We start from the raw sequence: 576716 nt of genomic DNA, 5'->3' as shown, positions 1-576716 counted from the left end.
AAATGGGAAACAAGCAGAGAGCTTCAATATTCTTGAGCTGCTACTACACTGTAGCAAATTCTCTTTGAATCCATTTTAATAGTCACGTATCAAGCCAATGGCTTGTTTCAATATCTATCTCTATGTTTATAGGCAGCAAGGTGGCACAGTGGATAGAATGTGTCAGGAATTGGAGTCAGGGACACAAGTTAGAACCCTGCTTCAGGTACTCCCTATTTGTCTGACCCCAGGCAAGTCATTTAATCTCTCTGTGCCTCAGTTTCCTTATCTGTAAAATGGAGATAATAATAGCACTGTACCTCTCATAGTTTTGTGAGGATCAAAGAGGTCAATGTGTTAAAGTGCTTAGCAAGCCTTAAAACACTATAAATGCTAGCGATTATAATTTTATTTGAAATGTGAAGATGTTGAATTCTTGCAAATGTGAGACTTTGTTCTCTCTCACTTTCTAATTACTTATTTAATTGAGCAATCTCAAATTCAGGTTTTCTATCTAGTAATCAAGTTTCTCTAATATACTCAGAACAAACAAAATGAAGTTTAGCTTTATCCTAAAACAGAAAGGATTTGTAATAAGGATACTGCAGTACTTAGCCTCAGCTTTGAGTGTGGCCTCCCTCACGTCCTTATGAAAATTCATCCAGTCAGCAGGCATGACTCAGTTGGTCTCAGGCTGAGACCAGGTCTCAGAGGCCAAGTCTCTACATGGCTGGGGCTCTTTATGCCTTTGGATTATCGTGGAGCTGCATGAAAAATGTTGATCCTAGAGAGAGCTTTCTCTCCTTTTAGGAAAAGTTAATCCCTGTCCCAGGAGCAGAGAAGATGGATCCCAGGCATACTACACATGGGGAGGGAAGATAGGGAAAAAACTGTAGCAAGGAAATCATGGGCCAATTGGGTACTGGGTAAAGCTTTGTCTCTTTTTTAGGCAAAGCAAATCTCTGTTGCAAGAGGGAAGAAGTACTGTACCTAACTCATGCTGTAGGGAAAATATTTAGTCCTATGTCTGACCATATCCTTATTATCAGGTACTCCTACTTTGTGTATCAGTCCCCATAGCCTAGGATACACCCAATTGAAGGAATGAAATGCCTTTTTCTTCTTTACACGAAGTAATAGAATGATTAATTGCAACATGTGACTCCTGTGAAGTCTCACCATAACCAAAATGCCTCTCTGGGCTTTACGAGCATTTTTGCCAGGTAATATCAGGCTACTTTGCCTTCTGACCAGCTATGCTCCAGTCCAGATAACTTCTTGCCTAAGATTTTCTACCAACATATCCATCCTCTCTACATGAGAGGCTTGCCAAATCTGCAGAGAGCCCATCTCAGGAGTAAGCCATGGTTCTCATGGTATTTTCCCAGGTGATCATGGTCCTATTGCTGAGAAGATTGCCAGGCTGAAGCTATAACATCCTCCTAAAAGGAAATAACTCCTCAGTCTCTCCCAATAGTTGTACTTCAAATCTGAGGATCTAGACTTACCCCACCTATACAAACTGCTCTTTTTCTGCATTTCTAAACCTAGCTGTGACCCTTCTCAGAGACAAATTATCTCTTTCTGAATTAAAAATTCCTTTCAATCACCTTGTTGTTAGGACCTCTTTTCTCATGACAGTCTCTACTGCCTTAACCCATTCTCCTTTTCTTTATCATCCTTTTCATCATTGTATAGGTTATCATAAAATAAATCTGAATGGCTTTCACTGGAAGATAATTGAGTTTGAGATATTTGAGTTTTGATGCGAGGACATGTACTCCATTCCTTTTGACTTTGCCCTTAGTAGCCCAACCCTGTTTCATAATGACTTAAGCACATTCTGTCTTTTCCTGTACAATCCAACCATTTCCTGAACATACCTGAAACATCAACATTGGCTAGAGAAAAGTGGTAGGTTCATTAATCAATGGGATTATACTCAACAAAATGTGACATTTTGAGCATGGTACTATCTATAAAGATATTTATCAACTTTGTGGGTAAGTAATAGCAGGAAACAAAATCCAAATGAACCCATCTCCATTCTTACACACATTGATATAGAGCATTCTGGTCATAAATCTAGAGTTAGGTGGCAGATATAGAAATTTAATGTGAGCTTTGCTAGCCAGTCAACAAGCATATAGCAACTACTATGGGCCAGGCATACAAAGAAAGGTAAAACCCTAAAGTAGCCATCTTCATGTTGAATGTTAGGAAGTTCAAAATGGCTACCTCCCAGTTGTAGAGGTAAGACTCTTTTCATCTGGAAAACCTCCACTGACTCTTAATACTGGGGTGTGGACTCTAGAATCAGAGTTTTCTGTGAGTTTGCTATCTGGTGCTAGGCTATAGAGGCAGTAACAGCTACCTCCATCTGACCATTCATAGATGGCCCTATTCAAAACAATGACTTTATCTCCTGTATGTAGGGGGAGTTGTAGAAGGGACAAGAGTGGGGATAGAAGAGGCTTTGCTCAGCAAATGAGGAAGTTGGGATATGCTCCTTTGGGTGATTTCTTTGGAGAAGGTAGAAGAGGAAGAAAAGGAGAAGTAGGTGAGGAAGCAGTGACCAGTAACACTCTTCTCACTACATAGTGATGGCTCTTTCAACTGTGCCTCATAATCATGCTCTTTGTGCCAAAAAATCATAAGGAATGAGAGGGATGATGGACATGGTGTGAAGGGCAAGCAATGATGTGTGCCTATGTGGATGGGTATAAAGAGAACTCAAGGGATGTGTATCAGAAACAAATGTAAGGCAAGCAGAAATAGTAATGTGTACGTAGCAAATATATTTATGTGTAGTCTGTGAGATGATACAGTTTTAACTACCATTTGTAAAGAGACTGAGTATTGATTATTTAGTAACAAAACTGTCACTTGAGTGTTAAAGCCTTTTAATGAAACAGTATTAGGTCCTGTGGTCTCTGTAGAAGAACCTTTTGAAACTAATGTTCTGTTTATAAGGGTACTTAGTATGGAAGGAAGGAAGGAAGGAAGGAAGGAAGGAAGGAAGGAAGGAAGGAAGGAAGGAAGGAAGGAAGGAAGGAAGGAAGGAAGGAAGGAAGGGAGGGAGGGAGGGAGGGAGGGAGGAAAGGAAAGAAGGATGGAGGAAGGGAGGGAGGGAAGGAAGGAAGGAAGGAAGGAAGGAAGGAAGGAAGGAAGGAAGGAAGGAAGGAAGGAAGGAAGGAAGGAAGGAAGGAAGGAAGGAAGGAAGGAAGGATGGATCTACTATGTGCTAAGCACTATGATAATCACTTTACAAATATTATCTCATTTGGTCCTCACAACAACCCTGAGAAGTCGGTGCTATTATTATCCCTGTTTTAGAGATGAGGAAACTGGAGCACAAGTGACTTGTACAGCCAGTACATACCTAAGGCACTATTTGAATTCATGTCTTCCTAAGTCCTCACTCAGCACTCTATCCACTCTGCCTTCTAGCTGCCTGGGGGTTGAGGGTATGGTGGAGCTGGGGATTGAAAGTATAAAGAGAAATTATTTGAAGAGAATAATGAGGCTATAGTGTGAGGTAGGTGAAAACTGATTAGTGTTGTGGAAATGACCTGGGATAATGAGGCTAGAAAGAACATCTCTCTTGAGCCTAGGGTTCAAAGAAAGAACCTGGGGATTTTTTTTTTCATTGACTATACAGCAGTAACTCATGACCAAGGATTAACTTTCTAATGTCATTCCACTCACTTGGACAGGTAGCCCTGGGGGCATTTTAAACTCTGCCCCCTCTCTCACCACTGGCATCAAATCGGTTGCCAAGTCCTATTGACCCTATATCCCCAATGTCTCACATCTATTCCCTTCTCTCAATTCCCACTTCAAACACCTTTTGTTCAAGTCTTTTTCTTGTGATATGCTCCTAATAGGTTGACCAGATCCAATCTATTCACTTGCCAATTCATCCTCCAAGTATGGAGCCAAAGTAATCCTTTGAATATATCGCTTTGATTGTGTCACAGTTCTAAAAAAAAAAAATCTTCATGCTTCTCATTCCTTGACAAAGAAAATAAACTCCTGTCCCTATCATTCAAAGCCCTCTACAAATTGGCTCCAACATAGATTTTGGATTAGTCTTAATTTGCTTAGCTCCATACTGAGTAACTAGGGATAATGAATGGAAGTGACAGAGACACATTTAAGTGTGATGTAAAGAAAAACTACCTAATTACTGGACCTGTACAAAAACAAAATGGACTACTTGGGAGGTAGTGAGCTTCCCATATCCAAAGGTCTTCAAGCAGAGTCTGTATGACCACTTGTCAGTAATACTGCAGAGAAAATTCTTACAGGCGTGCAGGATTGATTGGAAAATTTCTGAGTTTCTTTCAAATTCTGACATAATGTAATATCTTTCCAGCCTTATTTCAAGCTAAATCATGTACTCAAAATTCTAGGCAAAGTTGGACTATTCTTCTTCATCCATTCTCATTTTGCCTTCTCCCATTTCTTTGCTTTTGTTCCCACTGACCCTTATGCCAGAAATGGATTTCCCTTTCCGAAACACTCAAGGCTCAACCCAGATACTTCACCTTCTGTAAAGCTTCCTAACCCTGGAAGTAAAAGCAATTACTCCCTTCTTCCTATTTCTCATAGCACTTCAGCCAATTGTCTTACTCTCCTTCATATCCTATTTGTATATGAATCTTTCCTTCCTGTTAAACTGTAAGTTCTTTGAGATCAGAATTTGTGTAATATTTAATTCTTAAACTTAGTATGTTTGTTGAATTGAATTGTTTGGAAATTAATTGTGTTGGTGTTCCAGGAGGTCCTCCCAGCCCCGAATTTTACTAGCATCAACAGTTTCTCCAGAAATCCTTTTTCAGAAAAAAACCTGAAAAGACTTACATGAACTGATGCTGAGTGAAGTGAGCAGAACCAAGAGAACAATGTACACAGTAACAGTAACATTTGTGATGTTGTGTGAGCTATAATTGACTTTGCTCTTCTCAGAAATACAGTAATCCAATATAATTCCAAAAGACTCATGTTGGAAAATGCTATCCACATACAAAGAACTGATGGAGTCTGAATGCAGATGGAAGCATACTATTTTCACTTTTTGTGGTTTTTTTTTCATTTTGTTCTGTTTCTTCTTTCACAACATGACTAATGTGGAAATATGTTTTACATGATTGTACATGTAAGAAAAAGAAAAATTTTTCAAAACTTAAAAATTAAGAAAACAAATCTGAATATTTGAAATGTCCAAAACCCCAAAGTTCTCCTTAGTATGGTTTGGAAAATGTTAATCTATGCTATATCCAAACCACTTATATTACACAGATTTCTGCTGCAGACATAATTTTGATTAGGGATGAAATTAAATTTCCATATGTCTTGTTTGCCACATTGGAAAGTGAGCTCCTTAATAGGAAAATCACACTTACTTTGCTATTTGTATCCCCAGAATTTAGCACATTAAATACATATATTTAATAAATGCTTTATTCATTCATTCATTCAAATGTCAATCCTTAGATACAAATTCACTAAATTTGATTTATGTTAATGGCCTCAAAATTTACTCTTGAAGTAAAATATTGCAAAGTTTGAATCCAGAATTATTTCTTACTATGGAAAAATATCACTTAAAAGGACAAGTAAATACTCATTATTGCATATTAGTGGAGGGACAAAAGTTTATTTCCTGACTTCACATCTGCTCTGTTCAAAACAAAGTTTTGTTCATACATAGTTAGTAGGAGGTAAGATATATTTATTTCCTTGAGAAGGAACCCAAAGTACTTCCCAAATTAGGCATCATGATCTAAGTGAAATGTAGCCACCTCTGGAGTGAATGTGTACACTGTCAATCACCTCATGACTGCTACACAATTGATGGGGGGAAGGCATATTTTTGGCTTCCCCAACAAAATTCATTTCATTCCAAAAATATAGTGGTGGTTTTGATCTCAGAGAGAGAGGGCAAGACTTATACTTTTTTTTTCTAAAGGATTCATCCAAAAAAGTCTCCAAGACCAAGGCCATTACTCATACAAAACTCTCATTGGAATGAACCACAGAACAGAGAGAAAGGACCTTCTCAGAAACTCTGAATATGCAAGTTTATTCTATGATAACTCTAGTTCATAGAGTTACAGAATACAAAATTCTGGAGTAAGCTTTTTCTCGTCATAATATAATTCTCACATAAAATTATGGCCCTTTTGCCTCTTGAATGCCACCTTTTTCTCTTTGATATCACTTTAATTTTTTCCATTCAAATATGAAATTATAAGAACTGTTTTATAGGAGGTACAAAACAGAAGTCTTAAAATTTCATCCTTTCTTAGTTGGTCATTTTCTGAGCAACACTTAAAGGACACATTTCTCATTCTAGAAACTTTCTGCTTCTTTACCTTGGTGACACTCCACTCCACTGGTTTTCTTTTTGTTACTCTACCTCTAATGGCACAAATAAAATTGCTGGACTTCCATCCAGAGGTAGCATTATGTAGTAGATAGAATGATTGACTTGGATTCAGGAAGATGCGAGTTTAAATATCACCTCTAATACTCATTAGCTGGCATTAAGATGATCCAAGTTCTTTTGTTTATATCATATCATATACCACATATTTCACGGGTGAAGGAAATGGAGACACTGAATCTGAAGAAGAAATATGACAATTGTCAAGTGGAAGAAGGGTTAGGCTCTTCTACTTGGGCCTTGAGAATAGAACTAGTAGCCAAAAGTAGAGGGTAAAAAGAGGGAAATTTATGCTTGATATTAGTAGAAACTTCCCAATAATCAGAGCTATATACAAGTAGAATGAGTTGCCTTGGGCTATAGTAGGTTCCTGCCAAAGGCTGGATGACCATTTGCAGGGTATACTACACAGGGGATCCTTTTTCAGGTTACGGAGTGTATTAAATTGTCATTAATGTATCTTCCAACTGAGAAACTGTCATTTTGTTTTTCTGAAAGCAGTATGGTGACAGAAAAGTCCCTTATCTTCTCTGAACCTCAGTTTTCTCATCCATAAACTAGTGATAATAATAACTGTAATGCCTATACTACAGGTTGGTTGTGAAATTCAAATGGGATCATGTATCTGAGTTACTTTACAAACTTTAAAGTGTTATATAAATATCAGCCAAATAAGAAAACTGGGATAGATTAAGGCATGGAAAAAGGACAGCTGGGGCTAGAGTAGCTGGGAGAGAACCACAAATGACTCTGGTATTTTAATGGTTAGTACTTAACTTCACCTTGCCATTTCCTGAACATTGCCATGCCATGACACGCAGAAAAGTGCATCACTTCCCTCCCTGGCCACTGTCCTTCCTTTCACTTTCCAGCTCTAGCTCTGAGAACAGCAATCAATTTAATACTATTATTTATGGAAAGGAAAAAAGAACTCAAGCATTTGCAGTATGGCTCCAATTCCCTGTGACTTTCCTATCTAAAACACTCAATCATTTCCTTATATATTTTGTCTTCTATTCAAGCATAAGCTCCTTGAGGGCAAAGACTCATTTACTTATATTTGTGTCTCTCATGCTTACACAATGTTATGAATATAGAATGAGCATTATGACTTTCCATTTGTTAATTATCTCAAATATTCTTTTACTATCCCATATATAACTTTGACCGGAGTGCTTGTAGGTGAGGGAAAAACAACTTTACAGCAACTACTCTCTATAGGGAAATGATGAGAGAGTATTAATCTCTTCATTGTGGCTAGATTTCCAATTAGGAATGCCACTGTCCATAGAGTTTTCGAATAATGCAGTTCTTTTAGGGCTCTGGGTAATGGCAACAGACTAGCCAGAAACTTTTGTGGCCTCAGCATGAAAAAAAAAATTGGTTTATGTCAACATTTTATATAAAGTGTCTGTCTTGTAATTCAAAAATATAATCTTTAAAAATTATTTTAAGGAAAGAAACATCAAAAACAAATACTTTTGAACTTTGTATATGTAATACATTTCAATAATTTATTTTGGATATTGAAATTTCGAATATGGTAACTATCTAGAGTTAATGCAAAAACGGATAGATTCTTGATCCTTTATGATAATTTGAAAAAATGTGTGCATAGTAAACAAGCACCCAGCAACTTGCTTTGGCAAGTAGCTTTGAAGAGTCAGAAGCCAACACATTCAAGAAGCTGAGACTTTTGGACACAGCAGTGATGAAAGGTGAGGAATCTGCTCCATTTACAAGTGACAATTAACCTACACTTGTTTGTTTTGGTTTTTTTCCCCCAGTGCCAAGTATCAAACACAAATTGATCTCATTATTTAAGGAGAAGGCCGAAAGAATTTTTTTTCTCTAGATATCAGGCAGAATGATGTGTTCCTTGAAGGAATAATAGGAATATCTCAATAGGAAATCCAGAAGGGGAAAAAATATATAAGGATAAAGAGTATCCAGATCTATATCATGATGGTAAGGGCTAGGGGAATATGACAGAAAAAAAGAAAGCAAGAAGGATTACCAAACCACTGAAGAAACCTAATAGATATGAGACTTTTCTAAGAAAGAATTAAGTTGAACCCTCTGATAAAGAAGCATTTTAGAGGCTTCACATAATATGAAGAGGATTAACAAATTCTTCAAGGAAAAAAGATATCTAGAACTAGTCAGGAGAAAAGAATCTTTCAGGTTGGTGCATATTATCATTATTATTATTATTATTATTATTATTATTATTATCATCATTATCATTATTACATAGTGTTTTTTGATTTACAAAGTTTTACACATACTTTTTTTTCTCATTTTCATATAAACTATCAGGATAGGCTGAAGGTGTATTGAAGATGGGGTGGAGAGTCTTCCCAGACTTGCCAACCTGGATAGGCACTGCCCACCTCTAGTGATGTATATTGGGACAGGATACCAGTGGAAGAAATGTAGAAAACAAAGGAAGTTCTCAAGTGGAATCTGAGGACCTTTTGGACATAGCCAGTATTTCCATCATTGCTGCCAAATGAAAGGAGTACAAAAGTGAAACTGATAAAATGAACGGCTGTTAAAGAAGCTGGTGTCAGAGAATGCTATTTGAATTTCTGATCAAAGTTTAAGATACAGGAATGATAGGCATAGGGTTAAGATAAAATTCACCTAAAGATGGCTGGAAAAAATACATTTGCCTGGAGATTTGGGGATCTGGAGGATATTGAGCAAAAAACAGAGGGAGTAAGCAAATTGCTCACATGTATCTGTTAAGCCAGATACCATAGATGTTAAGTATGAGACAAAACATATAATGACAGTGAAGCAATCTAACTCACAGGAGAAAATATACAGGAATAAATGCAATAACAATATTCCTGGCCTCAGATGTCTATGAATATTTGCAGAATGTGGTTACCAAATAAAATAAACTCATGATCTTAAGGAAAAAAGGTAAATTTGGCATCACACATTTGTTTGAGATGTATTGGGATTTCATTAATGACTGGAATGCAGTGATGGCATAAGGAATATGGTTTCTAATTCCAAAGGAACATAAGATCAAAGGGATGCTGGAATAGTATTATATATCAAGAAAATCTATACCTATGAGAAAATCCACAAACCAAAGTGAGGAAAGAATTTGGGTGTGGATAAATAGAGGTTGAAACCAAAATGATGGCGTATTGGGAGTAAACTACAGACCACCCAGCCACAAAGAGGAAACACAAAATGAGTTTGGGAAGCATCACATATGATAATGTGTGGCATTGTATAATGTATGGCATATGACAATAATAAGCATCACATATGATAACGTTGGCATATAATAAAGCATATGATATGAAAATAGTAATAAAGGAGACTATTCATACATCTGCTAGCACTCTCTTTTGTGCTAAACATAGAACAGCTGGTAAGTTCTTGTCTCACCTTAATGATAATTTTACTTCTCAAAAAGAATCCTGGAAATCACTCCCTTGTCCTATATTGGTTTTAGAATTCTTAAGTTCCTCCAAGACATAGCTCAATAACCACTTTCTATGGTATGAATCTCCTGATTACTGCCACTCCCCCCCCCCACCAACTGTTCACATTTTCTCACTTTTCACTTTACGTTGTACTTACTCATCTTCTGTTTGTTCATACATTATAACCTGACTCCCTACACATATACATATACTCAGCAAAATGTAATCTCCTTGAAAGTAGGGATTATTTCATTTTGTCTTTATTCATAGCTAACATCACAAACTACATTTTGGGGTATGTGGCAGGAATGGGAAAGGTATGTCCAGAACTGTGATTTCATTGGTGGAAGGAAGTCTCAGCGAAGAAACTCTTCCTTCCAACCCAGATCACTAACTGCACTGCAGACGAAAGCCTTAGAGAGTCATTTGGCAGCATGTGAGTAACACGCTCAGGATCACACACCCAATGAGTGCCAAAAGCAGAATTTGAGCCCACGTCTTCTTGACTCTGATACTTGCCTTGAGATAGTAGAAAGTTAATAAATATTTGATAATTGAATGAAGTAATACAGGCAGTTGATCTGTATTTTATCCTAAATAATAAGGAAGTTTCCAATATAGAAAGGACAAGAACTTAGGGAGGAAGTTATCATAAAATCTCAATTTGTAACAAGTAAAGATAGTGAGCCCAAGAATACTATGGTGAAGACCCATGTTATTTGTGAAAAGATAAATAAGATCCTGTCACCTACCGTTCTACCAGGGAAGTTGACTAGAGTGGTACTCTCTCCAAAACAAAATTTTGGTAATATAAAAACATGTAATTGCCATGAGGAAGAAAAGGTTAGAGCTATATGGATTCACAAGAAATTTATCAACCAACTTCTTTTTTATTCTTAATTTTATTTTAAATTTTAGAAATATACTCTATTTGTTTTAACTGTCCAAGATCTGTCTTCTCATCTTTCCATCCTGACCCTCCTCCAATTGAGAACACAAGAAAAACAAAACCCATTACAAACATTTACAAACATCTATAGTCAACTAAAACAAATTCCCACATTGGCCATGACCCCCCCAAAAAAAATCTCATTCTGCATTCCCACCGCCTGCCCATTAAGAGGCGAGTAGCATGTTCCATCATCAGTCCTCTAGAATACTCGTTGGTATTTACACTGATATGATGTCAGAATAATAATATTCCATCTTATTTACATGCCATAATTTACCAATCTATTCCCCAACCTATGGGTACCTCTTCAGATTCCCATTGTCACCTCAAAAAGATCTCTCAATATTTTTGTACATCCTTAGAGTTTCTTTTGCTTTGGACTAATCCCTCATTTAACCTACCCTCTCTCTAAGCCCTCCTCCTTATTCTCTCCTTTGTCTCTGAGTGAAATACATTTCTGTGCCCAGTTCTATGTTTGTGTATTTCTCCTTCTTTTGTCCAGTTAAGATAAGAGTAGGTTTCAAGTATCAGCCAGTCCCCCGACACACGCACACACAATCTCCTGTTTATTTGTACAATATCAACTTGTGCACTTTGATTATGTGAGATAATTTTCACTAACCTTCCATTCTCTAGTCCACTACCACCCCCCTGTACTCCTCTTCCTCTGTCTTTCTATTCTTTTCTTACGATGGTCAAGACATAACAAAACCACTTACAGACCTTGCCTAATTGGATTCCCCCTATGAACCCTTTTGATGATAGGGTTCAGAGGGGACACATGTATCACCTGCCCATGTAAGCAGTTTATCCTTGTTTATCATTGTTCATTCACATTTACCTTTTCGTGTTTCTCCACTCCATTATTTGTAAAATGCTTAGCACTGCGCCTGGCATAGGATAAGTGATAGAAAAATGCTTATTCCCTTCCCCTTCCCTGTGTTTGAACTTCAAAATTTATACACAGCTCTGCTCTTTTAATCAAGAATTCTTGGAAGACTTCAATTTCCTCAAAGATTCCTTGTTTCCCTGTCGCATTATACTCAGTTTTACTGGGTAAGCTAATCTTGGCTCTACGCCCACATCATTTGCCCTTTTGGAAAATTATATTCCAAGTTCTCTATACCTTTACAGTGGTGGCTGCTAAATCATTTGTGATCTAGACTGTGATTCTTTGGAATTTGAATTTTTTTTTCTTAATGCTTATAGTATCTTTTTATTGACCCGGAAGCTCTGGATTTTAACTATGGTATTCCTGGGAGTTTTCATTTTGGGATTTCTTTTGAGAGGTAACCAGTGGATTCTTTTTATTTCCTCTTTGGCCTTCTAAGTTCTAAGAGATCAGGTAGGCTTCTTTAAAGATTTATTGAAATATGATGCATAGGCTTTTGTTTTTTGGTCAAGGCATTCAGCTAGTCTGATGATTCTTTTTTTTTCTTCTTGAAATGTTTTCCAAGTCAGTTGTTTTTGCTTTGAGATACTTCACATTTTCTTCTAATTTTTAGCCTTTTGTTTTTGTTTTCAAGTTTCTTATTGCCTCATGAAGTCCTTGGCTTCATGTTGGTCCATTCTGACTGGACCAAGCTGTGTTTTCTCTGAGGAATTTCTTGTAGTTATTTTGGAGATATTCTCTTCCTCTAGATATGTGTCTTGAGCATCCCTATCACCATAAAAACTCATTATGGTGAATTTTTGTTTTTTGTTTATGTTTGCCCATTCTTCCAGTCTACTTCCTGATTTTACACTTGATGTCAGGACTGGGTTCTCCCACACTTCTGGAGAGAAGATTTGTGCTAGTTCTATTGTTGCTTTCTTGAAACTGTTATTTCAGCATCACATGTACTCACTTGGGACCTACAAGCTTTCAATGCTCCCAATGTGGCCTGATCCAGGGTAAAATCTGATTGGTGCTACCCTGGTCTAAGCTCTTTAAGTTCTTGATCTGGGTTTTGGTTTAAGCAAGAGTAGATCACTGCTGGATTCTGTCCCAATAAGCCAGCTGGAAAGCTTTCTTTATTCACAGTGACCCAAGTGTAGGTTCCTTTTTGGCCTAGCATTCCAGCTCTGGTTATTTCTTTGTCTTCTGGGCTAAATAACTAGAAGTGAGACCATATTCTGAGTCTGGGGTCTGTGCCAAATCACTGCTGCTGGCTTCTGAACTTTCTCCTTTCTTGCTACACCACCCAAGACCTCCATATCTGACGCTACTCCCCTACTGGAAGTTGGTAGTGGGTGACAAAGCTACCAAATTCACACTTATCTCTATAGCAGTGCCTCGTTATGAGTCTGGAGTACCTTGGTCTGGGTCTGGGACCTGCTCTTGCCCAGGTGCATAGCCTCTTCCTGGGTGTTGGAATGATCAGGGTGCTCTTGGCTGGATGCATTTATGGTGTCCACAGACCCCCCTGTCTCTGTGTCTGTGGCAATTTTGGCTGGACAAATGGTAAACCATGACTTATTCTGCATTTCCCCAATAGGATTTGGTCCCAATGTGTTGTATATATCTATCTGAAGGAGTTTGTGAAGGGGAACTCACTGCACTGCTTCCTAATACTCTGCCATTTTGGCTTGCCATCACCCCCTCCCCCTGCAATTTTATTTTTAGTCATACACAGGAGAAAGAAATGGAGATAGATAATAAAGAATGAATGAAAGTGGAATGATTCTGCAAAAACAAGGAGAACACTAAAGCCCAAAACACCCTGGGGCTTTCTAAGAATGCTAACAAGAACAAGAAGACTTTTTGAAAGGACTTTTTGAAACTCTTTTGGTAATGTGATAAAACATCAAAAAAGGAATAGAATCATTGCTCAGCATAAATGAGAAAATGATTATGGGTAACAAAGAGGTTAAACTACTCAACTCCTGTTTCCCTTCCATTTAGTATACCAAGGAGATAAAATTATCTTCAGAGTTGGAAGAAGTGAAAACCAAGGAAAATGAGTAGATGGCAAGAGAGCAACTCACCTGTGCTTAATGAGATTAAGCCATCAGCCTCAGAAAAATAACTTGTAAGGAAAAAGGAATTGTTGGGGGGGAAGGGGGAACTTGGAAATATGCTTGCTGAGCCATTGTGAGAGATCCTTGAAGAATCAGACAGAACTTGAGACAAGCAAATATTTTCCACATTTTCAAACTTGGGGTAGCAATCTCAAACTTTTAGTGTGAGCATTTGACTTTGATTGCCAGCAAAATTTTACAACAAATTGTTTAAGGGGCAGCCTGGAAACACATGAGGGAAGCAATGAACTCTGAGCAGCCACAATGTGTTAGTCAAGAGCAGGTCATCCCATACTAACGACATTTCTTTTCTATTTTGGGGGGACAATATTACTGGATTTCTAAGTCTAAATATAATATGGCTATATTTTAGCAAAACATTTGACCAAATCCCCCATGATATCCTTGTAGACGTGATGGATAGATGCAAACTGGATGAAATTACAGTTAGATGTAATCATCGCTTATTGAACAACAGCACCCACACTATTGTCCAGCTAAAGAGAGACCTCAAGCTAACGTTATGAGGTTCTTTTCTTGGCTCAGGCTTCTTCAATTACTTTCAAATTAATGACATAAAGACACAGATGGCAGTCTTATCAAATTTATGGTTGACATGAAGTTGGCAGGATAACTAATACATCGGATGACACAATTGGGAACTAGATACATCTCAGTAGGCTACAATGATGGTCTGAGTTGAATAAAATGAAATTTGATAGGGATACATGTAAATTCCTATACTTAAATTGAAGAAATCAACTTGAAGAAGTAAAAGATGAGGTAGACCTGCCTGGAAAAGGGGTCATTTGAAAAATATGTGAGGAGTTAAGCATATTTCAAGTTTCATATTAGTAGAGTGTGAAATGTCATCCCTCCATACCTTCAAAAAGAAAAAAAAGCCGAGGCTATCCCAGGCGGAATTAATAGAAGAATAATTTCATCAGGGAGATTCTTTTTCCTCTGTACTCTTCCCTGTGCAATCTACATCTGGGAAATTGTTACCATTCCTGGAAACTATATTTTAGGAACGATAATTATCATTGCTATGTTTATGTAGCATCTTAAGATCAGCAAAGTACTTTAGATATATCTTCTTAACTTAATCTCGCAACAACTCAGAGAGGCAGGTGCTACTAGTAATATAATCCTAATTTTTAAAGGACCAAAAAATAAGAATATTTCAAAGGACCAAGCTGTGTCAATCGGTGCTATGCAGTTTTTTTTTAATCCATAAGGCATAGAAAATAGAGATATTAGAATGAAAATTTTATTTCAAAACAAAATTATAGTATGTGCTCATAATATTTATGTATATTTAATTTTTATTTATATTTAATTTTTAATTTAATTTATATTTAAAGTATATCTTCACAGATAGAAGAAATTATTATATTATAATATATTATAAATTATAATAAAACTATTTTTAAAGTTTGTGTTGATTGTTACTCTTAATTCTTCTAGTATGAAGTACCTTGCTTGTCATCACATGGCAATTATTAAAGGCAGTAGTCAAGATTGGGTGTTTCCTGACATTCGGCCCAGTGATGTTTCCACTACAAGACATTCCTCAAGGAGGATGTTGACAATCTGGAATGTGCCATGCATGGTAGGAAGACTTAAAATAAATCATATTGGAATTGATTGAAAGCTATTAACCTGGAGAAAGGAACATATAGGAGGAGCATGATAAATATGTTCAATCACATAAAGAGAAATTATATGAAGCACTTCCTAATAATACAAACTGTCCCAAAATTAAATTAAACAGCTGGGCAGCACAGCACTGGATTTGGAGCTAAGAAGACATGTTCAAATCTTGCCTCAGACACTTACTAGTTTTCTGGCTCTGGGTAAGTCACTTAATTTCTCAGCCTCAGTTTCCTCTCAGCTTTCCCCATTTGTAAAATAAGGATAATAATATCCCTTTCCTAGTTGTTGTTAGTATTAAATGGGATAATATTTGTAAAGTACTTTGAAAACTTAAATTACTATACAAATACTAATTATTATCTTTATTAAAACTGCCCAAGGAAGTTGTGGATTCCTGTTAATTAAAGGTCTTCAATCAGATACAGATTGATCACTTCTTTGGATGCTAGAAGAGATATAATTGATGACAACTGAGATTCCTTTTCACTCTCAGAACTTATTTGTATGTTGAATTAACATACAACAAACTGCCCTCATCATTAACACAACTCTGAGTTTTCTTGAAGTATTCCCATATGTCCTGTAGGCCTAGTGGAGCCAAAATACTTCATTATTTAGTAAATTACAAAATCACACAAACTTAGAGTTAGAAGGAACCTCAGCTACCATTGTTTTGAACCCACACCTGAACAAAAATTCCATCTACAGTAAACCTGGGCAAACACTTATCTCTCCCCTGATTGAAATAGCCCCATGATGAAGAATCTGTTGCCAAGTTAGCTCATTTCACTTTTTGAGAGTTAATTAAATCCAATTAAGTGTCTCCTTTGTGCAAGATACTTCGCTAGGAGATTGTTATACAAAGACAAAGATGCAACAGTGCTAGCCTTTGAGAAGACGACATTTTGGAAAGATTTTTCTTTATCCTACGGTGAAATCTTCATCTCCAAATCTCTTTGCTTTTAGTGCAGCCCACTGGGAATAGGTAGGACAATTCAAATCCCCGTTGCACAAAACAGTTCTGAAAATACTCAAAGACAGCAAATGTGTTCTTCCAAAAACTTGTTTCAAAGTTTTCTTTAAAAATTATAAATGTAATAACCATAAACAAAAACAAACATTTCAATAGACATACAAAAAACAAGAGGCAAAAATGTCATTCCAACCTCTTGGCCTTTAACTAGGCAGAACCAAATGAATTAACAAACAAGAAGAAGCAATGAAAATGCTTTTTTTCTGTGTTCCCTTCCAGGCCTGCAAGAATTCTGACACCTTTGACCCAGTTTTTCTGCTTTCTTTTCTTCCTGTTTTTGCTTAAGGTAATTGTAGCTAGTGTGGATGCAGTTCTTGTGCTACTGATTTCACTTTTCATCACCCATGCAGATTCTTCCACATTTCTTTCTATACTTCATACTTCTTACCTTTATAATACCATTGTAGTCAATTACATTAATGCAGCCCAATTTATTTTGCCATTTTGTAATTGTTGGACAGATTTGTGATTTTTGTCTCTTTCAAATAGAGCAGCTATGGCTATTTTTTGTTTAGAGCAAGTCTTTCTTTTTTTTATTTCATGATTTTGGGGGATAGAATCCTAGCAACGGATTTGCCCTTTGCTAAAGAAAATATGCAACACTATCCTCCTCCTCCAACCCATGTGGGATGTTAACTCAAAGTGGATCGGCCACTTAGCCTGGAAGAATGACACACTCAACAGACTAAAAATGACCCATTCAGATTCTTTTATCTGGTGCCCTTGCTTCCTCTCTAGTGAACGCGTAGAAAAATCTGTGAGTCCCTCTCTTGAACTTCAAATGGTTAGGAGACTTTCCTTCTCCTAAAGTCATGGCAGTTACTTACACACCAAAGCTAATGCCCTGGTTGTCCCTTCTGCTTTGTGCAGCTTTTCCTAATCATAAATGACCATCCTGAGATGGACAATTCCAGCCGCAGGGGCAGCCAGGTGGCACAGTGGATAGAGCACCGGCCCCGAAGTCAGGAGGACCTGAGTTCAAATCCGGCCTCAGACCAAACACTTGACACTGACTATCTGTGTGACCCTGGGCAAGTCACTTAACCCCAATTGCCAAAAAATAAAATAAAATAAAATGGTTATAAGTAATATCATTAATGATCTAAGTAACAATATGCTAAGAAAATATTATAGGAGTTACATATTAACATTCCAAGTCTTTGCCAATGCACATGTGGTGGAATTGGAAGCTATGACCCACTCCACCCCCAAGCCTAGTTGTTATAATCACAAATGGGAGGGGTCAGCTTATATAAAATGGATTGCAAAGACACGTCTATATAAAGTTCCATTTTGAAATGTGGAGTTGTCCCTGGTAGAATTAAAATAGTAGCTAGCCAATGGCTTGCCAAATGCTGAGTATGTCACTAGTTGCCTTTAAAACTCTAAGCCTACCGACCCCAGAGGCAGTTTGAGAAGACAGGAGATTCAAAGCAGGGCACAGCCTTGATAACTATTTTGTTACTATATCAACCTCATTTTGGGGATCCATAGGATCCAGTGGGAAGTTCACCGAGTTAGTTCATGAGTACATCTATCTTGGACAGACTCTGTGGATGGACAATGAAGTGGGCCAAAAGTTGAAAAGGAGAGGATTTCATTTGGAGAACTAAGGAGCACTTTCAAACTGTTCTTGATTTAGATGTTCATCTTTTTGACACTAGTATACCCATGGTAATACTATAGAGCTAGGCATCATGAGACACCACGATCTCCAAAGAATCAAATCCTTATACTTTGATATTTTTGTACAGAGTCAAACACTTGCATGTAAAAAAAAATAAAGAGAATGAAAAATGTCCATTTAAAATGTAAATGTAAAAAAGGAATATATATTTGTATTTTTATATATATAGTCAAACTCATATCTCTTAAAAATAGAATGAAAAAAATGTTAAAAAAAAAAGAATGAAATTCTGTGGGTAACCTCAAAGGTAATTGAGAACATATGTGGTAGGATTAAGCGGGAATGGCAACAAATTCTCAACAATAATACCTATGTAAAAAGAACAGCATAAAATGATAGGACCCAGGAAAAAAATGATCAGAAATGGAAGAGGGATGGCCATGGAACTAATATGAGGGAAAATACAGGAAGAGGTCAAGTACTGCTCTAGCAATCACAGAATGTTAAAAGATTTTGAGGAGAATATCTAGCACATAGTAGGTACTTAATAAACGCTGACAGATATAGAAAGAGAGACAGATGATAGGTAGTAGATAAATAGATAGGTAAATGACAGATCAATAGATAGATACCCAGAATAGACCTTGTCAGGAGAATTTAAAGGAGGACATGGACAAGAATGGCAGGTAATTCAAAGGCATAGATCAGTTGCAGTCTGTTGATCTCTACTGGTAAATTAAATACCCATATCAGTGATTCATCCAATTCTGAAAATATATACTTTGAATATTTTAATTTGGCGATTGTAGAATGATTAACATATTTACGTACATTGTTTTATTCTAGAAAATCCCATTAGAACTTTTAAGATTTTTGACTTACACAGGAATACCCCAGAACTGAATTCACTTTTCAGTGCCTAATACTTTTCACATCTTTCCATGAAAAACTAAGGTTTAGCATTTGGAAGAACCTTTTAAAATAAAATAATTAAGAAAAATCAGATGCTAATATACTTAATAACAATGTTCTGTCATTTTTCAGTCATGTCTGACTCGCTGTGACCCCATCTGGGGACTTCTTGGCAGTGTTACTAGAATGATTTGCCATTTCCTTCTCTAGCTCATTTTGTGGATGAAGAAACTGAGTCAAGCAGGGTTAAGTGGCTTGCTGAGGCAATAATAAGTGTCTGAGGCAAGATTTGAAGATGAGTCTTTCTGACTCCAGGCCTGGGCTCTATCCAGTGTACCACCTAGCTGTCGTGTGTGTGTATAAGTATACATACACACACATACATACTTATATATACATATCACTTCAGGATTTACAAATCATTATTTAAATTATTATTGCATTTATAATAATTACAATTTATAATAATAATAAAATTATTATCACATGCCATCCTTACAACAATCTAGGAAGGTAAGCACTATTATGATCCTCCTCTTACAGATGAGGAAAGTGAGGCAGACAGCAGGTATTTGCCCAGTCCCATAGCTATTAAGTGTTTGAGAGCAGATTTGATTTCATGCCTTTCTGACTCCAGTTGACCAAGCCATCTTAACTGAAATATACATAGTGCTTTCAGATTAACAGTTTTACATATATTACATATATTACCATCAGATTACCATCTGATTCTTACAAGAATCCAGTGAAATACTTGCTCTTCTCAAACCCTTTTTAAAGACTAGAAAAGTGAGGCTGAGAGAGGTTAGGCGATGCCTAAGGTAACAGAGCCAGTAGGTACATGAAGCAGGGTTTCAGTATACATCTTCTTAACTCTGAGTCAAGTGCTCTCTCCACTCCAAGATCTTGCAGCCTTTAGTTAAAGTGAGCTGACAGCAAATGAAGTCATTTTTTAATCCCACAAACTCTCAGAAAGCCTGATTGATCAAGGCATCTCAAACTGTTTAGTCATCTTTTCCTTCCTCATTTGAGACCTAAGTATTAAAAACACTGTTTCCACTTTCATTTGCACTGTTGACTTTCGTTTGTAGAGTATTTTCATTCCTGCTCTTCATCACTATTCATCAGGTATTATTATTGCTAGTATTTTTTGCTCAAACAAATGTGAAACAAATTTAAAACCAAAGAAGTTGATCTTGAAGTAATCCTAGAGGAAAACATGGTTTTCAAATTCTCCACAGCCAGCACAACAAATTAAGCATAGGCCAGGGAGATCTTTTACAGAGAAACACAGCAACATCTGTAGAAAACCTAGATTTTCTCCATGGTGCCCTGACGATATTGCTCCTCATGTTTCTAGATTATTGCTTCTTCTTTTGCTGATGATAAGAAATGGATCATGGCACAGCAGATAGAGGGCCAATACTGGATCACAGAATCAGAGACTTAGATCTGAAAGGGACCTTGCAGGTCATCTAGTTCAGCCCCCTCATTTTACAGATGTGGAAACCGAGAATCAGGAAGGTTAAGTGACTTGGTCCCCGTCACATAGCTCAAAGTGTCTGAGGCAGAATTTGAACCAAAGTTTTGCTGATTTCAAGTCCAGTGTTCTAACTTTGACACCCTCAATTTCATATCATCAGTATTAGATCTGTGCTTAACCTTCCTTTTGATATATACTGGCTGTGAGTTGTCATGGTCAAATAGTCCATCAACCAATGCTCAATCTACTAACGATAAATGATTTCCCCTGTGACGAAAAAGAACAACAATGTCTCACAGAGAAAACACTCCTCCGGAAATAAAAGAGTGAACATTTTGAAGTCAGCACAGCATAATGGCCTTGAAGTCTGAAAGACATAGGTTCAAATCCTATTTCTGATACATATTGGCTGTATGAACCTGGGCAAATCACTTATTCTCCCTATGATCTGCAACTCTGAAATTAAAAATTACAGAGTTCCCAGTCGACATTGGTAGATAGAATTTCCACATTGGGAGATGCCTAAAAATAAAACAATCACAGATCCAGAACTCCGTCCCAAATATTTATGTATCAATATTTAATCAATAATTACTTGATTATTCCTTGATAACTACTTGATTAGTAATTGCTTCCAAAATCAACAATATTTGAGTTATAATAATTTATGACCTAGCCACCTGATAAATATGTGGGCTAGACTTGTGAAAGATACATTACTAATGTACTGTAACAATAACTACAACAATTTGCCTTTATCTAGACATTACAACTTATAAAGAACTTTATGTAGGCATCTTGGTGATGCAGTATATAGAGTTCTGGACCTGGAGTCAGGAAGATCTGAGTTCAAATCCTGCCTGATACATACATTAGCCACAACACGCTGGGAAAGTCATTTAACCCCTATTCGCCTCAATTTCTTCATCTGTCAAATGGAGGTAATCGCTCCTGCCCCCCAGGATTATTGTGAGGGGATAATAATTGTAAAGCAGCACAAACCTTAAAGAGCTATATAACTGTTAGCAAGTATTCATCATCATCATTTTCTGATAAACCTCTAAGGTATGTAATTTTTGTTGTTGTTGTTGTTGTTGTTGTTGTTTTTCAATCAGTTCAGTTGCATCTGACTCTCCAAGACCCTGTTTTGGGTTTTTTTTCCTTGGAAAAGATGCTAGAGGAAATTTCCTTTTCCTTCTCTGAACCTCATTTTACAGATGAGAAAACTCAGACCCCAATATATCAAGCAACTTACAGTCACACAGCTAGTGCTTTTTCTCTAACTTTTCCTCTCATCAAATTAAATAACATATATAAAAAGCACTTGTTACAGTTACTGGCTCATAGTAGGCACTATATAAATGCTTATTCCTTTCCCCTTCCTCTCACTGTAACTGCTCAGTACTCTTGTGTATTTGCTATTTCAAAAGTGTTCTTCTGGTCGGAGTCACTTTTTTCTATACATGATGTCATGATGACTCAGTGACTTTATTTACAAATGTATTTATAATTATTTTTATTATTCATTTATTTGATTTATACTTACATTATGTTATATATTATTTAGATATCACTATTTATTATTTTCTTAATTATGTTTCTTCATATTCTATTTATTATTTATTACATTTATGTTTATTATAAATTTATTTATGATTTTCCCCAGAATAGGAAATAATTCTCTAACATTTCTTTCCTTGGGTTTTTCCATCTGATTCTATTAGGTTGGAAGTGAACCTCTAAAGATCACAGAAACTCCTGTCCATTTGTTAATCCAAATTAATTCAGCAACATTTACAACGATGGCCAGCCACGCTATGGGACCATTCTTTTTTTTTTTTTGTGAGATGGCATCTTTTCAAATTTCCCAGGCTGGCTTGCCAGGCTGTCATCTGTCACATCAGATTATATTCGTCAGTTTGTGTTATGTTACATCAAGGATGTGACTAACATTAACCACATGTAATACAACCCAGTACAATGCTGTCCGCCAGGGAAATTACAAAAGGGTATGGTTTTCAAAAACCAGGATTTTAAAAAATTCTGGCTTTTCAAGACACAGGATGGGGGCGGGGCAGAGATCTTAAAATGTTTCAAAAAGTTTTTCTTCCCTCTTACTCAAAACGGTAGGCAATAGAAGTTATACTTGCCGTTTGACATTTTCCTAAAGAATAGGTAAACGATGAAGAAATGGATACTTATCCCAATGAAGGTTTTAGGAACCATGAAAAAATACATATTTGGCTTCTGCCTAATTTTTTTCATTTAATTGGAGTATCTTAATGATTAAAGTAATAGTAACTGTTTGCCTCAGTTTCCTCATCTGTAAAATGAGCTGGAGAAGGAAATGGCAAACCACTCCAGTATCTTTGCCAAGAAAACTCCAAATGGGGTCACCAAGAGTTGGACATAACTGAAATGACTGAACAACAAAATTGACATTTATCTAATCTAATCCAATTTGAAAAAGTATTTATTATGCCCCTAACAATGACAACAATAATAGCATTTATATAGCACCCATAATGTTAAGCACTTTACAAATATTATCTCATTTGATCCTCACAACAGCCCTATAATATAGGTACTGTTATTATTCTCATTTTACAATTGAGGAAACTGAAGTAAACAGAGGTTAAATGACTTGTCCAAGGCCATACATCCAGAAATTATCTGGGGTTGGATTTGAACTCAGGTCTTCCTGAGTCCAGGACGAGCACTCTATCCACTGCACCACCTGACTCCTACTATACACAAAGCACTGCTCTAAGTTCTGGTGGTTAAAAGCTAAAACATAAAAAGCAACCCTTCCCCTCAAGAACATGAAGTTCTATTAGGGGATAACGTAATGTTTAAATACAGATTGTACCAAAAGTCTTAAGGCTTAAGACTGCATTCAGATTTTCGGAACACACTGCATATGATTTAATTATGCGATGAATTGAAGAGCAGAGAGAGAACACTAATAGATAAGTATCAAAAATGGCTTCCTGGAGAGGGTAGCCCATGAAATGAGCCTTGCAGGAAGCTAGTGATTCTGAAAAGAAGAGATGAGGAGCGAGTGCATTATAGGCATGGAGGAAAGCCAGTGCAAAGGCATGTTTGGCTGAAACAATAAGAACTTGATGCCAGATTATTAAGGGCTTCAAATGACAGCCTGAGAAGTTTCTCTTCTATTCTTTGTATAATATGCAAGCTATTGATAAATCTTAATCAAGGGAGTGACATGGTCAGATTTGTTCTTAGGGAAATTATATTATTAGAGGATAGATTGAAAAGGGGAGAGAGTAGAAACTAGGAATCAAAGGAAGCCATTGAAAAATAATCCAAATACAAGATGAGTGTCTGAACTAACATGGTGGTCATATGAGTAGAGAGAAATGTACAAATGTGAGCGACATTATGGAAATAGTATCACTGACATTTGGATATTAAACAAAAATGGGATAAGTTGAGGGTGGCTACAAGGTTGGAAACCTGGGTAATATACGTGTTTTCCCATAAACCAATCACAGAGGATCTCCTCAGTGCATTGAGGGCTTTCCTCAAGTACTTCTGATATCACAGAGATAACAGGGGAAGGATGTTGGTTGTTCAGGAATCATCAGTAACTCTTACAATATGCCCAGCCCATTCTTTGGTGCTCTAACTTTTCCTTATACCACTCCTCCACAATTCCCTGTTTGTTATGTGTTGTGGCCTGCTCATGCCAATCACGCATTACTCCAATGCCCTTTGGGTTAACCATGGGTTTCAATGAATCACAGACATACAGAAAATACACACACTCACACTCACACTCATACACACACACACACACACACACACCCCTGTGTGTCTATACATGTATGAATTAAACAGATAGTTCTTGGTTTCAATTGAAAGCTTAGAATAATTAAAAGAGCACAGCCATTGCCCAAAGGCAATCCAGTTTGTCGTTTTTCTCTGCTTCAATTCTAGGACCAAACCATTGTCTGTTTGCAGCGCTTGTCTAAAACACATACGCTAATGGATGAGCTCTATGGGTTATCCATTCATCTGCAAACCATAGTCTGAACAATAGGCATTCTTTAATCACTTAGGTTTGTTTTGTTTTGTTTTCAGAATTAATTAGTCTAAATTTTTAAAAGAATGAGTTAATAACTTAGGATTCACAGATCATCCAGGGTATGTGGATAGATTTCAGGGGTGAGGCAATTAACTTGAAGGATGGGGGGGAATGACATTTTTATTTCAATGCGATTTGTTCCTTTTGTAATCCTATGTGTTTTATGCATTCAAGCGCACTATTCTGAGAAGGGGGCCATTGGCTTCCTCAGACTGCCAAAGGGGTCCGTGGCCAGCGGCGCATGCTCGCGCGCACGCGCGCGCGTGCACACACACACACACAGTCACAGTCATACACACACAAGTTTAAAAAAAAAACAAACCTCCACATTAGAATAATTATTAATTTCATTTTGGAATCTCTGCAAAGTTCCAGGGCTTAATGACATCCGCATGATGTTATCCCCAAACAGGAGTGTCTAGAGGACATCATGATCTTTAGAGAATCCCTATTAACCTAGCCTGGGCATTGGATGTCCTACAAGACACCATGAAGCAGCTTTGGTGGGGTTCATCTTCCTGTTTAATGCCTTTCTTGATATTACTGATCAAAGTCCCATCAAATAAGATCATTTCTATTGGTATATTTTTTTAAATAATATTGTATAATTCAGGCATATATATTTGTACATGTATACATGTTTTTTGTATTTGTACAAATACATTGATGTGCATAGAAATGTATTACACATACAAATATATTTGGCATATGTACATGTAGAAATACATACATATAGAAAACACACATTTATGTATATGTGTATATATGTGTGCACGTGTGTGTGCATGTGTGTATAAACTTTGTTGGAGGAGGACCTTAAAGGAGAAATTTTCCTCTACAACATTAAAATGCTATTTCATAATCAACAAATAATGAATATAGTGAATGTTATATGCTCTACTTCTCTTAGGCATTGTTGTGATAATTAAAAAGTGGTCTACCAAGATAGGAAATGCATGTTTTCTAAAATCCTCACCATACATATATGTTGTTCAGTCACGTCCAAGTCATGGACCATAGCACACTAATACTGCCCATGGCATTTTGTTGTTGTTTGTTTTGTCAAAAATACTGGAGTGCTTTGCCATTTCCTCCTCCAGTGGATTAAAGTAAACAGGATTAAATGACTTGTTCTGGGTCACACGTATGTCTGATGTCACATTTGAACTCAGGTCTTCCTGACTCTAGGCCCAGCACTCTATCCACTGGGTCACCTAGCTGCTGTACATGTATTATCATAAAAATTCTATGTATGTGGAAAAGTATAGCTATGTATGGGTAACCAACTGCCAAAGCACTTTCCTAAGTGCAGGGAATAGAAATATAAGTAAAAGAAAGACAGTCCCCACCCTCCAAGGAATTTACATTTCTAACAAGGAAAGATAATGCTTAAAAATTAAGCTAAAAATGGGAAGGGTATGGGAGGAGACATCCCTGCCTCAAGGCATTTTAGAGAAAAATCCATAAAGAAAATAGCCTGGAGAGAAATAAAAATATGGTTGGCCTGGGTGTCCTCCTTAAAATGGGAGTTCTGGGAGGAACCAGCCATTTAGAGTAATAAATTGCAGGGGCAAATTGGTACTTCCAGTGTGAGAAGTCTAAGGGAGGTGTGGCTTCTGCAGCATACATGGTAGAGAAGTATGGAGGGTCAGGAGTGCAGCCAAGAGAGGAATGAAGACCATGTTTCCTTTCCATGTTAATCAATCCTCTCTGTACACTCCTTTTTTGGTAATACTGTCAGATTTCTTCTAACATATTTGGAATCTTGTCCTTCCCCCCCCCCTCCTATTTCAGTCCATCTAAAAGCATGGGCCTTCAGCATTGCTCTCTTGATCAGGATCTCACATTTCCAGGATCTCACATTCTACAAATATCAGTGGTTCTAGACAGTCAAAAAACTGTCATTCTTAGCACTCAGCCCATTTTCTGCCACTGACATTATCACCACAGAAATGTAAAGGAGTGGCACAGAACTGACTGCCTTTTTTAGCCCTTTGTTGCATGAACTTCCAAATCTAAAGAATTTTCTACCAAATGACCGGAAATGAGCTTGTCCAACCTTTGCTAAGTTAGTTTTAGGATAATAGGAACATAGGTTCAAAGCCAAAAGGAACCTTCAAGGCCCTTGATTCCAACCCCCTTGACTTTGTTGGTGATGGTGGTTTGGGACTTTGTTTTGTTGTGTTTCTTTTCTTTGTCTTTTGTGGTGGAAATCATATGCCTTTTTTTTCACGTGCCTTTTGTATAATCTGGCATAGTGATGGCACCCATGGGGCCTTGAGCTAAGGTTTAGGATAGGTGACGAATGAAAACAGCACACAAAACCTTGAAAGAAGCACGCAAAACCTGAGTATTTTGGGCCAAAGAGAATGAGCTTTGCAATGGAAAAGATGAAACAAAAATGGCAAACAGGGAGTTGATATCTAAGATAAATAAGTATCTACCTACCCTTGATGATTCATCATCTAGTTCAGATGAGTTACATCAGGTAATGAAAGAGCAGGCATATATAGTAGCTGAATTACCATCAACCATAATTGAAATATCATGAAGACAGTTCTGAGAGGATGGCGGAGCAGGTCAGAACCTTGAAAGCAGTAAGGGGTCCCAGAATCACATGAGGAATTGTAATACCCAAATCTCTATTCATCTTTCCAAAACTTGTTAATATTTAGATGAAGCAAGATTTTTATTTTTAGGCAGTTGGGGTTAAGTGACTTGCCCAGGGTCACACAGCTAGTAAGTGTCTAGCGTTTGGTCTGAGGTTGGATTTCAACTCAGGTCCTCCTGGCTTACAGGGCCTGTGTTCTATCCACTGCACCACCTAGCTTCCCCTAAGCAGGATAATTTTTAAAAGAGAATGATGGTTGGGGGCATCTTAATGACAAAATTATTCCTGTACTACTAAGGTGCTTTGTAGCTTTTGGAGTGATTGCTTGAAGGCAGAGAATGTGGAGAGAGAGGTGACACATTATAAAGTTATTACAGGCCTCTGCTCCCTACCCCGCCTCCTTACTACATGGCAAGGTTACTTCTAAAACATAAGAATTGGCAGGGGTGGAAAGGGAAGCCCTTACATGCTTCTTCTTAGAGGCCTAAAATTTAAGCTTTCGTTAATACTTGGTGACAGTTCTGTGGCAATTGGGGGATGTTCCCACCCACCCAGATCCAAACTGAATAGAATTTCACTGGAATTCATCACTGAAGCAACACAATCTTCTCCAAAATGCCAAGGCACAAAAGAAAAAGGAAACAAACAAATGAGTTTAGCATTAGGCATTGAACATGAAAAAAGATGGGGCTGGGGCATTTTAGAGCAGGAAAAGCTAAGTCAAAACAATTTGTTAGTTATAGTTGTTGTCTTAAATCAGTCATTCATTATTAATTATTATTGAATTAGTTTAAGTCAATAAATATGTATTAAATACCAAGTATAAGACAAGTACCATGTTGGGTACTAGTAAGAAAGCACCTGAGTATTTTGGGCCAAAGAGAATGAGCTTTGCAATGGAAAAGATGAAACAAAAATGGCAAACAGGGAGTTGATATCTAAGATAAATAAGTATCTACCTACCCTTGCTGATTCATCATCTAGTTCAGATGAGTTACATCAGGTAATGAAAGAGCAGGCATACATAGTAGCTGAATTACCATCAACCATAATTGAAATATCATGAAGACAGTTCTGAGAGGATGGCGGAGCAGGTCAGAACACATTTCTCCCACAGACAGAAAGTCACCACAAAATGAATGTAGAACATCAAAAGTAAAGGAGTAAAGCAGTTATCCTCCTGAAATAATTTGAGAAGACCTCAGAAAAGACAATACCTCCAGGGCCTGAATGAGATGTAGACACTTCCAGGTCAATTCCACTAAATCAACAAACAGCAGGCCCTGGGGGGCAGCTCCAAAGGTAGCGGAGTAGGCCTCAAGAAATCTCACCTCAACTTTCACCTCAGGGCCTCAAGAAATCTCACTTTTCATTGTTTTAAGTAATTGGGGGAGGGGAGAGAATAAAATGTTATATTAAAAAAAGAAAAAGAAATTTTATCTCGAACTTTTACCTCACAGCCTCAGGAATTTCACCTCACAAGCTTTCATTTAAAGACAGCAGACGGCTGAGTGGGGTCGGAGATTGAAAGTCCCTCCCATGCTAGGCTGGAAGCCAGGCCTAACAGCATTGACCAGAGGTGATCTCTGGCTGCGGGCACCACAGAGAGAAAGAGCACTTTGCGGAACAAATCGCTGGGACGCTAACAGTAACTTAGGGGAAACAGAGGAAGGAGGCACAGGGGACGGCTTATATAAAGGCACAGAGACTTGAGATGGGAATGTTTTGTATAGGGAACAGCAAATACTTCCTTGCTGGAACATAGCATTTTTGAAAAGGACTAAATTTAGGTACAGTACCTACTTTATTCTATTTGTAGAGTCTCTCCTCTCCTCTCCCCTTCCCTGAGGGTGTTCTGCCCAAAGGCAGGTAAATTTTAATGGCCAGAAGCTATCTAGTTAACTTGGAATTTAGTAGCTAGATTTCTTTTTCAAAGACCAAGCCTTAAACCCAATTCACACAGGATCTCAAAGTTTGAGCAATAGGTCCCTGCCCAAGCAGGAAGCAAAAAATGGTTATTTGGGGGCCTTCCAGGCTCAGAGTGAATGTAAATAGTAACTGTTTCTCTTTTGGCCAGAAGCCCTGAGGGTCTTCCCCTCCCAGTTTGATTTTTTTTTAAATTTTTATTAAAGGGGCCCTCCCTTGACTCACTTCTTAAAGAGGCCTATTCACTTAATGGACTTTACCTCACCCAAAGTGAGAACCTGGAAAGATCTTAGCTTAAAAGGGCCAAAGTCTCCCACTGCATCCTGGGCCATCTCCAGTCATCCTGACTGATATCTAGCCACTGGACTCAGATGGCTCTGGAGGAGAAAGTGAGGCTGGTGACTTTGCACAGCCCTCCCTCCCTCAAACCAAAGTCAGTTGGAAGTCATGTCATCACCTCCCTGACATCATGCTACTCTCCAAGAACAAAGGACACAACCACACAATCTGGACAGTATAGTACTGAAAGAAAAAAAAAAAAGACAACTTGAGGTGGGAGGAGGCTAGGAAATACCATTTCAGTGTCTTTGAGGTATGACTCAAGCAACTTTGGTTAACATAATTGTCTCTTTGAAACAGTAGCAGGTATAGGGTAAGAAAAGGCTTGTGAGGGTTTTTGTGGTGGGAACACCCAACATTTCATATTGTTTCCCAAAGTTTATTAGAACCATCTGAATCTTCAGAGTGTGTAAAATTGGGTTAGAAGTCTCATAAAGCAACCCACCATGGCAAATGCCTAGTATTTCCTAATAAATGCCTAGGAAAGAAAAGGAGTGACTCAAACATCCTTTTATTGGTAGAAGACTTGGAAGTTTCAACTCCCACAATTAGACTGAAAAAACAATTATGCCTTTGTCATGTTTTTGTTTTGTTTTGTTTTTTCCTTCCAAAACTTTTTTAAAACAAAGTTAAAAAAAGATGCAATTCAAATTCATATTCAATAAATCAGGTTAGACCTATAGGAAATAGATACATGATTCTCAATTTGGAAAATGCTTTCTTGAATTTCCCTGGTATCTGATTTTCTTTTATCAAAAAGTCTAGGAGAAAGGAGCTTATCAATACGAGCAAGAGAAAGAAAGAGACAGCTACCCTGTATTTCAAAATACTACTCAGCCTGGAATTTTAAAAGCCCTACATAGTCTGATAGCAACCTACCTTTCTAGCTTTATTTTATTCTTCTACTCTTCAGGCACTCTAGATTATAGTAAAATTAATATTAATATTAATAATAATAACCAACATTATGTAATACTGGCTATGTGCCAAGCAATGTGTTAAGCATTTTATAAATATTACTTGATTTGATCCTTACAACAAGATAGGTACTGTTATTATCATCCTCATTTTACAGAGGAGGAAACTGAAGCAAACAGAGGTTAAGTGATTTGTCCAGGGTCCCATAGCTAATAAGCATCTGAGGTTACATTTGAACTCAAGTCTTCCTGACTCAGATCCAGCTCTCTGTTGTTCCTCATAGCTGCCCAAATCAGCTAATGATTCTGTCAGGGAAGCATAGTGTATAGAGTGAAGTAATTTGCCAGATTATTGACTGATACAGGTATGTCAACCCTATAAAGAATCCCTGTGTCGTTTGAAGCTAATGTTTCTTGGAGTGCTTTTTTTGCTTTTGTTTTGGTTTGGTTTGGTTTTGGCCCTTTTAAAATTCCAGCATATGATGTTGGGGATCAAGATCACTGGTCACCAAATCAATTCAATTCAACAAATATCAGCAAGCATTATGAAGTACAGCCACAGAATGGTGGATAGCCAGCTAACCTTGGAGGAAGGAAAACCAAGGTTCAAATTCCAGCTCTGTCACTTATTGTCTGAGGCCTGTTTGCTTGCTGAATCCCTGCCTGGAACTGTCCTATCATCAGAAGGCCCTGTGTTGCTGCTCATTAGACTTCTAGTTCATTCCACCTTCTGATCTACTTCCACTAAGGACCTTCCCCCTACCCTCCCTTCCTCCCTTCCCCTCCAACTGTCCTTTATGTTTTATCTATGTTTCCCTATTACTTTATATTTTTTGTAGGCAATCGGGGTTAAGTGACTCGCCCAGGGTCACACAGCTAGTAAGCATCAAGTGTCTGAGGCTGGATTTGAACTCAGGTCTTCTTAACTCCAAGGCCCATGCTCTATCCACTGCGCCACCTAGCTGCCTTTCCCTATTACCATAGCACAGCTAGGTTGGCGCAGTAGATAGAGCACCAGACTTTGAGTCAAGAAGACCTCAGTTCAAATCCAGCCTCAGAGACTTACCAGCTCTGTGACTCTGGGCAAAGTCACTTAATCTTGTTTGCCTCAGTTTCCTCATCTGTAAAATGAGCTGGAGAAGGAAATGGCAAACCACTTCAGTATCTTTGCCGAGAAAACCCCAGATGGGGTCACAAAAAGTTGCACATGAGCAACAACAAAATTAAACTCTTTGAAACTATAGACCATCTTATTTTGTAGTTTTCCTATCACAGTGCATGGTTCATGGTGGGTAGGGGAGGAAATAAGTATTTACTAAGCACTTACAATGTGCCAGGCCTTGTCCTACACACTGCACAAATATTATCTCATTTGATCAGCACAACCCTGGCAGGTAGGTGCTATTATTATATCCATTTTATAGTTGAGGAAACAGAGGCAGATAAAAAAGTTAAGTGACTTGCCCAGGGTCACACAGCTAGTAAATATCTGAGATCAAATCTGAATTCAGGTCTTCCTGACTCCAAGTCCAGTGCTCTATCCACTGTCCCACCTAGCTTCTCCAAAGGATTCAATAAATAAGTGCTTAATAAATATTTTATCAATCTGTCAATCTATTTGTCATTTATCAATTATTTATCTGTCTACATGTCTATCACATCTACCTAACTTTGTGATCCTGGGCAAATGATTTACTGTCCCAGGATTAAGGTCCCAGGAAACTCTCTAAAGCTGACAGTTGATAAGCACATGTGATTCTGAAATAGCAGAGGTAGGTCCCTTCCCACTGTTTCTCATACCAATGAAACAATGTCTACTTTTGTTTTCTTTAATTCCAGGAACTGTTCTAGGCACCAGAGTTACAAAGAAGCATTGCACAATGCAAAAAAAAAAAAAAGCTAGATTTAGAATCAGAACATCTAGGTTCAAATTCTGATCCTGCCACTTGTCACCTTGTGAGATTAGGCCTCAGTTCCTCATCTTTTTTATTATTTTAATTCTATTTTATTTTCTGGTCTAAATTCTCTCCTTCCCTTCACCTCCCCCCAAAACTATTCAGAAACATGATACCCATTATACATATGAAGTCATGTAAAACATATTTCTGAATTAGCCATGTTCAGAAAGAAAAAAAAAGAAAAATAAATTAAGGAAAATAAAAATATGCTTCAGTTTACACTCTTGAGAACATCTGTTCTCTCTAGATGGATAGCATTTTACATCATGAGTCCTTAGGAACTGTGGTAGGTCATTGTATTGATCACTTACTAAGTCTTTCACGGTTGACTATCCTTATAATATTGCTATCACTGTGTACAACGTTCTCCTGGTTCTACTCATTTCACTTCACATCAGTCCATATAAGTCTTCCTAGGTTTTTTCCAGAACCATTCTGCTCATCATTTCTTTTTTCTTTCTTTCTTTTCTTTCTAAAACTTAAATACACAAAAAGAAAAGAAAAAGAAACATATTATGAAATTAAATACTAAAACTTATATACAAAATCATCATTTCTTATAGCACATTAGTATTCCATCATATTCATATACCATAGGTTGTTCAGCTATTTCCTAACTGGTGAATCCCTGCCTGGAACTGTCCTATCATCATCAGAAGACCCTGTGTTGCTGCTCATTAGACTTCTAGTTCATTCCACATTCTGATCTACTTCCACTAAGGACCTTCCCCCTACCCTCACTTCCTCCCTTCCCCTCCAACTCTCCTTTATGTTTTATCTATGTTTCTCTATTACTTTATATTTCCTTCAGTTTCTGGTTCCTTGCCACCAGAAAAAGAGCTGCTATAAATATTTTTGTACATATTTTCTTTTTTTTTTAACCTTCTTGGGGTATAAACTTAGTTGTGCTACTAATGCATCATAGGCTATGCACAAGTTTTATGGCCCTTTAGTCATCATTCCAAACTGTTCTCCAGAATTGTTGAACTAATTCACAGATACACTAACAGTGCATTAATGTAGCATTTTCCTACATTCCCTCTAGCATTTGTCATTTTCCTTTTCTCTCATTTAAACCAATCTGATGAGTGTGAGATTGTAACTCAGAGTTGTTTTAATTTGCATTTCTCTGATTATTGGTGATTTAAAACATTTTTAAATGACTGTTGATAGCTTTGATTTATTCCTTTGAAAACTGCCTATTCATATACTTTGACCATTTACCAACTGGTAAATGGCTCCTATTTTTATAAATTTGACTCAATTCTCTGTATATTTGAGAAATGAAACATTTGCCAAAAAAACTTACTGCAAAATTCAGTTCTTCATTTTAAAATAAAAGGGTTGGAATAGATTTCTTCTGAGGTCCCACACTGCTCTAAAATTATAATTCTAGGATACTGTGGGTATTATGAGAATGAAAGCAATAACCATCATCCCACTAGCTCCCTACTCTAACAAACTGAGCTAACCAGTAATGCTGAATGGTGATGCTCTTACTTAAGTTGTATTTTATATAACGGATTAAAGACAATACAGTTTTTGTAAAGATACCTTATTTAGAAACGGATAATATTTGAGGTACTAGGAGAATTCACCTCAAAAATAAGACTCTATAGGCAATATAGCAGAGTGGCCAGTGTTAGATTTAGAGTAAGAAGACTAGAAATCGCATGCTGCTTCTATTATTTATTAGGCATATTTTCCAAAGATCACATAATCATCAGTAGAGACCTAGAAGAGACCTCGGGGTTCCTGTCCTTTTCCTCATTTTATCAGTGAGAAAACAGTGACCCAGTGCATTTTGCCCAAGGTCAACGAAGGGCAAACAACAACAATAACAACAACCAGCTAGTAGATGTCAAATAGAGGATTTGAACGGAGATCCCCTGATTCCATAGGTAGTCCTCTTCCCACCACACTTCCTTTTATGACTTTAGTCAAATCATAGGGTCATAGGTTTGCAGTTAAAAAGGGGATTAGAGAACTTTTATTTTAGGGGCCTCATTTACACATAAATAAATCTAGGTTACTTAACTATTCTTGTTAGAAAATCAAGAAATACTACCTAAATTGATTCTTCGATGTGTGACCACCCCAGATGCTATTCTCCAAATTTCTTCAGTGTGGAGCAGGTCATTCTGAAGATTCTATCAGAAGAATATTAGCCCAGGCTCTCTGCAATAACATATGACCAAAAAAAAAAAAATTACTTGTCTGCCAGAAATCCTTGTACTGGGTAGATTCTCCAAGGATTTCCAGTTTTCTACTTAGTTTTGTAGCACTGGTGAGTGCATGGGACAGAACCTAGTATATATTTTCATGTTTGGTGTGTGGAACCTGGTAACATATTTTATCATGGTTGGGGTTTTTCACCAAATGGTCTTTGCCTCAGATATCCCCTGTGCCATCTCACAGAATCCCTCTCTTCTTGGCTCAAAAGTGTGGGGAGATGCACTCATGGCAGATGTCCCCTCGAATCTAGGATCCCATGCAGCCTTTGGGGGTAGTCTGTCAGGATGAGGAGGTTGAGGGAGGAGGGCAGGGCTGGTGCTCTGGGTCTTCTCTGCTGCTCTTGTTTCACAGAGGACCTCCAGAGCTCAACATCCCTCCTCTCTTCATCAGTGTTTACAGAGAAGAAAAGAAGGATGGAGCGACTTGATTATCATGGGGAGAGAAGGTTGGAGCATCTTGCTGGAAGTAGCCTAGAGTTTAAAGCTAGTAGTACCTTTACCTGGGGGGGGGGGAAGCCAGAGGAATTGAGGAGGGGGAATGGAAGAAGGCATCCAGGGGTCTCTGTGTCTCTGGGAGAACAGCAAATGGGGTCCATGGTTGCCTGGTTGGCTTCTGTTGGAAAAGTGCCTCTGCCAGTCAGGTCTAGTTTTATGAAAAATCTGTTTGATCTAAATTTAACAATTTTTGTTTTTCATAAAACAATATTTTAAAAGCTAAAAAAAAAAGACTTGGCTCAAGCACCATTGTTTGTATGAAGCCCTGATTTTCCCCCCAAATTCTAGTGTTCTCCCTGTCTAATTACCTTGTATTTAACTTCCCTGTATTTATTCTTTTTCCTTTCCTCCCCTCTCCTCCTCTCCCTCTCCCTCTCTCTCTCTCTCTCTCTCTCTCTCTCTCTCTCTCTCTCTCTCTCTCTGTCTCTCTCTCTGTCTCTCTCTCTCTCTCTCTCTCTGTCTCTCTGTCTCTCCTTCTCTCCCCATCCCCCTCTCTCTTCTCTCTCCCTCTATAATGTACATATACATATTACATATAAAAATATGTATTTATATATTATATATTGTTTATTTTTATTAAAATAGTTATTAAAATATAAAACAACATTAAATATATTTATATAGAGATATATTATATATACTTATACACATATATAATATATACACACACATATATTTTATTTATTCTGATATAAAAATAGACTCATATCATGTTCTATTTCAGTAGAGGTTGTGTTTCATGCTTTGTATTTCTATCGCTAGTGCATAATATAGTATTTCACACATAGTGGTGTTTAACAAATATTTGTTGAATTCATGGTTGATTATATTCTCTGACCTTCGAAGTAGAGCTGAATTCTTCCTCAGAGAAGATCTATTAAAAATGGTCAGGGTCACCTCTCACCTCCCACACCCATTCAGCGACCCCCACATTCATTTTGCAAGAAAAAAAAAAGCAAGTATCATTGTTAGAAGAGCGCAGCATGGGATCTTAGCCCAGTTTTTTCTTTGTTTCTTTTTGTTTTGTTTTTTCATGAGGTCCCAGTTTCTTCAGCTATTAAAAAAAAAGCCAGGGGGGTGTCCTAGGTGACTTTGAAGGTCTTTCCCAGCTCTAAATCAGTAAACGAGTCATATACAATTCCTCTAGTTCTCCCAAGTGAGCAATGACATTTGCCAGATGAATTCCTTCATCTATATGAACGGACATAATAATGCTCCAACTACCTTCCTCACCAGTTTGAAGTCAGAGAAGTATTTGTTTTAACTTGAAATTCTCTCCATCAATATGAGTTTCTGCCATATGCAGGGAACAATTATTTTTTCTAACCAAAGGATCAAAGATTTAGGACTAGAAAGGACCATAGAACCCTTACTTTAGAAGTGAGGAAACTGACACCCAGAAAGGTCAAGAGACTTGCCCAAGGTAACATAGGTAATATGTAGCAGAAGTGGAATTCAAAATGAGTCCCTTTAAGTCCAAATAAATGCATGATTCCCTACACCACATTGCCTCTTGATCTTATCAAGGGTCAGTAAACATCTTGATTCTGCTTGTGGTGATACATTTTAAGGTTCAGAGTTTTCATTAAACTGACTTAGAGAAACAATTAGATTTACTCATTTTTTATTTCATTTCATTTTATTTTATTGATGAGATTATGTTTCCCCTCTACTGCGAATCAAATTATCTTACCTGAGCAAAAAGCTTGGCCGCTTGGTACAGTGGATAGAGCACTGGGCCTGGAGACAGGAAGACCTGAGTTCAGATCAGTTACTTACTAGTTATTTACTAGCTGTGTGACCCTGGGAAAGTCACTTAACCGCTGTCTCAGTTTCCTCATCTGTAAAATGAGGATAATAACAACACCTATTTCATAGGGTTGTTGTGAGGATAAAATGAGTTAATATTTGTAAGGTATTTTACCAACTTTAAAGAATAATATAAATGCTAGCTATGATTATTTTTTATTAACAAATAGCCCATACTCTTTATTGTTCAGTGGTTATGCTCGTAACACTTATCAAATCAGGATCTGTAGGATAATCTCCTACATATTAGATGATTAATTTATCTGTTGATGGATCAACTGATTGACCACTCACCTCTGCTCTTTATTTTATTGACTGTTTTATCAGCTAATCAATGAGGAGTGAGTAACTCCAGTGAGACCACTTTAAGTACTTGATCTAAAGACAATGGAAATATTTGGATCAAACCCTTTAGAAGTCAATTCTTATCTTTGACTAAATATGAATCTTAGCCATGTCTCTTAATCACTTGTTCAATATTGACCAATGTGTACAATTAGAGAGAATGCTGAGAAAATTCATGAAACAAGGATCTATTTCTATTATGAGATTGTTGAGGAGACTTTGTGTTGGGTATAGATATCAGCATGTATAAGTGCTGGTTAAGCCTGGGTATTTGCTGGGCACTCAGCAAATGCAAGACATGACAAGTCAACTGTAGTTTGTAAACTCAAATGTTTCTGTTTATTGTTGAGCAGCAGTTGCTTTCAAGAAGGTTGGATGTCACAGTGCCTGGCACATAGCATGTACTTACTAAACCTTCCAGATTATTGGTGCGTATTGTTCTTTGGTCGTTTCAGTCACGTCCAACTCTTCAGGACCCCATTTGGGGTTTTCTTGGCAAGGATAATGGAATGGTTTGCCATTTCCTTCTCCAGCTCATTTTACAGATGAAGAAACTGAGGCAAACAGGGTTAAGTGATTTGCCCAGGGTCACACAGCTACTAAGTGTCTGAGGTCTGATTTGAACTCAAGTCTTCCTGACTCCAGTCCTGGTGTTTTATCCACAATGCCACCTAGCTGCCCATTGGTACACAAGAGAAATTTAAATAGGACCTTGGTTAATTAATTTGTCAATTGTTTTCCTCAGTTGTCAACATTTTCCCTATCAACTCTGGGTGTTGTAGGATGTTAGGCAATCACATATATACTGAAACTTTTTCATGCAAATCAGTTCTTAACACTAATTCTCTACTGAAAATGGGCTCTGAAAAGTGCCTGTCTAGGATATTTGAAGTAGTTCTACCTCTCAAACACCCCAAAGAGAATCTCAATAGCTGTTTGGGAATGTAAGTCTAAGATTGGTTAATAACAAATAGGTAAGATGGAGCATACTCCAACAGGACATTCATCTAAGATTTCCCAGGACCCTTTCTCTGTGCTCTGAACTAGGTCCTCTAAATGACATGCGTGATGATTTACCAGCCACTCTCATGTCAAGATCAGCTATTATGAGTCCTCTTTCAGAAGTTCAGCTTCCACTTAAACTGTCATATCATAAAGTACAATTTCATACAAATGCAGGTCCCTGGCTTTCTTACAGGTCACCTAGGTGGCACAGTGGATAGAGCACCAGGCCTGGACTCAGGATGACTCATCCTCCTGAATTCAAATTTGACTTCAGACATTTTCTAGCTGTGTGATCTTGGGCAAGTCATTTAACCCTGTTTGCCTCAGTTTCCTCATCTGTAAAATGAGCTGGAGAAGAAAATGGCAAACCACTCTAGTATCCTTGGCAAGAAACCCTCAAATGGGGTCATGAAGAAGAGTCAATTGTGACCGAAACAACTGAACAATAACCTTGCTTACACGATAACCATAGTCACTACTGTTTTAATTCAATTCTCATTACACAATCATAGCCTTTAGGTTGTTTCACAACTCCTCAAGTTAAAGAAGAAATTTTTTTAAAGAGCCCTATTGGCACTTTGGTCCTATAAAAATTGCTATCACAGAAAATAAAACAAGGAATGCTTTTTTTTTGTTTATAATCTTAATGAATAGAAAATGTTCTTAGAGCAAATTGTCTTGACATCTCCTTTATATTTATTTAATCCTAATTTGTGTTTAGACCATTTTGTGAATAATTATTTCTCCTGTTAGACTATAACTTCCATGGGCATGAAGATTATACAACACTTCAATATATATTATACACATATATAGTCTTCTCTTATAGAAAGTAAACTCCATGAAGACAAAGGATTGTTTCTTTTTTTTTTTTTTTGGTCTTTGTAGCACCGGCACCTAGTACAATGTCTGGCACATATTTACACACTGATCCATTAGCATGGAATATTCTTGAGGGTGTGACCCTGGACAAGTCACTTCACTACGTTTACCTTAATTCCCTCATCTGTAAAACGAACTGGAGAGGAAAATGGCAAACCACTCCGGTATCTCCGCCAAGAAAACCCCAAATTGGGTCACGAAGAGTCAGACACAACTGAAACAATTCAACAACAAAAAACCTCTTTTGTTTTCTCTTTGTATCCTCAGCAGCTAGCACAGTCCCTGAATATAGTAGGCACTAATAAGTGCTAATAGATCAATTACTTCATCATTGTATCCTCAGCAAAAATGATAGCGCTTTGCCGTATTAGACACTCAACAAAGGCTCATTTCATTCTGTAGACTTGAAATAATGACAGTTGGTAGTTTTATCAATGTCACAGGTCTTCTTACTAAATGGATATTTTCTTTTCCTTTTTCAATAAAGACTAGTGTGTTTTCTTAAAAAAAATCTTCAATAATTTAAGTTTTAATTCAAGTTTAAAGGAAAGGAAAGCCAAAGAACTGTCTTCTATTCGTCAGTTTGCATCATAGAACATTTACTTGTCTGTCAGCTTTCAGTGTGGGGAATACAAGATTGGTCTCTTTCAGAGTGACTGAGAGAAGAAAACTAAATCTTTTTTTTTTTCTCTAGGCCATTAATTGGAAGCAGGACACCCCACTCTTTCTAAACTGAAGGGACAAATTAAGAATTTAAACGAGGTGAAAACTCCCAAACGAGGCTCAGCCAGTGGCTTCTTCTGTTTATACAACAATCCTGTAAATATAAAGCTGACACCAACCGTCCGTGTTAAATTTCACATGTTAACTGATAAGCTAAAACAGAAGATACTTTGACACTCTGGGTAGTCCTGTCAGTCACTGCCAACTCATTCATAAATTATGTATGTGAACTTCTCTCTTACTGGCAAAGCATTTCTTCCTTCTAAATAAATAGAGGAAAACATATAAACAGATGGATGGGAGGGTAAACAGACAGGTAAATGTCATCTGAGATGAGTGTAAGCAATCTTGTTAGATCATTGCACAGAATTGTTAGCCCTTTTTAGGAACCACTAAAAGGACTTCTCAGATATATGCCAATGAAAGAAGATATCTCAGCAGTTTGACTGTGCCTATACTAGCCTGGAAAACATACCATTTCCTAAAATTGTGTGATTGGACTGGGATTTTGTAAGACTAGACTATTTCAAATATCAACCACACTGAAAACCAAACTATACTTTTGAAAATTTCACTTAAAATCTGATTTTTTTTACCCCCTCATTCTTTCAGCTCTCTCTCTCCTCTCTCTCTCTCTCTCTCTCTCTCTCTCTCTCTCTCTCTCTCTCTCTCTCTCTCTCTCTCTCTTTTCTCTCTCTCTCTCTTTTAAATAAATTACTTTCTTATTAAACATGCTTTTGGGCAAATAGGTGACACAATGAATAAAAGCACCAGGCCTGGAATCAGGAAGACCTGAGTTCAGAATCTAGTTTCAGGCACTTATAGGTGTGACCCTGGGCAAGTCACTTAACCCTGTGCGCCTCAGTTTCCTTATTTGTAAAATGAGCTAGAAAAAGAAATGGCAAATCACTCCAGGATCTTTGCCAAGAAAACCTCAAATGGGGTCACAAAGAGTCAGACATGATTGAAATGACTCCACAAGAAGATGTGATTTAATTATCTATAATCCATACCTATATTTAATTGTAAGTACCTGAAACACTAATCCATCAACAAGTCTTTGTTAAATTATGTGTCAGGTGCTTAGGATGCAGAGACAGAAAAGAGAGTTCTCTCCTTCTATGGGAAGGGAAGGGGAAAAGAAGAATGGTCCCTGCTCCCAGGAAGTTTACACTCTATCCAGGGAGACAGGATCTAGTTTTATTTCATAAAGTAAGCCATCATTTTTTAAAAATATATCAGACAATAGGATTCATTTTTCTCACTAATTGGGACCTAATATTTCACCATCATTTTTTAATATTAGTAAGGCGGGTTAGAATTTTTCATTATGTGTTACAATGCCTCAAAATTTCAATAGCTTAAAATAGGGTTAGTTCATTAAATCATCAAAATCTAGTTAGCCTCAAGCAACATATTATGTGAAAATGATCCTCACAACATTGTAAGCTCTTTGAGAAAAGGCATATCTCATCCATACCACTGTTTTCTCTATAGAAAACTAGCAGTGTTTTGATATATGTGTTGAAATTATAACTTGTTATGGTCCTCCCCAACCACCCAGTTAGTAGAGTAAGTAGGTCTTGTAGCCAGTGCAAGGTAACAATAAATAGGAAATAGAAATTAAGAGTATAAAAAGGAACATAATACTCTACGGAAGATGGAGTGATCTGTGTGATGAAGTATAATTTGGCTGGACAGAAGAATGAATGAAGCAGAGTAATGTAGAATAGGAATGGTAATGGCCTGAGAAAGTACTAAGGGGTACAGGGACTTGTGTTTCCCATGCAGATGAAAAATAGAATTAAAACCAATAAGGGTTAGGGAAAAATGGAATGAGTTTTGATGAAGTGGAACACTTGTGCATAAGGGTAGGAACTAGGGTGTGGCCATCCCTGTGTGTGGCTGAATTAATGTGAAGGAGAAGGTCATAAGATTTAAAGAGGCTGAGAAACTGGGAGGTTAATATGTTTGAGGGAGTATCAACATGAAGTTTGGAGATCCCTAGTATAAGGGTGGGAACTGATGGAGGAGAAGAGGATGATGAGACAGATACTAAACTCCCTGAAAAAGGAGAAAAAGCACGTAATATATGTGTGTGTATGTGTGTGTGTGTGTGTGGTGTGTGTGTGTGTGTGTACATATACCTATACATATATAGCTGTGTGTGTGTGTGTGTGCATGTACCTTTGGGAAAATATTATTGCCAATCATGAAGAAATACATTCTAATTCCAAATTGTAATATTAATCAAATATCGGAAGGTATTCAGTTACCTTCTAACAGGGGAATCTACCAGAAAGGCAGTTTTGGTGCATAGAGTAGAATGTGGGACACAGAGTCAGGAAGATTTGAGTTTAAATTCTGCCATACACACCGTATTTCCCCGTACAAGTCACTTGGCTTCTCCCAGCCTCAATCTTCTCATCTATGAAATAGGGTTAATCACAGCTTCTCTCTCACAAGGTTGTTGTAAGGATCAAATGAGAAAGCTAGTATTTATGTATAGTATCATATAGGGAATATATCAGGCAAAAAGTTCTCCCTCTCTCTCTCCCCCCCTCATCTCCTTTCCATCTCTGTCTCTCTCTGTCTCTCTGTCTCTCTTTCTTCCCCCATCTCTCTGTCTCTGTCTCTCTCTCTCTTCCCCCATCTCTCTATCTCTCTGTTTCTGTCTCTGTTTTTCTCTCATCTCTCTGTCTCTGTCTCTCTCTCCATATATATGTATGTATGCGTATATATATATATACATATATATATATACACACACACACATACATACATACATACATAATATTCATTTATTTATTCATTCATTCATTCATTCATTCATTCATTCATTTATTTATTTATTTATTTACTTATGGTTTTACAAACCAAGTGCCATATACATTTTAACTATTATTATGACAATTTTGTGGGAAAGAGGGTAGAGTAGTAACCAGTCCTATGATTTAATTTGTATAGGAATTCTCACTGAGGGTCTTTGTTGGGGGAACTGTGGACTAACTTCAAGAGTATTTAGCTTGCTCCTCTGCCTCCTCCCACCTTCCACCCCCCAAAAAATGTGTCATCAACCAAAGGCAGTGTGAGAAGATAGATTCATCTGTCCCCTCCTGAACAAAGGTAGGCTTGTTTCCAACAAGTATATCACAACTCCTTTAAAAAATCTCCCACTCTATCCCCGCCTGGGCTGGCATTCTGAGGCTGCACAGTATGTGGGGCCCTTGCAGATGGTCATAACCTCACCCAACCCAGGCACCTGTAGCAATGCAAGCAAAATTCTGCCCTGCTCCCTATCACATTGTGGGCTGCAGCAGGCACCCCCCTTCCAACTAGTTTTGGGCTCCAGAGCAGGCAATGGCTTCCAGTCTGGTTTTCTCAAGGTAAGAGTATAATATTAAATAAGCACATATAGGTATAATATATACCTATATGTGTGTATGCATATATATGTGTGTAGGTATTGTATAGGTGTGTGTATATATACTCATATATGTATATGTGGGTTGTGGTTATATTATCTTTCCCCCAAAATTCACCCTTCTTGAAATCTTCCTATTTCTTTTGAGGATAACACCATTCTCCAGTAATACAGATTCTCACAACTTTGACATTTTCCTTCACACTACATATCTAATCAGTTGTCAGATCTTGCCATTTCAACCCCCACAACTCCTCTGAGATCAGTCCTCTTCCCTGCACTCACAGAAGCCACTACCCCCATTCAGACCCTCTTCACCCCTGCCCTGGACTATAACAATGGCCTTCCAATTGGCTTCCTTGCCTCTCCATTCCATCCTCCATTTAGCTACCAAAATTATTTTACTAAAGCATAGATATGACCATGTCACTCCCTACTCAATAAACTTAAGCAGATCTCTATTAACTCTAACACAAATACTATTTCATATTTATCTCATCCTTTTTATTTTATATTTTTCAAGATGTATAATGACCATGATTATTAGTAGATGCAATAACACATGTTTTTGTATTTCATGTAATTATATTTTGCATAATTTTAAAATAAGTAAATATATACATATATAGGAGCATATTCAAAGTTTTTTTACTGATGGGGTACATGATCAGTAAAATTTGGAGGCCACTGCTTTCATACTTCCACAAGTAGAACTCAATGAAAACATCAACTTTTAGCATAAAAATAGAATAGAATCCATCATGTTCTACTTTTTTTTTTGGGGGGAGGAGGGGACAAAAATGAAAATGTCACTAGCCTTGGTACAGATATCGATTTCCCAGGGAAGGGAAATGAGGACTGTTTCCAAAACTGTCATGTAACATATGCTGGAAGTTCCAGAGTAAGAGAATTGGAAAATCTTTACCATCCATTGCTCCCATTAGATTTTCAGTTGACATTTGGTCGATTAATAATAACCCGCAAAGTTGCAGACTTTCCAGCCCAAGTCTTAAGAGAGCTAACAGAGGGTTCCCATTAAGTTGCATAAGCTTTGCCATCCAGTGCCACATTCTCACTGGTAACTCTATTAAACAGGAATAATTATTCTAGCAGTGTATTTGCAAGCTCCATAGGGCACCGGCCACAGCATATGGTTCTCACTGTGATCAGTCTACTTTGAAAAAAATTTTTTAAATTAAAGTGCTGTATGGTATAAATTTTCTAAGTAATATTACTGCCTGGGGTATTAAAAAAAACCCTATCATTTATGACTAGAAATTTCATATACCTTTTCCACATTTTTTATTGTTCCATAAGATGGAGTAGTAATTTCATAGTTAATAAAACTCTCTCTCTCTCTGAATATACATGCATACATATATATATACATACACATATACATATGCATACACATAAACACACAATCCTTCTAAACAGAGCCTATTGCTAGATTCAGCTGAAACTTATTTGATTCTCTCATTAACATGCATGCTAAAAGAGGCCAGAAACAAAACTCTAAAACTGTTTTGTCTCCATAGACTAAATAGATTATATTGCCTGTAAGTGATGATTATTTCACTTGCCTTCTAGATTGGAAAGAAAAATAACTACTCATGTGTTTTTGCCCACACAAACTGGATGTACAGATTTGAGAGTAGCCATTCCTTCTAGCCACACTTCTATCCTTCCTTCAGTGACACAAGCAGTAAATGACCAACACAAGATTTGAACTCAGGTTTTTATGCTCCAAAATTAGAACTCAGTCCTTACAATCTCATGTAAAATGCAGGGATTAGCCTCCATAATGGTTAAGGGCTCTTCCAACCCTAAATCCTAAACCCTGTGACTCTTTAGGATTAATCCATTAACCCGTGGATTAATCCAGTGACATGTGAATAACAGAAGAACCTAGAGGGGAAAAAATACTATTCAGAAAACAGACTCATAGGTCTAGCACTGGGGTTCTTCACTGGGTGTCCACAGACCTTTCAGGTAGCCATGGATAGGTTTCAAGATGTCGATGAACTTGCATAGGAAAATTACATCTTTATTTCAGTATAATTGGCTTCTTTTTTGTAATCCTGTTTATTTCATGTGTTCAAAGACATTATTCTGAGATATGTTCCACAGCTTAAGATGTAGAACTAGAAGGAATCCTTGAGTTCATCTCATTCAGTATCCTTAGCCTAGACTCAGGCAGCCGATCAACAGAGGCTACACCCATCCACATGGTAGGGGATGAAAAAGCCTCCAGTTTAGGCAATTTGGACATGCCCCAAAGGCCCCTCATGACACCTCCATGTTTGGTGATGGGAGCATACCAGGAGAAGCCCAGGTTATACCATCAAAGAGGTCCACAACACATAGTGAAAAAAACCCTGATCTGGTCCAACTTTCTCATCTTACAGAGGAGGAAAATAAAGATCAGAGAGGACAAGTGACTTATCCGAAGTCATACAGGTAGTAAATATGCCAAGAGTCAAACACAAACTTTCTATTGCACGAGTCACCAGTAGCAACTCAGGTGAAAAGATGTGAGGAGTTTAATGATGCCAAAAGAAATTTGTAAGAAACTGTTGACCTCAGGAGGCCTTTTCATTCTTGACCTCCAAAATAATTGGGAACAGTACATTGTGTTTTTCTGCGACTGTTGCTGTATCTGCCCATTGTTTCTTGGGGGTTAGAGGGAGAGTGGGAGGATTGGAAAGATGGAACCATTTTCTCATCTTGTTCCTTCCCCTGGTAGAGCAGAGTGGATGTAAGCCTGAGGCTCCCATTGATTCACAAGTCTGTGGGAGATGAAAACAAGACATCATTCCGTTGCACTTCCCACCATGACTATGAAATGGTCTACAGTTTTCCCTCCTGCATCAGTACTAATGCCTCAATATGTTTTTAATCAACACAGAGCTGTTTTCTGGGACTGTTTTTTTTTCCGGGTCCTGGACTATTGAGCTGATGCTCTGAAAATTCATACTCATTTAATATCCTTTCGCACTTTCCCCAAGAGAAAGGATGTTTGCTCCAGTTAAATTCAATAGGCTAGATTAATTTTTGCCTGACTGAAATTTCTCAACTGACTAATCATAAAAAAGAGCTCTCTTGTCTCGGTGTTTCTCAATAGCAAATGTCTTGTCATGTCATGCAAAATTGATTAGCACGAGTGAATTAATATTACCATTCTCATTAATATTATCCTAGCCTTTCAATTATTATATTATAATTTAAAGGTGATTAAACTCCCCATCTCCCCTCTCCCCCCTGCCCAAGGATTATCTTGAGTTTCATCACATTCAGGCAAGGTGTTGTGGAGAAGGTGGGATTCTGAACTGTAACTAGGATGAGATGAACACAGGTCGTTTCCTTATCCCACTAGGGTGCCGAGAATTAGAGGTGAATGACAGCACTTGCATTTGTCAATAGTTAGAAACCAACACTGAGTCAGAAGAGTAGTTAGGTAAAATACCGTCTGCTGGTGGTCACATACCAGGTGATCTCCACCCAATCTGGCCTTCCTCTCATCTGGCAATAGTCTCCCCAGCCACAGCTTCCAGGTCTCCCATCTCTGTTCCCTGCTAATAGGTGATCATTTGACCAAAGGATATTCGATGTAGAGTTGGAAGAAACTTGGGGCTGTTTGTTCAACACCTTCACTTTACGTATAGGGAAACTGAGGCCCAAGGAGATGATGTGTTTTACCCAAGGTTATACAGTTCTCTGGGGTCTCTCCCCGCAGAACCTTGTATCCTGAGAGCTTTTCCCCATCCCCAACTGAATTGTCTTAAAATTTACATTTTAGGGTAGATTTTTATCCTTCATATTGGCATATTTCATATTGCATACTTGCCCCAAGCCCCAGAATAGCTAGTTACTGCTGTGGTGGGACTTGAATTTAGCTTATTGAAAAGTTCAAGAGGAGAGGGAAAAGCAAACTCACAGCACAGAAGATATGGAGACAGGGATGAGCCTGGCAATATATATATAGAAGGTAGCACGGTGGTAGCTAAGGAGCCAAAAGTGAAAAAAATAAACAAAAATTACTGACACCACCTCATTGACATTTCATGCTGATACTATGGTGCTGAATAGCTTGATTTTTTAAAAAAAAATCTAGAAGGACATAACTCCTTGAGGACAAGGGTTGCCTCATTTTTGTGTTTTATATCACTGTCCTATAGACTAGCGCCTGGCACTCAGTAGCTACTTATATATGCTTAATGGTTAACTGAATAATTAAAAATCTTAGGTGCCAAATTCTGTTTGGTTTCTTTCTGCTACCAAATGCCATAAAGGGTTTGGGGTACAGCACAAAGTTGATGAACTACATATGTTCAAAGCCACAAATCCAGCAGGATCAGCTGTCCCTTCAGCATTTGTGCTCACTTGTTTCTAGCTTGCCTATCTTAAAAATATAATAATAATGTAATGGGAAAATATGTGCTGCAATCTTTTTTTATTTTTTGAATTGTGTTTTTGAGTTTCTGGAACTAACCCAAGAACTATAGAAACCGACACCTTTTAGATTGATTTATGACATACAATATTTTAAAAATGTTTGGCCAGACATTTAGGTATGGTTTCCAAATATCACTTAAATGGTAAAAATACATACACATATGTAATAGATGTATATAACTATATGTAATATTGCTTAAAGCAGAATGACTTTTTTTTCATTTCATAGGAAGAATTCTGCAACTTGCTTTACTTAAAGATAATTGCATAGAGACCCATATCTCATCACTAAGCCCATATCCCATTCTTCCTTTGGGATTTTAAATACATAGTACCTTCCCCACATTCATGACAATCCCACTCATTTGCAAATCTTATTTTTCCACTAGGTGTAAAAGATATCTTTAAAGTTCCTGGTCCCCTGGAACCTTTCTTCAATGACCCCCATTTGATTAGCCTGGCTTAGTGTTTCTCATGCTAACAACTTTAAACTAGGTCAAGGACCTTTAATGACAAGGACCTTTGTTTTGCCCAGCTCAGGTCTGGTTAAACTCCATGGCTTTGTCACATAATTTCCCTTCTTTGAAGACAGCATGGTAAAGACAGTTTTAGTCACCAGGAGAGTAAGTCAGAGTTGTCAAGAGAGGAAGACATTTTTGAGATGGTTTCTTCCCAGGAGCCTGTCTCTCTTCACTCCATCACATTTTTAGGAAGAAAGATTGGCTGAAATCTGCCTCTTCGAGAAAGTCTGCTTAGTACAAGCTCACTGAAGGACTTGAAAGTGACACTTCCCTATCAAACAACTGTATTTTTTCCCATCCAGATGTAGTAGCCATTGAATTAAATTGAAAGAAACCACAACTCCACTGTTCCCTCATCTTCCACATAATTTTTCATACTAATTTAAGGTCAGTCTATGACTTAACATAGAGTAAAATGTTTTACAACACAAGGTCAACCCAATGGCTACACAGTTATGCTCTGAACTTTGTCAGTAGATCCCTAGGAACTTGAGAAATGTCTTATCTTCTTTTAAAAAAAGTTTTTAGTGACAAGAACAGAATTTGATAGCATGGGATATTGGGATGATGTATCAATTACTTTAAAAAGACCAAGATGTGATTTGATGACTTGCACCCCCATCTCACTCCTCCCTCCCCAGAAAAAGAAAATTCCATTTCACTCCCATCACCACCCAGAACATCATCTTACCAGTCTGGAGAATTCAATCTCTTGATGTCAGAAATTTCCACCCTCCCTATCTCCACCCCACCTCCTTCCTGGTGGTTGCCTCAATTGCTCACTACATCTGGATCCTGGGCTCTAGACAGGTCTCACTTCATTCCTCAGAATTCTGTTTCCTGGCTACCATTGCCTCCATGCACATGATACCTGCCCTCCTCAACCACTCACCCCCTAAAAAAAACACCCTTTCCTTATCTGGAACCATAACCAAACCCATTTTGTCATGGCTCCTGAAAAAGATATGTCAGTCTATTCCTCTATGACTCAACTCACCATTTTTGTACCTTTCTAAACCAAAGCACCCCACCCTAATCTTCATTGCTCAATATGTGTTGTCTCCCCATTAGAATACCAGCCCCTTGAAGGCAAGGACTTTATTTTATATTTGTGTTTTAAATCATTGCTTTTATGCAAAAAATTCAATAGTTTTCCTATATTTGATCCAGATTACCCACTGAGTAGCTTCCTATGTCCCTTTCGGGGAGAACTTTGCAATGACACTTAAGTGATTTTCCCCGGCGCTTCTACAGTTCTGGTACAAAGAGCCAAAGAATTTTAAGAAAAAGAACATGATCTGGGTTACCCTGGGACTGAACTTGGTTTGTGTGCATGGGTCCAGAGCTTGGAGCCTCTTTGGACAGAGAGGGTGAGTGCCCTAGCCCCACTGAATCAATAGATATTGTACGTTACATGGCTAATAAGGTGGTAGAATCATTGCATTTGGAAGTATGTTCTTACATCTCTAAATGTCTGATCCTATTGATTCTCTCTGCTTTTTCGTGATGCTCCCCAGGGTAAATTTCAAATCTAAATCTATGATGCAAGAACTTGTCCAGGATAGAGATATTAAGAGTCAGAAGCAGGATTTGAACCCAGATCATACTGACCCCAAACCCAACACTTTATTTTCCACATCACTGTCTCTTCATGTTTGTATGTACTTAATTATATATAATGAACACAATTCAAGGATATTTCTTCTTAAATGTCTAACACATTAGAGATGACTAAGTTCCTTCAAAGTTTAGTTTAATCTTAAGAACCAAACTATAGCAGAGGTCATCACTTTTTTTTTTGTCCTGAGGCACATTCATGTTATTTTAGAATCATTGAATAAAAATAATACATATAGCATGCAAACATTTTCTTTTTTTTTTCCAGGAAACTCAGTATTTGTTTAAATTTTTTAAAATAACTTTATGCCCTTTGATATTCTCTTTCTCTTTTTCAACCTGATAACTGGCTTACGAATGATTCATTTGGAAGAAATGCAAATAGGAACCTGCACTTGTTATGAGTACTCTCCTGAAACAAGTCTGCAATCCTTTGGTTAACATCTTCTATGAATCTACTATGAGATGCTTGAGATACTCCTGAACTCTTTCTGTTTTCCTGATGACTGAATTTGCCCTTCAGTCACATTTGCTCACCAGCAATATTATATGAATGAGTCGATGTCTCATTGGAAGAAACAGATTGAAAACTTGTGCGTCCTATTGTGTCACATCTGGGTGAAGCCTCCAATGCAATTGTTTTTACTTTCTTTTAATCTTGCAAAGAAATGTAAAGATGGAAGAATGGACCCTTCCTTCAAAGTCGTTGTCAGAGACAATGAAGTCATAGGCTTCTGTTTTTAATAACCTCTCACAAGACACAGATCATCATTAATCATAAATGACATACAGATTTTCCTGTTTCAGGCAATGCTAGGGGCCTGAACATTTTAAGTGTCTTATGAATTTGTGCAGACAACTGCCCCCATCATTTTGCATGGAAAATGAGCCGTGGTGAAAAGATGAAACATTTTAAACATTTGAAATAACTGAAAATGCAACCGCTTTATGACATTTAATGTAATATATGCCTAATTCGTTGGCTACTGTTACCCAGCATGGTACAGTGGGCAAAACACTGAATTTGGAATCAAAAGACTTAAGTTCAAATCCTCTCTGATGTTCAGACCTGAGAAAAATCTGTTAACTTTTCTAGGTCTCAATTTCCTCATATGTAAAGTGACTGGGCTAAATTTGATGATCTCTAAGGATCCTTCTAGCTATAAATCTATGATCCTGTGATCCTTTGTATATGTTCACAAACACATCAATAGACAAACATTTATTTATTCAGTGTCTACTACATGCGCAGCAAAGTGAGGATAACAAAGTTCTATAAGACACAGTCTCAAATCAACTGGGTGAGAAATGGAAAAATAATAAATCCTTTTTGATCTATAGAACTTTAATCATTTTGATGATTACCCCAAGACTAAATGTATCAATGCCTCTGAAGTCTGTGAATATACATATACATAATTACACACACATATATACATATTAATAAACACAATTATATGTATATACACACGTACTATATGCACATGTGTAGTGTGTATGCATGTACATATGCAAGTGTACCAATGAACATATATGCTTGTGTGTATGCACACATACATGTGTATATATAATACATATGTATATACAGTTTTTTATACCTATAGTTATATGTATACTTAGTTTTGTTTATATAGAACTGAACTTCAACATAATTGGTCTTTGTAATTCTATACATTGTATTCTCTTTTTAAAAAACACTATTCTGAGAAGAAATCCATAGTTGTCACCAAACAGCAAACAGCACCAAAAAAAGTTAAGTACTCTTAATCTAGAGCTAAAATTACCTTAAATATTATTTGGTCCACTCCATCCTCCACCTCATTTTGTTGCATTTGCTTAGATTTTATTGATTTGTTTTTATGCCAGTCATTCTCCAGTATCCCCTCTTCCCAATATAGATCAAACACATAGTAAATAACAGCACCGGCATTCAAATGTGACTTCTCTCATGCCAAATCTATTCGTTTTTTCATTTTGTTTTTCTCTTCAAGGTATGTGACCAGATAGATAGAGAGCCAGGAAGACTTGAGTTCATTTCCTGGCTGTAACATATAATGACTGTGTGGCCCTAGGCAAGTCACTTAACCTCTCAATGTTAGACAATTTTCCAAAGCTGTAAATTTCCAGTTAACTTTGGCCACATTTTTGCCACATTCAGAAGTTTCTGAAGCCAATAAAATTATATATCCAGACCAAAATAAATACATCAATAAAATTATTCTCGTATATCAAGTAAAGTTTGATTTTGATTACCTTGGTGAATGCTGAATCAACTACACTACATTTGCCAATTTCCTTGTGAGTAAACAATCTTTTTTAATTTTCCCCTTCTATGCCAAGAGTCCATTTTATTAGAAAAATTCAAGCACAGTATGTTGAATTCCCCTGTGAATTCAGTAAAGTTCTTGTCATGTTACCAGAAACAAAACTGAAAAGGAAGTAAGTAGTCTTTGGCTGGAGCACAAATCTAAAAGATAGGATTCCTAGTTCTTTCCTACCTCGTTTGTTTTTTTTAAGAAATCAATTAGTTTCACCCATATCTGAACAGAAAAATTGACTATACCAAAACCAAAATGTCATCATCCAATCTCTACTTGAAGGCCTTCTGTGAAAAGGAACTCACCACCTGCAGAGGAAGCCAATTCCACTTTGGGGTATCACTAATTCTTAAAAAGTCTCTCCCCAAAATATATTAGCCCTAAATCAGTCTCTATTCAACTTCTACCCACTGCAATAGTTCTAAAGTCTGGGGCCAAGCAGTACAAGTCATTGGACTTTTGTCCCTTTTCCAAAGGTCAGCCCTTCATACATTTGAAGTTGATTGGCATGTCCCTCCCCAACTCTTCTTCCAGCTAAGTAGCATCACTTCTTTCCAATAGTCCTCACATAACATCATCTCCAGTACCATCACCTTGATTTACTTTCTCTAGATGTGTTGCTTAACAGGTGGGGGGAAAAGGAGATCAAGGATACCGATGGCTGAGATTAACTTTGAAAAGAAGATCAAACTCTTCCTCTGAAATTGGTGGAGGGAGAATAGAGGAGAGATGAAGATTTTATACATCATCAGTTATGGAATAAGGTAGTGGGGAAGGGTGCTGACTATTCTCGTTTTTCTCTTTTTTTCATTTTTTTTTCTTGAGAAGGGAAAAGGTAAGATCATTGACTAATAATGAGATTGGCAGGGTTTGCATTAGAGGTTTGGAGAGAATAGAACCAGCTTGGAACCGTCACTCTAGGAAATGAAATAGGGAGTCCATAAGAGATGAATAAACTGTATTACTGAGCAGCAGTATATTTTTCAAATAAAGGCAAGACACCCCCAATGATTATAATTCCAGATTCACTATTTTCATAGCTCTTGGTATGTGAAACTCAAGGGATTCCTACACTGCCTGTTAGAAATAAGCTAAAATCACACCGATATGGCTGAAGAGTCCTATGAGTTTCCATTAAGCACCATTTATGTGTAGCCTCCCCAAATACACTAACAAGGCATTCTCATCCTTGATCTACATCAAAAAACACTTGAATAAAAGATGGAAAGGGGAGAGAAATCTTGTGTTAGTAAAAAGATTTATGTATAAGAAGGATACGCTGTGTTCCCAAGAAATCACATTTAATAGTTTTGCACAACAAACAAAATGAATGTATCTAGGGAAGAAAGGAAGGGATCAGATGAGGAAAACTACCAAATTTTTTGCAGAATACAAAATTTGGGTATTCAAGATATTTAAATAACGAAGAGTGATATACAAGACCAAAAGCCATTCTCCAACAGATAAATAGCCAAAGTATATGAACAACAATTTTCAAAAGAAGGATTGCAAACCATTAGAAACCATGTGGAAGAATGCTCCAAATCACTAATATGGACCTATGAATTAGCACAATCATTCTGGAAAGTAATTTGGAATTATGCAAACAGAAGGGCTAAAATGTCCATATACTTTGAACCAGAGATTCCACAACTAGTCATTTACCATGACAAATCATTGACGAAAAATAAAGGTTCCATATCCACTGAAATATATATATAGTAGCACTTTTGTAGTAGCAAGGAACTGGAAATGAAATAGACACCTACTGACTGGGAAATGGTGTATATGTGTGTTCATATATACATACATACATATGTATGTATGTATGTATGTATGTGTTATGTATGTATGTGTTATATATGTGTATGTGTATGTATGAATAAATACACACATATATGGCACATGAATATAATAGAATATTGTGCTATAAGAAATAATGAATATGATGATATCAAAAAGAATGGGAAGACTTAAGTAAATAGATGCAAAGTGAAGTATAGTCAATGTAACAATATACATAATGATGATGGTAAGAACAATAATGACCATCCTTCTGATTCATATCTTCCTTTAAGGAAAACTCAATCTTTGACAATGTGTATTCAAGTCTTCAGTGGTGCTGTGGGAAGAATACTGGTACCAAAATCAAGTGAGATCTCTGATACTTAGTACCAGTGTGAACTAGGGTAAGTCATTTAGCTTCCCTGGGCCTCAGTTTCTCCATCTGTAAAGTGAGGAGTCTATAGAAGATGGCCCCTAAGGTCTTTCTACTGCTCAATTTATGATATTATGATTCTTGATTGAAGTAAAACAGCTTTCAACATGAATAACAACGTAATACAATCTTAACATCTTCAGTGAAGGAAGAATGATTAATAATCTATTTTATGAAGGCAAATGAAAGACAATAAAACACTATTACCCTTAATATTAAAAGTATGTCATTCTTTATATAAAGTATTAGTGGCCTCATCTATGAATTCCCATAAATATGTGCTGAGACAAGAATTCAGGCACAACACATGTTTTTATGTGATTTCTTTATCTATAATCAAAGCAAAAGATTTTACTCAAAATATGTTCGTTATTGCAGGCACTTAGAGAACCCTGTATCATTAATTTTCAATTGGGTAGCAGTGATGTTAAGATCAAATAGAAATGAATTTCTGTAGCCACGTATTGATTAAAAAAAAACACACATTAACATTATCTAGGTTGTATTTTTAGTTATTTTAATTTCCCGATTCCATTTTAATCTCCTTCAGCCCTTGGGCATTTTGCAGGCCACTTGGCACTGAGGGGTATCGAGTCTGACACTTCTAGCTGGCCTAGAAGCCTCAAAGACTTGGGATTCAAGCCCTACCTGTATGAACCTGGGCCACTCATACAACCTCTCAGTGCTCTAAGTGACTCCCTCATACTAGAACTTGAACAGAAAGTGCTGGACTGCATGGGCAGAGGAATTTCTTTCCTCATAGGAACCTCTCTACACCCATGAAGTCATAAGTCTACTCCATGTTCCTTATGGCTCCTCTCATTTTCCTGTTGGTTTGATTCCCTCTCCTGTTCTCCTTAGATTCAGAGAGTTGGAAGTGACCTTCAGAGGAAGGGGTCTTCATTCCTTTTGCTTAATTTTGTTTTGTTGTGCATCATAGATCCCACTGGCAATTTGGTTTAGCATATGGACTCCCCAGGATGTTTTTAAATGCATAAAATAAAATACATAGGCGATCACAAAAGAAACCAATTATTTTGCAATACAGTTATCAAAATATTTTTGTAAGAAAAGTTATGGACTCCAGGTTTATAACCTCTGCTTTGGAGATACACATCAATCAACCTACTCATTTTTCAAATGGGGAACTGAGTCCCAGAAAGGTGAACTATTTCATCTTCCTAACATTATCCATAATTACTTCACCACTCACACTGATGTCCCCCTTGACCTCACAATTCTTCGTCCTTTTCAACTGTACCTTTGTCTACACTCCAACCTATGTTGAACTGTCACATCTCAAACTTTGTCATTATTCAACGTTGCTCCATGTCTAAGGTTACAAACATTGACATTCCTGTCTCTGATTGCAACCCCATTTCCTTCCATCGATTCCCCACATCCAGCCCTTCTGAACCTACTTTTTACTCTCATCACTTCCTCTTATCCACTGACCCATTCTTCTCATAGCCTAGTTTCTTTTCCAGTTTCACTTGCCTTGCTACCAGTATGGACTCCATGGTAAACCATTTCAATAATGAAATTGACCTAAATGCAGCATTCCATAGTTGTTGTTTCCCTCCAGTACTTGGGCCAGATAATAGGAATTAGAAATTCATTAGTGAGAATCCAATTTGATAAGGGAAGTTAAGTGGTGCCATGGATAGAATGCTGGGCTTGGAGTCAGGAAGACCTAAGTTCAAATCCAGTCTCAGGCACTTAGTAGTGACTCTGGGGAAGTCACTTAAGTTCTGTTGCCTCAATTTTCTCATCTGTGCAGTGGGGATAATTCAAGCACTTACCTCACAGTGTTGTTGAGAGGATCAAATGAGACAATAATTAGAAAGTGCTTAGCACAATACCTGGCACACAGTAGGTGCTATACAAATGTTATCTGTTATTATTATCATCGTGGTTGTTGTTAGTCTTTATTAAGCAAGGAGCAGTGAGTGCTGTGCTCTAGGGATGTGATGACAAACAGAAATCAGCCCAAGTCCTTCAGGAACTTAAATTTTGCTAGAGGGAGAAGAGAGTGACAAGAAAATAAAGAACAAAGTTTTGGCTAAAGAGTCTAAGTTGATGGACTGAGGGACAGACCAGAGAGTTCAGAACAGAGGTGGTGAAAGATAAAATCAAGAGAAAAGGAAGCTTGAAAGACCCACAAAGATGGAAGGGATAGTCGTTCCTGAGAGCATCAATTATATCTGTAGCAAAATGCAGCAGACCCAGAAAGGGTGGGAGAGAAGCTGAGAAAGCATTCAAAAATGACAGGGACTCCTTGAAGATCACATCTTGACGAAGGAGCGGTAATATTAGAATTGGCTCCAAACAGCTTTAAGCTTGGAAATCTAAACTGGAAGGGAGTGAAAGCAATGTAGAAGCTATAGTCTTCCTGCACATGAAATCAGTATAACATAGGAAGAGGAGGAATCCATAATGGAATTGAATCAAGGTGGCACATTAGCGAGATGCAATAGGATTTACGATTAAAGAGGCATGAGTAGAAGAGACTAGTTGAGAGGAGGTGCTATGTCCTCAGGGAGGGTAGAAATAAAAAGTAGGCAGGAACCTTTGCAAATGGAGGGAGCACAAAGGAAGTCTGGGTGCCAGAAAGACCTGAACCAGATTGAATAATGTCCATACCATCAAGAGCTGAGAAACAGAACTCAGTATTAAAGGAAATGGCAGCCCTTGACATATGTAATTTTAAAGGAGACCAGACAGTGGAAGCAGGTTGAGCAGGGGAAGACCTGGGTTTAAATCTTGTCTCGGATGATTGCTAGCCATGTGACCCTGGACAAGTCATCTGAGCTTTCTCACCCCATTTTCTCATCTGCAAACTATAGATGGTCTGGGGCAGGTAGGTGGCGCAGTGGATAGAGAACCCGTCCTGAAGTCAGGAGGACCTGACTGCAAATCCGGGCCTCAGACCAAACGCTTAACATGTATGTACTAGCTGTGTGACCCTGGACAAGTCACTTAACCCCAATTGCCTAGCAAATAAAAAACAAAACAAAACAAACAAAAACTAGAGATGGTCTATCTCACAGGATTGTTGTGAGGATGAAATGAGACAATTCATGCGAAGTACTTTGCAATGTTATTGAGTGGTTTCAGTCATTTCTGACTCTTCATGATCCCATTTGCAGTTTTCTTGACAAAGATGCTGGAGCAGTTTGCCATTTCTTTCTCCAGTTCATCTTACAGATAAGGAAACTGAGGCAAACAGGGTTAAGTGACTTGTCCAGAGTCACACAGCTAGTAAGTGCCTGAGACTGGATTTGAATTCAGTTCCTCCTGCCTCCATCCACCACACCATCTAGCTACCCTAAGTTTGCAAGCCTTAAGGTGGTATATAAATGCTGGCCAATTGGGAAATGAAATGGAGATACAGAACAGAAGAGTAGAGAAATAGATTGTAGGTGAAGCAAGATGCCCTTTTCTGTCTCTTTTGCAGCACAAACTGAGATGTAAAGAGAAAGCGGAAAAACAAGAACAACACAATAATAATGTAATATCTTTGAAAGAGAGCAAAAGAAATCCATGTTGGAAATGTACTGGGTAGTTCAGCATTCAGTGGACTAAAGGGTATGATGCCTCTCATGGAAATGTGAAAATGTAAAGGAAGTTGAAAAGAAATTGTTAAGGCAATATGACAATTTAACAGTTGGAGAATCCTCTTACAGAACACTTCGTCCAGCTCTTTCAGAAGCTAGATACTTTCTCTCTAAGGTTACCTTCCATCTACTCTGTACATGCCCTGTGTGTGCCTATTTCTATACATAGTGCCTCCCCCATTAGATATAACCTCCTCAAGGGCAGAAGCTGGTTTAGCTTTTCCCTTTCATCCCTATATTTAGCACAGAGCCTGGCACATTGTACCTAATAAATGATTATTGACTGATTGGGTCTCTGAGTTCTGTTGGTTATTACTTTCAAGCCAGTTCTGCAATTTGCTTAGTGCATATTATTAGTGCTTTATTATTATTAATATTAGTCCCAATACTGTGTTAGCTATAGTGGTAGAGACAAACAAAACAAAAAACCAAAACAAAACAAAAAAAAAACACAAAACTGAACTCAGGGAATTCATTTCAATTCAGTCAAGAAGTACATGCATGAAAGTATTAAACAAAAGCTCGTGGCTGGATATAATTAAATGCTCACGTGCTTGATGCTCAATAAATACTGGTTGAATGGAATTGGCATGCCAAAACATTGTTGTTTCCCCCATTAGACTGGGAATTCCTTGAAAGCAAGGCCTGTCCTTGGACTCCTTTGGTATCTCCCAGTATTTAACATGGTTTCTGGCACTTAGTAAGTGCTTAATAAATGTTCGTTTACTGATTGATTGGTGGTGGCATAAACATTAGAGTAACTATCATTAGATGTAGAAAGCTAGGTGGCTCAGTGGATAGAGTCCTGGGCTTGGAGTCAGGAAGACCAAAGTTCAAATACAGCCTCAGACCTTTACTAGCTGTGTGACCTGGATAAGTCACTTAACCCTGTTTGCCTCAGTTTCTTCATTTATAAAATGAGGTGGAGAAGGAAATGGTAAACCTCCACTCCAGGAAAGGATTTTGCCAAGGAAACCCATGGACAGTATGGTCCAAGGGGTCACAAAGCATTGGACACAACTGAACAATAACAACAATCACCATTAAGCAGCCTGGGAGGCTTACTGGAAAAAGTGCTAGACTGGGAATTGGGAAGATCTGTGTTCAAATCTTCCCTTGAACACTTACTGCCTGTATGACCCTGGACAAGGCACTTTACCTCCTTCAGCCTCAGTTTCATCATCTGTAAAATGGGGATAATAATAGTACTTATCCCCACAGGGTTGTCATGAGGATCAAATGAAATAATACATTAAGTGCTTTGCAAACCTTAAAGCATTACACAAATGTTAGCTTGTTATTGTTATTAAATTTTCATTCCTTGTACAAAAGGAAAACTGGGGAATGGAATTCCCAGAATGGTTTGATGTGGCTTGACTCTGGAATGGAAATGTTATACTGCTATATTGGTGAGAAAATACCCCCCACCCCCCCCACACAAACTACTCAGCATTTCTGTTCCATGAAAAGACTAATCATTGTAAATCTTTAAAGCAGAAATGCCTTCTCACAAAATTTCTAGCTCAAAATCCCAAAAGGGGGGAAAAAAAGTTGTTCAATGTGTTTGGGGGCTGGGGGAAGGAGAGGCTTTAGAATGCTTAGGTTTCCTTCAAAATAAAAATGAATTTATGAACCTTTTGAACATTCTGTTCCTTTTAAACTATAGTTCATATAAAACATACAGTTCTTAAGGAAGGTAGTGGAATGCAGTAGCTACAGCTTCGAGAATTATGGCATTTCTCTTTCTTCAGGGGCCAAGTGTTGAATCCATAAATTTAATCCAATCCTCTGCTGTGTGGGCCCAAGTTTATATCCTAAAATAAGCTTAAGTAATTAAAGCTGAGTAGCAAAGATAAGCAATGAATGCCCTCTCTGTATAACAATTACACCAGATCATAGAGGTGCAGAATTGGCAGAACTTTCTGCAGCCATCTAGTCAAGCTCATAGTTGAAGAAGAATCCTTCCTACAAGGTTTCCAACAAGTGGTCACATAGTATTTGCTAGAAGATCTCCAATGAGAAGGAACACATTCCCCCCCAAGGCAGCCCATTCCACTTTGGGGTGGGGGTGGGGGACTCAAATTGTTAGGAAATGTGTTTTGTTTTTGTTTTTCCTAGACACCCATTCCAAATTGCAAAGGACTCTGCAACTTCAGCCTATCTGCCTTCTGGGGCCAAACAGAAAGAGTCTAATTCCTCGTCCAAGTAACAACCCTTCCAATATAAGAGGATAGCATTTCCATTCCAGAGTCAAGGCAAATCAAATCATTCTTTCCAAATTTCTGTTCTGGCTAAATATCCCCAGTTCCTTCAAATCACCCATGTATTGGCATGAACTGAGAGGCCATCACCAAACTGATTTTTTCCTCTGGATAGCCTCCAGCTCATCCATGTCTGTCCTAAAATGCGGTACACAGAGCTGAACATAATATATTAACTCTGGTCTGGCCAGGGAAAAGGACTATATCCATTTCCCTGGAAGCTCCGACTCTCAATGTAGCCAATAACCACATTAATTCTTTTCATTCCTATCCCATACGGTTGACTCATCTTGGGCTTTTACCAATAATCCCAAGAAGGCCCACTCCATTCTGTATCTGTGAAGCTGATTCTTGAACACAAGTGTAAGACTTGACATTTACCCTTATTAAAGGTCATCTTATTAGATTCAGCCTAATATTCTAGCTCGTCATGATCTTTATTGTTCAGTCATTTTTTAAGTTATGTATGACTCTTTGTGACCCCATTTGGGATTTTCTTGGAGTGGTTTGCCATTTCCTTCTCCAACATTTTATAGATGAGGAAACCGAGGTTAACAGGGTTAAGTGACTTGCCCAGAGCCACACAGCTATTAAGTGTCTGGGGCCAAATCTGAACTCAGATCTTCCTGACTTCAGGTTCAGTGCTCTATCCATTATGCCACCTAGCTACCTTTTGTCAATGATCTTTGTGAATCCTCATTTTACTATTCAGTGTCTTAGCTATCCCTTTCCCTTCCTACCATTCCACCATTGTGCCATTTTAAAGTATGATAAGCATATCATTTACTACTTTGCTGATGTCACTAATAAAAATATGAACTAACAAAAGACCAAACACAAATTCCTGGTAGGGGTAAAGAGGAAGGAGAGGGAGACATAGGGAACTCCTCTGATCTATATTCCCCAAATATCCCCTTACCTGGAAATCCAGGGACTTAACCCTTAGAGCCCTGCTAGACTTCATCTTTTTATCTCCAGCCCTGCTGCTCTGGGGCTCCACGCTGTCCTGACTGTTAAATGCTACACATGGCCTACTGCATACATCATCTAGTCCAAGTTGTTCATTTTACAGAAGTGAAAAATGAAGTTCAGAGAAGGGAAGAGACTTGTAGTCAAGGTTAGAGCTGGGATCTGAACCCAGCTTCTCTGACTTCAGATCTAGTATGGGATCACATATATTTAATTAAGAAGGAGCTTAATAAGAAAATGTTTTATTAATTAAACTGTACTTAGTAGGAGTTCAAAAATTCATATATTTAAATTGAATTTTTTATAGTCAAAGAAGTTCTCTCTCTCTCTCTCTCTCTCTCTCTCTCTCTCTCTCTTTCTCTCTTCTCTCTCTTTCTCTCTTTCTCTCCCTTTCTCTCCCTCCCTCCTTCTCTCCCTCCTTCTGTCTCTCTCTCTGTCTCTGTCTGTCACACACACACACTCCATTTTTGCCTAAATGCCACAGACTAGAATGGTTGCGATAAATTTCAAGACATTATCTTCTTGATTTTTGCCAGCTTAACTCACCTAGTCTCTCACTAAATATCAAAATGCCCTTTAAATTGCCTACAGGTAAAAGGAGGCATGTTCTTAATAGGAGGTTTCAACTGCATGATTAATTATTTTGTGCCTTTGGCAAAAGCTTTCGATCTACAATCACATGATAACTGTACTAACATTTTCTACCAGGCTGTCATAGAAAAATTTCACACATGATGCCTAAATATGTCCTGAGAGAATACTCAAAGGCAAAAGGACCTCCAAATAGTAAAAACCAGAAAACTTGCCTGGGCTATTTGTGGTAAGGATTGATATTTTTGAGATCATATTCATTTATCCTTCTTTCATCATCTGGGCTCTTCCTTTCATTCCAATGATTCATGAGAATGAGAGTTTCTCTCTGAACTAGGCCAAAGCCAAGATTCCTTCTTGGTAGAAAGTAGTGAAGGTGTTGACTAAAACTGTCTAAACTCCCCTAAATATCTTTCATTTACTGTTTCTCTGCCTTGAGTTTGTTGTACTCCTTTGTATGTACCTGAGGAAGCCCAAAATGTATGGGTTATCATCATTACTGTCCCATCCCTGGAAAAGCACTGACCCAGTGTGGTATTCAACTCTATTTCTCATCTGATCTTCAGGCTTGGTTCCCCTATTTCCTCTAGGAAGGGTCTTTGCTCCCTCAGATACTTTACCCTGATATCATAGTCCTACCTACATAAAACAAAAAATTATTCCTCAGTTGCCAACAGTGTGCTAGAGCCAATGTAAGACAACCAAGATAATTACTCATCTTTCTTAGCAACTGGACCCAACTTGGGAGCTCTCCTCACATTACTGTCACCCATCCATCCATCCATCCACTCATCCACCCATTTAACAAGCATTCCTCACAAGAAACAGAGTTGCAGCCTCCACAAAGGGAATTTTTGACCCTATAATGTACCTGAAACATCATCTTTCTCTTCTCTCCTCATTATTCCTGAAAGGAATGTTCCAATCTACCCCAGTGGCACCATTCATTATCCCTGTAAAATTCAGGAGCAAAGTGCTTTCTCTGGTGTCCACTTCCTTCTCTAAATTCATTGAGGGCAGGAATTCTCTTGGTTTTAGTATTTCTATCCCCAGGGCTTACCACCTAGTAAGCTCTCAATCAATGACTTTTTGTTCATTCAATGTAATATTCAGTAGATCATAACACTATAAAAAAGCAAGTTGCTTCCTCATTTAATTACTTTGAAGGTGTCCTTGTTTTCATGAATGATGTTTATCCTTTGGGATTTTTTTTGGTTTGGTTTGGTTTTTTGGTGGGGGAGAGGGGACTGGTGACTTAGACTCCTGATTTCCTCTTTATGGACAATTCACAATTCACTACATGGGAACTTGCTCCACTAGTGATCACTTACTGGTTAATCAACAAGCATTTTACAAGGCACCTATCATGTATCATACACCATGGTGTATGTACACTGGATATACCATGAAATAAATACAATAGTCCTTGACCTCAAGAAGTTGCTATTCTTTTGGGGGGAAGAAAAAAGAGAGTAAAAAGAAAACAAATGTGCATTAAGCATCTACTATAAGCCAGTCACTCTGCTAAACATTTTACAAATATTGTTTCATTTGATAATGAAGAATGGGACTCTATCTTTTGTGAATCACATAGCCTTATAATTTCATATGATAGGTAGGTGATGCGTTGGGTAGAGCACTGGACTTTGAGTCAGGAAGTTCTTAGTTCAAATCCAGGCTCAGACACTTACTAGATATATGACCCTGGCCAAGTCACTTACATCTCTGTGCCTCAGTTTCCTCTAAGGAAAAATGAGAATGATAATAGTAATTATCTTCAGGAGTTGTTGTGAGTATGAAATGAGATAGTATTTATAAAATGCTTTGTAAATATTAAGGAGTTATGAAAATTGTTAGCTACTATTAAAGGATTTCTTGGGGCACATGAAGTTTAGTGACTGGACTATAGACACAAGGCTTATCTATTGCAGAGGTGGAATATGAACCCAGCTATTTTTAACTGTGATGTCATCCCTCTATCACTTTCAGTTATTGTTGTTCAGTCATTTTTCAGTCGTGTCTGACCTTCTGTGACTCCATTTAGGGTTTTCTTGGCAAAGACACTGGAATGGTTTGCTGTTTCCTTTTCCACCTCATTTTACAGATGAAGAAATTGAGGCAAACAGGGTTAAGTGACTTGTCCACACAGCTAGTGTCTGAGGTTGGATTTGAACTCAGGAAGATGAGCCCAAGACTTTATCAACTATGCCACCTAGCTGCACTAGCTCCCTTTATTATACCGTGTTGCTTTTCTCTGACACCCATCCTATAAACTATGACACCTATAACCTATCCAATAAAAAACAGTGGGTAATGTTGGTATGCCACTGTATCTAAAACTAAACTGGGCTGTTTTCTATATTGTTAATTGGCTTGTTTACACTCATTGATTTTGAAGGAAATTTGAGCTTATGACCCAATTTTATTCACTCGTATGTGATTTCATTCATTCACCTAGCAAACATTTAAGTATCTATGAAGAATAAAACATTGTGCTGGTCAATGTAGAGTATATAAGTACGAATATGACTTGTCTCTTAATGGAGTTTACAATCTAAAAAGGAAAATTAAAAGTGCAGCTAATATCACAGGGTAGTGATATGATATGTTCTATGTGGTTATAAATATAAAAGAAGATAGGATAACTTCCACTTGAAGTTGATCGAAAAAGTCATGTGGAAAAGGACAACATTTTGAGCTTGACCTTGAAGAAATGGTGGATTTCAATAGTTGAATGTAGAGTAGAGAGACTGTTCTAGACAAACACTTAGTATAGACAGAATTGAAGACGTGGAGACATACAATCAATGTGCAGGCATAGGAGATATTTCAGATTAATTCTAGAACAGGGTACACACTGTGCAGAAGTAGTAGAAGATAAATCTAATGATAGTAGCCTGGAATTAGATTGCAAAGGACTTTGAATACCAAACTTAGGTATTCATACTTTATTCAGTAGAAAATGTGGACCTATTGCAGTCTTTTGAGCAGGGAAACACTGTCAAAATGGTACTTGAAGAAAATTAAGCTTTTGATTGTGATGGGGCATGTATACTGAAGATCACTTAGGAAAGGATTTTGCTACCCTAGTCATGAGTCTCAATTTTCTCAATGGAAAAAAATCAGAATTATATAATACTACCTTTTTCATTCATTCATTCAAAAAGCTTACTATGTATCAGGTACCATACTAGGCACTGGGAATACAAGAATTAAAAACTGTAATATCCCCTAAACCTAGCCATAAAATGCTCACATTATTTTGAGTATTGTCATGAGGCTTAAATGAGATAATGTGTCTAAAGTGCTTTTTTAACATTTAAGTGCTATACGTTATTGTTGTTCAGTCATGTCCCACTCTGTATGACCCATTTGGGATTTACTTAGCAAAGGTACTGGAATGGTTTGCCATTTTCTTCTCCAGCTCATTTTACAGATGAGGAAACTGAGGCAAACAGGGTGAAGTGACTTGCTCAGGGTCACAAAGCTAGCAAGTATCTGAGGCTGCATTTGAACTGATGAGGATGAGCTTTCCTGATTCCAAGCCCAATGCTCTATCTACTGTGCTACCTAGCTTCCTCTAAGTGTTATGTGGATTTTTAGCTATTATTAATACTGGATTTGACACATTTTCTATTAAGTTTGGTAGTGATAAGCAAGAATCACAGAATCAATCCGAGGATTCCAGAGTTGGAAGGGACCCAAGAGCCCATCTAGTCCACATACGCAGAAATTGGTCATCCATCCTTTGCCTGGAGACCTCTAAGAAGGTAAAGCTGGGGGCAGCTAGGTGGCGCAGTGAATAGAGCTCTGGCCCCGAAGTCAGGAGGACCTGAGTTCAAATCTGGCCTCAGACCAAACACTTGACACTTAACTAGCTGTGTGACCCTTGGGCAAGTCACTTAACCCCAATTGCCCGAAAAAAACAAAACAAAACAAAACAAAAAGAAGGTGAAGCTGACTACCTGAAGGGGAAGTTCATTTCCCTTTGAGAAAGCTCTAATTGCTAGGAAGTTTTTCATGCTATCAAACCAACTAACTCCAAATGTTCCACCTATAGCTATTGATTTATTTCTCTGATGCTAAATAAATGATGTGTATTCCCTCTTCCAAAAGACAGACCATCAAATAGTTGAAGGGAATCATGCTCTAATTAAGTCTTCTCTAGTCCAGACTAAATATACTTAGTTCCTTTAAATGATCCTTATATGAAGCAAATTCAAGGCCATTCACACCCTGGTTGCCTTCCTTTGGATGCTCTCCAGCATTCAAACATGAACCCCAAAAGGTCATAAAAGACTAGATGTAGACAGGGAGTTGACATGGTAGTTACAGTATTGGGCCTGGAGTCTTGTTGAGATCTTCTTGAGATCTGAGTTCAAATTTGACCTCAGACACACACTAGCTGTATGACCTTGAGCAAGTCACATAACCTCTGTCTGCCTCAGTTTCCTCAACTGTAAAATGAGGATAACAATAGAATATACTTCCCAAGGTTGCTGTGAGGATCAAGAGACAATATTTCCAAAGTACTTAGCACAGAACTTGGCACAGAGTAAGTGCTATGTGAATGTTATTGTTGTTGTTGTTTATCATTATTATTATTAGCGATCTGACCAGAGCAGAGTACCATGATTCTTTTGCCTCTTTATTCCTGAACCCTGTGTCTCTCTAAATGCAGTAGATAATCAAGATAGTGTTCTTGACAGCTCTGTCCAGCTGTTGGCTCATTTTAACCTTGTGGTCCACTAAACTCCCCAGCTTTATTTTATTTTTTTTTTCAGCCAGAGACAAGGTTTATTAGAACATTTGTCATATTGGCCAGACTCTTAAGGGATCTGAACATTACTGAGCTATTGGCTAGATGATTTTAAGAATCTGAGCACCTTAATGGAGACAAGATGTACCTTATATACAGAAAGACTTTGGGAGGGATCCAGGAGTGGCCAAATTGTCTGTAGGGATGTGAGGTAATAAAATGCCAGGGACCTGGACCACATGGCCAAGGGAGAATGGAGCCTAGCTAGGATTAAGGGTGGGAAGTGGTTGGGGGCCATAGGGTAGTAAGACAATGGAGGGCTAGGCTAGGTTAAGGGTAACAAGATAATTGGGAGATTGGGTATAGGTGTTAACAAAAGGCCAGTTGATGGGATTATAGCCTCAGGTGAACTCCAGAGATTTGGCCATGTGGAAAAGTCCAGAGTTTTTCCTTTCTGGGGTCCAGATCCCATTCTCATCATTCCCACATCAAACAAATGGAACCCAAATTCTTTTAGGGTAAGGGGTGAAGGTCTTGGCTTCTGAAACTGCTTCCTACTGGCAAGGGGCATAGAGTTGTCACTGCCTCAAGGGGGTCCCAAAGAGGAGGCTGACAGGAACTGAGCACAAGCTGCATCCAGGGAATGATGGGAGTGATGAGGTTGGGATCTGGATCCCAGAAAGGAAAAACCCTGGACTTTCCCACATGGCCAAATCTCTGGCTTTCACCTGAGGCTATAATCCCATCAACTGGCCTGTTGTTATCATCCACACCCAATCTCCCATTTCTCTATTACCCTTAACCTAGCCTAGCTCTCCTTGGTCTTACCTCCCTATGGCCCCAGGCTACTTCCTACTCTTAATCTTAGCCAGGCTCCATTCTCTGGCATTCTATTACTTCACTGTCCCAACAGACCGCTTGGCCACCCCTAGATCCCTCCCACAGTCTTTCTGTATATAAGGTCTATCTTATCTCCATTAAGGTGCTCAGATTCTTACAATCTGGCCAATAGCTCACTAATATTCAGATTCTTTAAGAGTCTGCCCAATATAATAGATGTTCTAATAAACCTTGTCTTTGGTTGAAAGAAGGCTTGGGTTGAATTCTTTTGAACAGGACCTGTGTGTTGTGATTTGGGGGTCCCAGCACCCCTAAGTCCCTAAACCTCAACAGGGGGGACATTGGCTGGTACCCACTGTTTGCTTCCAACTCTAGGTGAATGGCCTGTAGTCTGGAAGACACAAATCTTACAGAAAAGACTGCAGGGAACAGACATGACAGGATAAAACATCCTTAGCTCTGTTTGGATTCAGATAATTCAGTTTTCCAACCAAGCACTATCAAATCCACCTCATAACCAGACTCAGGAATAGGCAGGTGGGCAACATTCTTTTTCAAAGGAACATATTGGGGAAACTGAGCCAGGAGGATCCCATCTTAGACTGAGGCTAAAATTGTCCTCTCATCTTTTCCCAATGCTGACTTCCCACTAGCATCACATTCTCTCTGAGTACCCAGCTTTATTTTAACAAAATTCCTCTTTCACAATGAATGGAGGCAGCACCCCTATCCAATAAAAGCACAAAGATGTGACTTTTGACTAATGGCTCAAGCATCAGCAAACTGGTTTTATGACTCAAATTGAACATATATACACCTCTTTGGGAAGAATTATCTGGGAGATTAAGTTGCTCACAAATTCCCAGATGTGAAGAAAGCAAAACAGACTTTTCTATTTTACAATTATTGTTATTGTTGTTGTTGAGTATTTCAGTTGTGTCCAACTCTTTGTGACTCCTTTTGGGGCCTTCTTGGCAAAAATACTGGAGTGGTCTGCCACTTCCTTCTCCAGCTCATTTTACATATGAGTAAACTAAGGCAAACAGTGTTAAGTGACTTGCCCCAGCTCACATAGCTAGTAAGTGTCTGACGCCAGATTTGAACTCAGGAAGATGAGCCTTCCTGACTCCAGGCCAGGCATTCTATCTACTGTACCACCTAGCTGCTCTTCACAACTACATTTTAAGACCAAATGGAATACTGTTTGGGCATATCAATATGTCATTATAAGTCATGGGCTTTGTGGGGCTTTTGAAGGGAAGCTCCATGAAGGAATGGACTGTTTTTCATTTTGCCTCAGTATCCCCAGTACCTTACACAGTGTTTGGCATATAAAGGACATGTAATGGATGCTTGTTGAATTTAATTATGAATTCCAATGGTAGAACAGGGTAGCTAAGTGGTTCAGAAGGGAGACTACTGGGCTTGGAATCAGGAAGACTTCTCTGCTTGAGTTCAAATCCAATCTCAGACATTTACTAGCTGTTTGATCCTAGGCAAGTCACTTAAACCTGTTTGCCTCTCTTCCTCATCTATAAAATGAGCTAGAGAAGGAAATGGCAAACCACTCTTAGTATCCTTGCTAAGAAACACCCCTCCAAAAAAGGGGGCTCACAAAGAATCAGACATGACTGAAATGACTCAACAAAGGAATAGAGAATTGGATCCCAAGAAAACTGTGGGATATTTTCTATTTTTGAGATAAGTGTAAACTTTACCTTTTTCTCACATTTCATTTTCTTTATTAACTTAACAGTGTTTACTTTTATCATTCTGCACAAGTAGAATATTTAAGAACATAGATTTAAGTAGTAGATATTTTGACATTTGTGGCCAGGTTGTGCAATTTCCTGACACCATTCCAATTTTTCCCAGACAGAGAAAAATTTAATTTCAAACAGCTTATGTGAACATGATTTACATGTAAGTCTTTTTTTTTTCTTTTGTATAGATCACTCTTGGCATGTCACAGCTTTTATAAGTGTGTTTGATTACCAGCACTTCATCTGTCTCTCTCTCTCTCTCTCTCTCTCTCTCTCTCTCTCTCTCCCTCCCTCCCTCTCTCTCTGCAAAAGTGATTCTTGATCTAGGATTAAATGAGACTATAAAAAAAAAGATTCAGAGGATGTAATTCCTGATTCAAGTTGATATAGTTCTAAAAGCATCCAAATTCAAGGTGGAATCCTCTGCTACTGAGAAGACATATTTTTATCGTCTTCAGAACATTAGCTCCATCCAAGATATTTGTCCCATCCAATTTACTGGCACCTACCTCCATGATGGTAACAACTACTAAGAGCAAAAACAAAAAAAAATGTTGGGTGGTATTTTTCTGGACAAATAACTACTATTGTGGATTTAAAATTTTTTTATGTGTGCCTTATAATGAAGCTTTGAATCTGAAGTAGAAAAACAGACTTTTGTAAAAATGAACTTTTTTTTCCCTTTTTTTACCATTTGCAACATGCTTTGTTCATCACTGTCCTATTCTTAGTTTTTGAGTCTATTTCCACAGAGATGTTTCAGCTTCTCTGATATTAAAATCTTGAAGGCTAAATATTGTATTCCATATAAGGCTTATGGTGTCCTTTGCCATTCTTGGATCATTCCCCCTTCTATCATGGACTTCATTCCCAAGACCTTTCCAGTGACCTCCCGACCTTCTGGCATATTGCTTGGCATTTTTGAACAATATACTTGGATATAAAAAATCAAAGTGATAAATTACATGATATTCAGCAACTCACTTCAGTCTTGTGGTGAGTACCTCTTACTTTTAAAGCCATAATGATTTTGGTTATATTTGCTTATATTATCCAAAAGGTTATAGAACCTTTCTTTCCCTTTGAAGAAATCAACTACCCCCATGGGAAATATATCTATTAAAATTTTAAATGACTTATTTTTCCCTCAAAGTTTAGTGGATGCCACATGTCCTCTTGGGTCTAACAATAGCTCCATTACTCTTTATTGAGGAAGTATCTCCTAGCATATTAAAGATGGCACTAAATAGCTAATCCTTTCCCCAGTACAAGCCAAAATCTCTCAACGAATTGTTGCCAAATAGTCACCCAAACATTTTATTACTAAAAAGCTCCACAAAACTTCCACGCTGTTGGAGCTATGCTTTTAAATAATCTATAAGATAATGCTTCATTCATCAAAAGATAATTACTCAGTGCCTACTATGTTAGGTAGGATGTTCTACAATATAACCTTTACAAAGAAGTACAGAATAAGCCCTCAAGAGATTTGTAATCTATTTTGAAAGATTAAGCAGAAGTTCAATAAACATGCAAGAATTAACCACTCAATCAACAAGCATTTATTGTTTACTATGTCCCGAATTCAAATATTGGAATCTGGGGATTTGATTACAAAAAAAGGAGACAGTCCTAGAAGTCTCAAGGAGTTTATATTCTCCTACAGAAAGAAGGGAGAGGGATGGCACACCAAGTTCATAAATAAACACAGGATTTAAACCGAAAATTCTATAGCAAAAAACATACAGTGTTGGGGGTGGGGTGTGAGGTGGTAACTAATAACTTGGAATTTACTTAAGTAATAAAGAAGGAGTGTTTTGATTTTATTTTAATGACTTTACATATTTTAATATTGAAAACCTATATAATTTGAAGTAAACTATAATTATAATAATAGTAGATAAAATTAATATAATACTTTAAGGTTTATAAAACACTTTACATACATTATCTCACCAAATCCTTACAATTAACCTTCTAGGTAGGTCACATGCATTATTATCCCAATTTTACAGATAAGGAAATGCATTCAGAATACATAAGCAACCTGCCATGTCACGTAACTAATAATTACCATAAGCAGGATTTCAATCAGGCCTTCCTAATTCCAAGTCCAGTACTTTTCTCACTATACTATCCCTCCTCTGCATGAAGAAGTCAATTTTAGTTTTATTTTCAGGCAACAATTAGAATGAAGAAAAGGAACACAGGGAGAAGAAAGAGGAGGAGGAGAAAGGAGAAGAGGAGGAGAAGGAAAGGAAGAAGAAAAAGAAGAGGAAGAGGAAAAGAAGGAGGAGGAAGAGAAAACAGGAAAAGAAAAAGGAAGATGAAGAGAAAAAAGAAGAGGAGAGGAAGAAGAGGAGAAAGAGGAAAGGAAGAAGAGGAGGAGGAAGAGGAGAGAAAAAAGAGGAAAAGGAAAAAGAGGAGGAGGAGGAGAAAAAAGAAGAGGAAGAGGAGAAGGAAGAGGAGAAATCACTTATTAGTGATTGAAACCTTAGTTAAACCTGAAATTATTCAACCTTAAGGATGACTGAATCTGCTATGGTCATGCCTTCATGTCCAAAGTAAACTGAAGAGTTGAGGTAATTATTTGGGTAATTCAATGGAAGGGAAAATGTATTTGAGGAAGCAGGAATTTTTCTGGCTGCATTTGCCCAGGTTTTCTGTCTACATTGATTTAATTCACCAAATAATTGCTTGGATGAGACCAGAATAACCCAATAAAAATCTCAATAGTAACTACTCTTCTTGAGCATCTAGCTTGGAAAAAAAAAGTGGTTTCACCACCTTTGTTTTCTCAAAAGATTAACTGTCAATTAGATGCCTACTAACCAGAATAAAAAGTGGATTGGGGGCATTACCACTTGCCTTATCTAGTGGGAGAGCCTGCTGAGTGCTCAGTGGTTCTCTCCAAGAAGAGGAAGGTGTCAAAATATTGTTGGCTAATGCCTTGGCTCACCATTCACTAAGGTTCATCTCGAATTCCCCAGTTAGTTTAGAGAGGGCCTATGGACTCCTTAATTTGCTAAGAAAACATTAATAAATAGCTTCTAATTGACTGCATGCAAAGGTAACAGATTTAGTAGAGGGGGGCAGCCGTAGTAGGTGGTCAGTGTTAGATTAAAATTTGAAGCTCCTGTGGGCATACTCTGTACAAGCATCCTCTAAATGGAATCAAATGTAAAAGCTATATTAGAAATGCCAAACCACCCAAAGCAAAAAACAATGTTTTTGCCAATTAATCACATCGTGTCTGAAGCCTCAAGCAGATCCTAATTTGGTCCCTTATTTTTCTTGGCCAGGACAGGATCGTATTCAGTAAACAAAATTGAATTTCTATCAATCAGGAGCCTTGCTTCCTAATTCTAAATGGACTGGAGAAGAAGCACACTGGCTTTGTTCGTGATATTATGGTTATTCTATAAAATCGTTTTTACATTTTCTTCTGTTTCTCTCAATAGCTTTTGTTTTCTCATGCTTTCTGCATATACAAATAACAAAAAACCAAAACCTATCTTAAAGTGAACACAGTAGTATCATTAAAGTCAAATTCTGATCGATACTGTCCCCCCAGTAGGAGTGGTCTATATCCATTCGTTTTCAGGGACAAATTTTGAACCACAAAAGCAAGCAAAGGGCCAGAAAGGATGGTGCTGAAAACCACACTGTATGCTTACAAAAGAAAAGCTAGTGTCATTTGTGGGAGAAGGGACAGTTTCACTTTTGTCCTTGTACTCCTCAGAGCATAGCACAATGCCTGGGACCTAGAAGGCATTTGATAAATTATTTTGATTAAATAAGTAATGCCAGTAGGATGTAAGTTCCTTGAGGACAGAAGCTGCTTCATTTTTTTTTAACTTAGTATCTATAGTACCTGGCATAGGACCAATCATGTAATTAGGTTAATACATGCATGTTTATTTATTGGGTATTTGTCCTAGGAAAAGGGAAAGGATTGTAGCCTTTTCAAGGGATATGTAATGCCCCTGAATAGTAAAAGTATAGTACAATTCTAATTGGGTAATTGATAACATGGGGCAGCTAGGTAGCCCAGGGGATAGAGTGCCAGACCTAGAGTCAGGAAGACATCATCCTGAGCTCAAATCTGGCCTCAGACACTTACTAGCTATGTGACCCTGGGCAAGTCACTTAACACTGTTTGCCTCAGTTTTCTCATCTGTAAAATGAGCTGGAGAAGGAAATGGCAAACCACTCCAGTATCTTTACCGAGAAAATCCCAAATGGGGCCACAAAGACTCAGGCACAATTGAAAAATGCCTGAACAACAATTGGTAACACAAGAACATCTTTCTGTACACTGTGGGATAGATCCAAGGCTCATAAATTCAAAGTCATATGGGACCTTTGAGGTCATGTAATTCAACCACCCTTATTTTACAGATTAGAAAACTGAGGCCCAGAGAGGTAAAAATGATATGACCATTAGTGGCAAAGGTAAGATCTGAACCTGTGTTTTCTAACACCTGAAACACATTGTTCTTCTCACTGCACCACATCAGCAAAACAACTAATTAAAAAGCAAAAGTGTGATTTAATGTCTTATCCAACCTTCTGTAAACTGAATTCCTAGTCATCATCCTTAACATCATCCTTCAATATTTGTAAAACCCTTTATTTCATTGGCATGGGCATTCCCTACACCAATGCAGATAGCCATGTCTGTATTTATTAGTCTTCAGAAATTTCTGCAGCCTCAAAATGCATCATCCTGAGGTCAATTTGATCACTAGGAGCAAAGACATAGAACTACAAGGGACCTCAGAGACATTTTCATTCAATTCCTTCATTTTACAGGTGAGACAACAAAGATCCAGAGTTTAAGTGAGTTATCCAAGGTCAAACAAATAGTAAATGACAAAGCCATGACTCAAATCCAACTCTTCTAACTCCAAAACCATACTTTACCCTTCTGTACTGCAACAATGTACTGTAACACTCTGAATTTAGTTAGAATGGCCTTCAGATGATAGCTATACCTCGTGTCACCCAATCCACATTAGCTTAGTAGAACATGGCAAACTTTCACTCCATTGGCATAATCTTTGAGAATCATGGCTAACATACATACCATGACCAATAATCAAGCAGGTAAATAGGCATTTTAAAAATGTCTAATATTGAGGGCAGCTAGGTGGCACAGTGGATAGAGTACTGACCCTGAAGTCAGGAGGACCTGAGTTCAAATCCAGCCTCAGACCAATCACTTGACACTTACTAGTTGTGTGACCCTAGGCAAGTCACTTAACCCCAATTGCCTAAAAAGGAAAGAAAAAAGAAAAAAAGTCTAACATTTATCAGCCAGCTGTTCAAGGCACTGGGAATAATGCAAATCTGAGACTCCCTACATTCAGGGAGCTTATATTCTAACAATGAGTGAGAGTAGGACTTTTGGAAGGAATATCAATAATAGTAATCGTTTATAAAATGCCTTCTTCACAACAATCATGAGTTAGATAGTACAAGTATTATTGTCCTCATCTTATAGATGAAGAATCTAAAATTTATAGTAGAGAGTTGAATGATTTGTTCATAGCCACACACCTAATAAATGTCAGACAAAAGAGCTGAATTCTCATTTTCTTACTCAACTTATAGGTATAGTTTGTGCATAGAGACATGTCTATATACAGATTATACACATATACATTTCTGTTCAAATAGATGCAGAATGCATTGAAATATGTGTGTGCATATATATAGAAATATATAGGAATATATATATATACATATATATATACACACATACGCACACACATATATATACATACCTAGACACAGATATACACATAGGCAGATATAATTATGGATATATCTTTGCCAAATGGTTAACTCCAGCAAAAAATAAATAAAGTCAATTATTTTTGCTTTCTGGTAAGCTGAAATGCTTGTCTTCAAAGTGATATGAACTCACATAACCCTTCTCCCAAAAGGGCTATTCAAGAAGAACAGTCACCATTCTCAACTATTAGAATTATTTCTTCTCACTTCTCATCTTCCATCTCTAAGAAGAAAGTTTAAGGAAAAAACCAGTGCTTCTGAAGAAAGCAACTACCTGCCTTTGCAAAAGTAATAGTATTCCTATCAAAATCAGAATAATAAAAAGAGAAAGTAAGAAGTTTCCTAGGGAATTTTTATCATTGCAAAATGTACCAAAGCACATTTGGATTTTTCTAAGGCAAGTCAATTTTCCTTTCTGTAGTATCTCATGGAGCAACAATACTCCAGGAGGAAGTAAAACGTAGAGTATGCGATATTAAAATTCAAGAAGGATCAATTTTCAAACATTTTATCAGGTACACAAGTGACTTGTCTTAACACTAGTATCCCAAACCAGGCTAATTTATTCATAATGGTTTGTTTGGTCCGAATGAGTTTATAAGTTAACAAGCAATTTTAAGTGCCTTGCTATGTGCCAGACCCTGAGAATATGAAGAAAAGCAAAAATGTCTCTGTCTTCAAGGAACTTATAAGGTCTCAAATTCAGGGGAAGTGTGGTCTTCTATCATTACTGGGTTTTTTCTCAAAAAAAAAAAAAGAAATGAAAGAAAAATTCTCTTCCCTCCAACCCAAGTCCTAGCCACACAGCTAGAGACATGACCTGAACATGTCTTTCTGATACCATTTCTAGAGCTTGATCCAATATAACATACTACCATCCATACAAAGAAATAATAAAAAAAGAATGAACAAATGTGTTCATAAGAAATGTATATAGATACATGTTTTGTATATACATATACATGAATATATTTGTGTGCATGTGGAGAGAGAGAGAGAGAAAGAGACAGAGACAGAGAGACAGAGACACAGAGAGAATTGTACTTAGTTTCCTGTCAACATATTGAAGAGGTCAAAGAATTGTAAATAGAATGACAGTGACTTGGGTAACTTAGAGATATAGGTTCATAAATGAATGAATGAATGAATGAATGAATGAATGAATGAATGAATGAATGAATGAATGAATAAGTGAAAAATCATTTGTTAACTTTTGCTCCGCACCAGGCACTGTGCTAAGTTTCATGCTCATTATGCCTGAATTGACTGTTTTAGGAACAGTTTCTAGGCTGTTGTTTTTCATCTGCATACTTTTTCTCTGTTATATTTCAATACAAAAAGCCGTATGAATCAAGTTAATTTGAAATAGGAGATATTAAGAAAAGGAAGCTGAACAATGGAATCATATATCATTTACACATTCACGGAAGTAGGTAAACGTGTACATATATGCATGTGTGTTTTTATGCATACATCTGTTTATATGAATGTATATATACATATTTTATATCTCCTCAGGTTTTTCCTGTGTGGATTGCTAGAATAGTGTTTTCTGAGTGCCTTAGATCTCACTGAGGAGGCCCCATAGCATTCCAAGGCTCACTGCAATCAGCAAAATGTCAGCAGCAAACAGGAGCATCTGGAGAATCTCACCATCTATAGGGAATCCCGCTTCCATTTGGGTGATGAATGCATATTTCTCAGATTATGACATACAATTAGATGGGTAGTCTCCTGATTTACTCTGTCAGCATACACACACACACACACACACACACACACACACACACACACGCACGCACTTACACACCATGAACAAGCACTGCAGGTGAATGATGAGCTGGGCCCAGAATTGAAACGGAGCAGGGAAATGGGCTGGATTTCATTTTGAAAATTATGCCACACTTTCAAGTATTTCAAGCTGCTCCTAGCCATCAAAGTCCCTATTTTTAAAACTAATATTTTCCTAGTGAGTGGCAACATGGTATAGCAGATAAAAGTAAAGGAGACTGAAGTCAGGAAGCCTGACACGGATATAGATCCATATCCTCTGACAAAACTATTTGAATGGCCATGCCAATGACTTAGCCTCTCGTTTTCTTTTTTGGAAACATATTATTTATGAATTTTAAACATTATTTTCTTTTTAAATTTTGAGTTCCAAATCCTTTCCATCCCCTACCTACTGAGAAGGCAAGCAAAATTATATCAATAAATTATACAAGTAAAATCATGCAAAAATATTTCTATATTAGTCATATTGCTAAAACAAAGTAAAAAAATAAAATGAGAAAATTATGTTTCAGTTGCACTCAGAGTTCATCACATCTCTCAGAAAATGAATAGCATTTTTTTTTATCATGAGTCATTTGGAATTATCTTGCATCATTGTATTGATCAGAGTAGCCAAGTCTTTCATAGCTGATTATCATTACAACATTGCTGTTACTGTGTACCATGATCTCCTGATTCTTCTCGCGTAATTTTGCATCCATTACATAGATCTTGCCATGTTCTTTCTGAAACCATCCCCCCCATCATTTCTTATAGCACAACAGTACTCTATCATAATCATATATGACAACTTGTTCATCCACTCCCCAGCTGATGAATATTACCTCAATTTCCAATTCTTTGCCACCACAGAAAGAGCTGATATAAATATTTTTGTACATACAGGTCTTTTTCTTTTTTAAAAGTATTTTCAGAGTATAGACCTAGTAGTGATATTGTAGGGTCAAATATGCAGTTTTGTAGCCCTTTGGGCACAGTTGCAAATTATCCTCCAGAATACTGGGACCAGTTCACAACACCACCAACAGTTTATTAGGGTATCTATTTTGATTCATCCACTCCAGCATTTGTAATTTCTGATACATAGGAGGTGGTACCTCAGAGTTGTTTTAATTTGCTTTCTCTATTCAATACAGATTTAGAGCATTGTTTCATATGATTATAAATAGCTTTAAATTCTTCATCTGAAAACTTCCTGTTCGTATCTTTTGACCATTTATCAATTGGGGAATTGCTCTTATTTTTATAAATTTGATTCGGTTTCCTATATATTTGAGAAATGAGGCCTTTATCAGAGAAACCTTATATATATATATATATATATATATATATATATATATATATATACACGCATACACACATATATATAAAACTTCATTGTCTGTGGCACCTGTTAGCAAAATGTAGTTACTCTGATCATCTCTTTTAGTTCAGTCTATTTTTACTTTTGCTTTGAGAACATGATTGCTATCTCTGCCTTTTTTACTTTCTGTTCCAGTACTTTATTTTAACTCTGTATATGTGTCTTTCTGTTTCAATTATGTCTTTTGTAAATAATATATTTTTGAATGCTGATTTCTAATTCATTCTGCTCTTTGCTTCCATTTTATGGAGAAGCTCAACCTATTCACAGTTTTGATTACTGTGTATTTCCCTCCATCCTATTTTATTCTGTTCATACTTCTCTCTCTTTCTATTCTGTCCCTTCTCAAAAGTCTGTTTTGCTACTGACCACTGCCTACCTTAAGCGTCCCTCCCTTTTATCATTTCTCCCTTCCCATATCTCTTATCCTCTTCCCCCTTTATTGCCCTATTTAGTAAGATAGATTTTTAAACTCAATTGAATGAGTATATATATATATATATATATATATATATATATATATATATATATATATATTCTTCCCTCTTTGAACCAATTCTGATGAAAGTAAGGTTCAAGCATTTCACCCCCTCTTTCTCTTTACTCTAAAAGTTCTTCCTTGCAAGCCTCTTATGTGAGAAAAATTTTCCCCATTTTACCTCTCCCTTCCCCCTGTTCCCAGGACATTCCTCTTTCTCGATTTTTCTTTTTTTTTTTTTGAGTTCATCCCAACATAATCAATTTACACTCATGCGTTCTGTCTATGTAGACTTCTTTTAACTGCCTTAATAATGATAAAGTCTTAGGGAGTTACAGGTATCATTTCCCCACATGGGAATATAAACAGCAATGCTAACTTTATTGAGTCTTTTATGTTGATTCTTTTCTATTTACCTTTTTATGCTTCTCTTGTGTCTTGGATTTGAATATCACATTTTCTATTCATCTCTGGTCTTTTCATCAGAAATGATTGAAAGTCCTCTATTTCATTAAATACCCATTTTTCCTTCCTGAAGGATAATACTCAGTTTTCCTGGGTAGGTCATTCTTGGTTTTAATTGTAGGTCAGGGGTGGGGAACCTGCAACCTTAAGGTCACATGTAGCCTTTTGATCCTTAAGTACGGCCCAAATTTTACAGAACAAATCCTTTAAATTTTACAATTAATACAAAAAAATTCTCTTAATAAAAGGATTTTATTTGGGTTCAGTAAAAAGGCCACACTTAAGGACCTAGAAAGCCACATGTGGCCTTAAGGCTGAAGGTTCCCCACCCCTGTCCTAGCTTCTTTTCCTTCTGAAATATCTAATTCTAAGGCTTCCAGTACTTTAACATGGACACTGCTAAATCTTGTGTGATCTTGACTATGGATCCATGGTATTTGGATGGTTATTATCTGGCCGCCTGAAATATTTTCTCCTTGACCTGCAAGCTCTGGAATTTGTCTGTTACATTCTTGGGAGTTTTTATTTTTTGATATCTTTAAGGAGGTGATCTGTGGAATCTTTCAATTTCTATTTTACCCTCTGAATCTAAGAAAGCAGGCAGTTTCCCTGGGTAATTTCTTGAAATATTATGTCGAGGCTCTTTTTTTATCATAGCTTTTGGGTAGTCAAATACTTCTTATATGATCTCTCCTTGATCTATTTTCCAGGTCAGTTGTTTTTCTAAGGAAATATTACACATTTTATTCTAATTTTTTTTTCATTCTTTAGACTTTGTTTTATTGTTCCTTATAGTCTTATGTAGTCATTAGCTTCCAGTCCCCCAGTTCTAATTTTTAAGGAATTATTTTCTTCAGTGAGATTTTTACCTCTTTTTCCATTTGGCCAATTCTGCTCTTTAAGTTCTCTCCTTCAGTGAATTTTTATGCCTCTTTTACTATTAGATCACTTCTGTTTTTTAAGGTGTTGTTTTCTTCAGCATTTGTCTATGCCTCTTTTACCAAGCTGTTCATTCTCTTTACATAATTTTCTTGTATCACTCTCATTTCTTTTCCCATTTTTAAAATCTACCACTATTAACTCTCTCTTTAATTCCTCTAGGAATTCTTTTTATTTATTCATTCATTCTTTCGTTTGTTTGTTTGTTTGTTTAATTTATTGGTGAGGCAATCATGGTAGAGTAACTTGCCCAGGTCACACAGCTAGTAAGTTTCAAGTGTCTGAGGTCAGATTTGAACTCAGGTCCTCCAGACTCCAAGGCCAGAGCTCTATCTACTATTCTAAGAATTCTTAAAGGGCTTGAGTCCAATTAGCATTTTTCTTTGAGGCTTTGTTTGTAAGCTGTTTTTCACTGTTATCTTTTTCTAAATTTATGTCTTGGTCTTCCCTGACATTATAGTACCTTTTTATAGTCAAAGTCTTTGGTGGTGGTTGTTGTTGTTTGCTCATTTTCCCAGCCAATTTATTGATTTTGAACTTTATGTTAAAGTTGGGCTCTGATCACCTGGGGGTGGAGAAGCACTGTCCCAAGCCTCAGGCTTTTTTGTGCTTTTGTTTTCAGAACTATTTCTGGAAAGTCTGCACATTTTGGGTGTTTTCAAGATCTTGTGATCAGTGGAGAGGTGTGGCCACTGCTCCCCTTATCTACACTCTGGTCTTTAGATAGGAATAGCCCTTGGTCCTCTGCAGCTACAAGCACTAGCACTCCTCAGGGCTCTGGAACTGGCTCTCCTGCAGCCACAGTGCTAGCATGCCTCTCTGCCCTAGAACTGTGACCCAGAGCTGCTTATGGGCAATAATGCTGTCAATCGCTACCAGCTACATCCAGTGATAGCTGTTTTCCTGTAGTCTCTTTCTGACCAGTTGTCTAACCCCCTTACCATCTCTGAGCTGAGAGCTCCCAAAGCTACTACCACTGCTGCCACCACAGTTCTAGTTGCCTAGAAGGCCCACTGCTGGTACTTTTGCTGGCGTTGCTGCCACACTCCAGGCTGGCTCCCGCTCTGGTGTTAGACCTCTCTTGCCAACCTCCTAAATTGTCTTAGGATGGAAATGTTTCTCACTCTGACCTCTCACTACTAAGACTATAACTAGTAGATCAGTTGTTGATCTACCTTAGTGGATGTGAATTTCCATACCAGGAGTACCCCCATCACGATGAAATCACCACACAGAAAACAAAATTATTCCCATGATGCTAAGTGACTGAATCACATAGCACCATGATCTCAAAGAATTAGAGTTATGAGTAACTGACTCAGAGGCCAGTAAGAGAAAGATACATGGTAGACAAAGGTAGGTTGTGATGTGGAATCAATGATAATTCATGAATGTAAAAGATATCATCTAGGACATGTATGACCAAAACAGGAGGTGAAAAAGTCATGCAGTAAGAACACAGTGCCTAGCATACAATAGGTGTTAAATAAATGCTCATTCTCTTCTCCTACATACTGTGCCAAGAGTTTTCTGATGAAGTCATGGGACCTATACAAAACCAGCAAAAAAAAAAACCTGGAGAGAAATGAGCACATGTGTTTATATAACATATAAATGATGTAATGCACTATTTCACATGTAAAAATGTACATATGCACATCTAGAAGCATACCCACATAAATACATACTTGTATATAGTGATTGTATTTATTAAAAACATATTCACTTTTATGTATATGAAGACAAATAGAGAAAAGACAGCACAGAAATTTGGAGACTTTGATGTCAACATATCAATAAACAAGCATTTATTAATGTCATTATTATTTATTTGTTTATTACTAATATTAATGTTGTTATTATTATGTGCCAGGAATTCTACTAAGCACTGAGAACACAAAGACAAAAGGTAAACAGACCCTGCCCTTGAGGAGCTTACATTTTATCATAGCCAGAAACTTGCCTAACTTTTCTCAGTTCTGCTTAGAACTCACCTTTTCTCTCTATGTGCCCATGTGCTCTACTGCCCATCTCATCCCTCTCATGTAATTCATCTTTAGCCTTGGACCTTAGTATTTACTCCTCCCTAAGCAGAGGCCGTCATTATTGCTATTCTAAGACCTGCAGCCATTTTATTTAAAATAACCTATATTCCTTGGGGGCATTTCAGGAAGTTAGTCAACCTCTCTGCGTCCATTTGCCAATCCAAAAAAGAAAGATTTATTTACCAAAGGCAATATAGACCTATCTTCAAGGCAAATGAACCATACAAAAGTAAATTATCAGTTACAAATTCTCCTTGGAGGAAAGGGGAAATCCAAATCAAATTTGGCTCAAAGGTCACTGATTTAATTTTTCTTTAACATGAAAATATGCAGTCGCTGGATTCCACGGAAGGGCTTGGCAAAGCAGTAGTAGGTTGCTAACCAGCACCTAATTTCTTGCTATTACCAGTGGTTTATGGTCATAGTGCTCCAGTCAGCAAATTGTGAAAGACGATTTGGAAATTAACTGAGGGCTGGGGCTTTCACTGAAGTGCATTCATCTCTACAGACATCCCAGTGAGGCTGAGATCAACAAAAACAAAAGAGATCAGTCTAGGAAAACAATCAGTCATTAGTGGTTTGTTTTCCAACTGCCTTCTGGACTCCAGCATCTTGAACCGGCCAGCTCAGAACCATAGGAGTGAGTATGGAGAAGAGGAGAAAGAAATTTAAGCTATCCTGAATTGCATTGAAAACTAAAATATAACAAGACTCTCAGACTACTATTTTTAAACCCCATCATTTGGGCAGAGTGATGTGCCTTTCATATAACAGTGAGCAGAGGGAGAGTGAGCCAGGGTTTTCTCTGGCCTTTTGGTTTCTCAAGATGTTAGTCAACCCTCTTTCGGATTTCTATGTATCTCTGCATTTTGTGAGGAATATAACTGTACCATGTAATCATGACCAATGGGTCTTAATGAGCTCCTAGCTTAGTTTTACTTTACATAGATAGGGAAATATTAAACTTCATCACTCATGAATTCATTAACAAGCATTTATTCCCTGCTGGTAATGAAGGTTACATTTTGTTGGGAAAAATGTGTACACATGGAAGTAAGCATAGTGGCTAGAGCAAGCAGCAGGGAGTCAGGAAGACCTGAGTTCAACTCTAACTTCAGACACTTACTAGCTATGATACTAGGCAAGTCACTTAATTTTGTTTGCCTCAGTTTCCTTATCTGTAAATGAATTAGAGAAGGAAATGGCAAATCACCTCAGTATCTTTGCTAAGAAAATTCCAGCTGAGGTAATAGACCCCAACATGACTGAAATGGCTTAACAACAACAATAATAAGTAACATTTACAGAGCTATAGTTCTTGCTCTTCCAGTTTACACTGGTAATTTGAGGTGCCCAGAGGGCAATGGCCTCTAGTCCTATTGGGATTCTTGGAGTAACCCTGAGGGGTTGGGATAGGAAAAGGATACTACAGGTCAAAGTGACCTACCCTGCCTTAGACAGAAAGCTGGTTAGGTCCAGGGGAAGTATCTCTGGTAATTAACTCATGAAAACATCAGCAAAGAGAACCAAGAGGGCCCATTCGTGTGGAATGTGAATTGTATTTGCACTCCACTCAGCAACTCAAGAGTCATAACTCAGAGTAGTTCTCACCTCACTCACATTTGTGAAGGAAAAGAGCAAAAGGAGTATGGGAGATTGGTTGTTTGCCCTTTTTATACAGCAGTTCAATTCCGGATCAACATCTGCTGCGTCATCAGTTCTTCCAACTAGGCAGAAAGTAGAAGACCTTTCATCATCACAGAGTACCAACTCCTCAGTCTTTCATAGACAGAAACCATTTCCACAATAGAATGGAATCCAGCAAGGAATATCTGCGCATGTTCAATATAACCCACCAGGAAGAACAAATTGTGATACATAAAAAGTTCAAGAGACACAGTTTCTGGGTAAATTAATCATTTAGCAGATAATAAAAGGGGTCACTGATACTCTCGAATTCCAAAGACCCCTCATGGAACCCACTCAATGTTCATATGCCCTTGGAAGAGCTCCTGAGGGTCTCTGATCGGTTAACAAATAGGAAAGTAAATATTATAATGAGAGGTGGATCTAGTTTAACGAGAGGCTGGGGGACAGGACTGATTATGTCACCCATGGACAAAGAGAGGCTATATCAAGCCACACCACCCCCAGTCTCAGGCTGCCTAGCCTGCCTGAGTGGAACATAACGGGCATGAATTCACCTTAGATGAAATTCATTATAAAGTTCTCTAGTTGGGTGGGGTCTCCAACCCAAGATGGAAAGGCATGTACCCAGGGATCTGAGCAATCTTATCCACCAACAATGTCCTTCAGTTCAATGTAACTCAATAACTGATTATTAATATAAGGGGAAAGTAATCATTTCTCTCAAAATCCAAGTATCCTCTTAGCACTGGGCCTTCATTGGGCATTCTCCATTACATAACACTTTTAAATTTCCAAACTAATTAGAAATCGAATCTTATTTGGTCCTCACAACAACCCTGAGTGATAGGTACTATTATTATCCCCAATGTACAGATGAAGAAACTGAAACTTGAAGAGGTTAAATGATTTGCCCAGGTTCACACTGCTAGTAATGGGATTTGAACTGAGGTCTTCTTAAACGCAAGTACATTGTTCTATTTAAAAAGTCTCAGCCTTTGTTTGGGCCCTTACTGGTGCAGAATGAATGTAAATAGTAATTGATTTGGCCTTCTCCTGCAGATCATTTTTGGGTTTGGTTTTGTTTTGTTTTGACTAGGTAAAGAGGCTATTCTCTGCCTCATTTCTTATTAAGCCTTAATCACTGAATAGGTGTTGCCTCAGTCAAACTGAGAACTGTTAAAGACCTTAGCTTGAAAAGGCCAAGGTCCCCCACTACATCCAAGGCCATCTCCAGTTTTTCTGATCTATATCTGGCCACTGGACCCAGATGGCTCCGCAGGAGAAAGTAAGGTTGGTGACTTTGCATAGCCCTCCCTCACTTAAATCCAATTCACTTGCAAGTCATGGCACCACCTCCCTGATGTCATGGTCTTCTTCAAGAACAAAGGACCAACAACAGGAATTATAAAAGAAAGAGGTAAGAAGAGAGTAAGAAGAATGGGGAACAGTCTATACAAAGGTACAAACAAAAGAGATAGAATTGCATATAAGAGAAATGCAAGTAAGTAAATTTGACTGGACTGGAGAATTTAACCAGTCTAGAAAGGTGCCCTGTAGCCAAATTGGAGGGACTCCAAATGCCAAACAGACAAATTTATATTTTAGCCTAGAGGAAATAGGGAGCCACTGGATCTTTTTGAGCAGGGGAAGATATGGTCAGCTCTATAAATGTGAAACATTAGGTCTAACAGTTATGTAGAGAATGATTTTGAAAGGCCAGAGAATTCAGTAAGGCAGATGGATGAGAAGACTAGTATGTAATCAATCAATCAATAAGGACTCTAGTGCCAGGCACAATACTGAGTGCTAGAGATAGAAAGGAAAAACAAATTCCTACCCTCAAGGCATTTACATTCTAATGGAGGAGACAATGGATCTAAATCAGGACCTGCAAGAAAAATACACAGAATTGATAGAAGATAACCTCAGAGGAGATAACACTAGCAGCTGGGGGGGAACCAGGAAAGGCCTCCTGGAGGAGGTGGCACATGAGCTAAACCTTAAAGGAAGCCAGGTATTCTGAGAGTTGGTGGTTGAGAGGGAGAGCTGGCACAAAGACAGCAGATGGAGTATTGCATGCAAGGAACAGCAAAAGAAGGAAACAACATTTATTAAGTGCCAGGCATTGTGCTGAGTATTCCACAGATACGGTGTCAAGTGATCCTCATAACTCTGGGAGATAAGGGCTATTATTATCCCCATTTCACAGTTGAGGAAACTGAGGCACAGAACTCAGCACAATGCCTGGTACTTAATAAATGTTGATTGATTGATTGATTGAGGCAGACAGAGCATAAGTGACTTGCCTAGGATAACTTAGCTAGTAAACATCTGAGGCAAGATTTGAACTCATATCTTCCTGACTCCAGGCCCAGTGCTCAATCCATTATGCAATCTAGATGACACAAACAGGTAAATATGGCTTTTGAGATGCTTACCAGCTATCTACAGAGTAATTAAATGGTAACCATACTCATAGAAGTCAACATGCATTTATTGAACGATTGGGAAAACAAATACCTATAAACAAATAGAAAAAAGTCCTTGACCTCAGGGAACTTATAACAGGGGGAGATAACACATAAAAGAGAAGTGCAGGGGTGTCAAGTCCAAAGAGTCTAGAGCCAAACAATAATGAGCATGAGACAGTAAGCATGGCTGGTTTAAGCACTTCAAAACGGAGGTTCCAGGAAGAACTTAATCATCAGAGAAGGTCACAAGGTGGGAAATGATCTTTAAGAATGAAAAGACTGTTAGCACAGGAAGAGAATCCCAGAGAGTCTGGAGTGGAGTCAGGAGCCAGAAGAAGAGCAAAGGGACAATTCAAAGGATATCATGCCAACAGGATTTGGCAACTGATTCTGTGAGTGTGTGTGCGTGTGTGTGTGTGTGTGTGTATGTGTGTAAAGAGAGAGAGACAGAGGACGGAGCCAAGATGGCAGAGTGAAAGCAGTGACTTGCTTAAGCTCTCCCCCAACCCCTCCAAATACTCATATAAAATGGCTCTAAACAAATTCTGAAGTAGCAGAACCCACAAAAAGACAGAGTGAAACAAATTTCCGGCCCTGGATGATTGATCAGAAAGGTGTATCACGCCAGACTGGGAGCCCAGCATGGGTGTGCAGGGTGCAGCGAACCTGGAGCAGGCCTCAGAGGAGTGAATCATGGGCAGCTGTGGAGGTTTCCAGACTCCTCAACCCACTAATGCCAAGGACAACTTAGAAGGTCAGTGGGAAAAGTCTGTTTCTGTCGGTGCTAAGAATGGAAGGCAGGGTCTCAGCTTCATTCCCCAAGAGCCCTGGGGGGGCAGCTGCTTCCCGAGCTTCCAGCCCACAGACTGAGGGGGAATCCAGTGGCTGATCAGAGAGAGATTGCAGGGATCTCTTTGCCAGTGCTGAGGCAGGAATCTCTTGCTTTGCCCGTGTTTGGATCTGGGTCATAGTTCTGGGTGGTGGTGCTGGGGTGAGGAGGAACGCTGGCCTGGTGGAGCTTGTAGTGGCTGTGGAGAGAAACCCTTCCTCTCAGTTACAGGACAGAAAGGAATACTTGTGGTCACAGGACAGGAAAGGAATAAACACCTTGCCCCTTATCATACCACCTTGGAAGAACTGAAAATTTACAGGTACCTACAAGTATCTCTGAAAACAGCTATACAAACCCCTAAAGCTTGGGACAGTACATTCTCCACATTGGAAGCAGACTCTTACCTTAACAAAGAGTTTAAAACTCAAGTAATTGGCTGAGATCATGAGCAAGCAGCGCAAAAAGAGTCAGACTATATTATCTTACTTTGGTGAAAAAGATCAAAATATACAACCAGAAGAAGACAACAAAGAAGCTCCTACATCCAAAGCCTCCAAGAAAAATATGAATCAGTCCAGGCCTTGGAAGAGCTCAAAAGGGATTTTGAGAAGCAAGTAAGGGAAGTAGAGGAAAAACTGGAAGAGAAATGAGAGTGATGCAAGAAAATCATGAAAAACAAGTCAACAGCTTGCTAAAGGAGACCCAAAAAAATACTGAAGAAATTAACACCTTAAAAAATAGCCTAACCCAAATGGCAAAAGAGGTCCAAAAAGCCAATGAGGAGAAAAATGCCCTAAAAAGAAAAATTGGCCAAATGGAAAAGGAAGTCCAAAAGACTACTGAAGAAAATACTTCCTTAAAAATTAGAATAGAGCAATTGGAAGCTAGTGAATCAAGACCCTGTAAAACAAATCCAAAAGAATGAAAAATTAGAAAACAATGTGAAATATCTCATTGGAAAAATGACTGACCTGGAAAATAGATCCAGGAGAGAGAATTTAAAAATCACTGGACTATCTGAAAGCCATGATCAAAAAAAGAGCCTAGACATCATCTTTCAAGAAATTATCAAGGAAAACTGCCCTGATATAGTAGAACCAGAGGGCAAAATAGAAATTGAAAGAATCCACAGATCTCCTCCTGAAAGAGATCCCCAAAGGAAAACTCCTAGGAATATTATAGCCAAATTCCAGAGTTCCCAGGTCAAGGAGAAAATATTACAAGCTGCCAGAAGGAAACAATTCAAGTACTATGGAAACACAATCAGGATAACACGAGATTTAGCAGCTTCCACATTAAAGGACCGCAGGGCGTGGAATATAATATTCCGGAGGGCAAAGGAGATAGGATTACAACTAAGAATCACCTACCCAGCAAAACTGAGTATAATCCTTCAGGGGAAAAAATGGTCATTCAGTGAAATAGAGGACTTTCAAGCATTCTTGATGAAAAGACCAGAGCTGAATAGAAAATTTGACTTTCAAATACAGGACTCAGTGGAACATGAAGAGGTAAACAGGAAAGAGAAATCATAAGAGACTTATTAAGATTGAACTGTTTACATTCCTGCATGGAAAGATGATATTTATAACTCATGAGACCTTTGTCAGTATTAGGGTAGTTGGAAAAAAAATATGATGTATATGTAGATAGATAGATAGAGGGCACAGGGTGAGCTGAAATTAAGGGGTCATATCTGGAGAATAAAATTAAGGGATGAGAGAGGATTATACTCGGAGAAAAGAAAGGGAGAGGTAGAATGGGGTAAATTATCTCACAAAAAAAAAACAAGAAAAGTCTCTTACAGTGGAGGGGAAACAGGGGAAGGTGAGAGGGAATGAGTGAATCTTATTTTCATAGTATTTGGCTTAAGGAGGGAATAACATACACATTCAATTGGGTATGGAAATTTGTCTTACCCTACAAGAAAATAGGGGGAGAAGGGGACAAGAGAGCAGGGGGATGATAGAGAGGAGGACAGATTGGAAAAGGTGTAATCAGAAGTAAATACTTCTGAGGAGGAACAGGGTCAAAAGGAAGAATAGAATAAATGGGAGGGCAGAATAGGATTAAGAGAAATAGAGTTAGTTTTTCACAACATGTCTACTATGGAAGTGTTTTGCATAACTGCACACGTACAACTTATATTGAATTGCTTGCCTTTTCAATGAGGGTGGGGGGGAGGGAGGAAGAGAGAAAATTTGAAACCTAAAGTTTTAAAAACATGTTTAAAAAAAAGTTTTCACATGCTATCAGGAAATAAGAAATATAGGAAATGGGGTACAGAAGTCTATCCTGCCCTACAGGAAAATAGAAGGGGAAGTATATAAGAGAAGGGGGAAGAGAAAGAAAAGAGGACAGACTAGGGGAAGGCATATTCAGAATGCATGCCTTCTTGGGGTGGAGGGAGGGTGAGACAGGGTGAAAATTTGGAACTCAAAAGCTTGTGGAAATGAATGTTGAAAACTACAAATAAATTTATATTTAAAAAGAGAGAGACAGAGACAGAGAAGAGGAGGGGGGAGAGAGAGAGAGAGAAGAGAGAGAGAGAGAGAGAGAGAGAGAGAGAGAGAGAGAGAGAGAGAGAGAATAGAGAATAATGTTAGAAAATGGGGTGACTAGAAAGATGGTGGTGCCTTCAGCAAAAATAGGAATTCAAGGGAAAGGGGTAGATTTTTTGGGGGGAGGGAGATAATGAGTTTTGTTTTAGACATGTTGAATCTGAAACATTTATGGTTTGAAACTGATTTATGTATACTTCTTGATTATCAAGTATCAAATGTCCAACATATGGTTTGTTGATTTCATAGACTGAAATAGACTGAATTCAATAATCTGAAGCTCAGGAATAAAACTAGGGCTGGATATATAGACCTGGAAAGCAGCTTCCTAGAGACAATAAGTACATATCAGCAGCAGGTCTTGAACTCATATCTTTCTGATCCCAAGCCTAATTCTTTATTCACTATACCAGAGCTGCCAAAAACACTCCATGGAACGGCAACCCTCTTAAGTGAAGGCCAAACCAAATTAAAATGTAACTTGGAAATATTTAACAAAATAAGTAAAAATATAATAAAATGTAGTTAATGTTCATTTGTGGTTTTTTTGTGAGGCAATCAGGGTTAAGTGACTTGTCTAGGGTCACAGAGCTAGTAAATGTCAAGTGTCTGAGGCCATATTTGAACTCAGGTCCTTCTGACTCCAAGCCGGAGCTCTATCCACTGTGCCATCTAGCTGCCCCCATTTGTGATTTTCTAAATCAATATGCTGCCCACAGGGTTCCATATGTACCATTTAGTGGCCTCATTTCTATTTGAGTTTTATACCACTACACCATGCTTTTTCTCCCTGAGGCAGCCATAGGTCAATCATTCATTTGAGGAAGCTTCACTTTTTCATTGCAACAAGTGTGGAAACTGAAAGTCATCCATTTAATTTTATAATAACAATTCCTATCAGTCCCTCATACATATGTCTAAGGATTTACTGTTCACAAAGAGAATCTAAAAATACAAGACATTTTTATAATGCTTAAGAAGATAAAAATTACATTTATATTTGGTTCTTAAAGTGTCCCTTCTTCCCTTAAAAGGAGAAGGGTTATATTCCTTAAACTAAATAGCCATTAAAGGGCAGGCCTCTGATCATAGAGAGTGAAAGCCCTTTCCTACAGAAAAACCTTGTAGGACCTGAGACAGCTCCTTTACATTTAGGGACCCCAGAAATCCTTCAACAATTTTAAGATACTCAGTGGGTTAGTATACATTTAAAACTATAGCTCACACCACCACCATCACTACCACCCCACCCCTGCCTCTACTGATGTGTTCACTTTTACTAGTCAGAAGACACACAGTACAAAGCAGAGAAATTTAATAAACAGCATAGAAGGAAGCACCCATGCTCTATAAATCTGGGTAACAGTCTCCCACAAATTCACCCCCTACTAGTGGAAAGAGTAGACAGGCCTATTTAACATGTGGACAGCTGGGGGTGGGGAGGAGAAGGATGTATGTATGGCCCGGGTACCTTTATGGAAGGGTACACACATTGGAAACATGTGTAGACAGGGTATAGACATGGAGTTATAAGTCACACCTCAGACACTTCAAGACCACCAAAGCCTTCTGTTGGTGATGGTGGCTAACATTTATATAGCACTTACTATGTGTCAGGCACTATTCTAAGCACCTTACAATTATTTTCCATTATGATCTCATTTGATCCTCACAACAACCCTGGGAGATATTATTATTATCCTCTGGACATTATCCTTCTGAATTCCACATATGTTTTCTGAGAATCTACCATGTCCTTTCTTTGACCAGGGACAGCCTGGAGCTATTGGCCACCACCTGGCAGGTAGAGAGGGGGTGAAGCTTGCTGTTCTCTTCAGGTGACAGCTGCCAGCATCTCAGACTCAGGAGAATGTCCTCCTTTCTTTAGTGCCAGGGGAAATCAAAGTTCTGCAAGTAAGAACAGAATCTGAGCATTGTGGCCCTCAGACCCACTTCTAGGGTTATCTTTATTATAGAACATGAGGGTTATATGAGACAGAGAAAGTGCCGAAGGATATACTTGTAACTGGAGTGGGTTCTAAACCAATCTATTGTGTGCAGAGGATAAATTGGGCTATAATTTATGGTCATAGCATAGACTTTCCACAACAATGGACAAAGTATAAACAGCATATATAGATACAACACTTTCTGTTAGAAAGGTAATATAGTATGGTGGGAAAGGCCACTAGTTTTAGAGTCAGAAGACCTACATTCAAATTGTCACCCTCGTGTGCCCTTGGGACAAGCCATTTAAGAGTCAGAGTCAATAAACATTTATTAAGTACCTCCTAGGTGTCAGGCACTGTGCTAAGCACTGAGGATACAAAGAAAGGCATAAGATGATCCCTGTCCTCAAGGAGCTTGCACTCTAATGGGGGAGACAAGACATTAAAAAGAAGCCAAAGGGGAATGGGGAGATGAAGTCCTGCAGGCCAGGTGGGAAACAATCTGAGGAAGTGAGAGTTTTAGAGTTAACTGAATATTTGGGAAGAATGAATCTCTGGAGATCATAAAGTCCAGGAAAGTAGTCAGGTGGAAAATGATGAAGTGAAATTTCTGGGTGTCTTCCTCAGCCTGAGGATCTAGGAAGGAGAGGCCCAAGGAACAAGGGGTACTGAGGAGGTGTGAGTTTTAGAGTTGATTTCATCTACGAGAATGAGTTTTTGGAGATTATAAAGTCCATGAAAGTAGCCAGGTGAGCCTCAGTTTCCTCATCTGCAAAAATTAGAGTCTTGGAATAGATTATTCCTAATACTCCTCCGCTGTCTATGTCAGTGATCCATCATTTAAATCCATTATTTGAAAGCACAATGTCTATCAGAGCAAAGAATTTTATCCAGATTGTTGCTGATGAACCATTTTTAATTCTACCACTCGCTGACTTGGTCCAGAAGTGGACCCAAGTGAGTAGGTCAGAATATTGAAAACAGATCAAAGGAAATTGTTTTTTCTATTGATGGATTACTTTTACTTTCGCAAAGGCAAGGGGCCATGAATAGAAATAAAATCTCCATCCTTAGCAACATGGCACAGGGATTTTAACTGAACACACACAAAAGGGAGATTGTCCTACATTTTCTTATTTATTATAGCAATAAAGTTGAGTTAGGTTTGGAAACTCACCTACTCAGTTTGATAAATGCCAAGGAAAAAAGACCTCACCATTTGCCTCAAAAACACAGTAGAAAACATTTGAGAAGAGACTGAAACATCAAATAAAGTTAAAGACTGTCAAATAAGTCTCAACAGTTGCTCCCTTTGTGACCTCAGGAAAATCACTTAACATCTCTGGTCCTCAGTTTCCATATCTGTAAAGTGAAAGGGTTGGATGAGATAATCTCTGAAGTCTCTTTTCAGGTCTGAATCTTCTATGTCTAAGCAGACTCCTAGCATCCTTTTTTGTCTACAAGATAAATACAGGCCCTGTCTGAGGTTATTTATCCCAACTTCAATCTTCTTAGACACTGGTAGGGAGAGGAAAAAAGTTTCAGAATGAGGTGGTATTAAATGATTGCAAATGAATAGCACAGTTGGGGAAAAAAAAACCTTTGACTCCCTCCTGAATAGAAGGATTATGGTTGTCTCCAAAGAAAAACTGATTTAATTAAATTAAATAAGGTGAAAAACATCTTTATTAAGCCAACCAACAGAGATTATGGTACAATAAAAAGAACATTTGAGTCACAGAACAAGGGATACCAGTTTCTCTATCTTTCATCAGAAAGGGCCAGAATAATGATTTCTGAAGTATGTTCCTTCTCTAGTTCTGAATCTTCAATTTTTTCACTTGAAGAATAGCAAAAATTAGTTATACAAGTAAACAGTGAGAGGATTGTGCCTAGAAAGTAGCGTGTGTGTGTGTGTGTGTGTGTGTGTGTGTGTGTGTGTGTTTGATGCCCTCAAAACTCAACAGGAGTTAATAGTCAAATGTGGCAGCCAAAATGCCTAAGGTGACCTTAAGCTACAGTGATGGAACTGTAATATAATATCCAAAAGGAAGGAGTCGATAGTTCTGTCCTGTATAAACACACACCATTTTTAGGAAGGTGATTGACAAAGTGGATGGTATCCAAAGGATGGTAATTAAGTTGATGAGGGAAAGTTTAGTTTGAAGAAAACAATTAGGAAAGACATATTTGTTATCTCCAAACATTTCATAGAAAGATAAAATTTAAAGTTCTTTGTTTTATTTTGTTTTTGCTTTTTGGTGAGGCAATTGGGGTTAAGTGACTTGCCCAAGGTCACACAGCTAGTTAAGTGTCAAGTGTCTGAGGTCAGATTTGAACTCAGGTCCTCCTGACTCCAAAGCTGGAGCTCTATCCACTGCACCAGCTAGCTGCCTCTAATGAGATTTACAATTTAAATCAACTTAGAAATCCATCAATGCATAAGCGTCTATTAAGTCATTATAACATGTCCTGCACTGAAATTGATGCTAGGGATGCAGATATAAAGAATGAAACATCCTCTACTCCAAAGAAGTTTACATTGTAATGGTGAAGACATATATAAATATATATGTACATATATAAATAAATACAACATAAATCTAAAGTGAATAAAGAAAATATATTCTAAGTAGTTAAACAGATTTCCTCTTTAGCTAGGACAATGGCGGATAGAGCACTGGACCTGAAACCAGGAAGACTGGAGTTTAAATCTAGCCTCAGGCACTTATTAGCTGTGTGATCCTAGGCAAGTCACTTCACCTCTGAGAGACTCAATGTCATCATCTGTAAAATGGGGCATGATAGCCAGACTTGGAGTCGTGAAGAATTAAGTTCAAATCCTGCCTCAGACACTAACTAGTTATGTGATCTTGGACAAGTCACTTTCCTAGCCTCAGTCAAAACGGGGATAACAATAGCACCTGCATCCCACAGCTGAGGTTGTTGTAATGAGATGACATGTAAATACTTTGCAGACTTTAAAGATCTACATAAATCCTGGTATCATCATCATCATCATCATCATCATCATCATCATCATCATCATCATTATACAATGTAGTTTGAGGGATAAGACACTAGTATTCGACTGGGGTGAAGGATCAGGAAAGGTTCTATGCAGAAGAGGGTACTTAAGCTGTGTCTTAAAGACAGAGAGGATCTCTATAAGGTAATTAAATCAAATATTCAATGCATTCTAGGCATTGAAGGCACAGAGATAGGAGATAAAGTGTGTACTAGGAACAGGAAAAAAGGGCAGTTTGGCAAGATCAGAGTGTGGGAAGAAGAGTGATGACCAGCGAGGCTGGAACAACACACACACAAACATACATACATACATACATGTTTTTGTTGGTGTTGTCCAATGTGTCTGATTCTTCTTGACCCCATTTGGGTTTTCTTGGCAAAGATATTGGAGTGGTTTGCCATTTCCTTCTCCAGCTCATTTTACAGATAAGGAAAGTGAGGCAAACAGCATTAAGTGACTTGCCCAGGGTCACATAGCTAGTAAATGTCTGAGGCCAGATTTGAACTCCCCAAGATGAGTCTGCCCAGATCCAGGATTGGCACTCTATACACTGCACCACTTAGCTGCCACAAGTATATATGTGTATATATATGAAGGGGGGAAGGAGTGAGGGAGGGGAGGGGGAGAAGGGATAGGGAGAGAAGGAGAAAGGGAGATGAAAGAGGAACAGAGAGAGAGAGAGAGAGAGAGAGAGAGAGAGAGAGAGAGAGAGAGAGAGAGAGAGAGAGAGAGAGAGAATAAAGTTAGAGATAGGGAAAGGGAGCATAGTATGTTGGATTGTGTGCTAGATTCACAGTCATGAAGACCTTGGTTAAAATCTCTCTTCCAAAATGTATTGGCTGTGTGACCCTGGACAAGTCATTTAACTTCTAAGTGCCTCAAGCAACTCCTTAAGATTGATGTACTTGTCACAAATGGGGAAGTTTCATACCAATAGTTTCCACTGCTGACAAATCACACGACCTTCACTCATTCACACATAATGCATACTGCAAGCAGTCAAGGAGATGTGCAACATCTCATAAAGATGACAATACAGATAAGCAATCTTCTCTTGCACTTTCATTTATTATTATTTTTTTCTCTCTACTCCTCCTTCCCTAACTCCCTCAGCTCTTCCATTTTCTTTCAAAGACCGTAGAGGGCAGCTAGTCCAACCTTATCATCTTAAAGATGCTAAAAACTGAGGCTCAGAGAAATAAGTGACTTATCCAAGGTCACACAGGTTGCAGACCCAGGATTTGAACCCACATCCTTTAACTCCAGATCCAGAGATTTCTTCCTGTTATGATGCTGCCTCACATAAACCACTCAAAGAGTGGATAATTTCTATAGCTTTAACTTAAGCAGAGGTTGGAGTAGAATGAATCATGCACCCTCCAGAGAGACTTAAACCATCTCACTACATTTTGTCAGCCTTGTCCAAATAACCCATTCTGCTTCCTAATTTCCTTTACTACAAGCACAAGGATTCAGTAGTAGACATGTTTCATCAAGGATTTGAGGAAAATTGTAGAAGCTGTTACAGTCCTAAAATTTATGGGTCTAAGCTATTTTATCCTAGGACAAATATTTGTGGGAAAGGGGGTTTAGAGAAGATTTCATTTTAAGTACCAGGGTTCCAAAGAAGAAAAACTGGAGTCAGCTCCACCCTGAAGATTTGGACATACATCCTCTAGGGAATGGCCAAAATCAACATAGTGTTCCTGGAATGCTAGATTCATTTGGTGACCCATCCTTTTGGCCTTGCATCTGGGTTGGCTGTTATTACTCATCTTGGAAAAACAGAAATCTCTTTTGATTTTGACATAACCTTTATTTTGGTTGGGAAAATATGAAATAGACATATGATGAAATAAAGAAGCCATCCTTGAGATACTTACATTATTTAAAACATATTTTGGACTATATTCTATAAATGCCGATGAGCAGTCAACAACACGCAACACATGCAAAAATGGTCCATTTCCTTTGAGTACCAAATTATAATCATAGGCATCCATCCCATGTTTACTGTTAGAACCAAACACAAGCTCTCATCCTGATGGCTCCACCAGTATTTTCCCAGGACAGTTTTCATTATGATGCAATTTTGTCAGTAGTTTATTTTCATTTCACAACAGTATCCTGGTGACCTTCCCATTGTTCCAGACATCCAGTGCCTGGAACTTCTCAAAATGAAATTACTAGATTAGAAATTTAGCACTGAAATGGTATATTTTTAATCAGTTGTTTTCAATCACCTCATCTTTTTTTTCCTATGACATATAGAATACTTAAATTAGAATTGTGTGGATAGAGCACCGGCATTGGAGTCAGGAGGACCTGAGTTCAAATCTGCCTCAGACACTAACTAGCCATGAGACCTTGGGCAAGTCGAGAATCCTGATTGCCTTAGAAAAAATAGAATTGTGTGGGGTTTTTTTGTTTGTTTGTTTTGTTTTGTTTTGTTTTAGTGGTAGAAGTCTCCTTAGAGATGTTGTATTCCTGCCTTCCTTATTTTTCAGATGAGGAAACTGAAATTCAGAAATGTAAAGGGAATTATCAAAGGGAAACTGATCAGTTTGTGGCAGGGTGGGTACAGCATAGATCTATGAAAAGAGCCCAGAGTATGAAATAAAAGAAGCTGGTTTCAAATTCCATCATTGTCAGTACTTTTTTTACCCTATGTAAGTCACTCACCAGGTCTCATTTTCTTCATCTATAAAATGAGGGGGTTAAACTAGTTGGCCTAAAAGAACCCTCAATATTTATGACTCTTCTCTGTCCCTCCCCCACAATACTCTCCCAATCTTTGGGTTTTGTTTAGCCAACAAAACATCCACTGGAAAAATTTTGGTTTTTTGCTTTAACGTAGTTAGTAGTTTAGATGTTTTGTCTACTCCAAATCATCATTGGGTTTGATTGATTTTTTTTCCATTAGCGTTGACTATTTCAACCATTGCGTTTCTGAGATTCTGTAATGATCAATTCTACAACATCTGTCCAGTTTACAAATGTGAAATAGACAAGTGGTTTTGTCCAATATGTAAACATGAGTTGGAAATTCATTCAAAGATGCTCTTTCCTCACAACATTCAATTCTATCATCAAAAATGGATGTTTGTGGTTTGTGGACTGTCTTCAGAAGGAGGCAGAAGCCAAAACATTGTTATGCTCAAATAATGCATTTTCTGGTTAAAGGGGGGAAAAAGTGGTGTGAAACAATTAAATATCTTATACATACAGGCACAGCGGTGGCTTACTGCTAGCAAAGACAAATTCACTTTAATTTTAAAAACACAATTAAGATCTGCATTTCTCATTAAAAGAGGAAAGAACAAATCTATCCCCCCCCAAAAAATGCAGAGACTCTTTCTAGGACTTAGCTAGTTGCTCTTTCCGGTTGCTTCTCCAACAAAGCTATTCAGTCATAATAGTGAGGGCAAGCACCACAGAAATCTATTTTCGTGATAATAGCTATAATTGGAGTAGTAAATGCAGTCCTTCTCTTAAGGCTATAATCACATGTGCCTACCTTGTATGAGCTCTCTTGCTTTCTCTTTACCATACCTTTGTTCTCTATACAACTGCATGTGTGTATATGTGTACATGTACACATAATAAATGTAGTAAATAATTTCTAGGGTGGGTTTTTTTTTGGTATTGCAGTATCAGATGATGAGAAAAAAAATCACTCTTCCAAATCTAGTCCCAAAATTGGACAAATTGAAAAAGGTTAAAAAAAAATGTTTCAGTGGAGTGAATTCCACGTCCTCAATAATTTACACTTTCTCAGATGGGCTTTTCTTCCTCAACTCATCTCTTTAAGTGCTTTCAGTTAGAGATAAATGAAGCAACGAAACGTAAAATGTGGATCACAGTTTGGTTTTTGATTTCTGGGATAGTATTAAAATTCAGGACATTATTAAGTTAGTCATTGATTTCCTTGACTGCCTAGAAATCCCTTAATTCTCTCCTTTCTTGATTTTCAGGTGATTTTATGAATGCTTAAAGAATGATGAGAAGAGTGAGTTATTACCTATCAGTTTGCATTAGAAAGCTCAGGAAGTTAATTACTGTGGGAAGGTTCCTAGATCAACAGTCATGAAAAAGTAGGTGAGTCAATTCTGTGAATTATCAAATTGCTTGAGTTGGCTAAATGTTTAGCTGTACTCACAGACAGGACTTCCAAGTCTGAAAAATGCAAATACCTTAGGATATAATCTAGAACATTTCTCAAAAGTTTAAAAAATGCCTTTTTACCCATATAATTTGAGTATGTCCAGAAAAAAAAATGTTTATACTTTTCAGGTTATATTGTGCATTTATATGGATTTGTTTTTTAAAATTTCTTTTAGAAGTAAACTCTGGTGACTAGTTTTTCTTCCCCACATACACAAATATAGAACAAAATTCAGAATGGGACTCTATTAAAAAAAGGCTTCCTGTTTATACAAGAAATAAATTACATATAATTAAGTAGTCATTTTGAATAATACGAATAGTCCATTCAGACAGATTTTGTCCAATAATATTCTTGCTCTGAAACATCCTCATGGAGTAGAGGCAGCCTCAAGAACAAAGAATCGGCAATCTAGAACTGGAAAGTTTCTTGGAGGTCATCTAGTTCTTAAAGGCAATGCTAGAAGAGCATTAGCTATCATAGAAACTATCTAAGAAAAAACTTCCAATTAGGGGCCCCAGTGATTGATTGGGCATCTGTTGTCTGACAGCTAGGTTAGCAAAGTTCAGAGAGGCTTATTCCCAGATTGTCTGCAGAGTGATGAATATTTTGACTCCAAAAGCTTTTGAAGACCATCTTGTAATGAAAGGAGCTTTAGATTTCAAATCAAAAGAGCCAGATTCAAATCTTATTTTGAACACGTCTTCATTCAACAACTATATTAATATTACGTACTTACGATGTACTAGAATTGGGCAAGTCACTGGGAATATAAAAACAAAGAAGAAATAGCCCTTGCCCACAAGGGGTTTACAATCCATTGAGAAAACACAGCATTTATCCATGTAAGTGCAGTGGGTTTGAACTGGCCTATGGGGACCCATGATTAGGATCTGATGGAAGTTTGTCTGAAACTGATTACTTAGGGATTTTTACTGTGAAGTGGCAAAAAGTTGCCCGATTGGCTGCTGAACCCAGAAGAGCTGATAACACTGGAATTGCTAAATTGGAACTCAGTGGGCATGAAAAAAGGTGTTGATTCACCCTTCCATGGTCCTGTACTTTGCAGCGTCAAGGGTGGCAGTACTATTTGAGCTGCCAGCCCAAGAGCTGGGTTGGAGAAAAATATATGCCCTGCATCTTACTTGGCCACTAAATGTGAACACATGGCATCTTATCTATCTTTTTGTTTTTCTATCTTGGCCTTATAACTTTAGATGAATTGATATTCAGAGATGAAAGTATCAGGAAAAAATTGATACAGAAGAAGCTAGTGGAGGGGGGGAAGGTGGGTAGTTCTGGAACCTTACTCTCATTGGGAATGAGTTAAAGAGGGAACAACATATATTTCTAGAAAGGTATAAAAGTCTTCTAAATTCAGAAATAAGAGGGCAAGGGGATAGAGTTGGGGGAGAGGATAAGGGAGGGAATCTTAGAGGAGTGGGTAGGTTAAGGAATAGGAGGACAAGATCACAGGTAGAAGTAAAGCAGAGGAGTGAGGAGAGATAGGGTAAATAGGGTGAGGATAGTGAGGAAAGATAGGAAGGGAGAAAATACACAAGTAATTATAGCTTATAATGTGAATGGGACAAATTTACCCATAAAATGGAAATGGATAACAGATTAAAAATTTTAATTCAACAATATGTTGTGTTCAGGAAACATTTAAAAAAAATGAGAGATACACACAAAGATAAAATAAAGGGCAGGAATAGGATTTATATGTAAAAAAAAGTAGGGATAGTAATCATGATCTCAGACAAAGTTAAAGTTAAAATAGATTACATCAAAAGTGAAAAACAGAGAAACTATACTGCGTCAGCAATATTATTCAATATTGTTTCAGACAATTTAAAATACCTAGACAGTATAAAATACTTCAGTGTATACTTGCCAAAACAGACACAGGAACTTTAGTAACATAAACATAAAACGCTTTTTATACAAACAAACACAGATCTACTGTGTTAGAAAAAATAACAACAAAGTTCATTTGGAAGAACAAAAGGTCAGAAACTTCAAAGAAACTAGGGGAAAATATGTAAAGAAAATAGATTCAGCAATATCAGACCTTAAACTATATTATAAGATGAGAACATTGTTGGAGCATAAAAAGGGATAATTTCAATTATTTTAAAATAAAATTTTCTTGTATAAATAAAACCTATGTAGCCAAGAATAGAAGGAATGTAGAAAATTAGGGAGAAAAAAACCTTTATAGACAACCTGTCAGATAGGATATGATTAGGTTGGAAAATTGCTGTGAGGAAGATACTATCTAGCTTCAGAAAAATAAATGATAGGAGGAAATAAGCATAGTACAGTCTTACATCTATGTATATGCACATATATCTATGTATGTTTAGGTATATAAATGTATATACACATATACATACACATACACACGCATATACACATATGTGTGTGTTTGTATATATGTGTGTGTATATATGTATATATGTGTGTGTATATATATATATATATATATATATATATATATATATATATATATATAATATATATATATATATGTATATCCATGCTTAATTATAGCCTCTTTGTGGGGAACGGGAGTGGAAAAATAAAGTAAAAAGTACACAGCAGAGAACAACAACAACAAAAAATTACGAAGCAAAGAAAAGCTGGGCAGCTTTTAAAACAATATGTAGTATTTATTATACAGGTTTTCTTGAAATGGAAATTTATTGTTTTATATTGAATCCTGTCTTACGGTCTGCTATGTAAATGGGAATTTTTTTTCCTTTTCTCATTTTGTATTTAAGTTTAAAATAAAAAGTGAAACAAAAAAAAAGAGAAGAGAGTATCCAGATGACCTCATGAGTTCAGAAAATGAAAAGATTCCCTAGTACTTTCTATCCATGAATGGACCCAAATGTCCACCAGAAATAATAATAGTGTCCACCAGAGTGGTCATGGCCCATGGAAATGGAAGCAACTTCATTGAGAATAGAGAAACACACAAAAAACAATCAGATGCACAACTACAGTCGCCCAAGGACAAAGTAGTATCAGAGGCCAATAATAATTGAGAGGATAGAGAAATGCCTCATATGGGAGATGTCACTTGAATCAAACTTTGAAGAGAGCTGAGAATATAGAACAGCAGAGGTGAGGAAGGAGTATGTTCCAGACATGATGGATGGCCTATGTATGAAAAGGCACAAAAGTCAAAAACATGATGTAATACACAAAGAAGAGCAAGTAAGCCAGAATAACTGGAGGAAAGTTGCTTCACCTTTCTACGTCTCAGTTTCTTCACCTGTAAAATGGGAATGATACTATTTCACAACTATCTATCTATTTCACAAAGTTATTGTAGGGATCAAACAAGTTGTCTATATAATGCTTTATGAACCTAAAAGTGCTATACAAATTTTATCTATCACAAGGTTTATGTTTATTATAGAGAGATTATAATCTATGGCCACATCAATGAAATGAGAGGTCCTTGAAGTGTTAAGTATAATTATTATGGATGGATCTATTTGATTTGACTTTCTATGCCTACAAAATGTATAGCTTAATCTCCACTTTAACCTTATTTTATGTAGATACAACCAGGCAATAACTCTATTGCCCTTCACATGCAGAGATGATGCTATTGACTTACCATCTACTGAATAAGACAATGGAGTTGTCTTCTTAGTAGGCATATCAATATGCTGGTGAGACAGCTAGCCACCATAGAGAGGCAGATGGAGGGCCAGGAAAAACAAATGCTTTTATAGGAATGAAGCTGCTGCCTTTGTTTCATCACACTATTCTAACCAACTGTGAGACATCTTTAAAGGATGACTTTAATACTAACAACTTCCAAGCTCAAGATAAATTTACCATGATGAGTCATCACATACATTCTCTCTCAATGGTCTGCCTTCTTCTTCTTCAGGTTTACCTTGGCAATTTTTTATCTACCAGTGGGTCAAGTCAGCAACTTCTCCTTCCTCCTAAAAGTTTGGCTTCCATTTCAGACACAGCCTGACATATTGATTCCCATGTGGATTTTAAGCCTGTGTATTTAGTTTAGAATTAGCCATGGAGAAGACAGATAGTAGTAGCAGGGACAACAAGAACTGATTAGTAACCACACACTATAAATACTGGTTCTTATCGCTCAATAGATCAGACACTCAGGGTTGGAAGGGGTCTAAGACATCAGTTAGTTTAGGCACTGAGAGAGTTACAAAGATTAATGATACAATTGCTAACCTGAGACATAGTTAGCAGCAAGAAAGACATTCAGGACTCAAGAGTTGAGTGGAACTCATATACTTTGATCAAAGGACAGGCCCTCACACCTAATCAACAGAAAAAAACAAGTAGGACAAAATGTGCTAGATCAGGGGTCCAAAGAACTCTCCAGGTTCCATTTTAATCCAGAGAAACCTGGAGAAGGAATCAGAGGACTAATCTAGTTGGAACCAGAGTCCCTAGCATCAAGCTCTGGTCCATATATGTGTACTATCTTTGTGACCTTGGGCAAGTCACTTAATGTCTCTGGGGCTATAGTATAGCTCTTCATAAACTGTAAAGGTCTAAACAAAGTGACCTATTATTTTTAGTTCCAGCTCCACTCATTTCTTGCCAGGTAATCTTGAGTAAATCACTTAACCTCCCTAAGACTTGGTTCCCTCATCTGGAAAAATGCTATATAGTGGCAGTATGAGATACTGGACAGAGTCAGGCTTGGAATCAGGAAAACCTGGGTTCATGTTTCACTTCAGACACATACTTCCTCTGTAACCAAGGTAAGTTACTTCACCTTTCAGTGCCATTTCCCACCCTTCCCCTTCTGCTCCCACTAGCAGCTTTCTGAGGCTATAATTTGGAAAGGAAAAAAAAGTGCATATCTCTTTGTTTCTTTTGGGGGGGGAGGGGGAAGGCACTCCTTATTAAGAGGCTTCAATGCCAGGCAGTTATTGTAAATAATTACTATATTTATCCTACTTGACTACCAGAGCATTGTGAAGAGCAAATGAGTTAAAATTAAGGGGGAACACATCAACTGGGGAATGGCTGAATAAATTGCATTATATGAATATAATGGAATATTATTGTGCCAAAAGAAATAAGAAAAAGGATAATTCAGAAAAACTTGGGAAGACCTACATGAATAAATACAGAGGGAAATGAGTAGAATTATAATAACTTTTTAAAAATTATTTTATTTTGTTTTTCATTTATTTTTTTCCAGCCAAAGGTAAGATTTATTAAAGATCTGCCATATTGGCCATATTCTTAAGGAGTCTGAACATTTATGAGCTATTGGCTAGGTTATAAGAATCTAAGCCCTTTTTATATTTTGAGATTGGATCTCCCTACCTTGCCCAGACTAGAAGTGCAGTGGCCACTAACAGTAGACCTCACTGATGATTAACATTGGAAAGCTCCAATTCCAACCTGGACCGGTTGACTCTTTCTCAGGCAACCTGGTGACCCTCTCTTCCCAGGGACTCACTGTATTGGATCTGGACTTAATGAGAATGGCCTCTAGCCCACAGAAATTTTTCACTCAAGCAATCCACTAGTCTCATCCTCCCCAGTAGCAAGGACGACTCACATACACCACCATGCTCGGCAATAACAGCATTGTAAAAACAAGTTGTCCATGCCCCCAATTCCAGAGAAGTCCTGATAAAACATATGAATCATCTCCTGACAGAGAACTCAGGATTCAGAATATGCCATATGAATTTGAATGTGACCAATGTGCAAATTCACTCTGTCACTATTCACATTTGTTAGAAGGCTTTTGTTTTCCTTTATCTTTTTTCCAATATTTTGAAAAAAAAATCTAAAGGAAAAAGACCAAATGAATTAATTTTGTAAGAACTCTTGGGAAACAGGAAAGCACTGTATGGAGGTCAGGGATTATTATTTAGGGCCAGAATTTGTCTAATCTTTTGTTATCTATTAGATGTAATGAATGACTGAAATACTGAGTGAAAAATGAATAAAACAAGGTTGGGAATGGATGGGGTGTCCTCGATTTTGACCAATAGCAGAAATGACATTTGAACTATTTCAACAAATGTCTGAGAAAGGTAAGGGATGTAAAAAAAAAAAACCTTAAATACCTCCCTCTTGAAGTTTTCAAATCAATTATCTCACACTAAGTCACTGGTTCTTCTCATGTTGACTTCAGATTTTGAATGATTGCCCCATCTCTGTGTTAAGCTATCAGACAGAAGACAGATGAAATGGGTTATCAGTACTGTGTATAAGGAGGATAGCTAATATCTCTTCAGGTTGCAACTGAGTATTCTCAGAGTTCTATAAATCTAGACACATGTCTTAATGAAGCCTCATTTCTAGTCATGGACACTAACTTCTATTCACCAACATACCCGTAAAATTAGAAAACAACATTAAAAGTACCATGTAAAGCTCAGGTATCATGCAAGAATCACCACCTTCTTTGTAGATAGATAGATAGAGGGCACAGGGTGAGTTGAAGATTAAGGGGTCATATCTGGAGAATAAAATTAAGTGATGAGAGAGGATTATACTAGGAGAAGAAGAAAGGGAGAGGTAGAATGGGGTAAATTATCTCACAAAAAAAACAGAAAAGAAAAGTCTCTTACAGTGGAGGGGAAATGGAGAAGGTGAGAGGGAATGAGTGAATCTTATTCTCATAGGATTTGGCTTAAGGAGGGAATAACATACACATTCAATTGGGTATGGAAATCTGTCTTACCCTACAGGAAAAAAGGGGGAGAAGGGGAGAAGAGAGCAGGGGGATGATAGAGAGGAGGGCAGATTGGGAAAGGGGATAATCAGAAGTAAATACTTCTGAAGAGGGACAGGGTCAAAAGAAAGAATAGAATAAATGGGAGGGAAGGATAAGATTAAGGGAAATAGAGTTAGTTTTTAACAATATGTCTACTATGGACATGTTTTGTACAACTGCACATCTACAACCTATATTGAGTTGCTTGCCTTTTCAATGAGGGTGGGTGGGGAGGAAGGAAGAGAGAAAATTTGAAACCTAAAGTTTTAAAACCACCAGGATCGTAAATAAAATAATTTTTTTTTCCTTTTAGGAGAAAGTGAGGAATCAAGTGCCATCTTTCTAACTGAGGCTGGAGCTATTGGTACCTTAAAAACCATGTTAGCCACATAAGTCTTCAATATACAGCTCACACTTTTTTTTTCCTAATGGAATAATTACACGTTATTCCAATGACCTCATAGAAGACATAGAGTTGTGATATTCTATTTAGAGGGTTTCAGGCCTTAACTTGTAGCTATTTTCATGGACAATTCTCAAGGTGCTTCCCAAAGGATATAAATTTTATAGGACATTCCCATATTGGAACTTTCCTATTTTTAACCACTGCTAAAGCTATTATAGCTATAAGATTATTGGTGTTTTGATCTCAGACAGACAAAAAAAAAGGGGGGGAAAGTCAAGATAGGAATTTTCATCAGGATAAAAATTGTTTTTTTGCTAAAAATTTGTTTTCTCATGACTCTGTCCTCTAGAGGAACCTGGTATAGAGATACGCTGAAAAAAATTGTCAGATGCTTTAGTAAACAAGTGGAAAGAGACCTAAGGTGATGAAACAGAAATTATTAAGTCTTTGCAAAATGGAAAACATACATATATAAGAAAGTTGCCAACAGCAAAGAAAATGAGTTAGACTGAAAAAACAATAAGCCAAGATATATGTGTCTAGCCTAGATACAAACAGTAGCCAGAGTCTGGAAGCATTTGCCTCTTGGTTATATTCTATCTATTAATAACATTTGAAAAATTACTCCCATGATCTCATTTCATGAGACAAGTGTTCTGTAAAATTAAGGGAGAAACAATTATTCATCAGATGATAGATTTTGAGCTAGTAGGGACTTCCAATCAACCACCTCATTTTGCAAATGAGGAAATTGAATTCAACAGAAGTTAAGTGGCTTTCCCAATGGGATAAATAGCAGAGTCAGAACTTGAACTCAGGTCCTCTGTCTCCAGTTGAGTATTCTTTCCATTATATCATAATATTCTTTCTTGGTTACATGTAACTATTAAATATCATGAAACCCTGGCTTTTCCATAGAACTGACAAAATCCTAAAAGTTCATCTCTAGTGTCTTCCCTGGTATAACTTTCTCCCCTCTAGGAAACGTAATTGGCCTTAGCTTCAATGGCTCAGCTTCCTGGCCTAGGATAAATAAAAAACCCAAGCCATGAGGGATCTGGATCTCTCAGACTTGGAGAGTGCCTAAGACCATTAGAATTATCATACCCTATAGACCTATTGATCAGACACATTTCTGTGAGGAAGGACAGGAGGCTCAGTCTATCAAAAGTGAGGAGAGGTTCATACACTAATGAATTTTTGCTAGTTAAGAATGGTCCTACAAAAATAATCTGCCATGATTATTCTCCATAAACTGAGTTAATTCATTCAAGCAGGAAAAGGAGGTGTCAAGCACATTGCCCAAAAGTGTGATTCACTGACTCTCTTTTGTCTTGGTATACCTTTAATAGATTTCAAGGCATTTCATTCTTAACTTTTACAGGGAAGTTATCAGTCAAGTTAAATCTACAAGTATTTATTAAGCTCCACATAACTGGGCTAAATTCTACAGATACAAAGAAAGGCAAAAGACAGTCCTTGCTCTCAAGAAGCTGAAAGTATAATGGGAAGGCACTAGCACACATAATACTCAACAGAAGAGGTTTTTATATAAATAAGCTAATTATCTTACTGATCATGAAATATATGGCATCATCCATTAGTCATAAAAATCACAGAACCTCAGAGTTTGAAGGAACCTTAGAGATTACCTAGGGCAGCTAGATGGCACAGGGGATAGACTGCCAGGCCTAAAGCCAGGAAGACTCATCTTCCTGAGGTCAGATCTGGGCTCAAATACATACTAGCTGTGTGACTGTGGGCAAATCCCTCTGTTTCCTCATATGTAAGATGAGCTAGAGAAGTAAATGGCAAACCAATCCAGAATCTTTGCCAAGAAAACTCCAAATGGGGTCACAAAGATTTGGATGCCACTGAAGTGACTGAACCACAACAAAGAGATTACCTAGGCCAACCCATGCCTGCTCAGGAATTTCCTTTGCAGTCGTACTAACTCCAGAATTACCTGAAGACCTCCAGTGATGGGAACCATATTATCTCCCATGACAGCTTAACTGCAAATTACTTTGGAATAGCTCTAATTTTTTAAAAAATTATTTTTTAAAAAATCCTCTCACTGAGCCAAAACCTGACTTTCCCTGAAATTCCCACTTGTTCCTAGACCTGTCGTTTGGACCATACCTCATCCAGCCATCCAGACCCTATGCAGAGCTATTAATTTATCAGTGTAGGGAGCTGCCAATGAGCACACTCCCTCTACCAGAAAACCTTGTCCTTCCCATCATGAATATCTTATCATCTGCTCTCCATTCTTCCCCTTCTCCGCACCCTCATTTTCCTTCATAATCCTACATATTGCATGCATTTAAAGACAATTTGAGGAGGAATCTGTTGAAGACCTGGCTCTAACACCAGTACCCTCTTAGTTCAGGCTCAATTTTGGGATGAAATGCAGCACTGGTGAGTCATTGAAAATTTAACAAAGAAAGTATACTTTGCCCAAACAGCAAAAGAACAAACAAACAAAAACAAACAGAACAACAAAAAAGCACAGCAGAACTTATCTTCACCTTTGATAGACTGAGTCTCCCATCATTCCTCACAGAAATGTGTCTGATCAACAGGTCTATAGGGTAAGACTCTAGTGGTCTTAGATGCCCTCCAAGTCTGAGAGATCCAGGTCCCTCCTGGCTTGGGTTTTTTATTTGTTCTAGGCAGGAAGCTAAGCCTTTGAAGCTAAGGCCAATCAGATTTCCTAGAGCAGAGAAAGTTATACCAGGGAAGACTCTAGAGAGGCTGGGGCAAAGGAAGTTAAAAGGGAGGAAGTGGTTCCAGGAAAGCCAGGGACATCATGGGAGGAGGCACCCATAAGTTTCACCAGATTACCCAACGGGCTATGACATAAAAAATGTTGAACCATTAATGAATATTTCAAATCCAACCATTTAAGCTTCTGAATTCATTTAACTGCATCATTACCTAATCTAGATCCTTACATCATGTCCACAAATACAAGCAACTTGGTCAGCTTCTTCACCAAAATCTAGGTGCCCCTTGTCTGAAGCATTCTCCTGGTTTACCAGTGTAATGACCTTACCAAAAATGGAAGTGACATTAAACTGGCATGATCTCTTTTTAATTAACCAGGCTAGAGCTTAGTAACCACCACTTCATTTTTTTTTTTGGCTAGGCAATGAGGTCAAGTGACTTGCCCAGAGTCACACAGCTAGTAAGTGTTATGTGTCTGAGGCTGGATTTGAACTCAGGTCCTCCTGAATCTAGTGCCGGTGCTCTATCCACTGTGCCACCTAGCTGCCCCAACATCATTTCGTTTTCTGAGTGTTTATAGACAACTTATTTAATAATGCAATCTAGAATTTATTTTTTAGAAGTTCACTGGCATGTCATTTATAGATTATACCCTCTTCCCTTCTGTGAAAAGTGATATATTTGCTTTTCCCTAAGCCTATAGCACCTCTTCTGTTCTCCATGATCTTTCAAAGAGGCTTGGTGGTCATATCTGACAGGTCCTGCCTAACTCTGGAATGTCAGTAATTCATCCAGACCTGGTGATTTGAGCTCACTGAGTACAGCTAGATGTCTTCTCACAATCTCCTCACTTATCTTATGTTTCAATTCACTGCAAATCATTTTTATTTTATCACTCCCAGTCAATGACCATTCTCTTTAGCAAAGAAAGCTGCTGTTCCTCTGACTCCTTTTATCATCACTGTATCCACTTCTTGCCCAAAAATATTTTGAAAAATTCCTTTATGTCTGCCATAGCATTTGTAACCAACTTCATCTCATTCTTAGTTATAGTCTTCCTAGCATGATCTGTGAAATAGAATATAAGCTCATTGAGGGCAGTAATTGTTTAATTCATGGTGTTGTGCTAGGTGCGTTCAAGCCTAACACAAGGCTTGCTTAGAGTAGGCAAGTAATATGCACTGAATTCAATTGAATTACAGTACCACACCACTGATTTTATTCACCCATGTTTCCATCTTTCATATATGACTTCAAAATGTTGAAGTTATTTGATGAGTTCCATATGCATCTCCTTAGATATTGCCCCTTTCTTTCTCATCAGAAGTGTTTCCATTTGCATTTTCAGAATTTCATTACTGATGTATTTACTGTCAAATACAGAAGATGTGATGGTTGGTTTTGTTGAACTGCTATTTTTCTATATTTTTTGTTTTGTTATAAGAGATAGTTCACTGAATAAGAGAAGGGAGATATTTGGAAATTAAAATGATTTGAAACATAAAAGTTTTAATTAAAAAATCATTTTTGAGTTTTTACCAGACCTCTTTGGCTGAATTTCCTTGAAGTCTCTTTGACTGTAGACTCATTCCAATGTTTTCTCTGAGCTCTTTGGAATCTGCTCTCTCCAAATCTGGAATACACATCAGATTATAATCGCCTTTCCTCTCCTTCTCTATCACCAATTCTAACATGGAGTGGTGACTTCATACCCTCTCCTACCCCCAGATTCCCTTCATTTCTGTTTCAACAACTCATTGTTCCTTACCTGTGAGAGCTGTGTTCAGAAGAGCAGTAATTTCTCTAATTTACTCCTCCACCTTCTAATTAATTGAATTTTCATTAAGACAAGTAAAATATTATCAAGAGTTATGTTTTTGGTAGAAAGAGGCTATAAATAGATGGCCAGATTACTGAAGTTCTGATTATTAATTAGATCATGCTTCCATGTCAAGTTTTTGTTTTTTTAAATGTTTTCTATTCTTCCCCACTCTTGTATCTGGTACATGCGTAGGAACATAGTGATCATTTAATAAATTATAGAATGAAATAATGAAGAACTCATCTTTTCCAACTAGTTGGTAGGTCCTCATAGAATGAAGGCATAGAGAGAAAATTAACTAAACTATTCATATCCTTTGACATATAGATGCAACTTCTGAACATATATACCTACCGAGATCAAAGACAGAATCAAATGTATCATATACAGTGGGCAGCTAGGTAATGCAGTGGTAAAACACCATGCCTAGATTCAGAGGGACCTGAGTTCAAATCCAGACTCAGATACTTATTAGATATATGACCTTGGCAAGTCACTTCACCACTGTTTGCCTCAGTTTCCTCATTTGTAAAATAGGGATGATAATACTAGCACCTACTTCCCAGGGTCATTAAAGGCATCAAATGAGATAATGATTGCAAAGTGCTTAGCACAGTGCCTAGCACATCGTAAATGCTAAATAGATGTTAGCTATGATAATTATTTCACTAAAGTTTTCATAAGTTTTTTTTTAATTTCATAGTAGAAAAGAACCGCAAAGTAGTAAGCAAAGTGAAATATTATTGGATGTAAGAAATTTGTGTAAAAAGTGCCTTAGACCAATGAAATCAGAGAAATGGAGCGGAGGGAAGGGGAGGGGAACTTATATGAACTGATACAGAATGAAGCAAGCAGCATCAGCAAAACAACATGCATAGAGACTGAAATAATGTAAAGGAAAAGAACACTAAATGGAACTGAATTCCATGTAATGGTAATGACCCATTTGGGTCCCAGAGAAGAGATGAGGCAATGTACCTTCTCCTTCTGATAGAGAAGTGGAGGATTATTGCTACAGAATCTTATGTACTCTGTTAAGTGAGGTTGTTGTGATGGTTGGGTTTACTAGGGTATTTTCTTTATTATAATAAAGGATCACTGGGAATATTGTGAAGGATTGTATCCAGGAATGCACATTCTGACAAATAAAAGGGGTGGCATCAATAAAATAAAAGGGGGCCTGTATTTATTTTTTTTTAAATAGAAGGCAAGTCTAGAATAGTAGAAGCAAAAAAAAAAATCAATTAACTTTAACTTCAATAAATCTTTGACATCTCCATGAGTAGCATTAAACTATCAGTAATTACTCTTTGAATCTTAGCTGCTAATAAGTCATGTACCTACTTGAGAGGCATACGTTATAGGTCACTAACTCTTAATGCATATGATATTGCATTGATCAGAGCTCTTCAATCTTTCAAAATTGCTTGTCTTTATCATGACATTATTATATTAAATGTGTTCCTAGCTCTGCTCACATCATTCTGCATCAGTTCATGCAAGTCTTCCCAAATTTATTTGAAACCGTCATTTTCATCATTTCCTATGGCACAATGTTATTTCATTACTCAAAAGACTGATGATGAAACATCCTCCCTACCATGTGACAGAAGCGATGGGCTAAACATGCAAAGTAAGACAAACATTTTTCAGATATGGTTACTATTTGAGTGTGCATACTTATTACAAGGAATTTTTTTCTTCTTTATTTCCTTTCATTTCCTTCCTCCTGTTCCCAAAGAATTAGGAGGAAAAGGAAGAGAAAATAAATGCTATTTTTAAAATTAAATTTAAAAATGCATGTGACAGAGGTGATACATAAGGTTATTCTTTCCCCTGCCATGCCAACTGCTAGCTTTAATCAAGTCTGCCTATTTCACAACAGCCAGGACTCTCTACACTCATCCTGTTATCCAAGAAACCAGTCTATGGTATAGTCTTTTTAAGTATAAGCAACTATCTCAGCCACAACTGATGGGCAAACAGTCCTTTCCTCCTCCTTTCCTATGAATGGTCTAAGAAGAACAAAATAAATAAATTAGGTTTTTGTTGCCTATTTTAGACTGCCTTTTCTGATTCTTGATAAATGTCATAGAATCAGAATCAAAACCCCTAAGAAATAACTCTTAATTTTTAAAATTTATTTTAATTTTTATTCAGCATTTATTTTTCCAAGTTACATATAAAAACAATTTTAACATTAATTTTTAAAACTTCAAGTTCCAAATTTTCTCCCTTCCTCCCACCTCACCAACCCCCAAACCCCCGAATTGAGAAGGCAAGCAATTCAACACAGGTTATACATGTGTAGTCATGCAAAACACTTCCATAATAGTTATATTGTGAAAGACTCACTATATTTCCCTCTATCCTCTCCTGCCCCCCACTTATTTTGTTCTCTTTCTCCTTTTACCTTGTCCCTCCTCAAAAGTGTTTTGCTTCTGATTACCCCCCTACCTAAATCTGCCCTCCCTTCTATCACCCTCCTTTCTGTTATCCCTTTCCCCCTACATTCCTGTACAATAAGATAGATTTCTATACCTAATCAATTCTGATGAGATTATGGATCACTCATTCCCTTTCACCTCCCCCTCTTCCTCTCCATTGTAAAGCTTTTTCTCTCCTCTGTTTTGTGAAATGATTTACTCCATTCTACTTCTCCCTTTTTCTTTCTCCCAGTACATTCCTCTCTTATCCTTATTTTTATTTTTTTTAAGATATCATCCCTTCATATATACTCCTTATAACTACCCTAATAATGACAAAGGTCTTATGAGTTACAAGTATCATCTTTCCATGTAGGAATGGAAACAGTTTAACTTTGCTAAGAACCTTATGATTTCTCTTTCCAATTTACCTTTTCATGCTGCTCTTTAGTCTTTTATTTGAAAGTCAAATTTTCTATTCAGCTCTGGCCTTTTCATCAAGAGTGCTTGAAAGTCCTCTATTTCATTGAATGTCTATTTTTTCCCCTCATGAGTTATATTCAATTTTTCTGGGTAGATGATTCTTCTTTGTAATCCTAGCTCCTTTGACCTCCAGAATATCATATTCCAAGCCCTCTGATACTTTAATGTACAAGCGGCTAAATCTTGTGTTATCCTGATTGTGGCTCCACAGTACTTGAATTGTTTCTTCTGGCTGCTTGCAATATTTTCTCCTTGACCTGGGAACTCTGGAATTTGGCTATAATATTCCTGGCAGTTTTCATTTTGGGATCTCTTTCAGGAGGTGATTGATGTATTTCTTCAATTTCTATTTTACCCTCTGGTTCCAGAATATCAGGGCAGTTTTCTTGATAATTTCTTGAAAGATGATGTCTAGGCTCTTTTTGTGATCATGGCTTTCAGGTAGTACAATGATTTTTAAATTGTCTCTCTCATCTATTTTCCAAGTCAGTTGTTTTTCTAATGAGATATTTCACATTGTCTTCTATTTTTTCATTCTTTTGGTTTTGTTTTATAATTTCTTGATTTTTCACAGAGTCATTATCTTCCATTTGCTCCATTCTAATTTTTAAGGAAGTATTTTCTTCAGTGAGCTTTTGGACTTCCTTTTCCATTTGGCCAGTTCATCTTTTTAAGGCATTCTCCTCCTCATTGACTTTTTAGACTTCTTTTGCTATTTGCTGTAATCTATTTTTTAAGCTTTATTTTCTTCAGCATTATTGGGGTCTTGTTTAGCAAGTTGTTGACTCATTTTTCATGATTTTCTTGCATCACTCTCATTTCTCTTCCCAATTTTTCCCCTACTTCTCTTACTTGATTTTCAAAATCCTTTTTGAGCTTTTCCATGGAGACCAATTCATATTTTTCTTGGAGGCTTTGGATGTAGCAGCTTTGACTTTGTTGTCTTCTTTTGAGTGTGTGTTTTGAGCTTCCTTGACACCAAAGTAAGTTTCTATAGTCTGAATTTTTTCCCTGATTTGTTTGCTCATTTCCCCAGCCTATTATTTGACTTTTTTAGCTCTTTGTTAAAGTAGAGCTTTGCTTCCAATGTGGAGGGTGAACAGTCCCAAGCTTCAGTGGTTTTGTGCAGCTGTTTTCAGAGATACTTCCAGGAACCCATAAATTTTCAGTTCTTTCAAGGTGGTATAATCTAAAGAGGGGGGTTTAATCCTCTCCTGGCTTGTGCTCTAGTCTGTGAGTGACCACAAGCACTCTTTTCTGCCCTGGAACTGTGAGGAGTATTCACTCTGTACAGCTGCAGCAAGCTCTGATTTGCTAGTACTCCTCCTTGCTCCAGGACTGCTACTCAGCAATAGAGTCCTGCTTTAGTGCTAGCAAACAGATCCCTATAATCTCTCTCTGACCAATTCAATCCCCTTACCATCTGTGAGCTGAGAGCTCTGGAAGCAGCTGCATCCACTGCCACTGTGTTGGCGTGGCCTGCACTGGACTGCACTCCTTTCTCACTCAGGTCCAATAGACATTTCCAGCTGACCTTCTAAGTTATCTTTGGCATCTCTTGGCTGAGAAGTCTAAAAAACACTACTGCTGCCAGTGATTCAGTCACCCTGTGGCCTGCTCTGGGTTTGCTGGGGCCCTGTCTGTGGCTTGTGCTAGACTGCTGGTGCAACAGATCTTTCCTGTCAACCTTCTAGGTTGTCTTGGGCTGGAGATTTGTTTTACTCTCTTTTTTTGTGCATTCTGCCACTCTAGAATTGGTTTAGAGTCAATTTTTAAAGGTATTTGGAGGGGCTTAGGGGAGAGCTCAGGTGAATCTCTCTAAATTTTTAAGAAATTTAAGAATTTTTTTTTGTTTGCTTTCTGAAGGGTTTTCCCCTCTAATCCTCATCTAGAATTACTCCTTCACTTGGACACTGAAATACACTCAAGTCTACACAGAAAAAGGATACAGCTTTGAGTTTTCAAGGGTAATTTAGCTACCACAACAGAGTGTGGTCCAGGTTGAAACAAGGACAGAGGAATGGCAACATACAATTCGCACAGGGGGTCAACATGGTCCCAGTCCTTCATATTCTCCAAATCTATCACTATGCTTCGAACTCAGCCTTGGATATTCAACACTATCTCATATCCCTCAGCCATCTCTCCCCTCTGATTGGGATGGCTGGAGGATGGAAAACTCAACTCCTCCCAAAACCTTCCTTTTTAGGGGTCAGCGTTTGAACTTGCTGCTCATTCCACTCTCCGTCTACAGTTTTGCTTGGTTTCAACTCTGTGGAACACTATGTCCAATGGTATTCTCTTTCTCCCCTTCTGCTTTCCAGCTTCCCTTTTAGGTGTTGTCTTCCTGGATTAAATTGTAAGCTCTTTGAGGGTAGGGCTGTCTTTCTTATTTGTATCCCCAGCGTTTAGCATAGTGCCTGCAATATAGTAGGCACTTAATAAATGTTTATTGAATTTAATTGAATCAAATATTCCTCCAAATTGTAATGGAAACAAAAGAAAAAAATTTAGTTGTTCCATAAACTAGACTTGAATCAGTGCTTTCAGGCTGCCAGCTCAGTAAATCAGCATTAATTTAGTCTTAACTATAAAGCTAGAGTGAGCACAGTGAGTCTGTTTGTAGACTATTAACTATCCAAAAGGCTAATGGTTCAGAAGAGACATAAAACAATTAAAACATTTGCAGATTGGGCCTCTGGGGGGAAAAAAGTAAGTGGAATAAACAGAAGACAGGAACTGAAAATAACTCTTTAACTTTGTGAAGCATAGGAAGAAAAGTTTTTCTTTCTACCAAGAAGGTGATATGAAATATATATACATATATGTATATGTATATGTATATATGTGTATATATCATATGTGTGTATATATGTATATATACACACATACCTCTGGATACATATAGATAGATATAGATAGATAGATAGATAGATAGATAGATAGATAGATAGACAGACAGAAATGGAAAGAATGAAATTAGACATTTAGTAAAACTTCTAGAGGGGAGGTAGGTGGGTGGCATAGTGGATAGAGTGCCAGGCTCAAGTCAGGAAGACCTGAGTTCAAATCTGGCCTCAGACACTTATTGCGTGACCCTGAGCAAGTCATTTCACCTATTTGCCTCAGTTTCCTCATCCATAAAATAAGCTGGAAAAGGAAATGACAAACCACTCTAGTCTCTTTGCCAAAAAAACCCCAAATGGTGTCATGGAGTGTTGGACAAAACTGAAATGACCGAACAACAACAATACAGCTTCTAGGTATTATTAAGAGAAGCTATATGACTCAGTGGATAAAAGACTGAGCCTGAAGTCAGGAAGATCTGAATTCAAATCCAGCCTCTCACTCTTAAGAGCTGTGTGACCCTAGGCAAGTCACTTAATCCCTGCTTCTTCCTCATCTATGAAATAGGGACAATAGGAGGACCTATCTCCCAGGGTTGTGAGGATCATAAGAGGAGATAATTGTAAATTGTCTGGCATATAGCGAGTGCTATATAAATGTTGTTGTTATTTTACATACTGAAGGACAGAGAAGAAATACATTAAAAGACGAGTCTTCATAATAAAAAGAACAAATGTAACAACCTTTCTTAAACAGTTTTATAAGTAAAGGCCAAAATGCAGAGAAGTTCATACTATTAATATAGGAATATAGAACAGGGCTAGAAGGGATGTCAGAGGTAATCTAATGATCCAACCTCTCCATTTTACAAATGAGGAAACTGAGACTCAAGAAGATGAAATGTCTTGCCCCAAATCCCCCAAGCAATAAGCTACAGAGGAATATATCTGTTATTAAATGAAAAATGTACATTGAGTCATAGCAATAACTGATCATTTATTATTAAGCAAAATATACTTTTTATAAAGTGATTCATTAGAGACATATGAATTAGTGTGCAAATGAGTTTCCTTGTGGATTCCTTGTCATAATTAGAGGAAGAAAAGGCCCATTTCATGCCACCATTTACAACTATTCATCAGAGCAGTCATTGACTAAGATGGTTTTATGATTGCATTAAAGTTCTATTAGAAAAGTCAGCCAACTAGGGATAATTCAGTGGTTAAATGAGATTTCTATTGCCCAGCTCATGTCTGGTAGATTACCTCCATTCATGAAAATGAATTCCCTATTGACGAGTGCTTAGTGAACTTGATAATTTAGATTTAATTCCGAAACTGTAGCTAGTATCCCCAAACTCTACTTAAAATATTGTTTTATTAGGCTTTTCACAAGGGAGCCAAACTGTTACTTCCTCATAACTGCCAGGCAATTTTGGGGGATTACTTTAAGTGTGAATTGTCAAGTATTTTTTCCAGCTGTCTCCTGTCAGGCCATAATCCCCATATTGAGCCTTGTCCCTACAGAGTAGGCACTTGATCCTGGGGTCGGAGGTCATTTAGCTCTTGACTAATTCACCTCATTAGGAGAGGAAAGTGGAATGTCTCCAGCAACACAAATGCTATGAGATATAACAGAACTCTAGCCATTGGGTTGTTTTTGTTTTGTTTTGTTTTCTTTTTAAAAATCACATGGACCAAAGGAGAAAAAAATTAAGCTTACCAATTCTTATTATAAATTAAAAGGGCAATTTTAGGATATTACATAACACTCTACACCAAACCTAATAGCCAATTTAATAACAAAAATGTTTAAAATAACTAGCAATCATTTCATTTACTAAAAATTATTAAAAATAATAAATATAAAAAATAATATGTGACACTTTTTCCTCCTAAGCTGTTTAAAAGCATGTTTATACACACACACACACACACACACACAAACCTGCCTATATATATACACATAAACATGCCTATATATATAAACACGCCTATATATGTATATATATATATATATACACACATATATGCCTATATATAGATATATAGAAGGTAACATGTGTATATATTAATAATACACTATGTAAAATATATTAAATATATAAATATATTCCACCTATATTTAATATATCAACACATCAATATTATTTAATATATTAATATATAAATTAAATATATGAAAGATATTAATCATAGATTAAATTATTAATCTAATTTATTATTTAATTTTATTATTTATCATATATTATTCATAATAAATAAATAAATAAATATATTCTTATAATTTTATTATGAATTAATTTAATTACTTAAAAAGATTAATGATAAATTAAATGTATCAAATGAAAGAGGAATACTGATAAAATGTAAATAGCTAAATTGAAAAATATAAAAAAACATTTTTATATATGTGTATAATTTATATTGTGTATGAATACATACACACATGCAAGATGCCTTTATATATTTTTCCATTTAACATTACTTTTATAGATTTGTTCTTTTAACAACTAGTCCCTTGAGGCCTTATAATAGCTCTTTGGGGTAGGCACTCCAGGTATTATGATCCTCATTATACAGATGAAGAAACTGAGCCCAAGAGAGGTTAAGTGACTTACCCAAAGTAATATAACAGTTTCGATGGCATTTAAACCTGAGTCTTCTGGACTTTAAGTTCCACAGTCTCTGTACCAAAGCTATACCATCTCATAGGAACACGAAATCATAGATTTTGAATTGGAAGAAAGAAACCTTAGAGGGTATCTAGTCCAGCTCCCTCAGTCCATAGATGAAGAGTCTGAGGTTCAGAGATGTTAAGTGACTCACCCAAAGTTACATGGGAGGTGGTGGAGCTTAGATTTTAAAAGTATTTATAACAAGAAATAAATTATCTTCTTTTGGAATAAAACTTTCAAGTAATTATTAATCAGTGACTAATGATAAACAGAAATGCCTCTTGAGATTTTATCTCAAACATTCTTGTAAGTCAATTTCTAGTTTTTCAGATTGTCATAAAAAATGTCCCGATCATCATGCAGTTGTTTGGGTTTTTTTTCCTGTTATTTCAAATATCTGGCAATCCTTTATCTCAGAAAGCCTCTAACTTTCAATAAAAATTGGAAGTAAAGAATTTAAGAATTGATATTTCCATCATCAAAAATTCAAAAGGAGCTATAATATCAATGAAATGACAAATATCGTCCACTATGTGCCAGGCACAATGCTAGGCACTGGGGGATACAAAGTCAAGAATGAAATGGTCCTTGCCTTCAGGAAGCTTACTTTTTATTAGAGGAAAAAACATGTTCACACATACAACTGTATTGAGAATAGATGCAAAATAAATGCAAACTAGTTTGAGCTGTGTGTTAGGAGTTTGGAGGGCTGGGTCAAGAAAAGCTCTTTGTAGGTCATATTCTAGCTGAGTCTTGAAAGAAGTAAGAGATTCTTAAGTAAGAGGTGAAGGTGAGGAAGGAGTGCATTCTGAAGCAGAGGCACAGCCAATACAAACGTACAGAAATGGAAGATAGCATGCCATCTATAAGAAAAGACAAGAAAGTCAGTTTGACTGGACCACAAACTGCAGGAAGGGAAGTGAAATTGGAGCCAGATCATGAAGGGCTTTTCAAGTCAGACATCAGTTTACATTCAATCCTATAGACAATAAGGAATCCCTATAATCAATTGAGGGCTGCTAGGTGGTACAGTAGATAGACCACTGGGCCTGGGTTAGAAAGATCTGAGCTCAAGTCCTGCTTCGTCTAACTAGCTGTGCGACCCTAAGCTAGTCATTTAACCCTACCTGCCTCAGTTTGCTCATCTGTAAAATGAGCTGGAGAAAGAAATGACAAACCACTCCATTATTTTTGCCAAGAAAACTCCAAATGGGGTCACAAATAGTCACACACAACTGAACAACAGCAACAGGTTTATTGAGTAGAGAAGGATATGGTCAGATTTGCATATAAAGGGAAAATCCCTGTGGTGTCTATATAAAAGATGGACTGGAGAGGGGAGACTTCAGGAAACCATTGCAACAGTCCAAATAAGAGGTGATGAGGACCTTAACTAGGGTGGGAGCTGTGTGATTAGTGAAAAGAAATCAGATGAAAGAGATATTGTGGAAATAGAAACAAGGTTTGGCAACCAATTGTTTATGTTTAGTGAAGAAAAATAGAGTCAAGATAATGTTAAGTTATTAAACCTGAGAAATTGAAAGGATAGTGGTATCTCTATAGCAAGAGTTCTTAGCCTAGGGTCTGTGGGTTTAATTTATTAATATTTGATAACTATATTTTATAGTTTATATAAACATATACATATGTACCTCCATACTTGTGTGTACACATGTGTGTATGTATGTGTGTGTATTCTGCATTTTAAAAATCATTATTCAGAGTAGGGGACCAAAGGCTTCCCTGAACTGCCAAAGAAGTCTATGATACAAAAAATGAAAAAAAAAAAACGTTGCTCTAAAGAAATAAAGAAGGTTGGAAGAAGGAAGAAGTGGCTTTAGGTGGAAAAAATAATGAGTTCTCTTTTGGGTAGGTTGAGTCTGAGATGTTTCTGGGACATCCAGTTTGAAATGTCCAATAGACAGTTGGTGATTCAGGATTGGAACTCAGGAGAGAGACTGGGGCTAAAGATAGAAAAATGAGCCTTATCTGGATCAAGATGGTAATTAAATTCACTAAAGCCCATGAGATGAGAGAAAGAGAGAGAAGACAAGAGAAAAGAAGATGAGACAAGAGAAGAGAAAAGAAGATTAGCAAAGGAAAGAGAAGAGGATTCTGAAAAGAGTAATCAATAAACAAGCATTTGTAAGCACCTGGTTAGCATAGGCACTTACCGTAATCCTAGCATGTAGTGGGTGTTGAATAAATGGTTATTGACTGACTAACAGGAACCGTGTTTAGTGCTCAAAATACAGCAACAAAAGCCTGACAATTCCTGTTTTCAAGGAGCCTATACTCTCTCAGGGAAGAGAAATATGTGCATATCCAAATGGATACAAAATAATTGCAAGGTAACTGGATGAGGGAAACACTAGTAGCTAAGAGAGGGTGGAGGAAAGACCTCATGAATAATGAGGTGCGTGATGCTCTTTCCTAAAGAGAATTCTTTATCTTTCTCCCCAAACATACATCTCTTCCAAATTTCCCTATTTCTATAGTTCAGGTGTTCTTGCATCTTTTTTTATGGACTCCTTTGGTAGGCTGGTGAAGTCAATAGCTGCCTTCTCAAAATGTTTTTAAACTAGGGAATCATTGATTTTGGTTTTCCCACCAATGATTCAAACACATCCTATGCATGCCTGCCACCTTGTTTGACTCTTGCCCATGTTTTTTCCACAAGTTCACATGTAGGATCTACCCAACACGCCTGGGACCTTCCTTACTTTCTCTTAGTCTTACAAAGACACCAGTGAGGCATTTGGGTTTTCTACCTCTTTGTCATTCACCTTCTTCAATGTGACTAAAGCATCTTCACTTTTGATCCCGCATTTTCCTGGTGTTACCTTTCGCTCCTGTTCTTGAGTTCCTTATTATATGTTGCAGCTGGCTCACATTGACCCACTTGAGACTCATTTTCACTTCTTTGACGACTGGTAAAATGTGTTTAATCCATTCCATTTAAGGCACCCAAAGGATAATTAATATTTATAAGTAACAGCAGATTTTAATATGATTTTTACCAGACAAATATTTAAGTCACAACAGGAGACTATTGTGTTTCAGAAGATCCTTGAGCGAGATAAGTGGAATAGTAGAGAGAATGTTGAACTTGGAGTCATGAAGACCCAAGTTCAAATCCTATATCAGATGCTTACTTAGATATGTGACCCTGGTCAAGGACTTAACTTCCCTTATATTCAGTTTCCTCATTTGCAAAATGGGGATAATAACAACACCTACTTTGTAGGACTGCTGTGAGAATCAAATGAAATAATATATATTGTTGTTGTTGTTGTCTAACTCTTTGTAACCCCATTGGGTTTTTTTTTGGAGTGGTTTGTCATTTCCTTCTCATTTTACAGATGAGAAAACTGAGGCAAATAGGGTTAAGTGACTTGCCTAGGGTCACACAGCTAGTAAGTGTCTGAGGCTGGATTTGTACTCAGGTTTTCCTGATTCCAGGCCTGGCATTCTATCCACTTAACCACCTAACTTCCTCAACATATGTAACCTTAAAAGCACTATATGAACAGCCCAATCTAGAAGAAACATCTCTAACTGGAGAAACAAGTATTTGCATAAATGTGTTGTTGCTATTATAATGATATATTTCACAGCCATTTAACAATCCTAACAGACTATTGGCAGGAAAAGATGGAATTCATAATGTAATGAGGCTTTGATTCATTCCCAGATATCACCTAAGATGAAGACACCCATGTGGGAGACATTGGAGACCTGCTACTGGGAGAAGATATTCTGCATTCTGGATGCTTCACCACAACCCTATGAACTAAGGTTGTGGTGAGGATTTAATGAGATAATACAGGCAAAGACTTTGTAAACAGGCAGTAAAAACTATAAAAAAAGAAAGTTAGTATTATCTATCTCACACGGTGGCTATAAAGGATGTCCTTTGCAAACTATGAAGCTGTATAAATGTGAGTTCTTTTGCTGTTGTGGTTTCTTTGTTTCTGAATATTATGTAAGGAGTCCCCATAAGGCAACCTGCTATTTTGCTACATTCCTGGTCAAAACAGTTATTCCTAATGCTACATTCCTATTTAAGACAATGCATAAACTGCGAGGCCTTGGAGTCAAGAAGACTGCATTTATCCAGCCTCAGACACTAGCTGGATCACCCTGGGAGATTCATTTAACCTCTCTCTCAGCCTCAGTTTTTTCACTTGTAAAATGGGGATAATAATAGCACCTACCTTCCAGGCTAATTGTGAGGATCAAATGTATGCAAGGCTCTCTACAAACTTTAAGTGCTGTATAAATGCTACCTATTATTATTAAGGGACTTACCAAGCAGTGATACTTGAAGGCTAGATAGATTTAAGAGTCTCCAAAATCATTTATATGGAAGGAGTTTATATCTCTATTCATATTTGAAGACAATTCTTCATTTTTAGAAATTCAAAATGATTTATCTTTTTTTTTCTACACAGTAAGGTTTTCTGAAGCTCATTTGAGAATTACAAAATGGGGAATCATAATGGTCGACCATCACACCTTCTCTTTAAGAAAATTCATCTTTCCAAAAAGCATACTACTTTAACATAAAGGGGAAAAATGGAAAATTCTTATATGTAATCTGACGAGGTAAGTATCATTAAACATCAGTCATTTCAAGAAAAATAGCTTACACAAAAGATCATTTCTTCACTCTATTAACTCACTTCTTGACCATTGACTTCAATGACTGCTTTACTCTCTTCAAGTGACTAGAAATCACCTTACAGTGCTGTGTCTGCATTCCTTCCTTGAATGGAAACACACCAGGAGACTAAAACGGGATAATTAATTCCACTTCTACCCTTCTTGGCTATTCACCGAAGGTGCCATAGGGATTTGTCTTGTTACATTCTCTGTTTTATAGCTTGACTGCTCAGATATGAATTGTTTGGGTCACTCACAATCCATGAATATATATGTATATGTATATATGTATGTATGTGTATATATATATACATATGTATATGTATATATATATACATATGTATATGTATATATATATGAAATTTCCATCTTTTTTTCATTGATCCAAGAAATGCTATTGTTGCTTCCCCCCCCCTTCATCTGTTCTGACTAAATGAAAAGAATATAGACACACACCCAGGGGCCAGGAGTCAATTGTGTAAAGATGGAAACTAAGCTCTAATTCAGCAACAACACTTGTTATAGTATTATTAATAAAAATATTGTATAACTTATAGACCATGTTCCCTAGTCCAACCTCACTAAAATCCTTTATGAGCTGACAAGTAGACCCAGAAATGGAAATTTAGTTATCCAAGCAGAGTTAACAGATCATTTGTCAAGCCAGAGATAGAACTTAGTTAACCTGACTGCTTTTGAGCAGGTGGTAAGGTATTGTAGGATCACAAAGAGCTAGAAGAGAACTTAAAGGTCATCTAATTGAATTTGCTCATTTTAAAGATAAGGAAACTGAAGTCCAGAGTTGTTTGGGCAATTAGTCCCTTTTGACTTTTTGTGACCCCATTTGGGGTTTTCTTGGTAAAGATACTGGAGTAGTTTGCAATTTCCTTTTCCAGCTCATTTTGCAGAGGAGGAAACTGAGGCAAAAGTGTTAAGTGACTTGCCCAGGGTCACAAAGGTAGTAAGTATCTGAGGCCAAAATTTGAACTCAAGTCCCCCCATCCGCAGGGCTGGTACTCTAGACCACAAGAAGTGGGGAAGAGTCAGGATTCAAACACAGGCCCTCATATCCAATATGCTTTCCAATATTCCACACTTTGTTTCTTCAAAGATTTTTGTTTGTTTTTTGTTTTTGTTTTTGTTTTTATTCTACACATATCTAGAAGTACAATCATAAAATGATTTTTATGTATCTCACCTTTCGGAATTCTTGAAAAAGAACTGGCTGCCAGTCCCTAATCACACCCATCTCCTGCTCCATGTCGAAACCTCCAAACATATAAGGGTTAAACCTTAGTCTCACACAGTCATTTCATTCTACAGTGGGGGAAACTGAGGCAGAGAATACCTCAAACTCCTTCAAGAATGCCGAGTGAGTCAGTAGCAAAGCCAGGTTCAATGCTATAAGACTTTATGGTGTCGTGAATAGGATACATGTCTTGGAGTCACAACAAAGTTCAAACTCTGCCTGAGATACTTACTAGCTATGTGACCCTTTCTGGAATTTACTCCCTTCATCTGTGAAATGGTCTAAATGACCTCTGATGTCCCTTCCATTTCCAGATCAATGATCCCATCCTGCCTAGTCTCCTGCCTATTAAGTGCTCTTTCTGAATAGTTCCAAAGATTTCAGACTATGATCCCAAATTTTTAACAGAAGGCCCACCCTTTATTAGTGCTAAATGAAGACCAAACTTATAACGTTTAGCATTTATATGTAATTTACAGTGTAATAATACCAGGCCCCACTGGGGGTCGGGGCTCACAGCTGGGGGTCCACAGAACTATATTAGAGTGATTGTCCCTTCTACAAACTCTCACAATTGCTAAAGAAGAACTTAATCCAAACCATTGTAGCTTCATTTTTTTTTCCAATTTCTTTTCCCATAGTGCCCAGTCACCTCAAGAGTGCTTCTTTCTGTCTGGACCTCCATGACAGTGGATATTGAATAACATTATTTTTCTGAAAGTCCCAAGGCTCCAAATTAGGGATCAGAGGTAAGCTCTTCTCAACAGAGGCCTTACAGCTCTGGAATTTAATTAACTTCCTCCAGTGGTTTGAAGGGAAAAAAAATCTTCTTTCTTTCACCCAATCTTCAACAATATGTTCAAGTAAACACCTTTATGGACAATTGTCCTCATGTACTTCATTTGAAAATTAGATAATCTAAAACGTGCCTTGGATGGAAGGACTATACACATATGTATGTATGTATACATATACATATATATGTGCATGTACATTTTTTTTTGTTGCTGAGTGGTTTTATTCCTGTCCAAGTCTTCATGACCCTTTTTGAGGTTTTTTTTGACAAAGGTACTGGAGTGGTTTGCCATTTTCCTTTTTCAGCTCATTTTGGAGATGAGGAAACTGAGGCAAACAGGGTTAAGTGACTTGCCCAGGGTCACACAGCTAGTAAGTGTCAAGTGTCTGAGGCCAAATTTGAACTCAGGTCCTCCAGACTCCAGGGCTCTACCCACTGAGCCACCTAGCTGCCCCTAGCCACCTTCCCTTTGTGGGAGAAGTAGGGAAGTTAGGGTAAGAAGTTTGGATTCAGTGAAAGGACTGCACTTGAGGACCTAGAGGGTCACATGTGGCCTGAAGGCCGAAGGTTCCCCATTCCTGGATAGTACATTGGATACTACAAGTTGTGGTCACTATTTCTGTTGATTTTGCTTGTATTTCTTAGGTAGAAAGAAAGGCTTATTGGGTAAGAGTGAGGAAGCAGAGGGTGATGGCTTTTCCAGAAATCAGAAATAATTTTGTGATGTAAAAACAAAAGGCATCAATAAAAGTATTTTTTTTAAAAAGTAGAAAACAATGGGCAACTGGGTGGTGCAGTCGGTACAGCACTGGCCCTGGAATCAGGAGGACCTGAGTTCAAAACCAGCCTCAGACACATAACACTCACTAGCTGTGTAACCCTAATTGCACACACACACACACACACACATACACACACACACACACACACACAAAGATAATCAGAAGAGAAAGACCCAGACAATCCAATTTTGTAACTACTTTGCTGAATCGAATATGCATGACTTAATTACAAATCATTCCTAATAGAAATGTGCTATTTCATATCTAATACTCATTTTTGCTTTGTTCTTTGTATAATATTTGTGTTTGTTGGTGATTAAGTTTGTAATAAAAGCAAATTTTAAAAACAATTAGAAATATAAAGTTAGTTATGGATTTAAAGACTGCTACCTTTTAAGGGAATTTTAATCATTCACCAGCAGGTGGTAGAGATTTAGGAAGCCTGAGAGACTTTTAAGATCATAAATCTCCAGCTGGAAGGAGATCTCAGGGTTCTTTCCTCTAGTCCAACCCTTTCATCCTACAGATGAGGAAAATGAGACCCAAAGCAGCTGAGGTCACAGTGGTAAGGACATTAGAGGCAGAGTTTGAACCCAAATCTTTTGTGTCTTGAGCTAGTGTTCTTTGTACCCTACCATGGTACCTCTGAAATCACACCATGAAGGCAGTTACCTATCTTGCCTATGTATAAGTGCAGAATTGTAGGTAAAACCTGAAGGAAGGATAATTTTGCAGTTTATTTCAGGTAAAATACAAATGTAAGAGACTGAAGGTATCTTAGAGGTTATCAAGCCCAAGCTACCAATTTAAATCATTTTTATTTTTATATATCCTGTTATTATGAGCTTCATAAACATAAACATTTTAACATACAAAGTAGAGAAAATAAGGTTTTATGTGAAACCACGAACTTCTATTTCATATGGTTTGTTTTCAAGTCTATTGTATGGCTCTCCTGAAATTCCTTCTACTCTCTTTTGTGTTTTTTTTTTTTTTAGAAAATATTTCATCGATTTTTTTTCTTTTTCTTTTTCTGGGGAATGTGGGGCAGGGGGGACATTGCTATTGCTATCCACCTTCTTTTCCCATAACTCTTCTCCCACCCAAAACAAAAGCCTTCGAATTTAACACATAGTTAAACAAGACAAATTCACACACAAGTCCATACCTGAAAATAAGTCATTCTTCACCTCTAGTCCATCATCTCTTTGAAAAGAGATCAAAAGTATTCCTATCATTCTCCTGGTTTCATGACTGGTCATTGCATTGATCAGAGTTCTTAAGTCTTTTCCAAAAAAATTTACATTATTGTAGTCATTTTATAAATTGTTCTCCTGGTTTTGTTTGCTTCATTCTGCACCAGTTCATACTTGTCTTCCCAGGTTTCTCTCAGTTAGTTGCCTTAATAATTTCTGGGACAAAATAGTATCCCATTACATCCATATATCACAATTTGCTCATCTACACCCAGTTGATCAGCATCCACTTTGTTCTCAGTTCTTACTATAATGAAAAGTTTGTACAAATATTGTCGTATACATCAATCATTTTACTCTGGTTTTGATCCCTTTGGTTATATACCTGGTAGTGGCATCTCAGATGAAAGGGTTTGGGCTGTAACTCCAAACCACTCTGGTGGTTTGATCATTTTGCAACTTCACCAGAAACACAATTGTGCACCTATCTTTCAATAGGCTTGCTAACAATTGTCATTTTTCCCAATCTGATGGGTATGAGGTGAAACCTGAGATGCTTTGATTGGAATTCATCTGTCATTGATTTGGATATTTTGTATGGATGTAGATAGCTTGCATCTCTTCTTTTCTAAATAGCTTATTTATATCCTTTGACTGTTTATTTGTTAGGGGATCCCTCTTGCTTTTATACCCTGTATTTCTATCAATTCCTTATATACTTTAAATGTCAGGTTTCTACCAGAGACACTTGCTGAAAAGAATGTTTTCACACTTTTTCTCTTCTAATTATAATTACATAGATGTTGGTTACATCCAAAGTTAATTTTGTATTATCAAAATTGCCAATTTTCTCTTTTGTGATCATTTCAATTCCTTGTTTCGTCAAGGGCTCTTCTAGTTATAATTGTGAAAGATGTCTCTCTTCTTTAGTTTATTCATGATGTGACCTCTTATATGTAGACCATGTACACATTTAGAGCTTATTGTGGTATTTTGCATGACATATAGGTCTAAACCTAATTTCTGCATCTTTTGTATTCCAGCTACATTTAATAAATGTTGAGTCCTTACCCCTCTCTCCCAGCCCTACACTAGTTAATGTTCTTAGGTTCAATCTAATACTATGCTACTATGTTTAATTACTTCTAGGTCTTGTGTACCTAATTGGTTCCATTGATCATTTTCTTTTTCTTCCTTTCTTCTTCCTTCCTTCCTTTCTTTCTTTCTTTCTTTCTTTCTTTCTTTCTTTCTTTCTTTCTTTCTTTCTTTCTTTCTTTCTTTCTTTCTTTCTTTCTTTCTTTCTTTCTTTCTTTCTTTCTTTCCTTCTTTCTTTCCTTCTCTCTCTCTCTCTTTCTTTCTTCCACTAGTACCAATAGTTTTGGTGATTATTGCCTTGTATCATAGTTTGAGATCTGGTATTTCTCAGCACACACAACCCCTTTCTACTTTTTTTTTTTATCATCAACCCTTGAGATTCTTAACCTTTTGTTCTTCCAGATGAATTTTGTCTTTATTGTGTCTACTTCTATAAAGTAACCCTATAGTCATCTAACAATTATAAATGTTGTTGGTTCCTGAGGTCAGGGACTTTATCCCTTTAGCTTCTTCACTTCGGACTCTGGACTCATGCATATAATGATCTTGTTTGGTCCTGGGACAGGCTCTGTTCCTCATATTCTTTGGTTCATTATATCCCAACTCCAGTGCCCCAGGGGGGAAAGCATATTTAAAACTTACATTTGGCTCATGTCGAGGGTCTCCCCAAAGGGAAGGTTAGAAAGAGACTCAATGTACTATAATAATCAGCTATGGGTCAGCTATTTATTTTCTCTACACAAAAGAAATGCTTAACACAAACAAGACTCATAAGCACAAATTGAGAAAAAGATTTAAAATAGCATATGATACCATAACTATTGTTAAGCTCTACCAGAATCTTGAGACTTAAACATCAGAATATGAAACAGTTTGGGAGACTACTATATTGGCTTTCCACATTTCATCTTGGTCCTGTGGCATCCAAAACCAATTCCTTACTGTTCTATACTATACAAACATCTAAACAGCGGGGTAGCATTGCGGATAGAGTACTGGGCCTCGAATGAGGAAGACACGAGTTCAAAACCAACCTCTGACTCTTACTAGAGATGTAACTATTTTATTTAGCTTTGTCCATGGTGAAATAGAGATATAATAGCACCCAGGGTTGTTGTGAGGATCAAATGAAGCAATATTTGCAAAGTGCTTAGGACATTGCCTGGCATATAGGGGGGTCCTTAATAAATGCTTCCTTCCTTTTTTTTTTCCTTTTTTTCCTTCCTTCCTTCTTTCTTTCTTTTCTCCTTCCTAATACATGTCTTCTGTTTTGCTTTGGTTTTTTAGGCAATTGGGGTTAATTGCCTAAAATTTCCCAGGGTCACACAGCTAGTAAGTGTCAAGTATTTGGTCTGAGGTCGGATTTGAACTCAGGTCCTCCTGACTTCAGGGCCGGTGCTCTGTCCACTGCACCACTTAGCTGCCCCTAATACATGTCTTCTGGAAAGCCAGATAAAGTGGGGAGGTCCTTGCCTGTGGGTAGTATCCTGTCTGATGCCACCAGTCACCTTATGTTGATGAATCTAGCACTTCCCAACTGTTCTAGCTCACAAGACTGACTCTACACAGAACACTTCTATATCAGAATCGCTGTTTGGTCATCTATACTCAGGAAAAAAACAAACAAGCAGAAGAAGCAGCTGCAAACCTAGGCTCAGGTTTATCAAGGTGGTATATTTACTTGTAATCTGTTCATTCCATATTTCTGCTAGGGCGGGGGGAATGGTCCCTCCCCATCTGCTATCATGGGGTCACTACTTACCATGGGGCAGGAAAAAAGAAGCAGGGGTAGAGACACTCTTCTTTTAAATGTCCACTGAATCATTGGCTCTTCCTACTCAGTGGCCAGTAAAGGGATTTCTTTATCATCCCCAGAGCCCTTCAGTGCTGAGTCACACATGGCTGGTTTGAAGCAGCCAGGGATTTCATCATCTCCCAAGTGCGGAGCTAACAAACATGGCTAGTTGGAGTCAGGCAAGGCAGCTCCTCACATTGCCTGTTACAATAGGGTGACTGGTATGATATGGAATTTGTCAAATTCTTTAGGTCAATCCACTCATTTTACTAAAAAGGACCTCAGGTCAAAGAATGGTTAAGTGACTTGCCTAGACATACAGCAAATTTTTGCCAGGACTGTGACTAAAACTCACATTTCCTGATCGGAGCTCTTCCCACTAGGAAACAAGATTTTTCATTGTTTTTCAGGTTTTGCAAAATTAAAATTTTTCCCCGCAAGAAAAGTCTTAAAAATATAAATAAAAACCTGTTTCCCATTCTTTTTCTATAATGCAACTCAAAGCAAGATAGATTAGATGTAATATTTTCGTCATTTCCCCCATTGGCTTACTTTATGTTGGCTAAGGGCAGGCCATTCCCTAGCCAATATGGTCATGCTGAAGAGGTAAAATAATTTTTACCATGGCTATGAGTTGTATGTATAGCAGTATGATTTAATATTCCGAAATAATGTTTTGAAAAATCCATTACTGAATTATGACCATGCCATAGCCCAGCACACACATTGAAGTGCCTCCTAATAAGTCAGAAGGCTGGCATTTTCACACCACAAATACAAGATCGAAACAGATTGCCTCGTAATTACAAAGAATGTGCAAAATGGAATCGTAAATTTCTGACCTCAGTTTCTCTCAAGCATCCCATATTTTTTTTCCCCAAATGAAGTGTTTCCTCTGCAAATGTAAACTGTTCCATTTTTCATGTTTTCTTCATTCTCTGAGATTTCCCTGCAATTTCACTTGGAGAACTGATGTCAGCCCAGCTGTGGTTTTTAAGGAGGTGTTTACACCACTTCTAGCACACAGTTCATCCATCATATTCTGCTCACATATTGTGAGAATTAAAATTCAGAATGATGGTAGCAAAGAGCGTGGCTCTGTAGATATGGTCATATGAGTGCCAACTAGCCAGGGACAACATGGACACTCAAATATAACATGCCCATGAGGAGCACCTTTTCCCACAAAGGAATAAAAAGGTGCTTAAAGTTCTGTTTTTAATGTTATAATATTAATAATAACATTGATGTTTACTATAGATTCTTTGCTAAGGTATTATTTAAATAACCCAGGGCAAATGATTTAAAAGCACAGAGTGCCTGGACAATTTTCTAAGATAAGTTGTAAACATGGTGCCAACCTGTATTGGTAGAGAGAATTTCCTCTTGCAAGAGTTCCCTATACCAATATAATCACAGGCCTACTTACCATCCCTATTCCTGTAAGTAAAACAGTACATGTGGAAAGTATGTGACAACATTTTTTCCCTCTCTTTTCACATAATGAATCTTTCTACACTGGAATAAAAAGGTGAGTTATTAAACACTGGATTGGCAGGAGACTGTGATTAGGGTTTGTTTTTTCACTCCTTGTTATTCTCCATCAAATTTAGTAACAATGAAATTATAATGGAGGATTTTTTTTTTGCCACATTCTTATTGGTGAGAAGGATTTATCACTGACATAGGAGCTGAGGAGTATGAGATCAGGCATTTAGCTAAATAGTTATGTTTGGAAAGGAGCATGATTTATCTAAATCATACATTCAAATGAGCCTTGTTTTAGTAGACAGCTAAAACAGCTGATATTTTCTGCTTTGTTTTATTTATCAGAGTTTTTTCTGTGTTGCACATTCTAATACTCTGATGATCCAGTGGAACTAGGATCATGTTGATGAGGATAAAATTCTGTCCAAGCAACCTATCGATGGTAGTCCATCCTACATCACTCTTAAACATATACTCCCATAAATTTTCCATAGGAGGGAGTCCATCTACTATATTTGAGGCTTTCCTCAATTTCTCCCTATATTGGATGGATGAGAGAGACATAAGATGGTTTTCCACTAGTTGTGCCTCTCTTGCTATGTGGTCAGCTCATCATTTTTATTTTCTCTGATGACATTTTTCATACTACTTCAGAATAATTGTGCACTTGAAATGTGTTGCTGCCTACTCACACCCAGCATGCGTCTCTCTGTGGTTCCGATCCTCAAATCCAATTCTTTTGAGACTATAGTAGTCCACGAGTTGTAGCCAGTGGTGTGATGGAGCTAGCCTATACTGCCTCATGAGAGTCAACTGTTAAATTTTCAGCATGAACATTTATAATAGATAATGGCAAATGCCACAAATCAAGGTTTGATTAATTGTTTTGTTGATTGTCTAGCATTAATAAAATGATGGAGAAATGTTAATATTGGAGATAAAACTTAAAAGTGTATTCTGCATACATTTTCCTCTCAAGAGGGCCATTTGTTAAACATTTACCAGTACACCCATGGTTAAAACCATAAAACACTGATGGAAGAGCTAAGCACTAAAAAAAAAATGCATACCTTATTTTAGGGAAAACACTAAAAAATATACACCTTATTTCAGGCTTGGGGTCATTCAAATATTGTGTGATTTCCCAAAGGCAATCTACCTTATTTTACTCTCCCCACTCAACTCTGGTCCCAATTCACTTTCCAGGCATGGTATCCATCCAAGGTATAGGTACTGATGGATAATGCCTTTCCTATGCCTTCTTTCCTTTTCCAGTATAGTATGCCTATCTTCAGCTGGAAGTGGTAGTAAAAACTTTGGTTCCAATGTCTTTCAGCATCCTACATATAGTTTCACAATTCCTAGAGGTTTGTTATGGGTTTCTTCAGTAATTTCATTCATCCTCACATAGATTGGAAGAAGTGGGGAGTAGTCATCAGATTTTTAAATTTTGTTGCTCTTTCTACCTCATCACAGATACATGCCCCCAGTGAGACTGTCTACCACTTAAATAACCACATCAGGTCAACAAAGTCTGTTGTATATCTTGCCATTAAGTCTTCAACCAGATCTACCTCTCTCTTTTCCCTGGAACTAGTGATGGATTTCCTAGCACATGCTCCATCAATCATATCTGTGCCTTTTTATTGGATATCCCCTATGTCATCCCTCCTCACCTCTACCTCTGGCCAGACTTCCTTGGATCCCTTCAGGACTCAGCTCAATTGTGACCTTCTGCAAGAGGACTTTCCCAGTCCTCTCCCTTTTCCACCTATGTTAGTAACTTCCCTCTATGATTACATTCTATTTATCGTGAATATATCTTGTATAAACCATTATTTTATGTTCTCTCCCATATCAGACTATGAGCTCCTCGAGGTCAGGACCATATTTTTATCTTTCTTTATAACCTAGTGTTTAGCATAGTGACTGACACATAATAAATGTTTAATAAGTGCCTGTTGATTGACCAAGTGATGATGTCTGATATCTGTCGCTGTCCTTCTTTATCCTCATGAGCCTGAGAAGAGAAATGCTCCTCAAAATTCCACATCAGTTTTCTATGCTCAGAAGCCTCATAGCCATCGTATCATTCTATCTGTTCAAAGGGTTTTCTTTTTCTGTGTCATATTATTCCCTCCTCCAGAGGTCTGATGCTCACTGGTACTCCCTCTTCCTCCTCAGAATATTTTAATTCATGGTATTATGGAGAAGAGATTTAAAAATAAATTGTTTGTATTTAGAGAATGAGATCTCTAATTTTGAGATTGGAAAGGTAAGGCAGGATTGTTATGATAAAGAGGAATAGTATGGTGTTACTGATGGTATAAAGATCAGTGAAGCCAAGAAGAGTGAGAAAAACAGCTCCCATCTTCTCTGCAGCAGTTTCATACAGCTGAATAATATCATTGTTACCCGTCACTTTCTTCTCTATTTTCCTGAAGGCTTTCTATTTCAGTATTTTAATGACCTTTAGTAAAACCTCTTCAGTTTCCTTTTGGTCTTTCTTCTTCAGGGATAGAATCAAGAAATGGGCCTCAGTTTTGAATACAAGACACAAATTATCTTAGGCTTCATTTCTATTTAGTTGCAATATTTTAGATATTTTTTGTTTGTTTTTGGCTAGGCAATGGGATTAAGGTATGTGCCCAAGGTCACACAGCTAGCAAGGGTCAAATGTCTGAGGTCAGATTTAAATTCAGGTCCTCCTGACTCCAGGGCTGTTGCTCTATTCACCATTCCACCTAGATGCCCTCTAGGGTTGTTTTCTTTTTTTAATCATCATTATGCTACTGGTATATTATTTAGTTTATGTGTATTAAGATGGCTACTTTGTAAGTAGTATCAACCTAGGATCTTTGGATACAATGTATCATTAAAGGAATGGAAGGCAAATATGTATGTAGTTGCATATATATGTGTGTGTGTGTGTGTATACATACATACATATATATATGACAAAATATGTAGCTTTTAAAACCCTGTAATTATTCATGTAAAGTGAGGCATAAAAATATGGAGACATATGTTTACCAAAGATGTACCCTAGTATCATGGAAAATGGGCTATATAGGATCCAATTGCAAGTGAGTTTCTGTACAGATGAGAGTCTTCCCTATACAGAAATTTTCAGATTACATCAAGCCTGACAACATTACAGGGTTTCCAAATAATCAAAAGATATTGGTATAACAATCCACACAAGAAAGCTCAAGTGGATAAGAAATGGCTATTATTCAAACATGCAGTTGTATGGGCAGCCCAGTGATTTAAGTTCATTGAAACATATAATCTGGTCAGGCATTGAAGAATGACAATGAGCCAGTCTTAGCACTGAATAAGAGGAAAAGTGAAAGTAAATCGAATTTAAGAACTTGGCAATGATTTTAGTAATCATAAGCTGCTCCCTTATCCAAAATCCATCTTTTAAAACCCATGTTTATCCTAGAAGATGGTCACAAATCCAAGTACACCACAATCTCCAAAAATCAGAGTTGTTTGTGACCCAAAGGGCAAAGGAGAGGTGCACGATGGAAAGAAGTAGGTTACAGCATATTTCCAGTGATGACCCACATGCAAGAAATGACAGAAAGGATGTTAACAAGAGTAGAGTATGTGGATTTTCCAAGAAAGGCTGTTTGCATTATTCCCCAGAATCTGTAAACAAGCCTGACTACTTTTGTTCTCCAAGCCAATGTTTTCTGTATCTCAAGGATCTTTTCAGTAAGGTATAATAGGTAATTTGGCAGGCAGAACCCCACTGAATACAGATAATAATTTTAAGACATAGGGTAGGAGAGGGAGGGAAGGAGAAGAACAAAGTGGGAGAGAGGGAGAAAAATAAAGAAAGGGAGAAAGAGGAAGAGAGAGAGACAGAGAGAGAGAGAGACAGAGAGAGAGAGAGAGAGAGAGAGAGAGAGAGAGAGAGAGAGAGAGAGAGAGAGGGGGGGGGAGAGAGAGGAGAGGGAGAGAGAGGGAGAGGGAGAGGGAGGGAGGGAGAGGAGAGGAGAGAGGGAGGGAGAGGAGAGGAGAGGGAGAGGGAGAGAGAGAGAGAGAGAGAGAGAGAGAGAGAGAGAGAGAGAGAGAGAGAGAGAGAGAGAGAGAGAGAGAGGGAGAGAGAGGGAGGGAGGGAGAGAGAGAGAAAGGTGATAGTTACTATTAAGCAAGTATATGGATACTAATGGGAAATTTTCACTTAATAACAAATACATAAATCCATGAAAATAACTTCCATAAGATAATACTATAATCTTTAACAGTGATTTTAAAGGTATGATACATACAGACATGGTTGAAAAGAGGATGAAAATCGAGTACCAATTGATATACATCTTACACTCAGAGGAGCTACCTATACTAGATAGGAGTGTAGGATCACTGCCTTCTGCTGTTTTTGGCTTAAGACTAAGGAGAAGGTCTGGATCTGTGATTTCATTAATAAAGAGAACTGCTAATGAAGAAATATCTGCTATAACAATGCAGATCAGCATCCTCTCAGCAATATATAATCTTAAAAAGTAGCCTAGAGTTGAGTGATTTGTCCAATTCATACAGCTAGTATGTGTCAGAGACAGGACTTAAATCCAAGTCTTCCTGGGTCTGAATCCAGCTCTCCACATACTGCCTTTTTGTCTAAGAAGGAAACTAAAAAGTAGGACCTGAGGCACCCAGATCAAGGCTCCTTAAGAGACCTGAGTCAAATCCTTACTTCGACTGTGAGTGAAGTTATGTCACACACTGGAATTTGTTGTTTTCAGGTCCTCCTGCCAGGAATCAGAGGTAATATTATACATTCTGCATTCTAAGCTCTGAGGAGCAGATCTGATTATCAGTTTAAGTGCACCTTTTTAAAGGAATGAGTCAACTTTGAATCCAAGGGTCCTTGCCTGTTCACAACAAAAAGTCACCTCGATACAGTCAATATGTAGAAGCCCACTTCTATTCTAGATGGACCATAGGGTATGGCATGAGCTATTATTCCCTATGATACTTCCAAGGATGGTGAAGCAGTCAGTCTCCTCTATGAAATAAACGATAGGGAAAAAGGATGTGGATTCATCATAGAGCAAGAAAGAGACATAGCAGAGGAAAAGTCACAATACTGGACTGGAATCCACCAAATGTAAAAAAGAACTAGAAAAGGCCTCTAGCTCATTGGTTGAGAGAGGCAATATGTTATGGTGGAAAGTACCTTGGATTTGGAATCAGAGGACGTGGGTTCAAAAACTAGTTTTGTCACTTGCTACTCCTACAACCCTGTGTAAATCACTTCCTCCTCTGGCTCTCCCTTTGCTCTTCTACAAAATGAAAGGGTTGGAACGGACCTCTAGAGGTTGGACCTCTGGAGTCCCTTCCAGGTCTCAATTTATAATCTTCTGATCCTAAGAGCAGGTTCACTATGGATTATTCGAAGGGAGGACAAGGGCAAGAGTTGCACAAGATGATAAAGCTTCAATTGGTTGTGATTTCCACTAATAAAAGAAGCACTAAAATCTATGAGATCATGGAGCTTTCAAAATATTGGGATTTGTATGAATAGTTCTTCCAAGTTGAAACATACCAGTCATTTCTGCCCTCACTTCAATGGGTTATGTCTATGGAGTGTACCGAATTTTTTACGTGAACATAGAAATTGTGGTTTTCTTTGGTTTCTTTGAAAGGATATTTCAACTGACAGGAGTGGCATCTCAAAAGAAGCATAATCATTCCTTCAGCTATAATCCAGGTATTTTCCATTTTGAAATGTGGCCCATGCCAATGTTCTTTGTTCAGGGAAACATGATCTCTTCAGCTGTTCTTTGAGGTAAGCGTGTTTAATATGGACTTTCTGCACTGTGTAAGGTTCTGTAACCCATCAGCACTAACGATGCAGCACATAAGGCCTTAGAATTGGCTTTGATGAGTTTCAGTTGTGGAAACAGGGATTCTGGGCCTACTATATCCTAGACTTACTATTCTGTTATCTTCCTTCTAGGAACTTGGTATTACTGCAAAAGGCAGTCTAAATAATGCTGTCCTGAAGAACTATTGGAAAGTACTTTCCCATGGGAAACCATGCTACCTTCATGTATGATAAAGAAAACGTCATGTAATTTATGTGCATAATTTGCTGTAATTAATTTTCTACTACTCTACCTTTTCCTCTGAATATTGTTCCTCAAAAAAAAAAGAAAAAACTCACACAGCTCCTGATTTTCCATAATTCTACTTTGCACATTGCCATTATCTTGTCTTCTTTGAATACTTCCATTAATTGACCAATTCTATATAACTTCAATTATATTATCCCCTATCCTCATCCCACACTTTTTTCCCCCCAGGAATATAAAAATGTTTAGCTTTGTACAGTCTGAGGAGAACTGTCCTCTCAGCACTTAGACTGTATGGCATGCTTTCCTCTTTCAGCCTCTGCCATGAAATCATAATTCTTTGAGTTAATTCTTCACCAAAAGTTACAATGACTCAAATGTTTAAGTATACCCATAATTCAAAACATGCATTTGCACATATGGGGAATATGTTAGTCTGTTAATAAGCATTTATTACACACTTACAATGTGCAAGGCTTTATTCTAATCACTGGGGACATAAAGAAAGATATCAGATGATTCCATTCTCAAGGAGCTCACTCTCTAATGGGAGAGATTAGTGATATCTTTGGTAGTAAGTCCAATTAGGAAATGTTCTGTGAATTAAATCTAGTATCTGGTTATTTGTTACCAAATGTTACCTAGATTTCCACTGAAATTATCCTTGTAACCTCCAGCTCTCATGTAAAAGCGACATCTGAGATTCAACACCAGGAGCAGAACCAGGCCACAAAGAAAGCTGAGAAATACCTCAAAAAGGAAAAACCAAACCAAGATTCCATAGCATAATTCAGACAGTGCCGCCCCATCATAAACAAAAAGTCATTATGCCTGCCGCGTGGAAAAAATGTTCAGCAAAAAGAAATAAACAGAGAATGTTTTAACAAATCATATTAGCAAAATGAAAAAAATATATAATAAAAGGATAAAGCCACAGTCCTGAATGAGTCTGCCAATAAAGTTTCCAGCTGAGCCAAGAGTTGGAAAAAATTTAAACACAGTCAGGCTGAGTCTGAATCTTCCTAAGATATGATATTCTGGTGTGTGGTGTTTCTTTTTTTTTTTCTCCAACTTCCTTTCTTTCATTTTTTTTGGGGAAAACCTTGACCAGATCTAGAGATGTGATACCAAATGTGCTCAAATTGGATCCAAATCTAAATTGGAGATGTAGCCTGGTGGAATTTAGAAATGTGAAACAGATCATGGGCACGCTAGAGGGCATATACAATACAACAGGACAAAGCCAAAATGTTTGAAACACTGTCTGTCAACTGTATAATGTTGTGTAAAAAAAAAAATCTCAGAGGTAGCCAAAATGGTGGATTAGGGGCAGCCACCCAGCTGAACTCTCCCAATATTTTCCTCCAGACAACTTTAAAATAATGCTTTAAATCAAGTTCTAGAGTGTCAGAGAAAAGAGGTCAGGCTGTAACATTTTTCTGGCCTAAGAAAATTTAAGAGATCAGCGAGAGAAGCCTGTGACCTGGGAGCTCACACATGCTTCAGGAGCAGCTGTGGCCCCAGCAGCAGCAGTTTGGGGAGCTCTCAGTCCAGAAAGTGGAAAGGGGTTAGACAACAGGTCAGAAAGAAATTGCATGGGACACATTGCTGGCACTGGATACAGCTGGAGCTGATTGGCAATTCATGCCCATACACAATTGTGGGTCACAGTTCCAAGGCAGAGAGCAGCACTGAGGATTAGTCCCAAGTGAGCAGGGACACTGGTCACAGTACCAAAGCAAAAAGGAGCACTAGCACTTATGTCTACGAGGGACCAGGGACCCTTCCTGGGTAAAGACCAGAGCATAGACTGGAAGAACAGTGGCCATACCTGTCCCAGGATCATACTACCTTGGAAGCACAGAAAACTCGTAGATCCCCAGAACTAGATCTGAAAACAGCAACACAAAAAAGCCTACAGCTTGGGACAGTGCCTTTCCACTCCCAGGTGAACAAAGCCCAATTTTAACATAAAGTTCAAAGTCAAGAAATAGGCTGGAAAAAATGAGCAAACAACAACAAGAAAGAATTTGACCATAAAAAGCTACTATGGTGGCAGGAAAGACTAAGACATAAACTCAGAAAAAGACAACAGTTTGAAAACATTTACAAAAAACATTAAAAAAATGCTAATTGGACCCAAACCCAACAAGAATTCATGGAGTAGTTAAAGAAAGAGGTGAATGGTACAGGAAAAATTGGCAAAAGAAATGAGTAATGCAAGAAAATTATGAAAAAAATTAGCAGCTTGGTAAAAGAAGCACAAAATTCTGCTCAAAAATCCCCTTAAAAAGCAGAATTGGCCAAATGGAAAAGGGGGTAAAAATCCCACTGAAGAAAACTAGAATTGGGCAACTGGAAGCAAATGACTTCATAGGCCATCAAGAAATAATAAAACAAAGTCAAAAGAATGAAAAAGTAGAAGAAAATGTGAAATAGTACATCTGAAAAACAACTGACCTGGATCAAGGGGAGATAATTTAACATTATTGGATAACCTGAAGGCCATGATCAAAGAAAGAGCCTACACATCATATTTCAAGAAATTATCAAGGAAACTCTCCTGATATCTTAAATACAGAGGGTAAAATAGAAATTGAAAGAATACACCAATCAACTCCTGAAAGAGATCCCAAAATAAACAGTTTCAGGAATATTGTAGCCAAATGCCAGAGTTCCCAGGTCAAAGAGAAAATGCTCCGAACAGCAAGAAAGAAACATTTCAAATATCATGGAGCCACAGTCAGGATGACACGAGATTTAGTGGCTTCCACATTAAAGGACTACAGGGCTTAGAATATTATATTCCAGAAGGCAAAGGAGCTAGGACAACTAAGAATAATCTAACCAGAAAAACTAAGGTAAATCCATCAATGGGAAAAAATAGATGTTTAATGAAGTAGAGGACTTTCAAGCATTGCTGATGAAAAGACCAGAGCTGAATAGAAAATCTGACATTTAAACACAAGATGCAAGAGAAGCATAAAAAGGCAAACATGAAAGAGTAATCATAAGGGACTCAATAAAGTTAAACTGTTTACGTCCTATATGGGAAAATGAAACATGTAACTCCTAAGAACCTTATCATTTTTAGGGCAGTTGAAAGGAGTTTATTATATAGACAGAGCAACATGTATGTGAGTTGATCATGTTAGAAGATCTCAAAAAAAAATGAAGGAATGAGAAAGAGGAAAGGAGAGGGATAATAGGGAAAACTTTCTCACATAAAACAGGTACACAAGGAAGAGCTGTTACAACAGAAGGGGAAATGGAGAAATAGCAGGGAACCCTTGAACTTCACTCTCATTGGAATTGATTCAAAGAGGGAAGAATACATATACATAATTAGTTGTGTATAGAAAAGTAACTTATCTAATAGGGAAATAGGAGAGGAAAGGGATAAGACAGAGAAAAAGAAAGGTGGGGGCAGGAATGATAAAAGGGAAAGTGGATTAAGGGAGGCTGAGATTAGAAGCAAAATAGACTTTTGAGGAAGGACAGAAGAAGAGAGAGAGAGAGAGAGAGAGAGAGAGAGAGAGAGAGAGAGAGAGAAAAGAAAAAGGGGTGGAGGGAAACACATAGTAATCATAATTGTGAATGAGAATGGAGTGAGTTCACTCATAAAACAAACAAAAAAATCAATAGCAGAATGGATTAGAAACCAGAATCCAACAATCCATTGTTTATAAGAGACACACTTGAAACAGAAAGTCACACAGGGTGAAAATATAAGGCTGGAGCAAAATCAAAGATGCTTCACATGAAGCAAAAAAGACAGGGGTGGTAATCATGACCTCAGCAAAAACATACCTAATCAAAAGAGAGAATCAGGGAAACTACATTATGCTAAAAGGTACCATGGACAATGCAAAAATCTTTACAGCCAGAGCTGAATAGAAAATGTGACATTCAAACACAAGATTCAAGAGAAGCATAAAAAGGCAAACATGAAAGAGTAATCGTAAGGGACTCAACATTCCTATATGGGAAAATTATACGTACTTAGGTAAAGGCCTCATTCTTCAAACATATACTAAGTATAGAACTGAGTCAAGTTTATAAAAATAAGAGCCATTCCCCAATTGATAAATGGTCAAAGGACAAGAAGGGGCAGTTTTCAGAGGAAGACATAAAAGCTTACTTTAAAGATGAGGAAGCTGAAGCAGCACCATTGTTTCATATTTTTTCACTGAAATTTTATGACATTTATCTATACTATGGATTATTTAAGCTTAAGTGGGTTAGTCCTGAACAACTGAATACCTACCCACCCTTTATCACCTTGAGACTATAGGAAAATGTTTTCTGAGTTGTGGCCAATCAACTTATAAATGAAGTTTTACAAAGAAACATGTTTGAAAGTCAGGAATGGCCTGTATTTGGGGAGTTTCATATTGTTTATTTTTTTTCCATGGGTCAATATGACCAAAATATTTTTTAACTGCTCGTCAATCTACTGGCAACACACTTCTCCATACTTATTTACTCTGGTCCTTGGACAACAAACGGATCTGGTGTATTGTCAGGCCCATACTCACAAGCCTTTCCACTAAAGTGGAATTTGGCCAGAGCTTATATTCTGTTGGCATAGAGTTCAAAAGCCCGAGTTCATTTCCATGACACAGTGAGACATAAGAGTAGGACTTGGAAGATGTAGTCTAAAGATTACTCAATTTGGAATTAGAACATCTGAGGTCAGATATTGCTTTGTTAAGTGGGTCACTGTGCCTCAATTTTCCCTGATGTAAAATAAGGACCAGTTGACTTCCAATTCCCTTCTAGAGCTAAAGTGTGTTGTTTTGTTTTGTTTTTAGTTGGATTAGTTGACCTTAGAGTCCCTTCTAGATTTAAATTCTAGGATGCAATGATACCATAATGGAACCTTGGTTGTTAAAGGTGATACGTTACCTTTTAACAATATAATTGTCCCTTTCCCGTTTGATGCCTTTGAAAAACAACTGACATATCTATATGATAGAAAAAAAACTGATAAAAAAAGTTAGTACCTTAGTGATCTAATGGACCTGGCTATTTAAAAGAAGGAACACTAAAAAAAAATATGCAATTAAAATACAGTAATTTCAAGTTTAGAGGCACTAGCTGAATTAGGGGAAGATTAAGTAAGGAAAAGCCTTATGGACTTTCGTCAAAGCTGAGGTCGGAAGGAGACTTGGGATTGTGAAAAGAATTGTTGATTTGTTGACTATATACTGATATTATCCAAAGGCAAGGAGTTGAAATTGATTTTTACCCCCTCCTATGGGGAAAGAATCCAATATTCTAACTAAAATAGACCTTCTTTCTTTAGAATATGTTGCAACAAAAGTGTTCCTTAAGCTCTGTCAAACCTGACAACTTCAGGTTAATTTACTGATATTAAATAGACTATATTTATATTATCAATAAATCAGTAATGCTTTCTGTAAGCAGTTCTGAAACACATATTTTGCTGTTTCTGCTAGACATATTTAGGATTCTATTTTTCAAAAATATAACCAAAGGAAATTTGAACTCTAGATGACCATCTTAAACAGGTATAATTTGCTGCTGCCTTACCAGGAGGAAAGCTTATTCAGGATTGTGAATTAAGGTGAAGAAGAAGGTCATTTAATGGATAAGTTATTTTACTAAATTATCCAGCTGTAAATTAATTATTCAGAATCTAGTTTTGTCATTTGGATGTGTTTCTAAATGCTCCAGATCTTACAAAACATCTATTTTGTATGTAATATGAAGTCAGATATGGTGATAAATTACATAGCACAAATTATACAATAATATTCAATTAATGTAGACAGCTTACTGGGGTACTCAATTTAAAAACCTGAATAACCTATATTGGTCAAATTAAGCAATTTATTCCTTTTTCTACTCAATGCCGTATGTTTAGATAGTTTCATAGAATCTCAAAGTTGGAAAAGAACCAGGAGAATATATAGTTCACTTATGCCTGAATAAGAATTCTCTATACAACATACCCAATAAATGGTCATTGAACTTTCACTGGAAGATCTCCAGTGGTGGAAAAATCATTACTCGCCAAGGCAACTCATACTTTTGGACAACTCTTAATCATTCAGAAGGTTTTTGGAGGCAAAACCTATCTCTTTCTCTGCAGGTTCCAACTATTGTTTGAATCTCTAGTGTCTGGAGCCAAGTAGATACCTAATTCCTCTTCCATACAAAAACTTTTTAAATTAATAATTATAATATTTCTATAGTACTTTAAAGTCTGCAAAAAAACTCTCTAGATATAGTTTTTTTTTCTTTTGATCCTCATAACAATCAGTGAGGTAGGTACTATTTTATCCTCATTTTAGAGATGAGAAAACTGAGGCTGAAAGGGGTTAAATGAATTGCCCAAAGTCACACAGCGAAGAAAAAAAAAGATTGAGACAGGTTTAAAACTCAGGCCTTTTTAACTCTAAATTCAGTAATCTAACCGCCACATTAACTAGCTGCTTCGAGGTGAGACCAGCTAAAATGCTAGCCACCTTCATTTGTGTCTTCTCTAGTTCCTTGTATGGTATGGTTTCCAGCTCCAGCACTATCCTCCCCACCCTCCTTTTGACTCACTTCAATTTGTCAATGTCCTTCCTAAAATGCAGCAAACAGTACTCATTGCAAGACACAGTCATAGTGAAATAGAACTATCATCTCACTTTTTTCTGGATGTTATGCTTTTCTAAAGACAGCAAAAGTTGGGCTAGCTTTTTGTTACCTCACTTGGGCTAACAATTCATTAAAATCACCATATCTTTCTCAGTTGCATTGCCTAGCCATCCATATCTCAATCCTGCATGGTTGGCTTTTGTCATCCAAGGGTAGGACTTTACATTCAACCTTATTAAATTTCATCTCATTAGATGCTGGCCATTATTATAATCTTTTGAAATCTCTGTTGTGCATAATCACCCAATAGGTGAAGCTACCACTTCCAAGTTTCATGTCATCTGTAAAATTAGGCCTGCCATCTTTGCCTTCGTCTAGCTCGTTAACCAAACGAAGAGTGCAGGACCAAAAAGAGTTCCTGAATCCCCATAAATGTACCATTATCTAGCCCACATTGCTTCATCTTGAAACCATACACTAATATACATCCTTCATCGTATACTAATCTAATGCTACTAAAAAAGGGGGGGGGAATCAAATGAACTTAGTTTGTCAGGACCTTGTTCCCGATACAGAGATGGCTCACAGTAAACACTACTTCCTTTACTAGCTATTCATAAACTGCCCTATAATAATATATTCCAAAATTATAAATAATGCATATATACACACACACATATGTATATATGCATATGTGTATATATGTCCATATATAGGGGTTTGTATGTGTGCATGCATGTGTGTGTTTCAGGGAACTTTCCCAAGACCTATCACTGATGATAATAGCTGACTTTGACATCTGTAAAATGCTTTCTGCATATCATCCCACTTGTGCCTCAAAACATCCATATGAGGTAGTTTCTACTATTATTTTTACTTTTTATTGTTGTTATGATTGTTCAGTCATTTCAGTCATGCCTGACTTTTTTTGACCCCATTTGAGGTTTTCCTAGCAAAGATACTAGAGTAGTTTGCCATTTTCTTCTCCAGCTCATTTTACAGATGAGGAAATTGAGGCAAATGAGGTTAAGTGACTTGCCCAGGGTCACATAGCTAGTAAGTGTCTGAGGACAGATTTGAACTCAGAAACAGGAGTCTTCCTGACTCCATGCCCTGCCTTCTAGCTACCAAACCGTCTAGCTGCCCCTAGTATCTCTCCTTTACAGAGGAGGAAGTTGGGGCTTAGAAGTATAATGCCTTGCTAAGGCTCATAGGGCTAATGAAGGTCTGAGGTAGAATTCAAAGTCACTTCTTCCTTACTCTAAGTCCAGCATTCTTTCCATTGTATTATGTTCCTCAGCTTGATTTTTGTGAAAATTCAAGCATTTGTCCAAATCCGATATATTGGTTGGTATCTTTCCCATTTTCTGCGAATTTCCAAAGGTCACTTAAAGAAAGCAACACAGCAATTGATTCCACCAGGTCTGGGAATGGTTCATCTGGGTGTGATGACTTGAAGTCATGGAAAGCAGCTAGGTGCTCCATTACCATATTATCCAATTCACTCTGGCTCTCATGATTGGCCAACAACAAGTCCCTCACCATTTAATGGTTATTGTTTGCCCCTCGATGGCTCAGAGTGAATGTAAACAGTAATTGTTTCTCTTTTGGAGAGAAACCAAGAGGGTCTTTCCCTCCCAGTTTGATTTTTTTTTTTTTGGATTAAAAGGGCCACTTCTTGGCTCATTTCTTAAATAGCCCTAATCACTGAATGGGCTTTGCCTCAAAGTGAGAACTCAGAAAGATCTTAGCTTAAAAAGGCCAAGGTCTCTCACTGCATCCTGGGCCATCTCCAGTTTGTCCTCATCTATATTGGCCACTGGCCCTAGAGGGCTCTGGAGGAGAAAGTGAGGCTAGTGACTTTGTACAGCCCTGCCTTACTTAAATCCAACTCACTTGCAAATCATGGCATCATCTTCCTTATGTCATGGTCCTCTTCCAGAATGAAGGCTAAACCACAACCACAACTCAACAACCAATTGGTTTCCTTCCAATCCTGAGATATCGTGACCTTCTCATCTATCTTGAGTTTTAATTCTCTGTTAGTTATCTTCATCCCACTCTTCGTTGTTTCAACATCATTCTTATCATAGAAAACTGAAGAAGAAAAAGATTGCAAGAATTCTCCTTTCTGTCCAAGGTAGCCACAGAATCCTGCTACTGCTGTTGTTACTGTCCTGATAGTAGTGGTTCCCTACCTATGGGACCATTGACCAATGAGGAGCTTTGGAATTATTGAAAAGAGTCTATAGCTACATAAATAATCAAACATTCTGTCTGTACACTGAATAAATGTTCACACACGTTTGTTTCACTCTTTTCTCATGCATACATAATTTTTAAAATACAGATGTGCTTAAAAGGGTAACTAAATTAATTGATTCTTTTCATCACCTAATTTCTTAATAAATACTAAAATTCCCATGCTTTGGGGAGAGGGAGAAACTAAAATATTTATTTTATACTAAAAGGAATCCTCATATTCACCTCTTCCAAACCTCCTTATTTCTCTAGAAGACACCACCATCCTTCCAGTCTCTCCGGTTAGTAATCTTAGCATTAATTCTGGACTTTCTCTCTCACTCCATTTATTCAATCAATTGCCAAATCTTGCTGTTCACACTGCTACCTTCTCTGTTCTTACTGCTTAGATGCATCTTATGCCCTCTTACCTAGATTATTGCAAGAGATTCTTAATTGATTCCCTTGCCTCAAGTGTTTCTCTGAGGCCAGATGTTAAATGACTTTGCCTTGGGTCATGAGTCTAATGTCTGAGGCAGTATTTGAACCCAGATCTTCCTAAATCCAAATGCAGTGCCTAATCCACTACATCATGCTGTTTCTCAGTTGGATCAGGCACACAAGGATAGAACAGTCAGTCAATAAGCACTTAGTAGGTGCTTACTATGTGCCAGGCAATGCACTAAATGCTAGGATACAAAGAGAGACCAAAAACAGTCCCTCCCCTCAAGGAGCTAACAACCTTAACTTGTTCTCAGTTTCATTCCAGTTGCTCCATGTTCCACACCCTTTTCTTTCTCTGTCTCTATATTTGTATAGACAAAACAGAAGAAATACATAAGTACCCATGATTTTGATAGATGTTCTATATTTTTCAAAATAACACACTGCTTAGAAGAATCCATTGAATTTAAGAAGCTATTTAGCAGAAGCTAGAGAATGGATGAGGAAGGGTATTATTTCTTTATATCTATTTCTGTGTATATTCTATATATACATATGCCTATGCTTATTTACATAGACATGCATATATCCATCTGTATCCACTTAACAGTTACATAAACCTAAACAAAACCATCAAAGTATATATCATTATGAAAAATGTAAATCACCTATAATTCAATAAGCAGAACAAAAATATTTTAAGTAAATGGCTTGAAGATTTCTTGACCCCTCCTAAGTCCCCTAAACATATCATTTTGGAGAGGGGAGTGCACAGACAATCTTAGTCTCCATGTTTGTTAACTTGGGTCAATATAGGGCCATCCATTTTTTTTTTGGTAGAAATTACATTTCACATTTCCTACCTCTCCTTTGCTATAATCCTTTGGGTGACTGCTCACTCAAAATTTGATCTTTTTTTTTAAAGCAAAGATCCTTCCAAATAACGAAGATGAGTAAGTTCTCAGCATATTAGAGGAAAAGTCAAAAAAACATAATATATCCCCCCAAAATATAAACTGTACCAATGCACACGAACTGATTTAATCAGTCACTGCTTTTAAATAGTAGTTTTCCTATTTTAAAAAAAAATCATAAAATCATATATGTAAAATAAGAAGGGACTTTAGAGTTCATGTAACTAAATTTCTATTATATTATTAGATATATCTAATAAAATAGATATATTATATATAAATCAATATATCAACAAGCACTTATTAAGAACCTAGTGGATTACAAAAGGAAACTGAGGCACAGAAAAGCTAAATGACCTATTCAAGATTTTTATGGGCAGTAAATTTCAGAGCCAGAATTGAAATGCAAATCACTCCAAATCTAATATCCAAACTAATAACTAAAGAAAGTCAATCCAATCTAAATGTGCACAGTCTTACTGAATAGATTTAGGAACAATAGGATTTAGAGCTAGAAAGGACCTTATATATCACTGTATAGATTCAGTAACTGAAGGTCAGGGATGGGAAGCATTGACTAAGCCTATACGTAGTAACAGGTGGCAGAGTCAGGATTCAAACACATCTGATTCCAAATGAAAGTGTTCTGGCTGCTAAACCAGTATTGTATCTGGGAAGGAAGGAAGGCAGGTAGGTAACAAGCATTGATTAAGTGCCTATTATATGCCAGGCACTGTATTTTAAAATGTCATCTCATCTTATTTGATCCTCACACCAAGTCTGAGAGGTAGATGAGTAGTGCTATTATTATCTCCATTTACAGTTAAGGAAACTGAGGCAGACTGAAGGTAAGTGACTTGCCTGAAGTCACACAGCTAGCAAATGTATGAGGCTAGATTTGAACTCAGGTATTCCTAACACCTGTCTCAAGATTATATCCATTGTGTCACCGGCTGCCTTTACATTCAGATAACATATTGCAGCTATCTGAATGAAGAGCTACTATCTATGTAACAGGAGGGTAATTAAGTGACTATTATTATAATTTAATGAAATTTTTCTCTGAAACACTCTGTGAACAAAAGAAAAAAGGCCTTAAAGGTATTCGGATCAAAGAGGTATAGCTATAAAAGATTTAGATCAATCCTTTTATTTTACAGATGAGTAAACTGAGGCCCAAAAAGGTGAACTGCCCCAGATCAGCTAATAAATGGCAGAACCACTCATTAAACCTAGTGTCTAAACCCAGGTCCTATGCCGTTATTCCACTGGATGGTCAATTTCAAAGTGATGGTTAGTGTGAAGGAACCACTATGTCAATTCACAGGGCAAAATGAGGTGGTGTCATTTGTGAACAGAGCATCAGAGGATCAAAAGTTAAGAAGTAAATAAAATTTGAAAGAAATAAAAAAAAATTCACGGGCCACTGGATGAAAGCAGGAACTGGAGAAGAAACATGAAGGTAAAACATCTGTGAGTACTGGTTGGGGGAGGGAGAAAAGACAGGCAAGCATTAGCCCACAGGCGACATGACTCACAGTCCCAAGTTAGAGCCTACTTTCTTTGATTTTACGTGTCTAGTACAAGCTTCAGTGCCTATTAGCCTGGCTGAGAGTGAGTCCTCATTTAACTTGTTTGCATGACTTTGCATCCTTAAATTTCATGTTTAGTTGTTTTATTCAAAAGTAAATATGACATATGTGTGTATATCTTGAGTGTAAATTAAATCACTAAAAGTTTCCTTAAGACAATTTGAAGTATTTTTTTTATTCTTGTGTTTATTTGTTTGTTCCATTTGATTTTAGTTAAAGGGTCTCTGTCTATTGCTGCTTAACCAGAGGAAACCATTAAGGGAAAAAAAAAAGTGAACTTCATAGAAAGACAACTAAATACTACTCTCTTAAACTATTTCAAGAAATCCTGAAAGATTTCAATATATGGATAGGAGACACCTTGTTGGAAGAGAATGATTAAGGTGGCCATAAATCAATGAGGCAGACTTGGGTCTTGAATGTGCAATTTACAAATCAAATGCTAAGAGACAAGTATAGTGTTGTGAAGGGGCTGGCAAACTTGGGCCTGAGTGCCAAATCTAGCCCTCTGACTGTTTTTATACAGCCAAGAGCCAAGAATGACTTTTACATTTTTTAATACCATAAAACTTGATTTTAAGTTCTAAAAAATATTCTTAGCTAAGAATGCCTTTTGCATTTTTTAAGTACCATAAAACTTGATTTTGTATTGTAAAGCCATTCTGAGCTCCCAGCAGGCCAAATTTGGCCCGCTGGCCATAGATCTCTGACCCGTGGTATAGCGAAGAGATGACCAGTGGCCTGAAAGTCAGAATGTCCTACTCCTCACATATACTTACTGTGTGACCCTGGGGAAATCATTTAGCCCCAGAAAACTCTCAAAGACCATAAGTTACGGTAGCAGAGCTATGTCATGTAAGAAGTCCTTTCATGCCAAGTTTCCTTCACAGATGAATCATAGTATACAAAACCCAAACCAAAGGCTATTCATGTAAAAACTTGAAGGTGGGGGCAGCTAAGTGGCGCAGTGGATAGAACACTGGCCCTGAAGGATGTGAGTTCAAATCGAGCCTCAGACCAAACATTTGACACTTACTAGCTTTGTGACCCTGGGCAAGTCACTTAACCCCAACTGCCTAAAAAATAAACAAAAACAAACAAACAAAAAAAAAACTTGAAGGTGGAGGGTAGGGAAGTGTGATTTGATTACATTCACATTTCCATCTAGAGTAGGCCTAGACTATCTCCAAAGGACATATTATGAACAATTAAATTTTTCTTTACTTTTCAGAACTTTAGGGGGCAGAGAAATGTGTGTTACTGAGTGTTGAGGATAGGCTTAAAGAAAGAAGGAAATAAGCATTTATTAAATGCCTACTGTGTGCTAAGTGCCTCACAAATATTATCTCATTTGATCCTCGTGAGAAACTCCACAGGTAAGTGCTATTATTATCTTCTCTATTTCACAGTTGAAGATAAGAAGGCAGATGGAGGTTGTGATTTGCCCAGGGTCACAGAGCCAGTAAATGAACAGATTTGAATTCAGGTCTTCCTGCCTCCAGGCCAGCACTGTGCCACCTAGCTGCCTTAAGGTTGCTACCTTATTAATTCAAGTTTGATGTTGTGATGAAATAAGACAATCATAAGTCACTGAACTGTTAATAAAAGGAGGTTTACTTAGGTATAGAATAGAATCATGTCAGGAAGCTCACAGTAGCACTTCACTCAAGTTGACAAAGCCCTCTTTGCCTCATTATGAAAATGTGTCTGGTCAGTAGGGCAGGCTGTGGGGAATCACGTGATCTTAAGGCATCCGCAATACTGAGGGGGTCTGGATTCTGAGTGGGGCCTTAGATGCCCTTAGACGACAAGAAAGCCAAGTCATTATGGTCAAAGGCTCCCAGAAAGCTATATCGAAGGAGGCATAGGCACCAATCAGGTCTCAGATTTGTTACATTATAGGGTAAACGAGGAAGTCAATGTTGGTGGGGAGAAGGGAACCCTGAGGAACTATTTGGTGCATAGAAATGAACTTGGAGCACTGTGTGGGGTAAGCAAAAAACAGTATTTTATGGGAACCAGGAAGTAGAATTCACAGTATTTGCCATGCTGATTATTTAAAATAAGTCCAGATTTCAATAAAAATCTCAGACTGACTCTATTTATCTATACCATAATGTATCAACAAGTCTTTATTAATAATTTATAATAATTTCATTGTACTTAAGAACTTTAAAATATTGTTTTAGTAAAATGAATAGTCTCAGGGATCTAAATGAGTCTTGTATGCTATCTTTCATATCATTTTGAAGTGTTCTTCCTGTTAGCCATCAGAGGTCATTTATGTATCTGTAAATAATATTCCAGGGCATATGTGGAAAGTTATAGAAGGGTCATTTCTTATCTTGCTCCAGGCCTTATAGGGCTGATCACAACATAGAACTCCCTTTCACATCAAGACCACTTTGACTCACCCACTGATTACTCACCACCTTCCGTGTCTTTTTGTTTGTTTGTTTTGGTTTGGTTTTTGGCTAGGCAATGAGGTTAAGTGACTTGCCCAGGGTCACACAGCTAGTTAACTGTCAAGTGTCTGAGGCCGGATTTTAACTCAGGTCCTCCTGACTCCAAAGCTGGAGCTCTATCCACTGTGCCACCTAGCTGCCCTCTGCCTGTCTCATTCTTCATATTGATTTTCTCACCTCTCTGTCCTGTGACTGCTAGCAGACTTTATTATCAGTCCTAGGAATCAAGGTTGGTGATTGAATAGATCAGAATTCTTAAGTCTTTCAAAGCTGTTTGTTTTCACAGTGTTATTGATATTGTTTAAATTGTTTTCCAGGTTCTTCTCATTTCACTCTGCATCAGCTCATACAAGTCTTCCCAGGTTTCTCTGAAACCATTCCTTTTCATCATTTGTTATGGGAAAATAGTATTCTATTACATTCACATACCATAGTTATTCAAGCATATCCTATGCCACCTATGATAGTCAGTTCTCAGTAAAATAAACCCTGAGCATGGTCCTTTCCCACTCGTAACTCATGTAGCACTTTTCCCACATTTCTCTTATGGGTTTTTTATTAGTATTTTTAAAATTAGCCTTGTTTGTGCACATACCATATCAATGAACCAATCCATCACCAAACATTTGTTTAAGCACATATTATGTGCCAGGCATCATGATGGAATCTGGGGCTACAAAGACAAAAATGAAATAGCTCCTACCCTCAAGGAACTTCGTTCATTCATGCAGCAGCATGTACATAACTTTTTGTTATTTGTTATTTACTCATTTCATGACCCCATTTGGGGTTTTCTTGGCAAAGATACTGCAGTGGTTTGCCATTTCCTTCTCCAGCTCATTTTACAGATGAGGAAACTGAGGCAAACAGGGTGAAGTGACTTGCCCAGGGTTACACTGCTAGCAAGTGTCTGAGGTCATATTTGAATTCAGGTCTTCCTGATTCTAAGTTCTGTCTACTGTGCCACCTAGCTACTCCTAGCTGCATGTAACTAAATACATACAAATATAGATGTAAGATAGATACAAGGCAAATTTGGGCAGGGAGAAGGTACCAGTGGCTAGAGAGGGGATAGTCAGGAAAGGTTTCACATAGAAGGTGACATCTGAGTAGTATTTTGAAGGGAGACATAGACTCTAAGAAGTAGAGTTAAGAAAGCAGTGAATTCCAGCCAAAGCCGACAGCTAGTACAAAGGCTTGAAGAGGAAGATGGAAGAGATGGTAGAGGAATGATATTAAGGCCACTTGGGCTGGTACTTAAAGGGTGAGAAGGGAAGTAATGTATAAAGGGCTGGAAAGGTAAATTGGGATCAGAGGAGTTTATATTTGATTTTGAAGGCAATACCAAACCATTAGGTTTTAATGATTTGGTACAATCATTTGGGGTGAGGGGGTGGGGCTATAATGTAATGCCAAGGGAAGAAAGCAGAACCAAAAGAACAATGCAGTCTCTGACTACAAATATGTAAATTATGGCAATATTAAATTGTGATATAGTATTAGTTTGGCAACAGATATCTTTGGTGCTACTTCATTAAAATTCATGCATCCAGGGGCAGCTAGGTGGTACAGTGGATAGAGTCAGGAGGATGTGAGCTCAAATCCAGTCTGAGACACATGACACTTACCAGCTGTGTGACCCTGGGCAAGTCACTTAAATCTGATTACCTCACCAAAAAAACCAAAAAAGCAAAAAAAAAAAAAGAATTAATGTTTAGGGGCTACTAGGTGGCGCAGTGGATAGAGCACTGGCCCTGAAGTCATGAGTACCTGAGTTCAAACCTGGTCTCAGACACATAACACTTCACTAGCTATGTGACCCTGGGCAAGTCACTTAACCTCAAGTGCCTCACTTAAAAAAAAAAATCAGGCATCCAGGATAGTATAGTAAAAATAGCTGTTATTCTTGAACTAGAGGATCTTTGCTCAAATCTTCTCTCTGGAACTTATTACCTAGATGACCTTGGGCAAGTCATTTCAGGTCTCCCCCTACCCAGAGTTTCCTCATATGTAAAATGAGGGAATCGGGCTAGATGTCTTCTCAGGCACCTTCCGGTTCTAGATCTATGGACCAATGGGTGAGGTAGAGTAAGTCATTTAACATCCAAGTGCCTCAGTTTCTTCATCTATAAAATGGAGTTAGACTGAATAGGTTTTGAAAACTCTTCCAGAGCTGTGTCTCTGTGTATCTCTCTCTCTCTCTCTCTCTCTCTCTCTCTCTCTCTCTCTCTCTTTCTCTCTCTCTCTCTCTCTCTCTCTCTCTCTCTCTCACTGACTCTCTTTTACTGTCTCTGTCTCTGTGTCTTTTTCTGTCTCCTTTTGTCTCTTTCTGTCTCTCTGTCTCCATCTGTCTGTCTCTGATTCTCTCTCCCTGTCTCTGTCCCTCTCTGTCTCCTTTTGTGTCTTTGTGTCTTTCTGTCTGTCTATCTCTTTCTGTTTCTCTCTCCCTGTCTCTGTCTCTCTCTCTCTCTGTCTCTGTCTTGCTGTCTCTTTCTGTATGTCTCTCTCTGTCTCTCTTCTGTGCAAATTCCTTCCTACCTTAATGGTCATTTATACCATCATTCATTTCTTGTGACATTTAAAGACACTGAAATCCTGGTGCACAATAGCTTGATTCATATTTAAAGTACCTGAAAAAGGCTTAAGGGCTGCAGCAGGCTTCCTTGTAGCTCTGAAACACAAACGGGATTCAAAAGCTATCATCTGTTTGGAACTACCGACCCCCCCCCCCCCAACTAGCCCTGTGACCTGGAATCACGTTCTTCACTATTCTTAGTTTCTGTTTGCTCCTCTTGACAATCAAGTTTAACATCATCTCAGCCTCAGGTTATCTTGCTGGATATAGGGCTACTTACATCTTGTGTATTTCCAAAGGTTTTTGTAGCCATTTCCAATGGTTTATTGTTTTTCTCTTGGCCATCTTCAGTCATCCACATCTAAGGCTTTTGAATGTGGTTGGAGGTAGTAGAATTTTTGGTCACGCAGAGAAAATGGGTCAAAAACAACCATGGAAATCAACATTGTGCACACTTCCAACATGAACAGGTCAGGTTCTGGGTCAGGCAAGGGGGTCGAGAACTCTTCACCCCTAGAAACAGTCCAGAGGCAAAAGGCACCTTGTTTCCAGGTTGCCTTTTTTTTTTCCTCCTTTCTCTCTGCCACAAGGACCAAAAATAATAATCCAGAGGCAATCTTAGCTACTTCTAGTCCGGAAGCTTCCACACCATGGCACTCAGGCATCCCTTGCAATTGATTAAGATAGCCTTAGATGTGGGGAGGCTGTTTCTGATCCCCTTATCACAGAGTAAAGTGAAACATATTTGACTAGTTAATAAAAATGGAAGATGGAGTTACAGAGAGGAAAAAGGTCACTCTAAAACCCAAACAAAGACCTTTTGGTCACACCCAGGAAGGACAAGCATACTTTAACCTCTGAAACAGGGGGTGAAAACTTCCTGGTAGGAGTCTGCCCTAATTCACCCTTAATTGTCATTAGAGGTAAAGGAGGTGGGGGAAGGGAGGCAAAGCCAATTCTGCCGTCTGATTTCAGCTGCTAGGGAAAAGCAAAACCTTTTCCAGGTCAAAGCTTGACAGTGTAAGTCCACGCTTACCCAAGCAGCTGTAAAAGTCATTTCATATGTGAATGGGACGATACATAAGTTTACTGCACTCATTCATGAGTTGTCAGTACATATGATTTTCACTTCCCTTTTGAATGAATTGCCTTTCATTTCTTTCTGTGGCTCCCTCATTGAATGACTGTATTTTTTTTTGTGTTTCAGAATGTAGAAGCCTCCTTAAAATAATAGTATCTTATAGGACTGGATTGCTAGTAGAATCTAAATTTTTACAAAGGATCACAGACCTAGAGTTGGGAGGAATCTAAGAGGTCAATCTAGTCCAACCCCATTCATCTTACAAATAAGGAAACTGAGGACTAGAGAAGGTAGATAACTTGCCCAAGGTCCCACGAGTATTAAATGGCAGAGATAGAATTTGAATCCAGGTCTTCTGACTCCCCTTCCACTACTTTTTCCACTGTGTTATGATGCCACCATCCAAAGGGACCTTTGCATTTGAGGAATGCTTTCTTTCTTTCTTTCTTTCTTTCTTTCTTTCTTTCTTTCTTTCTTTCTTTCTTTCTTTCTTTCTTTCTTTCTTTCTTTCTTTCATACTCCTAAACCCCATCCAAAGCTCATTTTAAGCTTTAACAGGAAGTCTTTTCTGATTTCAGAAGCTTCTTGTCTTTTTCCTTAGAATGTAAATACTTTGCAAATAGTTATTGTTCTGTTCATTATATTTGTATGCCCAGAACCTGGAACACAGTAAGCACTTAATAAATGCTTTTTGATTGATTGACAGCGTCTCCTATACCTTCTCTCCCCTTAAAAAAATTAGTCTGTATTTACTTAGTAGATAGGTATGAACAAAGCCGCCACCAGAAGCCAGATCTTCTGATTTCCCTTCCAGGGTTCTCTCCACAGCCTCATATAAACCCACCACAGGAAATAGCTTAAAAAGAGCCCTAGCACTTAATAAATGAAAAGGGAAATGCCATCATAAGCTGATGACAAGGAAAGAGGGAGTTAATAGTAATTCTTCTCCAACTTCACAAATCATTTCAGATGATTCAGTTCAGTGCACTGCAATGAGGGATAAATTTGGAGTCAGAAGATCTGGGTTTGAATCCCAGCTCTGCTATTAACTATCCCTGTGACTTTGTCCAAGTTGTTTAATTTCTCTGGGCTACAGTTTCCTCCCCTCTAAAATGAATGGGTTGAACTCAGTGACTTCTAAGGTCCTCTTCTCTCTGGATCAATGACTCTAGAATAATTTTTCCACTTGATGGATATTCAAGATCTTAGGTTCTTAGCCTTAAGAATGCCTTGAGCTAACAATAAAGCTTCCTTTATCATACCTTTAAGCAGAGTTTTCATGGAAAGAGCATTCAATTTGAAGTTAAGTGGGCTGGGGTGGGAACCTGCAGCCTGGAAGCCACATGTGGCCTCAAGGCTACAGATTCCCCACCCCCTGGACTAGAGCTTAAATCTGGACTCTGCCACTTACTATCCATACAACTTTGGGAAAGTCACTTAAATTTTTTCAGGCCTAAGTTTCCTTGTACATAAAATGAGGATATTGATCTAGATGACTCCTTAGATTTCTTCTCTCTCAGGATCTCTGATCCTATAATTCAATGATCCTCACCTCTACGAACTGTTTTTCAGCCAACATTTCAGAGGCTTTGTTAAGATGTGTGTCTTTTCTTGAGGAATGTTTCTCAGTATTTTTACAGGTCACTAAAACCCACTTTGAGCTTTTTTCTCTCTTAAAAATGGTGGACTTTCAGTTCAGAAAGCTGTGAAATGACTAGGACTCTTATAATGGGGTTCTTTTAAATAATCAGAGCATTCTCTTTGGTGTTACCTTGATCTCACATGGTCTATTTCCTAATGTTCCCAATGGTAGGGAACATTTCATATCATATTCAAGCCTGGTTCCTAATTGATGAATTTGGCAAATTAGATGGAAAGAGGTCAACAAAGTACAAGTAGAAATGTTTTCCAGATAAGTTAACCAGAGCTGACCTGCTGCAAATTTATTAGGTGGACCATGTTAGGATTCCAAGATATATAGGATTGTAAAGTTATAAGAAATCTTAGAGGCTTTTTTGTTCAGTCATTTTCGGTCACATCCAACTCTTTGTGACCCTGTTCGGGGTTTTCTTGGCAAAGATACTGGAGTGGTTTGCCATTTCCTTCTCCAGCTCATTTTTCACATGAGGAAACTGAGGCAAACATGGTAAGTGACTTTCCCAGGGTCACACAGCTAGTCAGTGTCTGAGGTTAGATTTGAACTCTGGAAAATGAGTCCTCCTGACTCCAGGCCCAGTGCTGTAGTTGCTATATCTATTGTGCCCCCACCAATTCCCTGTTTTTTACAGGAGGGATAACTGAGACCTAGAGAGACCAAGTCACTTAACCAAAAGTCACATAATAGGTTGTAGATAGTGGATTTGAACCCAGGACCTCTGAAAGCACACTATACTATACTGCCTCCAACCTCACTGGTGTTTTAAGGATCTCTCACCTTCCACTGAAATATTCAGGGTCCTAATGTTGTACTCTGGCTTCCCACACACACATACGGAAAGCATATACAGAAATACACATAGACACATGCCTTCCCTTGCTGGGCATCTCCCAAAGGTCATGGAAACATCAAGCTTTTTAGAGGAGGCAGAGACCTCAATGGTCTTCTAGACCTATAGATTAAAAAATTTCTTCCCTAAAATATACAAGTTCTCCTCTGACCTTTGCTTGAATTTTTCCAAAGAACCATGGCTTTTCCTGAAGCAGTCCATTCTATTATCAAATAGCTCTAATTGTTTGAAGTATTTCCTCATATCAAACACAAACTTGATTCTCTGTAATTTATAGCAGAGATATCAAACCTGCAGCCAGCAACACTCCTGAGTTTGGCCCAAACCAGATTAAACTACAATTGGGAAATATTTAACCAAATAAACAAAAATACAATAAAATATAAATAACACTGCATTTTAAAACTAAGTCAACATACAGCCTATAGGGATCTTTCTGTAATGATTAGTGGCTTCTGTTTCTATTGGAGTTTGACCACCAATGCATTATAATTTCATAGAATCACATCTTTAGAGGTAGAAGGAAACTTAGAGGTTATGAGATCTAATCTGCCTCATTTGATAGAGGGGTCTGAAAACTAATGATATTAAGTGACTTGCCCAGGTTCTCTTCACTAGTACATGTCTCACACAAAATTTGAAAGCTAGGTCTTCTTGACTTGAAGTCCAATGCTCTATTCACTACATTGACTTGCTAGATCCAGACCTTTTCATTTCATCTTCCACTATCAAAGCTGACACTGTTTGTCACAAGAAGTCAACTGAGGCTGGGTCAGCAAAGGCTTTCGGATTTGGGGCCCAGGTTTGTTTAAAATTTATTTATTTTATTCTGAACTTAAGAAACAAGACAAGCATTTCCATAATGAAGTGGGATAGAAAAACAGGATTGCACCTGAAATTGCAGATCCATTATGTACAACTTGCTATTCTTCTCAAATATACAACAAAGTTGTCATGTAACTTTCTTTTTTTCCCTCCTCCCCACTTCAAGATGGCTACTGTTAGACATGAATCTGTGCATGTATCCATTACATATGTGTGCATGTGTCTATACCATTAGACACAAATCTGTGTGTATACACACACATATATATATACACATATATATATATATACACATATATACATACACACACATATTTATATTTATATATTTATATATGTGTGTGTATATATACATATATACATATGTCAGTCCATTTTTGGGATTCAAACAGCATTCTCCTTCATAGGATCTTTGTGGTTGATCTGGGTATTTATAATAGAATGATTTGGTTGTTCAAAGTTGTTCTTGAAATAATACTGGTGTTACTGTATACAATATTCTCTTGGTTCTGCTCATTTTGCTCTTCATTATTCTGTGGAGGTTTCTCCATGCTTTTCTAAAATCATTTCTTATAGCAGAGTAATGTTCCATCATGAACATATACCACAACTTGTTCAGCCATTCCCCAACTGACAAGCATCTTCACAATTTCCAGTTCTTTGCCATCACAAAGAGAGCTGCTATAAATATTTTAGAATGTATAGGTTCTTTTCCTTTTTCCCTAGTCTTCTTGAGAAACAGACCTGATAGTGGTATGGCTGGGTCAAAGGGTATAGGCAGTTTCATAGCTCTTTGGGCATAATTCCAAATCTCTTTCTCTAAAATGGTTGGATTAGTTTACAGTAGCACCAACAATAAATTAAGGTCCCAATTTTTCCACATCCCCTCCCATATTTGTCATTTTCCCCTTCTATCATTTTGGCCAATCTGATAGATGTAAAATGATGTCTCAAGGTTGTTTTCATTTGCATTTCTCTAATCAATAATGGTTTAGATAATTTTTTCATATGATTAAAATTGTTTTGATTTCCTCATTGGAAAACTACCTGTTCATATCCTTTGACCATTATCAATTGAGGAATGACTCGTATTCTTATAGATCTCACAAAGTTCTTTACATATTTGAGATATGAGACCTTTATCTGAGGAACTGTCTATAAAAATTTCCCCCCAGTTTTCTGCTTTCCTTCTGATCTTGGCTACATTTGTTTTACTTATAGAAATCCTTTTTTAAGTTGATGTAATCAAAATTATCTGTTTTTCATCTCACAACACTATCTCATTTGTTCATAAATTGTTCACCTGTCCACAAGGGTGATAAGTAATATGTTCCATGTTCTTCAGATTTTCTTGTAATAGCTCCCTTTATATCTAGGTCATGTATCCATTTTGAGTTTATCTTGGTAAATGGTGTTAAGATATTAGTCTATAACCAATTTCTGCCTGACTGCTTTCCAGCTTTCCCAACAATTTTTGCCAAATAATGACTTCTTGTCCCCAAAACTTAAGTCTTTACACTTGTCAAACATTAGGTTACTATGGATGTTTGCTGCTGTATATCATGTCTACTCTGTTCCATTGATCTACTTTTCCATTTCTTAGCAAGTACCAGATAGTTTTGATAATTGCTGCCTTATAATATAGTTTAAGATCTGGTACTGCTAAACCTCCTTCCTTTACATTTTTTCCCATTAGTTCCTTTGATATTCTTGACCTGGGGCCCAGTCAAGGGCGGCACAGAATTTGAAGAGATAAACCCTGATTGAGGGAGCTAATGATTACCAGTTGGGGAAGTTTGGGGAAGCAAGGAAGGATAGGGGAGGCTAAGGACTAGGTACATGCTGACTAAATTCCTCAATTACCTGGCTCAGATTAGAAGCCATCATGGTCAGAGTCCAAGTATCTGGATGTGTGTAGGGAGTCAAGAGATCAATACGCTGGTATCACCAGAGCCAAACTACAGAATTTCAGAGATGTACGGGACCTTGGCAACTGTCTCATCCAACCTTTCCTGAAAAGGAATCCCCACTATCATGCTATCACTAGCAATTTGTTATCCAGCAGCAACTTGAAGACTTCCAAAGGAGATCCAAACAGCTCCCGAGGTGGTCCATTACATTCCTGTATAGTTCTATTTTTTTAGAAATTTTTTACTAATATCAGACTTAAATTTGTCTCTTTGTAACTGTCACCCATTGTTTATTTTCCCCATCCTCATAATTGTCAGAAAGGTGGAGAGGAGGAGGAATACATTAGGAAATGTAGGTAATATAATAAAAAAAAATCAATAAAAATAATTTTAAATTAAATAAAGAGCCCACCTGGGCTTATTAGAAGTTCATAGTATTGTTGATTTAAAGCTAGAGCCCACTGAGTCCAACTGACTTCTTATACAGTTGAGGAAACTAAAGCACTAGGGGAGAAATGATTTACCCATAGTCACATGACTAGTAAATATCTGAGGTAGGATTTGAACTCATGTCTTCCTGACTCCAAGCCCAGTATTCTATCCATTGGATTTCCAATCTCAGGTTCCATACCTATAAATAGCCAAAACTATGCCTGAGGAGAATTCAAATGAGGTTAGGGAAAGTCAAGAGGACAGTGTCATGATTGATGCACTTACACAATGAGGAGTAGGCCTATGCCCTAGAAAGCCCTTGCTAGAGGGATACCATGCCAACAGACCTCAACAAGGCTTAGGATGGACAGGAGGGGTTGTGTTTCAGCTGTGGAATGACTATGAAGTGAAGAGTTAGTAAAAATCAGAGAGAAGAGGCAAATCCCCACACTCTATTGACACCCTGTGCCAAAGTCATATTTACCCTGTCCAGGTAACTTAGATTGCTAAGTGGCACAATAGGTAAGAGAGTTGGACTGGGACTTAAGAAGATTTTATATACATATATATTTATATATACATGTATATATATATATATAATATATATATATATATATATATATATATATATATAATATATATATATATATATATATACAAACACACTAGCTATATGACCCTGGGCAAGTCATGTAACTGCTCTCAGCCTCAGTTTACCCATCTGTAAAATGGAAATAAGAATAGCCTCTATCTCATGGGTTTGTTGCAAGGAGCAAAGGAGAACAGAGCTTTGCAAACCTTAAAGCACTATATAAATGTTAGTGATTATTATATTTTCTGAATCAAATATTGAAATACAACTGATGATCCAAACAAAAGATTTTGTGTTTTGTTTTTTATTTTTCACAGCCAAAGCAAAAAAGTATGTTTTTGGAAATTGATCATGTCCCAGGAAACATGATTGCTGCATTACTACCCCATCTCAGAGCCTTTTTCTATGGTAGGTTATATATGACTAATCTGATAAAGTATGCCCAAGTAAAGCTACGAGGTGTTAATGTACTAGGCCTCTTAGGACAGTTTTCCCCTTTTTCTTTTCGAAGTTTAGAGGAGGGCTTCTGAAGGTATAATGTTTTCACTCTAGTGAATGTCTCTCAAGATGGCAGGATGGCAAGGAAAATACTTTTGGACACATGGGTTCACTGCCTTGGATGCATGATCCCTTAATTCACCAAATTTAATCAAACAGAAGCGTATACAGTGACTGCTATATGAAAGGCATCATCCTAGGCATGGGAATGCAAAGATAAAAACGCCACAGTTGCTGCTCTCCAGTTGCTTTGGTTCTAGTGAAAATGAGGACGTTAAAAGTAGGTTATCTCTAAGGTCATAGGACCATTGATTTAGAGGGGAAAGGAACATGGGTCAGCCCTCTATAATATTTACTCAAGTCATTAAGATTGGAAGACCATGGGCTTCTTAGGGTAACACAGGGAACAATTTTGGCCCTCTTGTCTTTGGGGTTACATCACTTCCTTTCACACATAAGGATGTGTTGGGTAGTAACCTCTGGGAAATGGAATTGCAATAACAAAACTACTTCAATGTAGTCCCATATGAATTAACTAATCAATCATTTCAGCACTGTGGACTGTCACACATATTGCTAATAAGGATGGGGACTTGTAATTTCATGGGTAAAGGGAACTTTCTGTTGAGGAAATGACTCCTACCAATGCAAGTCAGGACATTCTCTGCAATTCATAGTTTTAGAGAATGGCCCAGAGCACTAAGAGGTTAATTGACCTCTCCGTGGTCAAATAACCAGAATGTATCAGGATCTGGATTTGAACCCATGTCTTTCTGGATCCAAGGTTAGTGTTATTTCCTCTAAGTAACACTGTTTCTCCTACTTTAATTAATAAAATAAATGGCAACATACATATTTGGAAATCTACTATCTCCCAAGTCTCTTTCTCTATTTCAAATGGTCCACACCCTAGTTTACACTCTTACCACTTCTTCCCAGGATTATTGCCAAAAAGCTCCTAATTGGTCTCTGGGCATCAAGTCTCTCCTTTCTCCAATCCACATAATGCCCACAGTGATTTTCCTAAAATCCAAGTCTGGCCATGTCATTGTCCTTATTAAAAAGCTCTATTGCCTTTAGGATAGAATACAAACTTCTTTGTCTGACATTTAAAGCCTTTCACAATGAGTCCTGCTTAATTTACTTCCCTTCATGCTCTACACTTCAGCCAAACCAAGCTACTTATGGTTTATCATATGTTATTGGATCTCGCATAGCTGTGCTCTCATACTGGCCATCTATCTATTCCTGGAATGTACTCCCTCCTACCACTGCCTCTTAGAGTCCCCAAATAAGACCTTTTCTAATGAGATACAGAGACAGAATGACAAAGAGAGACAGAAAGAAACAGAAGGAGAGAGAGAGAGAAAGAGAGAGAGAGAGACAGACAGACAGACAGAGTTGTTAATGGTTTCTTCATCCTGAAATTACCTTGTATTGTCACACATTCTGTATTTACTTATATACCACTTCCTCTGGTACTACTGCCCCAACTCACACTCACTCTCATTGGTGGGCTGAGCCCCCAGAAGGCAGCTGGCTCTTCTTCCCCTCAAGATTCTAGAGGTTTTCTGGTACTGTTACTTACAAGAACCCACCAAAGTATTTCCTATTTATTATCAGACAATAGTAACAAATGAACTTTTAGGGGGGTAAAGTATTTCCTGAAGTCCTTCGCCAAAAACAGTAGTTACGAAAACACTGTCCCCAAATCAAGGGTATGCTGTCCTCCATACACAAAAGGTCCCTGGGGAGATGGAAAGACCAATATTTACATTTAATTTATTCATCTTACTTCCTTCTAGTGGAATGTAAGCTCCTTGAGGTCAAGGATTATTTGTTTGTTTATTTTCTTGGAACTCTCAGTGCCTGGCATGTTATTTGAAGAACCAGCTCTGTGATTTCAATGTTATAAGGAACTTCCAATAAGGCAACTTAACATCTTAGAGAACTGCCTAGGAGACACTGAGAGGTTAAGACATTCGCTCAGGGTCACACAGCAAGTGTCTGAAGCTGAATTTGAACCAAGGACTTTTTGACTCCAAGTCTAGTACCCTGTCTCCTATGCCATCTGTGCAGATGCCATACAAATGGAACAAAGACCTGAATCGCTGAATGACCACTAAAATTCTATCATTACCAAAAGTCGAATAGTCAAATCAATCATCCTCATAGCTGTTTTACTGTGTGGTACCCATACTTCGAATAGCTGACCAATCAGAGAATAAGTAGCATAGTCATTCAAAAATAGCTCATCTATCACTTGAAACAAAACTTCTTTTGGAAGAAAAAATAAGAGTGTCACATCAAAAGAAACACTGGATTTGGAGCCAGGCAATATAGGTTCAAATTCTGTCTCTTCCTCTTCTACCCTGTGTGACCTTGGACAAGTCAAATCTCTCTTGAGTTTCAGGTTCCACATATGTAAAATGAGGCATTTGAACTAGATGGCTTCTAAGGTGCCTTCCAGATCAAATTCTATGATCCCATAATAAACAATATAGAAAGATCTTTCCTCAGAACTCAAAAAGTATTTAGCTCTTAAAAGAAAAAAAAACAAGACCATTATATTCTACTTTGTATCATATACATTTGTGTGAATTGCAAAGAAATGGTTTAAAAGACATGATCTGAGACATGTATGGACAGAAAAGCAAGTGAAGTGGTTGTATTGCAAGAGTGGCCAACATAAGTATTGCACTGGTATCTCTGAAATAGCAGACAAATCTGGAAAATAGTCCAATGCTGGATGGGTTCCCTAGGAGTAGTTTACAGAAAGTCACAGATAAGAGGCAGCAAGATGTAGTAACTTGGTGTCAAACTCAAATAGAAACAGATCCTGTGGGCTGCATATTGGTTTAGTAAACCACAAATTAACATTAGCTGTGTTGTATTATATTTTTATTTATTTTGTTAAACACTTCCCAGTTACATTTTAATCTGGCTGGCCTCACTCAGGAGTACTGTAGGAATCAACTTGCAAACTCCCTAGGAGTTTGATACCTCTGGTATAGTGGAGTCAGGAAGACCTAGATTCATATCCCACCTAGACACTTTATAGCTCTGTGATCCTGGGCAGGTCTCTTAATCTCTCTGGACTTAATCACCTATTTGTTAAATGAGGAGGTTGAACTTCATTGCCTTTAAGATCACTTACAACCTAGTAAATGTTTACTAACTGACTCTCCAAAAATTAAAAAAAATATGTATGTGATACACTTTTAAATTTAATCAGCATTATTAACATTTTCTGCATCACTTTCTTAAGTATAGAAATCAACAAAATGATAAAAACAATCTCTGATTTGTAGTATTTGCCAATTTCTAACGGGTAAATGCTTCTGCTGAAAATTTAACTATAGATTGTCCCAAACCTGCAAAAGCTAACTCCAGCACACCCTTTATACAGATTGAATTAATGACTGTATGATTCTCAAATGAGAGCCAGTGTTATCCTACCTCTGACACGTAATGGAGCAACTCGATCTACCCTTTCAGGGCCTCAACCAAATCTGACACTACAAATTACAGAGAAGGTGACAATTAGCAGTGGTGGAAGTTTTTCAATGGGAGCTCCCTACATGAGGAAATTTCAGTTAAGATCAAAAAAATAAATAAACGTACTAGGAGATGGAAATATAAAAAGAAAACAGTCCTGATTCTTACTTTGTATTTCAAGGGACTGTATCAGTCCCAAAATGAAACAGCTTGTTAAAAAGTGAACTATCACTTCAACAAATACATCATTTTGTCTGTCTGTGAGTTGTTGGCCTAAGAGACTTGACTGGGTTGGTCACAACTGAGTGATTTTCTAACTCATTTGACTCAGTTCTGTGGTCAATATAGACACCAAACCGTACTACCCAAACAAACTGCCTGATAGAAGTTCTCTTGTGGTGGGAGACCTCAAATTGAGTTTAATTCTTACCTTCTATATTTCACGGTTATTTCAGGTAGGCAGAACCGGGAAAGTCAACATAAGGTAGCAGTCAGAACAAGTTTAAAACCACTTCCAAGATAGTCTTTGGATAAAGGCAGCCTCCCCCAAAGGAGTTTGTTTGTTAATTGCTTTGGTCCACTTTACAAGGTCAAATCCATTCTCCTAATGATGAATTTCATCTGTTCTGGTGCAGAAAGAAATGTTTTCTTTCACTTCTACGTGTGGTAAGAGCTCATTCATCTCTGTAAGTTCTGAAGAGAAATCGAGCTACATCAGAGAGAGAAGAAGTATTCAGAGGGCAACTGATGGCCAGTAAGATATATTGAATTCACTTTCCTGGGACAGACATTCAAATAGTAACAAGTGATAGAAAACAGCTCTATATTTCAGCATGATGTGTGTTCTCTCCTGATGATTAAACCCCCTGTGGGCCATCTGCGTTTAATGGGTTAGAACTACTTTGTAGCTGCAGTTTTTTCCTTCCCTCACTCTTATTTATTTGAGGGGAGACCAAACTGCACTCTTTAAAAGTACAGCATGTAAGAAACCCTGCCAAGAGAATCAGAAAGAAAAAGCAAATTTATTGCCCAATGTTGTTTTAAGCATTTAGCCGTATAAATAAGGAGTGTAGATAAATGTGTACATGTGGACGCATAAGTGACTCTCTGTTTATCTCAGTTACATTACTTGCCTAAATCCCAGGGCAGAATTAACCCAATTAGTTTACATAATGGCTAATGCTGTCCCTCAGTTGAGCTATTAGGGTACATGCAGAACTGAAATTAGACAGGAGATGGTGTTCTTTCTCTTAATAAGGGGGGAAGAAGGGTGATTCAAATTCATCCTGAGCAACGGTTCCTGTAGATTAAAATCAAGAACAAGTGTGAACCCTATTGTACCAAAACTGGTCGCACACTACTGTTCTTACTAATGTAATTGAGTTGTTCTTAGCACTTTGAAATGCTGACGAAATTAATGCCTATATTTATGTGGAGCTGCGTTTCCAGGAACCGAGCTCTTTCCGGACATCTCATTATTCTTCATAGTGTTTTAGAAAAGTAGGCAGTGATTGGGAGACACTGTCTGGGCACTGACATGTGAGGTGATACTGTACATCAACGGCACATCTGGGAGTAGAAACAGCTGCCTTTTCTGCCAATGAATTTATCTCCGACAGAATCAATGGGAAGGATAGCATGTGGGGACTTTTAAATCTAAAAAATCCTTCACACGGTTGCAAATGTTAAAGTGATTTATCTACCTACATCTGTATACCCTAGTGATTCTCTCTTGACACTCATTTTCAATTTTTAAAGGATGACATTGAGCAGCATTTTTACTTTGTGTCTGCCATATGTATTAATCTGTCCTTTCTCCTTGCATATTTCGAAAAGAAAATTAAGGGGGAAATGTTTTCCTTGCATAATGCCCCCCTCCCCAACCTTTCCCCCCTGCTTTGAACAGAAAATATCTACAACAAAAGGCTCCTTAGGGGCTTTAAAAAACATCAATCAGTTTCACAGCTGGAGGCAGAAGGATGTAGATAAGAGTACAGCAATTCTTCAATTAGAGCACTGGTTGCAACTTGGTTTTTCCATTAGGGAACAATTTTTTGTATGAAGTTAAACAAATTTAGTCTTCCTAATGAAAGACAAAGGGTTAACTTAAAGGAGTAACAAGCACATTTCTTTCTTTTCTCCTTATTTTTACAGATTAGGAAGGCTTCAGTCTCTCCTAACCTCAGCTGCAGCCCCCATCTTCACGTTGGTCAAATATTAAGGCAGGCAGACCAGGGTAAAGGTTTCTTTCTAGTGAACTTAAAAATCCTTCTCCTCTGGAATTTTTTTTCCTTGTCATTAAATGATTGTAGTCATGAAATAGTGTATAAAAGAACCATCCTTAAAGCCAGGAAGATCTGTGTTCAAGTCTTGCTTCTGACATAGCGGCTATGTGTCCCAGAGGGAGTCACTCTCAGTGAGGCAGCTCTTTAAGACTGTGAATTGCAAAGAATATGACTGACCTGCATCGATAGAGAGAATTTCCTCACCAAGGAATCTTCCATAACAATGAAATGCCAAATCCAATCCCTTTCCCTAAAGCAAGTTTTGTAATATTTTTTGAGTTCATTTGGATATAGCATTAACTGAAGCAATATGGAAGAAATGTGTTTCCTTATATAGTTAGAAATGGATTTTTTTTTGGAGGGCAGCTGTTATTTCTTTAATTGCTCATATTCTGTCTTTTCTTGAGGAAGGAGATCGTGCTATATTCTCCTTTTTATCTTTGGCAACTACTGTGGTGAGCTTGCACACAGTATATACACTCAATAAATGTGTGTTGATTTTACTGTCTTCTCATTGTAGTGTCCCAGAAACCCCTATTCCGCTAGTGAATAGCCTCTTCCACCTCAAATTACTGTGTATTTGTTGATCTTCATGTCAGCTGTAGAATCTTTCCCCAATCCCATAGAATATAAACCCCTTGAAGGCAGTGACTGTTTTACATTTTTGTCTATTTTCTTTATATAGTAAGAATGTTTGTTTAATTTGTATAATTGATTGGGTTCATACAAAATCTCAGAAAATAATTGTCAGATCCCCATATTTTTCAAAAATCTTGAACTTTAACCATTTTTTTAAGGGAGAGAATAATGTGCAACTAGAACTCAGTCTTTGATATATTTTCTTACAAAACTATAGATCTGAAAATATTTTCACCTTCCTGGTAACTAACACCTTCTCTATCTCATTCAGAGTCTCCTTCAGAGAAAGAGAAGTTAAAGATTAGTTATGTTTCATGGTGGTGATTGGTAAACAAAGCAGAAAAGACCAGCAGGGTTAAGGGCTGCACTTGAGGACCTAGAGGGCCACATGTGGCCTAGAGGCCCCAGGTTCCGCACCCCTGGACTAGAGCAAAGCGGGGAAAATTAACTGAAGAAATGAGAAATAAAGACGCAATGGTATGACAATTCAGAGCCTTTTAATCATTCTTGTTCTGGGCAAAATTATGAAGGGGGTGAAACTGAACCTCACCATGTTATGATAGATAGAGTATTGGGCTTTAAGTAAGGAAGACCTAAGGGTTTAAATCTCCCTTCATGTAATAGCTGTGTGACCCTGGGCAAGTCACTTATCTTCTCTGACCATCAGTAAAAGATTGGGGTCAGATAGGATGACCTGTAAATGTCCTTCCAGTTCTAAATCTATAATCCTATGCCATTTGTCTTCATGTGTGCTCAAATTTGGGCGCATTTTTCATTTCTTCTGTATTCCCTAATCTCAATCATTTTTCCTAGATCCCACTTTGCTCCTATTGCCTTTTGATAGACTAAGAGACCCCAGTTTGATGCTCTATTCACACCTGCCCTTCTTAGATAGCAACTTTTCCCCATCAAATTTGACTGGTGCTATGCACCATGTCATTGAGGTTCTGCTTTATGGCAGACTACACTTTCCACAGTCCGACTGCAGCTGGCTGTCATATTACTCCTCTTCACATACTCTATGCTCCTGCCCAACTGGCTGACTAGCTCTGTTCAGAATTCAGCATTCCAGCTCATGTCCACAATGCACTTTAAGGTGTGCAAAGCACTCTGTGTATTATTTCATCTGAACTTCACAGCTCTGTGATGTGGGTGCTATTATATCCTGCATTTTTAGAGATGAAGAAATGCAGCCTGAGAGAAGTTAAATGATTTGCCCAGAATCATATAGCTAGTAAGCATCTGAGACTGGATTTGAACTCATATTCTTCTGACTGCAAAAGCCAGTGTTCTTTCTTTTGCCTTTAATGTAATCAATCTGATCTGACATATTAATCCCTAGTCCAAGTATTCTTAACTCTGTGTGTGTGTGTGTGTGTGTGTGTGTGTGTGTGTGTGTTTGGTGTGTATCCTAGACTTCTCTGGCAGCCTGTTGAGGTCTATACACCCCTGTACCATATCATGTTTTCGTACAAATAAAATAAAACACATAGGATTAAAAAGGAAAACCAATCATATTGAAATATAGCTATAAAACATTCTTTAAAAGTTCGCAGAGCCCCCTGTCTTAACCACTAACTTATTAGATAGTTAGTTATCTATTTTCATTTTCATAAGGACCTTCTGGAAGGAATCTTCCAATCCACAGGAATGTGTTTAATGGAGGGAGCTTCAGGGATGATTACAAGCTAGTGCAAAAGATATTTTTGGCCAGACAGAACTGGCATAACTCCATGCATGCAACTCCTAGGTAGCTAACTTCCTATTCCAATGATTTGGAGAGCTTGATTTTGGGTGAAAATTTTTGCTGACCCTCTGGATGATTTTTTTTTAAATCTTAACAATTTGTCACATGTGCATAGGGTTAGAAGAAAATATCTGAACTACAAATTATGGGAAATGTATGCCAAAATGAGTATACTGAATGTCCCTCTCAAGTCAGGATATAAAATGTAAAGCATTTTTGAGAGAAAATATCAACCTATCTGTCCAACTATGCCCCAGACTTTGGTTTGTTGAGATTATATACCATTCCATGGCAAGAAGGGGTATAAGAACTCTCTCCCCTGGATTAATTAGCAAGTCGAGAGATACAATTTGTCCCTGCCTGAAGCCATGACCAAAAGCTTGGGAGAAAATAGACTAGATGAGAAATGGTCACATAAAGTTATTTGTTTTAAAATCTCTTACTGAAATCAAAAAGAATAAAAATGTGTAGTTATAAAGCACTTTAATGTTTGCAAAGCCTTTTTACATACACCATCTTTTTTGAGCCTCTCAACAATTTTTTGAGTTAATATTCTTCCCATGTTGCAGATAAGGAAACTGGGCTTCAGAAAAGGTCATTGACTTGCCCAAGTTCAATCAATCAAAAAACATTTATTAAGCACTTACCTAGTGCCAAACACTGTAATAAGTTATGGGTATAGTCCAGGGACAGGGAACCTGAGGCCTTGAGGCCACGTGGCCTCACCTCTGGAATATACAAAGAAAGGTAAAATTGCTCTTGAGAAACTCACATTCTAATGGGGCAGATAACAAGTAAGTAGCTGGTTACATACTGCGTGTGCGGTTTGACTTCACAAAAACTTTTGGAACACCTTCTACAAGATAGGTAAAAAGTAGATGGAAGGTTTATCTTATGAGGAAGGCACTATAAGCTGGGGGAATCAGGAAAGGCCTCCTGCAAAATGTCAGATTTGAGCTGAGACTTGAAAGAAACCAGGGAATCTGAGAGGTAAACGTCAGGAGCATGCCAGGGATGGGAGACAAGAGATGGAGTGTTGTGTGGGAGGAAGAGTAAGGGAGTCCCACAGCTGATAAGTGTTAAAGGCAACATTTGAACCCAGGATTTCCAATCTCCAACTCCAACAGACTATCTACTGGGCCAGAAAACCTTTGACACTACCTTGCAGAGGCAGTATGTGAATTGTTGGGCTATGAATTGTAGGTTTGATTTAGGGAATGCCTGTGAATCCCCTTTAAGAAGTCACTTCCTTTAAATGATCTTGCTTATTATTTTGTGCAAATCCCCCAGCTCCTCTACTTACTACCTGAGCAGCCTTGGGAAAGTTCCTTCAATCATTCCAAGTCTCAGTTTCCTCATCTATAAAATAACAGGGTTGGACTAGACACAGAGATATCAGACTCATTGTCATAGCCGACAAACTCTGCAGTACACCCCAACCAGAATAAAATGTAATTAGGAAATGTTTAACAAACAAAATAAAAAATATAACACAATGTAGATAATGTTAACTTGCCATTTTCTAAGTCAATATGTAGTTTTATCTATGGCTTAGTGATCCACTTTCTATTTGTGTTTGATACCACTGGACTAGAGGAGGTCCAGTGTCCTTTCCGACTTTAAATCATGATCTCCAACTTTACTTACAAATAAAGAACCTTTCTATATTTTTTAAAAGTAATTGATACATCCCAAATAACCATTATTATTATTATTATTATTACCTGTGTATCTTTGGGTAAGACATTTCACCTTCTTGGGACTCAGTCCCCTCATCTATAAAATGACTGGACCAGATGACAGGACCTCAGAGGTCCCTTCTGGCACTGAATCTACTACCCTATAATATGACTATGCCTAACCTTAGCATATATTATGTCTAATGCTGCATAGAAGAGAGATTGCAAGGTATAAAGCCTATGCAATTTCATTCCTGAATTATAAGAAATCATTTGCTAGATTTCAGTTCTATACACAATCTCACAGGCAGATTGTATTACAATCTTGTTCTCTCCCAAAAACTTGAAGACAGCACACCTTTGTTGTGAGACTACAATCTGACTGAGTGGTGGGAAGGATTGTGTATAGCCGAAGGCAGGAAAAGCCAGGGGAAAGTGTGAGAGAAGAAAAGTATAAATGGCTGTTGTGCTCTTTTAACGATAGGCTGATGTGAAGAAAGGAGTCTTTTTTTTTTCTTCAGACATAGAAGGATCAGCAATTTGACAGAGGTCAGGCAAGATGAAAAGCTAGGAATTAATATGTTTATGCAATTTATATGCACAATTGCATGAGTTTCTCAGTGTTATAAGGGTTAAATAACTTTATCATCCTTGTAAGATAAGGGGTGAATAGTGAAGACCAGGATCCCAGTAAGGTTTCTTTTTTTCTGTTTTTACTTTCTTATGGAATTAGTGAAAAAAAATGCACCCGCTGTTAAAAAAAGGCAATAATCATACTCTCAAATAACTCACAAACGAGGTCTGTAACAATATTTCACTTTATTTTTTTTTTGAGGCAAACTGGAATCCTTGCCCCCATTGACCATTAATTTATGTCTCATCACATAGTCCAAATGTGAACCAAAATGATAGGAAAAGGAGTATGTAAATCAACTTTTTAAAGTGAAGAAAATATTGCTGAAGAAAGTCAGGAATAAGATCATTAAAGAAGCAAGTGGTGAACTGGACTGAAATATTTCCTTTCCCAACATTGTAAGAATAATAAACATATGGAAGGAAGGTACATCATTTCTGGGCTAGTAAGATCTTAACTAAAACTCTTTTTTTGCTGTCATTAACCATACGAAATTTGCTTTGTAGATTTTCATTAGCCAAAGGCTAGAGTTTGAGGGAACTCAAGAATTAAAAGGGAATGATAAACACAGGCAAAGTATTTTAGGGTATTTAGTTTTTTCTAGCAAATTTTAAGCTGGAGGGTTGAGGCAACTGAAAACTGTTTTCATCTGAGAAAAGTTCGGCCTTTAAAAAAAATTCCAAAAGTTCTCAGTTCAGCTCAATTTCTAGAGTAATGCTTTATCACATTTTCTCTAACCACGTACCCAGAAGAACAAAAAAACTTTCTTTTAAATCACAAAACATCCTAAAGACAGCCTTGGAAAAAAAAAAGTTAGACATGAGAAAAGATTTTCTTACTCTTGATTCCCAGGGCAAAAGTTAAGAAGTTCATTTTGGGGTAACACAGAGAAGAAAGCATGAGCACCCAGAGCAATAAAGACAAAAGTTTATTATGAAGTCAGGGCACGTTGCTTTAGGATGTCCTTCATCTCGATCATCTGTTTGATTTAAAATTTTATTACAAAAAGTCATGTCTGTTTATTATAAATATTTTCCTAGTGAAGAGGGGATACTTATAGGACTAAAATATCATTTCTCTGGAATTTAATCTTTCTAATTTTATTTCTTCGTGTCCTATCAGAAGGAAAAGGGCTCTTTCCCTTTCCTCCCTTCCCCACCCCACCCCCATGCCCCTCAAAGCTAGTAAAATTAGCAAGACAATTCACGGGACACACAGAAAGCTGTATCCTGTGCTAATCACAGCCACCGAAGTCCTCTTCAATTAATTTACTTTGCCTTTATGAACTTGGGAGACTGTTACTTTCAAGGAGGCTGACATTTCACTCATCTGAAGGAGCTTGGAATGTGACAGGGGAAAGGGAGGAGAAGTAAATCAAAGGAGTTAGCAATTTTCCAGATGCAAAGTTATTTTTCTTCCTTTTTTTTCCCCCAACAGGAATTCGAGTAAGTCTTTTTGGACATTTTCATTCCTTATGTGAAAGAATGGTGGCTTACGGGCCAAAGGTAGGAGAAATCCAAGAGGAAACATACAGATATGTATGTATATACGTGTGCAAATATGTGCATATATACATACATTCGTATATGTATACATATATTCCATTAACTAGACACAGGGCATTGACTATAAACCACTTTAATAAAAAAGGTTGATTTTCTCATTTGTGCTATTTATTTATTTGAAATCCCTAATCAGGTAGGCTTTTTTTTTCTCTATTTGAAGTAATCCAACCACTAGGTCCACAGAAAGATGGCATTTAGAAAAATTAGCCTTTAAATTGTATATGAATTCAGTACCAGCATATTTCAGTTATCACCCTTGACCGCATAGGTTCATACAGCTGACCCCAAATCTCAAATGTTGCTCATTTTTGAGTAGTAATTCTTCATACAGTAGAAAGGTCCTAAAACAGAGAGATCTAAAAGCCTCTTTGAAAATCTGAATATCAAAGTGCCAGCAAGGAGGAGTTATGCCCACTGGGATGTGGAACCAGGAAAGGAGACATGTACTCAGTTCCCCAAACACCTTACTTCAGTATTTACTTGCTACACTGAAATTTTCCCCAGTGGATTTCCTCCTCCTGATCAGGTATTAATTTATAGGGAATTCCTTGGTATGAAGCAGTCACATAAATCAATCTCTAGCAAAGGTATTTGTTTAATACATTTATTCTTTTAGCAGGTTTTATGATCATATTTCATCGACTGGTACAATAGAAAAGGCTTTACCACTAAACAGGGTTGGTTGAGATCTGTGCATGGTAAACCGATTTAGTCCCTCTACAGATTCATTCTTAGATTTTATTGTTAAATAATATTAGTATTCATTGTAAGCTGGCCTCCCCGTCTAGCCTGACCTTTCACAATCTCCCCCCACACAGCAGCTTACTGTTGCATCCTTTAAATATGAGAAAGAAGAATGGATTTTTTTTTTTTGCTTTGCTATGAAAAGAAAAATAAAGGTGTACTGTATATTACATGGCCCATGAAATATTGGCGGTGTGCTCTTTGGCCTTCATTCGAAGGACGGCAATGCTGGAAGACCTCCTTTCAAATTCTGGCTTTGTTTCGAATGCATGTCCATTGGTGGCCCCAGAGAGGAGAGAGTCAGTGAAAAAATTGTTGAGGGGAACATGGCCAAACTGGTTCTGGTGATTTGAAAATCCCGTGTAACCGGAATCTGTCCGAGGCGAGTGAGAATATGGTGTCATGCAGGAGGAAGTATCACGTGGCAACATGCAGGAGGTCACCACAGAGCCACCCGTTGCATTTCCTGCCCACATATTGTTTTGAATCTGGAATATAGAAAACAAAGAAAAATATAAATATATTTTTGAAGTTTTGTTCCCAGTAGCTTTTCTTGTATCTTTAGCTTTTCTGTAACTGAATTAGCTTTATCCCTGTCCTATTGCTGGCCATTTTCTTATTGAGCAATGATTGAAAATTTTTGTAGTATTCACACTTGCTTCAAAATCATTTTCCTTTAATAGAACCCAATAGACCCTATGAAATATATAATTCAATTGATTCAGCCTCGAGATGCTAAGATCATAGATTTAGAGCAGGAAGGGACCTATGAGGTCATCTACATTTCATTTTACAGAAAAAGAAACTGAGTTTTATAGAAGTTTAGTGACTTTACTAAGGTCACACAATGGGAGTCAGAATTCGCAGACTCTAAATCTAACTGAAGTTCTTTCCAGCACACCTTTTATATTAGTATTTTTAAAGAAATAAAGAAGATACAGAAAACATTTTTATGGCGGAGGGTGCTCAACCTGTGATTTCACTAGTGTGGGAAATTTCTGGTATCAATGATCCACTCATATCCTTTGAGGTCAAAGGGGGTTTTAAAATATGGCTTTCTAGACAAAATATGAGTGAGCAATTTTCCTAGTTTTCTAAACCAGCTCCTCTGTGGGTCATACTCTGTTAGAAAATATTCCTAGCATAAGACCGGTGTGCTCTCCAAAGGTCTTAGCTATCACAGGCACTAGGCTGAATAAATCTTAGCCTTTTTTCATTATCTTGGGTACTCTATCACCTTCAAGACAGAGCTCCTAGAACCCTTACAAAGTGTACATTTTCCAGACATTTGTTTTATGATTTATTGAATATGCTGTAGAGTGTAACTGAAGTTAGAAGGATCAGAAGTAAAAAACATTTAAAATATTACAAATCTGAAATGGTAAAGCAAAAGAGAAAAATCGTGGAAACCTGAAAAGAATATAAAAATGATAATAAAGTTATATATAATTCTGTACAATGGGTAACTTGGTATGGAACTCCTTGTCTAAGAATTTTATAGCTCAAATTATTATTAAAATGGAAAAGTGAGGAATTCTATACTGGATTACTAAATCAGCACAAGTAGAATTACAAGTTTCCTGAGAGCTGGAAGCATTCAGTTTTTGTTTTGGTACCCCCAACACCTTCCAAAGGCCTGAAGCACAGTAGGTACTTGATAAAAGATTGTCAAATTTCATTGAATTGAGCACAATCAGCCTCTCCCCTACCCCCTGAAAGTATTCAAATGTGAGGGCAGATGAACTAACTCACAGTGTGGGTGGAATGGAAAATTTAAAGTGAAAACATAAGTGATAGGTTCAGGGTGTGCTGGTAAATGTTTAACAACTGTCTCTCTGAAAGAAAATACACACAGGACACACTTCTGAGTTTAATCTGTAATATTAATATTTTCTTCATCCCTTTCTCAAGTCTTGACAACCAACAAAACAAGGAGTTAAGCCTTGATTTTGGTGATTTGCAGGGTGGAAGTGCTCACACTGAAACTTTTACAATGAACTCTCCTGATGAGTTCAAGCCAGCTTTCGGTGCACTCCCAGATAAACCTTTTCTGTTTTGGTAATTTTTTTTTGTTTGGTTTTGCAGGCAATTGTGGTTAAGTGACTTGCTTAGCGGCACACAGCTAGTCTGAGGCCAGATTTAAATTCAGATCCTTCTGACTCCAGGGCTGGGGCCCTATCCAGTGTGCCATCCAGCTGCCCCCAGATAAACTTTTAAATGAAGGAAAGAAATGAGGCCTGGAATGCGTTTACCAGAAAGCATAGATAAAAACTTGCATAGGGAAACAAGGCAAGGTAAATGGACAAGTTGCAACCATCATAGATGTATGCTCAGATTTAAACTAGAAAATACTTAAGCGCGTAATATGTGTTTGGAACTCTACAAGGTGTTGTTCTGTTGTTGTTCAGTTGTTTTCAGTAATGTCCACTTTTCATGACCCCATTTGGGGTTTTCTTCACCAAGATACTGGAGTGGTTTGCCATTTTCTTCTCCATCTAATTTTCCAGATGAGGAAACTGAGGCAAACAGGGTTAAGTGACTTGTCCAGGGTCACACAGCCAGTGTCAGAAGCCACCTAGCTGCCCCAGTACTATACACAAAAGAAAACAGTCCTAGACCTCAAGGCACTTAAACGTTCTAAAGCGAAATGCAGCATAATAATAATTCCTAGCTTGTATTTATATAATTCTTTAAGGTTTATGAGGTGCTTTACATATATTATCTCATTTTATCCCTACAACAACCCCGTTAAGTAGTTGCTATTATTATCCCGATTCTACAGATGGGGAAACTGAAGTTGAGAATGATTTAAATGACTTGGTCACTTGGCTAATAATTACTTGAGTCAGGATTCAAACCCAGGCCTTACTGACTCTAAGTCCAATACACTATCCACTGTGCCATCTAAATATTATCCTAGCTATTTTCACCTGTGCACAGATAAACACAAAAATGTGTTAAATCAATACAACATATCTTAAGAGAGAATGGGTCAACTGATTACTCAACAATAGACCATTATAAATAGAGACTGTTTTCTGCTTTTGATGTTTGGATTTTTAAAATTAGGGTAATCAGAAATTCAAGTAAGAATGCTATATATATGTATGTATATATGTGTGTGTGTGTGTGTGTGTGTGTGTGTGTAAGTATGTATGTATGTGTGTTGTGTGTTTGTAATTTTCCAACATTAGATTTGGCAGATAACTCATCCTACCATGACAGCCATGTTCTTCCAATATTCATGTTAGGGTCATATTTTCTATATTAATTAGCATTAGTTATCAGTCAACTACAGAAAACATGCTTAATGATGCTTCTAGTAGAATATAAGTTCCTTGAGGAAAATTACTGGTTCATTGTTGTCTTGTATCCCCTGTGCCTAGCACTACGTCAGGTGTGCAGTAGGTGCTTAATAAATGCTTATTGCTTGACTGATACATTAAAAGTTCCTATGTCTCTTTAGCACTTAGGGAAGACAGAGCAAAGAACTACTTAAATAATTCCACAGGTCTTTTAGCAAGAGAAAATGGATTTCATCCTTGTGTGTGTGTGTGTGTGTGTGTGTGTGTGCGTGTGTGTGTGTGTAGCAGAGATCTTTATTTATTGGCAAGCTGCTCTTTCAATGGTTGTCGTAATGGGTTAGATCAGGCATAGAGCATTATTTTTAGAATACTACATGTTTTCGATTGCTTAATTACTGAAGACTGTGCTTTAAATTCAGTAAAGCTGAACCATTCCTAGCTGAGATTTTTGCACTCAGCTAATCTTTGCGGCATCTCGGGCAATGTTATTTTAATTTATGCTCCCTCTATGATATGCATTCTCTTCTAAACAGGACATAATGATCAGTGCCAGTAACCACTGACGGATGTGTCTCAGACTAACAAGGGGAACTGTTAATGCCATTAGCCTGTCACACACACAGTTCCTCTGACTAGATCTGAGTGATTTTCTTCTGGCTTGTAATCAAACATCATGCTAGATGCCCAAGCCCAGCCAAGGTCACTTGGTTCCCTATAACAGATTTCAGGAATTGAAAGTGAACTTGTTTTCTTGGTTTTTCCAGTAGAACTGAAGTTTTAAAGGTGTTATTATGTTATCATAGATTTACAAATGAAAGGAAACTTGGAGGTCAGAATTGAACCACCTCATCTCACCAGTGAACAAATTGTGGTGGGAAAGTCATGTGACTTGCCCAAGGTCACTCAGGAGATAACGTGTAGTTTAAAGAAAGGACCAGGATTTGAACCAGGGGCGCATTGGAGCACTCCTAAGAAAGGGTAGATACTTAAATTTTCAGTGTGACCATTTACACCTCAGAAATTAGCAACTGCTACAAATTAGGGCTCGATTTGTTGTTTTACTGCTGTCTAGACTTAAGAGAGTGTTAATAATGTCAATACAAACTGGTTGTTAAACATTTACCATTGTACCCTTGTATTGTTCTATAAATATTGCTGGAGCTCAGCTGGACTCCAGTAGGACAGAGGTATCAAACTCACTGCCAGCCTTTTTCAGAATCCAGAGTACAGGCCAGAACCAGAATAAAATGTAATTGGGAAATGTTTAACAAAATAAATAAAAATACAATACAACATAGATAATGTTAATTTGTGGTCTTCTAAGTCCATATGTATTTGACTTCACTGAAAATAGCTGCTCAGAATGAAGTCATCACCAGAGTGGAGGCCTACTGAATGTAGGTTCATAATAATAATAGCATGCATTTATATAGATCTTTAGGGTTTACAAAGTGCTTTATTTACATCCATTTCCTCATCTGACTGTAACAACATCCCTGGTTTGAACTCAGGGCCTTTCATTCTGAATTCCGACTTCTTTAAATTTCACTATACTCTCCTTTCTGTTTCAGTAGAGTGCCTCAGCTATTAAGCAATTTGATGTCTACTTCTTATTACTAGAAATAACTAATGACATCCCATTCCAGAAATATGTATTCCACAAACTGCTTTCATACACACACACACACACACACACACACACACACACACACACACACACACACTTTGTCAGTATCACTATATATTGTTTAAAAGATATTCATATTCACTAGTTCATTTGAGCCCCCTCCCCTTAATCCAGTCCTGGGATCCCTGTTTACCCCCAACTATGACCAAAATTTGAACAAATGGAATTGTGGTTGTAAGAAGTGCAGTGACTTGCCTGCAGTCATATAAGTAGTTATTAACAGGGGATGAATTCAAATTCAGACCTTCCTGACTCTAAAACCAGCACGTATATTTGTTCAAAGGTGTTGAGCTTGGAAGGAACCTAAGAGTTCATCCATTTTAGGGCTTCTTAACCATTTTTGTAGCATGGAACCCTCTGGCAGTCTGGTGAACTCTATGGACCTCTTCTCAGAATAAAATTTTCAAATACATGAAATTATAAATACACAAGATTATAAAGGAAACAAATTGTATTGGAATACAGTTATTGAAATATAATTTTAAAACACACACACCAGTTCATGGACTCCAGACCAAGAACCCCCTACTTTAATCTACCACCCTCATCTTACAAATGAAAGATGCCCAAGGAAAGGAAGTGACTTGCCCAGGGTCATTCTGTTAATATTATGGCAGAACTGAGTTTAAATACATTTGACTCACAGTTCAGGATTTTTTTTTCACAATGCTATACTGATTTGCCTCATTACAAAATGAAGTCTTATAGAGAAGGCAGTGTACAGGAAGGAGCTAAACTGGACAGAAATGGAAATAACTCTGATAAGCCTAAAAGATGAATAAAGTTAAGGTGTAAGGATAAGAAAGAAATTTGAGGTGAAAAAGTTTTAAATGATAAGCATGGAGCAAAGAAGGTGATCCAGAGATGAAAGATGACTTTAGGTGCTTAAGATCTTTGAGATTCTCTGACACACTGAATGCACAAAGGGGTAAGTAGTAACATGAAGGTAGTGAAAATAATACAGATCTCCTCTGTCCAAAGGGAAATGTATTTCTATGACACAGAGCAATATTATCATGACAAGAGGAACATTTTCTCTGAAAATGTGTAACAGCCCAAGTCTGTCAGCTCTACTGTTGAGGCTCCATAAGATAACAATATTTTCAGAAATTAACTGATTCATACAAACATGAAGCTACAGACATACTTTATTTTAGCCCTTTAAAATGGCCAAACATCTTGAAAATATTTCTCTTGGAAAACTGTTTTTATACTTTTTCACAGATAAGAAGGTATAAATGTCGGGTGGGGGGGGTTGTCCCTAAAAATAAATGTATTTTTACTGTTAAGGTGATCTGGTTTTAAAGGTGCTTTTAATCTTATTACAGAATTTTATTAATTTTTTAAAACTTTAAAAAAATATTTGGCACAAATACCCAACTCATTCCTAGAAAACATGCAAATAAAGACATGGGCCCAGAGACATTTGAGCCAACTGTGTCTGAAGGCCTCCCTCAGGTTTGTTCAAATATCTGGATAATAATATGATGCATTTACCCAGAGAAATATGAATAGTTGTAAGAGTATAGCATTTGGACTAATTCCTCTTATTAGTGCCCTATAAAGAGAGCTGGTTTGGGAGTCAGAGGAGCTAGACCTGAATGATGGCTCTGCCACTTACTACCTGGGTGACTTTGGTCAAATTCCAACTTTCCAGGCCTCAGTTTTCTCACCTGTAAAATGGACAGCTGGGCTGGAGGGGTCTCTATGGTGCCTTTTAGCTCTAAAACTCTGGTTCTTTGATCCTCCATTTTTATAATTGAGAGAATCTTGGCATCGGAAGGGACCATAGGGTTCATGTATTCTAAACTCCCTTCCAATACAACATCTTGTACAACATCCTTAACAGAGCCTGCTTGAACGCTTCCAATGAAAGGGCATTGGGTGCTTCTCCAGTTAGGCTGGATTACTGTTGGATAGCTTTGTTCAAAACTTCTTTCTTATAAAGAATCTGTTTGTCCAATGCTATCACGTTGGTCCTAGGGCTGTCCTCAACTAGAAGACAAGTGATTGGATAGGAATAGAAACAGAACTTGTGATTTCATTGGTTGGCAGAGGGAGCACCAGGATCGGGACACTCCCTTTACCATTGCAGGTCAGCACCATCTCTTAAGAGTCCTGGAGAGCTTAGATGACTTGACCTGGGTCACATAGTCAGCAGGTATCAAAGGCAGAATCTGAATCCAAATCTTTCTGACTCAGAGGCCATCTTTCTCTGCATAATGTGCTGTTTCCTCCCATTCATCCTATAGCATTTCTTTCTTTCTTTCTTTTTTTTTCCTTTTGGAGACAATTGGGATTAAGTGACTTGCCTGGGTCAGATAGCTAGTGTCTGAGGTTGGATTTGAACTCAGATCCTCCTGACTCCAAGGCCAGTGCTCTATTCACTGCATCACCTAGCTGCCCCTGACAACCTTTCAAATAATGGAAGCCAGTTAATCACGGCCCTCCACAGGTTGTCTAAGGAGATGTTTTCCAAATCTCCTCACAGGACATGGTATCCAGATTCTTCACCATCCTCATCACTCTCTCCGGGATGTCCTCTACCTTAGTGATGTCTCCAGAACTGGACATATTTCTCCAGATTACAGCTGAACCTCAATTTCTTCTTCTGTATAATGAGGACAATAATACCTGTAGAATCTGCCTCACAGGGTTGTTATGAGTCTCAAATGAGAAGTATAAAATCATAATAATGCCTCATCTCTCCTGATTGGAGATAGTTCTTCAAAGTTCAAAGATGAGATGATTATATCTATGAGAATATTCCCATCACAGAGATGGCAACCCCTCTATACCTTAGTAGACAACCTTGATGAACTGGTGTGGTCAAAGCAATTCATTCCCTGCTGGTCTGCCTTCTGGTATTGGACTACTCTGAACTTTGCTAGGCTGGCCCTCAGAGAGATAACACAAAGGCCTCTACTTCATACTTCTGAATATCATACCTACATTATTAGACAGTCAGGTGGTACAGTGGATATAGCACAAGACTGGGAATCAGGAACACTTGAATTCAAAACCTGCCTCAGATATTTATTAACTATGTGACCATCCTGTGCAAGTCATTTAACCTCTCTGTGCCTCAGTTTTCTCATTTGTAAAATGGGAATAATAGTACCTAACTCATAGGGTTGTTACAAGAATAAAATGAGCAAATATATGTATATACATCAACTGAAAGCATTTTGCAGACCTTAAAGCACTATATAAATGCTAACAACTATTAATATTATTACTACAGTTGCTTTATCTATAAAAATTAGGTGTTTGGGCAAGATGGACTAAACAAAAAGATTTTAAAGATTATTAACCTCTTAAACTACATACCTTACACTTAGAGAGAGAGATTGGGACAATGTTTCATCATCTTGAATTTATGGTCTACTAATCTCATTGCAATCAAGCCAAGTCTTACCTACGGTATTCTTGGGGATTTATGGTGTTTTGTTTTGTTTGTTTGTTTGTTTTTAACTTGAATAGAGAGCTTTTCAAATGAAAAGCAATTTAAAATTTAAAATTATTAAATTAATTATTAAATTACCAATTTTAAATTATTTTTCTTTTTCTTTTTTTCTTGTTTTTATGTATTTTTATTTCTTAATTTTTTTCCATTTTTAAGACAGAATACCAATTATATACAAGATGTCCCAAAAATCTTAGTGCATTTTAGGCTTTAATAGTTTAATAACTATTAAAAACTTTTGTAGATTAAAGCTGCACTAAGACTTTTGAGAAAGCCTGTAAAAATAAGTGAAGGAATGAATGATCTCATTTTATTGTATGTCTAAGGGAACTTCTCCTTATAGAGAGGTTGTTAAGTCCTGGAATTTTGGTTATTCTAAATAGGAGGGAGAGAAAGAGAGAGAGAGAATGAGAGAGAGAGAGAGAAGAGAGAGAGAGAGAGAGAGAGAGAGAGAGAGAGAGAGAGAGAGAGAGAGAGAGAGAGAGGATAAAAAGACAGCCTGGAAGCCAGTAATAGCTGGGAGCAGAACAGGAACAGAGTGAGCCTCTGATCAGCCTATGACTGGCTGGGTAACCTTGGGAAAGTTGCTTAACTTCTCAGTGCTCTAGACAGCTCTTTAATACTCCAATTTACAGAAAGGGTGCCAATCTGCTTTGGTAGAGGGAGTTCTCACACCAGGGAGTTCCCTATAGGAAAGAAATCAGAGGTCTAGGAGTCAGTAAGTAGAGCCTATTCCATTAGTTAGAGCACTGTTCTTCACTCTTGAATGGTTTTACTGTAGCCCTACCTTAAGGAAATGTTTTTAGAAGAATTTTCAGGTTCTCCTAAACACCTAAAAATGCATAATGCCCCAGGGTACCATAGCTAGGAGCAGCAACTATATCAAATACTGGCCATATCCTTCTTTCATATGTGTATAGAAAAGAAAGGCATGTCATTATATTTCCTTCTTTATTGTGTTTAAAAGGAGTTGGGAACCTCAAAACATTCCAGGTCTTAATGTACTTTGCAACATTTTTAAAAGTTGTAGGGATAAATATGTTCAAAGCATTGTCTGGGGAACTTAGCCAACTGACTCCCATTAACATGAATGGAAGTTCAGCGAGCTTACTGCTTTGAACATTTGCTTCTTAATGTTTTTTTTTAAACCAAATAAAAAAAGTTAGCACTTAATTATTGCATGGCTTTGGAATTTGGGGCTAGAATTATGTTCACCCCCTCCCCTGTTCAGATTCTTTCTAAAGTGAAAACCAAGGGTACATACATCTTTCCATGATCAAAAAAAAGGAGTAACTATTAAAAAAGGGATTAAGATCAAAACTATACCCAAGGTCTTTATCATTAATATTTATCACTACAGTAAGCCAGCATTGGAAAATATAAGTCCTATTACCATATAAATGATAGCTATATTATTTTTAAGGGAAAAAAAACCACAATGTTTAAATTGGGTGCTCTCCCTGTGTTCACTTATACTATTATGACTTTTTGTGGGGGGAGAGCGCTAGGCAATGGGGTTAAGTGACTTGCCCAGCGTCACACATCTAGTAAGTGTTATGTGTCTGAGGTCGGATTTGAACTCAGGTCCTCCTGAATCCAGGGCCTGTGCTCTATCCTCTGTGCCACCTAGCTGCCCCTACTATTATGGCTTTCAAGGAAGGCAGAGTTCAAACTTAATTTTCCCCCAATTTCTGACCTTTACCCAGGGTGTCCCAAAAATCTCGGTGCGGTTTGAAGCTACACGAAGTGGTTGAGGACACCTTCTATAGCACTTTGGAGTTGGTAAAATGCTTTTATCCACATAATCTTCACAACAACTCTGTGAGCAGGCACTATTTTTATCCTTATTTTACATATGAGGAAACTGAGGCTCACAGCAGTAAAGTGACTTGCCCAAGGTCATACAGCTAATAAATATCTGAGGAGGGCTTTTATCTGGGGAAAGTTTGGTTAAATTTATACTGCAAAAGTAAAAACAGAACCTACTTGTCTATTCATCTGATAGGCAACTAATCAGCCATAGTGTTTATAGTTTTAATTTTATCAGACCCTTACTGTCTTAGCTGTTAATGTAGCCAATACTCAGTGATTCGAGAAAATATTCATAGTTTTTATAGACATATTCATGATGTTCTTTTTAAAATGGTGTGAGAAAATAATGGTCCACAAAATGTTTTATTGGAATTTCAACAAATAGTCAAATTATCTGACTTTAGTTTAATTTTACTAACCTCACTTTCCTAAAACAATGGCATCTGCCCCAAAATAGAATGGGCTGCCCTCTATGTAATGAAAATCTCAGCATCAGAGGTCTTCAGATGGACTGGATGATTGCTCGTATAAGGAACAATCAAGATGGAGACTACCTTAAGCAATGCACATAAAAAAAAATTAATCTGTGGCAGCTGGGTGGTGCAGTGGATAGAGCACCGGCCCTGCAGTCAGGAGACCCTGAATTCAAATCTGGCCTCAGACACATAACAGTTACTAGCTATGTGACCCTGGGCAAATCACTTAACTCTGATTCCCTCACCAAATTAAAAATAATAATAATAATAATCTGTAACATATAGTTTTTAAAAGTTAGCTAGGAACACTGAGAGGTTAAGTGATTTGTCCACGGTCACTCTGCTAGTATTGACAACTCATCTGTAATTTCTGATTTTAGAGAATTAAATGGAAGCACCAAAAAATTAGGGCAGCTAGGGGGCGCCATAACACACAGAGCCCCGGGTCTGAAGTCAGGAAGACTCCTCTTCCTCACTTCAAATCTGACCTCAGACACTAGCTGTGTGACCCTGGGCAAGTCACTTAACCCTGTTTGCATCAGTTTCCTCATCTGCCAAATGAACTAGAGAAGGAAATGGCAAACCATTCCAGTATCTTTGCCAAGAAAACCCCAAATGGGGTCACAAAGAATTGGACACAACTCAAAGCAACAAACAGAAATGAAGTGATTTAACCTTTGTCCCATTGGCTAATAATAATTCTGTCAGGCATGAGACTTGAATGCAGGTCTTCCCAATTCTATGATTGTCCCTCTCAGTCTTAGAACTCACTGACTATTGTTATGATGAACAAAACCAGAAACAGCTATCTCTGTGAATCTAGAAGAGAAAAATACATCAAAAAAAGAATTTTCTTGTTGTAAAGTCTAACAAATTCAAATTATGTTATGATACACATTTCTGCATATTAACACAACTTAAAACGACTCAGAAGAAACCAGTCCATGGAACCAAATGGGAATAAAAGAGGCTTGTGAAACACCTGGAAATGCATCAGCAAACATCTGCCCTTTAATTGAAAAACAAGCTGCAAACCTGACTTTTTACTATATTTATATTTCCAAAGTGGTCAGTTTGTTTGCTTACTTATTTATTAATTTTTTGAAAAGAAAGGGCTTCTATGCAGGAGTTGCAGATTAAGAAAAAAAAAATACACCTAGGAATATGGTGCCCTTCACACAAGCATTCAAAAATACAAGATTCAAAAATATACGTATAGGTGATTATCTCCTACCCTACAACTAAGAAAAGATATGAGATAGCCGAGATGGTTTCATGTATCTTACATTAAAGCATAAAAGCAAAATAAATGAACATTCCAGTTTTTTATTTCTGCCTTTCTGGTTTAACAGCATGCTTTTACCTTACTTTCTTCCACTCACTGTTAACCCAGCCACCCTGTAAAAATTAATTAGCACATTATCACCCCATAATATACATTACCATAAAAGATTTTATTGTTTCTCTTGGAAAAAAAATTAATGTGGTGTCCCTCAAAATCAGCTGAATTTCCTAACAGCCTGTTATGTTAATTTTACTTGCATATCCATTTCCTGAAAAGTCTAGGTAGTAATATGTTTAATTCTTATTGAGATCAAAAAGAAGAAAGATTCACATAAAATTTACTTTTGAGAGTTGCATTAATTTTTTTGGTATATCAGTAAAATGGTGAGTTATTCAGAGCCCAGAAAGAACAAATAAACACTCTTAAATGTCTGATTTAATTCCAGTGAATAACCATTCTGAGGTCTATTTAGACACACAAATAGTTTGAATTAGTTAACAGATTCAGTTAATTGTATTTTACATATAGCCTAAAATATAATTGGTGGAGGGAGGCGGCACTGTTTTTCAATATATGCTAATTAGTACCTATTTCTTTTCAGTTAAGACTGTCTAAAATTCAGTTACATTCCCTAACACCTTCAAAATATTTTTTTTTCAAATATTCCATGGTTAAAATTTTTCGCAATTTATTCTTAAACTAGATGAGGTCTAAAATCCAAAGTCCACTAAAAACCAGAAACTAAAGTCTAAAAGTCAACTAAAGTACTATATAACTTATTTGATTTTCTGGTATGAAACTATTTGGAGATGGCTATAAGAAAATGAGTGTACTATTACAGCTACTACTACTAACAGACATTTATAGAGTGCTTTAAGGTTCCCAAAATGCTTTACACATTCTCTTATTTGAGCCTCCCAACATCCTTACGGCCCTGGCACTCCATTCAAACCCTAGTGGCTCCCTACTGCCTTTATGTCAATTTCTCCATTTTTGAAGTCCTTCACAATTTTTCCCCAACCTATTTTTTTTTTCTTCTGGATCATCACACGTTCTTCTTCCTCAAGAGCTCTCTCTCATCTGGCTTAACTGGTTTTCCCTCTGTTCCTCACAAATGACTCCACCATTTCTCAACTCTATACCTCGTGCCTAGAATAGATTCCTTCCTCACTGCTTCCTCTTAAAATACCATTGATTCTTTCAGAACCATGAGTGGAGGGAAAAAAAAAAAGATTTGATAAGCTCAGCATTGGTGTTAAGCTAGTTCATATTCAAAATATCTCCAATATGAAATAGGAGGAAAACTAGCTTGAGTAAAATTAAAAAAAAATTATACCAATAATGAGTCCTGGAATTGTACAATTTGGTATACATTGAATTTATTTATAAATCATTCCTGCCAAACTTTCAAGTTTTTTTTGGAAGAAGTTGTCCTCAGTATAAAATGGAAAAACATATTTTAAGATCAAAAGTTAAGACAGCACTCTACAACAGAAATGTATATGCCTGTATAGTTTCATAAGAAATATGAAAATTTCAGATAAAAATGTAGATTAATTCTGCACAATTACCATGATATTTTTCATATTTCTGTTTGGTTTTCCTATATTCACAGTTTTGATTCCATTTACTTCACCTTTAGTAGTTGTAATAGTCAAATGTATTATATCAATGAAATTATGCAATTTATTACTTCAAATAAAATGACAAAATGCCTTTATTAAGGATAAAAATAATAGCATGTAGAATGTCTTGTGTGACAACAATTTTTATTTATGAAATATTTCCTAATGATATTTTGCATAACTTTTGTGCTTCTTAATATTTAATCATGCCATTATATAACTCATTATATCTTAACATAATAAAAATAGCTAACATTTACATAATGCTGTGTTTATAAATCATTTTGTACATGAATGCTATTTCATTTGATATTTAAGAAAGGAATAAGACAGTTTTCCTTGATTTATCAGTACCTAACTTTGATACCAGTTCCTCAACAGTTTTAATAAAATTCTCATTAAAAATGTAAATATGCTATACCTCTTGCTAAGCACTTTACTCCATGGTTTAAGGAAAATTTAAATCATAGAAATCAAATGCGGCAAGACTTGCCAAGATTTTAATGAAAAGTATATTTGGACATTACTTTTTCTTTACCCTAAGCTCATTACCTCCCAAATTATATGACCTTTGAAATCTTGCTTGAGGAAGGGATCCCTTTCCAAATATGTGAATGAAGGTAATTATTACATGTCTTTTGTTTCTAAAGACAATGCATTTGGAACTTTATTTTTGCAATTTTAAAATTCATTCTTCAATATCTTTAAAATATATCAATTTGACTCTAGGAGTTTTAGGAGTGAGAGTATGTTATGATCTCTAGGAAGAAATATCATATTTCATAGCCAACATAAGGTTAAAGAAACACTATATACAGAGGAGTATCTAGCACAATTTGCTCCATTTTTATAGAATAAATCATAGCTTTAGGCCTCTAGTCTGTGTATCCTCAAAAAGGTTAGAACTTCCCACTTTATCACAGAGTACATATATTCCTCTTTCAACTGGTTTGATTAGCTAATTCCATCGTTCTGCCATCATCCATTTCTTCTGACGTTTCCATTACATTCATTGATGTACTTATTTAATTTTAACTCTATTTATAGAGAATGCTAAGAAATGGAAAACTCCAGGAAAAATGTTTTAATAAGGCATCACCTAAAATGACTGGTCTTCTCTTATTGCTTATGATCATTAACATTTAAATTCATTACCTTCCATTCATTCATTCATTTCTTTGTTTCAGATCCAATGAAATCCTTTTATGAGTAATTTGTTACATTTTCTAAATCAACTTGTCACTTTCATAATCCAAGAGATACAACCAAATTCTTTGCTCTCCCATTTCATTGAGGGGAGGGGTGATATCACTAATCTCTTTGAATTTTGTAATCATTAGCAAACTAGAAATCATTCAGTGTTGGTGGCTCAATACTTATATCCAAGAAATATTGCAAAAATTTCACTTCACCTCACCTATTTTATTTATTTCTATTTTAAAAAGTGTATGTAGCTAATCTCATTCTGTCTCTTAGCAGCTTTTCAAGTGCTCCTCATCTTTCCCACCACATTTACAGTCGACTCTAGTCCAATATGGGGCAGAGGATCCCTAAAATATGCTTAACATCTGTGTGAAGAGACCATTTGTTGCCCTGGAAATTCTGCAACTTTAGAGTCTGAGAGGAATACCTGAGTTATCACTACTCACCAGGCACATCCATGGGCCATTCCACTGGAACAGCTGACAATCACTTAACTTTTCCTGAAGGCAACTATCCATATCATGCCAGCAATGAAAGGATTTGGGTTTGATTATTTGCTTTAAATTGTGGATAAAATCTATTGGAAGTACACTGAGAGAAAAATGATACTTTCTCCAAATAGCGAAATAGACTAAGTTTAAAGCTTTCACTAAAGTGAAATGTTAAAACTTATTCTTTGGTCTCGTAATTAAAAAAAAAGGGTGGGGGGAACACGGGGGGGACATAGTAATTCTATTGCTAATCATTAAGCATTTATTAAGCACTTACTATGTGCTGTATATTATGCTTAGGATATTTTTTAAAAAGAAAAAAAAAAGCAAAAGCCATCCCCTGGCATTAAGAGGCTTCTGTTCAAATAAGTTTAATTCACTTTGGTTCAAGATGAAGTTTAAGAACAGCACAAAAATACATGATAGAAGAACCCCATTATAAATGGAGACTGAGATTTGGATGTCATTTTTTTTTCAGAATTAAAAAAATGTATGAACATCTTGCCATTACTATCTTCTAATTAGCATTTGTTGGACACAAAACTAAGGAAAGCACTTCAATTAGTGTTTTAAATCAAAGCTGATGACCCTGGAAATAATCCATAATTAAAAACCAAAGGTTGACACCTCTGCTTTGATCTTTGGTATTTTTAAAGGTTTTAGCACAATGTGAGAGAAACCAAGGCAACTGATCATTTTTTTTTGTCTTTCATTCAATTTACATAAGATTTCTTTATGATTTTGCACTGAGTGCCCATAAAAGTCATATAGAAAGTTTTGGTAAACTAAAACTTTGCTAAATAATTACTACTCTAAGCCCTTTCTGAAATTTTTGAAAGAATAGAATTTTTCTCATGGGAATAAACCAGGGAGAAATTCAGAATATACTGAAACTTTCCCACAGGAACCCTATTTGGTAGTCCTAATTCAAGAAAAAAAATTAAATTAAATTGGATTTTTCCTTTAGTTGTAACAAGCAAACAGGCTCCCCAGATAGCAAATTTAACTGCATGTTTGATTAGATTTAACTGGTACACACTCGAAAATTGAAACCATTTCCTTGATTCTAGGTTGGCAGTGGGAAAAAAAATGGCCTTATAAGCCCATTCCGGCAATTTATGCAAACAAGTCTTCCATGCCTGTGTTCCATGAAAGATTTTTTTTTCATAAAATGCCTGTGCTGGAATATAAAGTACTCTATTCACTAGTATAAGGACAAAGAGTGACTCCAGGTTTTCTAGTTTATAAAAACATAGATATCTGCTGTAAATTGTTCAGGTTTAATTTTAAACTACGACTTCATGATTTAAACTATGATGTAACAAATTTAGGAACAAAATGGCTATTTCTTTTTGGACCCAGAACGTTACGGTGCAATTGAAAGAGTATTGAACTTGGAGTAGTGAGGAAACCAGGGTTCAAGTCCGTACTCTGTTATTTTTATACAGTACCTACCTTTCAGGATTGTTATGGGGATCAAATGAGATATTTGGGAAGCGCTTAGCACATTGACTGGAACATAGTGGTTCTTGATAAATGCCTATTTCCTTCACTTATTTATTTAATAGCTGTGAGACCTTGGGCAAGTAACTTAAACATTCTAAGCCTCAGTGTCTGTAAAATAGACACTAATACTCAAAGGGTTGTTGGGAGGACAGTGTATGTAAAGTGCTTCAGAAACTCTGAATCATCATAAATAACATCCATATTTTGTAAGTCTGTTTTCTGACTACAACATTTCATAGTATCTCTGCCATGCCTGAAATGTATTCTTTCTTCAGCTGTGCCTCTCAGAATCCCTATCACCTATAAAAAGTCTTTCCCCAAGTTGTTAATGATCCTACCTCCCCTGGAAATTACATTGCATTTGCCTCGTCTACATTATGTACATACTTACATGTTGTTTCCCTGGTAAAGTGTAAGCATCCTGAGGGCAGAAGCTTGTTCTTGCACTTTATAAGAGCACCTAGCACAATCCTAGACATGTGGTATACACTTAATATATGCTCGTTGATTTGGGCTAAGGGGACTTTAGAAATCATTGACTGTTCTGCTTTTCTCAATAACCAAAAGGAGGTCAAGATGTCTCTCAAAGATCACTCATCTGGTTACCATCAAAACAAGGACTAAAGCCCCTATAATTGGTCACTAAATCTTTTCATATTACCAACTCCACATGGGCAAACAATAAAATAGTCATGCTCAGAAGTGAATATCTGTAGGCACAGATCATGAATGCAGGTAAATCTAATATTTATACAATATTAGAAGTGACGTACGCGCAAAAATGAAGGACTTTGGAGGGGGGGAAGAGCTGTCCTATTTCTCAAGAATTTCATGGTGTAATAACTTAAATGTGTAAAAATATTGCCACAAATGATATTTAACTGTATTGTCATCAGCTTCAGACAGAACATGTCAGGCATTCTTATTTGTTTACTGATACAATATATGACTATACTAAAGAAAAGGCTAGAGAGCCCTTCTCTTCCTTTAATAAGTAGTTCGAAAACCATTTTCTATATGAAGCCTTTCCTGATCTCACCAAGGACTAGGGCCATCCCTCTCAAATTACCTTGAATTTAGCTACTTTGTATACACTTATATTTATTTAGTAGTTGTTCATTTTTATTTATGTCAAATGTATATATGTATGTGTATATGCATTCAAATGTGTGTATTTTATAGTCATATGCAGGCTTGTGTAAATACATTCATATATATGTATGCTTTTTTTTTAAGGCAAATGGGGTTAAGTGACTTGCCCAGGGTCACACAGCTAGTAAGTGTCAAGTATTTGGTCTGAGACAGGATTTAAACTCAGGTCCTCCTGACTTCAGGGCCAGTGCTCTCTATCCACCATGCCACCTAGCTGCCCCTTATGTGTATGTTTATAATCATATGTATATATGTATATCCATATATGGATATATGGATATACATTTGCATATATGTATGAATGTGTATATACATACTTGTGTATGTATGTATGCAATATGTATATGCCTATAGGTTCATGTACATGTATACACACGCATTATAAGCACATCTATATATGCATATCCATGTGTGTATGTGCATATAGTATATATGTATACATATGTGTATATTTACACACTATATATACATATACAAACCTATCTGTGTGTAGATGTATATATACATATATACATTCACACTTGTGTATTACACACATATATACATATACATATACACATATGTGTAAACACACACATACATACACAAACCCACATCTCCTCCATTAGAATGAGAGTTTCTTGTGAGTAGCGATTGTTTCATTCTTTTCACTTGTATCACAGTGCCCTGACCCGTAGTAGTTACTTAATAAATACTCGTGGATTGATTGATTGACTACCACATCAGATGCTTCAAAGTTTAATTGTGATAATAGGAAAAAAAAATCGTAATAGAATCATACAGCTAGAACATGAAGGGACTTTAGAGGCCATGTAGGCCTGGCCCCCCTTCATTTTAGAGATGAAGACACTGAGGCCCTGAGAAGTTCAATGGCTTGAGCCAAGTCCCATGGCTAGTGTGTGTCTGAGTCAGGACTGAAGTCAATTCTCATGAGTCCATAAGTGTGGCCCTCTTTCCACTGAAAGCTTCTTTCAACAGTTTTCTATGAAGACTCGTTTTGTCAGAAACAGTGAAATTTGACAAGAGTGAAGGCCATCAACATGCCTATTCATGAAGAATCATGGTTATCGGAACTTCAGAGATTATTTACTCATAAAGTCATAGATCATTAGAGCTGGAAGGGACCTCGGAGATAATCTAGTTCAAGAATGATATTTAACAATGAGGAAACGGGAGGCCGAAGAGGTACAATCACTTGTCCAAGTCTGTTGTTCACTGAGCTAGAACTCCAAATTAGAGCTTTCTGTCTCCCTATTGAATGTTCTCTCCTTTATATCACAACTTATTGGAGGGCTGCTACCAGTTTTGTTGAAAGTAAATAAAGTGAATTTGTTTGGAAAGTATATCCAATTGCCTGAATTACCTTAAAACTTATCCGTATGTTGCTAAGATAGAATGCCCCTTTGAGATTTTTCATTCTTTTATTTTGTTATTCTGCCTCCAACTTTTTCTAATGCTTAACTATTCTTATAATTAGTCACAGTAATCAGATTAGATTTTCTGTTGCATTGGATTTTTGGATTCTACTAGAGTTTCCAGTATAAATTTCTATTTCTAGCCCCCATGAAAAAAGTTTCCTCCAGGCTGAAGCTTGGCAAACATGAGCTCAGCCTGGAAATGATTTTTTAAACCAAATCAGAAAAACTTCAACTCTACCCCCCTCCCTTTTTTGAATCAGTAAAATAAATAAAAGCAAATAAAAAATTGGGAGTGTGTATTCATCCTGTGCATGAAGCCTTGATTTGAATTTGCAAATTCATGTATACCTGATGTTTTAGTCCATGTTTCATCCACTAAACCACATCAGTAGCATTTTATTAAGATTAAAAATTAGGTTCAGTGACATTAGAAATATATTTGTGTATGTATGTATGTATGTATTAATGTCTTGACTTTTTAGTACTTTCTTTTGGTGTTAATAGAATCTACTAAGTCCATCCTGTCAATCAATTTTTTTTCTCTCGATGTCCCCATTCTAAACTTGGCTACACATATGAGTCTGGCCAAGCTGAGATTAAATCAGTAGAGAATTTTTGTATATCTGTAGCAAGAAGGAAGAAAACAAGAATGATCTTAACTAGCTCATTACTTTTCTGAGGAATTTCTAAACCAATCTCCATCTTTGGGATATCATAACAAAAGCAAACAAAAACATAGCATACTCCCAAATACCATATAATTGTGTACTCTCCCTTTCTACTTTAGGTTCCAATTCTATGTCACTTAGTAAGTCTTTAGTAAGTTTTCAGTAATAAGGCAACAAAGTGTAATGTTGTTATGGATATGAAAATTGAGATATAAAGAGGAAGATAATGGATTTAGTAGAGAAAGAGAGACAGAGACAGAGAACGCAAAAGAGAATAATACATAAAAAGGAGACTAGAAGGTAAAAGAACAGAACTGAAAGGAATTGTATAGAGAAAAAGAGAAAGGAATCATAAGAGAAAGAAAGAAATAGCAATGGAAAAGAAAAAAATTTAAGGACAACGCAAAAATGAGGCAAAACAAAAAAAAAGCTATCCTTTATTACTCTGAGCTCTTCCTTTTGAGAAACATTCTGCATTTAATGTTTTGCATATCAAAATACCACTTGGGTTTTAACCCTTTGATAGCCAATTTTTAGAGAAATGTACCAGTAACCTCATGACCCCTATTTGCTTAAGTAATGGCATCTGGAAAAGAAATGATAAAACATTTCTCTATTGATATTTTAATAAATCTTTAAACTCAAAAAGTTTAATATATATATATTTTTTCTGCTTTTCTTCACTGGCTGCCTTATATTTGTTAAAATTCTTAATGTTTATAGTGTTTCCTCAAATATATTGTAAGCTCCTTGAGGGCCATGCTTTTTATTTCTTTATGAACTCTCCTCCTCTGCCCCTCACAGCATTTTGCCCGTGAAAAGCACATGGTGGTACAAATATTTAAATTTCATCATCCATATGGTGCTAAGATTCAAAAGAAAAGGAGTTGCCATTTCTTAAAGAATAAAAAGAAAAGTATAGCAAACATACATTTTAAATGATAAAAAAAATAAAACAAAGGAGTGATAGAATTAAGTTGAAGAATGAGACATAGTTTTGGACGTGACTAGTATGGCAATTTGTTTTGCTTGACTATGCATACTCCTTACAAGGGTTTTTTTAAAAAAAGAATTGGGGGGAGGGAGATTGGGTAGGAGGGAGAGAAAATGCACTTGTTAATTTTCAAAGAAAAATAAACGTTATATAACAAATGAACACTTGGCATTTTCTTATAGCAAGAACCTGATTTGACCCCTGGTTCTTCTAGCAACCTACCTAAACTGCCGAGGGAAGGAGACATTTGGGAATTACACTACCTAGTGTGGATTTTTAGTGTCCACAAAGAGCAGAAAGGACCCTCCATTTTGAAAGCTAACTCAAAGAAAACATGAAAAGACAAAATGACCACATAAAGTCAAAAGTCAGATCCCATGGCCAAGATTTGTACCCAGTACAAAGTTTCACCTAAATGTTCAGAATACTATAAAGGTTTCAACTTTTTAAGTTCATTTTCATACTTCCTCGCCACTCATTCAGCCCACCTTTGATTCATATGTATTTTCCAAGCCATATGCTACATTGTATAGAATCACATGCCTTGAACTTAAAGTTCTTAGGGTATGATATGGTCATGTGTATGCTGAAGACTCCATAACAACCATCATGATAAATGTCATGAATGCGCAAGAATGACTCTTTAAAAATAAATAAATAAATAAATAAATACACACACACACACACACACACACACACACACACAAACACACACACACACATATATATATATATATACATACATATACATACACATATATATTATATCCACATGCTCCCCAAACATATATGCTTCTAATATATAATATCGAACAGATTCAGGGTTTATTTACATCTATGTATGCATGTGATATACATATATGTATACATATACATATGGTAACATAACTAAGAATCAGTAAGGGTAATTGTAAATCTTTCAAGGTGGTACAATGAAGAGATGAGCTTGTAACTCTGAAAATGAAATAGACAAAGTACACATTCAAACTAGTTTTTACAATTACAGGTCTGGCTACTGCAATTATTTTGGACATTGTTCAGAAGAACTGAAGACAATAGGAGTCTCTGGGAAAATGAACAACATAATTGGCCCAGGGATAAAAATGAAGACAGCAAAAGAAAACAGATGCTTTGGCTAGGAGCAATGGTTTCATGGAACTGTTTCCACACTGGGCCATGGTTCATCAAACAAAGCCTCAAAGGTATCATGCCATACTATGTTTCATTTATTGCAATAGCTAACAAAGGATCTGAAGAGTGAAAGTGTAGTCATGTACAACAGCCTTCAAAGGGGACGCTCTATATGTTCATCATTAAAGAAAGTAATGAAATCAATTGGGCAAAGACTGAAAGAAAAGATTGGTTCTTGAAAAAGCTTTTAGATGCAATAATCTATGCATTTCATCTTGTTTTGCTATATAACAAATCACCAAGTGTGATATCATCTTCCTTATTCCATGTTATTTATCATACCTGTGGGTAGCTGTCAGTCCGTGGTAAGACAGATATATCATAGGTGGCAGCAAAATGGCTTTTAGCTTGTTGTATTTGGCCATAACGTTCTCTTTTTCGCCATTTAGCTCTTCGATTTTGAAACCAAACCTACATGAAACAAGTAGAATGTTGTTGAAGTACCTGGCATATAGTAAGTATTTAATCAGAGCTTGTTGTCTTGCCTTGCATAAAAGAAAGAACTGAAAAGCCATCCAAAATGTATGACAAAAGAGCCCAAATACCACAGGAGGACTGAAACTTAAAAGCCAATAAGGCTTCTTTCAAAGTCTGTCTCCATTTCAAAATAAGATAGTCAGTTCTGACATTTCTGTTCCATCCTATGTAAGATCTTATAATAAAGTATTCTAGATCTCTTTCTCAAGATTAATTTTCCTCAAATGATAGAAGAGTAAAAAAAAAATCATAGAGTATCCATATGTGTTTTGAAAAATTCTAATATTTCAGATTTTCTATTTTGAGAGGCAATAAGATGAAATAGAAAGAGCACTGGACCAGATTACCTGGCTTTGACAATAATTAGCCAGATGACATTAAGCAAAGCTTTCTGAGACTCAGTTTTGTTAACGGTAAATAGAGTCATTGGACTCACTTGCTTCCATGGACTCTTGCAGAGCTGAAATTTTGTGAATTATGTAACCTCATTAGAATTCCAGATCCAAAATTCTTCAAGACTGAAACTCTTTGAGATTTTTTTTAATTTTAGAGTTTTAAGGTATGACCATTAAACATCAACCTAACCTGCCTACCTAATTTGAATATGATCTGGTTGAATAAAAGAATGCTAGACTAAGTCAAGTCACCAAAAGAAGACCCCATGCATATGGATCTTGATTTAATTCATTTCAGAAAGTGTTGAATATTGAGAGATAAATATAAAGATATCAGTATTAGTAACTAAAATACTCTGGCTCTTAATGGAACTGTAAAATGATTGACTATTTTTTTATTAGAAATAAATGATGGGGGCAACATTTAGAGCACAACTATCTGTAGGTATATTTTTATTTATCAGGTATATAGATTTGCTGAATACATGGAATGTATCTATAAGGTTTATTTTTTTCTTACTAAAACTAATATACTTTTAAACATTTTCAAAATTAAAACAAAAAAAATGGAGACAATAGTAGTACCTGAAGTCATAAAAGCTCAAATTTTACTCTGGATTCTGTTAACAACTTCATCCATTTGGTCAAATCATTGATTTTTTTGTCTACAAATAATCCAACTACAAACTGGAATTTTTTAAAAACTTCTAATGAATTCCCAAAGGAATGTTGTTATATTTATATGTGCAATGTGGCATATTTTGGAGTTGAAGGCCTAAAGGCATTTTTATTCTGTGAATATATGATTATGGCACTGATATGAGATAAAAGTGGTCTAACTGAAGGTGTCTACGCAAGATTGCCCTAATTGATATTTGATAAGCAGTTTCTAGATTTTTTTTAACTGCCGATGCTCTTTGAAACATACCTGCATTTAAAATGTGACCTACTTACTATGGACCTAGATGGAAACGAAATATAAAAAATGTACAGCTGAACAATCTTCTGCTACAGATAACTTCAACTTTTCACTCTGTGTGTGTGTGCGTGTATATGGGTGTGTGTGTGTGTGTGTGTATTCTCATGTCTACTTCTTTTCCATGGTCTTTACCTTTTCAGTTCATGATGGTCTAAATTCTTAGAGATGCTTTAAATACCAGTTTGATATTTAATTGCAGATTGCAGATTTAACATGGTACTTTGAAAAAACTGATGCAGAAATCAAAACAAGATGCAGGGACGTACCTGTTGAACATATTTTTTGAAGGAGGTGCTTGGTAAATTTGCATTATCCAACATGCCTGGGGCTCAAAAAAAAAAAAAAAGAAAGAAAGAAAGAAAGAAAAAATCCCCTTCTGTCTCCACAGGAGGCACCAAGAATATACTAGGGGAATTTATTAATGAGCTTCTTTCGTTGAAAAAAAGACCCCAACAATCTCCTTAAAATGGGTGCCAATTACTACATTGATGAGAAGCAGGAAAGAGAACAACTTAGATAAATTAGGTTCAAGCTGGCTCTCTGCATGGACCCAGGACAAAAAAAAAAATAAATTGGACTTTGAATCAATATTTAAGGGGAAAGTATATAGTATGCTCAACTGAGATGTTTGTGGACTTATGACACATGACCACATAATATAGTTGAATATATAATAACCAAAGAAGAACGGGCAATATATGTTTATATTTTTGTTAACATATCTTTTTTTTTTTTTTACAATTCACAAAATTCTTTTTGTATTGCTTTCCCAGAAATTAGCTAAAGATAAAATAACCATTTGTCTTTACAAATGAAAACAAAAATCTGCCTCTTGTTATCCGTGCATTACCAGATGTTGCCCTTAATGATGTAAGGGCCTTATAATTACTTATTCTTGTGATGGAATTCTGTTATACTCAGGATAGAAATCCCCATTGCTTTTCCTGCATATTCCTTTCCTAATGATTAATCAGAATTGCTAAATTCAGTACTTTCCTAAGAAAAGCAGGCTATATCCACACTGCAAAGAAAATATACAATCTCTGGAGTGTTTGTTGATATTATTTGCTTTATAAACCTTTAGTTATATTTCAGGCAACATTGAAAAGGAGGGGAAAAGCCACAAAATAAGAAGAAAAAACTAAATCTAACACAAATAATATAAACAAATGAAGTATAACGTTATGCCAGTTTTGATTTCTATTTTTAAAACTATGAACATATTTAGGCAACATTCTTTTAAAAGGGAACATTCAGTTTTCCAGTTTGGTGAAAAAAAAAAAGTTAAAACCTTTAAAAGGTAAATTCATCTATGTTAATAAAATCACTATAAAATGAAACAATGCTTACTGTTTCTGGACAGAAATGAAGAAATAATTTAATCTTCATGACTGTAATAATTTATATTTGAAAAGTATAGATTAACAGCAAGTAAGATTAGAAAAGTTGTACTATTTCATTTTAACATCTTATTTTAATAATATTATTCATAGAATGGCCATATAAAATGTGTCTGTTATTACATCTTTTTTTCTCTTTATTATGACATGTAATATGAGCACGTATTTCTTTGATATGATGTATACATACACCTATGTATATGACAAAGAGCTATCCTCCAAACTATTCTCAAATATTGGTAACTAAGAAATATATAAAAAAATGTACACCATATTTTAGAAAGCTACAATTTTTATGTTAGCATTTAGGAATTATTTTGCTCTCCCCCCTCCACTGCCTCTCTCTTGGCTTTATTAGATCTTTGCTACCTATGATTAATAAATGAATAGGCTCTTTTTCAATATTATTAAACAGGCTGATATTGTTTAGATCAGCTGCAATATTTATTTTTCTAAAGAAAATATGGTTTGACACCATGTCCCTTTTAAAGAAAAAAGCAGTCTTGCTGGAATATGCTAACTCTCTATTTAACCTTAGTTACAGAAGATTTTCTTCCTCTGGGCTTAAGAAAATGCAGTTATGCAGTTATGACAATATTAATTCTTTCCCATTTAAGACTTGTCAAGTTCATACCTGGACTCTGGCCTCAGTCAGCTCTGTCCTCAGAGCAAGCTGTTCTCTGACATACACATCAGGATAATGTGTTTTCTGGAAGACTTTTTCCAGCTCTTCCAGCTGCAAACTGGTAAAGGTGGTTCTATGTCTCCTCTTCTTGCTGCTGGACACATTGCTGTCACATTTATCACCAAGTTCATCCAGTTCTCCCTTTTCCTGCATCCCTTTGACTGGAGACATCCTGAGGCTGTTACAGTTGTCCATGGCTCTATTTAGCTCTGTGTGAAGAGGCTGTCCTTCGACTTTAGTAATCCCATAGTTCACTGGACCCAGGGGGGAAAATAACAGGTCTTAAGATTTAATGGACAAACATCCTTGAAGAGAGTTTGCAGTTTAGAGCATTAGGAAGGTGCTGGTGTTAGGGGTTTGGGAAGGGGAGATGTGGATCAAATACAAACCAGTATTACCTCATTTTCCCATTCTGGTTCTTTAATATGATGTTAAATTGTAAGTGTAAGGATTTACATGAATCTATCAGTCTAATGATTTCATAATGTGCATAACACAAGCTTGCCTTAGTTTCTAATAAGTTGAGAAGGCAAAATAAGCCTAGGGCTCTGCTTTCAGACAGATGTTCTTCCAACTAAGACCTTTGTATAATTAACAATATTGAGGGGATTCCTACACACACACACACACACACACACACACACACACACACACACACACACACACACAGCCCCCATGTGCTGAAACAGTTCCTGCTCAGGAGCTGAGAGCAGAGTCTTAACCTTAAGAGAATATCCACTCTAAATAATGTTCAATGAGGAACCAAAAAAAAAAAAAAAAGGTGGGGGCAGAAGAAAAGAAAGGCAGAACTTAGAAAAAGAATAGAAGTAAGTTGGATTTTTAAGAAGAGCTGAAACTTTTAAAAGTTATATTTCACCTTTGAATAGACAGAATTGAAGTGCTTCAGGAAAAGAAAAGAAAAAAAAATAAATCTACAAGTTGACACAGAATGTATAGACTTGTTTAGAAGAGATTGAGTTTATGTTAGGTGCTATTTATTCATCATACCCCCTAATTTAGATTTCCCCCACTCACTCAGGATCTACAATTTGGCAATTTAGAACTATTTCCTCAATGTTTTTCATCAATTTCACATTTAGATTCATGACCAATATAAAAATTTCATTTAATGGATCTAATTATGTTTAAAATCTATGTTTCTTCACTATTTCCAGAATTTTGTTTTATTTTTTTTTCCCCTTTAGAAGAGACTGATCACTGATAGACTTAAGGAGACTACTTTAGCATTAAAAGTAATACAGGGAGTTTGTAGCTTTTCCTAAACAAGTTCCTTTGTGGGATAACTCATAATTCCTACAATATCTTCTAACACTTAAAAGTTCTTCCTGATTCCCGGTCCTCCAAAAATTGGGGAGAAGAAAGAGAGAGAGAGAGAGAGAGAGAGAGAGAGAGAGAGAGAGAGAGAGAGAGAGAAGTTAAAACATCTAGTAAAACATTACAAAGGATGGCATCTGGTATGGTGTTACGGGTTGTTTTAAGGTTCTCTGCCATTCTTAATAATTTCCTAGGGATTTGATTTCAAGCATGTAGCATGATTTAAACCAAAAGTTTATCACAGAATTTTAGATATAAAGACATAAAAATGATATATATAATTAAAGAAAAAAATAAGGCCTTAAATGATGAAAACTAGGACAGCCCTTTCCTACCTGTACGTTGGAGTTTCCATTTTCCATTTCTCTTTTTCAAGTTATCTCAGTTTATTTTAAGGCATTTCAACTAGCATTCTAAACATATCCACCTTAAACTCCAACATAATTCACCTAGCTACTGCAACATCTTTTCAAAGCAAGTAATAAATTATTGTAAATACAAATAAAATGCAATAAAAAGTGATGGTACATTCTAAGGAAGTAGTTGATGGAAATAATGAACTTATGTCTACACTTGCAAAATAAGGTGAATAATTTAGACATTTAACTTCCAAAGTCGGGGGACCATCTCAAGAGAATGGTAGGGGGACTTTAAATTCCAAAGTACTCAGGAACTAATTCAGCAGATCACCCCTCAATTAACCTGTGTGTGGGAAAATATTCTCCAAGTGTCACTCTGGGAATTTTTTTCAATTCACTATATTTTTTCCACTATACATTTTGAAATATATAAATATCGAATGTTTAAAATATTGACAACGATTCTATTTTTCAGTGATCAACAAAGAGATCCCATTTTTTAAAAAAAATCTAACGATTCAAATAATGTATGCTTATATCTAAAAAAGTAGATGAAAGAGAAGCTTGTACTACATATCCTAGGAAAGCCAATGAACCAGTTTATATTTTTGTTAAATTTCTACTTGATTGGATTGTCTCTAATGACTTTCAAAACATGTGCTGAGGGGTAGGAGCTAAATATTTCCACAGTTTTAACATCTTTCGAAGAATTTTTCAAAGTATTGTCTCAGTCTCAGACCGAAAATAGAAACAAAACTTCAATCGACAGGGAGCACGCAACACCGTAAAAGGGGATTACTGCAGTCCAATTTCTTGACAGCTTTGGAACTCTCATTAAAGTGAGGGGGCTGGTGTGGAGGGCTTGTTATAAATACCTCCCGTTTAATTAGTTTGTTGTTTTAAAAGAACCCGAAGCTTACAGGTTAACTGTGGTATATATACAATGATAAGGGAAAAGTCCTCTTGGAATTGTAAACTTGCCTTAACTGTCACATCTCAAATAATAGGTTCGCATTGAATTACAAGATAGAAAAGATAGATGGTCTGTTTTGATAACATTTGGACTTGGATACAGAGTGGCGCATTTGGAGTGGAAGCCGTAGCCCAAAGCATTGAAGCAGCCCCAGAAACTCTTGGTCCTGTGACTTTCAAAGTACAGGGTTTGGAAGAAGGCGATGAAAGCTGAATTGAAAAGAATTGTATATTGCGAGACTGGGAGGTGGGGACAGCTTGAGAGTGAGAGCGGCCCAACTCGGCACTCTTCAGATTGAATTGTCGTTCTTTTTATTTCTTTGTTTGTTTTAAAGAAAGATCGAGAAAGCTAGATACGAATCTGCATTTATATGTATGTGTGTGTGCATATCTATATGTACATATACATGCATACGTATATATACATAGAAGTGTGTGTGTACATATATATGTATGTATGTATATGTACATATATGTCTTCGGGGACTGGTGCGCAATTCTGTACCTCCATCAACCCGCCAACATTTGACAAGAAAACAATGTCATTTCCTGGACCATAAAAAGGGGATTTCACCACAAGCTAGCTCTATCTGACCCTTCCACGTGACGACAGTGACCTTCTCTAATGGATCTTGATGGATTTCTACTGTTAGCTGAGGGCTTCGTGGAAAGGAAATACCCTGCCTTGGCTCAATTCTGCTGTCCTTTGCGCCTTATCTAGGTACCCGGGGCATCCCCAAGGAAAGGTGGCGTCGAATCTCTGAATGGGAGAATAGGGCTGCGAGAGAACTGAACCAACCCGCGGGAGAACCCAACTGAGCCGAAAAGGACTCAAATGGTTCTCTTTAGCCTTCCGGTATTTCGGCAATAGGGTAGAGGGCAGAGAGGATCTGGGGGCTGAAAGTTCCTTCGTCTCGCAAAAATCTCCCTTAATCTTAACACGGGATTCTAAAAGGGGAGGGGGGGGAAGGGGGGAGACACCGTTGCAATTCTTCTACCCGTTCTTCCTTCTTTCCTCCTTTCACTTCACTCCCTTATCTCAAAACTATCTTGTGGTTTTCTTTCTTCTTCCTTCCTTCCTTCTTTCTTTCTTTCTTTCTTTCTTTCTTTCTTTCTTTCTTTCTTTCTTTCTTTCTTTCTTTCTTTCTTTCTTTCTTTCTTTTTCTTTCTTGGACAGCGAAGTTCGGGGAAGTGGACAGCTCTGGGAGGGAGTCAATCTACGATCGGGAAAGACTCACCATTATTCTCCTGACAGGGAGATGTCCTGTCCAGTCTCACATGATGCTCTGCCCTTTGGAGAGGATTGAAGGCCTGCACACATTTGCTGGCGGAGGTTTTGCTGTAAAAGGTCTCATTGTCTAAAGTTTCCATAACGTGCTCCAAAGTGCCTCCTGCTCCCATGTAAAAGTCACTGTTTTTACTCGGCTGGTTTTTCAGGGCAAACTTCTCGCTCAGAAAATCCATAATCATCTAAGGCTGGTGCTAAGCCTCCTCTGGAAACACAGAGGCTGGACTGTGAGCTGGGGGAGGGAAGTGGGGAGGGAAAGAGGGAGTGAAGGAGGGAGAGAGGATGAGGAGAGAAAGGAGGAAGAGGAGGAGGAAGGGAAAGAGAAAGCTCCGGAGCTGTTTTCACTCTGAGTCTTTAATTTGTCTGGTCTTGAAAGGGGGGACCCGAAGTTGCTTTTATATCTTGAAACTCAGCAGGGCTCTTCGGGCAGCCTCCCATTCCTAATGAATATGAAAATAGGCAGCCGCCTAACTCCACCCCAGATCCCCCCCCCTCCACTCCCCCTACCCCAAACCTAGTCCCAGCCCAGAGACGAAGGAAGATCCAGGCCCCTGTTAGCTCCATTCCAGACAGACAAATGAAGAGGGGGTTGGCACAAACACGCAGCAACTTTGCCCTGCCGCGTTGGACTGGCATTTCTGAGGAGATTTGTAAGATAAAAACAAATAAACTCTTCCCCCCCCAACACACACACACCCTCCATTTCTCTCCTCCCAGTCTCCCCCACCCCCCCAAAACCCTCTGTCACTCTCCCTCCTTCTTTCTCCTTGGTCACTATCTCCTGGAAAGATTTAAAGGCATCGCAGAAACTTGAAAGTGAGTAATGCTCTAAAGGTCTTTTATTTCATCAGTAAATCGCTTATGTAGAAGATCCACATTAATCCAAAGCCCAAGGAACCGGATACATTGGAAGCTATTAACTGAACAGCGGTGGCAAGCGCTCGCTAACTCCTGCTTCCTACGTAGAGAGTATTCGACATCCTACGGTGCATTATACAGCCACTTTTAAGAGGCTCTCTCTCTCTCTCTCTCTCTCTTCTCTCTCTCTCTCTCTCTCTCTCTCTCTCTCTCTGTGTGTGTGTGTGTGTGTGTGTGTTTGTGTGTGTGTGTGTGTGTGTGTGTTTCTCTCTCCCTTCTTTTCTGGAAAGCTGTGTGTTGATGTGGTGGGGAGGCAATGCAGAGAGACAAAGAGGAATTGAAACAAGTAAGACACTAATACCAATTGAATTCTCCACCCCACCCCTCCTCCATCCACCAGCAGAAAAATCTTTCTGGGATGGAATCTTAGATCTATATTATGCGAAACAAAATCCCCTTTGGAAACTCCAGGTCTCACCCATCTCGCCTGTCCCATTCAAAATGTTGCAGTCTCAATAAGAACTGTTAGAAAGTGGGAGAGGAAGGGGAACTTCGCGAATGGATTTAGGGTGGGGGGGGAGTGGGGAGGCAATTGTGCATAGCTTTTTAAGAGGCATGGTGGCAATTAACTTTAAAAAAAATTACAGTTGGCCCAGAGTACGTAGAGAGAGCATCCCAGTTAGATCTCTCTGGCCCAAGGCGAGTGCTGCTAGAGACCCTAACCTTAGCTCAGTGAGGAAGGAGGTTTCTCTTTTTCTCTCCTAGTGCTTCTATTTGGGGAGAGCACAGAGCCGGGCTAGAACCAACTGGGTCCTGGCCCCCTTAAGCCCTTCAGCGAGGGGCCGGCACTGGTGATCTGGAAAAAGCTGGAAGCTGAAATGGGGAGGAGGAAGGTAAAAAGGACGCTGGCTTCCTAATTCTGGTTAGGCCCCACTCTACTTGTCAACCTGCGAATCCCGGAGACACTATAGGGCTGAGGGGTGGGTGGGATGGGGTTGAAAACTGGCCCTTTGCCTCAGGGCCAGAGGCCCAAACGCAAGAGGTGGACGGAGCTGGGCCCAGAGCAAATTCCAGAGAGCTCTGCCTGACAAGCAAGCGGAGAAAGGAGAGAGCTGAGTGGATATGCCCGCGCCTACAAGGGCCAGGGAGGCCTCTTTTCTCCACAGGGCATCTGAGGTATATGCCACTCCTGCCCCAACTCAGGCCTAGAAGCTTGGGAGCCCGAGCAAAGCAGGAAAGCCTAGGCAGGTGGTGGAGGGTGAAAAGGGGGACTGGTACTTCTTGAAAAGGCTGGGTGAAGCCTTGGGGAGCTCCTGGGCTTCAGGCAGGTCCAGGGTCCAGCCGAACACTTCGACAAGGGTTCTAACTAGGCCTCACCTTGGTTGTGTAACCCAACTCTGAGGTCCTTTTCCTGGCCTAGGAACCAAACAGGAAGACCATCTGGAGGTCATCTTGGGGAGAGTGGAGTGTGACACTTCCACCCCCCCCAAATACAGACACACACACGCTTGCACCCCGACACCCCAAACCCAATGAAGTCTGCTCGTGGCTGACTACATGGAAGCTGGGCCCCACAGAACTCCGCCGAGAAAGAGAGGAAGAACATCCTTCCAGAAATGGAAATCAACCCCAGTCCCCTTTAGCCCTCGGGGCTAGACAGGGCATCTGCCAGTCTTAGTCTTCCGGTCCTAAAACTTTTTCTCCCAACAAAGAGCAAAACCTCCTTTCTGCCTTCAAAAGACATCGACTGTCGTTTTACATCTACTCCAGGAATATGTGTCATGGTGAAGATGGTAGAGACAGTGGTGTTGGCTGGGTGCGAGTCTTTGATGAAACTCAACAACTTTATTACTAACGTAGATTTTAAACTAGCTGCTATGGAAGCAGCTCGGCCATCATAAACCATAATATGTAAATGTTTAAAGAGCATGAACACACCCACAGAGGCTAATGAAATAGTGGAGAAATAAACTCAATGTGTATTCCGAACAAAAGGCGATCTCTGGCTTGCTTGCCAGTTTCCAGAGGACAACCTCCTTACCCTCCTTTCCCCCCAAAGGCTCCATCACTAGGGTAGACGGCCAAATGAAGAGGGAGTGGAAATTAACTAGTCCTAGGCACACCTACTTAAACAATTAGAACTGCGTGCTTGCGTCTATGCCGATGCTCCTGTTGTCCGTAGAGAAGGAGACAACCTGTAGAGTCAAGACAAGCTGGCCGGCAGGAGAACGCACCGTCAGCTCCCCTCCATTACCCTCACCCCACCCCACTCCGCGCCTATTTGCCTAGGTTGGGATAGGTACTGAGCACCTTCCCAAGCGCCCTCTCCCTTTGGAATGTTGGGTATCGATTGGATAAGTCTCTTTGAAAACGTCTTAGGGCCTCTAGTCTACATCAGAATTCGTCCTCCCTTTCCTGAAATTCTCACCACCCTTCAAGTGTGGTCCGCATCAGGGGCAGTCCTGCCCTCTTGCTACCTTTCCGCTCCAGTTTGTATTTTTTTTTTTTCCGGCATCCCCCTCCTGATGCCGGATTGCTATCGCTTTTTCCTCTTTTGGGATTTCCTGTCACCCCCCCGCCCCAATCCACAGCAGCAAGATCAACGCTTATTGCTGACTTGAAATGCACAAACAGTCCCTTGACATAAACGTATTTATGTCATGGAACTCTGTCGGATTGTTTATAAATATGTGTCTTAAGAGCTCTAAATTCCTTGAAAAACGTTCGGTGTCTTTTAAATGAAAGACATATGATGCAAGGTTGTGGAAAGCCCGCAGAGCACTTTGATACCAATAAAGGTCCGGCTTAAAGGGAGCCAGGAAACTGCGGGGGAGCTGGGGAGCAGCAGCTGCCTTGTAAACCAAGATTCCCTCCTACCCACCCCCACGCACATATACATCAACCCCACTTTCGGTGGCGGTAGGAGGGCAAGAGGAGACAACGACTGGAGTCGGGATACCAGTAACCTCCGACAGAACGCAAAATCCATTCTCCCGGGATCCTGCTTGTGCTTTGGGACAGGCAACCACATGTGCCCCTAACAGAGGGAACAGCTAATGGAAGACGCCCATAACAAATGCTTAATCTGCAATTGTTGGCAAGGGGTTTGGGCTCTCGTTGCCAAAAACTGCATTAAACGGGGTTTGCAAGTTTGAAATGCTGTTCCTCTTAATGACGCAGTTGTGGCAATAGGAGCACTGAATGCAATTAAAAATAATCACTCTCATGACAATAAAGGTGATCACACGATGCCTGGAAGTCACACCGAGAGGAATCCAATGGGAGTCCGTCTCTTCCTCGCCGAGGGCTAACTTGAGACCAGCCCAGTCTCCTCTGGCTTGATGCTGAGGATAAGAATTCAGGAAATTGACTGGAGAGCTGTCCTGATAACTGCTCAGCTTCTCTAATCCTCCCAGACGCGGGAGTTTCTATAAGTTCTCCTCAGGGAGCTTCCTGTAGGTGCAGAGAGGGTAAGGTAGAGATAATGCTAAAAAAAAAAAAAACTAATTTCAGCTCCTCTACAAAGGGAGGGAAAAAAAAGGAAAACTGGAAGGAAAAGCCAGGTTTCAGGCTGGGAGCTGAATTATGTGAGGTAGATCCTGGGAAGGGTTGGTTCAGTCATCCTTTTCCCGGGACCCTCTGCTCCGTCCTCCCGGGAGAGATTGAAAGAATGGTCCATCTTTTTCAAAACCTGAGGATCTGTTAACATCCTTTCACCTTCTTGTTATCAGAGAATTTTCCTTGACTAAAACTCCCCCCAGGTTTCTAACCGCCCCAAATTCTGAGTTACCTCCCTTCCTTTTTCTCTAGGGTCACTGACACTGAATAGGGAACTTTATAGGGGGAAGGGAGGATTGGAAAGTGATTAGGGGGAAGTCTGGACTCTGGGTCTTCTCAAAGGCGGAGTTCCAGGTGCTGGGTCATCAATTACCTTGAAACATAACAAGGACCTCGGAGGACCTTATCACAGATTCCTCAACTCTTTTCAATTACTGATCCGTTTGATGAAGATCGATTCCACATTGCACTCTGCCATTGTTGGAAAAGAGGCATCCGTGGACCAACGGGACCATCTTATTCTTTTTCAAAGAGGATATATGTGTAACGGATAGAGAATCTTGTCCTTTGCAAGGCCTTCTGGGGTGAAGTGGGTTGAGTTGTCTCATTAATGGCAAAGTGATGGAAGTAGAGAAGTATTTCAGGACTAGAACGATTTAGCTCTAACGGCTGGAGGAAGGTAATTCAATCAGACATTGTTTGAAACCCGGTCTTCTTTCCTCTTCTCGAGCTCCATAACGCACTTTCCCTAGAACGTTTAAATCCTACTATTCCTCCCCCCCCCGCCTAGTTATTATCTATATGACCCTACTTGGGCGCGAAAATGGTTGAGATGGATATTCAAATGGAAAGAGGCAGGATAGCAGCAAAAAGATGGAAATCCTGGTTTGAAGTCAATGGGTATGGGAGTGGGGAGAAGAGAAAAATGGAAAAGAAAAGCTAGTCACTGTTTCTTACAATATTAAGTTTAGAGTTCAGGACTGGCAATCCTGTCCAAGGTAACATTTCCATGTTTTGCATAAATAATTTTTCACCAGCTAAAAGCTGCTTTTATTGCTTTTTTTCCCCTTTTTTGGCAAACATAACATATTTCTGGAAAAGAAAAATATTTTCTATTTACTTAGATCAAGCAGTAGACGGTATAGTTAGTAGTTCTCCTTGCTCTTTTCTCAACTTGTTAAAGGAAACCCTAGGATTATACAGTACTAAGGGAATGACAAGATAGGACTTCAAAATCTTTAGCTGAAGCATGTTTATATATATATTATATATGTTTATATGTATATGTAATATATGTAACATATACTATATAATATGTATATGTGCATATGTATGCATGCGTATATGTATATTTGTGTATGTGTATGTATACATACATACATATATACATACATACACATGCACACATAAACACACATGCATATATACCCATATACATACATATATACGTGTGTATATGAATTTGAGTAGTTCCAGTGAGGAAAACTAGGAGAAACTCTTACTGAATAAGACCATGTAAACTGCCAGAAACCAAGGGAAAAGGGAGGGGGGTGTAGAGGAGGGAAACTTTCATGAAAAAGTACTAAAATAATTGAATGTCATGTACCTTGGCTAGAAGCCAAGAGGCTCAGAATTTCTATGTGCTCTGCTTCTAGTCGCTCTTTCTGAGCTTCGCTTCATTTCTAACTCCCCAGCTTTCCAAGCCTCAAAGGTAAAGATTAGGCACCCTTAGTAACTAGAGGCTAGCATTAAAATCAGAGGGGGAACGGAGAAAATAATCATTAAATTTGCTATCGGGAATATTTTAGGGTTTTCATTGAAAAATTTCCCTCCCAGCTCCCAGCTTTTCTGAGAATACCCAGATTGTCGTGCACACCTTACAAATATACAATGATAAGACCAATAGCTCTCTGAAGTCTCTGAAGTGCTCCTCTGATTGAAAACATCGAACTCAGTCTTTCCAAGAGTGATGTTTAGAAACTCCCAAAGAGAATGAATATCAATTTTTTAATGGGATTTCGATTAAAAAAAGAATAACTGTACAGATATAACTGCTACATTCGGCTTCCTGAGACTTTTTCAAATCGCAATTCATCTTCTGAAAGTTCAGCTAGCTTTCCAGATATGGGGAATCAGGGTCTATACTTTTTTCCTCCAAAATCTGGAAGGGGATTGAAACTTCCATTTTGTCAGCTGAAAATATACCTTTCCTTTTTAAAGGGAGAAAATATTTGATAGTTACTTCAAGAAAAGGGCCACTTTAAAAATAAACATCAGACTATATTCAACATGTCAAGAAATATTCCAAACTCTTATTCAACATGTAATGGTTCTGCATATTTCTGTTACTTGAATATACCTTCCGAAGATCATAAAACATCGCCCTCTTGTAAGCATCCAGTTACCTGGGTTTCCTCTATGAAGACTTATCATTAGAGTTCTGAAAACAGCTCTCAGCTGACATTCCCCTAGAGGTGAAGCCGCACTTCTTAGAGATTTGCCTATTTAACTGAAAAGAGTCTGATAGTATTTGTATATATGTAACATATTATTTGACTCTCTTAAATACGCACTAAGACAATATTTACTAAGTAAATTGCATTCGGTTCTTGAGCCCAAGTTTTCATTTGTAATTATTAATCATTTGCCAGTTTAGGTCCTCTTTCCCTCAGCTATTTTCCATTATCTTAAAAGAACAGGTTAATTTATTTTCAAGCTTTTTTTTTTTAGCTTAAAATTCACTCGAGACTATATCATCTTGGGCAATCGCACATCATGTTTCCTCATTTTCAGTTTCCTAAAAAATAGAAATGTTGATCGAGATGGCCTCTGAGGAACCTTTCAACTGTGGATCTCTGATCTTATGATCCTGTTCTTAAAAGCAGTCTTTTTTTTTTTTAACAGGGTATGTACTCTGCATGCAAACATAGAAAGGCAAGAATGACAGTGATTTCCTCGTTCTCTTTTTCCCTAGAAGAAAACTCCCATTACAAAAGGCTAGGGGTTCTTTCGTCAGAAGTTTCTGGTCTTAAGACAGAGCCCGCCAAAGCACTGTCTGAGAGATTCACAGTAGAATTCGAGCTCCAAGTGCAGGTAGCCCCGAAACAGACCTGTCTCTTTATCTTGGGTTACTCTGAGAAGCGAGAATCCACACTCCTCGAAACTTGGCTTCCGGACGGTGCGCGCAGGTGCTGATGTGACCTAGACCTCCCTTTTCTCCCTAGTATCTCGGGCCCCACACCTCAAGGAAGATCATGATGGCCCGGGAACTGGGGATTGCTTGGACAGTAGTCTCCCCCCACCAGTTTCAGCAGCTGAAAACTGTTTGAAATCCATCTTGACTTCTTTGCAACACTAATAAATTCAAAAGGCAGATTAGAAGACAAACATAAATGTTTTTCACATCAAAGGATTAATCACATAAAACCTCTGTCTTACCCTTTACCCCCTAGTATGAATAAACAACCTCGAGAGAAAGTTAAAGATGAACATTTGCTTTCGCTACTCCCACACCGCAGCCCTCCCCCCACAACTGATTGTGTGTGCTTTTTGAAATTGATGAGTTATAACTCACAATGTCTCTTATCTAGAGTTTCTGCACGCAAAACCATCAGTGAATAAATTGCTGGGGGTAGTGGCACTGGGGCGGGGGCGGGAGGTGGGTGGGTAGGTTACGGTAGCTTCCTGCCTCCAAGTCTCTCCTATAACCTAACTGGCTTGTCGACTGCCCTCCATCCCAAGCACTGCTTGCACCCACCTCCCACCCCCCACTACAGTCTCCCTGAGCCGCGGGGGTCCAGAATCTCTTCGGATGATACAAATTCTCCAGGTATCCCAAGCTCCAAAAACACAGGCCACCCTCTTCTCACCAAGTCTAGGGTCTCGGGGATCTCATGCCAGGCTCACACACGTTGTCCAAGAATAAGAAGCGATCGATGCTGACTTTGCCTTATCGCCCCTAGGGATAGGGGCGACCCCCAAATGCTTCGGGTCGGATCTCCACCTCGCCAGTTAAGCAGATGAACTTGAGTTGTTTTGGGTTGCCCTGGATAGGGTGTTGGGTAGGTGGAGGAAGGGAATAAGAATGTATGTAGCGCCTATATGCTAGGCACTGTGTTAAATAAGCCCTTTACAAATATCTCATTTGATCCCCTCAACAATCCTGCTAGGGTTGGGGGATTTAAAGGAGGTAGAGAGGCGCATCCACCCCTCACCTGGCTTTGCCCAGACAGGGAAGTGAACGACCAGTTTGTAACTTCCAAGGCTACAGCCTTTCAACATGCTGGGGGATTTCAGGGAGAGAGTTTAGGGAGCCCCACAGTCAAGCCAACACGTTAAAGCTGCCTCGACCAGTTTGTTTGCAGCAGGAGACCCTCCCGATTCCCGTATGAAGACTCTATTCTCAGCTCACAAAATGAAGTTTCGCTTTTACTATCAACCTGAAAATGCCTCGATGAATACAGAAAGGACTTTGCGGTTAACCAATTTTGCTGCTAATATTTCGTCCGCAGTCCTTTCTCCGCTTTAAACTCTAACTCCTGGGAACACAACATATTTTAAGCTTTCCACACAAATATTGATATTGGCGAAACAGATCAGCTAGCCATCCATCCCCGGGCAAGGACAGTATTCTTTTTGTCTCGTTTGTTGGCAAACAAAATGAAGCCACGATATCACAAATTTCTTAAGAGATCCGTGGACTGAACGCAGGATGAGGGTGCATAACTCTCTTTGACATGGTCTTTTTTTTTTTTTTCTAAAGGACAGTTGCCTTCTATTTCTGCATACCACTAATAGCAAGTGAACTTTCCTCTGTATTGGGAAAAGGCTTGGGACTTACGAAATGCAATTGGAATGTTCCTAAACTGGGATTTGCCAAATGCCAAGCAGCCACCTCTGCCACCTAAAGACACCGTATGTTCCCACTGTCCTGAAAGAAAGCCTCCAGCCTGGTCCAGCACTTTCTCAGCTTGGGGACCAACACTATTTCCAGCAGAGTGGTGCAGGCCTCTGAAAGGCACAGTCTGGTTAGGGATGCCTAGAACTTCTGGGTCAGTTATCAGGATGCCACATATTAGTGCCAACGCACCAAATACTACCTCATGCTGCTGCTTCTTAGACATCAAAGAGCAATAGGCAACTTTTCCCAACCCTTAACAATTTACCTACTTTCAAAGACCACAATGAACCATGAATAGGGGAAAGGTGAATAGTAACAGAATAATTTTATGCAAAATATCTTAATCAAAGGAATCCCAAACCAGTTAGAATTTCTGCAATTGTGCTGTATTCAAAGAGAAAACACGTTTGTTTTTTTTAAATCCAATACATTATAATCACCTTTTTAAATAATTCATATCTGTCATGACACTTATGAGATTCCCAGTTCCCATTTATGAAACAATTGCATCATTTAACAGTCTGGGTTCTTCATACAAATCTAATTTTGAAATATTTCATTTTGGGGGAAAAAAAGCATCTTCAATACAACTAGTTGGTGAATATCAAAGTAATTATTTATAAGGAAAAGAAAGGGCTGTCCTACCCTCATCAATTTTACTTTCAATTTGTTTTCTATATACTTATCTGACTTTTCTTTAGCAGAATCAACATTTATTAAGTGCCTACTATGTGCAGACACTGTATGTTCTTTGAGGGCATTCACTGTCATTTTTGTCTTTCTATTCCCAGTGCTTAGGTCAGTTAGGACATATAGTAGGTGCTTAATAAAGACACATTGCATTGAACTGTAAAGTAGCCTGAATAATGGTCTTGAATTGCTTTATTTTGTACACTCAATATTTCATGTTTTCCTCTTGGTCTTGTTTTGCAGTCACTTTTTCCCACTATATTAAGAAATGCTCAAGAATTGAATTGAATTAGGTGAAATCTAAGTAACTGGTTATTCTGGGTTGAATACAAGTGTCCTTTAATTTTGAAGTCTAATGTTAATAAAACCTTGAAATATGCACTTGAAGGTTATGAAGAAATAAATCTAAATCAAAGACTAATGAGTTAAGAAAACTAGACATATTTAATATCTCTTTTGGTTTTCCTTCACATATTTTAATCTATGGCAAATTCATTTTGAGGATGGAGAATAATATTCATGGGATGAAATCTTAGTTTATTTTTATCCATATTATCCACTAGCATGGGCATTTCAAAATAGTGAAACATAACCATATGTTTCAGAATCATGTAAGCCCTCTATTTCATATTATCTATTACATCATTTTATGTAAATCATGCAATAGCAACTTCAAGATTTTTATACACATATATGTACACATATATCTATATATGTAGAAGGAAGTGCCCAAATTATTTTGTTGCACAGGATTTTCATTTTAATACATATAGTCAAAGCCAGGCAGGGACTTAAGTGTCCAGTGCTTCCTAAAGCAGAAAGAGATGATGGAAAAGCCCTCAAAGCATGTACCGTAGCTGTCCCATAAATCAGAAATCCCCAAATGTATCTGTGGTGGCAGCTAACAGTATCAGATGCTGCAAGGGGATTTAGAGAACTACCCACATAACCACTGCTGTCCTCACAAGCCCAGGCCTTGTAGTGGAGACAAGGGTACCTGAAAATCACCTCTGCTTCCCTCATTTCCCACATCCACTCCCTTTTCCTACTGATACTTTGTATACGTCTAGAAGATTGGACTGCATACATGAGATATGGGGGAAAAAACCTCAATAATCTAAACTTCAGTAACGTGGAATTTGTGATAATTTCACTTGGGTTGGGTTAGAGTCTATTTTAACATTTCTGTATAGAAAGTGTTTGTTGGGTAAATTCAGAGTGTAAATAAGATGACCACAGAATTCTTAGCCTATTAAAAAAAAGTATTCACTCTTTTAAAGGACCATAGGACTTTTTTTTGTAATATACAAGTGAATAATGCTAATTTTTAAAAATTAGCCATAATCAAATCCATCCAGGCAATTCCTCTCCTTGGAGAATTTAGTTAAGCAGTTAGCTTAAGTACTGTAGCACATGAAAATATCAAAGCTGAATTTCTTGGGAATATTCTATAATTCAAATTTTTTAACCAATTCTGGCCAGCTTTTCCAATTAGTAAACTTGCTATAATTTAGGACAATTATTCTTTGTTCAGTTTTTACCTTCATCACCATTAGCAATTGACATCCACTTTCATTCAACTTCAAAAATGTTTATTGAAAACTTAAGATATACATGTACAAGTATGTTATGATAGCTGCCTGCAAATAGGTTTTCTAAAAAATTCAGACCTCAGGTGAAGAACCCCTGGAAAAGAAGTAGTGAGGGGATTGGGGGGAAGGATCTTCAGAAAGAATAAATGGGTTTAGAAAAGCCACTATGGAGAATGGAAGGCAACATAGTAACAAACATTTATTAATCATTTTATTATGTGCCAGGCACTATGATAAGCACTGGGGATACAATAGGAGTATAAGAGCAATGCTAATAGATTTACAATGGAGATTGACCCAAATCAGGGATATACTGCCATATTATGACTTTTCCACAAGATTTCTCTAGGGAACTTCCTCACTCCTATTTTAATACCTTTTTTTCCTTGCCTTCAATACAGAGATGATCTGAACTTCTCAATCAGCCTTAAATCTAAATAAATCAAAGCCTGTTTTCTTAAAAACAAACAAACCAAAAAACCAAAGCCAAAAAACAAATCAAACCAAAGACAAAAAAAAAATACAAGCAAAAAAGAAAGACATTCCCTGCCCCCAAGGAGTTTACATTCCAATGAGGGAACACAATTCATGAAAAAGAGCTGAAAAGGGGGAAAGGGGAGAAAAGTCCAGGACAGGGAAAAGTACCCACAAGAGAGCATGGTAGTAAAGTAGAGAGAGCAGAAACATAGCTGGGAGGAAAAAGAGCTTGGTGGGCCAGGACTCTTTCCCAAAATGGAAGCCCCACATGGAGCTCACCAAAGGGAGAAGAGAGGCAGCATGACAAAGAGATGTTCCAAGGTGAGAAGGCTCCAGGTAAGGAAAGGAAGTTTCTATGTGAGAAGGCAGTTGCATCATGTAATAAAGTCCAGAGAATCAAGAGATCAGAATTAGTATTGTTAAACAGTAAAGTCACAAATGAAGTTAATTGATATGATTTTTTTGTGGACCCAATCAGTATTTTTTAAATAACTTTCTCTAGCAGTGAATGGTGTGGGAGAAACAGAACACTGAGGATAACCTAAAATTGGGGATTAGTAAGGCAAAGAGCATATTTTGGAAAGAAGTGACCATGGGATTGAGACTAAGCAAGAAGGCAAGTCTAGTGAGCAGCATTTAAGGTGGTGTTGGGGGAAGAATGGAGAAGGATGGACTGAGAAAATAGAGAGGTATCCAAATGAATACAAAGAGCAGGTTCTACGGGAATAGCAAACTGGGAGAAGTTGAAGAACAATTCTCATAGCTGCCTATCGGTATGCCCACCTCAGTTTTCTAGGGGGCCCAGGGGATAGAGTGCTGGACCAGGACTCAGGATACTTGAATTCAAATCCAGCCGCAGATATGTCCTGGTTGTGTAACCCTGAACAGTCATCTAACCCCAGCCTGCCTCAGTTTCCTCAGCTGTAAAATTCGCTTAGTAATAGCACAGTTCCCGGCACATAGGAGGTGCTTAGTAAATACTTTTTTCTGAAATTCCCTCCTTCCCTTTCTAATCCACTCATCATATTACTACCTCTATAGTTTTCCTAATGAATTCTTCTGTTCAAAACCCTTCAGTAGTTCTCTTGTATTTAAGGTTTTCTGCCGTCAGTCTCCACAATATCATTCTATCCTTTTCTTACGCTATTATATTCCTCACTCAATATACTGATCTCATATTGGTTTTGCTCATATTGTTATCCAGGGAGGAACAGACACTCCCCCACCTCTACCCTCCCAACACATTCCACCTGTTGAAATATTCAGTCTCTTTAAGGGCAGGGACTCTATGTTGCTCTTCTTTTTTTCATGATATTGGTTTGTTTTTCTATCCCTAGTTCTTAGCACCAAACCTAGCACACTTAGTAAATGCCTGTTAAAGTTGAAAGGCCAACTCAGATCCATCTTATCCTTACATTCCTTCATTCACTCATTTAACAAATATTTACTTAGCACCTGTTATGAGCCCGGAACTATACTCAGCTCTGGGGATGCAAAAACTGAAAAACCAAAATCTTTCCTGACTTCAAGGAGTTTACAATCCTGTTCTTCAGGAAGATTTTCCTGATCTTACTACCTGAAAGTGACTGCTACCTCCTGAAACTTTTCATAAAATATTGCATATCTCCTTTGTACTTGATATGCTGTGCCTTAGGTTACTTATTGGTGTACATGTTTATCCTACTTGGATATTTCACTAGACATTACCTGGGGATGACATTGGCTTCTCAAAGTTCTGGGAAGTACTGTGGTTCATCCTTTGTTCTGGAAGAGGACCAGCTGCATCAGGAGGGTGATGTGAGAAGTACTATGATGCTAGGAGAAGGGAATGAATGTGGAAATGGTGATGGGTCCTTTCTCATTAGACCTGAGGGGCTAATCACCAAGTCAACCCTAGGATGATGGGGGTTTTTTTTTTTTTTTTGGCCATAGCAATTCTTAGACACTAAGACGTGGCTGGGTTTCCATCTGCATTGAAGGAAGGAGTGTTAACACAAATTCTTTTTTTTTTTGCTTTTCTTTTGGTGAGGCGATTGGGGTTAAGTGACTTGCCCAGGGTCACACAGCTAGTAAGTGATAAGTGTCTGAGGCTGGATTTGAAATTGGGTCTTCCTGACTCCAAGGCCAGAGCTCTATTCACTGAACCACCTAGCTGCCCCCAAACACAAATTCTTGAAGTACTGAATTGTCTTACACTCCTTTTAGACTGTAAGCTCTTCATACACATTGACTTCATTATTTAATCTACCTTCAGCATTTAGCTCAGTAAAGATAATAAGTATAATTGATTAAATGCTAATCTTTTTTTACTCAAATCAATTTGATTTGACAATTTCAGGGCTCAGTATTTTGAAGGTGGATGAATTGACAATGTATGACAATCAAGGTCTTCTGCAATTCTCCACTTAACATTTACTGCTATATCTCACATTATTCCATTCCAGGCAAACTGGACTATTGGATTGGGCCTTCTCAACATGATCTGATATTTCCTTCTTTTGTGCTTTTGCTGTTCTTCATCTTAGAATGCTCTGCTTAGCCTAGTATCTGCTTATTGAAATTCCATTCATCTTTTAAAGCTTCATAAATACACAAACTTCATGGACATGGGAACTATGATTTTATCTCTGTATCCTCAACACCCATTTTCAATACCTTGCACATAATAAATGATTAATAAGTGTTTATTGAATTGAAAGCCAAGCTCAAATATTCTCTGCTTCACGAGGCCTTCACTGACTAACTCAGCTAGAAACAATCTATCCCAGATTAGACATATTCAAAGCTGTGTGAACTAGATGTGATCTTGAATAACTATATGTTGATCCAACCTCTACACAAGACAAAAAATATCGTTAGGGTACTAGGAGAAGTTTTATTTAAAATAACACTGTAATGAATAGTTTGTCAAGTGAAGAATTTGTTGGTTAGCAGGTTTTTTTCCATTTTATTTTGTTTTTGAGATTGGGGCTCTTATCTTTTCCAGGCTGGAAGATCAGCAGCCACTGATGGACCCTACTCCAAATCTGATTGACATGGAAGCTTTAAATTGCTCTTTTCGTTGGACCTGGGCCAGGTTGTCCTTCCTTAGGCAATCTGGTAGACCCCTTCTCCTGGGGGAAAGGCTTACTGAACCTGTCTTAGTGAGGATACCCGACTACAGCTCAGAACTCCTCAACTCAAGTGATCTACCAGGCTCAGTCTCTCCACTATCACAGGTTTGTATTATTGTACCCAGAATAATGCTTTTAAATTTGTAAAATGAAATACACAGTTAAAATAAAATGAATTACTTTGAAATACAGTTACTAAAAATGTTAAAAAGAATGTTCAAGGACTCCATGTTAAGAACCTCCAATCTAATTCAAGAGAACTAATAGTCCTACTAAACTCCTTATGAGTCAGATTAAATCTGGAGTTTCTAAATCTAGGTATCATATGTTAAGAGGAACATAAACAAACTAGGATGTTTCCAGACTTGGAGAACTGGAAGATAAAGGATCTTGAAAATATGTAATACCTATTAAAGTCATTTGAAGGCTCTGACAATATTTAGCCTGAAAGAGAAGATTTAGGTGGGGCATGACAGTTTATCTTTAAGTGCTTGAAGACCTTTTATAGATAATGTGTATAGGCATTAGACTTTTTCTGTGTGGCTCCAAGGACAGAAATGGGATAAATTGGTAAAAGTTATGGGGGGGGGATACATATTTGAGTTCAATATTTTAAAGATTCTAACAATTAAAAAGTAGCTGCCAATTTAGAAATCACTTTGAGAAAACATAATAGGTGGGGTCAAGAATCAGAGAGCTTTTGATCATTGGAAGTATTCCAGGAGAATCTAGAGAAGAGGTGTCAAAAACACATAATTATGACTCCTAAGTGAGGCCCAAGCCAGATTAAAATGTAATTGGAAAACACTTAATAAAATAAATAAAGATATAATAAAACACAGCTAATATTAATATGTGGTTTTCTAAGTTAATATGTGGCCCTCAGGGATCCTTATATATAGTTTAGTGGCCCCTGTTTGTATCTGAGTTTAACATTTCTGGGAAAAAGGAATAAGAGTCACAGGTATTGTAGAAATTATTCCTGTGATATGTAGAAGGCTGGATTCATGTGACTATGTCAATTTTAGAGCACAACAGATTTTTGTCTTGTTATTCCTTCTAAAGAATATTCTCATATTCTTTTAAAGTTTTGCCCTGTGTTTCCTCAAAAACTCGGGGGTGTTATCCACAGTGGATAATGAAAGAATGTTATGTTTTCTGCAAAGAATATTATGAATTTTGGAAAGAATCCAAGGTGAATGATTTTTTCTTTTGCACTCAAATTGATTTGAATTGACAAAAGATTATGGTGAGAAAAGGAAATTTCAGAGCTCAATATTTTGAAGGTAGATGAGTTACAATGTATGACAATCAAGGTCCTCTGCAGTTAACCTTTACTGCCATATCTCACATTATTCCATTCCAGGCAAACTGGGCTATATTTTAGCCCTTGCTCCAGAAATGCTGGAAGTGATATATGCTGTTTTACCAGAATAAAAATTATTCAGCATGTCATAAGAGAGTGAAATACCTTTACTCCTTAAAGTACTTTATAAAGTACTTATCCCAAGAGGATTCTGAAGTTATTAGTATATTTGTTTATGTATTAGTATATAGCAGGGGTGAGGAACCTGTGACCTAGAGGCTACTTGTGACCTTCTAGGACTTTGAGTGCAGCCTTTTGACCAAGTCCAAGTCTTACAGAACAAATCCTTTCATTAAGGGGATTTGTTCTGCGAAGTTTGGATTCAGTCAAAGGGCCGCACTTGAGGACCTAGAGGGCCACATGTGGCCTGAAGACTGCAGGTTCCCCACCCCAGGTGTGTGTGTGTGTGTGTGTGTGTGTGTGTGTGTACATACATATACATACAGAGAATTGACCCAAGATAAGACATTTTTCTGAGCCAATAACTCCTTTTTCAGTTTTGCAGAACTTGTTTTGGATGATATTTGCCAAAAAACTACACACACACACACACACACACACACACACACACACACACCCCTGAATCACAGGGTGTTTGAACAGAAAGGACCTAAGCCATCAGCTACTCTAATCCCATCATTGTACAAAACTGAAAGAAAAAAAAAACAACATGTCAATAGATGCCCACAGATGCTAAATGGCAGATTGAAGATTTCAAGTAGGATTTTGAGTTGGGAGTTCAATGATTTTTCCATTACTTGGACTGTGTTTAAGGAAGCTACAGCCTAAAGACTTTTAAAAATGTTAGAATTCCTGTCTGGTTTTTTGCAAATATCATCCAAAAAAAGTTCTGCAAAACTGAACAAGAAGTTATTGGCTCAGAAAAATTTCTTATCTTGGCTCAATTTCAGAACTTTGGGCTTAGAAAATAAGGTGATTCCCAGGAATGATACAGACACAAAAATACCTAGCCATGAGAGTAAAAGCCCTGTGCCTAGTCATTGCTTTGCACAACACTGAGCTGTTCCAAATATGTGCATCCTTTTGAAGTTAATGGCAGTTCCATGCTTAGATCAATTCTGCTTGATACAGACAAAGATGAGAAACAGGCCCACCATATCTATATCTCCTTGTAATCCTTTGTTGATGCACAGACACAATGACTTTCAGAGAATATCCCAAATCTATTTCATAGTCCAAGGCAGTAAATTTTGCATTTTTTTATTTAGAGCACATGTACTCAGGATATTCCCCAAGGACTATACATCTAAAGATAACCAAACACTAAAAATCTACTATTTTCCAATCCATTTTCTTCTACATTTGCCATTTCTGGAAATATTTCAGCTGAAATTTCTCTTATCAATCAATAAGTACAGGTGACATTAGATTTTCTTCTATATAAATATTATTTTGGGCTTCTTTTCTATAGAAGCAACCACTCTCTGTGACGAGAATAATTACCACTATGTCCAAATAGCACAAAATGATAGTTAAAAAAGGAATAATATATTTTATTCAAGTTTAAACTCAAGATTTTCTTAAATTCTGAAGTTTTACACATCCAGTCATTCAGTCAGCATTTGTCAAGCTCCCATGTGTCTGGCATTGTGCTGTACAATTAGATTTGGGTTTAAAGTATAGTAGGACCCAACTGTAACATGACTGGTTATCACATGGATTTAGATATATCACAAGTCAAATCATAGCCCTTACAATGTAACATCTATACACAGGAGAAACAGGATAGAACAGCTGGACTATAAATTAGAGTTTAATCCTGCTTTTCATTACTAGGATTATAAAGGATTTCTGATCTATTTTACTATCTTGTCTATGATCACAACACCATATAGACTTCGAAAGCAGATGATATCTAAACAAAGGCTAACAATATATTTTTAAATGATGATGATCTCTTCTTATCACAATCTATTGCTTAGGCTTATAGAATAAATGTTCCATTGAAAAATTCCTACTTTTCCTTTTTTGGGTTTCTTTTTTACCCTTCTCCTGCAGCTCTCTATCACCTTCCTGCTAATCTTTTTCTGTAACCAACTCCTGTTGGAGTTGGATTGTAGAGTTGGGTTGTCAAGTTGGGTTGTTAAGTTCTTTGCTGGTTGAGAAAGTTGCCCTTTTCCTGGAAATCAGTCATCACTGGCATAACCAGCATCTTCTTAGCCCAGAGGCAGAATAGTAGAGTAGAAAACTTCTATTCTATTACACTTCCTAGGGAGGAATTATATTTTATAAAGACAGCTAATAAGAAAAGGCTTGGAAGTTTCCTTTTATAGAATTTTTAAAGGGCTAACATTCTTAAACTCAAAGTGTCCACCAGGTAGCTCACTTATTATTTAGTACAACTATATAAATAACAGATTGCCCAGTTACTATAGATATAATCATAAAGTTGCTCATCAGTTCAAACATATTAGCTACCTCCTACTGCATGAGCTCTTTGTTCAAATACAGGTAACTTCCTCCACATACGATTTTATTTTTCCTTACTGTATGTTTTTTCCTCAAAACTTATCTCAGCCAATCCATGTCCTTTATTTTTTTCAAAGCATGGCTCTTAATCTCTAGAATACTTCATATACTGCCTAGGGATATCCTCCCCTCAACTTACACATGGATTCCTCTGAAACTTGAAACTCTAGATTGAAGGCACTATATAGGCCCTCATGTCTGAAAGACTGCACAGTTCAGGAGCCCCTCCTTTTTTTTTCTTTTAGACAGAGGGAACAAGGGAAAAAAAATAACAACAATGAAACAGCATGGTAAGAAAAGTAAAAGTAAAACGGTCTCATGGGTGTGCAGCATGATTTCTCCCATAAATACATGTACACACAATAGGAAGAGGGGTCATGTCTAGGCTATGCACATGGAGGAAAACACATATAGGGAACACTTGTGAGGGACTGATTCATCTCTGATGTTGCAGTTCTGTTGATGTCTTTGGGTGGTATCTCTGCACTTTCCTGTTGGATCTGTTTGTCACTGGTCTCACCTGGTCTATTGTCTCTTCTGGGGATTGTTCCCATTAGTTTCTTGTAGCCAATGCTCAGCATTGTTGTTATGGCCTCATGTGGTTGCTGCTAGGAGATGAACTAGGTATGAGGTTTTGAAGCTGTTCTCAGATACTAGCTTTGGGATTCAGCTGGAGTCCTCTAGCAGAAGTGCTGCATCTTTCTCTTAAGAATATGAATTGGCTTTGAAATGATTCTTTTCAAGCCCAGAGACTTGTGTGCTACAACTCTAAAAAGTAAAAAAAAAAAAAACCTAACCTATGGAACTAGGTAAAAACCCTCCAGTGATTTTTCCTTCCATATGAGGGTTTTTTCTTTTTTATAATTTCTTTGAGCCTCAGCTGAAGTGGATATCTCCTCTTCAGGAGATTTTTTTTTTTTTTTGCCTCTGGTCAAACTCTTTAGAAACGAGTCAGAGCCACTCAAGTTAAGTAGTGCCTTTGGATTTAATTCTATTTTTCTTAAACCTACTATGCTTTAAATCCAAATGTAATTAAACAGCACAGTGTCAGACACATAGTAGTAGTAGTACTGATTACCAAGAGCAGGTACTCTCTTAGAGGGTTTAGTCTGACTTAGGATTAGAAATTCCTTATGGTTCCCCATTTAATTCCCAGTTACTAAACTGTACTTTGTTAGCTGTCAGTCAGCAAAATTGCTTTATTTATTTGTTCATTTACCTATTTATCTAGCACCAGTTGTAGAGGTTGCACTCCCAATGAACTGGGGGATGCTGGGTTTAGGTTCCTCAGTTCCAAAACTCTTCTTCTCATCATTTAAATTAATTGGAGAGAGGAAAAGAAGAGGAACTAAACAAAGCCCAGGGACAAGATTTTCTGCTACCCGATTAATTTTTGACTTTTTATGTGTATACATGGCTGGTAAACGTTTCCAGGCTTTCTGTACTCTGGTTTGTTTTCTCTCTGAATCACTGTCATATATTGGAACTTTCACAGTTTGGACGTGTACTATCATTCCTATTTTCTTGGGTTCTTTCCATATGGTTCTGTCTTTCAAACTAGAATTTTAGCTCTTTCGGGGAATGGGGAGTTTGATGATTAATTATTTGGCATGCTTTCCATCTAGGACTGATTTTTGAGTAAGGAAAATCTATGTGGCCAATGTCCACTCCCTGAAGATGTCTTGGGATTGCTAGGATCTCTGAGCACTCTCAGCCAACACTTACATCATTTTCTATCACACTTCTCTTGTCACAAGTTAAATTTGCTGCCGTGCCCAGAAGCAGCTACTTCCATGGTGTGTGATTTTTCATGAATGTGAAAATAAGTACTAACTCACCACATCCCACACATGGAAAGTCACATGTAGAAAGCTGGGTTTCTGGATACATAGAGAGAAATACTCACTGTTTTCTCCTGTCTTCATAAAATGATGAAATCGCAGGGTTGAGAGGGACCATCTAGTCTCTCTGACTAGGAATCTCCTCTCCACTAGCCTTGAGAAGCCATACTAATGATAGTGATACAACACTCGACATTTATGTATATACTTAAAAGTCTACAAAGTCTTTTACATACATGATTCTATTTGATCCTCACCATCAACCAATTAGATACATACTATAACTACTATTTCCCCAATTTTTCAACTGACACTTGAAAATGTCAGTTCTGAGGACTTCACCACCTTCTGACATTGCCCATTCTACTTTGAGATAAATTGTCAGGAGGAAGTTTTTCCTTAAGGTGAACTGAAATCCACTGCTTTCTAACTCCTGCTTTGTTCTGTCTTTGGGGGCCAAGTAAAACATTCCTAATCCCTCTGCCATGATGATTATTCAAATGCCTCCTTCTAGTTATTATTCATGATCCAGTGTGGTATAGTGGAAAGATCACTGGCTTTGTAGTCAGAAGGCCTGGGTTCAAATCTCACAGCACTTACTACTTGGGTGATTTTGGGCAAGTCATGTAATCTCCTGGCCCTTAAGTTTTCTCATTCATGAAATGATGGCAATTAAAACTTTATGATTCTTAGATTCCCTTAAATTTTCTCTTCTCAAAGCTCATCACACCCAGTCCTTTAACTTGATTTTTTTATAGCAGAGGTTCCAGGTCCCTTTCCATAACAACTGACCCTCTTGGGACAGATTCCATCTTGTCAATGTTCTTTCTAATATGTGTGCACAGAACTGAACAAAAATACCATAGCTGTGGTTTGACCGAGGCAGTGAACAGCAGGACCAGCACCTTGACTCTGGATACAACATTTCTATTAATTCAGCATAAGAGCCCGTGAGCTTTTCTGGCTTCCGCTTCTACTGTTGATTCGTATTATATTTACAATTCATTAAAAACTCCAGATCTTTTTTCACATGAACAAAGGTCTAGCCAAATATTCCCTATCTAGTATCTATGTTAATTTTTAAGTCAAGTCTAAGACTTAATAATTGTTCCCGTTAAGTTTCATATTATTATATTTAATGAACTGTTCTGGTTTGCCAAGATCATTCTGGATTTCAGTTATGTCATCCAATGTGTTAGTTATCATCTACAAATTTGATAAGCATGCTACCTACTTTGTCATTGAAGTCACTGATAAAAATGTTGAGCAGAAAAGAAAAAAAATCAAAGACTTATCCAGATGGCCACTTATTCATTAATCATCACTCATTGGGTGCTGTGATTCCTTTGGTTTTTAATTCACTTAAATTTATTATTTGACTTAACAGCAATCTGAGCAAACAGGAAGAAGAGTATCATTTAATTTGAGCCCTTTAATAAATTCATTCAATTCTAAAAACCTAAGATTATATTGAAAGACTACTATCTTCATAAACAAAAGGAAAATAATGAAAAAATCAATATTCAACTCTTGATTCAAAATAATACTCAGCATAGCATCATATTCTTATTTGGTACTAGGAAAATAAAGGAAATATCATTATCATCATCATCATCCCCATTACCTTAAAACTGGAGTAGTGTCATTTCTCTCATAATTTAATTTCATAAAACAAACCAGTTGGTGAATAAGAGTCTGTGCCTGTGAGCCCATTTTAGGCACTGAGACAATTTAATAGTAAGCATCTAAGTGAACAAACTAAGACTTTCTACTTCATTGGTTTTAGTATATGAACCATAAAAATATCCATTAATACCAACTTTAATGTGGTTTCCTCCTACCATTTTCAAAATAAGTTGATATTCATTAAAATATTTCCAATCATATTATATTGCTAATGTGGAAACTGTTAGTGAAAAGACAATAATGAAATGGCCTGTTGCACAAAACAATTGCATATGGAGTTTATATTTCTACACTCAATTTCTAGGCCACAACATATGAGTCTATGTTTTCTTTATTGACTGACATCTCAAGGCTCATTGACTTTTCTACCTCAATCACAGTTTAAAGGGATCTCCAGGTTTTAATGGGGACAAAGTCCAGAAAAAATGGTAGTGATGGTAATGATGATGGGGACCCAAAGGGAAAGGAGTGAGAAAGTAAAGAAATGCATTCTAGACAAGTTTAGACATTTCTTTTCTCCATCTGAAAGCTTTCATAAAGGAAGAAACTAAAGAGAAAATTGACTGGATCCTATCATTCAACTAACATTTAGATGGAAAGTCACTGAAAACTCAGTAATGTTGCTTTGTGAAAACAGTTCTCGACTCAAGGGAGCAATAGCATTGAAAGCCCATTAAGGGTAACTGTAAGATTTTGCATATTTAATTTACTAAGTTGTCACTGAACTTTGCTAGACAATTAGAAAGACTGGACATCTATAATTTTGGGAAAATATGAAACATAACAAAATGATGCTTGGAGTCTGGAAAGACTTGAAAGAACTGGTTATTTGGGGGATAACTTCATGAAAATATAAATTTCTGGGACTCTTCTGAGTCAGAATAGTAATCACTTATTAGATTCACATGTACTTTCATATTTCAAAATAATAAATATTCCACATGTTCAAATAGGAGTACTATTAAAATATCCACTTTGTTTTAATTTATCAAGTTCATTTTAATTTGAAAGACCACCTCTAAAGTAAACTGCATTTTGATAAATTTAACGATTAGAAAAACATTTACAAGAACATCATGAACATGAACCAATTTACCTATGGAAATATGGCAATTCTCTCATCTAGTTCAATAATGTCAATTATAAGACTGAAAACTTGTTAAGACAGAATACAAATTCCTTATACACAATAGAGTTAGTAGTATCAATGAAAATACATGTAATTGTTTTTAATAGATTTATCATTCTTGCCAATAAAAATTTTGTCTTGAACTTATGAAATCACAAAATGTTTAAAACTAAAGAAATCGGTTTTACAAACTCCCCTTTGCAATTATATCAAGGGTTAAAGTTTTCTGGAGACCATACCACATGAGCCCAGGAACCTTTGCAAAACTTGTATTTTACTGATGGGGAGTAAGATAACTCCACCAGAAAGCTAAATTGCAAAACATGTATAGTAAAACAAATTAAATGCAGTACTCTAAAACTTTGTATCCAATTGGTAACATACAACTAGATATTCACAGACCTCTTGAAAAGAAACAGCTCGCCATATGTTTCGCATGTTGAAGTTTGAAAGATTAGTCGAAAGTTTTCGCCTTCCTTTTCCCACTTTCCCATCCATCGCTGAATTGCACTGGATAGCCTCGATGTGATATCCATTTTTTCTTAGCACTTTTTATCCCTGGAACAGCTATTACCTTAACTGAAAGGCAAAAATAATAGCATTAAGTATAAACCTTCATTTAATATGATCCAAGTAAAATTGGTTTGAAAAAATAATAATAAACATGATTAAGTCAACAGTATGTACTTGGGGGTCACTGACATTTTTCATTTATTAGAAACATATTTTGGTTGTTGGGGAGTAAAATTATTTACTGAAGATTAGGTAGAATTTTTTATGCCTATTTTAGCTGAAAAAAAATATAGTTACTTGAAAATGTAATCATTAAAAATAAGTGTTTCTTAGCTTCTATGCTTATTTTTATAAATAAAAACACCCTAATGATTGGATGTTTATGAAATAAGCAAACACTCTCATTTTTTCTGAATTACATTATCATTTTTTTTAAAGTATGGATTTGAGTAAATTGGAGAAAATATTGCAAATAGCAACAACAATTACTAGAGATGGAAAATAAGATTTATGAGATCAGAGTTGAAAGAGGTCATATCCTCTTTACTCTGCAAGAGAAGACGGAAAGCTAATATATTAGGAACTTTTAAAAATATTTTAATAACTGGTTTTTCATCATCCTAGGAGATAAAACAAGTAAAAACAAGCAAAAGCTGCTGCAGGAGAATTTGATTGTTGGCAGAACACCAAATGTCAGGTACACCCCAGGCTGGTAAGCAGAGGATTTATTCTATTTTCTGAGTCTGATTTTGGAGACAGAGTAAAGAAAGAGAGGTAGCCTTGAAGATGTTGTCTAAGGAGCACGGAAGCAGGTCGTGATATATTTGATATTAACTTGTACAAATGTGGATGTATCAGACACAATAAAGCCCTTCCTGACAATGTGTTGTTGAACATCGCATTAAGTTAGCAAGAGGCAGTTGACTATAATTGATGACAGGATAAATAATCATCATGTATATGTATATATCATGTATATGCATTACATGTGTGTATATATGTACATATACATATATACATACACACACACACACACACACATATATATCCTCATAATGGCAATGGGTGAGATTAGTTGGTTTTCTATAATCCTTTCCAGAGTAATGGTTTTATGAGGGAAAAAAGAAATTTATCTTGTTCTGGGTATTAATATTTAATTATCAACTTAGAAATTTAGGCATATTTTAATAAGCAAGTGGCTAAATAAAGGACTCACAAACTTTAGACACTTAGGAGGAATCATTCTCTAAATTCAAGTTAGGCACAAATCTTTTCTTACTGCAATGTTCTTAAAGGATCCTGAGGAACTTGTTCAAGTTTCAACCCGACTAGGCTATGAGGACAGCAGGAGTGTCTGAGATCTGGTATTATACCTTGGCTCTGACACTTATTCCATGTGGAACTTTGGACAAGTCATTTAATTACTCTTATTCATAATTTCTTTATATGTAAAGAAAGGAGTTGAATTGGATGACCTCTGAGGTCCTGGTCATTCAGTGAATTTATTTACTCTATGACTCTTGAAAAGAGCATATGAACTCCTCAAAGGTGAACAGATTCTACTTTTGGGCCATAGGCTCAGGCATACTGCCTTACTTATCACCTCCACATTCCTGAAAGGAAGGCATAATAAAATCTGTTATTTTAGAGAAAAAGAGTGAGTGATGCACAGAGAGGTTAAATGATTAAGGTGACTCAGTCTGTTAGAAATAGATCTTGATGACTTCACAACTGGCATTCATGTCAGAAATCCCAGCAGAGAGACTAACAATTAAACTGAGATGGTGAATGAATTTGGCTTTTAGAGGGTAAGTCAGACTTACCTACTGTAAATTTGCTTCTTGAAAATAAGTTAGGCAGTTTTAGAAACTATTAACCACTTCAAGCAACTGCAGTGTCAATCAGAGTACTATTAATGCCATTATTTTCTAGGTAACAAACAAATGGTCAAAAAGAGTTAAGAGAATTTCCAAAAGGATTCATCTTACTCTAAGCATAAAACTGGCATCCTGCATTGAGTCATAGATGTTAAGAATCCAAAGGGATCTTAGAGATATCTAGCCTAACCCTTATCCAACACACCTCTGCCATCCAGGACAAGTGGTCATTCAGCCAGTACTTGAGTAATTCCAGCAATAAGTAGTCTCACTAACCAGTTTATTAGGCAGCCCTATTCTATTTTATGATTCAATATATAATTTTTCATTAATAGATTGACACACACTTTTTACTATTTGTTAATTTTGAAAATTTGTCTCAAGTAAGAACAAAAACATTTAGTCAATAAACTATGCCGTGAATAAACATATACTTATACCCATACCCACAATTTGGGGTATGTTTTGTTTTTGAGAAAAGGTATAGATGGAAAGGGTTGTTTCATAAAAAATCCACTGGATATTATTTAGTATCCAGAAAAAAGATGTTTTAAGTTAATAAATGAAAAAGTTAATAAAAGAATAAATCGTCGCTCAGAAACATCCAACATTTTGGCATTTATTTTTTACCTTACAAAGGAGAGAGAATGGTGAATTTGTCTATTAGTGTAATGATCAGGTTTTTTCTTTAATTAAGCAATGTACGGGTTTTTTTGTAATTACATTGCATATTCTAAGTCATGTCAACAATAGCTAGCATTTTGAAATATCTACCTCTATTCTACAAAATGGGAGTGAATACTTGAAGCTTATATATGCTGGGTCTAACATGTCACCATGCTTTAAGGGCACAGAAAATTATTAATGCCTTCATTGATTAATAAACCTTTCTGAAAGTGAAAAAAAAACCCAAAACATTGTAGTATTTGGTGTATATTTAGAACATTTAAAATATGTATGTTTGGAAATAATGATTTTATGGTAAATTAACTTCATTTTGTTGGGAAACATTTTATAGTTAGTCAAATCCCTTCCCCCAGCTTTATACTCTTGATGTTTACCAAAGAATTTCCATTTGTAACAAATTCTATTAAAAAATTTTCCTAATGTGGATGGGCTTTCTTTGTCATATTTTGTCTTTCAACTGAATCCTCAAGTCACTGTGTCCTTCCACACAACGTGACCCTATATTTAAGTGATAATCTGTAATCTTTTCAGAGCAAGTTGTAACTCCTTCTGCTAATATCAATAATTATACCTAAAAACAACTATTATGTGATATTACAGGCTGGCTCATTCATAACAGTCTCTAAATACATTTTTACTGGAATGGAAATGTTTAAGGAAAATTAGCAGTCCAACATGACATTTAAGATGAGATTGAACAAATACGCTATTTTTGAAAGAGTATTTTTTTATGTGTGATTAAAAAAGCCCATTTCGTTACTGTTTTCTATTTGTAGATAAACAATTTGACCAGTCATCAATAAAGCATCTTCTTGCATTGTGTTTGGTGACATATTTTTGAGATTATAGAAATACTTCAAATTAATAGATACATAGAAAAATAAATTGTGGTGTAAAAACAACAGAAGTGTGTGAAGTCATTACTATGTTCAATGATTATGTCTAAAATTGGAAAAAATGTATAAAGGAGCAATTTAACACAGTCATGTATAATCATTCTAACATTATTTCTCCATCCAAGAATAAAATAGTAAGGGACTCAACCAAGAAAACAATTTGATATGAAAGATATCTCTGCTGATAGCCTCTTGGAACAAAATTGCTAAAGTCCTTTTCTCCATTCTCTCAAAGACTATTGTCAGGCCACATGAATCTCCAACAATCTTCTGAAGCATATTTTCAGGTGATCTTACAGAACAACCAACCAATCTTTTAAATATGTGCTGAAAGCATGTCTTGAAGTTTAGTTAAAATGCTCTCATTTTCAAGCAGCCACTTCTTTGCTGTTTAATCTGTTTTCTGCTAAAGATTTGTTCTGGTCTTTTTTTGGTTAAATCCCTGGTTCTTTAACAAATGTCAAGGTCTACATATGCTGTGTTTTGATAAGTAATTTAATATGTAAAATGCTTTGAATGAAACTCCTGGTATGTATAAAAAAAACTTGGTTAAGCAGGTCATGATAGAAATTTCATGATGTATAGTAATACGTCATAGGATTTTCATTGATACATCCAACGTTGTGTGTCTGGAGATATAATTTATTTCAAAGTCCTTCCCATATTGTATTACTTAACAGCAGATAGGGTATAAGTAAAGCATGGAGAAGAAATTCAACATTTTAATGAAAGTGACCAGAACGAATCTTTAGCAGCAAAGCGTTTACATCAATTTAAACTCTGTGAATGAGCTAGGTTCACCAGGTTTGGGGTAAGGTAGAGATGGTAAGGGAAAGAATGGTGATTTTTATGGTGCTCCTTTCTGTATTTAAATCATCTGGACAACTTTTACTGAACCAGATGGATGACTCAAACATCATATACATTACCTTGTGATTTTTTTCTCGTTTTTAGTTGTTTTCATTATTTTAGATAGAAGCAAAATTTCAATTTTCATGATATCTGTTATAAAACATACAATTAGACTTTGTGTTCTCTCCAGCACCTAAGCACAAAGCTCTGTATATGTGGGAATTTAGTAAACATTTAATAATTTGATGATGTTTGTTGATATAAAACAGAAGTGTGACTTTTACTAATTACTTTTGAAATTGCAGTAGAAAACTTGAAAACATTAGGAAATTTGTGATTTAACAAAAAGTTTCATATTTCCTTAATTTCATAATTTTTTTTCTAGAAAAACAAATATATGTTGTCATATTTCCTGAATTTTGATGATATCTTATAAAGTATGTTGGTGACATGATGTTGTTTTATTATCAATGAACAATTTAAAAAATTGCTTGCCAGGGGAGAAAGAATAATGTGAAAAAATATTTGACACAAAAGTTAAGATGTAATATAGAGAGTGTAAAGCCTTACTTAAGAAGTACTCAGATTTCTGACATAGAATTTTGCCAATATGTGTTTTTAGTTAATTCTTGATTTCAGAATGGGTACTATCAATATTAGACAAATAGAGTTTACTAGGTTTCTCTGTGATAAGCATTATTTTCTATATGTTTGCAATTAAACTGATACTCCAAATTCCTTTTTTTGGGGGTATGGCTAATTAAAAACACCTTCATTTACTTTCATTGCTACATATACTTGCTATTTCCTCCTTGATGATTTCATTTCTCATAAGTTCAATAATTATTACTATACTCCCAAGTTTATATTTCCATCCCTAGTTTCTTTCACTAGCCCAGTCTCTTATCACTAGTTATGAGCTGGACATCTCTAACTGAACATTTCATAAGAAACCTCAAATTCATCATGTCCAAAATGGAATTTCTAATTCCCCCTAAACTAGCCTCTTCTCCAAATACCTCTGTTTCAGAAGAGGACATAATGATTTCTCCAGTCACTCAAATTTGGAACCTCAGAATCATCCTCAACACTGCCTTCTCCATCACCTTACATAATAATAGATGATAATCACTAGCATTTATATAAAGCTTTAAGGTTCACAAATACATATATGCATACAAGTATATTATATATGCATAGATATATACATACATATACATGTGTATGTATATATGTATGTGTAAAAATGTCTGTATATGTATAGTGTATATATATGTATATATATATATATATGTATATATATATATACATATATATATATATATATATTCTTATTTTATCCTCAAAACAATCCTTGGAGGTTGGTGCTATTATTATCCCCATTTTACAGATAAGGAAATTGAGGCATGTAACATTTGAGTAAACATGCACACAGCTACAAAGTGTCTGAAGCCAGATTTGAATTTAGCTCTTCTTGACTCCAATTCCTACATTCTCTCTACTTTGCCAAGTAGATGTCATATCTAATTAGCTGCCAACCCTTGTCAATTCTGTCTCTCCATTTTCTTTTTAAATCTGTCCACTTGTCTTCCCTCACATGGCAACTTATTTAGACCCAGTTCATCCTCCAGTGGACTCTTATAATAGCCTCTTCATTGGACTGTCAGCTTCTAGTTTTTCTTTTCTCCAATCCATCCTACATAGTTGCTAAAATAATTTCTTTTTTTTTTTCAAAGGCAATTGGGGTTAAGTGACTTGCCCAGGGTCACACAGCTAGTAAGTGTCAAGTGTTTGGTCTGAGGCCGGATTTGAACTCAGGTCCTCCTGACTTCAGGGCCAGTGCTCTATCCACTGTACCACCTAGCTGCCCCTAAAATAATTTCTTTAAAGCATAAGTTTGACCATAATACTCTCCAATCAAGAAACTTCAATGTTTCTCTTTTGCCTCTAAGATTAAAGACACATCATTCAACTTCACATGTTAAGCCCTTCAACCACTAGCTCCAGCCAGCCTTTCTGTTCACCTTAATATATTCTTTGTTCCATGTTTGCCTACTTACTTCTCCCTGAATTCAGTCAGTAAACATTTATTAAGAATCTGACATCGTGTGAAGCACTGGGGATACAAATAATAAAACAAAGATGTTTCTTGCCCTCAAAAGTCTTCACTCTAATGGGATTCTACCTCATATATATCCACGCATGACTTTGCACAGGCTGCCATGCTTGAAATGTACCCACTTTTGCTTCTCGGACACCTTAGCTTCCTTGTAAGCTCAGCCCTTGTACCATCATATCCTAAAAGTTGCACTTCCTGATACCCTTCATGGTCAGCTCTCTCTCCTTCTCCAAGTATCATGTATAGATGTATCTTTTTCTGTTTCAGTCCTTTTATCCCTCCTCAGTAAGATGCAATATTCCATCTTCATGACATTCTTCACATCTGTATTTTTCTCTCCACTTAGAGAGCAGACAACCTAATTCAGGCCTTTTTTATTTCTCACATGGACTATTATAATAGCCTCCTAACCAGTCCCTCGACTCTAGACTTCTCCTTTTCTAACCCAACTTTCATGATTATATCAAAATAATCTTTATTAAGTTGTTTGTCTAATTATGTCATTCCCCTTCAACAGTTCTCTACTGACTTTAGCACGAAGTACAAACTCTTCAGCCTAGCAATTAAGGCCCTCAACAATCTGGCTCATACCTACCTTTCCAGACATCTCACATTATTCCCTGTTACTCATTCTGTGTTCCAGCACTACTAACTGTACCATGAACTTGACATTCTATCTCCAGCCTTTATGCATTCATATGATCTGCACTTCATTGCATGAATTATATTTATCTGAGTAAATGTTACATTACTCGCTGAGAATATATGGTCTTGGAGGGTGGGGACTTTTGCTTTTTCTCTTTGTGTCTCCCAGTGCCAATGTCTTGCATACATTTGGCATTTTATAACTGTTTGTGTAATTAAATCAAATATGTGGTTTTTTCCTTCTCAAAGAGAATTATATCACACAAATATATCCACACAAATCTGATGTGTTTATATGTGTACTTACTCTCCTTTGGGATAAAACATTTTTGGATTTGAAGGGCATGGTAAGATACTGGTCACAGTTCTAAACTTACTTGAATGTATGAAGGATTGTGATTTTTATCAGTGTAGGAAATTTCCTCCATGAAGACAAACTGCATCCTTGGATGAGTTGAAAAGCCATAGGGAGTTGGGTCGGGTGCACAGAGTTTAAGTGACTTGCTCAAGGTTGGAGTTCTTAAATGTCCATTAAAATTTTAACAAGCAATTATTTCCTTTTTAATGTGGCTTTCCTGTCAATTATCTCTTGCCTTAAATCATATATCTCCATTTGAGTTCCCATAGGCAGGCCTTCCTGCCTTCTCCCTGGCAAGAACCATTTTCAAATTACTTACTCTACTCTAATATTATTTACCCTCTAACTGGGGGTTCTTAAAATATGACTTCTAAAATTCCATCACTTTTTCCTTAATTGGAACCCTGTATAAAATAATTACTTAATTTCGCAATCTATGATAGTGAAGGCATGTAGAAAAAGTTTTAACCAAATCAATTAACTCAACAGTTTTTATCAAGGCAATTTTCATTATCTCTTTTTCATGATTATCTGTCCATATTGGCCACCATATAGTAGAAATAGACATTAGAAGCTTGCAGAATTATCTAAAAAACAGTGTACATTACCTGGGGAAGCTAGATGGAGCAGCAGACAGTGCACTGGGCCTGAAGTCAAGAAGACTCCTCTTCCTGAGTTCAAATCTGAACTCAAACACTTACTAGCTGTGTGACCATGGAAAAGTTACTTAACCATCTACTTTACTTTCCTCGTATATAAAAATGAGCTGGAGAAGGAAATGGCAAACCACTCCAGTATTTTTACCAAGAAAACCCCAAATGAAGTCAAAGGAGTTGGACACAACTGCAATGACTGAACAACAACACACATTTACGTAGTGCTTTATGGTTTACAAAGCACTTTAAATAAATTATCTCATTTGATTCTCATGAAAACCTTGTCAAGGTCAGAGTAGTATAAGTGTTATTATTCTATGTTGTAGAAAAATTTAAAAAGGATAAAGGGAAACTAAGTGATATGGTAAAAGTCACCCCGTTCATAAGTACTAGGGATTGCATTCAAACTCAGGTCTTTTAACTCTAATATCTTTCCCTCACTATATATCACACTGCTTCGTTTCATTGCAAGTCTTCAATTATAATCACTCCATTATTTGCAAGGCCGACATGAGATTAAGCAATTGTATTTGTTCTGTGTAACCCTATGGGGAAAACTCGGTGGAAGTTACAGAGATGCAGATTTTTGGCTTAATATAAGGCGAATTTGTTCACAATTAAACTCTCCTAAAATGGAGAAGGCTGCCTTGACAGGTAGGCAGTATACCTTCATTAGGGGTCTTCAGGCATATACGAGATGACCACTTGTGGATTTTAGAAACAGGATTCCTGAGTATGTATTGCTTAGACTGGGTGGATCCTCAAGTCTATTCAAACTCTAACATTTTGTGACTTGACAGGTGGATTTCACCTCTGTTTGTAACTAATGGGAAACAAATCATGTAAGGAATTGAGATGAATCTATACAAGATGAAGAAAACAGCTTAGAAGAAATCTGCTTCTTTCACAGAGACAATGGTGATTATATCATGCTATTTATGAACTATAACCCAACATATACAATAGATATGGAGCAAAAATGATAGAATTTGTTAAGAAAAGTGAAAAAAAAATCCTTGAGCTGATTAACACAGATATTTGCAAAATTCTCTTTTTCTTTGCTTCAGCGGAAAAATGAACAAACAGGAGTCCCTACCTTTCTGGAAAAAGCAATGAAAAATGATGGGAGTCTTTCCAGGTGACTATCAACACTATGAGATTTCAGCAAGACTGGCAGTGATTGCCATTTGCAACTTGTCGCATTTTTGCAGCGTCAGAAATTCTGTTAATTGGATAATTCAGGTCACCAAAACACTACATTCTTTAATTATGACGACGGACTTTGGTATTACTATGATAAAAGTACAGCATTTAACCACCTCTGTGCTCTGAATTAGGTATCTCTTGAAGTTTGTGTTTTTGGTTTGTTTCTTCACTTGTTTTTAATTGAATCAAAAAGTGTGACTGGCATGTCTAATCTAAGAAAGAATTTAGGAAATTAAAAGCTACTGCATTTAATGACTTAAACAAAAATTAGATTTTTTTCTCCTAATTTTTTTTTTCCATTTGAAAATTTGTCTACTACTTCATAAGTGGACCCTTCTTACTAGGGAATTCCCACATGCTTAGGTTTGGAACTTAGAATTACTATCTTTCAGTGATGGATGAAGACATTTCTTTGGTGCTCTTAGCAAACTTTTAACATAACCCTCACTAATTACAGCTTAAGTCTCACCTTCTTTACAAACCTATCGTGAACACTCCAGTCCACAATGATCTATATTTCCTCTTTAAATTTCTACATTAATGGCATTCTGTACTGTGCAGCTTAGAATGTGGTTATGTTCTGACATATTCTTCTCTGGGTAGATTTTTCCCATAGCATTTTGCAAAATACTTAACGCAGAATAGGTATGTCCTTCAGTCTATCCTGGGGTAGAGTCTGCTGGGAATGGAATACAGGGACCTTCCATATTAGGAGGTGGAATAGGGAACTATAGTACTTTTCAAAAGGCAATAGAGATAGACTAAAGTCTATAAAAGCATATCCATTAAGCACAGGAGTGTTTTTGAACAAGAGGCAGCAATAAATCAGAAGAACTTAGGATACATCATGGTACAATGAGAAGCAGGCCAACAAGGGGCAAAAAATGAAGTGCAGGATCAAAGAAAAGGTCTTACTGTGTGTTTTAGCAATGATACTGGTCACCAAACGTTTAGGGAACTGAGAATAAACCATTGTCAATGGTCAACAGGGACTTACTAACTTGGCTTGGAGAGGCAAGTTAGTATAGGCAAAATTTATATGGATCATTTAAAAAATGTTATTTTGTAAAAAAAAAAAAAAAGTGGGGCAGCTAGGTGGCGCAGTGGATACAGCACCGGCCCTGAAGTCAGGAGGACCTGTGTTCAAATCCGGCCTCAGACCAAACACTTAACACTCACTAGCTGTGTGACCCTGGGCAAGTTACTTAACCCCAATTGCCTAAAAGCAAAAAATAAAATAAAATAAAAAAATAAAAATGTTATTTTGTGACTTAAGTACAAACTAATGGTCCATCTGGGCCAATTTTACTGAATCAGCGACTCATTTATAATTAGCAGAATTAATTTGCATACAAACCATAAACATCATTAGAATTTATTGTTATAGAGACCCCCTAATCTATTTTAAACTAGTGCTTAATTTAATAGGCTCTCTTGATAAATGGAGATATATCATTGTACTTTCCCAGAATGAATGACCACAAATTATGAATTACCAAAGTCTGAGTTAATGAGGTTTCATTGCATCTGAAGATGGACTGGTAAAATTCCAAACCACTGTTGAAAAATATCACTATTTCACTCAATCTTGTTACAAAAGAGACATTTGATTATCTGATTTAAAACTCAACAATAAAGAATTTCACTCATTTGGTTTAAAGCAGAAAGTCCCTAAAGGAGGAAAATATGAGAGGAAAGAATTGTTATACTCACTGTATTTGGGAGAATTGTCCACTACTTGGAAGGTAAGACCTATAAAACTGAATGGAATGAAATGGATTAATGGAAAGTGAATGTTATTTCATACTTTCATGAGTGATGGAAAAGAGAGATGAATAAGATGAAAAAGAAATGACAGAAATGTTTTATTTTACAATTATGATATTCAATTCAATTTAATAAGCATACTAGGAATAGAAAGAGAAATACTAAGTTCTATTAAGGAGCTGACATTCTATTGTAAAAAATGCAATATTGTTCTAGGGCAGTGAGAGATACACAATTTAGATAAGATGGAAGATCCTGCCCTCATGGAGCTTACAGTCTAGTAAGGAGAAAAATAGTATTTATTGGTAAATATGAAATGGAAGTTCATTATCAACTGGGGATAGAAGTAAAGGGAAGCTTCCTGAAAGGGGTGGCATTTAAACCAGGCAGGAGATTATGAAGCAAAGATGAGTGACTAGCCTGAGCAAAGGCATGAAGGCATAAGAGTACTGTATATGTTCAGGGGGCAGGGAGTTATTCACTTTTGACTGAGGATGGAGTGGAGCAATACAAGACAAGGCTAGAGAGAAAGGGTGTTGTTAGATTATATGGGTCCTAGAATGTTAGAAAGGATAGTCTGAATTTTGCTCAAGAGACAATAGGGAGCTACTGAAAATTTCTGAACAGAGGAGTGACAAGATCACTTTTTTTTTGAGGCAACAGGGGTTAAGTGACTTGACCAGGGTCACACAGCTAGTAAGTGTCTGAGACCAGATTTGAACTCAGTTCCTCCTGACTCCAGGGCTGGTGGCCCATCCACCACACCATTTAGCTGCCCCTTGTTTTTTAAAAATATTATTCTGGCAGTATTATTCAGGGTGAATTAGAGGTCGAGGAGGGTAGGGACAGGAAAAAAAAAACAGGAGAGTATTGAAATAATATGGGCAAGTTTTAGCAAGGTTCTCTAGCGGGGTGGTGGAAAAGAGATGAGTGGATAGATGTGAGCAATGTTTCAAAGATGGAATCAATAATACCTGATAACTGGATCGAATATGAAAAGAATTAAGAGAAGAAGTAGTCAACTTCAAACTTGATAAAGACGGGATACCAGATGAATGGCAGTACCATAGACAAATATGGTAGAGAGAGAAAGAGTACTATGCTTAGAAAAAAAAGATAATGTGCTCATTTTTAGATGTGTTGAGGTTGAGGTGTTAGGCGACCATCCCTGTGGTAATATAATGTAGGCAGACTGAGAACATGAGATGGTAAATTTGGAGCTAGAAGAGACTTAAGACATTATCTCTATTCTAACCCTCTTATTTTACAGCTGAGGATAATAAGGCCCAGAAAGGATAAGGCAATTAGCAAGTGGCAGAGCTGGAATTTGAATGCAAGTCCTCTGACTTCAAACCCAGCATTCTTTCCACAACACCACGCTACATGTTGTGTACATGGAGCTCAGAAGAAAGGACAGGATTAGGGAAACCAACTGAAGATGTATCTGTTAAGAGGTAGTCATTGAAGTCATGGAAACAAATGAAATTACCAAAAGAAAGAGTTCATGTAGATAAGAGAAGTGGGCCAAGAACTCACCCATGGGGAACACCCATTTGAAGGGATGATGAAAAGGAGAGTGATGAACCAGTAGAGGACACAGAAGTGTGAACAGAAGGGTAGAGGGAGATGGAAAGAAGTATGGTGACTCTGAAGCTAAGGGAAGAGAGGTTACATAGCAAGTGTGAGTGAGGAGTCAGTCAGAAAGACCTAAGTTCAAATTCTCACTAACATTTACATGGTATGACCATGGGCAAGTTACTTAGCTTCTTTTAGCCTCAATTTCTTCATCATTAAAATGGGAATAATAATAGTGCTTACCTCACAGAGTTGTGATGAAGATCAAGTTAAACAATATGTGTAAAGTGCTTTGCAAACCATACACAATAGTTATTATTATTATGAAGAGGAGGAGAGGGATATGGTGAATAGTATTAAAAACTGTAGAAAAATCAAGAAAGATGCAGATCGAAAGAAAGTCAGAGGATTTTGTGATTAGGTCACTAGTGATATAATTTTAGCAGTTGTTTGGGACAGAAAGGGTAGAAATAAGATGATAAGAGTGAGGGAGTTGGTAGTGAGTTATTTGAGGGACTGGAGGTAGATGTAAATAACTTTTTTTTTAAAAAGAAGTTTAATAGTGTAGGGAAGAGGCATCTATCAGAAAGGTTAACTGAAGAATTTTCTCTTGTATTGAGGAAATTTTCATTAGTAAGAAGATGGGAAGGAATCATTCCAGAGAGACAGAGAGTGAAGATATGTGGGAGAAAGGAAATGCTCTTAGAGCAAGATCTAAGAGGAGGCTTAATGGGACAGAGAGAGACAGAAGTATTAGGTTTAATAAATCCCAGGGATAGCTCTTTTTCTGTGACCAGAGGCAAGAAGAAGGAAGACAAAGGCTGATGAAAGCTTGGTAAGTGAAGGAAGAGAGTTTGAAAGACATCTAGACCAATCCCTTTATTTTACTAATAAAGCACCTGAGGTCCGGAAAGATCCAGTGACTTGCCCAAAGTGACAAAGATAGGAAGGAACCAAGGTGGGATTGATACCCTAGTTCAACTCCAAATCCAGCAGTCCTCCCATTGCAACATACTGCTTCCTTCAAGTCCATTGCTTTACCCACTATAACACCACTACCTGAAATTCTGAAGGTGACACTTTGGATTTATTCAAAGTTTAATCAAGTTTATTAATCCTTATTTAAAAGTTTAAGCATTTTTGAATATTTGCCCCAGGCCTTAAAGACTGGGGCAGCATTACAAATGTACTATTCATTTAAAAATCATTAATGAATAGTGTCTGCATTAAAGATTATGCAATAGATATTCCATAAAATATCCTTTTATTTCTTCTAGATATTTTCCTTAAAACATTTATAGGAGTGAATTTTCCAAATTTATGGCATGAAAAAATGTTATGAACATTGAATTTATTAAACATCAGATAGAAATAGACATAAATTAATATATAATTGAATCATATTGAAAATTATTTCTCTGTCATTAAAACATGCAATTGCTAGTGCTGTTCCCTTGTAGCTTATGCCTGATTTTTGAAGATGGGATTTTGCAGTACTCTGAAAGGTAGAAGGAAATGATCAGTCTACCATGGAAAGCAGAAAATATTCCTTGTGTAACCTGACCATTTCATTTGTGGTGCCACAACTCTCCCTTGCTTAGACTCTAAATACTTTCAAATGGAAAAGAAAAGAAAAATACCCTACACTTGTCAGAGAAGAGATCTGGTTCTTTGCCTAAGTCAGTTTGTTTAGACCATGAACTGAAATACTAGATTTGAACATTTGGCCAAAGTTTCTAGATAAAGTACCATGGAAATAAACTGATAGAGTTTTAAAAAATAAACCAATACAGTGGGTTTGGATAAGTATGGAGATGTTGGAGTTTGATTTATCTCTCTGTCCATTCCAAGGGAAAGAAACTGAAGCACAGGATTTGGTAAGAATTATTTGATGCATAATTTTAATAATGATGAATACTTTCCATATAATTTAAATATCTAGCATATGCAAATATGTAAGCAGCAGAATGGCTGGATCAATTACTGCTTACTGGTCTTTTGTGAACATCCTTACTGGGTCCTGAAAGGTTTTGTTTAGCTCCTGCTGTTGAGTATGATAAAACAATCATGTGACACAGACACCAATTCTAATTAAATTCTCCAGGTTATTGTTGGTCAACTGATCATAACTCAGTAATACAGTAAGTTTCCCCCAGTGTGAGTTTCCCATAGTTTGGAAGGAAGCCCTGAAAGAGGTGTATACTATTTAAATTCCCACCCTACAGCCCTAAATGGTGTAGTAGATAGCATTCTCTGGGGAAAAAAAGTCCTGAAAGAGATACACAATACTAGTGAAAACTTCTGATTTCATCACTAGATGGCACAATGGATAACATGCTGGATCTGAACTCAAGAAAGACCTAAGTTTGAATCCTGCCTCTGATACTTACTAGCTGTGTAACCCTGGGCAAGTTAATCTGTTGGCTTCCTCATTTCTAAAATGGGAATAACAACAGGACCTATCTCATTTGTGAGCATCAAATGGGATAACATATGCAAAGTGCGTTGCAAACCTTAAAGTGCTATATAAATTAAAGCTATCATCATCATCATCATCATCATCATCAACATCGACTTCTCTCCTGACTGGCCATCCCATACTAATATTAAAAATCATGCTTCTACCAAAAATAATAAAATATTGTGCTTATGTTCATTTTATGTTTATGATGTACAAATATCTAGGATGATCTCCGTATTGTTAATTCCAAACCAAAAAATCAACTAATAACAACTCATTTTTCCCTTATTTATAGCTTTATGGAGAACATTAAACTTTTTAAAACCTCTTTCCTCATGAAAACCCAATAAAGAAGGTAGTTTGTCTTTAAAAATATTTTTAAAACAAGACGAACATATTTTAATTTTATATTTTTTTCATATACATGTATACAAGGGGCAGCTAGGTGGTACAGTTGATAGAGCTCCAGGCCTGGAGTCAGGACAATTCCTCTTCCTGAGTTCAAATCTGGCCTCAGGTTCTTAGTAGCTATGTGTCCCTGGGCAAGTCATTTAACTCTGTCTGCCTCTAGTTCCTCATCTGTAAAATGAGCTGGAGAAGGAAATGGCAAACCACTCCAGTATCCTTGCCAAGAAAACCCCAAATAGGGTCATGAAGAGTTAGAGATGATTGAAAACAGTTGAACAATAACAACATATGTATACACACAGAGATATGTGTGTATGTATGCATATATATTCCCCTCAGTTACCCAGAGAATCATTTGCTATAAGAAATAAGAAAGAGAAAGAGGAGAGAGAGAGAGAGAGAGAGAGAGAGAGAGAGAGAGAGAGAGAGAGAGAGAGAGAGGGAGGAAGAAAAGAAGGAAGGAAGGAAGGAAGGAAGGAAAGAAGGAAGGAAGGAAGGAAGGAAGGAAGGAAGGAAGGAAGGAAGGAAGGAAGGAAGGAAGGAAGGAAGGAAGGAAGGAAGGAAGGAAGGAAGGAAGGAAGAAGGGAAACAAAAATTTGAGCAAAACTAGTGAATGTATTCAATAGAGTCTTGGCAGTATATGCAGGATTCCACACCCTTGGTCCCCACCTCTGCAAAGAAGGAAGGAAAGGTTCTATTCTCCCCTCAGGTAGCATAAGTGTCATTTATATTTACAGATGGGGAAAATGAGACACAGCCAGTTAAAGGGATATAGCCATGTCTCTTTAGTCACCTTAGCTTTTAAGGGTTAGAATCTAAGACAGATCTCAAGTCCATATCCAGAAATTCTTCCATTAAACAAGATATTTCTTGGAGTTGGAGATAAGGCCTTGTTAGTTTATTTTTAAAAAATACTCTTTATCAGCTAAGCTATAGTATTTAATCAGTGGGGAAATGAGTCACGCCCAAGGGACTACAGTTTCTATTATTTCAAGTAATATGTGGATAGACTTGAAATGAAGGAACTGAAGCAGCCAAATAAAATTAGCTTGTGTAGAAATCACCAAGAAAAATTATTTTTAATGGTTGTGTCAAAATGTATTATAATTTTAAAAATAAAAAAGCAACCCCTTAAAGAAACAGATTGGTTTAAGAAACATAAGGAAAAGCTCTATGCTAGGAAATGATGGTGGGCTTCATCCTTCTCTTCTGCACAATAGGAATCTCCATCTAGATCACAGACTTATAGTCTTAAAGTTGGAAAAGGACCTTTGAGGTCATGTAGCCTACCTCCTACCAGAATTATGAGCCTCTCCTATAAGGGCCCAGATAAATGGTCATTCAGATTCATATGAAGATTTCTAAGTGTCCTTTGAACTTTAAAATCCCACGAGTCTCATGGAGAAAACTAAACCAGTGGGAGCTCATCACTACTTTGGCCTATTGTGTGGAGATCTTCACCATTGAGAGGCATAAGTGTCCCCCCTTTATTCTTTATTAAACTATGAGTGACTTGAGAGCAGGGACAGGTTTTTTTTTTTAACCTTTCTTTTTGCCCCAGCACTTAGTACAGTGCTTGGCACTTAGTAGGAGATTAATAAATTCTAGTTGGTTAATTGATCAAGGCAAACAGTTCTGGGATAAGTTGCTGACCTAGCACCCTTTTATATTTAGTGTTCTATGGACAATTGACAGGAAGATAAAAATGACTACATTTTTCTTTCTTTAAACTGAATAAAAACTTTGGGATGTAGGCTCACCAAACATATCTTCAGGACAACACCAGTAAGTAACGTACTTAATCAGACAATATGTACCTCACCCTGTTGCTTAATGGTTTTGATTTCTTCTTCCATAGCTTTATATTATTAAGCTTTCAATTTGATGCAGCTTTGAGAGCATGAGCATTTGATAAGGGAATATTTATTTAAAATTTTCTTAAATATGTATAGATCAATATAATGTCCAGGGGATTATGGGAAACAGGTTTGTCTGTAATAATGCTCTGTTTTTTTTTTTAAATTTCTCAAGGATTTTTAAGATTTCTATTGCAGTATGGGGATTTATTTTTGTTTATGGGACAGTGAGCTTTTAATGTGCAATTATAGCTGCTAGATAATGTCTTTCTAGGTTTTTGGTAAGTGCTCAATTTTTGCAACCTGAAATGATGAATTGTATATTTTTACTGATTCCTTGAATAAACACTAAGTCCTAAAGTCCTAAAGGGTGACCTTTAGGTGGCCATGATACATGTGTTATCAAACCCCCCTTTTTAATTTAAATTTTTTAAAAATTTATTTTTGTTAGATTTTTGAGTTCCAAGTTGTTTCCTTCTCTCCTTCTCTCTGAATGTCACATTAGAGAAGGCCAATATTTGATATAGATATATATGTGGAAACATACAGTATATACTTCCATATATCATTTCCTCCTCTGGAGGTAGATAACATTTTTCTTCATAAGTCCTTTTAGTTGATTTGAATGATCATATTAATCAGAATAGCTTAGTCATTATTCAGTTACTTCAAACAATATTACTATTACTGTATATTAACTTCTCTTATGTCTGGCCATTTCATTGCATTATTTCATGCAAATCTTTCCATGATTTTCTAAACCCAACTTGTTCATCATTTCTTACTGTCCAAGAATATTCCATCAAATCATATACCACAAACTTATTCAGCCAATCTCCAATTGATGGGCATCCCCTCAATTTCTAATTCTTTACTACCACATATAGCTCTGCTAAAAATATTTTAGAATATATAGGTTATTTTTCTTTTTTCCCCTATCACCTTGGGAAACAGATTCTAATAGTGGTATTGCTGGGTCAAAGGGTTATATACAGTTTTATAACTCTCTGGGCATAATTCCAAATTGCTCTCCAAAATGAGTGGAACAGGTCAAAATTCCACCAACAATATATTAGTGTCCCAATTTTTCCACATCTCTTCCTGCACTTCTCATTTTCCCCTTCTATCATTTTAGCCAATCTAATAGGTGTGAGATGATACCTCAGAGTTGTTTTGATTTGCATTTCTTTGATCAATTTTGATTGAGAACATTTTTTCATATGACTATATATAGTTTTTATTTCTTTCAAAAGCTGCCTGTTCATATCCTTTGACCATTTATCAGTTGGGGAATGACTCACAGTCTTGTAAATTTGACTCAGTTCTCTATATATTTGAAAAGATCTAAGAAACTGGTTATTATATTACCTCCCCCTCTCCCAATTATCTGCATTCCTTCCAATTTTGGCTATATCAGTTTTATTTGTACAAACCCTTTTTAAGTTAATGAAACCAAAATTATCAATTTTACATCTCACAATGTGCCCTATTTCTTGTTTATTCATAAATTCTTTTATCTATGAATCTGACAGGTGATATGTTCCATGCTCCTCTAATTTATTTATATTCCCTTTATGTCTAGGTCATGTATCCATTTTGATCTTAATTTGGTATAAAGTATAGGATATTGATCCACACCTAGTTTCTGCTGGACTGCTTTCCAGTTTTCCCAGCAATCTTTACCAAAGAAGTGGATTCTTATCCCCAAAACTTAGATCTTTGAATTTATCAAACACGAAGTTACTATGAATCATTTTCTACTGTGTATAGTATACCTACTCTACTCCACTGAGCCACCATCCTATTTCTTAACTGGTACCAGATAATTTTGATAATATTACTGCCTTATATTTAAGATCTGGTACCCTAGACACTCTTTCTTTATATTTTTTTTCCATTAATTCCTTTGACATTTATTTTTCATTCTTCCAAATGAATTTTATTATTTTTTTCTAGCTCAATACTTTTTTTTTGGTATTTTAATTGGGGTGGTATTGAATAAGTAGATTAGTTTAGGTAGAATTGTCATTTTTATTATATTGGATTGGCCCACCCATGAACAATGAATGTTTCTCCAATTATTTAAATCTGACTTTATATAAAAGTGTTTTATCATGATGCTCATGTAATTCCTGGATTTGTCTTGGCAGTTATACTCACAGGTATGTTATATTGTCCATGGTTATTTTAAAGAAATATCTGTTACTATTTCTTCTTACAGAACTTTGTTGATGATATATAGAAATGTTGATGATTTACCTGCTACTTTGCTAAAATTATTGTTTCAAATAACTTTTTTAGTAGAATCTCTAAAATGTTCCAAGTATATCATCATATCATCTGTAGAAAAGGATAGTTTTATTTCCTCATTATCCATTCTGATTCTTTCCATTTCTTTTTCTTCTTTTATTGCTATTGCTGGCATTTCTAGCACAATATTGAATAACAGCAGTGGTAATGGGCATTCCTGCTTCACTCTTGATCTTAATGGAAAGGGTTCTACTAGCTTATCCCCATTACAGAGAATTCTTCCTGATGGTTTTAGGTACATGCTTCTTATCATTTTAAGGAAAAATTCACTTATACTTACCATTTTAAGTGTTTTTAATAGAAATGAATGTTGTATTTTGTCAAAAGCTTTTTCTATATTTATTGATATAATTATGATTTTATTGATTTTGTTATTGGTATAATCAATTATGTTAATAGTTTCCCCCATATTGCATCCTACATTCCTGGTATAAATCCCACTTGGTCACATATATAATTTTTTGATATAGTATTTTATTTAGGATTTTTGTATGAATATTCATTAGTGAAATTGATCTGTAATTGTCTTTCTCTCTTTTTTTCTCTTCCTGGTTAGGTATTAGCATCATATCTTTTTCATAAAAGGAGTTTGACAGGACTCCTTCTTGGCTTATTATTTGAAGTAATTTATTTAATATTGGAATTAGTTAATCTTTAAATGTTTGGTAGAATTCACCTGATTCTGATACTTTTTTTTCCTTAGGAAAAGTATTTATTTAAGGCCTGTTCAATTTCTTTTTTCTAAAATAGGCTTATTTAGAAATTATATTTCCTCTTCTGTTAATCTAGGTAGTTTAAATTTTTGTTAAGTAGTCTTCCATTTCACCCAGATTGTTAAATTTTTTGGCATAAAATTGGGCAAGCTAATTCCTAATAACTGTTTTAATTTCATTTTCATTAATAGTACATTCACCTCTTTCAGTTTTGATATTAGTGATTTGTTTCTTTTATCTTTTAAAGAGTCATGTTAACCAATGATTTTTCTATTTTTATTGCTTTTTCATAAAACCAGCTCTTAGTTTTATTTATTAATTCAATGGTTTCTTAGATTCGATTTTAACCATCTCACCTTTATTTTTCAAGATTCCAATTTGGTGTTTAATTGGAGATTTTTAATTTGTTATTTTCCTAGCTTTTTAAGAATTGCATGCCCAATTTGTTGATCTATACTTTCTCTATTTTGTTGATGTAAGCATTTAATGATATAAATTTTCCTCTAATTACCAGTTTTGCTTTATCCCATAAGTTTTGGTATGGTATCTAATTATTATTGTTCTCCTTAATAAAACTATTGTTTCCATGATTTGTTCTTTAACTTACTCATTCTTTAAGATTACGTTATTAGTTTCCAATTAATTTTTAATATGTTTCCATGGTCCTTCATTAAATATAATTTTTATTGCATTATGATCCAAAATGCATTTAATATTTCTGCTTTTTTCTGCTTTGACTATAGGTTTTTATGACCTAATATATGGTTAAAAACCAAACAAACAAACAAACAAGAACAAAGCTTTGTTTTGATGACTGAATCTGTATATTTAGTCATTTGTTCTAAGTTTCTTTGTCAACACATTGCTGGTTAGGTTCATGTGGATGTCATCGGCGGAGGTTCTTTGATTCTTGTATCTTAGCTGTTCTATAGGGTCTGTACCAAGGTAAATTTGCTTTTGGCTAGATTTGATGAATCCATTGGGGTGTACCTATTGTCTGCTTTTATTATGTTTGGTGAAATGATGTCTTTTAGTTTTAAAAGTATTTCTGTAAGTTTTCAACTAATTTAGCATGATAACCTCCCTCTTCCAACTCTTCTTTCTCTTTTTTGGAAAAAAAGTGACAATATTTCTATATATACTTTGTGGTGATGGGGTCTATGTTTCACTACTATTGTACATGTTTATATTAGTATTCTTTACAACTCTGAAGTTGGGTTGTTTAAAATCTCTATTCTTTTTTTTTTTTCAATGAGGCAATTGAGGTTAAGTGACTTGCCCAGTCACACAGCTAGTTATTGTGTCTGAGGCCGGATTTGAACTCGGGTCCTCCTGACTCCAGGGCTGGTGCTCTATCCACTATGCCACCTAGCTTCCCCTAAAATCTCCATTTTTACTTTGCTATTTTGCATGTTTCATATTTCTGTGCTTAACTTCTTCTTTTGATTTCTAAATTTTGCTTGCACATAATCAAGCTCCTGATAATTACCTTTGTTTGTTGTTAATTCACATTGTTCAGTTTTCTTTTTTACTTTTGAAATTTTATTTTTTCTCTTTTTATCATTAACTAAGATGCGTTTATTTTTGTTATTAAAAAATCTCAGTTTTGTTAGTTCTATATTCTTTTGATTTTTAAATATCTAATTCTCAACATATTTTCTTATGTAGTTTTTAGAGTTAATCTATTAATTTTCAAGTCTTATTTCTGGGATACTGTCATGAGGTTAACCTCAAAAATTTGTACCTAAAACTGGAATAGTTACTACAGACTTGTGGCCATTTCGCTACATGAGGGGAGCTCTGGGCTTAGGAGGGAAGGGAATGTAAGTCAGAAGCTACAATAAAGGGCAGCTAAGTGGTGCAGTGGATACAGCACTGGCCCTGCAGTCAGGAGAACCTGAGTTCAAATCTGACCTCAGACCCTTGACACTTACTAGCTGTGTGACCCTGGGCAAGTCACTTAACCCTGATTGCCTCACCAAAAAAAAAGAAAAAAAGCAAAAGAGAAGGTTATAGTTTAGGGGGCAGCTTGGTGGCCCAGTGGATAGAGCACTGGCCCTGGAGTCAGGAGGAGCTGAGTTCAAAACCGGTCTCAGACCAGACACTTGATGCTTACTAGCTGTGTGACCCTGGGCAAGTCACTTTACCCCAATTGCCTTGCAAAAAAAAAAAAAGAAGCTACAATAATAGTCTATGATGTACTCTTCAATTACTTTGCCTGTAAAAATTACCTTGTACTGATTTGTTTAATTTCTCTTCTTCTTGGCATTGGCATCGCATTATTAGTTGCCTTTTTTGCTCATTTTAGGTGGTAAGACCTCAGTTACTTCCCACTTGCCTGGATTCTCAGGACTGCCTCCTTTTTAATTTTAAAGAGGAGAAAACTGAGACCCCAGAGAAATGACAATTCAAAGGTCACAGAGGAAAGCTTATTAAATGCCTATGGAAATTAAGGCTAAACTGAGGAGGGTTTGAATGGAGGCCAAATCCCACAGATTATCAGAACTGGAAGAGGCCTTAGAGACTACCTTGGTCAACCCCTTATTTTAGAGAGAGGAAAACAGACCCAGAGTCAGCGTGAGAGCAAGGAATAGAAGCATGTTCCCTTGAATCTCGGAGTCCACTGCTATTTCAGTTAGATTGTGAAAATCTGGCCTTTTGAGACATGAGCTAGGCTTAGACCCTTCTCAAGCACTGTCCCCTTGTCAAAATGAGGAAAGAAAAAAGAAAAATCAAGAGAAGAACCTTAGCCTTTTCCGGACACACTCCAGCCCCAAATCCATCCCCTGAGAGAACAGTCCAACAGTCTCTTCTGAGGGGAAAAGGGATTGTCTTCTCTAGTCTTCATTGGATGGTGGAGGTGGGAAGTGGGCTACTACCTTCACCTGTCCTCAACCCCTCCCCTCTTCTTGGAAGTCCAAGGCACCAGGGTTCAAATTCATTCCCTTTCCCTACGCAGTATGGAGACTGGATCCTGCTAGTTGGTCTCCATTCTCTCTTCCTGTTCCCCTTAGCTGTAAGCTCACCTTTCAGGGGGTTGTTCCACTCAATCTTCCCCCTCTACTCTCCCCATCTTCTCACCAAATTAAGTCTTGACTTCTTAGTGGATTACAAGTGTTATCTATGTGCTTTAAATTTTCTATCCAGGAATAAATTTTTTGCCTTGGGGCAAAACCCCTGTTGTCCCCTGACTTAGTTCTGAATTAGACAGCTGCCCCAGAGGCACAGAAAGCCAAAAATTCAGAATCTTTGTAAGTTCAAGGAATTTTATAGAACAACAATATACAGATTTAGCTTAGTGATTAAAGGCCGGGGAACTACGATAAGCTGAGCAAATTGTATGTGATATATTTAGATGTAATATCTAACTTTCTAACACTGAGTGCCTTCTCCTTATTTTCACCTTTTACTTCAAATTGTATTGTGTAAGGGTTTTATTTGCTCCTATAGGAGCATTTTATTGTAGCATAGAAGTCATCCTCGTTCTCAAAAGCTATGCCACTGAACCACCACTTCAGTGAGGCCCTATCAGGATGAAAGGATTAGTAAAGGCCTGACAATGGACATTCCTCCATGGCTCTGTGCAGCTGAGTTTGGAAAGGCTCACTGAGGGCTGATCAGGTACCAGGTGATGAACTTCTTAGACACGGCAGCAATGTGAGAAATCAGGTGTTAAGGCAAGGCTGCCATATGCCTTGGTGAAGTGGCCATCTTTCCAAACAAAATCATGGCTTTTTTATGAGAGGCAGTATGATATATAAGGGAAAGTGCTAGTGTAAGGAGGTCTAGGTTCAAATCCCAGGCAGTACACTTATTACCTGTGTGGCCATGGGCAAGTACTTAATGACTCTGAGTCTCAGTTGCTGTGTCTGTGAAGTGAGAAAGCATGATTTTATCTATTGTATCACAGTATCATGGTGAGGAAAGGCTAGGCCACAAAGGAATTTTAGAGGGGACTTGGTCCAACCCCTTCATTTTAGAATTGAAGAGAATAAGAAGCCCACAGAAGTTAGTGATTTTCCCAAAGTCACAGAGCTAGTGAATAATAAACCCCAGACATTTTCTTACATCCAACATTCTTTCAAATTCTACCTTCTATCATTTAGCACAATCCCTTCCTTTCACCCTCAGGCTTTGTAACCTTTATGGTGTTATGAAAAATAGAACTATTACTGCTGATGTTGTCATTATCACTATATACTGAAGCATTTTCCTAAAAGTCAGGATAAGTCACTGACATGGGGTTAGCCCCTTGAACCAATGCATGAAAATACAACAGCCACAAAAGACTTGGAGCTCCACCAGCTATGCCAGTCGAGATTAGGATGCACAAGAAGGAGGGAAAGCCAGAGGATCTGGGGACAAAGTCATCCAATATCTCTGAGTCTCAGTTTCCTCATCGGAAAAAATTAGCAGTTGAACTAAGTGAACCTTTAAGTTAGGATCTCTTCAAGATTTAAACATATAAATCTATGATTTTTCGCAAGCTGGCTCCAGCTTACCTATCTAGATTTGATTCATGTTACCTGCCCTCAGTAGATCCTTGAGATCAGTGAATGATTTTCACTACTTTACCTTTGTATCCCCAATATCTGCCATTGGGCCTTGAACACAGTAGGTTAACCTTTGGAAAACACAGACAAGGAGAAATACACAATGGAGGATTGATGTTCTGCTGACCAGAAGGGAATCCTTTGATTTGTTATGCTCTATGGACAGAAGATGGATCATGTATCTAGAAGGGACAGTGCTCTGTTTTTATCCTTGTGCTGCATCAAGGCAGCTAGGTGATGCAGTGGATAGAATGCCAGGTCTAGAGTCAGGAAGACTCCTCTTCCTGAGTCCAAATCTTCCCTCAGAATCTTACATACTGTGTGACCCTGGGCAAATCACTTAAACCTGTTTGCTCCAGTTTTCTCATCCATAAAAGGGCTGGAGAAGGAAATGGCACATCACTCTAGTATCTTTGCCAAGAAAACGCCCAGTTGGGTCACAAAAGATTCAGACACAACTGAAAATGACTAAAAGACAACTGGATATGCATAAGCACGGAAAGCCCAGCAGAATTCCTCTGTGCAGCTTTGGCTAGGCATTTGGGTGTACCTTCAGGTTGGGAAATAAGTTAAGAGGATTTGGAAAACTAGAGATTGGGTGATTGAATACTGAGGCAATGTGAATGGGGTGGGGCTGCTATTGGAGCTCCAGGGGCTGCATTCACTGCCATCTTCAGCAGCTACATGGGCCAGTCTAAAGAAGTTAGGAGAGGGTTTCTGATCTACGGTTCAGGAGAAGAGGTACCAGACGGTAAAGTGCCCAATTCACCTTCTTAGTATTTGAGAGGGCAAATGTTAAATCCAAAGTCTTTCTATTCCTTAAAGTTAATTTAAATTTTCTGTTATAATTAGCACTAAATCTGGTTTATTATAGATAAAAATGTGATTAATTACTTCTGATGTTATGAGTCATTTTTGTGTGAAGAAGGATGTACAAAAAGAGGACCACTGATGGCAAAGTGAAAGGGGGCAGAGAATAGACTCTTGTCTATATCCTTGGAATTCCATTCCATTCAAGGGAGTTCTACCCACTGTGCTAGATCCCCAGGGTACAAAGACAAAAATGAAAATAGCTTTTGTCTTTCAAGAGCTTATGTTACATTTAGGGAAAACAACAGTACACAGATTCGTATGTATGCGTCCTTTTCCCTAATTTTGTAGATGAATAAAATGAAGTTGAGAGAGGTTAGGTGATTTAGCCCTAGGTCACTGGGCTGACAAATAGCAGAGAATCTCAACAAGGATTGAGATTCAAACCATTTCTACTGTTCTTGGATAAACAAATGTCCTTTAACCATTGTTGTAGCTACACAATGCCAAATATTTGGATGAAAAGTGAAAAATTATGAGCTACTGATTATTTGGAAAGTGAACATCTGGAAAACTGACTGGATTTTTTCACTTTTTCCATTCAGACATACACCACTGTGTTTATATGCACTATGATTTTTTTAATACATTTTATTGGGACCCGTAATTTCACAAATATGGTTTACTCCCTTCACTGACGGTGATCAGCAATTACTCTGTAAATTATAGTTTTAAGAAGTTGACTGAGATATTGAGAAACTAAATGGCTTGTCTGGGGGTCTAATTTCAATAGACTTCAATCTGATTCAATAAGGATTTTTAAAGCTACTATCTTTTTGCTAGCCATTGTGCTAGATTCCCAAGATACAAAGACAAAAGTGAAAATAGTTTTTGCTTTTTAAGAACCTACATTCCACCAAGGGGAAAAAATGTACACACATTACTGCGTGAGTGTGTATTTAAATTTTATTTAGGACTGACCTAATAGTGTTCGTGTATGTATACACATGCATACATATACATATACACAAATGCATATACATATATATGTATATATATGTACATATATTAATCTGTGTACTCTTGTTTTGTATAGTACTGTGTACTATAGTATATGTAGCATATACTACATATACACTAATTTGTATACTCTTGTTTTCCATATATGTATATACGTATATCTATAGACATTACACATACACTATATATAGATATGCTAATATCTATATAGATATATATGCATATATACATAAACACACATATTCCATCTATCTATCTATCTATCTATCTATCTATCTATCTATCTATCTATCTATCTATCGAGAAGGTTAGGCAAATCACACAAGTCCCATATCAGAGGTTGAATTTGTACTCTTCTATTCCTGTCTCTAAGGGCAACCCTCTTAACCATTATGTCAAGCTGTCTTTTAGCAATCACAATAGACTATTAGCACATTAACAATATAAAAATGAATAAACATGTTAACAACATCAATGAATAATATCACTAAAGTTCAAACTAAACCATGTGATGCTTTGAAGGTTAGGAATAATGAACTTAAAAATTAAAAAACTCAAATTCTATAGAACAACAGCATAAATAAAATGTACATTAATATATAAAATTTTAGAAGTTTTGCCCAGATGTGTAGGATAAAAGGGAAAATGGAATTTGTAAAAGTGAAACTCTCACCCTGCAATGTTATAAGGATTAAATATATAATGTTTATAAAATACTTAGCAGTAATAACCATAGTATAATTCTTACTAAAATAAGCAAAACATGTTTTCTCCCCAAATTAAAACATAGTATATCTGTATGACAAGTTTACAAATATCAAAGAATCAACATGGCCTAAACGCAATCAAATAACCATCAACAATTCAGAGGGAAACATTTCAAAATATATAGTTTGTTGACAATAGTGTACTGTCATCAGAGACTGTTACTATTTTTTTTAGAAATCTTTTCTTTAGGAATTAGCTTAATATATAATAGCTAGTAAATTAATATCAAAAGACTAAAAGACATTGCTTTGATACATGAGGCCTACTTTTCATAATTAGCTAAAAATAAACATTTTAGAAATGAATGATCAAAGGACTGAATCTGACCCACGGGGAAAAATCCATTGGATCACAGGTTGCAATTAAAATAAGAGCTCATGCTGTTAATCTTTTCAATAATTTAATTTTTCTCATGTCAAAAGAAGATATTTAAGGGGAAATATGCATTAAGTACATGTTTTAGGCAATTCTGGCTGATGGCGTTCTACCCCCTAACTGTAAAAGAATTCACTTTGACATTAGGTTCCATCAATTCATTTGCGATCTCTAAATGTACATGGAATGAAACCACAACTTACATGAAGATTCTGCTGAGTGTCTGGATGCCTGATTATTTTTTTCTCTGTTCTGAGCCAAAGCACTCCCACTGTTCATGGAAACAAGGTCTACATCCATGTCTTCTCTCCTTACAAGTCTTGCCTGGAAGCAATGGGAGAGAATGTACACAATCGTGAAACAAAATATGGCATTTTCTGAATGCAGCTCACATTACCCCAAATAAACAAACAGGCTCTGTCAAACAACCGTCTTCCAAAAGATACCACAATCCTTTATTGCTGCCCAGGCAGAACAAATGCACTATGTCAAAGCATTTTTTGCAAATAAGAGCCGATTTCAAAATTGTGGTTTGCTATTTGAGTCTGTACAACAAAAGAAAACATTTTAGTACTGTAATTTTGAAGAAAATCAATCTTCCAGACAGCTGATGAAACCTTAAACAGCTTAAGATCATCTATTTACCAGTATACAATTTAATTCTTAATTGAATGTCAGAAATGTCAGAACCAGTTATTTTCTGCAATATTTAAGTTTCATCCACTACAAGTATCAGTCCACTAATAAATGTAAAATTTTTATTCTCTAACCATTTATTACAAAATCATGTTGAAAAAGAGATTGTTAAGTCTATAATTAATATACAAGTAATGTAAAGGTCCTATATTCTAGAAGTGATGACAATACATACAAAATGTTCTTGAGGGTTAAATACGACAAATTAAAGCCAAATTATTATATTTAAATTCATCAACATTGTGGCCTAAACCCATATTGAAGGATTTTTTTTTCTGTTTATCAAAATAACATTTTAATTCAACATCTAATTGTACATTTAGCACGTATGCAGATTTAGATGAATTTAAAAATTCATTCATTCACTCATTTTTTCAATGACTTCTGTATGGAATGAACATTTTAAAGCTATTTGCTTTATGAGAAGGCATCTTCCTCAATTTCTAGTAAGAATTTTTAAAATACAGAAAAAACAACACCAAAAATATACACTATACACAATGATAATTGCCCATAAAGTTATCGAAAATAACACTACTATAATATATCTAAGAAAGACTTTCATACTAAATCAGATCTTTCTGGTTTTCCTTTTCATTTCTCAATAGAGGAAAAAATAACGGTAGGATTTTACAGCAGTAAGTATCTTATAGATTCTATAATTCATCCTTCCCATTTTTAAAAAGAGGCTAAATGACTTTCTCAAGATCACATATAGTAGAACTAGGACTAGAAGCAAAGTCACCTGATTTATAATTCAGTTAATGATAATAATAAATATTTATTAAGCACCTACTCAGTGCCAGGCACTGTGCTAAGTGCTGGTGATACAAAAAGAGGCAAAAGATGGTCTCTGCCCTCAAGAAGCTCACAATCTAATGGGGAGACAACAAGCAAAAAAGTATATACAAAGCAAGCTACATAATAAATATCAGAGGAGGGGAGACATTAAAATGAAGAGAGGTTGGGAAAAGCACCTTGTAGAAGATGATATTTTAGTTAGGACTTAAAGTCAGGGAAACTGTTAGGAGGGACAACATTCCAGGAATGGGGGACAGTCAGAGAGAATGTCCAGAGTGAAGAGATAGAGTGTCTTGTTTGTGAAACACCCAGAAGGCCAGTGTCACTGGATCAAAAAGTATATGGCGGGGGAGTAAGGTTAAGAAGACTAGAAAGGTTGTGTATGGGGGGTGAATGGTTTGGTTATAATGGAGCTTTGAATGAGAGTTTTGTATTTTATCCTAGATGCAATAGGGAGCCACTGGAGTTTATTGAGTGAGGGAGGAAGGGGTGACATGGTTGTACCTGAGCCTTAGGAAAATCACTTTGGTGGCTGAAGAGAGGAAGGATTGGAGTAGGGTGAGACTTGAAGCAGGCACATGCGCCAGCATCTATTGCAATAGTGCAGGTCGGAGGCAATAAGGGCCTGCACCAGAGTGATGGCAGTATCAGAGAAGAGAAGTATTTGAGAGATGTTGCATAGTTGAAATCGACCAGTTGGCCAAGATTGGATATAGAGGATAAGAGATAGGGAGGAGTTGAGGGTTGACAACCGGGCTGTAAGCCTGAGGAACCAGAAGGATGGTGTTGCCCTTGACACTAACAGAGGAGTTAAGAGGAGGAGATTTTAGGGGGCAGTTTCAGCGGAAGGAGGAGGTTAGAAGCCTCTACTTTCTCCACTATGCTATGCTGCTTCCCATGAAATTTCATATTAGTAATCATTTTAGACCTTGAAAAATCATTGTGTTCCTAATACAGAGATGTGTCATTCCATGAACTACAATACTCAGGGCAAAGAGAGAGCCTCAATTAATGTTCAAACTTCACCAGACTCTATCTCCCAAAAGACAGTAAATGAGCTCACAGTACATTGATGTCACCAGTGTGAACTCTAATTGGGTAGAATTGCTTCCAAAAGATCCTTCTTTTCCTTCTTTCTTTTTTAAAGGATACAATGTTTTGATAGTGATGCACTTGCATTGTGAACATTGCTACCAAGGTAAGAAATTCAAGCTGCAACTGTTCTGAACCTCTTCTCAAGTCTTCCATACCATCCTCTCTGTTCAGCAGGGAAGCTCGTGGTTCACTGAGGTCATTTGATATGAGCTCCCTCCTTGCTACTACTTTCCATCTCAAAACAACACATCATCTCCCCCTCCCTCTCCTCCTTTCCACTGGTCTTTGATAATGATGTGGTCCTTCTGCTCTCCAAAGCCAGTCTCTCTACCAGGACCGCTCAGCATGGCATGCTTGCAACAAAGTGATGTGTTCTATGAGCAAAGCAAAATTGCAGTAGCCCTAAAGAAATGTGAGACACACAAATTTAGAGACATCTCAGCTCCAAATATTTGTACCCAACCTGTGGTAGAGCCTTGTGAGCTCATATTGGTCTGATCAGCCACAGTCAGACACACCGTATCTTAATCCCAACAAATGATGTCATTTTGGTCCTCTTTGAGAACAAAGGACACCAAGCAAGCCACCAATCAAGGCCAGCTGCTCTACATGTGCCAGTAAGTCTGTCCCCTTTCATGTCCTCAGGCCTCTTCTTAGTCCTTATCAGTCTTGAGTTCAGAGCAGCTTTTGTCACCATTGACTGTCTCTTCTTCCTTGATAATCTCTGACATTATTCTCTGAACAGTCCTCAGTCTTTGCTGGGTCACCATTCATGTCATATTCTCTAATAGTAGGGATAAACAAAGATGCAGCCCACTGGCCACATAATAGCTAGTGTTGGCCCAAATCAGATTAAAGTATAATTAGGAGATATATGACCCAATAAGCAAAAGTACAGCAGAACATAGATAATGTTAATGTGTGGGTTTCTAAGTCAATATGTGGGCCACGGGGATCTTTATGTATGGTTCAGTGGCCCCTGTTTCCATTTGAGTTTGACATTACTGCTCTACATTATCTTGATCCCCATTGGTTCAATTATACCTCAATGCACATGGCTCCCATGTAGTTCTAATCTTTCTTGTCACCTCCTGTACTCGTCATCATCAATTACTTAGTAGCATGTCAAATTGGACATCCCACAGCCATCTCCCACTCAAATGTCCCAAATGTCTCAAATGTTGTATTCCTACTGAAATCCTTCCAAAATCTTTGATTCCTCTGGAGGGGCCTGCTCTTCCACTGGCTCAGGTTCACGACCTCCTCACTCTCTTTTATTGCACATAGTTAATAGTTCACCAGGCTTTGTCACTTCTACCTCTACAACATCTTCTTCATCTTGCCCACTCATACACTCATACAACCACTGCTGTAGCTATGGGCTTCATCACCTTTAGCCTAAACTATCACAATGCCCTTCTAATTGTTTTCCCTGCTTTCAGCTTCTCTCCTCTCCAACCCATCCTCCATACAGCTGCCAGAGTGAGACTCTTAAGACACAGATCTGATCATATTACTCCTTTCCCCAATAATCTCCTATGGCTCCCCATTATCTTTAGGATCAGATACAAATGCCTTTGCTTGACATTTTAAGCCTTCAAGGATTTTTATGTAGCATTATTTTTCAGTACTCTACAACTCAGATGAACTAGCTTCCTTGCTGTTCCCCACACATACCTTTAGAAGTCTGTCATAGCTTTGCACACAGCAGTCCATGACTAAAAAGCATTTATTCTTTTGCCACCATCTCTTGGAATCTTTAGTTTCCTTCAAAGCTTGGCTTAGGGTACCACTTCTCACATGAGGCAGAATTCTACTGATCCCCTCAGGTACTAGAGTCCCTAACTGAAATAACTTTACATTTATTTTGTACATAATTATAAATGTACATGCTGCCTGCCTTCAATAGAATGTAAGTTCCTTGAGTGAAAGGGTTGTTCCACCTTTGTTTTTGTATCCCCAGTGCCTTAAAAAGCATGTTGATTACTTGACACCTAAGTAGAACCTATTATCTTACAAGGGAACCCTCCTGGCACCTCAGTTGACACTCACTATGTATTCACTATGTACTTGTTCTCCAGTCCTATGACTTAACATCACCAAGAAGGCAGTCCTCAAAATAAGAAAACCACTAAGAGTATCTGGTTAAGGTCAAAGAAATATTTGTAAACATGTGGCTTCTGAAAAAATCATTAGCATCTGAGTCACCAATAGGCAAAAGAATGGCTCTTTCCATTAAAACACACATAAACACACATGGCAGTCTCTAAGTAGTTCTGAATAGGACAAGAATTTCAAATCAAAAGTCAGTTTTCAAAGTGGTGCCATCCAGCATTTTACGTGCAAACCGAGAATGTTGGGAAGTGGGTAAGCTTGTTTGTTGTTTGCCTAGCACTGTAATCAGCGCTGCCAAGTGTGCATTCAGATTTATTTTTGAAAGCATGGTTTCTAAATTAAAAATGACTCAAGCTAAATTCCTCCCACGCTCAACAGATGGACACAACACAGATAAGGAGGAAAAACCACAATCTCCTGTTGTAAAGCCCAAAATTAATACTTTTAAGAGCTGATAATAATTCAACCCCTTACAAGTTTACAACATAATGAATTTCACATTTACGTTGGGTAAATCTGCCCACCTCTTCCCACACCCCAGTTCAAGGTAACATCACAGTGTTGTAATATAACAAATAATCCTTTATTAAATGGTAAATCTGCTCTAATCAATTTTCCAGGAAAAACTATCTTCTGTGTATTCATGGGGAATACTGTATTTATTCATGTTTTCCTCTATTTCATCGGAAAATGAAAGGCTTGAATTAAGAGAATCACTCCAGCATCAGGGTCCTGTTGCACAAACACAATGGGCCAATTTATTTAACTCATCAATCACAAGCATTTATTAAGGACCCACTGTGTGCCAGGCACTATGCTAGGTGCTGAGAATGAAAGTACAAAGAATGGCAGGATCCCTACCCACAATGAGCTTACATTCCAAGGAAGGAGATAACCAGTACATAGAAAATATGCATGTGGCATACATATAAAGTTAATAAGTATAAATATATATAAAGATCTCTTCACTCTGACATTCTCATTAAAGCACAGACACATTCCTGTTTATTATACAGAAACCATCAGCAACATCTACTAATTTCTAGATTTCCTAACATTTTTCTCTTCCTAACAAGAACTATTTTTTAAGTACTGTCTACATGCAAGGCAGTGGCATAATCACTGAGATGGAAGTAAACATAAACAGAATGCCTGCCCTAACTGGGGTTACTTACAATCTAACAGGGAAGGTAAAACAGGCCAACATCTAATCATAAGACAAAATAGGATGATAAATGCATTAGGAATACAAACTGCAAGGAGAGAGCTCAAAAGAGCAAATGGGTAAATCAAGGAAGCTCCACGGTGCAGGGGTTGGCAACTGATTTGGCTTGTGCAGTCTGAAGTCTGAAGTTTGAAGTATGAAAAGGAGGAAAAAATGAAGGCTTTTCAGAGGTAGAAAAAGAGTCAGGTCAAAAGCACAGCAAAGCGGGCTGGATGAGTAGCCTAGTTCAAGAGAGCTTTCTGTGAGAGAAAGGAAACAATGTGAGATAAAACTACAAAGGCCAGTTGGAGTCTGACTTCCAGAAAGACTTGGACTTGAAGGAGGCAGAAATAAGAGGGGCGAGGGGGGGCCTCGGGGGGCAGCCGAGTGCCTTTTAGTAGCAAAGTAATCAGTGCAAAGCAAAGTGTTATCTAATTTAACCCTTTGTTCACCTGGCCTAGTACTCTAGCACAAAGTGAATTTATGCTTCTAGAAGACTTGTTGACAGCAGCTGTTTTTTTTTTTTCAAAATTAGCAAGGAAAGTAAGGCCAGGTTATATGGAAAAAAAATAAAACTTTTAAAAAATTTTCTACATAAAATGTGTGAAATGAAATAAATACACAAGATGGGTAAGTGCATGAGTCACTGTGGTACATCTTGTTCCTTTTGGCTGGAAATCTCAAAGTTTTCCTTTATTTAACTAAAAACTAAATGCTCTAAATCGACATAATCCCTTAAAGTTTGTTTGTCTGTCACCCACATGTTAACTGGTATACAGATTTTCTTCAGGGTTTTTCAGTGATCTTGGTGACGACATGTATAAAGTGAGCTATCATGAAATACAGACTTTTTGCCCTAAGTATTTCTTTTAGCTAAAACTGAGATGATATAAGTCCCAACTTGTAATCCTCATAGCATTCACATAGAGTAGCTGAGTTCTGTAGACCTTCAATTAGCTCCCCAAAGCAATTCTGTGAATTTTAATCCACTAAATAGAAGCCTTTTCTTCACATAGTGTGTACTTCAAGGCCCCATTCAAGCACTGTCTCCTTTAAGAGATCTTTTCTGATAATCTTGTTACTGCCTTACCTCCCTCACATGTATTTATTTTAAATATAGCCCACATATACTTATCAGTGGCTATGTTGTATCACTCTACTGGGAGGAGGGTTCATGAGGGTAATGACATGTCACACTTCTGCACTTGTATTCCCAGGGCATAGCAGCCTGGCCACAGTAAGCACTGAATAAAAAGTTTTTTGATTGATTGATGGGGCAAAGAGACTGGGCTGGGGAAGGCAGAATGAAGTCAGGATTCCTTTTTTTGGGGAGGGCGTGGAGCAAGTGGAGTTTCCCTCTATGCCAACTGATGCAATCACCTAAAGAGCCCAGTTGAGCGGAGTTAAATGGAGTCCAAAGACCTATCTAGCCCTTTTATCCATTTATGAAGTATAAAGAGGTTCTCTTTGACGGCATTAGGGAGCAGCCAGCTGCCCAATAACAGGTCCCAGGTCCTGGTGGCCTTAAAAAAAAGCAGGATATCTCTGGGGAGATTCCAACTGATTCAGTTGGCAGCAGAAAGCAACTTCAAGGAGTGTGACCTCTGGAAACAGAAAAAATAAGCAACTATGGATTCAAGAGAGACTCATCTTGGAGGTCAAGCACTGAGATGCGGAGGAGAGCAGCTTGGAGTTTGGTGCCCAGCTTCACATCTGCCCAGCAGAGATGCTGTGCTTAGAAGAAGTGTGGGGATTGGCCATCCCGGTTCTCTACGTGTGTTTTGTTACCAGCACACCCTTAAATTTGTGCCCACTCTTCCCAGTGATGTTGCATTCTTGGGGCCAGCATGCTGCAGTTTATGAAGGTGATGCTTTTTAGCTATTGTTCCTACTATATCATCTTAATAAACGCATTTTCTAATTGTTTGTCCTGACTGGCTTCCTGGTAAGTGAAAGGAGAGGATTAGTGAGCTATAATTTTACCCATTAAGCTTGAGGTACCAGCCACTCTGTGGGTGACCAAATCTGCAATTTTGGGTTTGGGGAAGGTATAGACCTTGGAAAAGTGTTATACTGTACATACCTCACCCAAGACATATTTGGGTGCCCTATGCATTTGGACGGCTCCAATGAAGAGATTATCAATTGGGGACTCCTTCTTGGATGTCTTAGTACTGCAGGGATCCATTGGAGAAAAGTTAGCAGGTTTTTAAACTGATTATTCTTTTGTTTCAGGCTATGATTGGTCAGCTAATTTTGTGTTGTTTCCTCTGTATATCACAGTAGTTTCTTTAAGATAACTTCTGTATGGCTTAAGGCTTAAGTACTGATATAATATCTTTCAAAATGTGTCCATTTTGAGTATGGAAGTTGATGTGAGCAGTATTGATGCTAAATCCTTAGAATGAATACTGTTGAATGGAAATGCACTTAGATGACTCCTAATTAAAGGACTGGCTCATTAATTAAGTGACAAAGATAATTAAAGCATTCTGCAGAATGCTGTAAACTAGGATTCTTAACCTTTTTATTTGTCATAGACCCCCTGCTTTGGCAGCTTGGTAAAACCTATGAACCCCTCCTCAGAATCATGGCTTTAATCCATAAAATAAAATAGAGGTAAATAAAAAGAAACCAATTATATTGAACTAAATGCATATTTTTGCCAACCTACATTCAAGGCCCCAAACAAGAGCACTCAATAATAATAGTTAGTATTTATATTGTACCTCTTTTGTGCCAGGTACTATGGTAAGCGCCTTAGAAATATTATCTCATTTGATTTACAAAGTGACTCTTAGAGGTAGGTTCTATTTTAATCACCATTTTTTTTACATTTAAGGAAACTGAGGCATAGAGAAGTTAAGTGACTTGCCTAAGGTCAACACAGCTAGTCTGAGGTCAGATTTGAACTCAGGTCCTCCTGACTCCAGGGCTGGTGCTCTCACCACTGCACCACCTTGCTGTCCCTCAATATATATGTGTGTGTGTGTGTGTGTGTGTGTGTGTGTTGTGTGTGTGTGTGTGTGTGTATTTAGATTCCTCAGTGACTTATCATTTCTGCCCATGTGAATCATCAGAAGTAGACAGTCATCTTTTTGAAAAACATTGTTTTGTCTTGAATATATAGCCTAAGATGACAGACTGTGCTATTGTTGCTATCCGGTTAAGAAATTGCTGCCCAAGTGCCTGAACAGGGAATCATCACCTCCTATTCCTCTTTTCTTCTTTCCTGACTCTTACTTGGTGATCTCTTACTGGACAGCTTCTGTGGCTCTCCTATATCATTCCTTGGAAGACAAACTGCTTCTTCTTCCTCAGAGTATCAAGTTCCTCCTTTTCAGAAGCCTCAAAGCTGTTTTTATGGTCTAATTGTATAGGGGACAGATTCTGATAGGTGCCCATACTCCCCAGTGCATGCTACTGAGCCTTGATTCCTCACATGGAATGCACTATCCTTAATGCAAGGTGCTTAATATGGAAAGCTGTGGTCCTTTTCTGGGAAGAAATCTAGATCAACAAATGAGGAACCTTTTGTATCCTGGCAGGAACATGGCATTAATTTTTTTACTTTTTCTTTTTTTTTAAATCTATTTTAGACTTAAATACTAAAACTTAAATACATGATAAGAAAAGAAAAAGAATCATAAACTTAAATACTGAAACAAATACAAAATAAGAAAAGGGAAAAAAAAGCATTGCTATGTGTGCAGCAAAATGTAAGGAGAGGATTCAAAATATAGAGCAATAAATTTCCATTTCCAGAAAGCCTGTATATTTTGAATCCTCCCTTACACATTATGTTAAGAGCTGTCCATCTTTTCTTTGCTTCTTTGTAAGTTTTCTTTTGTTCTCTGCTGCACACTTTTTACTTTGTTCCCCCCCTCTTCCTACTCACCTCCTCCTGATTTAATATAAGATGTGATACAACGGGACTTTAGTAGAGAAATGTTGGTAGTTGTTGAAAAGCCTAAGGGGACTAGTCTGCGATACAGTATATGCACCAAAAGTATAGAACTCAAAGACAACATTATTTGATAATGCAGCAAGTATGATGATACTTTTGAAATATTCCAAATTACTTCCCAATAAGAGGGCCTGGTGATCATCGATTTTATGTTAAAATTAGGGAAGCTGCTCCTGAGGCCCACAATCAAAGGTGCAATGTCTAGAGAGAAAATGGACCAGGGAGACCAGCACAAACTCTCAGGCCAGTATATCATAAGCCAAGTTAGTAAGTATTTATTGGGCACTTACTATGTATCAGGTACTACGCTAAGTGACCTTTTACTACTGCTACCATTGCAGCTACATGAGTGAAATAAATAGTCCCCTTGGCATCTGAACTGATACAACTGGTCTTGTAAAGAACAAAAGAGTCTACAAGTTGGAGGGGAATCTGAGACATTTTCCCAGGCATGGGTCACTGAGACAAAGTGAGAGGTTATACAGGACCACCAGGTCTATACTGAGAACCCAGTGGTCTCTTAGAAGATAGTGTAATAGGCAGAGCTACCACTACTAGAAAGAGAAGAGGGTTTGGCAACAGAGACTAAAGTGGCCTCAGAGCAGAAAAGCAGGAACAGAATGCGGACGATGAAGTTTGGTCATGTTCTGTTACAAATGTGTCCTGAATCGACACATGAGCAATATGTGTGATTGAAAGGAATGCAGAGTTGGTGTGCAAAAAGGTTCAAATTCAAGAAGAACTAACATAGGAAAATAGATATGGGCCCTGGAATGAAGATCATTGAGGGCCTGGAACACTGCCAGCCTAACCTCACCATCATCAGTCGCTTATGGGCCCATCTGATCTGGACTTGTAGGAACTCATACAGAAGGGTCTAAAGTAAATATTGGGAATGTGAGCTGAACTGCTATACTGGACAATGGATCTCAGTTGACCACTGTGCTCTAATGCTCTCGAGTGCGATAGAATTATATAGCCTGAATGAAAATGGGTTACTACATCTGGCTTCTGAGTGAAAAAGTTTTAGGGAAAACAGTGGAACAGAGAAGGACTTAGCTGAAAAAGTAGAATGGAATCATGTAGTTGATTTGCAGGGGAATGGATTAGTGAAAAAAGGTAAGAGGTTGAATCTGATGAGGACAAATTTGGCAAAATTTGGGAGAAACTGGGAACAATTTGAAGCGGAACAACCTCCAGACCTAAATACTGGTCCAGATTCTATTACCAAGTTGAAAGAGGAAGCAGGACCAAAGACAATTATGTGAAAGGACAATTACAGGAAAGAGTGAAGAACATTCAAGGAAGATGAGGGAATAGAGCTTGAGATAAACTCGAAAAAGAGAAGGAGGAGGCAGTTGGCACGAAAAGGCAAAGTAAGTAAGAACAGGTTGAGTGGAATAATTAGAGGGTGAAGAAAAGTGATAAAGTGAATTGGTGAGTAGAGCAACATGGTGAAGTAGAAAAGAGGATGGTACAAGTCTGAAGGAGAGGTGAGTGTGCTAGTGTTGCTGAAAATTAAGAAAGGAAGTTTAGTGGGTTGTCAAGGTATTAAGAGGTAATAATTGGCTGCAAAGATTTTAACCAAGTGCTAAGGGTTGAGGTACAAATACTCATAAGTAGTTCAATAAAGCAAGACTGAATATCTCAATTATTATGCAGAACAGGAGAAATTTTGCAGTAACTTACATTGTAAGTGAAATGTTTACATTTCTGCCACAGACCATTGAGAGTGTTCTGTGTTCCAAATGTAGGCTGATCTCCTTCCTTGAGGAAGTGAAGGTACTTGGAAAAATGCTTCTTTAAACTCCAGGTTGTTGGGAAGAAGGAAGTGTTCCTAAAGTAAAATGGGGAAAAGGGACATGAGGAAGACCAGAGACTTGACTTTTATCAGGATAATGGAGAGTGGAAAAGTGTTAAACAGAGGAGGAAGGGAAAGAAATGGACAGTTGTTCAACTGGACCTTAAAAATTGTTTTGAGACTTCCTGAAGAGAAGGGATCTGGATGCTCTGAGGAGGAAGAAACTATTCTTCTTCCAAGGAATCACAGAGGAGGGTACAGAAACTATCAGGGAAGAGATTATCCAGTAAGATTCAGGTGAAGAAGAGAAGAATAAGACAAGTTGGTGATTCTTTGCTCAGAGGGACTGAGGCAGTTTTTTCTCCATATGATAGCAACAATAGGGAAATGCTGTCTTCCTTACAGCATGTATCCAAGAAAAGAACAATTTTCCAAGGCTTAACAAAATAGATAAAGACTATCAACTTTTGGTGATTCACATGGACACAAAGGATAAGTCCAGGAAGACTCAAAAGGATTGTAAGCAATTACAAAGTATCAAGCCAGAAACTGAAGCCCCTGGGGTTGAGGTGGGGAGGTTATAATTTCTTCAGTATTGTCCATTAAAGGAAAGGGATGCAGAACAGAAAAATTAATTTGGGAAGTGAATAGTTAGCTAAGAAGATGTCTGACAGTAGGATTCTGATGCTGACATAAAGGTACTAAACAAGAGGCTCTACCAATGAGGGATTTCCCTCCTGGAGTTTTCCTTTTACTCCCTCTACCAGCCTGGGCCATCCCCGGACTCAACTTGGATATCTAGGCAGAGGGGGAACTGCCTCCAACAGGAGTACACTCTTACCTTGCTTTTTTCCTTTAGGCCAAGCTGCTTGACTGCTCATAGGGCTTGACTGGTATATGAATCAACAACTTCATTCCTTCTGAAGAGATAGAGAATCACCACCTGCCCTACCACTGTCTCCTAGGAATGTCTAGGCTTTTTCATCTGCCCTTTGTGCCCTATACTTTTTTGGTATTGTCATCTTAAATGCCCATGTAACCCAAGAACCTCTAGGCTTTGCAGACTAATCCACTGTTCCACACAAGATTTTGGAGTCTTTGCATCTATACCGAAGATGAACTTTTTTTTTTACATGCTCTCTCCCCCAATTAGAGTATAAACTCATCAGGGACTACTTGTATCTCTGGCTTGACATATAATATAAGCTTAATAAATGCTTTCTCATTTGCTCATTTAGTTCTGGACCATGGATTACAATATAGGGATGACAGAGATAGAGTATTCCAAAAACAGGCTAGTAAGAATGTATTTGTCAGGTGTCCTTTAAATCTAATCAAAGGAGCTTTAAAAGAAAAAGGAATGGGGGGGGTGGGAAGACTGCTTATGTAGAGCCCTCAAGTTACATACTATAGACAGTAGCTACAAAAAGAGGAAAAGAAATAGCAGTGGAGATACCTAGAAATTCACAGAAGAAAAAAAAAACTCACGTAAAGAGTCAGTGGTAAGACTCCAAGTCTTAAATATCTATGAGCAAATATCCAAAATTTGGGCAAGAAACAAAAGGAACTAATGATCTTCCCACAAGCAGTTAAGTTTTACCTCACGAGTATTACTGGAACTTGGTGGAATGAAAGACATGACTAGGCTATGGTTCTAAATGGATATACCTTATTCAAAATAAAGATGGAATATTGGATGTGTGTGGCAATGGAGTTACGCTGAACACTAAGAAAGTATTCCCACTTGAGGACAACCAGTAACCAGACAAAGCATGACAAAGAGCATCTGGATAAAGGTCCAAGTAGGGAGAAACAGAAGTGATTTTGTTATTACAATACACGAAAGAGCACCTGGACAGAAAGAGGAAATCTATGACTTTGAGAAACAAATCACAAATCTGGCACAGAAGCGTGATATAGGCGTGATGGGAGAATTTAATTATCCAGATCCCTGATGGAGCTTTCTCAAAGCCAAAATCAGTTTAAGTCATAGCTTCTTGATTGACTTTACTGCAAATTTCATCCTTCAAAAGGCAAAGGAATCAACAAGGGGAAATTCAATTCTGGATTTGATTCTCACTAAGATGGAGGAATTGGTTGCTGGGGTGGAAATGACGAGCACTCTGGGAAGAACTGACTATGACTGTGATAGAAAAAGAGAAGCACTTTACATTTGGGAAGGTATATTCCAAAAGATTTAGAGAAAAGATAGGTGGTATCGTATGGGGTGAAATGCTTTGGGGTAAGAAGACCAGACCAGGATGGGTGGAAGGTGCTTAAGAATGAAATTCTAAAGACACAAAGGGCAACATTGCACTGAAGAGAAAAAATTAGATTATAAAAGTGTGATTGTTCTTCCTTAAAACAAGTTTTTATTGATGCTTTTTGTTTTTTAACATGATCACAGTTTTCCCTAATACCATTCTCCAGAGAGCCATTCCATATAGCAAATAGTATTTTTTTAAAGACAAGAGGAAAAAGAAGAGGAAGAAATCAGAACAACTGATCCATACATTGAAAAAGTCAGAAAATATGTGGTGTGTTTGGGGTTAAAAAATTGAGAAGATGGAAATTTTCATAGCTAGTATGGATTTCAATTAAGAGTTTATGGTGGATTAACATGTTGCCATGGCCACAGCTAAAAAAAGCTTTTGTAGAAACAAGTAACAGTAAAATACCCAAGTTCATTGTCAAAATCTCTTATCCATGTGACAAAATCCTGATAAGGGATGCTGGGGCTCAGGAAATGCACAAGACAGCAGACTGAGAGAAGTCACCCAATACCAAGTTATGTAGAGACTGGACCACTTATCTGCTCACACAATAGTCAGGGAGAATTAACAGGGTCCTAAAAATAACATATACATTGAAAACTCCTATTTTCTATCTGAGAATTGATTGGATTTTTCTGAAGGGCTAGTAGAGAGTAGTGATAGATAGTGAGTACGAGCTAAGAAGTTGCCAAGAAGAGGAATCTATTTGCTTGCTGTGGAAAAACTGTCAGAGCTCAGAAGATAATGACTCGTATGGTGAACTGAATACAGGCACATAATAAGCCCCATAATTCAAGGGATTAAGGTCATTTCTCAAACTGAAGCCACATTTCTGCCATGCTTGACATTCTCCTTAACTTCCCTATTTCTGTTGATGATGAAACTATCCTTTTAGATATCTAGGTGCAAAACCTGAGGCATCTTTGACTCTATCTTCTTCATTCCTATTGTTGAATTAAATTCAATCAGATTACAAATTCTATTATAGGAACTTCACGTAATATGTATGGGAACTCCAGAAGGGCTACTCTGGGTTCAAGGTACTCTACGGGTCTGCATTTACTCAAAACCCATAGCTCAAGAGCCCTTACTAGTAAGTTTACTCTTGCAAGTTAGCCAAAGTATACAATTAACAAAATAGCATAATTAACAAAGTAGCAATATATTTCCCCCATCACCAATATATCTGGGGCACAAGTTTGTATATTTGTGTGCATGTATATATCTGTATATTCACATATAGGTATACATAGATATAACTATAACTATATAACTATATACACACACATATACATAGCTATATACATACACACACACACACACACACACACACACACACATATATATATATATACATATATATATATATATATATATATATATATAAACTATATAACTACATAATTCTCTGTTTATACACCCCCCCCATATGTGTATATATATATGTTGGCTGTGCTGGTAAATGTTTAACAACCAACTCTCCCAAGGCAAAATATGTACAACACACTTTTAAGTTTAATCTCATGATTGACATTTTCTCATCACTTTCTTAATCTAGACAATCAACCAAACAATAAACCAAGCCCTGATTTGTAGCACTTGGTGACTTCTGAGTTGTAAATACTCACAAGGAAAATTTAACAACTAGCTCTTGACAGCCAGTATGAGCTGACTCCAGCTGTAATGGAGCTGCATGTATGATCCTTGTGCATGTATAATATGAAAAAGAGTTAGAGAAACTAAAACTGATAATATAATATCATGTTACTCCTGCTGGGCCACATGGCTGCTCCTCAATGATACTCATGTACCTACTACATACATCGTTGCTTCTAGCTTTAGGATTTCCTCTCAGGCTGATCAGGTGATACAGTACAGAGGTGTGTCAGACATGTGGCCCTTGAGGGGCCAGGACCAGATAAAATGAAACTGAAAAATATTTAATACATTAAATAAAAATACAACAAAACATAGGTACCATTACATTTAAAACAAGTCAACACGAGGCAGCAGGAATTCTTATGTATGGATCACGATTACTGACTTTTTTGGAGTTTGACACCAATGATCTAGCGTATGTACTAGAAAGTCTCTTCCTGATGAAAATAGGATGATAGCTCTTTTGGCATAGTTAAGACTATGAGAGATATTACATCTAACATTATAGATAACTAGAGCCAAAGCTGGGCAGAGTGCTCCCCAGCTAAGATTAAGTCTATTTTTGGACTACTCTTGCTGCTCACTAGGGGCAAAGTCTTAGTTTCAATCCTATATCTGATTTAGGGTTAAAAAATCCTTTTAACTACTGTTAATTTCTCATCACAAAATTAAATCCCCTAATAATAACTTCAGGAGTTACCCTTTCAAAAATAAACCACCAAGATCTGTGTGATTCTAAGGCTCCTTAGTTTCCTCAAAGGTAAGATTATTTTTGGTCTCTCTCTTTTTTCTTTTTGGTGAGGCAATTGGGGTTAAATGACTTGCCCAAGGTCACACAGCTAGTAAGTGTTAAGTGTCTGAGGCTGGATTTGAACTCAGGTCCTCCTGACTCCAAGGCCAGAGCTCTATTCATTGCACCACCTAGCTGCCCCAATTTTTGATCTCTCTTGCAACTGAATGGGAGGGGGAAAAGACAAATCCTTTGTTGCAAATTCTTGCTTTTGTTATGTAAATATGGCTAATCACAAACCTACTGGGCTTTGAGCTGACCCTACACTGTTAGAATCACAAAATCTCTGGTACCCATCCTCCCTTCTCTCCTCACAATGCCAGCACTCATGTTCAAGCTTTCACTGAGTTTCCACGAACTATTTTTTAAAATACTTTTTTCCTTGCTTCCAGTCTTTGCTCTCCTTATTTGCAATCATGCTTAACACAGGCAAAAAAAAATCCCAATGAAGAGCTAGAATCATGTCGCTTCTATGTTAAATATGATCAGTAGATCACTATTTCCTATAGGAAAAGGCATAAACTCTTAGCTTGGCAATAGAAATCCTCCACAAATTGATCTCAACATACTTCTTTCAACCTTATTTCAAATGATTCCACTTCATTGATTCTATGTTCTCACCAAATGCGCTAACACTTAATCCCTTATTTTATCTTGACCTCAAGCTTTTGTAATCTATTCTCCATACCTAGAATGCCCTCTCCCCTCATCTCCACTTATTGAATTCATTCTCGTTTTTCAAGACAAATTTCAGGTGCTAATTTCTCCAAAAAATCTTTCCTGATCTCCATAGGTAAAAGTAATCTCTTTTCTAATTTTCTTAGAACATTTTGTCCAGATATTGCCTTTCTCCTTATCATATTCTACTTAGTACAATTCTCTGTGTACATGTTTAATTTCCCCCTGTATATTGTAAACCACCTGAGTGTAGAGACTCTGCTTTTCCCATCTTTGTATTTCCATAATCTATCTCGGTTCACATAGTAGAGATTAAATAAAAGCTCACTGAATTTAATAGAAGTAATCTCCCCAGATAATACTATCACCTTATCTTAGTTGCTAAGATTAAAGGGACCATGATTTCATAGGATTCGAGGAGGATTTTCTTGAATAAAACTCAAGGAGATAGTAAGAATTAACATGTTTGAATAGTTCTTTTTGGACTGCCTAGTAAGAGAGTAGATCCTATACCTCAAAAAGAAAATTCATGTTTCAAATGGAAGTTATATTAGATGCGCCTTGAGATGTCTTTTAACTCTAATATTCACTGAGTTTCTGTGGCTTGGAGAGATGGAAGTCATCTTGCTTTGGGTCAGAGAACAGGAAGAGGGTGGTCACAGATTACTAAGTTAGAGAGGCAAGAAAGCAAAAAGAAAGTGAGAAAAAGTAAAGTAGCTAAAGGGGATTGAAGAGTCAAGTTATGAAAAACCCACCATGTATGTAAACATGGGTGAATGGAGTGAGGAGAAGGAGAAGAAGAAGAAGAAGAAGAAGAAGAAGAAGAAGAAGAAGAAGAAGAAGAAGAAGAAGAAGAAGAAGAAGAAGAAGAAGAAGAAGAAGAAGAAGAAGAAGAAGAAGAAGAAAAGAAGGAGGAGGAGGAGAAAAAGAAGAAGAATGAAAATCAAAGAAAGAGGATGTGATTGAGGAAGAGAATGGGATTGAGGGCATTAGTAGAGAGATTATACTTGAAAAAAAAGGAGTGATTATTTCCTCCTAAAACTGTCAAAATTAGATAGCATTGCAAAATATCATTATTATATAGTTATTGGATTCTGTAATCCAGTAACCATGATAATGATGTTTTATGATTTCAACTTTGTATGTGGAAAAGTTAGTGTGAGGCTCTAGAAAGAAATTCTCTAGCCTACATTTGTCTCTACCTAAATTAATTTATCCCTCTTAGACCAGAATCATACTGAAAATGTAGTCCTCTAAACATAACAGGGAGAAGTTTCTCCTGCCCTCTTCACAAATTTTCCCCTGGTAGGAACATCTTTGCCAAGTGCCTTGGAAAGGATTTCCAAAGGAACCATCCCAAGCTTATTGAGGTCAATAGTCAAAGAAGTCAATCAGTAGAACACCTGGAGAATCTCAGGTGGCTGTGTTCAGATGCTTTTGGCAGCATCCCCTGGGCCACCAACTCCTGTTAGGTCCACTCCAGGTTCTACACACCTGTGCGAAAGGAATAATTTCTCCCTTTGTGTAAACATGGACTAACCACAGATGTGCTTACTGGACTACTTAACCCTTAAAGAGGGACAAGCTGGGTGTAACATCTTTGTATAACCTGATGTAGTGAGTGTTCTGTATGTTCTGCACACTGTTTCATTTCTGTGGGAATTCAATAGGACATCAGAAATCCCTCAGAGAAAACAGCTTGATGAGACAATGGAAAGTGGGGGGACTCCACTAGTATTTGATATAGTTCTGGAAATGCTAGAAACACATAAGAGAAAGAAATTAAAAAATAAAGAGAGGTAAAGATAAGATAAAGCTATGACTCTTTGCTGATGATGTGATGGAACACTTGGAAAATACTAAGAAATTCAGGACAGATATCGGTTGAGATAATGAATAGCTTCAGCAAATTTTTCAGGCCCCAAATAAACCCTCAAAAGTCAACTGTATTTCTATATAATAATAAAATCCAAGAAGTAAAAGAGAAAATAAAATCTCATTCCAAATAACTATAGTATAATGCATAAAATATCTGAGGATTGACTTCCCAAAGCACACCACTAAGAAATTAGCACAGATTCAGTTACCAAGTGTTCCTTAAAGAAATAAACAACTTAAATACCTGGAGACATATTCAGTGCTCATGGCTAGGCTGTGCCAACATAACAAAAAGGCAATGCTAACAAAGTTAATTTACATTTTTAAAACTATACCAATCAAATTATGACAGGGATCCTTTATAGAACTTGGTAAAATAATAACAAACTTCATTTTGAAAAAAACACAAGATCCAGAATACCAAGGAAAATTATGAAGAGATAGAGACAAAGAGGGAATAGAACTTTCAGAACAAAAACTATATTATAAAGCAGCAGTTATCAAAACCATCTAGTATTAGTTAAAAAGCAGATCAACTGAACAGACTAAACAAGGGAGGATCAGAAACAATGGAACTCAATAACCCAATGTTTGATAAAATGGAAAACAAATTCCACAGAAAAATGCTCCTTATTTGATAAAAACTGCTTGAAGAACTGGAAAGCAATCTAGTAGTAATTAAGCTTAGATTATTAACACCTTAAACCAGTGTTATCAAATTCAAATAGAAATTGATCCTTCCGTAGTATGTTGATTTAAAAAAACCCCCCAACAAATTAACATTACCTATGTTTTATCGTATTTTTATTTTGTTAACATTTCCTAATTACATTTTAATCTGGTTTGGACTGCATTTACCATATTCCACAACATATCCTAAAATGCATAAGTGACCTTAATATTAAAGATTGTAATATTAAAATTATCAGAGAAAATAGGTAGTATGTTTCTGAGCTATGAATAAGAAATGTTATTTTAATCAAGAGATAAAGGCAATTACAAAAGATAAAATTGATAACTTTGATTATATGAAATGGAGAAGCTTTTTCACAGACAATAGGAATACACTTAGGCTAAGAATGGGATAAAAATTCTATATCAAATTTGCGTGATGTGGGTTTGGAATCAAAGATGTATAAATAATTAATAAATCTATTTAAGACTAATAATCATTCCCCCCACAGATAAATGGTCAAAGTATATAAACAAACAGTTCTCAAAAGAAGAACTGCAAAGTATTCACAACTACATGGATAAACAGAAAAACACAAATCAAAACAACCTTGAGGTTTCACCTCACATCCTGAAAACCGGCAAAGCTGACAAAAATGACAATAGTCAATGCTGGACAGGTTGTAGAATGATGCGCGCAATAATACATTGCTGGGAGAGCTGTGAAATGGTACAACCATTCCGGAAAGCAATTTGGAACTATAGAAATAAGATGACTAAAATGTCTATACCCTTTGAACCAGAGACTCTACTATTGGGTTGTATCCCAAGGAAGCCATTGATAAGAAGAAAGTCCCTACATATACCAAAACATTTATGGCTGCACTTTTTGTGATAAGCAAAGAATTGGAAACAAAGTAGATGCTCATAGATTACAGAATGGCTAAACAAACTGTGGCACATAAATGTAATAGAATATTGCCATGCTGTGACAAATTATATATGGGGTAAATATAGAGAAAGCATGGATAGATATACATCAATTTATTCAGAATGAAGCAAGTAGAGACAAGAAACAATATACACAATGGTAACAACAATATGAGGAACAACACACACACACAAAACAAAAGTGAATGTAACAAAATTATAAAGATCACGCATGACTCAAATGAAGAGATATGAGAGGACACCCCCAAATCACCCTTTGGGGAGGTGGGAATTCCAAAGATATTACATAATTGTACATGTTTTTTGGGCTTTTTCAATGTATTGATCAACAATCCTGATTTTTCCCTACTCCTTTCTTCCTTCCTTCCTTCCTTCCTTCCTTCCTTCCTTCCTTCCTTCCTTCCTTCCTTCCTTCCTTCCTTCCTTCCTTTCATCTTTAAAAAATACTATTTGTTATATGAAATGGTTCTCTGGGAGGGAGAGGGAGAAGGACACCAGGGATATAAAAAAGCAATTAAAAACATTTAAAATAGAAAATGGGGAGACCTATGTGTAGGTACAAGGATTTCTAAAGTTCTCTCCTTGTTTCATTCATCCTTAAGAGAGACTTCTGATCAGCTATTGACTGTGCAGGGGGTGGAGAGCCTCAGAAGTGAAACCAAGGCTCCCTGTTCAAAACATGGGCAGAAGCCAAAAGACTGTCAGATAAGATCTCTTTGTTGCTGGCAGCCTGACCTGCATCTGTTTCTATCTGTTGTGACTGGAACCTGAAGGAAGAAATTTGAGACCAGACTGTTCTTACCGTGGCCACATCCTGAGCTTCTCCCTGTGGTGATAAGGACCAGTGCTGTGGAAGTGAACAGAAGCAGGCAACAGAGAGGAGGTCCAGAGTACCAGAGACTGACAGTTGTCTCATTGTCAGTGTTCAGTCAGTCTGAAGTAAAAGGATTGCTGAGCCAGGAGCAGGAGTCTGATCAGGTTCCCCCTCGCTGTGTTCCTAATAAAACTTCAAGGGCCAGAGTTGGGACCCCGGACTCCTGGCCATTAGCCCCTCCCCAGGACCTGCTGGCATGGGTGCCTTAGGGCCTTTTGTAGGTACTTAGGAGAGGAAAGTCCAGGACAGGGGAGTTCGGGGAATCAGTTGAAAGAGTGCATATCCATTTTCAAACATTTTTGCTATGTCACATAAACCATTAGGGCCACAGTGAATTGAGTCAGTGTATTCTATACGGGGGGGGGGGGAGGGAGGGGAAAGGGTGCTGGAGTGAGGGGGGAGTGGTGTTGACTGAGAAAGGAAAGTCCAGATTGCAGAGGGGGGTGGTACAACTAGATAGATAGAAAGACGGACAGACAGATAGAGAGACAGACAGACAGATATCTACAGGTATTCATAACTATTTCCCTATTTTTAATGATTTTGTGCTCATTATTCCCTAGCCTAAACTTCAGAACCTGGTCAGCACCGCCTCGAGAAGCCACATGGCTCCATGGTTCACTGGCTCTCAAGTGGTGGGAGGGACCTTAGTTTTCAGAGGCTAAGTGTACTCTGTGGGCTAGTGGGGATAAAGCAGCTATTTAGGAAGACAGTTGTGCTCAGGCTCCGGAACCACTTGGCTCGGGGTTTGAGTATATTGCCACCTGCTGGGCAACTGGGATATTGTACCCCTTCTTTGGGTAATTAATGAAACGTTTCCTTGCTTTCCTATAGGCTTAAGAAAGGCAACTTATAGCAGATATGAGCTACAAAGACTAGTGTAGCACCCCAAATGTCACAGAGTCCTTTCCAAGTGCATACACTGCCTACATTTGTTTCACACTGATTAGCTAGGATTCAACTAACTAGAGAATCATCAATTCCCCACCCCACCCCCAACTTTCTTTTTAGGAGAAAACAACAAAACACAATACAAGCTGATATCAGAAACTCAGTACAAGAAAAGTAACTTCTAAGATATGTCCTTGAATTAGTACACCCAGCCTGATATTCTTTTGATGAAGTCGGTTTATTTTCTGTTGAAATTCTGCTCTATTTTAAGGAATATAATCTTTTTAAATTGACTAAATGATGCACTATTTAAAGTCATTGCTATTGGAAATATGTCAAAAGGCTGTAAAGTAAGTAATCTCAGTGACTGACCTGTAACTCAATTCAGACAGATAGTTTCTAGTCTAAGAAAGAAGGGAAGGGAACAGTTCCTCTCCCACTGTATCACAGAAAAATACCTCTTTCTAACTGAGGGAAAAGACAGCTTTTTATGTTTCCCAGTTGTCAGTACTTTTGTACCTTTCTCAAATGGGTTTAAGATCCCTAACTGGATTTGGAAGTCATCCATTTTGACCATTACCTGAATTAGAAATTCCTTCTACCCCACCCTCAATATTTGGTCTGTATAATAGTCTTTGCCTAATCTACTGACAGGAAGCTCACTACCTAATGAAGCAGACAGTTCTGGTTTTGACAGTATTAACTCTTAGTAAGTTATTGCTTGTGTTGAGCCAAAATTTTCTTCCCTTTAACTTTTGCCTATTTGTCCTGGTTTCCTGGTTTTGTTCTCTGGAGCCAAAGAGAATAAACTCAATCTTTTTTCCCACATAACCATCAACTAATACCTGAAGAAAGAAATCATTTCTGTGCTAAATTTTTTCTTCTGTTGAACTTGCTTCAATACAACTGACATGGTTTCAAATTTTTTTACCATCCTATTCATTGTCTTCTAGCCCCACTATAGCTTATAAAGTATGACTCAAATGTGTTTCCTAGAACTAAACACAATATTCCTGATGTGATAAACTCAGTGCAGAATGTAGTGGGACTATCATCTCTATTTTTTCTGTAACTATTATACAAGGGGAGCGAGCTTGCATTGGATTGTAGAGGTCAACCCAAAGAATACATGCCCAAGAGATCATCCAGAAACTTAAGCTTTTGGGGGATGGTGAACTTCTTGACTGCTTCTGACCACACGGATGGCCACATCATGACCACAAGAATTTGGTTCCTTGATCATCTTCCCATCAGACTCTTTATTAAACTAATATTAATGCTATGTAAGAGCACAGAACGAACATGCCATGTTGTTGGTACATTATGATCTTGCATTCCATCAAGTGCCCCCACCTAATTTTTTCATACTGACTCTTTTCTAGCTATGCTTCCTCCATCTAAAGTATAGGCCTTTATATTTTCCCTTTTACTCCTGGTTAGGTTTTGTCTTTTGTTGTAGCTATTGAGATATTTTGGGGAGCCTCTTTTCTATTAACCAACATACTAGCTATCTCTCCCAATTTTGTGTTACTTGGAAATTTAATATTTGCTATTTATGTCTTCATGTAAGTTCTTAAAAATGTACAGAATCTCACAGTAACTCTCTACTAAAAAATTACTTACAGGGTGACCATAAACCATTAATCAAAGTAATGAAAAAAATACAGGGTGGTGTATTGGATGGAGTACCTGCCTGCCTCTTAGAGATAAGAAGTACTGGGTTTAAGTCCTGCCTCTGACACATACTGTATCTGTAACTCTGGGAAAGTCACTTAGTCTTGCTTAGGGCCTCAGCTAACCAAGACTACAAGTGGAAGTGGCAGAGCAGTTGCAGATCTAAGGTGGTGGAGGGAACATCTTTATCATGGAGCTCTTTATATTGAAGAAATCGTAGTCGAGACTTAAATTAATGTAGCTCTCCTCTAAGAGGCCAGCAGTAATACTGGAAGTCTGGAAAATGGATAGAATGCTGATGTTTTCACCTTGAAGTCTTCCTGGTCTCAATGATCTTAAGAGACAAATTCTGGCCTGATGTGTACATGGAGGACCAAAGACTTTCCATGAATGTGGGCAGAGAATGACACAATCTGGAGCTATGATAGTATTACAACAAGACACAGAAAGAGTCCTTATGCCAAACATTTCCATCATGGCTTGAATTCAGTTTCTCCCTAAAGAAAGGATCAAAAGAGAGGAGCCTTGGGAGCCAGGGACAGTAATTCCAAAGCCTTCCAGCATCCTTATGAGATAGAAGAAGAGGGTTTGTTGATGCAGTAGACTAGGATATTTTTCCCTCTGTGATCTTCTAGGGGCCTAAGATTCAGTTTCCTTTTGTCTACTCTATCTACTTCATTCTGGAATCCATTTCTTTTAAAATGTACTTCAAACACTATCATCTTATCTACATTTATATCTATATCTATCCATCTATCTAGTCTTTCCTGATCCCTACAAATGCTAATGCCTTCCTTTCCTATCTTATATCTAACTACATTATCTACATTTTGCATTAATTATACAATATATATGTATATATGTATTCTTATACCTGGATAGAATGTAAGCTCCCTGAAAGCAGCAGTTGTTTCAATTTTCATCATTGTATTCCTAGTTCCAGAACAACGAAATGCTCGTTGATTGATCTCCAGATACTGCCACTGTCCTCAGTCACTTAAATATTCATGTTGAACATTTTGCCCTAAGGATGTTAGTTCATCTAGGTTATATGACTTGAATTTGAGCATAGCTGGGTTCTCTCTTCCTATTTCCTTTCTCACCTTAGGAACTGCTTCCTGTTGGCCAGTTTTGTTCCATCATTTCCCTTGCACTGATCACTTTCCATGGCAGAGAAGACAAGTGAACTAAGAGCTGAATTACCACAGACTTCAAAGGTCTATGATTTTGTCAGTGAAGGGCTCTTTCTACGAACACAAACCATAGCCCTCTGTGACTTGGCAGGAAGGCTTCAAGCTGGTATGGACAAAACATCCACAAGTCTAGAGCTGAACTTATGACAAGCTTTGAACACAGCAGGAGCTAAATGAATGTTTAATTGAATTAAATCAGAAAATTCTTGCAAACCACAAAATCTCAAAAATTTGGTATTAAATTTTCCTGCTTCAAGGAGATGACTAAATATAAAGTGGCAGGATTATAATAATAGCAACTGCCTCCCATGGCTATTGTGAGGATCAAATGAAATAATATTTGTAAATAACTTAACACAGTGCCAGGTATATCGTTGGCACCTAATAAATGCATGTTTTTTTCCTCCCTAGTTATAGTAAGAAAGAATGTCTCCTCTTTAGGCTTATATGAGACTATATACCTTCCCCTTGACACAAGGAGGACCAGAAGTGGCTGGAAACTATATTGGTAATTCATAGCATGTCCCCTACTTATATGCAAATTACAAATAATCTGTTCATACAAATTTCCCTTATTACTGTCAGGCTGAAACTATCATCAGTGTCTCTCTGCCCCAATGTTAAAATGGTAGCCACTATAAAGGGAGGGGAGAGGGAATAAACAAAACAAAAAAAACACACAAACAAAAACCTTGGAGCTTCTAAAGAGCTTTAAGGTTCAGAGTGGAGGGAAACCAGAACTAAACAAAAGAAAATGAATGTTCCAGGGTTAGGGATACAACTGTGCATGGGTTCAGGGAAAACAAATCTAGAGAGCAAGGCCAAGACTGAAGGCCTTCCCTTGCGTAGTGAAGGTCTTCATAGGATCATAGACTTTGAGCTAAAATGGACCTTTTCCATCAAGTCCATCTCCCATTTTACAGAAGTGCAGCTAAGGCCAAGAGAAGTCAAGGGACTTGCACAGCTACTAATGTTTGAGGTAGGACTGGTATCCAGGTCTTCTTGACTCCAAGCCCAGTACTTTATCTCCTATCATGCTGTCTGTCAAAATACAGAGACTCCATCTCACTCATATGACCAGGATGGAATGAAGAGACTATTCACAGGCAAGATCTCACTACTAATCACTGTGGGAATTTTGACCTGCTCTATTTCTAATCTGGGCTGGTTCACCTCTCCTTAGGTAACCTAGTGGTTCCCCCATTTCCAGAAGCTCTCCATATTAATGCTCAGTATGCATTTATTATGTATTTACTATGTACCAGGCACTAAGCATTGGAAATTCAAGAAGAAGCAAAAGACAGTCACTGCCCTCAAGAAGCTGATACCCAACTGCTATGGCACACTGCAGTCTAGAACTCTTGAGTTGAAGCTGTACTCCAATCTTAGCCTCCCAAGTAGCTAGGACTATAAGCCACCAAGCCCCGATCAATAAGCACTTGTCAAGCACCTACTATGCATCACTCGTGATGTTAGGTACTGTGGATAGAATGGTATAATTGCAACAATCTCCGTTCTCAGGAAGTTTATTGGGGAACTACACATACATATAAGAATACATTAAGTATATACAAAATAGATATGTGGCAGGTGAGTACTAGGCCAATGATTTTTACAGCTGAATGTAGGTCAGCACCGTAGCAGGTAAGAGTGTTGGATTTGGATTCAGGAAGACCACGTTCGAATCCAAGAGTCAGATACTTCCCAGCCATATAACCCTGAACAAGTCACTTAACCTCTCTCTACCTTAGTTCCTTCAACTGTGAAATAGGGACAATGATAACAGCTCAAGATTGTTATGGGTATCAGATAACATCTGCAAAACACTTTGGAAACCTTAAAGCACTCTCATCGGCTCCCATGGATTTAATTGTCATCTCTATGTTGATGATTTTCATATATACCTTTCCTGCCCCAATCTTTCTACTGACCTTCAATATTGAATCTCCAATTGATTTCAGACATCTCAAACTGGATGTCCTAGAGACATCCTAAACTTGATATGTGCAAAACAGAACTCCTTACCTTTCCCTCTAAGCACCCTCTGCCTCCTACCTTCTCTACTAGTATAGAGAACAATACCATTTCTCCCAAGTCCCTCAGGCTCATAATGTAGGAGTCATGCTAGATTTCTTACTATCTCTCATCCTCACATATCCAAGCTGTTGCCAAGGTCTGTCGATTTCACCTTGGCAACATCTCTTAATTACTCCCTTTCTCTGCCACCACCCTGGCACAGGGCTTCTCCTCACCTCACATCTTGATTATTGTAATAGCTTGCTGGTGGGTCTGCCTGCCTCAAGCCTCTCCCCATTTCAACCCATTCTCCATTCAGCTACTAAAATGATTTTCTTAAAATGCAGGTCCAATCATGTCACATTCCTTACCCAATAAACTCCAGTGGCTTCCTATTGCTTCCAGGAGCAAATATAAAATATTCCATTGGGCATTCGAAGTCCTCTCCTGGCTTTCCAAGTATTCTTATATTTTACTCCCTGACAGGTACTCTTCAATCCAGTGACCCTGGTGCCTCCTGGCTGTTTCATGAACAAGATGTTCATCTCTCGGCTCCAGGCATTCTCTCTGGCTGTCCCTCATGCCTGGAATGCTCTCCCTTCTCCACTCTGACTACTGACCTGTTTTGTCTTCCTTTAAGTCCCAACTAAAATCCTTCTACAGGAAGACTCCAATCTCCCAATTCTAGTGCCTTTCCTCTGTTAATTATTTCCTCTTTATCAGTTATATAGCTTGCTTTGATCACATTTATTTTCCCCTCTCTAAGGGGCCTAAAATTCAGTTTCCGTTTGTCTACCCTATCTACTTCATACTGGAATCCACTTTTTAAAAATGCACTTCAAACACTAGCATCTTATCTATATTTATATCTATGTATATCTATCTATCCATCTATCTAGTCTTTTCCTGATCCCTACAAATGCTAATGCCTTACTTTCCTATCTTATATCTAACTACATTATCTATATTTTGTATTAATTATATATATATATATATATATATATATATGTGTGTGTGTGTGTGTGTGTGTGTGTGTGTGTGTGTGTGTGTGTGTGTGTATATATCATTATATCTGGATAGAATGTAAGTTCCCTGAAAGCAGCAGTTGTTTCAATTTTTATCATTGTATTCCTAGTTGTCTTAACCTCATTAGATTGTGAGCTCTTTGAGGACAGGGACTGTCTTTTGCATCCCCAGCATTTATCACAGTGCCTGGAACATAGTAGGTACTCCATAAGTGTTTCTTGATTGATGGATAGAGGTTAAGCAATTTGCCCAAGGGTCACACAGCATGTGTCAGAGGCAGGATGTGAAACTAGGACTTTCTACTACCAAGGCCAGTTCTCTATTTCCTACTACTACTACTACTACTACTACTACTACTACTACTACTACTACTACTACTATTACTACTACTACTACTACTACTACTACTAACTTCTATACCACACCCCACACACACACACACAGACACATACATATGTATGTGTATATTATAACCATATACATACATGCACCTACATGATTATGTACATATATAGGTATATAATTATATTATGTACATATATCTGTAGAAGAAATGTGATATATACATACACACACGGTAATTTTTGGAGGAAAGAGGATGTCCTAGTAACTGGGTTGATTTGGAAAGGCTTCTTGTGGGGAGTGTTATTTGAGGTGAGCTTTAAGGAAAACTAAGGATTCTAAGGGACAGTGGTAAGAAGGGAGTGCATCTCAGGTATGAGAGACAGCCTGAGCAAAGTCACAGAGTAAGGAGAGCAGACATTTAGAGTTGAAAGGGACCTGAGAGGCTTTCTAGTCATTACTCTCATTTTACAAATGAGAAAGGTGAGATCCAAGGACATGTTTCAGTGACCTGTGCATGGTCATCCAGGTTAGTAAATGTCAGAGGTAAGATTTGAAAACAGTTCCTCGGACTCCATTAGCCAGTGTTCTTTCCATTATACTACAATGCCTCCTGGGTAGAATGTTGTATATGAGGAAGCTGGCCAGTGTGACTTAACTGTAAAGTGTGTGAATGGAAGTGATGCATAATTATAAGGTGAGAAAAGTAGGTCAGAACCAGGTTATGGAAGGTTTTAAATGGCAAACAGAGAAGTTTGGATTTGATCAAAGAAGTAATAGAGAGCTACAGGAGTTATTGAGCAGGGGAGTCATCTGTTCAGATCTGTGCTTTAAGAAAATTGCCTTAGTGGTGGTATCAAGGATAGACTGACCCTTGGGTCTGAGGGGAAAAACAAAATTTTGATTCAGTAATAAAATAATCTAGAGCCAACCAATGGCATAGGATGATTCTTAGATGCCAATCTGAGAGACTAAAGATTGAAAGTATTCAGATAGTAAGCAGGGATGGTAGCAAATTTTTAAAAACAATTAAACAACCAAAACCTGAATTCAGGGTTCTAAACCAGCATAACTGGCACTTGAACTCCACAAAAAAAAATTCCCTCAGTTTTCTCTATTCATCTTTCTTCCCTGGATGTGTATATGTTTTTATGCATAGTTCAGTTGGCCCTGACCTTCCGTTCCTTTTTAAATGGCTGTAGCTGGACAGCTCCATGCAAATAGCTGTCTCTAAGCAACAGCAGATAGAAGCTGTTAAAAGTTGGGAAAGTTTAGGGTAGAAAGACTCTTAAAACTATGCTTTCTACAGAATGACTTCCCACCATGTTCTTCCTATTTGGAATTTTTTTTATCCATTTTACTCCCTTCTATTAATTTGAGATTCATTAGAGTTAATGAACCTCCTTTTGCTTCATGACTACCTTAATTACCAGATTGTACTGGGGGGAGAATGCAAACACAGAGATCAAGAAAAATATAAAAAGGTAAGCATGAGAAAACAATCATAAAGGACTAAATAAGGAAGAAAACTATTTATATTATAATGTGAGGAGATGATTCATGTGTCCTTGCCAAACCCTTTCATCATCAGTAGTCACAGAGAGAGTCTATTCAGACAAAGGGTCTGGGAGTAGTTGTGTTATGTTTTGATGATCTCAAAAGAATAACTGAATGGGAGAGGAAGAGGAAAAATTGGGGAGGGGAGCAAAGGAGAGGAAAGGTGGGGAAATTTTCTTACAGGATTTGGGTATACAAGTAGAAATCTATACAAACAAGGAGGAAGGGGTGAGGGGAGTGGTTGATAGTTGAACTTATGAACTAGTAAAAGGAAGGAACAATATCTAAGCAAAACAAATTCTAAAGATGTACAAAAACATATATAGTAGCTTTTTTTCAGTGGAATAGAATTGGCAAAAAAGGGAGAGCCAATCAGTTGAAGAATGGCTGAACAAGTTATGGCATATAAATATGACGTGGTAAGAAATGATGAAAGAGATGGTTTCAAAAACTCTAGGAAGACATATAAATGCATGCAGAATGAAGTAATTAGAACCAGGAGAACAATTTGTACAATAACAATATTATAAAGACAAAAAACTTTGAAAGACTTAGAAACTCTGATCAACTCAATGAAAAACCACAATTCCAGAAGGTTTGAGATCAAACATTCTACCCATTATTATAGAGAGGGGATGAAATGAGAGCATAGATTGAGGCATACATAAATATATATATATATATATGTACATACACACACATACATACAATATACATAACATATATGTTATGTATATATATATATATACGTATATATATATATATATATATATATATATATACACACACACACACATACACACACATTTATTTATTTAGTTAGTTAGTTTTGGGTGTGACCAATGGAGGGGAATTTGTTTTGATTAACTATACTGGTTTGTAATGTTTTTTTCTCCTTTCTCAACTTAAGGGAAGGTAGAAGTGTTGCTGTTCAGTAATTTCAATTGTGTTTGACTCTTTGTGACTGAATTTGGGGTTTTCTTGGCAAAGGTACCAAAGTGGTTTCACATTTCTTTCTCCAGATCATTTCACAGATGAGAAATCTGAGGCAAACAGGGTTAAGTGACTTGATTGGGGTCACATAGCTAGTAAGTATCTGTGGCCAGATTTGAACTCAAGAAGATGAGTTTTCCTGACTCCAGGCCCAGCACTCTATCCATTGTATCTAGATGTCCTGAACCACCTAGCTGTCCCAAGTAGAGATGGGAGGGAACAAAGGCAGGGATTGAAAACATTTAATTTTAAAAGCAACAACAAAAATAACAGAGAGGGGAAGTGAGGAACACAGACTATCACCACTGAGTCATTCCTACCTTCTTGGAAGCTAACCTTATTATTCGGTCCTGTACTCTCCCAGATGAACCACAAAATCTTACAAAAGATGGGCTAGCTTTGCAATGATACCCTTGTTCCACACTACCCTGAATACCTTCCTCTTCCTAAGCACAGGTGCAAGTAATGCCTCAGATATTTATCTCTAGCATATCTTAGCTGTGTTTCTTCACCTCCCCCCCTCCACTGCCTTCAGGACTTTTAAGGGCACTCTACCATTCCTTTCTTCAAGGAAGGATGCTGTGATCTCTCCATGTGTTATTGAGGACCCCAGGGCAGGTATGTCCTCAACAAAAGTGATCCATCGAACCATATCCTGAATGCCTTCTTCCAGAATTTACAATCTATAAACTTGTTTGTAGTAGGAAGAATGCCAGAAAATCCTATGTGTCCAACTGGGGAAGAGCTGAATAAATTGTGGTATATAAATGTAATGCAATATTTTTATGCATAAGAATCAACAAATGTAAAAGGACACAAAGACAGAAAGACATTTGAAATGATGCAGCTTAAAGAAAATAGAACCAAAATAACAATATATGCATTGATTAAAACTATTCAAATAATAGCAAAATTAAAAGAAAAATTGAACAAAATACATAAGAATAAGATGTGATATTAAAGCTGATATAAACATTTGAAAAATAATAATGGAAGTTTGTTTTCACAGTCTTTTTTGTTAGTTATTTGTGGTTTGTATTGATGAATTTAGACTATAAAAATATCTAGTTCTCAAGCCTCCCAAATGTCTTACAAATATAAGTGAACAAAATTATATTATATTCCTATGAACAGAGTACCCACATGTAAGGATTTATTTTTATTTTTATTTTTATTTTTATTCCAAAAAGCTGGGACTTAACTTTTTGTCCTATGCAGTTTTCATTTATGATTTCTTGAAATATAGCTCTGGAAAAAAAAAACAGGCTTTAAAAAAGACCATTGTGCTCCAATTGGAGCTACTTGACTATGCCTTTAAATCCAAATCACTCTGGCTTTCACTGAATTACCAATAATAGCCCCAGACCAAGCCTCCATAATTCATTGTTTAGATTTTGATGGTTTAGAATGAGTGTAAATAGTAATTATTTTCTGTTCTGGCCAAAAACTCTGAGGGTCTTCCCCTTCTAGACTGATATTTTTATGATGGTAAGTTAGGCCATCTTTTGTCTCAATTCTTACCTGGTCCTTAGTCATTGAATGGGCATAGCTTCAGACAAACTGAGACCTGGGAAAGACCTAAATTTAGAAAGGTCATCCACTGCATCCCAGCCCCTCACTAGTCTTCTTGTCTTTTGTCTTGCCATTGGACTTTGATGATTCTGGAGCAGAGAGTGAGGCTGATGATTCCTGAAGCTCTGCCTTACTTAAATCCAATTCATGCCATAACCCTCAAGATGTCATTGGTCCTCTTCAAGAAGGAAAGATGAACAACAACAATGAACTGTATTTTTTTTTTCAAACAAAGCCAAAGGATTTGGGTTCAAATTCTGACTATTCCATTTAGTCACAAAAATTAGGTGTGACTTTGGACAAGCCGCTCATCATCTCTGGAGTTCACTTTCTTGGAATGGAATGTGCCAAGGAATGTGCTAAGCACTGCAGATACAAATAGGAAACTGACACATTCCCTGTTCTCAAAGAATTCACATCCTAATGGGAAGACACAATGCATAAATGATAGTGGGTACAAGGGCGAGGACCAAAATGGCTTTGGAATATCTCCATTAGATATAGCAATTTGGGCGGCAGCATCCAGCTGACCCTAGGGACCCTCCACCTGGGGGAAATGGGGCAATCTGGCAGTGATTTTCATGCGGGAGAGGGAGAAGACTGAGGGTCTTCTCAGCAGCAGCAGCTGGGGTTGTTGGTCTGTCTTCCTGTTGCCCACTGGCAGGTTGGGGGGAGGTAAGAGAAGTCCCCAGGCATGAAGATGATGGAGATGGCTTGTCCAGCTCCTCAGTATAGCAGCAAGTGTGCTGCAGCAGGAGAGGTGAAGGTACCTTCATTTAGAAACTGAAGCTTGGACAAGATGGTCTCTACTATTTCTGAGAGCTTGAAATCTATTATCCCATTGCCTCCTCCCCCCCAAAATCTTCCTGTGACTCTAACAGGAATGAGAGCTTTTCTTGTTATTATGGGAATTCTGGAAAATGGGGAAGAGATGTGGAATTCCATATCTTATCAGATTCAAATACTAGCTGATGGTAAATACCACCAAGTAATGCTCATAGAGGGCCTAGGAAGGCCTTTGTTGTTGGCAAGTACTGGTGACCTAGCCAGGTCAGGTGTATCAGAGTTCCAGCATAGGAGCACCCCGCTCTTCACTAGTCCCCTTGTTATCAAATATCTTTGCTGTGTGGTCAAAAGTACCACCTGTAAGAGCCACTTTCATGCTGCAAAGATGAGTTCTACATTTCTGGAGTATCTACCAAGCAGAGGAATGGGGTGCATCCATAGATAGACTGAGTATGAAGTGCACTGTGATTCTGTAGGGAAATTAGTCCATAGGCAAGGCCAATATGGCCACACATGGAGTAGCTCTGTAGGAACTTTTTTTGTTTCTTGGTTAACACTTAACTGTAAGCCTGTGGTAGGAGGTATAGGTGAAATCCTAGCCTCTTAGGGATGCATTTCAAGGATTTAAACATAACACCATAAGCTATGGTCCCTATCTGACATTATCTGCAACAGAAGCACTTGTAGTTTAAATGTTATCGTTTTAAATTACCATAAGGTTTGAGATGCAACAGAGACAAAAATTCAGGTAGCATATTCACGAGAAATAGTTTGTATTTAGTAAAGAGTCTGTATTTAGTAACGATGATGGTCATGTAATCTAAGGGTGGCAGCTAATCTATCACAAACTTTACCCTTTCTCAGCACAAAGATTGCAGAGGAACAAACAAGGATGTACTCTTTTTGGTGTTCTGGCATCTATAATATTATATTACCTAATGTCCAAGGATTTATATAGTCAAATCATGAGGAGGGATAATGGTTTTTCTCATCTGTTTGGCCCTGAGATGCCTGCTAGCATGACATTATGATGTACTCATACGAACTTTTCTTGGAATTGCAAGGCTTCACTTTTCTCCAGTGTAAATAAGATAGCACTGACTTGATCCGACCTTTCAAAATGGATGAACTCATCAATGTGTATACCATCTCTGTATTTCCCTGTTCCATGGGTTATTCTAAGACCACACTCTGGGAGGTGGGTTTCTTCTAGGAGGCATATTTTTAACTTTAGTATAAGAATTTCCCAGAAAGAAAAATGAAAAAACCAAAGAACATCACCATCAGCATGCCTCAATCAAAAGCAGTCCCTCTTACTTTCTAAAAGACAAAATCTACTCATACTTAAAAATGTAAAAAGGCAGCACTAAGCCATATAGACCAATCCATACCACTTGAGAAAAGGCAACATCTTCTGTCCAATAAAATGGATAAGGAAACTACAAAGAGTTTCAGCAGAAAGATAGATTCTGTTCCTTCTAAATCAGATTGTTCTTTACAGTTGGACAATTGACTCCTAGGTTTAAAGACTATAAAGATCCTACATTATTCATTATGATTTTAAGATACCATTTGATTCAGCAGTGCAGCCTATAAGGCTTCACTTAGAAAAGAAGATGGAGATCATGCTGATACGGATATTAAAAAAAATTCCATGACATGAAATAATTGGGATATTTTGTTTAATCACAGGTGGAGTAATGGCACCATTAAATACTTAAATGGCACCATGAAATACATTACTGCGCCAAATTTCACAATTAAGTACTTCAGTGGTTTGTCATTTCCTTCTACCCTTCAGATCCCCATTTCTCCTCAGGGTTTTATCAGGAGTAACAATGAACAAATAACACCTCCTTAGGGGACAACCTCTGGTGATGAAACTCATGGGAAGTGCTAAATGCCAAAGTTTATTTTTAGCTAATGTGCATGTCTAACACCACGAAGAATCAGTTACTCTTATGGGAGACAATGAGGGTGGTAGTGGTTATGAGGACTTTCTAGATCAAGGGGATTCAGGGAAAGCAAGAGGGCCAGGGGTGGCAACACATGCACCTGAATAAAACAAGTCTGCTAAAATTCAGTATTCCAATAGACTAAAACAGGTCGACATGACCTTTTTATTTATTCAGTGTTAAAGCCTTGATTCCTGAACCTGAGGCCTCACCTACTAGCAATCTTAGACTTGAGGTTGGTTCCAAAGGCAGCTTGCATGCTATCAAGTTCTAACATTGCAAGATGGTAAATGCCACCTAATAACACTCTGAAAGGACCTAGGAAGGACTTTTGCTGTTGGTGAGTGCTTGGTACAATGGACAGAGTGATGGACCCAGGGTCAAGAAGACCTGAGTTCAAATCCAGCCTCAGACACTTACTAGCTGTGTGACATTGGACAAGTAAGTCCCTTAGCTTCTCTCAGTCTTTGTTTCACTATCTAAAACATAGAGATAATAATTGCACCTGCCTCCTCCCCAGGTAGTTGTGGGGATCAACTAATATCTGCAAAGGTCTTTGTAAACCCTAAAATGCCATCCAAATGCTATTACTGTGGTTTTCCACACAGCTTCTTTCTACTTTGGATACCATTCCTGACTCTTGTCCTTTCAGCAACATGTTCTAGAATGCCTGTCCCCAACATTAACTTCTACCTCAGACAGAGCCACTAGACCTGGGCCCATTCAGTTTCCAGACACACATCTACAGCCTCAAGTTTCTGCTTGCTCATTGTATGATTCTGCCTGCCTCATTTCTTCTTGGCCTGCCTCCTCCTCACCCATGGCAGAACATCCCAGCTGAAATTTCTTCTCTGCCCCCTAAACTATGAAGCATTGAACAGCACTTAGAAAATCAAGGAAGCTGCATCTGCAACCCCAACTACAGCTCACTGGTACTGAGGAAACTCGCACTACGTTACAAACAAAGAAATAAAAACAAACACAAAAAACCAAAAGCTTTCTTATTGATTGTAATGTTTTCCAAGGGCTCCTATTTGTCAATGACATCATCATGATTAAACTGGGCTTCAGCACACTACATAGCTTCCTCAGTGATACACACACACACACACACACACACACACACACACACACATATACATGTATATATATGTATGTGTGTGTATATATATATGTGTATATATATGTGTGTACATATATATATATACATATATATATACACACACATATACATGTATATATATGTATGTGTGTGTATATATATATGTGTATATATATGTGTGTACATATATATATACATATATATATACATATATATGTATATATATATGTGTGTACATATATATACATATATATATATATATATATATACACATATATATATATGTATATGTATATGGATGTAAAAAAGACTGACCTAACTATCCATACTAAAAAAAAAAGTAGATGAAAAGTACCGTGTCCAATTATGACATACAGTTATTTGGGAAAGTCCATTGGATTATTCCATTAATATGTGTATATTGGACAAATGTTACAGATAACTAACAAGTTCGGCCCAGAAGTGAGTCATGGGGAGATCAGATTAAATTGCATTCGGGAAATCAAATGGGACTACCTTTAATGATTTTAAATTGATTACTCAGACAAAAATTCATTTCTTCAATACTAAAATTTTCCAAGTGATACTGTGAATCTTGGATAATCATATTAGAGGTATAAAACACAAATATCCTAAAGAGTATGGGAAAGACACATGGTAGATAAGAACAGCCTACAGAATGTTATGAACAATGACTCTGGTACAAGATATGTCATTTAAACACACATAATCCTTTAGACTGAACCCCTACCCCCATTTTTGGCATGCATTTGAATTGAAATAGTAGAAGAATGTTGAAATTGTCAAGGAAAAAATCAAGAACAAAATTCAACAAAATTTCAAAAATTGTCAAGGAACAAAAAAATTCAAAAAATATACATTGCATATAAAATTCTGACATACTAAAATTCCAATAACTTTTTAGCACATCTTTTAATCTGTGTGATGAAGAAGAGTGTTATTTCTTAGGATACATTAATTTTTGGCCATAGTAAAGATTAAAAGTATCATTGCCATTAAATTTAATTAACTACATTTTGTTTATTGTTAATTATGTAACTTATTCATTCAAAAAATTAAAAAAAATTTATTTAACCACAATTTATTCCAAATTGATGGAATTTCAATTTTAAGCAATACAGTGGTCCCCTATCTGAAAGTAATGCAAATAAAACATGATTTTAGTCATGTATTAATGAAAAAATATCATCTTAATAATGTATTAATAAAAATACATCATATACAAAGTTTTTAAAGTATTATTTCAATATGTCATTTTGATATTGCTCAGAAGTAGTTACAGTTGTGACAGTTTTGTAGTTTAAACAAATTATAGACATACTTTTAAATGGCAGTTATTAAGTATTGGCATCTGCAACATTTTACTGTAACTTTAAACACATTTCTTACCACAAGTTGGACTCGCCCACCATTAAGTACATCTGGATCTAACACAGGCAAGAAGTGAGTCTGGCTGTAGAGTGACAAAAGCAGAAAATGTTTTATATTTCAAATGTAGTAGATTACATAATGACATTTCATATTTTAAAATTTTGTAGAATTATTTTGATCAAAGAATTGAAAATTTCATTAAGCTACATTTTGGCAGGAACAAAATACACAATTTGAAGATATTAATTTTTATGAACAATTTTTCCTTGAAAGTTGCATGCAATTAAAAAATTCTAAACAAAACTTTTAATCCCCCAAACAAAAATTTGAAGAGACAAGCAAAAAGTAAAAACTTATTAATTCTTACAAAATATAGAAATTTTAGACATTTAATTCAGCTAACTTACATCACTTTACTTATTTTTGGAGAAAAAAAGTATCTCAGTTTGAAACACCTGTGGGAAATTTCATGCATTCTCCTAATACATATAATGAACTTTGGTTCTAAAATTAGGAAAAAATCTCTAGACTATAGAAACAGCTTAGTCCCAACACTTACCTTCCATAAAATATTTTTCCTTATAAGACCACTAGCTAGACTTTTGTAAGATCCTAGCAAATAAGAAAATCTATGAAAATTTACTCCTTATAGTTTCTTTTGAAAAAACCCTAATTATGAATAAGAAAAATCTGTTCAACTTTGACATTCAAAAGTCTTCCTGAATTATCTTGAATTATCTATTTTATATTACTTATAGCTTTACAAATTTTTGTACTAGATTTTTATATTTAGGTAATGTATTTAGAGAACTATCTACTGTATGTATATATTATTGGTGTTATTCACATGGTATATATATGAGGTAGTATTATCCAGCATGAAAATAAAATGTAATGGACATGATAATTACACAGAATTCTTAGTGAAATAATAATGAGCCTTAGAAATTACACTAACGTCAAGAACTTTTCCCTACTTTTTTGGCTGAAAATAAAATATGGTAATAATGATTCAGAATGCAAAATGCTGATGCAATCTGACTCTTTCATTCTTCTAAGCACATGATTTCCATTTTCTTTAACAGGAATTACATGGAGAGAATTGACCACATATGAGTAGAATCAATTAATATACATTATTTAGAGAAGTTACATTTTTGCATATTCTGATTATCTTACTGTTAAACTTAGGACTGAATAATTATAGGCTTTTGCATTCATTCAATTTATTTTATAATCAACAATGACAAGAAATCCGGGCCTAATATTTCAAAACCAGCTTCTGTATTTGGATATATGACTGCAACATCTGTCTGTACATAGAATAATAGAATCATAGGATTTTGAGTGGTAAAGGACAGTAGAGATCACCTAGTTTAACCTTCTCACTTAAGAGTTGTAGAAACCTAGAAAGGGTCTGTGACTCTTCTAATGTCACATAGGTAGCAAATAGGAGTATTAGTATTTGAACTTTTAACTAAAAATTCAGAGTTCTTTTCACCACAAAGTGTTGTCTACATGTTAAAAAAAAGTTCTGAAAATTTTTGTGCAATGCTGTTCTTCAATTGTCTCAAATGTTAATTTAATGGATACACAGACACCCACCTTTTCTTTTTCTTTCATTTTCTTCTCTTTCCTTTTCTGCCTCTTTTGACACATTATACTGTAGACAGACTACAATACAAACTATGGCACAGGTGATCATTTTTGTCTCTGTTTACAGATACCATATGTTGCATTTTCCAAGCATGATTCCTTATGTGGTTTATCTATTGGCCTTCCATTATTCAAGAAACTGAGCTCTTCATGATCATTTAAAGGTTATTAAATCAATTCTGTATGGGGGTCTTGCATAAGCTAACCATGTGGTACACTGGCCTTTGGCTATAAAGCCATGTTTGTTTTAGCACAATTAACCGAGGTTTCACATTTCATGATGTATTTGCAAGACAAAAATCTAATTGAAAGGAAATGACCTCACCATTTCACATTTCTGGGGCTGGTTGTTTCATAGCTCCCAACTTGCGTGTGGAGCCACTGGTAGGTCAGCTCTTTGCTGCGCTCAAGTTTTTCATTGGAAATTGGAACATCCACATCGGTAAGTTCTTCATCATCAACTGTGAAAAAATAAATAAATAATATATTTGAGAAAATACCATAGAAAAAGGTTAAGAACTCTGTTTTTTTCTGAAGCATAGAAGATTCAAACCTCCATTACTTTTTTTTTTTTGAGTCCTAAGACTTCCTTTTTGGATAAAACAGGAAAATATACAAGTGAAATGCTTTTTCCCTAAGAGAGTGCTCTCCTTGGTGATGTGAGAATGATTCTTCTAGAGCTCAACAATTCTCAACAGGGTCTTTATTCTCTGAAATTCCTGTTTAAGCCTTGTTCCAAGGTTAGCCTATAATTATTACCTCATTACATTGGTCTCATTAAAAAAAAATAGAAATAGCATCACAACATTTGAAAAAGAATCAAAATGTTACAGAAAAAAAACTGTTTCTGCAGGATAATCTAAAATTTTATTCCAGGATAATGTAGCATATTTTGATACTAAAGAAGAAAAATGTGCTTAAGTTAATATACACATGTGCAGAGGCATGGTAGCTTAAAATGTTTTATTTCTTTTCACAGAAGCAATTTCATGTCAGCTGTATTGCCTGCTATTTGATTTTCTTAAAATTACAGTCATTTATATTATCGATCTTTTGTTTCAATGGAGTCATTTCCCATATACAAATCATTCTTTTTGCAACCTTCAGGCTCTTTAATCAATGGAGTAACTATTACCCTGGAAAGGAGTGGATTCTGTTTCTTCTTCCCCACTAGCCAAATAATATAAATGCTATCCCTGGGTGAGATGAAAAGGAAGGAGAATAAAATCCTTCCTCTCTCTTTTGCCATTCATATTTCTTGGTGCTTTTTTAATCTTCTTTAAACTTGGCCACCACGCATTTCCTACTCTGTTAAGTCTATACTAAGAGGTATAATATCATATTACTAAACAATGTCTTTCTTTCCCCCTTATACTTTTACTCTAACTTGAGGGTGGTAAGGGAGACAAAAGGAATTGTGTAAACATCTGAAATCTTTGAATTATCTCTAAGATTCTCAATTCCATTGACTTACAAACAGGTTGGCCTGAAATTATATTCAATTAGTGACAAAGTCAACTGAACTGTATATCTCTTAAGAGTTCTCCTTGGCTTCCACTTCTATCATTCTTGACAAATGTCACTTACAGTAAGAATCCTTCCATCCCATGTGGTGTGGTGTCAGTAAAAACACATTTAGGGTATCTGTGGGAGAGTGAATTATTTGAGTCACTGAAGGAGGATTGAATTTTCTAGACACACCCTTGGATTGTTGCTTTAGGGTGCTGTGTGTGCAATTTGGGTTAATGCTGGAAAGCTATGTAACCTGGCAGCCAGAATTTTTTTTTTCTAGTTAATTATCCATAATGGAGATCTGGGATAAACCCAGCATTCCATCTCTTTCTATAAAAATAAACTCATTATTAAAATGTAAATAGAAAGATTAGCCAAATTTATTCCCAAAGAAAGTTATACAAAAGGAGATAATATTTTTAAGGCAATTTTTTAAAAAAAAGGAACTTTAAGTGCACTCATGTGCCCGGATGTTTCTAACACTATTTAATTTACCAATTATTATTCCTATTTGAGTCTCCCTAGGGTTGTCATTTAGAGACCTTGGATTATAACTTCCAGGCATTGTACATTCACTCAGGTTATCAGTCTACATACAGTTTACCATGCAAGCAGTAAGAAAGACAGTTCCAAGTGTATAAGATACTTTTAAGGAATTCAGAGACTTGAAATCATCCTTTTAGGCTTGTGGCATCTTTGCTGCTGCTTGAGATAGTATATTGATGCCAATATCCCAGTTCACCTCCTGAAACAGTTACTCTAGTTTGTTGCTCTAAAGGACAGATTGCTTTACTCTTATAGAAATCTTTCCACTTACATGCATGAGATTGATTGATATGTTTAAAGGTCCTAAGAAGCTGTTCAAATAAGGAAATGTAGGAATTAGGAGGCAGGAAATGGATCAATTGAATAGAAACATATTTTCCTATCAAAATGGCAACAGTGTAATATATAAGTTGAAGAAATACATGTGTAATAGAAGTTTTGGTGCATATTCAAAATGAAAGTACCCACATAGGAGATACCACAGATCTGCGTCTGGGAAGATACATGGTGAATGCATGGACATTCAATGTTGGCCAACCATGTGGTTGAGATCAGCCTCTTTCACTGGCTATATAGCCAGAACTGGTTGCATCTTGCATCTTTAAAACTACTTGACTGGGATCGTCTCTGTTCTCTTTTTATAATTTAGCATGTTTAGCTAACCATTCTTTCTTTGTTGTTAATCTTTTCTTCAAAAAAAAAAGAGGAAATACTTTTTTTTTATTTTGTTCATATAGTGGGAAAAATGCAACTCTAATTTTCTTCAGTATTAAAAAAATAAACAAAATAACTAGAGACAGTACTCACAGCAGGTACTGGCATGGACACCATACAATAAGGAAGGAAAGAGTCTGAGGACCACTTTCCCTTTCCCTTAGGCCAGCTGGCCCTGATAAAAGGGCTTGGGGTTTTGGTCTTGTTTAATTTGTCCTTTTTAGTTCTAGATACAGGGAGTGGAATCCTGGACCCAGAAGCTTTAACCTTGAGAACCTTGGAGCCTGGGATTCCAGGACAAATGTTACAATCAGCCCAACAGGGAAACAAATCCAGAGAAAGTAGGATTCAAAGATGTAAACCTGTGGAGAGCTTTGGAATTGAAACTTGATGGGACTAATGCTATGTAAGAACGGAGCTAAATTATCTCTCTCTTCCCCGGAGAGTGAGGGAGTATAAAGAAGACTATGCCTCTGAGGTATTGGATGGAAATATTTGTACACTTGCTCTACCTATACCTTTCATGAAATATTACTTTGAAAAAGCTTATCTATTAACTGGTTAAATGGAACTGGGGTGTTTCAACTCCTAAAATTGAGAGAATGATCACTGTTCCACATAAATAGAGTAGTAAAATAAATATAAAAAAAAATTCAAATTCAAATACCCCTGTGCACATTCCTGTGACAAGGAAAATATTCACCAAACCTTGTTTACAATGAAAATACAGTGTCTCTGTCTCTCTCACTCTGTGTGTCTCTCTGTCTCTGTCTCTGTCTCTCTCTCTGTCTCTGTCTCTCTCTCTCTCTCTCTCACACACACACACACACACACACGCACACACACGCATGCTCACACACGCACACATCAAATGGGTTACTCACAGGCTGACTGCACTCACAAAGCATGGGAGATTTGATGTGTTCTGTTTCTAACCTGAGCTAGTTTTCCCCTCCTTAGGCATATTTCTGTCTCCCTAACTCTAGGGAGCTCACCATCTTGCTGTTAAACTTTGACTTCCAATACTTAATCAGCATAATTCAGTGCAACACAGAACTCCAGAGCTGAAGAGATCTGTCATCTTCAGCCCTCCTATTCCCTGACATTACAGGCATGAGACGCTGTGCCTAGGTATTTGAAAACTCTCAACAGGTATGGATGATAACTTATTTGACAAATTTTTTCAATATATAGTTTCTTTTTAATTTTCCTTATTATCATGAGCTTGAAAAAATCAAGGAAAATCAACATTTCCCTATAAAAAGAATAAAAGAGGATGGAATATGAAGCTATGAATCTCCTCTCCATACAGCTTGGCATATGATACATATATACAAACAAATATGCATATATATATATATATATATGTGTGTGTGTGTGTGTGTGTGTGTGTATTCATGTGTGTGTGTAATATATGTACATAAACATATATACATCCATATACCTTTATACCTAAGTGTATGTATATGTACATATCACTAATTTATATGTAATAGATAATACTTATTTCAAATTTACATAATTTCAACACTGACTTGATTGTTTGTGTTCCCTTCTGCTTCTAAAATGATTCAATGATGCCTTTTCTATTCCTTTTTTTTTTTTGCTTTAGGCAATTGGGGTTAAGTGACTTGCTCAGGGTTACACAGCTAGTAAGTGTCAAGTGTTTGGTCTGAGGCCAGATTTGAACTCAGGTCCTTCTGACTTCAGGGCCGGTGCTCTATCCACTGTCTATTCCTCTGTTTCAAAAAGCTTTTTAAAACTCTTTGAAACCCTTTTCACTCTCCTGTCCCCCTGCTCTTAACACTTCTCACCCCCCTCAAAAATACCTCCTTCCTCTTATAGAAAACAAACACAGTCAAACAAAACAAATGCATACCATTTCACCAACAGGATATTAAAGTACTTACACAATCCCTCAAAAATTGTAACTTTCATTTTTTTTATCATCTTTGTCAGTTTGGTGTGAAATGGGACTTGAGAGTTGTTTTAATTTGTATTTCTCTACTTATTAGTGAGTTCAACCATTTTCCCATGTGATTATATATAAGTAATAGTTATATTCTTTAACCATTGAGGGAAATGGCTCTTGTTTTTATTTTGTTTGTATCGATTCCCTAAATATCTTGGATATCAGACCTTAACAGAGAAATTGGCTACAAAGAATTTTTCCACAGTTAACCATTTATTTTTAAAAATTTAACTGCACTGATTTTCTTTATGGAAAAAAAAACTTTCCAATTTTATCTAATAAAAATTGTCTATTTTATTCCCTGTGATCCTCCCTATCCCTTCGCTTTTTTCCAAATACTCTTCCCTTTGTATACCTGTGAAAGGTATCTCCTTTACTGTTTCTCTAGTTTGTTTATAATAAGACCTTTTATATGTAGGTCATGTTTCCGTTCAGTGGTTATTGTGGTATATGGTGTGAGTTGCTCATCTAAATCTAATTTCTGCTAAAATGCTTGGCAGATTTCCTAGTAGTTTTTTTGTTAACTAATGTATTCTTATAGCAGTGGTTGCAGTATTTTGTTTTGTCAAATACTATGCTCTTATGTTCATTTACTTTCCACTGGTCAACATTTCTGTCTTTTAGCCAGTACGAGATTGCTTTGATTATGCTCACTTTCTAGTGTGGTTGAGATATGAGTACTGCTAGGTCCTTTCCTTACCTCTTTTTTTTTCCATTATTTTCCCTATCATAGGTATTGTAGATCATAGCCAAACAGGTCAAGATTATCTAATAGAATTCCCTTATTTTACAGACCATATAAAGATATTAAGTGTTTAGCTTTTGGTTTCATAGATAGTAAGAGGCAGAGGATTCAAACCAATGTTGTCTGATTTCAAATATTGCAGTCTTAGACTACACAATATAGCTTCTCTAAAGCACTCATGTTTCCATGTTAAGGAATCAAACCCTGGTCTCCTAGATGACAGCAAGGGATATGCGCCATTATTTTGCAAAGAAAACTTAGTTACTAACATTTTAATGATATTGGTACCATACAACCATGACTAAATAGTTTCTTTCTATTAATCAAGCCTCTCTTAATTTCTGTGAAGACTGTTTTTCAGCAATTGTATTTGTGTCCCTTCAACCCTGAAAATAAAAGAGAAAAAGAGGTACACATAGAAGGAGGGATTTCCACTACTCTGAGGCCAGGAACTGCCTTTTGCCTCTTTGTATCACCAGTGCTTATTAGCACAGTAACTGGCACATAGTAGGCACTTAAGAATATGATTGCTTGATTACAAATTTGTGAAGGGTTTAAAATAACTAGGAGAAGAATACATTATCCTAAAAATAATGGTGAGTCAGTGAAGTTTCTTGCTTGGGTGAGTGCTATTTCCAGACCTGTGCATTAGGATGATTATTTTGGCAGCTGTATAGAGGATGGATTGTAGAAGGGACAGATTGTTGGCCAGAACTCCAGTTAGGAGGCTGCTACAATAGTCCAGGTGAGTGATTCGTGAGGCCTGAATTAGAATGGTGGACACATGAGTGAAGTATGACAGATACGAAGTATTATGGAAGCAGAATTCATGTGAATTTGCAAATGACTGGAAATGGATGAGGGAAGAATGAGGAGTTTGGGATGACTCCAGAATTGTGAAACTGGGTAACTGGAAGGATCATGGTGCACTCTATAGAAATAGCAAAGCTTGGAGGAAACATAGGTCTGGGGGAGAGGGAGATGAGTTCTATTTTGCACATTATGAGTTTGATATATCAACAGGATATCTAGCCAAAGATGTCCAACAATCAGTTGATTATGTGGGACTAGAGCTTTGGAAACAAACTACTGCTGCATATATAGCCCTGGGAGTCATCTACATAAAGATAGTAATTGAACTTGTGGGAAGATGAGATAGATTGACAAGAAAGTAGATGTAGAAAAAGAAAAGTAAAAGGCCCAAGATGAAGCCTTGAGGAATTAACACTGAGAGGGAGAGAGATTGAGGAGTGGTCATAAAGGTAAAATGAGAACCAGGAGACAGTGGTATCACAAAAATTCAAGGAGGAGAGTATCTAGAAAGAGGAGATTATCAATAGTAAAAAGTGCTACAGAGGAGTCAAGAAGGATGAAGACTGAGAAAAGTCTCCTTGTCAGGGTAAATGATTTATATTAATTCATTTGTATAGGAAATGTGGTGAGATAGGCAGATTCAATGTTCTTTGCTTTATTTATTTCTGCCGCCCTCTTTTTTCTTAGCATTAATTGCTTTGTTTGAACAGCTCAGGTTGGAACTGTTGTAATTAAATTTAATTTCTTCTAATCTGCTGTTAAGTTTGACTTAACTAATTGATGGTCTGATTATATACATGAAATTGATCCTGGTATGGCTCTGACATCAGTAACAAGTCAGTCAGTCAGTCAATAAACATTAAGCACCTAGAATGCTGTCATTTCCTGTTGAGATATAATCAATATCATTTTTTGTGATGTTGCTTCATGCTTGCCATACTTGCTTTAATACCCTTCTGAAAGAAAGTATTCATGAATAGATTGTGTTATACTTTTGAAAAATCTAGAACTTTTTGACCTCTTTGTTTCTTAATCCATAAACATGTTATACAAAACATTCTTTTCCATTCTCTTCTGTGATCAGGTCCATGTTGAAGTCACTAAATTTTGATGTATATATGTTGACTTCGTTTACAGAATCTTGTTAAAATCTTCAATGAATTTCTTTACCTTGGCATCTCTTATAGGAGCTGTTCAATTTCAAGATAGCTATAATCAATTTTCATGTCTTCTTCTTCATGTCCCCCAGTTCCTTAAGCCAATACTCATTTAAAAGAGTGAGAGGTAGGCTGTTCCCCTCATGCAGACAGAGGGGTGTGGGGGAAAGGAAAGGGAGAGAGGAACAAAAGAAGGGAAGGAGGAAAGAAGGAAGGAAGAGAAGGAGGGAGGAAGGAAACAAGGGAAGGGCATTTATTAGGTTTTTACTATGCACATGTGCACTGGGGATACAAGAAAACAAGTTCACCCCTAATTTCCAAAAGCTTACATTCTAATAGAAGACAAAACATATAGGTGAGCTGGAAAAAAGTTGGGGGAAGGGGAAATGGAGAAAAGTAACCACATTGGGGCAAGATTGCTGGTGAGGAGGTAGCGCAATAGGGAAGGTGAATTGAGCTGGAAGTGAAGTGAGTCTGGCTGGGGTTCCTTTTGAAATGCCAATCTCTTTTCGTTATGTGTAGCCTCTCCAACTCGGAGATGCTTTGATTCTATTTTCAAGTATCTGAAGGGTTAGCTGTCACTTGGAAGATAAATTTTATTTGTTCTGCTGCGATCAAGAGGTAGAACTAGGAACAGTGGGTAAAAGTTGTAACAAAGCAGATTTGGGCTCAGGTCCATAAGGGTTTTATTGGTAATGACTGTATCCCAACGTGAAATAGTTTACTTCAAGGCGCAGTGAGTTCCCCTTTGCCAAAAGTGTTCAGCAGAAGCTAGATGAAAACTTTTAGGGGATCTTGTGGAGGAGATTCTTAGTCATAATGGGCTAGACTAGGTTCTCCAGTTCTGGTATTATGTGATTTCAAATGAGTATTTCAATATTTTTCCATTAAAGCCCTCCTTAGGTATGGAGATAGCTGAGTTGACAAGGATTATATTAATGAAACATAAACTTTGGCACATTATTTTAAACTGGAAGGATTTCAAGTATAATCCTGGAGATGAACTCTATGTCTGTCATCCAAAGCCTGGGCTACTTCATTTTTGAGAAGCAGATAACTGGGCTGGTATAATAGGTGGACTGACCAGTGGGGGACTAGTCCTTAGAGCAAGTATAGAAGGTGACTGCCTGGATCCAGTCCAATATTTGGGGAACTGATTTCAAGCCATGAATTACTGAGAAGATGATACTATGAGATTATGAAAATTATCCTCTGGCTCAGGAGGTGCTGAGCTGGAAATGAGTATGCCTAAAAAAGCATGCACTGTCAATCTGATTTTTTTGCCATCATATGGAAGAGTAGTCACCATGTCCTTGGGAGATCATGGTTCCCTCATCTATTTTGTACTTGTTCTCCTATGAGTAAGAAGTATCTGATGGACACAGAATTAATAGACACATGGGGCTTCGAAAGGTGGAAGAACCATCAGAACCATCCCACTGACAACAGGAAGCAGTTGCAGAGTCCAAAGAGGTATTATCAGCAGCAAAATGATATATGAACTGGCTGTAGATTGATCTATAAAGATAGTCCCTCAAGGACCTTAATGGCTTCCATTAAGGGATTTGTGATCCCCAGTGAGAAGAGCTAGATGGCCACCAACACTTGGATCCCAGTAGAAAGCCACATCTAAGGAGAACCTTAAGAGTACTCCATGAAGAGTAGAGGAAAAAGAAAGTTTCCTGTACCAGAAGTCTGAAGGTACCCTTTTGCCACAAAGTTTCCCTATATGGGTGCCTTACTATCACTGTATTTTAGTTTTGAATCCAATCTCCACAGAGACTCTTGGTTCTGCAAGGGAAGAGCATGTCCTCAGTTTGGAAGAACTGCTTTTGTAACTACTATTCTCGTTATATTTTCAATGAATCACATTTATGAATAATAATTTCTATTTTTAGCCTTTTCCCATTAGCTAACTGATAATGGGGAGCCATGATGGGGGTTTTGAGTGACTGTACAAGAAATCTGAACTAATCAGGGTTGCCTCTAGGACACTGAAGTCATCAGCCATCCTCCAAGGGCCCAACCTGTTGATGGAAGTGGGAGCTGGGACAGTGCTCCCAGAAAAGGGTGCTCTGTTGGTTTCATGGTGAAAGTTTTTTTTTTCATCTATACCAACCTTAACTGTTGATCAGTTCTCAGAGTGGTTGTGATTTGTGTCTGTGGGGGGGTGTCTCCAAAGTAATGAAATCACACATCCCTGAAATTCTGAAATATCTCAGTATTTGGAAATGATGAATTATTTGTTATCAAGTTATGTGAGTGCAGTGAAAACTTGTTTTGTGTACTTTGCTAGTTTCTTTAAAGAACACAAAATACAGCAGGCAATTCTTTAGGCTATGTAAGGTTTGCCCAAGGCAAAGGAGACACTTTTACCAGTTAAGGTATTTTCCTTTTATTCACTGCAGACAGAATAAAAGTCTCTTATGAAATCCATATGCTTCAAATAAATTTATCCTTTCATATTTTAAACTGTAGTCTCATACTGAAGTGGAGCAAGAATCAATTATCATTGAGAACTCTAAAAAGAGAAAGTTGATCATTTATATTATTGCACACTGATGACGGCAGTTTTCCCATGACATACTTCTTTTGCTTTCTCTTAATGTCATTTTATAGTAATGCAATTCTTAAACACTTGGTTTCATGGATGGCAAAGAGTCCATATCTCTTTTTTGTAGGCTTTCAAAAGTCATGGTGTAGTCTAAGCATAACTACTCAGATAGAGAGAAAGAAAAAAAAAGAACCTATGGCACGGAAACATTTTTCGTAACTTGGATAGATTATATGCTGAAAATACTCTAGAAATATGATTTATATTAGAAAGTATAAATGTTCCGTATGTGTTTATTAAGAGAGGTTATTGCATCATACCTCACAAATGAAGCAAACATAAAATTGGATCTTGGCACAAACGTTACACTTACAGAATTTTAATTTCATTAACATCTGTATAAATACTTGTTGATAGGCTGTTTATGGCTTCCTGGTTAACCAATCCAATCTGTGTTTTTGGAAGGCTGACAGCACTGGCATGAAACCAGGAATTCTGTAAGGGCTATTTGTATGGGACTAGCAACATCCCTATTCTTTTGAATGTATTCAAATGTACATGAAATTAATTACTAGGGGAAAAAATGGCTTAATGAATACAGAACAGGACTGTTAGGAAGAGAACTTAAAAACAGAAACTTTGGGAATAAAGCCAAATTTAAGACATGCAAGCCTCAAAGAATACTGAAACACTAATAGCTCTATTGCTTATTCCAATATATTTCATGGCAGGGGAGTAAAAAAAGGTACTAGGATGACAGTTAATTGACAGTTTTCAACATTTTTTGCTAATATTAAATATAAGTCTGCCTTGGTGGAATAATTAAATCACTTGAAGGACGTAGTCAAAAGCAAAGAAAAAACACTGAGAGTGAACTACTGATGTACATCTTTTAAATTATTTGGGCTCTGTGAATACAAAACTTCCTCTGTTATGGGATTACCAGATTTAAAGGAATCTATATGGAGACATTGGGACACCTGCAAGAATAGAAACCCCTTCTCACTAGTAAGATATAAATGTGTTCAGTAAACATCTTTTTAATGTATACTTCTCATTTTTAAAAAAGGATCCCTGACCCTTGTCATTATCAAGATGAATATTTCCACACTAACATTTCTGTTCTTAAATGCACTGCCTTAGTTACGTAAATGAACATATTCTTCTGAGCCTTCTACTGAGGCCATTTGGCTTAGGGAATAACTAGGAGATTAAAATCATCTAGGCTACATTTTGAAATACCATTCACCTTTATATAATACTTCAGTTTTCTAATGTGCTTTCTTCACAACAAAGATAGGATGCATTATGTGGATTTGATGGGTGAGAAAACCTGTAGGTTACATAGGACTGACCTAGTATCACAGCTGCTAAATGCTGAAGCCGAGATTTGAACCCAGGCTTTCTTGTACCAAAATCAGTGTTGTCATTACACCAAACTGCTGCTATACACATTTTCATGGATTCATTCAAAATTCATTAGTCACATGCTGTGAGCAGAGCATTTTTGTGCTAGGATGAAAAATTTAAATAAGATATGGTCCCTTTCTTCATGGGCTTTATATTATGGGATGGAAATGAGATATCAAGAGGAATAAGTATAACATTTATCACATGGTAAATTGATTTAAATGCTATACAATATTCTATGTAAGTTCTCCACCACAATATTGTATATAAGTTCTATACAATATTCTATTTAAGTAATAAACAGGAATATAACAAGAAAAGATAGGGAAGGAAGACACTTTAGGCAAAGGGAACAGTGCCAGTAAATGTCTAGAGGCAAAGAAATAAAGAATGTGTTTAGGGGGGCATAAAGTAGCCCCTTTTGACTACAGCATAGGGAAAGGCATACACCAACATACAGTAAAAAGAACACTACTGGATCAAAGGTCTTGGGTTTGAATTTCTACTTTGTCACATACTGCTTTTGTGACCTTAGGTAAGACATAACTTCTCTGTGGTCCTCAGTTCCCTCAACCAGAACCGATGAGGTCCCTTCTCACTCTTAATCTATGATTCTTTGGGAGTTATTTGAAATAAGAACAAAAAGAAATATTCGTCTGGATTGTAGAGGGCCACTTTGAATGTCCCACTGGCATATCAGAAATCAGTAAGGGCTCAATGGAAGTTTTTGGGCAGAGGATTGATATGACCAATTAGATAACAAAGACTATTCTGATGGAAGGAGAGATTGAAACAGGGGACTGCTTCAGAAAGGAAGACTCATCTGGAGACAATGAGCAGCTAGGTGGTGAGGTGGATAGACCTTTAAGCCTGGAGCCAGAAATTCCTGAGTTCAAATCTAGCCTGACACTTACTAGCTATGTGACCCCAGGTAAGTCACTTAACCCTGTTTACCTCAGTTTCCTCATCTGTAAAATGAGCTGAAAAGGGAAAATGGCAAACTACTCTAGTACCTCTGTCAAGAAAACCTCAAAAAGGGTTACAAAGATCTGAACAGGACTGAAAATAACAAAAAAAGAAATTTCAATGAAACAGGCAGTTGGAAATGTAGACTTATCCTAGGGTAGTGACAGCAGAAATATAGAGCAAGGGAAAGATCTGACAGATGTTGTTGTGGAGTTGGAGTTGATAGGATTTGGCATATACTTGGATATGAGGGTTTGGGTGAGGGAAAAGTAAAAGCTAACTTTAAAGCTTCAAATATAGTGACTGAGTGAATAGGGTTGTCAGACAGAAAATGTGAAATCTAAAGAAAGCAGGTATGGGGGAAAGACAATGAGGTCACTTTACAATATTCTGATTTGAAGTCTTGATGGGACATTTAGGGAAAGGAAAATATTCAAAAGGCATGGAGAAGAACATTTGACTCTAAGAAAGAGATCAGGATTGGATATATGTATAATAAAGATTCAATTCAACAAGTAATTATTAAGCACCAACTATTCGGAAGGCCTTTTGTCATTTACAGAAACAAAGACATTCTCTGCTGCCTCAGTGAACTAACGTATTACTGGAGAAGGTGGAAACACATGGCTATGACTAAATAAATACAAAGTAATCTTGGCAAGGGAATAACAAGGAGGGAATCAGGATATGTTATGGGGGTGGCCCCTGAACTGAACCTTGAAAGAAACTAGAGGTCCCAAGAGCTGTAAGGTTAGGAGGGATAACTGCACTAAGGGATGCATTGTGAGGCTCAAATGAAGTAACAGATGTAAATCATTACAGTGCTTTAAAAATGTGTATCATCATCATCATCATCATCATCATCATCATCATTATCATTATCATCATCCTCCAGTCACCAGGCATCCAGTCTGCTAGTAACTTTATTCCCTGAACCTGCTACTGAATGCTTACTTAGCTCAGGTAACATTTATAAAACAATGCCAAGGTGTGCTGGTGAATGTTTAACAACCAGACTCTCCCAGAAAAAAAAAAAACAGCACATATGTTTAAATTTATTCTGTATAATTGATACTTTAAGTCTAGACAATAAAAAAAATAAATAAATCAAGCCATTTTGTAGTGATGGCTGATCTCAGAGGTATAAATGGTCACCCTGAAAGCTTAACAGAAGGCTCCAGCAAGCTCCTGCTTTTACAACAAGAATGAGAGACAGCCAGTGCAAAACGAAAAATGTTGAAATAAATCCAACTGAATTCATTCCTCCCACTCAATTCAATTCAATCTAACACAATGTTATTAAACACCTACTATACAGAAGATAATTTCCTTGAGACTAGGGATACAAAAAGGGGGCAGGAGCCAGTTTCCTGCCCTCAAGAAGTTTGCAATTTAATCATAAATTGCTTCACCTCAAAAACTTGAAATCTGTCATAATCTTTTTTGTATTTTTCATGAGTGAAACTATCATGGAAGAAACATAGAGTGAGGGTCATAGGTTTATTTTGCTCTGTTTGAAAAGAATCAATTACTTAAAAGATCTATAAGAAACAACAGACCCAGTTGAGTATGTGTTCTCCACTAATACCTGGTAATAACCTTGAAGAAAGCTCTCTTAGCAGCGCTCTCTCTTGTTTCTCCCTATAATTAAATTAGGCTTGGAAAATAATTCCACTAGCCTCCTCTCCCAACTCTGGGCTCCCTCAGGGAGTGATAGTATTATAGAGTATTATAGGTTATTCAAACTCAGAGCCACACAATGAATTAATGAAATTAAGTAGGTTGTCTTTTTATATAATTATTTTAAAGAAATGATAAACATATTACAGTTATCTTTTGTCTTATATGCAGGCTTGCATTTTGAGGTCCCCAACAATGCTATGACCTTTCATGGTCTTGTATACAGTCATCTTTAATGCAACTCATTCAGGTCCCTTTATCAATTGATGAGGTTTAAAAAGTTCATTTTAAAAACAATACCCATTTCAAACAAGAAATCCATCCCCCCAAAAAACTCCCATCTATTGAACTCATTCAAATGTTTTGAAAGAAGGCTCAACTGAGTATTGATACCTTTATGGCACAAAGAATATTTTATGAAGATTATTTTAATGATTATCTGATAAATATTTATATATATATGATGTATAACATCTCCCTTTCTTCTATCACCCAACCAATACCCCAAAGTATTCACATTTACAGCAGATGTCCTACCCTTCTGCTTCACTTAGAAAATGGAGGCTGATCATCCAACTTAGGCTTCTTCAGCAACCTTCCTTCATTTCTAAACCTTCTTAGCATCCTCACCTTCTCTCTCCTTCCTTAAGGTCACAGAATAAAACGTCTGACATTCATTTCAATGTATGCAAAGTACTTAACTTATATTATCTCACTTGATTCTCATAGCACCCCTAAATACTACCATTAAAACAGAAAAAAAATGTGGATCTCCTCTTTCTGCATTTACAAATTGCTACATCACCAAGCTGCAGGTATTTCTACTATTCCTACTTTACTGGTGAGGAAACTGAGGCTTTGAAAAAAGGGAAGGGAGAGGCAAAGCAATAAGAATTTATGTAGTGTTTACTACATACCAGGCACTTTGCTAAGAACTTTTTACAAATACTATCTTATTTGATCCTCACAACAGTCCCAGGAGGTAGGTACTACTACTATCCCCATGATACAGTTGAACTGAGGCAGTCAAATGATTTGCTGAGGGTCACACAACTAGCAAGTGTCTGAGGCTGGATTTGAACTCTGGTCTTGCTGACTCCAGGCTCAGCTCTCTACCTAGAGGCTTCTCCACACCCACACAGCTACAGAGCCTCTCTGGTATTCCAAAGGCAATGTTTTTTCTACTATCCCACCACACTATTTTTCAGAGGCAGAGATATTCCTTCTATCCCTCATACCAAGATTGTATTCTTTTCTTGGGCCTTTGATGTTATTCTATCCCTCCTCCTCCTCCTTCATAATCGTTATAGCAATCATCACTTTCTCTCATGTACCACCTTCAATCTCTCCCTTGCTCTGGATTCTTATTACATACCTACAAAAAGGAGCAAGTCTCCCAATACTGAAAGAATTCTTTGATTCTTCTAGTCCATATGGCCACTGGACCATCTCTTTCCTCCCCTTCACTACTATATTTCTTGAAATCAAAATAAAATAAAACATATCTATAGTCATTACTTCTATTTTCTTCACTCCTGTACTCCTCTTAAGGCATTACTACTGTGTTTCTGCCTACCTCTTCTACTGAAAACTCTTCTCCTACTTCTCTCTTCTACTATTCTCTAAAACATAATCAATGACTTTCTAATCTCCATATCCAGTGGGGTTTGCTCAATCATTATTCTCCTTGACATTTCTGACCTTTGACACTGTTGACCAATCCCTCATATATCTGCTTTTCCTTCTGCCTCCCTAAAGTCTTCTTGACATTATTCACTAGATGCTCATCTTCTTCCTGCCTCTTTAGAGTGGGCATTCATCAAAGGTTTATCTTTGATTTTCTTCCCTTTTCTTCTTTATGCTCTCTCCTTTTTTACAACCTCATTCACTTTCATGGTTTTAGTTCTCACCAATAGAAAATTACTTCCAAACCTATATCTGTTTTTCTGACCTCAATTCTGAGCACCACATACATGTAGCTCTAAGTCACTATAAAATGTCTCCACCTGGATACCCTACCTTAAACTGAACATGTTCAAATACAAGTTCATTTCCTTTCCTCATAAACTTGCTCTTTAATCTGATTTTACTGTTTTAATCAGTGGCATCACCATACCTTAAGTTTTTTATACACATAGATCTGTAATTATCTTTATTTCCTTGCTTTCAATTCTTATAGGTTGGTTTTAACTCTGCAACATTTATAACACTTACTGCCCCCCCCCCAAATTCTCTCGGCTATCTTTCTAGATCCACTTTTCATTAGCAATTATCTTGATTATTATGCTATATTTCACTGCCACATTCCATTTTCTAGCATGTTTGGGTTCACTATCTATTCAACCACTACTCAGAAGCCGACATTTCCTTCTCCACCTCCTCGTCCAGGCAAAATTAATCATGTTAAAATATTAGCTCTGTGAGAGTAGGGGTCATTTTGTTCTTTGTAATCTCTCCAGCATGCAGCACAGTGCCCATCACATAGTAGGCACTATATACACATCTGTTTCTTGATGAATTGGAAGGAATGTAAAAGGACATTTACTAAAACTAAAGTGTCAGACACATTTTTTAAAAGAAATGTCAAGCTTGTTCCTTATTTTCCAAACTACAACCTCCTATACTTCAGGGGAATGTAGGCTGCAAGTCCTCCTAGATATATTTCCCCCACCTGTTTATCAGCCTGCCACAGTAAGCTAACAGAATAGGAAAAATGAGTTGGTGACTGTACTCTCACTCACAAACTAGTACATCAAAATGCTCCAGCAATCTAGGGAAAGAAAGGAAAAGGGGTGTTAGCCAGGTGGTATAGGAAATAAAGAGGGCCAGGTCTGTAGTCAGGATGATTTGAGTTCAAATCTGCTTCAGACACTTAGTAGCTGTGTGACCCTGGTCAAGTTACTTAATTGCAGCCTGCCTCAGTTTCCTCAATTGTAAAATGAGGATAATAACAGCACCTACCTCCCAGGATTGTTGTGAGGATCAGATGACATACTATTTGTAAATTGCTCAGCACAATGCCTGGAACATTAATAAACACTAAATAAATGATTTTTCCCTTTTTCCCTCTTAGCTACTTGTCCCAGGAGCTTCAGGGCACAAAAGGCATCATGTCTCAGCAGTGTACCTGCAAAGCATTGTAATCTTGTAAGTGTTATTGTGGCTCTGTGTCATCCCTCTTCTGGAGAGAGTGATTCTATCTTTAAACTAGCTCTCATTTCACTGAAAAATGGTCAGAATCCAATCTACTCTACTCCCTCTGCTAAGTTCATTTTTTGTTCTTCCTCTACTCTCCTGCTATGCTGGATTTAGAGTAAAACAAAGTGACCTTGTTTTGCTCCTTAGAGGTTGACGACTGATTAGTAAGATTCTGCCTTTCCTCCAAGGTCAGCATAGAACAGAACTGACTATCCTCCATTTTTCTGCTTCCTATACACACACACACACACACACACACACACACACACACACACACACACACATATATATACATATATATGTATATATATATACACATACACACATACACTATATATGTATATATATATATATATATACACACACATACAAGTATATATGTATATATGAGGAATATTGTTAATTAAATGAGCTCTCCTTGCCATGGCTTTTAACAACACTTAATAAAACCTTACCTGTCTCCCAAATTTGTGAATTTTGGTCCTTTGGCCATAGTGGTAGGTTCTCAAGATAGAAGGTGCATGAGGAAGGGTATCTGTAGACCTTCACTGCTGCCATAGAAGTGAGGAAACCTCCTGTTCATAGTGTCAGTGGCCAGATGCAGCTAACAGGTAGCTTTTTGGCTTCATGTCTATTTTTCTCCTCTTTCTCCCCTGGCACCTTGGTTTTATTTTCCTATACTTCATCACTATTAGAAGTATCTGTCCCCCAACCTCCTACCTGGCAAACTGCAAATGTTCCCATACAACCAGGGCACATGACGGGATAGTGTTATCTCTTGCTAACTGTGCACTGCTCAATGGCAGATTCTGTTCACAAAAAGAATAAACATATCTCCCAACAATTTCAATAGTATATTAACAGGGCGTCCACACCTGCCCTCTCTCCCTGTACCTTCTATTCTTTACAACCCTGCCAAAATGGGAAATGCTATCCACATCCAAAGAAAGAACTATGGAGTTTGAATGCATATCAAAGCACACTAGTTTTGCTATTTTTTTCTTCTGTTGTGTTTTATTTCCTCTTTCTGGTAGTTCCTCCTATTGGTTCTAATTCTTACTTACAAGATAACTAATGTGAAAATATGTTTAATAGGAATGTATATGTATAGCCTATATCAGATTGTACACCGTCTTAGGGAGGGAAGTGGGGAGGAAGGGGGAGAAAAATTTAAAACTCAAAAGCTTATGGAAGTGATTGTTGACAAATAAAAATAAATTAATTTTAAAAAAATTAAAAAATAAAATAAGAGAAAGTCTTCCATGATCTGATACTACTCAATTTTTCAATTTTAACAAACAGTAAGTAAATATTTATTAGATATCTAAATCAGGTAATAGGATACTATTATACTATAAGAAATGATAAGCAGGTGGATTTTAGAAAAGCCTGGTAAGACTTACATGAACTGTTGCAAAGTTTAATGAGCAGAACCAGAAGAACATTGTAAACAGTTAACAGCAATATTGTGCAATGATCAACTATGATTGAATTAGCTCTTCTCAGTAATACAATTACAAAAGACTTATGATGGAAAATTCTACCCACATCCAGAGAAAGAACTGATGGATTCTGAATGCAGATCAAAACATACTATTTTCACTTTTTTGGTGCTTTTTTTCCCTTTGTTCTGTTTCTTCTTTTACAACATGACTAATATGGAAATATGTTTTACGTGACTGCACATATATAACCTATATCAAATTGCTTACTGTCTTAGGGAGGGGGGAAGGGAAAGAGGAAAGGAGAAAATTTGGAACTTGAAATTTTATTTAAAAAATGAGTGTTAAAATTATCTTTACATATAATTGCAAAAAATAAAATACTATTTAGAAAATATCTAATTCAGGCTAGGCTTGATGCTAGGCACTAGGAAAGAGAGAAAGTGTAGGTTCATTGACTCAAGAAGCATTTAGTAAGTGCATATCATATGCCAGACACTGTCCTAGGCACTGGGGATACAAAGATAAAAGCAAAATGGATCTGGGCTTCAAGCTATTTACATTTTAACGAGGAGATAGCTATATGACTATGGACCAGTTTCTTGATTCAATTTGACTTGAAAATCTTTAAAGCCCAAGCAGATAAAGAAACTTAAGAGAGTGTAAGAAACTGGTCCGCAGTCATAACGGTCAGAGGGCAAAAGTCAAATCCAGGTCTTCCTACTTCTATGTCCCACCATTCCTTAAAGACAGCATCATCAAAAAAAACCAAACAAACATTTGTTTTGAAAAGATGGGCCACTGCACAAGGAAACAGCTTGGGGACATTACAAGCATGTTGCGATTTCCCAAATGCAATCTACCTCACGCTCCTCCTCCTGTTCAGTCCTAGGGCCCATCTCTCTGTTCATCTGCTGTAGCTTTACTGGTTAGCTAATTCAATGGATTGGTCTTCCAATTGTATGTCAAAATCTGGACAACAGGCATTTTTTTATCCATTTGATTTTACTGTTAAGGCTCCATGGATGCTCCTCTGGTTCACTCTTTTGAACAATCACAGATTTCATTGAGGAGTTCCTATAATGTTCTGGGGCTTATTGCAATTAGCATACCATTATTCACAAAGAGGAACATCTGGAGGACCTCACCATCTACAAGGAATCCCTCTTCATTTAGAACTTTGTGCAAGGAATGCTCCACAACAGTAGTAAATAACTTTAACCAGCAAACATACCCCAGTTTTATGACTCAGTTAATAATCAGATCATCCTTGAACAGAGTTGTTTTTTGTGGTTTTGATAGTCAAGGAATATTGTATAATATGGATATGTGCAAGAGACAGTGAAAAGCTTGCAGATTTAATTAATTATTAATACATACACCTGTTAAATATCAGAGGAAGGTTTTGAACCCAGGTGTTCCTGAATTACAAGTCCTATACTCTACTATGCCAATCTGCCTCTATCACCCCATAATTTAGATATAAAGCAATTCTTCAATGCTTTCAAGACTATCATTGCTAGTGCATGTTATCTTGTCTCTCAGAAGTTAAGCTTCATGAGAGCAGGGATATTTTTTGCTTTTGTCTTTATATGTTAAGTACCTAACACCCAAGCCTGGCACATAGTAGCATTTCATAACTGCTTTCTGATTAAGTGATTCTACCTTCAATTCCTTTTTTCAAAGGAAGTTCAAGAAAGGAATTAGCAAGAGTATAAAGGAAATAGCACTGAATTTAGAGTCAGAATATCTGTGTTTCAGTCCTGTTTATGTCACCTAATGACTATGTTACCCTAAACAAGTGACAACCATTTTGAGTTGCAACATCCTCATCTGTAAAATGGGAAAAACAATTCCTGACTGTCCGCCTCCCAGGATTATTGCAGAATCAAATGAGATAATTTATGCAGAGATTTGTGAATGGTAAAACCCTGTCAGATATTATTATTATTATTACTAATGATATAAAATATAGCTTTTTTAGATTTTTCTGTTCCAATGGATAATAAATCATTGTAATATATTTGCCAAAATTGTTACCTAAAATATGAATTCTTTGAAAAAATTTGTTTTTAATTTTTATAAAAAATAAGATTAAGTATGAAGCAATATAAGTAATGTACCTGGATTTTTCCTATTTTGTTAGGTTGAATTTGAACTGAAATACTATATTTTAACACTTGAAAATGGCAATATGAATACTGATTTTCTGTTTAAACAATAAAAAGGAGGCAAAATATTTTATGAGCACAAATATACACAATAAATTATATATATGATATGTATGACATGATTTTATTATATACATAATGATTTAAAATAGTATTTCAAGCAATGGTCTTTACAACGTATGTTTTCCTTTCAATTTCCAAACTATTAACACAAATATTCTTTCAGTATGGTTGTGAGTCTTGGAACACAAGAATAACTGAAGAATCAAAGATGTGAGTGCCCTAAATGGATGATGAGCTCTGTGACCTTGAGATTCAGTTACCTCATCTGTAAAATGAGAGGATTGGGCCAGATAATTAAAAAAAAAGATGTAAAAAGACTGTTACTACTGTAAGAAGATGTTAAAGACCGATACTCAAGAACTAACACAATAGTTAAATAGATATGCAAAACTCATTTGTTTATCTGTTGTAAGGTTCTCCACTTTCTTTGAAACAACTTAATAGTTTAAGACTTTTGGGATACTTTATATGATGTTTCTGTTTTCAGAGAAAATAAAGAAATTCATAACAGATAAACAACTGAGTTTTGCATATCTATGTAAATTATCTTCTAATTTTTCCTTGATTATTAGCCCTTAACCTCTTCTTATTACAGTCTCTTAACATTCCAACTCTTTTTTTTAACTCTTTTTTTACACCCTTACTGGTGAGTTACTAAGCAATTACTATGGATCTGCTGTGTGACATATGCTATCCTAGCTACTGCTAAAAGATTTAAAAAGAAACAGGGGACAATTTCTATAGCCTCAAGAAATTTAGAGTTTGATTAAAGAGGCAAAAACACAAATACAACTTGAAAATGTTTCTGTAGCTGTGAATCTAATAGAACATACAAAGTATTCAAGTGTTGAGTCATTTCAATTTTTATGAAGACACACCAGCATAAGTGAAACAGATAGATGGGATGAATTTTGTCAATTATTTTTGGATAATGAATTGTTTTGTAAAATACAATTATAACTACTTTCAGCTTTCTTAGATGTCTCTCATCTGAAGGTAAGCAATGAGGTGGTACAGTGGATAGAGTCTTGGGCTTGGAATCAGGACATCTTTATGAGTTAAAATCCAGCCTTAGACACTTACTAGCTGTGTGACCCTGGGCAAGTCACTTAAACGTATTTGCCTCAGTTTTTCACCTGTAAAATGAGCTAGAGAAGGAAAGGGCAAACTATTCTAGTATTTTTGCAAAGTAAACACCAAATGGGATCATGAAGAGTTGGACACAACTGAAAAATAAATGAATAACAACAACAAAATCTGAAGGACTGACACATAAGATAAATAAAGCTTGGTTTGAGAAAACTTTAAATATTGAAGTAATTTCAAAAGATGCTTATTCTGATGCACAAAATAAGATAGGAAGACAGAATTAGGAGCTGCATCTAAGTTCCATATGCAACCCATTAGCTAAGTCATTATCCAGGTTGTGATAGTGCACTACTGATGCTGCAGTTTTATTTTAATTTTTTATCTTGTGAATTTTAAGTTCTACTGTATATGGTAGAGGCAGTATGGAATATCATGGCTAGCATTCTGGTCTTAGAGACAGAAGACCCAGCTTCAGGTCTGGCTGTCATCTTTATTAAATGGGTGACTGTGAGCAAACCATTCAAAATTTTCATGAACTTCAGTCTCCTTATCTTTGAAATAAGATAAATGAAAGAGACACTACTCACTTCAAAGGGTTTCTAGAAAGGAAGCACTTTGTGAATGTTAAAGTATTACATTAATAGGATCTAAGTCAGTTACATTTTAAATACAGAACCAAAGACTCCAAATGTCCACAGTTTGGATAGAATGATATATTTTTCTTGTTTAAATGCCAGTTTACTCAGTGGTGTTACTAACAAAAAAACCCTGAAAATATCAATTGGCTCTGTCATCTACAGTTGGGAAGAAAAACAAATTAAGCCTGTGCTCAACACTTATTTTGAAGGTAACAAAGGAGAAAATAAAAACAACTTTCATCCCTAGCACTTGGTTCAATGAGTTCACAGAATTTGCTAGTCTTTTAGAATCTAAAATATGAAATAGAATATGAAAATAATTTTAAATTTGAGTGAGCACACTCAAAGAAGATGCTTAAATTTACCATAACTTCATTACTCTGTGTTTTTAAAATTTATATTACAATGTATCTTCAATAATATTTGCCACAGGCAAAGTTTAAAGTTGAATCATTCTCAGACAATTCATATATAAACTCCTATGGGGATAATTTAAAAAAAAAAAAGCAAACACTTAAAAGGTTTTTGTTTGTTTGTTTGTTTGTTTTTGCTATTTCTACAGCCAAACAGCTGATTGGATTTAAGGCAAACTTGCCAAATCTCTCAGAGACCAAACACGAAAAATTCAACCAAAAAGATAATTTCTTTTTTTTCTTAAAGTTACAGATCAGGGACAAAAAGGAAGACGTGTCATTAGCTTTAATAGGTGCTATATAAAGAACAAATATATCTCCTTATTGTCGGATCAATGGTTCATCTTAGCTTAGTATTCTTTCGTGTTCCAGTTGTGTCAACGGATGTTTTGTGGAAGGGGATTTGCTCTCCCCAATGCTGACCCCTACACATCAAAGACATAATTGGAATATTCATTCATAGTTTGTTATGGATTTCTCATCAATCAATTTATCCTAATCTTTCTTAAACCTATTTATGCTTTCAGCCTGTACCCACCTCTTCATGGCAGTGAGTTCTCTAAATGTATTTATTGCTTACAATGCAAATGCCTGTTTGTTCTAATCATCCACAATTTAATTTTAATTTAATGCTTCAATATTTAAAAGAGGAATGATTTTTTCCCCCTAGAGGCATATTCCTTCTTCATGAGAAGACTGAAATTTCTTAGCACCTTACTAGGTAGTTTGTGTTTCTGAAGCTAAAAAATTCATTACCTAGTAGTCAACAGTACACTGAACTTCTAGTGTTGTCTGGGTATGGTCTCAAAAGACACACGTGGTTTGTTTCAGGATATACCAGAAGCTGGAATGCTTGGTAGGCCCTACTACAAATCACATTGTTGGAAAAGCCTTCCAGACATCAGCGTCACCTTCAGGTCAGGAAGATATACTGCAGTAGATGTTAGTTGAGGCACTTATTCATGTTATCCCTAATTTAATGGACTCCAGTCATGATCATTCAGCTTTAGTCACCACAGAATTACAAGATTTTACTGTCTTGGTAGTGTTTTTTTTTTCTTGCTGTGTTGCTAATGCTTCTATACTCTCCAAACCAGATCTCTAGAGACCATATTGCAAAGGTGCTAAGGCATTCAGCTCTGAACTCCCTGGGACCACAGTTCTTCACCCTCATTATTTTCTACTCTATTGCCAGCTGCCAAACACTGAATGTTTCCCATCTCCAGCCTCTTCTTTCTACCTCTGGCTCTGAGAACTATAATCAAATCAGTAACACTAATCATGCTGGAAACAATGTCAGTTACCTGCCTTATTGTCCCACTGACCATATCTGTCACTTCCCAAAGTATTTCTCTCTCTCTTCACATTTCTCTCTTTTTCTCACATCTCTATCTCTCTTCACACCTCTCTCTCCCTTTTCCTCCCTCCCCTTTATATATATATATATATATATATATATATATATATATACACACACACACATATATGTGTGTATATATGTATATGTATATATGTATATATGTGTGTATATATATTTGTATATATATTCAATCGTGTGGTATGCATGCACATATTCAAATACATGTGCATATGCATACACATACATGCACAACACATACACACATGTGTGTATATGTATATGTATATGTATATATATGAACTGGTTTTGTAAAAGCAAGACAGTTTCCGATCTGAAGGAGCTTATATTCTAATATGAAGATATTTGTGCATACATACATACACAATCCTATAATACATATACACATTTGTATGTGTGTATACATATATGTGTGTGCGCATATAAACATATATGTATATGTGTGTGTATATGTATATATATAATATACATATATAAACATATATGTATATGTGTGTGTATATATGTATATATATATATATATATATATAATATACATATCTACACATCTCCTATTCCCAGTGCTTAGCACATAGTAAATACTTAAATGATTTCCATTCCTTCATCAATTCTAATGAATTCAATGATAGATATATTTAGGGAGTACTTAGTGATATCGTCACATTGGTATACACAGAAAATTAATACAAGATAGTTTTAGGAGAGGAGGAGCAGAAACAGCTGAGCGGAACAAGAAAGAATTCATGTAAAGGCTGTGTTTGAGCTAAGTCTTAAAAGAAGTAAGTGGGCCTATGGGGCAAAAGTGGGGAAAAGGGCATTCCAGGCATGCAGGAAAGCCAATGTAGGAGAGAAGGTGGGATATGAAGCATTCTGTATGAAGAACAGAAAGGAGGTGAATTTGGCTGGACCATAGAGTGTGATAGAAAGGAGTGACACAGAATGGGGCCAGAAAGGTTCAAACTAGATTATGGGGGGCTTTAAGTGACAGAAGAGTTTCTATTTTATTCTAGAAGCAATGGAGAGCCACTGGAATATAGTGCATAGGGGTGACGTGGCCAGAGACGATTTTAAGAAAAATCACTTTGGTGGCTGAGTAAAGGGTGAATACATATGGGGACAGACTGGAAGCAGTGTTCAAATACAGGCACTGCGTGACCTCATGCCACTTCTGTTGGCCATTAGGCACTGGGATGCAGGGGTCTACTACGAAGCCTGGTGATTTGTCCTGCCACATTCACACAGTAAATATTTACTGTGTACCTACTATATGACCTACTGCATGTAAAGCATGGTACTTCTAACAAGCTGCCAAAATGCCTGCCGGGCCATCTTAACCACGCATGACTGGTCCTCTTGGGCTCTAGAATCACGGACTAAAATTTAGCGGCTACCAGACAATTATAGTGATGCGAGAGGTCAAGGTAAAACAACAGGTTAAGAACTACTGGGGCAGTCAAAATAGCAGACAGCAGGTACCAGCAACAAATGTATGGGATAAGTCCTTAAACATGTAGAAGTCCTTAAATGCCTTTAGCTAAAATGGTAAGTTAGTGGTAGAAGCCAATCTCCTCCAGGTGTTTCGTGTGATTTTGCCCATATTTTTCTGCCTTTAATACATGGTCAATAACTGCTTGTTGATTGATTGATATGTGTAGATTTTCATGTCCAAATAATAACAGCTCCAAACTTCTGCCAACACATTAATTTTAGACTTTGATCAGCAGTGTATTTCTACCTCATTCTAAATGACTTCACTCGAGCAGGTGGTGGACAATTAATATGATTGTATGTTGAGGCAGCTAGGTGTTGATACGGATAGAATGCCTAGCCTGGAGTCAGGAAGACCTGAGTTCAAGTCCAGTTTCAGACATTTACAATCTGTGTGATCCTGGGCTTAACTTAAGTCACTTATCTTCCATTTACCTCAGTTGCCTCAATGGTAAAATGGGATAATAAGCACCTGCAGGGTTGTTGTGAGATATCTGTAAAGCAATGCTCATCAGAATGCCTGGCACATAGTAGGTATTTTATAAATTCTTACTCCTTTCCCTGGTAGATTCAGTGTCTTGCATTTCTCTCATTCTTTTTTCTCTCCCCTATTTCTCCCTCCTTTCTTATCTGTTTTCCCTTCTCTTTAATTTCCCTATGTGACCCGCTCTCATGTATACACACATGCACAAGGACAGATACAAACACACAAACTTTCCCTTTGCTGAGAGCAGGGTAAATGCTGCATTTTTCATTAACAATCCTGGGATCAATAAGAGAAGTTAGGTTGTGGTTGTGTTAGAGCAAATGTCCCAAGGGTTACCCTTTAGTAGGATAAAGCAATCCTACGTCTACATTTGGGGTAGCAAGGTAGTCGTTGGATAGAGAGTTGGGCTTAGAACCAGAAAGACTCATCTTCATGAATTCAAATCCAGTCTCAGAAACTCACTTGCTGAGAGACTCTGGGCAAGCCATTTAATCCTGTTTGCCTCAGTTTCCTTATCTGTATAATGAGTTGGAGAAGAAAATGGTAAACCATTCCAGTAACTACAAAGAAAACTCCATATGGGGTCACAGAGAATCAAAGACAACTAGAAAAATGACAACCTCTATTCTCAGAGTTATCATTATTAAATTAGGTATACGTGCATAGGACTGTGTAGGAATTATTCACCATTCTCTCTGCTAGCTGCCATACCCCACTTTGTCTAGAGATTCCCACTTATCTCTATGCGAAGCTGCCAAGGTAACTTTTCCTAATAGGAAGCACATAGGTGAACTCCATTATAGCATCTTCTTTGTTAATGGCACTGCCATCTGTTTTCCTGCTTGCTCTGCCTTCCGCTTTCCTTCAGTTGCTTTAGGTCTCCTGATCTCTAAATTTTTGCTCAGCCTTTGGACCTCCCACCTTGCTCTGCTCACCAGGAATTGTTCCCTCTTGGCTTCTGACCCAGTGCTCACCCCTCTACCCTGACACATCTACCTGATTCTCTCTCAGGGATTTTCTCTGGCCCTGATCTTGGCTCTTCTTGTACTTCTCTGACTTTAACTCTCCAGAGCCTCACTTTCCCCAACTACAGAATGAGGGGTTGGGACTAGATGATCTTTAAAGCCCCTTCAGGTTATATTGTTTCTGTTCACTCAAGCCTTGAGTGTGGTCCCAGCAGTTAGGATCCCTCCTTATTTGTACTTTGGAAGAAGGCAGCCCCAACAAAAAGGAAGCCATGGCCCAAACAATAAGTTTTGCTCACATCTCCCAGTGAAACAAGATGGACTGCTTATTAATCCAGACCCCATGGTGCGGTCCCCACTTTCTACAGTTGAATCTGATTCTACTTTGGCGAAACAGAAGACACTCCCTCGGCTAACTTGGATTTTAGACTCCATGCCTACACACAATTACAGACACCATGTTTTATTAGGAATATGACTCAGTCTGCCTAAGGTTTTTGGTGCTCGGTTTTTCTGTCTTTGTTTGGAACCCTGGCAACCTGGACCACTGATCCCCCATTGCCTAGTGGCTCAGTCTATTCTACGGATCCAAAACCTTAGCTCTCTTCCTGATGACCCTGGAATTGCCCATGAGGGGTTAAAACACCTAAGTGCTCTCACTGGTTCAAAATGAATCTCTCTCATTCTGGCGCTGCAGCCTGAATGTTAATCCATTGCTGCCTATGGCCTGTTATGATCAAAAACAAGATGCAGAGTAAGGCCAGTCCAGCATTCCAGTTGAACAAGTGTTCATCAGCCTGGAGCTGATTCCCAAGGGGCTGACATTCCTCTTGCCCTGGCTTGTGCTCTTTTTGTCCCATTCCTGTAACGTTCCACTTCTTTCGACCAAGGATAGAATTGATACAATTTAAAAACTGGAAGGATACTTTACAACAAGCCCTTAAAAATGACAGTGCAGGTGGCTGGCTGGGTGGGCATAATTGGAAAGGGCTTCAGGGCCTAGAGAATGTGCACAGGCATTTAAGAGCCTCTCTCTCTTACTGTGGAAATGGAGTAACGAACTTTTGTCAATCACTGAGCAAGTGAAAAGATTTATTTTTAGAAATACACATTTAGAAAGTAGAATTGGAAGAAGGCTGATTGTGCTAGCAATTTCATAGCTCAGTAAGTAAATCAATAAGGACAGGGTATATATTGAATTGAGCCATAATTCCTCATTTGTCTTTCTAGTATTCTATTCTATATTGTCACATTAGCCAGGCAGTTAATGAGTTCTATGCCTGTCTGGTTCACAATAAGAATTAGGAATTCTTGTTCCTTGATTTCTCAGTTTGTGGCAAAACAACATGTCATTTTTGGTAAATTGTTTAATTTTTTTATAATGCTGAATTCAATGAATATTTTAATAAGCAGAATAATATACAACGAACAATGTGAATCCGACTTGCAGTTTTGTCACTTATTTATAATCAGCCAATCAATCAATGAATAATTTATTAAGGACATTCTAAATGCCAGGTGCTGTAAGACCCTGGAAATACCAAAAAAAAAACCAACCCAAAAACAACAACAGAATGCATTCTATCAGGGGAGATTCGAACATATATAACTATATTCAAGATAAATATAAAATAAATGCAATGATAAAGTGACCTTGGAAATCACTCAGGCATATATGAGAACTATTCTGGTCTTAACGTTCATTAGAACTGAATTCATAAGTGAAATCTGTTAGTAATCAATCATTCTAACCAGGCTGCTGGGTATGTAGATTGTGGCTAATGCAGTTCCACCTCAACCTATGATCAGAACAGCTCTAGAACCATTTTGTTCCCTTTAAGGGTAAATGGACTCTAAATCTGTTTGTGCCTCCACTTTTCATTAAGTGAGACAACAGGAATAGTTTCATCAACCTCCTTTTTACTTTGATTTATAAATTAAAAATTATAAAATAGTTTGGGTTTTTCCAAGGTCTGTACAGGATTAGATCTAGACAGGAATGTAATATTTAAATGTATACATTCTGTATTTAAAACATTAATGTGATACAGCCTTATGTACATCTTTGAAATGATAAACTACATAAATTTTATTTTAAAAATAGACATTAATCAAATACTACTATTTATGAGATGAAAACTTAAATACTTCAGGGAGACTTAGGTCTAAGAAATGGTACAGTGCACCACAGGAGTATATATAATATTGGAGCATGTGTAACACAGACTAACAAAGGCTGACAACATCTATACAAGCGGACCCACCATTTTGGCTACGAACCAGGAGTCACGCTTGTTATGTAGAACTCTCAAGGGTATCATGCAATCAGAGGTCACAATCGAGGCAACAGAAGCAATGTCACGATATCAGAGAATGGGCCAATTCAGATCTGCTCCTTGACAGTCAGTGAGGTCAGGGCTCGCGGCAAATAATTGTATTAGACAGAAATATTCTCCGCACACTTTTAGAACTGTCATCTGAACAAACAAGGCCAGGTCATCTGTAGGTTAAATCTAAACTCTTTTTCCTGGTATCCAGCGCTACTTTCTACTCTTAATTTGTTCTTTTTTTTTTTCTGTAGAGGTTGAAATTCTCTTTTGCCATTGTAGGTGTTCTATAAATACTTAGTGAATAAATGCATTTTAAATGTTCATATAAACCCAGCCATTAATCATTTAACATCAACTTTATAATTATATACTCCCAAACATTCTCAATCCCTAAACATAGTAATACTTCTTATATTTTAACCTGATAAAGTTATTACATGAGAAATTAAAAACCTATTCTTGAGACAGGGAAGAAAACATTTTTCAAATTGAAGTCAAACAAACTCTGTACTTTGGCTCATTAACCTGTCTATAAACTTAATTTTTTTTGACAAATATATTTCAGTGTAATTACTTTCCTTTGTTATCTTATATAGTTTATCATATGATGCATTTAAAAACATTATTCCGAGACAGGGTCTATAGGCTTCACCAGACTGCCAAAGAGGTTTAGGACACAAAAAATAGATTAAAAAGCTCTATTCTATAATTTTTCTCAGGTGATTATTTTTATGGGGCCATTTGACTTTCTGTTTACCCTTGGCAAAACATAACAGTCAGAAAATTAGCATTTAGCAAAAGGTACATATTAATAAATTAACAAAAGGTACATATTAATCACTCCATGTGTTTCCTGAAACTTTAGTTGAAAAAAAAAACCTGGTAAAATACTTAGTGAATCAAATCAAAAGAAAAAAAAAAGAATAGTTTTTTTTTAATTTGATAGTATTGACTATGCAATATGATGTTTTAATTATAGTAAGGTGAATTGGAATGCAGTAGCATATTAATTTTTAAACTCAAACTTGAAAATTCACTTTAATGGCACATATTCTCTATCTGTCATGAATGAGAATGTGGATTGTCAATCATCTCTCATCTTTTTCTCCATTCTTAAAATGGAGGCTTTTAAAAAGTGGAATACTGGGGACCAAATTCAATGATGTGACTGTCTTCTTGCTATTATTTAGTATATATTACTTTAATCGAAATAGAATGTATAAAAAGCCTTTTAAAAATCATTGTTATTTTGAGTCTAAGAGCTGAGATGCTTTATTTCAGTACCCAATTTCAGCAGGGATTATCTAAAATAATACTATCTCTCAACAAGCTTTCTCCTTGCACATTTTTAGTCTATTTTAAAAATTGTTCACTTTTCTAAATCTTCAAATGTAATATTTACTGAAAACATATTTGTATATGAAGCAAAATATAACGGCAGACATCCAAATTCAAATGCAGTAATAAACACGATGATAAAATCTCGACACTGATATTGGCATGTGTTCAAATTTCAACTCAATTTGTATGCAACTATATTTTTTCACAGCAGAGTTTTTGTTTAGTATGCTATCAGTGGGAAAGTATTCTGCACAGTTCCATCTATACTTAATAGCAAATGTTCTAAAGCCCAACAGCATAATGCTTCCAGTTTTGGAACAAAAAAACCTTAGAATCTTTTCACATTTCAAAGACTATACAACATCATTTTCGAATAACTTGTAATCATAAACTTCCTCTGAGAGTTTCTAAATGTAGCACTTATCTTGTATTTTCACAAATTATATGAATCTTGTAAAAGGTATAAGCCTTAGTTCAGAGTAAATAAGAGAATTTTCAATAACTATTTCAGTTTCATAGACTTTACTTAAGATTTAGGGGTTTTTTCACTCTCACATTTTCAAAATGTAGTTTGACTATATGCTTGAGCCACAACTTTATTAGTAATAAAAAGGAAAAAAAAACATGTATGCTCAACATTAAAGCTGTTTTCATACGGAAACATGTCTTGACCTCATTAAAAGAAACCAATATTTTATAACACTGCATTTTATGTCCAAGTGATGGAAAAACAAAATTTTTTTGTTAAAACAAACTAAAGACAATTACATTTTCAGATCAGCAGTGTCCTTGTAAGGGTCTTCCCCTAATCCAAACCCTATGGGCATTTTCACAGCTCAGATAGGGGATTAAAAGCATTCCTGGCATAATCTCTAAAATGTATAGGACCTTTATCCCACCCTCTCCCCCTTTCATGGGTGTCAGCTCCTTATAGTCAGCTAAATACTGTAATAATGTTTGGCCATGATATTGTCATTCTTAAAATGACATGTGTGAGTCTCTTTTTTCTGTCATTTAAATATGATATTTTTCAATATAATTTGATATCAGCAGACTTGAATTTAAAAAAAGAAATAGCCATGAAAAGTAATAATTTGGAAATTTATTACTTAAGAGATTCTCAAATTTAGTACTCTGCATTCCATAATTTGAAGGCAAATAAAAACATGCTTTTTTTTTTTTAAAAAAGAACCTAACGCAAAAATTCCTCACTTATTTTTAACTAAACTTCAGTTCTGTGTTATAATATTCAATTCCTGAAGGGAATTTAGCCAAAATCTCTATTACACTTCAACTCTTTGGATTTAACTTGTTTCTAAAATTATCTGCGTTTTGCACTCTGAAGACCTGGGTCACAACCTTACTTAGGGACAGGAAATAGTTATCAGGTCACCCAGTGGTCAGATGAAAAAGGATTTGAAATGCTTCAGCACTTAAGACCCTCTATTCATTCAAAAGGACTGCCTCATGCATTGTTAAAAGGTGTGGATTGTTCCTCTTTGAGTAGGTCAGTTTATGCATATATATGAATGTAAATACCCTTTAAGAAGCATCAAAGCTTCCGACTCTGGACAATGGACAAATGTACTGAAAATGAAGTCAGTCCATTCGTGCACAGAGAACTTTGTGTCAAAGCCACCTTGTGAAGCTATCAGAGGAACTGACCTTTAGAAAATGCTCAAATATTTTAATTAACCACTTAATGAGTCCAAGGCTAACTTTTCTGGCAATCGGGCACGGGACTGGGGAGGGAGGAGGTGAGACAGACATACTTTTTTTGGGTGTTTTTCTTCTTAAAGAAGCAGATTATATTTTCATGGCAATTAGGCAGCAAATTTTCCTCTCTCCTAAGGAAGATGACCACTTTCACCTGTATATCTCAAACTGGATGTCCTTCAGCATTCTATCATGTTCATCTGATATCATTTCAAATGAACCAAGACAATGGGGATAGGGAATTAGAATGAAGAGGGACAAAAGGGGAGGGACTATTTCAGCTGAATTCTGAAGTTCGAGGATGTTGGCATCAATATTAGTCACCTAAATTTGCAAACGTGTGTAATAATCTCCATACTGAGCATTGGTAGCATCAGAAACTTCAGACAATGAGAAAAATGCTATATCGAAAGCACAACTTGCAAACCCTTAAAAAAGCAATGTAAAGGAATTGTCTTAACACTGTCATCTAAACAAGTCCCTTTCCAACATGCAGAAGCTCAAGCTCATCTCATTATGAATATAGGACCACATAAAGGTGTTCCATATTGACTTGCTTTTTATTTGGCAATAAACGCTCAGGAATGTTTTATTCTGCAAATGTTGAGGGAAGCAATGTTATCATTGATGGACAGGAGGTTGGAAAATTAGGCACAGATTTTATTTTTAAATTTTATTTTATAATAAGAAACTGGGCCATTAAAAGTATGTAACTGAAGCTCTAGTGCGTGCACTGGAAGGCCCCTGCAGTCTTTTTACAACTTTTCAGAGTGCCGCTGTTGTGAACTGGGTTTGCACTCTGCCAGAAGAGCAGCTCTGACCCATGGCGAGCACTCCTTCAGATCAACACTGCCTCGGGCTTTTCTGCTTTCTCCAAGAAGTCTTACATTTCAGGCATCAAGTTGAATTTCTTCTGGAGATGATTAACCCAAACCCATGACAGATTTTTTCCAAGATATCCAACTCCTTATGTTTATTTTATCCTGGCTCTTTTTTGGATGTACTGGACACAAGTAACCTACTCATTTTACATGTTAAAGGGCTGGTGGAGAGCCATTAATTCTTTTAAAAATGAGAAAATATTGCAATGCGCTGAACTCTGTTGTGTGAGCTCACACCAGCTACAAAATTTGGATTTTTATAAGGCATGTTTCTTCTTTGCTAGTATTTTTTTTAATGTATTTCATCACATCTCAAGATAAGGATCTCATACTTTCTGGAAATGCATTATAATGTATTAAAAAACACAATGCTGGAAGGATCAATTGCTGTTTCCATAAGCACAGTTTGCAGGGGGTTTCAACTAAACCCAAAACTTGGCATAGAGTGTTTCAGTTAAGAGGAAAAAAAAGAAGAAAAAGAAAAAAGAAAAGGGCAATTCTTCCTTTCCATGTCTCCACCCAGTCCCTATAACCCCTAATTTTTCCAATATTTTCTTTTTAGATTGGGCAGAAATGATGGGTAAGGAAAGACTCAGGTGCTTTCTTAACCTTCTCAAAAAAGAAATTCTAAAAAAAATTATTTTTGAAAATAAATTAAACCTTTTATTAAGCATCACTAATGGAACCTTTCATTGGAACTCGAAAATTCCATGTTCTTAAAAAAAGCATCTTGGATGCTTTCACTGGATTTTGAGGCCAATATAATTCTCTTTGGAACTTTGTTTCTAAACACATTATTATTTTGTTAATGGATAGTAAATTCTAAGATATATATATGTATATGTATACATATGTGTGTATGTGTGCACACATATAATATTCACATAGAAACAAATAATAATCCCATTTGAAATTTCTATCATTGAAATTTTCCAACCTTTTCCCAGCCAAACAAAAATGGAAAGAAGCCAAGAATATTACAAATTTGTAAAAGAAATAAATATAGTCTTAAAGGATACTAAATCTAACTGTCTTACTTTTAATAGTGTTACTGACAATGCTTAGAATATGAAGAAAATGGTTACATACACAAAATGAAAGCAGCTAAGCTACAATACTATAGTAGAATACAGGTATTTAAATCACACAAGTAGTTGGTATTTTCTGACCATGAATGGTTCTCGTTGGTATGTGAAAATCACAGTTTTGAGAAACTCTGAATTTAGAAATTTACAATTAGGCCTCAATGATTTTCACAGTGATAGATTAGTTCATTAATTCATTTAATAAGCATTTTCAGAGCATGTGGATATTTAGATATTTATATAAATCTTCTAGGTGCTAAGAGAGATACAAAATTTAGATGACATGCTATCTATCTCTATGGAACTCACAATCTGGCAGGTTCAAGTAAAAATATTTTCATTAGTTTAAAAGAGTTAAAAGACACAAAGAAGAGATGATTTTAGCTAATTTGCAACTTATATTTGGGGTTAGTTATTTTCATAAATAGGATAATTCTTATTTATAATAAAAGGATACAGGTACATAAAATAATAAGATGCTTTTTAAATAAATGTAAAGTATGTTTTCCTATCAAATAACAAAAATAATTAAATTTATACAAAAAAGAAACACTATATATAATAAAGTGATATTCATCATTCACTAGTTCAGGTTAATAAGTTCAAGATTGTTCATTTTGTTTAACTAAAGTTAAATAAATAGAAAAAAATATATTTCTTCTTACAAATGCAAAAGAATACAAAATCTTCCAAATTCTGTTTCCTTGCATATAAATCTCATTAGTTATTTGTGGAATGAATGAAAAAAACACTATATTTCATCTCTAAGTAGAGGATCCAAACAGTTGATTTTTATAATTTGATTTATTACTCAAATAAGTTGATAAGTATCAGTTTCTTTTTTAACTCATAGTTAGGTGGGCTACCTAAGTTCAAGAACTTCCACATGTTAGGGAGAAGATGATTGACTGACTGTCTAATATCACTTTAGACATATCTAGGACAGATATGGATATTAAATTTGCCCTGGTAAAACTCAGAGCAAAATGGATCATTCCCTTAAACCTGAAACTCACTCACTTAGAGGGATTATTTCATTGCCACATGAGAGCAATTTTTCATTAAAGAAAGTTAGGTGATTAAAAGAAAGCTGTATGTACATATGAATAAACATATATGTTGTAGATATTCAGAAGCATCCAGGTGATAATCAAAAGCACCTAGTAAGAATAACTGCAAATAGTGCTGTTAAAATATTAAATTTGTCCTGGTAAAACTTGAGAGCAGAATGGATCATTTATTTGAATCTGAAACTCACTCAGAGAGGTGAATTCATTGCCATATAAAACCAATTTTTATTAAAAAAAATTTAGGTAATTGAAAGATATCTATAATTATCTATCTGTCTATCTATCTATCTATCTATCTATCTATCTATCTATCTATCTATCTACCTCTCTTCATATGCCTATACACACGTATTCAGAAACATTCAGGTAATAATAAAATCCAACTAGTAAGTATAAATGCAAATAGCTCTTTTTCTTGTCTTCCATGACAACTCAAAGAATGATCTTGAAAAATAAAAGGAAATTTAGTTGAGAATAATAAAAACTCCATGATTTACTCGACTGCTCAAAAGATTTCCACTGCAAATAGTTTTTGGATTGTTTCCCTCCAGTAATAAAGAAGAAGTTTTACACCAATTCAAATACATCACCTTTGCTATCATTTCAGTTAAGTGTTAAAAGCTAAAGGACCTTGGGATGGAGGGAGAAGAAATGGTTTACAGTTGTGAAGCTTGGCAAGAACCCCAACCACAAGTAACAGAACAGTGTGACACTGTGAATGTCTTTACTCTTTTAGAGCTTGCTCAAAGGTTTCCTAAATAATGTAATGAAATGAATTTGTCTATCAATATTATTCAAGATTTGTAAAATATTAGATTCACAGGATTTAAAATAGGAAGAGACCTTTGAGATCATTCAGAAACCTTTATTCTACAGATGAGAAATAGGTAGTAAACAGGACTAGATTCCAGATCTTCTGACATCAAAGCTAGCACTCTTTTCACTATAACACATTGTCTTCCAAAGTCAGCAACTTCTGGTACAGAAATATGTCATAAAATGATATCTTGACTAGAACCGAGATGATGTAGCATTATGCAGCAGTTATGTATCACTTTAAGATTGATAAGCACCTCACACACATTATCTTATTTGAACCTCACATCGACCTTAGGTGTTATTATTAATCTCATTTCATAGAAGAAGAATGTAAGGCTCCAAAAATCACAATTTGAAGTTAGAAGGGCCCTAAGGGACCACTGAGCCCAACTCATACACCGAAAGGAAATTCCACAGTAACATACCCGATAAATGGCCAACCAGCCTCTTCTTGATAACTGCCAATATGAAGGGCCCGACTAACAGCCAAGCAACTACTTTTGGCTAGGTCTCATTGTTAAGATTCCCCCCCCCGACAAAAAAAAAATCTCCAGATCACTTTCAGACAAAATGGATATCTGAAGAGTTAAGTGACTTGCCCAAGGTCATAAGAGATTAAATGTCAAAGGTGGAATGTGAACCTAGGTTTTTCTGACTCCAAGGCCAGCAAGTTATTTACTATCTCACAGCTTTCCAAATTTTATTTTTTTCATGGAGCCCTTTCACATCTATGGAATTTTTTCATGGCGCTCCTAGGCCAAAAGAAGTACCCAACAGTTTTAGTTATTAAGTAGTTAGGTCGAAAATGTAAATTATCCTGTGAGTTCACTGTGGCTCCCTAAGGCACTATGGCACAGTGTAACACTCTGCTTGACCTCTCCGTGCCTCAGTTTCCTCATTTGGAAAACAAAATATTTGGATTAAATCTCTAAGATTAACTATGATCTATGATCTATCAACTGACATTTCAGTTTGAATGGAACATACAGCAATAAAGAACCAAAAAGAGATTTTTCCATAATTAGTTATATGTGGACATACCAAAGTCATGAAGATTAGAGATTGTAGTATTCCACTTGCTCAGTTTCAAACCTAGCTATCAGTAATGTGGAAAATAGTCACAGTAGAACGACTGACTGAGTCACTGACATTAGAAGTTTTCGTTTGAGTTCTGAATCAACTGTAAGTTTAAATTGAAACGATTACAAATTTTTTAATTTAAAGTAACAGGAATTGGAAGGAAGAAAGTTTAGAAGTTGAAATTACATTAAAAGTGAATAGGTTATTGTTTGTTTAAAATATTCTTTATATTTATCAAAATGTGATTATACTATACATACATATATAATTTATGGTGCTCATATATGTTTTTGTATTCATATAAAATGGGGGGATGAAGAGAGACAGAGGAAGAGAGAATAATAGTTGGACCAATGATTAAATTGGTTACAATGGAAGTATTTGGTTGAGGAAATTCCCCCTACCAATGGAGACTGACAACTAATCCATAATTTATATTTGAGAGTTGCCAAAAGATAGCCAGAGAGTCTCTTCACAAAATTTCTATGAGATGGTTGGCATAGATATTATTTCTATCTTACAGATGAAGTACTTTAGGCTAAAAAAAGCTACTCCTAAGTGCTTTGCCCATAATCACAAAGTCAGTAAGTGTCAGAGAGTCTGCATTTGAACCCAAGTCTCCTGTTTTCATCTCTAATGCTCCCTCTACTATACGATATTGCCTTTAACCTCAGATATACCAGAGCACCACTTACTCACAATGGGTCTGGTTTGGTTAAGTAATCTACAAGCACAGCACATGACAAAGGCACACAGAAGAATTACTAATATTTTCGATTTCTTTTTCTAACTTCAGCAAATAAATGGAGTGGCATCTCAGAGACTATTTTGAAGATCTTTCTCCTTTTACCAATATAACAAACTGGTTTGACCCTCAATAGGTTTTCTTTTCCAATGATCAATCAGTCAACAAGCATTTATTAAGCACCATGGCACACGACAGTTATCACTTCTTTAAGAAAAAAGCACTACGAATGACTTGAAAATGTCCCCAATAAATGCACTAAATGACTAAATACGAATTCTTAGAAGTCTCCCTCACTGTCCCTCAGCCCTTTCAACAATGGGTATGGCATTTTCCCTATCGATAGTTAAGCATGTTCATGGCATTAGGAAACTCTTCAACACTTTAAGTTGCAGAGAAAGTATAGATCTGTATCAGTAGAGAAGGTATCCTTGCTTTCTCTGAGAGGTTCATAATGAACATGGAGTCCAGTCTCTAATACGTTTCATAAAACTGCAACATAACACCAATTAAAAGGTTCAAAGTGGAGTATTAAAGGAATAAATATTGAGCCAAAATTAAGAAGTTCGAAAGATACAAAATGTAAATCTTCATTTTTTTTTTTAAGAACACCTGGCGGGGGGTAGGCCCTACCCATAGCTGCCTCTTCATTTTGCCAGGTAGAGGTTTAAGAAGCTACATATCAATTGAAGTCTAACATTCTTTACTTCCTCTATTATCACACTCTGAAACACTGATACACTTTTATAACCTAGCTTTGCATGCGTAATGTTGTATGTGCATGTGTAATATAGATAAACTGATCCCAGGGTCCTGGGGTCACACAGACTCTAACCAAGTGCCCTAAAACTTCATGCTGTGATGTGACAAAGCATTCCCCTTATTGGCTACTGAGCTAGGCAGGAGTTTCTAAAAGGAGAGGCAATCCTCATGAATGCTCTCTTATTCCCATTTCCAGATTGTGTGGAATGGAACTTTTCTCTGGGACTTCCTGTGAGGGGTGGGAGAGAGTGACTTCCCTCTCTGCCCTGCAGCCATGGATGCTGCTAACATATGGCAGCATGCACAGGCGCTGCCTAGAAAAGCCTGAGCCTGGGCCTCAGGACCCTGGCTGCATGTCCTGTCACGTTCCCTTCTCCAACACTTCAAAGTATGGGTGATCCAACAGCATCTCTAAGGTTTCTAAGGAACAGCATTCCCAGCCTGGGGTTCTGGGTGCCACAATTAAGATGATTAAAATCAGAGGAGGTTTTCTGTCACTACAAATTACCCTTCTTAGAGAAGACACCCACACAGGATGATGAGGTTCCTTCTAGGCTAGAGACATTTATCTTAGGACTGTTCAGTTGCCCCCTTTACATATGGTTACAGTATTGTGTGGGTGTTTTTCTACATACAGACATACATAAAAGCGACTTCTTAAAAAAGAGAAAATGAGTCCATACTTATAATATTAGTAATTTTTATGTAAATAATTAGCACTAAGGAATGGCATTGAATCAGTGCTAGGGTCTAGAAACAGGAAAGCAGACCTGTGATGGAAAATTGTGATTTAGGAGTCAAGAAAGATACAAAGGTCCAAGACTAACAGTTGGCATCCAGAACTTAAACTATCATGCAGAGCAAGCGTATAACATAAGTGGCAAGCAGGCTCAGAAAACAGCCAAAAATTGGGACCAATAAAAAAAAATATATAATGTTTACTACTATTATTAACTGGCATTGTACTAGGCAATTTATAAATATTATCTCATTTGATCTTCACAACAAGTCTGGGAAACAGATGTTATTATTATCCTCATTTTACAGTTGAGGAAACTAAGGAAAACAGAGATTAAGTGACATGTCCAAGATCACAGAGATAGTGTCTGAGTCAAAATTGAACTCAGGTCTTCCTGATTCCAGGCTCAGCTGCACCACACCACCTACTAGCTACCTAGTGAGTTAACTAAATAAGAGAAATAATCTCAATTTGGAACCAGACTTGGGAACAAGGGTTGGGTCAAGAAAAGAAGAACCATGGGATAAAATGGAAAACCTAATGTTGAACCATTAAGGACCTTGTGCTCTCTTCCTCTTTTTAGAAGAAGAGCTTACCAAAAGCTTGGCATGAGCATGTGTCTACCCTGGGAGGCAGGTGTAGGTCAGCAGGTTACTCAGCTTTCTTCTGGTCAAAGGTCTACACCTGGCAGCCAGGCCCTGTCTGCCAGACCTTGACAAATGGTACATGTTTGTACTAATGAAGTACCAGAATCTTAATTCATCAGCTTTGGTACTACACCATGTGTCCTACATCTGGACATAGCTCTTTCATTTGTCAATATTTCATGAAGAGGGCAGAGTGGAAGAATAACAATGTTCTCTTAGTAGTAGGCTGCTTTACAGAATATAGAATGTAAGAAAGCGATAATTACTCATTCTTAGACCACTCAGCTGAGAAAAGTAAAGAACTGGTTTTTTGGCAACTTTTATCAACATGCTCATAACTAAAGAGATACTAATTGATAGAGTGATCATTTGTTCCTCAAATAAGCATATTTCTTTTCCATAGACCCATGGAGATAAAAAGAGATTCTCTTCTAACTATCTGGATCTTGATATACACTCAGGTATAAAGGAAAATTAGTAAATCATTACTTAAATAAACATCATTGCATTTCAATACGCCCTAGGAGGAATTATAGAGAGTATTTTAAAAATCACAGATTCAAGAACGTAAAATATTAAAAATGAGATTGGATTTTTTATTTTCACACAGAACTGTCTGAAACCAAATGGAAATTATGAAAGACAGCATTCAAATTATACTCTGGCTTAATTTAAACAAAACCGAGGAAATTAGAAGTTAGTGCTGCCAAACCATCCTTGGTTTCCCACTGCGCCTCGATGTTCCACATGCTGTCCCATAGACTACCGTCCCCACTGGATATATGGTTAAATAGAAGTTGCAAGTGTTACTCTTAAATCAGACCTTCCTCACTTCTTCAGGAAGGATGTCCAATTGTTAATTTAATTTGCATTTTTCCAATCCAAAAAAAAAAAAAAGAAAGCAAACCTCCAAATACAACTGTTTTTGCAAAGCTCTTTCCTTCCAATTTTTTTTTCGAATGCCTGTTAGTCTCTTGAAAATTTGGTAAGTACATAAAAGCTGCTCTGTGAAATTAATGAAATGCCAGATGCACTTGAGGTTGAAAAGAAAAAGTAAACCAAACACATTTCACATGGGGAAAGAATACAAGTACAAATATGTTGCCTTGTATAATGAAGCATGCATGAAAATGTCCCATACATATATAGGTCACCTTATCCAGTATTATTTTGTCTAACCCTACCATACACATATATATACATATACATATATGTGGGAGTATTTTTCTACATACATATATCAAGGACTTCACATACATGTGTATGTCTGCTGTTCTAATTTGTAACAAATCTGCATGTCCCTTGGAAAGAGTCAAACAAAATTTCATATATTGGAAAGGTTTTCTTCTATCTACTACTGAGACATGTTCTAGTTTAAAGAAGTAAAAATGCTCTAATTGTCTCTCTTCCTAGGGCATCCCCTTTCCAAAGTAACAATCCTCCTACTTAACAGGTAACATCTGTGGAGTTGCTATTGATTTTAGTTAGAATTTCCGCTCTGTCCCCCATTTAAAGAAATAAAATTATAGCACTGAGAATACAGCAGGGAGATTAGGCTTGCTTAAAATTACAAGCCTTATTTTTATTGAAAAAGTATTTAAAGAGCTCCCTAAAAAAAACAAACTTTCACTCACACAGTAAGAATTTTTTTTTTAAATTCACATGTATTATCTTTGACCCCTCTGATAGTAAATAAATGTTCCTGTGGCTGGAGTTTTATTATTAGCAGTAACTCTAAAAAATAATATATGAAGACATGAACACACAAGAAATATTAGCATAATACCTCAATTTTTGGAATAACAAAGATTTAGAAAATAAATTCAAATGTTTATTAATAGTTCATATATAATTCATAAAACTGAATTTAAAGTTCTACACATTTCATGATATTCTAAATTCTCTGGTACATCACTCCTCTAAGAAAGTATAGGTAATACTATGAAAAGGTAGATTTTCATAGGTATAGTTATGAAACATCTATTTCAATGTTTTTGTCATATTTAGTAACATTTCGTTTCAACAGCAGAAATCCTTTCATTTTGCAAATAGTAAAATTAGCATTCTCTCCTCTGAACATTTTAATGTGTATTTTACAAAAAAAAAATAATAAAAGCTAGTATTTATATAGAGCCTGCTATGTAGCAGGCACTGTGCTAAGCACTTTACAAATATGATCCCATTTGATCTTCACAACGACTCTAGGGGAGAGGTGCTATTATTAGATAATGCAAGGAGGGGTGGGTGGGATTTTTCTAGCAAAAGTGAAGAGAGCATAATCTTGAATTCACTGAAGGATTTCAAACCTCAGTGTAAAGTTCATAGAACTTGATTAAAATCTATATACAACGTATACTCATTTCATATTGTATGTTCATTTCAGCTTTTAACCAACCAGTCCCACCAAAATAGGCAAAAATATAGAATAACCTTTATGCAGTGTGAGGATAAAGTTTTCACATATACATCTACAGATGTATATACATATACACATACATATATATTATATATAATATATGCCACTAAAAAGGTAAGTTCACATAACTCTAGTACAAGTGCAAGATAAACTTCTGATATGACAATTCATTCGTTTTTTAAAAATCTTTGTTGAGTATTTTTTTTTACTTTTACTCAATTACATTTTGAGTACTGTACTGATATATTTCTTAACTATATACATTTTCACTACTTTACTGAGAATTTTCATTTTTTTCAAAGCCATTTCCAATCTTTTATGTTTGTAACTTAATTGATAGGTGTGACTGCCCCCTACCTTCAAAATACCCTTGTCTGGCACGGTGTGCTTTCTTTGGTGTCTTCACAGGGGGTTGTTTATTTCCATTATTTTTGAACAATGCCAGGCGCACAGCAGGGTCTAGACAAAAAGAAGTTAAAAATCAAAGGTCACTTCTGGCTCAGTCATTCCCTGAAATAGCTCTTCTCGATTAAGTCATTTTAGAAAGTCAGAACCCTTTTCCTGCCATTTATGTGAACAAAATAATAATGCTTTTCTACTTCTAAATTATGTACATGAGAGAACGAAGAAAATCACAGATTTATTTTTTGTGATATTCTTTTCACTTCTGATTACAAACATTTAGTTGTCAATTTTAAAACATCCAAGGTAAATCAACTACTAATATGACTATCATTCTTATTTATGGGCTTTATTCCCTTTGGTGCTAAGATTCCCCTTTGTTATTGTATATATTTCCATTTTTAAAACTTCTGAGGCCTCGATGAAATGGAAGAAAATGTAAATATATCTTAGATATAACATCTATCTACTAATTCATTCATCTACTTTAGAACAGCTCTTGAATCCTTTCTTTATTTCTAATACTTGATGCATACTGTGGCTATAAGGACTGGAAGAATGGGAACTGGATTGTAGAATTTGGAGCTTGAAGTAACCTTGGAGATCATAAAGCCCAAAACTCTCATTTTTTAAGATGAGAAGATTAAATACCAGAAGGGATGTGATTTGCCCAAGGTCATATAGCTAGTCAATGGCAGAGCCAGATTCAAACCCAAGCCTTCTGTCAAGAAAAGCATTGGAATAAGATATGGTAAATGGAAAAAAAAAAGTGGAGGGGAGGAATTAAGCAAGGCTGAAACTGGAATGAAGTAAATAGACTTTTTTTTTCTTCATCTGCTTTATTCTTGAAGATGTTCATAGGTTAATGCTGACGTCCCATTGACAGTCTAAATTGATTAATTACATGTAACATAAAGTGAAGGTTGACAATAAGGAAAGAAAAATAGGGATGGAGGAAAACGTTCCATTTCCAAGAATCATTGTCATGATTTATTAATTAGTGCTATAGAATCTAATGTTGGGGAAATTAGATTTGGTGAAATGTTTTGGGAAAATGAATGGAATTTATAAAAGAAGAATGAGATGCTACAGAAAATGGTAAAGAAGAAAAGTATTTGTGATGCCAAGTAGATTGGTTAACAATGTGATAATTTAGGATACAAATACTTATTTTTGTTTTGTTTTTGTTTTGATCTGCATTGCTTGGTAAGAAGTGAGAAATGATTAACTCTAGGTAGGAACTGTACTTAAAAAATTTGAAAACAAAATATAATACAAATTCCATGTATTTAATAATTATAAGAAGTGATTAATATTATGATATTAAAAAAACCTGGGAATTGGAGGTAATGCATAGAATTGTGAGGGGTTTTTTGTTTGTTCATTTTTAAGATTTGAATGCTTTTGCATTTTAAAGAGCTATTTGACAACCTGATACTCCTTCTGTGCTCCATCTGTAGTTTTCCAACTATAAAGTCAATTCAAAGATATGTCTCTTTTTTTGGCATTCTGACAATGGATATGAAAATAAGCAGTATAAAGTGTGGATGGCCCTTTAATGGACTAACTGGCCAATTCAATCTAATAACTAGCAAAAACAAAAACAAAAACAGACTCCTGAATTTTAAAAATATACTGAATTGATCAGTTGACTCAATTGACTAAAATGAAATGTTGTTTTGCTATTATGTGTAAACTTCAGAGTTTACTTTCTAACCAGAGGTTGATAGCATGTAGTAATCTGATTATTCCCCAAATCCTGATTTCAATTAATCTTTAAATGGTAGTTCATCCTTAGGAAGGTAAGTTTCCATACAACAGAGAGATTACATTTCTTGAGATCAAGGAAAGTCTTGGTCACCATTTTCTACTTTTTTGTTGGCATCTGCTTTAATAAATTATTTGAGGGAGCCCCAGAAAATGTGGAGGATCGTGCTTCTTGGACTGATCAGAAATCTGCTAAAGTGTTATCTCATTGCTAGCCTCCCTGCCCCCAACAAAACAAAACACTATTGACTCCCAATTAATATAGATAGAAAAGCACTGACATCTTCTCAAGTATGGCATCTGGTCAGGCAGCAATAATTTCTCGATGTTGTTTTACACATGAAAGTCAGCACATAATTCTTGATAACTGGGACCTGACATATACCTTTTCATTTCACTTTCTGAGAAAATAAGAAGCAGAGCATGTTCTAGAGCACCTGCTTTCAGTTCTTCTCAAAGTGGAAAAGAAGGTGACTAGGAGTCAAGCAAACTTGCCTTCAAGTCTTGACTTTGTTCCTCACTTTCTGTGTGACCTTAGAAAGTCACTTCATTTTCCTAACCTTGTTTCCCCAGTTAGTAAAATTAGGAGGCAGGGTTCTATCCTTTTAAATGCTAACATTTGATGACTAGGAGTCTCTGATCACACAACATCTCAATTTATTGAAAGCTTAAACACTGAAAAGGGCTAATCATATAAAGACAAGAAGATAAATAGTCTGAATTCATTCTAATTGGAACAAAATCTGCTAATTGACACCTATTCCTCCCTCTCCAGTTGCATAAATTTCATTATACATCTTAAGATACAGGTTTTAATCTGTCTCTAAAAAGCATCTTAAAGAACCTCAACTACCTTTTTCACATTCCTCATAATTTAGATATAGTTTGTACATTAATTACATTTAATTTATTTATATCCTCTGCTTGTTTCTTGTATATTTATTTTGCATCCCTTTCCCTCACCTACCCTCTCCCTCCTCTAGGCAAGGTCCTTGTAAGAACTTTGAGGCTGGTAAACCTATCTTCTACTGTTACATAAATTATCTTCATGTGAGCTAGCCTTTTCTTAATTTGTACAGGTTATTTTGAAATTTTATAGTAGGTGACAACATATTTTATAGAATTTTAGTATTTTGAAGTCAAAACTGATCTACATTATTTGCAAAATAACCAATAGATAATTAAAATTTAAGGCAATAAAGTTTCCCATTGAAAGTTCATTGGGAGTTTCAGAACTTGAAATCTACCCTTGAAGGAGACAGAAATCTCCAAGAAAATGATGATCTTTTTCACTGTGAAATTAGAAAACTTGAAAATGTTCTCATAAAAGGTGCAACCATGATGGATATTACTTTTAGAAACTTTAAAGTATCACAAAAAGCAGCAAATAATGGTGTTTGGTCTTATTGTGGCCAACTAAATATTAAGTGGAGAACTGTGCATGTTTTTTTTCCAATGACCTATGTTTATTAAATATAATTTCCATGGAGATATAGGAGAGAAAAAGAGTAGAATGGAAAAGAAACAAAAAAGTAAAAATGCCACCATAGCCCTGGAATGTTTTTAAAGGTAAAGATATCTTAAGGCAAGTCATAATGAAAAGGCATTTAAAATGTAAATATTTAATATTTTTGCCTTTGACTCCAAGCAGTAAGATGAAACAACAAGAATATATACATATATCTAGATAGATATGAAAAACATTAATTATTGTCACCTTACAAAACTTAGCCACTAATTTTGTAGAAAAATCTATGAAATGTAGAAAAACTACCCAAAAAATGTTAGAAACATTATTTTTTTCTAACATTTACTAATGTGTTAGAAAAATAGTAGGATTTTGTTGTTTTTGTGGAAAGGGGTGAGATAAATTAGAAAATGGTCATTCTAATTTATTTTCAGAGAGAAATGAAACCAAACCTTAGAAAACCCAGCTATTTATGCTTTGGGTGTTTTTTTTTTTATTATCATTATTCCAACTTACTTTTTTTTGTTGAGTTAAACTTTATTTATCATTTTATCTTGAAGGAAATTCATACTAGGGATTCTAGATCAGATGCAAATGCATCTTATTTCACAAAGCAGATCACAGAATTATAGATTTAGGCCTGGAAGAGATTTCAGAGGCCATTGAGTTATACCCCCTCATTTTGCAGAGGAGTGAAGAGGACCAGGAACGTGTTACAACTTTCTCAAGGTCACATATGTAATAAGAAGCAGAAGTGGGATTTGAATCTGGGTCTTCTGATTCAAAGTCCATTGCTTTTTCCACTGTACCATATTGCCTCTTCTGGATATATTGCTACAGAGTTTCTAAAATTTGAATTTTCATATGATGAATTCTAGTTCCCCACTAATTATCATTATAAAACACAGTAAGTTTATTCATGGAATTTTAGAGCACTAAAGAACCTTAAGAAATGATTTAGTCTGACCTCTTAATTTTTAGAAACTGAGGCCTAGGGAAGTAGGAACATTAGATATAAAACAAGATGGGACCTCAGAAATGTTATAGTTCAACCCTTTCATTTGACAGATGGGGACACTGAGGCCTAGAGAGACAAAGTTATTTGCCCACAGTCACAGATCAGTATAAGTAGGAAAGATGGGATTTGAAACCTTGGACTCCAAATGTGGCACACTGCTTTACAACTTGGTGAAACGTGCAAGCTTCTCTAGCTGGCATTCAGAGCCCTGTACTTGTCTTTCCTGGATAATGGCACCTTCCTTCTCCTCCTTATGCACCATATGGTCTAGCCTGACTCTCTGTACAGTACATTTTACCTCACTCTTGATGTGAGGTTCTTCTGGATGATCACAGGTTCTTCCCTATGCCTAGAATTCTCTCTCTCCTTTTCACACCAACCAGGTGACCCAGTGCATACAGAAGTGGGCTGAAGAGTCAGGAAAACTGGAGTCTATATGTTCACTGTGTGTCCCTGAGCAAGTGCCTTCACCTCCCCAAGGTTCACTATCCTCAGATGCAGAATGGAACAGGAAACTCTTTTTCTGAGCAGTTGTGAGGTTCTGAGATATCCAATGTAAAGCATCTTATAAGCTTCAAGGCATTATATAAATATGAGGTATTCTCAGCATAGTAGAGCCAGAAAATAATAACAGCTTGAGTCTACATATTCTATTCCTACCCTTGTGAAATTACTAGTCCCCTTCAGGGACAGCACCATCTCCTATAAGAGGCTTTCCTAATGCCTCTTATTAACAGTACTCCATCAGGTTGCTTGGTGTTTATTTTATATCTCTTTAGTTGTGACTATGTTGCTTTCCCCAAATAGAATGTAAGTTGTTTGAGGGCAGGGACTGTCCTGTTTTTGTCTTCGTATTCCCAGCTCCAAACACAGTGCCTGACAAATAGCAGGAGCTTAATACATGCTTGGGAAATTGAATTGAAACATAGCAAGTCTGTGGCAGAAGAGGAGACAGACTAGAGGTTCTTAAACTCTTTTGCCTCAGCACTACTTTACACTCTTAAGAATGACTGAAGACACCCTGACTTCACCCCAAAGAGCTTCTGTGTGTTATATCAATTAATATTCACCATATTAAAAATCAAAATGTCTCAGTATTGTTACGAAAACAGTTTTGGCCATGAGGACCTCATGAGATGGTCTCAGGGACCCCTAGCTATGTGAAAGCATGGAGTTAAAAAACGGAATGCATAGAACAGAAGGTCAGCTACTTTTGCTGGACTATAAGGAGGGAGTGATGCTCAATCAGTCTGTAGGTATAACTTGAAGCCAGACTGGGAAGGAAACTTGCAATGAGGAAAACTCTAACTGCAGCCTAAACATTCTTTGGCACCTCTAGTCCTAGAGAGTTGTCTAGAGGCCTAAGAGATTAAGTGATTTGCCTATGGTCCTGCAGCCAGTATGTGTTCTTGGCAGAAAGTGAATGCAGCTCTTCCAGACTTCAACGTTGACTCTGTCCACCATTTCATGCTGTTTTTATGTGTAGCTCAGTTATATAAACTAATGGCTTTCTATGAGTTTTGGCAAATGAATGCCTTTTCCCTTCAAACTATCTTATTTGTAAAAAGTTTTTAAAAAGTTTGTATGTCAGTATGTCACTTTATTTTTCTTTATTCCAAGGGGTAGGTTTTCTTTACCTCTCTTAGAGTTTCCCATCCTTTAAGTTCACTTGTATGTCCTATTATCACTGGTATCTATGGATATATAAAATCCTGTAACCTATTGTCACTGATTCTCTGATATCTATGGATATGTAGAATCAAAGGACAGTAGATTAAGAGTTGGAAGAGGCCTTTGGTAATCACTTAGACCAGGGGTGGGGAATCTAAGGCCTCCAGACCACATGTGGTCTTCTAGGTCCTTGGGTACAGCCTTTTAACTGAATCTAAGTTTTACAGAACAAATCCTTTTATTAATGGGATGTGTCCTATGAAGTCTGGATTCAGTCAAAAGGCTGCACTTGAAGGCCTAGAGGGCCACATTTGGCCTCCAGGCCACAGGTTCCCTACCCCTGAGACCCACCTCATCATGTTACCAATGACCCAAGTTAAGCATCTAGGTTAACTGACTTGTTCACAGGACACACAGACAGCAAGTAGCAGAGCCAGAATTTGCTCCCATATCTTTTGACTACGAATTCAGAGCTCTTCCTATCAAGGTGAATGCAGAAAGAGTTTTACAACAATAAGCATCACTTAAAATTAATAGCATGGCTATGTTCCAGGCTATATCCTTCTATTTAATGACAAAAGCCAGATTACTGTCTTTTTGTTTAATAATTAAAAAAACATAGTTTAATGTCATCTGATCTGTGAGTTTATTAGCACCTTTGTAAAATTTATTTTTGGGGAGCACAGTCTGTTCCAAGAACTACAAAACCACCTCTTGATATTAAGCTGGGACTTAGTGATTTTTATGGCGCTTGCTTCCATTGTCTTTTACCGGTCATTGCCTCTTGACTCCGCCCCCGCCCCGTGCTAGTTATTCTCTTGCTCCCCAGTCCTCTCGTCCTTGACTTTCTTCTAAAGTCCTTGGAGGATCGATTATACTTTATTAGCAGTAATATTCATAGTAGTAATAGTAACAACTTCTATGCAAAACTTTAGGGTGTAAAAATCCATCTTTAAATACAGTATCTAAGGTTGACCTCACAACAAGGCTGCAAGTTGCTGTTCAGGTGTTCGGTCAAGTCCAACTCTTTGTGATGTCGTGGATCCTAAAGCCCACGGAGTTTTGTTGGCAAAGACGCTGGAATAATTTGCCATTTTCTTCTCTAGTACATTAAGAAAACAGCGGTTAAGTGACTACTAAGTGTCTGAGGTCAGATTGGAGATCCGATCTTCCCAGACTCCACACCCAGTGCTCTATCTCCACTGAGCCACCTAGCAGCCTCCGAAGCACAATTATTATTATTTGCTATATTTGCTATTAAGTTTAAAGTGGTTGTGGTTCACCAACAATCACATGGCTGATGAGTGACAGAGTTAGAACTAACCAATCTTATCCAATAAACATGTATTAAGTGGCTACTATGTGCCAGGTATCCAATCTTGTTTCCAAATCCATCGTTTCTTACATTATGTCCTGCTGCCTCCTGCAGCTAAATAAATTAATGATCCTCACTGATCTCTGCTGAATGTGATTCTACTTTTGGATTGCTTGATCAGTTCTAGAGATGCTCATGAGGTCTTTGTCAGTCATCTCCCATTCACTTCTCAGGACAAGTCATCCCACTCAAGACTCTGGCTGTGTAGACTATTACTTCCTAGTGGGCCTTCTTGATATTCTAGTTTTCTATTGTTAGCCTGGTAGATCGGAACATCTCCATTTATAACTTCAGCATATTTGTATTTTATTTTTGTATTTTTGTATTTTATTCATTTATTTGTTCACCGTTACCATTTCAGTAGGTCCTTCACCTCACATAAATATTCTATCATGGACTTTACTCCTACTGGAGAATGTTCCATATAAGAACTAATCAAAAGGGTTCTCTCCTTTGTCATATAATCACCAAAATTTTCCTTTATTCTCAATTTATTGAGCTACTTTATAATTCTCTGCACTACCTTCATGTAATAACTTTAACATTTTTTTTAAATAAATCATCAGCCAGCTAAATCCCACCCTTACCTTTCAGCTGATGGTAGTATGTTTCCCTTTTTGATAACATCATAGGCCCTATGCTTCCCTCTTTTTTATACTTGTTAAATATTACCATTAAACTCCAAACTGAATCATCAAACAAACCCTTCATCCTCTTCTACACACAGACCACTGAAAAAAGGTTACTGCTGACATGAGTTTTGCTACTAATGGTTCATGTTCATCTCCTTCATTTAAAAAACAATACTTAATTTTAAAGACTGACAATGGATTGTGCTTTCCTACCTCATGGCCAAGAGTGCAGAATGAGAGACATTTTTCAGACACAGCAAATGTGTGAATTTTGTTTTGTGTAATTATAATTATAATATTTGTATGAGGAAGGGTTTGTATGGGGGAGGAAGCTGTGAGTAGTGTCAGTGATGTAAAAAAAGGAAGAATAAAGTAGCATCAGTGAACATTTTTAAAATATCATTCTATTACTATTACATTACATTTAAAATACAAAGAAAAGCTTTTGTAACTGAAGTTCAGTTTAATTTACAGTCCTCTTTTTTGTATATTTAAATGATCATGTTGGTTAATCTGTTAAATGCATCATATAAAGAAAAAATTTAAAAAGAAAATATCTGTAGCCAATAATACAATGAATCCACATAAAGACACAATTATCAGTTAGTTACCTGCTAAATTCTCCTGTTCCATCTCATCGTTCATCTTTAGAAAATGACATCACCTCCTTCAATGTTACCCAAATTAAATTCCACCCAAATGACTGCCAACCATAGACCACCATTCTCCTACTTGCTGATAACCTGCCATATCTTCCTCTTTTGCCATTATCACCCCATTGATTTATATCATTTTATCCCATTATGTTAAATTAATTGGCCCTTCCCTCATATGCTCTTTATCTCACCTTGAAGCAAATTCCCTAACAAAAATCTATAGACAATAAAACTAGAAAAGAGAGATAGGTACAGTAGGCCACTTGCTTTGAAATGAATTAAAATTTTTTATGGAGGAATTTTGCATTTTAATTGTCATAATCCATTCAATCAATCTTCCATCTCCTTGAAGATACACAGCCTTGTCTAACGGTTAGGACACAGTTTGACCCCATCTGAATGAATGTTTCTAGTCTCTGACCCTTAAGAGAGGACAAATCACTCTGGGACTCCCATGGATTATGCTGCCCTCTGGTGGCCTGAAGAGTTCCATTCAGGTCAAAAAAATAGACATTCATGTCATACATATCACCAATAATTAAGCATTATGTTTGCAAATTGCTGTAATTTCTTTGGAACATAATTAAAATTAAAGTTGGAAAATAACTTGGTTTTTACTCTTAAAAGAGGTTTCAGGTAGTGATTCTTACAAGGCAGAATTGCACTCTTCATATTTCATAGAATCACAAAATTTTAGAGCTGTAAGATGCCTGAGAATCCAATACTCTTAATTTACTGATGATGAAATTGAGGAGCAGAGAGTTTAATGGCTTTCTTGAAACTATCAAACTATGGTCAATATCTTCAAAAAAGAAAAAAAAAGTAGAAAGCCACATATTTATAATCAATATAATCAATTAGGAAAAATATATTATTAATGAATGAATTGGTAAAATTTTCCCTTTTTGTGCTTTCTGTTTTTCATTACAAGGTCATATAGCATTCAAATACATGTCTGTTAAGGCCTGGGGAGTGGCAGTGTTAAAGATGATTGCACATGTGAACATTTTCCCACTTCAAATTTTCACTTGAAAGTTGGGTTTAGATTAATTTTGGGGAAAATTTTGGGAATGAGCAATATACAATGATAACCTAACAAAGAAACAAAACCATACCAGGTGTCATAGAAAGTCTATTAAAATAATTTATGGCCCGAAATACAAAAATATCATTTAAAAAGACTTTATGCTTAACAAGTCAAGCTTTAGTAAGCACTGTCATTAAACATATATGCATATATATGTACATATATTATGTTATAAGATTGAAATTGAAATTACAACTTAGAAATCTGGGGTACTTATCTATTTGTTACCCTACTATGCCCCCTTGTGACTGGTCATTATAGGTTTGTTTTTTATTTGATAATTTCTTTGGTCTGTGCAAACCTACAATGTGGACTTTTGTGTATGGGTGTATACTTTGCTAGATTTATAAGTAGAACTAACTATAATGATTTATAAATTTAACATAAATTTACACAAAAGAATTAACTTATAATGTGTCTATGCATATTCAGTTAAAGAATTCTATAAAATACAAGTGCCAAAACATTGTTGACATAAACTGGTATAACTTTAAGCCAGAAAAATCTAATGCCTGACATCGTATATGTTTGATTAAAAGAATTAAGTATGATAGAGCAAATAGCCTGGCGGTCAATATCCTCATTCTTGTGCTATCTGAGGTTTTTTTTATATTACATCCAAAGACAGCGTAATAGAAAGGAAAGAATCTGGGTGTAAGTCGTATTTCTGACTCTGATTGATTTTATGACCTTAAGCACCTTTTTGGAACTGTTTTCCCATTTGTAAAACAACAGGGTAGGACAAAATGATCTCTAAAATCCCTTGTAGCTCAATCATTTTGTGATTTTTATGCTTCAGTTCAGAAAAGCACTAGGCCTAGTGTTTTCATACCTTGCATAAAAGAGCTGTGTAGTAAAAAAATCTCAGCTCTTGTATGAATGAGGCACACAGCCTCCTCCTAGAATTTACAGGGATGTTACTGAGCCTTCTATCACTCTCAGAGATGGTATTTAATATATATTTTGTTAATGATGAAAGTTATGATAATGCTGCTGCTGCTGCTGAGGATAATCTATTAAGAAATCAAAAGGCATTTCCTGGATATCAATATTCTCTGTGTGGGGCACAGAGCCTATGCTTTCTTTATTTCCATTTTGGTGACAGAGCTCTTAGTGATGTAGCTCAAATGAGAACATAGGAGCTCTGAATGTGATAAGAAAAGTCATATTTATTTACACAAATATTTCAAACGTGTAAAACAATGGATAACATTCCAATTATCCAAAGATGACCCTAACAGTTTAGTTTACACATACAGGAAAATAAATACTGTATCTTTGAACCTGAGAAAGTGATAATCAATCTACTAATGGTTGTCAATTATGCAAAATGTAAGAGACGCTATGGAAAAAAATTAAAAGAAAATAAAATGATTGTTTGGGCTACTTCAACTCCTGGCTCATTAGGATTATAGCTATTTTGTGATTCTTATCCATAGACAAATGTACGAGTCTACCTTTTTTCTTTGACTATAAGAGATTAATGCTAAAGAAGCTGATCAAAGTCTAAAAATGTCAGTCTCTAGATTGCAGTTGTCCTCTCAGACACATTTTGATCATGAGCTTTACATGACTAATGGCAAATACCAACAGCAAACAACATTGATATTCACCTTTTGGAAAAGTTTCCTTAAGACAAAATAGGGAAAAAAAAGGAGACATCAAAATTTATAGGAACCTGCTCTTTCCACCAACGACATCTGTAAAATAGCTGAGAACATTCAACAAATCCACTGGAGTGATAAGAGGTGTCCAGAGAAAGAAGGCTAGCAACATTGAGTGGTCAGGTCAGGCAAGTGGGACAGAAGGAACAAAGCATTTGGATGCTTTCCAAGCTCTACAAAACTATGTGCTGGTGCTTGGAAGCCATCGATTACACTACAGGTGTCAATCATGAAATCTCTAAAACTAGTTACCATTCATGAAACTTAGAAATTTATATAAACAGCCTGCAAGTTAAACAGGAATCTAAAACACATAATGACTGAACACATGCCATGAAGTCTTTATAAGGAAGCAATCAACAAAGTTAAAAGAAATAAAACTGCTTGGAGACGTATTATTGCCTAAATTCTCAGTTCAACATTTTCAGAAATCAACAAATACCAAACATCAAAAACACAGAGGTAAACAAAAATATGATAACACAAAAATACTTATCTTTGTACAACCTAGAATATACCTGTTTCAGAGAATATTCTATTTAGGGCTATAACTAACCATTTCAAAATAACATTAATTTATTGATCTATTTTGTCTTCTTTAGAGTCACTAACTTGTGAGTGCATAACCATTTCTGACCTCTCATTTCTATCTTTATTTAATATTAGGATGTTTTAAGAAACACGTTTGCAGATAATTCTTAAAGAGGATTAAAGAGAAAATCTACACAAGACAAATCAGGTATTTAAAATACATTTGTATCATTTACCCACCTAGTTTATGCCTTGATTTCTTAGATTTCATTTTCTGGGCTCTCTTTAGCATCAATTGAGCAGTAGAAATATCTTTAAAGCCCCTAAAATGTAATAGTAAAATAGGTAAAAACAACAATTCAATAGAAAAAAAGTATTATGCATGTGCATACACACATATGTGTGTGTATGTGTAAGTGTGCATGTATAGATAATATATATGCATATATGGGTAGATATATTTAACAGAATTATTGTATCTCATTTAAATTATTCTATTACAAAATTTGAAATTAATGGAAAAAATCAAAATATTCCTAGAATTATGTCAAATAAATTTGGCAAAATCAATATTGAAATAGAAGAAAACATCTCCTTTAAAAATATCTTGTAATTTGTAACATAATATAGACAGAGAGAATATATAGAAAACCTACCATTCTTCTGAAATTTTTTCTTCTTTTTTAGATCTTAGGGACATTTTCATATAGCTCTTGAAATCAGATGAAGAGGACAGTTTTTGACTTTCTGATCTGGCAATAGAAGAGAACTAGTAACAACTGAGTTAAAGTATGATTGCTTTTCATTCTTTGTTAAACTGCAAACTGTTTATGCTCTGTAAAACGCGGAAATAAAATCTATTTTAAATAACAGAAGAAGCCTTTATCTTAGAAAGTAATAAAAGCCTGCCATCAATTTAAAATGTTTATGTTTCAATTACTTGAAGCATATTTCAATCCCTTTCTGCAGAGGAATGCAGCACAGAAAGAAATTCTCCTTTAATCCTTATCTATACCTAGGGAGCTATATTTAAGTGTTTCCCAGATGAAAATAATTTTATTAGAAATCTAGCTGTGGAACTTACTTGGTTTTAAAAATAGAACTAACTTTTACAATTGGCATAATTTTAAAAACTACCTAAAAATTATCCTTTAAAAAAACCGCTAAACTTCAATCAATTAATTAATCTTATTATAAACAGATATAATAGGAAAAAAAGAACTCTATCCTCACCCTTTGCTAAATCATAACTAGTGTTTCAAAGAATGTTATTTATTCATTTATTTGGGTGACAAGTTCCTTCCCCACACATATGCAAATATATTGATTTAACTTACCTGTCAGTAAACTGAGAGTCTTCAGGAGAGAATGGATTTTCTCTCTCATTACACTGCCAAGGTTGCTCTGGATGATATGGTAAATTAAATGAAGTGTCATCAGAGGACAAATACCCTGAATTCTTATCAGAAAAGAAAACGTAAATCCTGCATTACTTTACTTTCATTTGAATTTTGAACATTTTTATCAATTTACATTAATTGTTTGCCTTAAAGCCATAGAAAATATGACCAAACATTTGTAATTTATACTTCATTATGGAGACAAAAATGTTAAAGAAATGAAAATTTATGAAATGTACACACAAATGTCCTTTGTTGTCATGGGGAGGAGTATGTCTTTTGGAATAGTTTGCATATAGTAAGATGAATAATTACAAAGAGGCAAAAAAAAACCTTAAAAAGCTAAAACTTCAAAGTTTATCAAATAAATAACAGATCTTACAGTTCAATGACCCCTGATTGAGAAGCTTCAGCTGTTGCCATTCTAATGCAAGCCTTTTGTATTTTTAACGTACTGTATCAGCTAGTGGTACTTAGCCTGTTGCCAAACATACAGCTGAAGACCATCATCTTTCTTTTTTTTTTTTGCTACTGTGAAGTGAAGTGTTGAAAGAAATCCAAAATAAAGACAAAATGAAGCATATGAAAGAAAAAGCATCATGAAAAATTACATCTGGGGATGCAGAGGAAGTCAGAGGCTTCTAAAAGTAATTGTGTTTTTCAAGTCAATAAATTGCAGTATTAATCACCCAAGTATAGCATAACCGTAATGAATGAACAAAGATCTAGGACTAAGAAATTTCCATGACATGTTACCTTTGGCTGGTGCAGTTCATTTGTGAAAGCCTGTGTTTTGGAAGGGAAGTTGGTGGAATCCAAAGAGAACCATTCTTTCTCTAAGGCAGCCTGTGTGAATAAGAAATGCCCCAAAGTACACTGATAAAATCAGTTTCATTTAGATAACTCTTACAAATTCTTTTTCAAACTGTCTTATATGCTGTAAATGTTGCAAAAGTTTTCACATAATACATCAGAGTTTTTTCCTTGCAGGAAACTTTTGTCCTGTGCAATTTTGAGATGTTGTGACATAAAGGATTATTGAATGTAACTTTTAAAAAAAATATAGTATGACTTTTGACCCCTGCTCAGTGTTTTCATCTGACAGCTATAATTCCAAAAAGCACTAGAAATAACATGTAATAATTATGCACAAACTGATGCGTAGTACAAATATGTACAAATGATCATACATTCTCTCCTAAACTTATATGATTGGTCTGTATTAGCTGACATACTTTTTTTTCCTCTTAGACCTGAGAGAAAAAAAATGTCCATTTTTTTCCAATTAGGTCTAAGAGAAAAGGTCCCGTTATCCATTTCCCCCATTTTTCACCATAGCTTCTCAGAAAACTTGAAGGAATGTATCATGTGGTGATGAGTAAAACACCACTAGTAACATGATTCCTACTATCCAGGCCTCTCTCTACTTTGTCCTTTGTGTTAATCTTGATCCTGTCCCTTCTTCCAAAGTCCCTTCCCCCTATGATTTAAGAAATCTTTCTCCCATTTATGAGATATTTCTAGGATGTATTCTGTCTTAAGCAGAACCTGAGACAGATGGTTATCCTAGCACTGGATAATTTAGTACAGAATTACTGGGACTATTTATTGCTTGGATTGTCTAATGTGACAGTATATACTTTAACTGATACATAATAGGGATTGCAGGATTCTTTAAGAAAAGTTGATAATAGAATCACATTTCACTTAGAGTTACTCTGAATATTGATCAAATGTTCTTCTCAATTCTAAAACTGGTCTGTATAGTTAACAGCATAAATAAACTTTTAACACTTCTTATTCATTTTTTTCCATTTATAGGTATAAATATTGTAATATTTTTGTGACCATATGAGGTTTACGAAAACTCTTTTCTAATACTGGTATCAGGGACAGGATTAACTCCCTGATAGCAAAATAGCTTTCTTTTACTCATGTGCCTATAAGATATTTCACAATAGCCATGACATACTTGACTCCTTATAATAATGACATTGTAAGTGAAATTCAATGGTTTATAAAATCACACTATTTTATGCCCTAAACTAATACTTCATAATTATAATACTGCACACATCGAAATTTAAAGAAAGCATCTTTTTGCTCAGTAGACATTAAAATGAATAAGTGTGATAGATAATCAAAACAGTTATTTGGGATTTTATACTTATTTCTGACATTGGAAAATCTACAATTCCCCACCAGATAGTATAAATTATTCCTTCAGCATGACTGTAATAAAGGAAATATCATTATTTTTGAAATATTATGCTTTAATAAAAATGCATAGAGATCTAAAATTAATATAATTTAATACTTAAAGGTTGTATTATTGCATAAGTGTAAGAACTACCTCCACCAATTTAGAATATAACTCCTTCATGCTTTAACCTTCACATTTTTCTGCAAGCCAGAAAATTATCAGCTGACAGTCAACCATCTCCACCATCTATTAGGGTGGTTCTCAAACAAATATCATACAGTATATTTATTGGGATCATACTAATAAAGGTTTTGAAATTGGTATGATTTTCCAGAGCTCATGCCCAGCTGGCATAACCTCTGAGAACTGATGACTTCTTGAAGTCAGGTCTTTAGTGGAGGGTTACTGAGATAGAAATATGTAAGGGTAAAAATGGCAGTACTATAATGAATGGGAAAATAGGTTATTTAAAAGTAGCAATTTTTGTTTTTGATAGTTTCATTTTATTATGTTATAGTTAATGGTTGTTTATGTTGTATAACTGAGTCACAAAATATTACCTGGCATGAGTTTTTTTAGTGACTAGGAACTTTAAATATTTACAATAGAAAACTGAGAACAAGATATTAAGTTCCTTCTTAGGTCTGACAAATAGAGTGAAATCTAAGATCATCCCTAGAGAGCATCTAAGCCAAGGGCAAATCTCTTATATCACATATTTTCTCACCTTCCTTCCTTAACATTTTTATACAGGTAAAACCTAGTTAAACAACTATCAACAACAGCCTTAAAGGGGCAAAGATGTTGTGATGCCATACACAAAACAAAACAAAAAAAATGTAATTTGAAGGACAGCTTTGGAAGGTTAGAAGAAAAGATTGCTGTTAGACACGAAGACCCAATCAAATTCTGTATGTGCATAAGCACATTAGGCTTTTGTTTGGGGGATTTTGAGTTTGTTTGTTTTTTTGTTTTTTTTTTTTAGCACCAGCTGTCCAAAGCACCTCTATGACCCCTATCCTATAGTGTTTCCTTTGCTGCTTCCTACGTTCCCAAAGTGCAAAATCAAGTTGATTGCCCTCATTTGCTATAACCAAGAGATGGCCCTGGTAACATTGTTAGCTTCCCAAATTAGGGTCTACTTCTTGGAAGAGTTATATGAGGTCTGGTGCCAACTGAAGACTTCATTCAAATTAGAATTCAAGACTTAACCAAGTTTTTCTATTTTATTTTCATGCTAGAGTCGCATTCTTTAAGAATATATATTTTATTAACCTTCTTTTGTAATTAACATGATCATTGAGATGTCTTGGAAGCCTAAAGGTAATTTTAATAGATTAAGAAAGGATAAGGAACTTTTCAGGGAATAAAATGAACATAATAAATAACAAAAAATTCAACCAGGACAACTGATTTATATAAGGTCAAGCTTGCTAATGTGAAGCTTACACTTGGCACTACCAAGAATGTCTGAAAAAATATATCTATCCCACAATGTCATTTCTTTTGGCCAAGAGCAATAAACATATCACTGCTTTCTAAAATGTATGTTATTCTATTATGTTTACCACTAGAGATTTATACAATCTTCAGTGATTGATTAAGAAAACTTGTTCAGATTTTCTTTACTGTACAAACATTAAAAATATTTGAAGGAAAATTTATCAACAACATATTTTTCTAATTACTGGAGTCAATATAAAATTTACACATTATATATATATATGTGTGTGTGTGTGTGTGTGTGTGTGTGCGCGCACATATACACACACAACTTACACACATATAGGTATATCTGTGTGTATAGAGAGAGGCAGAGAGAGTGATATATCTACATACTTATAACTTTGGCCAAAAGAGATTATAAAAAAGAGACTATAAAAGGCAAATATCAAAAATTATGGAAATTCATTATTTTATGTCTATATTAACAAATCTTTACTGTGGTGTGTTTTGGGGTGTGCACATATACTTATATACATATAAGACACATACATATCTAGATAGATGAGAGTTAAGCAAATAGATGTATACATAGATAGACAGACAGACAGACAGATAGAGATGGATAGACAGATATTCATATACTTATGCTTACAAGACATTGCAAAGATACTAAGGGTTATCTATACCAGAAATTACCAGCCTGGTGAAAGAATTTGTCCATAGGAGGTAATGAGCAAGGGATAGGCTGGAGTAAAAAATAAAGCATCACACCCTATACACTATCAGGGATCCTTTCAAATTTTCACCAGTATCCTCACCAGAATTATGTTCTACATGGTAATTGGATACAAGCACATAACATATACGAACATATATGGTTCTAATTGGCCATACGCTAGTGATAAGCATCCTTTGCTAGTTACTATTAGAGTTCATGCCAACTTGTATGTATAATACTATACGTCCTATTTAATGTAACTGGCTTAACCACAACTTTCAGAATCCTTTTTACTTTTCCTCCATCTTCCCAGAAGGAAGATAGTGTGCTGTAGTGTAGAGCATTCCAGGACTAGAGTTAGGATGTCTAAGGTGATTCCCAAATATGACACTTATTGTGTGGTTTCTGGTCTAATCAATTAACTTCTCTAAGGCTCAATTTCTTTTTTCTGTAAAAATAAAGATAACAATATGTGCACTATCTGCCTCACAAAGCTGTGGTAAAGCGAGCACTTTACTTGAATATTAAAGTGTTATACACCTTAAAATGTAATACATGAACTCTCATGGCCACTTGGCCTTCCAAATTGCTCCATCATATATCAATCACCTTCTGTGTCATTCTGTTGGGTCTGGCTTATTCTCTGCTCACCCCCAACATCCACTGCTATTTCTGCCCCACTTTTCTGAGTCTGAAATAAAGCCTGGGTCAACTGCTTAAGAAGCATTTGTACTTACCACCATATTGGTATATTATAGCACCAAAATCTGGCATTTCACTGCTAATGAATCTTTCTTTTTTAAATATGAATTTATTTATTTTTAGTTTTCAATATTTACTTACACAAGATTTTGAGTTCCAAATTTTCAACCCATCTCACCCCTCCCCCACCCCAAGATGGCATGAATTCTGAATATCCCTTCCCCTAGTCTGTTCTCTCTTCTATCTCTCCCCCTTCTCTTATCCCCTTCCCCTTCTATTTTCCTGTAGGGCAGGATAGACTTCTGTACCCCATTTCCTGTGTTTCTTATTTCCCAGTAGCATGTGAAAACATTTTTTTAAACATATGTTTTTAAAACTTTAGGTTTCAAATTTTCTCCCTTCCTCCCTCCCGCCCACTCTCGTTGAAAAGACAAGCAACTCAGTATAGGTTGTACATGTGCAGTTATGCAAAACACTTCCATAGTAGACATGTTGTGAAAAACTAACTCAATTTTCCTTAATCCTATCCTGCCCTCCCATTTATCCTATTCTTTCTTTTGACCCTGTCCCTCCTCAGAAGTATTTACTTCTGATTACCCCTTTCCCAATCTGCCCTCTCTCTATCATCCCCCTGCTCTCTTATCCCCTTCTCTCCCTATTTTCCTGTAGGGTAAGACAGATTTCCATACCCAATTGAATGTGTATGTTATTCCCTCCTTAAGCCAAATTCTATGAGAATAAGTTTCACTCATTCCCTCTCACCTTCCCCCGTTTCTCCTCCACTGTAAGGGACTTTTCTTTCATGTTTTTTTTTTTGTGAGATAATTTACCTCATTCTACCTCTCCCTTTCTTCTTCTCCGAGTATATCCTCTCTCATCCCTTAATTTTATTCTCCAGATATGACCCCTTAATCTTCAACTCACCCTCCATCTATCTATCTATCTATCTATCTATCTATCTATCCATCTATTTTTTTTCCTCCAACTACCCTAATACTGACAAAGGTTCCATGAGTTATAAATATCATCTTTCCATGCAGGAATGTAAACAGTTCAACTTAATAAGTCTCTTATGATTTCTCTTTCCTGTTTACCTCTTCATGTTCCACTTGAGTCTTGTATTTGAAAGTCAAATTTTCTATTCAGCTCTGGTCTTTTCATCAAAATGCTTGAAAGTCCTCTATTTCACTGAATGACCATTTTTTCCCCTGAAGGATTATACTCAGTTTTGCTGGGTAGGTGATTCTTGGTTGTAATCCTATCTCCTTTAGCCTCTGGAATATTATATTCCATGCCCTGTGGTCCTTTAATGTAGAAGCTGCTAAATCTTGTGTTATCCTGATTGTGTTTCCACAGTACTTGAATTGTTTCTTCTGGCAGCTTGTAATATTTTCTCCTTGACCTGGGAACTCTGGAATTTGGCTATAATATTCCTAGGAGTTTTCCTTTGGGGATCTCTTTCAGGAGGAGATCTGTGGATTCTTTCAATTTCTATTTTGCCCTCTGGTTCTAAATATCAGGGCAGTTTTCCTTGATAATTTCTTGAAAGATGATGTCTAGGCTCTTTTTTTGATCATGGCTTTCAGATAGTCCAATAATTTTTAAATTCTCTCTCCTGGATCTATTTTCCAGGTCAGTTGTTTTTCCAATGAGATATTTCACATTGTTTTCTAATTTTTCATTCTTTTGGATTTGTTTTACAGTGTCTTGATTTCTCATAAAGTCACTAGCTTCCAATTGCTCTATTCTAATTTTTAAGGAAGTATTTTCTTCAGTAATCTTTTGGACTTCCTTTTCCATTTGGCCAATTTTTCTTTTTAGGGCATTCTTCTCCTCATTGGCTTTTTGGACCTCTTTTGCCATTTGGGTTAGGCTATTTTTTAAGGTGTTATTTTCTTCAGTATTTTTTTGGGTCTCCTTTAGCAAGCTGTTGACTTGTTTTTCATGATTTTCTTGCCTCACTCCCATTTCTCTTCCCAGTTTTTCCTCTACTTGCCTTACTTGCTTCTCAAAATCCCTTTTGAGCTCTTCCAAGGCCTGGGACTGATTCATATATTTCTTGGAGGCTTTGGATGTAGGAGCTTTGACTTTGTTGTCTTGTTCTGGTTGTATGTTTTGATCTCCTTTGTCACCAAAGTAAGATAATATAGTCTGGCTCTTTTTGCGCTGCTTGCTCATGATCCCAGCCAATTACTTGAGTTTTGAACTCTTTGTTAAGGTAAGAGTCTGCTTCCAATGTGGAGAATGTACTGTCCCAAGCTTCAGGGGTTTGTACAGCTGTTTTCAGAGATACTTGTAGGGACCTGTAAATTTTCAGTTCTTCCAAGGTGATATGATAAGGGGCAAGGTGTTTACTCCTTTCCTGACCTGTGACCACAAGTACTCCTTTCTGTCCTGTAACTGTGAGGAGGGTTTTCTCTCCACAGCCACTCCAAGCTCCACCATGCCAGCGCTCCTCCTCACCCCAGGACTGCCACCCAGACCTGTGACTCAGATCCAAATGCGGGCAAAGAAAGAGATTCCTGCCTCAGCACTGGCAAAGAGACCCCTGCAATACCTCTCTGATCAGCCCCTGGATTCCCCCTCAGTCTATGGGCCGGAAGCTCAGGAGGCGGCCACCGCGCCGGGGGCCACGCTTTCGGGAATTGGATCTGAGACCCCGCACTCCTCTCTCACCACTGCAGAAATAGACTTTTCCCACTGACCTTCTAAGCTGTCTTTGGCATTCATGGATTGAGGAGTCTGGAAACCTCCACAGCTGCCTGTGATTCAGCCCTCTGAAGCCTGCTCCAGGTTCACTGTGGCCTGTGCACCCATGCTGCACTGTGCTCCTCTTCCAGCCCACCACTTTATACCTTTCTGATCAATCATCCAGGTTGTCTTGGGCTGCAAATTTGTTTCACTCTGTCTTTTTGTGGGTTCTGATGCTTTAGAATTTGTTTAGAGCCATTTTTTATGAGTATTTGGAGCAAGTCACTGCTTTCACTCTGCCATCTTGGCTCCATCCACTCACTGCTAATGAATCTTAATTACTATTGCAAATGTAATTATGAGCCCCTTTCAGACTTTGGCCATTTTGCTGATCAAAAGGGACAAAGACAAAGACAAATGTAGGATTTGCATGTGAAAAAAATACTAAGAAAGCATCCAAAAGAGACAATACAGTAACCCAGGGCAAAGACTACAAGTCTCATTTCCCTATTTCTGAGTTGCTCACTTGCATATGACCAACATGGGAACTTTAGAATTAAAATCTGGAGAATTTTGAACCCCCGAATTACCTTATGATTATCAGACAAGTATTCCTTGAGTGGATATTTCTTAGTTTGCTGAGGTGGATTTAGTAAATATGCAGGTTTATTGCTATAACTTTGAAAGAGTTCTTTCACTGAGGGGACCTAACCTTGAACCATGAATGTTAGACTAGGAAAAGGCCTCAGATCCTGGTGAAAGAGAAGTTATGCCTTTCTACACTGCCAGCTGTTCCCTAAGAGATGAAAATCTTTCATAGTCTAGACAAAACCAGAGAAGTTTTGGAAAACTCAAAGCCAAAGATCTTTCTGCCCTTTCTGAAAGAAAGAGGTGATACAGGAGTAAAGAGGCCTGCCTCAGCAGCAGAACAGCAGTGCACCTGCTGCTTCAACATGGACATCACTCCCATCAGGGAACTTTGTGAAAACATTCCCTGGAAAAGGACATCGAGACCCATAGTTTCAGAACTGTGAATGGCTCTGGCCACGTGTGTTCTAAGCATCTGTGCCTCTTTCAGAAGGGCACTTCCACATGCCATGTGCCAGGCTCACTGGTACAATATTCTGCAATTAGTTTTCTTGCTTTGTATTCTGAGTAAATGCTTTTGCAGGTTGTTGCTGTTGTTGTTGTTTTTCATGATGGGAGAAAGGAGAGAAAACAAATGCTTGCTAGTTCTTTACAACATGACTAATGTGAAAATAGGTTTAATATAACTGTGTATGTTGAGCCTATATCATGCTGTCTTGGGGTGGGGAGAGGGGAGAGATGGGGAGAAATTTTGGAACTCAAAATCTTATGGAATTGAATATTGATAAATAAATGATTTTTAAAAAGGCGCTTCTGGGAGCCAAGATGGTAGAGTAAGAAGTAAGTTGCTCTCACCCTCCCTTACTGACCTCTGAGAGCCCAGAAAATATTGCCCCAGGAAAAACCCTGCAACAGTTGAGCCAGCAGAAAGGATTCAGCAGTCTTGTAGCCCAAGAAGCTTGGGAGATTGATGGGAAAGGCCCCAGGATGGGAGGTGTTCCAGCAAATCAGTGGCAAGTCCCACCTCAGCATACCAGGGGAGATCCTGAGCCCCAGGGGGGTGGAGCAGGCAAGCACCAACAACAGAACCCCCCAAGTACCTCAGTACAGAGAAGGGAACCCGTAAACACCAGCTTGGAAAACCATCACTTATGATGGTGTCCCCCAGCAGCCAAATCTCCCGGTGCCTTTAGAGGGCTTTAGTTTGCATCCTTCCCTGTTCCTGCACCATCCCACACCCCAATCTCCTGCACCCACAGCTATCACCTAGGCTTCCTCTCCAGCCTGGGCTGCTACCCCTGACCTTGCCATGTCAAACTCCTTTCCAAAAGCCCACTTGCTAGCCCAAGTGCATGGCAGGTATTTTTTTTTTTTGCCAATCCCTAGAATGGAAGGACATCGATGACTCCAATCCTTCCTTTAATTCCATGCTTTCTACTTAATGCTTCACCTCTATACCTCCTGAACATTAGAAGATAAATTATAAAAAGGTATAAGCTAGAATCTCTGGGGGAAGGGCCACCATTCACCCTGGCACAACTGTATCCTATTGTCTTGCATGAAAATCACCCATGACACAAAAATGGCGCCCTGGCATTGCATTGTGGACCCTTCAAGCACCCCAGACAACCTCTGCCCTCAAATGAGGATCTCTTTATTCCCTTTGCACGGTTTGTTTTACTTGCTCCACACTAAAATTTTCCTGGTTTGACTTGTCAGGAAGATTTCTGAGAGTAAAGGCCTAAATTTGGGCATCTAACATGTCAGTTACTTCAACAAGCCTTTCATAGATTAACCAGATTAACTAACCAGATCTATTAAAGTTAATCTGCCAGACAGCATGAGATGCCTATACTTAGTTTAAGCTATCTATTCTCAAAGCAAGCTTGGAACATCTACACTCAGAGGAAATCCCTTAAAAGATGGTTTTCTGTACCCCTAACTAACCTCTAACTCAAACTCCGATCTCTTTCCTTGTAAGGCTCATCAGGCAGTGCGTGGTCTCTGTCACAATAACCACATGATAGGCCTCAGGGACTTATTTAAGACTTTATAACATGGTTAACATGAGCCTTTTGGGTGATTTTGACTACAATGTGATTGGCCTTTTCTCCTTTTCTTTTCAACTGTTCTCTGGAGAATTGAAAGACAGCTGGGAAAGAATATTCCTCTCATATGCCTACATCAGGAGTTCTTAGCCTGTAGTCCATGACTCCCATCCGCAAGGGTCCAACGATGGATTTCAAGGGGGTCAATGAATTGGGATGTGGGAAAAATTCCATTTTAAATAAAAGTACATATTTGTTTTCTTTTGCAATTCTATAGATTTTATTTTATATATTTAATTATTCTTTTTTCTGAAACAGGAGTCCATTAGATTCATCAGACTGCCAAATGGGTCTATGACAAAACAAAGATTAAGAAACACTGTTTTAGACCCACAGAGAATCCCCCCATGGACTAAATATGAGCAGCCCACATATTGGGGGAGAAAAAAAAAACATCAATTATCATAATCCATAATAAGCCAATATAGAATATGGGATAAAGGTCCACATGTCAGGTGTAAGGGGAAAACTAGTTCTCTCATAGTTCCTCACAGACAACATTATGTCTCCTCCCTCTGACCTTTACATAGGCTATTCCCCCGCATATAGAATGCATTCCTATCTCACAAAGAGTCGGACCTGACTGATAATGACTGAACTACAAGATTTCTTGCGATCTATTTTAAACCTCATTGCTGTTTAGTTATTTCACTTGTGTCTGACTTGTGACCCCATTTGGGGTTCTCTTAGCAAAGCTACTGCAGTGGTTTGCCACTTCTTTCCCTAGTTCATTTTATAGAGGTGGGAACTGAGGCAAACGGGGTCAAGTGACTTGCCCAGAGTGGCACTGCTGGTATCTCCTATATTCAGCTCACCAAGAATCAAAGCAAACATGGCCAGAGGTCTAAAAACTGTGATTCTTAGAAGTTACTGCTTCCTTTCCTGCTATCATTATTGCAGAAATGGAAGGCACTCATCCAGGATTGAAGACCACTCAAAATATATCTATAACTATATCAGCTAGACCTACACCGACATCAACATTATCTAATCTCTCTCCATCTCTTTCTCTCTCTCTCTCTCTCTCTCTCTCTCTCTCTCTCTCTCTCTCTCTCTCTCTCTCTCTCTCTCTCTCTCTCTCTCTCTCTCTCCGTAGACTGCCTTGGCCAGAAACAATTTCATCACCAGGTGGGCTGTTATACTTCCTCAGGATTAGAAAGGCTGATCACCAGAAGGAAACACTTGGTTTATTCCCTGTGAAGACTTTCCAGTATTTTAGAGCCTGCCAAGCTTGTGCTCTTGCTGGCATACCTAGAGTTGCCTCCATGCCACATGCCATGACGAAGCATCAGAGCAAGACTTCTGAGGTGGTTACATCTTATGGCACAATACATTTCAAATGGATAAACAATAAGAATATATAAAAAAATTAAAACAAAACCCAACATTTTTGTTTCAGTTTTTTAAAAAAGGGAAAATATAATCTCTTCTCTTAGGGAACTTATATTCTGTTGTATTATTATTGTTAATGACCTTTTTGAAAATATTAATGTTATTGTGATACAAGTCTACTATAGTTCTTTGTAGTCCAAATACTTCTGACAAAGAAAACAAATCAGAAATATGAAGTACGAATCAGAGTCAAAGTTTAGGGAAAATATATATCATGGTTATAATATTCTTAGCACACCCTTACCTTGAGAACAAATGTATAAAGTATTAAATAATGACATACATTTTCCTGTTTATTTGAGATAATACATGATGGCCATTCAATTATTTACAGGATAAAAATTTTAAATGGTTTTAAAATTTCACTCAGTACTATTTGAAATGAACGTTTCATGTTCTAGTTTATACTTACTTCATCAAACATAAAGTCATCTAGGTCAATTTCTTCATAGTCATCTTCAAGTTCTTCATTTTTAATGGAAGCTAGTGCTCTGGTCAGTTTCTTCCGTAACAGGAAGCCTTTCCAAACTGCCTAAACAAAAATGTAAAGCATGTTATATAAGGTTATAGATCAAACCCAAATCCAGATTCTCTCTGTTATCCCATTAGGAAGATAAAACATCTCAGACCATGGTTTAATAGCTCAATGATCTATTTTTTGAACTTTATGTGACATTTAAAACTACAAGACAAATTAAATGCCTGCATGTGTCTACAGTCCTGAATACCCAAGAGACTTGCTGCTTGGTAAGCAGAATGGAATCTTAAAAACTCCCTCAACTACAAACCTCGGTCAACTAATTAATGATCTGACAAATCCTCCAGGACCTATTAAAAACTGAGAAGAAAGCGATATAAAGAAACACACACATGCTAATTTTCAAGTGATTGTGTGAAATGTAAACTTAACCACACATTGGAAATGTTAAATATTTGGAAGCAGAAATACTTCAGATTTATAAACCTGGTCTATACAAATAAATCCACGGTCATTTTGAGTCCTTTAAAAATAAATAGAATTTATTAAAATAGTATCATGGACTTTTAGAGCTGGAAGATACCATAGAGATCAGCTAACCCCTATTTTACTAATACCATAATTGTGATATTACTGCCTCTGATTTTTGCATGTTGCAGTGGTGAGGGAATTGGTCCAAAAGTAGGAAGACCTGGGTTCCATTCCCAACCTGGCATTTCTGTCTGACCTCAAGCAAATTGCTTAATGCCTCTTAAGTTTCAGTTTCATCTCTGAAATAAGGGCAGTGTTATTTAACACTGCCTGTCTCAGTGAGCTGCTGCGAAGGAAGCATTCTGTAAACCTTAAAGCACAACATAAATCTGAGTCTTTATTATCATATCTTAGTTACAGTAATAAGGCAATCTCTATCTATCTAACAAAATTCAAAAAAATGTGTTTGCATATGTCAGCATATTCCAAATCCTAAAGAACCAAAATGGTATTCTTGAGATAATTAGAAAAGATGAATTGTTTCTAAGAAAAAGCAAATTTCATGAATCTCCCAAAAGAGATGAAGTATTATGTTTAGAGAGAAGAAAAACCTGTGAATATAGTGGAATTTCTTTTTAAAAAAGCCATTATCCGCCAAGGGGACTGCTAGGTGGAACAGTGGAAAGAGGGCTGGGCCTGAAGTCAGGAGAACCTGAGTTCAAATCCAGCCTCAAGTACTAGAGGTATGACCCTGGGCAAATCACTTAACCACACTGCCTAGCCAAAAAAAAAAAATGATCTAGACAAGGAAATGGCAAACCATTCTAGTATCTTTGCCAAGAAAACTCCAAATGGGGTCACAAAGAATTGAAAAAAAAACTGTCAAATTCAATTGATGTGAATATCTTCTTAAAGACTTCCTAAACCTTTTAACATAAAGGATAAATCTGAAGCCTCAAAAATCAAACAAGGCAATGTTTAAAAATTAAAACTACTTTCCTTCCAAGTACAATGAGCTTTACTTTAAAAAACATTATCTCTGATGTCAGAATTAAAATATTTAATAAGGTTTATTACAAAGTAATAAAGAAATATGTACTGATATTGGGAATCTCAGGGGAAGGTGGGCAGCTGTGTTTAGATGCAGCATTCAAGAAGTCTGTAATCTTTAACTGTACTCTCCACCCCCATCCACCATCTCACCCCACCAAAAAAAAAATCTTGGCTTCTTGGTGATTCACAACAATGTGGGCAACAGTTGTTGCTACAGAACTTCTGGCCTTTGGGACTGAGTTTGTGATAGAATGTGAAGGGGTTACTGGGTGATGCAGAGGAGACAGAAAATAGGAGGGGGAGAGGGAGAAGAAGGGGAAAAGGGAAGCAGAAGAGAGAGAAGGAAAGGGAGAGGAGGAGAAGAGAAGGAGAAGAAAAGAGGGTAGAAGAGGGACAGAGGGAAGAAAAGAAAACAGGAGAGGAGTAGAGAGGGAGAGGAGGGGGGATGATAAGAGAGAAAAGGGGGAGAGAAGAGAAAGGGGAAAAGAAAGGAGGGAAAGTGAGAGAGGAAAGAGGAAGAGGAAGAGGAAGGAGGTGAGGAAGAGATGAGGTGGGAGGGAGGGGGAGGAGGCAGTCTACAGAACTTTTCTTAGAATCATAGTTTTAAACATTTATAAAATAAAATATATATGATTACAAGGGAAACCAAATGTTCATGAACATAAAAATTTTATTTTTCTACCATTCAAGTTCCCAGTCTCTCTGGAATCTATCCATCCTATCCAAGAATTCTTGGGGTTGATGGATCCCAGGTGAAGAACCTCGCTCTAAGGTCATTTAATATCAGGTGTATACAGTAGGTCCAAGGGTCAGCCAAAGCCAGGTGACCCTTACCTGCAGAGCCAGATAGTGACACCACAGCACCTCAGTCCTAGTGCTGACCCACATGAACAAAGCACAGAATTTTTAGAGAATTTTAATTTTTTAAGGCAATTGGGGTTGGGTTAAGTGACTTGCCCAGGGTCACACAGCTAATAAGTGTCAAGTGTTTGGTCCGAGGCCGGATTTGAACTCAGGTCCTCCTGACTTCAGGGCCAGTGCAGTGCTCTATCCACTGCACCACTTAGCTACCCCTGAGAATTTTAAATTTTTTAGAGCATTTTAAATTCCTGGCTAATCAGTGTTAGTTGCTAAGTTCTGGATACTTTCCGCATGACTACCTGGTGTGTCACAGAATGAAGACAGGGTCACTCCAAGTTTGGTGGATTATAGAACTTCAGAGTATAAGTGATTCTGTGACATCTTCCTCCTTCCTCAATCTTGGCCACTGGGCTTCCTTCAAGCCTCAACTAAAATTCTACCTTCTACAAGAAACCTTTCCTAATCTCCCTTAATGCTAGTGCCTTCTCTCTCTGGATTGTCTCTAATTCATCCTGCTTAGATCTTGTTTGCACGTAATGGTTCATATTTTGTCTCCCCATCAGACTGAGAATTCCTTAGGAGTTGGGACTACTTTTGCTTTCTTTGCATCTCTAGTGCTTAGTGGAGTGCCTAGCACACAATAGGTACTTAATGTATGTTTATTAATTCAATGACATGCCACAGATAAGTTTGATGGGTCACATAAGCTATTTTTTCCCTCTTTTCCCCAAATTTTGGCTGCTTTATCAAAATACACAAGGATAGGAGGAAGACATACTGTTTGCATGTACAAATGACAAAAGATGACACAGACCTGAATAAGTGTAGCGGCCTTCTCCCTCTGCGCATGCAGATCAGTGGTGTAACATTGTCTTTTTTTCATCTGGGTCTCCATAAGGTAATTTCGCCAAGCTCTCTGTATTATCATTGCTGCCATATCCTTCTGATCACAAAAATTAACCTGCCTGCGAATGTGGTATCCTTGCCAGTGGCTCTGAATTACTGTGGCTGCCTTACTACTAACATCAAAAACAAAGATACTTTTTAGTGGTAGAAATTAAAGACTAAAAATATATCATCATATTTGGTAGTTTTACCTAAAGATACAAATATGAACAGGCATAACAAGAAATGTTAGTGTAGATTCTGTCTTGATAGATTATTTATTCTTAGCGTAACTCATAGCAGTGTTGAGGAGCTCTGATGAGGCCATGTGCTCAGTTTGCAAAATTTGTTTAAGATACAGTTGTATTGCATTATGGTTGTGATATAGAGCTCTCACCTTAGGAAAACAAATATTAGTTACTGAAATATGAAATATTAAATTAAATAGCCTGGAAGATTAGTGCAGACAATGCTGGGCCATCAGCAAGGTGATATCTGACTGGAGTATGGCTAAAGAGAGGCTACTTTACAAATGATAAAAAGAGAGGAGAAGTAGTAATAGACCAGATCTTGTTGTGGAAATGATGAGTGGAAGATATTAAAGCTTTAATCACTTCAGCAAATTAGGGGATGCAGAAACAAGAACCTCTGGTATATCATAGAACCACAGAACTTTGGAGCTGGTAAAAGGTCACTGGAGGTCAAATCCAACATCAGAAGTCATTCTGTTCAACCATTACCTAAAACAGTGGTAGCAAACCAAAATACAAAAGGATTCCTGCCACAAGACTATTGACTTAGACAACCACAAATGAACATTATCTATGTGTATTGTGTTTTTATTTATGTAAACATTTCCCAATTACAGTTTAAGCTGGTTCCAACAGTATTGTAATTCATGGCTAACACCTCTGACTCAAAACATAAATGAATTCCATAACAACTCCACCAAATGGTCATTGAGCTTCCAATTGGAGGCCTTAAACAATTGAGAAATCACTAGCCTTTCAAGATAGCACTTTCCATTTCTGGACAGCTCTAATTTGGGGGTAGTTTTTCATTATATTGAGGCGATATCTCCTCTTTAACTGAACTAGTTATGATCTTTCAGGTCAACAGAAATAAGTCCAATCCCATTTCCAAATCATGACACTTGAAATATATAGAAAGCAATCATTTTTCCACTTGCATCTCCAACAAATTCTTCTTGTCTTCAGACTAAAAATTCCCAATTCTTTCCATTAATCCTCTCATAGAATAGCTTTGAGTCCCCTCAATATTCTAGTCCACCTCCTCTGGATGTGTTCTAGCTTGACAATATCCTTCTTAAAATGTAGTACCCAGAATTGAACATGACATTCTATGTGCTGCCCAATCAGGTCAGAATACAATGTAAGTAACATCTGCCTGGGTTTCATGTGGCCATTTAGCATGGTGCCTTGATCAAGAACAGAGGACACCAGAGGAAACACACTTCCTATTTTGACAAAGTTACTGAATTGTTAATTCTGAGGAATGCCTTAGACACAGTACACTTGAGTTTCAAGAAAACATCTGAAAAAGTCTCACTGAATCAATCTATCCATTCATAAATATTTTATTAAGCACCTATGATGTGCCAGGCACTGTGTTGGATGCTGGAGATATAAAAGTAATGAATGGAATAACCCCTACTTATAAAGAGATTACTTTTAACATAGAGACAAGAAAAAAAAATTACATAATCCTTGGTTCAAAGTGCCAGTCATTTGGGACTTTCTTCTAACTGGTGTAGATTGTTTACTCAATGTCCCATGCTTGCAAAGGGGGCAGGGTGGAGTTAATGAGAGTGGGAAAAAAAGTTATATGGGCTCTTCTGCTTTCCAGTTTTGAGAGAGAAGATGAACAATTCCAAATTCTCTTTAGGTCCATGAAAGGAAATAGACGCTGGGAAGAAGCAAAATAAAGAGAAGTTGGAGATCTCCATTATGTCTCTATCTCCTCTTGTTATTGTTGTTTTTGGGTCATTTCAATCATGTCTAACTATGTGGCCCTATTTGGGGTTTCTTAGCAAAGATACTGGAGTGGTTGGCCATTTCCTTCTCCAGCTCATTTTAAAGATGGGGAACTGAGGCAAACGGGGTCAAGTGACTAGCACACAGCTAGTAAGTACCTGAGGAAAGATTGGAACTCAGAAAGATGAGTCTTCCTGACTCTACACTCCGGACTCTCCCCTTGGGGAAAATCTTGTACAGAAGTTAGAAGCTAAGGCTGACAATACATGACGACTCAGATCAGGATAAACTCAACTTCAGTGGGGCACTGGGGCTGGTTGTTGTCCTTTGTTCTTGAAGAGGATCAAATAACATTACTATGTTGGAGTCAAGTACAGTGTGTCCGACTGTGGCTGATCACACCAATAGGATCTCGGAAGGCTCTACCACAGGTCGGGCACAAATAATCCACATGAATATTTGGAGTAGAGAAGTCTCTAAATTTGCACATCTCATGTTTCTTTTGAGCTACTGCAATTCTGCTTTGCTCACAGAGCACAGTACCTTCTTTGATGTGGGCACACCATGCTGGGCAGTTCTTTGCCAGTGTCTCCCACTAAACTGATTCCACAGTTCTTCAGAGAGACCTTGAGAGTGTCTTTACATCACTTTTTCTGACCTCCATGGAAGCACCCGCCCTGTGTGAGTTCTCCGTAAAATAGTACTTTAGACAAATGCAAGTTTGGTATTTGAACAATGTCGCCAGCTCACGGGAGTTGCACTCTATGGAGGTTGAATACTTGGCAGTTTAGCTTGAGAAACAACCTCAGTGTCATGTACCTTAACTTACCAGGTGATCTTAAAAAATCTTCCTAAGACAATACCAATGGAAGAATTTCTGTTTCCTGGCATGGCACTGGTATACTGTCCAGGTTTCCTAGGCATACCACAACAACCTTGCTTCATTCTGCTGGTGACTGGGAAAGCATGAGAGCATTGTCCATTATCCAGGAACCATGCAAACATGATGAATTTCTCAGAGTAACCAAATTTTGACATAATTTTCCATAAGGCCTCATCACTGACAGTATCAGAGGCCTTGGTCAGATCCACAAATGTTGTGTGTCCTTTCTCCTGGAGTTGTTGACCAACAAACACCACATCAACCATTCCTCAGTCCTTCTGAAGCCACACTGGCTCTCAGGTAGATAACCACCTTCCAGGTGATGGATCAGCCTACTAAGGAGGACTCTGGCAAGAATCTTGCCATCAGTGACTAAGAGAGAGAGACAATCCCTACCTCCCCCACCTACACCACCCCCTCAGTAATTGTCACAGGACAATCTATTTCCTTTACCTTTATAGGGATGGACAGTGGAGGCATCCTTGATGATTTTAGTCAGCTTTTGTTTGAGCAGTGAATGCCCTGCTGTGTAAATCTCAGCTGGGATAGAATAAGCACCAAGCACTTTGTCACAGAAGAAGAGCCTAATGACATTTAGAACCTTTTCTTCAGTTGGAAATTCAGCTAGAGAGGGATTGACTTCAGCCTGAGGTATATGATCACTAATTGATGATGGTCTGTTGAAAACACTATGGAAGTGTTCAGCCCATCTCTCTAGGATCATGTCCTTATCACACTAGTCAACATGGCTCTATCACTACTGAGCAGTTGAAATACACCATAGGTCTTTGGCCTATAAATAACCTTCAAGGCATTGTAGAAGCACTTTGGGTTGACTATCAGCATAAAACTGAATTTCATCTACCTTCTCACTGGGCCGAGAATCCTTGCATCTCTCTAAGATTTGCTTGTACTTTTTTTTTTTCATTAGCAGCTTCTGCCATTTATTAACACCATGTCGATTTAATACAGCTGCTGGGGCTTGCCCGTGGTGCTCTTGATGTACAATGCCCTCACATTTTGCCAGTTTTTCTTCAGCAGAGAAACCAGAAAATTGACAGCCAAATGGATATCATTGACAAGCTCATCATCTGTCATCTTCACATGGCCAACACCCACTGCCAGAAACGGCACCTTTTCATCTGAAACTTGATAGTAGATTTAACCTCATCAGCCTTTGCCACCATATTCTTATTGTGGGTGAGCAGAGGTGGAAACTTGCTGGCTTTGTTCAAACCAGGCCCAGGAATGAAGTGATTTGCTTGATCAAGGACTCAGAGGCCAAAAAGGCATCATACTTATTAGCCAGCTTCTTGACTAATTTCTTGTTCTTATTCAACTTCTTCAGGGCCTCTATATCCATGTGAGGGATTTCTACAGCTTTGGCCTCATCACAGTGCTGCTGGTTTCCCAGGACACACACAAAAAATTTAGGTTGGGGTATGGATTTGAGCCTAACGGTGCCAGAGAAACATTTGTCCTTTTGGGGATCATGGCTCTTCCGACTGATCTGCAGCTCTCCAGTTTCCAAAAACTTTCTTCGTTTGTGCTGGGTTCCATGCACAGCTTCATAGAGTGTCATGAGAGACTTTGCTGCTCATGGCTGCTCACTGATCACAAGGTGGGAAAAAACAGCACTTTACTTTGAATGGAGTCAAATCCTGCCTTATTAGAGAGAAATGAACAATCCTGCTGGACCCTGCAGAATTTTCATTTTTTTTTTTGTTTAGAGCTTCTGAATTTCCCCATCATTTTAGTCAACCCAATGTTTGTCTTTTGACCCAGATGAGTAAATGTGGTGCCAAATCTCTGAAAGCTGCCCACTCCTTTTCTGTTCCATTGTTGCCAAACTGTGTGTTGACTCAACCTTCCCTCCAAGTTAGCAACAAACTGTCCCCACTCAGAGGAGTGCTCTAATCTGTTGACATTAAGTCTTCTGGTAATCATCTTGCCTTGGGGCCACCACCTTTTTTTTTTTTTGTGAGGCGATTGGGGTTAAGTGATTTACCCAGAGTCATACAGCTACTGTTAAATGTCTGAGGCTGGATTTGAACTCAGGTCCTCCTGACTCCAAGGCCAGAGCTCTATTCACTGTGCCACCTAGCTGCCCTGAGGGCCACCACTTTTGTTGAAAGGGAATATGTAACTTGGAGAGGATAAGTCTATGATCATTCCAGCACTCTGTACCACACATCATCTCATATCCTGTCCGTCTCTTCTCATAACAGTGATATAGCCTATTAAATGCCAATGTTTGCTGTGAGGTTGCATCCATAAAATTTTATTCCATTTAAATAAATGGAAGACAGTGTTGGTGGTGAGAAGGTCATGAGATACACAAGTCTTCAGTAGTAAGTGACCGTGCTGTTGCTGTTTCTGACTCTACTCCTCCCAAGGACTCTGCCATGTCTGATAGTCTGTGCCTTCTCTAACATTAAGTCACCCAGAATTAGAAGCTTGTCCTCTTTCAGCATATTGATGATGATAGTCTCCAGGTATTTACAAAATTTTTCTTTGACCCCATCAGGGTTCATCACGGTGGAAGCATAGGCAGTGATGATGGCAGCATGGTAGTTTCCTGCAAGTGGCTATCGCGTTGTCATACGCCTGTTATTCACTCATTTTAGAAGGCTTGATTACAAAACCTACACCAGATTCATAGTGCTGCCCTTCACTATAGACACTCCAAGATAATGTGTAGTCAGCTCAGCCTTTGTTAAGCTGGCCTTTATTTGCCAGCTCTGTTTCACTCGGGGATACTATTTGGATGTGAAAACGGCTAAGCTTTCTTGCAATAAGAGCTGTTCGTCTTTCAGGTCTATTGGATTTCATGTTGTGCACAAGTGTGTGCATACTCCACGTACTGATGGTGAGTGGAATCATCTTTGTAAAAGTTTTTGAACATTTTTTTTTGTGTTTTGACTATAGGATGGGATCCCTGCCTGCCACAGTAAGCAAGCCAAGGTGGGGGGAAACAGACAATTCTTAGGGTACCTTTTCTAGTCCTTTCCTCACACTGGGAAGTGAGAAGAAGAGTCCTTAAAAATGCTGGTCAGAAACCGAGGGGGCTGCTGAATCCTGCTTACTACTTTAGTCCAGTGAGAAGATGATCGCATGGCCTGGGCCACCCATGTGCACGGTTGTGCTTACAGCTCCCAGTGTATCTGCACCTGCTACTTCATCCCTTGCCTGTCACCACAGGACTTTGAAATAGGTCAAAATGGTAAAATAGTACGGGTGATGCATGGCAGTTGTGTAGGGTGAGGGCGGAGGAGAAAACTAGAGTGGAAGGCAGTGGTATTTAGATCAGATGTGATCATTTGGTCTTTTGGTTTTAACTGATTTTCTTACAACTGGAGGGTTCAGTGCAGGAGGGGATGTATGTATGTAGATATATTAGGAAATAATTGTGGTATAAAAATGAAGGAATTAAAACTTTTTTTAAGAGAACAAATAGAATTAGAAATATTGACAATGAATACTAAGGATAACAAAAGCGCTTTTTTTTTTTACAAAAAATATTGTAGGAAAAAGGATAGTCTGATGATAATGAATGATAAAGAAAAGATATTTTCTGATATTTTGCTTCTGCATTCTCTACCAAGGAAAATAGTTTTTGGACCACATAAAGAGAGATGAGAGAACAAAAATTTTTAAGAGAGAGCTGAAATATGAGATATATATAGGAAGAGAACAAGAGATCATATAGCTTCCACTGACAAGTCAAAGTCAACAGGCTCAGAGGACCTGGGGGTATCGTATGAACTGGTGGTGTCAGTGGTCTCTGAAAGAGCCTGGAGAATTGGAAAGGTACCATAGGTCTGAAAGGTGGCAAATTTTTGGACTTTCAAAAAAAGGAAAGGGTATGGAGCCTATAAACTCTAGGTTATTAAGCCTGAACATGGTCTCTATGCTTCCATAATGGGAAGTGCTGTAAGAACAGGGTTAATAGGCAGGGTATAGGGAGGAACTGAAAGTCATAATAAGAAGGAAAAATTCTAGAATTATTACAGGAATAGTTGGTGAACACAGGGAAATGGAAGTAGTGATCAAAGACCCAGCATGGCTTCATCATGAACAGATCATACAAGATTAACTTAATTTCCTTTGGGGTTCCTAAAATGGTAAAGTTTACTCAGACATATTTTACCTAGATTCTGGCCAAACATTTTGCAAAGTACTCAAGCTATTTCTGTGGATAAGATAGAGAAATGTAGACTATATGATGTATAATTAGATGGACTGAGAACTAGTTGATTGTCCAGACCCCACCCAAAACTAATCATTAATGGCTCAGTATTAAATTGAAAGGATGTCTTCAGTGGAAAACCCCAGGAATCTATGGTTGGACATGTGCTGTTTTACATTTCTATAAGTGACTTGGCTAATGGGAATGATTACATGCTTATTAAGTTTTCAGATAATACAAAGTTAGGAGGGATAGCTAACACATTGGATGACAGCATTAAAGAAGGCCTTTATAGGATAGAACGTTGAGCCAAAGTAAATAGAGGAAACTGAAATAATGTAAAGATTTACACTTGTGTTCAAAAAATTGCTTCAGAAGGACAAAACAGAGCATACTAGATAGTATTCATTTGACTGATGGTTGTAGTGGATTGGAAGATTAATATCGGCAGTGTAATATGGTAGCCAAACAGCAACAGTAATGTAATTCTAAACTGCATTGTGTGATCTATTCTTCAGCACTAGACAAACGATAATCATTCTACTCTGTACAGATCAGAAAATATCTGAGGTTCGGTTCTAAGCACCAAATTTTCCAACTGATATTGATAAGCTGGACAGTCTCTAGAAGAGAACCTGATTGGTGAAAAGCCCAAGATCATGTTATGAGGGTCAGGTGAAGGAATGGGAATGTTTAGCCTGGAGAAGAGGTCTTAGGGAAGACAATTGAGCTTTCTTTACATATGTGCAGGGATGTCAAATAGAAAGAGTAATTTGGCTTCTACCCAGTCTAACAGGTCATCACTATAAACTATGGAGGGCAATTTAGGATTACGATAAGGGAAAACTTTTTAACGATTATACCTGGCTATTAATAAATATATCTGGCTATATTTAGAGGCAGTAACTTCCATATTACTGAAAGTATTCAAGGGAAGACTGGATGACTACACTGGAAGTATGTTGGAGAGAGAATTCCTGCTTAGCTACAAATGAAGATTGGGTTAGATGACCCGGGGTGGGGGGGGAGGGGCCCTTCCAACACTGAGATTTTATAATAGTCTATGATTTTTTTTTCTTATATCGCCATCCAGTCTGTCTCCCACCTTCCCTCTCTAATCCACAATGCTTCCCAAGTAAATAAACTTCGTAATATATCATATGATCACTTCACTTCTCAGTCTGAAACCTTCAGTGACTCCCAAATAGCTTACTGAAAAAAAGTACAAATCCCCTTTTCTTAATAGTTAAGACATTGACATTAAAGCTATAAATCCACCTTCAAGCTACTTTTCCAGATTTAAACTATTTCTCTTTATGAATTCTGAATTCTAGGAAAACTGGAATACTCATTAACCTCCAGTCTTGTCCTACTCTGTCCTATCCCTCCCTTTATACCTTCCCCTGCAACCCCAAATAAGGAATGAACAATTGCCATGTCCACTTTGGAAATCCTTCTTTTACTTCAAATTATAACTATGTTCCTACCTCCTTCATGAAGTCTTCCCTGATTCCTCCAGCTGAAAGTTATCTTTCTTTACAAAAATTCCTTACAGCACTTTGGAAATCTATTTACTTAATAACATTTATACTTATTTGTTTACATCTTATCTCCCCCATTCAATTGTAAGTTCCTTGAGGGTAGGTATGGTCATTTTCATTTGGAGGTAATTTTGAGTATGAGAAGGCAATCATGGGAAACAAAATCTCTGGCAGGATCTGATATGGTGAAAAGGATTTTGTGCATGGTCTCATGGACAGACTGATTGTGGTCCTATGACTAGTTTTTGCATAGTAATAATACTATGATGATGATTATCATGATGATGGATAATATTTTAAGGTTTGTAAATCGCTTTACATTTCACCTCATTTTAAAACAGATAAAGAAACCAAAACTGAGAAAAATTAAGAAGGAAGAGGCTCAGTATCAGCAGTCAGGTTTCTAGGTAATGAATTATTTGGTCAAGAACCAAAATGAACCAAATGAAATCGAATCTGGGTTGCCTGCCTCTATCTCTAGAGTGATAAGTTGAACGGCAGAAATGTGTGTAGAAAGCACTAAGAATTATGGTTTTTAGGCCATCTCTAATTAGTAACTAAGCCATTAGTACTCAATATAATATCTAGATTGAAAAACCAGTGAATTGATACACTACTAAAGGAGTTAAGCCACAGATATGTGGGCATTCTCACTACAAATGAAACCAGAAGACAGAAAGAAGCTGTGGCTAAAATGAAAGAGGGCTCATAGGTTTTCCTTGTAAAAGAGAATAAAGAGGTGGCTAACTAAGTTGGTTTCATTATATTTTCAAGTGTAAAAGAAAGAAAACAATTTCATGAGATACTTGATTTTTTCACTTTGTGCTCAAAATAAGCATAAGTAAAAGTTTAACATAAAAATAATTGGAATACATGCCTAACTGTCTTTTACAGGGGGTGAAGAAGTAGATAAATTCTTATGAAGACCCTGATGACATGCTTCAAACCAACTCAATATGAACCTTGATGACTTGTTGACTTCAATGTGAATTCAATTTAATTCAACATGACAGTGCTTACCATGAGCAAGATACTATTCTAAGTCTTGGGAATACAAAGGGGAAAAAAGAAGGGAAAATGCTCTACTCTTCAGAAGCTTTTCATCTCCTTAGGAAATATAACATATATAACATGTATATATTATATATATATATATATATACACACACACACACACACACACACACACACACACACACACACACATATACATATATATATAAATATGAACTAGCCAAAAAGGAATAGATGAAGGGAAGCATGGTGAAAATCTTGGCAAACATGCTTTAGAATCAAGAAATCAATGGCATCAAAGTCCTATAAGACTATACAGAAACCTCACAACTTCTGTTTTTTTTTAAACAGTATAAGATATTAGATGTGTTTCACATGAAAAAAAGATCACCAAAATTTAAATTAATTATAGTTCAGCAGAAAAGAAATGATCAACTACTAATGTGGGAGTTGTTCAGAAATGGCTATCAGGGAATAATCAAATTATCATCCAGTTATAGTAAGATATATGTGCATAGTAAAAATCAATGAAAATTTAAAAGGAAGATAATAAAAAGACACTGCATTATCATGACTGTGCCAACTCAAACTGTTTAAACTATCAACTCTGAAACACTTGAAGAGAAAATAAAAATGTTGACTATTATCATCATCTTAGAAAAGTTTCCCCAATACAAAAATCATCACAAATTTGAAAAAAAAAATAGAAATTACCTCACGAAAGACACTTAATCTCTTTGTTCATAAAAGATAAGAGAGACAAGGGCAATACTACCACAAAAAACAAGATCATTTGTAAAAAACAATCAAAGAATCAAGAACAACTGATACTATTTATAATCTTCTGAAAATTATGATTAGTATTGCCATATAATATTACCTGATAAAACAATGACAAGCAGCTGAGCAAGAATAAATTAATCCGATGCGAGATCAGGCTGAGTTAGTTTATGCTAAAATTAGCTGTACATTAAAAGATAACAAATAGATGTGATATAGAACAAGGTTCCTATCTTATCTATACTGGTCCATTCTCAGAGGTTCTAATCTTGGAATTCTGGCATTTGATTTCAACGCCTTAGTACTACATAGATAGATAGATAGATAGATAGATAGATAGATAGATAGATAGATAGATACACACATACATGTATGTATGTATGCATGCACATATATACACATTGAACATATACCAATGTAAATATACACCTATAAAAATACACATCTATGTAGTTTACATGTATGTATTTTCATTTTGTGTTACATGTGTGTATGTACATTTAACATGTTTGTAGAATATGTATTACATACATGTGTAAAAACAAACAAAAAATTAGGTACAAATGATACTATTTATAATCTCATGAAAATTATGAGTAGTATTATAAAGTAAGAAAAAGCTGCTAAGCAATTAATCATACACACATACATACATATATAAAATGTGAGGCAGTAGTAGTATTGTTGTTGAGTTGTTTAGTATCTGACTCTCTGTGACCCCATCTAAGGTTTTCTTGGCAGAAATACCGGAGTTGTTTGCCATTTCCTTCTCCAGGTCATTTTATAGATGAGGAACTGAGGCAAACAAGGTTAAGTGACTTGCCAGGGTCACACAGGTAGTAAGTGTCTGAGGCCTCATTTGAATTGAGGACCTTCTGATTCCAGGGCCTGCCTCCTACCCACTGTGCCTCCTAGCTACCTTAATAATACAGTTATCTCATCCGCATTGCAACTTTCCCTATCATAGTTTTGATATATCATGGGTCTGCATAAGAAATTAAATGGAAATGTTGGAGGAGTTTTATGAAGGGCCCAGACAACACATGAAAGCCATCAGACACAAGAAAAGTTTAGAAACTCAGAAATGCATAAAATATATATGTATAGTATTGTTTAATATCAACATATTTTATCTTTTAATACCATAATAATTCAGACTTCTTCTCTGGTACTAAGGGAGGGCCAAAAAATTTTATGTGGATTTTCCAGATCATGAGGGTACCACATCCCTAACCCCTGCAATGTGGAAGGGGTAACTGTAATATTACTTAATATAAAATGGGTAAGGATGGATGATCCTGGTGAAAAATATATAGAGAAAATTCAATGCATGAGGCAAAATTACTTTAAAAATAATCAGGAGGGGCAGCTATATGGCACAGTGGAGAGAGCTCTGGCCTTGGAGTCAGGAGGACCTGAGTTCAAATCTGGCCTCAGACACTTGACACTTCCCAGCTGTGTGACTCTGGACAAGTCACTTAACCCTGACTGCCTCAGCACAAAAAAAAGAATAAGAAAAATAATCAGGAATTGATTTTCAAGATATCCCTAAAAGGGAAAAATTCCAGAACAGAAAAGGTTATGTATGATAGTTACCCTAAAAAGGTCAGTGAAAAAGATATCAATAACTATGGGGCCATATTCTGCTTTCTCATTTATATAAAATATTTGAAGATGGCCAATGCATCCTCATTGGTCAACAGTCTTAATGATATCCTTGAAGAAACTATGAAAAAGGAACAGATAATCTTTTACAGATGATTTTCTGTATGAAGCCAAATCTTTCCAATTTCCCATCTCATTGAAAAGCATAGAGAATACTACATCTTGCTGTCTATATATATTGCTTGTTAATAATAAAAAAAAGTATCCTCCTATAATGACCCCACAAAGGACCTTAAAATATGGCCCCCTCTAGAATATTAATAAATAATATTTTTTCTTAATAGATAGCAGTGCATCACACAAGATGTCTGCTGGATATCCCATTTTCTGGCTGATGTTTTTTCCAGTCATAAATATCTTTGAAGACAAACTTTACGCTGCATTTTTTACACACAAATTCTTTGTTGGTAACATATTAAAATCTGCTTCCACCCATCATGAACTCTTGCTTCTTTGGTGACTCAACTTTCATTCTTTAGAGACTGCCAAATACTTTGAATTCCATACAGCATCACCTGAACAATGTTGTTCATTAAAAAGATACAACTATTTCAGAAGGAAACTTGGGCAGGGGGGAGGTCTCATTAAATTCACCGCCCAGCTCCCCAAAGATAACAGTCTTCTCTCTACATGCTTGATTTTGAGCCTAGTTTAATGTCCACTCCTGGAGTGTGTCCAATATATGTGTACTGATTGATCAGATCTATGGGTTATCCAATGAACTATATGTTAGAATGGAAAATAGCTGTTCACTTGTTTTTCTTGTGTGGATAGTTAGACTCTTTTGAGGGATTATGTATCTCAATTGGGAGGCTGTGAAATATTACAGTTCTTGAAGCAATGAGCACAACGTCTTCCCAAACCAGGAAAAACTGGAGTATTTCACCATCTATAGGGAATTCTTTTCCTGTTTGGGCTCTGCATGAACATCTTTCATCACACTGGTAATGACCTTGGGTGCCATTATATTTTTTTGCACCTCGCTTCATATGAATGATCGGATAGTCAGTGAGCAATGTTATTGATCACTGAACATCCTGGTCTCTTTCTTATCTTTCTCGGCTTCTTGCTGTCCTCCATATACTCTATCACCCAGTGACAATGGCTTGCTTGCTATTCCTCTGCCTTCCAAATCCAAGCATTTTTTCCTGGCTGTCCCATTCACATGCGTGGAATGTGTTCTTTCCTCATCACCACCTCTTAGCTTCCTGGGATTCCTCTGAGTCTCAGCCAAAGTCTACCTTCCGCAAGAAGCCTTTCCAAGCCCTCAATCTTAGTGCCTTTCCTCTAAGACTACCCCCAACTTACCCCATGTAGAGCTTGTCTATACAGCTGTTTGCATGTGATCTCTTTGAGAGCAAGAATTATTTTGTTTGCTTTTTACTTTTCTTTGACTCTCCAGTGCTTATCACAAGTGCCTAGAACATAGTAGGTGCTCTACAAATGTTAGTTGACTATTTCTATTATATCTTTCACAGAATCTTGTAATAATCTTGCTATATAAGCATGAGAAGCACATTGTTGAAGAAGAGCCTCTAAAGTGGAATTTTAACTAACAATCAAATGTCTTTTAATTGTCTATAAAGAGTAAGTACAGTGGGATCTTCTATTCTCTATACTTTTCATGTATGTATCTCTACTTGTGTAAATCTATGGAAGTTAAAATCATACAAACTCCCAGGATGATGAAGACAACTTTGTTCATTGATCTGTTGAGGATTAACATCAAATGAGTTAGAAAATAGAAAGATAACATTTCCCACAGAGTTCATCAGTATCATTTATCAATAAACTAACATGCATTAATAATTGCCCACCATGTGCCCTACACTGTGCTAGGTGTATGTGTGGGTGGGTGTAGGGATGAGGGCATACTAGTTCAAAGAATGAAACAATCTCTCCTCGTAAGAAGACATCTCCACAACCTCCAAATAAAGAAGGGATTCCCTAACCATGATGAGGCTCTCCAAGCACTGCTGTTTGCAGATGACATTGGGCTGATTGTATCAGTCCCTCAAAACACTAGAGTCTTCTTGATGCTACATACAGTTGCTCGTGAGAGATCAACTAACCTATGCTACAGGAAAAACAGTGGATAAAGGATGTATATTGTCCTAATTATGACAAATAGTTGAATAGAGAGCCCAATGAATTATTCCATTAGTATGTACACATACTTTTAGATACACATATATCTATATGTTCATGGATATATATATATATATATATATATATATGTTATATATATATATATATATATATATATATATATAATATATATATATATATATATTGTGTGTGTGTGTGTGTGTGTGTGTGTGTGTGGGTGGGTGGGTGGGTGCACTTGCATTTATCTCAGACAGGCATTGAACACAGAAAGTGAACTGGGCCCAGAACTAATCAGGAGGAAACTGTATGAGCTTTTCCATTTCAATGCTCCCAAGCTACTTATCAATACAGATGCCCACCTTTTTAATGCTTATATTCCCTTGGAATTGCTATCTTACTGAGACATACAAAACATTATGCTTTCAGGGAAGTCAAAATTATAGGTAATTCAAAGGGTAATGGGGGGGAAAAAACCACATTGTGGAGGCATGTTGATTGTGGCACATGAACCCAAGATGACTCACCACGACTGAATAATGATAAAGTCCCATAACTGTGATGATTGGGTGAATATATATGATTTCATTTTGCCTGGACCCTTACTGTAGCAAGACGATATTTTTACTCTGTTCTCTATTACATTCCATGAAGTGGCTGCTCTAAAACAGACTTCAAAAACTTCCCTTTCTCCTCTTCTCTACATCTCAATCACTGCTTTCTTACCCACAATAACATCCCCCTGTTCTCTGATCCTTTACTCCAGGCTCAGAACTAGCAGCTGGAAGAATTAGCAAATGTCTTAGATCAAAGGTGGCATCCGAATAATTTTGTGAAGAAAGCTAGAGATTCTAGGAGGTGGAAATGAGGAGGCAATGGAGGAAAGCCTATCCAAAAGCAGAGAGAGGAGAGATGAGAGTGTTGTGAGAAACACATTGATTGAGGAAGAGCAAAGAAAGCCAGCTTGGCTGGACCATACAGAGTGTGAAGGGGAATTGTGTATGATAAGGCTGGAAAAGTAGATTGGAACAAGATTATGAAGGGCTTGAAATGACAATCAATTAAAGATTAAGTACTTTATTCAATGTCAAGCACTATGTTAAATGATGGGGATACAAAGAAAAATAATCAAACAGTCCATGCCTTCACAGAACATACATACATTCTTTGGAAATAAAATATGTGCACACACACACACACACATGTATAGGCATGTTACAAAAAAAGGCAACGTAATTAGGAAGAATGGCCCAGCAGTCTTAGGGATTCAAATAACACTTCATGGAAGGTGGTACTTGAATCCTGAAGAAACCAAAGAATTCTCAGAGGAAGAGGTAAGACAGAAGCTCATTCCTGGTGTGGGAGACAATTGTTGTAAAAACATATAGATGAGGGATCAAGAGAAGGAATAACAAAAAGGACAGTTCAGTTTAACCATAGAATACCTGAGAATAATGTGCAATAAGGCTGGAAAGGCAGGTTGGGGCCATGTTGAGAAGGGTTTTAAATGTCCAATGGAGGAGTATTTTATGGTTCATAGGGTGTCATTGAAGTTGAGTAAGAAAGTGACATGGTCAGACCTGTGCTTTAGGAAAATGGCTTTGGCAGCTATGCAGAGAATGGATTGGGGTGGAAAAGAGATTTGAGGCAGTGAGACCAATTAAGAAGTTAATGGCATATTCCATGTAAGAGGTGACAAGAGCTTAAACTATGGTGGTAGCTATATGAGTGGAGGGGGAGTTCCTAATACCTTTTCTCCTACTCCCAGCCCCCCAAAACCTTATGTTTATTTTGGGTGCATATAGTATATGGATATATATGAATGTGTACACACACACACACGTGTGTGTGTGTGTGTGTGTGTGTGTGTGTGTGTATATATATATATATGTACATATGTATGTATAGAACATGTTCTCCCGATAAAATGCAAGATCTTGGAGAGTGAAACTGTCATTTTTTTCTTTATATCCCCAACACATATAAGTGGCTGTTTAACAAATGCTTGTTAAATAAATACAGATTGGTTAATTTCCGAAGGACAACCCCTCAGAACTTAACCTTGATTCCAACCCCCCTCTTCAGGTAATCTGCCCCCACAATTCTCTCTCATCTCTAATTTTTGATTACTCCCTACCTATTAATTCTGTCCCCGCTATGTACAAATATACCCCAAGTCACCCCCCCATCTTTACAAAACAATTAACTGATGTCCCAAACCCCCTCTCTTTCTCAAGCTGTTGCTATTTCTCCATCCTTTCATAGCCAAACAAAAAGAAGAAGCCTCCACTTTCATTGCCTCTACTTCTCTCCTTACTCACTTTGCCTGGCTTCCAGCCCGTTCAGCAAAGTGATACTCCTCTCTTCAAAGCTGCCATGATTTCCGAACTGCCAATGTTGCTCACTTTTTCTTCTCTCATCTTTCTTGACCTCTATGAGGCCTTCGGTACTTGTGAACGCCGTTTCCTCCAGGACACTCTACTCTCTTTCCTCTGCATTTTCACAACCCAACTATTTCTCAATTCTCCCTTTGCCTATATCTTTACTGGATCATCACCCATGTCATGCTCAGTAACTTGAGCAGGCCTTAAGAATCTGCCCTCTTGTTTTCTTTTCACACTCTTTCTTGGTTAGCTCATCAACTTCCATGGCTTTAATTATGATCTTTATGCACAAGACTCCTAGATCTAGCTATAAAAACCAAACCCTCTCCAGGCCTGAAACTTGCCAACTCCTCAGTGAATATCTCAAGCTGGATTACCCTGGAGACATCTTAAACTCAATAAGACTAAAGCAGAACTTTATCTTTTCCCCCTAACCCAAGTTCTGTCCCCAGATATTATCTACCATCCTTCTGCTCCTCTGGGTTCTAAGCCTTGGAAACATCCTTGACTCTTGGTTTACTCTCATCCCACACATACATTCAGATGCCAACACTTAACTGCACCTCCCCAATAGGTTTTTACACGCATCTCTTTCTCTTTCCTCTCATAGCTACCACCCTGGATCGGGCCTTAACACCTCTCCCTGGGACTATTTCAATAGTTCCTTGATGAATCTTTCTGCTTCTAGTCTCTCCTCTTTCTAATCCATCTCCCACACAGCTGCCTGCAAAAGTGATTACACAAAAGTATGAGGCTTGACTGTGTTACTCCCCTCCTCAACAATGTCCAGCCCTCCCTTTATTGTGTCTAAGATCAAATACACAGTCCCCTGTTTTACATTTAAAAATCCTTCACAATCTAGCTCCAACCCTTCAGGCTTTGTGACATATGACATCCCTTCATATACTCCATGGTTTAGCTGAACATCTTTTCTGCCTGTGGCATAGGGGCAACATTCAGTCCTTTGTCACTCTGGTTTGGTACAAGCTATCTTCCATGCCTGGAATGCATTTTCTCCTTATCTAAGCCTCTCAGAATCCCTAGTCTCTTTCCAAGCTCAGATCAAGTGACACCTTCTGCCTGAGACCTTTCCTCATCTCCCAATGGTCAATATCTTCCCCACCTCCAACACAAACTACCTCAGATTAGTTTCGTTTGTATTTTATACATTTCTATATGTACATGTCTCCTCTGATAAAATGTGAGGTTCTCAAAGACAGGGGCTGTTTGACTTTTGTCTTTGTATTCCCTGCCCCTATAACAGTATAGAAGACATTGATTAATGTTTGCTTGACTCGTGCCAAAGAAGTAGAATATAAACAGCACTCCTATACGTGTAGTCTGACATAAGTAGCTGGACAAGTCATGTAGTGAGACTGAAATATAACTGGACAGCCAAAGTATTGTGCTTGGATCCATGAAATCTTAGGGGAACCAAGGAAAGCCTCCAGTGAGTCAGGTAGATTCTTTGTGGAGGATTTACAGAAAAACACGAACAGCAACCATACAGAATGTAAAAGCCTAGAGAGGTTATGATCTGCCATTATTTTAGAGAAATTAACTGAAACAATTCTTCTTCTTCCCAACCTTGACAATGGAGTCAATGAGTGATAGGCAGAAGGAAATATAACAGACTAAAGCTAAAACCATGTTTTATTACAGAAAAAGTAAACTGATTTACCATTTAACCATTCATAATGTCATTCTTGGTTACTAAAATAGTTCTCTAGCTGAAAAGTAAAAAGGATACATGCAGTTAAATCAGAAGGCATATTGGCATAATTCACTTGGCCCTTATAAAAAGGAAGCTAAAACAAACATACATATAATAAAATTCAATAATTTTTGGACTCAATTAAATTCAGTGAATAAATAGTAAATGTATAAGCCTTCTCTGAAAAGAAAGTTAGAAAGGCCTGATTCTTCAAAGGGCATTTCTTTACCCTTTCCAGGAACACAAGTACCAGTTCTTCCAAAAAGAACATTTATTTTTAAATGAACAAGAATTCAGAAGACAATTTTACAAGAAACTCTGAATAGCATCTAATATTCAATTACATGTTAGCAGAATTGACCAAATTAATATGGCAGAAAATGAAAGTGATTCTGTTTTAGGCATGGTGGATATATTGGAGAAAAAAAAATATTGGCACTGCTCTACAAATAACCAACAAAATACAAAGTGTCTGGTCATTTAAAATCTATACCTGCACCAAAAAGTACTAGAAGGTTACTTTTTGCCCAAGATCATACAATAAAATGTAATCAAGAGTGTGATATTATGAAGAAAAATTATTTTTGTAAACCTTACTTTTTGGCATCATTCTGAATATGTTGGAAATCCTTTTCCATTTCACTTGTAATTAATGGCTCAGTGACAGTGCTGTTCTCGGTACGAATTTTGGTGCTCACAATGCCTTTCCTCCTTCTCTGGACTCTTTGGTTTTGATTATTTTTCTCTATGTGCTCATGTATGGAAAATGCAGCGAATCCAGAGTCACTGTTGTCAGGATCAATTCTTTTTTGGGAAGCTTCCAGAAAATCCTGTTTATTTTCATTTACCCCAGCAATGGAGAGGTTGTTTTGCTGTGGACTGTTACTAGCTACTTGTTTCAAATGACCTTGCTGTTCTTCTGATTGGTCTCTCGTCTTGATAGTTAAATCTTCATCTCTATCAATGATTCTGAAATCTCCATTTTCATGAGCATCTCTGTACTTATTACTAAGTTTCATCAGCTCATTAAAATAACAGCACAAGTCATCTATGGCATCTAAGGAGTGTATATTTCTGAAGAAAAAAGTATGAAAAGCATTTTATCATAATAAATATAAGAAAATGTTACAATTTTAAGTAAGTTTAATGAACACCATGATTCCCATTGATATTAAGTATTAGAAATTTATATAGGTTTGGTTACTTTTTAATAGATCTTATTTTTCATAAAAATATTTGTTTACATAATTTTAAATCATTAGATGAGACAAAATGTCTGGTTTTATTTTGCTACACTTCTCTCCACTAGGTATTTTTTTTTGTACAAATGAATGAGAAAGAGTCAAGCCTTCACAACTGTAAACATCAGATGCACATAGAAAGCCTATGAGGATTGCTGCTGCCTAAATTTGGAGAAGCTATTTATGAAATAAACTTGAAAGTTCTTCCAACATTGAATCTTGCCATGCAAAATATTTTTATTGGACTTTTAAATAAAGGACTGATGTTATGGGAAAGGTTTTTTCCCATTTTTCACTTGAAGGAGAATTCACTTGAAAAAAGAATTCAAATACTTTAACACAATATTAAGTTTACAAATTTGAACAAACTAAATTTTAAAAGGTCAGGTAAAATCATCAGCTATATTTTATTTGCTTTAAAGGTTTTCTCAGTATATAGTCAAACGTCACATTAATTATTAGGCCCTTTGCACAGAATGGCTGCATTATATTAATAATTCCAACCATAGGAGGGATGAGGAAGGGATAATGAGAATTATAGCATATCAGATACAGTTATGGCAATGCACTGAATATTGCCACGTGCTTAGTAAACAAATAAAAGCAAAGATGTATCTTTCTGTTATTTTTCTAAATAATATAATTCACCTTAACTGCTACCACTTCAAATTATTCATGTAAAAAGGCCTTTTGTAAATTTCAGTGCTATATAAGAGTCATGTTAACCTGCAAAAAAGTACAAATATGTACATACATAGATACTTACTACTTATATACGTGTGTATATCTATATATGCATAAATACATATGGAATATTATTTCTGAATAGTTATATCTTTACAATTCAAGAGCTCACACTGGTTTTTAAATGCAAATAAAAATAAAAGTGTTGTTTTAAAATCATGTTTGGCTTGTTTCTTTTGAAGTTTAAAATATTGTATGATACTGAACCATCAACTCTTTGGCACAGTAAGTATGTCTGAAAATAGTAATAGCACATGCAAAACATGGACTAATAAATAACGACTTTTAGCAATATACATTGCTCTGGTCTTGTTGAGGATGCAATATCAGTTAAATTAATCAAATATAAAACTTTTTTTTCTAGACTTTATCACAGAGCAGAGTAAATTATGAAACTCATTTACAGGAAAAAGAATCATAATTGAGTGATAATTACTAGATAGCTAGATGGTATAGTAGATAGAGTGCTGGATTTGGAAGTCAAGAAGACCTGTACTCAAATCCTACTCAGATACATAATAACTATGTGACCAGATGTAAGTAATTTAACTTTTTTCAGCCTTGGTTTCCTCATTTGTAAAAGACGGATAATAACAGCATCTACCTCTCAGGGGTTGTTTGGAGGATCAAATAAGATACAGTATATAAAGCGCTTTGCAAATTTTAAAGCAATATTATTATTGGTGGTTGTGGTGATGGTGTTTTGTTAGGAATATACCTCTACTACTTATATTTTCACAGTTCTATTAGAGTTAAAAATATCTATACTAACATCTCACTAAATCCAAATAAAATGTAAGAACAGTAAGACAAAACAAAACAAAAACAACAGGTTACACAATCTCAATTTTCTTTTTCTGAAGGAATCATGAAATTCTTTATTCTAAAATAAAAATCAGTCTCTATATTTTAGATCTGGCAAGCATAAACAAAAATACATTTTCCTTTAAGAAAGAAATAATAAGCAAAAAAAAGTAGTTATGGAAATAGCTGTTTATTCAGTTGTCACAGATGAATGGAAAATTTCCCTTAGGAAATTAAAAATGTAGGTGGGAGCTATTTTTTTTTTCAATACCTCTTCATTCTAGTACTGACTCTGACCATAACTACTCAGCAGCTATTACCAGTTGTCAATTCTTCTTCCTAAGGAAAGAACGATCCGTACGTTACCTTCAATCTCTCCTGTTCTCTTTTTTCCCCTTTCCTATCTCTTCAACAGGCAGGACAGTAAGATCGGAGTTGAAATTTCCAGGCCCCAAATGAGCAGACAAGAAAGACATTAGCACCTGCCAAGTCAGACTTCTCATGGTGTGTATTAACAGATCAGAAAATGCAGTGTCAACAGATTAGAGCACTTCTCTGTGTGTGAATAGTTTGTTGCTGACTTCAGGTTGGGGGTCTGTGTACATGGGAAGCTGAAGCAACACATGACTGGCAATAGTGGAACAGAAAAGGAGTAGGCAGCTTTCAGAGATTTGGGGTACAGCATCACATTTACTTATCTGGGCCAGAACACTTGCAAACATCAGAACCGGTTTGATGAAAATGATGGGGAAATTCAGAAGCTATTAAATGGTAAAAAAAAAAATAGAGACCTCCACAGGGTTTACAAATAATTCATTTGTTTCTAAGAAGGCAGAATTTACCTCCATCCAAAGTATAGAAGAATCAAAGCTTAGAGAGATACAGTTTTCTTGGCTCAATAAGAATGTAGATGAGATTCAGTTTTATGCTGTTAGTAACAATCCGAAGTGCTTCTATAATGCCTTGAAAGGCTATTTATGGGCCAAAGACCTATGGTGCATCTCACCTACTCAGTGATGATGGAGCCATACTGATTAGTGATAAGGACATGATCCCCCAATATCATGATGTCGTTTTGGTCTTGTTCAAGAACGAAGGACAACAAATGACTGAAAAAATGATTAACAAATGAGAACTGAGAGTGTAGTTTAGCTTTCCATTATTTACTACTACCAGGCTTCCCTTAAAAGATCTAAATGGTTCAAAATTATGAAGTTGGTTGTCATGTGGTAGGAAATATTAATTCCTACAGAAATATACTAATAATTTTCTTTGTAATTTTGAAAGTTTTATTCAGTTTTTGCTATAAACCCAGAATGTACAGCTATAGATTTATATTATTTTTTGACATAGTATTTTTATTTAAGCACTGTTCCAAGTGAATATATATATCATTTCAAACAGCAGACCTCAAAGTTATCTGATATCTCGCAATTTTACTGGAGAGTTTTCAAAGGTATTATACCCGACCAGGCAGATGGGATTAAATTAAAACATTTGTTATAAAATTAAATTAATATTTTAATTATGATAAAATGTAGGTTACATACCTTTTTTCAGTGACATATTTTTTAACTATCAAGCTAAATTCCTGGGTCTGAGTCTGACAGATTGCTGAAAAACTGCCTGGTTCTGGTACATTGCTTTCATGATTGGGTGAATCAGATTTTAGTGTTTCACCATTGAGAATTCTTAGAGTAGGTAAGATTTCAAGTATAGACTGCCTAGTGAAAAGACAACAAAATAAAAACATCAGCTTTGCAAAAATAGTTGAATATTTCAAAAAATTACAACTATCCATTTTTAACTATAAAATATAAATATGGATTGAACTTTATTTACTGGAAAGTACTGATTGGCACTGCTCCCTCTCCCTATTCTCATCAAGAGCATTGATTCAGGTAATCCAATTAAAAAATCAATTTCATTCAGGAAATATTAATGAGCACCTACTATATTCAAAGCACTCTGCTAGGCTCTTAGGGGATTAAAAGATACACATGAAATAGTCTCTGCCCACAAGAAGCTTATATTCTACCACAACATTTGCAAATTTGAAATTGTTTCAGTTGAGGAAGACAAAAAAAATGTATGACTTTATGATTCAGTTTTAGAGTAGTTAAAGGCACAGTCAAGAAACACACAGAATGAGCAGCACGGAAGGATCACTCTTTCATGATAGTGGAAAGAGTGCCCATAAAAATAAAAGTCTTCAAAGTACTGAAGTTAAATACACTGTACTCATCAAACCTAGAAACAAATATAATGGGCAAACTCAGCATGTGGAACTTTGGCAGGGGCGCCAGAGGAAGTAGGGATTCAGTTCCAGTTCATCACCTCCTGTATTAAGAAGCTTTTTTTTTGTCTACCATAATGATTCCTTTATCACTCCAAACCTGCTCCCAAAGTTCCACATGCTAAGCTGGGACTAGACAGAGAACTATCAATGCATGCCCTTAGGACTGGGCCCTCACAGGCTAATCTCCCATTTCGCAAACAACACTTGAAAGTACAAAAGGGCATTGTCCCATCATTGGACTCAAATTGACAACTGATTTATACCTGCTCACTAATAAAAGAAATTTATGCTGAGAGAGGGTTTGATAGAGCTGATGGGAACAAGGCACAGGAAAGACAATGCCAGTCATCTGAGGGTGTTCTGAAACAGGAAGCATTTGGGCAAATCTCTTACCCAGCCTGAGCCTTAGTTTACCTATATGAAAAAGAAAGCACTAAATTGTCTCTGAGATCACATCCAGCTCTAGATCCGTATAAGATCCTATGAGCTTTAAAATTCTTTCCAATTGCTTAGCAACTTGAAAGAAGAAAAGACAATGGAAAAGGGAGAGGAGAAAAAAGAAAAAAATGAAACCAGGCAAATTGCTGTGGCAATCCATGCCAAAATGGCTGTCCTGGGCTGGAGCAGAAATTGTTGTTCTTCATCCTCTGTTTGGAAGAGGAATGACATCACAGGTGATGTTCTGATTTGTACTTATTTCACCACATAATCACTGCAGATTTTACGCCAATTTTTTTGCAAAAAAGTGGAGTGCGATGATTATGTGAAGTTTTTTTGTTTTACAAATTGTGCTGGTGTTACTTAAAAATCATTTATTACTAAACTGTCTTTGGTGCAAGATAAGGATGCACAGAATACAGGTGAATATACATCAAAATTGAATACTGACAATGTGCATGCCTGAGAATTCTAGGCTCCCAGCTCACATACACCACTGGTGAATGCATTGCTGCTTTGTTTCCCTTGAACAGATTTACACCATATGACAATTACACAACGAAAGGGTATAAACCAATTTTTGGATGAAAACAAAACAGAACAAAAGAGGGTCCGATGATTATGTGATGAAATATAGCATGTTAATTGGACTTAAGCGACGCAGAGCTGCACAAAGTTATCAAAAGCCTCACTTCCTCTTCCAGAATCTTGAAGTCCAGTGGCAAGACAAAAATCAAGACAACTTGACAACAAAATCAAGACGACAAATTGACCACGCATTAGGGCATAAAAAAACTCACAATCCAATGCAGAAAGGCAGAAATATTAAATGCATCCTTTTCAAATCATGATGCAATAAAAAAAATCATATGTAATAAAGGGCCATGGAAAAATAGACTAAAAATTAACTGGAAACTAAATAATTTAATCCTAAAAAATGAGTGGGTCAAACAGCAAATCATAGAAACAATCAATAACTTCATCTAAGAGAATGACAATAATGAGACAACATACCAAAACTTATAGGATGCAGTGAAAGCGGTTCTAATGAGAAGTTTGATATCTCTAAATGCTTACATGAATAAAATAGAGAAAGAAGAGATTAATGAATTGGGCATGCAACTAAAAAGGCTAGAAAAAGAAGAAATTAAAAATCCCCAGTTAAATACCAAATTAGAAATTCTGAAAACCAAAAGAAGATTAATAAAATTGAAATTAAGAAAACTATGGAACTAATAAATAAAACTAAGAGTTGGTTTTATGAAAAAAAAACACAATAAAATATATTAACCTTTGGTTAATTTGATTAAAAAAAGAAGAAAACCAAATTACCAGCATAAAAAATAAAAAGGGTGAATTCACCCCCAATGAAGAAGAAATTAAAACAATAATTATGACCTATTTTGCCCAACTGTATGCTAATAAATTTGACAATCTTAGTGAAGCAGATGAATACTTATGAAAATATAAATTGTCCAGGTTAACAGAAGAGGAAATAAAATACTTAAATAACCCATTTCAGAAAAAAAAAATTGAATAAGCCATCAATGAATTCCCTAAGGAAAAAAAAATCTCCAAGGCCAGATGGATTTACAAGTGAATTCTATCAAACATTTAACAAACAACTAATTACAATACTACATGAACTATTTGGGAAAATAAGTGAAGAAGTCCTACCAAATTCTTTTTATGATACAAATATAATGCTGATACCTAAACAGGGAAAAGCCTAAAACAGAGAAAAAAATTAGAGACCAATTTCCCTAATGAATATAGACACAAAAATTCTAAATAAAATATTAGCAAAGAGATTACAGCAACTTATCTTAAGGATAATAACTATGACCAGGTAGGATTTATACACCAAGAATGTAGGGCTGGTTCAATATTAGGAAAACTATTAACATAATTGACCATATCAAATAACAAAACTAACAGAAATCATATGATTATCTCAATAGATACAGAAAAAGCTTTTGACAAAAGTATAACACCCATTCCTATTAAAAACACTAGACAGCATAGGAATAAATGGAGTCTTCCTTAAAATGATAGATAATATCTATCTAAAACCATCAGCAAGAATTATATGTAATGGGGATAAGCTAGAAACATTTCTGATAAGATCAAGGGTGAAACAAGGATATATATTATCACCACTGTTATTCAATATTGTACTACAAGTGTTAGCTTTAGCAATAAGAGAAGAAAAAGACATTGAAGGAATTAGAATAGGCAAAGAAGAAACAAAGCTACCACTCTTTGCAGATGATATGATAGCATACTTAGAGAATCCTAGAGAATCAAGTAAAAAATTACTTGAAATAATAAACAAATTTAGCAAAGTTGCAGGATATAAAATAAACCCACATAAATCATTGGCATTACTATATATTACTAACAAAGCCCAACAGCAAGAGATAGAAAGAGAAATTCCATTTAAATTTACAATAGACATTATAAAATGTTTGGAGTCTACCTGCCAAAACAAACTCAGGAATTATATGAACACAATTATAAAACACTTTTCACACAAATAGAGTCAGATCTAAATAACTGGAAAAATGTCAATTGCTCATGGGTAGGCTGAGCTAATATAATAAAAATGACAATTCTACCTAAGCTAATTTACTTAATTCAGTGCCATACCAATCAAACTACCAGAAATTATTTTATAGAGCTAGAAAAAAACAATAACAAAATTCATCTGAAAGAACAAAAGGTTTCAGAATATCAAGGGAACTAATGAAAAGAAATGTAAAGGAAGGTGGTCTAGCTGTACCAAATTTTAAATTGTATTATAAAGTAGCAATCATCAAACTTGGTACTGGCTAAGAAGTAGAGTGGCAGATCAATGGAATAGTCTAGGTATGCAAGACACAACAGTCAATGACTATAATAATCTACTATTTGATAAATACAAAGACTTCAGCTTCTGGGATAAGAACTCACTATTTAACAAAAACGTCTGGGAAAATTGGAAAACGGCATGGCAGAAACTAGGCATAGACCAACATCTTATACCCTATACCAAGAAAAAAATCAAAATGGTACATGATTTCGATATAAAGATGGATACTATAAGCAAACTAGGAGAGGAAGGAATAGTTTGCCTATTAGATCTATGAAGAAGGGAGGAATTTATGGCAACACAAGAGGTAGAGAACACTACAAAATACAAAATGGGTAACTCTGATTACATTAAATTGAAAGCTTTTGCACAAAGCCAATGCAACCAAGATTAGAAGAGAAGCAGAAAGCTGGAAAACAATTTTTTCAACCAGTGTCTCTGATAAAGGCCTCATTTCTAAAATATATAGAGAATGGAATCAAATTTATAAAAATACAAGTCATTCCTCAATTGATGATGGTCAAAGGATATGAACAGGCAGTTTTCAGAGGAAGAAATTAAAGCTATCCATAGTCATATGAAAAATGCTTTAAATCACTATTGATTAGGGAAATACAAATCAAAACAACTCTGAGGTACCACATCACACCTATCAGATTGGATAACATGACAAAACAGGAAAATGAGAAATATAGGAGAAGATGTGGGAAAATTGGAACACTAATGCATTGTTGGTGGAGTTGTGAACTGATCCAACCATTCTGTAGAGCAATTTGAAACTATGTCCAAAGGGCTATAAAACTGTGCATAAGCTTTAACCCAGTAATACTACTTCTAGATCTGTATCCCAAAGAGACCAGAAAAATGGGAAAAGGACCCAAATACACAAAAATATTTATAGCGGCTCTTTTCATGCTGTCCAAGAATTTGAAATTGAGCAGATTGTCCATCATTGGGAAATGGCTGAACAAGCTGTTGTACATGAATGTAATGGAATATTGTTATGCTATAAGAAATGATGAGCAGAAAGACTTCAGAAAAACTTGGAAAGACTTATATGGACTGATGGTGAGTGAAGTGAGCAGAACCAGGAGAACATTGTACACAGTAACAGCCATATTGTGCGATGACTGACTTTGACAGACTTAGCTCTTCCCAGCAATGCAAGGATCTAAGACAACTTCAAAAGACCCATGATGGAAAAAGCTATCAACATCCCAAGAAAGAACTATGGAATCTGAATGCAGATGGAAGCATACTATTTGCTCTCCTTTTCTTTTGCTGTTTTGTTTTGATTCTTCTTTCTCATGGTTCCTCCCACTAGTTCTAATTCTTCTTTACATTATGACTAATGTGAAAATATGCTTAATATGAATGTATAAGTAGAGCCTATTTCAGATTGCATGCCATCTTGGGGAGGGGGAGGATAAGGAAAGGGAGAAAATTTAAAACTCAAAATCTTATGGAAGTCAATGCTGAAAACTGAAGATTAATAAATACACCGTTTAAAAAATAATTCAATTCTAAGACCACTAAAAAAAATCAAGAAAACTGATGATGATGGCCTGGGATGCAGGGGATGACCTTGGCCTTTCTAAATTAAGGTCTTTCCCAGGCCTGTTTGTCTGGGGCATTGTTGGTCACAAAGCATCACTATTGCTAATCACTGAATTTCAGAATTAGAAGAGACCTCAAGTCTAGTTCAACCTGTACCTGGAGAAAAATTCCATCAACATTATATCTCAGAATTATGTCATGCAACCTTTTCTTGAATATTCCTTGTTGCTCTTCAGTCATTTTCAGTTGTATATGACTCTTTGTGGCCTCACTTTCTTGGTAAAGATACTGGAGTGGTTTGCCATTTCCTTCTCCAGATCATTTTACAAATGAGGAAAGTGAGGCAAACAGGGTGAAATGACTTGGCCAGGGTCACACTACTAGTAAGTGTCTGAGTCTGGATTTGAACTCAAGATGAGTCTTCCTGAATTCAGGCCCAGCACTCTATGCACTATGGCGCCACCTAGCTGCTTAGTGCTACTGATAAGGAAACTTGCACCTTCCTAGATAGCCCACCACAGTCTTGGAGAGTTTTATTTTTAGGTAGTTTTTTTCCTTACATGGAGCCTAAATCTGTGCCTTTGGTTCTTTCTCAAAATAGCCAATATAATTCTAAAAGTGAAAATCATGCTTTATATAAACAGTGTTTCATAGAAGTTTCACATAAGCAGAAATAGAAAATGTCACTTCAGCAAATGAACCTAGTGATTATAATGCAGTGCACATTGTACCAAGCAAGGATGCCATTGCAAAGTAAGCCTCATGAGGTATGGGCTGTCTCTTGCCAGTTAATCTCTCTTTCCCCCTCAAGTACCTTATTATAGTGCTCTGAACATTAGAAATGCTTAAGAAGTACTTGTTAAATTTGTTTTTAATAATATTTTATTTTCCCCCAATTACACGTTAAAATAATTTTTAACATTTTTTAAAAAGTTTTGGATTCCAAATTCTACTCCTCCTTCCCTACCCTGAGATGGTAAGTGATTTGACATAGATGATACATGTGCAATCATATTAGTCATTTTATATAAGAAGACAGAAAGGAAGAAAGAAAGAAAGAGAGAGAGAAAGAAAGAAAGAAAGAAAGAAAGAAAAAAAGAAAGAAAGAAAGAAAGAAAGAAAGAAAAAGAAAAAGAAAGAAAAGAAAGAAAGAAAAAAGAAAGAAAGAAAGAAAGAAAGAAAAAAAGAAAGAAAGAAAAAAGGAAAAAAAGAAAGAAAGAAAGAAAGAAAAAGAAAGAAAGAAAGAAAGGAAGAAAGAGAAAGAAAGGGAAAGGAAAGGAAGGAAGAAAGAGAAAGAAAGGGAAAGGAAAGGAAAGGAAAGGAAGGAAGGAAGGAAGGAAGGAAGGAAGGAAGGAAGGAAGGAAGGAAGGAAGGAAGGAAGAAAATAGTATGCTTCCATCTGTATTCAGACAGAAGGAAAGAAAGAAAAAGTGAAAATAGTATGCTTTGGCCTGTATTCATACAATATCAGTTGTTTTTTTTTCCCTCTGGAAGCAAATAGCATATTTCATCATGAGTCCTTTGGGATTGTTTTGGATCCTTGTATTGTTGAGAATAGCCAAATCATTTACAATCCTTCATCGAACATTATTGCTGTTACTGTGCACAGTGTTCTCCTGGTTCTGCTCGCTTCACTTTGCATCAGTTCATGTAAGTCTTTCCAGGTTTTTTCTGAAGTTAACCTGCTTGTAATTTATATTGCACAATAATATTCCATCACAATCATATACCACAATTTGTTCAGCATTCCTCAATTGATAGACATCCCCTAAATTTCCAATTGTTAGCCACCACAAAAATAATTGCTATAAATATTTTTGCATAAATAGGTTCTTTTCCTTTTTATGTATATTTTATCTCTTTGGGATATAGACCTAGATATAATACCTAGTGGTACTGCTGTATCAAAAAGGTATGCATAGTCTCATAGCCCTTTAGGTATAGTTCCTAATTGCTCTCCAGAATGGTTGGATCACTTTACAATTCCACTCAGAGTGCATTATTGTCCCAGTTTTCCCACATCCCCTCCAACATGCAACATTTCTCTTTTTTGTCATATTAGCCAATGTGATAGGTGTGAGGAGGTACCTCAGAGTTGTTTTAATTTGAATTTCTCTAATCAATAGTGATTTAGAACATTTTTTATACAACTAATATAGCTTTGATTTCTTTGTCTGAAAACTGCCCGTTCATATCCTTTGACCATTTATCAATTGGGGAATCACTTGCATTCTTATAAAACAGACTCAGTTCTCTTTATATTTGAGAAATGAGGCCTTTTTATCAGAGATACTTGCTGCAAAAATTTTATCCCAGTTTTCTGCTTTCCTTATAATTTTCTTTGCATTGGTTTTGTTTATGAAAAAAAATTTTAATTTTATATAATCAAAATTATTTATCTTACATTTTGTAATGTTTTCTACATCTTGTTTGGTCATAAATTCTTCCTTCTCCATAAATCTGACAGGTAAACTATTCCATGTTCTCCTAATCTGCTTATGGTGTCATGCTTTATATGTAAATCATGTATCCATTTTTACCTTATCTAGATATATGCTGTGAAATGTTGCTCTATACCTAGTTTCTGCCATTCCGTTTTCCAGTTTTCCAAGCAGATTTTGTCAAATAATGACATTTTGTCCCCAAAACTTGTATCTTTGGGTTTACCGTATACTAGATAATGGTCATTTATTACAATATATTATGTACGTAATAAATTCCAATGATCCACCAAGCTTTCTTAGCCAATACCAGATTGTTTTGATAATTGCTGCTTCGTAATATAGTTTGAGATCTGCTTTATATAGACCACGTTGCTTTGCATTTTTTTTTTCATTTATTCCCTTTATATTCTTGACCTTTTGTTCTTCTGGATGAATTTTGTTATTTTTTCTAGGTCTATAAAATATTTTTCATAGTTTGATTGGTACGACACTGAAAAAGTAAATTAATTTAGGCAGAATTATCACTTTTATTCTATTGGCTTAGTCTGCCCATGAACAATTAATATTTTTTTCAAATGGTTGGATCTGACTTTATTTGTGTGAAAAGTGTTTTGTAATTGTGTTCATATAGTTCTTGGGCTTGTCTTGGCAGGTAGACACTCAAGTATTTTATACTGTCTACAGTTACTTTAAATGGAATTCCTCTTTCTGACTCTTGCTGCTAGACTTTGTTGGTAATATATAGAAATGCTGATGATTCATATGGGTTTATTTTGTATCCTGCAACTTTGCTAAAGTTGCTAATTATTTCCACTACTTTTTTAGTTGATTCTCTAGGATTCTCTAAGTATACCATCATATCATCTGCAAAGAGTGATAATTTTGTTTCCTCATTGCCTATTCTAATTCCTTCAATTTCTTTTTCTTCTCTTATTGCTATGGCTAGCATTTTCAGTACAATATTGAATAACAGTGGTGATAATGGGTATACTTGCTTCATCCCTGATTGTACTGGAAGGCTTCTAGCTTATTACCATTACAGATAATGCTTGCTGATGGTTTTAGATAAATATAATTATCATTTTAAGGTAAGATCCATTTATTCCTACGGTCTCTAGTGATTGTTTGTTTTTTTAATGGTGAAGGGTATAGTAGTTTGTAAAAGTCTTTTTCTTGGCTTTGTTATTGATATAGTCAATTATGCTGATAGTTTTTCTAATATTGAACGAGCTCTGCATTCCTGATATAAATCCCACCTGGTCATAGTGTATGATCCTTGTGATAAATTGCTGTAATCTTCTTACTAGTATTTCATTTTGAAATTTTGAATCAATATTCATTAGGGAAATTGGTCTAAAATCTTTTTCTGTTTTTGCTCTTCCTGATTTAGGTATCAGGATTTTTGTGTGTGTTGTAAAAAGAATTTGGTAGGACTCCGCCTTCATCTAGTTTTCCAAATAGTTTATTTAGTATTGGGATTAAATGTTCTTTAAATGTTTGGTAGTATTCACTTGTGAATTTATCTGGTACTAGGGATTTTTTCTTAGGAAGTTCACTAATGGCTTGTTAAATTTCTTTTTCTAAGATTGTATTAAGTATTCTATTCCCTCTTCTATTAATCTAGATAATTTATATTTTTAGATGTTCATCCATTTCTTTTAGATTATTAAATTTATTGGTATATGATTGGGCAAAATAGCTCCTAATAATATTTTAATTTCCTCTTCATTGGTGGTGAATTCATCCTTTTCATTTTTGACACTGGTAATTTGGTTGTCTTCTTCCTTTTTTTTTTAAATCAAATTAACCAATGGTTTACCTATTTTATTGTTCTTTTTAATGTAAAAACTGCTTCCAGTTTTATTAGTTCAGTGGTTTTCTTTCAATTTTATTAATCTATCCTTTGATTTTCAGGATTTCCAATTTGGTGTTTAATTGGGGATTTTTAATTTGTTATTTTTCTAGTTTTTTTTTAGTTGTATATCTAATTCGTTGATTTGCTTTTTCTTTATTTTATTGATGTAAGCAATTAGAGATATAAATTTTCCCTTAAGTACCACTTTGGCTGCACTATATAAATTTTGGTATGTTGTGTCATTGCTGTCATTCTCTTTGATGAAATTATTAATTATTTCTATGATTTGTTATCTGGTCTACTTATTTTTTAGGATTGGATTATTAAGTTTCAAATAATTTTAAATGTATTTTTCCACTGCACATTATTGAATGTAATTTTTATTGCATCATGATCTGAAAAGAATGTATTTATATATAAATATATATAATTTATATATATAAATACATCATATTTATATATAATATATAATTATATGTAATATATCAATCAATATGTAATTACTTTTATATAATATATAATAACATATATTATTTATATATATATAATTTATATTGTGCTTTTCTGCATTTGGTTATGAGATTTTGTGCCCTAATACATGGTCAATTTTTGTGTAGGTGCTATGTACTACTGAGGAAAGGTACATTCCTTTCTTTTCCCATTCGGTTTTCTCCAGAGATCTATCATATCTAAACTTCTTCTGAATTCTATTCACCTCTTTAACTTCTTTCTTGTTTATTTTTTGGTGAGATTTGTCTAGTTCTGAGAGGTAAAAGTTGAGGTCCACCACTAGTATAGTTTTATTGTCTATTTCATCCTGTAACTCAATCAACTTCTCCTTCAAAATTTTAGATGCTATACCATTTGGTGCATGTGTTTAATATTGATATTATTTCATTGTCTATGGTACCCTTCAGCATGGTGTAGGGTCCTTATCTCTTTTAATTAGATTTTTGCTTTCTCTTTGTCTGAGATCATGATTGCTACTGCTTCTTTTTTTTTTTTTGCTTCAGATGAAGGATAATAGATTCTGCTCCAGCCCCTTACCTTTACTCTGTGTGTGTCTATATGTTTCTTTTAAACAACATAATGTAGGATTCTGGTTTTTAATCCATTCTGCCATCCACTTACATGTTATGAGTGAGTTCATCCCATTCACATTTATAGTTATGAAAACTACTCCTTTCTATTTTTCCCTCCTTCACACTCTCTTACCTTCACCCCGTCCCTCCTTACAAGTATTTTATTTCTGATCACCACCTCCCGCAATCCATCCTCCCTTCTATCAGTCCTCCTCTTTTTCTTATCCACATTCCTTTTTACTTTCCTATAGGGTAAGATAAATTTCTGTACACAACTAAGTATGTATGCTATTCCCTCTCTGAACCAATTCTGATGAGAATTAGGTTCAAACTTTCCCTACCATCCCCCTCCATCTTCCCCACCATTATAATAGCTCTTTCACACCTCTTTTATGTGAGATATTTTACCCCAATTCTATCTTCCTCCCCTCCTCTTTTCCCAGTACAATCTTCTTTCTGACACCTTTATTTTGTTTTTTGGGGGGTATCCTCCCATCAAAGCTACCTTATATTCATACCCTCTATCTACATATACTCTTCCTAATTGCCCTTGTAGTCACAAAGTTCTTAAGAGTTATAAATATTATCTTCCCATATGGGAATATAAACAGTTTAACCTTTTTGAGTCTCTTATGTTTTCTCTTTCTTGTTTCCTTTTTTCTGCCTCTTTATGTTTCCCTTGAGTCTTGTATTTAAAGATAATTTTTTTTAATCCAGCTCTGCTCTTTTAATTAGGAATGCTTGAACATTCTCTATTTCATTAAATATCTTTTTCCCCTGAAGGATTATACTCAGTTTTGCTGAGAGTATACACACACACACACACACACACACACACACACACACACACACACACATGATTCTTGGTTGTAACCCTAACTCCTTTACCTTCTGGAATATCATATTCCAAGCCCTCCAGTTCTTTAATGTGGAAGTTGCTAAATCCTGTGTAATCTGACTGTAGCTCCACAATATTCGAACTGTTTCTGTCTGGCAGCTTGGAGATTCTCCTTAACCTGGGAGCTCTGGTATTTGTTCAATTTTCAGATGTCTAGGTACTCTGGACATTTTCCCATCTTATATTTGAAATATTGTCAAGTCATCCTTATGTCAGTTTGCTTTTTTACATATGAAAAAATGTTTATTTTAATCAAAAAGAACAAAATCAGCAAATTTATATGTCCATGATTATTTTGCAATCTCAGATTTGTAAAATTTGTTTCAATAGTGGTGTTAGTGAATTCTGTTAAAACACTTTCCTCTTTCTACTTCCTGTTAATGCCAAGGTAATACTATCTGATCTGACTGCATTTGATATATTAGGATAGTACTGCATGGATTGACCTTGAGTTTATAGTGAAGAATTGTAAAAGTCAATGTTGAATAATGGTACATAAGAAAGTGCCGAATCAAGTTGATTAATGCAAAAAGTGAAATATCTTAATGTTATGGGATCTCACCACTAGTTTTTCCAGCTGGGCTTCTCCTACTAAAGGGCTAAATCAATATTTCATTTAGTGAAAACTTCCTGGTGAATATTCTGTCACTTAAGAGGTTCTATTAATCATCTCTGCAATGAAACACATTCCCATAGGAGATTTCAGACTGATCCTAGGGTTTAATTTTTAAAAAGTGATTTCTTAGTATTTCAGTTTTGTCGGTGTTATCGCTGGCTGGACATGAAAGTAAGAAGCCAATTGGGAAATTTTACAACTAATTCCTTTGTTGGTATCGGGGGTTATGTAAAGTTCATTGGAACATATTGCCTGAAGTTATAGTTGGTGTTGTATTCAACAAATCCATATTTTATAGAACCCTATATTCTAAACCCTTTAGATAAATGAATCTCATGTCAAACTATGAAAGCTACATTTTGCCAAATGATCTAAATAAAATTTGGTCTAATGCTCTTAAAGGCACATGATTCATCTTGGTTGTATCTAGTTTTAAACTGTTCAACTAAATCTAGATATTTTCAATATTTAGAATGTGTATATTTATTTGCTATCATTCTCAAATATTTCTATGTAAATACTTGACATTTAGAAAAATTCCAAATCATTTATATTTAGTAAAATTAACATTTTTTTTTTAGTTGGAAGGGGCCCTAGTGACTATTTAATTCAAATCCTTCATTTTACAAATGAGGAAACTAATGCTTACAAGGCTGAAGTCATGGCCAAAGTCATTCACTACCTTTTGGCAGATCTAAGACTAGAACCCAGGGCTTCTGATGATTCAGCTAATGCTCCTTCCATTCTAGCACACATCTCAGGTCTCTGAGATTCTGAGTTCAGTATTCCTTTTATTATACAATACTACCTTGTTTGTATTTACCATCAATATTTTATACATTATAAATTATTTACTCTCACTGCAAAAAAAAAATCCCACTAAAATCTATTATTCTAGACTAAGTGGCTGAGGAATTGAGTATAATCAACTACCTCTATTTCTCAGGAGAAATAAACACACACACACACACACGCACACACACACACATACGGGTTGTGTTTGAATTTAGATAAAGTGACCTTTATTTCTTCTTACAAATGACTAAATGGACTGAGTCTAAAAAATCAAACAAGAATGTGTTGGGGTGTTGAGCAAATATTCTGAGCACAGTTTTCTTATAGGAGATCAGAAGAATTGTTATTTAAAATCATTATTGTTCACAGAATTAGAGCCTCATGAAAAATTACAAATATTGATATTCATCAAGCATGAAAATATAATGCATCTTTACTGTCAGCTCTCTGTAATGAGTTACTGAGGGGTTCTTTCTTGAATCCTGTTCAGAGAAGCTTATTACTAGAAGGGCCTCATCCAACATTAACACTGTTCCACTACAACATATAACATGCTGGTAGGCTCCAGCAGAAAAGTGACTATAAATGAATGCTAACACCAATGCTTACAGAAACACACCAGCTATTCACACTAAAGATTATTTTTTTATCTTACTTATATCACAAAACCATGATCTGCTAAAGTTGAACTCCCAGAGATCAAAAGTGGAAAACCAATAAATACATTCATACATCAATACATTCATAGTACCATGTTTGTTTGTTTTTAATTGAAGATACTGATCTTGAAAGATAGACAAAAAAATTAAAACTAAGAACAATTTTAATATAACTTTATGTAATGATAATACACGTTTTCAACCTTGGATTCTATTTATTGTTAAATGTTTATCTCACAAGAGAGGCAGCATGGAATAATAGATAAAGGAATGGCTTATCAAATCCTGTCTGTGCCTATCGTCATGATGATGTGACTATGGGCAAGGTTTCATACCTCTATCTCTATGTGTACCTCAGTCCATTCTCACAGTGAAAATTTGCATAAAGAACAATCATTTCTCAAAAACTGTATGAATCCTTAGCAATTGAGATCTAATTGAACGCATACTTCTTAAAGTTATTCAGAAGTCCTGTGAAGAAGAGCATATGGTATACTGCAGTGAGGAAAAACAAAACAAAACACAACAACAACAACAACAAAACCCTGGACTATCAGATGGGAGGCCTGAATTCTAGACATTGAGTTGTGATACTAACAAACTTGGGCAAATCACTTTACTTCTCCAGGCCTCAGTATCCTCACCTATAAAATGGGAACACTGTAAGAGATAAGACATATGCCTCCTTTCAGTTTCAAAACTCTGTGAATTTTTGCTATTTAAGTAACACCTGTACTTTCATTATAAGTTCTCATTAAAATGAATCTGTTATTTATATCATATTAAAATTACCTCTGTATATAAATTTTCCACACAATTTTCTAAATTGCTGTCCTTCTAATTCTACTTCGGGGAAAAGTTCAAAAAAGGGTGGTCAGACTCTAAGAGTATACCAGGTCCTCGACTCGGGTATACTGTCTTGAGACTTCTGGCCTTGGTGGTAGACATGCCCCAGTCCCTGAAACAGCTCTAAGATTTATTCTAGCTCAAAGGTCAGTGACTTTTACCCACTGTGGGGGCTCCTTTGGCCTGACAGAATGAGCTTGATAAGCAGGCAGAGACCTCAAAAAGGTCAGCAATAGCTCATATGGCTATGCCCGCCTATTTGTGAAGTTCTGTTTCTAGACTGTCAGAAGAGACTTGTCTACACTCTGAAATCAATCTGGGACACCTGCCTATTTTAGAGACATAGTAAGGTGCACAACTAGGTGGTTGGGAGGATACAACACGGGCCCTGGGGTCAAGAGGAGCTGAGCTCAAATCTGGCCTCAGACACTTACTATCTGTGTGACCCTGGGCAACTTACTTAACCCTGTGTGCCTCAATTTCCTCACCTGTAAAATGAGCTGGAGAAGTTAATGGCAAACCACTCCAGTATGCCCTGACAAGAAAAACCCAAATGGGGTTACAAAAAGTCAGACATGAATAAAATATGACTCAACAATAACAACAAATTGAGCAAATTTATCTTTAAACAAGAACTGTACACAAAAATTGTGTACTGACACAACCTCAGAAATAAAAACGGGGCCACAAGCAAATGCAACTATATGAAAGGTACAATTTACTGCAAGGAGAGGTGCTCCTAAAGCCCTTTTCACTTTGCACCAATGTCACTGGCTGGACTTGCAGTTAATTAGTACTAGGGTAGTCACCGACTGCCATAATTACCATTAAAGACCGGAGCTTTGGGTTATCTGACCTGGTAGTCTGTTCTACTATGTCATGCATGCTGAATACACCCTCCTCCTCCTTCTCCTTCCTGTTGATTCACCAAAAGAAGGTGATCCTGGGCAACAGACTAAGGAGGCAAGGTACCTGCTATTACTTTGGTCTGGGAGCTGGTTTGTGGCTATTGCCTTGCTTTTAATCACTAAAACAATATTAAATAAATTTAATAAAAATGTATTATTGAGATACAAACTCACTTTTTGCATGGTTTAAGATTACAGGATTATAGATTCGGAGCTGGAAAGGCCTTTAAAGGTCATTTAGCTCAATACCCTCATTTTACAGAAGAAGAAACTAAGCCTAGAGAGGGGAAGTGACTTGCCCAAGGTCACACAAGGAGTAAGGAAGAGCCCAGATCAAATCATAGGGACTCTGACTCCCTAACAAGTGCTTCATGGTACCATACCAGCTCTCATTCAGTTCAGAAACATTAAGCTTCTTTCACTCCTCAGCTTCCTCAAACAATTTTAAGACCCTATGTCAACTGTAAATTCCCTACCTAATTTTCCCTTTCTTGTGATGAGATATAATTTCCACTGAGAACATTAGAACTGTATTCATAAACAGAGACACAAAGACCAAATCTTGGTGGCCTGCCCTTAAGAAAATGAACACTCTGCTTAACACCCACCACTCAGCATCCTGCCTGGGACACAGGAAGTGTTTAATAAAAGCTAGTTGAATGACTGTTACATGTCCTTTAAACCCATTCTGGACAAATCCTGTTCTTCCCTCCTCCAACCCTAAGAAGAAGAGCACTTGCCTATTTGATCAGCTTTTCTAGCCCCCATCCCCTTGCAAGAAATACCTATAGGCTTCACACCATGTATCTATAAATGCCTCCTTGATGTCCTGTCTCCTTGGGGACAAGCTTTGTGGCTTCTATATAATTTTTGTCCTACCACCTGCTTAAAGATAGAGAATGGTCTTGTATACACCCTGTGGACACCTTCAAGCCTGCAATCCATTCTCCAGATTTCTGGCTTTCTCCCCTAACCTAAGGAAATGCTTTGGTAGGAGGCATAAGATAATATATTGGTCCACAGACATAGGAATATGGGGTTCAAAAAATGACAGAAGTTTATCAGAAAGCAGTCAGCCCTGATCCACAAAATGTGTTTATGGGCAGGAGGAAAAGTTCTATTCACAAAGAAAAAGTAGGAGTGGGAGGAGAAAAGGAATCTGACCACATTGTAAAAATGAGGCAAAGGTGCTGTTCAGAGAAAAAAAAAACAGTGGGAAAAGTCTGTTTCTGCGGTGCTGAGAGAGGAGTGCAGGGTCCCAGATCCAATTCCCAAGGGCATGGCCCCCGGGGTGGTGGTTGCCTCCTAAACTTACACCCCATAGACTGAGGGAGAATCAAGTGGCTGATCACAGCGGGATTGTGGGGATCTCTCTGCTGGTGCAGGATTCTCTTGCTTTGCCCCTGCTTACATCTGGGTCACAGTTCTGGGTGGCAGTCCTGGGGCAAGGATCAGCGCTGGTGTGGTGGGGCTGGTAGTGGTTCTGGAGAGGAAACCCTCATAGTTCCAAGACAGAAAAGACTGCTTGTGGTCATTCACAGAATGGAGAAATTGGAAGCTAGTGACAATTTGAGAAATAAAGGCACTGTAACACTAATTCAAAAGAATTAAAAATTAGCAGAGAATGTGAAATATCTCATTGGAAAAACAACTGACCTGGAAAACAGATCTAGGAGAGAGAACTTAAAAATTATTGGACTATCCGAAAGCCATGATCAAAAAAAGAGCCTAGACATCATCTTTTAAGAAATTATCAAGGAAAACTGCCCTGATATTTTAGAACCAGAGGGCAAAATAGAAATGGAAAGAATCCACCAATCACCTCCTGAAAGAAATCCCCAAAGGAAAACTCCTAGGAATATTGTACCAAATTCCAGAGTTCCCAGGTCAAGGAGAAAATATTACAAGCTGCCATAAAGAAACAATTCAAGTATTGTGGAAACAGAATCAGGATAGCACAAGACTTAGCAGCTTCTACATTAAGGCACCATAGGGCATGGAATATGATATTCTGGAGGGCAAAGGAGATAGGACTACAACCAAGAATCACCTACCCAGCAAAACTGAGTATAATCCTTCAGGGGAAAAAATGGTCATTCAATGAAATAGGGGACTTTCAAGCATTCCTGAGGAAAAGATCAGAACTGAATAGAAAATTTGACTTTCAAATATAAGACTCAAGTGAAACATGGAACAGGTATACAGGAAAGAGAAATCATAAGAGACTTATTAAGGTTGAACTGTTTACATTCCTGCAGGGAAAGATGATATTTGTAACTCATGAGTCCTTTGTCAGTATTAGGGTAGTGGGAGGGGAAAAAATTGTGTATATATATATATATATATATATGTATGTATACATAGATAGAGGGCACAGGGTGAGTTGAAGATGAAGGGGTGATATCTAGAAAACAAAATTAAAGGGTGAGAGAGGATTATACTGGGAGAAGGAAAAAGGCAGAAGAAGAATGGGGTAAATTATCTCACATGAAACAGACAAGAAAAGGCTTTTACAATGGAAAGGGAAATGGATGGTGAGAGGGAATGAGCGAATCTTATTCTCATAGGATTTGGCTTAAGGAGGGAATAACATACACAATGGGGTATGGAAATCTATCTGACCCTACAGGAAAATAAGGGGGGAAGAGGACAAGAGAGCAGGAGGTTGATAGAGGGGAAGGCAGGCTGGGGGAGGGGATAATCAAAAGCAAACACATCTGAGGAGGGACAGGGTTAAAAAAGAGAATAGAATACATGGGGGGTAGGATAGGATGAAGGGAAGGATACTTAGTTTTTCACAACAGGACTACTATGGAAATGTTTTGCATGACTACACATCAATAACCTCTATCTAGATGCTTGCCTTTTCAATGAGGGTGGGTGGGGAGGGAGAAAGGGAGAAAATTTGTAACCCAAAGTTTTAAAAACATATGTTACAAATAAAAATTTTTTAAAAAAAGAATCAATGTTGCAGAAAGCCCATCCCCGTGTAGACAATCTGGTACTGAGCCTCTCCAAGCTTGGCTCAGCCGGTTGTCAAAAGACAGACAATACCAGACAATCCCAGGTTCATAGAAAAGCCCTTCTAGCTTGATAGGACCTGCCATAGCTGGAAGTAACTTTAAAAATCAAGATCAACCCCCTCATTTTGCAAATGAGAAAAATGAGATCCAGAGCAAGTTGGTGTCTTAGGCACCAAGGACACACTAGTAGTAAGTAGGAAAGCCAGGATTTAAACCCAGATCATTTGACCCAAAATTCAGTGTTCTTTCCACTGTAACATGTAGTTGCTAGTTGAGGAACTTTAAATTTTCAGTTTAAAATTCTCAAAGTTTTGGACCATGTATCTTTACATTGATAACTTTTGTGAATAGGCTACTTAAGGGTGAAGACTATGGAAGGCTATAATTTATACTCTGGAATAGGTTCTTATCTCCTCACTCCTCTGCTGCTATAATAGCTTCTTAACTGCTCTTCCTCCTCCAGTCCATTCCGCACAATGTCACCAGATTAATCTTCAAATATCTTCAGTGCCTATTCATTGACTCCAAGATAAAATGCAAAATCCTTAACTAAGCAAGGTTTTTACTTGACTCCTATGACTCCAATTTACCTTTCCAACCTTATCTTCTTCCATTTCCCTACATGAATTTTTCTTCTCTATCCTGTACCCTTAAGTTTTCTTATGTATAGCTACCTTGAATTTTGCCTTCTACTCACAAAAATACTCTTTGCCCTGCTCATTTTAATTTGGCCCATACTTCAAGGTTCAACACAGGTCTGACTTCCTCCAACCTTTGTCATATCACTCTAACACGCAGGGCTCGTCTTTTTCTTCAGAACTTCTAGAACATTTCTGATTTGTATGGACTAAGTAAACGAGATGGTTAGAGCAGGAAAGGATTTTAAAGATCATTTAGTCCATATTACCCCAGGTATAGATGACAAACTGAGTGATTCACATAATCTTACACTGACAGCTAGTAGTAGAACCAAGATTAGAACCTGGCTTTCTGACTTCTATCTCTTTTGACCATATTTTCTAAAATTAATTTTCCAATGAACACAAATCTTCTTTCTCTGCCTCAAACCAGGAGAACATTTTATACATTATAGTTCATTTAGAAAGGACATTGATAAACTGGAGATCAGAGCAACCAGAATGGTGAGGAGCCTTAAGTCCCTGATCTCTAAGCTTCAACCAAAGGAAATGGAGCTATTTAGCTTGCAGGAGACTCGAGGGAAATAATGATAGCATTCTTCAAGTACTTATAAAGCTGTCATGTGGAAGAAGGATTAGATTTATCCCACCTGGCCACACAGTGTACAAGTAGGAGCACTGAGTAGAAGATAGAAAGAGATAATTTTAGACTTTATGTAAGAAAAAAACCCATCCTTACAATTAGAACTACACAAAAGTAGAATGATGCGTGTAGGAGATAGCAGGTTCCCCCTAATGGATGTCATCAGGTAAGGGCTGGAGGATCATTTGTTGGGAGTATTGGGGGTGAGGCAAAGAGTTGGGCCAGATGTTCATTAAGGTTCCTTCCAACACTGCAAGTCTGTCATTCTGAGATTCTGCAAAATGTCTTGTTACTCAGAATGTCATTTGTACATTGTGCTATATTGTTTATCCATATATAGATATATGAATATAAATTAAGTATATGGATATAAATCTCTAACTAGGGTATATATGGGTAGAAATATATATGGATATAAATTCCCTAACTAGATTGTAGTTATATTGAAAGGCAGAAATCAAGCTGTATTTTCCCTTTCTACAGCACCCAGGACCACACCTTTCACAAAGTAAACACTGAATACATTTTTGTTGATTAAGAGTTAATATGTGGGATAGGTGACTTGGAAAGAATTTTTTTTAAATGGAAGTTGGAAAGTTATAAATTAAATACTAAAAAATAAAAAAATTTACAGAAAGTTAAGTTTTGATTATATTCTGGCCTGTCACTTAGGAAAATTGAAAATTACATCTGCTTCCCATTATTTATATTTTTCTTCTACACTATAACACAATGAGCTGCTTCAGAACACTGAATTTTGGAGAACAGAGGGGAAAAGAACCTGTCTTTTCAAAGGAAGTATCTCTGCTGGGGAGGCAATGGAGATGTTTCACTTACTATGTGTCCAAATCTGGTCTGATTCTAGCCAAAGATCATGAATTTGGCTCAAACCCAGGTAACCAGACCATCTGGTTTGGGCCAGATGGTCTGGACCAGCTCTAGACAATATATGGAAGAGAGAATTAGTTCCTAGATTCCCATAAGGTTCTTCTTCCTGTACAACTGATGATCTAAAATAAACAAAAGGATACTGAATCTTATAAAATCCCAAAGCTTACCACAAAACAGGCCCTCTCTCCTCCTACCCTTCTCTTACCAAAAAGTGTTGGGGAAAAGAATAAGGAACCAATTCAGGGATTTGAAGCTATGAGCTATAGGATGATCAAGTGTAAGCTGGAGTCACTTTACACCTTTTAGGATTGCTAGTGATTGAAGCAGACTGTTCTTCCTTTATTTCTCATTCTCTGTGTTACACACAAACCTAAGTTTGACCTGGAATTGAAGTGGCCTAGACATAGAACAAAGTAAAAAGTTATTACCCTCACAATATTGTTTTTCTTATTGGATAATATTCTTGTCTCTAAGATAAGCAAGAACAACTGAATAGGTGACCTCTGATCTAAAAAGAAAGGCTATTTTTTTCTCTGCACTAGGTTTCTTCTACCCCAAAAAGGACTTGCTGATATGTTTGCATCAGAGAATGGTTTCAGGGAACTGGCATGGGGAGAAGGGGAATGGTTGTACAATCTATGAGTAAATGTTTTGCTCCAAGGAAGCAAAAACCAAAGACAAAGAGTAAACAGTACCTTCCATAGGATCAGATGTTACAATCATGTTCACTGAATGGCAGCTTTTCCCATCTCACTTAATCCTGCCTTCCTCTAATGACTTTACTGTTCTGCTTGTTTTTCCAGACCAAAAAAAAAAAAAGTACACATCTGTTCCTTTACACATTGTGTATTTCACAGACTCCAGACCACATGGGTTTTCTCAACTTCGCAAGGTCTGAGGACCATTTTTAAAGTTAAAAAAGACCCTAAGATGATATTTATTATCGCATGATTAGTAACAAATCAAACAACAAAATGAAACCACAAAAATCTACTGAGTTCCCACTTTGTGCAACACATTAGAAATATAAAGTAAAACAAACAATCCCTACCCTCAAAGAACTTAAAATGTACTAGAAGGATTCACTATGTACACAATAATATAAAGCAATTTAAACAAAGGGAGATGCCTTAATAACCAGGAGGATCAGGAAAGTTCTTGCATGGTAGATAGCACCCTAAACTTTGAAGGAATCTTGGGATTCTAAGAGGTGGAAGTGAGGAGAAAATGCATTTTGCAAGGAAAAAGATGTAGTGACTCATGTCATGTCCAGGGAATAACCAGCAGGCCAATTTCATTGGACAGAGAGTACGTGAAAAAACTATCAACTGGTTGAGAAAAGACATCCCTGGACATGAGCTCCTTTCAGTAAATCTCTGCCCACACGAGTTCCCTCGGGAATTCAGATAATTTTAAACTCAGTAACCATGTCTCTTGTTTCTCCTTTCTTGAGGTCATTGGCTCTCCTCATTCCCCAAACTACTTCTCAAAGACTGCATCCAGTGGCTTTCAAGATATATATGAAAAAACAAGAGGAAGGATTTTCTTATGAACTGGAAAAGCTTCAAAGATGTCATCACTAATCATCTAAGGACCAACTTAGTGAACCTTTGGAATGAATCAACATAAAGTTGGTCACTAATGAAATTTGGTCACAGCAACTCATGAAGATGGTCAACAGTATGTGCACAGATGACAATTTGCTTTGGTGGAAGATATTACAAAGTTGATGAAAACATAAATATTTGAAGTTTGAAGATGAGCTGAAATCTTATGATTACTTGAAAGTGAAGGTCAGCAACTACCTGTTTGACTCAAACTAAATTGCCCTGTAGGAGGGGAAGGGAATAAATATTTATAAAGCTCCTACTATGTGTCAGACACTATTCTAAGCACTTTTTACAAATATCTCATTTTGATAATCACAGCAAAAGAGGCTAAGTGACTTGCCCCAGGGCACACAGCTAGCAAGCCTCTGAGGCAGGATTTGAAATCAGATCTTCCTGATTCCAGACCTAAGCTCTCCATTATATAATCACCAGCTGCCTTCAGACTGAGATGTCTACAGGACATTTGGACTATATATTTCATATTCATATTGCATCTCATTCTTACCATGTCTTAAAAACAGAACTGATTATCTTCCTTCCCAAGCTCTTCCCTCTTCCCATATTCCCTGTTACTATCAAGAGGCTCTACCATTCTCTCAGAAACCTTAGCTTACAACCTCAGTATTATCCTTGAATCTTCATTTGCATATATTTGCATATATCCACTGGGTTGCCAAATCTTGTCCTTTATTTTTATAACATTGTTCATATGCATCCTCTGCTCTCCACTTAACCTGGGGTTATAGACTCATGACTTCAAGAGTCTTTGAACTTAGATGGGAAATAAAATTATATTTTTATTTTCACTGACCAATAAGTGAAGTTTATTTTTTTCTTTTAATTACTTGAAGATATTCTGGGAAGGGTTCTAGATTTCACCAGACTTCCAAAGGGGTCTATAGCACCAAATATATTAAGAACCCCTTGGTAAGGTAAGGGATCATTGGAGGCCTTTAAGCAGAGGCTGAAGGACACTTTGGGGGTGGAGAGTGGGAGGGCTGTAAAATAAATTCTTGGTCAGGTATAGGTATGATTAGATAGCCACTGAGGTTTTTTTCCAGCAATTAGATTTTGTGATTCTAAGAGAAGTTTAACCAACATAAAATAGTTGCCACAATGAAGAGTACAAAAGAACATAGAAACTGAGTTAGTAAAAACATAAACTTTTTTTTGTCAAACAGAGAACTATGGGAGTCAAACATAAAATAGGATAAGAGTACAAGCTTATTTTTTATTTAACTATTAAGAAGGATAAAGAATTGGGCAGTTTTCTGTTTTTGTTTTGTTCTGTTTTTTTTTTTTAGCTTCATGGAATTGCAAATGGAAATTGTGGGGAAGTTGTGGGGAAAATAAACCTGCAGAGAGCTTGGTATGTCTCCCAAGGTACTTTCCTTCTCATTTCCAAATATCACCCTGGAATAGGCCCTAAGATAAGACAAGAATTAAGGACAAGGTGGCAGGTATGAAATGCAGCAGTTATGGAGAGCTCTTTACTTTAGCAGGAAAAGAGAGGAGAAGGAAGTGGGATGGGGGAGAAGACTTCTTGTGACTACTACAGACTAGACATCTGGCTTGGCCAACAATTCTTGGGTAACCCAAGAAATGGTGACACACAATGAAGACTAGAATAGGAGGTAGAATGAGGTGCTTACATAAGTCACTCACTGCCTATTGCTTAATTTTCTTATCTGTATGAAGAGATTTTATAGGATTCTTCTAACTACCATTCCAAGAAACTCAATAATGCATGAGTCATCAAGAATATTAAGTCAAAAGCTCCTCATGTCTAAAATGAAATGAACATAAACTTTATTCTGTCATCTGTGATTCAGAGTATAATCACTGTTTCAAACAGTGATTCAGATACATAAAACAGAGCAGTGTGGTGTAGTGGAGAGAGCTGCCCTCAGAGTTAAGCAAACCTGGCCTCAAATCCTGCCTCTTAAATATACTGGCTATGAGGCTCTGAGCAAATTCTTATACCTCTTGGTGACTCAAACCACTCTTTAAGACTATAAATTGTAAAGGTAATATTAATCTGCATCAGTAGAGAAAGTTCTTCGCTATAGGAATGAAATCAAAGGTTAAGTAAACAAAACAAAAAACTGTGTAGACATACTATATAAAAAAATTTACAAAGCACTAATTACAGCAATAAAAATAGACCTACATAATTGGAGAAATATTAATTCCTCATATAGGCTGAGCCAATGAAATAAAAATGGCAGTATAACCTAAATTAATTTACTTGTTATAGTACAATTCTAACAAAACTACCAAAGGATTACTTTAAAGAAGAAAAAAATAATAACAAAATTCATATGTTGTAACAAAAGCTCAAGGGAAATAATGAAAGGAGTAGGAATGAAGGAGGCCTAGCAATACTATATCTCAAACTATATTACAAAACAGTAATCATCAAAACAATTTGGTACTGGTTAAAAAATAGAGATGTCTATCAGTGTCAACAGATTTGGCTATGCAACACACTAAAGCAAATGAACCCAATAGACCAGTGTTTGATAAACTCCCATATTCCACCTACTGGGGTAAGAGCTCACTCTATGTAACTAAAACTGTGTGTAGAGGGGAAATCAGGCACTGTTCCAGCAGAAATTAGGTTTTTTTCCAACATCTAACACCATATACCAAGATAATCTCCAAATAGATATATGATATGGATATAAAAGGTCACATAAACAGATGAAGAACAAAGAAGAAATTACATGGGAGACCAATATATGGGGAAGGGTTCATGACCAAGAAAGAGGGAGAGAGAGGGAGAGAGAGAGATTAGAGAAGATGAAATGAGTGGTTTTCACTACACAATTGCACAAAAAATCCAACCCAGCTAAAATGAGATGGGAAAGAGTTAACTGGGGAAAAAATCTCTGCAGCATGTTTCTCAGATCATAGTCAGATAATAGCTCATAGTCACATAGCGTTACTTCAAATTTACATGAACAACAGCCATTTGCTAATTGATAAGTGGTGAAAGGAAAAACATCTAAGCAATCAATAACCATGAAAAGAAAATCTTTAAATCACTAGTTGGAGAAATGCAAATTAAAGCAACTATGAAGTTCCACTTCCCACCTCAGATCGGTAAAGTCGACAAAAAAGGAAAATGACAAATGTCAGAGGGACAACAAGAAAACTGGCATATTAATACACTGTTGGGAGAGCTATATTAACTGGCATAGCCATTCTAGGAAGCAATTTGGAATTCTGCCCCAAAAGTTAACAGACTCTGTGTATCCGTTGACTCAGCTCTACCATTGCTAGGCCTTTATCTAAAAGAGATCAAAATGAGAGGAAGAAGTCCTATAGAGACACATAAAATATTCATAGCAGGTCTTTTCGTAGTAGCAAAGAACTGGAAACTAAAGGACTTTCCATCAATTGGGGAGTGGCTGAACTTACTGTGGTATATGAATGTAACAGAATTCGATGAAAGAAACAATTTTAAAGAAAGTCAGGAAGACTCATATGAACTGATACAGCACTGAAGCAAGCACAACCAGGAGAACAACTTAGGCTCTGACGCCAAAATGAAAAATGAACAATTTCGAAAGACTTAAGAAATCTGATCAATAATTGACCATAATTTCAGAGAATTGATTATGAAGGAAAGAATGCTACCTATCTCCTTGACATAGGGTGCTGAAAAAATATGTGGAATAAGACACACAATTTTGGACATGGCTAATATGGACATTTGTTCAGTGTGACTATGCTTCTTTGTTAAAAGATTTTATCTTTCTTACCCACCCACAGGAGGAGGGGGGAAAATAAATGCTTGATAAATGAAAAAAAAATTAATTTCAAAGATATGGAATAAACATTGTAAAGGAATGCTTTTCTTACCTCCAATTTCTTTCTTGGAGAAGGGGGTTTCCAATAAGTGATAAGTCACATAGATTAAAACATGCATGAAACCACTTGTTGACACCTGTAAGATCTACATAAAATCATTCTAGAAGTTAGTATCCTAGAAAAATAATAATAACAAAGTCAAGAATTATTTTATTTTACCTCAAATTTTAAGGAACGCTAATATAAATATAAGCTACTCTTCTTCAAAATACTATGAATGTTTTTAAAAAACCATTAGTGAAATAACTTATAAAGCCATGTAAAAATAATATAAATGGAATACAGCATAGTTAAGCTTTACAAATTGCTTTCCTCAGTGCAATGAGGTAGATATTACAAATATTATTACCCACATTTTATAGATGAGGATATTGAAATTCAAAGAGTTTTAACCCTCAGATCACTCCAGTAAGTGCCAACGCCAGGGTTCAAAACCCGGTTCTGATGCCGAGTTTAACATACTTTCTATTAAGGCACATTACTTATGACTTGCACAACTATAGAGACTTTCATTTAGAGCCTTAAAAAGCAAGTGTTAATTTTAAGAAACTTTTAAGCAGTTTTTTTTAAAAGTTAGTAAAAAAATCTATATTGAATAACAAGGAGTTAACAATAAAATTTTAAAATTAGTGTTTTTTTCTTAAAATTATTTGAAGGTTTTTTTTACCTTAATGAAGGCATTTAAAAGTTAATTTCATTCTTTATTGAATCAAGCTTTAACTTTAACTTGGGAAATCTCTGTTCTCAAGTGAGCTGGTTAAAATGCCTTTTTAAGGTCTAATACAGAAATGCTTTTACAGATACATGTTTCTATTCAAATACATGCTTCATTTTGAAGATGATTTATAAATCACAATTAGATCTTACAGTGCTATGTACAAAGCAAAGCATTTATACAACTTCGATCCATTTACTGAACAAATTAGAGTAAACAATTTAATGATTTCATATTTTCATTGAAGTAGAAACCAAAATTCTTCTCAAGCGAAAGTGTCACCCTTGGCAATAGATTATGAAGAAATAAGCTGTACAAAGTTTTGATAATTGTAACTTATGTCTTTTTCCATTTCAGAGGCATGGAAATAATGGTAAAGCCATGCAGAATCTAGAAAATGGTCATTTCTTTGTTGTTTTTCTCAGTAAGACAAAAATTTCATAGAATCAAAATCACAGAATTATAGAAATTCTACTCGAAGGGACCTAAGAGGTCATCTAGTCCAACCCATACATAAATAATAATCTGACAAGTCAATTGAATGAAACAAACATTTATTAACTTCCTCCTACGTATAAACACTTTGTTAGACACTGGGGACACAAATAACAACTACAATGCTTACTATGTGTTAGGCACTTTTACAATTATTATCTCATTTAATTCCCACAACAACCATGGGAGGTAGGGGCTATTATTATTCTTATTTAGCAGGGGAGGAAACTGAGGCAAACAGCAGTCTGGTGACTTGCTCAGGGTCACAAAGAAAGTAAGTGTCCGAGGCTAGATTTGAACTTAGAACTTCTTACTTTAGGCCCAATTTACTTGACCAAATTGATGTCAAGAGGACATCAATCCCTAGTATCTCCTCTAAAAAGGCCTTGCCATGGGGCCTGGACAATAACTGCACAAAATAAATATTGCCTTTTGGGCAGCCTAGGTGGTTCAATACATAGAGCTCTGGGCCTAAACAATCCCTGCTATTTTGATAGTCCCTACCTTTAAGAAGCTCACATTCCATTATGGGATCCAACATTTATGCAGGTAAATAAGCACAAGTTAATGTTGATGACAGAGAGAGCACTAGCCTCTAAAAAGGTGAGGAAAGGCTTCCTATAGAAAGCAGCACCTGAGCTAAGTCTGGAAGGAAACTAAGGAAGCTATGATCCCAACATACAGTCTCTTCTGATGTCTAAATAAGGACTTCCAGTGACAGGGCCACTAGCACCTCTGAGAGCATCCCATTCCATTTCTGTACAGTTCTAATAATTAAGAAGTTTTTCCTTACACTGAGATAAATGAAACTGGCCTTTGCAGATCCCACCTATTTCTCCTGTTTCTTTCATTCTAGAGCCAAACAAAACAAATCAAACCTCACTTCCACAGCCACTATGTCCTCTCTAAATTTTACTTGTTCTAAGTAAGCAGACATTCTTCCTTCAAGCAGTCCTCTTATGACATGCTCTCCAACTTTCATTATCCTGGTTGTCCTCCACTGGACATATTTTCAGGTTGACAATATCCTTCCTAAAACATGGTACCCAGTTCAGTTATGAACACAGTAACACAGATCTGGTCTGAGCATAGCAGAATACAGTGGAACCATCAGCTCCACGCTTCAGGACAATACAACTTTACTAATGCAACTTAAGATTGTATTAGCTCTTCTGGCTTTCATGCCATGCCACTGACTCAAACTGATGCATTGTAAATACTCCAGATTTTGATCACATGGCCTGCTGTTTAATTGTTCCTTCCTCATGCTATACTTGTGTCACTGAACCCAACTATAAATCTTAGAAACATTTTAGGTTGTATATTTTCCTCATCTATTCTTCCAAACTCACCTGAAAGGCAGTTGTTGCTGACATCCAGTTTTTCCAAAGAAATAAATTGAAAGAGTGGCACAATTTCAGTCAAACTGAAAGCAAAAGTTTAGAATGAATGTTAAAAATTCTAAACATTAACAGTGACATACTCTATCAACACTGAATGGATCCTGAGGTCTCTTCCACCTCTAAGTCTATGAACCTATAAATGATGTAATTAGTAGTTAATAATAATAATAATAATAATTAGTATAGTTAGTAGTAGTAGTAGTAGTAGTAGTAGTAGTAGTAGTAGTCAATGTATATAACAATACTAATATTTGGAAATAATAGTTGAGGAGTTTGAGTTTTTTGGGTCTGTTAGCAACTTTTGTTTTGGTCTGTTATGACTTTAGAGAATTGTCAATGAGGAAACTCGCTCTGCCAAGGCAGATCCATAATTGTTCTGTAACTTACCAGAGAGAGATTGATATTCAAGGTACTTGAAATAGTAAAAGATACCAGAGAATTGGAGGGGGAAAAATCTTGGATTCTATCGCTACATAAAAAAGTGAGTCAAGAGAATTTACTTGACCAAATTTACATCAATAGGACATCAATAACAAATGTCCCTATTTTCTCCTCTGAAAAGACTTTGCAATCGGACCTAAACAGTAACTGCACAAAATAAAAAAATGGTAGATAGTTGCAATTGGTGCTGATAGAGGTGATGCCGAAATCAATGAGATCAAGGATCTACTGAAATATTAAAGCATTCTTATATTGAAGATAGAAATTTTCATTACCTTATATCTATTATTTAAATTTTTTAAAAATTGAATGTAAGGCAAGAAAATGCCTTTTCAAAGAGAAAATTCCTACCAGTTAATCACATAGTTAAACATTATATAGTGAATAGAGTTGTCTATAAAGTTAGGAAGCCCCAGGTTCAAGTCTTTCCTGTGACACATACTAGCTATGTGACTTTGGGCAAGTCACTGAACCTCTCAGTTCTCTCGGTAATTTTCTAAGATTATAAACTGCAGAAAAGAGATCTGCATTGTTAGAGGTTGTCCTCCTAGGGGAGTTCTCTGTTCCAGTACAATCACAAGTCCAGTTCCTATCACTATCCCTAATTGTATAGCTACCCAAATACTCATATAATCAATGATTCCCATTTACTTACTACAAATCAACAAACTTTTTAAAAATTGACTATTATGTGCAAGGCAAAGCATTAAGCACTGAGGATACAAAGAACAAAAATAAACATTCCTTTCATAACCTCTTTTGATGCTAATTACCAGTAGACAATTGTATTTAGTTAGAATGAGTGTTTTAAATGAATCAAATGAGTGAAATTTAAAACAATTCTACATAGGAAAAATTAACTTCAAACTGATTCAGACATGTAATTTCTAAGCCATATATTATATATATGTATATACATATACATATACATATATATATATAATACATCTATACTTTAATATTGTAATATATTGTTTCAGCTATCTAAGAATAAAAGTTAAGATAGATAAGCTTAGCTAGACCTTGTGAGCAAGAGAGGGGATAACGCTTTTGCCAATAACCTTTTTCCTCACTTGTTCACAAAGGTTTTATGATTAAATCTCCCCTGTGCATTTTTGAAAACTCCATCTTTAGCTTTTCCTGAAACAGTACCTTCTGTTGAGAATCAAATCACATCAGTCAGGAGTTTACTTCACCTTTTAAGGGGCTTATTTTTAACAGTATTTCCCCCCACACACCTATTTCTCATCACTTGATAAACTTTCTCTCATTTCTTCCTTTTCCTTTTTCCAACTTGTATTATTTTAAGGTCAGGAGCCCACAGAGCCTGATCACCGGGGGCCTACACATGGTCTGGCACAATGCTAACCCTTGTATTGACCTTGACTGTGGTAGGATACTCTCCTGTTCTGCATTACCAAAGCGACAGAAGATATTATGGATAAAAACAGACTAAACAGTGAGACAGGCTGAAGATCACTCCGAATGTGGGCTCCTCCAAGAGCAGTATTACTATTCATACATGAATAGGATACAGGTTACAAGTGCTTCAAAAATTTGCTTCTGAAAAAATAACACAAGAGAGGCACTTAGGGGAAACAGAGCAAGGTTTAAGTCATGGCCTCTGTAATTCTCCTTTAATTATGTATACATCGATTAATTGGGAGCATACTTGAAGGGTCTCCATTTTTCTCCATAACATGTTTTATAGACACAGAACAACTTCTCAAAACTAAGCTGTTGCACAATTTAATGCATTTAGGATAAAATTAATTGACGCCCCTAAATTCAAGTATGGAGATGTCATAGTCTAGGTAATTAGTTGCAGTTCAAGAATAAACATCTTCCCAAGTTTATGACACAAATCAAATATGTTTTTGATGGTGAAAAGTTTCTTCTTTTGTCTCTCCAGTATATCCTGAATTTCTAACTCAGTTCTTTTACTTTCAAAGGACTTCAAAATGCTAATATTAGTCATTATGACATTAAAACAACTTCCGCATTCAGTTTTTCCCTTGTTCTCAAAGATTCATATTTTTCAAACAATAGATATAATATACTCGGGATATTAAAAGAAAAATTTTAAATCTGAAACTATTGGAAATGCCTGTTGCAAGAATTGTACAACTTGAAAGAAACTGGAATAAGCAATTTATTTTTTAGTAAACAGTCTATTTTGTTTAAAGAAACAACTAACCTTTTAAATCTAGAGACTGTTGAATTTACATTTTTTTTTTTACTGGCAATTCACTGGCATTTATAACTGTTCACTGGCAAACTAGAAACCTAACAGAGGGCTCTTTCAATTCTGTAACTTTTACTTTTACTGACATTCTGCGTTAATTTTTTTTTAAAGAAAATTCAAACCAGAAAGACAAAGGACATTAGTGAAAACCTAATACCACTTGACCTTGTCACACTAGCCCTGGGCATAAAAAGATATAAATTTCAAAGAAGACAAAAAGGCAAAAGATATGTATAGAAAGAAGTCAGTGGGTAAAAACTTCCCTTTCTGCTCTTACTTAGAATTTCACTACAAGTATAAAGGCTTACAAAGCCAAAGAGTCTTCCAATTAGAAAACAGATGAATCAAACTGGAAACAGTCAAGTATTCTAATGAAAACTCAAAACAGTAAGTAGTAAAGATGAAACAAATCTTTCAAACAATGTGTACTAAATGTTTTAATTTATATTCATTTTATTGGATACAAAAAATCAGGATAAATATTTCTTTCTTCCTTTAATGAAAATATTAATTCAAAAATCACTACCAAAAGGAAAAAAAAATGCATCACTGATCTAAAAAGTATAAGTGCTCCAAACAATTTCATTTTTTCCAAAACTGCCAAAAAGCATAACCTGAAGTGTCAGCATTCTACATGACCTTTGATAAACATTTTTTTGTGTCAATGTCCATTTAGATAAAAAAAAATTAGACACTTTCATTTTGTCTCCAGTCCATCCACTAACCCCAAAAGCTACCATAGAGGGATAGCTAAATATTTACATGTCTTAAATTTTGACAATTTTAGAACAATGACTTTTGTAAAAATGAGCTATTAGACAAACTTCAATATTTCAAGTATTTATGATTTCATCAAGTTGGTATCCTTTCCACTACTGTAAATATCATTTCTTATACAGATTCTCAACCCCATATATGCTTTAGAATTTCATTATCTGAATTGTAAAAAATGCACTACCTGGTCTAGTGACCAGCATTCTGGTGACAGGCCTTAACCTTGATCAGGACAAAGTTTTAAATGACAGACATACACATACATCATCTAGCCTACAGTGAAAATCTATCCAGTTTGTAAAACATTCAGAGTTTATACTTCATTGGCATGGCCTTTGAAAATCCATTAAGTTACAAGCAGGACAGCTTTGGAACTAATGTGTTTAATTTGTGATATACTTTAAAAAGAAAAGTAAGCTATATGTAACAGACATTCATGGTTCATATACATTATATTCATATTTGACATGTTAATATTCTATTCTTTGCTATATGCAATAGAAACTCAAGGTTTCATATACACTATATTCATATTTGATATAATATTAATATTCTACACTTCTTTGCTAATGGAAATGCTCACGTTTCTTAATGTTTTCAAGTTTAGAGTATAACAAACAACAAAAATGAAAATCCTAAAAAAAAAAAAAAGGAAAATAAATACCCAGTGGATCACTTCCATACCACGGTAAGGCATTGGATTAGGACTCTAGTAGAGTGTTAATAAGTCATAGAAATATCAAGACTTTCAAGAAAATTAATAATACTTATTTTATGACTTTAATTCAAGTTCATAAAAGAGAATTCTTTGAAATAACTAATTCTTAAGTCTAATTAAACTAATTTTTAAGATTAACTTTATGTTCAAAGTTTTCTTCATGACAATTTTATATATGATTTAATATTTCATAGTATCACTTAATAATGCTATATGCTATTCCATAATTGCTATTTTGAAAGATTTGTGAAAATAAGTGGTGTTATAAAAGCTCAAAAATGTAACTGTAAATTTCAGACTGACAGATGTCTCATCATAAAGACAGAGAAGAAAATATTTAAATACTTAAAAGGAAATACTCTATTAAAGCTCTTAAAATGGGGCAATTCCACGGATTACAGACTGTCAATTAAAATAAACAAATCAAATATTATTCCCTAAGGTATCCTCCCCAAAATAAACAACCAAAACAAAACAAAATCCTAACAAACCTCCTCAGTCTACTCATGATTATTTTTTCAAAAACTTTTCAATCCAATTACATGATAGCCATCAGAATTAAGGTAACAACAAACGCAAAGGCATAACAAAATGTGTTTTAAGTATATATATTACTAAGAGGTACTGGATTTGTCCTGGTCCCACTGTACAGACATTCGTTGTTTCCTCTCTTCAACAACAACATGCCTCATAGAGCTGGGAAAGAAAACTTATCCCTGACTGATGGTGTGGTTTTCCCTCGGTGGATTCATAAGAGTCTCACTTTGAATCTTCAGGTTGGAGAATAAAGAGAGAAGATTAATGTACTTTTTGATATCCCTTCAATCTCTGTTGTTCTGTTTTGTGTCTTTGTTATCTTAGATCAAAAACTCTTTGAGCCAATGTGACTTTATTTGTACAGCATCTATCACCCATATAGAAATGAAGATGATGGTAAATTTAGGACATAGCCACATGTGAAACAGCATTCAAATAAATGAATGAACTTTGCAGAAGATATAGCAATATGGATGTGTTTGTAATATTGACAAAACCACAGATACATATATGTGCGTACATCTGTATGTAATTTATGTGTATGTTGTGTATACATACATACATATATATATATACATACATATATATATGTATGTATGTATGTATGTATGTATGTATCTTCTGCTCTTGGCTCTGTGATGTTGATTCTTGTAATATTTTTCTATGATTTGACTGCTAGGATACAAAATAGTAATGGAGTGGAAGATGCTGTAAATAGAAAACCAGTGTATGGATCCTTCTAAATCTTCTCTTTTGAGGATTGTTCATAAAAAGCAATTCACTCTTGAAAGAAGCTTACATGGCTCAATATGCTTCTGTTCGAGGACATTTGCTGTGCCTATAAAAGACCATCTATAATGTGTCAGTTTTCTCTGCTAAACATGTGCCTAATTCTGGTCATTATCACCTCTTGCTTGGAAAACAGCCTTTTAACTGGTCTCACTGCCTCAGCTTCTCCCTACTCCAACCTTTCTCCCACTGAGAGGTCAAGTTAATTTCATTAAAGCAGAGGTCTGACCATATCACCCTCTTGCTCAGTGAGTCTCCAGGATCAAAAATAAACTCTTCTGTTTGGCATCTAAAACTCTAAAACTCTTCACAAAAGCAGGATGATTTAAAAGAAAACCTAGAAAGACTTACAAGACACAAAATGAAGTGAGCAGAACCAGAAGAACATTGTACACAGTAACAGCAACACTGTATGATGAATAACTATGAATAATTTGGCTATTATCAATAATACAATTATCTAAGACAATCCCAAAGAACTTGTGATGAAAAATGTTAGCTGCCTCCAAAGAAATAACTGGTAGTGCCTGAATATACACCAAAGCAAGCTATTTTTTCACTTTCTTTCCTTCTTTCAAATTTTTTTTTGGTTCAAGTTTTCTTCCACAAAATGATTGATATGGAAATGTTTTACATGATTACACATATTTAACTTATATCAGATTGCTTACCATCTTAGGAGGGGAGAAAGAGAATTTGGAATTTGGAACTTAAAATAAAACAAAAAAGAGAATGTTAAAAATTGTTTTTACATGTAATTAAGTGGAAGAAAGAAAACATTATTTAAAAAAATAAAGCTCTTCACAATATGGCCTCATCATACCTTTCCAGTCTCCTTATAATATACTCCTTTTCACACACTCTAGAATCCACCTACAGTGATCAACACGATTTTCCTGCCATGTAAAAGCCTTTATGCTGGCTGGCCTTCATTCCTGTAATGCTTTCTCTCCTCTTCACTAGCTCTTTCTTTCCCTGGCTTCCTGTGAGACTCATCTTAAACCTCGACTTCTATATGTGGACTTTCTTAATCCTGCTAGCTATTAATACCTTCTAGTCTAAGACTACCTTCCATCTACTGTTTATATATCTTGTAGTTCTAGTTATTTGCCTTTTGTCTTCCTCATTAAAATATGAGTTCTTTAATGGAAGGGGATTGGCCTTTCTTTGTATCCCTGGGCCTCAGTCACGCGCCTGGCATATAGTTAGTGCTTAAGAAATGCATGTTAACCTACGGAAACCCATGGACTTAAAGTTCCTTTCCCATTCCTGTTGCCTCTACTGGAATGACTCCAGTTTGCCAATGTCCTTGTTAAAACTTGACACTCATAACTGAACACAATATTCCTGATGAGGTCTGACAAAAGCAAATATATAGGATCCTTCCCCTATTCCTGGAAGCTCTGTCTCTGGTACCACAGCCCAAGATCACATTAGTTTTATGGTTGCCACATCACGATGATTCAAATTGAAATTTATTAAAGTCCATCAAAATCCCCATACATTTTTTCAGAACTATTGTATAATTAGCATACCACTTTCAACTTATATTTTATAGCCCTGCTTTTTTTTTTATGCCCTAGTCTAAGAATGTGCATTTATCCCTATTCAATTTGACATTATTAAATTCAGCCCAATGCTATAATCTACTGAGATCTTTTTTTGGATCTTGACTCTCTCATACACTCATTCATTCTTCCTAGTTTCATGCCATCTGCAAAATCTGATGAGCATACCACCAGGGTCTTACGTGAAATGCTGATAAAAATGTTAAACAGCATGAACACAGATTCTTGGGATACTCCACTGGAGACCTATAACCATGCCAACATTGAACTATTAATTACTCGTCTTTGAGTCCAGCTCTGAATCTATTTAATTATATCCCTCATCCATATCTCTTCATGTTCTAGCTAATTCCATTCTTGCCTAATCCATATTGCCCCATTACTAACTACATCATGTAATGAAATAGCATATCCTATTCTACCAAAATACAAATCTAGGAACAGAATGAGCAAAGAAAAATCCAATAATAGTATTTAATGGGTCATTTCTTTTTATTCTACCAAAGTCTCTCCTTAGTGCTTTCAGCTTTCAAAATTCCCTCTGTAAAATATAGTAACAAAAAAATGTATTTTCACTATTGGAACTGATACATATTCAATAGCTTTATATAGTTTTCACTTTCACAACATAACATACATATTAACAAATCAATAAATTATTTTTCTATTCTCAAATAATTATGCATGCCATCTTTAGCTTTTGATTTCTTCTAGTATCTAGCAGAAGACATTGCAACAGAGTTTAATAAATACCTGTTGAAACAAGTATCAGATAATAGGGCTTTTCCAGCCCACCTTTATACTCAGGTGCTAAAGAACTGGTTAATTAATAAATTTGTTGATAAGATAAATCATCTAGATGACACACCACTACTAGCAATTTTTGACTGGAGGCAGTATGTCGTAGTGTATAATGTTGGACATGGAGTAAGTAATCTTTTACTGGTTGTGGACTAGGGTGCAAGTCACTTAACCTCTCTCATCCTCAATTTTCTCACCTATGAAATGGGGATCACAATATCACATACATACAGGGTTATTGTGAGGATCAACTGATATAAAATGAAACAAATAAATATGTAAAGAACTTTGCAAACCTTAAAGAGCTACATAAATTTTAGCTATTACAACTAATAGTAAAAGTAGCAGTAGTAGCAGCAGCAGCAGCAGTAGCAGTAATAATAGTAGTAGCAGCAGTAGTAGTAGTGGTGGTGGCGATGGTGGTGAGTGATAGTGGTAGTCTATAAAGTACATAAAATAGGATTTTTTTTTGACTAGGCAATGAGGTTAAGCGACTTGCCCAAGGTCACACGGCTAGTAAGTGTTCCGTGTCTGAGGTCATATTTGAACTCAGGTCCTCCTGAATCCAGGGCCAGTGCTCCATCCACTGCGCCACCTAGCTGCCCCATAAAATATGAATTCTTGAAAGAAAAATAATGTTACTACAGTTCTGGATTTCTGAAATATATTTTTAAAACTCTTATCAGGATAGTCAAGGGGCTGTCATTATTGCTTATCTTATTCTGGGCAATAAGTATTATTCATTCACTTGCTTATGTTTGTTTTTCCCTCTGTAGATTGTCAGGGGCAACTCCTTTGATAGTTGTAGGTCTCATTTAGGAATCTCTGTAGCACTCTGGGTCTTAATAAAATCAGCACAATGTCACCTGTAGGACTCTGTCACCTGTTAGGAATCTCTTGTTAGGATTCTTCGAAAGCTTTCCTCTAAGAAAGTGGCCAATTTGATAAATAAATGTTTCCTTTGTGCCTTGCTCAATACTTATAATCCTGTAATAATCTATTGATAATTCTATGATAATCTAAAGTATCTCTGTGGTTGCAGCTATCAAAGAATACTGTATGATCTTAACATATACTATGCGGGAGCGCCACCTTGTTAGAAAAAAGCCTTTAAGACAGAATTTTCCTTACAGAGACAAATGATTTTCTATAATTGACAAATAATAGGAACACTGTACTTTTGTGTAGATTTCATGTCTAAGAAAGTATGACTTGATATCAAACATCATTTATTAACTTACCTATTATATTTTTGTCAAGAATGTTCATGCACATGCAGGTCCCATAATACGAAAATATTAATAGGAGCACTTTTGCAGTTAAAAAAAAATTAAAATGAAGTAGATAATCATGAAGCAGGGACTAGATGAAGAAATTATGGCAAATGAATATAAAGAAATATTTCAGCATTGTAAGAAATAACAGAATGATGAATTCAGAGAATCACTGGAAGACATATGACATTATATAATGTGTAAGCTGAATTAGAAAAGGAATATACACAATGATATGCTTCACCCCCAACCTCTCCTCCCTTCAACATTTTCTGTTATCGCCAAGGGCACTACCACCCTCCTCGTCCCCCAGACTCCTCCCAATAGAGATATAATTCTCAACTTCTCACTATCTCTCAGCTCCCATATCCCATTTGTTACTGAAGTCTGACAAGTTCACCTTTGTAACATCTCCCCAAAATGACCCCTTCTATCCTCTCATGCTGCTATCACCCTGGTGCAGTCCCCCACCTCCTCATGGCAGGACTCTTGCAATAGCTGCCTACTTGTGGGATTCCCCGCCTCAAGTCTCTCTTGACTCCAGTTCATCCTCTACTCAGCTGTCAAACTGACTTTTCTAAAGAGCAGGTCCAACCGTGTCACAGGCCAGGTGGTGCAGAGGATAGACTGCTGGGCTTTAAGTCAGAAGGCTCATCTTCCTGAGTTCAAATCTGGCCTCAGACATACACTAGCTGTGTGACCCTGGGCAAGTCGCTTTACCCTGGTAGCCTCAGTTTCCTCATTTGCAAAATGAGCTGGAGAAGGAAACGACAAACCACTCCAATATCTTTGCCGAGAAAACCCCAAACGGGAGCATGAAAAGTTGGACATCATGAACAAGAAAAATCGTGTCACCCTCCTACTCAATAAACTCTAGTGGCTCCCTATTTGGTGTTCAAAGCCCTTCACAACCTAGCCTCCCTCTCCGTGCCTGCCTTTCCTGTCTTCTTACACCCCATCCTTGCCCCTCACTCCCCCCCCAATCCCGTGCTCTTAGATCAGGAGACACTGGGCTCCCTGTCGTTCCTTGGACAAGATATTCCATTTCTTGCCTTGAGGCATGTTCACTGCCTGTCCCTAATACTGGAATCTTCTCTCTCCTCATCTCTGCCTCACGACTTCTCTGACTTCCTTCAAGTTCCAGCTAAAATCCCTTCGACAGAAAACCCTTACGAATCTTAGTTCTAGTTCCTTCCTTCTCTTGATTATTTGCCATTTATCCTCTCCATAGCATGTTTATACATAGCCATTTGCATGCTGTCTCCTCCATTGACAGCAGGGACTATTCTTTGCCTTTCTTTGTATCCCTAGCTCTTAGTACAGTGCCTAGCTCTGAATAAATGTTCACTCACTGACTGACAACGCAAATGAAAAGAACAGCGCAATAAAGCTGAATGTTAGACAACTATAATGACGAATCTTGATCCCAAAGGACAGATAAAGAAATTCACCTCTCTTCTTTCCTTGGAGGTAGGAGAGGATATGAGTGTAGAATGAAGCATACATTGTCAGACATAGGAAAGTTGGTTTTCCTTAGCTGTTTTTCTCTAAAATGACTTTGACATAAAACAAAGGGTACAATGAAACTTTAAAACCAAACAAAAAAAAATAATAGTGATAATACTGATAGCTAGCATTTAGAGTGCTTTATGGCTTGCAAAGCACTTTCTAAACAACCCAGGTAGGGGGGTAAGTTATCTCACCTACATATTAGGGAACTGAGGGAGACAAGTTAAGTGCCTTATATAGGGTCATACAGCTAGGAAGTGTCTGAGGCTGGATTTGAACTCAGATCTTCCTGACTACAGGTCCAGTACTCTATCTACTGTGCTTCCAAGCAACTAAGGAAATAAGCATCTAGGTTGGTCATCACTAACTCCTTAATCACTATTTTTTAATAGTAGAAATATCCAGATATTACTAGAGTTGGCCTAGGCAACTCTCTAAAACTGTAATTTGTGAATCTGGTACTGATCTGCACTGGTACAGGGAGTTTCCTCAATGGGAGTTCCCTATACTAGTGAAGTCACTGATTTTGTCCAAACAGTAATATATACAGAGTGCCCTAAAAGACTTTTGAGACACCCCATAGATATGTATATATACATATATGTGCAAGAGTGTATATAAATGTTATATGTATATATACATATACATGTGGGTATACATAAATACATGTGTATATATTATATGTGTAGACATATATGTATGTATGTGTGTGTGTATTCTGTAGCACCCATAATTTTTCCCAGTCTTTTAATATCTTTCCCTCTTTTAGATACCTTGAGAATTCCCTCAAAACCTCTAGCATGCACCCAAAGTTACTTTAGTATTTAAGATCCACCTTGGCCCTCATTCAGATGCTGAGAATCTCAGGCCCACAAGGCTGAGAACCTCTCATGCCCGCTCGTCCTTACAGGTGTCACCCGGCCTATATGTTTTACCGCTAATAAACTTTTCCTTTGGCTGAAGAAAAAAAAAACCCTCTAGCATGGATTTCTACCCACACTTGGATCAGTACACCAGTTCTTCCCACCTTTGTCTTCTTAGGACTATTTCCACTTCTTCCAAAAGGATATCAAGTACTAATGCTGGTTATAAACATGTCAGATACATTATCACTGGTGAAGAAAATGCTATAGGAATGCTAACAGGTCTTTTCTATTTGTCCTCTATTTGTTGTCTTCCGCCGAGTTTCATCTTTAAATGTTCTTTGGATGCACTGGCATTACTAGATTCTGATGGAAAATCCATTTGGGAGCAGTAAAGTTGCTATACTGGCATCCCAACTGATAGGTTTGAAAGCTGTTTTCTACTTGCTAAGGTCTTAAATTTCTAATGGACATTAAAATATTTAGAGGAGAAATGCACAGACCACCTTAATGTGGTGAAGATTAAGAGAGAATTTAGACATCTTTTATTGTAAAAGAGAGGAAACACATGTTGGACATCTTCAGGTTCAGGCTGTCCTAGTCTGTTTCCCTTGAAGCGTAGAACCCGAGTTAGCAGATTCTTCTTCAAAGCATTTTTTTCTATTTGCCTTTGGTGAACAAATTAATCATATTAGAAAGAGTAGAATTCACTGAAATATTAATCTAAGAGCAAAGCAGAAGGAGATGTGCACCTATTTCCCTCATGTTTCAGTTTTCGACCACTTCTTTCTGTAAAGCTGCAGATGTCTGGTGGTCTCTCGCTGAACTCCTGTGGTAGGTACTCATTTCCATTCAATGCCAAAGTATTTTTTAAAGTATTGCTTTATATCCTTTGGGAAATCAAATTTAAATTAACCTTAACAGTTACTATAAGAAATGTAAATTGGAAGAAGCTTAGCACTGTCTTACTAGTATATAATAAATACCATTTGAGAGAAAATGATATCTCAGGATGAAATAAGAAACTTCTTGTATTCTTTAAGGAATATATTCTTTACTAGGATAAATGAAGATTTCCCACAGAGATTTCTACAAATGTATGTTTGATAAAGAAGGAAGACTTCAAGTAAAACAAGCAAATTGTAACCTTAATGACAATTCAAATAACTTTTGTCTTTACAGTACTTTAATTCTAAATTTTAAAATGTATATAAAACTAGTTTAATATTTTATAAATCAATTTATTTTGTTGTTATTGGAAAATGAGATACTAATGATAGCATTCTTTGCTTTTGGGGGGACACTATGGATGTAGTTTAGTCAATTTCTCACTGCAGCAATTACTTAAGAAAAGATAATTTACCTGTTTTGAGAGACAGTTAGAATCTGTAATAAAGGAAGCCAGTATGAGGATAATATTTCTAATGTTGAAATATTGTTGTCATCCAAGTACAATTCTCTGAGCAGGACTTGATTCTCCAGACATGGAAGCTACATTTAAATTTAATTTACAAAGGTAATTAATTTATTCATTCAAACTTTAAATTTTAAAATAAACTAATAAAAACACCACATTTATTATAAAATGTTTATTAATTCAAAATGCCAATCTTGCACAATATAAATTGTAAGGTTGACAGTAATGTTTTTCATACAATCCCTTAATTTTTTAAAAAAAGATGACTTAATAATTATAATTATCACTTGCTAAATAATGTCTCATACTTAAGAGAAAAACTGCTAACTTATTTGTCTCATACTTATCAGAAATATCATATGTGAAAAAGGTGTGATTTAATATCTAATACTGTATGAAAAATAAATACAAGACTAATTCCATTTGAAAATAGCAAAACTACACTGACTTTTTTAAGTCAGAGAAATCCATTTCAGTTTAAAACAAAAGAAAAATCTATTGCAGATTATGACTACAAAATAATAATCAGGGATAAAATTATTTTAAAACTACTAAAACAATAAGGCTATCATGCTATATATAGTTACACAAGAAAAATTACATATATATTTATCACTAGTGTGAAATAATTTACCTCAGTTAGGTAATTTCCCTGTAACTTCAAAATCTGAAGTAAACCACAATCTTTAATTCCTTCAACTTTAGTAAGATTATTATAAGAGCAGTCCAGGTACATAATAGTAGGAACACTGCAAAGACCTCTGGTGCTCATTAGCTGATTGTGATCCACAATTAGTTGCTGAAGAGATTTCAAAGATTCTAATCCACCTGAAAGAAAAGTTGCTAAGTAAGATCAGTGGTACTATAAAATCTTTCAAATCCTAAGTGTGGCTCATTTTCCAAATTATTATCTACTATATTTCCAAAATTTTAAGTTAGGACTTATTTTAAATTTTTTCTAATTTGTTTTTAACAAAAGTAATTAAATTTTTATTATAAAAGTATAATAAAATTACAATTTGAAATTAATATCTTAATTTTTCTGAAACTTGTCAAATCAACAAGCATTTATTAAGTGCCTATTATATGCCAGACACTATGGAAATTTTAGAACGTGGTACCAATTTAATAATACAAGATTAAATAAAATAATTCTTTTTTAGGTTACCAATACGACACTTCTACCAATATTGGTAGAAGGGTATGAAGTAAAGAGCAAGGAGAGATTTTTTTAACTGTCTAAAATATTTGTTGTGCCATTTTCTATGTATTTAATTAATTCTTTTTTCTTAAAGAAAGTTGCCATTTTCCAATGACTGGTTACCCCCACCTCTCATCCCAACCCTGAACCTTGCCTTCTGACAAATATATTTAAACCAAACAATACATGACATTGACCATGTCAGACAATGCATGCCTCCTTCTGCACCAGTGGAACATTCTGGTTGTTTATCAATCTCTTGCCAATCTTCTCCTATAATATAATTCACTGATAACAACTTTTACTCCTGTTTTTCATAGTTCATTGTCAGCTGTTGTAGCCTACTCACACCTACCATACTTTTCCTCCACTGATTTCTCTCCCTTTCTCTCTGTGATGCTTATCTTTAGTTCTGTAGCATTCCACATCTTGCTGCCATAAAGCAACTTCAATAAAATACTATCATTCAAAAGATAGGTCTTTGCTTTCATCAGACACTTGGAGTCAATAACGTAACTTTGACATTTCTCAAAATTTAGCCAGCCCACTCTTCTCATATTCAACGTGAGCCCATCATATCATCCTATACATGTTATCTGTCCCAGACACTCATCTACCCTATGAAATCTGGACAACAGCCGTTCTTCATCTACTTGGTTTTCCTACGTCAATGGACAGGTAAACTACTCTGAATGACTGCAGCTCACCTCCAGAAAGCTCTGCAGTCTTTTGGACTTTGATGCAATCAGCACAATGTCATCCTTAAACAAGAGTATGTAAAGGACTTCATCATCCACAGGGAGTTTCTCCAATCCAAACACTGGATTGTTACAATGAATATCTTTGCCAGGTATATATCTCTCTATTTTATGACCAACCTAACCTAACATTTTCTTCCAGGGAGTCATTGAACAGAATTTTTTCTGTTGTCATTTCTTCTAAGGAACCTGGAATGATCTTGATGACTCAATGAGAGTTGCAAGGTTGTAAAATAATCTGTAGAGCGTTATTTTAGCAGATCAAATGCTGATCACATACTCCCTTTACCATAATTATGTGGTTATATCACTTCTTTCTCATTAAAGAGTAAATTATCTAAGAATCAGGGTTGTGCCATTTTTATCTTAATATGCCAAGCACACACCACAGTTTCTGGTACACAGTAGACATTTAGTGAATATCAAGGTATGCTACTAAAAACTCTGATTCTGGAAAGAATAGCTAAAGAAAATTGTGAAACCTTTCTTTGCAAGTATTTAAAACTCTATCTAATGTTCTAACAAGACAAGCTAACTGTTGTCTTAAAGTAATTTCCAAATATATGGGAAAAAATATATATGTACATGTGTATATATACAAATATATGACATACATATGTATTCAGAAGGTGCCGATCGTGTAATTTTCAGTAATTGTGGAGATTATTTGTAAGCTAAATATTTTCAAATATTGTTTCAAGTATATTTCAAATAGTGTTTCAAATATTTTAAAAACATTTCATATATATTCTTTATTTTTTGAGTCAATATATAGTCTAAAGATTAAGATATACTTTCAAGTTAAACTTAAAGCTTTTTAACTTACTTACCTGAATTTACCCCAAATACCATAAAAGAATTTACTAGTCTAGGATTTCTCATCAGACTTTTCAATTTAGTGTGGGAATATACATGAGCTATTCCACCAGAAAGATGGATGGATTATCAATGGGTAGGTGACTTTTAAAAGTCATACAGTATGGGGGGGGGGGAACCTAATATAGGGAACTGACATATTGATTTAATTCTGAAAGAATTCAGAACACTTAAGAAATCTATTTCCCATCTTTTGAAAACCCTGCCTTTCTCTCATTTTCATTTTCTTTTTTTTCCCTCTGCCTGAACTTTCCCTCTCAAGAAATCTCAGGATCCTAGAACATGAGAATTTGAAGGTGCCCTAAATTTTTTCTGCTTTAATCCTCATCTCCCTCTGTCAATAAGACTCATAAACTTCTTCTACAACATCCCTAACCAGCAGTCTTCAACCTTTACAGGAATACTTTCAGTAACAAGGAATTCAGTATTTCATAAGGCAGACTATTTTTTCTGATATCACTTTAATTATTAGAAAGTTCTTCCTTAGAACGAGCCAAAACTCTCAATATTTTTCTATACATAATTACTACTAGAATGGAAATAGAAACATTATTCAAGTTTTAGAGAAAGAGAAAAGAAATTCCAAAAGGGAAATCTTTGAAAAGTACATGGCAAAACTTAATTATTAACAAATTTATAAAAAATTTCCAAAAATGTATGGGTAAATTTTAAGGGTACTGGAAAATGATTGCAGAAAAAACATAAATTTAAAAAACAAACGCTTATTTTGAAAATTATAGTTCATTAAACATATTTAATCATATTACTGGCTCTAAATAATAGCTAAATGCTGCCATTGTAATTTTTGCTGTTATCATGATATTTTTGGATGAGGAAGAAATCATACAAAAAGGAGGAAGAAAAACAGTCAAATCTGTTAAAAAAAATACTAGGAGTAAATGAAATCAAAATTCACATAGAAGAACTTCCCTGCAATTAAAAATGACCCTTCTGCTTATATAGTAAATTGTCTGGTGTGGCTGGGGAGCAGGCTATTCTGACTTATTAATATTTGATTTGAAGAAAACTAAATCTTCCATAATTCAGAAGATACCTCAAGATATTCTAGGATGTCATTATGGAGGCCAAAAGTATCCGGTTTGCAGTGAATTTTGGTGAGGAAATAATATGTATCAGGCACTGTGCTAATCACTGTGTAAATAGGCTCAAAGTTGATCCTCATAACAACCTAAGAGATAGGTGCTATTATTATTATCTTCATTTTACTGTCGAGGAAACTGAGACAGAGAGAGGTTATGTGATTTGACCCAGGCCACACACCTAGTAAAGTGTCTGAGGCTGTATTTTTGAATTCATATCTTCCTGACTCTAGTCCCACCATTCTATCCATTGCACCACCTAAACCAGTTGATGAAATGCCACACAAAAGACACTTTATTGTATACTTACTGCAAGGTTGCTAAAGTCAATGTTCCATAGCTTTCTCCCTCAAAAAGGTCTAATATTTTATTTAAGCTAGCAATACAGATCCAGAACTAATGTAAAATGGACACAACTTTTCATTAGATTAGACTACACTTCATTCAATATATTTAGCATTATTTCTGTAATACTAATTACATAATTACATGGTAATTATAATATAATACTCAAATGGTATTACATTTAAGACTGTACTCATTTCCATAGTAATTAGCATTTGTACATTTTTTTATAAATCAATGAAACCATAAACATATCACTTTCTGTACTATCATATCAATCAATTAACAAATATTCATTAAGCACTTACCACATGCCAATCTCTGTGCAAACATGAAAAATGAAACAAGTCCTACTCATCCTAATGTTCTGTTTGGGTAAAAAAAAAGTTTGTCTTCATTTCATGGAAAATTTCATGTCTATTTGTGAAGCAAAATTGTAGAAGTGGGCAAAAATGCTAAGAAATAAAAAAAACTATAGGAAAAATTTCTTCATGTATCAGTGACATGAGTAAATAAATATATTTTCTCAGGCTAAATTTTTAATTGAACAGAGCTGACAAAAGATTGTTATTAAAAAGTTATAACTACTCAAATCTTTAAATAGTTAAGATAAAAATATATAGCATCATATTGGTTGATGATTTTAGAGACTTGGGGGAGGGAAGGATATTACAATTAAATAAAGACACCAAAGCCTACGTGCTTATTAAAGCTGAATATTTGGTAGACATTAAGTAAATGTTTGTTGAATGTATTAATATCTTCTCAATAAATAATTTTTAAATAACTGATTTTACTGCACATAGTATATAAAGTATGACCTTTTATAATGTTAATAATTATACAATAACAATCTCAAAATTGGAAGTATCCTCCAGTAGAAGGGATCATTTAGTTTAAACAATCTACATAAAAACCTCCTTTCTACCATCCTCAACAAAGTTCAATAGACTCCAGTAAGGGGAAACTCACTAGCTCCCCTGGTAGCCTATTCTACTTTTGAATAGCAATAATTGTTAAGCTGTTGTTTCTCACCTTGAAACTGGGGGTAGGTTTTTTTTTTTCCTGCTTTTATGGTCTTTGAAGAAAATAAATAGGAAGGATAGGGGACTTCATTGGGGAGGAAAAGATGAGGAAGGAAAGGAAACTCACTATCTGCCATAATAGAAGAGGGGTAGCATGAAATGAAGAGTATACAAATATGGAAGAAAGGCGGAGAGAATGAGCACCAAGTGAATGTCACAGTTTCATGTGAATCAAAGAAAAGCTGAATACATTCATTTTATGGTGGCAAAGACCTGCAAACTAAGGAAATGCTTACCTATGCCAACTAAGTGGCATAGTGGATATGGTGCTAGAGTCAGAGTCAGACCTGAGTTAGAATCCTGTCTCAGATACTTAACTAGCTGTGTGACACTGAGTAAGTCACTTTACCTCTGAGCCTCAATCTCCTCATATGCAAAATGCCAATAATAGCATACATCTTTCACAGGGTTGTTGTGAAGATCAAATGAAAAAACATATGTAAAGCGCTTTGAAAACTCTAAAGTGCTATATAAATTCTAGCTATTATTATTATTATTATTAATGTTATTATTACTAGAGAATAGCTAAACAAATTATGATATATGAATATAATGGAATATTACTGAGCCAGAACACATATCCACATGAAAGTTTTCAGAGAAGATATGGAAAATGTAAAGGTCTACATGATGCAGAGTAGATTGAGGAGAAAGAGGGGAACAATTTATACCATTACAATATTGTATAGAAAAACAATTTTGAAAGATTTGAGAACTCTGAACAATGCAATGATAAACTATGATTACAGAAAATCAAAGATGATGTATGCTTCTCATCTCCTGTCCAAGATGTGAGAGACATAAGATAAAGAATGAGATATGAATCTTTAGATTGACTTTTCTTGAATGCGTGTTTTTTTTTCTTCTTTTACATTTCTTTTTTGTTGTTGTTGTTCAGTTGGAAGGACTCTGATGCTGAGAAAGACTGAAATTAAAAGGAAAAGGGGACAGCTGAGGATGAGATGGATAGTGTCATGGGTTCAACGAACATGAGCTTGGACAGATAGTGGAGAATAGAAGGGCCTGGCGTGCTATGGTCCATGGGGTCACGAAGTGTCAGACATGACTGAATGACAATAACAATGTGCCAGGCATGGTGCTAAGTACTGGGGATACAAAGAAAAGCACCTAGTATACTGTTCTCAAGGAACTCACATTGTAATGGAGGAAATAATATACAAATGGCAGCTGGAAAGGGAGGAAGGTGAGAAAGTTACATGGCTGTGGGATGTCTTGAAATGTCCAGGAAGTGCTGTGAAGTCCTCAAACTGATCAAGATAAGGACAAGGACTGGTTTTTTTTTCTAATTTAGGTTGATCAGTGAGTTCCATTTGCACATACAACACACAAGATGACTCCCCCTTTCCTCTTCATCAGAATTGCTTCTCTGTTTCTAACCTAATCTACTTCAATAATTATGAATCTGTTGTGTACAAGCCACTCTCTCTGCCAGGTGCTGAAGAACACAGACTAACAAAGAACAAAAGGCCCTATACTCAAGGGTTCTTTGTTCTCCTGGTCTGACCTCACATATAAAAGCAGAAGTACGATGTCTTAAGGAATGAAAGAACACTAACAACTGGAGGGATTCGGAGCGTCTTCGTGTAGAAGATGACACATGAGCTGGGCTTTGACAGAGTTTAGGATTATAAGAGGCAGAACTAGTGAGAACAACTGGGGCCTCGGGATCGATAGCACAAAGGAACAAAGGTGGGAAATGTAACATCAATTTTGGGGAACAGTTCGTGGGGAATGTAAAGGCCATGAAAGGTATTGATATACAAGGCTGGAAAGGTAGGCTAGAAGCAAACTGAGAGGTTTTAAATGCTACACTGAAGTGTTTGCATGTAATCTCAGAAACAAAAAGTTGTTTTAAGTTTCTGAAGGTTCTTCAACAGAGGAGTAGTCAATATTGTTTCTAAATACAATGATTACTTTTGTTTTTACTTTGTGGCCATTTTGTATTTATTCTTCTTCCTCCTCTCCCTTCTCTTCTTCCTTCTCCTCCTCCTGCTTCATTTCCACCTCCTCCTCCTCCTCCTCCTCCTTCTTTTCTTGGTTCAGAGTTGCTTTGTTTTGTTTCGTGTATTTTTATTTCTAGGAACCACCTATGATCCCTTAAAATTCAGTAACACTTAGTCCCAAGAAGACTTTTGGTTGCTGTAGATTGTTCACGTAGCCACTTTCTCTGACAACTCTTGTCTCAAAGAAACTCAAATGAATTAAAAGCTCCTCAAAAGAAAAAAAAAACATGCTCTGATAGCAATAAAATCACGGTGATTTTTTTTTTTATGTTTTTAGTGTGACACTTTAAGGATTTGTGATTTTTCTTCCCTACGCGCCTCAGTATTGATGTAAACAACTCCAACAAGTAAATGTTCTTTGAGAGTCAGCAAGGTCAAAAAACACGTAAATGTATAGCCAATCTGTAGATAAGTTGTTGTTACTGTTGTTGTTTTAACCTATTTAGGCTAGTCCTCAAACAAGACACATTGAGTCTGTCGCTAAGACTATCAGAAGCTTTTCTAGCTCAGCTTGGTAGGGTCATACCGGATATTATATTTATCTATGAGAATCTAGGATTAATATAAATCATCAGAGGAGGGCTTTAATAGATTCCTTTATGAATACTGCTATAAAAATGTTATCTATCATTATATTGAGAGTCTAATGTCTTGCTGAGTTAAGTCCTATGCACCCTAAGAGTGTTCATTAAATGTTCTGATGTTCTCACACTTTTCCATTTATCTACAATACTCTCTGAGTGACTTTCATTTTCAAGTAAAAATTAAGACTCGACTATTTCTAGCCATCTGGTTGGTATGGTCAGAACAGTGGGAGTCAGGACACTTGATTTCTGGCTCTAGCTCTGATTCTTATTATACAACCTTTGAGCACTAAACCTTTCCAGACCTCAGTTTCCCCTTCTGAAAATGTAAGAGCTGCGATAAATTACCTCTAAGGTCATTTCCAGCTATGAGATGCTCTGGCTTTCAATATCTGGTTATATGATAGCCATTCCAGGCCAAACTGGGAGTAAAACTTTCCTCTTCAAATTTTATAGAGCACTTTCTTTAGATCTCCATGTATTTATTCCATTCAGTTTTATATCAAGGAGTGAAAGAGCTGGGCCTTGAAGATTTCCAAAGTTGGAGGAGTGAAGGGAGTGAATTCCAGCTACAGTGACAATTTGCATGAATGTACAGAGAAAGGAGAAGGCAGGATGAGATCAGGTAACAGTGGGTCATTCTGTTTGGCTGGAATGCAGATTATGTGAGAGGTAGTAAGGCTAGAAAGATTAAAGACAGATTTTAAAGGGCTTTCTACGGTAAACACAAGAGTCTCTACTTTATCCTCCAGGCAATAGAGAGCCACTGAAGATTTTTGAGCAAAGGAGTGACATGGCCAGGTTTGTATATTATGAAAATTATTTTAGCAATATAAGAACAAAATAATGAATCAGAGAAGGAAGAAACTAGAGATGGATATCATTTAGGAAACATAATAGTCTGGGCAAGAATTAACAAAAACTTCAACTAGAGTGGAGACAGAAGGAGTGGAGAGTAGCAGGGCTGATGCTAGAGATATTGACAAGGTTAAAATCATAGGACTGTGGGCCTTCTGGCAACCACATAAATGTATGAAAATAAGGAGAAAGTTTTGTCAAAGATGATTCCAAAATTTCATCTCTAGAATATGTTCTTTGAGGGAAGATGATGTGTGCTATTTCCTCTTTGTATCCCCAGCACAGAGTACACTGCCTCATATACAGCAGTCATCTAGTAATTATTTGTCGAAATGAATTGAATACAAGATTCCTTCTTTGCTCTAAAATTCTCTAAGCCTGTCCCTAGGTACTGTTACCTGTAAAAGATAAAAAGCAAAATGGCACCATCTAGTGGACATCTAAACACTTCATTCTAATTTAAAGAGAAAAGGGGGGGGGGGCGGCAGCGCGGAACCTAGTGATTTTTTCAAAAACTTGTTCCTCTACCTGGATACTTGCAGAACTATCCACGGTTGTACTGGTTTATAAGGAAAAATGTGCAGAGAAGAATGGCTGAAACCAATCATTTCATATGATCAAAGGCTGGATTTTCCAGAAATATTTCGCTACACAATCACAAAAATTGACCAAATCTAGGAGAAAATATTTGAACTGCTATGCTACCACCATAGCTACTAAGTACAGAGGTTTAGTATTTTTTTGGCAAAGAAATTGAGGTTGCACCTTCAACACTGAAAATAAATGAACAATTTACTAATGCTACTTACCAAATAAAATCTTTATAGCATCTTAAATATGATCTCTATTTTCTTTCCCTTGTTCTGTGACACTGAAGAATCTATGTGATCAACTTATTAGATGAGAAGTGACATTTACTTCCTGGTGAATTTTTTCCTAAAGCAGCTTTCACATGTGAATTTGTTTTGTTGCAAGCACTAAGCAACTTCCTAAGTGAAATCCAGACTAATCTCACACTCAACTTTGGGGTCTTCTTATTGTGCGCTGCAGCAGTTCAGGATACACATAACAATGAACTAACTTGATGACTGCTTTGCCCAAATTCATGCACTAATCTGAACATCAAAGTAACTGGCTTGATTTAAACTGATTACATTTCAGTTTTTATTTTTGCCCAACATCTACACAAATGATATATTTTCAATTTCCTTTCAATTGTAAATGCGGAAATTTTATAGTTACACATTTTAAGAATACTTTTGACAGTATAACTAGACACCAGACAATAAACGGATATTTATTTTATTTCTAAATAGTTCACAAATATAAAATGTCCACTTCAACATATTAATCTCACTTTGAAAAAAATTTGAAAAATTTGAAAAAAATCAGTTCTAAGGTATTTCCCTTAGATATCAATAAAATACAAAGAATGTTGGGGAGGGATTTCCATTACTTTAAATTATACCTGCTTTTAGTCATTTTCTACATTTTTCAAGTATATGGAAAGCAGTTATGGAGTTAGAAGTGGAAACTCATTAAAAATTATTTCTTATCTTCTAAGCTTCCACACTTGCCAGAAATATTGCCTAATATACCCTACAACCCTAAAAACCTATCTATGCTTTCTCACTAATTCTTGGGGGTCTACCCAAAGTAATGGAAACTTTTCAAGTTACCAAAGGAATTTACCAATATCACTAGTTTAAATTGATTATTCTAATTATGGGCTGAGCATCTAGAATATGCTAGCATAAATAATACTAATTAAAATATCATTTTACTACTATACGGCAAAAATGGAGGCAATTACCATGAGACAATACAAGGAAAAGGAAAATATGTTTTTTTCTTATATTAAGTGTTCCACAAAATATAGGAAATAAATCATGACTAAAAATTTTTATAATAACTGATTTTTCCAAATGTAAAAATTCTCTCACATCACAGAGGAACAATTTTGAAATGTTTTATATAAATATCTATTTTAATGACTAAAAATTAATAAACTTATATGAACATTCTTTACAGAAAACTAATCCACATATCAGTAATTGCAGTCAGTAGAACTGTTAGATATGAAAAATGTTATAAAAAACAAAACTATATATCATGCTTGTTATATTTTTCCAATTTTTAAAATTGAATCAAAACCCACTAAATTTATCTTAAGGCACAGTGTATAGAGTGCCAGGCCTGCAGTCAGGAAGACTTTTCCTCCTGAGCTCAAATCTGGCCTCAGACCCGAGGCAAGTCACTTAACCCCTGTTTGCCTCAGTTCCTCGTCTGTAAAATGAGCTGGGGAAATAAATGGTAAACCAGTCCAGTGTCTTTGCCAAGAAACTCTAAATGGTATCACAGAGAGTCGGATACGACTGAAATGACTAAACAACAAGAAGAATTTTAACGTGGTTTTTTTTGATACATTTCACAAGTTGACTTTTTTTGGACAATTTTAAGTAAATTTTGTTTTACTAGGTCAAAGGGGGAGTGAACTTTTCCTCAGCCATGGTTACTCTATGACTTCCACTCAAACAAAATCAATAATAACAAGAATTTACCTAAAAGTTTTCTAACTAGAATTCTCTAAGTACGGTTAGCATTGTGAGATAATCATTCATTCCACAGAAATAACTACAACCCAAATTTGAAAACTGAATACATGACCCAAAGTATTTTACTTCTCTCCCTTCCAAATTTATTTCAGTTCTCGTAGAAATATTGCAGGATAGAAGTACATTTTTCACTTTTAAAGACAAGTCTATCTTTGTGCGCTGCCATGAGGTTTTTTTCTGCTTTCAATATATCATTAAAAGTCAGAGTCAACGCAGTTCCCCTGGCTTAACCAGACCCTCTGAAGGCAAGGTCCTGTGGATGAAGGAGCAGAGACCCCAGTACATTCTACTCTTCCGGCCCATCCAATTTCTCTTACAAACTTCTCACACTCAATAAATACAGTGTTTTCATTGTACACAACAGGCAGCATAGGGGCCTTTTACCTCATGGGCTCTGCACTACACAGAGATACCTCAGGAACATCAAGTAATGTGGCGGCACATTTCCCATCCATCTTGCACATGAGCTGCTCCCCAGGAAATGCACCCACTACGAAGAATTCCGTGCACTCTTACTGCAAGGAACACTGGGTGAACGGAAGTCTAAGCATTTCTCCTTACAAACAGTCTCTTTTCTTGGTTGCCTTTAGGTTGCTGGCATGATTCCTTCAAGTAAATGCCAATGACATTAACATGTATCTCAATGCAGTTGTACTCTCTCCAGGGGAAGGAGAAAAAGATTTATTTCGGTATGTATTTTAAATTCAAAGTTTTAAATCAACAATTTTATATCTAAGTATCAGTATTTAAATGTTCAAAGCTCATGGGTGGTCCCACTGTACGCAGTACACAACTTTAAAAAGTAGAATCTGAAAACACCATATATGCAGATATATACACATGAGTGTGCCTGTTTGTAATAAATAAATGTTATATTCTCCCTCAGTTGAATAAGGAAAAACATATACAGTTATCCCTTCCATATTGCAGCTTTCCCTACTGTGGTTTAGATATATTGCAAATTGGCTAAGAAATTAAATGGGAATTTTGGGGGAGTTTTGTTGAAGCCGCAGACAACGTGCAAAGGCTAGCAGATGACAAAGAAAAAGTTTAGAAACTTAGAAATGCATAAAATATATGTATAGTATTACATAATATCAACATATTTTAGCTTGTAACACCATAATAATTCAGACTTCTTCTCTGGTACAAAGGAAGGGCCAAAAAATTTTACACAGATTTTCTAGATCACAGGGGCACCACACCCCTAACCCCCAGCAATGTGGAAAGGATAACTATATGTATATACATATATAACTACATGTATACATATATATATACATATACATGTAATATACACGCAAACATGTATATGTATTTACATATAAAATCATAGATTTAAAGCTGAAAGGGACCTGAGAGGCCACTGTGTCTGGTTCCCTGATTTCATGAATGAGGAAACTGGCACAGAGCAGTTAGATGCCTTGGATTAAATGGAAGAGTAAGAACGACTATAGCAGAGAAGAATTTACAATTAGCAAGAAGGTATTTAGCTTGCAATCAGATAAATATATTTCCCATCAAACTAGTGAAATATAAAATTATTTACAAGTATAAAAAATTCCAAAAGGATGTTAATACTCATCATCATTAGAGTGCTCTAAGGTACTTTAAAATGCAAACAAGTTTTATAGTAGGTATCATATTCTCTACCTCCTCCTAACCCTAGAGAATCATCCAAAGAAGGTCTGCTTCAAGTTCAGATAAATCCTGGGTTAGAAGTTTCTCAGATGAGTGTTATATTCAGTTCTAGGCATCCTTGTCCTTCACCCCCCAAGGATTCCCATACCCTAACCCTAACCGTAACCCGAACCCCATAATACATACCAATAAATAGCAGGAAAGCTTAGAACTAACCTCAGAGAGTAGACCCAACTAGGTGGTTTCGGATGAGAGCAGCTGCCTTTGGGTTTTTTCAAATGGGTACATTTTGAGGTATGAAAGTAAAGGGTACATGTGTCTGACCAATATCAACAGGATTTCTTGGCTTTCTGGCACATCCTCCACTCTCAAACACATTGTCATACACTCACTAATGACTTCCTAGATTGCTCTAACAATCCTTGCTGAGAATTAAAATGATACTCCAACATCCACTTTTGACTACTTAAAAAATAGCACCATACCTCTCTAGGCAGCAATTTAAATAGCTCATTTGGCTACCAGAGAACATAAAATCAACCCCCATCTTGTTCTAATGGTATGAGCATTCTTGAGATAGTGGATGAACATTTGATACATTTTTCCACACCCTTCCACCCTGCACCAGAGGCAAGGGATCCGCTTGCTGCTAGAGCTATTTTTAAAATGAAATTAAACAATACATAAATATAACTTTACATGTATAAAGTATATTTTCTCACCAATTCGGGTGATCTTGTTATTTGAAACTTCAATATTTCGAAGATTACTACAACCATCCAGTCCATGAAATGAAATCAGTTCATTGTCATTCATAAGAAGGATGCAGAGATTTTCTAAATTCTCACAATTTATAACCTGAATCTGGTTTTCCTGAAATAAATAAAAACATATATATATAGCTATATTTTAGTGAAATATTAAGAAAAACACATACCTAAGTTGTATGTGATGTACCTAAAAATGCTCACACAAACTATTTTTCAAATGGTCAAACACCAAATTGGATGAGATAATGTAGCCTTCCAACAGAATACTGAAATCTCTTATTCAGCTCTCAATCCTAAATTTGCCAAAATAAAAATCATTTATCATGAGGAAAAAAGTTTAAATGTATTATTTATGATTATAAATACATCATATATGGCGTGTCTAAAGAACAACCAGAGAAGGGATCAGAATATCTGACTTCCAGACCCGCCACTAACACTTATTAAATTTTTCTTCTTAAGCAAATTATCTCCTGGAGCATTCTTTTCCTTCTCTGTCAAATGTGGATAAAGCTAATAATAAAATAATTATCACTCCAAGTTCAGAGAGCAAATAGTATGCTCCCATCTGCATTCAGACTCCATAGTTCTTTCTCTGCATGTAGAACAGCATTTTCTATCACAAGCCTTTTGGAATTGTCATGGATTATTGTATTGCTGAGAAGAGCTAAGTCTGTCAAGGTTGGTCATCACACAATGTTGCTGTTATTGTGTACAATGTTCTCCTGGTTCCACTCACTTCACTCAGCCTTGGTTCATGTAAGTTGAAGGCTAAGATTTCAAAGAACTCAAGTTAAGAATAAGTAGGATCTCACTGAATTCAATGGGGGAAACAGCCTCAAAATCAAAATTCTTATACCATAAGAAATAATGATTTTGATGAGTTATGGAAAGAAGTGCTATTCTTAAAAAAAAGAACAATGTAGACAGACGGTGAACTTAATGATCAACTGAGATTCCAAAACAAACCAAATCTGTGAAGAAGGTAAAAGCAAGGACAGAATGAAAACAGAAATGTCACAGTGCCATAAGAATAATCTCAGGGATGGTGATGCTCAGAAATGAGGCTGACGGTGAATACCAAACAAAATAAAAAAGGTCTTTGTGGAAGCATGATTTCATGGACTGAAGTGCACAAAACAACAATAACATCGAATTAAGAGATAGGAGAACTATTCATCTACATGAGGGCCTCATCAATAAAATCCACGATTATTCAAAAGAGATTAGCCTAATAACACATACAAGAAAAAACAACTACTTATTGTCCAGACAAGGGGTCAACAAGCTGCAGCCTTTGGGTCAATCCAGTTTTCGCACGGCACATAAACTAAGAATGGCTTTTACACATTCAGAAAAGTTTTATTGCCATACCAAAACAAACAGAGGGCCAGATTTGACCCAAAGGTTGTAGTTTGCTGAACCATGGTGTAGAATAGATTATGATGTATGATTAGATAGCTGGTACATCTGAGTTAGTATATGAGTATGTATATTTGGGACAATCACTGGGGATGGACATCAAGTTAAGCCTGAAGGTATCTGAAGAGGTAGAAGAGAGTGGAGTAGATTATAGTTGGGAAACTGTGAAGTGCTTTTAGTGATTCCAAGCTGCTCCCTGATGCAAAGACCTACCTTTTCAATACACATATTGTCCTGGTGATGACCTATCAGTGTAAAGCTTGGAACATTACAATTTCTGATGAATTCAAATTGATGCTTAACAAAAAGGCAATGGAGAGACTTATTATAGATGCAAGCAAACTGCAGTATACTTCCAATGATAATGTACTGGTGCTCAAGAAATGGTATAAGGGCTATAACAGGCTATGATAAATGGAAAAAGGAGGTAGACTAGTCATATGACACATGTGAAGAAGAATAACAGATAGAGAAGCCAAGTGTTCCACTGGTACTTTCAAATTTTTTTTTTAAATATTAAACTAGAGGAGGGCTCTGGCATGCTGGCTGGATCTTTTGTAAAGGCTCTATTTAAAAAATGACAAAAACACACAGGACGAGAAGATATAGATGGGCTGTAATTTCTACCAATTGAAAGCGATCAATTCAATTAAGTTTTTCCACTAAAAACTGAGCTCTGGACTGGGAAGGATAGTAAAGGAATGGTTAATAGAGAACTGAAATCCAAGATAAGTAAACAGTGTCAAGGGAACACTGACCTGTCCTCAACAAATTTAAGCTATTGGGTATAGATTACAATATCTTTAAAAACAGATTATGCCAAGTTATTAGGCTGGTTAAAGTAGTGAAAATAGCTAATGGATGTAACTGTTGAGCTGCTATCACTAATATTTTAAAAAATGAGAAGAATGAGAGGTATCACATGACTAGAGATGGGGAGATATCCAAAGTTAAAAAAACAAAAGAAAACAAAACAGAGAATGGAATTGTCAAACTACTGGCTTGACTTCCATTCCTTGCAAAATTCTAGGATATATTATAAAAAAGGATGACCACTAAGAGATTGCATAAGTACCTCAAAACAAGGTCAGGGCTGACTAAGCTTATAACTTTGATAATGTTACCACATCAATGTAATAGTGCTACAAATAGACTTGGATTGTATAACAAGATCTTTGACAAATATCCTTGGGTACCAGATAGAGAGATGTGAACTGGATGATAGAAGTTAAATGAATTCAAAACTAGTAAGATGGAATGACTAGATATCAAAGCAGTCATTAATGAGTTGAGATACCAACCTGGAGGAAGATTTCTAAAAGTTCTGCCTTTGGCCCTGTGCTTTCAATAGTTTTATCATTTGGATGAGATGGCAGATATATAACTATTAAATTTATGGCTAACAAAACTGGGAAGTATGACTAACAAATTGGGCGATAAAAATAGGATTCAAAAAGTTATTGAGGGGTTACAAGAATGAATCTAATAAAATTAAATTGATAGTCATAAACATGACTACAGCCTACAAAAAAAGCTATTGCACAAGTATACCCTTAGGGAAACATGGCTAGAAAACAGTTCGTGTGGGAAACATCTAAGTTTTTTTTAAAGGAATTCAAGTACAACATTAGTTCTTGCACGTAGTAGGTACTTAGTAAATTGGAATGGAGTCAATGGTATGACAAAAAAAAATACTATAAATTGAGATTTAGGGGTATATTATCCAAAATGAGAAAGGTATTAGTTCTAATATACTATCTTTGGTCAGATCACATGTAAAGTATTTTATTCAGTTACAGGTCCTATATTTTAGAAAGAATATTGATAAACTAGAGAAATTTCATAGGCGAAAGACTAGCGTAGGAAGACAATTAGAAATTATGCTACAGGTCTGACAGTTGAAGGAACTAAAGATGTTTAGCTAGAAGAGAAAACTCAAAGGACACTTGATGGGTCACTTCAGGTATTAGAAAATTTTGATATAAACGATTAAACATTTCCAGTTCCAGTTGGCTACAGTTGACAGGCCTGGGAGAAATGAATAAAATTTTAAAAGAATTTTTTTTTTTTTTACAAAACATCGAATCTCAGATATGTCAGAGCTGGAAAGACTTCAGAGGTTGGCTGTTACAAATCATATGTTAACAGGAATTCTCTCTACAAAATTCCTGTCCAGGAATCACCTATATTGAAAATCTTGTGAGACTGTCATTTGGGGTCAGTTCTCCTTGTTAGAAAATTTTTCCTGATATTGATAAAAAAAAAAACTGTGCAAAGAATGCCAACTTCCTTTATGAGAACACTCTATTTCCTCACAAATAGAAAGAGTTAAAAAGAAATGAAACATATTATTTGAGATCATGGTGTTTCTTCTGTTAATCAAAATATGACACTTTGGTGGAGCAGGCCATACTCTGTATCTCCCTCCACCCCAAAATTTAGGCTCATTGTCTAATTTACTCTAAAGTGTCCCCTGAGGAACATTAAATTATAGGTGATTCTAGTCATAAGTATTTCTTCCAAACCACCATTTTTAATATCCACACAAAACATTTTGCATTGTATCACAGAATAAATACTAGAGAGAAACACTGAAGAAAATACCTGTACATCAATGTACTTCAATTTTTTGCAGTTATTCAATCCTTCCAGAGCGGTTAATCCACAACGCCTGAGAGTCAGGAATTGAAGACTTGTACATTCTGACAATGTGCAAAGACTACACCCTGGCAAATCCTGAAATGTTACTGTTGTAACCTAGGAAATGCAATGAAAACAAGTGTGTGATATCGTTACTCCATTCTATTGAAAATATGCAATTATCAGCCTTGTAAATAATTTCTTTAAATGATCGGTCAAGAAAAATGTTAAGCCAGCCATACATAAATTTGTATCCTATATGTGTCGATAATTCACCCCCTTTGAAACTATCTCACTTTTTTATATTGCTCTCCATAATAGGTCAAAATAATACAAGTACTTATTTACAACTAATACACCTTCAAATGAAAATCAAATTAAAAATAGAGGGAAAGAATATGATTTTCCTATCAGTCTCATGACAAAATTTCCACAGGGTTTACTTATTTAACTTTCATAAGATTGTGGCTTATAAATTCATCCTTTTGTTCATAGTTACTCCACATACCAAGTATTAACAAATGCTGGGGAAATATTGTACAGTTTTACAATGTAATAGAACTGTTGTAATACTGATATAAAATCATACAGCTATTATTCCCCTTATATATTTTTCTGAGTTATAGTATACTTCACCTTACTTGTAGGATGTAATTTTTTATTTCCTGAAGTGTAATTAAATATACATTATAGCAAGGAATTTTGTTCCTTGGATCCTCAATCATTGTTTCTTCCAAAGATTTTTCTGTATTCTAGATTTTTTAAACTCTTCATTCTCTCATAATACCCTTATAAACACCAGGTAAACAATAACATAGGAGAGCTTTGTAAAGTGTTGTATGTTGAATTTGTATAACTCTGTATTTTCAGATGAGTGTAGCCTCAAGGCCCACCACCTATGGTAGGTTCAGATGTTCAAAAAATATAAATACTTTGGGGACTATCTAAGAACTATATGAAATATCTTACTTAGGACTCTGCTTGGCATTTACGAGGCCATTAAAAATGGTGTCCTGTTGACTGTTCAAAGTTTTTAGTGCAAGTACACTAGGAAAAAGCATTTGAAAAGACTGCTTGAGACTCTCTAGCACCCCGAAAACTTTCCAGAATGGGAGAACAGCATAACTGGAAATCCATCTAATTGACTAAGCTGGAGAACTTCCTATGAGGCTAAGCCTACACTCTGGCCTCTTCTACTGAGCCACATGCTCTGACCCCTCACTAAAGCCAATGTATAAACAGCAGTCACTGGTTGGTTATTATGATATCCCCATGAGAGGACACAAGAAGACTGGCAATTGAGCCAATAAGATCTACCTTCAAGAGGTAGGTAAGGAGCAAGAAGAAAAGTTCATCTCTCCTTTGATAGCAACACCTGAATCTGCCAACTCTCCCTTGGACTTCTTGCAAAAGGAGAGGACTTCCCTCCACTAAGCTCTCCTCACCCCCCAAACCAGTAACCGCTAAGAAATCTGCTACCATGACTTGTTGTGTCGGGGAATGCTGACAAACACTAGATCTCTGAGTTGCACACATAGCTCATATCAGAGGTGAAAGTGAAATATCTTTTGGCAGCTCCTACAATGTTGTCAATAATTCTTAGTAGAGCATAGTAGGTGTGGGTTACTAATTTCATGTTTTAAAGCATGTATTAAAGTAAGTTTATGAATTTTTATGTTTTGAGCATTTCTTTCCAGGTGGAGAAGAAAGATGTCCTGTACCTGCTAACTGTCTAGAAGACACTGTTAATTTTTTGGGAGGGAAGAACAATATCAGAGGTTTCCTCCCAGAATCCCAAAATTGAGGTTATACTAACTCCTCCCCTTTAGGAGTCAGGCTTTCTCCAGTATGGAACCCAGTTTAAATATGAGTCCTGAGTATGGGCTTCACTCCTTGTGCAAGATTGGGTTTCTCCTAGTCCACAGGTGCCCCTTGCCAAAAAAAAAAATCTTTATTCTTATATAATTGATTAAATGAACCTAATTTTACTATAATAATGACAGAAAATATATAGAAATGAATACCAGAAAGTCTACAATTTAGAATGTTTTAATGTTATAAGAAATGAGGATAAAACTACTCAGAAACAAAGACTTGAAAATTACTAAGAAAACTAAATTTCCATCTAAATACATACAGTATGATTTTATATTAAACTGACTTAAAACATATTAAGCCTTAGTTACCCTGGAAAATACTATTTTCCTTTACCTAGATATTACAGTAATCACAATCTTTTACAATGTTCTGGATGATGATATTTATTTAGTATTAGATATGCCTCAATGAGTATTCTCACAGACTTTCCTTCTCATTTACATAGTAGTTGAGTCATTTTATTCTTTATAGTACAATATAAAAGTCATGCTTCACTTTCTGGACTCCTTACAAATATGTGGTCAAATTTATCTTAACTAAACTTTTTAAATGTTACTTATTTGTTAATGGTTCATATATAGATACGTGTGTGTGTGTATATATATAATATATATATATATAATATATATATATATATATATATATATATTATATATATATATATATATACAGATAGCTTCTGCATCAAAAAAATACCATGGTCAATATAGAAATGGTCTAAACCAGACTCACTATCCATTTTTGTCAGCATATATGTATATGTATGTGCATATATATATACATATATATGTATATATATATGTATATATATATGTATATATATATATGTGTATATATATATATATACACGTATATATATATGTGTATATATATATATATACACACACACACATATATATGTATAAACTGAAAACATTAAATAAATGAAAAATTGTCAAAATAATAGTTTATTCAATCTAGCTATGTAATGGAGAAAGCAGGGTATCCTGACCTAACAAAAAAGTCAATCAGTGGCTAAATGTTACCAAATGTGGTTTAGAGATGCAGTACATGGAAAATTCTTGTAACTGTAAATGCCTTATGAAACCTATTATTAATATCAAAAATCCAAAATGCTAAAGGATGGTGAATTATTTAGAATGTTATACACAGAAAAAGGTGTTAATTATCTATAATCAGAGATCCTTAAATTGCATGCAATTGAGCAAACTATCATAATGGTGGAATGATCCAGGGTTACCAACTTTATATCATTTTACTAAAAGAAGTCTTTAGGAAGTCCTTAAGATGTCAATTGTTCCTGTCTCTTCAGTTCTTTCAAACACAAAGGAGGAAAAATATATTATAAAATAAAAGTAATATCTCTAATATGTAATCCATATATTCAAATCTAAATTGTGGGGAGAGTAGTGTTAGCAATCTGTTCGTAAGGATTCATGTTCAACAAATTACTACGTCAGATATATAATCTGTTCTTTTCCAAAGGTCTTAGAGAATGGCACAAACTGCTTTCAAACAACAACAAGTGATCTGGACATCATAAAATGAAGCTCCCAAGTCAGAAAATCAACAGAAGGAAAGTTGTCAATATGCAAGGGATACTCGTATATAGTTGAAGAATGATCACTCACAAATAAATCAAATACCAAATAAGGAAAGGAAGGGAAATTGTTGTCTTTGTTTACAAGGAACCTGATGTATTAGTCATATTTTGAAATTTTTTTAAAACTTTGCAAATGATTTTAAACACTTGTTTTCAAAATCAGTATGGTGACTGGTGATCAAACTTCTGCAGTAAAAGCAAAGGAATTTGATCCAAATCCTTCTTCATGTTAAATTTACTTAAATGCTAAAGAGGGGAGCTACCAAGAACAAAAAGGCAGGGCTACTCTAAGGAAAGAAAAGCTATTCCTTAGGGAGATTACCATAAGTACAACAATGAAGAACTTTGGACATCCCGTAGGAAGCAGTGCTCAGGATATAGGAAAACAGAGTTCAACAAGGGACACAAATATCACAAACCTAAAGGAAGGGATGAGTCAAAAATTACACCTTATTTAATCAAAGGGAATATCCAAAGTGATTCCAAGATGGTTCCATTAAATGAGCTGGAAACTAGAATATTTAGGCCATATTATAAAAAGAATATTTTTCTAGAGTACACTAAGTTTAAATGCCCATATATATATAAGAGTAAGTCTAGGTGACCTTAGGTTCTCAGAGTTATGTCAGGGATGCACAAGCTCTGGCAGGTCAAACCAAAGTTAAAAGGCTTTGACCATGCATGGAGTTGATGACAGACAATGGGTTTTATGAAGATCTTCCTAGCTAAGTTCAGATTCATCACCAGGCTGGCTGCAAAGTGATGAATTTTATGGCCATAGGAACTCTTGAAGACCATCTATGGAGCTATAGAGGGGCTGTAATCTGTATCAGTGCAGAAAGTATTGATGATAGGCCACACTTGGGCGGGGGGAGTGTGAATCAGCAGTACCACATATATAAATGAAAATTTACATTTGGAATCCTTTAAGTATAAAAATGAAACACTGTCATGAAGAAATTGGTATACTACCTGTTGTAAGGTACTCCACAGTCCACCTTGAAGGACTGCCACTGCATTCAGAGCAGGCAGCTTGCTGACTGAGCACTTCCTAGGTCTATTTCTTGTAACTATTTTCTTTCTTTGGTTTTCCCTGAAGATTTCGAGCCAGGGTCTACAGGTCTTTATCCAGGCTAGTCTCTTTTCTTCAACTAAAGCTGAAACTGTTATCTCACTCAGCGAATGGGTAGACGTGCTTTTACTTTCTGCTCCGTGTCCACAAAACTCCCTTGGTGTTTTCCTTGTAACAGATGGGGCAGTTGTGGTTTCTTTAGATGCTGATGAGTTTCTATCAGAGTCACCAGCACAGCCATAAGATGTTGGCACACAGATAACAGATTTTGTCTTGCATAAATTACTTTCCACATTTACTATGATATCAGAGGTGTTAAGAATTATAGTTTCACCGTCTGTAAGAATATTTGTTTCTGAGCTTTCATCATTATCAATAGCTTGAGAATTACTTTCTTTGGCTGGTGCCAATCCATTCACATTGCTGATGGTGTTTTCATTACTTTCTGCTTTTAGGAGTGAAAGCGTATGCTTTAATGAAGCTCTGAAGTGACCTTCCTCTTCATGATTTTCTCCATTCTTTTCCTTTTCCTCTTTTCCTCTTTCAGAATCTTTTCCCTCCTGATTCCGTCTGTGTCTATTCTGTTCTGGATTGTTTCTCACTCCCTCAGCCTCTCTGGCTTCTTGGAATTTGTTTCCCTTGTTTTCATCTGCTGAACTTATTTTTTCTCTTTCCTGCTCTGACTCTAGGTAGTTTGTTGCATTTTCTTTAAATTCGTTCTTTTGTGATTTAGTGAAATCTTTGGCTAGATTTTCATTTTGTTTCTTTCCACTTTGAAATTCATCCATCTCTTGATGTTTTCCTAGACTTTCATCCTGTTCTTTTTTAAATTCTGTCATGATCAATTGTCTTGATATGTTTTCCCTGCGTGGTTCTTGCTTTAATTTTTGCATAGGTTCCTGTTCAGCTATCATTATTTTTTTTAATTCATTTTCTGGTCCTATATGTTTGGTTACATTGTTTTCATTGATTTCTTCTTCTACTAATGGCTTTATGGCCATATCTTTTTTCTTTGTAAAAAATTTCACTAAAATCTCTTTGGCTGTGCTTTCTCCTTTTTTATTTTCTTTTTTCATGAACAATTCTTTGGTCCACTCTTCACTTTTTTGGTTTTCTTTTTTCACCATCAGATCTTCTCTTTTTTTGTTATCTTTTTTCATTACCAACTCTGCAGATACCTCTTCTCTTCTTTTTGCTTCTTCCATCAACTTTTGTTGTTCTTTTTTAAATTTCAAAATTTTCTTCTTCTGTTCATATTCTTCCTGCCTCTTCTCTTGTTCTTTTTGTCTTTGATTTTTTATTTCTTCTTGTTTTTTCAGTCTCTCTTCCATTTTTTTCTTTCTTTCTTCATCCTTTTGTTGAATTTTGCCTGCCATTTCTTTCCATTCTTGTTTTTGTTTTTCCAGCATTTCTTTCTTCTTTTTGTTCTTCAGCTGTTCTTTTATAACTGATCCATATTTTTGATAAGCTACAAATGTTCGATACCTAGCCTGGATTTTTATGGCTGCATTATGCTGCACATCTGCCAAACGTTGTCTTTCTTCAGCCTTTAGGTCTTCCAAACCTCTTCTTTCCTCCTCAATTTGTAACTGTAGTTTTCTGATAAACTCCTAAATTAAAGAAGGAAATAGTTAAATGTAAATAAGATGATTAAGACAACAGATTAAAAACTGCCAAACACTGAAACTGGTTAAATTCTAATAAAGTTATAATCACATTTTAAAGAATGGAGAATATTTAATTGATTAAAATATGGAATTTGTTAACTATTTCAAAATATTAATAACCAAACCTTCTACCCATCTATATCAATGAAAATCTAGGCAATATTATGTCATAGCTAACAGTGGAAGTATTCAGTAGTAGAATGTGACTGTGACGATTCTAGAGCAGTCAGAAACAGAAGACACTATAAAAAACTACTTATAATATGTGAGAAAAACTTTTTTCAGTAAGTTATAAGTCACTGAACAAATCTACCAGAGGAACAGAGTATGAAAAATGAAAAATCACTATTGTAATGCTTTCAGACTGAAAGCTCCCAGGACTTTAATAAATAGTTTTCATTTTATTACAAAGAGGTCTCCTTAGTGATAAAGAAGTAGTGGCAGACATACGATGTGCTCTTGGACATATGCCATGTTCAGAGACAGCTTAGAATCCTGCTGTTTTCTGGGATATATCTTTCTTTCTTTCTGTGTGTGTGTGTGTGTGTGTGTGTGCGCGCGTGCATGTGTATGTGTGTGTGTGTGCATATGTACATATATATATATACATATAGGTACTCATATATATATATATATATATATATATATGTATTTCTATATCTGTATCTATCTATATCTATCTATCTATCTATCTGGAATTCCAGATGTATGCATGGGGTAGAAGAATGCTTGAATGTTATCAGAACATGAAATCAGTAGATGGCTTGTTATTTCCACCCTTTCAACTACCACAAATATTCTGGGAGAACAGTTTATTCTTCTATAGCCTGAGATGAAGGAGCTGACATCAAAGAGAACTGTCTCCATAGTAGCAAGAAAATAGAGTTGGTACCCCTAGAGTTTAACCACTTCACAGCATGGAATTTCCAGTCATCTTTGTAGCACCCCAATAAGGGTTTCCTTTAATGCATCAGTATGCTTGGGCATTGCCAACCAAAACAATATTCTGTACCTTTAGGGGTATAATTAATTTTTAAAATATTAAAAATTATAAAAAAACAAAGAGGGGGAGAAGACATTTCCAACTAGAATTGCATTAGATCAATTGAGTTCAAGAAATAAAACAATCTTAATTAATACACTCTGTTGCTTAGGATGAGCTATTCACAACATTGGTCTTTTTTATCACAAAAGAGAAATCATGCTATGAAAATGTTTGTTTGGCTCACCATTTTATTTAATGTTGGCATTCAGTATATTCTCAGAACTTGACTTTTATAATGCTTAAAATCTAGATCAAAGAGAGCAGCCTTACCTAATAACAAAACTCTAAGGTGTCAAGAATAGAAATTTAAGTCTAATCAAGATTAATCATCTTATGAATAAAAACAACAAATATAGCTACCTCATGCTCTTTTAAATTCTTTTCCCACAATTTCTGTTGTTGCTGCAGTTCAACATTTATCTTCTCTTCTTTTTGCTAAATAAACAAATTTAAATCAGTACTACACAAGATTTACAATCTCAAAAATACAAATCATCACGTGTGATGCTGAACCTACACCTACACCAAGCCACCAACCAGTGCCCTCATCTGGCCCCAGGGAAACCATCCCACTCATCTCTTACAACATAATAGCATTCCATCACAATCACATACCACAACTTGTTCAGCCATTTCCCAATTAATAAGCATCCTTTAATTTTCAAGTCTTTGCCACCACAAAAAGGCAGCTATAAATATTTTTTTTTTACTTATAAGTCCTTTTCCTTTTTTCTTTGATATCTTTGGGACACAGACTTAGTAGTGGTATTGCTAGGTCAAAGGGTATGCATATGTTTATAGCCCTCTGGGTACAGATCCAAATTGCTCTCCAGAATGGTTGAATTAGTTCACAACTCCAATAAAAATGCATTAGTGTCAATTTTTCCACGTCTCCTCCAATATTTGTCATATTAGCCAATGTGATAGGTGTTGAAGAGGTATCTCAGGGTTATTTTAATCTGCATAATTTTTTAGTGATTCAGAACATTTTTTCATATGAATATAGATAGCTTTGATTTTTTTCTTCTGAAAATTGCCTATTCATATCCTTTGACCATTTATCAATTGGGGAATGACTTGTATTCTTATAAATTTGACTCCATTCTCTACAAATTTGAGAGATGAAGCCTTTATCAGAGATACTTGCTGTAAAAAGTTTTCTCCCAGTTTCCTTTCCTTCTAATCTTGGCTACATCAATTTAATTTGTGCAAACCTTTTTTAATTTATTGTAACCAAAATTATCCATTTTACATTCCATAATGTTCTCTGTGACCCTGTGTGACAATGAGCAAGTCACTTAACCCTGCTTGCCTCAGTTCCTTGCCTGTAAAATGAGCTGGAAACGGAAATGGCAAACTATTCTAGTATCTTTGCCAAGAAAACTACAAATGGGGTCATGAGGAGTCAGATATGACACTGAATAATAAATATAATCTTCTACCATCTTCCTTTGTAAGGTATGATTCTCTCAAAGTAAAGAAATAGAAAAAAAGGGGGAGGAGAAATTCAAAAGTTATCTTGGTAGTAAAGACCGTATTTTCCTTTTGTTAGCATAAGTAACGTTATTTTAGTGTAAGCATTCCCTTAATTGTAACAAGGGAGTCACATCTAATTTCTTGTGTTTTACATTCCCTTATCCTAGTTCATATGAAAGAACAACCTAAAGATTGAGTTATCTCAGACTAGCAGATAAGAAAGTCTCTCTCCCATTCCCAAGAATAAGAGAAGGGGCAGTTGTGAACCCAGAAAGACTGTGCTTTTTGAATAAGTGCTTGTAACAAATGGTTCACATTCAGAAACCCTCTCGCCCCATAGACACACTTCTCTCTGTGTCAACTCATTCTTCTTCCTGCCTTGCCCTTGCAATTACAGCTAAAATTAAGCCTTTAATGATCTGTGTTCTCAACAGTAATCAGAGGGTTTTCTTGCCACGACAGGTCCAGTGGCTGATATATGGGTACTCCTATACACAGGGAAATGAGGAAGAATGGCAAGCTGCCCCTTTCCCTGTTTTCCATCCTGGTATGAATTTGAAGTAATAGAAATTCCTTTTCTATCCCTCCTGTGGGCTCAGAGAGATTGTTGCCCTTTGAGGATTAGACTTTCCCTATTTGTGTCTTCTATGGTCAGCAAAAACCATTATTCCTGGTACTCGGTTTCTATGTCTAGCTAACTAGATGACTATTCTGTTTGTTTTCTGTCAGCAAGAGTTTAGGATGCTCTAAGACAATGGTTTATCACCTCCCTTACTGTTATGGGAGAACTGGTAGGTTTATCTCTCTGTCCCCAGAGAACATGTGCATGTTTTCTTTATTTTTGAGAGCTGTTGTAGGCTTTCCAATGAGAACAGACTTGTTGCTTTTCTACTCTCCCCCTCCTTTTGACTTTCTGATCTGTCCTTGTTTTTTGGTTTTTTTTTTTCCTTCCTGGTCCAGCTGAGCCTTTCACCTATAGGAGTCTGGATTTCCTTTACCTCTCAGAATGTGGTCCCAAACCAATAGCTCCTTATTGTCTTCCCTACATGTTTCTGTAATTTCAATTAAGAGAACGCCATTATCTACATGATTCTTTATTTTCTCAAGATTTAACTGATATGATAGTGAACATGGGTGGGATGGGGTGGGGCAGGAATAACGCCTAGATTTGATTTGTTTTTACTGAATGTATGAGTGTGCATGAAACTGAGAAAATGTTTCATTTGGTTTCTAAATGTATACGTATTTTTGGATGAAGCTGGAAAACTGTTTTGTTTATATCTATATATGGATGGACAGATGAATTGAATTGGAGTTCTAACTGAGCAGAACTTATCTTAATGAACCAGATTAAAAATGTGCTGGCATCTCATAAAACTGTGCATACCCTTTGACCCAGCAACACCACTACTAGGTCTACATCTCAAAGAAATTAAAAGGGAAAAAAAAGGAAAAAGACCTATAAGTACAAAAAAAATTTATAGAAGCTCTTTTTCGTGATGGCAAAGAATGGGAAATTGAGGATTAGGATGTCCATGAATTGAGGAATGCCTGAACAAATTGTGGTATGTGATTGTGACAGAATATTATTGTGCTATAAGAAATAATAACAGGATGCTTTCAGAAAAACCTGGACTTACACGAACTGATACAAAGTGAAATAAGCAGAACCAGGAAAACATTATAGACAGTAACAGCGATACTGTACAATGATCAACTGTGAATGACTTGGCTATTCTCAGCAATGCAGTGATCTAAGACAATTCTGAAAACTCATGTTGAAAAATGCTATCCATCTCCAGAGAAGGAACAAATGGACACTAAATACAAATTGAAGCATATTTTTTTTTACTTTCTTTACTTTTCTTGAGGATTTTTTTTTTTGGTCTGTGTTTTCTTTCACAATATGACTAATAGGGAAATGAACTGCATATTGTTTGTCTTGTCAATGAAAGGAGAAGAGAGGGAGGGAGGGAGGGAGAGAATTTGGAATTCAAAGTTTTTAAAAATTAATGTTAGTTGTTTTTGCATGTAATTAAAAACACTTGATATGTGTGTGCATATATACATACACACACACATATACATACACACACATATATACTGGTATCTATCATTGCTATCTATGCATACTTAGATTGATGCAACTTGTGTTTAGCTTCAATTGACTTTAGGGAAGAGTAAGTTTTCTATTGTTGCTTTTCTGGGAATTTTTTTTTAAAAAATCTAATTAATCAGAGCTTTCTTTTTAAAGAAATCTTGCTGTAGATTGGTAATCAATCAAAATGTAAAGTGAAATTAAGTTCCAAATTCTCTTGTTCAAATGGAGATTTCAAAAATAAAAGGCAAGATTATTCTGTAAAGGCACAAATTGATTGCATTATTTCTAGTTCATTCTTCTATTACAAAGTCTCAAAATCTTTATTTTTAATATATATTTTAATTCCCTTGATATTTTTCAACATTTTGTTATTCCAGATGAATTGTTATTTTTCCTACCTCTATATTTTTTTTGTTATTTGATTGGTATGGCACTGAATAAGTAAATTAATTTGACAGAATTGTCATTTTTATTATATTGGCTTCATCTACCAATGAGCTATTAATACTTTCCCAATTGTTTAGCTCTGATGTTATTTGTGTGATTGTGTTCATATAGGTCCTGGATTTGTCTTGGCAGGTAGATTCCCAAGTATTTTATATAGTCTACAGTTATTTTAAATGGAATTTCTCTTTCTATATCTTGCTGCTAGACTTTCTTGAGGTTATTAACAAAAACAAAGGTTTCACACACACCAAAATATTTATACCAGCATGTTTTGTGGTAGCAAAGACTTGAAAAAAAGTTGATATTCATTGATTTGGGAATGACTAAACAAACTAGGGCAGAAAAAAATCTTAGTACCAAAGAAGAGAAGATGTAAAAAGGCACTTCTCCCCATTCTTTTGCAGAGATTGAAGTCCATTGGAATGGAACATTGTAAATAATGTCAGATTTTTTTCAATGTGCTGATAGGTTTTCCTAATTTTTTTCTCTTCTTTTTAAAAACTATTATAAGAGATAATTCTGGGAGAGGAAACATATGAGGGTGAAATCTAGGTGATATAAAAACAACAGATATTGGGGCAGCTAGGTGGCACAGTGGATAGAACACTGGCCCTGATGTCAGGAGGACCTGAGTTCAAATCCGGCCTCAGACACTTGACACTTACTAGCTGTGTGACCCTGGGCAAGTCACTTAACCCCAATTGCCTCACCAAAAAAAAAATCATTTCACTATTTGGGGGCAGCTAGGTGGCACAGTGGATAGAGCACTGGCCCTGGATTCAGGAGGACCTGAGTTCAAATCCGGCCTCAGACACATAACACTTACTAGCTGTGTGACCCTGGGCAAGTCACTTAACCCCACTACCTAAGCAAAATAAATAAATAAATAAATAAACATATAAAGCAACAGATATTAATCAAAAATCTCTTTTTTAAAAGGAAAAAAGAGCCTAGCAAAACTCAGTAAAAAGCATTACAAAATTCCTAAATATTTACTGGCCATCACCTCCAACAAGTCTTAAGTGATTGTTAGTGCCCCTATACGTAATGTCAAAGGCAGATGCTGAATAACATAACTTCAGTCTCAAGCACAGATATGGATTGTGGGGATGTACCTATTTAGGGATCTTTATTATTTACAGGTTTGGCTAGGTGGTGCAGTGGATAGAGCACCAGGCCCAGATCAGGAAGACCTGAGTTCACATCTGACCTTAGGCACTTACTAGCTGTGTGACTCTGGGCAAGTCACTGAACCCTTATCTGCCTCAGTTGCTCATCTGTAAAATGGGGAAACATGGGAGAAGGAAATGGCAAATAACTCCAGGATCTTCTCCAAGAAAACCCAACATGGTATCAGACATGACTGAACAACTGAACACCTGAACAGTAACAACTTGTTGACAGATGTTACCTTATGAATATCTTCTATTTTTTTCTTTTCTACTTCAAATTGCTTCATCCGGCAATGTCTCTTTTCTTCTTCCTCTTGCAGCTGTTTTTCTTCTCTATCCTGCTGAGCTCTGAACTTTTCAGTGTCCTGGTTCTCCAATGCCCGCTGTTTGTCCTCCCACGCCGCAAAAGACTGTCGACATCTTTCCTCCACTTCATGGTATCTGAAGCTTATTGTGTCAGTATCCTCTATACTCACATAAATATAAATGACATTTTATCTGTAAATTCTAAACCATTTAAAATCATTCTTCCTAAAGTGTAAAAATAATTTCATAGGAACAAACACGCAAAACACATCAATGATATTTGAGCCAAAAGTATTTAAGTAATAAAATAGGGGAAAGCAAATGTGAAACTTGAATTGCAACCAAGGCACTAATGGGGTTTACTGAAAAGAGTTCTAGAGCAAAGGAGAGCTAGTACTAATTACACGGGTGACTTTAGTCAAGCAATTTATCATATCAGTTTTCTCATCTATAAAATGAGTGGGAAATGCTAGATAATCTCTAACATTCTGAGATTCTGCATAAAATAGAATGTGCTTAGATACTCTTTAAATATGAAAGCAATAAAGTCATAGCTGGTTATAGATACTGAACACCATTTAACAGCGCATCTGAATTTATGATGAAGAGGAATTAATGTAGGAGTTGTAAAGAAGTAAAGAGTACATATTTTCAAAGAGCACTAGCCTTAGAGTCAAGAGGACCTACATCTGACATTTACTACTTGTATGACCTTAGTCGAGTCATTAACTCTTCTGAGTCCTTCTAGCCTTAGAGTCACGATTCTATGATCCTAGGAAATAAACTCAATCAGTGAGATTTTAAAAATTCAAACACTATCACTTTATTAAATCTAAATGTTACAAAATTTACATACATACATACAAACAACAAAAATGTTTAATTTAGATGTTCTATATAATTAGCAACCATGTTTACCAAAGATACCAAGTACAGTACTTAGAAATTTACCTGAAGAAAGAGGCTCATCAACAGGTAAGTTACAAAAATTAGGAAGTTGAGTAGAATTGGGGATTTTATCACAGGTTGGATTTTTCTGTAATTCTTTTTCTATTTCAAATAACATCTAAATAGATACAAAAGGATATCAATAATTAATAAAAATCTGTGAAAGGCTATGAAAAACACTTAAAACTTACCAAAAACATTTTATGTGAAACATTACATTTAAAATATGCATTAAAATATTTTGAGACTTTGTAATAGAAAAATGAACTTAAAATAATGCAATCAATTTGCGCCTTTCCAGAACAATCCTGCCTTTTATTTCTGAAATCTCCATTTGAACAAGAGAATTTGGAACTGATTTCACTTTAAATTTTGATTGATTACCAATCTACAGCAATCTGACAATTGACTTCCATACTGCAAGTGTATGCTTCTTTCCATGACTCTGCCTTCACTTTCTCATTTGCTGGTATTTGCCTGAACAGTTTCTAATATGTGGTCATACTGTGCAATTAAACTGCCCCAATATTTTGAATACAGAATTTGCTTTTTCTCTCTTCACCTTCACCTAATTCCTACTTGGTTGTCTCAACTGGGTGACCTTAAGGTCTAGAAGACTATAGGAGAAGATAAGAGCACCAGCTCTGGAGTCAGAAGGTCCTGAGTTCAAATGTGACCTCAGCACTTGTTAGCTATGTGACCCTGGGCAAGTCAATTAACCCCGATTGCCTAAAAAAAAAATTACATGACGAGGAATACAACGTCTGGCTGGTCCAACCAAATGGAAAAGGATGTAAGGGCCAGTTCAGGTACCAGCATATGTAAATTTATAGAAGTGCCTAACAGCCTATCAGCTGAACAGTGATGTAATTTTTTCGAGCATCTACTAAGTGGTAGAAGAACTATAATCTGTCATTGGAGGGGAAATCTGCACTAAAAACAATCATAGATCTTTGAAATAATTATATGTTTCTCCGTACTTTCTAGTATGTTCTAACATTATTCCTTTTCCCACTTTTTTTGCATTTAATTTCTAATCTTCTATACAAAAGTCCCTTTAGTAAGTCTAATTGAAGAGAAAGAGTATACTGTTATCCTAACTTCATAAAATACATAATTTTAACTCACAAAATAATGGTATACACAGTTTCTTTTGTTTTATTCATTGTATAATTTAAGTTCCCAAATATCTGTGTTTCTGATATGCATATGCACATACTAAGAGTTCATATATCATATTCATTGCTTCTAGTTATAATCCTAAGATTTAAATTTCAGTTTGTTAGAGTTACATGTCAGAGAAAATAGACAATAATACAACACTTTATCTAACACAGTCTTCTTAATCTCTAAAACAATATAATTCAAAGCCTGTACTCAATTTGGTCTTCTCTTATTCATGGAGACAGCATGATATGGAATTGTCAGGCAGATCCAAAATTCTACAGCATGTAACTGAATACTGTCAGCCAAGTTTCAATAACTTACCTTCTTTAATTCTAATTCATTTTCATGATACTTAGATGTCAACTCATCCATAAAATCTATAGGACTGTTTGAAACGGCTCCATGACTAGAACCTGGAAAGGGGAAAAAAATGTCCACATATCTTTAACTACATTTCTACATATCTATTTAAATATAAGACTATGGTTAAAATTTGGTAAACTAGCAAACTTTGATTCTTTTTCTATAACATTAAGGTCTGTAATAATATATCATGAAATACTTACAAAATATAAGGAAGAATGAAAATTAAATGCAATCATTTGAAATTTGAGTTGCCTTTACATGTAAAAAGTAAATGAGCTATGATTACCAAAGCTAGTCCTAAACTATATAATTAGCAACCATGTTTACCAAAGGTACCAGGTACCAAGTACAGTACTTAGAAATTTACCTGAAGAAAGAGGCACATCAACAGGTAAGTTACAACTTACAACAGGTAAATTTTTTTAGAAGTTCTGTGATGACCTAATCCTTGGCTATTTAGTTTAGGCCGCCATTCCATTAACAGAATCACCAGCTATTTGCTAGTAAAAGGAAGAAATATGTGAAGGGCTGCCATGTATAGACTTACTCAGCATAGTTCCAAAAAGCAGAACTAGAAACCAAGGGTAAAAGTTAAAGGCAGCAGGGATGAGTGAAAATAAAGAATACCTATCTGATCATAGAGCTAACCAAGAATGGAATCGACTGTCTTGTGCAGCAGTTAAGTTTACGATGTTTCTTTTCACAGCACGTGTTCATGCAATGGGGAGAGGAGGGGCCACTGAGCCATTGTAGAGGAGATGTCTGCATTCAGTGAGAAGTGACCTCAATGAACTTCTAGATACTGTGACATGATTCTGGAATTCGTTCTATCATTAAATAGCTGTGTGGGTCTTTGGTCAAGTTCTGGTCTTCTTATCTGTAAATATAAATCATTTACTCTCATTCCCATGGCCACTTCCCAATCTATCACCTTTATCACCTCGTATGGACTACTAGTGTAGCCTCATTGGTCTCCCTTCCTCTGCTCTGCCCCATCTTCGATTCCCTCTTTATACAACTGCCAAAGTAATTGCAAAAGCACATATGACCATGTTACCCTCCTGTTCATAAACCTCTAGTAACTCCCTATTGCCACTAGGATGAAATATAACTGTTTTGCATTTTAAATCCTTCACAATCTAATGTCAGCCTGCCTTTCTTCATTCATTTCAAGTTATTCCCCACCATGAACTCTTCAGTCCAGCAAAATTTCCTTATACAGGAAATTCTCTTTCTCATATCCTCACCTTTACATGGAATATCCAACATGCCTCCAATGTACTTCCTTCTCACCTCTATTTCTTAGAATCCCTGTCTTCCTTTAAAGCTCAACTCAAGTTATACTTCCCACATGAGGCCTTTCCTGATATCCTCCCTTACAAAACAAATAAAAGTATATTCTCTTTGCACATGTTTGTATTTCTATGTTATGTACGTAAGTATGCATGAGCTTGAAGCTTCCACCAATAAAACATAATCTCCTTTAAGGCAGAGACTACCTCATTTTTGCCTTTGCATCCCCAGAGCCTAGCACAGCATCTGACAAAAAGGTGCTTAATAAATGCTCCTTGAATAAGAATTAATTGACTGATAATCTCTAAAGTCTCTTCTACATCTAAAATTAATTAATTTTATTGTCTAAGATAATGATGTTATACCTCCTATGAGGCCTTTTTTTCTCTTCCTCTAAAATGCTTTGCTTCTCACTACTAAGTGCCTTACAATGAAGTTCATTACATTTAGTTAGGCTCTTCTTTATGTGGTATATTATCCGATAATTATATAAAATATTTTTCAGATACTGCTCTGATTCTTCATCATGGTATGGAGAAGATCCCTGGGTTCTTGAAGGTTATATCAATACTAAACTATCTCTGGTAGATCAGTTGGAAAGGCTTCAAAGGCACCTCTTGCCAGGTCCATGATGAACTGTCAGTTAATGTGCACATTTATTAAGCGCTACTATATTCCAGGCACTAGGAGACAACAAATATGTAATGTGCAAATATGTATAAACAAGTTACATACAGGATAAATGGTAAGTAATTAAGAGAAGGAGGGCACTACAATTAAGAGGGGTTGGAAAAGACATCCTGTAGAAGATGGGATTTTAGCTGGGACCTAAAGGAAGCAAGGGAGGTCAGTAGGTGAGAGGTGAGAAGGGAGAGCATTCCAGGCATGGGGGGCAGGCAGAAAAGAATGCCCAGAGCTAAGAGATGGAGAATCTTGTTCATGAAACAGCAAAGAGGGCAGTGCCACTGAACCAAAGAGTATTTGGAGAGGTATGAGGTATGAGAAGACTGGAAAGGTGTATTACCTACAGGAAGTGGGGCGGGTGATATAAAGGGCTTTGAACACTGAATAAATAATTTCGTGTTTGCCCTTGGAAGTGATGGGGAGCCGATGAATTCTAATGGACTCAATCACTGTCATCTGAAGACTCAAATAGCAGAGTTGAAAAAAGCTCCTGACCAGGTCTGCTACAAAATTACAAATTTTTTAACCACAGAAACTTACTTGAGACCTAAATTACATCCAAGGGCTGCAAAAATCTGCATCAGTGAAAGGAGTAGCTACAGGGAAAAAATTAAAGAACTCTGACATTTATTTAGATAAGCATCTACAAATGCCTGAATCTATAAATATGTGCTTGTATGCACTTGTATATATTAAACACATTTAAATATTCTCATAAATTTAAATTTTTCAACTTTTCTTCATCACACTTTTTGCTTTTCTGAGGCTAAGAATTCTTATTACTTCATTATTAATTCATCCTAAAATTATATAAATAAAGAAGAAACATAAACACCATACTCAGGCTTAAAAATCTAATTTTGTTGTCTTTGCATAAATGCTCCATAATTAAACACTCAGTAACTGTACTAAATATCTTAAGTAAAGTAAATGAAACATATTAACATTTCCTAAAATATACTTGGATATATCATTGTAGCTTTGGCATGAAAATAGAACATTTAAGGATTTTAAAAAACCCAATAAAACATGTTTTAAAAAAATTTAACCCTCTAAGCATATCTATTAGCCAGCATTTTATCTAATAATATAATCAAATGAAATCACTATTATAAATGTCAGCTGTTAGAACTACTACTACTATTAGGATGTAGTTTAGGTCTCCATAAATTAAGAAAGATGTGAAAAAAAAAATGGAGAGATTTCCAAACAGAACTAGTAACTAAATATGGAGAGGGCGTAGCTGTCCTCCTTACCACCGAACTGAAAATGTTATCTCCAAGACTTTTAAGGACCTCTTCGCTACCAAGGCCTTTTCTTAATCATCATTCTCTTTGCTATGTATGGGTTTGCCACATTTGGCACCATTGCCTACCCCCCCTTTTTTTTCTATTTTCTCATTGTACAACTTCGTAACATTCTTCTCTCCTGATTCTCCTCCTACCTGTCAGATAATTCCTCAAAAACCTTTTGTGGTTCATTTTCTCCTTCCTTATCCAAAGGGTCTATTCAAAATGTTCTTGTCTACATAGACTCTCTCCCTTGGTGATCTCACCTACTCCCATGGTTTCAATCATGACCTCTCTGGATGACTCCCAAATCACAACATCCAGACCCAATGCTAGATGTAGAGCCATACTTTCTACCTTCACCTCACCCACACCCACACATATACATACCGTATTATTTTTTTAGAGGGAGTATTCCAAAAGCCACAGCCAGGGCCAGGGAAGAGGGTGATGGGAAGGAGAGGGGAAGAGAAGCTTATAGGCTATAAGCTAATAGAACATGGCACATTCTCCTCATGCTTCTATTAGCAAGAAACAGCCCCCCAGCTAAGGGCTCCAGCTGAAACTGGAAGGTGCAACTGGAGAAATGCTCCACAAGCCCCGCCCCATGGAGCCAGAGATGGCAGTGCCCAGCAATGACCATTAAACCAAAGGAGCAATACTGAGCAGTAGCCACTGGAGACCACCAGAGAGCAAGGCCCAGGGAAATTTCAACTCTTCTGACAAAACCAGGAGGAATGCAGTAACCTCAGCAGGTGATATGGGCAACTTTAAAGCAATGGTGTTTGGGGGTTTCTTCCTCCACGTGTCTGACCATGCCATACATGTTCCTCATAGGAATGCATTTATTTGCACACATTCCCTATAGGTGTGCATTCTTCTAGATTGTATGTATATTTGTGGGAAAGTATTCCCCAAGCTTATAGAAAGAAATGTTTTACTACTTCTTTTTTATGCTATTGCATTAAGTGAAATATTTCATTTCACACTAGTTGCATTCTCTTGTTGACTAGCAGAGGCAGACATACCAGTGGGGGCTCCTGAACTATGGCATTAAATAGATATAGACAGACAGAGTATCTTGTCTGAAGAACTCACCATGGATGTTTGGGGTATCCCAGGAACTACAAGTGAGTAATATCTGGACCAGAGAGTATAGATTCCCTTCTACTGACTTAATAGTTTACATTTAAAATTAATCTCTCTATTCCATATTTGTACATCAGGCAATGCTATGGTTTTACTCTTAAGCAACATGCTGTAGTAAAGAAAGTGCAAGACTGGGGAATTACTCAGAGCACCTGTGTCCACTCCTGTATTGGTGACTTACTAAAGGTGGGAGTTTGGTCATGCCCCTTAATCTTTCTGAGCCTCAGTTTTCTTATGTATAAAACGAGATGTTTGGAAAAAATGACCCATAAGTCTCTTTCTAGATGTAAATCTATGATCTTATGATATTAATTTGCTCCAATAATGGTTGAATTGTGTTATAATTATGTGCTGTGTCATATATGAACAGTGAAGTTGGATGCTTTGGAGAAATCTGTCATAATAGGTGTAGGACAATTGACAATGACTAACATCGATGAAGAGAAGAAAGTTAACAAGCTGCATAATATATGTTGCACAGTGAGCAGAATGCTGGGTTTGGTTTAAGAAAGACTTGGGTCTAAGTCTCACTATTTATACCATGTGATCGTGGGTAAGTCATTCATCTGAAAAATGGATAAAAATGCCTATAATATATATGCCTCACAGGGTTGTCATGACACTAAAATAAAATCATAGATGGAGGTGTATGTATAGATGTACAACATGTACATGTACCCATGTATATATGTACACGTATACCATGTGTTATATGCATGTATGTACATATACATATGTGTCAAGGAACAAGTAATCCAGCAACACCAGCCTTTTTGCTGTTCCTTGTCCATCTCCTGACTGGGCCTCTCAACTGGCTGTCCACCATGTTTGGAATGTTCTCCCTCCCTTTTCTTCTTCCTGGCTACAGGGGCTTCCTTCAAGACTCAAATCAGATCCCACCTTTCCAGGAGGCTTTTCCCAGTCTCCCTTGCCTCCCACTACTAAAATCTTCACTCTTTCCCTGTCAGATCCCTCCCACCAACAAGGTATGCATGCATGCATGTAGGTAGTTTCTTACACATTATCTTTCCCATTAGAATGTGAGCTCATTAAGGACATTGACTGTTTTTGCCCCTCAGCTCTTTGTGTCTGGCACTGTCTGACAGGCAGTAGGTGCTTAATGTTTGTTTACTGACTGATGGAGGGTGTTTCCTGATTTGTCTTTACCTAAGTTCTCCAATTTATCCTTATTTCAGTCTCCTTTCTTCCAGGGGTTAGCATATTCAGAGCCCTTGGCTTTTAGCCACTTGCTATGATTCCACCAGCCCTAGACCTCAAGGGCACAGAAAAAGGCAGATCACTTTAAAAGACTATTTCTCAATCCTTCACCAGGCCATGCTGCCTACTCTGAGGGCAGGAGGCAGAGGCTGTGTCTGGAGGGTAGGTGGGGATTCAGTAAGTAAGCAGGAGAATATGGGTGGCTATGGAAGGATTGATCTACCACATATAATCTGCTGCTTACCCTGTGTTTGAATTACCCTGTGCTTCAATTACCTTACATGAGCCTTGCAATCACGCTGTTGTTACTCATAGTAGTAAATGGGTTTTCTTTCCCAGGAAAGCTAGGACATATTTACAATGCCTCGCACAATGCTGTCTTAATAAGTGTTTGCTGAATTGGATTGGTTAGTTAGGAATAGTAGTTTTAAACAGATGATTTTACAAAATTGTATTTTATTCTTACATCACACTGAAAACTTGTAGAGGGCCGGCTTTGGGGAGCTGGAGGGCTTAGGCCAGCCCGGGTCTTACCTGCAGCTTGTACTAAGCCTGACAGCTGTGAAACTCAGGATGTCGGCTCACCACCCCCCTGTTCCGTCTCTTGAGAACAGGATGCAGGAAGGAAGGAAAGGGATGGGGTACAGGACAGGAGGCAGGAAAGAATGTAACAGACGAGGTACAAGGAAGGAAGGAAATCGCCTAATTAGATTTGTACTTTTCATGAATAACAATGTTACTGTTGCTTGATCCAGTACTCTATAAGCCTGAGCCCTCAGATCAGTAAACGGAGTTTGTTCTTCACTGCTCCCACCTGGCCCGTGATTCTTTCTCTCTTCACACTCCGCCAGCATCAGACCACAGCTGGGGACGCAGGCGCTCCCAGCAAAAACTGGCAGAGAAATCATTTAATACTTAAGTTAAACCTCTGCTTACTTGAAATGTCAGTATCTTCCAAGTCCTGGAGAACAAGATTTTCAGCATCTTTACTCCGATTCTTTATGACGTTAATACAGTAAAGAACTGATTCAGGTAAGTCTTCTTCTCCCTGAAAAGGGGAACAGTAAAATCAAATCAAAAAGTGTTTCTTAGTAAAACTACGTGCTGAGCATTCACTGTCTCTTTCCACTCTTTCAATTTTATGAGCAAATCTTCATTAAGAAATTACTCTTAGGGGCAGCTAGGTAGTGCAGTGGATAGAGCACCGGCCGTGGATTCAGGAGGACCTGAGTTCAGATCTGGCCTCAGACACATAACGCTTACTAGCTGTGTGACCCTGGGCAAGTCACTCAACCCCACTGCCTAGCCAAAAAAAAAAAAAAAGAAAGAAAGAAATTACTCTTAAATTCATGCCAAATATGAAATGGGGGGGGGGTTAAGGAGACAAAAGCTTTATTTATGCATTTAGTTTTCATTTCCAGGTGCTTCTATATTTCTACAAACAGAAAATTTAAAAAAACAGAATTTGGGCAGAGACTATTCTCTAATATGTTTATTAAAAGGTGACTACATTTGTATAAACCAATTACACGCAATTTAATTTATCCCCATTATGATTCAGTTTACATTTTCAGTATATTTATTTCTTCTTTAGCCTCTGTGCTCCTCATGGAATTAAAGCTTCTAAAGTCCCAAGTTTGAGTTTCCTCTTCTGACCAATTCTTTAAAATTGCCTTTGTAATATATAGAGAATTAAGACAAATTTATAAGAACACAAGCCATTCCCCAATTGATAAATGGTCAAAGGATATGAACAGATAGCTCTCAGATGAAGAAATTAAAGCCATCTATACTCATATGAAAAAATGCTCTAAATCATTACTGATTAGAGAAATGCAAATCAAAACAACTCTGAGGTACCACATCACACCTATAAGATTGGCCAACATGACAAAACAGGAAAATGATAAATGTTGGAGAAGATGTGGGAAAATTGGAACACTAATACATTGTTGCTGGAGTTGTGAAATGATCCAACCATTTTGGAGAACAATTTGGAACTATGCCCAAAGGGCTACAAAAATGTGCATACCCTTTGATCCAGCAATAGCACTTCTAGGGCTATATCCCAAAGAGATCAAACTAATGGGAAAAGGACCCAGATGTACAAAAATATTCATAGCAGCTCTTTTTGTGGTGGCAAAGAATTGGAAATTGAGAGGATGCCCATCACTTGGGGAATGGCTGAGCAAGTTGTGGTATATGAATGTAATGGAATACTATTGTGCTATAAGAAATGATGAACAGGCTGACTTCAGAAAAACCTGGAAAGACTTATATGGTCTGATGCTGAGTGAAGTGAGCAGAACCAAGAGGACTTTGTACACAATAACAGCCACGTTACGTGATGACTAATATTGTTAAACTGAACCCTTCTCAGAATTACAAGGGTCTAAGACATCTCCAGAGGCCTCAGGATGGAAAATGCTGTCCACATCCAAAGAAAGAACTATGGAAGTCGAATCGCTATCACTTATTTTTACCTTCTGTTGAGTTTTGCTTCATCTTTCTGAAGGTTCCTCCTATTGGTTTTAATTTTTACTTACAACTTCACTAATGTGAAAATATGTTTAATAGGAATGTAAATGTAAAGCCTATATCAGATTGTGTGCTGTCTTTGGGAGGGTGGGGGGGAGAAGGGGGAGAAAAATTTTCAACTCAAAAGCATATGGAAGTGATTGTTGATAAATCAAAATAAATTAATAATTTTTTTTTAAAATTAAAAAAAATAAAATTGCCTTTGTAGATCCCTGCCCACTCCCAGCCCCCCTTTTTTCTGTTATGCCTCACTCCCAGAAGAATCAACACACAAGGGAAAATTTACATGCTTAGTGTAGCAGAGTGGATTTCAAAGTCCCCTTACGTGGTTTAACTGAACTGCTGAAAGGTTTTTCCATCGTATTTGCTTTATATATGCAACTCCTATAAGTGTTCAGCCCATACTTTCAATATTTACTATTCTATGACTTGGAGAACATATTTCCTATGAACTCTTTTCTACACCATCTGAGATATATTTCATTTAACTGTCTAGTGAAATTCCTTGTATTTTGCAAAAATTGACAAGAGTGACACTATAATAATCTACTGCAGCACACTTGAAATTGAGTGGAATTCTCTGTAAGATGGGTATGTCTTAACCCTACCCATCTCACCAACCCACATCCAAAGGAGGTTTAATTATAAAAGTATTTCATTATAAGGCAGTCTTGTCTACAAGGTAATCATAAAACCTGAACTACAATTCCTCTGTAAGTTTGTGTTGAAGCTTCTTAAAGGATTTTGTCATTGGTTTAATTTAATGAACATAAATGTATTCTTCCTATGGATTTTTATCTGTATATCCAATCCCAATCCTCAAATCCAGTCACTCCCTCATTGCTAATTGGATTTTCTATAAGCATTAAAAACTTCCCAAGTCCAAAATGTTATTCATGACCTTTACAGTGAGGCCCTCCTCTCTTTATTGTTTCTTTCTGGTAGTCATGAAGTTTCCCAACCTCAGTGTCATCCATCTCTAGATGACTTCTTTTCTTCCTTCTTTCTGGCCCTCATTTACGAAGACTTGTGAATTCTATGCAGAGACCATGTTTAAAATATATCCCCATTGCCATCACTCATAGTCACCACACTGGTTCACACCATCATGGACTCTCTGACCTCCTGGCCTTATCATTCCCCAGCTCAAGAACCTCCAATGGTTCCCAATTACCTCTAGAATAAACTACAGACACTTTTGCTTGGCTTTTAAAGCCCTTCACAATCTAGCTACAAAAGATCTGTTATTCAATTAGTGTATAATCTCCTTCTATTAATGTAGACCACAATCCTTCCAGCATTTAATAGATGGACTTCCCTGTGACTAAAAGAAAATCTTTACCTAGTTGCTATCCTTTGAGTAGTCTCTCAGAATTCAGTTAGGTAGTCTTCATTGAAAAGACACAAAAGTCATCACCGCCAATATTTTAAATATTTTCAGTTTGGTAGACCTTGCCAAAGCTACCTAATGAGCCTGTCAAAACTCATGGTCATTTGTGGGCCATCATGAAATCTCAAAACAGAATTTGGGAAGAAGCCATTTTCTCATGTATTTCCTAAATGCTGATGACATTTTAAGAATGAATGTAGTCAAAAGAACTGTCCTTTTGAAGTTAGGCTCAAAGACTGGCTCTGTTACTTTACAATTGCGTGACCTTGGCCTTGGCAAGTCATTCCCCTATAGGGGCTTCAGGTCTCACATTTGCAAAACGACAGGGTTGGATTATGTGGAGATGAACAAAACACAAAAGATCAATGAAACTCAGAAGCTAGACACTTACTGGCTCACTCTCACTGCCAAACTCAGACGGTGAGTCAGTCTCATCTCTTATCTCCAAAGATGAAACGCTGATTTTATCCAATTCAGCTTTTATTTCTTCTTCCAGCTCTGCTTCAATATCTTTATCATTCCACATTCTTTATAATAAAAAGTAAAACTATGAAAATAAAAACAGGACACAATGACAGTAAAATCTGTCTAGACTCGAATGTATCCCTAGTTAAATATACTGATTTCAAATCTTTCTGGCATACCTCATACGATATAATGTATAATACACTTGCACTCTCCATTAAAGTCATGTTCTGATATGTCTTTAAAATGTATAGGTCCATCTCGATAATACTCAAAGGGTCTGACAGTCAAGAAGGGCAAACTACTGCAAGTTCTAGAAATGTGGAAAAGCTTTGATTATGGATCCAGGGACGTATGTGAATTGTTCAAAGACTGGTCCAACCAAGTCATAAGGGCTCGTCTCCAGCTTTGTGCAGGCAGATGAACTTGTTCAGACTTAAATTCTCTGGGACTATCTACTAAGGCCTGGGAAGTTGTTATGTAAATTGGTGAAGGGAATACTCACACCTACAGAAATAACAGATTTTGGAAGTGTTCAAGTACAATACTATAACACTTGACTCCAGGTATAGAATGTCTTTGTGTTATAAATGTTTGTGTACGTCCATATATGTGTGTAAGTATGTGTATGTGCATGTATGTGTATACATATCAAAGCATCTAGGTAGATAGAGTGATGGGCCTGGAGTCAGGAAGACGTTTTCCTGAGTTCAAATCTGGCCTCAGACACTAGCTGTGTGACCCTAGGCAAGTCACTTAACCCTGTTTACCTCAGTTTCCTTATCTGCAAAATAAGCGCAGAAGGAAATGGCAAACAACTCTCATTTCTTCACCAAGAAAACCCCAAAGAGGGTTATGAAGAATCAGACATGACTGAAACGACTGAATAATAACATGTGTGTATGCATATATATATATATATATTACATAGATGTAACAGAAACCAAGTAAAACTTTTAAAAGTGAAAAACAAACATATACATATATGTATAAATGTATGTATATATTGATTAATTCTACATGTATATACATATGTATACATATGTGTATACCTGTTTATTTTTCCATATGTCTTCACCTGTGTGAGTATGTGTGTATGCACACACATATACACACATGTGTGCATATGTATACTTTTTCATATTTAAATGTTTCCCTTGATTTCTATTATAATCATATCTACATAATATATAACATATAAATCTACATCTATACAATATCTACACACATACTATACATATACATATATATCTATATATGAAGGCAGCCAGGTGGCTCAGTGGATAGAATGCTCAGTCTGGAGTCAGGAAGACTTGAGTTCAAATCTGGCCTCAGACACTTACTAGCTGTGCGACTCTGGCAAGTCACTTAACCTCTTTTTGCATTAATCCACTGCAGAAGAAAATGGCAAACTATTCCAATATCTTTGCCAAGAAAACACAGGGTCCTGAAGAGTCAGACACAATGGAACAACTGAACAGTAGAAATACCTATACATACACACATACATGCATGTATGTATATAGGTATATATGTATATAGGTGTGCTATATGTAAACATGTAAAATACACATACATACATGTGTATATAGATATATTTCATATACACTCACATGTAGATACATTATGTGCATATATATATGTAATGTACATATATCCGCATGTATACACATTCCATGTATGCAAATACATATTAGCGTAAGCAGATATGTGCATATAGCTATGTGTGTACGCACATATTTAGGCTGTATGTATATACATATATGGCGTGCTATACACATACATTTGGGTACACATATATATGCATAAATGTGTATATGTGAAAATAAAACCTACGAGTAAATACTTTTAAAAACTAGCAGGAAAAACCAAACCCTTGGGAGGTGCTATTAAGTACCTGAAAAAGCCCTGAATATCAAGTCAGATGCCTGGAGTTCAAGTCTTGCTTTTGTGCTGCCAGCTGGGTGACCCTGGGCAAATCGCTAGAGCTCTTGTGGTCTCTGTTTTCTCATCTGTAAAAGGAAGGGATTAGTCTAGAAGACTGGAGAGCTCGAAGTTCTATGTCAGCTCTATTAAATCTTGGGATTCCAACAATTCTATTTTGTTTCTATTACCCAAGGAGAAGTTAGAAAGGAGCAGGAAGCAACATGATACGGTGGAAAGATATCTCTCCTCAGAAGTCCTTGAAGATTGGTTCAAAGTCTAGTTCCCCTCTTTACTAACAGTGTGATCTTAGTCGCAATTTGACATTCAATACTTTCTTCAGTTAAACACCCTAAAATCTGCAGTACCCATTTGCTAGAGATTGCAGGCCCTATTTGTTGGAGACTAATTACTAGTTTCCTCCAAATAGACGTAAAGCTATGTGATGGGATTATTATTGTTTACATTGATGGGGTGTTTACACATTGGAAATCTCTTCTGATACCAACCAAATAATAAGTCTAGATCAAAACCAAACCAAAACAAAAAACCTCAAACAAAGAGGATGATAAACAGATTACATGTACATAGCATCTAAGGTTGATAAAACACCTTACATGTATTCTCTTACAGTTTCCTCAGTGCTTTTCTCAGGAAAGGACCCATAATGCTATAATGTAGACTGAATAAGTGTGATTATCTCTTAGAGATTACTAGATTTAGGCTAAATTAAAGCTAGGAAGTACCTGGGGCAGTATTCAAATCCAGGTCTCCAGAATCCAGGTCCAAATCCCATTTTTTTCCTTTCCTCTTTCTCACTTTCTTCTTTCCTTCCCTTTTCTTTCCTCCCTCTATCCCTTCCTTCTTTTCTCTCCTTTCTTTCCTTCCTTCCTTCCCCCTTCCCTCTGTCCCTTCCTTCCTTCCCTTCTGTTTCCTCCACTAGAATCTGCACTCCTTTGAGATAAGCACTGTTTGATTCTTTTTATTTGTATACCCAGTGCCAAGCATAAGTACATAATAGGTGCTTAATAAATCCTTGCCAAGTGCCTGAATGAAAACTGAATATAATGTTGGACTTTTTTGAAGAGCTCAATAGTTTTACTAAACTTTTTTTTTTATTCTGTTATAGAGGATGGCTCTTTACGACTAGGAGAGGAGACATATATTGGGAAATGCATGTGTGGAACAGCAAAATATATCAATGGAATTTCTTTAAAAGAAAACATATAACTATTACTACTGAACTGTTTAATCCTTTAATTTTGGAAAGTGGGGGAGTTGCAAGTGAGGAAGTAAAGTCAGTCAATGAATAATGAAGGGTCAACAAGTTAAAGACAGAAATTTTATAGTTTGGATCATTTAAGTATGTTCTAGATCAAAGTTTCTAGATTTTATTGTAACTAGGGCCTATGATGATATAGGGACTGGGACAAGGGCCCCCACTGGTTCGGTAATTAACAGACCACATAAGAGCCTCCTCTCCTTCTCTCCTCCCCCTTCCTCTCTCTTTCTCTTAAAAAAAAGACCTGAGAGTAGGGATAGTCAAAGTTTTTAGCACTACATCGAGCGTTAGTATTCCGACTCCTGCCACACAAGGTACCTAGACATTTTACAGTCAATGAATAAAGAGCAAGCGCGAGAATACTGAAATATTTGTTGGGTCCCAAAACACAAACTTATGTCGCTATGAGTTGCATTTATTTCAGACACAGAATCTAATTTTTCTTGAAAATTATAAAGGTTTACCATACGGAAAATAATTCAACGGTACACTTTTTTTAAGCCTTTGAGTTTACTCCCAAGAAGAAAATGTACTTACATGTTAATTTATGTCAACTTATTACTATTTCAAAATAAGAGTTATCTCAAAAGTCTAAACATTTTGAGACACTCTGTATTCTTATTAAGTCATGGTACTGGAGGCATGCACCAGTGTGGAGGGGACTGGGACAAAATAAAGGTAAAGCCATTTCTACCACTACTACCTCTTCTTCTCTCTCTCCTCCCTTTATCTTTGATTCATGATATGAGCCATGACTCCAAGAGAACCACTACCATGCAAAAGCTAAAAGTGACAAAGAAGCAACATCCGGTGGACCTGAGAAGACAGAAGATTAAAGCAATTCCTACTGGTAAAGTACTGGGAGGGCCTGTGATTCATTACTTTCCACATACCAGACTCAAGTGCAAGGGACCTCCAAGTTATTTTCCTATTCTGGCCAAGAAAGGGTATGCTGCCTAGAGGGTGCTACACAAAGTATCTGTGTGTGAAGAGGGGGAAATCAGGGAAGAGAAAGCCTTGCGTTTATTTTTACCTAGAACTGGTCGGGAAGAAATCAAGAGAGGAAGAAGTTACAAACTTTACAGGCAAAATTAAAAGGGAGAAAAAGTTTGTCTCTATTCCCAACTTCCCCTTTCTGTGTTCTCCCTTCCTTCTAGGAAAACAATATACATAATAACTACAAGATTGGGAGCAGGTAGGTGGCACAGTGGACTGAGTGCTGGAACTATAGTCAGAAAGATCTGAGTTCAAATCTAGCTCCAGACCCTGGGCAAATCACTTAACCTCCGAATGACTCAGTTCCCTCAGCTATACAATAACAATCTACCTCACAAGATTGTTGTGAGGAGCAAATACATTTAATGTGCTTTTCAAACCTTAAAATGCAACACATTATTATTACTATGTAAATGGAAAGAAGAGAAGAGAAGCAAAATGATACAGTAGAAAAGACACTAGATTGGAAGTCAGGGAATCTGGGTTCATATCCTGGTCTGCTATTCACTATCTCTGACTTTAGAAAGTCAGACTTCTCACCTCTCCCAGTTACGGTATCCTCATCTGTAAAATGAGAGCAAGGACTAGATTGTTTTTAAAATCCTTCCCAGCACTAAGTCGATGATTTTATGAATTGGAACTAAATGCTGTGACTAAGCTTAACACCAAAGAGGACACAGGAGACTGCTGCTGAATCTTTACAAAGTTGAGGGGTGGAGAGTGTAAGGTATATGAAATTATGTTTCCACAGATATAGAGGAAGTGGTACTAACAACAGAATTCAGAAGTTGTCACAGGGCAGAAGCAGCAGTCTTGCTCAAGAATTATTTTTAACAATACCACTTAGAGACAGACAAAACCTGCTGACATCAGCAGTGGAATCAGAAAGAAATACAAAGGTTATAGCTTGGCTAAGGTGTGCATGCTTAAAGAACCTCTGCATATTAACTTTTCCTGGGCAGGGGGAATTAACACAATTTTAGGCACAATGTTGTACGTAGTGGGAGGGAAGAACATATTAAACAGTAATATGAAATAGGAGTTCCGGGAAGTTGTACACCTCGAAGTATCCAGCCAATGGAGAAACAAGGGAGGGACCCTGTGTTTAGGGACAGGAATATAACTGTTTGCTCTTGCTTCTGCAGGGTGTGTCTGCCTCTAGCAGCACACCAGCTTCTTGCAAGAATGAGTAATAAATGAGTTTGCCTCATCTACCTCAGGAGTCTTTTTTTTTTCCTATAGAAGTTACTCCTAACAGAGAGGAAGTGAGAGGCACTATAGAAGAATGTCTCTCCTACTCAAGGCTGGTGGTTCTTCTCTAACTCCTTAAACTGACTCTCTGTTCTCCCTCAGGTCCAAACTGGAACAATGAAAATGATCTGATAAATTCATTCATTTGAAGGTAGGAATGACAGAAATGGCTTACTGTTAACAGCAAAATCATAGGATCATATAAAATCCTAGATTTTTAGGCTGGAAGGCACCTTAGAGGCCACTAAGTCCAGACTTTTCATTTTGCAAGTCTTAAATCCACTAAACAAATCTGTCTTACAGCTTCAACAATCAGCTAAGCTAAAAAGAGGTACCTGAATAAACGGGGCTTGCTGGCACCCCAATGTTTGCTGAATATGCAAAGGGCTTTTCCTGATAGAAGGGATTATCATGTTTCTTTTCACTAAAGATAGAATTATAAAAACTATGGTAAAGTCTGTCTAGGCTACCCCTATAATTTTACAGATGAGGAAACTGAGGCCTAGAAAGGTCAAATGATTTAGCCTATGACTAATATCATACTTCTCCCCCCCCCATTCTTCTTCTTTTGGAGACTGCAATCAACAAATAAACAAAGCATTTATAACAAATCTAGAGTGAGAAGACTCTCCACTCCATTCCCTGAAAAGGTATAAGGTCCATGGGTGTAGTATATTGCATATATTTTTAGACATTTTCAATGTATTGATCAATTTTACTGGTTTTGTCTCTTTCCTTTAAAAATATTATCTGTTATTTAGGACGGCTCTCTGACAGAGGCAAGATACTGGGACAAGTTTTGTTGATGTAAAAAAAACCCCAAAGATATCAATAAAAATTTATCAACAACAACAACAACAACAACAAAAATCTTAAGTGTATTTGTTCAGAATTGTAGAACCAGACAGGGAGCTTTAGAGCTGGAAGGACAAGAGAAGTCATCTAGCCCAATCCCTGTTTAAGAAACTGGTGTCCAGAAAATCAACATGTTTTTTAAAAAAATTAAAAACAAGATACTTTAGGAAATTGGGTAAAAGTGAAAAACAAGATGAAATAAATCTGAGGGAAACTCTGCAGGATATTTATGACATTTGGAGATTCACAGGTGGAGGGGATTTTAGAGTCCAATCTCATTTTACAGAAGAGGAAACTGAGACAGCTTCAGTGATATGCTCAAGGTCACAGGAGCTTACAGGTCAACAATGCTCCATTTCCTGGCAAAAGCTGTTTCATTCCTTTTAGAAAAAGATAAAAAGAAAACTTGTGCTTTAAAACAGCCTAGAAAGAATTTGAGTCTGGTGAATTAGAAGAGTTTCTAGGAGAAGGGTTAATTTAGTGAAGTCCAATCCCCTCATTTTACAGGTGAGGAAACTGAGGTAGTTAAAGTGAATGGCTCAAGGTCACAAAGCTAACAGTCCAACTACACCCCTGAAGCCAGCCAAGCGACATCAGAAGGGGCAAGAGCTTTTGCATTCCTTTTAGAAGAGAAGGAAACCTGCCTGGTTTAGCCTAGTGAATTCATAGAGAGAGCTGCTAGGGCCTTTGGAGGGCCCCTGGTCCGACCTCCCCATTTTACAGAAGAGAGGAAACTGAGGCCCAGGGAGTTGAAGTGACTTGCCTGAGGTCACAGGGGGTGTTAGTGGCAGAGTTGGGATTAGGACCCTAGTTCTCAAAAGCTGAACATTTCGTGGGAGGGAGGAGGTTTGGAGGTGTTCGGGGGGGGGGGAAGGGCCTTCCTTCGGTCCAAGCTGAGCCTGGACCAGGACCCCCACTTGTAACATACCCAACAAATGGCCATCCAGCCTCTGCTTGAACACCTCCAGTGACGGGGAGCTCATTACCTGTAGAGGCAGCCCACGTAGCTAAGGCAATTCAGACCCCACGAGTGGGCCTCGCACCGCGAGGGGTTGGGGGGGTTGTCTCCGCTTCCGGCGCCACCCCCTCCTCTGCCCACCCACCCCGAGGCCGCCTCCGCCGGAAGCCCTCCGAGGACCGGACGGGGCGCGGCCCCCCAGACCCCGGCCCACCCAGGCTGCCTTGAACCTTCGGCCTCTGCCCAGGCTTTTTACCTCCTCTGGAAAAGCGAGTCCATTGCCTCCAAACAAAGCGTAACCATGGCAACGACCAACCCCGGGCGACCGAGGGCGGGACTTGGACGACAGGGGCCGCGGGGGCTCAAAATAGATCGAGTTCGCTTTTGTTCTGCGAAAGGCCGGCCGGGAGCTGGGGTGTCACGGGAAGGCAGGAACAGAAAGGTGGGCGTCCTCCCCTCCCCCAACACTCCTGGAAAACCGAGCCTTCCCATATGAAATGGATTTCGCATGACCGCACAGGTGTAACAGCCACCGCATTGTAGCTTGCTTTCTCCTCAGGTGGGGGAGGGGCGGCAAGACTAAAAATAATAATTCATAGATACATTTTTAATACAATAATACATTTGTTTAAAAATATAAATAAATTTTAATGGGATGATAACGAATAAATAATAATTTTAGCTTTGAAATAATAAATTGCTTTTTTGAGAAATAAAAATATTTTTGAAAAATAACTTTTTAAAAGATGAAAGTAATTTTTTTAAAATTTTAAATAAATATTAAATGTACTTTTAGAATAAAAATAAATAAGTGAATAAAGGAAGAAAGAGAGAGATAAAGAAAAAGAAGGAAAGAGAGAGAGCCTTTCTTTTAGTTGATAATCTGCCTATATACCCAGGAGTGCACTCACGGGGTAGGAACCCCATAGGTATTTAAACACTTTATTTGCATAATTCCAAATCGCTTTCTGGAATGACAGTTCTAACTTGAAGCTCCCATCTACTGGGCTGGGTGACACAGTGCACAGTACTAGAGCACTCTGGACTTTTCCCCCTTGTGTGACCCTGGGCAGGAGGTGTCTTCACCTCTGTGCCTCAGTTTCCTCATCTGTAAAATGGAAATAACAAGCACCTACCTCCCAGGATTGCTACATCCCTTTAAGTCCCAACTAAAATCTCATCTTCTACTGGAAGTCTTTCCTACTACCTCCTGATTTAGTGCCTTCCTGCTGTTAATTATTTCCTATTTATCCTGTATATAGCTTGCTCTGTGTATATATGTATGTATGTATGTATGTATGTATGTGCATATGTATATATGTTTGCATGTTGTCTCCCTCCATTAGATTGTAAGTTCCTTCAGGGTCTTTTGCCTCCTTTTGGGCCCCCATCCCATAGAATGGAGCCTGACATAGGCACTTAATAAGTATTGATTGATTGATTGATTGATTGATTGATTGATTGTGTGTATAAAGTGAGATAATATTTGGAAAGTACTTCAGTAAATGTGATTTTTATCATTATTATTATTATTACTATTTGTTATTAGTAGTAAATAAAATTAATGATTTTTGCAATGCCTAAATTTTCCCTTATAACCCATCATCCTTGCCTCTCCCAAAAGTCATCCTTTATAATAAATATTTATTTTTAGAAAAAAAATCAGAGAAAATCAATACTTTTTTAAAAAAATCTGACCTTAATACAGCATTCCACATCTAGATTTCTAGCACCCCAACCTATGCAAACAAGTGGAAGGAAGAGTCATATCTCTTAAGTGAGACCAAGATTATTCTTTGCAATTCTGCTGCATTCATTTTATTTCATTTTATTGATATCTTTTGTTTTGTTTACAATAGCTATATTTCCTCCTGTATTTCTCCCCTTTCGCCATCCCCGAAAGACATCAAAAGAGGTATATAGAGAGACACCACACAAAGAGACAAAGAGACAGAAAGAAGAGGAAAAAAAATCAAAACCAATCAATACATTTTAAAAATCTGACCTGGTGTGCAATGTTCCACTCCCAAAGATCCCCCACACTTGCTGCTGTGTCCTCTCATATCTCTTCATTGTAATTTTGCATCATTTATTTTCAGTTGTTCTGTGGTTGTTGGTGTCTTACATTTACATTGTTGTACTTGTATATATTGGTTCTGGTTACTTCACTTGGCATCAATTCATGTCCTTCTATGTTTCTCTTCATCATAATTGTTTCTTACAACAGTAATATTCCATTACATTCACATATTCTAATTGGTTTAGCTGTTCTCCAATCCATGGGCATGTACTTTGTTTCTAGTTCTTTGCTACCACAAAAAGTGCTGCTATAAATAAAGTGAGGTGTACATCCTTTCTTTTGGTCAGTGGCTTCCATGGAGTATATGTGTGCTGGTAGTGGAATCTTATTTGCCTACTTCTAAATTGCTTTATGAATGATTTGTAGTAATTCATAGCTCTACTAACAATGTATTCATATGTCTGTCTTTCTGAAACCCCTCCAACTTCTTGAACGTTCCCATATTTTTGTCATCTTTACCAAATTGCTTACCCAACTATTGTGACCAATTCAACATGAGACCATCATGTGCAGTACCCCAAAGAATATTCCATCTCTAGACAGAGGAACAAATAGAGTTGAATGTCTTCACTTGTGTGACATTGATAAATCACTAGATCTCTTTGAATCTCAACTTCCTCAACTGTCAAATGAGGGACTTGGAACCCTAAGATCAATTTCAATTTGACAAGTATTTTTTTAAAAAAATTCAATGTTACTGATGTCTCTCTCTCTCTTTTTTAAAACCTTCATCGATAAAGGGAGTTTCTTCATCTAGAACTTCCTATACCTTAAAGTCTGGTGGAGGTCCCAAAGACCCATTTGGGGACCCATGAGGTCAAAACTATTTTCATAATAATACTAAGGCATTATTTATCTACTAAATTTTCAAACTATATATCTATTGGAAGCTGGATTTTCTTTTGGTATTTCAACCAAAACAACATATCACAACAGGTTGAATGCAGAAGCAGATATGAGAATCCAGACATTAAAGAGATTGGCAAAAGTATTTAAAACAATTCCTCTCTTCTCATTATTTTCATTTTGTGTAGGAAAATAGTTATTTTCTATTAACATATAATTTATATTAATATATACTTAGTTATTGCTGTTTTTAATTAATAAAAGTATTTTTAGTTATCAGTTTTAACTTTGACTTTGGTAAGTATCAAATATAACCACATAAACAAAAGTTCTTTGGATTCCTCAATAATTTTTAAGAGTGTAAAAGGGGAAGGGTAGGAAGTAAGATGGCAGAAAAAAGACAGTGACTCACCTGAGCTCCACCCAGTTCCCCTCCAAACAACTTTAAATAATGCCTCAGAATAAATTCTGGAGACTAGAACCCACAAAAGAATGGGGTGGAACATTTTTCCAGCCTAAAACAACTTGGAAGGTCAGCGGAAAGTCTATCACACTGGGATGAGAGTGAAGTGCAATACAGAGCAGGCTGCACCATAGGAAACAAGCAGCAGGCCTTGGGGGGCAACTGTTTCAGTGGTAGCAGCAACTTCCTAAGCTCTCAGTCTATAGATAGTAAGGGGGTCAGACAGTTGGTTAGAAGGAAAAGGACAGAGGCCCCTTTGCTGGCACTGGGGCAGGACTCTGTTGTGTTGCCCATATGTGTATCTGAGTTTGTTTTTTACTTTCTTTTCCTTTGTGTTTTTTTCCCCCATAACATAACTAATATGGAAATATGTTTTATTGCTTACATCTCAGGAAAGGGGAAGGGGAGGGAAGCAAGGAGAGAATTTGGAACTTAAAATTTTTTTTAAAAGTTTAAAAATATTTTTACATGTAATTGGGGGAAAAATATTAAGAATGTTTAAAAAAAGTGTAAAAGGGTCTTCTTGAGACCAAAAAGTTTAGTCCTAGGTGGCAGTCCCAGGGCAAGGAGGAATGCTAGCATACTAGAGTTTGAGGCCATGGGGGAATAGGGACCCTCATTATAGTTCCAATGTAGAAAAGAATGCTTATGGTCACTCACACACCAGAACATAGGCCAGGAGAGTAGTGAACACACCTCACTTCATATCATTTTGAAAGAACTGAAAGTTTATAGACTCTGTAGAACCAGCTCTGATAATAGCTGCACAAAAAACGATGAAGCTTGGGACAGTGCCCCTGCCACCCCAGGAGCAGAACCCAAATTTAATATAAAGCTAAAAGTCAAGAAATAGGTTGGAAAAATGAGCAAACAAGCAAAAAAAGATCCTGGCCATAGAAAGTTACTATGGTGGCAGGGACGAACAAAACACAAACTCAGAAGAAGACAACAAAGTCAAAACTGCTACATCCAAAGTCTCCAAAGTAAATGTGAATTGGTCTCAGGCCCCCCAAAAAAATTCCTGGAAGGGCTCCAAAAGGATTTTAAGATTCAAATAAAAGGACATGAAAAGAGAAATGACAGAAAAGCAAGAAAATCGTGAAAAAAATAGAGTCAACAGCTTGGCAAAGGAGGCACAAAAATATTGGAGGAAAAAAAAGCAACTTAAAAAACAAAGCAGGTCAAATGGTAAAAAGAGGCTGAAAAATTCAGTGAAGAGAAGAATACCTTAAAAAGCAGAAAGACCTATACAAAATTTTACTAAAAAACGAGAACTCCTTAAAATGTAGACTTGGCCAAATGGAAACATTTACTGCTACAAGTTACAGAGCTGTTAGTAAGCAGAACCAGTAAATCATTGTACTTAGTAACATCAATATTGTATGATAATCAGCTGTGAATGACATAGCTGATCTCAGCAATACAGTGATCGAAGACAGTTATGAATAACTTATGATGAAAAATGCTATCCATCTCCAGAGAACGAACTGATGAAATCTGAATTCAGATTGAAACACAGTTTGTTTTTTACTTTCTTTTCCTTTGTGTTTTTCCCCCATAACATAACTAATATGGAAATATGTTTTATTGCTTACATCTCAGGGAAGGGGAAGGGGAGGGAAGCAAGGAGAGAATTTGGAACGTAAATTTTTTTTTAAAAGTTTAAAAATATTTTTACATGTAATTGGGGGAAAAATATTAAGAATGTTTAAAAAAAGTGTAAGAGGGTCTTCTTGAGACCAAAAAGTTTTAGAATCCCTATCCTAAACATGTCTAGTTGCTGTTCCTATCCCTTGTTTTTACATTGCCCATGTTTCCCAGTTTATCTCCATCTCCTACTCCCAGGCAATTACCTTGCATAGCAAAGAATAAAAAATTGTGGGGAAAAAGTTCTATAAAACTATCTGACATTTAGGGAAAAAAAATCTAACATTTTAGAAGAAAAAAATTCTAACATTATTTATGTTGTTCCACACCTGTAGTCACCACCTTGACAAAGAAAGTTAGAGTGGAGTGTGTGTGTGTGTGTGTGTGCTTCTGTGTGTGTGTGATTTTGGGAGGAGAAGGGGAAGGAAGGAGTGCCTTCTCTATCTCTTCTTTGGAGCTGAAAATGGGTATAATACCAAAACATTCAATTTTTGGTACTTTATTGTTGATAATTTTTTATTTACATTATTGTCATCTTAAAATTACTGTGTAAATTGTCTTCCTAGTTCTGCTTACTTCATTTTGAATCATTTGTCTCCCCTATATGCTTCTCTATGTTCACAATATTCATTATTCCTTGCAGCAAAATAATATTCCATTACATTCACATAGCATAACTTGTTTAGCAATTCTCCAGTTAATGGACATCTGCTTTGTTTCCATTTCTTTGCTACTACAAAAAGGGTTGTTTTAAAAATGTTGGTACATAAGGACCCCTTTCTTTTGTCATTGGCCTGCATGGGACCATGAAGTGAAATCTCTGGATCCAATCCTATGAAATTTTTGTCACTCTATTCACAAAATTGCAGACTGCTTTCCAGAATTGTTAGACCAATCCAAAGCTTCACCAGTAGTGTTTTAATATCTTTCCACAACCCTTCCAACACTGACTATTATTACCTTTTGTCCAGTTTGTCAGTGTGATTGGTAAGTAAAACCTCAGAATGGAGTTGAATCGTTTCAATTTGTATTTCTTTTATTGTTAGTCATTTGGAACATTCTTTCATGTGCTTTGGTTTGCCGTCCGGTTTGTTCACAACCCTTGGCCGTTTACAGATTGTGGAGTGGCTTTTGTTCTCTATCCTCTGCTCCAGTACTTGTGGAGAGGGTGGCAGCTGATAAGAGGCTCAGTCTATGCCTAGACACTTTACCATCTGCTATGTACCAGGAGGGGTTTGTACAGTGCAGTACAAAATATGAATGTAATGTAATTTTTAGTCCTGATAATAAAGCAAACTGCTTTATATTCTGGTGGGATTTAAGAATCAGCCTTCTAACATATTATTACATACTTATAAGTTAAATTAATGAATACTGCTATAATTTTGTTTGGTCCGGTGTGCACTTGTGATTGTCATTCTCTTTGTGTGTAGGAATATGTTACCTATTCCACACTTTATTCACATGGAGTACCTTTTCTACTGTCTTCTTTTGGAAATATTCAAATGATGAGCCATAATCTCAGTGATAACTAAAATCCTCCCCATGATGCCAGGGCAGTGGATTAATAAACTGGAAAAAAATATGAGAAAAGGAAGTCCCCCTCTAATTAGAGATCTGGCTCCCCAGGACTGAACCTAGACAGAACGAGGAATGTGGTACCCCATCTTCTTGAGGGGGAGGGGCATCAAGCACTGGATTTCAATGTTACTCTTTTTAAGTAAAAACTGTCCCTTCAATTAGCTTTGCCTAAACTGCTTTGATACAACTCTATTTCCACAGACCCTCCCCCTCCCCAAATCCCATAACTCTCCACTTCTGTTTGTCAACACTTTACCTAATTTAGAATTTTACTTAAATTATTGATTTCTGTTTCTTCCTTATTTAGTTAGTTGTCTGTTTATTACTTTCCCCTTCTCTTTAGTCTTTCTGTTAAATGGTTACTTCAAAATCTCCCTATCCCTCATCCTCTCCATCTTATTTTTTAAGCTTTCTTTTCTGTATGCCTTTTTCTAAGAAATTGTTCTTTGCTTTGTTCTCTTCATGGTGTGTTTTTTAGGTCTCTCCTTTCCTTCTCCATTCAGTTTGTAGAGAAAAATCCAAAAGCCTAGGTGCTAAGAGACCAATGGACTTAGAGATAATAAGATTAGCTCAATAAGGCTGTTGAAATAAGATAACATGGATTTATGATAAGCCAAAGTAAGGTTTAACAGGGATCTTTAAAGTTCCCTGGCTTTCTTGTTCTTTAGCCAGGGATCAAAAATGGAGAAATGCATTTCTTTTTTTCATTTTAATGTGTTTACTATCTCCCCTAGAAGAAGAACTTCCCTTCTATTTCTAAAACCTGTGATCCTATGAACTGTTATTGATAGTGAGTACCAACATGGGGAAAAAGGAAATGTGGGTAACTATTTCATGTAGGACCTACATGGCCTAATACTCCAGTGCATTTAAGATCTCATCAGTGTGGATGCTCCTCCACAACATATTTTGTTTAATTCTAGTTAATGTCTTCCCATTGCTTTGCTAAAAAAAAAAAAAGTTCCTATAGCAACCATAACCATAAACCGTCATACTGGGGAGACCTGCCTGAGTTCTCTTGACATTGATTGGTTACCAATGGAACACAAAACTTTCCATTGGTTACCCCCTCATAATTGGGCTCTCTTTTTCTGCTTGTATATTTCTCAGATGATACACACACACACACACACATATACACATAAACATATTTATATATATATTAATCAATGACTTGGATAAAGTCATACTCATCAAATTTATCTATGACACTAGGCTAGGAGGGATAGCTAATTGTCCTGTGTGATAAAGTCAAGATCCAAAAAGTTCTTGACACGCTAGAACATTGGGAGTGAATCTAAGAAACTAAAATTAAATAGAGACAAATGTAAAATCTTTTGATTTGGTAACAAAAAAAAAATCAATATCATAAATATAAGATGGGAGTGGTTGGTCCGTGGTTGGACATCAGTTGTTTTGAGTAAGATCTAGCTATTATAGTAGACGGCAATCTCCATACAAATCAGTAATATAATGTGGTAACCAAAAAAACAATGTAATCTTGAATTGGATTAGGGGGAACATAACTCTCTAGAATAGAGAAATGAAAGTCCTATTGTTTTCTGCCCTTGTAAGACTTCATCTGGATTGTGGTGTTCATTTCTGGGCATCACAATTTAAGAAGAATGTGATGAACTGAAAAGTGTCCAAGGAAGGGCAAATAGAAAGGTGATTGCCTTGATTCCAAGACATAAAAGAATCAGTTGAAGGAACTGATGTTGTTTAACCTTGAAAAATGAAGACCCAGAGGGAGCATGATAGTTGTCTTTAAGCATCTGAAGGACTTTTATGTGGAAGAGGGATTTGACTTACTTGGTTTGACTCCAAAAGGCCAAACCAGAATTCATGGGTGGAATTTGCAAAGAAACAAATTCAGATTTGATGACAGGAAAAAAAATTCCTAACAGTATGAGTTGTCCAAAAGTGGAATGACTTCTTTGGAAGGGCAGCTTCTTTTCTTTTCCTTTCTTTTCTTTTCTTTTCTTTTCTTTTCTTTTCTTTTCTTTTCTTTTCTTTTCTTTTCTTTTCTTTTCTTTTCTTTTCTTTTCTTTTCTTTTCTTTTCTTTTCTGCATATGTTAGCTAGACAATAACCAGTTGTGAGTGTTATAGCAGGGACTCTCTGTTACATGGATTGAATGAAATAACCACTCTAACTCTCAAATTCTGTGATTCTTTGACATTATCTCAACTACCAGTGAAGCATTGCTATTGATGTTGCAATAAATAACATTGAAATAACAAAACTACTGAAAAAGTAGTGAGGCAAACCCAGCATTATTATTCAGAAGCAGCTAAATCAAAATAATGTGTCATTGAAAGGTGACATACTGTCAGAACTCCCATGACCCTGGTTCCATTTTCTCCGTATTTCTCCATATAAACACGTGGATGTGTTTCCAGCCATCTAAGTGAAAATTTGTATTAAAAAAAACCCAACAAGATAACATTTCTAATAATGGAGTCAAATGTTGGTACACGGGAATAAAGGGGCAGCTAGGTGGCATAGTGGATAGAGCGCAGCCCTGAAGTCAGGAGGACCTGAGTTCAAATTTGACCTCAGACCAAACACTGGACATTTACTAGCTGTGTGACCCTAGGCAAGTCACTTAACCCCAATTGCCTAAAAATTAAAAAATAGAAATAAAAGTACATGGGAACAAGATATTTCAATAAACTACTATTTTTAATTATCAAAAACTAAGGGAGATGGAGCAAACATGAAAAAAATGAAATATTAATGTTGAATCATTTTCTTAATCTCTTCAATGAAGTGTTCATGGTATGTGTATTAGTAATTATTTAGTATATACATCTTTGAGCTGTCCACTTAACAAAAATCAAATCAATGATTCTCAATCTTTTTTAGAAAATAAGACTTGTGCTCACCAGATTTTTTTGTGGCTTCTATTAAATATGGACTCTCTACTTCCTCTTTCTCTGCCCTCTCTCTCCTCCCTTCCTTTCCCCCATTGCTTTGGGTATATATGTTTGTTTGTATGTACTCTGCATATTATTTTTACAAACAAGGATTTTACTTATCAATTATTCCATTATTTAAGCAGCAGGTGGCAGCATTGGACTGCAAATTAGTCTCTGCCTTCTGTCCATCTAGCAGTTCCTTGTCAGATAATTTTGGGAAAGGATTTAATTCTGTATTAAAACAGGGAAGCAGAGTAAAAGGAGAGAAAGAATTCTCTCTTGATTTGAGATCAGGATCTGGGATAATTTGATTCTGATATTTGCTCTCCATGTAACTTGGCACAAATCATCTTGTGGTCTGATATTTTTATATCTTTTGTGATTTCATATCTTTCATATCCATTATCTATAATCTCTGGGCCTTAACTTTCTCATCTGTAAAATGAAAGCATGGTTCTAGATAACCCTCTGAGATCTTTTTCAACTCATGATCTATGATCCACTATGACTTACAAGTTGCCTTCCCATTTTAAAGTCATGATCCTAAGAATGACTCCCTCTGAAGTCAGAAGCTTTTTGTTGGTATTTATCTTTTCAGTTAATTGTTACTCCCAGAGAAAAGTATCTTAGGTTGGTATGAGTCATGACAGCCATGTCTATGACCATGAAGTGTTTTTTTTTCTTTTAAAAATCAATTGTATCCACATATATTGATTTTTAAGTGAATATGTGCTTTGTGCTTATGTTATGCTAAAATTGAAATTGGAAACCATCCATCATCAAATTTATTAATTAGGGTGATGTTTGTACTCCTCTTGTCATCAAAAATATATTTATTTAAAATGTGTTCTCTTTAATTTATTGTAACCATTAATGCCTGTCAGTAAGACAAATTGTGCTTAAGTCTCACAATTATGTATTTTCACACATCATGTATTTCTGAAAAAGGGCGATTTGAAGTGTTTTCCCAGAAAGACAGCTTAGTATGATGCATCTGCAAACATTAATCAAGCACTTAGTAGAAGCAGAGAGGGCATTGAGAATTAGTCAGAGGCTTACCCTAAATGTATTTGACTCATTCTGTACCTCTTCTCCTTTCCAAATGTATGGTGCATATAGGAGTTCATCTTTATGGTATCCGAGTGTGTTTAGCATGGGCAAGTCAGTCTCTTCTCTTGCCTTACTAATGTGGATATCAAATGAGAACCTTTAAATTCTCTAAGCTACTGAATTCCATTATCTTTCAACTTTATTTCCTTTCATATTATTCTTAAGCATACATGAAAGCATTCTCCGTGATCTTTCTTCTGTTACTGAATTCTCCTTTTCCTTTTCCCATGAGAAGAGTGCAGAAGACTTGTTTGTTTGTATATTTCTACAGTTGTCCTGCTGCTCTTTTTTCTCCATTATTTTCTTTTTCATGAAGAAAAGATCACTAGTGTGAAACTGTAAGCTTAAAACAATCAAACATTTCTCTAATGAATTCTTGGATCATCATAATTAACACTAATTGAATTGCACAGGAAAACTCTTCCCTATCCTCTTCAAGAACTAATCCTATTATGTCCATTTCTACCAGAATTACAAATGAAAACCAATTTTGTGTTTCTGTTGAGGTCTCAGGACATTATGTTGAAAATATTTGACTTTGATGTTTGAATAGATTTGACTTTGCTTCAGTGAGCCTGCAAAGAATCAACCTAAATAAGAAATATAATGAAATATAATAATAGTAACAATAAAATTAATAATAATAGCTAGAAATTTATAGTGCTTTTAGGTTCTTACAGGAAAAAAAATAGTTAGAGAGAATCAAGAAGGCAGCCCCAAGGAAAAAAAAAAAACAAGGTGGCTCTCCAAGGTAATGGTACTTTGGAATTGTGGAAGATTTTTATCATTTCCTATTTCACAGAGGTCTGAAACTCCAACTGCAGCTAAACAATTATCCATTCCCTATGACATACTGACAAATGGTCTGCCAAGCTGGATATGCTGGTGTACATCTATAATCCCTGCTATCAGGGAAGCTAAGGCTAACAGATCTTTTGAGCAAGGTAGTTTTAAGCTGCAGTGGGCTAGGCCAATGGAGTGTCCAAATTAAGTTAGGCATTATTATGATGTGTCCTTGATAGGGAATATGGGAGGAGCAGGTTGCTGAGGGAGGGGTGAATCAATCTGGTTCAGAGACAGAGGAGGTCAAAGCTCCTGTTGTAGTTAGTATGGATTTGCCCAGCACTTCCTGCCTGGGTGAGATGGGAAGACCTAGTCAACACACACACACACACACACACACACACACACACACACAGAGAGAGAGAGAGAAAGGGAGAGAGGGAGAGAGAGAGAGAGAGAGAGAGAGAGAGAGAGAGAGAGAGAGAGAGTGAGAGAGAGAGAGTGAGAGAGAGAGAGAAAGTCTGACAGCCTCTGCTTGAAGACCTTCAGTTTGGGGGAACCTGCTTCATCATGGAGCAGCCCATTCCACTTTTAGACAGCTCTAATGTTTTACACTGATTCAGCCCAGATCAGCTTATCTATGTACAACTTCCACCTGTTGACCAAAGGTTCATTTCAACCAACATTTGTAAAGTGCTTGCCAGACAATTAATTAATTAATGTATTAATGAGCACTAATGAAGCATATATGATATGCCAGACACTGTCAGTGACTGGCAATTGGTTGAGTGACTTCAAGGTTGTTAAACTGGGTGACTGAAAGGATGATGGCACCTCTAACGGAGATAGGGAGATTCAACAATGGGTTTAGGAAAAAAGACGAGGTTTCTATGTTGGTTTGTTTTTTAATTTTTTTGGATATGTTCAGTTTGAGATGTTTAGGGACATCCAAATAGAGCTGTCCAATAGGCATTTGCTAATGTGGGACTGGAGCGCAGGAAAGGGAGTTAAAGGTAAATACGTAGTTTGGGGAGTCATGGGCATAATGATGATAATTGAACCAGAGGTAAGGGGATAGAGATGAAATTTATAAGGGATAAAAAGTGTAGGGGTGAAAGGAGTGAAAAGAAGCAAACATTGGAGAGAGCCTTGAATAGTTCCCACACAGTGGGAAAGAATGACAATATGGATAGAAAACAAGATAGGCAGGACAAAAGAGAACAACACCATGAAGAAGAAGGGTAAAGAAGGTGTCCAGGAGAAGGGGGTGGTTGGCAGTGCCAAAAGGGGTGCAGAGTGATTAAGTGATATGAGAACTGAGAAAAAGCCATTGGCTTTAGAATTTAAGAGAGCATGAGGAGTTTAGAAACTAAATAGTCAAGTAAGAAACCAGAGAGCAAGAAATTGAAGTGAGCAGTGGGGAGGAGGTAAGGAAATGGAAACAATGAGTAGATACACCTTTCTAGCAGTCTGTGAGTAGAAGAAGAGATATAGGATAGCTTGTGGGGATAGCAAGGTAAGGTTTGTTGTTTTTGTTTGTTTTATTTTACTGATGTTGTCCTGGACATATCTGTAGGTACAAGGAAGGACTCAGTGAACGAAAACAAATTAAAAATAAAAGAAACACAAGGGATGGAGGAGAGCTCTCAGAGAAAATGAGAGAGGATGAAATCAAGAACACAAGAGCAAAGCTTGTTCTTGGCTAGAAGTACCATCTTTTTATCAGAGATTGCAGGGAAGGAAAAATGAATTGGGGATGCTGAAAAGGAATTCTGATTTGTAGAGTAGGGAAGAAGAAGAAGAGCTCAAGATAGCTGACCTCTATTTTATCAGAAATGTAGTAGATAAATCTTAGTTGGGAAGTGGTACCGGAAGTTTGAGGAGAAAAGAAGTTTAGGATAGACAGCTGGGGAGAATGTGATAGAATCAACCATGGAAAAGTAAAACAATTTTGATGCTGATGGTCCCTTTGAAAATTAGATAAAATAGGCTTAGATTCTTAAAATCTAGCCACTGCTGAGGTTCTTATAATCTCACCACTGCTCAGATTCTTATAATCTAGGATTCTTATAATCTAGCCATTGCTTAGATTCTTATAATCAAGCCAATGGTTTACTAATGTTCAGACTCCTTAAAAGTCTTCCCAATATGACAGATGTTCTAATAAACTTTGTCTTTGGTTGAAAGAAGGCTTGGGTTGAATTCTTTCAAGCAGGACCTGTGTGCTGTGATATTGGGGTCCCAGCACCCCTGAACCTCTAAACCGCATCACTGAGACCCGAAGACAATGGAGAGCTAGGCTAGGTTTAGGGTAACAGAATTGGGAGATTGGGTGTAGTCATAGTGAAAGTTGATGGGATTATAGCCTTAGGCAAACTCCATATTTGGCTATGTGGGAAAGTCCAGAGTTTTTCTTTTTTGGGGTCTAGCTCCAATCCTCATCATCCCTGCCAAAAACCCCCCCAAAAACTCTAGCCTCTCTGCCAAAAAACTCCGAATAGGGTCCACAAAGTGTCAGACATGACCAAATAAAAAAAAATTAGATAAAATAAATTTGTAGTAAATCCAGGCAACATGGTTGTGTAGGTGATAGACCAAAGAAGGATACTGAGGAGTAGTCAGAAAAGAAGAATGAAAGTGAAGAGCAAATGGAATCACGGAAGGCAAGGTAGGGGAAAATATCCAAGATATAGGGAGTAGTCAACAGTATCAAAATGTGCAGAGAGGGAATAAGTAAAACAGGGGATGAGAAAAAATGTTGTATTTAGTAGTTAAAAGATCATTGGTAATCTGGGAGACAGTAATTTCTATTGAGTGGACAGGACTGGAAACCAAATTACAAGGGGTTAAGAAATGGGTGGGAGGAGGTGGGGAGAAGAAAGGGAGGTAATGGGTGCTTTTCCTAGAGTTTGTAAAAAGGAAATGAGAGAAGAGTAAGAATACCATCACCTCCCCTTCCTCCTTTGAAGAATAAAACTGTCATCAAGACAAATTAAGGCAAAGTTCTCAAAAATGGCAAGGTAGCTAAAGAATGCCATTACTACTTTACCATGCTTCCATGATTCAAAACATCAGAATTCCTCACCTTAACTCAAACCTACAGTATTCTTCCTAAACCTGTTTTTATTCTCGTGACCCCAATTCCCTTCACCCCTTTCTCTTCTCGAAGTTTATCACCCCATTTTTTGCCTCAATTTCTTCTCTTCACAGTCTTAAAGGAGCCACAAATCATCATATGCCATGGAATTTCTTGTCTCCTTATCCTTTCACCAATCATGCTTTGTCACATACCAACCATCTACCCTCTTTGTAACTACCCACACACTGTGGAATATTCGTAAAGAATCTACCCACATAGACTAGGTTCACTACATGCTTGTCATCTATTCTCAACTGGGTCTTTTTATTCTTCTCTGATTGTGTCTATCATTCTCTCCAGACTAGTTATTCTAAAACTTATTGAGTTTTCTCAGAAGTCTAATACCATCTTTTCCTCCTCTCTCTTGTTCTTAACAGAAAATTTTAGCAAAGAATTTAAAATCCTACTCTACTGAGAACATAGAGGCCATCCTAACATTTTCTCTCCTTCTGTTCTCCATACCTTAAAACCCTTTTTTACCATCCATTATTGTCTTTTTGCAAAACTATTTCACACATATTACCTAATTTGATCCAATAAGAACCCCCATGAAATAGGTACTATTATTATCCCCATTTTTCTCCATTTTTCAGATGAGGAAACTGAGGCTGAGAAAAATTTAAGTGACTTGACTAGGGTCATAAGGCTAGTGTTTAAGGAAGGATTTTAATCCACTCTTCCTGATTTTAAGGTCAGCACTTTATCCACTACACCACCTAACGTGGCCAATGATCTCTTTAAATCTTACTCCAATGACTTTTGCTTGGTCTTCATTGCACTTGACCTCTATACTGGTTGAGACACTATTAACCACCCCCTTCTCCTGGACTCTGGATGCTGCTTGCTTTTGGTCCTCTTTCTTATCTGGTAGCCTTTTCTTAGCTTCCTTTAATTGGTTCATCATTCTCTTACAAATGCTTGTTGGCTGACAGACTAACCTACTTAATAATAATAGCTAACATTTATGTATCATTTTTAGGGACCCCAAAATTGTCCAATCTGCAAGAAAAACTACTGAGGCAGAGCTCCAAACCAATAGCAGTTTATTAAAGTGTTCATGGTTCCCTCTAATGAAATGGACCTCAGATCTTACTCAAGATCTGAGATGCCCCCTTCTTAGAAGGCCTTAGTTTTATAGTGCTTGATACCCTGGCAATACAAGTGGAACAGACCAAAAATACAGTCTTATTGGTGGTTAGATCTTGCTCTTGACCCTCCAGGAGGGTCTAAACAAAGTACAGAATCCTACTGGTTGACAAACAGGCCAATGAACAGACCTTGACAGACTATCTTGACCTTACAAGAAGTGCTACCAAAGTCGATGAGCAGGTTCACGGGCTGAGTTAATAAATGGATGTCAAAACGTCTGCATGGGCCATTGGGCCTGTAGAAAGGCAGATCACAGTCCAGCAACCAGGGCCACTCATTGGCCTAACATCTCCCCATGTTGGGCAGTAAGGGGATAATGAAGGGTGGAGGGGCAACAAAATGGCTGGAGGACTTTCCATGTAATTGAGTTACCTCTGTCACACTGGGCTTGGTCCCCTGCTCAGAAGGAAGGAAAGGTAGAGGTCTTCTAGTTAGCTTCCATGATTAAGCAAGCAAACTTCTTAGTAAGTAACTTTTTGATTATGCAATATGCAGTCTGGGGCCTTTCCTAAAAGGTCTGAAGGGTCTTTTATAAGAAAGAAGCTGTCCTATTTGATTATTCCTGACTAGTTGATTAAATATATATTAATAAATAAAACCTATTAAATGACTGATTAAGTGTATATTGATAGCAGGTATAATATATTAATAATTACTAATAATCACTACCTCTATGAAATTACTAGGTGATTAATGCTGACTGAGATAAAATTGGGGTCTAGTCATCTATTATACCCTTAGTATGTGCTAGACACTTTATAATTATCTTATTTGATTGTCACAACAGCCTTGAGAGGTAGGTACTATTATTATCCTCTTTTTGCAGATGAAGAAATTGAGGCAGGCAGAGGTTAAGTGACTTGTCCAGGGTCACATAGCTAGTAATGTCTGAGGCTGGATTTGAAACCCAGTTTTCCTGACTCCAGGCCTACTGCTTTGTCCACCATGTCACATAGTTGTCCATTTCTATTAAAACTAAGTGTTCCCTAAGATTTTACTGAGACCTCTTCTCTTCTCTTTCTATACTTTTTATTTTGGAAGTCATCAACCCCCATGGGTTCCATTACCTCCTCCATGCAGATGATTCCCAAATCTGTAGAACCAGCCCTAATCTCCACCCTGAACCCTAGTCTCACATCATTTCCCCTCACATTACCCTTTTTGTTTCTCTCTCTATTAGCTCTCTGCAAAATGCTCTCCACCATATTCCCAATTTCTGGTCCACTAGAGTTAGCACTGCATCATGGGCAGAGCATTGAATCAGGAGTCAGAAAAGACATTGTTTTGAATCCTACCTCTTACAGTTACTACTTAAGTATTAATATGGGCAAGGCAATCAGCCTCTTTAAAGTTCAATTTCTTTATCTAGGTGGTGCCACAGTAGATGGAGTATAGGACTTGGAAGCAGGAAGACTTGAATTCAGATCCTGCCTCAGCCACTTATTAAATGTGTGACCATAGGCAAACCACTTAAATCTCTCTCCATCTCAGTTAACTAGCACTTTGAAAGCCTTAAAGTGCTATATAGATGTTAGTTATTATTATATGGAAAATAAGCATAATAATATTACCTGGCCTCATAGATTGGTTGTGATGATCAAATGGAATGATGAATTAAAGTACTTTGTAGATCTTAAAGATCTATATAAATTATTATTCTTGTGTTTCCTTAGATGCATAATGTACTCTTTTTTTTTTTTAGGCAATTGGGGTTAAGTGACTTGCCTAGGGTCACACAGCTAGTAAGTGTGTCAAGTGTTTGGTCTGAGGCTGGATTTGAAATCAGGTACTCCTGACTTCAGGGCCAGTGCTCTAATTCACTGCGCCACCTAGCTGCCCCCAGAATGTAGTCTTAAAGCACAGTGCTACTTTTCTACCTGCTATCTATCTATTCCTTTTGAATATTATACCCTTCTGTGCCATATTCCAATCATGAATCGTATCCCAATGAGGTTAAGTGATATCTGTAAGATGAGATGTTCATCCTTGTATTAAAATAACCTCATCTAGGTGCAAGGGAGTGTAGTGGATTAAAGGCTTGACTTGGATTCATAAGACTAGAGTTCAAATCCTGCCTCAGACACTGTCATTTTGTGATCCTAGGCAAGTCACTTAACTACTCCTTACCTTAGTTTCCTCATTTGTAAAATAAGGGAATAGGACCTGATGATGTATAAATTCCATTCTGTCTCTAAATCTATGATCTTATGAGCTATTACTATTACTATTCATTTTTTAACAGTTGATATCTGTAGTTGTATAGGGGTGTGTGTGTGTGTATGTGTGTGTGTGTGTGTGTGTGTGTATGTATATGTATAAAGGTGGTCCCTCTTAGCCAAGGCCTCTCTCCTCTCATTTCTTTTGGGATCTTTCTTCCTTTCTTTCAATAGATAGACAGATAGGTAGATAGATAGATCTGACCTTTCCTGCTATTGACATTCTTGGAGTTAATCTCCAACTCCATGACACCTGCCCTTCCCCCACTATCACATGGTACTTCCCTACTACCCTCATCATTCTGCTATGCAAACTTTTGATCTTTCCTCTTCTGAGGCTGCCTTGGCCCCTCAGGATACTAACAACTACCTGGGTACCATTAGTAGCAGTTGCACGTGTACCACTGGAAAAATTCCATGGTATCATCTTACTGCCCTCCCTCCTCAATCACTTTATGACTGTGGCAAGTACCCCTCAGAGGGTAGGCTCTGGGCTCAGGGTAAGTGACTGGTGAGTGAGAAGACTAATTCTACCCCTTTCATTCTAGATAGTGCAGCAGGGGACAGTTCCCCTATGTAATATTCTTAGAGTTGCCATTTCTGGTTCCACTGAGCACTGTTTTGGTCATGTGGTGACCTACAGCTGAAAAGGCTATGTGTTTTACCGTGACATGGTAATTCCTTGGTTGTTCCCCATCTCTACTATAGAATAGGGGATACACTGAGTTTTGTCAGTTAATAGAACTGAGAACTTCTGGCTGGGCCTCTTGGTTGTGACTCTTCTGCATGTCAGAGGCCAAGGAGAGGCTATCAATCAGAATAGAGAAAGCCAGTACTAAGTAGTGTCAAGTGTCCAGGAAAAGGAGGTGGATCAAAACTACAAAGGAGTCAAATACTGAGAGAAAAACTATCAGATTATGAGGGTAAGAGTTAATGGTCCTATTAGAGAGAGCTATTTCAGTCATTGGTAGGCTTCTAGCCAGATTGCAAAGAACTGAGGATTAGGGTTGGAGGGTGGTTGAGGAAATAGATAACAGAAGTAGATGACTTTAGTTTGACTGTGAAGGGGAGAAGTCAGAATGGATTTCCCTGTCTCTCAACTCCATGAGGGCGGTTGGGGCAGGGGAAGGGTAGTCCTCGTTCTCCGGGTCAATTTGAAGAACTTTCCCCTGGACCCCTGACTGCCTTTTCCTTTGTTTCTTTTCTTCAGTAGGTTGCCAAACACTGCTTTCAAGATGTACAAGTCCAGGCCTTGGAAGTGACATTTGGAATTCAAAAGGACCAGAGGTCTTATATCCAGTGAGGCTGGAGCTGGCTGATGGAATGCATGCTCATGAGTGGCAAATGCAGGAATAATGTGTTGGCTTAGTAAAAGTTTTTTGATTGGAGTAGAATGAGGGCAGCTAAATGATGCAGTGGATAGAATGTTGGGCATAGAGTCAGGAAGACTCATCTTCTCGAATTCAAATCTGGCCTCAGACACTTATTAACTGTGTGACCATGGGCAAATCATTGTACCCTGTTTGCCTTAGTTTCCTCGTCTATAAAATGGGCTGGAGAAGGAAATGGCAAACCACTCCAGTAACTTTGCCAAGAAAACCCCAACTGGGGTCACAAAGAGTAGGACACAACTGAAAACAACTGAACAGCAGGAGAATAGAGAGTTGAAGTGAATTGTAAAATGTCTGATCAGCAGTAGTGAAATGCCTAAAGCAGCAAAATTACTTTACATTCTGGTGAAGTTTAAGTATTATCCTTCTAACAGATTATACTAGTAGCTGCAAGTTGAATTAATAAATCTTGATCTGTTAATGCATGCTTGGATGTTTCTTATGTTTAAAAAGGGGTGTATGTGTGTGTGTGTGTGTGTGTGTGTGTGTGTGTGTGTGTGTGTGTGTGTGTGTATGTAGGACTAAATTACCTGTCTCATACAGTTTGGTTGTGATCTTCGTCAAAGATCTCATTACATAATTTTCCCTCTTCCAGAATTCCCTATTACTATCAAGAATGTCATCAACCTTCCAGTCACTCAGATTCACAACTTCAGTGTCATCCTTTACCCTCCCTTCTCCCTTAACATCATATCCAGTCAGTTGACAAAGCTTGCTCTTTCACCTCTCACAACATCACTCACATATGTCCCCTTCTGTCCATTCAAGTAGCTACTAACCTAGTTTGGAACCTCATCGACTCCAGCCTGTACTATTATAATCATCTCCTCACTGGGCTCTTTCTTCCAATCTTTTGCTGCTTAAATCCATCCTCTATTCAATTGCCAAAATGATTTTCCTAAAGTATACATCCCATAAACCCTAGTCAAAAACCTTTCTACTCTGATTCCAAGTCTCTGTCAAAGCAACTTAACACATTACCATCCCTTCTGCTCTTCTTGTGCCCCAAATTTCCTGTAGCTACTAGATTTCATCCCTTCTTGATCCAAACTTACCATAGCATCAATAGGAAATCCCCCTCCCTCCAGTGATTGAATAATTCCCTTGAGGCTTGTGGGAAGGATTGTATAAGTGTATAATAAGTTCAACATGTAGCTTTGAAAGAATGTCCAGTTTGTTTTCCCGCTGGCCTTCTGTGCATTCTTCCATACATTTAAAAAAATACTTGAATGAATGACTCTTTTTTTTTCTTGACAATTCTATCAATAGTTCCCCCATTTCATCACACCCCTCAATGAAAAGAAAAACAATATTTGCCGAGGAGAACAAATCAATACATTTCTTGTATCCAAAAATCTCATTCTGTATCTCAAATCCCTCACCTCTCTGTCAGGAGGCAGGTAGGATACTTTATCATCAGTCTTCTGGAATTGTGGTTGGTCATCGCATTGATCAAAAGTTCTTTCAAAGTTGAACTTTACAGCGTTGTTATTGTATAAATTGCTGTCCTTATTCTCACTTCACTGAGCATCAGTTCATACAAGCATTTCCAGGTTTATCTGAAACAAACCCCTTTGTCATTTTGTATAGCCCAATAGTAATCCGGTACATTCTTCTACCATAATTTGTTCAGCCATTCCCTAATTGATGGACATCTTAATTTTCAGTTCTTTCTTAGAATGAAAAGATCTGTAAATATTGCTGTACTGGGGACTTCTTTTCCTCTTTCTTTGATCCCTTTAAGGGTATAGGCCTTAAATGATAAACAATGATATCAATGTGAGTGAAAGTATATGCACAGTTTGGTGACTATGGTGACATAGTTTCAATTGATTTACAGAATGGCTTCACCAGATCACAGTTCCAAGAAGAGTACATTAATATCAGTCAGTATGTGTGCTAGGCACTGTGCTAAATTCTCGGGATGTAGAAAAAGGCAAAAGACAGTCCCTGCCCTCAAAGAGCTCACAATCTAATGGGGGGGGAACAAGCAAACAAATATGTATAAAAAACCAATATATAGCATAAATAGGGAATAAACGAGAGAGAAGGCATGAAAATTAAGTGGGTTTGGGAAGAGCTTTCTATAGAAGATAAGATTTTAGTTGAGACCTAAAGGAAGCCAGGGAAACCGCTAGGTGCAGATGAAAAGGGAGAGCACTGCAGGCATATGAGACATATTTTTCCTCCAATTTTCCTTAACAATTGTTATTTTCCAATTTTTTTTGTCATTTTCCCAATTAGACAGGTATGAGGTAGAATGTACTTCAATTTCTATTTTTATAATTATTAGTGATTTGGAATATTTTTTGTTATTATTGTTGATAGCTTGGATTACTTTCTTTTAAAACTGCCCATTCATATCCTTTAACCATTGACCTACTGGGGAAAGACTCTTAGTCCTATATATTTCATTCAGTTACTTATATATTTTGGAAATAAAACCTTTAACAGAAAAACTTCCTGCAAACACCTTCCCTGACTAAAAAGTTTATTTCCTTTTTTAAAAATGATAAAGAAAAAAAAAGAACAATAAAGCAAAATGGGGGTAGAAGACAAGGTCAAAAAAAAACTGGAGAGAAAGAAATATTATTTTTACCCTCTTTCCCTTGTATTCTATCACCAATGGACACTATGGTCTTGTATTGTCTATATGTACTTACGTATGTTTGCATTATGCATGGTCTTATGCCTCTTGTTCCTGAATGGAAATGAGTAGCATATCTGCCTAGTAATTTATCTGGAATATTCTTGCATATTCCTCTTCATTCACCATGAAGGACCAGCTATGTATACTTGAATTTATTGACCTATGTGCACATTTGAAGTGTATGACCACTATGAGACAAGTCATTGTCAGTGAAGTTTACAGATGGGGAGAATAATGTTCTGTCTTTTGTGTGAAAATTTAGCTTTTTTTGTATAAAAATTTTAAAATATGAAAAAAAAATGATAGAGAAACAAATAGAAAGCACAGATTTTCTCCTCTCTGGGAACACAAAACCTGTTTATCAGAAGGAAAATGAATCCTGTGTTTTCATTTTATTTCAAGAATAAAAGGACTCCAGATTGTCTATCTTCAATTAATGTGCTTAATACTTTCAGCTCTGATGTAGTCATTCAAGTCGATAGTTTCAGGGACTGGGTAGACTCTTCCTACAGCCAACTAGATCTCTCTCTGAATAATAAATTTGTTTTTGGAGGACTTGAAACAAAGAGTAGATTAGGGTCATGCCTCACTTCTTAACTTTTTTCATTTCTGGATTTGAAAAAAAAAATTAAGGTGGAGAGACATCTGCTATAGTAGATAGAGACAGGAGCAGCCTGTTCTAATGCTGACTGTCCTTTCTATTTTGATTGTGAGCCTAGTAAAGTCATTTTGTTTGCTTTGGAGTTCTCCTATCTTCACTCCTCTCCACCAGGCACTGCTGACTTTTCTCTACCATGCCCACCTGTTCCGCTCCATTTTATGTATTGTCTCCGCATTAGAATGTAACCTCTTCAAGGGCAGGGATTCACTTTTTCCCCCTGTAAGAGCTTAATAAATGTCTCTTGACTTGACTTGACTTGACTCATATGCATTATATTCTTGTCAAAGTACTTAAGAAATAGTTTGATAGTTGCTATATGTAAATAAAATCATTAAAATGAATCTAGATACACAGTTCTCCAGTGACTTCAAACACTTCTAACAAATGTTTTTAGTTTAGAATAGATCTTGTGAGTTGAATTAAGGCACTTAAGGGAACTTAGGTGGATTCATTAAAGGATTAAAGGAACACTGTGAACTAGGAGGATGAGAATTAAATTTCTGACTTTACTACCTACCTGCTGTGTGCTCACCAGGGTCATCACCAGTGTCAGTCATCTTGACCTACGTCTTGCCACTGCACTTCAGTGACTCTGGAGGACAGAATGTGGCTAATGACTTTGCACAGCCTTGCCTCACTTAAATACAATTCACTTGCAAGTCAAGACATGACCCTAATAATGTCATTGGTCTTTGAGAATGAAGGATGAACAACAATAGGTAGTTAAATAGAAAAGCAGCGTTTGAGCCCAGGGCCTTTGATTTCCAAATCAAGCTTTTTTTTTTTTTGTACAGTACCATATTTCTAGACATAGAGATTTCTTTCCAGTACAGCCAGAAAGGAATGAAGACATGGTAGACCTGAATCTCTTCTTTAAAATGGGAGTTCTGGGAGCCAATCAAAAGGAGAGACCACAAAATCTAGAGATAGAGTGAATTTCCAGGGTGAAGAGGTTTCTGTGGCAAGCATGGTAGATGTTAGAAAAATCTGAAACAAAAATCTACTACAGTGAGTGAATAAAGAAAAGTCTTTATTATACTTCTCATGAGAGAAGTGGATACAATGCACTTTAGTAGCATGTGGGCACTGGTTCAGTGGTAGAATCAACTTTTAAACCATTAGTAAGATTCATACTCCACCCATCAGGGCTCCTATTGGTCTAGTTCATCTGAGTTACACCCTTCCTGGCCAGCCCACCACATGTTTGTCCATGTCCCTACTTCATGGGTCCCATTTTCAAAAATGGTGGCTATCTCCACCTTGGGGGTGTGTCAGTTCATATTCAATAAGCTTATAAAGCAAGCACAGTGGAGAAAAGCTGTTGCCCAGTTGAAGCCCAGTCCTCGAACCCAGCTGGTTGCAATGGTTTAACCTCTAGGGCTCTTTCTTAAGAACTAGTTGTTTAAAGAAAAGTTTGGAGCACTTTCTGATTGGTTGAGGGACTAGCCACAAGATCTTGGAATTTCTTATCCTGCTGTGGAAGCTTTAACCCCCTAAAATCTTTCTTATAGTAGAGAAGGTCCAGAGAGTAAGGGGTGCCATCTGGAAAGCAATGAAGATCATGCTCCCCCCCCCCCCCACGATTAACAGTGTTTGTTGTGGACACCTCTCTCCTTCCTGACATATTTGTGATCTTCCCCTCCATTTCCTGTTTCAAGCTTTATGTCATTCAGTTCATCTAGGAATATGCCCGCTTGTCGGAACTTGGATATTGTTCTTTTAATATGGATTTCACCAGCCAGTTGGAAGGAGAAGCCAAGGGTTGAGGTTATTTCCATGTGAGAAATAAGAAATAAGGCAAAGTGAGTTTCCAAGATAAAGAGGTTTCTATGATCTGGCAGAGAAAGAAACCCTGCTACAGGTCCATCACCATCCCTCATGCACCCATCAATGCTAGCCTATAGTGGTCACTAGCAGAGAACATTGGAATGAAATACTGGGGCACCAATTAACTTACTCAATGATAAGACTATTTGTTCCAGATCAAAAGGGCCTTAATAATGGGCAAAACTAAAGGATCAAGCTCAAATTTTACTAGTTGTCCTTCATCTATAGGTGACGTGACGTGAAAATTTCATATGTATGGTAATCAGGTAACAGAAGTATAAATGCAAGATATCAAACATCTTACTTTGGGACAAACAAGCGTGAATGGTGAACTAGTAATGGTCTCAGGATAGGAAATCCTAGGACTCACATAGAAATCTCAAGGATTTGGGTCAACATTAAATGACCCAGTAGTAGGATTATATAAAGTATTTTAGGGCAATAAATTTGCAGCTGTGTTTATGGTTGCGAGAAGGGTATATGCCAGTGCAAGAGATCAAGAGTGGAGCCAAAATTAAGAAAGGAAGGAAAGATGGAGGTAGCTAAGGAAACTTAGGAAAAAACAGTGAGATACTCCCATTCCCCAAGGACTATGAAGGATTCTTTGATATGTTGGAATATAACTACGCCAGATATATCACTGTTCTATATTCCCTTGCCTTGCTAATTTGCAACAGTTTGATCCTAAATTTAGTCATCCCCATAATAGGGCTGGGATCTGGACCCCAGAAAGGAAAAACCCTAGACTTTCCCACGAGGCCAAATCTCTGACGTTTGCCTGAGGCTATAATCCCATCAACTGGCCTTTCATTGTGGCTACACCCGATCTCCCAATTCTGTTACCCTTAACCTAGCCTAGCCATACCTCCCTATGGCTCCAGGCAATTTCCCACCCTTAATCCTAGTTAGGCTCCATTCTCTCGGCTACTTGGTCCAGGTTCCAAGAGTTCTGTTCACCCCAGCTTACTGGCCACTCTCATCCAGATCCTCCTTAGGACCCCTGCTCCAGTCACCCCAAACTACTTGGCCACTCCGAGATCCCTCCCAGTCTTTCTGTATATAAGGTCCATCTTGTTTCCATTAAGGTACTCAGATTCTTAAAATCTAGCCATTGCTTAAATTCTTAAAATCTAGCCACTGCTCAGATTCTTAGAATCTAGCCAATGCCTCACAGACTCTCAGATTCCTCAAGAGTCTGGCAAATATGGCAGATCTTTAATAAACCTTGTCTTTGGCTGAAAGAAGGGTTGGGTTAAATTCTTTTGGGCAGGACCCACATGTCTGGATCAGGGGCAGAGCTTGAGTTTATAAAGGAGAGGCCACAGAGGAAACGGTCAGGGGTTGTGTAAGCAGGAAGTTACAGAAGCCAAACAAGCGATTGGTTAATCCTGCCTTTGGGACCATATAAGGATCATGGAATAAGATTGGGGCGGGTATCTTTCTTGGTGGGTTTCCTAAGGCGGGAACTCCTAAGGTGGGAACTCCTACTTCCGTGAAGAAGGACATACAAGGTGAAGGTCAGAAAACAAAATGGAGTTCAGCACATGGAGTTCAGTACTTCATCTGCACCCCTAAACCTCTAGACCTCATTACTCAGACTATTTTGGTCCTGCAACCATGTCAACAACCTTTTAATATCACTTTCTGAAAGCATAAGCACTAACTTCACTTTAACAACTCGACTGACAGTATAGTGATTACATTGCAGGCATCTTGACCAGTGACTTTTTTCAAGGTCCTTCAAGTGCTGACTTACTCATAACCTCCAATGCAGAGACATCCAAGAAAATAGGGAAGAATCCTGAAGCTCTTGCCAAAGATACAGCTGTCACTTTTATTTTCATACTGTTCTTTGTTATTTGTCTAGGACTTAAAGGAGCTTAGTCAGCCAATCTATAAACATTTATTAAATACCTACTATGTATACGACATATACTAAACTCAAGGGATACAAAGAAAAGCAAAAAACAGTCCCAGCCTTAGAGAAACTCACAGTCTAATGGGAGAGACAACATGTAAACAACTATGTAAAAACAAGCTATATGCAGGATGAAATGGAAATATTCAGCAGAGGGGAAGCACTAGAACTGAGAGGGATTAGAAAAAGTTTCCTATAGAAGGTAGGATTTGTAGCTAGAACTTGAAGACAGGGAAGCCAGGGGGGCAGAGCTAAGGGGAGAGAGAGTATTGCAGGCCCAAAGAGCATCCCACTCACACCCCCACCCCACCTTCTTCTGACAATAAAAGGAGAATGCAAAAAATAGAAAGGCTGAAAGGCTGAGTAAATTAACCCAGAATGGCCTGAGGTTGTGGATTTTGTTCAAATGAAGAATTAGAATATAGTAATGCTAATTATGCCATTACTAAGATTAAAAAAGGTCTTAACCTTTGTTAACATTAGCATTTAAGGCTACTAGAAGAAAGTTGGATCCAATGACTGCCAGACATGGCTATGAATACCTCTCTTAGTCCCTCACTGTCCTAGGAGTAGCAGACCACACCAATGGTGAATATCTTACCATGTTGAAAGAGCATTTCATGGGGTATGGGCCCAAGCTGAGACCTTTGCCCTTTATCCCAAAAAGAATTTGGACCCCATTTGCCTAAGGGATTCTTCTTGAATTCTCCTACTTGTTAGAGGAGGTCTCTGGCATACCCCTGAGGCCATAATCCCATCAACTCACATTTTATTGTGGCTATGCCTAATCTTCCAATACTTTGTTACCCTTAACCTAGTTTAGCCCTCCACAGTCTTATCTCCCTAAGGCCCCCTGGCTACTTTCCACCATTAATCCTATCTAGGTTCCATTCTCCCTTGGCCAGATGGTCCAGGTCCCTGGCATTCTATTACTTCACAATCCTGCAGACTACTTGGCCATTCCTAGATCCTTCTCATAGTCTTTCTGTATATAAGGTCCATCTTGTCTCCATTAAGGTGCTCAGATTTTCACCATCTAGCCAATAGCTCACAGGTGCTCAGATTCCTTAAGAGTCTGGCTAATATGGCAGATCTTTAATAACCTTGTCTTTGGATGAAAGAAGGCTTGGGTTGAATTCTGTCAGGCAGGATCTGCCTGATTTTGGGGTCCCAGCACCCCTAAACCTCTAGACTGCACCACATTGATCATAATTTTCCCAGAACCTATTTTTATATCCCAAAAGATAAAAGCCACAAAATCACAGGGGTCACTTGGAGAATTTTAAAAAGAAATCTGAATGATATGGGGCTATGTCACTGGCTCCATTGTGGTGCAGGCCCTCATCCCCTCATGACTGGACTATGGCAATAGACTGGTGGTGATTCTGCCTCATTCCAGTCTCTCTACACTCCAAGTCATCCTCTATTCAGTGATTTTCCTTTAAGCATAGGTTCAACCATGTCACTCTCATATTCAATGAACTGTTGTGATTTCCTATTGCTTTCAGGATCAAATACAAAATCCTCTGACGTTCAAAGCCCTTTATAACCTAGCTTCCTACTACTTACTCCCTCACAATTACTCTTTGATCCAGTGACACTGGCCTCCTAGCTTATTTATGAAAAAGAATACTCCATCTCTCAGCTCTGGACATTTTCTCTGGCTGTCCCCTATGCTTGGAATGCTCTCCCTCCTTATCTCTGCCTACTGGCTTTCTTAAAGTCCCAATTAAAATCCTATTTTCTACAGAAACACTTGACAACTTCTTTTAATGATGCTTTCCCTCTGTTAATCATCTCCTGTTTCTCCTGTATATAGCTTTTTGCACGTATTTTTTGCTTGTTGTCTCCTCCATTAGAATGTGAGCTCCTTGAGGTCAGGGACTTTTTATACGATAATTACAGAAGTGGTATCCCTATTCTACACCATGGTAAGCTTCTTACATTAGTCTTGGATACCCCTTCTAATTCTTTTAGGGCCTTCCACCAGATTGGGAAACCATTGACCTCAAGGCCACGTGTGGCCTTCTAGGTTCTTGGGTGTGGCCTTTAGACTGAGTCCAAGTTTTACAGAACAAATACTTTTATTAAGGGGATTTGTTCTGTGAAGTTTGAATTCAGTCAAAGGGCTGCACTCGAGGACCTAGAAGGCCACATGTGGCCTCTAGGACTTAGGTTACCCAGCCCTGAGAGGACTAATCCACTTCTTTTATGTATCTATGATAATAAATAACATTTTTATGGCATTTTCAGGTTTGCAAAATATTTTACATATATCTCATCTGATCCTTACAACAACCCTGGGAGGGAGGCATTAATATTATCTTCACTTTAGAGATAAGGAAATTGAGGTAGGCAGAAGTGAGGTGATTTGCTGAGGATCACATAGCTGTCTAGTAAGCATCTGAGGCTCCATTTGAACTTTTTGAGTCAAAGTCTAGAACTCTATCCACTGTGCCACTTAGATTCTTTGAATGATTAAAGATGAAGAACTTTAATCATTCCTTTACTACCACCCGTCAGTCAATCAATCAATCAGCATTTATTAAGTGCTTACTGTATTCCAGGAATTATGGTGCTATCAAGGCTAATGTGAAATAATTCCTGATCTCAAAGATGGTGACAACATGTGTATATTAGGCAGCACAGTATAAGAAGCTAGGTGGTACATCATTAGTCCTTTGGAACTGTGCTTTGTCGTTGCATGAATCAGAATCCCCAAATCTTTCAGAGTTATTTGTCTTTACAATGTTCTTGTTATTGTATAAATGTACAATTTGTTCACCTGGTTCTGATCACTTTGCTCTGCCTCAGTTCATATAAATATTCCTGTTTCTCTGAAACTGCCCTTCTCATCTTTCCTCATGGCACAATAACATTACATTCATACAGCATAATTCATGTAGCCATTCCCCATTTTCCAGTTCTTTGCTGCCACAAAAAGGCGTACTGTCAAAATTTTTGTACAAGTGAGCCCTTTTCCTCTATCTTTTATCTCTTCGGAGGACAGACGTAACAGTTTACCTACTTTTGAGGCATAGTTCCAAATTGCTTCCCAGAATGGTTAGACCATTTCACTTGAGCTGAGATTTGAGGAAATCAATGATTCCAGGAGGCAATAGTCTGGTGGGAGGGCATTCCAAGTATGAGGGACAAAGCATTGCATGAGGAACAGCAGGTAATGAAATAATGTATCAATAGACTTCTTCAGATTGGAAGGAGACATGTTTTACATGCCAAACAGAAGAACTTATATTTGATCCTAGAGATAATAAGGAACCACTGGAGCTTATCCAGTGAGGGCATAACATGCTCATATCTGCTCTTTAAGATATTGTTTTGAACACTATCTACTTAAGATGGCAATGTGAAATATTGTCAAGAAACCTCAACCTCCCACATAATCCCTGTATATCTTAAAATTGACCCAGAAAGGCTCAATGATAAAAAAAAACTCAACTCTGAAAATAAACATAATCAAATACCTCCATTCAGTCCAGAGCTACCCAAAAGACTGGTAGAAACAAGGAAAGGAGACACATCAAAAGAGCTAGTTGTAAATGGACTGAAAACACCCAGTAAGGGTGGCTGCAAGCACTATGGACTCCAGCAATCAGAAACTTGGGGCCAGATTCCAGATATAATATAAGAACAAAACCTTACGTAACTCTGTGGAAACAGAGCCTGGTCATATATTCCAAGGAGCATTCTTGAGAGCTCTTGGGGAAATAGTTCCAACACAGTGCTAGGCCACAGCACCAGAGGGCTGAGACTGGTGTGGTCTTCAAACATCACACTGGGTCCTGTCAGGGCCACAGCGAGGGATGGAAGCAACTTGCACTTGGGTATTAGTCAAGGAGAAGACAGACCATAAAGAAACTGAGACAAAAGCAAATGGATGAGACAGAGGGTGGAGTCCTAATACAAGCCACTCTAATCAGACCATCAGCAATAGCTACATCTAGACTACAGAAGAGACAGGAACAAACAAGATCTATTCAACCCATCCAAAAGTACCAGAGGGTGATGGTTCAATTACAAAATTCCAATCTAAGAACTAAGGCTGAAATATGAGTAAACAAAAGAAAATACTCAACACAATGAAGAAATACAATGGGTTGAGAAACTCAAGGCTTAAAAGTGATGATTTTTTTGGCCTTGCAGAGGTGTGCTCATTCCAGCTTCTCTTAAGTGAGCCCGTTATTAATTTTCAGTGTGAATATTTATACTTCAGAAATCAGAAAAGCTACAAGTCAGGACTTTTTTTTTATTATTTTGCTGATTATCTAGACTTAGTAAAATGATGGAAAAATGTTAATAATGCAGATTAAATTTAAAAATGTATCATTAGTTTGTCATTTTCCCCAGAGAGCTGATTGTTAAACATTCCCCAGCACACTCCTGAGCCCATAGCAACTTATGAAACAAAGAAAAGTACAAAAAAAGTACTTAGTTCTGTCTGGTCCCTTTCTACTTCTATGGTTGTAGTGGTAGAGTCTAGAAAAGGGAGAAGAATCATGCTGATTTTAGGCTGTCTATAAACATACACAACGTGAGATTCTTGTCCAGTAACCAACAAGTGGATCTTACTACTATCATCACTTTTTATGTATTTGTTCACTTCAAATTTATGCACATTTTTATATGTACTTGCTTCTCCCCCATTAGAATGTAAGCTCATTACCAGGAGGTATTATTTCATCCTTTGTACTCATATGCCTAGTGACCAGTATAGTGCTTACCTGTCGATAGATAAATCATCATTTCTAACCTCCTCCTGCTATTATTGACTTTCTCCACAACCTCTCCCCAATTTGATACCTTGAATTCACTTTATGTATCATTTGCACCTATTTATATGTTGATGGCCATAGTAGAATATAGGCTCTTTGAAGGTAGAGATTATTTCAATTTTGCCTTTGTATTTCCAGCACCTAGCACAGTGGCTACAGTACAGTTGTTGGTCATTTGTTCAGTCATCTCCAACTCTTTGTGACCACGTGGACCACAGTACTGCAGACTTCCCATAGTCTGTCCAAGCTCATGTTCATTGCTTCCCTGACACTATGTATCCATCTCATCTTCTGCCATTCCCTTCTTCTTTTGCCTTCAATCTTTCCCAACATCAAGGTCCAATGTGCCCTGTCTTCTCAATATGTGGCAAAAGTATTTAAGCTTCAGTATTTGCCTTCCAATGAATTGTCTGAATTAATTTCTTTAGGCATTGACTGATTTGGTCTCCTTGCTGTCCAAGGGAAGTCTTTTCCTGCACCACAATTCAAAAGCCTCAATTCTGTGGCTCTCAGCTTTCCTTATAGTCCAGCTCTCATAGCCATATATTATTACTGGAAAAACCATATCTTTGACTATAAAGACCTTTGTCAGTAAGGTAACGTTTCAGCTTTTTAGTATGCTGTCCAGATTTGCCAGAGATTTCCTTCTAAGGAACAAACTTTTTTTTTTAATTTCATGCCTCCAGTCACCATTTGCAGTGATCTTTGAGCCCATGAATATAAAATCATATACTGCTTAATTTTTTTTCAATCTCTATTTGCCAAGAAGTGTTGGGACTTGTTGCCATGATCTTAGTTTTTTTTTTTTATGTTAAGCTTGAAGCCAGCTATTACACTTTGCTCTTTCACCTCATCAACAGGCTTCTTAATTCTTCCTCACTTTTCGACTTTAGAATGGTATCTTGATTCTGGCTTTTGATTCATTCAGCCTAGCATTTTGCATGAGGTCCTCTTTATATAAGTTAAATAAATAAGGTGACAATACACTGTCTTGTTGTACTCCTTTTCCAGTCTTAAACAAATCAAGTGTTCCATGTTTGGTTCTAACTGTTGCTTCTTGACCTGCATACAGATTCTTCAGGACACAAGTAAGATGATCGGGTACTCTCACTTCTTTGAGGACTTGCCACATTTTGTTGTGATGCACAAAGTCAAAGGCTTGAAAGTGTAGCCAATGAAGCAGAAATACATGTTTTTGTTTTTGTTTTTGTTTTCTGGAACTCCCTTGCTTTCTCCATGATCAATAGAATGCTGACAGTTTGGTTTCTAGTATACTTATCTCTTCAAAAACCAGCCTGCATTTCTGGTAATTTTGAGTTCACATATTGCTGAAGCCTAGCTTGCAGAATCTTAAGCATAACCTTACTGGCGTGTGAGATGAGCTCAATTGTTTGGTAATGTGAACATTCTTTGGCATTGCCCTTCCTTAGGATTGGGATATAAACTGATCTTTTCCAATGCAGTGGCCTGTTGAGGTTTTCAAACTGTTGAGCTTTCCCAATTTTCTGGCATATTGAATGTGGCACTATAACAGCATCATCTTTTAGGATTTTAAATAGCTTAGTTGGAATTTCATCACCTCCACTAGCCTTTTGTTAGCCCTTGAGTTCACTCTTCAGGATGTATGGCTCTGAATGAGTAACCACACAAATGTGGTTATCAGTGATATTAAGATCCTTCTTGCATAGTTCTTCTGCATATTCTTGCCACCCCTTTTTAATCTCTTCTACTTCTGTTAAATTTCTACCATTTTTGTCTCTTATCATGTCTATTTTTGAATGAAAGATTCCCTTGACATATATAATAATCTTGAAGAGATTTCTTGTCTTGCCAGAGTGGGTGCATAATAAATATTTATTGATTTTTTGATTGATTGGTTAAATAAAGCATTTATTGAGTACGCTTTTGTGATGGGCAGAAAATATACTTTTCATGCCACATTTATAATTTCATGAAAATCTGACATTTTAGGAATGAAAATATTTTCATGTATGCTTATTATCTTCACTGGTTGCTTATTTTAGCTGTATGTTGTAATTTCAGGGCATAAATAACTAAATAAATATAGAATAAAGTATACTGGATAGTGGAAGTTATTTATAAGGATATTTCAAAAGAACATTATAAACTCTAGCATGTATTTTGTGTTTTTAATACCTAACATTTTAGAGTAACAAAAGAGACTCATTATCATCATCACTACAACCACCACCATCAATGGGAAGGCGAGCTGAAGAACTATGAAAAAAGCAATGTGCTCCAGCTCATCAACCCTGTTTCAACCCTGTCCCCTGAAGCCTTATTTTAGGAAAGCAAACTTGGTTAAGGTAAGAACTGGAAAATTCCTCTTGTGGGTTATATATGTTCTCCTCCTCTGTAGGCTGGATATTGAAGACCTGGGAGGAAGGGAGGAAGGAAGGAAAGAAGGAAAGAAGGAAGGAATGATGGAAAGAAGGAAGGGAGGAAGAAAAGAAAGAAGAGAGGGAAAAGGAAAGGGATCAAGCATTTTTAAAGTGTCTACTCTGTGCCAGGTACTGTGCTGTTACATATATTAATTCATATCAATTCATATATATAATTAATTGATCCTCACAACAACCCGGGGGGGGTGCTATTATTATCCCCATTTATCCCCAGTTGAAGAAACTGAAGTAGACCAAAGTTATGTGTGTGACCCGCCCAGGGTCAAATAGCTAGTAAGTTTCTGAGGTCAGATTTGAATTCTAATCTTCCTATATCCATGCCCAAAACTCTATACATTTCTCCATCAAAGTCCTGGGCCTTATCAAATGCTTCCACAGCAGAAACCCATATATTTTGTTAATGGAAATGATAATTAAGAAGCTTCAATGCCATTGTTTTGCCACTACAGTGGAAGATCTCAATATCTCTCCATTTTACTTGCAGCTAAAACTAATATATATGTGTGTGTGTGTGTGTGTGTGTGTGTGTGTGTGTGTGTGTGTGTGTATTCCCCTATTAAACTATAAGATTCCTAAGAGTAAGAACTTTCTTACTTTTGTATTTGCATTTCCAACACTTAGCACAGTGCCTTGCATGTAATCGTAAACACATTTTCATCCATCTAATTGTTCTTCTAAAAATTCCAACACAACGCCTTTCTTAGTAGGTGTAGTAAAACAGTACAAAAGTGACAATCAATTAATCAATTAGCAATTAAGTATCACTGAGTACCCAGAGCTGTGTTAAGCACTGGGGGTACGAAGAAAAAGCAAAAATAGCCCCTGCCCTCAAGGAGCTTGCATTCTTAAGGAAGGAGAAAACTTATACATAAAGCAGTACATATAAGATAACTGCAGAGTAGAGGAAGACATTAGCAGCAGGTGAGTCTGTGAAAGTCCTCCAGGAACTTGAGCTATGTCTTAGAGGAAACTAGGGATTCTGGGAGGCCGTGTTTAGGAGGAGGAGCATTTTGGCAATGGAAAACAGCCGGGGCCAAGACACCAAGAAGAAGCATCGTGAATGAGAAGCAGCAAGTATACCAGGATGTCTGGACCAAAATAACTTAGAGACCAAATAATTAGAATTTAAGAATTCAAAAATAAGACCTACTAGGGCAGCTAGGTGGCACAGCAGATGGAGCTCCAGCCTTGGAGTCAAGAGGATTTGAGTTTAAATCTGGCTCAGACAGCTGTGTGACCCTGGGCAAGTCATTTAACCCCAATTGCCTCACCAAAAAACAAAAACAATAAAACAAAACCTGTAGACCCTTATTCCACCAGGTTTAATTATAGAAAGGAATGCTTGGAGGTTTTCTTCTTAGATTGTAGTGCTGCATTGAAACACTAGGTGACACAAAGTTCTAGGCTACTTGTCAGGGTGGGGGGAGAAAAAATATAATAAGCAAATTGCATCCCTTGCTAAATATGTAATCATCTAGTATTTATGGAGGTCCATTTAATAAAGAAACCTGGAGCCATATTCACCAACCACTTATATTAAAAGTAATGCTACCAGCACATAAAAATTGTATTTGATAGGAGGCAAAGACAGGGTCATTCTAAATGTTTCAGGAATTTACCCAACACCTGTCAAAAACTCTCAATGACATTGGCAAGAGGTGGGGCTGGCACTTAGTGGAAATCCCTCTAACTATTCTACAAGCTTTCAACTGCTGTACGCTCCTGACCCTGCAGCTCTTGGCTTCTACAGCCAGGTGTAATTGCCTTTGATTCTCCTGCTGTGATTGTCAAAGCTTTGGCATTTGCTTAAGTTGCACTGGCTGATCCCTATTGCTCCACTCTGACATGGCCTATTGATGTTTTCATGCTGAATCACTCTGCCTAGGGGCTTGGGGTTGGAATAGTTCCTAAACATGTCCAGGTTGTAGGAAGCTCCAGCAGGATCTTCAATGCTATAGATTTCACAATTTGGGGGTTCTGAGATCCCAGGGGTGATTGTGCCTGGGAAACAATACCTTGTTCTTGAATGTATCCTTTACCCAATAAGTATACCATTTGATCCATTAACAATTGAATGTAGTGGATAGCATGTTCCTTGGCTCAACCTTGACCAAAAATGCTGCTGACATACAAACTACTATAAATTAATCAACCAGTCAGGAAGTTATTAAGTGCTTACTGTGTACGAGGTGTTATGTTCTGTTCTGCAGATAGAGATACAAAAAATGAAGCAGTCTCTGCCATCAAAAGCTTACATTCTATTGGAACGAGGGAATGTACATGTACAAGTAGATATGCAATATATGCAAAGTAAAGGCAAGGTAGTTTTAGGCTGGAGACACTAGGTGCTAGGTGCACCAGCATGGGGGACAGCCAGTACCAAAGCAAGAAAATGAGTGATGGAGTGTTGTGAGTGAGGAACAGCAAGGTGGCAAACTACTCCAGTATCTTTGCCAGGAAAACCCCAGATAGAGTCATGGAGAGTCAGACATGACTAAACAACAAATATTCTATCAGGCGACAGATATAAGAGATATTGTACAAGACTAGTAACTGAATTTATGTGGAGGTAGAAGGAGGAATCAAGAATATCTTTGAGGTTTCAAATCTAGGTAAGTAGAAGATTGGTGCTACCTTCCACTGAAATAGGGAACTTAAGAAGAAGGAAAGGATTGGAGGAAAGGTACTGAGTTCTGTTTTGGAAGTGTTGAGTTTGAGATGCCTAACAAGACATCTTATTTGAAACATCTAATAGGCAGTTGGTGATATAGGATGGAGGCTCAAAGGAGAGACCTTAGTAAAGAGCACGATGAACAGAAATAAAAATAATTGAGTCAGCTATTTCCCCAGAATTTAAGGCCTTAAAATACTGACTGTTCTCATCTACCTTAGTGTACCTTATCTCTTATCTCTCATCCATGGATGAGTCTTTTAAGTTCAATTTGCACAGTTGCCTGGACTTCTTGAAATGGATGTCTAGTAAATAACTAACACTAAACACACCAAAAGCTAAACTATTCATTATCATCCACTCCCTATCCCTGCCAACCTTCTTATTCCTTTGGGCAACAAGGTTTTTTCCACCTCACCCACACACACACCCCTTCCCTTGAAAGAAAAATTTGAGACATCTTCCTCACCTCAGGATCTTTTGTCATACTTTCAATGTTCTGCTAAGTCAAGTCCAGTCAATAAGCATTTATTAAGTGCTTACTACATTCCAAGCACTAAATGCAGGGGATACAATGACAGGCAAAAACAGCCCTTCCCTTCAAGGAGTTCATTCTAATGGTGGAGATAACATACAAACAACTATGCACTTACAAGATATATGCACGATAAGTGAGAAGTAATTTCAGAAAAAAAGGCCTGAGCATTGAATAGGACAGGCAAATGCATCTTGCAGCAGGTAGGATTTTAGCTAAGATTTGAAGGAAACCTGAGTTTAAGGGGACTCAACAGCGATTCTCAAACTTTTTAGTCTCAGATCCCCTTTACGTTATTAAAAAGTTATTGAGGGTCCCCCAAAGAGATTTTGTTTATGTGGGTGTCTATCTGTATTTATTGAATTACAAATGAAATGTCACAGTATTATTTTGGAGATCATTTTTCTCCTTGAGAATTCTGTGGAATGGTATTAGGGTCCCCTAGGAGTTTCAACATGACACTTGGAGAACCATTGATCTGATCCATTCCTCTTTATAAATACCCACTGCAACATCTGTAAAAGGTAGCTCTCCATCATTTCATTGAAGACTAAAAGTGAGAGGAAATGACTATAATCCTAGGCTATCTATCCTTACTTAAAAATGCTCTCATTGCTAGGAAGTTTTTCCTTATACTAAACTGAATTCTGTCTCTCGGCAAATCTATCTGTTACTATTAGTCCTGCTTCTGCAGCCAAGCAGAACAAGAGTAATCCTTCCTTTACTTGTTGTCCAACTCTCTGAGACCCTCCTGGACAATACGACAAATACTTGTCATTTCTCCTGTTTAGTCAATCATTCCTGTATGAAAATATTTTGATGTGGCCTGCCCAACCTCGTTATCATATTCAAGCTCTAGACGCTGTTCTATGCCTAACAACATAACCAGCTCTATTCCTAACCAATGCTGTGTCTTCTAGCAAAAGACCCAGTGTCTGTGTTGTCTTGGACAAGTCACTTTCACCTCAATCTTATCATCTGTAAAATCATGGGATCTGGCTGCACCAGAAGTTCTTAACCTTTTTTGTGTTATGGACCTCTTGGACAGTTTGTTAAAGCCTATGGGCCCCTTCTCAGAGCAATGTTTTTAACTGCAAAAAATAAAATAGGATTATTAAAAAAAAAAAGCCAATTATATTGAAATATATTCATTAAGAAGATTCATAGGCTCCAGGTTAAGAATTCCTGAACTTCATCTCTGTAGTTCCTTTCCTTCAGCTTCAAAATATATAATCATCTCCTTATTTGTTGGTCCCACCATTCTGTTCTCTCCTGTGGAAAATTTTTTCCATCCTTAAGGTCAAGTGCCTTGATCTAATCTTTCTTATATTCCCTATATTAATAATGATGATGATGATGATGATGATAAAAATAACAACATCAATAACAATAATAACTAACATTTATTATGTATTATGTATTTGCTACATGCCAGGAATGTGCTAAGTGCTTTACCATTATTATCTCATTTATTCTTCAAGTCAACCCTGGGAGGTAGTTGCTATTATTTTCCTCATTTTACAGATAAGGAAACTTAGTCAAACAGTGGTTAAGTGATTTACCCAGGGTCACACAGTGAGTAAGTATCTGAAGCTACATTTGAACTCAGGTCTTCCTGACTTCTGGTCTGGCTGCCTATCTACCGAAGTCTGCCACCCAGCTATGATGGTTTGTCATTGCTTTCATCTCATTTTTAATCTTCATTTATTTATTCAGCCCCACTTTTTTTGCAATATCTTTCAAGTTCTTCTTTAATTCACCTTTCCCATAAGACAAGGCAATGTATTATAGTGGAAAGAACATAGGATTTGAAATCAGAGGACCTGGGTCCAAAGCCCACTCTGTCACTTACTAACACAAAGACAATGTGACTTTGGGCACCTCCCTATTCCTTGATTTCCCTATCTATAAAGTTAGAGGTTTAGACTTCATGACTTTTATGGTCCCTTCAAGCTTTAAATCTCTTTTCCTATAATTTCCCTTTAAGTGGAAGCTAAATAGGCATTTCCCTTCTTCCCTGTTCTAATTCTTATGTGCAACTCAATCACTTTCAAATACACGCAGAAGGAATGCTTATGTTTGTACAGTACAAATGTTTCATTTTTTAAAACTTTTATTACTGCTATAGCCTTTTATGTGTCGTCTAATCAGCTAGTTTAAAGTAATTGTTCCTTGAGGCAGTAGGCTGATTTACTTTAATTTTCATCATATATGCTCCACTATAGTGGGATTTAAAAAGATGAAATCAGGAGGAGTTCCTGAGCCTGGGCAAATACAGACAGGAAAAAAAAATCCATGTTCATTTCAATGCGATCTTAAAGGCATTCAGAAGCTGGTTTTCAAGATACCACAAAGGTCGGAAGATTCCGAAAGAATGGCTCACAGGTGACACTCACAAAAATGAAAGATAACCAGGAAGATATCAGTAATGACCAACTCAAGTGCTTACTTTTCATTTTTACAAGATCTTTGTAAGGGGAGGGTGTGATTCTCCCTCCCCATCCCCACCACCTTAGCTCAACTGGTACAGTCACAGCTCAGTTGATATAGTCACAGAATACAGACACACATGATGTTTTAATCTGTTAACAATGTGGGGGAAATCTCCCCAATTTTGATTCAGGAAGGGAACAAATAAGCCACACTTCTAAGGGCTTTAAATGGCTAAGTCCTAGATGAATTTGAGCAATTACAGAAAGAGAAGGATTAAAAACCCAGCACTGTCTGTGGCTAATTCCTCCAGGACCTACTATGTGCCAGTCACTGTGCTAAGTGCTGGGGATGCAAAAAGAGGCAAAAAACAGTGCCTGTCCTCAAGGAACTAACAGTCTAACGGGAGAGACAACAAGCAAATAAATACATACAAACTATATACAGAATAAATAAGAAATAATGAAAAGAAAGGAAGCATTAGAATTAAAAGGGGCTGGGAAACAGGAAGAGTTGGGTCTGCCTGAGATTTTCAATAATAATACGGAGGAACTAAGCAGAATCCAAGCAGAAGAAGAATTTCTTACTGGTGGAATTTTTCTCTAACATCCTCATTGTACAGATGAGGAAACTAAAGACTGCACAGGTTAAGGGATATGCACAATGTTACACAAAATGGCAGAGTTGGGATTAGAACCCAGATCCTCTGATTACAAATTAGGCACATTTCCACAATGTATCAAATTTCCATAATTAAATCAAATGACAGTTAGCTAATTTTATCTAACTTTGGAACACCATCAAGCCTCCTCGAGAAAATGTCTGATAGTATGAAAAAGATTAATTTAGTCATCAACATTGTATAAAAAGGTAGGTAAATATATATACAAATATATTATATATTATGATTATATCCCATTTTTATGTCTTTCTGGTTCTATTATCTCTCTATTTGCTTCTATCATCTATTTATCTATCTGCTTCTACGTACCTGTTATATATCTACTTCTTTCTATCATCTGTGTATTCTATTTATCTATCTGCTTCTATCTATCATCTATCTCTATCTATCTACCTACCTACCAACCAACCTATATGTCTGTCATTTTTGGCCTATACTTGTGATTTCATCTTTGTAGGGAAGTCCTGCTACAGAAACTCTTTCCATTTACCTAGGTTAATATCCTTTCTGCATTTTATTTTCTTAGAGAATTGCTTGGAATCCTGAGAAGATGTTACTTTTCTTTAGTCAAAAAGCCAGTATGTTTCAGACATGGCACTTAGACCCAATTCTTCCTTACTTCAAGGCTAGCCCTCTATTCACTATGTCAGAATAACATACTGTCACACATATATATGTGTATGAGTGCGTGCACAAACATATATATAATTTACAATAGCAGGTGGATGGAAAGTGACCTGGGATCAATTTTGAATAGATTCATTGAGTCATAAATCTTGAAAGGCATCTCAGAGGCTGTTGTGTTTAAGCCCTCCTCTTGTTGATAAGGGAATTGAGAATCAGAATGGTTAAATGACTACTGTAAGGCTGCATAAGTAATAAGCAAAAAAGGCAAGATCAGGTAAATGGTGACCCTGAATTGAGGTACTGTGACTCCACGTGCAACAGTCCAAGCTCGTTGCTCTTTTTCTATGCCATGCTGAGGAAGGCATTTTGCTGCATCAAATTTTGAGAATTTCACACTGCTTGTACTGATTTTGCATTGTTCATTGCTGCAAAATCCCATTTTACCAGTATTTTCCTAGTGAATTTATGTCTGTGAAACATGGAACTCCACAACTTTCAAAGAATCAAACTGGCAGATCACCCAAAATGGAAAGAAAAGACACATGGTGGGCATAAATGGGCTTTAGCATCTCACTAATGATGACTTAGATGTGAGCAATGGCATAAAAGTCAATACTAGAAACATATATGACCAGGATAGGAGATTAGCTGGTCAAGTGAAAAAGATGAGAAACCATAGTTGGGCAGCCCAAGGGCTTCATTTATTTAAGATAGTAAAAGGATAAGAAGAAAGCCTCCAATGCATTGGGTGGATCCTATATAGAGGAGTTTTAGGAAAAAAACAAATGCAAAGGGAGAGAGAGACAGAAAGACAGAGAGAGGCAGAGGAAAGTTGCACAATTTATAAAGTAAATAATAAGTTATTGAATTGAATATTGAATTAAAATATTGAAATAAAAATGATAAAATATGTGTAGGAGTTTTGATCTGAACTCCTGAAGGGTATACCCACTTCAGTGATCTTACAGATCCTTCTAAGTACTTAAGTTCTGCCCAGAATAGGAAAACACCTTTGAAGAATTAATTGATCAGTTAACCATTAGACATTTATCAAATGGCCACATCCATATGCCAGGCACTGTACTACACCTGGGGATACAAATCTAAGAGTGAGATAGCTCTGATTATGTTCATTATCTCTGGATGATGAAATCAATGGATCAATAAACATTTATTAAGTACTGTACTGAACTGTAAACCTCCTGTGTGCCATAACAGTATTCTGAAATACTGGTGTACAAAAATGTACAAATAAATGCCACATGGTGATATAGAAGAAACGAGCAAGTTAGAAAATGGAGCATGTATTTCCCAAGATTCCTGAGACCAGAAAGTGCTCATTCAGTGGGACAAGTTCCTACGACTCCATTTCTTATGAAACCATAGGCTTGTGGTTCAAGGGGCTTGAGAACGGAGAGGAAGTTCAAGGAGGAAGAAGAAACTGGCATATGGAATTGGAATGAGAGGCACTCCCACTATGTGCCAGAGACTGTACTAAATGCTTAGGGATATAAAAAAAAAAGGCCAAAGACAGTTTACGATCTAACAGGGAAGATAAAGCAAGTTATATGCAGAATAAATTGGAAGTAATTAACAGAAGGAAAACAGTCCTTCTCTTCTATGTTAGTGGTACTTGAAATAGACTAGAAAAGAGCTACTCTGTCTTTGGCACAGACCAAGGAGAGCCTATCATCACCGTAGCTTCAAAGAAGTACAGAGTCCGTTGGTCTAACTGGTGAAGTGGTACAGGACTTTGTCCTTCCAAGGGTTGTCTCATTTCAGTTTATTATTGCCCATATACTGCTCAGTTCTGGATTTCACAAAGACTCGGGTTCAAAATAGGAACATTTTTTGGATCATTATAGTGATCAAGTGAAATAACGTGTAAAGCATATTGCAAATCAAAACACTTTGTAAATGTTATTGATGTCATCTTCCCTGGCTTACATCCCCACCCTAGTTTGAAGCTGGGAAGCATTAAAGTTGAACTTACATCTAGATATCCAATTTGTTGTGAAACCAGAACTCACAAGGCAGAAATCATACATTGAAATGAATATATATATATCTACACACATTATATATGTATATTTAATTGGGACAGAATTGCAACTTAAAGTCAGTCAGTCAGTAAACATTTGGAAGCTCCAAATATATGCCAGGCACTGTGCTGAGTGCTAGGGGTATGAAGGCAAAGACTGTCTCTATTCTCAAAGAATTCACAGTCTGTAGGGGAGACAACATGCAAACTAAATGCAAGCAAGCATTATACAGAGTAAATTAGGGATAATCGGCAGAAGGAAGGCACTAGCATTAAAGGGGATTGGAAAAGGCTTCCTGTAGCAGGTGAGATTTTAACTGAGACCTCAAGGAAACCAGGCAGGGTAGCTGGAGGCAGAGATAAGGAGGTAGAGAAAATGTAATTCATTACCCTTTCACTAGTGAGTAGAACTTACATTCTAATATGGAGAGGAGGTTTACACTTCAGTACAGTCAGCCACGTTATGGCTGAAAAATACTGGAGCGAGCATCATGCAGCTCCACCCCTCTCTCAGCTCTTAGAAGCCTGAATGAAAGCTCACTGAAACCTTTGGCATAGGTATCTTTGGGTGTTGTTGCTTGAAGATTGCTCCAGTCACTGTGCAACCTCATCCCACCCATAGCTTCCCTAGAATCAGATGCCTTCTCTCCTTGTTTTGTGGTGTCTCAGGCACATACAGGAATTTCTCTGATCTTAGGCGTTCTCAATATGGTTTCAAATGCTTCTCATTCCAATTCCATATGCCAGTTTCCTTTTCTTCCTTGAACTTCCTCTCCATTCCCAAGCCCCTTGAACCATAAGTCTATGGTTTTGTAAGAAATGGAGTCCTAGGAACTTGTCCCACTGAATGATCACTTTCTGGATGCAAGAATCTTGGAAATACATGCTCCATTTTCTACCTTGGTCATTTCTTCTATATCACCAGGTGGTGTTTATCTGTACATTTTTGTACACCAGTATTTCATAACACTGTTATTTTATTTAGCTTCTTTTGTTCATAATTTGGTAGCCTAGTTGATAGGTACTATGTGATTTAGAAGACAGAAAGAATATAATGCAAATATAATTTTAATTATGGGGAAACTGAGACAAAGAAATTATTTCACTGGCTCAGAATCCCAAGGTGAGAACTGTGGTGAAGAAAATGAAAACTCATATTTGTAACCCCCTTTCTGGCTTCCTTTCTGCCTCTTTTTAATCAGCTAATCTTACCCTTGACTTTTCAACTCCATCTAAATGGTTATACTCTATCCAAGATCCACATGTGACTTCTGCAGCCATTTGTAGGAATCAAAAATGTAGATCAAGGGCCTCATAGCCTTAAATGAGGTTTGTGGTAGGTCAAACTTCTTAACATAGATCTGTGGGATTCTTTCATCCTCTTAAAGCGTGTTTAACTTTAGACACAAATTGTCTGCTTTTCAACAGTGCCAACTTCAAAGTAGAGCATGTCTAAGCCAAATGTAAAATGATTTTCTCCTTTCAAAGAGTAATTATATACTGCCATCTGAACATTGCCTAAGTTACAGAAAGCTTGAAAGACCAAACATTACTTCCACTGATGGCTAGTTTATGGAAGCTGCACTGGCAGAACTCAGGCCAAAATCCCACTGGCTGCTATCCTAAGCTATGTAAGGCTCGGTTCTGTCTGGACCAAAGAAATAAAAAATTTGGGCAGCTTGGGTAATACGGATTTTAACCAATATAATTTTCATGTAACTCACATTCAGAAAATGTCCATCTAGGAAAGCACCAAGTTGATAGCAAATGATTTTTTTTTCTCAGATTTAAAAAAAAAAATAATCACATTCAATCTACACTAAAGATTCATAGTAGCCATATTTACTACAGGACTGACATTAATATAAGGGGAGTCTTATCCATTAGTATTAATTTATTGAACTATCAAAAACAACCATGCTGTTAGTATTACTGTAAAGTGGTTCCATATTAATTATACAAATTAATATTTCTATTGCAATTAATCATAATTAGTAATACAAAATTATAAATAATACAAAACCAAGGCTTCAATGTATTTACCTGTTTCTTAATTTAAAATATCCTCCATTTTCTTTGACCCCCTTTGAGATGTCAGAGTGTTAATTCCTTTGATAAAAACTCATAAATGTTTGTTTTTAAACATTCCATCTCCTCTGATAAAATGTAATTTCCTTGAGGCTAGTGAATGTTTAATTTGTGTTTTTGTACTTTGCTGTTCAGAGGCCGTTAGGTGTCACAGGGGATCAGAACTGGATCTAGAGTAAGGAAGAGTCATTTTCCTGAGTTCAAATCTGGCTCAGAAACTTACTAGCTGTCTGACTTTGGGCAAGTCACTTCACCCTGTTTGCCTCAGTTTTCTCATCTGTAAAATGAGCTGGAGAAGGAAGTGGCAAGCCACTCCAGTATCTCTGCCAATGAAATCCCAAATGAGGTCACGAAGAGTTGGACATGACTGAAAAACCACTGAACACAAATAATAATTGAACCCTGCTATTTGAGCTTCACATTTCTCCCTTCAAACATAGCTATATAATGGATTACAATTCTCTTTTCCATTGGGAAAATGAGAATTTCCTTGTAACCGTCCCAATAATTTTCTATCCTTGGCATTCTGTTGTCTATGAAAGGTAGAACAAATGAAGCCATTCTAATTCTATCTACCTCTTTACTGGGGCTTCTCACTAAAATGCTTAGGGAACATTTGTCTCTTATACAGTTGAGTACTTCCTATCTCTCAGCAATCGAACAGGGATTCCTGATCACAGTTGCAGTTCTGTAGTTTAGCAAAATTCCCCCAGTGCAATCACTGAGCATATCAGACATGCAAGTTAGTGCGTGCTCCTTTACCCAGGGTCCAAAGGATAGAAGTCCCTGGACTAGAAGATATTTCAATAAACTGTCTGTTTTGTTAAGTAATCGTGAAAATCTATTGTTGTGTTGGCATTGTTGCATAAACTCAGAGTTAGAAAAGCTCTGTGTTTTGTTCTGACTTCTTATACTGGTTACCTGGGGGCCTCTAAGAAAATCACTTCACCTCTTCATACCTCAATTTCCTCATTTTCAAGTAGTAGTGTTGATGTCACAGGGTGGTTGTATGGGCCAACTGTGATAATATGTGTAATTTGCTCTGAATGCCTTAAAGTCCTTCCTAAAAAGTCTGAAAACTCCTTCCCTGAGGCATTGTCATTGACACAAGAGGGAGAAAGGCTAGAGATATATGGGGGAATCACACAAGAAGCTACATGTCCTTTTGGTTTCTCATGGCATTGAGAGAAATTTTCATGAAAGGCCATGAGACTAAAAGGAGGTTGAAGCATTTGGTAAAGAACCCACATGGGTAGCTGTAGCCTTCAATCTTCATATGCCCCAGTGATATCTCTGGCAGATGGCAAGAGGAGGCAGGGTACTGCAGTAGCAGAGAGTGCATGGGTTTGAAGCCACTTACTGATCGTCTGGCCTTGGTCAACTCACTTAATCTGCCCAGGTCCTGATTTCCTCATATGTAAAGTAAAGGACTTTGGCTAAGTGGCCTCTAAAGTCCCTTTGAATTCTAAACCTATGATCCCATCTCCATTACGTGAAATGTGATAGCAGTGACTAGATGAGCCAATACAATATTTTTAGGGCAATGGAAATGTCTGATTACTCAGAGTTCTCAAGTTGGCATTACAGAGAAGGCCTATGAATCTGGTTTTCAAAGACCATGTTGGGACATCATTGCAAAAGCGCCTTTATCAAGCACCTATCTGCACATGACATTGTGTTAAAATTCAGAGCAAAGTGATTTAATGGGCTATTTTTACTATCCAGCAAATTAGAGCATGTGACAAGTTACACTCCATTGGGAAAACTTACAGAAGATTCAGACAATCCAGCAAATGTTGAATAAGCACATTGATTAAATCATAGACTTTTAGAGCTGGAAGACATTTTGGAGAAGGGAAAAGAGGAGGGAATAAACCTTTATTAAGCACCTATTCTATCCCAGGCACTGTACTAAGCATTTTGCAATATTATCTCACAACAGTCATATGAGGTAGGCACTGTTATCCTCATTTTACAGTTAAAGAAACTGAGGCGGACCTGAGCTCAAATTCAGCCTCAGACAATTGACACTAGCTGTGTGACCTCGGGCAAGTCACTTAACTCAGATTGCCTAAGCAAAAAAACAACAAACAAACAAACAAACAAACAAACAAACAAAAAAGGGACAGCTAGATGGCGCAGTGAATAAAGTACCGGCCCTGAAGTCAGGAGGACCTGAGTTCAAGTCCAGCCTCAGACACTTGACACTTACTAGCTGTGTGACCCTGGGCAAGTCACTTAACCCTAATTGCCTAAAAAAAAAAGAAAAAAAAGGAAACTGAGGCAAATGGAAGTTAAGTGACTTGTCCAGGGTTATACAACTACTAAGTGCCTGAAGCCAAATTTGAATTTAGATTCCAGGCCCAGGACTCTATCCACTAATGTTACACAGGGTGGGGGTGGAAGGACTTAAGGCCATAGAAGGAGAGTGATTTATCCAAATTATATCAGTAATTAGTGTCAGTCAAATCCAAACCCATGATTTTACAGATAATGCAAATGAGGCCTAGAGAGGTGAAATGAGCTGCACAAAATCACATGGATAATAAGTAACAGATACGTAATTGGTTAGATACCAGGTCCTATCATGACGAATCTATCAGTCCTTTCACAGCTCCACTCTTGTGTCCTGCTGGACATAAGTAATAACAATAGTTATATGAAGAGAAAAGTGCACATTCTGAGACTGTTGAGAGAGGGAGAAGGAGTCCTTGGTTTTGAATATTTAAATATAATTGGATTAGGAGAGATGGTAAGTCAAATACAGAAGACAGCTTCATTGCAATACCAACATCAGTCACATTGCCTCTTACTTAAGGCTTCTTTAAGGTACTTCAGGAGGCCTAGAATTCAGAAAATATTTTATGCCTTAGGGCTACTGTAAAATAATTCCTTGTAATAGGGCCTCTTAGCCCATACATCCTTAAAATGATGCAATGAACCAAACTTCCTCAATGGATAGTGGGTATTGCAAAATATTTTCATGAAGTGTTATAATGGAAAGGAAGTCCCCATGTTAATTATCATCCTGTAATTCATAGGATTCTAGTAGTCTGTGAGTCATATATGATCTATAACTAGATGGAACCTTGGAAATCTTCTAACCCACACCCCTCATTTTTATAGATGAGAAAACTGAGGCCCTGAGACATTAAGTAATTTAGTTAAGGTCAGACACGTAGAAAGTAGAAGAGACAAGAGTCAGATCTGAATCTTCTTACTCTAATCTTGTGTTATACCCTATTATACCCTAGACACTATGATTATATGAAATAATAATTAATATGAGAAGCACTTTAGCATATATTGTACAGAGTTTACCTCAGAGGCCAGACGACTTCAGTTCAAGTTTCTCTCTCTCACACACACTAGCTGTGTGATTCTGGACAGGTGATTGTTGTTTTGATCCTTCTTTCTCAAAGAGGGCCAATGACATCATGAGGGTGATGTCTTGATTTGTGCCTGACTTGGTTTTTTTTTAATTTTTAAATTTTTTAATTTTTAGGCAATTGGGGTTAAGTGACTTGCCCAGGGTTACACAGCTAGTAAGTGTCAAGTGTTTGGTCTGAGATCAGATTTGAACTCAGGTCCTCCTTGACTTCAAGGCTGGTGCTCTATCCAATGTGCCACCTAACTGTCCCCTAAATTGGATTTAAGTGAGGCAGCCTCACTCTTTCCTCCAGAGTCATTGAATTCCAGTGACAAAGTAAAAGTCAGGGGATAGCCTGGGATGACATTGGCCTTTCTAAATTAAGGTCTTTCCAAGGCCTCAGTTTGTCTGAGGCAACACCCATTCAATGACTAAGGACTAGGTAAGAATTGAGACAAAAGATGGCCTAATTTACCACTGTTTCTATGCAACTCTGAAAGACTATAAATAACAAAAACTGTGCTGACTTGTATTAGCAGAGTAAGTTTCTTATACTATTTAAATCCCAGGTTCAGTTTCTATTTTTAATATTTCTTTATTTCTTTAATTTGAAAATAGCCTTTAAAAACAGTATCACAAATGAACCATTGTCAAAGCCACAAATATCCAGCAATCTCCACCAGGGTTATCTTTGTGAGTGGTGTTTCTTTTGTCCTTGAAGAAACTTTGAAAAAAAAAAATGATACATTTGTTAATCAGATGTCTCCTTCATCAATATAGAGAGTGGGATTGTCACTTAGTTTAATTGTACCATGATTAATTGATTCATTATTGATTAAGAATAGACATCAGAGATGATTTTCTATCATTTGACTCTGGAGGGATAATATGAATACATATCTACAAATCAACACTCATATTTAATGCCATGGTTAAAACAAAACTTGAGCAAGTAAAGACAATCTTAACAGTTCATAAACTGCTTTTGAGAAAAGCATTCTTTCTTTGTATCCCCAGTGCCTAGCATGGTACCCTATGTATAGCAGACATTTAATAAATGTTTGTTGCTTTAGGTCAACTAGCCTGAGTCACTGCAATTTTGTGATTTTGCTTCTCTCACAAAATTCCAGTAAGGTACTTTCACCTATTGGGTTAAAACATTTCATTTTAATTGATCTGTGGAGCTCTCATACATCTTATACATCTGGGGAGGATGGCTAGATATTTGTGGTTTTGACAATGGCTCACTTGTGATATTGTTTTTTAAGGCTGTTTTCAAATCAAAGAAATAGAGAAATATTAGAAATAGAGACTGAACTTGTAGAAGGAAGGAACCCAGCATGTGTAGACTTGGGGGAGGATATGAATGATACTCTCCCAGGATAGGCTTCAGTGTATAAATGGGATCTTCCTTTTTAGAGGGAATGCTCATAACCATTTTCAATCAGAAACTACACTTGGTTTCTACTCCACAGACATCCTACCTCCTCCAAGATGAGCTAATCATCTGAAATCTCATCACCATGCATATTGGCTCAGTTTTTGATACTCAACACCTTCTCAGCTCCCTCAGTTACTTCTTCCCTCTGATCGAAGTACTGGAGGATGGCGCAATAAATTCCTCCCAAAGTTTTTATTGAGGGCTTAGAACTTTGCAGATAACGATTTTCCACTTTACCAAACATCATAGTCCTGCACAAGGAGTATCCTCCCTCCAACTTTCCTGCTGTCTTTTGTGTGTTGTTTTCTTCCATCCAATTGTAAACTCCTTGAAGGCAGAAACTGTCTTTCTTTTATCTGTATCTCTAGTGCTTAGCACAATGCCTGGCACATACAAAGTGCTTAATAAATATTTATTGAATTGAATTGAATATAAATGAGATCACAGAACCACTAGAGTACAGGGATGTCAGTGAATCTAAGTATTTTAACAATACCTAATCTGTGTCTAGCAGTATGCTACCTTCTGTGGGAAGTAGAAAAAGTGTATTAGAGAGAGTCCTCATGCTAACAACTCTCTACTCCTACCGCCTCCTCCCTCCCATTTAAGGAAGTCATCTGTGCTCATTCTGAAGTTGGTTGAGGCCATGACTCCATGATGACTTTTCCACCTTGTTCCTTTCCCTCCCCAGCTCCTCAGCTCCCTTTTATATATTCTTTTCCTCCATTTGAATGTAAGTACCTGAAGGGCAGGGACTTTCTTTTTTGCTTGTGTTTGCTTTTTCAGCACTTAGTATGGTGCCGGGAACATAGTGAATGCTCAATAAATGCTTCATCTGTCTTGGCTTGAAGGAGTTTACAATCTTCTCTGTTTGATCAAAAACAATTATAGAATGTCTCAGTGCTAAACTGTGCTTTAGTTACTAGCCAAGAGTGCAATAGGAATTCTGAAGATGGTGAATAACAGCAAAAGACCTAATGAAGGAATATAGTAAGAAGCTGAGTTCTCTGAACGTCAGTTTCATTAGCTGTAAAATGAGGAAGATTGTGCTGGATAATTGATAAAGTCTTAGTTGTTGATTAGTCTCCAAAATGGATTAATCAGGGACACCAACAGCCTGCCTATTGCCTATAAAGAACATCACCAAGACATTTCAGGAATAAGAGAATGAGACAAAAAAGAAGTTCAGAAAGGTACAGAAACAGGCAATTTATTACTACCACATTAAATTTAACGCATGCTTTTAAAAATACTGTATATTGAGGTGTCAAACTCAAAGCCTTCTGGCTGCTACACTCTTGAATGCAGCTGAACTAGATTAAAATGTAATCTGCAGATTTGTTATGCTTAACAAAAATAAAACTACGATAAGACATAATGCTAATTTGTGCTTAAATCAATATACCACCCACCTGGGTCTGTTTCTATTTGAGTTTGACACCACTGCTACATAGAAGAGAGGCATCGTTTAATATATAATTTCCTTTTTTGTTCTTTGTACTTGGAAATATGTATGTTTGTTGCTGATTGTTAAGTTGTTGAAGATTTTGGGCAACTAATGGCACAACATACAGAGCACTGGCTCTGGAGTAAGCCTTGAGTCAAATCTAAGCTCAGACACTAGCTAGAAGAGTTTGGGCTGGTCACTTAAAATCTGCTTCAGTTTCATCAACTATACAACGAAGAGCATAATATCACCTACCTCTCAGGGATGTTACAAGTATCGAACAAAATAATATGTGTAAAGTCCTTAGCACACCATCTGGTATACTGTAGGCATTTAATAAATGCTTGTTTCCTTCCTTCTTTAATTCATAATAAAAAAAGAAAAAAATTAAGGAGAAGATTTGGAGCAGTTGTGGGGAGTATGATCAGGAGTTAATCAGGAAAGAATAAAGAAATTTCTGCGCTGAAATAAAGGACCAGCTGAGATTAATATTCACTAATGGGAATTTGTAATGGGCCCAGGCAGCATACTTGTATTATCTAACTTGGCATATATGTGGGTAATTTTCTCATCCCCCTCTTTTCTCAGCTTAAAGTTCTTTGGTCAGATTTATAAGACTCCAGGTAATATCATTTACCAGCTTTTCAGAGGCACACTCCATCCTTGGCCAAGAGCACATCACTCATGTAAGGTTGCAGGAGAGATGAAAGTTTTAGTCTCAACAATTTCAGAAAAGGTAGAGGATGCTGGTGAGAAGGGTATATGTCTAAAACAAGTGACAGCTTCTTGGCAATCTGACTCATTTGCATCTTCTACCAAGGATAAGGCAGGTGAGAAACCAATCAGATTTATTTAGAGGAGACCCCACCCCTCCTAGTAAAGCACTTGGTCCTTTTCAGCATTCTTGAGCTGCCCTGGGATTTAGAATGATGACTTACCAGGGTTCCCACTCTTTGAACCCTTGATGACAAATTCAAAATCCCAAACGAAGAGAGAACATTTGGTAGATTCTAGAAAGGTGAAACAACATGAGTAAATGTAAATCTTCATGCTTACATTTTTTTTAAATGGCACCATGAGTACTAGATGGAAAAACATGATTGGACACTAATTCATCTCCAAAATATCTTGGATTTTTACTGGATTTCAAGCTCAATAGGACTTGGCAGTGTGATGTGGTAGCTAAAAAAAAAACAAACAAACAAAAACCCAAAACAAATAACAAACAAAATGAACAAATTGAATCCCTGGCTGTTTTAGGAGAAATACCTTAAAAGAGACATTTTGAGAGAAGAATAAGAAGGTGATGGTCCCATTGTGCTCTCTTGTGCTTGCAGCACATCTGGAATATTCTGTTTGATCCTGTGCACCACAATTCAAGAAGGATATTGAAAAGATGAAGAGTATACAGAGGAGGCAATCATGATGGTGAAGGGACTGGAATTCATGTTATGCAAATATCATTTGAAGGAGAAAGAGATACTTAATCCAGAGTAAAGAAGACTCAGAGGAGACTTGATAGTTGGGTTGAAGTATATGGAAAGATGTGTGGAAAATAGTTTAGTAAGAAAAAATAGATTTACTGAGCTCCTACACCTTTCCTGGCCCCAAAGTGCATATTCCAAACTTCCTGTTGATGGATTAACGGATTAAACTTCTTCTGTTTGGTCCCAGAGGGCAGAACCAGCAACAATGGGTGAAAATTGCAAAGAGACCAGTTTAGGCTTAATGTCAAGAAAAATGCCTTAATTAGAGCTGACTAAATATAGAATGAACTGCCTTGAACAGTCGTGAGCAAAGACTGAGTACCTATTTGTTGGGTATGTGATAGAGGGTATAGGATATAGGTTGGATTAGGCGGCTACTAAGATCCGTTTGAATTCTGAAGTTCCAGGATTTCACGATTCTACATTAACCCACGGAGATAAATCTGTGGAGGCAGAGATGAAGGTATTTGAGAACAGCAAGCTGAAGAACTGAGATGTCATTGTGATAGGCTTGAATATTAAAGTACTCAAGGAATATGGAAGGGGATATGAGAGGAATATGAAAGGGAGAAAAAAGAACTGGGATCTAGATGCCAACGTCCTTGAGAAAGTTGGGAGAGTGAGTTGGAGGTTGTGATGCAGAAGTAATGAGATAGACTGCCATCATCAAGCTGCGTGGGTTCATTCCATTTTAGATCTTAGAGGTCAGGTTGTATTGGCCTCTTTTCCCAGAAGAGTAGTAAAGAAGTGAAAGGATGTGCCCAAAGTCACTAAGCTAGTTGGTGGAGGAATTTGGGCTAGAATTCAGGGCTCTTGGCCCTTATTCCCATACTCAGTCTTTATTTAACATTTTTACCAAAAGTAAACCATGACTGCAGTTATGATCTGCAACATTCATGGGTAATCATTACTTGTTTTCTATGTATTAGATTTTGCCTCTCCAATTAGACTGGATGTTCTTTGAGGGCAGAGACTATGTTATTCTTTTTTCATACTATCGAACCACCTAGCACAGTCTTGTTCGCGCAGTGCATGCTTAATTAAAAAAATTAATGCTTGCTTTTGGAAAATGACATAATTTTAGATTTTCTAATCATTAAATGCATCTGAATGCATACATACATACATGCGTATATACATATATTTGCCAAATGGAACTTCTCTACATTACAATATATGACTCTAAGAGGGAACTTAGAGTGGTGGCCTTTTATTGAGAAACCAACTTTTTAAAATTATAAATTGAACAATTTCCTCCATGTTGATGAGCCTTTCTTTACCTCTGGAATGATCATTTCTACTCTGAGACACCAAAACAATTTAGGCCTTTTCATTCACAGCATGTGGTCCCATTACATACCACATCCGCTCCCAAACAATCCTCAGGGGAAAATACTGATTTAGCAGAAAATACTACACTGAGAAATGGTTATGAAAGTGACTTAACTAACAGAACTCATGCAAGGGTATTGATATCTCTTGGAGATATATCTGATACACTCAACACACTTGAATTATGAGCAATTTCTGCAGGCAGTGTATGTCAATGCATTTCAATGAAACAGCCAATGTGGCCATATATTTAATTTAATCTAAGAATCATTCATTAAGTGCTCTATGCCCGGCACTTTGTACTGAGAGGCACTGAGAGATTACTGAAATATTTATACCCCGATCTCTGTCTCTGTCTTTTTCTGTCTCTGTCTCTGTCTTTATTATCTACCTATCTCTGTGTGTATACACATACAGATGCATATTTATACACAAACACACATACATATATACATTTATGACAATGATAGGATGTGAGATACTATGGAATGTATGTGAATTCAACCATAATTTCTGTTTTTAAAGAGTGTGATGGGACCATAAGGGTAAAGTAGTCTTGTTGGGACTCAAATGGGGATTTCACATAAGACTTAGAGCACTCAATGAGAGGTAAGATAGTATAATAAAAAGAATTTTAGATTTAAAGTCACAGGCCCTGAGTTCCAATTCTAGCTCTGCTCCCTGGGTGACTTTGAGCAAATTCATTTTGCCCATATTTCCAAGGGCCTCAGTTTCCTCATTTGTAAATTATATTGGTTGGACTAGATAACCTCTAAGTGAGCTCTGAATCTATGACCTTTTGATCCAAATAGGCCTTTTGATTTGGTGCCCTTAGAAGAAGGTTTTGTTGTTTAACTGGAGACCACCAAGGCTATGCGTAAGAAGGGAGGAGGCAGGGGTAATAACAAGGGAAAGACATTGGAAAAATATCTTTTGCCCAACTAAGGCAGCCATTATTACTCCCACAGTTATGGCAATACTCACCCCTCAACCTTAGGCTGTGACTGACACCTCCAAAATAATTGGAAAGATCAAGGAAGAGAGACAGTTAGGGAGGTTCCCAGAGTCTCAGACATGATGGAAAAGGAAATCAATGAGAGTTCTGTTAAAGTCTGCTCATGACACATGACACATAATTACACCAATGCTTTGCCACTTTTTCTGGGTTCAAAGGGTAGGAATCCTATTACCATCATCTAAGGACCAGCTTGGGGATGCTATAGAGAACTAGTTGCTTTAAAGGGAGGAGTAAATCTACTCTAAGAAAATCTGATTTTTTCTCACTTCAAGTGTCACTGGGAGAGAGATGTAAATCACTGAAGTTGCATGGGAGATAATAGTTTTAGGCCCCAAAGATTTCAGAACAGGGAAAGAGTCCTGATCAAGAGAAGTGTGCATGCTACAATAGTTGGTTGTAGAAAGTCTGCGCACCAAAATGAGAGGTTGTTCTAGATTATAATAGAAGACTGCTAAAACTATTTTCCAAAGACAGGAGGCCCTCATCACTTCTTACTTGAAATTTTACCTCACTTCTTCATTGGTTTCCCTATCCTCTCCTCCACAACTGTCAAATCAACCCTCCCAAGTCACAAGGCTGACCATGTCATTCCTCTGGGCAATAATTGTCAGTAGCTGCCCATTGCTTCTAGGGTAAAATAGAAACTCCTCAGCTTATTTAAATCCTTACATAAGTGTGTCTGGGCTATTTTCCTATACTTATTACTATGTTCACATAGTATACATTCCAGCCTACTTATACTCTTACACCCATTCTTTTGCACAAGCTGTCCCCTTATGCCTAGAATGTAATCCCTGGTGGCATTTGCCACTTAGACTCCTTCACTTCTTTCAAGGCTTAGTTTGTGTTTTTTTTTCTATGAGAAACTTTTATTGATACTCCTAGTTATTAGTTCTCTTTTTTTCTCCAAATTTTGAATTTACTCATCTGCATGTACCTGTTGTATTTCCCCTTCCTCTTCTTAACTCCACCATAAAATGAGAGCTCCTTGAAGGCAGGAGTTGTTTCATTTCAGTTTTGGCTAGTATATTAACTTTCTTACAGGGATAGAGACAGGCACTATACCACTAATTTCATATTGTAGGTGATGAATAAATGCTTATTGAACTGAACTGTTGACAAAAACATTCTCTGTGGCAGGTGCCCTCATATAACTGATATTTCATGTTTATTTCCTTATCTTCCCTCTTAGCAAAAAATAATGCTGAGCAGCACAGGAATAGCTTTGAGTAATGACATCATTGAAATGCTGAAAGCACTCTCTTGAATTTATGAGCCCATTTCTCCCAAGCTAGAGTGAGGACAGAAGTTGCAGTACCAGGAGAGCAGCAGAATCAGAGACAGGAATCAGCAGCACAAGAGAAGCAGCAGACAGTCAAGGTCTCAGACTTTGTTCCTTATACCTGGTAAGTGCTTTGGAAACACTTGTTGCACTGAACTGGATTATAACATCACAAAATTTCAAGATGGAGTGATCATAAGAGCAAAAACTTAGAGCTTAATGAGAACTTTGGTACATGCATGCCTAAAATAGATTGACCATTTTTATTGTCATTCAGTCGTTTCAGTTCTGTCCAACTCTTTGTAAGCCCCTTTGGGGTTTTCTTGGCGAAGATACAGGAGTGGTTTGCCATTTCCTTCTCCAGCTTATTTTACCGATGAGGAAACTTAGGCACCTGGGTTAAGTAACTTGCCCAGGGCCACACAGCTAGTAAGTGTCTGAGGCTGGATTTGAACTCAAGTCTTCCTGACCCCAAGCTTATGATGAAAAGAAATTACAGTTGAATCTAGGAGTATGCTGATAATTTTTTAATGAGTGGCTCTTTAAAAAAAGTATGAATGATATACTTTTAAATTTAATCTGCATTATTAACATTTTCTCTATCACTTTTTGAAGTCTAGACAATTAACACGACAATAAATCAAGTCCTGATTTATAGCATTTGCCAATTCCAAGGTGTAAATGCTCATACTGAAAATTTAACAGTTGTCTCAGCTGTTGAGATGTCTCAGTGCTTGTCTCAAGAGCTGGTAGGAGCTGGCTCCAGTACACCACTAAGATTCTTAATTTCTTTATATTGTTAGCAAATGGTAATCAGTTGTTTACCAGATTTGGGGACACATACATATGATTAGTGGTTGTTTACCAAATTTGGGGGATAAACACATCATTATCAAACTATATCACGCCTGTTCTCTTATTATATAAAAAATTACTGAGTCGCAAAATGGGGACAATATAAAGTTGTTCATCCTAAATTAAAATACTTATTCTCACTAGACCCCTTCATTTTAAAGATGAGGAAAATGTAGCAGTAAGGAGAAATGAATTACCCAAGACCTAAGAGGTAGAAATCAGGAGAGCTGGGATCTGAACTGAAAGCCTTTTACTCCAAATTCAGAGCTCTTGTTTGCTACACTGATCACTGATATTTGTAAAGCATCCATGAGAGCAAATTACTGTATTGGGTGCCCTTATAAGTTACAAATAACAGAAATCACGGCCTCTGCTCTCAGAGTTTATAGTCTAAAGTACAGGAATGACAAGAACACCAATAGAACTAATATTAAAAAGAAAAAATTTCCAAGTTGGAATTCAAACCCTCTAATTAAGGAAATTATAGCATCTCAACTATTTTGCATAAATGCATTGGACGATAACTAGAAAATGTGGCACTTTTGAATGCATATACAAACTCCGAGTTAAGAAGTGTATAAAACTGCAGAAGTAAGTTTTATTTAGAGGGCCAATCACCATTGGAGCTTGAATTCCTAATAACTTTACATTTACACAGAATCTTTGAATTGGATAAACATTTAAAAGTTAAGTATTTCATTCATCAAACACTGGAGATAAGATAGGGAAGATAAATCATTATAATAAAAATTAGAATGGGTTAAATGCACAGGGGAATTACAATTAAAAAGTGGTATGAGGGGCAGCTAGGTGGCGCAGTGGATAGAGCACCGCCCCTGAAGTCAGGAGGACCTAAGTTCAAATGCGGCCTTAGACCAAATGCTTAACACTTACTAGCTGTGTGACCCTGGGCAAGTCACTTAACCCCAATTGCCTCACCAAAAAAAAAAGTGATATGAAAGCTTTGTATAGGGAGAGTTCATCCCTGGTGAGAGCTGAAGGGAATAAACAAGTTAACATGAAGGAAATAGACACTAACCTGGGCTAAGAAGTAAGTATAAGATTTCAGCAGGTAAAAATGAGAAGGGAAGAGGCCATCATTTCAGACATAGGGAAGAATGGAAATAAAGTCAGAGGATGGCAACAAAAATAAGTAGAAAGTAGTGGAAGGAACACTGGCTTCGGAGTAAGGTTCTAGCTCCAATTCCAATGCTTACTAACCTTGGGTTAACTATTTAATCTTTATGCTTCCTCTGTAAAATGTATAGTATATATTTCTGTATGTGTGTGTGTATATATATATACATATATATGTGTATGTGTGTGTGTGTGTGTCTGTATATAGTGTGTATATATATATGTATATGTGGTATAGTGATATTTCACTATCTACCTTAGATAGGGTTATTGTGAAGAAAGCATTTTGTAAATCTTAAAGCATTAATCAAGGAAAACATTAAAACTCTGCTTTGTAATTTAGGTGCAAGTCTGTCATAAATCTATTTTTTAAATAATTAACAAATCTAAATCTAAGAATTTCTAACTTAGAGAAATGTCTCAATTGGCATAGTCCTCCATGCCGTGACCTCAGATATCTTTCCATCCCAAGACAATTTGAGGCAATATTTATTGGAATCTTAAACAAGGAAAAGGTCACAATAGCTAAAATAAAGTTTGAGGGTTAATATTCTAGAGTTAGAGTCACTTAATCTGGTACTAAACTATGTGAACTACTTACTGTATACCTTCCTTGACTACTCCCCTCTAGGACTAAAAGGGATTCCCTCTAGTGATCAATATTTTAGTCTTTCTGAATGGAGAAGAATTTTTCTGAATGAATCATAGCTGCCAATTGCTTCTGGGAATGGGAAAGACAATGATCTTAACTAGACAAGAGGCAATTATCCCCCTGAATTTGGTTTCTACCTCAGGACTTTAGCCTTTATTCTTGACATTATAAACATTTTCCTAAAAGGAAAAGTGTGGAAAGAGTTTTAGACTAGGAAAAAAATGTCATTGCTTACTATTTTTAGTTGAACTAAAAAGGAGATTTTAATATATTTCTACATTATTATTAATTTGGGGTGTTTTAATTATGCATGGAGAATAGTGTAAGGTAAAGCTGGAAGGGAAGGAAGGAAGAAAGAAAGGAAAGAAAGAAGGAAAGCAAACAGGTATCAAATGCTCATTATGTGCTAGGCAATGTGCTAAGTGCTGGGTGTACAAATACAAGCAAAAAAGAAGGGCAACTCCTGCCCTCAAGGAGCTTACATTCTAAAGGAGGTGGTTGGATATTCCAAGGAGACCAGGCCCTCCCAGGAGCTGAGAGAAATTACTGGATGACAAAGTAACTGTGAAAAGTACCAGAGATACCAACCCTTTTATTTTAAATATGAGGAAACTTAGGCCCAGGGAGAATAAGTGATCTGCCTAAAATGAGACACATCATTGGTATTAGAAGCAGGATCAGATCTGTACAAAAATGAGATCAATCTAGCAGATGCTTAAAGAGTGGATTGGAATAGAGAAAGATGGAACTTGAAGAGGCAAGTTAAGAGTTAATTGCTTTAAACTGGGAGATAGTTATGAGGGGTAGTTATTATCTCTTTCATTGACATAATAAATACTTTTTTGGATTGCTTTCTCGCCGACATGTGTTTCTCTAATACAGGTAGTGAGAACTCGGCTTTAGTAGTAGTACCAAGACTTGGCACACTATATGCCAAAATTCATATTTATACAAGATTTCTTTTAAAACACAAGTTTTTATTTTGACTCAGTCTGCAGTCTGGCTTCTGCCTTTATTATTCAATTTAAACTGCTCTCTCCTCTTAAACACCATCTCTAATGTATTTTTCCTCACCTGTCTTGACCTCTCTACAGCCTTTGACACTCTCAATCACGCTCTTGTCATTAATAATGTATTCTCTTCTCTCTAGGTTTTCATGACATTACTCTCTCCAGGTTCACTCTCCTGGTCCTCCTCTCTGACCACTCTTTCTCAGTTCGTTGTTGGATCTTTATCCTGATCATGCCTGCTAACTATGCTTGTCTCACAGGGCTGTATTCTGGGTCCTCTTCTCCTTTTCTTCTATACTGTTACATTTGGTGATCTCAGCAACTCTAATGAATTCAATTAGATTTTTTTCGCTAATGATTCTCAGCTCTATTTGTCCAGTCTGACCTTTCTTCTGACCTCCAGACTCGCATCTCCATCTATGTATTTGACATCACAAATTCGATACACCAAAGACATCTTAAACTCAACATACGTAAAACTGAACTCATTATCTTCCCCTCAAAACCCTCTCTATTCTTCCTGTTATTTTTGAGGGCACTACTATCCTCTCAGTTACTCAGGCTCACAACCTACTTGTCATCCTTAATTCTTCATTTTCTCATTTCATATCAAACCCACTGCTAAGACCTGTGGATTCTACCTTCATAACATCTCTCCTCTAACATTGACACCACCCTAGTGTAGACTCTCATCGTATCATACCTGGACTATTGTGAAAACCTGGTGGCTATTCTCCTTGACATAAGTCTTTCCCCACTTAAGTCCATACTCCACTCAGTTGTCAAAATTATTTTCCTAAAGTGCAAGTCTGACCATGTCACCCTCTTACTCGATTAACTCCTATGGCTCCCTATTGCTTACATTATCAAGTATAAAATCCTCTGTTTACCATTAAAAGCCCTTCATGATTTATCCCCTTTCTACCTTTCCAGTCATCTTATACCTTATTCTGTCCTCTCTTCTCTGCATAGCTCCACTTACTTTAATTTAATGACACTGACCTCCTTGCTATTCTTTGAATAAAAGACTCTCCATTCCAGTGATTTTCATTGCCTGGCCCCTATGACATTCTCTCCCTTCTCATCTTCTCCTCCTGGCTTACCTTAAGTCCCAGCTAAAATCTCATCTTCGACAGGAAACCTTTTCTTGATCCAGGTTGATGCTAATACCCTCCCTCTGTTAATTATTTCTAATTTACCCTGAATATAGCTTGTTTGTGCATAGTTGCTTGCATGCTGTCTCTCCCATTAGCCTGTGAGCTCCTTGAAATCAGAGATTTTTTTTTCTTTTAATCCCCAGAATTTAGCACAGTGCCTAGCAAATGGTAGATGCTTATTAAATACTTGTTGGCTGCTGAAATTGATTGCCTTAGATATATTTTAACTTAAAGATATGCTTCTCATCAATAATCAAAACTGGGAAATTAGCTCAATCAGATGAAGACTTTAGCTTTAATAAATAATTCACACTGCACGGTCAGACAAAGGGTACAGAAAAGAGAAGGGAGACAGATAGACAAGACTAGTGCTTATGATAGGGAAGATATGCATGCATACACAAAATGAGAAGGTGAAGAGAACAGTGGAGGCCACAACTTGACGACTAAGTTTCTGTGGGAACATATAGTTGAACAATGAAGATGCTTTCTTGGGATCCCACTGGACCGATCTTAGCGTAGCTTGTTGTAACCTCTATTTCTCCAAAGCTATACACTTACTGAAATGACAGGTTTAGTAGAAGCACAGTAGACCTGGCCCAAGACTAGGCCAACAAACACATTAGTGCAGGGAAAGGAAGGGGATATGTGTACTCAGGAGAGACGAATAGCCAAAGTGTTATGGAAACAGACTGAATGAGACAAAAAGTTGACTCCTTGACATTATCTGTATCTTTCCCATCGATCTCCCAGCCTGAATCTCTGCTGCTGCAATGAATGGAAAACCAGAAGAAAACTTTAGGCTCAATCCTTTGGGTTTTGGTTCTCTGGTGAAATCCTGCTATACACCCAGCTTAGTCTTTTGCTTTATGGTCACCTGTATTCCATAATGCTCTTCCTTTGGAGGACATTGCCCCCTCCCTAATCCCAGTGTTCATTCTTTGTCACAGAGGCTGATTTAGACTTGTTTGTGCCTTTATCCTTTATTCATATAGGATGACTACTGTTTCACTGTTCTATATCCAGTCAAGTGGTTTGGAGTAACTCAGAGTCATGAGCATTCTACTTAAGCTATTACCTTTCAGTATGCCAGCACAGTAGTGGCAACCTTTCAGCAGGCTGTAATATCCCCTCTGGTCATAAGAGAGTACTCAGTCAGAATCTGAGTTATTGTCCATAATAGTGTCTGCTGTCTTAACTTTGATATGTGGTTAGAAAAGAGTGTTACTCCTTACACAATCTACCGCTTTTAAAAGATGTCCAGTATCAATATTTAAAAACAGTAATTGCTACATGTATCTTTGGGAAAATTCACTGTTTCAGTTTCTCTTTTCTCTGTACCCATTCATAATTGTAACATGTAGATCACTATGGTTTTAATATTCATGAAATAAAAGTGAGATAAAGTATATATACACCTATGTTTGTAGAGATAGGCACCACTACCTATGCCTGTGCGTCCCATTTTCCTCTTCCTTCCAGTTTTCTATGCAGAGGAAGTCCCCATGTGTATTCATGGCTCGAAGAGAATGAGAGAGAGGAGAGATTTCTGCAGGTTCCACTGGGACGAAGGAATTCTGATAAGGAAAAGATTCCCTCTCACTCACCAGTCTCATTGCTATAAAGATTCATAGCAGCTTGTCTATCTGCAGAGGGTTCTTTTTTTTCCTTTTGTTCTTTATTCCTCTGTTGGGGAGGGGTGGATTTAGCATGACCCCGGAGCAGCCTTATTTATGGTATAAGCTCTGCCTAGTTTCTCTCTGAATCTGAGTGAATAAAAAAAGAGAGAAAAAGACAAAATTTCCCTGGTTTCTTGCACTAATTAAAAGCATGTGTCAGCCCTTTCCCCTTAGCAGGATGCAACCCTGGTGAGAGGGAGAGACAGGCATGGAGGCAGACAGACGGACAGGTAGGCAGACAGACGGACAGACAGAGGCACTAGCCAGCAGGCAGGCAAGAAGGTTAGTGGAGAAACAGGCAGGCAGGTAAACATATAAACAAACATGTGTAAGCAGGCTGGCGGGCAGACAGACAGACTGACAGATAGGTGGGTAGACATACAAACATAGACAGGCAAGTAGACAGGTAGGCAGACATACAAACAGGCAGGAATAGACAGAAAGACAGACTGAGACAGAGACACAAAGGCCCAGGCAGATCCTTAGTAAATTTTCAGAGGGCACAAAGCTGGAGGGGTTAGTCAACGCACTGTCTGATAGTCAGGACCCAAACATAGATTGCCAGCCTAGAGCACTGGACTGCTTTCATTTCTGATATATTCTGTCTATCTGGGGCTGTTCCACTCATGTCTCTTTCCCCCTCATCATTTGGCTCCTTCCCACAATCAGATCCTTCCTATAGCCTTCTCATCATAGTACAACAGCTGTGGAGCGCTAAACAGGCTCTCTTCTTGCCAATGCCATCTTGTCTTTCCCCCCTCTCTTTTCCTATAGTTGGTAGCAGGACATGTTTTGTGAATTTCTGCCTCCAGCATGTGGAATCTCTTTCCATCCATGGTGACATGGTGGGCATGTCACTTTTGGAAATGCTGAGGGTGTAAAGATGTCAGGCCTGGTGCCCATGGCTGATCAGCTGAGGTGTAGATACATCCTGTTAGACTCTAACATTTAGCTCGTTACTCACTGAACTTCCCTTCTAGCTGAGGCAATGCCTCCTTAACTGTGAGTGCCTCACCACATTTATGCACAACTTCTAGGCCAAGTTAATGTCCTATTTATTGTTTATCCCTTTTTCAGTGAAGCATCTCTGTCCATCGCTTTCAACATTGCCTTGAACTTTCTGATGCTGGTGCTCCTATAGAAGTTCATAAGCCAGAGTAAACGATACATACTCAAGTTCATAGGCTCATAGTACCTTCTAGAGCAGAAAAGGATCTTAGAATCCATCTAGTCCAACATCTTCATGAAATAGATGAAGAAACTGAGCCCCAAATACATTGAATGGCTTGCGTCAATGAAACAAGTATTATCAGAGACAGCATTTGAGCCCAGATCCTATGACTTCAGAGCCACTTCTCCTTGTAATGCCTCTTGTCCTTACCTGAAAATCTACTTACTCAGACTTTATCCATTTGGATAGGGTATATACTATATTTTTTCTTTCTTCTGCTCCTTTCGTTCTTAGCCTAGCTGTTCCCTTAGTTCCCTGGAATTTTGCCCTCTGGTCACCTGCAGGTGTTTTGGGTCATCAAAAACTCATCTATTTCTTTTAAAAAATAAATTTTTATTAATATTTTCTGTTTCTTATATCACAATAATATCCAATGAACTCCTTTTCCCACACCTCTCAGAGAGCCATCCCATATGAAAAATAGCATTTTTAGAGAGGAAAAAAAGTCATCACAACTAATTGATACATCAAAAAAAAAAATCTAAGAAGATTTGCAATGTGTAAAACCTGCGGACTTCCTATCTTCACAAAGAGGTAGGTTGAGGGTGTCTTCTTTATATCTGTCTATTTGAGTCCCACTCGATCTTATAATTTTGCATGTTTATTTCTTTTTAGTGTGTTATTCTTTCTATTTATGCTGTTGTAATTATCACATGTATTTATTTTCTTGAGTCTGCTTACTTCACTCTGTATCAATCACAGATCTTTCCATGCTTCTCTGTAGTCATCCCACATCATTTCTTATAAGACAGTAGTATTCCATTACATTCCTGTACCACAGTTTGTTTAACCATTCCTTAATTGTTGAACATCTACTTTGTTTACAATTCTTAGCTATGCCTATCAATTGGGGAATGGCTGAACAAGTCGCAATATATGATTGTGGTGGAATACTACTGTGGTATAAAAAATGATGAGCTCAATGATCTTAGAAAAACATGGAAAGACTTTAACAAAATAATGAAGAGTGAAATGAGCAGAACCAAGAGAACATTGTACAATGTAAAAGCAATGTTGTTTTAAGAATGACTTTGAGTGAATAAGTCATTTTGACCACCATAAATGCCCAAATTAACTATAAAGGACATATGAAGAAAGATGCTATGTGCATTCGGAGAAAGAACTGATAAATAAGAGCATGAATAGAATAATGTTACATATATGTGTCACACACACATATATGTATATTTCATTTTTGCAATCCTTTCCAAAAAACATTTCTCTCATTCTCTTCATTATTCATCTTTTCTTTCTGTTTATTCTTGACTCTATTTCTCTGATTCATAACCCCCATAATCATCTGGTCTCTCTCTCCTTTCTGTGTATTCTTCATACAGTCCGTGCTTCCAAGCTATCCATTCTAGGCTGTCCCCTCTAGGTACTTTCTGCCACTGCTTTGTAGGGCTCGCCTCATGGTTTTCTCATTTGCATTGAAATGAGAAAAAAAAAGCCAATTATTACAGATGTCAGAGAGGACGCTGTCCAGTGGTAAGGCCCTTCCCCCACCACTCATTGACCCTCTCTGATTGACCATCCTCCCCTACATTTGCCTGGTAATTTTCTCCCTTTGTCTATGCTCACCCTTGCCTCGAGGTGCCAGTTGTCTCTCAGGGGTTTCAGCACCCTTTTCCCAGGATAAGTAAGCTTTTCTTTCTTTCTTTCTTTTCTTTCTTTCTTTCTTTCTTTCTTTCTTTCTTTCTTTCTTTCTTTTTTCTTTCTTTCTTTCTCCTTTCTTTCTTTCTTTTCTTCCTTTCTTTCTTTCTTTTCTTCCTTTCTTTCTTTCTTTCTTTCTTTCTTTCTTTCTTTCTTTCTTTCTTTCTTTCTTTCTTTCTTTCTTTCTTTCTTTCTTTCCTCCTTTGCTTATATATCATATTTCCCAGTTGCATGTAAAAACAATTGTTAACATTTGTTTTTGAAACTTTGGCTTCCAAATTCTCTCCCTTCCTCCCTCCCCACTCACCCTCATTGAGAAGACAAGCAATTCGATATAGGTTATACAGGTGTAGTCATGCAAAACACTTCCATAATAATCATGTTGTAAAAGACTAACTATATTTCCCTCCATCCTATCTCACCCCCGGTTTATTTTATTCTCTCTTTTGACCCTGTACCTCTTCAAAAGTGTTTGCTTATAATTACCCCCTCCCCCAATCTGTCCTCCTTTCTATTATCACCCTTGTCATCTCCCCCCAACTTTCCTGTAGGGTAAGACAGATTTTCATACTAAATTGAGTGTGTATGTTAGTCCCTCCTTAAGCCAAATCCTATGAGAGTAAGGTTCACTTATTCCCTCACCTCCCCCATCCTCCCTTCCACTGTAAAATCTTCCTCTTGCCTCCTTTATGTAAGATACTTTACCCCATTCTACCTCTCCCTTTCTCCTTTTCCCAGTACATTCCTCTCTCTCACCCCTTAATTTTATTTTTTAGATATCATCCCTTCATATTCAACTTACCCTGTGCCTTCTGTGTACACACACACACACACACACACACACACACACACACACACGCACAAATATCATCTTTCCATGTAGGAATGTAAACAGTTCAACTTTAATAAGTCCCTTATGATTTCTCTTTACTGTTTACCTTTTCATGCTTCTCTTGAGTCTTGTATTTGAAAGTCAAATTTTCTATTCAGCTCTGTCTTTTCATCAAGAATGCCTGAAAGTCCTCTATTTCATTGATTAGCCATTTTTTCCCCTGAAGGATTATACTCAGTTTTGCTGGGTGATTCTTGGTTGTAATCCTAGCTCCTTTGACCTCTAGAATATCATATTCCAAGCCCTCTAATCCCTTAATGTAGAAGCTGCTAAATCTTGTATTATCCTCATTGTGTTTCCACAATACTTAAATTGTTTCTTTCTGGTTGCTTGCAATATTTTCTCCTTCACCTGGGAACTCTGGAACTTGGCTATAATATTCCTAGGAGTTTTTTGGGGGGATCTCTCTTAAAAGGTGATTGGTAGATTCTTTCAATTTCTATTTTACCCTCTGGTTCTAGAATATCAGGGCAGTTTTCCTGGATAATTTCTTGAAAGATGATGTCTAGTCTCTTTTCTTGATCATGGCTTTCAGGTAGTCCAATAACTTTTAAGTTATCTCTCCTGGATCTATTTTGCAGGTCAGTTGTTTTTCCAATGAGATATTTCACATTGTCTTCTATTTTTTCATTCTTTTGGTTTTGCTTTATAATTTCTTGATTTCTCATAGTCATTAGCTTCCATTTGCTTCATTCTAATTTTTAAGTAATTACTTTCTTCAGTGAGATTTTGAACCTCCTTTTCCATTTGGGCAATTCTGCTTTTTAAGGCATTCTTCTCTTCTTAGCTCTTTGGACATCTTTTGCCAGTTGGATTAGTCTGTTTTTTAAGGTGTTATTTTCTTCATTTTTTTTTGGGTCTCCTTTAGCAAGCTGCTGTCTTGTTTTTCATTATTTTCTTGCATTACTCTCATTTCTCTTCTCAGTTTTTTCTCTACTTCTCTTACTCGCTTCTCAAAATCCCTTCTGAGTTCTTCCAAGGCCTGGGACTGATTCATATTTTTCTTGGAGGCTTTGGATGTAGGAGCTTTGACTTTGTTGTCTTCTCTGGTTGTATGTTTTGATCTTCATTGTCACCAAAGTAAGATTCTATAGTCTGAGGTTTTTTGTTTTGTTTTGTTTTCCCACTGCCTGCTTATATACCCAGCTAATAACTTGATTCTTTAACCATTTGTTAAGGTAAAGCTCTGCTTCCAGTGTGGAGGATGTACTGTCTCAATCTTCAAGGGTTTTGTGCAGCTGTTTTCAAGACAATTCTAGGGACCTGTAAATTTTCAGTTCTTCCAAGGTGGTATAATCAAAAGAGAGGAGTTTATTGCTTTCCTGCCCTGTGCTCTGGTCTATGAGTAACTCTTTTCTGCCTGGGAACTCTCAGGAGGATTCCCTTTCCATCACACTACAAACTCTGCCCAGCACTCCTCCTTGGCCCAGAACTGCCACTTAGGACTGTGACCCAGAAACGAGCATAAGCAAAGCAAGAGAATCCTGCACCAGCAAAGAGATCTCTGCAATCCTCCTCTGATCAACTGCTCAATCTCCCCACTCCATGGGCAGAGAGCTCCAGAAGCAGCTGCTGCCCCTATGCAGCAGCACTAGGGACTGTACTAGGGCCAAAGCTGGATGGCGCTCCTCCCTCACCCAGGTCTGACAGATCTTTCTCACTGACCTTCTAAGTTGTCTCCAGCATTTGTGGGTTGAGAAGTATGAAAACCACCACAGCTTCCTGTGATTCAGTCTCCTGAGGCCTGATACAGGTTTGCTGTGGCCCAGTCTTTGCCTGGGCAGCCCATGTTGAACTGTACTCCTATCCCAGCCCTGCACAAACCTTTCCTATCAACCATCCAGGTTGTCTTAGGTTGGAAATTTGTTTCATTCTGTCTTTATGTGGGTTCTGCTGCTCTAGAATTTGTTTAGAGTAATTTTTTCACAGGTATTTATAGGGGTTTGGGGGAGAATTCAAGGGAGTCACTGCTTTTACTCTGCCATATTGGCTCTGTCCCTCCAAGTAGGCTTTTCAAACACCAAATTCCTCAGGCTTTATTCAGTAAAAGGATCACATCTCCCTTTATCTAGAGAAGCATTCATCAGTGGAATCCCCTCCCACCTCCAAGTAAAGTTTCCTTCCTTTCCCTCTCTTTTTGATCTTTCTCCCTTACTCCTCACTTAGTTCCTTTCTAGCTTTTCTCTTTTTGAGATCACAGAGATTACCTTACACTCATTTCTAGCCCTTGTTTTCACTTTGTCATATCTTTCACTCTTCTTTATCCCATTATTTTCTTTCCCTACTTTTCATGTACCCTCCTATGTTGTAATATAGCCCCATAAAAGAAGTGTGCAGGGTATTGCTGTATTCTGTCCCTAATACTCTCTCTCTGCCTTTTCATTATTACCTCTTCTCGATTTCCACCTTCACCTCAGTTCCTAGTGTACATTTAGAAAGAAGTTTCCTACTAGTCTTTCTGTTGTCACTCTTGCTGTTGTGCTTGCCTACTGCATTTATTCATTCCTCCTATATTCTATTGTTTGGAGTATTCAGGAAGCAAATTATTTTTTTTTTAGTTCAGATTTTCTTTCTAAAAATGCTTCAAACTCTTTATTATTATTTAATATCTCTCTTTTGTCCTGTGTGGCAAAGCTCATATTTGTAGCATAGGTCAACGTGGGCTGCATCCTGAGCTCCATTTTTTTTTTTTTGGAATACATTATTCCATTCCCTCTTCCTTTTTCTAGTAGGTGCAGAATAGTCTTGCATTATTCAAATGTCCTTTTCTTTGTATTTGAAGGACTTTCTCCTGATTGCTTGCAAAATATGTTGTTTCTGAATTGAATTATTAAATTTTACTACTATATGTCTTGGAGTTTACATCTTTATTTGTTGTTCTTGTTATTTGTTTGTTAATTTTTCCTTGAAGTGATCTGTGAATTCTTTCCATTGGAATTTTATTTTCAATGTTCAGATTTTCAGCATAATTCTTTTCTGTTATTTTCTTCATTATGGTATTAAGGATTTTTTTATCCTTTTGTGTTCTTCTGGAAGGCCTATGAGCCTTAGATTGTTTCTACACACCCCATTTTCTTTCTTTTTTTTTTCCAGGCAATTGGGGTTAAGTGACTTGCCCAGGGTCATACAGCTAGTAAATGTCAAGTGTTTGGTCTGAGGCCAAATTTGAACTTGGGTCCTCCTGACTTCAGGGCTAGTGCTCTATCCACTGTGCCACCTAGCTGCCCCACACATACCACTTTCAAGATAAGTATGTTTTACTTGTTTATTGAGTGAATTTTCTTATAATTTTTATTCATTTTTTGCTTCTAGGTTGTTCTTTAGTTCCATATATTTGCATTCCCAATTTATTGTTCTCATTTTTTTATGTTTCTCTCATGATGCTTGTCATTGAAGATTTAAATTTTTCTATTCTGTTCATTAATGTGCTGTGCAGGACATAAATTCTGCTTGTATAATTCTATTTCTCTTTTAAACTACTCAGGAACAGCATATTGTGGTTCTGTGTTCTCCTGAAATTTCATAGGGTCATTTGTCTTGTCAAGTGTTGGATCATTTCCCTTTATTTTGCAGTATTTATTCAGAGATGTCTAAATCTATTCACTAGAACTAGATTCCATGTTTCTGTTGTTAGTATTTCTTCCAGTTGATTTTACCTATTTTAGTTCAAGGTCTTTGAGATTTCTTCTTCCTGCAATCTTTGGTACTTTCAGTCTGACCCCCCACCTTTTCCTTATTACTTACTTTCTAACTCCCTCCCCTCTGTGGTTTCACTGGGTGCTGGATCTTAAAGTGTCTTAGCATCTTCCCACGCTGGATAATTCATGGTTCACCAGCTTAGGTCTCTGTCCTAACTGACTTTTGGATGGAGTCCTGGCCAGGTCAGAACTGGCCCCCAATGAACGCAATACTCTTTCCCTCAAGAATGATGCAATGCTACATATCCTTTGTCCCCATACATGCGTGCACGCGTGCGCACACACACACCCACGCTCACACACACACACACACACACACACATACACACACACACTGTGTTCTACACTATTGAACTGTTCCTTTCCCTCTTCCTCAAGTCTCTGGCCTAGCATCCACAGTTTAGAGCCTGCTTTCCCTGGCACCAGTGCTTCCCAGTTAGAGACCCAGCAGGATTTTGCTTCTATAGCACTTTGGCCAAGCTAGTTATAGAGGGCCAAATAAATCTTTCCAGTCTGGAATTGGAGTCTCCATGGCACCATTGCTGCTGTTTGTCCTTCGTTCTTGAAGAAGACCATGACATCAGAAAGGTGATGCCATGACATGCAGGTGAATTGGATTTAAGTGAGGGAGGGCTGTGCAAAGTCACCAGCCTCACTTTAAACTCCTGAGCCAACTGGGTCCAGTGGCCAAATATGGATCAGGACAACTGGAGATGGCCCAGGATACAGTAGGGGACCTCAGCCTTTTCAATCTAAGGTCTTTGACAGGTCTCAGTTTGACTGAGGCAGCACCCTTTCAGTGACTGAGGCAAAGAATGGCCTCTTTAAAATAATAGATCTGTGAGGGGAAGACCCCCAGGGTTTCAAAATAATTGTTATTTATATTCATTATGAGACAATCAGGGCCCAAACAGTATCCGAGTAAGGCTTGGTTTGGGGTCAGAGTGATTTGGAGTTAAGGCTGGTCTATAAAGAGGGGAGGGAAGCCTGGGATGCAGGAGTAAATTTTGATGTAAGCCTATGTTGACTTCTTGGTTCTGCTAGTGTAGTTTCAGTAGCATGAGAGCTGGGGGAAGGGTGAGTGAGTGAGTTCAGGGTCCATGAATATCGATTCCTAGAGTTTTTTTTTTAAAGACTTCTTTTGGATTCTTGGTGACCTTGACCATGGAAACAGCTAAAGTCACTTTATCTTTGGTGCATAATTTCTGTTTTGGAAAGGTTTGAGAGGTCAGAGATTAAACAAAATATCTAGTGGCCATATTGTTGCTCATGTGACCTGGAAGAACCCATCTGCTTTTAGTCTTTTCCAAGTCTGGGGCAAGTGCCCAAGAGCACATAGATTTACTGTGCTAAGTGTTAAGTATCTTTTTGAGTGACTTGAAGATCACCTTGCTTAATCACAATTTCGTCTGTCTTCTCTAGTTTGAATCATTGCCAAGACAGCTCTGTGAGGCCTAGTGTTCTATAATCCCTACATAACTATCAATATGTTTCTTTGTCTATCTGGGACTGATCTTGTATCACCATTCTGTATTTGATTTGATTAAATGCCTCTGTTTTGCTTAAAGATAGTTTGATTACAACTGGAGATAGCTCGGAGCCCCTTCCAACCCTCTTGAATTTGAACTCAAGGTGCTATTTAAGAATGTTGAATAGCATTCCTCTTGATCGCAGAGGGTTGGAGACCACATCTGAGGATGATGCCTGTTGTGTTGGGGTGATTATACTGTATCACTTTGATGGGGTTAGATTAGTTGGCCTCTGATGACTTTTCCATCCTAATAGTTATGATTCTGCAGTTTACCCTAGGCCTGCAGTATATGCCACATGAAGTCTCTTAGATTGAGTTAGAAAATATAACATGAACATGCAGGTCATAGAATCATAGAGCTAGAATCAGAAGGTATCTTGGAGGTCATGAAGTCCAACCCCTTCACTTTACAGATGAGGAAACTGAGGCCTGCAGAGTTTAAGTGAGCTGTTCGTGATTACCCAGGGAGAAGTCAGTAGAGACTAGATTTAAACTCAGACCCTGTAACTACAGCCATTGTACCACATTTCCTCCCTTATCCTGTTCTTCTGTCTTGATGATTCTAAGATTGTCAGCTAGTGGGTGAGAGGTGAAGAGAGAGAAAGACAGACAGAAAAAGGAGAAGAAAAAGAGAGACAGAAGCAGGGACAGAGAGAAAAAAATCTACAGAGAAAAAGAGACAAAAAGAGACAGAGACAATAATAGAGACAGAGAAAGAGAGAAATATGTGTAGACAGACAGGGAGAGAGAGAGAGCATAAAAGATAAAATAATTCTTTTACTTCTGTATATCTTTTGTCAGAGGGCACCAATAAGACATTGCTTAGTAACTCATTCCCAAGAACCACTACTAGACAGTCCATGTCGCATGTATCATCTCACTAACAAGCTAATATATTCCTTGGATACTGCTTTCATTCTTTAGCTCAGTAACTTTAAGTGTTCCTCTACATATTAAAATATCAAATTGGAACTCCTTTTTTAGAGTTTCAACTGAGGTGTAGCCTATAAATACAATTATTTCTCCTTGTAATTGCTAACATGAACCTTTTTCTCTAGCCAGCCTGGTTTCTTCACTGGTCCACAAGCACATCCTGGCCATTCTTGACTCTGTTTCTTTGATCATAACAGCTTGTTACACAGTGGAAAGAGTACTTGGTCTGGAATTAGAGAACTTGAAGGGGAAGAGGATCTTATTGACCTTCTACTCAAAACTCATATAGATCTTAAGAACTATGCCAGGAGAGCTGACAAGCTCTGGCAAGGCCTACCAAGCTGGGAAGTCTTCAAGGACAGCTCTAGATCTGTATGCCTTTCACAAAAGGACTAGTCAGGCTGTGTGGTGCCTCATCATGAGGAAACTGCTATCAAGTGATGAACTTTTTATGAAGACAACATATTACAGCTGAGAGGGACTGAAATCTATGGCAGTAGAGGGTGTACCTGTACTGATAAAATCTTAAAGCCTGAAGTATTGAACTCTCTCTCTCTCTCTCTCTCTCTCTCTCTCTCTCTCTCTCTCTCTCTCTCTCTCTCTCTCTCTCTCTCTCTCTCCACATACATATACATCTATATGTATATAAACACAATCTCCTCAAATACTTTAACATAGTTATCATTGCCTCCCCTCTATTCTAAGCCTCCCCTTCTCTAGGTTAATCATGCCCAACCTAATCATCATATGACATAGACTACAATTAAGCAATCAATAAATATTTTTAAGTGCCTACTGTGTGCTAGGCACTCTGGTAGGCATGGAGGATGCTAGTACAAACAATAAAACAATTCCTATTCTCAAAGAGATTGCATTCTAATGGAGGAGTCAACCACTCAGTCAGTGAGTCAACAAATATTTATTAAGTATCCATTATATGCCAGACATGGTGTTAAGCACTGAAGGCAAAAGTAGGTTCCTGCCCTCAAGGTGCTGACAGTGTAATGGGGGAGACACACATGCAAAAAAGTTAAAAGTGGGGGGTAAAAGTGGGAAAGGGTACCTGGCTGGGGGGTATTATGAAGTCCTGTAGCTGGGAGATAATGAGGTAGCTGCCCTGGGCACCTTCCTTAAATTGAGGATGTAGGGAGCAGCTAGGTGGCACAGTGGATAGACCTCCAGCCTTGGAGTCAAGAGGACCTGAGTTCAAATGTGGTCTCAGACACTTGACACTTACTAGCTATGTGACCCTGGGCAAGTCACTTAACCCTGATTGTCTCACCAAAAAAAAAAAAAAAGGAAAAAAAATTGAGGATGTAGGAAGAGCTCTCCAATGTCCACTCTCTACCCTCTCCAATCAGAGGGAAAGAGAGGCCCTAAGGGCAGGGAGTACACGAACACATATAAATACACAAAATGAATAAATACAAATATCAATAAAGTAGTTAAATAAAAGATAATTTGGGAGGCAGGATACTAACATTGTGTTGGGGGATCAGAAAAGGCTTCAGGCAGAAAATAATGCTTGAACTGCATCAAAAGGACTCTGTGAAGTGGAGGCATTACAGTGATGTAGGATAGCCAATGCATGGTCACAGAGACCACAGATGGAGTATCACGTGTAAGAAGCAGAGAGAAGGTTAGTTTGGCTGGATCACAGAGAATAAAAGGGAGAGTAATATTCAATAAGGATGGAAAGATAGATTGGGGCCAGTTGGTGAAGGGTTTTAAAAGTTCAAAACAGGAATTTCTCTTTGATCAAAGAGACAATAGGAAGTCACTGGAGTTAATCATGTGACATGGTCAGACCTGTGTTTAAGGAAAATTACTTTGGCAGCAGTGTGAAGGCTGAGGAGATGAAAGATTTGAGGCATAGAGACCAATTAGGAAATGTTATAATAATCTAGGGTAGAGGTGATAAGGTGGTAGCTGTGTGAACAGAGAAGGGCCTGAATTTGAAAGATGTTGAGGAGGACAATACTATCTAATCTACTGCCACATCTTGCTGTTTCTATCACCGAAGGACCTGATCAATCCTAATTAGATTGCATCTAGAATATTGAATTAATTTCTAGATGCGTTCCCATTTATAAATGTCTTTCTTAAGCTGTGGCACCCAAAAATAAATGAAATATTCTAGATACAGTCTGATCAGAGTAAAGTAGAGAGGAACCAGCACCTTCTTATTCTTAGGAGCTATGCCCCTTAGTGCAAGCCAAGATCACATAGCTTTTTTTCTGTCACATTACCCTGCTAAAACATAGTGAATTACCACTCAACTAAAGGACTTAGATCATTTCTAGACAGAAGCTACTATCGAACTTCTCTTTGTAGACCTCTGATTATTCACAAAGAATCTCAATTAAGAGAAACTGTAGTGTGAGGAAGGCTTCTCTGCTCTAATCTTCCCTCACACTGGCCTCGAAGAAGTCTCATGTATTCCTCTAAGCTCCTTTGGCACTCTATTTATGGCTTACAGGAAAACAAACCAAGAAGGAAGTTTCTCCTTTTATTAAATGCAATCTCATTAGGCCTGGCGTCAGGATTCAGTGAACCTTGGAAATTTTTTGGCAAGATGCTGAAATTCCTTGATGGTATATGACTTCTGTTACCTCTGGATTTATTGGAATTATGAATCAGAATACACATGCATAAAAATTATATTAAATATAGGAATTTAACTCTAATTTTCTATATTCTGGCCATGGGTATGCACAGAATGTGGACTGGGTATGCAATAATCTTGTCATCCCATCTGGCTCATACTCAGTGCAGGCTTATGATCTTGACTACGACAAGGAAGTAGGCTGGAGAGCCCAAGGGCCAGGTGTGTTCCACGTTCTTTGGGAGTGGACTTTCCGGGTTTGCCTTCTCCAAAATATTCTTTAGCTTTTTCCAAGGGATGGGCAAAGTTCAGAGACTGGAGGTCAAGGGAAACTACTATCAACATTTGGCTAAGAACTTTATTTCAGAGCTTTATAGTCCAGTGAGTCAGGGTAGTGGGAGAAGCCAAGACTCCAGCTTCCTACCCTTCCATCTCCCTTACTCCATAACTATTTTAAATGATTCCCCTCTCCCCATATGTATATCATCTAAGGAGAATGTTTCTTGTACAAGTCCATACAGATATCTAGTTTCCTCTCTTAAAGGAAGGTTTTGGACTGGATCACCCCTAAGCTACCTTTCAACTCTAAATTCTGTAATCTATGAATCCATGCTCTCACAGTAGCCAAGAGATCCTTATGTTCCAAGAAGACTCTAAACTCTATTATCTCCAGCAGAAATATCATTTGAGGGTGGAGCCAAGATGGCAGAGTGAAAGCAGTGACTTGCTTGAGCTATTCTCCAAACCCCTCCAAATACTCATAAAAAATGGCTCTAAACAAATTCTGAAGCAGCAGAACCCACAAAAAGACAGAGTGAAACAAATTTCCAGCCCAAGACAACCTGGATGATTGATCAGAAAGGTGTATCGCGCCGGGCTGGGAGGGCAGCACAGCATGGTGTGGGCGCGCATGCTGCAGCAAACCTGGAGCAGGCCTCAGAGGACTGAATCTCAGGCAGCTGTGGAGGTTTCCAGACTCCTTAATCCACGAATGCTAAAGACAACTCAGAAGATCAGTGCTTCTGTCAGTGCTCAGAGAGGGAGGCGGGGTTTCAGCTCCATTCCCCAAGAGCATAGCCCTGGGGGGGAGGGGGCAGCTGCTTCCGGAGCTTCCAGCCCACAGACTGAGGGCGAATCCAGTGGCTGATCAGAGAGGGATTGTAGGGATCTCTTTGCCAGTGCTGAGGAAGGAATCTCTTGCTTTGCCCGCGTTTGGATCTGGGTCACAGTTCCTGGCGGGGTGGTGCTGGGGTGAGGAGGAATGCTGGTGTGGAGGAGCTTGTAGTGGCTGTGGAGAGAAACCCCTCCTCACAGTTACAGGACAGAAAGGAGTACTTGTAGTCGCAGGCCAGGAAAGGAGTAAACACCTCGCCCCTTATCATACCACCTTGGAAGAACTGAAAATTTACAGGGCCCTACAAGTATCTCTGAAAACAGCTGTACAAACCCCCAAAGCTTGGGACAGTACATTCTTCACATTGGAAGCAGATTCGTACCTTAACAAAGAGTTTAAAACTCAAGTAACTGGCCGGGAACATGAGCAAGCAGCACAAAAAGAGTCAGACTATATTATCTTACTTTGGTGAAAAAGAAGATCAAAATATACAACCAGAAGAAGACAACAAAGTCAAAGCTCCTACATCCAAAGCCTCCAAGAAAAATATGAATCAGTCCCAGGCCTTGGAAGAGCTCAAAAGGGATTTTGAGAAGCAAGTAAGGGAAGTAGAGAAAAACTGGGAAGAGAAATGAGAGTGATGCAAGAAAATCATGAAAAACAAGTCAACAGCTTGCTAAAGGAGACCCAAAAAAATACTGAAGAAAATAACACCTTAAAAAATAGCCTAACCCAAATGGCAAAAGAGGTCCAAAAAGCCAATGAGGAGAAAAATGCCCTAAAAAGAAAAATTGGCCAAATGGAAAAGGAAGTCCAAAAGATTACTGAAGAAAATACTTCCTTAAAAATTAGAATAGAGCAATTGGAAGCTAGTGACTTTATGAGAAATCAAGACACTGTAAAACAAATCCAAAAGAATGAAAAATTAGAAAACAATGTGAAATATCTCATTGGAAAAACAACTGACCTGGAAAATAGATCCAGGAGAGAGAATTTAAAAATTATTGGACTATCTGAAAGCCATGATCAAAAAAAGAGCCTAGACATCATCTTTCAAGAAATTATCAAGGAAAACTGCCCTGATATTTTAGAACCAGAGGGCAAAATAGAAATTGAAAGAATCCACGATCTCCTCCTGAAAAGATCCCCAAAGGAAAACTCCTAGGAATATTATAGCCAAATTCCAGAGTTCCCAGGTCAAGGAGAAAATATTACAAGCTGCCAGAAGGAAACAATTCAAGTACTGTGGAACACAATCAGGATAACACAAGATATAGCAGCTTCTACATTAAAGGACCACAGGGCATGGAATATAATATTCCAGAGGGCAAAGGAGATAGGATTACAACCAAGAATCACCTACCCAGCAAAACTGAGTATAATCCTTCAGGGGAAAAAATGGTCATTCAGTGAAATAGAGGACTTTCAAGCATTCTTGATGAAAAGACCAGAGCTGAATAGAAAATTTGACTTTCAAATACAGGACTCAAGTGGAACATGAAGAGGTAAACAGGAAAGAGAAATCATAAGAGACTTATTAAGATTGAACTGTTTACATTCCTGCATGGAAAGATGATATTTATAACTCATGAGACCTTTGTCAGTATTAGGGTAGTATGAGGAAAAAAATTATATGCATATGTATAGATAGATAGATAGACAGAGGGCACAGGGTGAGTTGAAGATGAAGGGGTCATATCTGGAGAATAAAATTAAGGGATGAGAGAGGATGATACTCAGAGAAGAAGAAGGGAGAGGTAGAATGGGGTAAATTATCTCACAAAAAAAAGAAAAGAAAAGTCTCTTACAGTGGAGGGAAAGGGGAAGGTGAGAGGGAATGAGTGAATCTTATTCTCATAGGATTTGGCTTAACAAGGGAATAACATACACATTCAATTGGGTATGGAAATCTGTCTTACCCTACAGGAAAATAGGGGGAGAAGGGGACAAGAGAGCAGGGGGATGATAGAGAGGAGGGCAGATTGGGAAAGGGGTAATCAGAAGTAAATACTTCTGAGGAGAGACAGGGCCAAAAGAAAGAATAGAATAAATGGGAGATCAAGATAAGATTAAGGGAAATAGAGTTAGTTTTTCACAACATGTCTACTATGGACATGTTTTACATAACTGCACATGTACAACCTATATTGAGTTGCATGCCTTTTCAATGAGGGTGGGTGGGGAGGGAGGAAGAGAGAAAACTTGAAACCTAAAGTTTTAAAAACATATGTTTAAAAAAAATGTTTTCACATGCTACTGGGAAATAAGAAATACAGGAAATGGGGTACAGAAGTCTATCCTGCCCTACAGGAAAATAGAAGGGGAAGGGGATAAGAGAAGGGGAGAGAGATAGAAGAGAGGACAGACTAGGGGAAGGGATATTCAGAATGCATGCCATCTTGGGGTAGGGGGAGGGGGGAGATGGGGTGAAAATTTGGAACTCAAAAACTTGTGGAAGTGAATGTTGAAAACTAAAAATAAATAAATTTATATTAAAAAAATTAAAATAAATAAAGATGGAAAAAAAAGAAATATAATTTGACCCATACAGTCAGACCTAGAGCTCTTAGTTCACCAAATATTTATAAATTCATAAGGTCATAGAAGTAGTGTTGGAAGGGCACTTATAGGCCATCTAGTCTGACCTCATTTATTTTTGCCCAGCTGTATAGACTTTATTTTTTTCTTATTAAACATATTTTCACATTAGTCATGTTGTAAGGAAGAATTAGAACCAATGAGAGGAACCACAAGAAAGAGGAAACAAAACAAAACAGAAGAAAAAAAGAGCAAATGCTATGCTTCGATCTGCATTCAGTCTCCATAGTTCTTTCTCTAGATGTGGATATCACATTTTCCATCATGACACTTTTGGAGATGCCTTAGATCCTTGCTTTGTTGAGAAGGGCTAAGTCCATCAAAGTTAATTGTCACACAACATGGCTGTTACTGTGTATAACATTCTCCTGGTTCTGCTCACTTCACTCAGCGTCAGTCCATGCAAATCTTTCCAGGTTTTTCTGAAGTCTGCCTGCTCATCATTTCTTATAGCACAATAGTATTCCATTACATTCATACACCACAACTTGTTCAGCCATGCCGCAATTGATGGGCATCCCCTCAATTTCCAATTCTTTGCCACCACAGAAAGAGCTGCTCTTTTTCCATTTGTATGATCTCTTTGGGATACAGCCCTAGAAGTGTTATTGCTGGGTCAAAGGGTATGCACATTTTTATAGCCCTTTGGGCATAGTTCCAAACTGCCCCAAAATGGTTGGATCATTTCATAATTCTACCAACAATACATTAGTATTCCAATTTTTCCACATCTTTTTGAGCATTTATCATTTTCCTGTTTTGTCATGTTGGCCAATCTGATAGGTGTGATGAGGTACCTCAGAGTTGTTTTGATTTGCACTTCTCTAATCAATAGTAATTTAAAGCATTTTTTCATGTGACTATAGATGGCTTTAATTTCTTCATCTGAAAACTGCCTGTTCATATCCTTTGACCATTTATCAATTGGGGAATGACTTACGTTCTTATAAATTTGACTTAGTTCTCTATATTTTAGAAATGAGGCCTTTATCAGAGATACTGGTTATAAAAATTCTTTCCCAGTTTTCTGCTTCTTTCCTAATCTTGGTTGCATTGGCTTTGTTTGTGCAAAACCTTTTCAATTTAATGTAATCAAAATTATCCATTTTGCCTTTCATAATGTTCTCTATATGCTGTTTTGACCTTCTCATTTTTCATATAACAAAACCAAGATTCAGAGAATTTGGATTTAAATTTCGGTCTTCCTAACTCCAGGTCTAGAGCTCTCCCAACTGCCTTTCACTTGGGGCTGGAGCAAGATTCCAGACCTCAAGATATAAGACCTATTAGTGAGATTGGAGACACTAGGAGTCTGTCTGTTGCTTGTGGATGAATCTGGGTTGGGCCAGGCTAGGGAAAAGCTAGGGGAAAGTAGGTGTGGCCAACTAGGGGGAGGAGGAAATGTGTCATTGGGTAGCTTCTCATTTCACTTAATTATTTTTGTTAAAAAGGTCCTAAGCTAAACAGTTGTTATTCATTGCAGTATAAATACTGCCAGCATCCTTTACATTTTGGTGCTCTAAAACAAAACTTCTATTTTTCTTCCCATGTCACAACTCCACTGTTTAGCCTGGAGAAGAAAAATTTAGAGGAAACACAGTAACTGTCTTCAAAGATTTCAAAGATGGTTACATGGAAAGGTGGTTTTGTTTGACATCAAAGGCAGTGCTAGAAACTATGGGTAGAAGGGATAGAGTTTGAGATTTAAGCTTGATATATGAGGGAGCAATTCCTAGTAATTACAGAGGTCTTAGAGTGGGATGAACTCTTTTAGAAAAGACTGAGTTTCCAATCCCTGGCAGTCTTCAAGCAGAAACTGATTGATTGTTTCTCAGGGATGCTATCAAAAGGATTCTTGCCCAGGTCTGGGTTAAATAGAATGGATGGTTACTGAAGATTTTCCCAACTCAAGAATTCTTTGATCCCTGTCTCCTCCCTCCACATATACATTTCTGTATCAAAATTGCTTACATATTCTTCATAAATAGGAAAGCATTAAAGAATGGTCATTATGTACCATTACTTTTTCCATGTGTGGAAACAGGACTAAAAACCTATATGTTTCTATTGTGCTTCTAGAAAATTGATGTTATTGCAATGGCCTAGGGTTAGAGGAGGCATTGTTAACTTGAAGGAAACCTTGCTTCCTCCTGGCAAAGCAATGCAGGGCTTGTTCTTGCTTGCTTGTGTGATTTGGTTAATTCATTACCCTTTCAAACTCTGCCTCTCTGAATACTTCATGGACTCCCACTGAACTTGCTAAGCTTCAATAGTCTTCCTTGAAATGTATTAATTGCATAAACAATCCTATAAGGAAAGGGACTAGACCTACGATTTTGTTGGTACGGAGAATTCCCAGATGTGGAAACGTCATCTACTCATGCAGGTCAATAACTTCTCTGCAGTTCATACTCTTAGAGAGTTGCCCAGAACCCTGAGAAGTTAAATAAGCTGTCCAGGCTCACACAGCCAGTGCATAACAGAAGTAAGACTTTAATCCATATCCAACTGGTACCCAGGACAGCTCTCTATCTATTATTCTAAGATGTATTTCTACGTCTTCCTCTACTCTGTCTTCCTTATATCTGCCTCCCATCTTCTAGTACTTCACTTCCTATCATTTGATTATGTGCCACCTATCCTTTGATTTTATTCCCCCAAGTTTAATACAAATTTTGCTTTACTTCACCTATAGGAAAGTCTTGCTATCTAGGCTAGACTTGGAGTCTGAGGCAAGTTTCTTCCATTTGGCCATGGTGAATAATAACCAATGAGAGAAATATGCCTTAATGTAATCTGTAGCAGAGATCTGGTAGTTATTTCTTTAACATATAGGTGAGTTATATTCTAGCTAGGATCTTTTAAAATCTAAATTATCAGAAATAAGTCAAATCCTTAAAGCTAAATGGATGATGGGGTGATGGTAGTGTTTTGGGCTACAGTCATTAGGTGGAGGAAGACTTTGAGGACATCACATTTTACCTCATGCCACCCAAATCACATCACAGATACATAATTGCTTACTCTGCCCATCTGTAAAGACAGTCTTGGCAGGTGCAGCCCTTAGGAGGGGAAGGCACCTGCTTGTTTCTTACTTTGTAATCACAGGAAACCTTGACCCTGTAACCATGGCTTCTGGGAATGTTAGCATAGTCAATGTCGGTGGTAATGGAAATGAGCTAGGAGAAGAGGAGGAGGGAGGGTTGAGATTTCTGTATTCCTAGTTCACATCTGTGCACACATACAATTGAACTCATCTAAATAATTTCCCATAAATTCTGCTTCAGGACATTTGTGTTTCAGGGGCTCTTCAAATCATTAAGGACTATTTCAGTCTTTTGAAAATTAGCTTGGTAACATGAAAGAGTCAAAACTCACATGCTAGGATCGCCAAGAACACTCGTTTGTTTCAACTCAAGCAAAATTGCTTAAATTCACCCGTCAGCAGGTTATGTCGATTCCTATTAGCCACAACCGATGTTTCTCCCCTCCACCAGTGAGAAAGGTGTTCAAAGCCTTTGTTGGAGCTGGCTGAAGCCAGACAAAGGCCAGACAGCTTCAGCTAGCAGATTTGCAGGAAGATTATACCCTCAAAGGCAAATCCAGGCTAAAAAAAACACATTTGGATAGCATCTACAGTTATATTAATACAATATTTCCTCCCCGCTGATTTTTAAGTATGTTATTTTAAGAAAAAAACTACTGCAAAAAATGCAAAAAAAGCAAAGAGAAAGGAGAGTAAATAGAGAAAAAGGTTACTTGATTACTTATGTGCATGCTGGTCATAGGCTGCAGCAGTCTTACTGAGATTTAATCTTAAGACATATCCATCGCTAAGGCTGCAACTGAAGGTGATTATAGTCATCTGCTGAGGCATATGCAATGTTTAAAGTTATTCACAGGTTGTCAATGTTCTTTATGTAAATGACAACTTCCAGTTGATTAATAATAAAGTATTCATGTTTCATGCTGTTATAGCATATCACATTGGAATAAAAAAAACAAAACTCACCAATATGCTATTAAATCTGGATCTGTTCAATCTTCTATAAGTAATCATAACTTGATATCTAATTGTGTTCTGTTTCTATTAAAATCAATTTTTCATGTAGTTAGAATGAATTAAGGAAAAAAATGCAATATTAAACTGCTTTTTCTGGGTGTTCCTAAAATATAATATCCTGCCTATGAAAAGTGGCTTCAACAATTTTCTCCTCATTCTTTTGGTCTAATAATCAATCAATCCAGCAGGCCATTAGTCAACCAATATATAAGGTGTTTTGGGATGTAAATAAGAAGTCTAATCCATATTTCCTTGGCCTTTAGAGGCCTATAATACAGATGTAGAGATAAGACATGTTCTCATAAAAATATTTATTCAATAATCCCTTTTTTGCAAGGGTTTTTTTTTTACCAATGCTTTAAAAATATTTCTATTACATGCCCTGTCCCTGATAGAACCCTTCCTTGTAACAAGAACAGTTGAGCAAAACAAATCAACACATCTTACAACATATGCCTTATTTTGCAACTTCAGTCTATCACCTCTCTGGTAAGAATTAAGAAGCTTGCTTTGTCACCAGGCCTATGAGGTCGTAATTAGTTCCTTCATTGATCAAAGCTCTGAAGTCTTTCAGGGTCATTTTCCTTTATATTACTGTGGCCACTGTGTAAATTTTAACTGTCATTTATTCTTGCTTATAAGACACTGTGCTAGGGATAAGTGACAAAAACATGGGAATATCAGTTCCTGTTTCAAGGAACTTATGGTTTAGTGGAGGAAAGAAAGGACAAGTATACATGTAACAATGATATTAAGGAGAATAAGGTACAGGAAAAGAAAAGGTCCAGGTAAAATACTGTGAGAAATTTGAGCAGAGACTGTAATAAAGATCACTAACAAATAAGGTGCTGGATGGTAAATTTCAATTGGATGACACAAATATTGTATCTAGAGGAGGAAGACATCACTAGGGTGAACAACCAAAAGTGGTTAGAGAAGACTTCCTAAAGGAGGTAGGCATTTTGATGGGTCTTAAAGGAAAAAGAAGAATTGTGTGAAGAGTTTTTTTTTCTTGAAAATTTCATAAGGGACAAACAAAAAATATGTAGCCTTCTGAATGTCATATACTTTGTACCAAAGTCCTTTCTGCTTCAAAATTCCTTGTTTTTACTCTTACAACTTTCATAAAACCATAGCATTATAGCTCAGAAGATCACAGGTTTAGAATTGGAAGGGACCTTAGAAGCCATGTAATCCACACCTTTTGTCAGAATCTCCCCTATGATCTGTTTGTCTTGGTTAACTGCGTGGCATAGCTTATAGTTTATTGAGCTCCACAAGCCCATCCACCATGAAAAGGCATTGATCCAGAGGGAAGACATAACTCTGATGGCAGAAAAAGAAGAGGAATTAAGAAGCCTCTTGATGAGGGTGAAAGAAGAGAGTGTAAAAGCAAAAATAAGATCTTGGCAATTGATTCTATCATTTCCTGGCAAATAGAAGGAGAAGAAATGGAAGCAGTATAGGAATTTATATTCTTAGGCTCAAAGATCACTTCAGACATCAACTGTAGCCATGAAATTAAAAGACACTCATGCCTTGGCAGGAAAGCTATGGCAAATCTGAGTAGCATGCTAAAAGCAGAGAAGTCACCTTGCTGGTAAAAGTATTTATAGTCAAGGATATGGTTTTTCCAGTGATAATGTATGGCTATGAGTGTTAGACTATAAGGAAAGCTGAGAGCTACAAAATTGATGCTTTCAAATTATGGAGCTGGAGAAGACTTTTGAGAGTCCCTTGGACAGCAAGGAGATCAAATCACTCAATACTTAAAGAAACTAATTCAGGCTATTCACTGGAAGATCAAACACTGTAGCTGAAGCTTAACTACTTTGGCCACATAATGAGAAGATGGAACTCATTGGAAAAGACCCTGACGTTGGGAAAGATTGAAAGCAAAAGGAAAAGGTAATGGCAGAAGATGAGAGGCATAGATAGTATCATGGAAACAATGAGCATGAACTTGGACAGACTTCAAGAGACAATGAAGGATAAAACAGCCTGGCATGCTGTGGTCCATGGGGTCATGAAGAATCAGACACAACTGACTCAACAACAATGATGATGACGGTGATGATGACAATAACCCATACCTCGTTAGAGGAGAAAATTGAGCTAGAAAAAATAAGTTACCTATGTTAATAACTGGTGGAACTGGGATTCAAATTTAGTTTCTCTAATTCCAAATCATACAATCATAGATTTAAAACTAAAATTGAACTTAGATGATTGCATCCAACTCACTCATTTTCTAGATTGGGAAACTGAGGCTCAGAAAAGTTAAGTGACTTACCTAAACACACACAACTACTAAGTGTCTATAACAGGATATGAACTCATGTTTCCATGATATCATCCAGCTCCCCATCCACTGTGACATTCAGTGTTCTTCCTACCACAGCATTCTCTGATGATCCTTGTTATATTGTTTTGCCTCATTTTTTTTCATATATACTATTTCAGCTCTTTAACTTAAAAAATTGACCCTCCTTTATAACTTATTAATTCCCTACCCACTAACAAGACAAGAGTGCTGGCCTTGTAGATATGGGTTCAGAGTCAATCTCTGACATTTACAAGTTGTGGTACTATGGGTAAGTCACTTAAACTCTATGAATCTCTAGTAATTCTTTAAAACCTCAAGTTATACATAGGCTATAATCTGCATCAATGGAGAGAATTCCCACACTAGTGAAATCACAGGTCCAAAACTAAATTTCTGCCTTTGCATCAGAGGATGGAGAATTTCAAAGGTCTTCATACTTCAATGGGTCTGTAATCTCATTGATGTAGGTACTCTTTCAAAGAATGTAGATCATAACCTATTCATTCTTTCTCAACCTGCGTGATTCTTGTTCATACCCTTGAATAATCTATGGAGGAACAATCCATGATGTTGGAACCTTTTGTTTAGTTTTTTTCCTCTTTTCCTTAAGCATACAGCACTCATGCTTTCCTAGTTCTTATTCTTCATCCTCACTACTTGGAGGGCCCAACTCTTCTCCTGATCATACATTTTTTGAATGACGTCTTTTATATGAATTCTTGAACACAATGTCATTTGTAAATATTGCAGAATCTATGAATTTACCATTCAACTCCTCATTGGATTTTGGGTTATCTGCAATGTTAATTCTTTAGAAGTTGTGATCCTCTGTGATTTGCAGTCATATGTCATCATTGGGAAAACAGTTTTTAATTAAGCCAGGGGCAGCTTTGGATTGCTGAAAGAACTGTTATTAAATTCAAACTAGTCCATTTTACCCTTCTATTCAATTCTGGACCCACTTTATTCATTCATTCAATCAATCAATAAAGATTTATTAATTGCACTCTTTATGCTATACACTCTACAAGGTGTGGAATTATAAATATGATGAATGAAACAATCCCTGACCTGGAACATCTTCCATTCCAATGGAGTAGACAAAGATTACAGATACAAACATATGTAGAATAAATATAAAGAAAATAAATACAAATAAATGCAAAAGTAATCATATGCAAGGTAGTTTGAAGACGAGGGTACTAACTTGTGGAAGGGATCAGGAAGGACTTCATGCTGAAGATGGTATTTGATGGTGAAGGAAGAGAGGTGCTCTATGAAGTGGGCAGGAGGGAGTGCATTTCAGAGATGCGAGATGACAAGTGAGAGGCAAAGAGACAGGAGATGGAGTGTCATGTGTGAGGAATTGAGAAAAGGCAAATTTGTCTAGATCACAGAACTCTTCTGGAAGACAGCCAATATACAATGAGGCCAGAAAGATAAGTTGAGGCCAAATTGTGTAAGCCTTTAAAAGCTAAACAGGGGATTTTATGTGTTATCCTAGAGGCAACAGGGAGTCACTGGAGTTGATTGACTTGAGGAGTAACATGGCCAGATCTGCACTTAAGGAAAAACACTGTCAGCAGTGTGGAGGATGCACCGGAAGAAGGGAGAAAGATTAGTGGCTGGTAGACCAATTAAGAGGCCATTTCAATATTCATGGTCAATTTGAAATACTTTTTGAATAGCTATGTATTGATAGATCAACTCAATTGGTCTTTCTGTATAACTGCATGACATTTTCTGGAAAATAAGTATTCTTCATTTACTATTCTTTATCTAGGGTTGTTATGATGATCAGATAAGTTAAAATGTAAAGCATTTTCTAAATTTTAGAGTGCAATCATCATCACCACCATGATCATCATCATGTTTTTGCTAAGTGTATTATTAGGCTCAGTCAACAAGCATTTATTAAGCACCTACCATGTGCCCAGGCCTGTGTTAAGCATTAGGGGTACAAAGAAAGGCCAAAAAAAATGGTTCCTGCCTTCAAGGAGCCCACATTTTAATTCAGGAGACAAATATGCAAACAAATACATACACATAAGATATATAAAGTATAAATGTGAGACAATCCCAGAAAGAAGGTACTAGCAATTGGGGGAGGGGAAGAAAGAAGACTGGCAAAGGCCTTTTGTAGAAGGTGTGATTTGAGCTGAATCTTGAAGGAAGACAGAAGATTGAGGAGAGGAGGAAGAGATTTCCAGGCATGGGGTCAACCAATGAAAAGGCATGTACTTGGGTGATGAAGTGACATGTGCGAGGAGTAACTAGAAAGCTAGTATCACTGCAAGAAGACTAGCAATGTAGGAAGAGGCCTAAATGTGAAAGGCTTTAAAAGTTAAACAGAAGATTGTATATTTGATCCTGGAGGTGATAGGAGGACATTGGAGATTAACAAGACTAGGAGTTCTATGTTCAGACTTGTACTTTGGCAGCTGAGTTGAATATATATTGAAATGGAGAGATAATTAAAACAAGAAGAGCAGCCAGCAGGCCATTGCAGTGGTACAGGCATAAAAGATGATGAGGGCCTAGTCCAAGGTAATGGTTGCATGTGTAGAGAGAAGAGGACATATGGAAGAGGTGTTGAGAAAGTAAAAATGATGACACTTGGCAATAGATTAGATGTGTGGGGTAAGGATGAGTGAGAAGTCAAGGATAACATGGAGGTTGTAAGTTTGGGGAACTGAGGACAGTGGAACCCTCAACAGTAACAGGAAAAAGCTGGGAAGAGGAGAGGGTTCTCATGGGAACTATAATGAGTTTTGTTTTGGACATGTTGAGTTTGAGATGTCTACAGGATATCCAGTTTGAGATGTCTAATAGACAGTGATGTGAGACTGGAGGTCAGGGTTAATTTCTCTTGAGCACTCATGCATCTCATGTTAGAGGTTTTATATTGGCAGTAGTTTCTTGCCTTGATCTCGCAGGGCTTAATAATTTATATCTCTTCTCCACCATGACTAATATATTTTCTCAGGAAGTTAAGGTGATTGTTTCTTAATTTAAACAGACCTGCTCCCACCTGGTAAAGGGATCTGTATCTTGTTTAGTTATTAAACCATGTGTTACTACATTCTATGACTACATTAACTGAGATATATATATTTTGTGTGTGGGGGGGTGGTAGTCATAGTCTCTTTCTCTTACATAATTATTGTTCTTGTTATATATATCAGAGATACTTAAAAATTATATACTAAGTTTATAGGCAGCCTGGTGGCACAGTAGATAAAGTATTGGTCCTGGAGTGAGGAAGGTCTGAGGTCAAATCCAACCTCAGTTACCTCCTGGCTGTGTGAACCTAGGTCACTTAACCTCTGCCTGCCTCAGTTTCCTCATCTAAAATATGGGGATAATAATATCACCTATCTCACAGGATTATTATAAAGATAAAATAAGATAAGATTTATAAAATTCTTTGTAAAACTTAAGGTGATGTATATGTGTGTGTATATATATGTATATACACACACATACATATACATACATATACACACATATGTGCAAATAGTAGCCATTATTATTATAAATGAGATGTGATCCTATACATACCGACATATGTGCAATCTCATAATAACTGACTTACTTTCTTCATGTTTTCTATTAAACTTAAGCATACTAGAAAATATAGCAAGGTGGTCTTTCTCTTCCCAATCCTCCCACCCCATCTCTTAATAACAATCTATTCTTCAGTACACAAAGTATTTATTATTCTAAGCACATAAAATTCTTCCAGCACCATCATTACAAGATAGGTCAAGTCTCATTTCCCAAGTTATTTATCATTTCAGAGCTACCCCCATACAAGACTTTTTTTTGACATAAACAACTTATGTCATTAGTTCTTACTAATTACTACTGGTGATTCTATATTGATGTCAAATTTTTATCAGCATTGTATTTATCTTTATTCATGATGTCATATACTCCAGCTTAATAAATAAGCCCCAACCCCTTGTGACATTTTAAAAAAAAAGCAATGAAAAATCTGATTAGCAGCAGCGTATGAGATCCTTGTTAAAATAATTAAGTAGACACTGAAAAGAATGAGTCTATATAAGAAAGCATAATTGTAGCAATGCACTTTTATATAATCAACTTGAGCAGTACCATGATTAACACAAAGGGTTGCAATGTAGCTAAATTAATATTACTCAAAGGCATCAAAGGATTAATTTTGAGTTACATTAGCTTCTCAGGAAGGAAGTTTTTCTTTTTTTTCTTTTTTTTTTCTTTTTTGTCTTATGAGGAGCTACATTGGGCTGGCTAACCAGGTAGTAGATAGTAGAGATGAAAGAAAAGTGGTGGACAATTGACACAGGATTATTTGTTAGGACAGACTACCCAGGTACTGGCCAGGACATAATATCTATCCACTGGACATTTGTAATGGATAGTTAGGCAAAAATGCAAATCAAATAGATACCTCTAAAATTAATAGTAATATCAAAATCCCAGAGACACATGAAACATTTTTCAGAAATGCCAGTAGATCTTGAAAAGGTTAAACTTATTTTTAATCTGCCAAGCACTGTTGCCTTGGTGGCCTGGATTAATGGCACAAACTCTATTAATCAAAGGTCATGTGCTTTTTTAAAAAAAGTATCAGAAGCACTTTTTTTGCACTGAAAAGTAGGGGGAGAGGGTTTGCATCTTTCTTAGGGGCCTTTAAAAAATGCTTCTAAAGTCTTCTTGTTTAGATGAAACCTTTGCACAAATAGAAATAACAACAGACTCATATTGGAGCTGCCACTTTGGAAGTATTGTTTGATTATTCAGCAACTTCTCGCAATATTCTACTATCCCTGAAACAAATCTACCATGGGAGTGTTAATATCACACTGAAGAGATTTACACATTTTTTCTAAATCCTAGAAATTACAGTAGTTATTTTTTTAGAACATAAGATGCAGCATGGTGTAGTGAATAGAGGTCCAGATTAGAACCCAGGAGGACTGGACATTCAATCTAGTGTCTGACATACACTGACTGTGATCCTGGGCAAGTCATTTGACTTCTGGATTTCTTGGTGAACTAAGATACTAAATTGTGGAACAGATATTAATTTGCACTGGTAGAGGACATTACTTTTCCAGGAGTTGCCTATAGAGATTAAATCACAGATGCGTATGTACTCATACACATATATGCACATATACATGTACAGTTACCTATAGCTATATACTCATACATGTACTCACATAAATTCATATATGAACATATATGTATGTACAATGTATGCACATATATGTGCATGCGTAGGTTATCTGAGTATACACACACAGTGCTATGATTTAGTCTGTATAGGCAATTCCTGGTAAGGAAATTTTCTCTAACACACACACACAATAATAAAATATTTAATACAATTATATAATACTATCTAGCATTTATAATTATGATTTACAAAGCTCTTTAGGAATGTTTTATTTAATTCTCCCAAGAACCCTGGGACATAGATACTGTTATTACCCTCATTTTATAGATGAAGGAACTGAGGAAAATAGTGGCTAAGTGATTTGCCCAAGGTCATACAACTAGTAAATGTCTGAGACCAAGCTTGAACTCGGGCTGTCAGATATTTGCAAAACATATGAATACCTTGCGTATTCTACTTTTATCACTGTATTTCTATAGAAAGGTTAAAACTATGTATTAGAGTACAGATTGAGACATATTTTTTGGACATGGCCTATGCAAAAATTTGTTTTGCATGGCAATATATATCTGTAACATGGTTTTGCTTTTCTTGCTTTATTAATGGGGAAAAGAAGTGGAGGGAGAGAAGGATCTTCATTTGAAAAAAATAATGTATTTTAAAACCATGTCTATAAAACAAGGGGTTTGTCTTATTATTGCCGTTATTATTAAATATAATAACAAGTAGTTTTGGTGTCATATAGACAAAGCCTAAATGTGGTAGAAAGTCAGATTCTTGTATCCCCCAACAGTAAGGCAAGATGTACCAGGCAGATCACACAGTCACCCCAACCTTGACTGTCATCTCCCCTCAGACTTTCATAGGCTAAGAGCCTTGGGAAGAGCAATATTTTTATCTCACTACTCTCAGCCATTGTACAAGTCACATCTTTTGAAGACCCGGAAAACAAAATTTTACCACCAAAATTCGTGCCACTGTGAAATGGGTAAATATCAGAAGCTGATATGATTTTAAAAGTGGAAATGACATTAAAGAAGAGGCATTACCATCTGTTTTGATGTTGTATCCTTCCTTCCTTCCTTCCTTCTTTCCTTCCTTCCTTCCTTCCTTCCTTCCTTCCTTCCTTCCTTCTTCTTCCCTTCTTCCCTTTCTTCTTTTCAAGGCCCAAATCAGGTGTCAACAATCCTGATTTTTCCCTACTCCTTCCTTCCTTCCTTCCTTCCTTCCTTCCTTCCTTCCTTCCTTCCTTCCTTCCTTCCTTCCTTCCTTCCTTCCTTCCTTCCTTCCTTTTTTCTTCCTTCCTAACACTAGTATTGCTACTAGAAAGAACATGGCAATCTACTGCCCTATGGCTCTCCTCATAAATCCTTTGGCCACCTAGAGCAAAATTCCCTTCCCTGACCATCGCTCTCCTATATGTGCTATATTTCCTTATTATATTTCCTTTCTGAGGGCAGGGACCGTCTCACTTTTATATTTCTATCCCCAGTACCTAGTATAATGTCTAGTACATAATAGGTGCTTCAGAAAGTTTATTGATGATCACACTGCACAGATAGCCAGGTGAAGAATCACAGAATTTTCAAGGTGGTACGGACCCTGG

The 576716-nt window shown here is 36.9% G+C and overlaps 2 protein-coding genes and 1 pseudogene across 5 annotated transcripts; all 3 read right to left on the bottom strand.

Annotated features, from left to right (window-relative positions):
- Positions 1–174468: 174468 nt before the first annotated feature.
- ALX1 (ALX homeobox 1) lies at positions 174469–206158 on the bottom strand. Its single transcript, XM_020993468.1, has 4 exons — positions 205685–206158; positions 201730–202034; positions 198127–198255; positions 174469–176053 (listed from the first exon to the last, which is right to left on the bottom strand). Exons 1-4 carry the CDS (start codon positions 205914–205916, stop codon positions 175733–175735), a joined length of 987 nt encoding a protein of 328 aa, XP_020849127.1. The 5' UTR covers positions 205917–206158; the 3' UTR covers positions 174469–175732.
- A 21812-nt stretch (positions 206159–227970) lies between these two features.
- Positions 227971–485344, bottom strand: LRRIQ1 (leucine rich repeats and IQ motif containing 1). Of its 4 annotated transcripts, XM_078146518.1 has the most exons (29): positions 485018–485343; positions 479394–479508; positions 477423–477578; positions 474040–474151; positions 467426–467517; positions 465941–466055; positions 464923–465149; positions 459848–459922; positions 456676–458385; positions 452187–452339; positions 448113–448263; positions 434938–435131; positions 434250–434377; positions 421317–421390; positions 418746–418839; positions 392376–392549; positions 388634–389110; positions 369697–369901; positions 366432–366551; positions 354928–355017; positions 354109–354230; positions 353428–353523; positions 353012–353094; positions 340858–340959; positions 297794–297929; positions 295831–295894; positions 258063–258183; positions 240957–241003; positions 229934–230013 (listed from the first exon to the last, which is right to left on the bottom strand). In XM_078146518.1, exons 3-28 carry the CDS (start codon positions 477555–477557, stop codon positions 240996–240998), a joined length of 5058 nt encoding a protein of 1685 aa, XP_078002644.1. In that variant the 5' UTR covers positions 477558–477578; positions 479394–479508; positions 485018–485343; the 3' UTR covers positions 229934–230013; positions 240957–240995. The 4 variants fall into 4 exon arrangements, with proteins under 4 accessions (XP_078002643.1, XP_078002638.1, XP_078002639.1 ...); XM_078146517.1 differs by lacking the exon at positions 240957–241003 and having other exon boundaries at positions 227971–230013; positions 369697–369898; positions 485018–485344; XM_078146512.1 differs by lacking the exon at positions 240957–241003 and having other exon boundaries at positions 227972–230013.
- On the bottom strand, positions 373608–383537 carry LOC110213190 (large ribosomal subunit protein uL1-like; annotated as a pseudogene).
- Positions 485345–576716: the final 91372 nt, after the last annotated feature.

This window comes from Phascolarctos cinereus, unplaced genomic scaffold, assembly GCF_003287225.1.
Source record: "Phascolarctos cinereus isolate Bilbo 61053 unplaced genomic scaffold, phaCin_HiC Scaffold_1;HRSCAF=81, whole genome shotgun sequence".
NCBI lineage: Eukaryota > Metazoa > Chordata > Mammalia > Diprotodontia > Phascolarctidae > Phascolarctos > Phascolarctos cinereus.
The sequence above is the reverse complement of the archived record's forward strand: the minus strand, read 5'-3'. Positions and strand labels throughout refer to the sequence as shown.

Coding starts and splice junctions, on each gene's coding strand:
- ALX1 (XM_020993468.1), bottom strand. CDS start 205,916: ATGATTATGGATTTTCTGAGCGAGAAGTTTGCCCTGAAAAACCAGCCG. Junction 198,256..201,729: donor TGACTGAGGCCAGAGTCCAG/GTATGAACTTGA, acceptor TGTTTCATGTAG/GTTTGGTTTCAAAATCGAAG. Junction 176,054..198,126: donor GGACTGACAGCTACCCACAG/GTATGATAAATA, acceptor TCTATATTCCAG/ATTCAAAACAATATGTGGGC.
- LRRIQ1 (XM_078146512.1), bottom strand. CDS start 477,557: ATGTGGAATGATAAAGATATTGAAGCAGAGCTGGAAGAAGAAATAAAA. Junction 435,132..448,112: donor TAACAAGATCACCCGAATTG/GTGAGAAAATAT, acceptor CTTTTCTTTCAG/GTGGATTAGAATCTTTGAAA. Junction 230,014..258,062: donor ACACTCAGCAGAATCTTCAT/GTAAGTTGTGGT, acceptor TTTGCCTTTCAG/TTAAGGTAATAGCTGTTCCA.